Source organism: Podarcis muralis, chromosome 8 (assembly GCF_964188315.1).
Source record: "Podarcis muralis chromosome 8, rPodMur119.hap1.1, whole genome shotgun sequence".
Lineage (NCBI taxonomy): Eukaryota > Metazoa > Chordata > Lepidosauria > Squamata > Lacertidae > Podarcis > Podarcis muralis.
The window spans coordinates 52,451,137-53,027,852 of NC_135662.1; the positions used below are offsets into that span (position 1 = coordinate 52,451,137).

Sequence of the window (576,716 nt, forward strand, 5' to 3'; positions counted from 1 at the left end):
AATAATGCAGTTATATGTGTACTTTTAGTGGACAGATGACAGGGACCTCAAGCATACATGTCTACTGTGTGTTTTGAGATATTTACAAATGCTGTTTTCTGCTTCACATTTTACAGCGTACACTTGCAAGACTGTACATATACATTAGTATTTTGGTTTGCAAATAAGCACAGTACAGTGCAAATCTACCTTGAGTGTGGTATGAGGATATGTAAAATGTAGGCATTTATTAAAAGTAACACAAAGGAGAGTGTATAACTGCCCCCCTCCCATTTGAAATTTATTCTCTGTAAAATGATAGGGATTTACTCATATGTTGCACAAGTGAGGGCAGGGAGATGTTAGTAAATCTTAGTGGTAGACAAGGGAAACCAGAAAAATGTTTTATATTGGCTTAATGCCATTGTATTAAAAGAATTGTGTTGTGGTATTAGTTTTGATAAAGCCTGGCCAATAGGAATTTCTTTTCCATTTAGTGTGGAGTGGCTTTAATGCTGGAAATAAGCCTGTTGGCCGGCCCCCAGAGCCGTGCAGATGAGAAAAAGATGCAGGAAATTCTCTTGTTTACTCATGTCTGTAACACTGAGAAGCAAGAACAGCTCCTCAAACCCACAGGGTAAGGGGTGTTTGTCTCTTTATAACTCTTTTTAAAAAACTGATGTTGTCAGTTGTTTGTGACAGAAATGAAGAGAAGATAGGAGAGTGGTGCAAGTGAGGGAGAAGATTTTGAATGTATTATTAAACTGGACTTAACTACATTTCATCTCCCATTTGTTTCAGCGCTCTTGGTAATACCTTTTATGGCATTATATGAAATTATTTTTAATGTTTAAAATTTGAAGCATGCTCAATTACTCTCAGTGTTTATTTAATGTGCCTGGCAAAATTTTCATCCCTTTTATGTTTTAGGTATAAAGTACTTAATGTTTATGCTCATTTCTAAAGTTTAGTGTTTTGTGCCTTTTTTAAAATCAAGCAACAGCAACCTAAAATGCTATAAATGTATATATAACAAAATATGTCACACAGTTCTTTTTTCCCTCCATTAAGTAGAAAAAAGTGTTAGCATCTAGGATAGCTTGTGATATTCAATGATATTACTCATATTCTGATCTCTTTGGACTCTGGCACTTTGTTAGGACACCGTGTAGGCAGGGTGCTTTTAGCTTAAAATGTGCAGCATGCAATTCTAAAAATGCTGATGGTCTTTTGAAAAATTACTATAGGCAGACTGTTTCTCTGTTTTTAAAAATTGTTTCCTTTTTAAAAAGGCTGGTTTCAGCAATTCAAAACAACAACAAACAAACAAACAAAACAAAACAACACCCTCACTTGACTGTGAGTAGAAAGGGTCACTGTTTGCTTTTGGATCTTTGAGAATAAGCTGTTGACACCAGTAGGCAAATGATAGCTAGCAAAAGTTACCATTGATGCCTCATAATAGAAATTTGATTTACCTTGATATAGTAGGGCAGAATTGCAAAGCAGAGGCAAAGGCTGTTTCCTGAAAGTTTCAAATGTCCCTGCTGATGTAGTGCAACACAATTAAATTGATGCAACAACATGAACAAGGCTATCACCCCGAACTGCATGAGAATACATCTGTTGGTGGCATCAGCAAAAATCTGACCAGGAAATTCCTTCAGTGACACTCTCCCACAATATGTTCCATATTATCCATAAACCATTTGGGCCATATTGCAAGTTCTTTCAGATTTTCAGAGGCAGCCGTACTCTTTCCTCAAATCCTAGGTTGATAGATAATTTGTCATTTACATGCTTGTTGGGAAAATGCAGTGCTCAAATAACCCTGTCTCATAAATCCTGAACCCCCTCACTTGGGGAGAAGAGCAGGGGGAGAGCAGCAGCCCAGTTTCAAAGATCTTACATTGCTTTTTAGGTTTTGCAAGCTTCCAGGAAAGAGGAGTTTCACAATATTCTGGAACAGCTGTAGAGAACATGTCTCACATTCTCAGATTTAGTAAATGGATGCCATTATCATGTCCTCGGGGAACAGTAAAAGCCCCGGTGGTTGTCAAGCGATGATGAAATCTTTTTGATACGTTGCAAATAAATAAATATTTATAGGGGAAGATCAGATCCATAGCTTATGCCAAGACAAATATTGGAAGGCACTGCTGGGTCTGGAACGCAGCTGCACTGCCTTACTAGCAAATTACCATTTCGATAGAAGGATTTGACTGATTATTCAGTGCGTACAGTGTGCTGTACAACCATATTAAGGGCAAAAAACCCAACATAGTGGAAATGGATGCATATGGGGTCCCACCATAAGATGATGGCCATAACTTGCTCTAGAGGTTTCAGGGCACTTGATACCAGATCACTGCTGCAGAGTTCTTTTGTCTGCAGATGATACTGTAGTACAGTGTTTCCCAACCGGTGTTCCGCGGCACACTAGTGTGCCGCGAGACGTTACCTGGTGTGCCGTGGGAGGGAGGCGGGCGCTTTCTCGTTCGCGCCCTGCAGCGAGAAGGGCAGCGCAGTGCCGCAGAAGAGGCCCAGGAGGCAGCAGGCGCCCAGCGCGCGCCCGAGTCCCGCCCAGCTCGCCATGTCCGCCCGCAGCATTGGCGACCCGAGCCAGGCTCCGCGCACGACGCCCGTCTTATGGCGCGCGCCTCTGCCGAACGCTCAGCCCCGGCGCGAGCGGCTTAGCAACGCCGTCCAATCAGGGCGCATCTCGGCTGGGCGGCCGCGGCATTCTGGGAAATGTAGTCCTCGGGCAGCAGCGGCATTCTGAGAAGGCGCGCTTCTTCGCCGCTGCACCTTTTCTTCCTCATTCCTTCTTTGCTGGCAACGCAAAAAGAGGCGGAGGAGGAAGAGCTGCTGGAAATGCCTGCGTGGGCATCGGTGCGCGCAGGAGATTTAGGCCGGGTGGGGTTGTTAGAGTCAAGATTTTATTTTGTTTATGTCCATCTTGCTGTTCGTGATACTAAACTACTCTTTATAGATCTCGTTATAACTTGTGTGGGGATTGCTTAATTTTGTTGTGGGCGCTTTGATACGGTTTCTTATGTGTGCATTTGGGTAATTATGTAAATATTGCCATGTCGTAAGCCGCCTCGAGCATGGTTTTTAACTATGGAAACAGCATGCAAATGACGATGATATCTAGGAAGGTTTCAAAGGCTTTGTAAGCAGAGTGAAGGAAAGAAATCCAGATGTGATTGTTACGCATTGTTTTTTGCACCGTGAGGCCCTCGTAGCCAAGACTTTACCAGCAGACCTAGTTCATGTGTTGGATGATGTTGTGCGCATGGTAAACAGGCCCAGGTTGCGCACTGAATAAAGTATTTTATAATTTTTCATATTTCTGTTTACTTACTATTTCATAATAAAGTAATTATAAAATACTATCTTTGTGTTTATTTGATTCCTATTAAAGAGAGTTACTTTATATATAGTCAATATAGGCACGGAGTTAATTTTTAAAACATTTTCTAATGGTGGTGTGCCTTTGCCCAAAAAAGGTTGGGAAACACTGCTGTAGTACACTAATATGCTGTTTTCCTTGGAAGATGGATTGGGACAGAGGCTGCCTGGCTCACTGGTTGCTCATTTTTTTTCTTTTAAATTGGTTGCCTTTCCCCATACCATCTTGTGTTGGAGGGGGGCCTGGTAGGAAATTTAGTCCAAGATGATTCTTGATGCAGAAAACTCTAAGCAGAACGGCCCCAGCAAATGGCGCTCCAGCCTGTGATCTCCAGTAAGGATCCCAGATCATCAGAGTGTGTGGGCCAAATAACTGGGTGATTTGGGTGGGATCTTCTCTCCCCTTTTGAGTTGAAGCCAGATGTCACTACCCACCTCGTGTCAGATCAGGGCTCCCACAAGAAGTCTCTTTTGCTTTGTTTCTCTGACCTTTTCCATGTCTATGTTTTCTTCTATCTGATGTTTCTCCAGCTCCCTGAGTTTTGTAAGAAGTGAACTTTCTTGTCTGTGAAGCATTGAAGAGTTCTGGATTTTTATTTTCTTAAAGCACAGAAGCAGGTGTTTTGGTTTTTTTATAAAAAAAAAAGAGTTAGAAGCTTCATTTGAGGTATTTTTGTTTTGTTTTTTAAAGAAAAATCTACCGTATGTTGCTCTGCTTTAACCAAACAAACCTAGAGCTCTTCAGAACTCTGCAGGGAGCACGTTTGACAGCCTCATGTTGTAAGGCATATCAGCAGACACACAAGCACCAGAAAATCAGAACTGGCTGGTGGAACGGAAACTCAGAAATTCACTTGCATATATATTCTGCACTTCTAGTATCACAAACAACAGAAATGGTTTAGCACTAAAAATACTGAAGACGATTTCCAGGGTGTGAAAAGGAAAATTATCTTGTATTGTATACATATCAAAATAATGAAATAACTCCTCTTTTCATATATGAAGCCCAAGCAGTTGTGTTTCACACATCTGTTTTACCCAACACTTTTGATTTACTGCCAGGACTATTTCATCTCACTGTAGCTGTAAGCGTGTGTCTCAGTACATTTCCCTTTTCGGGTAGAGCGTATGATTTAAAATGCAGTACTTGACCTGCTAGTTACTTAACAGAATGTCACTTCTTCATGGAATCACTTTCCCTTAACGCATCAAATTATTTACTGTTGATGAACCTGCCTTCTGCTAATCAGACTTGACACCATGTTGAACGATGTATTTGAAAGGAAGGAAAACTCACTGCATTTATATTTGAGTTGGAGGTTGGAAAAAGTCCTCTTTGCAGAGAAAAAAGCTGTGTGGAGGAAAATGGTGTATGTTAGTGTCCAAGTTCAGTCTGGTTTTGATCTGTGGAACAGTTCGTCGTAATTGGAGAAGGTGTGAGGAACAGTACAACTACTTCCGATATCTGATTTGGACTGACCTCTTATACGACTGTAGCCCAGCATACAGGCCTGGTTTTTGTAGGGCAGTTTTTCTCTTGCTTTACCTTTGTTTAACCTTTAATCATTGCCAGTGAAGTAAGAGAACAGTTATTTCTGAAATCTTTTGCTCAGCTGGCCTGTGATGAAAATGTATTTTTGCTATGTAGCACCAACAAAATGGCATTATCGTTACATATGCTTGGAATGGGTCACCTGGAAAAGTATAATGGGGGAAAGCAGATGTGAGTTTCAGACTAATATTTCCCCACAGTGAATATGAGATGCTAAACAAACAAACAAACAAACAAAAATGGTATCTTGATCCAGTAATATAGAATAGGACCCAAAACAGTCATGAAATCTGGTTCCATATTTTGGGGAAATTTTCATTGGATTCAGTGGACTCTTTCCCTAAATAAGTGTTCATAGGATTGCAGTTTTAGTTCCATAAACTTTTCCTACAACTCTGCTTAGAACTTGGGTTGGATAGAAAGTGAAGCTTGAAGAGTTAGTTAGCTTAGTTTTTCTCTGAGTAAACCCATTGAAATGGATACCTTTAGGTTCATTAATTCCAATGAGTCTGCTCTATATTAAACCTTAGTTTCTTTGCATACAAGTCGTTGTCCCAAGAGGAGAGGGAATAACTCTAAGCAAGTGATATCTAGCTTGGGGCCACATTTCACAAACCTAATGATATGCAGATTGATTCTATATTAGATTTGTAATAGATTGAGAATTTTCAAGTCCTAGTGGCTTACCAGATGTTCCTTTTAATGCTTACAGGTTTCCAATTTCAGATAATATTAGAATTAGTTTAATTCAATAACAAGTTGCTGGATGAACACGAGCCATTTACCTCCTGCCAGCTGTATATTCTCTCTAATTCACTTATAGTTGCCTCCCCCTGAAAAAATATATATTTTTCCCCTTTACTTTCTTGCCCTAAAATAAAAATAAAAATTAAACAAACTATGGGTGACAGCCAACCCCCCAAGTGGCTTCTTTCGAAAGCAGCTTGTGCATAATACATTCAGATATAGATGCTATTGCATTCATATTTCAGAAAATTTCTGGACACTACCTGTTTTCAGAAGGATTCTGTCATGCAAATGTTTCCTTTTGAGAGTGAACTTTAGCATTTTTTTCTATTATACTTCCTTCAAAGACCTCAAAGTGGCTTACAGGTGACTCCCAGGTGGTCTTTCATTGAGGCATCTGAAATGGTGAGACCAGCTTCAGCATGAGAACTGTGTCACGTCCCTTCCAATCCCTTTATCTAATACCCTACCACAAAGGGGCTGGACCTTTTGCAGCCTGGGGGCCACTTTCTCTCTCTCATGGAACCCTCTGGGAGGTCATATGCTAGCGGTGGATTGGGCAAGGACCAAAAGTAGATGGATCAGTAGGTGTGGCATTTATACAGCCGGCCATATTCCAGCCGTGTAAAAGTCAGAGGTTCCTCCACCTACAGACACATATTTCTCCATTGATGAAAGCAAGAGGTATGATCACAGTTCAAGGACACAATCCAGTCAAGCAAAAACACTTGTGATAGCAGAACAGGGCTGCTAAGAGGAGAGTTGTGGATAAGGGGGTGTCGTCTAAGGAGGCCACCTGGTCCAATGAGAGTCCTGAGGGCCAGATACAGTGGTCTGGAGGGCTACTTTTGGCCCCAGGCCTGAGTTTCCCTACTGAGCCATAATAAAGCCTATGTTCATGCAAATGTGATAAACACTTGTTCTTTTGTCAGTCTACATCTGTCTACAACTTTTTCTTCCCTGCATTGAATGTTAGTTTCTAAGCTACTCAGGTCAGGGGCCTTTTCTTTAATACTTTGTAAAGTGTCGCCAAACTTGATGATTTATTTAGCACAGAGAAGGGTTCAATACCAAACCCGCTGATGAGGAATTAATCCTCATTGTTCAAAATGGAACTTCCCTTTCTGAGAAAAGATTGCACTGTAAATCTAATTAAGAACAGTCTTTTGTTTTTAGAATAAATTAGATTTTATTGTGCTATGATGCTCTGTTTTACAACACACACACCCTGATTACATACCATGCCTATCTAAACATGTGTTATTAAGTTAAATGGGAAGGGAGACAGCTCTCCAAACAGGAGAATTAGCCGGGCTTCTTCCTCCCAGTACTTTTTACCTTTCCTTTACTTATATTATGGAAACAGCAGCAAGAAGGGTTTTCTTCCCTCATCCCTTCTCTTTAGTCCTTCATCAAAGTTGTCATTGTTCACATAAATGAAGGAAAGATATGAATTTAATGGAAATAGATATACAAATAAATTAGTCATATTTGCATGATAATAAACTAGACATTTTAAACTACTTACAATCATATCCTAACAGGAAATGCATTTGATGGTTAAATTATGAAACAATTAGGAATATTTTGACTAGTACCTAATTTATTTAAGTCTCGTATTTGCAAGTAATTACAATATAAATATGGAAAGTGTCTTTATATATTGAATGTATTAAATCTCAGAAGTCTTCTCTATTACAGCTTCCAAGTCTTCTGGAAATAATTACAATTTTATGCCTGGTTTGAGAAGAAATATGAAGGATAGACAACAGCCTTCAATCTAGTAGTTCATGACTAAGAAGACCTGAATAATGAAAATCTCTTTCCTGTTTGCAGAAGGCATTCTGTAGTCCATCTGGTTCTGCTGAAAGAATGCTAATATAATATTATTTCCATAGTTTCCAAACATGCTGGCAGTTCTGTTATTTTGTTGTATAGAATGTGAGAGCACAATACACCCTGGATTATTCACACCATAGTTCATTTGGGGAATGGTGCTTGACAGGAATCAGTTTGGAACCAGTGACCCAACATGAAATGGAGTATGTGGCTGTTGAACAGCTTGACGTCAGGTCTAGAGGCTGACAAGCTAGAGCTTTATAATTATATTCCATTCACTGAACACTGTTTTAATGGGTATGGTGATCTAGAATTTTTCAGCAAATGGATGCAGTAATTTGCTGAAATTACTGCTGAGGGACGCGGGTGGCGTTGTGGGTAAAAGCCTCAGCGCCTAGGGCTTGCCGATCGAAAGGTCGGCGGTTCGAATCCCCGTGGCGGGGTGCGCTCCCGTTGCTCGGTCCCAGCGCCTGCCAACCTAGCAGTTCGAAAGCACCCCCGGGTGCAAGTAGATAAATAGGGACCGCTTACTAGCGGGAAGGTAAACGGCGTTTCCGTGTGCGGCTCTGGCTCGCCAGAGCAGCGATGTCATGCTGGCCACATGACCCGGAAGTGTCTCCGGACAGCGCTGGCCCCCGGCCTCTTAAGTGAGATGGGCACACAACCCCAGAGTCTGTCAAGACTGGCCCATATGGGCAGGGGTACCTTTACCTTTACCTTTAACAAACGTACATTCCAGATTGGACCTAACATTGAGCTCCCTCTTTTATGTTTTCATGTGCCCAGATGCAAATGTGATGCTAAAATTATCACAAGTTAGTAACAGGTTTTCTGGTTGTCTGGGCATGTGGCAAATTATTTCATGAACACAATTCACCATGTGCAATTCAAACCGGGCTGAATGGTTTGAAAACCATTCCCAAAATGTCTCATACTGGGGCCATTATACTGGGGCCTGGGTAGATATTAAGTTCACGTATAAAACCTGTGCCTTTTGTCTCTATTTCACAAAGAGAAGGTAAGAGGTGGTATCACACAATCTCCTCATTTATCTTGTGCTGCAAGAGGAAGTCAGAATAAATGAAAAATATAAGTAAGTAGGTAGTTAGGTATCTATGTAATTAAATTCTCATGGCCTTTGGCTAGTCCAATAAACTGATTGATATATATTGAGAGAGAGAGATGTATAATATATATAGTTTTTGGATTTTATTAACTGTAAGCCACTTTGAGGCAAGAGTGGCAACCTATACATGCTATACTAATTTTAGTACTGTAATAAAAATACATCACCCCTTCATAGTTTGAAACAGTGTTAATCCTCTTTAAAATGTTAGATTCTAAAAGCACTGGGAAATTGTCCCATTGTCTATGTGTATTTTTCTTTTTTTAAAAAAACACACACAAAAAACTGATTGTATGCTGATGGATTTCCATTTATTGCTCTTTACTGAAATGTAATTTTGCCCCATGCAGTGTAGGAACAATATCTCATCTGGCCAATTCTCCTATATCCTGCTCTCAAAATAAGGCAAATCAAAGGAGGTGGGTTGTATCCAACATTGGTCATACTCCAAGTAGCCCTATAGAAATTAATGGGCTATGACTAACTTAGGTCTTTTCATTTCAGTGGGCTTACTCAGAGTAGAAATTAGCTAAATACAGTCCAGTAATAGCACCACCAATGGGTGATTGCAGGCAGTCCTTTGTCACAGGATGTGTCAAAGCCACTTTAAATCAAAGACCCATGTACATTCAACTTTTATCCTTGGTTACTGATTTAGCAGAGAGAGAGAAATGTATGAAATCACATTGTTGGTGGATGGGATTTATTGGCTTAACATCTGAGGAGATTCAGGAATGTAACTAATTGCTTCTGAAGTCAATTGTAATTTATTTTAAGTAAATTGTCTCCAGATTTGCCTTTCCTTGGTAGACAAGTCCTCTTTTTTAGGTGTTTTGCCAATACATAATGTGATCTCCCTGATAAACAGGCTGTCATGGAGTCACTGCATGCCAATCAACTGAATTTTTGCACATGCAAGTTCACTGCTTCAGAATTTCATCCGCAGAATGTGCTTAGAGAAGTTTTGCTGTCTGCAGACAATCCCTAGAGTGTAGACCCATCTGCTTATAATTGGTCTATAGCCCCAGGCTAACCAAATATCTAGTATCACCAATGGACTGTGTCAGCAGCCCTTCCAGGCTACAGTGCATGACGCATTTTCTTCAGTGCATTCTCTTAATTATCTCATGTGCCCATGTAGGGTAAGAGGCATGGGAAGAAGCATCATAGCAGTGCACGATGCCAGGGGGGAAATGTTTCCAGCTATGTAGAACTGAACCAGTGGGAAGCAATATCTCATCTGCTGTATGTTATTAAAAACAATTCCTAATGCAAAACATTTAATACAGTTCATCCATATGGCTTGGTTTTCCTACCAAATCTCTGCACAGAGAATTTCATTTTTCACCTGGTGGGTTCATTTTATAAATCATAATCCCTCCCTTCTAAACCATAATCCCTCCCTGAAAAGTCATCTGATCATAATTATGGTTTTTCCATATGTGCCTCCCCCCCCCACCCCTGTTTATCACACACAAAGCCCAGAAATGGTGCTGCAATGTATAAGATGTATTTATCAGAGACATAAAAAACTGAACCTGTCTTCTGTGGGATAACCAGCCTAATATAAACAACATGCTTAAGTCTAATTAATGCATGATGGGGTTAAGACCACAGAGTAATCTGTTCTGCCAGGCTTAGCTCACCTTGGGAGGGACTAGGTAATCAAGCCTTTCAGTCTACCCAAGAAGCTCAGACCATGACTCTTACAAGTCACTCTTGAGTTCCTACACCAATAATGCAGGAACTTTCACAACTGTAACTAAGCCAGGTTTTGCTGGTTGTGCAAATTTTTCTGCATGCTGTATGGAAAACCCATGAATCCAACCTTTGGAAAGTTTGTAAGTAAACCATTTTTAACTTACCAAGTGTGTGGTCTTTTTCTATGCTAGGGGAAGAGAAGAGTTTTGGAACTCACAAGGACATATTTTAAAGGTCCAACAGCCTATATTTCTACACTCTGATGCATATTTTGTGACTTTGAATATCTGTCACCAAAGGGTACTTGCCCCAAACCTGGACCTTGGCCTCCAGGGAATTCTTCCATCATCATCATCATCATCATTATTATTATTATTATTATTATTATTATTATTATTATTATTATTATTATATTTTCCTTTAACTGGCATCTGAGGCATGTTCTTCTGAGTATACCACTGGGGTAAGGGCATGACGTGAAGGCACATGATGCAGCCATCTTGCTAAAGCTCAGCAGTGTCTGGATTACTTGTGTTCTATGATGGCAGAAAGATCGAGCAGAAATATATTAATTAAGTAAATAAAAATCCAGCAATTTATAGCCCTTTGCCAACAAAGCAGGTAAAAACAGAAACCCATTGGGCATTCTCTACCTCTCAAAGTTTGTGATAAATTGCAACACTATTGGGGGTGGGGTCCGTCTCCTCTTTTTTCCTTCTAGAAAAACTGCAAACCATTCTGAAGCTCTTTTAAGAGTAAATGGAAGAGAGCAAGTGAGAAATTGATAATGGGAGGCTTTAGATAGTTCTTTGTGATGCTAGTGCTAGAGGCGCCAATCAGTACCTCTGCCTTCTGAGGACACATTTGTTTAGGTGAACATGCTCCTGAATTTGAACTTCTGATCTTACTGTTTTTGCTGTTTTTAAAGAGTTCTAATTGTTTTTAACTCACTTGTTTTATTTTGGATTTTAAGGAAGGTTGTTATGATGGTCTGATGGAATTGTCATTGTGTATTGTGTGATTGTTTTATAATTGATTTTATAGTTGTTACCTGCCTAGAAACCCTTTGGGGATATAAGGAGAGTATGAATTAAATAATAATAATAATGGTGTGCAGTTTTTCATTCTGCTGATAAAGGGCAGTTTAAATTGTGTGACATTTGACATTCTCAACTGTCTTTTTGTTTGGTGATGGGCAGATGTAATTTGAAACTTCATCCTTATTCAAAATTGTATGTCCTTTATATTTTGTGTACTTTAATATAATATATTCATGTTCTTGAGACTTTGGAGGGTTTTAGTCCCCCAATCTCAAGGGCAACATTTCCAGGAAACAGGACTGACAAACTCAATGCTTTCTTAAGTCATCTGGGTGGTCTTGAGACTGTGAATGCTGTCAGCTGAACTCAGCTGCAGAATCTATCAAACTCAGTGGGAGAACCAAGCAGTGTTGGATGAGTTTTATCTATGTTCTGGATAAGGAATTGTATATATTTTCTTTTCTTTGGCTTTTGGTCTGATCTTATACACTTGGAAACTTTTTTAGGCTATAAAGTATAACGTGGACACTTTAAGTGGAAACATAAATATCTTTAGGTAGCCTACCACATTGTCTCAGTAATTTATAAACTGAGAGTGGAGAGAAACTATAGACATGAAATATTCTGATGGCCTGTAGGTATATGGTGTGTAATACTAGATACATAAGGATGCATTCCTCTTAAAATCGCTATTTCTCCCCTCTCCATTCATTCTGAAATGACATAGTTCTAAGAAATAGTCCAAATAGTTGTTTGACCTTACAGCTGCCACACAGACCATGCCATGCTTGGCAATAGAGGGGTGGTAAAAAAAATTTTTTTTTACAATGGACACTTTTTAAAAATCTGATTGTGTTTGAAACTTGACTCAGGAGGACAAATCACATTCTAATGGGTGATGAGAAGAGAAGGGCAGTTACAAGTCTGATTCCACATAATAGATTGTCCTATCAAATTAGGTTTGTTTAGACAAAAGGTAAATTAACTTTGGCTGTATAAATTAACAAAGGAACTTTAAAGGAACACTCCAGCATGACATAGCTGAATTGCCACTTATCAAGCAGTTACCCCTTCATGGATCACTGCCTTGCCGTGGCGAAGGGGCTTGAAGAACTCAGAGAAGCTATGAACTACGCCGAGCAGGGCACACAAGATGAACAGGTCATAGTGGAGAGTTTTGACCAAACGTGATCCACCTGGAGCAGGAACCGGCAAGCCACTCCAGTATCCCTGCCAAGAAAACTCCATGGACAAAGACAACAGGCATATAAAAGTTATGACGCTGGAAGATGAGCCCCTCAGGTCGGAAGGCGTCCAACATGCTACTGGGGAAGAGCGGAGGGCAAGTACAAGTAGATCCAGAGCTGATGAAGCGGCTGGGCCAAAGCCGAAAGGACGCTCAGTTGCGGATATGCCTGGAAGCGAAAGGAAAGTCCAATGCTGTAAAGAAAAATATTGCATAGGAACCTGGAATATTTGACCAAACTGCGAGAGGTAGTGGAGGACAGAGGTGCCTGGCGTGCTCTGGTCCATGGGGTCACGAAGAGTCGGACACGACTAAACGACTAAACAACAACAACAACAAGCAGTTCAGTCCTATTCTTTTCAGCTCTGGATAGGGGCAATGGCTTTTTGCTCTTCTGCAGGCATGAATTTACTAAGCATTCATATGATATCACCAATTGCACTATCACCAATTCCTGATGGTGTGAAGGGCCACTGTGCTTATTATGCACCTGAATGGACAGACTAGCCCTTCTCAGAGTAGACCTGTTGAAGTGAATAAGCATAGCTGACTTAAGTGCATTCATTAAGTGCATTCATTCTGAATTATTATTATTATTTGTTGTTGTTGTTACCTGCCTTTCAACCCAAGATCCTAGCATTAAAAAAAACCCTGAATGCAACTCTGTACTTTTTGCATTTCATTGGGAGGAATTTAGTGTTTTCTGAGCACAAGCATTTCTGCTTGCCAGACAGAATGACCCCCTTCTCCCCCTGTATGTTGTTCTGGGGGTTCCCTGATACTTGAGCATGGATTTAGTGGTGGTGATATCAAATGAATGCTTAGTAAGTTAATGCCTGCAGAAGAACAGAAAGCTATTGCCCCTATGCAGAGCTGAAAAGAATATGACTTCATTAGTGGGTGACCCTTGTGTGCTGGCTTCCGCTAGTGCACCAGGTTAATCGGATCCAGGCCATTGTAATTTAAATCCAGCTTTTCTAAATGCTGTTCTCTTTACACCCATGTTTACAACTGCCAGCTGAAGACTGTACTTTATACATGACATGGAATCTAATCCACAGAAGCTCAACAAAACTCAACAAGAAGTTTTTGCTTCTGCTGTAATTAATGTGCTAGCCTTTAAGGTGCCACAAGAGCCTTTGTAAGCAGGGTCGGATTTAGGTTTGATGAGGCCCTGGGCTACTGAAGGTAATGGGGCCCTTTATATGTCCAACTGCCCTTTGCCAACAACAAATTGTCGCTGTTTTTTGTATTGAATATATGCTATATGGTAATTTATAGACCTAATAGGTATCTAAAGCCATTTGCACATAACAAAATATGTATTTCATCAAAGTAATTGTTGAACTGTTGAACTGAAATACACTGAAAAACAATGTTGCTGTATGTAGGTTTTATTTTATTTGTTTTTTATCTTATATTTTGGAAATGTACATCCAGTGGGGTTTTTTCTTTACATTTTTTGGGGGCCCCCAAAAGAGTGGGCCCCTAAGCTATAGCTTGTTTAGCTTATACATAAATCCAGCACTGTTTATAAGTTAAGTCAGTGATGACTGTCATGTTAGATGTAGTGAAGTATTTGCACTGAATTAGAATAATGCATTATTAATGGTTCTATCAATCTGGGACTTACTTTGCCTCTTGAACTTGGGCTTGTTTTGTTAATGTGTTTATAAATTTAGCCTTCCTTTTTTACTTCAGGTGTGGAAACAAGTGAATCACCTGAGACATGAATTTTGACTCTGTCTGTAACAAGCAGCTCCTTAGAAACCAACTAAAGGAGCCCCATGATGTTGAAGCACAGAACTGTGCAAAAGCATGTAGCACCTGCAACTCCAGTGTCCTATCGCCAAGAATACTTCCACCCCCATCCTACCGCCCCTCTGTGTATATTTATAACAGCAGCGACTGGGAAATTTGTGAGGAGTTACGGCTTCGAGAGCTTGAAGAAGCCAAAGCTAGGGCAGCCCAAATGGAGAAGACCATGCGTTGGTGGTCAGACTGCACGGCCAACTGGCGTGAGAAATGGAGCAAAGTCAGAGCTGAAAGAAATAAAGCCCGTGAAGAAGGGAGGCAACTGAAGCTTAAGCTGGAAGCCTCAATGAAAGAGCTGAGTGCCCTGAAGAAAATAAACCAATGTTTGCTCACAGAAAATGAAGATGTGGAAGCTAGGAGCGTGAGGAAAAAGAGCTTTGCCTTTTCTGAAATTTGTTTGATGACAGAGGACCATTTAGCATCTCTGGAGAAAGAGCCTGTTAAACATGTCCAGAACAACAAGATTTTTGAGGTAGAAAGTCTCTGTCAGGTAAATAGATATGGGTCTTTTTTAAATCACAAAAATGAACCAATTCCCACCATAGTTCTAAACATTCTGAGGCTGCAATCTTTTACCCACTTTTTCATTTCAGGAAGTTTATGCGACTGAAAACCCTTTAGGAGACCACCAAGATAAAATAATCAATTTGGAGATTCTTGATTCCAGAGGCAAACACAGATCAGTTTTTCTGGAAAATCCTGACACAAGCAAAGAGAATGAAAGCAGATCTCAGGACGATGAAGTAGTACATCTTTCTGTGTTGCATTTGCATCTTCATGAATCAAGGAAAATCTTGCAGAAGGAGCAAAAGTAAGTTAATAACACATTTCCTTCTGTTAAAAAAATCCCCACATTTTTCTCCAAGAAAAACTTTTAACAGGCCAATTTTGGAATAGAATTACAGTGTATTTTGCAGGTAGTGAAAAGTCTAGTTCCAATGCCAAATTCATTGGGGACTAGTTCTTATTTCCCCCATTTATCTTTCTTATTAACTTTGCGAGATGGTGCCTGTCAACAACCTGAAAAAAGAGTAACATGCCTTTATGAAATGTTCTTACAAATCCTACTGTCTGCTCCACTGTGCAGTGTTTTAAGAACTTACTATTGACAGAGCAGTGGTGTTGAGTGTGATTTATTTTATGTTGGCAGCTCTTGCTAATGATGGCAAATATTTATTCAGTTATTCAGTACCAAAAGTGTGCAAGGATGAGAGACACAAACAAGAGGACATTCTTACCCAGAGAGAATATCATATTAAGAACCAGTTCAAGAGTGTAGCAACAGTGTCCCTGCATAAAGTTGTTCACCAGCTTGGTCCTGCACACAACCATATGAAATTAAATTAGCAATATGGCATGTTATCCTGTCCTGTGATGATTTCCAGCTTCACCCCTATCTTGCTAGTTAGTGGAGGGCTGACAGTGGCAGAGCGATGAACCCAAGTCTCAGATTTGTCTGTTCACTGAAATACACCTATGGAATCTATGTAACTGAAACTATCATGGAACTAAAGCTACCATTCTACATTAAAAACATCCAACAGGCAGCCGATACCATTCAGAAAGAATGACAGCATTGGAGGGGACCTTGATGGTCATCTCATCCAGTGCCCTGATATGGATACAAGTTTTTAAAGCATCCTTCCTTCTCGATTCTAAAACATGCAGGGAGCTTGCATGGATAAAAATGGCTTCCCACTTCAGAAGTTATCTCTCAACACTAAAGAGGCTACAAGGAACTGTGCAACCCTGCAGTTCCTTTGTATCCATGTTGCCCCTTCACATGAGTAATGTGTAAATAAGTACAGTCATACATTGGAAGTCGAATGGAATCCGTTCTGGAAGCCTGTTCGACTTCCAAAACATTCGGCAACCAAAGCATGGCTTCTGATTGGCTGCAAGAAGCTCCTGCAGCCAACCGGAAGCCCCGTCGGGTGTTCGGGTTCCAAAAATAGTTCGCAAACCAGAACAGTCACTTCCGGGTTTGCGGCATTGGGGAGCCAAAACGTTTGAGAACTAAGCTGTTTGAAAACCAAGGTACGACCGTATTCAGTATCCCATGGGGAAATCTGATCTTTAGTGTTGCATCAGAACAAATGGTGATTGGGTTTGTTCTGATCTCTATCACAAACGAGCAGGTATTCCAGGGGAAAGTGGCATGGCAAAGGCAAAACCACATGGACCCATGCCCAGAAGGCACGGGACAAGTGGGAAACTGCTTGGAAGGCACAGGGGTGCCAACTATAGGGGGCTCTGGGTGCCAGAGCACCCTACCATTGTTGTGGGTGCACCCACACTGCAGGGCCCCCATGCAACTTCTGAGGTCTCGCAAGACCTTGGAAAGCATCCTGTGGCCCAAGTTGGCTCCCCTGGGACAAGTGGAAGTGTGGAGAAGCCCTTTGTCTTCTTCTAGTGTGTTTCAACAACAGCAGCCACTAGGATTAAAACTGCACGTGCTTTAGCTCACCTGGATGCAGGATTGAGCTGCCCATTGCTTTTAAAAATGCCATTCTCCCTACCACAAGAACTGCAACAAAACCCTTCCGCATCTTGAAGAATATAGTCCTGGAACCCATGCAATATTTTAAAGTATTGTTTGTTATCATTCTTGTAACACTGCAGAATCCGCTTATCTCTGGAGAAAGAGATAGAGAAGCTGAAGTCAGAAAAAATTCTGTGGAAATGGAAATATGAGGAGCTAAGAAAGTCCAAACAGCAGAGTCTAAAGCAGGTATGTTGCAAAAGGCAGTTACCATGGGTAACTGAAAAATAAATGAAATTTCTTCTCTTTTGTTGTCTTGCTCTCCCATACGTACAAACTTAAGATGCAGATTCTGAGTTATGCCGAAGTAGAAATGAATACATCTTCCATGTTTTATTACATTTCTATGACTAGGCCCTACCCTGCTTCCAATCCACCTTCTGTCTGATTTAACATGGAAAATTCAATAATTATTCCCAGGGTGTGGTTTGAAAAAACACATGTCCACCACCCTTCTGAAGCTGTGTCTGGGTCAAAGTTAGAAGGTCAGAGTTACTGCCTCAGATCCGCATGTACACTGCATTGGGATCCCTTACAGAAGACAGCTGGGAGATAAATGTAATAAACCAAGATATGATCATCTGAACACAGCTTTTTACATATATTGCTCTACTACTACTACAACAACAACAACAATCCCATGGGGTTCTACTATAAGGTAAACTGGATTACACTTCCATACATGATACCTAATGCACCTGCTGAAGGTCAGTTTTAGCAAATTGTGTATTGATTGTGTGCTATAGAAAATGAAATGATAATGAAAATCTAGTGGCAACAAACTTTTTAATGCTCTAAAACAGAACCTATGAAATAATTAGCAGGATCTTGCTATAGAAATATAGCCTCTCCTGCGAACTTGCTCAGGTTTCAAACCTTCATATATACTATCATTTATTTAAGACAGTTATATGCTGATTGATCGTTCACATTTCTAAGCTGTAGACATCAAAACAAACCATACAAAAGGAAACAATAAAGCAATAAACATAAAACTGAACACTACCTTGAAATAACCTGCTGGAACAAGAAAGCCCTTAATCATGAGCATGAAGGGGAATGCCTGTCTAATCTCAGTTGGGAGACAGTCTTGGGCCCACTGCACTTAATGCACAGCTTCTAGTAGTCATAAAAACATAATATTCAATGTTCAGTCTCATTATAATATTATTATCCTTGATTAGAATTCAGGTCTGAGTTGACGTGCCTTCTGAAATAGGGTGGAGAGGGCAGTACATATATAAAATAGTAATAATGTGAGCATCCATCAAAAGCTGCAAACTTATACACACTAACCTGCAAATAAGATGCTGTTCCCAGATATTATAATATATGTCTGTCCTCTGCTAGTCCTATGAAAGTGATGATTAAGAACAGTGTTCATTTTAGTCCAAGAAACTTGCAGCTTCCTTCACTGACCACTGGTGAGCAGTATAGACTTGCAAATGCTTTCTTGCCAATAGCATGAGTTCTCCCCCTCCCAGGAAAATGTATTTGCTCATTATAAAATTGCTTTATGTTAGGTTTTTCTTTTCTTTTTTGAAAGGCTGTATTTGTGATTTGAATATATAGCTATTTGTATTAGCACTTACATGTAATTGCATTGCTGGATGATATAGTATGTTCTCCATAATAATTTTTCTCTTAATCTTATAGAAAACATAGCTAGGTTACATAGGTAAATTAAGGCAAATTATCAGACTGAACAGAAAGAGTGTATCTGGATTTTGTTTAATCAATGTGAAGGATGGATGGAAATTATTCTGAAATGCGACATGTGTGTTCAGTAGGTCTTTCAGCTGCAGGATAAATTGCTTGTAAAATGTATGGTGCAACTATAAATCACCATAATGCTTCCTTAGGGTGATTTCAGATGCTTCATTTTATCCAAAAGAATATTGCATCTTCAAGATCCACATCAATATGGCTTGTTAAAGGTTAAATCGGTTTTTAAATTATGTTTGAAGCAACCTGGGTATTTCTCCATCGTAGTACATGACGAGAGAATCAAATTATTGGGTGATTCCAATGTAAAGAAAAATGTTAAGAGATTTTGGAGATGCTTCCAACACAATAAAAAAATGGTCCAGTTTATTAAAAAAATTGCATCTAAGTATAATTTGAGCATGGAAACACTGCCAATAGATTAATGGAAGATTTTATTCCACATAAACAGCTGTCTACAGGTTATGCGAACCCGGAAGTACCAGAACGGGTTACTTCTGGGTTTCAGCGCTCATGCATGTGCAGAAGCGCTAAATTGCGCTTTGCACATGCGCAGAAGCACTGATTCGTGACCTGTGTGTGCGCAGACATGGCGCTATGGGTTGCGAATGTGCCTCTCGCATGGATCACGTTCACAACCCGAGGTTCCACTGTATTTCTTTTCTGTCCTGTTCTCAGAGATTATGGTTTTTGTAGATTTATTTATTTTCAAGTTTATATGTCTACCTAGATCAGAAGTTTCCAATGTGCTGTGTTCAAACTGTTATTGGGGTTCAACTCACATCAACTTCAGCTAGCATGGCCATCAGGAGGGCACTACATTGGTTACGCTGACCTAGATTAATAGACTCCTTAGTGCCTGAGATAACTGCTTGAACAGTTAAAGTACCGGGGGCAGGCGGCTTAATCTTACACTGATGACACCCCAAAAGCAGCAGGAAGACCATAGCAGCTTCTTGCGTGTCTGGAGTCCCACCTTCCTTCCTGCTTAGGGATGCCGGATGCAAAATGGTTGCCAGGGGCAGGTTCTTGCATCTTTGGTAGTTGTGTAAAAGAGATGATTGTAGTGTTTGTAGTTTAAATGGACAGGACAGAAGCCCTATCCTTTCTTGCATCATGTCCACCCACTGTAGCCCTTTATGCTCCGCTTACCTAGAAAGCTGAGTGCCCCTCTGCAGAAACTGGCAAGGCAACAGGTAGAGATGCAGTAAGAAGGTTAACATGGAACTTTGGATTGTGGCCCTTCAGTCTTATCACAAAAGCAGGAGTGGGGAACTGGTGACCCTCCAGACAGTAGTGGAGGGTGGGGTGAGTTGCAGACACTTCCCTGACCTCCTGGCCGATGAGCCACTGCTGGTCACTAGCAGGGGAGGGGCGAGGTGGGGGCAAGGTCACTACAGTGCAAATGCACCAGTCAATTAAATCCAGCACTTTTGCTGGTCCATTATCACTGTGCCACCATTCCCAGTGTTTCACCCCACCATCTTTAGTAACTCACCTGCCAGGAGGTCAGGTAAGCATCTCTACCCTACCATGCCCTATACTTCTGCCTTTGGGTGTTGCTGGACTACAACTTTCATAATCCCTGACCCTTGACCATGGTAACTGGGGCTGATGGTAGGAGTTTGGAGTCTATCAACATTTGGAAGGCCACAGTTTCCCAATGCTTGCGTTAAATATTATTTTACTACCATGAGCAGCAGTAGGCTTCAGTGTGAATTATAGAACTTTTTAGAAAGCCATCAAATCGGGCTTGCTAACTCCTGAAGCTGAGAAACCAAGGAATGAAACTGAATCAATAGGGGGTGCAAAAGGTCCACCATCTTGAAGCCTCGGCTGTTTCGTAATGTGATAATTTAAAAGCAGTTTTCTCCTCCACTTGGCAAATAGAATGTAAACATACAAACCTACAATCATGCATTGAAATTCTGTGTACAGTGTTCAGATAAGTACCCACACCTGCTGCAAATGTAAACATACATCCACACCTGCTTAATTAAGTATGTAGAAAGAAGAGAAGTTAGATTTGTTCTTCCATACAGCTCCTGAAACTATGTATTTCTTTTATTTAGAAAAAATCAAACAAGTTAGAATGTAAACAGAACTGTATCAACTTTGAAACAAAAGAAGGGCATGGAAGAGACACATTCAAGCATCTTTTCTCTGTGTCTTATTTAAAGCACAACTTGATTTAGTTCAGCCTTTATGTTTTATGGAGCTGTATGCTGGCAATTGTATGGAAAACCTATATGCTTCCTCCTCTGCAAAATTAAAAGAGGAGAGAGGAAACCTCTTTCCAGCTTGGTAGATATAGATGGGACCGTGAGATATGTGGGTAATACATGATCTGTGCTTAAGGTTATCCTCAGAGTTGACCCATTAAAATTAATAGCCCTAAATTAGTCATATCCATTAACTTAATGTCTATTTTGAGTAGACCTATCATTAGATAACAACCCATTTTTTAAAAATAATAATAATCATGTAATTTAGATTGTTTAATAATAGTAACAGCAACAGAAATGTAAAAGGGTTAAACTCTATCTTCTTCATAAAGATAAATTCATTCACATTTGACATTTGATGTTTTTCCCCCTGAAGGATGTTTGCTGAAAATGTTTTCCCAATACACCATGCCTCTTTACAGTGGCTTTTTTTGTCACAAAAAAAGGGCAGGAAATGAATGTGTTTGCCTGGCTTGCCAGGCAATCATTAGTGCGGCCAAATGCAAAAGTGGGCAAGGTTCCTGTTCCTTTAAGAACTGTGCAAAACAATGGGGTGGAATTGACACCAATTTCCATCAAAGTGTCCTCTTCAAATCAGGTAGCCTTCAGATGTTTTGGACTATGACTCTCATCCTTCTTAATCCTTGGTCACACTGGCTGGGGCTTATGGGAGTTGTCCAAGAAATCTGGAGGGCACCAGATTGAAGAAGGCTGAGCAGGAACACAAGGTATTATCTGGCAGAGGTGTTTACCTGTCCTCCCAGCAGGTGAGTTACTGCTGCTTACTGGGAGGGGGTGAGGTGGTGCCATGCTAGCTTCCAGGCTGGTGGATCACTGATGCTTACGGGGGAGGAGGAGAGGAAGAGGGGTGATGTGGCAGGGAGGTCTGTGTTGTGAAAATGCACCAGCAGAACCAATATGCCACTCCTGCTGATGTGTTTGCACTGTGGTGACCCAACCACCTTGTCACCTCTTTCCCTCTCATAAGCATCACCAACCCATCTTCCAGCACCCCAGTGTAGCAGGTCCACCCCAATGGGCAATCCGCATGTTCCCAAGACTCTGGTTGAGGGGTTGTTGCAAAAAACAACAATTGTTTCAATAAGACAAGGGCAATTTCTCCAGGGAATCTCAAACACCTCCATAATCTTTCCTGTGTTTTTTATGTATCTGCAGCTCAGAAACACCCTAGTTTTTCCTCCACCTGCTTGTTCTTTGTTAGAATTCTTGCTCAGCTGCAAGTTAGATTTCTGCTGACTTCAAGATTGTCACCCTTTTTTCCACATGGACGTTTGTTGCCCAGAATAAGTGTGTGTGTAGGGGGGGGGGGAGGAAAGTACTTTCACCAGCTGTTGGATAGGAGGAAAGATTTGCAAGAGTCAGACCAATCTCCCTAATGACTGTCAATGCTCCATATGTTAGGAAGAAGATTGTAGTGAAGTGTTGCTTCCTTTAAATAATAAACAAGCAAACTCAACTTCAAATCATGAAGACCAAGCATACCCCGCTGTCACATTCACATCCTTTGCAGCAAAGGGGCAACGAACAGCAGTAATACAATGCGGTTTCAAGTACCATTAAAACGTTGCGTTTGATGGAAGCACGGTACCATCCTTTGAAATGTAAACCAAATATCTGTGGCGAAACCTTGAAACACATGTGGGAATTAGCAAAGACTCTTTCTGCTTCCTGCAAAGTTAGGATGTCATTGAGGCAAATTAAGAGATGAAAGCTCGTGTTTTTACGTCAGATCTTCTGGTTCAGAATGCCCCAAAGCAGCTGCCCTTTGGAGACTTCAAATTAAATTAGAAGAAATAATTGCTATAATCCCTTTGCCTAAAACAATTTTTTCCATTTACATAGGGTTTTGAACACAGTTTGTATAATCTATTACCACTGCCACTCCTGCTGGTTTCTTCTGTCATAATCCAATCAACTACTAGAAAAGCATGCTAATGAGTCTTTAAAAATCCCATTTGGAATGAACATCAGGGGCTCCAGCTTTCCCTGCCTAGTTGTGGAATCTAAATCCGCAAAGTTCTCAAAAGCAATCTAGATGAAGCAAGGCGATACACTGGATTGTGGTTTTTGCTTTCCTGTGATGGAAATTCTTTTCTTCACTATGTGGGAAAACTTTATTATAGTAGAATGGAATGAGAAATCCCTGATAACATATATAACATGACCCCCACTAAATCAGTTCCGGGTATGTTCACAGTATCTTTCCATCACATAGAAGTAACACCCTATTGGCCTGATCCTGAATTTGCTTCAATTGGAAGTTCAATGAGGCTTAGTCAGTGCACACAAGATTACAGACTAAGGGTGTGTATACATTGTCGCTACATCGTTATTTCCTCAGATTGGAGCAAAGCTATTTTGGCAGTAGACACATCAAAAATAAGAAATGTTCACGGCAAATGACAGGATAGATATGGATTGTTATTGCAAGCATCAAGTATACAATGCTTCCTAAACCAGCAAAGTGACCATTAACGTTAAAAATCTGGCAATGGAAAATTTCTCTGGTGCCTTCCTTCCTTTGATGCTCTAAGCATGTGCTTATTTTGCTTAATGGTTAATCTAACCCAGGTATTTATGCAGTCCAAAAAAGAGAGAGTGAAAAGTGAAAATATTCACCCACTTTAACTCTCCAATTGGCTCTCCAATTATGGAATCTGATTCCATGTGAGCTCAGGCAAGCCCCTCCCTTGTTAAATTTAAAAGAGTCTTAAAGATTCCACTTTTCACCATGGCCTTTGGAGCTCAGTCTAAGGTACTGGATGCTGTTCTTTGGAGCTGGGTGGGTTACTTTGGTGGTATGCTGGCGTGTATCTTCCTGAGGTAGAATTGGATATTTTAATGGTTTTAACTAGTTTTACTGTTAGATTTTATGGATTTCTATTTGCACATGGCCTCGAGCCACTTTGAGAAGCAAATCTTGTTTACAAAGCAAGCTAAAAGCTTTTAAATATATATATATATATATATATTTAAAAATACACTGATTTTACAAGTTTTTACAACGAAGAATCCAGTACTGATAAGAGGATTTTGGAACTTCATTCTTTCATTGCTAAGTGCATTTCTGGACTAATACTTTATACTGGCCCATCTTAGACAGCTAGGCCCCAAATTGAAGCATTTGACATCTGTTCTTATGTTGTATTTTGCAATAAAATACAGTAGTTTCACTCCTGGCACTTTTCATTGGCTTTCCCAATCTGTTCTTTTCAAAGGGGGCCATCCACATTCATTAAAATCAATGTGGATTTTGCTATTGTGAGTCAATGAGGCAAAACAGAAGAATGGGCCCAGCAAATCATCATTCCTTCCATAAAATTGTGCTTGAAAAAATACTCATTATTTTCTCTTTGTCTCTGTTGTAGTGTTGGTTTATGCTTAACTGTGACATTAGAATGGGTGATTCCTTGTGATAGTTTCAGCCTATAATTGCCTATAACAATTGGAGTTTTCTGTTTGCCTATGCTAAGCTTTGCAGTGGTGGTATGAATTTAAGTGTTCTACACTTGTGAGAGCTCCTTGTGTGTTTTTAAACCCTGGAAAACAAGGTTTTAAACCTCCTCATGTTCATAGTGTCTTCCACCTTCAGAAATTCAGGCTCCAGGTTGTGGAGGGTGACGACAGATGCAATGCAGGGAAGGAGCTAGAGCCTTTGAGCAGGATTCAACTAAGCTGTTGTGCTACAGAAGGCACCATAAGAACTCCCGCTAGCACAATGGGACTTCCCCCTTCTCTCACACATAATTCCACAGGTCAGGTTGGGAGAGTGGGCACAACCCCCCAGAACAGAGCACAGGGTGAAGAGAGGGGAGATCGTTCCACTAGGCAAGCAGAAAGACATGTGCTGATGGAGCAATCTCCTTAGCGTGATGTTGCATTCCTTTCTGTTTCCCTAATCATCCCGCTCATGTGCTAAGATAAAGAGTCACAATCCAGTGAGTTTATTTAGCAGCATATTTTTATGTTTTAAGCCAGGGGTGAGTAACCTCAGGCACAGGAACAAAGTTGGTCCTCCAGGCCTCTCTCTTTCATCCTAGCGATTCTCTCCTGACCATATGCTCACCTACTGGCTACATCCTCCTTGAATGATTTTGCCTAGCTGGAATGCGTTCTTGAATTGTGAGTGTGCCTCTTGCTTGCTTGTCACGGAGGAGTACAGAGAATGTGTGTGGGGTGGGTGTGTGCCTAAAACCTCTGGCTTTTATAGGGCTGGAATTTAATTACTGGGCAAAGGTGAGCATCACAGACATTGCTCTGTTTACTTTTGCATGTGGAGCTGTTTACCACTGAGATGTAGCAAACCTGTTTTTGCCTATAAGAGAATGTGCCCTTCAGGGCTAAAAAATTGTTTCCTTACCCCTGTATTAGGCCATCTAGAGACTATCATTCAGATGATGCTTGCAGATGATATCCTAATTTTTCATGTGATGAGTGATGAGCCAACTTCTATTTTTCAGTTTGGGATACATAATGATGTACATCAGACTGAAGTAACAAGAATCACAGAAGGATTAGAAGAAGACCCTGGACCCAAATCTCAGAACTCTATGAAGATCTGGGACTTACAAGCAGAGGTATGTTTAGATATTTCTGAAGTGTGTGTTTACACAACGAAAGTTTATAGATCCTTTAGAATTATGTTAAATATGCTTTCCTAAATATATGCAGAACACATGGGACCCTGGATGTAAGTAGTATTTATATCAGGGGTGAAGGTTTCTATGGGAGCCTATTAGGAGTCTGAAAAAACATATTGGAAGAGCACATTCAGTACATCTTGGTTGGAAAACTGTTGGTTGAATAGTTTTTAAAAACTATTTTCATAAATTCAGTTATTTTTGTCTTTGGGAATCTGGAGAAAATGAAGAGTTAGAATAAATGTTTACCGTATTTTTCGCTCTATAAGACACACCAGACCACAAGACGCACCTAGTTTTTGGAGGAGGAAAACAAGAAAAAAAATATTCTGAATCTCAGAAGCCAGAACAGCAAGAGGGATCGCTGTGCAGTGAAAGCAGCAATCCCTCTTGCTGTTCTGGCTTCTGCGATAGCTGCGCAGCCTGCATTTGCTCCATAAGACGCACACACATTTCCCCTTACTTTTTAGGAGGGAAAAAGTGAGTCTTATACAGCAAAAAATACAGTATATTAAGGGAGGGAAAGGAGAACAACAAATTCTGTCTTTGAATAAAGGTAAAGGTAAAGGTACCCCTGCCCATACGGGCCAGTCGTATCCGACTCTAGGGTTGCGCGCTCATCTCACTTAAGAGGCCAGGAGCCAGCGCTGTCCGAAGACACTTCCGGGTCACGTGGCCAGTGTGACGAAGCTGCAGCTGGCGAGCCAGCACCAGTGCCGCACACGGAAACGCCGTTTACCTTCCCGCTATAAAGCGGTACCTATTTATCTACTTGCACTTAGGGGACCGAACGGCGGGAGCTCACCCCGCCGCGGGGATTCGAACCGCCGACCTTACGATCAGCAATCCCTAGGCACTGAGGTTTTACCCACAGCGCCACCCGCGTCTTTGAATAGTTTGCTACAAAAGGGGTTTTAAAAAGGTAGAGTGGAGAATGATTTATATATACATGACTGAAGGGCCATGTACAAGTTCTTTGGATGAATCAATTTGAGAGACCCATTTTCCCTCCTTAGTTTCTTTGTGTAAACTTTAAAATGACTATTTGAGAGTAGAGATGTTCAGGTAGGATTCTAAGTTTTGTGAGATTAAGATTAGGTGTGAGTTCTTGAATACAGTCATATAGAAAATGTCCCCCCCCCCCTACAAAATAGAGTTCTGCACAAGAATGTTATTGAAAAGTTTGTCATTTAGGACACCATGGTCTCCTAATCATTAAAGATACAGTTTCCACTATGGAATTTCTAAAAGACAAATTTACCATACTTTTCCATGTAAAACATTATGCTTTCTTACTTAAAAACTATGGTATGTTAAAAATTTGGGCTCATCTTATACATGGATAGGTGGCTTTTGCGATACATGCATTTTCTAGCACCCCCCTAAAAAAAGCTGGACAACTCCCCCCCCCCAAAAATGGTGATATCTTTTGCCACAAATCCTTATCTCTCTCTAGCATATCTTCATAGAAAATTTAAAAGTGTTTCCTCTCCCTCACTTTTTCACTAATGTGAAAAAGCACCCAACCACAGCACACTGTGTATAAACCCCACACAGGGAGGCAGCAAGGCGTGATTTTCCTCAGGACGACAGTATGGAGAAAAGGGAGGTTTAATATGTTTCCCTTGCCTCCAACTGATCCTGATGGGAAATTACACCCTCTGCACTGCTGCATGGAGAAAGAAGACAGAAAAAACTATCACTGTTGCCACAGAAAACAGTCTCTGAAGAAAGGTGTTTTTTTGCCAGTCCCCCCTGTAGATCACTTGTACTTTCTGAACAGTGACCATCTACCCCTAAATCTTAAAAGGACTGAATTTTGGGAACCCTCTAGATGTGGGCTCGCCCCACAGACACCTGATCCTAATGCTCCACAACAAATAGGTAGATCCAGAATTAAATGGTCCCCTTATGTTAATAACAATTTTAGCATTTGGACACAATCAATGGAAGGTCAACTCCTCTGGGCTGATCTGACTTCCAACGACAATGAAGAGACCTCCCCAATTGACCATTATAACACTTTAATCCGAAAACTCCAACCGTTATTGTCAAGACTCGGGAGACCTAACCACAATGAGCCCCTTACCAACAAAAAATGGTTTGACCGCGAATGCGTCCAGGCAAAACTTATACTCAGGGAATGCTTTAAGATCTTCCAGCAAAATCCTAACCCTATCACCAAATTAGAGTTACAACTTAAAAAAAAGAACTACAAAGAGTTACTAAAAACGAAAAAAAGAACCGCAGACTCTCTCATCTGGCAGGCCCTCATAAAAGCGTCAATAGAAAAAGACAATACCAACTTCTGGAAAATTATTTCCAGTCAAACCAAAGCTCCTAATGAGGGCACAATAATCCCTGCAAACTCATGGGAAGAGCACTATAAAGTACTGTTTAGGGAACATCGTCCTTCTGCACTGCTTAACATCCCCTTAGATAATGATACACCATGGCCCCCAACATCTGAAACTGAAATCACTTCGTTAATTCTACAAATGAAATCTGGCAAAGCCCCAGGAAGTGATTTCATTGTCGCTGAACTTCTGAAAGCGCAAATAAACTGGTGGGCCCCGGTTCTTGCAAATCTATTCTCATATATAGATAAGACAACTGAAATCCCTAAAGATTGGGGACTGGCTATAATTGTTCCTATATTTAAAAAGGGCAACCCCTCTGATCCATCTAATTATAGACCAATTAGTCTTCTGAATGTGATCTGCAAACTTTATACAAAACATCTATGCCTAAAATTATGTGAATGGTTAGATCATAATGACTTGCTAGAAATTGAACAGGCAGGGTTTACATCTGGACGTTCCACCATAGATCACTGCTTAGTGTTAGATTATTTTGTCTATAAGTATGTGAAACATTGGAAAAAGTCATTGTATGCGGCCTTTGTGGACCTAAAGGCAGCATTTGATTCTGTATCCAGGGGTAGGCTCTGGGCCAAATTGGCCAATATGGGTATCAACAGAAGGTTATTACTTCTGATGATTAAGCTTCATGAGAACAATACCCTCCAGATAAGACTCGCACAGGACGGCAGACTCTCTAGAGAAATCCCAGTCCAAAGAGGTGTTAGACAAGGATGCTTATTAGCCCCATTTTTATTTAACATCTATGTTAACTCCCTGATCACATGTTGCCGTGAAATCGAAACCCCCCCCCCCCCCCCGTGTTCTCTAACGGCAGAAAAGTACCTGTTTTAATGTATGCGGATGACGCTGTTCTTCTCTCTCAAACCAAAGTGGGTCTGAAACGTGCCTTAGGAAAGTTTAGTGACCAATGTAACACTGAACTGTTGACAATTAATTTTGCCAAAACCAAAATTGTACATTTTAACCGCTCCTTCAGGAAAGATAATTGGAGCGTAAAGGGAAACGCCATTGAACAGACTAAGACCTTCCAATACTTAGGCATTACTTTCTCTTATAATGCCAAATTGTCAACACACCTGACCACATCAGCTATATCAGCAGAAAGAAGTACAAATGCCATCCTTAGATTATTCAGAAGGAAAGGAGCTGGCTTCCTCCCGATGGCCCTAAAAGTTTTTTCAGGCAAAATCTTTAGCCCAACTCCTGTATGGCTCTCAAATTAGCCCCTCTGCCAACCTTAAGACCCTTGAAACAGTACAATCAAAATTCTTAAGATCATTATTTGCTACCCCAAAGTGTACACCTAATGCAGTCCTAAGGCAAGAGGCAGGACTGCCCAGAGTGGAATTAAAAGTCTGGGAGCAAGCAACATCCCTCTGGCTGAAAATCCATTACAAGCCTAAGGGACTGTTACCTTGCTTCCTGGCCGCAGTTCCCTATCCTCCTTGGCTTATGCAAATAACTAATAAGATCAAACAAATTGGCCTAAACCCTGAAAATCTTTTTATTGGAGCTCTGAACAAGGCAAAAGCAATTATCATTCAGAGACTTTACGATGTCGAATTACAACAAGAAGACACCCTACTCCCGGAGGCGTATAGATGTTTAAAAGCTTGCCCTAATTTTGCAGCTGCCCCTTACTTAACTAACATCACTAACGAAGCTTATAGATGGGCTTTCTCTAGAGCCCGTTTTGAGACAATGCCCTCAGCAGTGCTGTACGGCAAATTCACGCGGGTACCAATGCATGCACGTCTCTGCCCCTGTATGTCTAATAAGGTAGAATCTGTCACACACATCCTTCTATTTTGCAAACTTTATAGTGAAGAACGAGTTCAACTTATTTTGCCGCTTTTATCAAAATTTATACCCTTACAACACTATTTGGAATCCTCTCCCGAATTCCTACGAAAATACCTTCTGGAAGATTCCTCAAGCTTAATATCATATGAGGTGGCCAAATTTTGCACTTTAGTAATCAGGAAGCGTAAATCGCTTCTGTTGAATGGCACACTGCGAAGTTCCCTTGTGTAATCCTTTTTTTTCTGATGTTGTTGTTGATTTCTTTTTGTTTGATCTTGTGGTGTTTAGTGTTACTGGCCTTTGCCGCAATAAAACTTGAACTTGAACTTGAACTTTCTGAACAAGAATGGGAGACCATTTGAAGCAGCGTGGGAGTTGGTGTCTAGTTCAGTAGGGATGGGATAATAGGTAAGACTTTGCCCTTCTGTAAGCTGGAGCCTACAATGAAATAGTAGCATTCATTTACAGCAGGGACGTCCAGCTCCCAATAGACTACGATCTACAGTACTCACAGTATAAAAAAAAAACTGGCAGTGATCTACCCATTGTCAGACCAAATTTGTCGAGCTTTATTTGGGAGGGGGAGATTGCTGAGGGGCCAGAGATCTACCAGGAGCACCCCGCGATCTGCCAGTAGATTGCGATCTACCTGTTGGACATGCCTGATTTACAGGATCGCACCTGGGCATCCCAGACAGTATATTTTCAACAGCAGCTGTTTTCAGACATTTTAACATGATGAAACCATTGTATTAGTTTACTGCCAAAAGCTTGCTTGCGTGTTTATGAACCTGGAAATGGGAAACTGGTAATAGGCTGGTGGGAAAGTCTTAAGGGAGGCAAAACATGAGATAAAATGAGTAGTGTGGATGATCAGATCTGCTTATCAAGGGCATAATGGTATTAAAATGCTCTCTGGATGTCATTTGCTCTATGCAACCTGTCGTCAATGTATAGTCAGGATACCTCAGAAACTATTGTTTCAAACTGCAAACCATATATGACTGCTCTGCTCTCATTTAAAACCTGTGCAATTGTAGCATAGCTCTTTTGAACACTAATAGTCTTGTATTGATTTTATTTTGTCCTTGTTGAGCTCTTTAAATTTAAAACAGCTGTTTTGCCAGTAGTTGTTCAGGATAGCCTGAGGCACCGCTCTGTTGTCTTTAACAAGGATTCATGACCCCCTGGTGTAGGAAGTCTTTAGGTCATTTTTGGGTTGCTTGTTTATGAAGAAAAAGAGGGTGAGCGTTAAAAATGGACTTTTCAGTAGAGATTATCAGAGTAAAATTTTCCCCAGAAACATAGTAAATTGATAATAACTAACCTCCTCTGCTGTGAATAGGCTTCTGTATGATGTAAAGTAGTAAAAAGAATACACACACACACACACACACACACACACACACACACACTAAGAGAATTGTTCCCACAAGTGGTTATGGTTCAAAGCATGCATGACAATTGCAGTCATTTGTTTAAAAACTGCCCTAATTATGTATAAAGCAAGAGACAGTTATAGAACAAAAGGGTCACAGGGATGAGGAGAATGGAACCTTTCCTTTGGGGAATGGTCATAGCTCAGTGATAGAGCATCTGCTTTGTTTGCAAGAGGGTTCTAGGCAACTTCAGGCAGAGCTGAGAGGGGCCTCAGTCTAAAACTTTGGAGAGTCATTGACAATCAAGGTAGGCATTACTGAGCTAGATGAACCAATAGTCAAACTCACTAAGAGGCAGTTTCCTATGTTTCTCCCACCACCTTCTGTTCCTAGGTTGTGTTCACACAGCAATTTATTTGGGGCATCCCCAAACTCGGCCCTCGAGATGTTTTAGGACTACAATTCCCATCATCCCTGACCACTGGTCCTGTTAGCTAGGGATGATGGGAGTTGTAGTCCCAAAACATCTGGCGGGCCAAGTTTGGGGTGCCTGCCCTAAGTCTTAATTTCCACATTATATTTGAGCTTTCACACAATGTAAATCTCACTTCTGGGAATCTAGAGGAAGTTGAGAGCTCATTTCCGTGTTAATTGCTTCCAGGGGAAAAAATCATTTGCAAATCCATTAACCCAGAAAACCGCGGGGGTAAAGTGACAAAATTAGGGGGAGTAGACCAGCATACAGTTCTTTCCTGCCTATTTTATGGGAGAAAGCATACAGGGAAAAGAAGCACACACATATGGAAAGGGTGAGAGAGTAGCGACATCGCCCAATGACATTTGTTGTGTGTCACAGCACACTCACGGGTGTGACTGAAATTTAGCATGATGTGCTAGTATATTGGTCAGAAAGCCATAGTTCCAGAAAGCAACCGCTACTGCAGTTTGAAATGAAAGCAAGATGAAGATGCTAATGCAATATTCCCCACTTCTGAACGAAATCTTAGTCTCTCCCCACTCCCCCAAGGCATTATTCCCCTCAGATATTAGGAGTGAGCTTGCCTGGGGGTAAAGTACTTGGAAATATAAAAAGGTAAGCAAGCTACTGCGTATTAATCACAACAGTTCTATTAAATTATTATTAGCAGGCATCGTTTTACAGTCTGAAGAACCATGCCTCAGCTACAGTAATAAGTAAAATGTCCTCTCTCCAATCAAAAAATGAAGAAAAGCCTTAATGTAATAGATAAGTACAGGCTTCCTTATCCTCGGCCCTCCAGATGTTTTAAGATTACAATTCTCATCATCCCTGACCACTGGTCCTGCTAGCTAGGGATCATGGGAGTCGTAGGCCAAAAACATCTGGAGGGCTAAGGTTGAGGAAGCCTGGATAAGTAGAACATGTCTTTGGAACATTTTGAAATGTTCCCAAACATATAGCCTTCGAAAGAGTTCTGTATCATATCAAAGCTTGCACACAAATACTAGGCCAATCTTTGTGTTTTCTGTGTGTTTTGTTCTGTGGGGACTACACAAAGATATAGTCCCCACATTCTTTTAGGTATTTACTTTATTGCAATGCAGTCTTCAAACTGAAGAAAAGCAATCCATTTAATAGAAAAAAATCCATTTAATAGAAAAAAATCTTTTTATTCAAGTAAATTTTTTGGATATGTGAACTGAAATTTCTCAGATGTCCAGGATAAATATACTTGCCTTTTTACCTCATATCTGTGTCAGGCAGTCCTACCTGCCTAATAGTTTGGCTGGAATTCACTCTTGGGTGCTTTTGTAATTTCTTTCCTTTCCTGAATCCAGTGAAGAATAAACATTACATTGATTAGTCAGCATTGCAGAAAGATGAATTGCTTAGGATGGCAATTGAGGACCAAACTAAGCATTCTACAGCAGATGTTGGTAATATTTGTCTGCTAGTTCTGTTTGCTTTTTATGAAAAGCAGTCTTCCAGATTCAATCATTAGCCTTCAAAATTCTCACTTCTCCAAATTATGCAATTCAGTTCTCCAACCCCAAAATATGCACAAAACACATATATATTAGTGAAAATAACACAGAAAATGGGGACATTGCTTGTAAAAATATGTGCATTAGGTAACATTGCATAAAAATGAATATATTAGAAGAAATGCTGGTGAATTTCCGTAAGGGCTTTAAGGGAAAAAATATTATAAAGTGTTGCAAAAAATAAGATTGGAAAAATGAGAAAATGAGGAAAATCCAAAATGGCAGTTGTCCATTGCTAGCTGCAATGTCCCTCTGGAATGTTTTTAAGGTGTGAGAAGCTTTATCTGAGTACTCCTCATGTTGCAGTACTTATATTTTCAAAGGATCCACAGATCACACGGACTAATGAGTTGACAAGACTGTTTTTCATTTCCTACCTTGTTTCCTAACATCTCCATCGATGTCTTCGACTAGCCATAACTAGTGAGCAATAGGTTGTTGTTTTTTAAATGGTTGCTCTTTGCCACCAAACTAGTCTTCATCTAAAAATAAATTGGAAAGGCAGGGATATATATATATATATATATATATATATATATATATATATATGCTTTCGTAGATTTTCACGGGTATAGGTATGCAGGTTTTGGTGTCCTCGGGTGTCTTCCCGTGTAAAAGTTGGGGTGTCTAGGCGACGTTTCGACGAGGTCTCACTCGTCATCTTCAGGCTGGTGCTTTCGGCTTCTTGTTACTGGAACAGAGCAGGATCTCAGTGTTTGAGTTCCTATAAATACTGTTGAGGGGTGTGGTGTATAGCCTCCAATGTTCTGGGCCGAGAGGAAGTTCCCAGGCTAGTGTGCCTTTTCTTCTTTTGTTCCTTAGTTGCTTGAGGGATATCTTGAGTGATTTCTTGAGTGATATCCTGAGTACCACTTAGGTGGGTCATTAGGTGTGGATTAGTTGCTAAAGCCTTTGTGTCTTGACCTCTTGAACTTTGTGAAGAGTTTTTCTGAGAAGATGGCTGTAGTTGTGCTCTGGCTTGGCTTCGTGTATAGGGGCGAGCTGTGGTTTTGTGGCCTGTGCCAGCCAGATCTGTGTAGGGATTGCAGGGGGGTGCAGCATCCGGAGGTGCCATCATGGTTTGGCTACTGGATGGTGTCTGTAATTTATCTGTGGAGAGGGTCTGGGTTTGGGTCTGGTGTGGTTGATTGGTGATGGCGTTCTGTGTGCCTCTGGATCTGGTGTCAGTTTTTGTGGGGAGGGCTAATTTCCAGATGTCTGGCAAGACTCTCTAACATGGAACATCACCACAAGAGAATAATCATGGAAGCCATCGAGATAGAGAAACACCCTCACAACATGAACAAGCGTGACGACACATCCCGCTTGCCAGACATCTGGAAATTAGCCCTCCCCACAAAAACTGACACCAGATCCAGAGGCACACAGAACGCCATCACCAATCAACCACACCAGACCCAAACCCAGACCCTCTCCACAGATAAATTACAGACACCATCCAGTAGCCAAACCATGATGGCACCTCCGGATGCTGCACCCCCCTGCAATCCCGGCACAGGCCACAAAACCACAGCTCGCCCCTATACACGAAGCCAAGCCAGAGCACAACTACAGCCATCTTCTCAGAAAAACTCTTCACAAAGTTCAAGAGGTCAAGACACAAAGGCTTTAGCAACTAATCCACACCTAATGACCCACCTAAGTGGTACTCAGGATATCACTCAAGAAATCACTCAAGATATCCCTCAAGCAACTAAGGAACAAAAGAAGAAAAGGCACACTAGCCTGGGAACTTCCTCTCGGCCCAGAACATTGGAGGCTATACACCACACCCCTCAACAGTATTTATAGGAACTCAAACACTGAGATCCTGCTCTGTTCCAGTAACAAGAAGCCGAAAGCACCAGCCTGAAGATGACGAGTGAGACCTCGTCGAAACGTCGCCTAGACACCCCAACTTTTACACGGGAAGACACCCGAGGACACCAAAACCTGCATATATATATATATATATATATATATATATATATATATAATCACACACTGTGTGTATATATATATATATATATATATATATATATATATATATATATATATATATATATATATATATATCCTGGGTTTTACCAGAGCTTACATCTTCTATACTTTTGTGTTGATAGTATGAACAATGAAAAATGCAAGTTAGTCTAAGAAATCAACAAACCTGGCTTCAGATACTTCTTCTTTTCTTCTGTATGACCCTTGGTATCAAGTTACGAAAAGACAGTATGGATGTCTTTCTCTATTGTTATGAGTTTGTGGGTTCAAGACACCTATAATTTATGGATTTAATAGGTGTTAGAATTTATTTAATGCTTGTAGAATTAAACTGGAAGTCAGACTCTTAGTAGGTGGATTCATCTTCCCTTGTTAGAATATCACCTGACAGATAGGACATTAACAGAGAACAAAGACAAGGAGATGGGCCATCAGCAAAGCAGAGACTCTCTGCGCAAATGGGTGGAGCTCCACCCTGAGCTCTGAGATTGGTAGTCAGTAGACAAGGCTAGAAATTTTGTTAGGAGGAAGTTTTAGGATTTCAGCTTTCTGTGGCATGATCAAGGGGGAAAGGTATCGGTCTGTTGAAAGCAAGTGAGAGAGTGGGGCCAGAGCACAATGTGGACCACCTGCTTTGAATTGGGAGCCTGCAGCAGTGGGAGAGATGGGATTCTCTTGCAGTGTAATGCTTTGAAGCCCTACACTGTAGGCTCAGGTTATATATATATATATAAATAAACCATATAGCATAAAGACATGTAACAGTATATAAGGAGCTAGGAGCTCCATGCATAAATCCCAGCAGAATTCTGGGAGCTGTTCTGTATGTCATAGCTGTTTGACATCTCAAGCATATTAAGAACCCTGGATTAATTTGCCTAAATAATAGTAGCATGGGCCCACAAGTTTAATTTGCCTACAGCTGTGTGTCTTTTCCAGGAAAAGGGTTCTTGTCTTCACAGATTCTGCCATCTTCCTCTCCCATTTTCCAGATGGAAATACCACAGCCTGAAAGTACATCAGTATGGGAAAGAAGAAAAAACCTTGAAATAGAAAATCAAGAACTGGGTATAGACAACAGAAGATTAAAGGCCAAGATGAAGGATCTTCAAGATCTTCTGGACAGAAAAAGTAAATGGCCTGCAATTCATCTGTGTGGAGATCTCAAGATACCATACAGTGAACTGCTGGGGGAAAATAAGGTATGATACTTAGTTACTTAGTTCAAGCATTTCGGCAGGGGGTAGTTTGAGCTGTAGCAAATACTTCTCCCACATTTCATCCTCATCCCTGACTTCCACATTTTAGGTGGGGCTGTCTCATGGGGAAAGTGCCTATACAGAGACCTGCACCCAAGCTAGAAACCTGCACATTCTACAGAGTTCTGCACCTAATGTGTGAATATTTCAGTGGAGCCTAAAAGCTGCATAATTTTGGAGGTGGAGCCAGTGGTGGGACCCCTTTCTACACATGATGCCACCTGACACAATTCATAGCAGAAGGGAGCTTTAATTGAATTTATTATCAGCATTCTTTTCTGCATAAAATATCAATTACCCGGTCATGATTTCTGCATTAAACATGTTATTAATTATATTTATACTTCACACAATAATAGTACAAATAAGCATCAAAGGAATATTATTATAGCTATAAAAAGGCACTTATTTTTCAATGAATATTTGAAGATAATTGCTTTAGCAGTCTGCCAAAAGTCAGGGGGTTTTGCAGTGGGTCAGCCAAACAGAATTTTATAGGATGCATCCACATTGGCTGTTTGTGCATGATCTGCTATGGTTATATGTGATATTCATGATTTCAGACAATAGCTTGCATTGTAAATCACCAGAATATTAATGAAAGCATATCTATAGCAGCCTATAAGACTGCTATATCTGGATGACCGAAACACTATTAAGAAGCAATAGAGTTAGAATGGATCAGGACACTGATCAAATAAAGTCCTCTCGTGTGTTTAGAGTTTGTTTTGAATTGCTTCTTTTTGGTAGCCCAGACCAGGACCACATCTTATGGGGGAAAATAAAATAAAACGACAAGATAATGTAGCATGAACAGAAGATCATTTATCTTCATTGGATGTGTTGCCAGTGCTTAATTTGTAAAATGAGCGGTGTCAGTGCTCAACAGTGCCAGATGCTATCACAGGAGCTTTGGGCTGACTGTCAATACAATACTGGGGGGTGGGTGGGGGTTGGGGGGTTTGAATTCTGCATATACATAGAGGCATTTATCCCTCTGGCCAAATGCAAAGGATGACATGCAAGTCTAAGAGTTCGAGGATCCAGTTGTTGTAAGTCAGGCTGGCTTTAAAGGTACACCAGAAAAACAACAGAATACCCAGCTCTCAACACCCCAAAGTACAAAGACCATGCAATTTACTCATTAGTCGAAGAAGTCTTTAGGTTTCCATTTTCTAGGCAGGCTAAAAGGTAAAGGTAAAGGGATCCCTGACCATTAGGTCCAGTCGTGGCCGACTCTGGGGTTGCGGCGCTCATCTCGCTTTATTGGCCGAGGGAGCCGGCGTACAGCTTCCGGGTCATGTGGCCAACATGACTAAGCCGCTTCTGGTGAACCAGAGCAGCGCACGGAAACACCGTTTACCTTCCTGCAGGAGCGGTACCTATTTATCTACTTGCATTTTGAGGTGCTTTCGAACTGCTAGGTTGGCAGGAGCAGGGACCGAGCAACGGGAGCCCACCCCGTCGTGGGGATTCGAACCGCTGACCTTCTGATCTGCAAGTCCTAGGCTCTGTGGTTTAACCCACAGCGCCACCCGTGTCCCACAGTGCCACCCGTGTCCCCACAGCGCCACCCGCAGGCTAGAAACTACCAAAGATATAGAGCTGGGATAGGTGAATAGCTAGTGTTGTGCCCTCCAGATCTATAACTCCCATTATTCTTAGCCAATAGTTGTGCTACATGGAGCTGATGGAAGTTGAGGTCCAGCAACATTTGAGGGGCAAGCACATTGGGTACCCCTGTTGTAGACCTAAGAGAAAGGGAAGGGGGACAGATAAGGAACTAAGTCTAGAGAAAGGGGAAACCAGCCTGAACAGGAGACACCACAGAACAAAAAGGATGTGAGATTTAGAAAAATCCATCCCAAGTTAAAATCAAGAAGCCAAAGGAAATAGTTTGGGGGTAGCATTTACAAGCCAAGCATTTAAGTTCTTACTAACTTTGCATTCAGTGGTCTGGAGGAGCAGCAATTACAGTGGTGCCCCGCAAGACGAATGCCTCGCAAGACGGAAAACCCGCAAGACGAAAGGGTTTTCCGTTTTGGAGGTGCTTCGCAAGACGAATTTCCCTATGGGCTTGCTTCGCAAGACGAAAATGTCTTGCGAGTCTTGCCATTTTTTTTTCGTCCCCCCCCCCTTTTTCTAAGCCGCTAAGCTGCTAATAGCCGCTAAACCGCTAATCCGCTAATAGGGTTGCTTTGCAAGACGAAAAAACCGCTAGACGAAGAGAATCGCGGAACGGATTCTTTTCGTCTTGCGAGGCACCACTGTATTCTCAATGTGTGTAGTAGTTCCATGCATTATTGCTCACTTGGGCAGCTGCCTCAAGGCCAAACTAAATGAGACACCATTAAAGCAATTAGCTTTTTAAATATGAATGGGAGCTTTCCCCTTTATGCACATAGCGGGTATTGGGGCTTGATCCAGACTGAGAACCAGGTAAAGGATAAAAGGTAAAAGGTCCCTATCCTGTGTCAGGGTCCCAATCCAGATCAGCACCCTTGTGCTTGCTATTTACATTAAAACAACAACAACACTTGGTAATTGTGTGACTGGTGTCTTATCAAGTTTAAAGTAAAGGTAAAGGGTCTCCTGACCATTAGGTCTAGTCATGGCCAACTCTGGGGTTGCGGCGCTCATCTCGCTTTATTGGCCGAGGGAGCCGGCATACAGCTTCTGGGTCATGTGGCCAGCATGACTAAGCCGCTTCTGGCAAACCAGAGCAGCGCACGGAAACGCCGTTTACCTTCCGGCCGGAGTGGTACCTATTTATCTACTTGCACTTTGACATGCTTTCGAACTGCTAGGTTGGCAGGAGCAGGGACTGAGCAATGGGAGCTCACCCCGTTGCGGGATTCGAACCGCCGACCTTCTGATTGGCAAGTCCTAGGCTTTGTAGTTTAACCCACAGCGCCACCCACGTCCCTTATCAAGTTTAGTCCTCAATTAATACTTTAGCTGGTCCAACCTACATTTTATTTCAAATTCCCGCTTGGATGCCAACAATCAAGTGATTGACAAGAGAACTATTTACAAAGGAAAGGAAAAGAGAGAGTCAGTCATGGGAGCTCCATGCATATGAACACAGTTCTAAACCAGCTTTTTCAACACCACTGCTTTCTGCACAAGAACCAGCCTATGGACATTGCAGGAGGCTGGACTAGATGATCCTCAGGGTCTCTTCCAACTCTACAATTCTATGAATCTATGATTCCATATCAGAGTTGCTACCTCTGAGATATATACCTCAGATAATAGACTCCCACCCTTAAATAAGTAACTAGTGTGATGGTGCCTCCCTAGCTTTAGCAGTGTTTCTTGTTGTTATTGAAAGAAAAATAGCCAGAGTGTGTAAAGAAAAATAGAGAAGTGTGTAGCCTTCTCTTTCCGATCATGAGCACAATGCCTTGGGGATAAATGTTGAGACAAGATTATATCTGAATTTGGACCAACTGTGTATTTCTCTGTTCCATGGAGAGACTCCAGTTACATGAAACTTTTAGACTATACTAAAAACAAAATACGGGTTTTATTTCACCAGGCTTTTGTGTTGACCCCTTTACTGTGATAGAATAACACATTATTACTTTTCCACCTTTCCATCTACAGTTTCTATGACTGGTATATATCATATTTCCCTTTAGCCCTACTGCCAAGTTTTTTAGACAGCTGCCTTGATTGCATGAAAGATGTGTATCAAATCTAATCTGCACTGTACTTGAAACTTTTAAAAAACAACCTACAGTTTTTTCAAATATATTATGAATGACTGTAGGAAATGTGGCTTTACTGTATTTTATTAGAGATATAAAACATAGGAATCAAAATGCTTTACGTGGCCTATGCAAGTTTTATATACTTCAACTTTTAACTACTCATATGACAGGCTGAAAGCAGGGAAATATATCATTCACATGGAAATTCATATCTATGTTTTAAAAAACATTTCCCTAAAACTATATTTGCGATCATAGCAGCTCATAGCTTATCTTTAAATACATACATGGGTTACAAGCTTTCCCATGTCAAGAATAGCAAATTGATGACTACCATCATTTGATCTGGATTAAATAGATGGTTGGAAGGTGGGGGGGGGGGAGATTCAGACTAGAAGCATTAGATGTATTTTAATTTCCAGCGATATAGTGAGTTTATCTGGCTAAGTTTCCAATGACCTAAGTAATCGGCTTACAAACTGATACCGTATGCTGTTACAGAGAGAAAAGAAAAAAGGGATGCAGTGGTAGTAGTAAAAAAACCAAGCAGAGTAAGGAGGTCCATTTGCTTTCAGATACGATGTGGAGCCTATGCAGGTTCATCAGATTCACTGGGTCATCACCCCCATCAGTTATACCTGTTCTCCACCCGCTACATTCACTTGCAAACACTTCCCAGCTCCCTAAAATGGGACAATTTCATTTAGCCTAATGTATAGCATGAGATCATCCATTCTTAGCCAGCAGGCCTGTCCATAGTGAGGAAAACTCTTTTTTGTCAAAAGTACACTTACAAATTAGGAAAGGGCATGTCTATCAATCCCAGGTCTCTTAGTTACTCCTAGGTGTGCACCCAATGCAGCAACAGCGAGGCCCCGCCTCCAGCCTCTGCTTATGTATCTCCCCCACCTGGGCTGCATGCAAGCAGGGAATAACTCTGCCTGCATGAAGGGCCATCTTTACTGGGGGGGGGGGGTAGAGGTTTCTGTACATTCTTGGTACGGAGGAGACTGCGACCCACATCCAGTGGAGCTGTGGGCATGCGTTAGCAGAGTTCCGCAAGAAGAGAGACTGTGTAGGTATGCAGCATCAAGAATTTTGCTTTATTTACAGCAAATCAAAACAAAAAAACATGGCTAGTGTGAACAGCGTCTCACACATGCATCTTCTCTGTTCGAGAGCAGGGAACAAATAGCAGAAGAACAAAAGCACAAAGAACGGAAGTTCTCTAGTCTGAGTTTCCGTTCCCACACTTTCAGCAGTATGGAATGTAAATAAGGATCACATGATCCAGCAATGAGAGAATGAATTAGTACTGACATCCTCCCCCATTTCATGACATCATTGCTGCAGACTTTAGCAGAGTTGCAGCTTATTTACAAATACACTCAGTTGTTCTTTGTTAACAACTTTTGACAACAAATCAGCAGGAATTTCCTTTCCTGGCATATAGGACACATTTATGAGCTCCCTGTGGATACAATCCCTTGCATGACATAACTTGATCTGCAAGTATTTGGTTCTTTGCTTACACCCTTCAGAATTAAGCAAAGCTAAGTACGATTATCCTGATAAGCCTGTATAGGACATGACACAGTATGGAATGTAAATAAGGATCACATGATCCAGCAATGAGAGAACAAATTACTGACAAGGGGTGCGGGACACCCTGGTGCCGAATTCTGGGGGGTGCTAGGTGGGAGAGCAGGGAGAGCTCTCTGGAAAGTTTCGCTCACCAAAGCCAGGTGGGGGAGTGACAGGAAAGAGCGAGAGACAGACAGAAAGAGAACACGCCTATCTAGCGACGGGAGCACGCACAGGCTCCAGAACCTTCCCAAGAAGAACTCGTATATGCGCGTTCGCAAGGTCCCTCCCAGCTCCTCTAGAAATAAGGTTGCTCCCACAATGAAAGGCTGCCCAAGATGGCTCTCCATACGCATGTGCACAATGCCCGCCTGTCTCATCTTTCAGACACCTCCCTATGACCATAAGTGCATGTGTGGAGTCTTTACACCGACTCTCAATGTGTGGAGGCAGGAGAAGGAAGGGTGGAAGCCCTTGACACTACACCAGTCTAACCAGTCTCTTCCTCCTCCTGCACCTGTTCTTTACTCTCCAGTCCTGCAGCTTCTCCTGCCTCTGACTCTCATTTCCTGGCTATTGCAGGCTCTCCCAGTTCACCAGTCCTTCTTCCAAGCGCTCATCTCCTGGAGCCCACTCATCTTATTTAGATATAGGAACAGTTCATTTGCAAGTAATCATGCTAGATACATTTTGTACTTCATACGGCCTGCTTTACAGTTTTGTCATGGCTGCATGCTTTCCTGGGACCAGAATGTTTCATGTTTTCTGTTTGACTTCTAAAAGCCATTTGTGTCCTGCTTCAATGTTAGTGGTTAAGCTGGTTATCAAAAACTATAGTGTGATCATTTTTAGCAGCTGAACTGAACTTTCCAAGGTGTCTATTTCATGAACTTCTGATGAAATTCCATTTTATGATGGCCCCATCTCATTTACATTTAAATCTAACCACTTTCAGACATTCTTCTGAAATGTGTGAATAGAATAGTTTAATTTCAAAAGTGGGGATTGAAGGTGAGATTGTAGAAAGTTTATACGGGCAATTTATATTCTAGTGATTGGGACACGGATATTTAAAAGGAGACCAGAGGCATTGTGATAATCAATTAATTCTGTCTGAAATGGAAACGTTAAATCTATGCTTATCACTCATGTTTTGACATTTCTTTGAAATGCAAGCGCCATTGCATATATTTATATCTATGACTTCTGAATATAGATAAATCAGTCTTGATTCAAAATACTGTTAGAAATTGTTGTTCAGCTTTTCCTGTTTGTTTCATATATCCGGCATTAGAGGGACATTTAATATGTTAGAAGTGCAATCCTAACTTCTGATCCATGGCACTGGAGACACTTAGGAAGAGGAAAGCATATCCCTCCACTCACATGGTGTGGGAGCTCTTCCACCACAGATGTCCTGACCTGCCATTCATAATGAGGAAAAATAAATAATGATCACTCTGTATTCTTGAGTGGAATGGGGGAGGACTATAGCTTTTCCTGATCTGAATCATAAGGATTGCTTTTCTAATGAGTGGTTATAAATAAATAAAACACATTGCATGGCAATATGACCTGAAAGTAGGCTGTGCCACCGCAGTAGAAAAGTTGGTTTGTTAATGTATATATACATTTGCCTTCATTGGTTTAATTAAAACTGCAGATCACATATCCAGTACACATTTAATATTAATATTGTACTTTTTATTTAAAAAAAAATGCTTCACAGGTGCATTATAGCCCTATTTGCTAACATTCGGAAAATGCTCCCATAGGATAAGAAAATACATTACCACTCCCTGAAGGCAACTTTGAAAATAGTGGATGCATGAGTATATATCTCCCTACAGATCACTATGTATCTGTGTAATTCCCTATCCAAGTCTGCAGCCTCTCCAATCAGCTCTAGAGAATTGGGGGACAATCAAGGACATTGTGGAAGGTAGTGTGGGGCACTGCAAGGGCAGAGCCCTGAGGCACCCCACAAGTGAGAGCCCAGGGGTCTGAACACTCACCCCCCCCCACTTTCTGGACACGGTCCAGGAGGAAGGAGCAGAACCACTGTATAACAGTGCCCCCAGCTCCCAGCTCCTCTAGACAGTCCAGAAGGATGTCATGGTCGAGAGCCCATCACCCAGGCCTTCCTGGCTCGCTTTTATGAGCCAGGATGGGCAAGGATCAAGGAGACAGGTGGTCAGTTTCACTCGTCCAAGCAGCCTATCCACATACTTGGAGGTAACAGATTGGAACTGATCTCACACAAGTTAACTAGACAGAACTCTGGCACGCTCCTGCCCCGGTCCTGCTCCCACGGTGGTGTCTACCTCTTTCCGAATCTGAGCAACTTTGCAAAATCATTGCAGGAGATCTTGGGTTCCTCACCAGGCACCGGTGGTGGAGGTGGTTCTGTTAGATTGCAAACCACCTGAAAGAGTCTCCTGCTGCTGTTTTCTGCAGATGCAATAGAGGTGGTGAAGAAGGTGCTCTTCGCCATCGCTATCGCCACTTGGTAGGCTTGATGCTGAACTCTAATCCGTGTTCAGTCAGATTCAGAATGAGTTTTCTGCCGCTGGTGCTCTTGCCATCTCAGCAATTGTTTCATCTCCCTCAGTTCTGGGGAAAACCATGGGGCTGTCCGGGCTCCATGCAATTGGAGAGGGCACTTAGGAGCCAGACAGTCAATGTCCCTGGTTAACTCCGCATTCCAGCGGGCCACTAGGAAATCAGCAGAGAGGTCATCAACATGGGATAAAACATCCCCTACCACTTTTTGGAAACCATTTGGATCCATTAAGTGGCGGGGTTGGACTATATGAATCGGTCCCACCTCCCTGCGGAGCAGAAGGGTTGTGACTTTGTCTTCACATGAATGTGTAAACTGATGACTTACATCTCATAAAATGCTTTTGCAATTTTACCTCAAAATATGCTTCATTTTAACAGAGGAAAATACCAACCAATGGGGGTAGTGCAGCTGATGTTAAGTTTAATTTTACATTGCCAAGATAACTTTGAGTAATTAGATAGATCTAAACTTTACAGCAGATACTAAGAATGACTAAGCCAAGGCCTTGATTGGCAAGGGCAGAGGAGTAAAGTAAGCTGTTCTGCATTGTACTGTGGGTAGTTATACAAGCTGTGAAATGCATAAAGAAAGCAGGAGTAATAACATTTTATGGGATTTGAGGAGGAAGAAAACAAATGGGTAGATTTATTATTATACAGTAGTGCAATATCTCATGAAAGATGAACTTGATGAATTGCTTCACAAATCACGAAGAGTGTTAATAATGATGACAGAATGTGAATACTTAGTGTTTGTAGAAAGCTGGAGATTTGTTATTTATAATATCAGCAAATTCAAAATTGGGAGAGTTCGGCATCTAGTCTCCCCTTCAACCTGAAAGTTGTTCAGAGTTCAAGCCCAGTTCATACCGAGCTCACCTGCAGCCAGATATATCTGCCAGTCCCCCCACTATCCAAGGAAATTTCCCCATGTGAGGAAAAGGGGCAGAAACCAGCAGTGGGGAGGACTCTCTGGCGACCGTGTTTCATCCTTAAGGCCTGAATACTCCTGAGCATGGATCTATTTCTGTGAAAGGCTTCAACAGCGAATAATAGGTACAGTCAAACCTCGTTCTGTGTCTGCCTCCGTTTGCGTCTGCTTCACCCAACGTCTGCGGCAAACCTGGAAGTACCGGAATGGGTTACTTCCAGGTTCACCACTCGCACATGCTCAGAAGTGCTAAATCACGCTTTGCGCATGCACAAACGCAGCACTTTGATGTGCGTCATTTCCGGGTTGTGGCGGGGCCTCCAAAAGAGATCCCCACTGTAAGCCGAGGTTCCACTGTATAACAGGAATGAGTGGGAAGATGTTGAACTGCCCACCATAAAACTGCTGGTGTTCCAACTGAAGTGACCTCTCCCTCTCCAAACTGACACCATCAGACTATTCAACAATCATCCTTCCCTAAGAGCAGGGGTTGGGGAATCAGTAGCTCTCCAGATGTACCTATCACCTCTGGGTCTGCTAGCTGGGGTTGGTCAGAGATTGAGACTAACAATATCTGAAGGGCCAAAGGTTTGCCTCCCCTGCCCTAGAGGGAGAAGAAATATGACATTCAAACAGGTTTCCTCCATCCTGTATCTTGCCTTTACTGTTTCACTGATTTGATGTTCTATAGAAATCATTTTGTCAGGTTCTCCTGAAAAGCAGCCTATGAAATCTATAAACAAACAAACAATAGTTTAAAACTATTTCTCAGCTGGGAAGGGGGAATCATGTTCCATAGGAGAATATTTGCCAGTGCATGCAATTTATTTTGCAGTATGTAGGTTAGGAAAACAGATAAAGAAGAAACTCTTGAAGCTGATTTTTTCTGGCCTTATATTGTACATAACTAACACTAACTTCAATAGACTTGCACTTGGGTATTTCCAGAAAGGCTTATGTTGAAAACTAGTGTGTTGAAAACTAGTGTGTGCTCACTGGGTGACCGAGAGATAGTCACTGCCTCTCAGTATAACCCAGGGCAGTCCAACTTCTCAGTACAAGTGGGCCACAAGAGTACTTTGACACAGAACCCGGGAACCACACACTTAATTGAATTTTGCAATATAGTTAACATTATTTCATACAGACAAGTAATATATTTAATTAAATATATAAAATCAAATACACAATTAATACTATTAATTAATATATTAAGCAGATCATAGCCATTCTTTTTTTAAAAAAGAAGTGACCAAAAAGATCCAAAAACAAGGAGGCTGCAGAGCGTAAGGGGAGTTGCTGGGTGGAGGCAAGACCATGAGCAGAAAAGAGAAGGGCGAGGGAGAAAACAAGAGAGTCTTTACTGGCTTTTGGTGGAACAATGAGGGCTGGGAGAGAGAGGGAAAGAGCATGTAAATAAGCATCTCTTATAAAGGGACACGAAAGCAATTGTGCCAATGCATGAGTTTGGAAACTTACCGGTATTTGTTTCTTACTGTAGTAATACCAAGCCTACAAATCCATATACCTTTTTCAGTCTGAGAGACTTTGCATCCAATGGCAGACAGAATCTTAACAATATTCTATTGAGCCATCAACTCAACCACCAATAGGTTTCCCTGACCAGCAATCTCATAGACTCCTCGTGTGTTAGTTTCCTTTCACAGGGTGATGGGTGAAATCTTTGTCTTTTAAGGGTAAAAGACAAGTTGCCTGGTATTTTGATCAAATAAAAGCTCTGCAGTCATCTTGTGTTAGATTTCTGAAATTTATGGCAAGCACAGCAGAAAAATTCCCTTTATTTTCCCCCTCCTGTGTGACAGCTGAAACCTCTTCCACAGATGACTCTGTCATTATGCACCGTCTGTTTCTTTACATTAATGGGCCGCAATGTATGCAGGGAAAATTAATCTTAGGAGAGCCAACATTATTTCATGCTTCATTACATGAAATGCCTCCTAACTCTTTGATTATATGTAAAAAATTTGCCCCCGAGGAAGGAAAAAACCCCCTCAAAAACCTAGCCTATGATGTACAGACTAATGAATTTTCATTAGATGAGATGCAATTTCTCATTATTTTAATTTTTCCTTACAAGAACTCAGTGTGGAACGAAAGCTTAGCTACTGTTTCATGTGAGACACACTTAGATGCACTTAAGTGGAATCTTATCTATAAACTGGATTGCCAATATAAACTTAGTAACGGCATTATCCTTACTAGATTATTGCTAACAAACATAAGGTTTATACAGTGGTACCTCGGGTTAAGTACTTAATTCGTTCTGGAGGTTCGTTCTTAACCTGAAACTGTTCTTAACCTGAAGCACCACTTTAGCTAATGGGGCCTCCTGCTGCTGCCGCGCCGCCGGAGCATAATTTCTGTTCACATCCTGAAGCAATGTTCTTAACCCGAGGTACTATTTCTGGGTTAGCGGAGTCTGTAACCTGAAGCGTCTGTAACCTGAAGCATATGTAACCCGAGGTACCACTGTATAGTATATGACAAATCAAGTGCAGTTTAAAAAAAGTGTTTAATAGGATTCAACAGAGTTGTAGTAGCAACAAACTCTGCTTCACAACATATTGGTGGTGGTGATGATGATAATCCTTCCCTTTCTCCCAAAGAAACACAGGGTGGCAATCATAGCCCACATCCTAGTTGCTTCCCATCCCCAAACTAAAAAGCTCCTGAATCTGTAGCCTTTCTTTTATGAAAAAGGTGAGACCCCTAATAATAGGTATGTGGACACAATAGTTGTTGACCTCTTTTTTTGTAAAATCTCAAAAAAAGAAAAAAAAAGGTTAACTGAATACCGGCTATGTCCAGGAAATTTTGGACACATGGCAACTCTAGTATAACTACAAAATACAAAATATTGTCTATTCCAGGTCACCCAACCACTGCCACAGTGTCCTGGCAGATCAAGAGGAACAGATGACAGCAAAGGTTGCAAGGCTTTTAGCTGGGGCAATCAGAATAAGGTCCACTATTTGACTGCTGATTCAGGATCCTAAACTTTTTATTTTGTTCTGTGTATATCACAATGTTTTTTTGTTGCTATGGCTGACGCAAATAAAGTTTCATTCATTCATTCAAAATACCATGAAATAACCTAGATTTCCAAAAGCAAGCCAACAGGTTCCCAACAGTATATTTTAATATGTTGTGTCCCCGCCCCCAACTTTGCACACACAGGGCTGTGTGTGTGTGTGGCTCCTACTTTTGTTCATTTAAAGAAAAAGTGCAATAAAATTATTTTAATATGGTGATGCTTCAATGTCAAAAGTTTTTCTGGGGGGTTCTTGTAGTTGTCTGCCCAGCAACTTCCCCAAACCCCTGCTTATCCCCCTTCCACGCTGGCTGGGTTTCTTTTCTTCAAGTTATACCCTCTCCACACCCCAGTGGATGTTTTAGCTTGTGGTTACAGAAGCATGCTTACAAGGGAAGCTTCCTTTGCAGACAACTGGGAGTTAATTCAGAGCAGAGAAGAGGGAAATGGTTAAGCACTTTGCTCCATCTTTGCTTCTTTTGGTTTCCATATGGGAAAACATGTAAACACCCCAGCAATTCTGGATGAATAGTCACTGGTATATAATCTCTCTGCAAACAAATCAGAATTAATGCTCCATAAAAGATAAGACATAGTCTAACCTCTGTGTAAGCTTCTTGCAGACAAATCAGGATGAATGCTGGGTAAACCAGTCATCTAGAGAATCTTGATGACCACTGAGTAAATCAATAATCTATGACAGGGATGTCCAACCGGTCAATCGCGATCTACCAGTTGGTTGTGGAGTGTCCCTGGTCGATCCTGGTCAATCGGCCAAAAGGGTGGGGGGGGGGGGAGCTCAACAACTTTGGTCAATCCAATGGTTAGATCACTGCCAGATTTTTTATATAGTGGGAGTAGATCACAGTCTCTTGGGAGTTGGACATGCCTGATCTATGGCATGTGTAGTGAACTGCATCATAGACAAATTTTAGGAAACGTGACTGGTTCTGCTGCAGTGGCCAATGAGCCTAGGGGGTGCCACAGGGTGCCACAACTATGAAGTAGTGAACTGAGCAGACCAGCAAGTGAGAGGCAAAGGGCGACACCAAATTTAGGCCTTGCCACTGAAATTTGAAAGTCCAAACTGCATCCCTGATTACTTGCTATTTGAAAACAGGAATGGTTTCCTTAAAAGAACAGGGCTAACTTCAGCTTTGTCCCTTCTCTTCACTACTGAGAAAATACTTCATTAAACATATTAAAACCGACCATGCTTTCCTTCTTAAAAGGGCATTGAAAAGAGAATACCTGAGACTGAATTCATAGCCTTCATGCTTTCAGAAAGAGAGAAAAAGAACGCACTCACACAAAGGACCCAAGATGTAAAATGATTGGATACATGGAAGTAAATAATGGGAAGGTTTCTAATCCATATTTCAGGGTCTCCAAGGGCTTGACGGTAACAGGTTTAGAATGAAAATGTTGCTAAATAACCCCAATATGTCTACCATAAAGCCATTATGCATTGTATTTATTACATGCAAATTGCCTAGGCCCTGCCAGGTCATACTGATGCAAACCTTATTGCTGAAGGTTGCCAGCACCAGTAGAGAGATAATGGAAGGAAATGCCTTAACAAATACCTTATCCTAGTAAAACGGTACAGGAAAATGCACCAGCTGAATGCACAATTCTCTTGGTATCATTATGCTGTGCATGCAGTCAAGTTGGTTTATAGTACAGGTGCTGCTTCCTATTAGATAATGGTTCATAACTGATTTTAATAGCGTGGCTTACTGGAGCATGCTGATACAATGTTGCCTCAAGGTATTTGTCATAAATGTTAAGGAAATTCCTGTACAACATCAGAATTATGTGCTCATATAACGGTGTCCTTTTTTCATTAAAGTAGCACATGGCCATTAATTATTTGGTGGGACATTTAGTAACTCCTATAAAACTTTGCTCTTTTTTAAAATTATGTGTCACAGTCTATAGTCTACTTCCAGTGGTTTACAGCAAAGGGAGGGGGGAAATCTACGGAGTCAAAGGCATGGAATTGGATTACATTTTTGCTTTAAAGAAAGGTTAAACTTAAAGCACATCTCACTTTATAAAAGTTCCCTCTTATTAAAGATAGACTGCTTGTAAGGTGCCATGGAAATACTGAATTGGTGGACAGTATAGTATAAATACTATAAATACATAAATAATGATTCTGTGATGTGTCAGGTTGAACATAGCTCATTGGCCATGCATATTGGTAAAACTGTCTGCAGAAACAGGAGCCAGTGTGGTGTAGTGGTTAAGAGCGATAGACTCGTAATCTGGGGAACTGGGTTCGCATCTCTGCTCCTCCACATGCAGCTGCTGGGTGACCTTGGGCCAGTCACACTTCTTTGAAGTCTCTCAGCCCCACTCACCTCACAGAGTGTTTGTTGTGGGGAGGGAAGGGAAAGGAGAATGTTAGCCGCTTTGAGACTCCTTCGGGTAGAGATAAAGCAGGATATCAAATCCAAAGTCGTCGTCTTCTTCTTCTTCTTCTTCTTCTTCTTCTTCTTCTTCTTCTTCTTCTTCTTTGGCAGTCAACCTGGTCTAGGTTCGAAAGGCACTTCACTGCTGCTGAACAGTTCTGAGTTTGGCTATGGTCTGGATGGGGAATCACTGGGAAATCACCTATGTGGCACACTACATTCAGTTCTGTCATGGACGAAAGGTGGACATAAAATGTAATAGAATGAATTGTGTTTCAGTGGTTACACTCCTAGAACTTGGCCAAGATCTCCACCCAGTTTTGTTCCACTTAAGTTTTAGTTTAGTGTCAATGAAAATCATTCATTCACATATTCAGAGCCTGTATACATTGTGTAGTATGTGCACATAGCACATCACCACCCTCTCTTTGTGGACATCCATGTGAGGTTACTTTCTTACTAAAATTGTGCAACGTAATGCTAAAAGTGCAGCTTAATGCTTCTGTCTGAGTGTGAGCATGGGACTCAGCTACATTACTGTAGTCAAAAAACAATGTTTGAATGCATTACAAACATGCAACACCAGAAGGCGATGTAGAGCACAAAGCTTTTCTATGTGATTTTACATAGGGGTTTTTTCCTTTGGTTATAACAATTTAATTTATGACTTATTTATAGCGTTTTTTCCTGTTTGTAGATCTACGCATGTATTTTCTAGAAAAAGAGGTGCCAGAGCTCACCATGAACTTCTCCCTTGGCTTGTTCTCTTTAAACGGCAGTGGTACCCACCTGAGAGGTGCCGGAGCTGAGTTCTGGTGAGCTCTGTCCAAAAAGAAAAGCCCCAACTGTATCTCATTCCCACTATAAATAAACAAGAAATTCATCATAGGATCAAAACCCATGTGTTCAGAATGCTGCACAAAATAACATGTTCTTGCATATTCAGGAAGATGGGCGGGGGCATTGTGGTGGGGAGATGTCTTGAGGGTAAGTAGAAAAGGAAAGCCATGTGGGCAAAAAGTAGTTTGCCGCCACTATAAGATTGAGGTGTTCAGAAGGTTAATGTAGAAAGGCAGTCAGCTGAGACGTTTAAAATTCCAAGTCTGCCTTTCACAGTTTTTGTTATTACCTACCCCAGCAGCAATTTCTATGCAGGTGTTTGCTATTTCCAAAATGTTACAGATCAAGAGACCCATCTTATAAATAAATTATAAAGGATTTATTACTAGTGACCCAAATATATGGTCACAGATCTCAGGAGGTCTGCAAGGAGACACATTTCACAGTGTGCATGTGAGGTTTAGTAGCATCTTTAAAAATCCAGGTAAGCGAGATTTGTTGAACAACCAATGTAGCCTTAATTTTTTTTAAAAAAATCATGTTAAATGAAGCATACTAGCATATTTCCATAAATCATTCTCATGGAGCAAATTATTCAGCAAGAAGTGCTGCGTTTTCGGGATGCAGAAGGTCACATGTCAATCAAACAAAAACTGATGAAACTAGTTAAAGATCAATTCTGTAATCAAACCTCAGCTACTTGGATAATGTTTACGGGGAAGCAGATCTCTAAAAGATGCCAGAGAAGGCTTGTTGGAAACAGAGGGAACTTCAGTAGCTGGGGTCAAGTGATCAGTATGTGTAATGGGGTAGGAACAGAATTTATTTTATTTATGTCCCAACTTTCCTAAAAAGTTCAAGGTGGGTAACAAAAGAAAGAAAGAAAATACACAAATGCAACACAAACTACAAATGCAATAAAAATCCTTAAAAGCTATCTAAAAGAAACAAGGGCCCTAGATCACAGGGAGGTTAAAAACAATAGGAAAAGGGTAGGAATTGAGTCACACACTTCCTGAATGCTCTGACTATATATTTTGATCACTAGTAATAAGTAGATGCCTTGAAGTGTAACTGTTTAGAAATAGCCAGTGTTTACATATGGAAATTGCTTTTATTTAACTCTGAGAAATTCAAAATTAGCAATTGGGAACAATAGGCACTTGGAGAATGGATTGGGCAAATGTCATATAACTTTCTCCTAGCCATTCATACATGGACAGAAATGTAAATCATATACTTGGCGCATAAAGCTCTTGGTTCAATTGCTGGCATCTATAGGTAGAGTTGGGAAAGGTTTCTATATCTATCAGCTATCTATCTTATGTGGTATGTATCCTGCATACTATAATAGAACATTGAGATACTTCAGAAAACAGGGCTTCTTGAAGAAGATGGAAAAACATACTGAAAGGTCACCCTGTAGCAAAAAGCCTGGTGGTTATCATATTATCTTAGAGAGTCTTGCCTTGACTGTTTGATTTATGGATTCAGTCAAGCATTTTAGCTGTTTGCTAATTGTAAGTTCAAATTAGAGATGGTGCAAGACTTTGAACAAGGGGAGCTCGTATTGTGAATCAGCCTGGTCTCGTTCTAGCTTGGCCCAATTTGAAATGGGATTTTTACCCTGTCCCCACCATTGCCCAACTCAGGATCCTCCTCCTTCAAACAAAATAGAGCCCTGCCTAGCAGAAAACAGGTAGCTGGCAAGGTTGGGCAGGGTTCACTTCACTGAAAAATGTAGCTTTCAAAGCTTGAAAAGCCCCCTGATCTGTGGCAGGACAAGGTGCTTGGAGCACCAATCTCAGCTGAGGAGAGGCTCTGTGAATAGTGCCTGGTGACACTCAAGATGATGATGATGTGTGTGTGTTTGCTTAGGGAGAAAGGGAGGGCAAACTTACAGAGATCACCTTTTCAGGCTTCATGTATTCCCAGGAAATGCTTAAAAAAAATCTCCCCAAAACTCCAGAGGTTTTTCAAGCATTCAACAGGAACGCTTGATAAGCACCAATGGTGTTTGGAGTGAACCAGGAAGAGAGAACTTGGCCCTTGCTATGCAGACGCTGCTTAGTGGTAATACAAAGCAGTGTATCAATGCTTTAAATGGAATAAAAAACTAATTAATACTTTGCATTACTAAATAATGCAAATCAGTTCCAGGATGTTTTGCATATACGTAGTTTCCCCCCGCAGATAGATGATAAGATGATAGATGATAGATAGATAGATGGTAGGTAGATAGATAGATAGATAGATAGATAGATAGATAGATAGATAGATAGATGATAGATAGATGAGAGAGAGAGAGAGAGAGAGATGATGATAGATGATAGATAGATAGATAGATAGATAGATAGATAGATAGATAGATAGATAGATGATAGATAGATGATAGAGAGAGAGAGAGAGAGAGAGAGAGAGAGATGATGATAGATAGATAGATAGATAGATAGATAGATAGATAGATAGATAGATAGATGATAGATAGATAGATGGTGCAGGAAGAAAGAATATTTTATCTGTAATGTATCAGAAAGAGTGCAGTGGTTTTTTGTGGGCGTAAAATATGCTTATCTAAAGGAATCTTTTAGCATATCTATCTTGCAGTTAGCTGTTGACTTGTACAGTTGCTATGGTAAATATTAGTTCATTATCCCACCCTTTTAACATATTCATATGCAATTTTTTCTCTCTCATTCAGACTCATTGGTTTCCACTGATAATGAGAATACTCACTAAGAGGTCACTTCTGACTACACTTTTGACAAATGATTGAGTTGAAAATGTATAAACCTAGAGATAATAAACTTTGTGGCCACATTTGGACGATCATCCAAAGCTTCATAAACCATGATTTATAGCAGCACACTCCTCCATTCCTCCTCCCCTATTTAGCTTTGACTGAGCTGTGACTCGGGCTATTTTTTTAAAGTAGATTTCATTAAATCCACCGTATATGCCTCTGCAGAGTCTTGTTTTATGTTACACACTGTAGAAAACATATTCAGAAGATGCTTCCACATATTGCATGCAGGGTAAATTCATATTCTGAACCAGGATTGTGAAATTTAATGGCATTTCCCCCCTTGTAATTTAAAGGGGGGAAAGGGGGCAGTTTCAAGTTGCCTGACATTACCCTAGTTTATGGCTTCTCTGGTTATGAAGTCACTTTTGATTGTCAAAATGTCAGGATTTTAATTCTCCCTAATGTCGTGCCTTTACTTCATCAGTGTGGTCAGTTTTGCTCACCAATCCAAATACTCTCTCAATAATACTTCATAGCCAATAGAAACTGACATTATGTGCTGAAGAAGTCTGTAAATGCTTGGCACAGATTCAGATTCCATTTCCTCTCTCTCTCTCTCTCTCTCTCTCTCTCTCTCTCTCTCTCAGCAGTAGATGATTCTCCACCAATCTTTACATGTATTTTCAGTTGTAGCTATCAAATATATCACTTCTGTTACAGAAGCAAGCTCTTACTGGAACAGCTCCTACAGGACATATGCTATTATTATTATTATTATTATTATGCTTTCATTGCTGCTGAAAGGTGACAAGTTTTACAGGATCGATGTTTCAGAGTCAAATTCTGAAATGGAAGAGGTCTTACAGTGTAGGAAAAGGATTTCTGGAGTCCTTTCTTTTGGGCGAGTGTTCTTTTGATGGTCACTAGGGAGCAAACAATCTAGCTTAGGGTCATTCTGCTTAATGCATATTGTGCAGTTACAGTTCTAAATGAACTACGGCCATTGATTTTAATCCTTTCATCCCCAGCCATGGCACCCTGAACCTGCACTTCTACCAGCACACAGCTGCAAGATTCAGAGGGGAAGCTCCCATTGTTGCAAATGGCCATTTTTGTTCTTTTCTCTTTTTCAACCAACCCTTGTAACTGTATAGATAAGGGCCGTTTATTCCAGGATGTGCTGTGGCTGGGGAGGAAAGAGATCAGCCACATGCTGTATACTGAGATTCCAGTAACAGCTCCCTGCTTCTGACAGCTGTGGTTAATTTTACAAAAAGCAAGATAAGTAACTGCATGCAGCAAATTAAGCTAAAATATAATTGAGGTACATATGTGCTCACTAAGGCCTTACATGATGTCTGCAGGATCTCACCTCTCTGGATGCCACCCACTGGAATTTGGCTTCAAGGAAGCACTCTGTTGTAGCCAATAGAATAGGTTGCTTGGTGTTTGTGGTGTGTCTCTACTGCTTGTGATAGTTTCTTTGGTTTGCAAATGTGCCCACAGGAGCAAAAATGCTGGTGTTAGAAGGCTGGAAGCAAGGTCGCTATTCTAGCATAAAGCAGAACAGCAAAGATCGGGTGCTGCTGAATCATCATTCCCCACTCACTTTATCATCATCGCCCTGCCATGTTAAGTAGCTTGTGCTGAAGTACAGCAACTGCCCCAGTAATTAAACCTGGCTCTCCTCACCCTAGTTCAACCACCAGACAGGATCTCAGTGGCCTAAGGAGATCAGCTAATTCTAGGGAACCTCTGGAGCTCTTCCTGCTATCAGGTAGCTTCACTGAGTTCTGGGTTAGACCTAGGTGAAGAGTCGGCTGAAGAAGGAGCTAATCTGTAGAATTCTCCAACAAATTTTGCCCATTCCTCATTGAGATCTGTTGCTTATTTCCCCTCTCCCCACTTCTTTCTTTGCAATCCTTTTGATTATACCCCCCCCCCAATTCCTTTCAATCTCTCTCACGTTCCAGAGATTTCATTTCCCCCAATACTTGATCAAACCCTTATTGCTAATCGGTAAACACTTCCTGCTAGAATATGCTGACAATGCAGCTTTATTGAAACACGTCTATGCAATCACATTTCCTATTTGAGGAAATGTTTTGGCTTCTTTATCCTTTCAGTCAATCAGAATCTTTTCTGGAAAAATAGTTCCATGTCCATTTTTCTTTTTGCCGGTGCTGTTGTTGTTCCACAAAAGCTTATTACATTTACTGCTGAATGCCATCTGCTTCTAGATACTATAGATTAGTGAGAGCTGTGGCATGCCTTTTGAAAAAGGCATATAACACTGTGATGTATAGTGCACCATTATGATCCGAGATCATTTTAAACTTCTTTACTTGAATGCATTCAGCTGATCTTCTTTTTTAGAAGCTGCAGTATCAGCATGGCAAAGCCAGCTCAAGTGTGAAGTGAACTTATTCTGAAGGGGGGGGGGTATTGTTATAAGATACTTATGTTGGGTGTGCTGTTCCTCATACCAGCTTCACACTGATTGAGTCCTTAAGAGGTTCCTAATTCATCTCTAGCCAAGATGGGAAAATCTTCTCACAGGGCAAAGACATCCTCGCCCTGTCAACACTCCTTGGTATGAACCAAAACAGAAGCAAATTTAAGCCTTGCTGATGTGAACAGCTGGGAGTGGGGAAGACACACACACACACACACACACAGAGAGAGAGAGAGAGAGAGAGAGAGAGAGAGAGAGAGAGAGAGAGAGATATGCTACTTTTTACCTGCACTGAAGTGATAATCTCATGGCAGAAGAAAATGAGGCCGTATGAATCCATCCCAATGGTTTTTGAGGGGAGATTAAGGAGTGTGGGGCTCAATAGGGGGCAGACAGTAATTACAATGTCATTGAGGGAATATAAGAGAAATGGCCCCTGGGTCACTAAAATGTGATTTGTTTCTCTGTGGATGTTGTGTTATTTGTTACATTTCATAATCTTTAGCTTGATTTTCTGGCATCTCTAATATTGATTTTTCAAATACCATTAGAGGGTTTTAGACATTGTCTCTAGGCAACTGATGCTATTCTAGTATTTAAAAAACCCAAATGCTTTTAGAACAGTAAGTTCTTTTTATGGAGTAGGCAGTCCTCATTATTATTACTTCTTTCACACTGACTACAGAACTGCATATTTAGACGACTGAAGCAGTGGAAGGGGGGTGCATTACATGTTCATCCCCCCATGTTTATGTTTTTAAATGATGCATGACAATATCCCTTGTTAAGTGGTGTGTGTGGCAATAATTCTTATGTTCTTGGATGAAAACAGGTCATAAGATATCTTTTGTCAACTTGGCATATCACTGATGTCGTGGAAAGCTTTAGGGATACCTATGTAAAAAAGAAATGCCAATGCTTTCTTGAACCAAGATTTGTTCTTGGCTATATAACACATGGTTAGTGAGGAGAGAGTTCAACCATGAGCCCAGGTTAAGCTAAGATGATAATCCAAGATTTGGTTCAGCACATCGTAACACGAGATCCAAATTGGGGGGGGGGGGGGACTGAAGAGGATTGTTGTGGATGTAAGAGCTTCTCACATTCCTGGAAAGCCACAATTTGACTTAACATGATGTCTGAACCTGGCTGTTATTTTACAATTTAATGTCAATGCCATACCTGTTGGACTCACAAGAGAGAAAACCCAAAAGGTATGGGCAATTCTTGAACATCCTGGTTACTACACATTCGTTTACAGTTTGCCTAGCAACTGGGGTATGAGAATTTATCCATAAATGGTGAACTAAAACAAACCACCAAGAAAGCCCACCCTTCACTTGTCACCTACCTTGCTTCAGACAGCAGGAGCACTCTGCAGAACATCTGAGTATACAGAAAGTCTTTGGTTGGGATAGGTATTGACTGACTACCGAATATTCATTACTTCTTTTTGAAGTTTCTTTGCAGAATTGTTTTGTGCTCTAAATTTGTTTGGCTCCAACCTGAAGCTCCTTCCTCACCCCTCTTGGCTTCCTCAATGAAAGTATTTTTACCTTTTCACCTTTGGATTCATCCTTGAAATTCACGTGAATTGGACCCTTCTTTTCTCTTTCTTGGAGGTGAAGTGCTATGCACTAGCATTCGGTATATCAAAATATGCTGTGTTATAAAAAGCTCTAGTTCAATAGCATGCTGCAGTCTCTTGTGTTGTGACCCATATCATATTAATGAAATATTTCAATTAAGCCGACAGTCCCATTAACTTCAGCAGGAACCTCAAAACCCTTTTGCTACGACTGTTTGGGAATGAATATGTTGCAAGGCAAGTTATAATGTTGAACATGTTTGTGGATTGGGGTTAAAATATTGATCCTCCTTCATAAAAACTTGTCAATGAGACTGAAACAGAAATGCATTAACCAGCAAAACTATTAGCTTGTTTAAACATTGGTAAAATTATAAACCAGTACAGTATTGGCTTTCATGTAGTCAGCATCAGCATTTTCTAGCATAATTTTTCAAGTGCATTGGATTTTCAACCATCACAACATTCATGGATCATATTTCCTAAGGTGAAGCAATATATTTCTGCAGATACCTAAAATCATGTTCTGATTTTTTTTAACCCTTTAGCCCTTTTTCACTTTATCTGTCATCAGATAAGGGAGTGTGAAAAGAACCATAGCATGGTTGTGGAGTATCTGCGTTGCAATATTATCTAGCATCCCCACAAACAAATCAGTGATTGATGAATTAAACTAGTTGTCTGGAAGCAACTGGGTCTTCCACAGTCCTTCTGCAGCACAGCACTATTTATCTTCAGCTTCAGAAGAAAGGAAGGTGGGGGGGTGTCCCTTCCATCAGTGCATAGATTCCTAAGCCCAGAGCACAGAGCTGGCTTGTAAGTTATATTTAGATGCTTTCCTCTGCAGTAGATTTTGCCAGACACCCTAGATTTAGAGATGTTCTGTCACAAATTACATGACTTTTATAGCAAAATTGACAAGAACCCTAGAGATCCTTGTAAAAAGAATTACAGCCCATAATTCTACAGGAATAAACTGTTTGAAGGCAACTGCTTTCATGAAATATTCTGAAGTGAATAAGGTAGGAGATCTCTATCTTAAAAAAAATAAATCTCTTTTGACATTAGAAGCCATATGCTCATTCTACATTAGAGTTGGGAACCACCAGCACATGCTCAGCCCAGGTCAAAAATTTAGTTGCATATAAATTCATTCCTTCTTCCTACACACACAGATCTCAGGATCTTAATCTCTTAATTTTCTTTTTTTTTTTATAATATATTTATTAAAATTTTCACATAAAACATACATCAGAAAAAACACAATTCATCATTGTCCATTTAACATCTCTCAGTTGTTGCATAGGACTCCCCCACACCTCCCGCATACACTTGCATCATTATTAAGTTAATTTCAAACAAATTATCATTTTACTCATAATCTTAGTTTTAATTAGCATATAATTCATCCTTAAGTCTAATTTGGTGATAGACAATTGTTTTCTACTCTGGCATCCGGTTCAACACTCAGCCAAATTACAATATTTTTGTAAATAGATCTTGAATTTCTTCCAATCTTCTTCCATCCTTTCTTCTCCCTGGTCTCGGATTCTGCCGGTCATCTCGGCTAGCTGCATATAGTCCATCAGCTGCATCTGCCATTCTTCCACAGTGGGTAGCTTCTGAGTTTTCCAGTTCTTGGCAATCAATATTCTTGCTGCTGTTGTTGCATACATAAAGAATGTTCTGTCTTTTTTTAACACACTCTGGTCGACGATACCCAAGAGAAAGGCCTCTGGTTTCTTAGTAAAGGTGTATTTAAACACCCTTTTTAATTCATTATATATTGTCTCCCAAAAGGCCTTCACTCTAGGGCAGGTCCACCAGAGGTGAAAAAATGTTCCTTCATTTTCCTTACATTTCCAACATTTACTATCAGACGAATGGTATATTTTAGCTAATTTAACAGGGGTCATGTACCATCTATACATCATTTTCATCACATTTTCCTTCAACGCATTACATGCAGTGAAGTTCAGCCCAGAGGTCCACAACCTTTCCCAATCTTCAAACATAATATTGTGCCCAATGTCCTGAGCCCATTTTATCATTGTTGATTTTACCATTTCGTCTTGTGTGTTCCATTTCAGCAGCAAGTTATACATTTTTGAAAGTACCTTAGACTTAGGTTCTAGCAGTTCAGTTTCTAACTTTGACTTTTCCACTTGGAATCCTAACTTTTTGTCATTTTTAAACACTTCTTTAATCTGAGCATAGTGTAACCAGTCTCTCACTTTATCTCCCATCTTTTCTAAACTCTGCAATTTCCAGTTGCCCCCATCCTTTTCTATTATCTCCCAATATTTTGGCCAATTGGCCTCCATATTGACTCTTTTTCGAGCCTTGGCCTCCAGGGGTGACAGCCACCTCGGAGTTTTGTTCTCCAATAAGTCTTTGTATTTTGTCCAGACATTAAAAACTGATTTTCTGACAATATGATTCTTAAAGGCCTTATTTATCTTAGCTTTGTCATACCATAAATAAGCATGCCATCCGAACGCATTATTAAAACCTTCCAAGTCCAAGACATCCGTATCTTCAAGAAGTAACCAATCTTTTAGCCAGCAGAACGCTGCAGCTTCATAATACAACTTTAGGTCTGGCAGGGCAAAGCCCCCTCTTTCTTTCGCATCTGTTAGTATTTTGAATTTAATTCTGGGCTTTTTGCCCTGCCAGACAAATTTAGAAATATCTTTCTGCCACTTCCGAAAACACTCTGTCTTGTCTACAATCTGTAGTGTCTGAAACAAAAATAACATTTTTGGCAGTACATTCATCTTGATGGCAGCTATTCGGCCTAACAAAGAAAGTTTTAATCTTGACCAACTATCCAAGTCTCTCTTAATTTCTGACCAACATTTTTCATAGTTATCTTTAAAAAGACTCAGATTTTTTGCTGTTATGTTTACCCCCAAGTATTTGACTTTCTTAACCATGTTCAGTTCTGTCTCTTTCTGAAGCTGTTCCAACTCAGTATCTGTCAAGTTCTTCCCCAAAACCTTAGTTTTTTGCTTATTCAACTTAAATCCTGCCACTCGACCAAAGTTTTGAATCAGTTGTAATACTCTTTTCATACTAGATTCCGGCTCCTGTAATGTCAAGACTAGGTCATCTGCAAAAGCTTTAAGTTTATATTGTTTCGCTCCGACCTGGATCCCTTCCACCAACCGGTCCCCCCTAATCATATTCAGGAGCACTTCCAGAACCGAGATAAACAATAATGGGGAAATCGGGCAGCCTTGTCGTGTACCTTTTTCAATTTTGAACCCTTCTGTAACCACATTGTTAACTATCAGTTTAGCCTTTTGTTCTGAGTATATTGCCTCAATCCCATTCTCAAACCCCTGTCCCACTCCCATTTCTTTTAAATTCCCCTTCATAAATTTCCAGGATATGTTGTCAAAGGCCTTCTCCGCGTCTATGAAAATTAGAACTGCTTTAGTGTTTATGTTTGTTTGCAAAAGTTCCAATATGTCTATAATGTTCCTTGTGTTTGCAAACATGTGTCTACCCGGGAGAAAGCCTGCCTGGTCTTTATGGATTATCTCACTTAAAACTTTCTTAAATCTTCGTGCCAAAACATCTGCAAATATTTTGTAATCCACATTTAAAAGGGAGATGGGACGGTAGTTCTTAAGTTGTGTCTTTTCAGCTTCCGACTTTGGTATCAATGTGATAAATGCTTCTTTCCACGATTCAGGCGCCTTCTTCCCCTCCATTATTTCATTGCTGACCTCCAATAATGGTTGTATCAAGTAATCCTTCAATATCTTGTAGTAGTTAGAGGTCAGTCCATCTGGCCCTGGTGATTTGCCCTGTTTCAAACTCTGGATGGCCTGCTCGATCTCTTGTCGTGTTATTTTGCTATTCAAAATTGTTCTATTTTCTTCTGACAGCTTTGCTAATCCATTTTTCTCCAGAAATTGTGTGATCTCTGTTTCATCTTGTGGCCCTTGAGTGTATAACTTTTTAAAATACCTCTGGAAGCACTTTCTGATCTCTCCCGGGTTCTGAATGTTCCTTCCTTCAACCTCCAAGTTTGTTACTGTATTCAGTCTTTGTCTCCTTTTCAACTGCCAAGCTAGCAGTTTCCCACATTTATTAGCCGACTCAAAAGTTTTTTGTTTCATTGTTTTGATCTTCCATTCTATTTCCTGATTTATCAGTTTAGAATATTGTGCCTGATGAAGTTTGATTTCTCTCAGAATCGGTTGAGATTTCGGGTCGGATCTTAGCTTCTTCTCCAACTCTTTGATTCTTTCCAGAATTTTGTCTTTCTTTTCATTTTGCAATCTTTTCTTTAAAGAATTCTGTTGAATCAAGAACCCTCTCATCACAGCTTTACTTGCATCCCAGATAGTTCTTTTTTCCACCGTGGTGCTCAAATTAATCTCGAAGTAGTCCTTTAAAGTTTTTTGGGCCTTCTTTACGATTCTTTGGTCTCTAAACAGGCCATCATTCATCTTCCATCTAAAGGAGCCGGTTGGAATCAGTGTCATATCCATTCTCAAAGCGTTATGGTCGGAGCATGTTTTGGGGCAGATTTCCACCTTCCTCACCTTAGGTGCCAGACTTCTAGTTATCCATATTTGGTCGATTCGTGTCCAGGTCAGTTGGGCTTCAGAAAAGAATGTTCCTTCTCTCCCCAAGGGGTTTCTAACTCTCCAAATGTCAATCCAGTCCATATTGTCAGTCATTTCAAAAAAAGTCTTAGGTAGTCTTCCTTCTTTGGTAATGTTTTGGTTCTGTGACTTATCCATATTTGTTGATACGACCCCATTCATGTCCCCCATCATAATGACGTTGTTGTAGTCCAGATAATCCAGCATGGTCTCATGCAACTTCTTGTAAAAATCCGATTTCCCTTCATTTGGAGCATAAATTCCTAATATCAAAATTTTTTCTCCTTGATATTGTACTTCTATTGCGAGGATTCTTCCACTTTCGTCTTTAAAGAGAAATTTTGGTGAAAGGCTCTCTTTTGCATAGATCACTACGCCTCTCTTTTTAACGGTATCCGATGATATAAATTCTTGACCAAGCCTTTTGTTTATTAACACCTTTCTGTGGAGCCTAATCACATGTGTTTCTTGTAGGCATATAATGTCCAATTGTTCCTTTTTTAAAATATGAAAAATTTTAGACCTTTTTTCGGGGCTGTTACAGCCATTTATGTTCCAGCTCAAAAGCTGCAGAGACATCCTGGATAAATCTGGTTATTCTTTCTGGGGTGGTACCTTGTTCTCCGGTCCTTGAGGATCCGAGGGGGCGGGCTCCCCTGGAGGTTCTGGCGCTGGTAGTCCAAGTCCTTTGTGGAGGTCTTCTCCGTGTGCTCCCAGAAACTTATCTCTATCTTCCACTGTTTTGATTTTGATCTTTCTCCCTCTGTAGGTAAAGGATAATTAATCTCTTAATTTTCTTAATCTCAGGAGCCTAATTTAGAAGTAAGATGGGGATGGGGGGTGGGGGACACATTTTGTTGCTAGTGCTGAACAACTGGGAGAAAGAATTCTTGCTGATCAGTTCAAATTGACCTCTTCAGTTGACAGTAAGCTACCAGTGCATATGTGTAACATTAAGAAAGCCTATTCATTTAAACCACAATTCAACTCTGCTGTGTGGTGTGTTGACATGCAGAGGGCCAGGAGGCCGGCTGGCAAGCCCCCCTGGGCCGTTCCCTTCCAGCCGTCCCATTGCGAAGACCATCACTTCTTCTCCGACGTAAATCAGTGACCCGGGCTTCTGAGCCAGGACACACTACCAGCAGATCGCACTGTGCACACAGAATAGGCGTGAGGCTTGTGGAAGCATGCTACAACTACAGATTTATTAACCATAAATCAGGACAAAGAAACAGGTTGTCTCTCTCTCTCATGTTGTCTCAGAGAGAAAACGCAAAAGTAAAAGCTATACTCACAACAGAAGTTCCCATCATACTGTGCTGGAATGCAAACAGACATGTGACACGCAACAATCCCATGTCTATTCCTTAAGGTGGAATGGAAATGTCAACAATGGCAATTGTCCTGTGGCAATATTCAGAAGTTAAAACAAAGTGTTCTCACGCTAAACACCTTAAGTGCTGTTGATAATGCCAAGGTTGCAGGCTTGATCCCTGTATGGGACAGCTGCATATTCCTGCATTGCAGGGAGTTGGACAAGATGATCCTCATTCTATGCTTCTAAGTGCCACAGCTTAGGTGAAAGGAAACCGTTCCAAAGAGCAATGTCAAAAGCGTAAGAGTTCCTTTGCACTTATATTTGAAATGGCAAGTGTAATATGTTTCAGAACATGGTAATGGATTTATTAGGGTAGTAATAAAATCACATGATGGTTCAGTAAGCTAAAATTGCCTACACCTATGGTTTGAAGGAACATCCAGCAGCTGTCTATTTGAAGCCTCTTCACTGCAAGCTTCACTGGGGGCACATTGAGCCAGAGGGAAGCAAGAGACACACAGCAATGCAAGAAAGGGAAGAACTGAGGTGCTGGCATAGAGTTGGTAGGGCTGGTCCAGGCTGCAGATATGGTGACCTCCATTTCAATTAGACAGAAGGAAAGTGCATAAAATAAGGTAAAACGATCTCTTCTGGGAAATAACAGTTGTGAAATGTTATATTTTAGGAGTGCGCACCAGCCACAAGATTAGACTTGCATTTGTAGCCACAGCTTTGAGAAACAGCCCAATCTCTTTCTGTGTCCTCCTGATCTGACTCATTTTTCAGAACCAAATTAGATCTGTTATATGATGTTTAGCAATCTTAACCCCCCCCATGAAGTACCTTGTGAGTTCTGTCTTGCGTTTGCTGAAAAATACGTATCGGGCTATTTTGCAACATATGTCAAATGTCAGTCGAATGCCACTCTGCATATTTTCTGGACCTCTTGGCTGCAGGCAGCAACAGCATCTTTAATCCATTTGACTAGGGCTGCAGAAAACTCAGAAGCAGCACCAAGCCTTCCTGCTTATGTATTTTCTTTGTGAGTTGGGGTAGGGGGAAATGGGGCAGAAGTTGATGACTTGAGCTCATTTTCTTTCCAAAGCCATAGATTGGATTATAGTGTCAATACATACAGTACTCAAGTCAACTTGTTTCCATGCAAGAATAACTGTTCTTGTGAGTGCTCCCTATTAAACACAGCTGGAGTGTAACAAGGCTTAGCAGCGTGAAGCAATCAAACAGTTTCCAGTTATAGAAGCTGAGTCGTCCCATCGCCTTTATTGAGCCGTGGAGCATTATTTGTCTTCCGACTGTGTCTTGCCTTTGTAAAAACAGCACAATTAACGCTGATTGTAACTATGGAGGGAGCTGCAGCAGTTGTTGCATTGTAGTGGGTACGGCTCAGGATGTAGTGGGGCTTTCTGCCCTCCCCCTTCTGAAAGCAAAAAAAGGAGGAATATTTTAAGACCTTTGATACCAAACACAAACACATTCCCCATCTAATTATTAAATTGCCTCCCCTACAGCTGTTTTTCCCCTGTTTGATTGTTAAGTTTGACATGAACATTTGATTTGCTCAGTCTTTTTGTTTGTTTGTTTCATATTCAAAGTTTTGATAGTCTTCTATAATGTGAATGCCCTTTTATTCACATGCATATTAACCCACCATGTACAGCAGTGCTCTGGCTGCAGCCGTAGAGAAGATGTACTGATGTGCTAACTTGACTACCTGTTTTCAGCTGACAGCTGTCAATCTTGTCAATAATGAGCAAAAAATGTTCCATCTACTCATGTAAATTACTACCAAAAAAAGCTATAGTTCCATCATGTCATCTTTCAACTTCCCTTCTGTGACCAGAGGATTGCTCCTAATGGGGAAGAGGGCTTGCTAGACCAGTGTTTCCCAACCGTTGTTCCGCGGCACACTAGTGTGCCGCGAGACGTTGCCTGGTGTGCCGCGAGATGTTGCCTGGAGGGAGGCGGGCGAGTCGGGCGGCGAGAGGCGGGGCGGCGGCGGCAAGGAGAGGCCGCGCCTCCTGCTGCTGCCTGGCGCTCCTCCTCAGAGCCGGCAGCGCTGCCTGGGCACCTCCGCGCGACTCTGCCTCGCTGGGTTTGGTCTCCCAGCAGAGACGGGTCACACGCGCCCCTCCCTCCCTCCCTCAGCCTGCGCGGAGGGAGAGCCAGAGAGAGGCATCGCTCCTGCGCGGCGGGAGAGGGAGCAGCCGGAGGGCTCCCCCAAACGAACGCATGGGACCGGAGGGGAAATCCTCTCCGAGGAGGATTGAGCGCAGCCGAGAGAAGCCTTTCGAGGAGCTGCCGTGTCCCCTGGAAACCCCCGTCCCAGCTCTGCCTGCCTGCCTGCCGTGGGGCTCGTATCGCCCTTTAAAGGGCGCGGGAAACTAGAAATGTGGGGACTTGGGGTTTTCCTCAGGCTGAATTCCGAGCCTTTTCACAATCTGGTGGCGGGAGAGAGGGGAATCAGCTGCGAGGGAGGAAATAAAAGGAGCTGCTCGCCTTTCCTATGGCCAGGCTACACAGCTGCTGTTTGCAGCCCAGTCTGAACGCCGCCTCGCCAACCCCGCCGATAGTTTCTTAGGCACCCCCCTCCCTCCAAACCTGCTTCGCCCTGGGACGTGCCTATAACTATAACTCGTGGTTCTGATGTCCCAACGCTCCCACGGGGCACATTTCATTCAGGCGGAGGAGGGGGTCGTTGGCTAATGGCCAACAGGCAGAAAGGACTGTCCAACAATGCGATTCTCCACACACACGCATCTGATCCATGGATTAACATCAAAATCCTTGCATTAAAGCTCACTCCTAAGGAACCAGTGGGTCATTAGGCTTTCAGATGCACTTTGAACAAAGAGATGTTCAAAGGGAAAGCTGCTTTTAATAACGCTGCTTTTGCAGGTACTATTGGTCTGGGTCTCATCCAGCATCTTTTCAGTACACCCAGTTAGGATTCAGCAGTCCAGTTGTACACTCTTGGGTATTCAGCATTAGCTTAAGGCGTGCAATAATCACATGCCCACTTTTGCAGCATCTTCATAGCATCCCAAGTCACTCTTGGAATGCTCTCTTTATCATACCCTCCAAGTGTTTACTTGTGTAACACACCCTACCATATCTTGCAGAGAAGCACTTCAGAGAGGGCCAAATTGTCATCATTAGACCAGTGTTTCCCAACCGGTGTTCCGCGGCACACTAGCGCGGGGCTCTCGCCGTCTGCCTGCCTGGCTGCCTGTGTGGCGCTGACGTCACGGGGCTGTAACGTGCCCCACATAGGCACACGCGGGGCGGCGAGCGAGCTCCCTCCCACATCCCATCGCCGCTCGCTTCGGCCGGCCTACTGGGCTGTCGCAGGCGGAAGGCCTGCGCATGCACGAGGTTTTCGCGCTTTCGGGATTCCCTTCATGCCTTCCTCCTCCCGGGTCCTTGAGAGCGCGGGAAGCGGCAGCGCGAGACCGGCGTTGAGCCTGGTAGGTATTGCGCTTGCCAAGGCAGTCATTTGGGAAATGAAAACTTGCAAAGCAAGCAACCAGTTCAATCTGAAGTACATGTATGCTTAATATCCTGTATCTGAAACCTGTTCTGCCCCCTCCCCCACACTTGGTGCCATTTTCATCTACACATGCAGCAGAGTAAGTTGACCCAGAATAGTACCTATTCAGATGGCAGATGGGAGAATGACAGTGCTGAATGCTTTCCCATGTAGAACAGTCCCTGCAAATAAAAACCTAGCATATTTGGAAGAGGGATGCTAGCCTAACCATTACCTTCTATGCTGTTACTATTTATTATTATTTTTTTTTTTACATAAGTAAAAAGTGACCTTTCCCCATCTGGCATGGTGGTGTGCCTCAATATTTTTTTCATGAAACAAGTGTGCCTTTGCCCAAAAAAGGTTGGGGAACACTGTGCTAGACTATAGAGCATAGTGCAAAACAAAATCATTGCTTTATCCTTTCCCTGTTTCTTGTTTTCCACGGCTCTGCATGGTGTCTTGGAGAAATGGTGGCTTTCACTGTCTCATTTTATTGCTGCCTCACCTGCTGCATTTGTGTACTGGATGGCCCAGTGAAGTCTTCAAATCAGCATGAATATTTATGGCATGTTGATTGGTAAAAGTGTCAACTGCATGGCTGTCCCATTCGGGGGGGGGGGAGCTGGCTTAGTCCTCTGAGGCCCAGGGCAAGTGTACCCATCGCCCCTCACCTCACCACTCTGCACGGGCCTGACGGCACCCATAGTCTGGCAAAAAGAAGCAGGACCCAGGACCCAACCATTTACAAGGACCCAGCATTTCATGCTCAATAAGGACTCACTTTGGGCTATATTGGCTGAGGTGGAGGAGCTGTGCTGCCAAAAAGAACGAGATCACAATCATACTCATTTCTCCCAACAATCCCTCTGAAAAGTGAGGTTTTGTGGGGAAGGGTTTCCCAATGAAGCACAGATGGAGGTGTGCATTGAGAAATAGCATTAAAAATGTTATGAACGATCAAAAGCACTAAAAATAGCAATAAAAGTGTTTGGGTGGTTCACATGGAAATCTATAGCTCATGAGCGATAATCTCAGTTGTTGTTGTTTTAAGTCCTCCTATAAGTGGTCTGAGAAATCATGGAATTAAGGGCAAAAGTGGTGGCATTGCTAGACATGTGTCATGTGAAACATGAGGAAGCAAGAAGCAGAAATATCTGGGTGGTAATGTGGATTGGACCATACTATTGATGATGTGCAAAACCTGCACAAACCAAGCTGAGCCTGATCCATCCATTCCTAACTTGCTATTTCCCACCTGCCTTTATGTTTGACTTTTTCTCCATCCTATCCAGGCTGAGCTTTAAATATTCACCCCTGTACAACTCACACACACACACAGGCATTTCACGGGGGCCACATTCTAACACACTAGGCGATGCCCTTAATGCCCAGTTTGCATCACACCCCTGATGTTTTAACTACAAATGCTTGAGTCCATGTCCTGAGTTTGTAAGCTGATTCTCTGGTGATAACTCGTCACCCCCAATTCCTTCTGGCTACTATCCTTCTATGCAATGCACTTATCCCTTTCCAAAGCAATCTCACTAGGAATTCTTAAAAGCAACAGGAGGAAAACATTTAAATATGCTCACTATTGGAAGATACTATGCACATTAGTACTATCAAGAACAAAACTTTTTAGCTTGGTTATCCTTGAGCTAGCTGTTCCACTGTTTGGGTTGGAGCCCCTTTGCAATTTATGAAGAAATTATTATTGCTTTAATACTGAGGAGAAGGCTCAATGAGTCATGAAAGTGCATACTTGACTTAAATGAGAAGTTGGCTGAAGAAAGCAGGTGTGTGCACAGATTTTCATTTACTAAAATGTTCCAGAGGCAGAAGAACTTTATTTTAATATTGGGTTGAAATGAGAACTGCAGAGTCTCTAATGCATGGATGGAAAGATTCTTCAGAATAACTGTAACAGCTCTGGTGTCTCTTGATTAAAATGTCATTTAATTTTCCACAGCTGTACTCCTGACATTATCATAGACGACCCTGACATTTCCCTGCAGCTACAGCAGAAGAAGAGGCTAGACACCAATGGAGATGTTTCCTTTCCCCGCATCAGAGCCAATAGAATACCATTATAAACTACCCCAATATTTTTCTTCACAACAGTGTTTTACGATCATTATACTTTGGAACACAGTCCCTAAATAGGAATCACATTCATTCCATTTGTATACTCTCCTGAAACATGTTGCCAGTATTTTTTTAAATCAAAACTCTTAGGGTTTTCTTCAAAATTTATCAGAGTAATGCAAAATTCACTTTAGCAGCAACCCATATAGAAATGGATGGATGTGTGAGTGTCTATGTTTAACCATATGCTTGCCTCCAAAAACTCCCATTGCATTTGCGTATGGAAGTGTAATTACCCTGATTTGTAAGGCATTGCACCTGAGCAATTCACCATACTCTCAGAGCTGATGCATGAAATTTCTTAAAGCACCCTACATGTAGTCACCAAAAGATGTTTACTTTCCCCACTGATTCAGTGTTTATGTTGGATTTGTTATAAGGACCTTGTGCATCTGCCATGCAGTGATGGTGAGCTACACAAGCAGGACCAAGACATATTGGCAGAACTGGCACAAACAAGAAAGAAGGCGGAGCAGCATAAGGCAGAAGCAAAGCAGCTGAGCATTCGGATTGAAGATCTAAGAAGAAAATTAAAAGAGGCAGAAAGCAAGGTACGTAGATTGTAATTGTTATCAGATACACATTAAGTATGCAAATGAATGACAATGCATTTCAAATCATTTATATGTTATCACGGTTACTAGAGAAATGGGCCATGGTTTGACCAATTTAATTTCCCTTCTCCACACCTGTACCTTCTCTCATCGCTTTGCGTCCTAAGGTCTGCTTCAGAAATGCTCTGGATTTGTAAGATTAATTTCTTGCATATAAACTGGTTGTCCAAAAATTAATCTGAACTCCCCTGCAAAATGTGACAGCAATCTTAAAGTTCTTTACACGTTAACTTTTCCCCTTCCCAGAAGAAAATAATTTTGGACCACAATGAATTTTTGTCCCCAACCAGGCCAAATAATATTTCAGTTTGAAAAATCTCTGTTACGTTTAATGAATAAATACCATTATCAGCTATAAGATGCTCATTCTATTCTATTGAACTGTGGTGTGTCAGTTTCATAAAGTGCGACTTCTATGAGGAATGGTCTTGTGGATGGTTTTCATGGATGGTTTTGAGCTGGGGTCCTCATGCAGGGGATTGTTAGTTAGTTAGTTAGTTTCGCCTTTAATAGCTTATGCGTTACCACCTTCTGCCAGTGAGGCAGCTATAGAAGCACAAAGCCATGCTAGGAAAAGTGGCAATCTCCACAGGGCCTCCCTTGTGATGACACATCCACAAACCCCTATTAGTAAAAAATAAAAATAAAAATTAAGTGTATTCCCATGGAGCTCATCAAAAAGTGACAGCAAAAATCACTCTGAAGTGAAAATGGTTTTCAGTGCCCACCCTTAGAAGAGGAGTTCTCTGCTAAATCTTGTCGCGGTGTCCTTGCAAAGGGATGACTGGATCGACCAGAACCAGCTTCTGTAATTCACTCACTTGCAAGTACAAAATTGCTTCAGGGCCTCTCTGTAGTTTGAAACTTGGCATGCTTCAGAACTTGCCTGTAAAAAAAAAAATTAACAACTCATTTAAGGTTCATTAATTCAGCTCTGTTGGCCTGTGGGCATGGTGCACATCTTCACTTAAATTGGTTTTCACAAGAAAAGGAAAAAAAGGGCTAATCATTTATGGTCAAGCTAGCTAGGCCTTATGGTCCCAAAGCCTTAAAGACCTATAAAACTAATACCAAGAGCAATATAGACAATAATTAGAAAACACTTGATTTTTTTTAAAAAAAAAAATTCTGGTTAGATATGACAGTAAATTACAGTGCAATTTTATATCTAGATCCATTAAAAATGTATATGTTTGGTAAATTGCATGAGCTTCTTATTACTATGAAATAAAACACCTACTGACAAGTGACTTCCTTGAAAATGTCAAAAGCATAATTACTTCCCCCTTGCTTATAGGTGGGTCGGGGGAGAAAGAAGGCTAGGTGTTTTCAATGCATCATTTAATTGTAATAAGACTTTCTTTTTAGATTGAAGGGACATTTTTCTTAAGAGAAGTCTCAGGTTTCCCATTGTTCCGGCTATAATATACTCAGGACTGCTCAGTCAGGACTGCAGCACACGGAACTGTCTGCAGGATTGTTCCCTACATCTTGGATTAAGCCACTTTAAGCCACTAGTTTACCAAGTCACTTAAATTTGTTCACTGTAGAATGAAAGTTCTGATAGTGTGGGCATATCCAATAACTGGCCAAAAAGTGAAAGATTGGTGTTTATTCTAGACTTAGGGAGAAGTCAGATGCTACTTTCTTGGAATTTAGAAAACTGGAAGCAATTCTGCAGCAGTCAGCATTTTAAAGATAATATATTGATTGTTTTTTTTATAGTAGAAAGTACATTAATATGTCTTTGGATGATGCACAAAACTGAGGTCCTGACCACTCTTAATTATTAAGTCCCATGGCATTAGGGGTTCAAGCAAATTCTGGCCAAATTCCATCCATCGATTTTGGGGGTTGTGCTATGTTAATTGAGGGCAGAATCTGGCTTAATTTCAGATGGGATAATTTAATTCTGCCTAACTTAATTTCCTATGCTGCTTTTATACTGTCAGTATCATTTTATACCATTTATACTAAAATTTGATTTATTCTGCTCCTTAAACAAGTCAAGTTATCCATCGTGGACTTTGTATTGACACACAGTGTGCAGGTGGTGCTTGCACAGCCCACTTTCCAGAACCTTCTGGAGCGTTTGGTGCCCACAGTGCTCTTTCTTATTGAAAGCATCTCAGTCAAGGGGTGGACTTGGTGCATTTTCCACTTATGGTACTTCATCTTTACCCATCATGGAACAAAGAGCTGCGTCTTCTCTTTTCTGAGCAAGAGTGAAAATCACAATTCAGTTGTGTTCTTTCTCATCGTGAGGCAATATTCAGCTGTTGATTGATTCAAGTAGTGGGACATCTTAAGAAAGTGTGAAGAGTGTGGGGCGAAGATGTCCAGTTTGATGATGCCACCACGGCCCAACTTGCTATAGATTTAGGGACACATACAGTTTGCCAAAAGTTTACTAAGCAAGTTGGGTGGAGAGAAAATCCAGGTTTTAAAGTTCTTCTCTTATGTCCTTCTCTAAAACTGCTTAGGTGCAGTAAAGCCATAAGGTTTAGTAACTAAGGTGAGGGTCAAATATATAGTGATAGACAGGCAGATATTTAATGGACAGAGCAATCTGCAGGAGGGAGTTTGGATAAGATGTGGAGGTGACTCTCTGCCCAGCTCTGCTCAGCTGTGTGGAATCTACTGCCAGCATATGCTCCTGAAGTGAAGTGTTTCATATTGTTCCCCAGATAGCAAGAAATGAATAACCAAATAGCAAATATAACCATATAGACCAAATGCAATATAATAAGTTTTGATCCTAACTTCCACTTAGGGCTGTCAGTACCATAAAGTCACTTTCACAGTTCCTTGGACAGCTACTCCTGTTCCCTGCTGTTGAGTTTCACTATTTTTCAGTGGTGGAGGCTGCTCTATTTGTCCCTTCTTTTCCCTTTTCTCATTTGTCTTCCTGATTGCCTTCTCCACTCTTCTGTTTCCCCTTGCCTTCCTCCAAAATCACTCTTCTTCCCTCTGCTGCTCTCTTTTGTCTCTCTCCTCAACCTGATGTTCTTCACTCTTTTGCTTTCTCTTCTGCTTCTCCAACAACATACCGTACCTCTCATTCTCCTTCCATCTCTACACAGCTGGCATTCCAGGGCCCATAGGACTTGGATCAATCTCTTAGGGAGACTCTGACTTTTCAATTCTGACTTTGAGTCAAAATCAGCCAGGCCTACTTTCCTGCATTTGAAGGTATTTCCCAGGGTCAGTTCAGCGGCACTACAACTCTGCCTCCCACCCACAATGAGCAGGCATTACAGTTCGTTAGATTTTGGGAACCTTTGAGATCACAAGGTGCACAAATCTTTCCCTTCAGATAGATGCCTCCAACCTCCAAAAAGCCCAATAAAGAGGTACCTAGGAAATCCCCAATGTGTTCATCAGCATTGACTCCTGAAGCAAGACCTGGTCCTGGTGATCATGATTATTCTATCTAAGGCTAAACATGCTTTAGCCCCTGGCAGAACAAACATCCATATTAGAAAGGTTCCAGCAGAAGTTGTCAATAATCCCATGGGAACCACTTCTCTACCAACAAGGGACGTTGGATAGTTTTGGTTTCATTGCTGTTGTCTTTCCTCAATCTTGGAAGTGGAATGAGAAATTGAAGAGAGGGTATTCAATGATGAAAACAGTTCATGCAACTTTCTTCTCAATGAAGCAGAGTGGGGGGCTCATTCAAGTGGATAAGGATTCAGTATCTATCTGTCTATCATCTATCTATCTATATCTATCTATCATCTATCTATCTATCATCTATCTATCTATATCTATCATCTATCTATCTATCATCTATCTATCATCTATCTATCTATCTATCTATCTATCTATCTATCTATCTATTATCTATCATCTTTCTGTCTATCTATCTTATCTATCTATCTATCTATCATCTATCTATCTATCATCTATCTATCTATCATCTATCTATCTATCTATCTATCTATCTAATCTATCTATCATCTATCTATCTATCATCTATCTATCTATCTATCTATCATCTATCTATCTATCTATCTATCTATCATCTATCATCTATCTATCTATATCTATCATCTTTCTGTCTATCTATCTTATCTATCTATCTATCTATCTATATCTATCATCTGTCTGTCTATCTATCTATCTATCTATCTATCTATCTATCTATCATCTATCTATCTATCATCTATCTATCTATCTATCTATCTATCATCTATCATCTATCTATAATCTATCTATATCTATATCTATATCTATCATCTATCTATCTATCTATCTATCTATCTATCTATCATCTATCTATCTATCTATCTATCTGTCTGTCTATCTATCTTATCTATCTATCTATCTATCATCTATCTATCATCATCTATCTATCTATCATCTATCTATCTATCTATCTATCTATCTAATCTATCTATCATCTATCTATCTATCATCTATCTATCTATCATCTATCTATCTATCTATCTATCTATCTATCATCTATCTATCTATCTATCTATCATCTATCATCTATCTATCTATATCTATCATCTTTCTGTCTATCTATCTTATCTATCTATCTATCTATCTATATCTATCTATCTATCTATCTATCTATCTATCATCTATCTATCTATCATCTATCTATCTATCTATCTATCTATCTATCTATCATCTATCATCTATCTATAATCTATCTATATCTATATCTATCATCTATCTATCTATCTATCTATCTATCTATCTATCATCTATCTATCTATCTATCTATCTGTCTGTCTATCATCTATCTATAATTTTCAATTATAACAAAAAAGAAAACATTTCAGAAATCAATCAACAGTAATTCTGACATTTTGAATCTCAACTTCTCCCTCTCTTTCTGCAGTTCCTTAAAATTGTTTTCATCTCTCCCTGCATATCCCAAATTGTCTCAATCTATTCAGATAGATAGATAGATAGAAAAGAAACTGCAGGTTTTTCCAGTTGTTGTTGTTGTTTAGTCGTTTAGTCGTGTCCGACTCTTCATGACCCCATGGACCAGAGCACGCCAGGCACTCCTGTCTTCCACCGCCTCCCGCAGTTTGGTCAGGCTCATGTTTGTAGCTTCGAGAACACTATCCAACCATCTCATCCTCTGTCGTCCCCTTCTCCTTGTGCCCTCCATCTTTCCCAACATCAGGGTCTTTTCCAGGGAGTCTTCTCTTCTCATGAGGTGGCCAAAGTACTGGAGCCTCAACTTCACGATCTGTCCTTCCAGTGAGCACCCAGGTCTGATTTCCTTAAGAATGGATGCGTTTGATCTTCTTGCAGTCCATGGGACTCTCAAGAGTCTCCTCCAGCACCATAATTCAAAAGCATCAATTCTTCGGCGATCAGCCTTCTTTATGGTCCAGCTCTCACTTCCATACATCACTACTGGGAAAACCATGGCTTTAACTATACGGACCTTTGTTGGTAAGGTGATGTCTCTACTTTTTAAGATGTTGTCTAGATTTGCCATCACCTTTCTCCCAAGGAGCAGGCGTCTTTTAATTTCGTGACTGCTGTCACCATCTGCAGTGATCATGGAGCCCAAGAACATAAAATCTCTCACTGCCTCCATTTCTTCCCCTTCTATTTGCCAGGAGGTGATGGGACCAGTGGCCATGATCTTCGTTTTTTTGATGTTGAGCTTCAGACCATATTTTGCGCTCTCCTCTTTCACCCTCATTAAAAGGTTCTTTAATTCCTCCTCACTTTCTGCCATCAAGGTTGTGTCATCTGCATATCTGAGGTTGTTGATATTTCTTCCGGCGATCTTAATTCCGGCTTGGGATTCATCCAGCCCAGCCTTTCGCATGATGAATTCTGCATATAAGTTAAATAAGCAGGGGGACAATATACAGCCTTGTCGTACTCCTTTCCCAATTTTGAACCAATCAGTTGTTCCATATCCAGTTCTAACTGTAGCTTCTTGTCCCACATAGAGATTTCTCAGGAGACAGATGAGGTGATCAGGCACTCCCATTTCTTTAAGAACTTGCCATAGTTTGCTGTGATCGACACAGTCAAAGGCTTTTGCATAGTCAATGAAGCAGAAGTAGATGTCTTTCTGGAACTCTCTAGCTTTCTCCATAATCCAGCGCATGTTTGCAATTTGGTCTCTGGTTCCTCTGCCTCTTCTAGATCCAGCTTGCACTTCTGGGAGTTTTTCCAGTAGTCCTGCTAATTTCTTGATCTGTTTGCAATTTTTAAATATTCAACAAACCATTTTCATTTCTTAATAAAAAGTTTGTTATCATGATTTCTTATTCTTTCGGTAAGTTTCACCATTTCTGCATATTCCATTAATTTCTGCAGCTATTCTTCTCCAGGGCTTTTTCTTCTTTCCTTATGGGTCCAGTATAAATTCCCTTGTGAGATGGAAACATTGAGGAAAGCTCCCTCTCCCTCTGGCCCATGATCCTCTCTTGTGTAATTTCTGGCCCTGGATCTCCAAGACATGTATTTCCACATAAGCATCAGATAAAATACTGCCCCTTTCTCATATTTATATACATAGAAAAGCATTTTTGATTCAAAGTTCTCTCAGTCAGACCCTTCATAGCCTCAAGGATCTTTATTAAGCATGCAATTCTAAGAATCACCCATCTCTGGGAATAGAACAGAGAATTTTTGATGATTTTCAGTCAACCTGGCACATCACCAATTATTTCTGCTTAGCACATCTCTCATGTGTGGATACCTTTCTGGATTCAACATATGCCTGAACCACAGGAGCACTCCAACGTTATTAAGAACCTACTGCCCACACTCATATGCAATATGCCCACATTGTTCAGAAACTCCTGGGCCTTGTGCACCCTTGTTATGTCCCTGTTGTGCCATCCATTCAAGATAAGGCTCTACAGATTCTTCTTCTACTGATCTTCCTTCTACAGGTTATCTATTCCATCCCATGTTGGATGGAGCATCTTTACCTTTTCAGATCCATTAGCATTCCTCTCCCCGTACTATGAAGTGTTACCATGCTAAAGTACTGAAGTTTTAGAGATATTAACCATTTATATCTCTTAGATTCACAGCAAAATCTTAACTGTGCAGGCTATCTCATGAATCACCACAAGGTTACTGCGGGGCAGACGTGGTAATCTTTCATGGGCTTACACTGCCAACTTTTAACCTTTCATTTATTGTTAAATTCCTATGTGCGTACATGAGGACAGTTTAGCAGATTCCTCACAACAACGTTTCTGTACCTGATGCAGCTGAAATGAACAATTCTTTTTAAATTCATAAATCACACCTAATGGTCCTTTTCCTTGACAAATTATGAAGCCCGAATGCACAGCAGGCACGTCTAGGAAATTAATCACTTTCACAGCTTTTGACGTGAATCCTTATTTCTGCTCAAATATTTAATTGTGCTTCTTTAAAAATGTTGTGAGGCCAGGATCCATTTGTGCAGGACTTTTGCTGAAGCCATATGATTGAGCTATCTTTCCTAGGATGCTTTAGTTTAAAATTTGCAAGGGTGTGTGTGTGTGTCCATTTAAATATAAAATTCACAAATGCATAAGTAAATAAATAAAAGCAGGATTTAAGACGGTCCCATTTAGATACAGCTTCTTGCAAATTCTCTCAATAACCTCAGAGATTTGGGAGGTCACAAACAGGATAGGTAGCATGCCGGTTGGCAGTTCTCTTAATTGCTCCACTTTGCAGAGCTTTATTCTCTCAACTCCTTTAGTGTGACTGAGCCATCTGGCTGGGAAATGTTTTATTATTTCTTAGGGACTCCACTAACAATGCCATTTTTAAAAAAGCTTCTGTGACTGTAAACTTGTTAAAATTGCAGCTAATGAGATGCATTGCAGGTTTGCTGTTATATCCCTCCAAAAAATAAACCCAATAATGTGGAATAAAACACAGGAAGGTTTTACTATTCATGATAGCCCACAAGTCCTGTTTAAAAGTAAGGGCATTCTCTGTCATATACCTATCCAAACCGTGATATCATCTGCAGGATATCCAATCCAGGAGCCTTCAATATGTGAAGTGAGGCAGCTGTGCACCAGGGAAGTAGCCTTCTTGGTGCTGGTACCCCAGTTGTAGAGAAGGAGAAAAGTGAGACAGAATGGCTGGCGCAGCGGTACCTTAAACAACAAACCACACCCCCTCCAAGCCACCCGGTTGGGCGCTTACCTGTGGGCATGGTGCACCAGCCAGGAGAGTGGGGCAGGGGGCATAACGCCCCCTGTGTGATGCAGAAATCGCATCCCACCCACAACACCTCCCCTCTTGGAGGAGGAGAGGCTTTGTAGAATTCCCTCCCCTGATAGGTTCACCTAACACCTTCCTTATTTTCTTTATTTCTTTATATATTTTTATTCTTTACTTATCTGTCATCAGACAAACAATTCCAGCATGGGGTACATCAAACATAAAATTAAATTAAAGTACATCAATTTCAGTTTCTTAAAAACACTTTAAAGACTTTTTTCTTCTTCCTAGGTCTTTTACAGAACCTGTGATATTTTTGTTTTGAACCATTGCTTATGTGCTGTGTATTATTATTTTTTTAAGCTATCTGGTTTTTTTCTGCTCTCTGCTGGAAAGCTTTTGGTCACAAGTTGCTATTTTATTATATGATTCTTTTATGTTATTGTGTGTTAATATTTTGTGTTTGTGAGCCATCCAAAGGACAATGCAATTGAGTGGCCTTATGTAAGAGTAGTTGTTGTTATTTAAAAGTCACTAGAAGCAGTTTCTTTACTTTGAGCTGTGTATACATGGTAGTTTTTCAGAGATATGGCAATATAGAATCATTATAGTCTTTGGTCCACTGTGTTGTTTTGCTTTTGCTTTCTCAGTAACATCTGTAGTCAAACAGGCTCACAGTTTTTGAATGCTATCAAAACCAGGAAGACCTGATTGAGCACAGAATTTATCACAGCGTAAGAAATAATGCTTATACTGCAGGCAATAATGACACTATCATGTCATGTTTTGGGGGTATTATGTGTGCATAGCCTTAACTGGTATGGAATCTAAATGGTATGGAATCTAGTGGGCTAGTTACTGTGAATCAGTCAACTAAGGTAGATTGTGCTGCTCATCACTTTAAATCCTCCATCTGGAGGAAATTGTATTTTGTTCTGTTTTCCAATTCTTCAAAGCATCCAAAAGGAGGGGAGCTTTTGTTTCTGGAACCATTTTCCCTCAATAGGAAATACATGAAGCACAGGGCACACACATTCCACACACACACACAAAATGAGATATAGGGTATACTCATAACAGAGTGCAATTTATGGAATTTACTTCTCCAGTGTATTGCATTACAGTGAGGCCAGCATCACTTGTGTAGGGTTGCCATACATCTGGAATTTCCCAGACATATCCAGAATACTGCAGTCGGCTGCAGTGTCTGGGTGGAAATCGGCTAAAGGTCAATGGGGGGGGGGAGAGCTCAACAACTTTTCTGTCCAGATTTTCACTGTTTGAAATATGGCAACTTGCACTTGTGACCTGTTAAGCTCAATATGCCATATCAGCCATGTATGGTGGTTTATCAAATACTTCACTACACCACCTTCCTGGGACTGCAAAATCATGGGGATTGCTAACCATCTGCTGGTTGGGCATCCTGAGTGATGCAGACCTGAATTAGTTATAGTCATCCATTATGCTCTCTCCCTTAAGCCTCAAACTGCTTTCTATCTGCTGGCAATCGCAAGCTTCTTTTTTGCAAGGAACCATGCCTTAGTAATTTCATCAGATTTCGAGACTATCCCAGGATAAGAGCACAAAGAAAATGGATAAATAACAACACAATTCATTAAAGAGTCAGACCTGTATCAGTTGTCATTGAAAACAGCATCGTGATATACTTCGCCACTAGCATGCATGCTCAGTTGCACCCTGAACATGCAGGGTGCTCAGAAATGTTTAGTTATGGGTCCTGTGCTGTGCAAGATGCCATAAGGGGACACATGCTGTGGCAGCCCCATTAAAAATGTGCATGGTAGAATATTAGTGCTTGTTATAAATGATTTACCATTATTAGATTTCATTCCAGATTTTCAGTTGTCAATTCCTAATAGGGCTTTTAAATCATGGTGAGACTTCATTGCTTTTCCAATGATTTGCCTAGCATTTTATTGGAAGCAGTATGCAAATTCCATCGAGTAATCTAGAATATTTATCCTGGCTGCGTGTGGTACAATTTCCTTGTTTCTTAGGGCTCATATATATTTCAACTAAATATGGCAAATCATACTGGAAAGGATGTCTTCCACTTTTTTCACACAAAAAAGTGCATTGATATAGGCATCAAAATCTTACTATATTTCACTGTATTTCAGTTGTAATTGTTTGTGTCAATTTGGATTTATTTATTTTTTGGCATGGTTTATTGCTGTTGGTCATGGCAACAGAGCGGTTGGCATAACTTGATAGAAAAAGAGACCTCCATTATGAATTATCTTGACTCTGCTACTAGTCTTTATTTAAATAATGTGACCTGAAAGGCATGCATAAATACCCTGACCTCCTAATACTTAATATAAAGACTAACACACGAATTCTGTGTTACCAGCAAAGTTTAATTATCACACATAAGAAAGAATTGGGTTTCACATAAACAATAGTATCTTCCTCTGAAAGTAAACTCATGATTCAGGAAACATTCAGATAACCAGTTAGCCATTTCTCACTGGGGTCATGTCTTCTCAAATTCAAACTCTGTGAAATAAACAGAATTATAAGCAGAGAGAAACTTGTGGGAAATAAACAAATGTAGAAAGGAATAAAACCCATTCATCCAGAAAGACCCCTTCCTGCTCCATAGGGAATAGTTGGCTCCCAATAGTACTTAAAGTCTAGATTTTCAATGGTTGGGTAGCTCCTAAGCTCCAGTCTTTGCTTCTCTCAAGGGTCAGAAAGATGCAATAGGTGACTGAAGGAACAGAATCAGTTGAAGCTGCTGTGCACCAGCCCTTCTTATGATCCATATGTATAATTTTTTATTGTAAATATGTGTATACCACCTAACAACTAAAGTTCCCTGGGTGGCTTTCAATCCATGAATACTCTGCCCCACCCCAATCTACGCCTGTTCACTGAAGACTTCAGCAAAGCTGTGTATGCAGCTATACAGCTGTACTGTAAATATTAATAGATCAAAGGGCAGGGGCCAGCCCTTGGTTAATAGTTCAATGAATGTCATAGATGGCGGGGCAGAGCAGAGCTTTTCACCACGATACCACCCTCCTTATTTGTGTTGATTGAACATGTGGCTCATAATGTATGAAGATGGATTTAATAACACATCCAACATCCCTCAAGATTTAGTTTCTCTTTGCATGATCCTCTCGTAATTAGCCATGCCCTTTGAAACGAAAGTTGATGTTGTGACTACGTTTGTCTCCAGAGGCACATTTGATGAGATTTTGGTGGATTATCTCAATAAAACCCAAGTGCTAGCCTTTAAATGCTGAATTTATTCTAATAAACCTAATGGCATGTTCTTGGCAGTGATGGATGTTCTGTACACTAGACTGTAAAAGGCCAGGAAAAAAATCTCACTGTGTCATGGCAATATAAACATTTTCATTATATAATAAAATCCAACAGATGCTCTTCCCTTTCCAAAACCAATGTGTCTTGAGTTAGCAAAATTCAGCAAGCCACCTCCAAAATCTCCTTCATTGCATTTCTCTCTCTCTCTCTCTCTCTCTCTCTCTCTCTCTCTCTCTCTCTCTCTCTCTTGTTTCAGGATAAAACAGGTGTTCTATAAAAGAACTATCTTGTGCTTACAAAATCCTGTTTAGGATTCTATAACTATTGTTTGGCTTGACCATAAAACAGCACAGCTAAAGCAGACACAGCTGGTCATTAATAACTTACAAAAACTACACATCCATGAGGCCTCCACTGTCATCACTCTGTAATAATTTTACAGCATCAGTGCGATAAATGCTGCATTATTACGCTTCCTCCCTCTGCCAGAGTTTTCTCCTTTGAGTTGGAGAAAGCACGTAGGCATGTTAGCAATCAAATTATTTCCAGCAGTAATATTATTATCAGATTTCATGCACAAAGGGCTACTGTAGAGGCCAGAGGCAATCTTTGGCTTGGGCTTCCTAAACAACTTTGCATTATAAGGCAGCTAGGGGAACAGACCCTCCAAGTGCCCCTTTTTTCCAGGGATGTCGCCATAGGCGCCGACTCCATGGGGCCTGAGGGGGCCCGAGCCCCCTCAAAAATTTTATTGGGGGGGCTCCGCCCCCCAATAATTTAACAAAATTATTAGTTATATTCAGCGGCGCCCGGCAGAGCAGCCCTCTCGGCCACGGCAGCCCGGCTCTCCCAGCCCCCGGGGGCCGCCCTCCTCCCTCGCGCACCCGCAGTGTTCCCGCCCGGGGAGGCGGCGCCCCCAGGAGAGGCGGCGGCGGCAGCAGCAGCAGCCGCGCGTGGCCCGGGCTCCCCTCGCTGGCCGCGGGAGCCAAGGCGCGCGACGAGGGCAGCCGAGGAAAGGAGCGCGCGGCCCCGTCCCGCCCTCGCCACTCACCCTTCTGCAGCGGCCCCGCCCGGCGGGGAACTTAGAAAACTTCCCGGGGCAGGACCCCGGTATGGGCCCCCCCAATATTTTTTACAAGTCGGCGCCCCAGGATGTCGCTGATTTAGAGAAGCCGTCCCAGTTTCTAATTTGATCTGGAATGTCCCACTTTTCCTTAGGATGCCCCTATTTTCATTGGAGAAATGTTGGAGGGTATGGAGCTATCCAACCCCCAAGCCGTCTGAAGGCAATCCTGTATAGCGAAGTTTTTAAAATGTTTAGTGTTTTATTATGTTTTTATATATGTTGGAAGCTGCCCAGAGTGGTTGGGGCAACCCAGTAAGATGTGTGGAATATAAATAGAAAAATTATCGTTATGGAATGGGATGTCCCTATTTTCATCAAATAAATGTTGGAGGGTATCGGGGGACCCTGCTAGCAGTCAGGTGCAAGAGTTTTAAGGGTGGGTGTATAAAGGGTGTGTGTGTGTGTGATAAGGGATGAAGAAGTGTGTGAATGAAGGGATATAGATGTGCATGTAGCACTGCCTTATATTCAAGCCAATTCAAATAGCCCAGTACCACCTCCTTTGAGTAGCAGTGGTTCTCTGAAGTCTCAGGCAATGGCATTACTACCTGAGATTCAGTAACCCACAATGCCAGAGATAGATCTTGGGAACCTTATATATGTCAGGCATCTGCCACAGGGTTATATGTGCATGGAAAGTCACAGAAGGCAAGGGAGATGGGGCAGATGTGAGAAGTGGCTAATATTTGCAGCCTCACATGCTAACCCCCAAAACTTGTTCAATTTTCTCTGTTTTAACAATCATCCTCAATGTTTTCATATATACATATACATACACACGCACACGAAAATGCATGACTTGCTTACTAAATAAAAGTTGCAGATATACAAGTTTGTCAAAGTTCCTTGTTCAGTCATTAACTTTTCCTCCACCCCCAGCTATGCCGCAGCTTCCACTGCAAAGCAGCTTGATACCATTGCACATACGTGATTAGGTAACTTTGACAGATTTTCCCTAGACTGTTTGGTTTCATAATGAATTCTTATGGTCCTCATCATTTGCTGCAATGTACAGATGGTGAAAGCAGAAGTATTTCCAACAAACAAATCACAAGTGAGTGTCGATTGCTTAGCAAAGGTAGGCAATTAAGATGGCCCAAAAATATTGCAGCCCAAAATAACTTCAGCATCATTTTCCCCTGGTAACAAGCATATGGAGTCTAAGCTGGTATTACAGTGTGCATCGCTGTAGTCAGTTTTACCAAACGTATACTGAGCAGTAAAAGCAACCTTGGTACATTTAAGATATGCAATAGTGGTGGTGCAGGACATTTTAGTACTTCATGGAGTAAAAAGTATTAGACTATATAGGCTATCATCTTTAAAAACTCACTTGTTTATAAGTAATATATTGATTGTGTTTTTTAGCAAAATGCCATGCACCTTCTTCATTATTTAAAACCATGAAGAGCTGCAAGAACATGATGGCTTATTGAGGAGCAAGTCAGAGTATTGACCCACCTTCTGAGTACTGTCTATACTGATCATGAGCAGCTGTCCAGGATTTTAGACAGGATTTTCTCCCAGCCCTATCTGGAGATACCAGGGATTGAAACTGAGAAAGGAATTCAGCTAAGTTACAGTCCCTTAGTAGTGTATTAGTTGTGCAAGAAAAGGTCCAGGAAGCCAGTGTAGTTTTTGTGGCGGGTTGCACAACAGATCGTATGCCTTCCAACATTTCAGCTTTGGATCCGGGACATGGGCGCAAGTCAAATTGCTGGGGATGGAAGCAGTGGAGAGAAGGAGCAGTGTTGGCCCAGTGCTACCAGGTCATAACGCCAATTCTGGCTCAGGCTTGAGCCAGAGGTCGAAGTGGCAAAGAGGAAAAATGGCGGCCATTCTGCGCCTCTCCTCCTCTGGGCTCTAGCACATGAGGGGGCAGCGGAGGCCATAACTTCCTCAGCGCCAGCCTGGGGTGGGGGGGGGGGAGCCGCTGTTGAACAGTTGAGGGCAGAGAGCACCCTGAGCCCCTTTGCTTCCTGTTCCCTCTGTGGTGGCGGCCACTCACGCCCCTGCTGTCCACAAGACCCACTCTTTTTCTGTGCACTGCCACCACTTTTTCGCTGAGCTCGCAGTTCCCCAGGGCCTTGTGTTCTGTGCACTCCAGCAGTGCTGGGGCTGGGCAAGGTGAAGCAGACGGCTGTCCTCGCTTCCTCACTCCACCATCCCATCCCATCAATGTTTCTCTGCTCCCCGCCATGCACTCTGATTGGAGGAGAGTCCAGCTTCTCCCAGCAACCACTGAGGCCACCTTCTTTCATTGCAAGAAGAAGAACAGAAAGTTGCACTCCTCAGCGGCAGCTGCCCAAGGGAGGACACATGGATCCCAGGACATTCCGGAGTCCAATCGGAGAGCAGGATGACTTATTTAAATCCATGATGTTCCGCTCAAACTGGGACAGTTGCTTGATATGAGATTGTTATAGCCCTAATGCTTCCTGTTGCTCAACCTGTTGCACAACAAGCTTCCTCTCGTGCAACTGTTGCACTGGATTTCATATCATGCAACCATTATTCTTGTCCTTACACTAACACAACAGTGCTAGTGCTGGTGGTCAGAGAATGCTGAATCTGGTCCTGGGTATGTTTTGCATGCCATGTGTGTGCCCTACTACTGGGAAGGGGAGCCATATCCAAAGAAAAGTAGTTTAGAAAGAGTCCTTCAAAAAGATAATTTCCATTTGGCCCAAGTATATCAACTCAAGCTGCCTTCCTAATGACGCACAGTACTTTTGCAATGCAATGCATGGTAATCACTAACTGTACTATTTGAAAGAGAAAGGTAATGTACAGGATCAAAACAATGATTTTGGAGCCTACTGTGAACCCATTATATTGAGATAATGACCCTGTCATTCAACAGTAACGGAAATGAAACTGTGATTATGCTCTTATGGACAATGTTATCCTATGCATATGGACTGGGAAAGTAGTGATGATAAATATGAATATATTAGACTAGATCAAGTGTGCAAAAAATGAACAAAGGATGGAATTTCAGATGAAAGATCTGGTGCGCAAACACTTTAGTTAACAAGGTAAGAATTAATTATATCAGGAATAGCTAGATCACAAAATATGTGTACTTTGTTTCTGAAACATTAAAGCATCAGTACTAAATAATGACTTTAGTTAGTGAGAGAACCATTTATAATCCTTATTCAAGCCTTAAGAAACACTCAAAAGTTTAGTAATCAGTACCCATGTTATCCTCTTATTCCCAGTTTAAAGGGGGGAAGAAATGTCACAGATGCAATGTCTTGGAAGATTCAACAATCCCCTTTATTTTTTTGTATGATTCTATTTTTAGTGTCCATTCACTTATTTGCACAGAGGTTGTCTGCTTTGTCTGCCTTGTATAAACTGCTGAAAAGCATATCAGAAGAACATATCAGAAAATATGCAAGTAAACAAACCATTGCAATTGTGTTACCTTTTATTAGATCCTGTAATAGAGTTTCCAGATCCTGAGTGGGATCCAAAGGTCACTCTCTGCTAGCAGAATTCCTGCACAAGGCTGTGGAGAGACTGACCAGATGTTACATTGAGAAGCCAAGTTTCAAGTGGGAGATAACTTTTCTTTATAGGTGTGGGTGGGTGTGAAAGAGAGGGGGGGGAGCCTTAGCTACCTCCCCAGCCTGTGCTGGTAAGCAAGGACGATATCATTGCTTATCCATTGTTTAGTATTAAAGAAGGTTGACAAAAATCATAAATAAGTTACTCTTTTGCCATTTGAGAGTTTGCTTCATGAGCCTGTTGCTGTTCTGACATATCTCAGCAAGGTCAGCAAGTGGGATGCATATCTCCCTAGGCATTTTATCTCACTTCAGAAAGGACACAGACCATAAATCATCCTGAAAACCTTGCCTTCTCATTTTTCCCTTTAGGGTGCTGTTCTGCCAACTGCCCTGACATTTGTATAATAACCAAGCATTTATTTATTTTTTGGAAGTGATCCCTGGAGTGTTAGTCTTCCTTCAACTCAGGGTCATGGCAGGAAAAAAAGGGAAAGGAAAGAGAAAGTGCTGGTTTTATTTATTTATTTATATTTTTGCATATGCAGATGTGGTTCAGACAGTGAACGGTTATGCAGGGGACATAAATATTCTACCAAGAGTGAGGTCAATAGGAGATGAATCTGCTCAAACTCCTTCAATTAAGTTGTCGCTGTGGCTCAAGTGGTTATTTTTTGCAGGATATATTTTCATAACTCTAAAATTATAGTTATCTAAATAAGCTAACAGCAGAATGAACTGTCCACTCCAGTGCAAAGCGTAATGTGGGTTTTTGCTTCAGAAGCAGAGGCTCTGCTTCATACTTTATTTTTTCCAGTGTGCACGTTCTAGTTCAAAGTAAAGAGCCAAGAATGATATTCATCACATAGACATTATTTTGTTCCTTCTCTTTCATTAACAGAAACCTTCAGAGACAGGAAAGGAGAGAAGTTTTACCCACAATCCATCTTCTCATTGAACTGATAATTCCTCCTTACAACACCAAAGCTGGTGGGTTCGCGACACTTTCTCCAAACCACCTGGCCTCCTTCTCCCTCGTCACCTTCTCATCTTGTCGTGATGACATTATCTGTTCTACTGCCCAGTCAAAAAAATAAACCCAAAATGAGACAGAATGGAGAACAACGGAGGAGCGAAACTGCATCACAGCACTGCTATACCTTCAAACACATTATCTCTGGCCTCTTCTTAAAGGACAAGTGAAGGAGTGGTGCAATGGAAGCATCTCTCTCTCTCTCTCTCAAACACACACACACACACACACACACACACACACAGCCCATTCTGGTCCTTAGAGTGAATAGGCTGCTGTTTCCTCTGCAGTAAGTCAGTGACAGGGGATGTGTGGCCCTCCAGATGTTGATGGACTACAACTCATCCCAGACTGCTGGCCGCCATGCTGGCTGGGGCTGATGGGAGTTGGAGTCCAAATAATCTGGTGAGCCGTTGATTCCCCATACCTACAGTAAATTAATGTGGAGGGCAACAGGGGGCACTGCTGAATATCAGTCTTTTCCTAGAATGTAGTATTTTCTCCATAAACCAGCTAATGACAAGTTTGCAAAATAAAGTGTGAACATCAGCACTCATGGTCTTCCACAGCAGATAGATGAAAACATCCATGCATTTTATCACCACTGCCAGTTGATATGTACATTTGCATCACAAAAATTTAAGAAGCATAAAAAAGAATTCACAAAAGTTCATTATTTTAATGCAAATATGTTCATTATTTTATTATATTTGAGTGGCCATTTTTTATAATCTTGTTCAAAAAGGAAATATGAACACAATTATTCTGGGTAACCTCAGAACCGGACATCATTAAAAGGTCACTATTCCACCTCATTGCTAAAGTATTGACACGTTTAATGGCAAAATGCCCCCAATTTTTATTGCTTGAGCTGTCTCATACTGAAATGTAGGAAAATATTCTGTGGCCTGCTGCCCAAGTCCTTCATGCAACAAAAAGAATTAAAATAAAAATTAGATGTAATGAAGTCTTGTGAATGAACTTTGAGGTTGTATATTAAATTTTAATTACTTTTTTCTGAAATGTAGCCAAATGATTCAGAATTAATGTTGCAGTGAGGTATCACTTACCTTAACCTCACCCAAGGGGGCAATTGGAATATGTACGAAATGTTACTAACATGGTTAACGTACACCTTTTGTCGTCTTGATTATTTCTTTGTATTTTCATAGACAGATGTTCTCTGTATCTTGAGAGGTAACATTTTTGTAAAATAAGAATAATCATTTTTGCAATTATCATACATCAGCCAAATTAACAGTGAAATCTTATGCATGTCTACCTAGAAGTAATTTCCATTGTGGTCAGTGAAATCCCAGACTGTGATGAGACTGAAGCAACTTTTCTTTTAAATACATATTTTTGTAAAAAAGCTTTTAAAACTATATCAATATTAAAGAGCTAATTGCGTACTCTTTGCTTCCACACCTATGGCATAATAAAGTAACTGGAATGGAGCCCCTAAATATTCAAAAGTGATTTGTAAGTAGGCAGGAAGTGTTAGTTTTCCTGAGGATATATTAGACTTTTGTGAAGCTGCAAATACATGAAAATAAATATTTTGGTAGCCATATTAGTAGTTCCTTTATATGTTTGTGTTATTTTGTTCACTCTGTCTTGTAAACCTGCTGTGTAGTTAGGCTGAAAAATGTGCATCTACTAATTTATAACATCTGATAAGATATTGTGTTTCTTCTTTTTTTTCTTTCCTTCTCGACTAAGTGTTTGTTCCAAAGGTGCCTTTCCACTCCTGGAAAGAGTCCTCTATTCACAAAAAGGCATTTTTCAGATCCAAAGCCCTGCCAATCTCTCAATGGACTTGATCCTCAGACCCTTCCACTACAACAGCTTGTGGCAGGCATAGCAAAATAGAAAGAAGAATCGGCCACATCTTTCAGCCACTATAGTCCCACAGTAGGCTTGCCCATCGATGAATGATGTTCTGCAACTTCTTGGGAACTGCTCTAGAACCTTCCTCGTAGTGCTATGTCAACAAAGTGTTTGCAGAATGGCACCAATAGTTATTTTTGTTCCAGTCTATGTTTTTCAGATCCAAACCTGTAGCTTGGGTCCAAAGCTATATTTCTCAGATGTCAAAGCCAACCTCCAGTTGTAGTCTTTAGGCAAAGTGAGTCCCCCTTTTTAACATCCCAGTAGCTCAAGACCTGGTCCCAACTGTTCAAATTGTCTGTGTTCTTTGCTCAGTCAGTAGAGCATAAGACTCTTAATCTCAGAGCCATGAGTTCAAGCCTCATGTTGGGCAATAGATCCCTGCATTGCGGGGGGTGGGGGTGGGCTAGATCACACTCATAGCCCTTCCAACTCCACTATTCTATGAATGGGCATAGATCTTACAAGGGTAAATCCCATTCACCTCTTGTTGTGGCTGATGTGCTCAAAAATATACATCCTATAAGGAAAATATTAAAGCACAAACTGTTCTAGGTGATGGAGCACTGAAGATGGGGAAGGAATTGCCTTTCTTGTTTTCCCAATTTAAGTAAACCTTGTAAAGCTCTCATTTGGAATGACAGAAAAGCAGTCAATGTTGGTAGATTATTTTCTTAAAAATTGTTAGAAGCAACCACAATAACAAAAGTTTTAAGAATAAAGGATGTTGTGTGGAACCTTTGCTATTATAGAGGCCATGGGCATTATCTAATCAAGAGTCTTCATGTGGGGGTGGGGAAGAGAAACAGTCTTCAGACTTATTTTAGGGTTCAAAGATCTGTCAAAGACCACTTTATTGAAAAGCAATATATTGCTTGAGAGAAAAATTCAACAGAGTGTCTCGCTGCTAGGCTGATTGCCCTGATCAAACAGGTTTCACGCAAGTTATAGTGCTGCATGGTCCATTTAAGCAGCTATAGATAAGGAATTTAGTCAGGCTGTTACTCAGCTTATCATCTTCAACTAACCTTGTGGTTTTCTTCCTTCAGTTACATTCCAAGAATTTGCTTGCAATAACAAGTTCCAGCAACATCTCTTTTCCTTTGCTTGCTCAGGCACAGTGAGCCTGCCACTAGTGCCTTGCATACGTGATAAAGAAACAGAGGGCTACATTCTTGGATCAAATCAGGCCACAACTTTATTGATCACAGATGTAAGTACATTTGGCTCAGGCATTGCGTGATTTCCCGTTCAGTCTGCTTACCTGCTGCCTGCTGATCAGATGATCAATTCTGGGATAGGAGTACCCTATGACTTACATCAAGTAGGAACAGCCCATCAGAATTGCCACCTTGTGGGTGTGCTACAGCCCTTAGCCCCCATCCAATCAATGGGCTAACCCAATTTTCTGGAAGGGGAAGGCAAAGCCATACAACTCCCCACTTCCAGTAAATTACTATGGGTCGTACCCAATGCCTTAACCACCAGAGTTGTGACAATTGTTGTGAAGGAGGCAGAAACCTCCAGACCAGCCATTTTGCCTGGACATAAAATTCCTTCCTGGCCCTGAATACAGCAAATGATAATTCCTTTGTAAAGTCTTAGAGAAACAACAACCTATGGAAATAAGTGGGGGGGGGGGGCAGGAGACCAAAAGCTCACTGTAGTGCAGGGCATGGAAGTGGGTCCTTTTTACTCCAGGAGAGTGGACCCAAGTTTCCTATTGGTCTCGCCCTCCTGGTGACACCTCCTAGTGCCCGCCTGTGATTGGTCAATATCACAGCTGGCCAATTTAAATTCCTACAGCTGGAGGAAGCACAACAGCTCCATGTGGCCGTTAGAAAAAAATCCAAAGAGGCCTAGCAGTGGCAGCAAGCCACGTGGCACCACAGCTGCCACCCACAATCTGGTGAATGGAACTTGTCTTGTATGCATTCAGTTCCCTTCAATTCCATTCAGCACGTGTCAGGGACTTTAAGCAGAAAGATTTGAGGCTTGGGTTTTTAGGCTTGGGATCTTTTAAAAAAGGTAAAGTACAATTAAATCCAGTCATGAACGACTCGGGGGTTGTGGCGCTCATCTCGCTTTACTGGCCGAGAGAGCTGACGTTTGTCCGTTGACAGTTTTTCTGGGTCATGTGGCCAGCATGACTAAGCCGCTTCTGGCGAAACCAGAGCAGCACACAGAAACGGATCTTTTACTCCTAAACTATCCTGATGACACAACCACCTTGCACACAGCAGTCCAGCACCAATGAAGTTACTAGCTGGAGGAACAATCACAGCACCACAAATGAATTTACCAGTTAGTCTCTGAACATGGTGTAAGGTGATAGTTTTGACCATGGTCCCAAGTATATTTAAATAACCCTACCACAATCTGAAATCAACTATTACTTAGAGTAGACCAATTGAAATTAATGGGCCTAAGTTGGTCGTGCCTATTCATTCCAATGGACCTACATTGAGAATAACTAACAATGGATAAAACCCCAAGCTTTTCTGAAAGGTTATTTCTAAGGAATACTTTCCCTAAGACAGCCTGGCAACCAATTCTTTTTCAGTGTTTGCATAGTCAATGTGTTAATTTTGCTTGGTTTATAGGCAGGATAGCTATGGCTGCAACCCTATACATACTTACCTGTTCTCAATAGGAAATACTTCTGAGTAGACATGTCTGGTATTGCAGCATTGACATTTTAATTTTTAATCCTTTTCTGTTTTCACTTTGCACTGCAATTTAAAAAGTTTTTTATGACTGCTGTTTTTATGATTAGCTTTTATGCGCTCTAGTTACAGGTAGGTAGCCGTGTTTGTCTGCCATAGTCGAAACAAAATAAAAAATAAAAGAATTCCTTCCAGTAGCACCTTAGAGACCAACTAAGTTTGTTATTGGTATGAGCTTTCATGTGCATGCACAGGTCAGCTTCCTTGAAAGCCAGGAAATAGAAAAAAATAAGTATGATCTCAGCTTTCTGATTGTCGTATGAGTGGTAGGAAAACAGCAAAAGAAATATGTGGGACAGGAAACAGTAATGTTTGAAACTATTGCACAAGTACACCTTTGATGAGAGAGAGAGAGAGAGAGAGAGAGAGAGAGAGAGAGAGAGAGAGAGATGTCCCCACATAGCCTAAATGACTCCCCAAGCCTCTCCTTTAATGCAAGTCAATAAGGTATCTCTGAAACAAGAAGGAATCTGTGAGAAGTCAGCAAGGGAAGGATGGGGAAGACTGTCAGCGTATGTGAATCAGAGAAGCATGTGACAGCCTTCAAAGTGGTGGGATGTGAAATGACAGAAGACTGACGTGTTGCCTAGTTACCTTGATGCATTAGCAGTTGCTGTCAGTAAAAATGCATTATACCAAGAGAATTATACAATTAGAGTAGCAGGCGCAAGCAAAGAAGCTTACACAATCTTGCCCTCTAGTAGCATCCAAAGGAAAACATCATTCTCTCAGCACTTAACAGCTGTTTTTGGAGGGGTGATAACTCCAAGTTATGTACTGCCTCAGTTTATTTTACATTTTGTTCTACAATGTTAGATTTTATGTTAGTCTTTTATTGCAAGCCAACATTCCCAGCTTTCATCTTCGGCTCGCTTCTGTGGATATTGTCATTCCAGTAGTGCAAAGCATTTAGCGACATTTGCTTCCAAGTGGCATAAACCCCAGAAATGATATGTTATATGAATCATATATTTTAATTGGATCAGTGAATTCTCTTCATCTCAGTTTAGAAGAGGAACTGGAACCCACCCTTCTTATTTCCACCTTGGTGCCTAGAACACTAAATTCACAACGCTAAAAAGTGCCTGGGTCCCTAGGAAATTTCGTTTTCCCAGGGTGCCCCAGTTAATACAAAAACTCAGGTTCCCTGGAAGGACCAGGTGTGCATCCTGGGAGTCATTTTGGACTCACAGCTGTCCATGGAGGTGCAGGTCAATTCTGTATCCAGGGCAGCTGTCTACCAACTCCACCTGGTACGCAGGCTGAGACCCTACCTGCCCATAGACTGTCTCACCAGAGTGTTACATGCTCTAGTTATCTCCCCCTTGGACTACTGCAATGTGCTCTATGTGGGGCTACCTTTGAAGGTGACCCTGAAACTACAACTAATCCAGAATGCGGCAGCTAGACTGGTGACTGAGGGCGGCCAATGAGACCACATAACACCAGTCTTGAAAGACCTACTTTGGCTCCCAGTACGTTTTCGAGCACAATTCAAAGTGTTGGTGTTGACCTTTAAAGCCCTAAACGACCTCGGCCCAGTATAACTGAAGGAGCGTCTCCACCCCCATTGTTCTGCCCGGACGCTGAGGTCCAGCGCTGAGGGCCTTCTGGCGGTTCCCTCATTGCGAGAAGCAAAGCTACAGGGAACCAGGCAGAGGGCCTTCTCGGTAGTGGTGCCCGCCCTGTGGAACGCCCTCCCATTAGATTTCAAAGTGATAAACAACTACCTGACATTCAGAAGACATCTTAAGGCAGTCCTGTTCAGGGAAGTTTTTAATGTGTGACATTTTAGTGTATTTTTGGTCTCTGTGGAAGCCGCGCAGAGTGGCTGGGGAAACCCAGCAAGATGGATGGGGTACAAATAATAAATTATTATTATTATTATTATTATTATTATTATTATTATTATTATTACTACTACTACTATATGGCCAAGAATGCTTTGTGCCTAGGGTACTGTCCTTGCAACTATTCCAGGCACCAGACAAGGAAGAAGGGGGTGTCCCAGTTCAGATTATTATCTGAAGTAGAAATTAATGTGAAACACATCATTTCTGGTAATGGCTCTTTTGCATCTGCAAATAGCTGCTTGAGACAATACCCCAACACAAAAAAGAATGTGCTTAAATGTATCTGTTAAATATATCTCCCATTAACATTAACTCCCATTAATATTGATGGGCAGTTTCTATCTAAGAAATCTCCACAGGCTGTCTTTCAGTTTAACTCCTGAGGGAAGGCCTTTAAGCAAGCATTGGCTGAAATTCAGTGGACTGCTCTGAGAATAAAATCTATTTTCAGCATCTTGAGACATGTTATGTGGGTTTATTTTAGAAGTGTGGATGCTTTCTGGTTTTTGCATTTCTTGCTTGAGACTGTGATCATAGAGAGCCAGTGTGGTGCAGTGGTTAAGAGTGGTAATCTCATAATTTGGTGAACCGGGTTCGCTTTCCCCGCTCCTCCACATGCAGCTGCTGGGTGACCTTGGGCCAGTCACACTTCTCTGAAGTCTCTCAGCCTCACTCACCTCACAGAGTGGTTTGTTGTGGGGGAGGAAGGGAAAGGAGAATGTTAGCCACTTTGAGACTCCTTCAGCTAGTGATAAAGCGGGATATTAAATCCAAACTCTTCTTCTTCATCATCATAGGACAATAGGCCTTCTACTGAGTCAAGCCATTAGTCTATCTGGCTCGGCTGTTTGGCAGTAGGGTTTTATTCAGGGACATTCCCAGCCTTTTCTGGAGATGCCAGGATTTGAACCTTGAACCTTCTGCGTGCAAGGCAGAGGCTCGGCCACCAAGCTACCTTCCTTTCCCAACTCAAATACTGTGGTACCTTGGGTTAAGAACTTAATTCATTCTGGAGGTCCATTCTTTACCTGAAAATGTTCTTAACCTGAGGTACCACTTTAGCTAATAGGGCCTCCTGCTGCCGCTGTACCGCCGGAGCACGATTTCTGTTCTCATCCTGAAGCAAAGTTCTTAACTCGAGGTACTATTTCTGGGTTAGTAGAGTCTGTAACCTGAAGCATCTATAACCTGAGGTACCACTGTATTGACTTTTCATGTGTGAATCAGGTCTACTCCTTATGACTTTTTCCACATACCCCATCCCATTTTAGCATGGTGAGGGAAAGCCATCTGATGGTGCTATTCGGATTACCCTAGCAATTCTTTGATATTTTGCTGCAGTTCCCATTTACATATAATAATTAGTATTGTTAACTTTGATTAGGCTGTGCAGCTGCTGCCGCAAATGAAAGCAATTCAGTTTTATTTTCCTTTTTTTAAACTCTCATTTTCTAAGGACAAGTTATTGCCCATGACTGAAACATTGTTTACTTCAGAACCTGAATCCGAGTGGTTGTCGTGCACCTTCAGCTGTATCTTTGAGGGCACATCTAGTTTCTGCCATCTGTTCTTTTCATGTGGTCATAAAAGATCATTTGTGAAATTTTCTTTCCTTTATGGCCTCCCAATGAATGAGTTTCTAATAGCACTCGCTGTGAAAGTCTCCTGCTTTATGGAAATCAAAGTGCACATCTTCACTCAGCTGTTTGGGAAAGGTGTAATCTCTCTTCATTCATCATTTTAATGATTAATATAGAATAATGACCATAACTTTTAATAATTTCTTAGATGTAGTAGTAATAACAGAAGTAAAATAATAAATAAATCCCTAAGTAAAATGTGCAAGAGATGCTTAAACTCAGTTTTTATTTTTACTCTCAACCAATATATTATGTTTTATTATGTTTTTGTATATGCTGGAAGCTGCCCTGAGTGGCTTGAGCAACCCAGTCAGATGGGCAAAGTACAAATAAAATAACAACAACAATAACAGCAACATATTAACATAAACACAGAAATTCCAATGACTCCATCCATCTTCGCTTTCAGCAATTTCTCATCTTCAACAGGCTGTTTACGCTTCTAAGACATATATTCTGGACTCAAATTATAGTCTCCTGCAAACCAGTAGTTTAATTATTTGGGGTGATTTGAGGCCAGTCTGTGGTAAAACTGAAATACAAAATCCTCATCTTGAAAAAATGATTCTAGCTATTGATGTCTCCCTTCTCTCTCTATGGTCAGAGACACTATGCCACTAAAGGCCAGCAGCTTGGAACTACAGGATTGCTGTTGCTCTCATGTTCTGCTTGCAGGCTTCTCCTGGTTGGCCACTATGACAACAGTTTGTTGGAGTAGAGAGACTTTGGCTTTATCTTGCAGAACTCTTGCCCAGGTGGGCGCATTATGTGACCCATGAGAGCACCGAAATAACCAGACTGTAGAACGGTGGTGGGATAAAATCAGGCCAAATCTTATGGTAAGGGTTGGCATGGCATTGTGTCCAGGATCAGTTCATCATTCCACAAGTCCCATGTTGATGGAATGGATCTATCGGGTTTGGACCGCTGCAAACCTGTTCCATGGGAGTCGGCCAGTGTTGAACCTTGCCGTGGTGCAAGCCAAGCAAGCAAAGGTCTCACTGGATGACTAGGGTGCAACTTCCAACCAGGCAGATACCCCTACCCAAGCTTGGGGTGCTGTGGTCAATCCTTCCCTCAGACCCCTAATGGGGGGCCCCTATACCATGTTGATCCTGCCCAATGCCATTTCCACCCTCATACAAACAGTGCTCTTCTGCCTAATAAAGAAAGGCCATAATTTCACTAAGGGAAAGGTGTATGTGTGGGGGGAAACCAACCAATTGCCAATCAGGTTGAGAGAGAAAAAATATTTTCAACCCTGTCGACCAGTGACCCAAAATTGCTCGGTGAAAGCTCTAACTCGAGGGTGGGTGGGCAGGAAGCTCTTGGGGCAAAATGGCCCTGAGCTCCAGGGGAAGCAGCCTTATATAGGCTTTCCTCTCCTCTCCCTGTGCAAGGGCTCATGGGACAACTTTTCCCCATGGGCCCATGCAGACAGGATATGGGCAGATTGCCCAGTAATTTGCTGCAATCTATGGGCCACAGCACCACCTGACAAAGGCAGCTTATGTTTATTGGGCATGAAATGAGGCTTCTCAGGGCCTGCCAGAGACATTTTGAAACCTGAGACATATCCCAAAATGGTGCCCTGCTCCCTGCCAAGGGAGATGGGGGCAGGGACTCTCAACATCAGGGGAACTCTCAAGGGGGGGGGGTAAAATTGACATCAGGCTCTACTGGTCAGTTAGTCCCTGCCGCCTGAAGTGGTCACCTCATCTTGCCTCATGGGTGACTCTTCTTATGACAATAAGCCATGTTGCCATCACTTGTAATGTCTTTGTGTGTATTGGGAATGAACTCTGCTATTCTGTGCTGATCGCTACTATGGCAGATCATGGTCACCTTCAAATAATTTTGTAGCCTAGCCTAGACATGTTTGTTTCCCTGCCATACTAGTTCTCTCATGTGCAGTCCCTCCAATCCCATGATAGGGCAGTGTCCAAACATAATACACCCTTGCACCCATTCCTGATTGAAGAAATATTTTGCCATGCGACCTGCTGCTTGTGTAGAATGATGTAAAACTCTCAGCTAAAGGGACCATGCCTGCAATTTAGATTATGTGCTGATGTACACATGGATTTCTGGCATAAGGAAACTTCTGGAGTCACTTCAGTGCCTTTGTGTCGACAGAGTTCTTGTTTCTATTGAAGTGAATGGGAAAGGGTTTGCAAGAACTTGGGTGACTTGGATGTCCTTCCAGGAGTCATGGAGTTGCAGCCAAACTCTCATATCTCATGCATATTCCTAGCAAGCAAACTTTACAAGCAAAACACCTTTTCAGTGGTTCCTTATGTACTTTTTAAAAAATGGACTTTAGAAATTACTAGATTTTAAGTTTTGCCTTAAAATTGCATGAACCATAAAAAAAATGGAAGGCCTCTAATGATGTTTTAATAAAAATATAGAAACTTTAAAATTAATTTCAAATGGAAAAAAACTAACTCTTTTTTCCTGTTAGGGTGCACACTTCCTTTTAACAGTTATCATTTTAGAAACATTTGCAGTTTATATGACTAATCAAGTCACTGTACAGCTGTGCTAATAGCACAGGAAGCACAGTAATTGAATACTGATAGCAATAGTTTTCCATAAAAGAAAAAAAAACCTTATATAAGGATAATATTTTAAAATAGTAATTTATATGCAAATATGTAATAAAAAGACTTGCTTCCATCTAAGAATCATGGATTATGTTCGTTCAAGCAAAGCACATGTAATAATAACAGAGCACATTTGTGATAGGTTCTGTGATGGATTTAATTTGAGAAGTGGAGAAGTTTAAGAGGCAAGCACCAATTGGCCAGCTTTTAAAGCAATTAAATGCAAGATAAGTCTGAGAAAATTTTGATCTTGGGCCTTTTTTAGATATCTGAAATATCACAAAACTCACACATCATCTGAAACTGAGCACACACAGACTCTCCTCCTGCAAGAGAGGGGAGTGGTTGTGGGCGGGAGCCAGACTCCGTCCCAAGCAGGGGGCGTTTGCCCCCTGCCTCCCACTCACCTGGCTGGCACCCACGCCCATAGCCAGGCACCCAACCAGGTGCCTTCAAGGGGGCGTGTACAGCAGCCTAAATTGCTACGGCGCCAGCCTCCCGGCCTCACTTTTCGTTGTCCCATCGCGAGTCACCCACCCTCCACTCCCTTAGAGCTCAGGGTTCCAGTTTTCTTTTGGCCTTGCTATGGACCTTAGGTTGGTCGCCCTGGTTGTCCGGGGGGCCTGGTAGGAATTTTTCCATTTGGCATTAGGCTTTTTGGTTTTTTCGCCTACCTCGTAGCAATCGTCACAACTTTCGTGGTATTGGTGGGTAGGTTAGGCATTGGAATAATGTGTTGTGTGTCGAAGGGCTAGGTGTGGCCATCACCTATGCCTTCAATTTTTGGGTATTCCATTAAAGGAATCTGGCGGTCATGTATTCTGTCCGATGCCTGCTTGGCGGGAGGCCATGGCATGACCCTCGGTGACATCAGGGGAGAGCTTATAGTTGGATTAGCATCAACAGGCTCCACCTACTGGTGAATAAACCCCCCTGTTTTAGACTCACCCCTCTCTGAGGGGGTGGAGTCAGCTGACGTAATCCAATGCCTAAGACAATACCTTTTTCACTTGCTGTAATCAATAAAGTTGTGGCCTTTTCTTGCCCATTAACCTTATATCACGTGTCCTTGTGTTTTCATTCCACTATGCGGGGATCGGTTCCTCGAACCACAACATACATTTAAAGCACATTTAAAACAAACACACCATGGATCCTGGGAGTGGTAATTTGTTAAGCGTACTGGAAATTGTGGTTCTGTGCGGGGTAAACTACAGTTCTCAAAGTGACTCGAGGAAAATGTGTGTGCAATGGTGGGGATGGCTGGCGCGGCCGCGTTTGAACGGCAAGCCACGCCCCCGCGAGCTTCCCTATTGGGTGCCCAACCGGGGAGGGGCGTGGCACACCAGCCCTGGAGTTGAAACAGGGGGTGGAGCGCCCCCTGCATGACGCGGGAATCGTCTCCCGCTCACAACCACTCCCCTCTGGAAGGAGGAGAGGCTTTCTCGTGATTTGGGTGAAGGGGGCAATGCTTTAAATGTATCATGCGTATGCAGCCAAGCGAAGGCTGTTTGGTTGCTAGGTGGATCCTGCTCAAAATAGGGTCCCTTTGACAAACTGTCCTCATTTCAGTAAACCCTGAGAGAGATTTTCACAACCACTCAGCATCCCTTTCGTAGCAGCTTCCAGGAATGCAAAGTAAGGGCCTGGAGGTTAACAATGCATTGTATCCAATAGTATCTTTGGACTGTTGGAAAGCACTTCCATTTCCGTAAGGCAGGGCTTATGATTTTTGCTTATTTCCCCCAACAGTCTGTTCTCCTCCTATGCTATACTATACTATCGTATCCTATACTATCCTGGAGGATCCCCCAGAAGCAGCTTTTCAGAGAGCATGGGGATGGTGAAAATCAGATGCCCTGCTTTACAAGAGCATAGGTGCTAGTACCCAAGGTGTCTGGTTGTGCTGGTGCAGCAGGAGTACCATGGTGTTTTCTTCTTTCTTTGGGGTGGGGGGAGCGCAGAAAGAAGACATGCCATGGTACACTTGCACCAGCATGACCAGGCATCTTCATCTGCCTGGACCTCTCCCACAGTTGCTTCAAGAGCTGAAAGGTAGCCTCAAAGGAGACCTGCACATCTATTGTAGTGAGCTGCAGTCCAGGAATACCCCACACTTCATGTCAAGGCTACTTGCTACTTCCAGCCCTTATTTTCTAAGCAACCTGTGTCTTCCATACTTTTCTTGCGCCTCCATCCTACCTCTGTCTATTTCCTTCTGACGCGAGGTTCATCAAGAGAACCTCATGCACAGAGAGGGAAGGCAATGTGTCTACTGGTTGCTAATCTCATATAATATGGAGCTATATAGAAGTGGTTTTAAACCTATCTAGGAAAGGTGCATCTTCAATGTGGCAGGACTAAACAAATATGTGATCCCATGTCAGGGGATCAGGAGGTCCTGCTGAAAAAGCAGAGTCTGGATCACATCAATGGCCAAGGTTTTTTCCATGTTTATTTTCCATTGCATTCTGTTTCAGAATGCAGGTCATTTGATCTTATTTTGTGTGCTGGCAATATCTCTGAAATTATATATTATTACAGAGTCTACTGCTTTGACATTTTCATCAAACCAGTAATAGTCTTGCATATCTTACACAGCATATGATTTAAAAATGCTGTCCCCAGTAAAGCAGTCATCACAAACTGTTAATCATCTGTTAACAATGCAGCTATTATATTGCTGAAACTTCTCAGCAAAAAGTTCAGTAATTGTTGGTAGAAATAACATATTTCAAAGGAATTGTTGATGATACGAGCAATTCAGCAACTACTGTTCCTGATTTACTTTGCTGTTACTTGTGTAGGCTGTATTTGAGCCTATCAGTTGTTGTTGATGTATGTTTCAGCACAGAGGCAGAGTTATTGTGCTGCTAATTAAAAGCATTAATTGCTCAATTTTACATTTCCTTAGTTTACTAGCATCTGCTGTTCAAACTTACACCGCCTCACTTTGAAGTTAATCGCTTTTTAATTCAAGGAAACTTTTGGATTGCAGGCATAAGTCTTCAGTCCTATACTTATTGAGGGTAAGTTACATTGAACTCAATGGGATTTAATTCCAAGTAGACCTTAGAGCAAGCGTGGGAAACTTCATATATATGGACTAAGTTGTGACTAATGTATGCCCAGTTTTTCATGACTTACTTATTCATTAATAAGTAGCTTGATTTGGATTTTTGTCCTTGTTCAAGGGGGTCATTGAGTTCAATCCCTTGAAACGCAGGAATCTCAGCTAAAGCATCCTTGACAGATGGCCATCCAACCGCTGGATTGATTTTCAAGTATATAGCAAAACTTAGCCTCAGCCTCATAAACTCCATAGTTTGTAGTTATTGACTGCAGCTAGCCTGTTCCTACTAGCATGTTTTCATGTGTGCAGATCAATGCAGATGTAGAAGCTTGTTTCTGTCTGCACCATGCATGGTTCATGGTGGCTGCCCTTGGCAGTTCTGTGGTGTGCTGCACAGTGTCCAATCAGCATCAAGTCTGTGGATTAAGCCCTGATTGTTTAATGTAAATATTCTAGCCAATATCTCTCTGTGGATAGTACCTTCATGTGTGCATAGAGTCCTAGTCAGCAGTCTTCATGTAGGTCTCTCCTTTGAGGTCACAATTAATTGTCTAATTTCCCAAAGGATGCATCTCTAATACAAAACTTGCAATGCACAGGTGTGTTTCAATGCAGCAACAGTAATGTTCTTGTTTTCTTTTTCTTTTCTTTTACTGTCCACATCTCTCTGGGTGAAACATGAGTTTGAACCATCCAAGATAAAAAGGATTCTGCTGTGATCATAGAATAATTTACATCGATAAATATCAGCACAATGCGATTTTTCACTATCAGACTCCCATAATGTTTTCTTGGAAATGTGTCTGTATCTTGTCAGCTTTATTTTTAATCACAGCATGAAGAATAATTTAAAAATCAACTATTTGACAGCTATAGATATGAATCTATTACTCAATCTGAGCCTTTGGAATGGGATCGACTGTGCATCTAAATAAATGAAGGCAGGAATACAAGCGTGCAAAAGCTAAATCACGAAATAATGACAAGGAAAAGTCACCTCCTGCTGACATTTTTTGCCACCCTAAAGCACTTTATGAACACATCTGTATGAGATCAGGGCACAGACAAGATGCTGCACTTCTCTTTCATTAGAAACCCATTCATCAGGGATCTAATTGGATTTCACACTATTGCGCAAGTAGGAATGTGCAAACCTGTGTTTGTTGCCACTCTTGCACAAGCCACTGCTGCATGTATGAGTCTCTGGACTTTGGTAAATAAACCCAGAAATTAATTTCAGAATTAAAAATACATGGTGGCATCCAGAGGTGGTGTCCTTATTGTGCAACGGACTTCTGGTTGCACAAATTGGAGTTACCATTTCTCCCCTGCCCTCACCCATAAAGCAGTTTGCAGGACTCAGTGGATCGCATGGGCAGGAAAGAAGGGGTATCGTTGCATCTCACCCAAAACAATCCAGTAAAATAATTTGTATGTGAAGTCCTTTCAAAAGCCCTTCCCTGTGTAGAAAGGCATTAATAACATGTATTGACCACAATATTTCCCCTAGAACTGTAGACTTCTCTTGATTAGCCTAAATTGTTTGGCTTAAATAGCATAAATTTATTCATTGGCTCAGTATCTCAAGCAACATTTTGCTGCTCGAAAATTGGCATTGATATCGCCCATTGGCTTTGATAATGAAATTGTACACCTGTTCAAAAATAAGCACCAGATTGTTAATGATTCTTGGCCCTCTTGCTGTCGGTTATTTTCCAACAATATTTCTTTCCAAATTAGTGGTGCCTTTTTGTGTTTGTCAAGAACTGTGAGACAAACAGCTCCAAGAGTTCACATGTAACATCCCAGTTAATCCAGATTCACCTACATCTAAAACTGTAACTTAATGGAGGAGTGATGTTTGGACAAGATTGTTGTTTAATGTTTAAATAAGCTTTCTTTAAATAATGAGCTCATGAAAAATTCAAGAATCCACTTCATAGGAAATAGATTTTATTAAGAATATGAAATTCAGTATTAGTTATTTGAATAATTGTAAAGCCTTTAGGGTATGCCAGACCTACTTCTCAAACCTGATTCTCCAATCTTTTCCCTTCTACTACAGTTACATTATGAAGAAAGATGTTTATTCATTTAATGTTTTTATATCCCACCCTTCATCCAAATATATCTCCGGCGAGGGTGAGGGCTCACAATAAGAATTTACAGCAAATTACAATCACATTATTAAAGCAGTACAAAATACGCATTCAAAACAAGAAACACTTTTCAAATTCACCAGTGTTGTCTGAGTATGTGTAGAAGCCCTGTTCCATGCCCAATAAGCACGGGACGCCTTTGCCCGGCAATTGCTGTGGCCCATAGATTGCAGCAAAATACTGGGCAAGGTTTCTTCTCTGCCCACTATCTTCTCTGTGTGGTGGGTGCATAGGGAAAAGCTGTCCCATGAGCCCTTGCTGCAGAGTGGAGGGGAAGCCTATATAAGGCTGCTTCCCCTGGAGCTCACACTGGCAGAAGAATGGGGGGCAGGGGAGCACACCACCCCCAGCACCATCGGGGAGAGGGGTACCATCGTGATCGCCCCCTGGACATGCGCCACCCCCCCCCCACTGCACCAGGTGCCACGCCCCTGAGGGCACGTGCCACGCCCCGGGATGCATGCCATGCCCCTGTGGGCGGCGTGCTATGCCCCTGGGACATGTGCCAGCCATGCCCCGACCTGCTCTCCACCCCCGGTGCTGGAGCATGCAGCTTTGCCACTGGGAGCTCACAGCCATTATGCTTTGAGAGCTTCCCACCTACCCACCATTGGGTTAGAGCCTTCACTGAGCAATTTTGGGTTGCTGGTTGACAGGGCCTGAAACATTTTTTCCCCTCTCCTGATTGGCACTTGGTTGGTTTTTCTTTCTTTCCCTCAGTGAAATTATGGCTTTCCTTTGTTAGGAGGAAGAACATTATTTATATGAGGGCAGAATGGCATTGGTCGATATCTACATAGTCTAGCGGGGGCTCCTATAAGGGGCCTGAGGGGAGGATTGACCATGGCAAACCCAAGCCTGGGTTCTGTATCTGCCTGCTTGGAATCTGCCCCCTGGTCCCCCAGTGAGACCTTGCTTGCTTGGCTTGCACTACGGCAAAATTCAACAATGGCCGACTCCCATGGAACAGGTTTGGAGCTATCCAAACCCACTGGATCCATTCTGTCAACATGGAGCTTGTGGAATGATGAACTGATCCTGGGACCCAATGCCATGCCTGCTGCTGTCAATAAAGATTTGGCCTGCTTTTATCCCATCACCGTTGTACAGTCTGGTTATTTTGCTGCTCTCATGGGTCACACAATGTGCCTGCCTGGGCAAACAAGACTACTGAAGAAAGGTAACATTTACATATTAATCTGCCCACTTTTATCTCTCACCCTACCCATGACTGGCATGTGTCCCCCATGAGATAACCCATAAGGGAACATGATCCTCTTTCTGAAGAAGGATCCCCACCCCTGATATAGATACAGATTAGATATAGATAAATTTCATGCAAATTCAGTTTTATTACAGTAAAATCAAGACAATTGTCAATTAATACATTGCAGTTGAAAGCAACTGATATGTGATTTTTGTGTCTAATGTTTAAATCATGCAAACTTAATTTTTTTAAAATAAAAAAAAACATACACAGGAAAAAGTTTTGTTTGCATTTTTTTCCTTTGTACTTGCAGAGATCCAGTATTCCTTGTTGAAGCCAATTGCAGAATGACAAACACAAAGACTTGGGGTTCTACTCCGCATTAGCTCTACTCAGAATCCTTTGAAATTAATGAATAGGACTAAGTTAGGTACTTTAATACTTGTAGGTATGCTCTTAGTTGGATATCATCCATTGAAAATAAATCATACTCAGAGTAGGTCTGAATATGACTAATGTTGGATACTACGCAACAGGCGTGTAAAAGATTGGACTTCTTTTTTATCATTGTTGGTATTAAACTAAGTTTTACTCAGAGTAGAGCCATTCATGAATTTCATTAGGTCTACTCTCAGTACAACCCAGTGTTCAGAGATTCTCACAGCTTAATGAAATACAGCTGCCTTGAGGTCTACTAGAACAATCATCTGAGAGATTTTTCTATCACTAGCTATCTGCAATTCCAAAGTGGCAGACTTTGGTATCTTAAATTTCAGTGGCACCCTGCATGATGCTAAAATTTGTTGCCTCCTGCCTCTCTTGCTCTGTTCTACATTGTTATTGTGACTTCCCCTGCAGTGCCAGCACCCAGTGCAGCTGAAACAGTCACACTGCCCTAAAACCACCTCTGATACTGTGTTTCGAAACTAATTGTTTGGTGGAATCATCGGATTATCATAAGTAAACTTGACTTTAATCCTCTCATATCATATATTGTATCATATCATTCATATCATTCTTACTGTGGGATATTAGCTGAGATAAATGGAGTGCATCATATTATCGGGTACTGATCATTTATCAACTTTAAAATACTTTAGGCAGGATTCAGCCAACCAGTCCCATCAACAGAAGCTCTGCACAAGGACATCTGCTTGCACAACAGAGCTTTCCTCCTCTTCTCCCCCTGTGCCCCCTCCAATGGCTAAGGGTGGTCTGGAGAACCCTCAAGGGGAGGAGAAAGGGAATTGTTCCACCCAACAAACTGCAGTGCCTGCACACATAAGAACAATTGGGAAAGCACAACATTGAATTCCACCTGTTATTCTGATTCAGACAAGGTAAAAAGGTAAAGGGACCCCTGACTGTTAGGTCCAGTCGTGGATGACTCTGGGGTTGCGGTGCTCATCCCGCTTTACTGGTTGAGGGAGCCAGTGGGGCCAATATAGGGACTACCAGTGCAATTCTATACATATTTACTCAGAACTAAGTCCCTTTGATTTCATTGGGGCTTACTCCCTGGTAAGTGTGTATAGGATCAGTGACTAACTGAAGCTAAACTGTGTGCATTGTATGATTTATATATAAAATATCTTCCATCTTATTCTTTGCTGTCAGTAACAGCATCAAGAATGATTAAATGTGTCTAGTAAACCCAGACAACATAAAAATAAATGAAGAAAACTCAGCATGACAAAGTTATATTTCCAGAAAGACTGCTCTCTCTCCCATCCCAGAAAAAAGGTACAATAGACTTTTTAATGGATGAGGAAGCTTTTCATCTCCACATCTTATTGGCTGAACAGCTAAGAGAAAAAAAAGAACTGAAATATAGGGTGGTCCTCTTGGATAGTATTTTTAAAAATAGCCTCTTGCTTGATGTACCTTGCTGTTGAGCTGGACTCTGTGTCATGTACTTCTCACCTTCCTTTGGATAAGTACTGAAGGATCTCCTAATTAGGATGCTCACTTTAAGCAAATGTACCTTCAGGCAAATAGGAAATCTCAATTTTGCATGCAAGATAATTTCCCCAGCCAAGACCCTCTGCACCTGAGTGGCTTACTCGCAGGCATGGCCGCCCCTCGCTAACACATCAGAAATCAGAACAGGGAATGGAAATGCTGACCTTGGAATCCAACATTGGCACACTTGCTGCCAGGAAGTGTCCCAGCAGAACAGTAAAACAGTTAACTAAGATATGGATCCCAACAATGTTAAACAGGAATCATCACAGTGATTTTCACTAAGGATCAGTTTATTATCAACACTCTGGGCAAGACTAACAAGGCTTATAATAAAACTACTGCGGCTATTCTTCTGAAATTTGGCAGGATTCACACCTCTGGAAAGGGCAAACTTGTTTGTAAATTTCATCCAACTTTAACCAGAAATAATAAAAAAGGCTAGAGATCTCCATATTTAGGGGGGAGGGAAGGACAGGTTCACAATTTAGAGGTATCCAGCAGAAAAGCCCCCACATTTATCTGCCAGCAATTTGTCAGGCTTTAATCTATAATTCACCCATTTCTGTCAAAGGGAAAAAATGATTCTGAATCTGTTTCCTTCCATCCACCTCTATTCACTAATGGGAACTCTCTAGTGCCATCAGGAGATTGACAGATGGGCAGCCACACCCATGGGAAATAGATGAGACCAGCATCTTGCCCAATGGCCAGATCCACTTCCTCACCCCTGATGTACACTGAGAGGCAGCAGTTTTCTAGAATCTCAGACAGGGGTTTTCTCCCCCTCCTGTCTTGTGTAGAGATGCCAGGGATTGAACCTGTGACCTGTTGCATATGAAAGAGCCATGGTCCCTTACTAATAGGGCCACCAACACACTCTCTCTCTCTCTCTCTCTATATATATATATATATATAATGCTTCCAGAATGATGCTACGTCATGACATAATGCAGCTCACTAGTTCACCAACAGTAGTGATGTTGCTGCTTTAAACTGTGGTCCATCTGTAGTTTAAAAAAAGAAGAAGAAAGGGGCACTACTGGAATTAAGTCCCAGGAAGCCCCCAGCTTTAAAATAAAAAAGGCATTTATTTATTTATTTATTACACTTTTCAGCAAGTGAAAAGTTGTAGCAGGACTATAGCCTAAGAATCAGTCCTGAGCAGGCTTCCTCAACCTCGGCCCTCCAGATGTTTTTGGCCTGCAACTCCCATGATCCCTAGCTAGCAGGACCAGTGGTCAGGGATGATGGGAACTGTAGTCTCAAAACATCTGGAAGGCCGAGGTTGAGGAAGTCTGGTCCTGAGTCTTGCTTAGATTGATCTGTCACTAACTACAAATACCACTTGTGGGATGATAAATGAAATTATTAGCACTGGTAATTAAACTGGCAACTCTTTACCATTGCTGCTAAATGGTGTGATCATTAAGGGAAATTATGCTTCCTAAAAGTTATTTTAAATGTTTCCAGTAGAGAAAGGAAGGATTTTTAGGAAATCAGTGCCTGTGTGTTTATATGCATTCCGAAGAAATAAATATGAGAATCATAGACTTGGCAGTTACTCTGAAAGTCATCTAGACCTGCTCAGAACAGGAATCTTGCATCTGCTTAAATGCCTCCAGAAAAAGTATTTTAGATGGCCCATTCCCCCACATTGGAACTGCTTAGCTGATCTTGACATATGCGAGTAGCAGCAATAAATCTATAAGCACACAGGCCTTTTGACAGACAACTTATCATCTCTCTTTCTGTGTCATTAAAGTCTTTTTCTTTATTCAGTTAAATCTATTGCAAGCATGTACTATGTTTTAACATTTGATTCATGTTTCACCCAGGAGGCCACCTTCCCAGTAGCTTTTCTTATTCATGTGATGATGAAGGAAAGTGAATCCTTATGCTTCTCTCCAGAATCCCCAAAATTCTTTCTTCCCCAACCTAAAGTCTAATAACAAACTTTTTATTCAAGTGTGGATCCCCCTGCAGTCAAAATGGCACCACCCACACACAGGTGCATCAGCCCAAGTGGCATCAGCAGGCTCAAGAAAACCACAATATCTGTAGAAAGCCTGGTGGGGGAGGAACAGATTCCAGTGAGAACTAATGAGCATGCTCAACAGACACAGAATGCAGATAATGGTGAAGAGCACATGAAATGGAATGTCCTGGAAAAGCCACGGCAAGTTGGAACCTTAAAACAGAACCATTTTGTTTCTCACTCCCTTTGACTTCTAATAGCAAACTACCAACCTGTTTTTGTCATGAACCTTTCAGAAATGGCTATTGTTTTGCAATAATAATAATAATAATAATAATAATAATAATAATAATAATAATAATAATTTATACCCCGCCCATCTGGCTGGATTTCCCTAGCCATTCTGGGCAGCTTCCAACAAAATATTAAAATACAATAGTCTGTTAAACATTAAAAGCTTCCCTAAACAGGGCTGCCTTCAGATGTCTTCTAAAAGTCTGGTAGTTGTTTTTCTCTTTGACATCTGGTGGGAGGGTGTTCCACAGGGCGGGTGCCACTACTGAGAAGGTCTTCTGCCTGGTTCCCTGTAGCTTGGCTTCTCGCAGCAAGGGAACTGCCAAAAGGCCTTTGGCGCTAGACCTCAGTGCCTGGGCAGAACAATGGGGGTGGAGACGCTCCTTCAGGTATACTGGACCAAGGTTGTTTAGGGCTTTAAAGGTCAGCACCAACACTTTGAATTGTGCTCGGAAACGTACTGGGAACGTACTGGGAACGTACTTATCATATAACGAAAAAAAGAGCAAACCCAGAACTAATTTGAAACCATTCCTTCATAAGTTTCCTGATATGTACATGAACAAATAGAAAGATAAAGACGGTTGTTTTATTGGTTCTAGAAAATAAAAGATTAATGATCATTATCACCTTTTCTTTTTTAAAAAAATATGTCCTACAGTCTTCAGGGGCATCGAGAAGTAATGAAGGAAGTCCTTGCCATAGGCTGCATCCAACCAAGTTTGACATAGATTGGACACATTGAGATTAATGGATCCAAATTAGTCAGGTTTGTTAATTTCAATGAGTCTTCTCTGAGTAGAACTTGAATTCCCCCTTTGGTGTAGTGGTTAAGAGCGATAGACTCGTAATCTGAGGAACCGGGTTCGCGTCTCCACTCTTCCACATGCAGCTGCTGGGTGACCTTGGGCCAGTCACACTTCTTTGAAGTCTCTCAGCCTCACTCACCTCACAGAGTGTTTGTTGTGGGGGAGGAAGGGAAAGGAGAATGTTAGCCGCTTTGAGACTCCTTCGGGTAGTGATAAAGCGGGATATCAAATCCAAACTCTTCTTCTTCTGCCATCCATTTGTTTGAATTTTAGTTCAGTAAATGGTTGTTGATTTTGTCTGGAGGATCAAGCACTAAGACATTAGAGTATTTATGAAATATGTAATTTCTGCCAGGTGTCAACATACAATCCTCTTCAGAAATTAATAATGCCATAGCAAGTGACAGTGGAGTCATATACATGTATATTCAGGGGTAAATAGTATTGTGTTCAATGGACCCTTACTCCCAGGTAAGTTTTGTTAGTTGAACTTAGGTTCTGCTGAAATCAGTGGGACAAGTTAGTCATGACTCCCATCTCATCAATATCAATGGAAACTAGCTTCAGCTAATATTCTGGATCCTTTAAAGACCTAAATAAAATAGAACCAGGATACCTGAAGGGCATATTTCCTCATATGATGCTGCCTATCTTCTCAGGACAGCTGAGGAGACACTTCTGCATATTCCACTGTTGTCAGAACTGGTTGGAACAAGGGAAAGAGCATTCTTGGTAGTGGCATCCATCAAAGATGTGAAATGCCGTGCTCTGAGAGATCCAGCTAACCCAGAAAACCCCCTTCTAGTCTTCAGCCACCACCTGAAAATGATATATTTCAGCATGCATGATGCCTACGTTATCTGCTCCTGCTGGAATTGTAAAAACTGCTGCTATAGCTTATATTATATATTGGCTATTGTTTTTAAATTCATGATGTTGACTGCCTTGAGCACCTCACTAAATAACTAAATAAATACTAATATGATGCTCAGAGGGGCTGGATCTGTCAGATGTTTGTTTGTGTTCAGTCAAATTTGCTCGTTAGAAAAGCCAGTTGAACAATGATTAATTAGCATTGCATTTTTGTTGCAGCGATACAGATGGCATCTTTAAATGCTCAGCAAGTTGAGAAAATTCAGATCATACTTCTGGTTTCAGATTCTTTTTGGAGGGGAAATAAAAGATATGCATCTCATATGAAAGCATTGGCCCTTAAAATTGCCACACCACTTTAGCTAAGACTGGAGTTTTGTTTTCATATTAGGTTGAGAAAGATCAACAGAATAAAGGCAAGAAGAGAAGACTCGTGTTCGTGTTTAATTCTCTTGTGAAGGAGGAAGAGCAACAGCTCGGTTGTAGAGCATCTGTATGAAGAATGTCCCAGGTCCAATCACTAGCTTCTCTACCTAGGACTGGGGAGAGAACTCAGTCTGAAATCTTTGAGAGCTGTTGCCAATAAGTGTAGACAATACATAGCTAGATAGACTAATTGAGTGGTTCCTATGTTCCTACATATGTTACAATCACAGTGATGAGGGGAGGGATGTTGTCGGTTATAGTACATAAAAAGTTACCTAGAAGCAAGCAGAAGAGTTATAAAAACTATCAATAATACATTATTGTATGTAGCTCCAGAGGATTTATATGTTGTTTAGTACCAACAAAACTCTTAGCAAGACAGAGGATATTTAAATATATTATGTAGGATTGCTGCCAAGCAGCTGAACTTTCTGCTTACCTTTCTCTGCACCTTGAGAATTTGGTGCACTGTGTTGATTTTCTCCCACACAAAAATTGCAGTTATCCTTGTTAGAAAAGCATAAATCAATCCGCTTCAGCAGTGCTGAAAACAGGAATCAAAAAAAGTGCATTGCCCCCTTCCACTTTTACTGTTGAAGACTGATATACACCCCACAAAATCCCACAAACATTGGTTGACAACAGCAGGAAAAATCTTTTGAAGCTCCTAGAAAGATTTTACAGTATGCAGGCAACTTAGGAGCAAGGAGGGGAAAGTATGCCTAGAACATCCTTCCCCAACCTGATTCCCCCTCCAGAAGTTTTGACTACAACTCCCATAAGGCCCAGTTATCATGTGCCAGCTGAAGATGATAGGGATTGTAGTCCAAAACATCTGGAGGGCACCAAGTTGGGGAAGGCAGATCTAGAGGAAAGACCAAGTGTACATTCAACACATCCAAAGGGATCAGCCTGAAAATTGATTTTCCCATCCCCCTAAATTAAAAGAAAATTACGGTTTAATACTATCTCTTCCCCTCTATTTTTCTTTCAGTTCAAACATTTGAAAAATCTTCTGTATTAATGCAGGTCAACAAAAAAACAATCCTTTTTAGTACTGAGTGCTTCTCTGGCTACCTGCCAAATGCCCAAAGCCCACATGCAATTTGCATATAAATGTTCATTAGGGTTTAATCAGGAAAATGCACACAGGTTTTCTGTTTATTAACTTCTATAAAGAACAAACAAAACTGCACCAAACACACAGAAAGACAAATTATGTTTGAAAAGAATCAGGAGGCATTTTCACTGGAGATAGACAAACCACACACTCATGTCATTTGGTGTAAGCGCAACAGACATGAAAAGGTGTTGTAAATGACAACACCATTCAAAAAGTGATTTTTCTATTAGTTTTGGGGGCATGGAAATATTATCGTTCTGCCTGTCATATGCCCATATTTCTTACATCTGCACCACCATGTAATAACCTTTTGTTGCTCAGGTTGTTGTTCAGTTATCCGACAATAGTCCTTCTTTTACTGTGCAGAGAAAGGGTTGGAATGGCACAACTGAGTCTAAAGCAATATCTAAATAGGCCTTTTGGCTCATTCATTTTCCATGTCTCAAATGAGGAGGGAGGGTGCTAGCAAGAATACAATAAATTTTTTAACTTTGTCTCAAAGAAACAAAATGCTACATCTCTTGAGCTGCTTCAACAAATGTTTTTAATGAGACCCTCTAGTCTTCCAACACTGCAGAAGAAGAAGAAGTAAGAAGAAAACATGACTTCTACATATATTCACACCTTTTGTTTACGGTGTTCATTTCATAAAATTTGTAGACCGCTTGATTGTAAAAACAACCTCTAAGCAGATTAAATGAAAAAATACGTTAAGGCAGATTAACCTAAAAACACTCTTTCCTGTATTTCACTACACAATCATGCCAGTCAGCTGCTGAGGTTATTCCACAACCTATGGGAGTACGATTATCAGCTGCTAGAGTTGGCATCAGAGACATCTTGGAGACACTGGAGGAGTACACCTTCAAAGGTGAAGTCAAACCATTGGAGAGTTACAGCTCCTGCTGTGGCTATAGAGATTGAGACAGGAAAATATGTTTTGTTGCAGCTGGGGCAGATGAAGGTGTCCAGTTGTACCGCTGCAGATGCACCATGGTGTTTCTTCTCTCTGTGCTCCTCCCAATGGCCATTCCTCCTCTGGTTGTTGCCATGGATGCATGACCTGACTGTCTGTCTCCAGGCACCGTGGTCATCTGCAAGGGATTCCATATGGCGGGGTTGATGTTGCCAGACTTCATGTAATGTTTCCAGACATATATTTGCACTCCAGAGTTGGTCTGCCAATGGGCCTGGTGCCTGAAGCCAGCTCCCTATAGTCATTGGGGATCCTGCCATCTTCCATTCTGTGAGCATGACATCTTCCATTCTATGAGCCAGTGTAGGCGTTGCTGAGACAGAAACACAAACACATTGGGAATGTGGGCTTGGGAGAGCACATCTTTGTTTGAGACTCTTTCCTGCTATGTGATGACCAAATCCTTTCTGGTGCAGTGCATGTGGAAGGTGTTGAGGCATCGCTTCTGACAATTGTAAGTTGCTCATGACTCACTTCCATAAAGCAGTGTGCTCAACACACAAGCCTGGTAGGCCTTCATCTTGCTATTGGACGTTAGCATCACATTCTCCCATACCCTTTGGAGAGGTAAGCCATTGCCAGAGCTGCCTTGCCAATATACTTGTCCAGCTCAGTGTCAATGGAGAGATTACTGGTTATGGTGAAACCCAGACAGACAAAATTGTCCACCACCACAAGTGTGTGGTCACCAGTGTTGATGCATGGAGTGCTGGTGACATCCTGACTCAGAATGTTGGTCTTTGTTAGGCTGATGGTAAGGCTAAACTGCCTGCAAAATGGTTGAATTTAGCAGTGACTAGAGGGAGGTCCTTTTCTGCAGTGGCACCCATAGTAAGGAATCACCTTCTCCCTGTTCTTGCTAAATTAATGATCCTTAGGCATCTCTTGAAAATACATTTGGTCTCCCAGGCCTTTGCTGGCACTCAATCTCCATAGATTATGATTTTAATTCTAGACTGGTTTTTCAGTTGTTTTTTCTTCCTATGTATATTTTAATGTTTTGAGATGTGTTTTATTATTGTTGTACACTGTCTCAAGGACTTGACATGGGAGGCATTAAAAATGGTTTTTCAATTAATAAAAGCTTATTGAGTACAAAATGAGTTTATTTCACTGCAGCAGAGACAAACCCTATTGGTATTCAAATACCAATATGAAAAGGAGCTTGTGAGCTTGAAAGAAGGCTTCAGTTGCCAGACAGTAAAATGGTTCAAGGCCCATTTGGCACGTGCATTGACTCAGTAAAGAGTCCTAACACACACACCAGATATTGCTGAGATTTCAAGCAGGAGCTTTTCAACATAAGAACAATAAAGTAAATCTGTTGAGTTTTTTCAAAATGATCTCTGAATAAATGGCTGTTCAACCAAGTGTTTTTCTGACCAGAGTGCCAGATACAAACCCAGAGGCAATTCAAAGGGTGGCTTCATAATCGCTTGAAATTTTTGCCAAAGGGACAGATGCTATTTCTGGAAGTGCCACTTTTCAGAAGGTAGCATCTGGTTCTCTATCATTCTTGGTAAAAACACATGGGTTGAGGAAATTGTATTGGTTTCTTCTCCTTTTTAGCCATCTTAATGTTACAGTTATGGAGCTGGCCAAGAGCCATCATCAGCCTAACTTCTGCTTCCGACAGAACACCCTAATCCTCAAGTACCTGCTGAATATCCTTGGGCAGTTGGCAGAGTTTTCCAATAAACTGTCTTAAGCAATTTTATCTTCATCCTAATGCACACACTCTCTCTATTTATCTCTATGACCATTTCATAAACTCTTCCTCCAGTTTCGTCTCCCCTGCCACCTAGAAAATTAATATGCTGTCAGTAACTATATTAGAAACCTAGGAAGCGCCCTACTGAGTTTCAATAATAGTACCTCATGGACACTTCTTGGGTGATATCCAGCTAAATAATTGCATGAATGGAACAACTTCTTCTTGTGCAACAGGATGCTCCCTTCTCTCCATGCCCAGCACAATGCCTAGATCTGCTCTGGAGGGTCAGGGGAACCCCCAAAACAGAATCAAGGGGTGCACAGAGAGAGGAGAGGAAGTCATTCCAGTCACATAATTGTTAAACTGATAAGAACAGATACTACACTTGATCTCAGCCAAAAGGCCAAGAAGCCATTATTATTTAGTTGAGTACCACCCCATATATTTGGACATCCATTTTTGTCTTATCCCATCAATGCATTAGTTCAGTGAAGAGTGGCAATAGTGTGCCATCACTGAACTACCAGTACCTAATCTGAAAATGGAAAGGGTCAAATGTGGTGAGTAGAGACTGCAATAATCAACAATGTTCAATGCTTCCAGTAAGGATAAAACTAGGTTACAACTCATTGCTAAAGTAAAAGAAAAAAAGGACTTCACTCATTCAGAAACTACTAGACACCCTATTAGATTCTCATGAACAGAATTAAAATCAAGGAAACTCTATCTGCTCCCAAACCCAACCAAAAAAATATGAGATTATAGCGACTGACCCTGGTTCAGATTAGAACTTGCTGCCCCACACCTGGATCCTCACAGCCATGCCTCATATGAATGTTCTGATGAAGTCTGGAGATCTAGACCTACTAACTGTTCCACCAAATTTGATACAAGGTCATTCGCTCACCTCCTTGGGAGAGTCTTAATCAGCTATCTACAATAACGTGCTAGAACATACTCGCTGAAATATGGGCCATACTGCTTTAAGGAAGTCTGTGGCACACGTATAAGACTTGCCCCCACTGGGCCTCCAGTCATGTGGACTTCCAGATCTGTGCTATACACTGATCCACAAGTTTTGATGCAATAAACAAAGGGAGAGTAACTAACCCTCAGGGAAAGATTTTTTTGGGGACTGTTGAAAGGTAAACAAATTATCAATTGCTTATTATTGGCTAGGCAGGGAGGTCCATTTGGATGTTTTGCCTCAAGAGCAAAAACATTTTTATTTTCAGTTTTTTCATCCACTATGTTCTGTGCATGTTTTCGAATAGCAAGGTTTGTTGGAGGTTCCTGTGTCAAATACTCAGTCTCAATCCAGTCCCTCATCCAGTCCATTACAGTGGCCAGGCATCAATTTCTGCATGGCTTCATCTGACTCAGATGACTAAGGGAAACATTGCTGGGTGTCATCAGCATACTGATTGCATCCAACTCTATATAGGCATGGATTGCATCCAACTCTATATTGGCATTGGATTGTAGTTTGTAGCTGTGTAGATCAGAAAATAAGAACAAGCAGAAGGCAGCTAACATGTCCATGAGTTGTGGCAGAGACAGGCTGGCCTTACACTGCTAATGGGCTTTTGGCTGGGTCATATCAATAGCCAACTCCTACTTTGGCTCATTCCCACACAGCTGAGTTGCTGTAGATCTCTTTGTTAATAGTCACTAAAATTGTCACTAGTTTACCCAATACCTCTGTTTCACCAAGTTCTTCTCAAATATTAAGGAGCACCATTAAATAATAGCATCCAGGTGTCTATGTGATGCTGAATAAGATGAATTTTATTCTGAAAAGCCATGGCAGGATGTGGGTTGGGGCGTTGTGTGGATATGTCTACAGAATCAAGCAGAAATAATGCATGGAGGAAGCATGACTGAAAAGCAACGTGCTTCATGAATTTTAAACCAGACAATGTGCATGAGATCACCATCAATATTTCCCTCATGGGAATTTTGCACATCAGTACAGAGCAGCACACTGAAGTTTCCTATGCTAGAATGTCAAGAAATTTCAAAGATGTGGCACAGCACAATCCATCCAATCTATATTTTCCCCTGTTGTATGCAGTATATTCAGTGGGATAACAGGCAACCCATGCAAACTGAATGCAGATTAAGTAGAAGAGATTGGCAGAAGGATATAAGCAAATATTTCACAATGCTATTCTGCCTCCCAGCCTCAAAGAGGGTGGAAAAACTGTTGTGGGTGGGGGCAGGGGACAGGCAGAAAACAGCTGTGTGGTGTGCAGATGTGTGCCATGCCAATAGACATGTAGTAAGCGGGAGGCAGTGGAAGACAGGAGTGCCTGGCGTGCTCTGGTCCATGGGGTCGCGAAGAGTCGGACACGACTAAACTACTAAACAACAACAAAAATAAATTAAAGGAACACCCACAATGATTAATTTAGTCAGAGTTTTCTCCAATCAATGTCTCTATATTCATTTTGCATGCAAAGCATGATCTCTACCTGTGAGCTATGATGTTCTTCCTAATAGGATAGAGAACAGCTGTGATATTTGGTAGCATTCCAATTGCTTTCCAGCCCTTGTAGGGAAGGATGGTGAGGTTAGCAGTATTGTCTTCCCAATAAATTGTTCCTAGTCTCTAATCAGAAATGTCTTTCTCCAAATTTGTGAAACTTCTCAGCTCTGCCATGTGAGGGCCAGCTTTGCTCTGACCTATTCTTTACAGGTTTATTGCTTTTTTAAACACCAAACTACTAAGGTTTAGAGGCCATTTATTCTCAAGCTGCTGTTGCCCTTTCTGTATATAGAAGTGTGAAAGCTGAATTCACCAATTTTGAGGTATATCTATTATTGAATCTTTTAGACATTGAGTGGAGGGCTACTATTCAGACAAGATACTTGAGTCTGTGAGCTCTTGGGCTTACCTGCAAAGTAAATGACTTGGTTTGAGCACATCATCTCTCCATTAGCCAGTAGACTAATTTAGCCATTTTGAGGACAGATACACCAAGATTCTATTAAAGCTCTCATTTAAGTAGAATATCACAGGGATAATGCAAGCGCAGAAACCATAAAAGGCAGAGAGTTATTTCACAATATGTAAAGATGTATGGAAGGAAAAACTCATGCCACAGCATTCCACAGCTGTGTAATGCACTCAACAAATCCTCAGGAATAGATCCAGAGATTCTCAGTGTTATAATCATTGTAAGTATCACTGAGTTAACAACTTTTCAAGCTTTCCCATCAGTATCCATTGGTACTCAGGATCCACCCCATTCATAGTGTACCATGGGCCACAGCTTAGAGCTGGACTCCACCTCTTGGCATAGGCCTGTTTCATATAAGATATTTCTCATGTACAGTGGTACCTCGGTTTATGAACTTAATCCATTCCAGAAGTCTATTCTTAAACTGAAACCGTTCTTAAACTGAGGCGTGCTTTCCCTAATGAGGCCTCCTGCTGCCGGTGCCCTTCCACCATTTGGATTAGACGGAGGTAAAGTTTGCAAACCAGGACACTACTTCTGGTTTTGCGGAGTTTGTAAACCGAATCGTTCTTAAACAGGACTGTTCTTAAACCAAGGTGCCACTGTACAGATAATCTTCATATGTCAGCAGAGGAGAATTTTGGAAGCATCCCTAAAGTGGAGAAGCTGTTCAGAAGGAAGAGCTCTTCACTGAGGAACAATTGTCTCTTATTCGTAAATGAAGAAGTATCAGGAAAAAATATTGTGATTCAGCAATCCAAAACCTCAAGGTCAGTTTCAGCACCTTATATTGCTGGACAGCAGCCAGGGCCCCAGCATCCTGGTGGAGTCTACAACTGATACTTGCCCAGGGCTCCTGTTTAAAAGCTTCTGGCCCAGCACTTACGGAAGAGTATTGATCCATGGCAGTTTGGAAATTAACATAATGGCTAGACTCAGCAGCTCAGTGTGCTGCTGCTACTGCTGCTTGGTACTGCCTGCCAGAAACTGCTTAGATATTATTGTAAACCGCTTTGAGGTGTTTTCTTTTGTTTTGTTTTTACAATCAAGCAGCATATAATTTTTATGAAATAAAATTAATTAAAAGGTAAGACCACTAGGGCCCTGTGAGGGAGGAAGAGGCCCACCAGACAGACTTATGGTCCTTCAAACATGGAACCAGCCCTGTAAACCCTTCTCCAGCCAAACAATGGAAAAGTGAAATTGGCCACACTCCAGCACGGGTCATATTGTTGGGAATCAGTGCTCTTGTATAAATTGATAGTGAGTTAAAACTGGGGCAGAAGGTGAGGTAGAAGTTGCCACCCTTTGTAACTTTTTTTTAAAAAAAAATTGGAGACCCATCTTCTACTCTAAGAACCAATGGCTAAGAATATATATAATCATTAGTATCATCTAATCCGATCATGTGAAAACTTTGTTCAATGTGGATCTTCCCTTCTGACCAAGGAGGTGGGATCATCAGTGCCAAAATTTCCAATGAATTCAATGACATACTACCTTCATTATCCAATTTCTAGACAGCAGATTTTTTAAAACTGGCAGTAAGGTTAGATGACGATGAATGTGTGGTTTATGTGTATGTGTTGGAGTTTAGGAAATACACATTTCAGGATAAGTACATTGAGATAAGATATATATAGAAAAATTTGAGTGGTATATGAATGATCTTGCATAAACATATTTAGAGCTGTATTTTGAAATTAAATCTGTATTTAAATATGAATTTTCATATAGATTTTTTAAAAATAAAGCATAATCTGCAGATAAATGCAGAAATTGGACAGGGTGGATTTATGAATAAACCCATTCACACTCTACAAAGTCTAGTAACAGTCTATCCCCCATTTCAAAATGATGAGGGGAAGATTTCCAAATAAATTCATACCAAAATATGACAGCAACCTTGAAAGAGGTCAAGTTTTAAAAACATGAATGCTAGATGGCAACTGTTTTCTTTTGTAGCCAGCTTAAAGATCAACCATTCTAAATATTCTACAAGATTTAAGCAAATTAACTGCAAATACTTAGTGTTGGTTCAATTAAGCAATAAATAACTAAATTGAACTCTGTGCTATTTTCCTTTTCCTTGATCCACTATCAAAGCAGCCTCTTAATTCAGAGCTATAAAATGAAATACAGAGCTGTTTATTGGATAAAGTGCCTATGTATTGCTATTAAAAGCTAATCTTTTTTAGTTTTAAAGAAGTTAAATTAATTGCTTCTCAAAATATTCTTTTCTTGTTTCTAGGAGAATAGTGCATCATTTGCATCCTTTATATGATTCTAGAATTTCTTCTTGGTTCTATTTTTTTTCTTGTTTCACAATTTTCCAACAAGAAAACTGTTTGAAAAGAAGAACAGGATAGCAACAATATATATCAAATCTGGCACTAGCATTGAATGTGGTATTTCCTGCCTAAGATCAGTAGATAAAAGACCTGTAGTAACCTAACTGCTTCACAACTCATGAAATTTGAGTTGTTTTCATGGTTTTGGGTTGGCACCAAAAAACTGGAGTTGACCCCAGACAGGTCTTCACATACCTGGGCATTGTGGGTATGTGCTGATACTTTCCAGTTAAAGCCAGACTGGAAGGGAGGGAGGCAGCATTGCAAAATGTATTTTTTTATAATCATAATAGCAAACTCATTTTTTAGTCTGCTGTGCATTTCTAAAGCAAGTTATTTATGATGTACAGAATGTTAACTAATGTTTTCTGCTCTTGAGTGATAAGCTGCAGAATTGATCTAAGGGAAGGTGATTTTTCAAGATGATTATGTTTCTGTAAATATCCTTTCGCCCTTGTGCCCTTGAAGCACTCCAAACTTGTATTTTGTGTCTTGAGGCTAGAGTTATCTTGATTATTTCAGAGATTCGTTACACCGCTGTCTCCGCACGGTTCATCAATTGGCTGCTCGATATATGAGATCAGACAAATGCTGCACACATTTTAGGACACATCACAGTGAGTGAAGAGGAGTGTGACCAGCATGTTGCACAGCAAAAAGCCAGATGGCACAAATGTAGCATGGGAGTAGAAAGCACCAATGGAAAATCATGATGATGATTTAGAAGAATGGGGTCTTGAAGCACAATCTTTTCTACTCAAACTCAAACTTTTACTTACTGGAACAGGGGCAGCTAACATTGTCCCTTCCAGATGTTGCCGAACTACAGCTCCAATCATACCTGACCATTTGCCAAGCTGACAGGAGCTGATGGGAGCTGTAGTACAACAACAGCTAGAAAGTTTGCTTTAAATATTACCAAACCGTATCATTATGTGTTATAGAATATATTGTATACAGTGGTACCTCGGGTTAAGTATTTAATTCATTCTGGAGGTCTGTTCTTAACCTGAAACTGTTCTTAACCTGAAGCACCACTTTCGCTAATGGGGCCTCCTGCTGCTGCTGCTGCTGCACTGCCGCTGCACAATTTCTGTTCTCATCCTGAAGCAAAGTTCTTAACCCAAGGTACTATTTCTGGGTTAGCGGAGTCTGTAACCTGAAGCGTATGTAACCTGAAGTGTCTGTAACCCGAGGTACCACTGTAATTATGACAAAATATATATATTAATGCTGCTATCCTCATCACTTGCATAAATCAGGATCTATTCTAGTTAACCGAACAATCAGCAACCTACCATCCAAAATATCTGAAGAAGGAACAAGGGTGGGGAAAACACACACATACCCCCAAGCAATTTTCATACTTAGAGTAGGGACCGGGCCTATTTACTCTACCTCTTTCACAGGCTGCCTATTAGTTTCTATTGCCTTCTGCTCCACACACATTGGCAGCTGAATGTTATACCCACACAAGGAGTCTACAAAAGCTGAAAGGCCTCGCCATTGCAGATGTTCAGTCCCAATCTGTGAAGAGTGGTTAAGGCTGAGTCCCCAAAGTGTAACAGACTTTTCTCCGCTCTCTCCATCACATGAGCAGCTAATCTGGTACATTTTGAAGGAACTATTTTGAAAACAGTGACTAAATAAAAATGTATTCTTATTGTAGCCTCTAGAAATACAGGGGTTTGTTTTTTTAAAAAAAGTGCACAGTTTTAGTGATAAAGCTGCCATCGGTGTGCTGAAGAAGGACCCTTTTTATCGCAAGATGCTAAAAATGAGATTGTTAATAACATAAAAGATTTTAGGACCCAGCCACTGGGCAAATGCTAAAAAAATTACCAGGAGCATAATGTTCAGGGGAGCATGCAGTATTAGAATAAAAATGAAAACTGCAGCAGCGGAAAGAACTACGGAGGATCTCATGTCCTGATATTCTCCCCTTCGAAACTCCTAATAGGCAATGAGAGGAAGAGGTGGGGGGAAAGACACATTAATATTTAATTAGTTTTGATCCTGAGAAGTACTTAATCTTGTGCTAATGAACATATTGGAGCCAATTAACAATCTCTCTGGAACCATGCACAACAGTACTTTGAATGCAGCCCTATAAATCTTTCGCTTGTATTTGTCATCGTCCACACTGTGCTAGTGGTTTCTGAGCAGATACCAATGATCTTTGGGAAAATCCATGGGAATCATAGCAGCCCCCTCCCCCAATTCAAAAAAAGGAACATAATGTGCTCTGAATTAAAGGTCTTTAGCATCCATAGGGTTGCCATGCGTCCTCTTTCCCCAGGACATTTCCTCTTTTTTCAGGGGCAAAATTGAGGATAAATTGCATTTATTTGCTTTGAATGGCCATCTGAGGTTGGATGGTCTGAAGTTCACCACACCTGCTCTAGAATATTCTTGCAGGCATTTATTCAGTGCCATGTTCTTGATGCTCAATTTCTGTGAGGTGTCAAATAATACTGAAATAAATTGATTCCTTTCATCACTTCAGTAACTACGAAAGGCATTCATTTGAATTCATCCTAAAACGAGTAGACCAATAATGGGTTCCTTGAAGCAGCTTGAGGCATTGCAAAGAAATGGCAAGTGAGGAACTGGAATTGCCTTTGTTTCCTCTTTTGCACAAGAGGAATGGACAGATCAATCTATTTCTGATCTGTGTCGATTCTGCTTGTGTTTATTCATGTCTCCTATCCCATTTCCACATGCACTTTCTTAATAAAATTTATGTATGAAAATTCATATTTAAATATGTACTCAGGTATATATATTTTATCTCAATGTAAGCATTTCTAAATGTATTGCATCCTAAATGCACTTTTTCACCTTTTTTTATTCTTTGAGAATAAAACTGCAATGAAAATTTTGGAGAAATGCAAAATCAGAGAGATAATGACATTCGAAGCCATATATGTGTCCAGGAGATGCAAATTAGTTGCATTTGCTTAAAAATGTAAACCAAACAAAATGTTCCTGAGGTCTCCAAAATGAGTCACCATAATAGACAATCAGCCGTATGGGCCATTACTCTGATATTATTCATATCTGCTTCTGGTTTCTTATCTTGTTTGATACATCCATGCCAATATGCTACCTTTTTGCATTGCTTTCCAAATAAGTGGAATCAATGAAAAGCATGTGATCGAGTACAGCTCGGCTTTATTTTTTTAGATAAGCTAGAAGCCAGCTACAGCATTTGAATAATCAGGATAAGCTATAGAACAACCCAAAAGGCTCCATTTAAGCAAAAATAAGTAAGATCACTTGTTCTTAAATAAACAAATAGGATTCTGCTTCATTCTATCTATTTTGTTTAGTTATGGGTTTGGCTGAAAGAATGCTATCTCCTGCCACTATGACCAGGTTGATATAGTATGAAGGTTCTGCTGGATTTGGTCAAACCATGAGTTATGATCATTTAAATCTGGATAATGGGAAATGTGCTATGCATTGCTTATAAATAGGGAAAATATATAAGTGTACTTACTCTACTGCTCATATGACACTCTATTATGTAATGAAACCCAGATAGCTGAGAAACCATTTGCATAATCAAAGCATAATCTCAGATTCAATTACTTGTTTCCAATTAATATTCTGCACGACAAGGTCAACAAATACAAGCATGCTAAAGCAAGAAAAGCAATTATTCTGGCTATTTTAGCTACTAACTGAACATACTGAAAGCAGCATCTTCAGCAGCTAGAGTTCCAGGTACCTGTGACAGTACCTGGCATCAATAACAGACTGGAGTCCTTATGCCTCAGTATGACTGAACATGCCCTGGGGGGGGGATGCTTCTCTTGTCCCCAGTCTCCATCTGTGTCAAGAATGTCCTGAGAACCCATCTTTACACAGCTCTTCGTGTGCCTCCTCCACTAAAGGTCTGGAGGGTAGCAACATGAGAATGGGCTTTTTCTGCAGTGACTCCCCATTTGTGGAATGCTCTCCCTCAAAGAGGCTCTCCTGGTCCCTTCATTACATATCTTCAGGTGCCAGGCCAAAAAAAAAAAAAGCCTTTCTATAAGCTTTGGCTGTTTAACATTCTTTGGCCTTTTAACTGTGTTAATGGTTTATTTTTTTATTTTTTTATTTTTTTTTATTTTTTTTTATTGCGAAAGAATGATGTCAATCAACATTTGATGATCTCCTTCTACTGGTCCACAATAGAAAGTGTCCTTTCATACTGCATCACGGTTTTGTACGCTGGTTTGACATCAACTGATAGGAAGTGCCTACAGAGGGTGATGAATACAGCACAAGATATTATGGGCTGTCCCATGAATCCGCTGGATGACATCGCAGAAGAACGTTGCCTCAGGAGAGTGAGGAAAATTCTCAGGGATGATTCACACCCTGGCCAGCACTTTCTTGATCTCCTGCCCTTGGGCAGAAGATATAGAAGCATGATTAGTCGCACCAACAGGGTAAAGAACAGCTTCTATCCGTGGGCTGTTAGGCTGCTGAATGAAAAGATAACAACAGGGCAACTGACTTTTGGGTTTGGTGGGTGTGCATCAGTAAACGAGGGGAATCAAGACTAAGAGAGCTGAGTGGGGAGTGCTCGTGTAATCTCACTGTATACAAGCTGTACAAGTGACAATAAAGTATTTCAATTTCAATCATTTCAATTTTTGTTTTATTATGTATTTTATGTTCTCATTTTGTATTTTTATGTTGTGACCCGCCCTGTGATTTTCGGATGAAGGAGGGTATACAAATTTAATAAATAAAATTGCACATCATGCACGGTAGTATGGTAGAATTCAGGACTGATCCACATCTGGCTGAAGCTCAGAGGTTTGAGATTTTGGGGGGGAAATACACACAAACAAATGCAGAACTCCTTTGGGAAAGGCTTCCACTTCTGCAATTCTATTATTTGATCACCAGTTAGAATCTGATTGATCATAACCCATATAGGTCTCTGCATGATGAATATATCTTAAGAAAGAATGGAATTTCATATTCTGCAGATTATTACCATTTTCAGAGGAGGAAATGAAGATTTGCAAGGAACAAACAAACAAATCTATGCCATTGATCATTCCATATTTTGTCTTTCAAATAAAACTTTGGAAAGAAGAGTGTACAAGAGTATTTACACACACTGAAGTAAATGCATCAGAAGACATCAATGGACTTGCTAAACTCATTAGACAAGCACATATCTGTCAAATATATATAATGGACTATATTTTGTTTCATAAACATACATTGGTTGTCTAGTCACATAATCAATATGAAAATAAATCGGTTGAACATTGTTGTTTTATGGAGAATCATGACTATACTCCAGTCTGTAGCCAGAGAATAATGCCATTAAAGATATACGTTTTGGGAATCAAATTTGATTGAGCTGAAGGGGGAGGGGAGGACAGATGACAAAATCTTTATTTTATTTTATTTTTAATAACCTTATATCCTGCACATCAAAAAGAGTGTGCGCAGCAAAATGTCACAGAATATTAAATCACAACCCCCATTTCTTACTCTAGCCAAAATAAAAGGCCCAATGCATAATAATACTTTTAAAGAGCAGCCATCAAGCCTAAACACTAGACATCAAGCAGCAAACAGTCAGCTCAAGGTCTTTATAAACAGCCACATTTTTACCAGTCACCTGAAACACTACAGTGTTGGGGCCTGATGCACCTCAGTCGGCAAGACATTCCTCAGGGTGGGGGCCATTACAGAAAAAGCCCTGGCTTTCTTCACCAGCTATGTTCCATGGAGCTCAAGGACACTCAAGTGATAATCAGAGCATATGAAGAAGAAGAAGAAGAAGAAGAAGAAGAAGAAGAAGAAGAAGAAGAAGAAGAAGAAGAAGAGTAGTAGTAGTAGTAGTAGTAGTAGTAGTTTGGATTTGATACCCCGCTTTATCACTACCCGAAGGAGTCTCAAAGCGGCTAACATTCTCCTTTCCCTTTCTCCCCCACAACAAACACTCTGTGAGGTGAGTGAGGCTGAGAGACTTCAAAGAAGCGTGACTGGCCCAAGGTCACCCAGCAGCTGCATGTGGAGGAGCGGGGACGCGAACCCAGTTCCCCAGATTGCGAGTCTATCACTCTTAACCACTACACCACACTGGCTCTCACACTGAAGAGGAACACGTGGTAGAAGACAGCCCTTCAAGTAGCTAGTCCCAAATTATTTATAGCTTAAAAGGCTAACTCTAGTACCTTGGCTGTTTACAGAAGATATATAATATAACTCCACCTCTCCCAAATTAAGAAACTAAACCAAACTTCACATTGTGAATATGACTGTGTTTTTCAAATGAAAAGACTAAGCAAAGCAGATGCATCTGACTTTGTAAATCGCACAATAAAGATTTATTATTATTATTATTATTACATATTCCTCCACCCACTGAAATGAATAGCAAAATGGCCATTGACTTTAACACTAGAAGATCAAGCCCTAAAAGCAAATTGGTTTGATCTTGAAATGGTTTTTATTTTAGCTTGATGAGGTCACTGGCTTGCCAACACAAGAAAGCTGAAGTAAGTTAAATACTTTTTCAGCCACCAACTGACTTCCTTCTCTTGCTCTGTGCCCCAAGGTTCTCTCTCTCCATTAAATGCTGTTATCAAGGGAGTATTTTGGTTAAAAAATAGCCTCCTGCATGTGAGCACATATGTCTAGGGTGCCAAGGGCTACAATTCAACTTCCATAATGCAACCAAATTAGCGAAAGAATTTTCATTAACGTTAACATTACGTGATCCCTTCAGAACAGAATGGTAAATAGCTAGCTGCATCCTAAAGGAGGTTATATATTACTTTTTTTCACTTTGTCATTTTCAACCCATTTAAACAAATAAATAAATAAATATGCAATGCTGAATTTAAAATAATTCCAATCCTTTTCTGAAGAAGAACCTGACATGCAGGAGCATTGTTAGATGGTGGCCTAGCAGAATTGAGCATTGGGTATTTTGCTGTGGGCCCCTGATGTCCAGAGCACTTCCTACCCCCCCCCCCATGTTTTCCTTTTTCTTACACTGCACACCCTGAAATCTCATAAGGATCTGGCCTACAGAGCCAAAAAGTTCCCCCTGGCTTACAGGATGGTGAGAGCCTATCTCCATGCAATCTTAATTTGCCCAAAGGCATGGGGCCTGTGCACCGAATCTTCTAAACCCATAGCGATGCCTATGCTGTTAGAACTGCACCATTACTCACATTTCCCCAGCTGAGAATGAATAGGAAGGGCTACAATTGTCACTTTTGTCCTAGATTAGTTTAATTGAAGTATTGAAGACAAGTAAGGAATCTGAGCAATGCTTCCCACCATTTCAGTGGCCAACTGCATCACGCTAGCAAACACAAGGCCTGCCGACGCTCTGATTTGCTTTTTCACATGGTCAGTCATAGAATCCTTGGCTCTATTCAAGCTCTCAGTTGTGTAAGGAATCAGTACTGTGAGTGAGTTGGACTGCATTAGGAAACAGCAAGAAATTATATCCACAGTGGAGAGCGGCAGCATTTTGTCTGTCCCTCTAACAGAAGTGTCATCTTACTCCAATGTCTGGAGTGCCCTCATTTTTCTAATGTAGGATTCATTTCCAGATTTAAATAGTAGTAAGCCATGCAAAAGAATAGTCAGTCTTAACATATTTCCATTTTTTTTACCCAGAATGCTTTTTAAAAAAGCAAACAACAACAACAATTCTACATGAGTGAAGTGGACTCTGTAAAATAATTTTAGCATCTCTAAGGCTTCCAACTCTACAAAAACCTCAGTGGGAAAAGCTACTTTGAGCCAAAAGATACAGGTTGTATTTTAATGTGAGAAGCTGAATAATTATGGCCTTTCCTCTCTATAGAACCTTCCAGAATTTTAATTAGTTTTAGTTCACAGACAATGGCAAGGCAATCTGAAATGTACGGTAGTTTCACAGTTGCCAACTGGCTAAGATAACGAGTTATAATTAAGTATGGTATTTGCAACTGTCATTCTGTATAGAGAATTGTAACAAAGATCACAACTATTCCAAGGAGGTTATTGTTTAACACTCTCCACTTCTTCCCTCTACACTGTCAGTTTCCTTTTAGATAAAAGAATATTGGAGACTTGGTGGTGCCTTTTCTAAGAATGGTTCATTTAAAAATGTACAGGCTGAGCATCGGGGAGCAAAACAGCACATGAGCTGGTAAAACTTCAACACCATTGCTCTAGCCAGCCTTGCAAGATGAGAAGTGTGTTCTCGTTCTCTCTGACCAAATACAAAACTGCATTAGCATGTCTTTTCCAGACAGGTTTTTAATCTGGCATATTGCCTATGCCATCAATGGAAGCCTGTTCCCCTCATAATCCCTGAGCATGGGCCATTCTGTCTGGCTCTGATGGAAGCTGGAGTCCAATGACACCTGAAGGGTCACAGGTTTCCCATCCTTGTCCTAGGAGGGTGAGACCAATGCTCAGGTTTCCACTGCTCACACTTCAGTGCCACACACACAGAGAGATACTGACACTTTGCAAGGGTTCAAATCTCCTGACAAGTACTATTTAAGAGCACAGTACACAAAGTAGAGGACAAAATGTCCATGCACACACAGCATTCATGCAGTTCACTTAGCTGGGGACCTACAAAAAGAACCCCCAGCCCTTCAGGAACATGGGGTCAAGCACAGCCAAGGAAGAAAAGGCTTTTTAAACAGGCTACCAAGTGGTAAGACCAAGACACACAATGGAAGCAGCCATAGGCAGCTTTAGGGGTTAAGAAGGAGGTGGGAAAGAACATCCCCACACACCTTTTGCATTCCTGACCACACACACAGGTCACCTACATGTTTTGTCGTAGGAATTCAGACACAAAGCGGGAAATGCAGTAGGGATTCAGTCACAAAGTGGAAATGTAGGTATACCACAATTAAAAGTGGTATGAATTAAAGTGCTCCAGCACATCTATTACACCGTTTTCAGAAAAAGAAAAAAACTTTTTCGGGTAGCAAAGTGATGCAGAAATGCAGGAAAAGTGTGATATGAACGGCTGATTACTAGGAATATATATAAACAAATCAGAACAAGGGCTAATTGCAGGTGAGTATGAGTAATGCACCAACCAGCCTCCCCCAGTGTAAGGCAACAGTATAAATAGGATGGCTGAAGGCACTGTCTTTGGGAAGACCAATGTTAGACCAACCCAGGACAGCGCTGCATCATCTAGCTCCAGTTATGATGGGGTCCACCTGCTGCCGTGCTTGTGGGATTCCCTTGCAGCAACAGAAGGGGTGTGAGAAATGCTGTTTAGGGTATTTATTTTAGTTGTGTCTAGCTATGTAATAATGTGCTTTATGTGTTTTACTTAGCTGCAGATGTGCCTTGATATGTTTATGCTTTCTATACATGCTTTGTAGGACAGCACAGTTGGTAGAGCATAAGACTCATCATCTCAGGGTCATGGGTTGAGCCCCACATTGGGCAAAAAGATTCCTGCACTGCAGGGGGCTGGACCAGATGACCCTTGTGGTCCCTTCCAGCTCTACAGTTCTGTGATTCTATCCTCATCCATAAATGTGCCTATTGCCTTTGAATCCACAAAAGAACTACTGCCCTTACTAAAAAAAACTTGGCCTTGGCAAAACCCTTCCTTTGCTCACCTGTGTGGGCAGGGGGTGGCAGTTGCTTTGTCCCTGTGCTTGTAATTATAGCAGTAGTACTAGAGCAGGTATTAACCTCAAAACACTTATTTTCTTGCAACCTGTAAAGTTGTATGTTCACATAGACAAATCACATGTCTTTGTATTTTTGGTTCCATGGTTTTTAACCCAAATGAACATTTTCAGTTTATACTGAATCAATGTTCTCCTTTTGTAAGAGTTTGTTTCCTTCTAGAAAGGAGGCTGCACCAAGTGTTTGAGTACTGAAAAAGAAATCTAAAGTTCCTTACAATAGATCTTACGAGATGGATTGAAGAAGGGCAGTTTTTATACTGTTTTAATGTGTTCCTCCTTTAAAAGTGCAAAAGTGATGGTAACAAGCTGGTCCTAATGGTGTTCATTGATTGCAGTGGGGCTTAATTCTAGCCAAGTATGCTTATCATTGCACCTTTCAATTTAGATTACACCAGAATCCCAGGCATGCCCACTCAGAATTAAGCACCACTGAGTTAAATGGGACTTCTTCCCAGCTAAGCGTGTATAGGATTGGAACATCAATCCACCTTCCTTGGCATTTAATGTACTATGCTGCATAATTCACAGTGCTCTTTAATTGCCATTGCTTAAGGCCTTCCTTCCTATAGTAACATGAAATTTTAGCACCAGAGAAAAGAGCTTATTAATTATTGAACATTCTTCTGGGAATGTTAACCTTCTTAATGTTTGTTGAGAAGAACTGGGATTGTATAGGAAGCTCACATGCGTTTACTTATTCTAAAAACCTCTTCCCCTACTTTTCTACCCGGTGGATGCTCAGGGTGCTTACTGTTGACTATCACCATGTCAGGAAGAGTTTGGATTTTGATATCCCGCTTTATCACTACCCAAAGGAGTCTCAAAGTGTCTAACATTCTCCTTTCCCTTCCTCCCCCACAACAAACACTCTGTGAGGTGAGTGGGGCTGAGAGACTTCAAAGACTAGCCCAAGGTCACCCAGCAGCTGCATGTGGAGGAGCAGAGACGCAAACCCGGTTCACCAGATTACTAGTCTACCGCTCTTAATCACTACACCACACTGGCTCTCTGATTTTAAAGGAAGACCACGGCTGCTGCTTCAGCAATGAAATAGCTCAGATTGAGAGCTGATATAGGAACTGGGAGCTCCACTCATGCTTGGCTCTCAATCAGGCCCTGACCTAAGCAGTTTTTTGAACATGCGCTTCACCATCTTCCTGAGGAACATCATGGATAACTAGCCACTTTGGCGGTAGATATGGAAATCCTTCCTGACTCACCATCATATTTGCTCCTGTTGTCCTAAGGCTTGTCCAAGAACCGACCAAGAACCTAGCTAGTGTGGTGACATCCACGCTAACAAGCTACATACACATGCAATAACAATGCTGCAACAGTTGAATTAGAAGTCTGAGCTGAAAGTGTAGTGGTGGCAAGCTTCATGAGCCTGAGCTGTTGATCAAAGGAGCTGGGAGAGGCTTGCTTAACAATTTCCTGCCCAGTGGTTCCCTGCCCAAAATATCTCCCTGACTGATTTATCCTTAGATGTGGGAACATCCAGGAGTAGGTTAAAGCAACATGGGGGCGGATCTGGAATGAGGAAGTGGCAGGTGAGGTAAGGGTTAATTACCTTCTTTTCCCAGAACCTACTTTTCATCCTGATATATTTAGAGATATTTGTGTGCAGTGTGTCAATCACAAACACTAAGCACTTTACAGATCCATTGATTTTAAAGGAAAGGTAATCACATACTTAGGCCTGCAATACTAAACCATATGAATAAGGCCAATTGAACTCAATGGAATTCTTCTAAGTAAACATGGGCAGGATTGGGCTATACAACTCTTCTATTTTGTATCACTTGGATTCAATAGTTTGCATCCTACCTGCCCTCTATTTTCAGCCATTTTGCCATTTTATTTTTTTATTTTTTAAAGAAAATTATGTCTGCCCTTTACTGGACCTTCTGTTTTGTTGTAGTGTTTGTTCACACTGCCTTAGTATAAGAAGCCCTATAATTTTCACTTTCATTGGCACAGGGAAAGCTAGCCTAATGATTTGAAAAGGTAAGACAAAGAACCAAGCATTTTCCTTTGTTTTCAATTAACCTTTAATCCATTAAACCTCTTTACAAACTGTGAGAACTGCCAACTTAAATTTATATTCCATGGAAATCAATTTGGTTTCTTAGGCAGAAGTCAGATAATTGGAAATTGCATAGACTGGAACTATTCGGTCTATCCGCCAACAGTAAGTTACAAACACTGTTGAGGGGAAACCCTGGGGAAATGCTAATATGTTGGAATCCATCACTTCCACTTGATCAGGGATGGGGAACCTGTGGCCTTTATGGTGTTGGACATCCATTAGTCCCAGCCAGCATGACCGATGGGCAAGAATATGGAAGTTGCAGTCCAGCAACACCCCTGATCTAGATGCTGAATTTGGCATCTCAGCAATTACTATGACCCCTTTACCTTGGACTCCATTCTGTGTGCCTCTGAAAGCATGGGGAAATCTTATTGCAGGTAATAACCAGGAAACCCCAACAAAGGAAGAATATGAGATCCAATCAAAAAGTTTACTGAAGCTTGAAGAACGTTAGATCTACCTGAACTATAGAATTTTAAAAATTAAACATAGTATCATCTAGCTTACTTCATCCAATCATCATCATAGATTCTTTCAAGCCCATTCAATAATATTTCAGACACATTCAGACACATTCATGAATAAGAGTGCACTATACATTTAGAGCAACATCATATCATTTTAAAAGCCTTGACTCAACTCAAAGAATCCTTGTTCTCATGGCTTAATGGCATTTGCAAGGCCAAGGAAAATACCAGTTACCACCACCCATCTCCTCCCAAAGGTATCCCACATGGCAGCAGAGGTTTAGGATCAGAATTTTTCTTCTCCTAGATGGGCTATCTTCCTAGGTTGACAAGCCCCATTTGCTCCCCACTTCCATCGCAGCACATGCAGAAACCATCCTCTTGACCATTGGACCCACTATTGGTCTCATCTTCTCAATCTTCTGGAGCCTGTCTTCACATGCAGAGGAAGTCTCTAACTCACTGAGAGTTTGAGTCCCATTGGCTACCCTCAGCTGGTTTAGGTGGCCAGTCAAAACCATTCCCAGGGTGTCACCACTGCCACATGCTGACAGCTTCTAGGGGCCACAGCTGAGAGCTGAGTGCAGGGTGGTGACCAAAGGTGGAGAAACTACCCCAAAAGGAACATGTGTCTCCCACCAGAGGTACTACCCCTCCTCTAATACCCCATTTTAAAAATTATTATTATTATTATTACATGCCTGAGAAGGAGATATGCTGCCAAAAGCAAAAGTAAACCTTTTTCCTTCCCAAACAAATTCTACACTGAGTATCTTTTGTTTGTAATTTCAAAGTGAACAGAAGTGTGTTGATTTGTTTTAGACAATCTTCTCTCTTTAATTTATTGAATTCCATAGAGTGACAGATAGGTTTATTACAGAGGCACCCGACAAGCATAAAATGAATCAAATAACTGACAGACCAGAGCCTTCTATAGTTTGCAGAGGGCATGGCCCAATAAGTTCTAGTACCCTTTGCCAGCTTTCTTTTGGGTCACACATGGGAGACTAATGAGCATGTAAAGGATAAAAATGAAAAAGCAAACACTTATTGTCACTTTTTCTAAGAAAATTATGAAAGTAACTGAGGAAAAGTAGCAACGGCCAAACTCCCCTGAGCTTATTATTTTGTAAACAGTATGGAAAAAGCACAGAAAAAGCTAACAGTTGTTTCTCAGCTTAAGTGGTATCATATGCAAATTGGTGGTGTCGTCCCTCCCATTGTCATGTTCTTCCATGGGCTCCATTGCTTAGTTTCAGCTACCTTATTCCAAATTGTGGCACTTTGCTATCATGAGGAACAGCCTGAAAATCCAACCATGCATGTCCACTGCGGTGAACAAGCATGCCAGGAACAAGAGAAGGTTTTGCATCTGGATGAAGGACAACAGCCACATAAAAGGCTTGCAATAATTAATTACTATAATTCAATTCAAAATATACCCACTGTTGGTCAAGTGGTCTGCTCATACAATCCGTGAAAGTCTCTTCAAGGTTTTTTAAATGGTTAACATTATGACAGGGATGGGGAACCTGTGAGCTCTGGATTCCATTGGATTTCAACACCCATCATTTCTGACCACTGGCCAAGCTGCCTACAAGGATCCTATAGAGGATCTTCATGTTGCCAAACCTCGGGGATTTGCCTGACCTTTGGCGTTTTCTACTTGGGTCATTAAAAAAATATACCATTGCTTATTAATTTGTTTGTTTGCTTAAGTAATTTACAAGCCATTAAGCCACTTTTCTGGACTATGCCTACCCTAGGCAGCTAGCAACAAGATTACAATACAACAGCAGAATAAAGCCTTCAAATCAACAATACATTTCAATATAAACAAGTTTAAAAAAAAACATTTCCAAAGCTACAGCAGTGAAAGACAATATCCACAGTAAATAAAACATCAGCAAGTCCCAAAGGTACACCAGTTAAAAGCTCTTTGAAGCATTTAGTTTTTTAAAGCCTATGACCATATATTCATGGGGATGGAGTTCCATAAAGTGGGGGCCAATCCTGAGAAGTCTCTGTCCCTGGTGCCTGCTAGTGTAATGGATCTTAAAGGCATGCTAATAAGCAGAACCTCTTTAAGCATAGGCAGGATAATTTAGGCATAGGCAGACCAGCAGGTAACCTAGGCCTGAAACATTTAAAGGTCAAATCAGCACCTTGAATGGGGCCCAGAAACATGCTGGTGACTGGTGAAACCGATACAAAAGCATCGCAATATATTGAACAAAAGCAGCTATGTTCTGTACCAGCTGAATCATAGAATCATAGAATCATAGAATCATAGAGTTGGAAGAGACCACAAGGGCCATCGAGTCCAACCCCCTGCCAAGCAGGAAACACCATCAGAGCACTCCTGACATATGGTTGTCAAGCCTCTGCTGTTTCTGGATCCTTCTGAAAGGGAGCACCATGTACAGCATATTACAGTGCAGTAGTCTAATCTGAATGTAATTAGTGCATGCATGACTCTAGGCTAGGTCCACTGTTTTTAGATAGGAGCTCAGCTGGCATATCAGCCCAAGCAAGCAAAAGACATTCCATTGCCACCACCTGTGCTTCCTGTTCTCATCAGTTGGGATTTTCACCACCAAAAGGAGGTGATCACCGAAGCAAGACAAGAGACTAGTGGAACTCAGACAAGATCAGGACCATGGACAAGGACCAAGGTGCTGATTCAGAGTTCAGTATTTATAGCCTGGGCTATGGAGTCAAGATTAAAGCCCAGTTCTCTGGCATCTAGCAAGGGCTGGTGCCTTTTTTACACAACCGCTGGCTTCTTTCTATAAAGTGGGGTTTCAAACTGCACATAGCAGAAACAGGAATAAAACTGTGGAAAGATTATTCCACTGCTATGCTTTTAAGGCTCCTCTAATGCTGCATGGTAAAGAAAGAACAATACACTTTGATTCATGTCCCAAATGACCCAGAGGGTCAGTGTTTCCTATTGATTCATGCCATCAGTGCTACCTTTTCCAAGAACATTCGTTTTGTTTTCCTGCATATGAAAGTGGTGTTTGGGTTTCACCCTCCCCTGTTTTCCCTGGAAGAAGAGAACAGAGAATTAGTGAGTTTGTATTGTAAACAGCAGCACTGCAATAATGAGATATTTCACTTTAGGGCATTATGACGGAGTAGCTGCAACAAGTAGAACAGTTAGTCTCAGGCATGGTGTATAATCTATGCAGGACTTTAAATTAATTATCTGAGTAGAATGCATAATTATAAGCACATTTATGCTGGATGGCATAGAAGACAACAAAACTTGCCTGCATGCATAGATATGTATAGATATAGGTATTTTAAATTTCATATAGATTAATATAAAATAAAATCTCTTGTTTTACATGTGCCAAATGAATTAAACGTTCATTCATTTTCACATTCCCCCCTTTTCATTTTAATTAGGAACAGTTATCCATATAATCCTTGCTGATATTAAGATTAATCTTGTTTGAAGGCTATTCACTAAATTGGGAGCCCTTTATGGGGCAAAAATATATAAGGTTATTTACTTTCACTAATGAAATAATCTTTCATAGGTTTGATTGTGGCTCTTCTTTCTTAAGATTGGGAAAGCAGTCCAGCTGAGTTGTGGAATGCAATCACTTTTCAGTGGAGCAGAACATTCAATATAGATTGTCAAATGGCAGCAGTAAAGTAGTCATATGCAGCAAAATTCTATGCCCAGAAGTTCGTCCATCTTCAATGGGACTTTCTGAAATATGTATGCAGAAGATTACACCCTTCAGCATGAAACACACAGAAATAATGCAATCCATATTTATTGTATTGAGTTGATTTTAGTCATTTGGACTGTTTTTACTGTGTTTATTGTATTTTGTGAGTTGGAGTTTATTTTTTTAATTAAAGGAAGACTTGCATTTTTAATGAATCAATAAACATACAAATCTCAAGTCTGCCATTACTTTCTCAACATGATAGATACTTGCATGCATTGAAGTTATTTATATGCTAAGTATTGCTGAGAACAAACTGATCATGTTCTCATTTTAATGTGAATAGGTATTATATCATTTCTTTTCATCATGAACATTATTTGGAGCTGCATGTTGGTAACTTAAATTTGTAAACTATAATGTCAGGCAGGGTCCTATGTTAATTGGTTCTACTGATCCCATTAATTCTCTGTTATAGGGTAAGTAGTTGGGGTCTCAAGGTCAGTGACAATACAAGCAATGACTTGGACAAAATATCAGCATGTCTTAAAAGTAGAGAGGCTGGAATTGACTAAAACATAATATCACCCCCACATCTTCCAAAGCCTGGACAAAAAAGTTGCATTTTGACTTGCTGAAGAAAGATGCACAATATTGGTGAAGAACATTTTGGAGGAAGAAGCATTCCAAACCTTAGGGACTACCACTGAAAAGCCCATCACATGTTCCACTGCTCCTTGAGCCGTGTTCAGCAGTGGCCTAATGATTAGGGCCTCTCTCACATATCTTAATGCTTGGTCAGGTCAATGTGGCAAAATATTTGGGGTCCAAGCGCCTTGAATTGGGTCTGGAAACAGATTAGCTTCCAGTGTAGATCTTTCAAAACTGGTGCAGTATGCCTCCAGACAGTGGTTCCTCTCTGTGTGTTGGCTGCCTTGTTCTGTCCCAGTGGAAGCTTATGAACCATATTCAGAGGTAACCCCACATTAAGCAAATTACAGTAGCACACCCAGGGCATGACAAATGTATAAAACTGTGCTTTATTTGTCCAGGATAAGCCATGCCTTTGGGACATGACAGTTGCTGTATTGTATCTTCCCTACTCCTGTTTTGCACTCGTAACACTGGAAGAGAGAGGCCAGGTAGTTGAACTCATGAATGACTCTTCCATAATAAAGTGTTGTCCAAATTCCCAGTAGGTTGCTGCTAATATGGAAAGTGTTGTGGAATCCTCCCAAATGCTTGAGATAAAATCAAAACACCTGGGTTAATGGGTTCCACTTCCTCCTCAGTCAAATCATCTGAAGAATCATTAAGGGAGGCAAAAAAGAAAGTTTTTGGTACAACTAGCAGAATTTGTCGAGCATCACTAAGGAGTGTCAAATGTTGCTGATCTTGACATTGGCTTTGTTGACTGCTTGAAGCATGAAAGGAACTACTGAACACATGAAACAATCTTGAACGGCATGGAAGTCTACATTTCTTCAAAGTACAAGATAGTAGATAACTAGAGACAGGTTCCTATGACTAGCAATTAACATTCAAATGTGCAGGACAAGAACTGTAACATAGATAGATGGTGTGATGGAGAGTACTAGAAAGTGACATGTTGGTAGGAGGGACGCAGTGTCTGAAGACAGTAATGTTCAATGATAAAGATCCAAATGTCAGTGAGAACTTACCCATGTGTTCCTTCATAGGAGTTTATTGTCACATTAGTTTTGAAGCTGCTTCTATGCCATTCTTGTAAATTAAAATGAATCTGACACTATCTTTTAGTGACAATGGTTTCCGCTGAAATAAAATATTTGCACATAATTAGGCAGTCTGCAATGAGCAATTGCTAACCAGTTTAATGCTCTGTTTCTTTGTGTGGATTAAGGCAGCCCTGGGAATCATGTATCAACCAGCTCACTTCTGTGGTTGTATTTTCCACATGGCTGTGTAAAATATTTCGAGCACATTCCTTGAAAATAACCGTTGGCATAACTATCTCAGTATATCAGTTTGGCCTTCACACCAAATAATCTGGCTAAGCTGTTGTGACAGGCTCGGCTAGCTAAATTGCTTCTGCCTTATTTTGATGTTTCAAAATCCATGCATATCACTAGGAGTAATTTGAGAACTTCTTAGCTATGGAGCCTTAAATTCAGTTCAGCTCCTCTCCACACAAGATTTACAGAAGAGTCTGACCTGTCAGCAGTCTCACCACTAGGGATGGGGAAGAAAATCAATGCAGTTTGCATCTAAAGGCAAACCTACTCAATTTGTACTTCTCAAAACAATGTTGTTGTTGTTGTTGTTGTTTAGTCTTAGTCGTGTCCGACTCTTCGTGACCCCATGGACCAGAGCACGCCAGACACTCCTGTCTTCCACTGCCTCCCACAGTTTGGTCAGGCTCATGTTTGTAGCTTCGAGAACACTGTCCAACCATCTCATCCTCTGTCGTCCCCTTCTCCTCTTTCCCAACATCAGGGTCTTTTCCAGGGAGTCTTCTCTTCTCATGAGGTGGCCAAAGTATTGGAGCCTCAGCTTCAGGATCTGTCCTTCTAGTGAGCACTCAGGGCTGATTTCCTTAAGAATGGATACATTTGATCTTCTTGCAGTCCATGGGACTCTCAAGAGTCTCCTCCAGCACCATAATTCAAAAGCATCAATTCTTCGGCGTTCAGCCTTCTTTATGGTCCAGCTCTCACTTCCATACATCACTACTGGGAAAACCACGGCTTTAACTATACGGACCTTTGTTGGTAAGGTGATGTCTCTGCTTTTTAAGATGCTGTCGGGGTTTGCAATTGCCTTTCTCCCAAGGAGCAGGCGTCTTTTAATTTTGTGACTGCTGTCACCATCTGCAGTGATCATGGAGCCCAAGAAAGTAAAATCTCTCACGGCCTCCATTTCTTCCCCTTCTATTTGCCAGGAGGTGATGGGACCAGTGGCCATGATCTTCGTTTTTTTTATGTTGAGCTTCAGACCATATTTTGCGCTCTCCTCTTTCATCCTCATTAAAAGGTTCTTTAATTCCTCCTCACTTTCTGCCATCAAGGTTGTGTCATCTGCATATCTGAGGTTGTTGATATTTCTTCCGGCAATCTTAATTCCAGCTTAGGATTCATCCAGCCCAGCCTTTCGCATGATGAATTCTGCATATAAGTTAAATAAGCAGGGGGACAATATACAGCCTTGTCGTACTCCTTTCCCAATTTTGAACCAATCAGTTGTTCCATATCCAGTTCTAACTGCAGCTTCTTGTCCCACATAGAGATTTCTCAGGAGACAGATAAGGTGATCAGGCACTCCCATCTCAAAACAATATGTGGACCAAAACTCTCACCTCACCAAATTTTGCAATACAGTTCCCCAAACAAGTAGTGCAAGAAAAAAACATATACTAGGGTAAAGTGGGTATAAAAATGCATACATTATTGAAAATAACATTGTCATATTGTAGGAAAAAGCTTGCAAAAATGTGCATATTAACCAAATTGCATACAAAAAAAATGTGTTAATTGGAAGAAATTTGCAGGAAAATGTTGATAAATTTTCATGGGTATTTTTTTAAAAGAAAGTGCAAATTGTTGTGGAAAAACAGTGAACTGAATTTAAGACTGGAAAAGTGTGAAACCCGGAGAACCAAAATTGACAGATTTCTCCATTCCTACTCATCATTCATCAGATCTCAGTCCAGTAATTATGTGATATGAATGCACAGGCTCTAAAGTGCACATGAGGTTCATAAGCACTTTCAGCATGTTTAAGGAGGGGTTCTATGTGTGTCCACATGAAGAACTCCTCAACACAAGGGAGAATTGATTGACCCTGGATCCCACATTTCACATAGGTGAAATGCATAGGTAATGGTGGTGTGTGTGTTTGTCCAGTGCACATATTTCTGGCAGGGCTGTGTGGCTACTAGACATTATTCCACTATTGTAAAGAGATGTGTATGTGAAACAGCCTTCTCATTTGTAATGACATAGTATCACGCTTCACTCTGCAGTTCACCTTAGCCTCTGGATTAGGGTGTCTGGTGCAATGTGTTTTCTTCCTTCCTTTTTGCAGACACAAGTACTATGGTGGAATGAAACTGTTGATTCAGAATGACTTGGACATTAAAAAAAAAAATCCTGCTAAACGACGTAATTAGGAGAAGCCTGCTGTAGCTCAGAGGAAGCCATTGATATCCCATTCTTAAGGCCAGAGTCCCTAATGGGCTCTAGGCCTCTTTTGTACAGCCAAAGTAGCTGTATGCTTGTGTTCCAGCAAGCTTTTGGATGAACAGACAAGCAATTTGGCCCACTGGAAGGATGCATTGTAATACTTAGGAGATGTTCCAAATTCCATTTAGTTGGAGATCACTTTGGGCACAATTGCTCGACATTGCTTCATTCCACTCCACCAGATTGCCTCCTGATAGTTGGTGTGTTGCGCATTGAAGCAGCAAAAGTCAACAACGAATGTAATTTTAGCTTTGAGCCCACCAGCTTTCCTGGCACAAGAACCTTAGCAGCTACCATTTGGTACGAGGAATATGCGAAAGAACAAGTAGCAGCAGGAGAGTGCTATTGTGCTCGGGTTCTGGTTGTGGGCTTCTCATGGGCTGGTTGACCACTGCGAGAACAGGATTCTGGGCAAAATGAGCAAGATGGGCCAGTAGGCTGGCAATGCTTGTGACAGCAATGTTCAGCTCTCTTTATGATCAACGTTATTTCTCATCTTCAATTATTAATTTTTGAAAAAGTTGGCATTGCTCTTTGCCACGACTAGCTTAGCAGATGTTAAGTTAGATATTAATGAGCAATGTGCCTTAGGTATGCTTGTGTGAGTTAGTTCAAGCAACATTAATTACCCCTTTGATGTTCTTTTACATTTGAGCCTAGAATGTCTGGATTGCTGGACGTGACCCCCACATATGTAAGTAGTCTACTGCCTGCTATCAAGGCACATTTCCAGCAGATATGAGGTTTATAAATATTATTCATCTTTTTTAAAACATACCAACATTAATTTATCATCACTTTCAAACATTCAGTTAATGAACTTTTCACATTCTGCCGTTTTCACTCAGCATGTGTATTAAAACACTACCACAAGTTATGATGAGGCAAATGTGTCAAGTGTTTATTGTATTATGTCATTCAGCAACTAACTAGACTAAATAATCTACATTATGTCATTAGGCTAGCTGAACGTGACTCATAGTTTAAAGCCACTTTGACAGAATTAACTGTAGCGATGGATTTTTCCTTGTCATATATTTTGGGTTGAACATATAGTTATTCTTATGCCTTACATAATCTACCATGGTATTGATGTAATTGGGGGAGATCCCGCTAAAAACTATGAAAGCATGTTTCTCTCTCTTTTATTTTCTTTTTTGTATTTTATACAGGCATCTTCCAACAAGTCCATATGTGTGTCCACCCCTCCCATTCAGTGCTTAACCTTCCCCCTGCTGTATGGGAAGGTCTGTGTAGACACAAATGTGAACAGAATTTTCTGTGTGAGCAGGAACTCTGATAAATATCAGGGAATAGAGTGGGGCGCTCACACAATCCTTTCCTTAATCCACACTTTGGAATTTTCATGTTCTGGCAAAGACCAGAACACACCTCCTACCACATGATTGCCTTCTCTGAAGTCTTTCTGCTTTCTGAGATGAATTTCCTACTGCTGTCACTCTGGCCAGAAGCTACCATGGAGAACCATCTCTGGAGACTCCCATTCTTTGAAAGCTGTTGTAGATGACAGTGATTCAGTAGTAGGAATTGTGTATATACATAGCCCTAGAATAATTCTGCATGGAATTGGAACGCATGCACATAGCACCAACTGGTCCATGAGAGGATGAATATATCTTACCTGGTATGGCGGTTAATATATTCTACTTAGGATACTTTTTTCACATTGAAATCATTGACTATAAACAGACATGTTAAAGACAACATGAGACATGTTAACTTCAACCAAGTTCTATCGCCTTATGTCCATGGTTCTTGTTATTTACTGAGTTGAATAGGATCCAAAATGCAGCAGTCTGATTGGTCCTAGAACAATAGGATCCAAAATGCAGCAGTCTGATTGGTCCTAGAACAATAGGATTCAGAATGCAGCAGTCTGATTGGTCCTAGAACAATGCAGCAGTATGATTGGTCTGCAGGAGCCACCCAATCCGGCTCCAGATGGAAGTGAATCCACAACCTGATTGGCTTACAGGAGAATTCCGGAATTAGCCAATCACGTGCAGCCCATTGTGTAAATAATGTATATAAAGCAGATACTTTGAGGGGACTTTCATTCCTCCTCACCACTATGAGCTGAATAAAGAGCATGAAATCCACTCTCAACTCTGAGTATATCTCAGTTCTGTGCACATATTTTTTAATATACATAAGCTACTGAAGTCAACTGTTTCTTGCACCATCAAGGTAATATTAGAAGCTCTGGGGCCCATGGGGGAGGACATGTTACAGCTCCTGCCCACACCAGTTTTCAACAATGTGGTTTGACTACAAAGGGCCTATTTTAAATATCAAATGCCCCTTTCGCTTGAGCTGACTGTGCTTTGCAGTACATGTGAAAATAGTGTCCACACATTGTGGTATGCACCCCATTTAAAATGGCAAAGGTCTGAAATGCATGGGTTGTGTGCTGCAGGCATATTTGCCAGAGAATTTTGTGTTGCGAAGATTATCTCCATTCTATGTGGGTCATTGCATAAGGATATCTCCTACATTTAATTGTTGTTTAAATGCTAATTGGTCTAGGGGAAGATTTATAATTGCATTTAATTTGTCAAGTGCTGCAATGTAATTTATATATTAACACAGTCCTTGCCATAAGGAGAGGTTATTAATTATAGCACAGTAGGTGGGCTGTGGGAATTGCTGTGCCCTTTTGTACATTGATGGTGTTATAAAAATGCTTTATCTGCCAGCCTAATTTCTACAATCTGATATTGGCTAGTAAAATAGCAGCATGCTGCAGGCGTCATTTAGTTGCTGAATTAATATGAATAAAATGAAGAAGTTGATAATGACTGCAATCTTAACTCTTAAAAAGATGGATAAAACATTTTAGGAGTGAAATATAGGAGTACTTTGGGTGCGGAGGGAAATGTTAATTCATATAAATATCTGCTGAGACTGGGGGTGTGGAGGTTACTACAGCACAAAGCTTTAGTGTACCCACTTTATCCAAAATTCCAGTTTAAAATAAAACACAGAGTGAAAAATCTTTTTCTTTTGTTCATTTCCATACCAAGAGAGTCCTGCATCTGAAAATCTGCCAGTGCAACAGATGTTTGTGCAACACTTACACTGATAGTAAACTAGCATGTTGTGTTGGCACAGGAACTGCAGCTCAACTTTACCAATGTTCATACTCCCACTGTTTGTTATCTATTTCATTTAGCAGCATGAATGGCGCAATGTTACATATGGTTTGTTAGAAATAAGCTTCACTTAGTTCCCTGTGATTTACCATGGTACTGCAATCTAAGAGACATTTTGTAACAGGGTACAATGAAGGAATCAAGGCTATTTTAACCTTGCCACTAAAAGTCCTATTAAAAATGTTCTCCACCACCACCACCATCCGACTTAACAGCAGCAACAACAACACACCCCAGTGGAGACACGTGACTCAACCAAAGTAGCCAGACTGTGAAAATGAACCAATGTATTTTAGTCGGCTAGTTTCTCCAGTTTCCATATTTAAATAGTTTCTGACTCTCACCATGTGTTGCCAATATTTCTATGGTCTCCTTCAACTTTTGTTTCATTGCTGAGGAACATCAAAATGTCTCACAATAATGCTAAAGTTCATTTTATTATGACTTTATGACTTTTACTTGAGGGGTGTTAGATTTGGGGTTTTGAGATGACTCATGTCAACACTCAGACATTTCTAGGCACAGGGGTCAGCTTCCATTTGTCCATATTTTTGCACTCAGAGAAAGCTTACAATGAGAGTGGGTCTTAATTCAGAATAATTGTACCTTTTCAGAACTATCCTCATCTTGCTTATGGTTATATGAATGACTCGTGCCTAATTTTTTAAGAATAAGCAATTCAAACCCAACAAGTGTTGGATTTGAGAGAGATCATCTTCCTGATCCTTGGTACCAGATTATTTTGTATGCTCATAATGAAGTTATCCTTTGTTCTTTTTTTGTCTCCTTTCCAGAATCAGTTATTTGGTTTTTATCTCTTCTGTACAACTAACATCTTACAAAGGAATCAAAATCCATGCTAATTCATATCAGGAATCTGATATGAAGCTACTTCTGTTGGTTCCAGCAGGAATAATGGAAGCATGAGTAAGAGTAGAACATGAATACTTTACTGTTCAGAAATAAGAAGTCCTTTTGCACCCCAGAGAATGGCTGCTAACCCTGCTCAGGGGTGGGAAGCGGTTGCAACTCATCACAGGCTCCCCCTCTGCCTCGGGGGGGGGGGGGAGAGACATCCCTTCACTGCCAGGCATTGGGTTTTCCTCTGGCCAGCAGCTCTGGATGGTGGGATAGCCCGCCAAATCTAAAATTTGAACTGCCCAATCATAGGCACGCAGGGAGGAGGAGCCTGGGTGATGGACCAGAGTTAGGAAGTCTTCACCCTGGAGAAATTAAGTTATTCATATCTATAAACTCCTGACTGTTCAACAGAAATTTCAAGGCCTTATAGGTGAGGGATGATATTAGCAATCCTCTTATTAAAAGAGCTTACAGTGTAAATGAGCTATACAAGTCAAAGTCAACTGTACAGACTTGGGGCTCCTGCAAGGTTAATGCCCTGCTCATTAGGCTATGATGTGAACATTATAAAGGAAATATATTGGCATTCTATGTCTTCAGGATGACCATATTTTCTAGGAGAATGCTTTCCCATAATTACCTGTAACTAAATAAGCACTGAACTAAGATGAAGACCCTAGCTAGAGGCAGAGCTTCATGCCTGACTTGAAATCAGCAGTGCGACACTGAATGAGCTTTCTGTGCTTCCTAAATATAAGTCCAAGATGAATGGAAGCCTTTCTTAGCTGAGGGGTGCTTACAGGTGAGTAGCATTTTCTACAGATTAATTTTGTGCGCTATTCACATTAACTAAGCAAAGTTAATAATTCAGTTAAATCTTAGGGGATCCTCTGCTCTGAGCAGATTCACATATTCCTCCCAGCTGTTTCAGACCCTCAGTTTTATTCCCTCTCCACATACCCACCTTGGCTGTATGTTTGGTCAGTCATATGACCAAAGGTGGACAACTGGACAATCCCTCTGCTACTGCATGATCCCGTTCTGGCTTTCCTGGTCCTGTACTGTTATTTGTTAAACAAAAGTCCATAAGACAACACCAAACTGCATGGCAAATATCACATTTAGTTGGGCTCCAACAAGGTTTGTAATATATTGTGCCTGAACCAAAGTGCAAGATCCCAAAGGCAAGTTCTATGTGACATATTTGGGTTTTAGGGAAAGCAGTTCCCTGAAGGGATGTTTTGCATAATAAAAAACAATGTTGTAAATTCAAATGGCTTCAACTGCTACGTAAGGATTTCTCTTTTCTGTTTTTGAGGAGTGTTTCTTTCTCATTCCTTTGTAGTATGATAAATATTTTATTCAACATTAGAAGACCTTCTATTTGTACTACAATAACTGTCAAAAGGAAAACATGAGGGCTAATGCCTGATCTCCGTGGTCAAGTGTCTGCTTAAACATTCCATGCAGCTTGTACAAGGAAGGATGGAATTTTCAGCGCTTAATTGCTTTTACCAGATGCCATCTGTTCATTGATTTCTGACCTTTCTTTCTAACTTCAGTATACATGGAGTGTCCACAGGTGAGCCAATTAGATCAGAGATGTTTCATGCTGACAAAACAACCCAATTAATGCCTACCTGTCGAAAATCAGTTGGGAAAAATTAATACTGATGGGACCATGACCTTATGCAACCCTTATTTCGGCATATGATACATTGGATTATTTTCTCTGATATGTGACATAATTCATTGTTCATTTTTTTGTTTAGTTTCCTGTTTTCTTCCATTTTTAGGCCTGCCCGTAATCAGATGAACTGAGGGCAGATTTCACATAAAACCACCAATAAAATCATTACATTCAAAATACCAAATGGCAACTTATATAATGAAATGATGAATAGCAGACACTCCCAACAAATATTTTCCTCCTACCCAATTGTCTCCCACAGCTAACACTCACAGAGTTGTATTAAATGGTGCCCTTCCATGAATAGAATGATTCTTTCTATTTGCAGAACAACATATGATCTATGGAAGCCTCCATTAAAAAGAGGGGGGGAGTTGGGGAGGTGTTTTTCACCAATCCTCCCTTCCCTAGACAGCCCATATACCACTTTCCACATTGCTCAGAAGAATCCTGGAAGAGGTTTCTGGAGAGCTCCAGGAAGAAGGACTCAGATACTATAATCTCTTCTCCCCTTTCATTAGCAGAGATACCGGTGACGTAATTAAGATGGATTATGTGACAACAATAAAATACAATAATTAAAAAATTGTAACCTTCTGCACACCCAGTCTAAAATCTAAGTAAAAAGTGAAAGAGGTCAAACTTCATAACTTCTTGAGCTGAGCCTTGAAAAGCATATTGAAAAGGTGTTTAAAAAGAAAAAGTGTGCTCTTTGTTGTATTTTTACATTTTAACATATTCTGTTGCACCTTGTTCCAAATCTGCACTCATGGAACAGAAATATCAAAACTTGGGAGCTAAAAGATACAGCCTTCGCAATTTGTCCATCTTTCCAATCGTCAATAAAGCAACAACAAATCCTGCTGAACTGTATTTAGAACTGGAGGTCTTAAATGACACCTGCATTAATTCCACATCTTGTCGACACCAAATTTGTTCATTCAAAATTTATGCTAATAACTAAATGATTAAGCAAGAGTCATTCACATTCATTATCGCCCCACACAATCATTTCCCCAGGAGATATCTCAGTAAAACAAATACATCAGTATGTCACAATTAACTAGCGCGTGCTTATCATAATATTTGAACTTTGCACATTTTTTAAAAGCCACATCTCAGATTAAATAAACTCATCATTGTTGAAATACAGTAATGTTTAGGGTGGTTTGCAGCACAGAACCTATAGTATATATGTGTCTACTGTCTAGCTATGAAGAGGAATCAAAGTGATACCAGTCAGACAGAGGCAAAGTTTGAGCTTTGAGTTCTGGAAAGGACATTAGGGCTATTTCTCTGGAGGTTCCGATGCAGGGCAGTGGATTTGCTGCTGGAATGTTAAGCTGTGCACCTTCCATATGCTCACTTTGTGTACTTCTAAATAAATTCAAATATTGCAGAAGGCCATAAATATCCAGTGATCCCACTTTCCAAATTATCATAGAACTTCTCACCAGTAGTAGAAATGGGAATATCATTTGCTTTACTGTGTTCTGTATAGCATACCATCCAACATTTCTCGGATGAAAATAGAGATGTCCTATTCAACAACAACAACAGCAAGTTTATTATTTATACCCCACCCATCTGCCGGGGTTGCCCCAGGCACTCTGTGTGGCTACCAACTTATAGAAAAACATAATAAAACTTAAACATTAAAAAACTTCCCTATCCAGAGTTGCCTTCAGATGTCTTCAAAAGGTTGTTTAGTTATTTATCATCATCATCATCATCATCATCATCATCATCATCATCACTTTAATTTGTATACCGTCTTTCTATCTTACAATACTCAAGGCAGTTTACAAGCTGAAGAACAGAAGAATGTACACCTTATAACAATCTAATGCAATACAAAAATGTAATAATCAAACATAGCTTTAAAATAAGCAACCTATATCAAATAAAGTAACATACAACCATCATTAGAATAGTATAGAATAATAATATCAGCATATAAAAATTAAACAAAAATCCACTCTTAACAATTACAATAAATAATTTCTAAACTAATCAATAAAATAACAGTAAGCCACAGTGCATAAAATAATAGAATGCAAATTGAGAAGCAGAGATTGGAGGGTGGGGCAAGGCAGGTGGAAAAAGGCCTTCCTTGATGAAGTCTCTCCCCTCACAGTTTTCCTCCAGGCACAGCTCCCTTATTTATCTCTTTGGTTCGTGGGTCACTTAAGTTCATATCCTCCAACAGTTTTCCAATGAAAATAGAGATGTCCTAGGGGAAAGCAGGACATTCCAGAATCAAATTAGAAACCAGGATGGCATCTGTAAATTTGGGACTGTCCCTGGAAAATAGGGACACTAGGAGGGTCTGGTATAATTTAGAACAGCTAGCTAAAACTGGCTTTTAGAGAGCACCTATATATTAATAAGCAATAAGTGGCTTTCTTTTACAAAAGCCTAATTTGAAAACATTTTCACACTGAACTAGCCTTTTAAACATTTAAAACTTGTTATTTGTTCTAATCCTTCTAACATGGTTTCTGTTTGAATAATATTGTGGGCTACACAGTTCATACTTGTAGAGAACCTATTCTTCGTAAAGACAAGGCTACAATGCTGGATCCGGCTTGCCATCAGCACCTCCTAGTATAGATATGAGCAAGCTCCACTTATCTTCCAAAGAAAAGATTGGGAAGAGCAGAGACATTTATACTTCAGCTCTTCAAGATGATGGATCCTGTATCCCACTGCAATTCTATGCATGTTTATTCAGAAGTCTCACTTTGTTCAGTGAAACTTTTCCGGTGGAAATGTGTACAGATTGCTGTGTTAATGTCAGATATTCAGCTATGCCTAGCTGTTGTAGTTTCCAAATCACCTTCAAAGGTAGCCCCACATAGAGCTCATTGCAGTAATCCATACAGAAATTAACCAGAGTCTGTACCATTCTGGCGAGACATTGCATAAGTTGGTAGGGGCTCAGCTTGAATACTAGATGGAGTTTATAGATAGCCACAGAATTAACCCGCACCTTCATGGACAGCTGTGAGTCCAAAATGACGCCCAGACTGTGTCCCTGGTCTTTTAGGGGCATAGTTATCCCATTAAGGACCAGGGAGTCCCCCACACCTGCTTGGCCTCTGTCCTCCAGAAACAATGCTTCTGTCTTGTCAGGATTCATCCTCAATCAATTGACATCCATCTCTCTCTCTCTCTCTCTCTCTCTCTCTCTCTCTCTCTCTCTGTGTGTGTGTGTGTGTGTCTGTCTGTCTGTCTGTCTGCCTGCCTGTCCTTTTTTTTAACTGTTAGGTCCCACAGCTCATAAATGATGCCCATCTCTATAAAATCTGTTTCTATAGCTCAGGGAAAACTTGAGACAAGACTTGTAGCCCATGCATTTGCAGAGAAAGATGTAAGTTATTCATAAATGTGCTTATCTGGCCATGGATCTGCAGAATAGTTTAGCCCTGCTAGCTATTTTCCTAGCAAAGTGATTCTAACTGAAGCCATTCTTAACCATCAACTAGAAAGCTGTGAAACTAGATCCATTTGATAGGAGAAAGAAAGAAAGAAAACAAAAAAGGTGACACCTGCTTTGTGCATTTCAGAATAGTGGCTAGAACAGTTTGAATAAGCAGGTGCTGAATGCATTATCAGAGATAGCACAGAGAAAGGTTATCTGCATGCACCGCACATTAAACATTGATTCTACTGCATTTAAGTTATGTGAAAAATTGTCTCCATCAGCAAATGATTTAGCACATCAAAGCCTTTGTTTAAAAAAAAGTGCGTTTTAAAAGTCTTTAAAATGTTGGAGCAGGTTGAGAACCTTTATTTACTTCCTTTTTGTGCACTTCTTTTTGTCACCCTATTCTCCATGCCAATGAATTTCCTGGTTTCGGGTGCTGAGTTATGACCACTCTGCAGGCAAAATGAGAAACTGAGAAACAAAATAAATTTTCAATGTGTGTGTGTGTGTGTGTGTGGACAGCTCCAATGTTTTGCAGCAGTGGGGGGGGGGCCTTTAGTGTGTGGGGGAATAAGGGCAGAAACCCAGTGCAGTTCATTGGAGATTCAGCATTCTCAACAGCAACAGATTGCTGAGTTTTTGCTAGGTGGAAAAAGAAACAGAAAACAGGAATGGAGTATGGGAATGGAATGGAGTATTTTGAAAGAAAGTGTGGTTGGCTGACTGAAATGCTGAACAGGAACATTTTATGCCATGTCACAGGCTGGTTTGATGCAGACTCAGAGAGTGGTGGGAGGCACCAGCTGGGGAACCCCCAAGGGAACAGGGATCAGAACCAGTATATTAGTGATGGGATGACGATGAGTAGTCAGAGGGAGATGAGAGAGAATCCTGTGAGGAGGTGTCAGAAGCTGAAGAGGTAACAGGATTTAGTGAGCAGGAAGAGACTGTGGCAGAGAGCAGCCCAGAATCAGAGGTAGAAGCTGCAGCGGGAGAATGGGATGAGGGAGGCCAAGAGGCAGAGATGAGTCAGGCTGGTGAAGAGTCATGGGTGTCTTTCCCTCCTGCTGTGACAAGTGTGATGGCTTGTGAATGCTCTCCGCAAGAAATGCCTCTGCTCACTCAGAGATACATATATACATCCTTTATTTTACATATGTACAAGCAGCACACATAATCATGCATCCGAATCCTCTGGGTCAGATTCTCGGAGTGACTTACGTCCGCCCCTTTTCCAGCAGAAGATGTGAGGCATTCTCATTTGATGTCTCTGCCCCCTCCTCTTTAACATTCTCCTTTCCTGAGCAGATGGAACCAGCACTGCCTCGCTGTCCGTGCCAGAGCTTCCTGTGTGGTGTTGAGGCTCTACTCCAACATCTGAGAGCCTTCCCTCTTCCTGAGTTTCCCTCCTTTCCTCCACTGCCACTTCCTGCCCCCCTTCCTCTACTGGTCTCTCCTCTTCTCCTGCGTTCTCCATCAATACCATGACAACAAGCTCCCCTCACTGCTGGTCTCCCAGAACCAGGAAAGGCATGAAAAGGGCAGAGGAGAAGTTAGCTTCACGCAAGCACAGTCAGTCTCACATTGCTGGGGGGAAACCCTGGTGAGAATGGGACTTAAGCAGCTGTGGGAAGACCTTCAGTCTCCGCAACTGCTTCATAGGGGCAAGACCTACCAAAGAAGAGTTGCTGTGCTCATTAGGTCTGATCCTGATTTTTTCTAATAAAGAGTTAACACCACTTTGTGTGATTTACTGCTGGCTCACTCCTGTTACATGCTACAATATTTTGTTGCAAGTTTTACTTGTATATACTAATAGTGTAGCCAAAATAAAGCACCATGTATATAAACGGCCTTGGTCCAGTATATCTGAAGGAGCGTCTCCACCCCCATCATTCTACCCGGACACTGAGGTCCAGCACCGAGGGCCTTCTGGCGGTTCCCTCACTGCGAGAAGCCAAGTTACAGGGAACCAGGCAGAGGGCCTTCTCAGTAGTGGCGCCTTCCCTGTGGAACACCCTCGCACCAGATGTCAAAGAGAACAACAACTACCAGGCTTTTAGAAGACATCTGAAGGCAGCCCTGTTTCGGGAAGCTTTTAATGTTTGATGTATTATAGTATTTTAATATTCTTTTGGAAGCCACCCAGAGTGGCTGGGGAAGCCCAGCCAGATGGGTGGGGTATAAATAATAAATTATTATCATTATTATTATTATTATTATTATTATTATTATTATTATTATTTAGAGATGGCTGTGTAAAGAAGAAGAAGAACCTGCCCAATGAGAACTGACCATCATCTGTATCCACAGACTGCTGAGTACCTGTTGGGGAATGTAAAATTGTAGGGTGAGGAGCAGGTAGGAATGATATGGACTATCCTGAAGGAAGGTGAGATTGACTGGGAGAGTCAACAGGAGTGCTCCACACCACAAAAGTAATTAATAACTCTAAATAAATAATAAACATTTTGCTGTAGGTTTCAGTTGTATTCAGCTAATATCTGTATATGTGGATATACCATTGTTTGTAACCATGTTCATTTCAGGGGCCATACTAATCCTGCACATTGATAGGCCTGCTTAGAAACCTGCAGATCTGCTATCTGAAACATCAGAAATCTGGGAGTATTAAGGTGGGGTGCCAGAAGACAACCAGTTTAAGCTGAGAATGAACTCCCCCTAGGGCATACACTATTTTCTGATTACTGCACCTTACTGGATGGAAGTAGTGGTCACGAAAGATGTCTTATGTGGAAGCTGGTTCACCATTACTAATTTTTTCATTGACAAACCCCCAATAAGCTTCTAGAAGACCCTTGGAGCAGTTTCTAAACCACTGCTATAACCCATCACTTCAGCACAGCGTAGCAACGTATAGAATTGGGCTAGACTGAAGCAAGAGCTTACTTTTATACAAGTAGAAGCTCAATATCAAAAATCCTTTAGCTCATGCTCAGGCAAACCTGCTTGCAAGTGTTTGAATGTGGAAACATTAGCTGCTTTTAAGTTGTTCAGATGCAAAGCATGAAAATGAGTAAGCACTGATTTATTGGGCAATTTAGGAGTACTTCACAAATAAATTAAATCTATCTTCCCAGGCTTCAAGAAAACAAATGACTAATACATAAGCACAAGTATGTGTGAGAGAGAGGGGGGGAGGGAGAGGGGGAGACTAATGGGGGAGATTCAGAAGCAGCAGTGGATTTATAAATTGGAATTGGAACAATTTTACCTATAAAATATACCAAAGATAAGTACTGTAATTTTACCTCCAGTTATACATTTGCTTAAGTATATATAATCATAAGAAGAGCCCTCATGGATCAGACCAAAGGCCCATCAAGTCCAGCATCCTGTTCTCACCGTAGCCAGTCAGATGTGTATGAGAAGCCCACAAGCAGCACATGAGTGCTAAGGACGTGGGTGGCGCTGTGGTCCAGACTACTGAGCCTCTTGGGCTTGGAGATCAAAAGGTCGGCAGTTTGAATCCCTGCAACAGCGTGAGCTCCCATTGCTCTGACCCAGCTCCTGCCAACCTAGCAGTTTGAAAGCATGCCAGTGTAAGCAGATAAATAGGTACCACTGAGGCGGGAAGGTAAACAGCATTTCCGTGTGCTTTGGCTTCCGTCACGGTGTTCAGTTGTGCCAGAAGCAGCTTAGTCATGCTGGCCACATGACCCGGAAAGCTGTCTGTGAACAAACACCATCTCCCTCAGCCTGAAAGCGAGATGAGCGCTGCAACCCCATAGTCACCTTTGACTGGACTTAACCAACCAGTGGTCCTTTACCTTTTTACTTACCTACATGAGTGCAATAGCACTCTCCCCACATGTGCTCTCCAGAACCTGGATTTCAGAGGACTATTACCTCTGATACTGGAAACATTGCACAGTCATATGACTAATAGCCACTGATAGCCTCATCCTCCATGATTTTGTCTCTGTGCTGCTCAGGGGTAGCTAGTCCTGTTTCACCACTGAGGCAAAACAGGAATATACCACTGCACTGCCGCCACCAGCATTCCCACCATGCCGCCCCAAAAGATCTCACTGGAAGCTGGTGCCACCACACAAGCCAGGTAAGGGAGGCATCAGTAGGCTCTTACATAAATCTTGATAACTGGAGCTCTGTCCTACCAATTTGCACTGTGTACAAATGGAACTTCTAGGAGAGACCAGGAAATGGGCACTATAATTTATGATACCGTACTACCAGTGGTGGCTTCCAATGAGATATTGCAAGATCTTGCTGACATCTCAAAATTTCAGCAAGCTCTTGTGAGATTTCAGTGTGATCTTGTGAGAGTTTGGTGAGATCTCACTGCTTCTCTGCTGCTTCTCTGGTGGAGATGGCAGGACAGGAAGAGTACCCATGGGCTTCAACCTGCCTCATAGGTAGGCCAGCCCTGGAGTTGGTGGCCATCATTACATCCTGTGGAGGCAAATTCTATACTTTAAAGTAAGTTATACATGAAGAAGATCATATGGGTTCTGGGTGGATGGCATGTATCCTCCTTTTATTCTGCTGTAGTTCAAACAGCATATGAGCTCTGCTCTTCTTAAGCTATAGTATCTTAAACTATAGCGCCCATTTCCTGGTCTCTCCTAGAAGTTCCATCAACAGAACTACCTGGGCTGTACACAGTGAAATGTGCATTCATTCCTATAAACAGTATAATGATGACAGCTATTCCACTGAAACTTTCTACCCGCTATCTCTTAATTTCTCACGAATAAAGCTGAACTTTCAAAAACTTCCCATAAAATATACAAGGCAGAGCAAATCGGTAGGACAGAGCTCCAGTTATCAAGATTTATGTAAGAGCCTAGTACAACTTTTACAGCCGCTGAAATCTAGCCGTTGAATAATTTTTCAAGCTGTACATTTCAACATAAAATTAAAGGATCTCACTTATTTTTATAATGATCCATACTCTTCTGGAGAATAAAACATAGATCACTACTTTGCCAGCAAAAAGAAGGGGGGGTACTCTTGTGATAAGAAAAGGAGAGAGGGAAATGCAACCATCTGCTTTTATCTGCAGTATGACATCCCCAAAATGACTTGACTATAAGCTTCATTCTTGTTTTTTTAAAAAAAGAATGCACAGGCACAACTAATTTATCCATTAGACTCAAATTCTCTACATTTAAGTACATGGGCTTAGGTATACCAGAGGTGGGGAGCTATGTTCAGCCTCCTGGGCAATGCATTCCAATGATAGGTAGATTTAAAGTGGGTGGGGCAAATTGCACACATGCACCCTAACCCAAAGACCTATGGCTAAGAAACAGAGGGCAATAGCCAACTAAGTTATACTCAGAGTAGTGCAGATCCATTAAAGTATATTGGTTTCAAAAGGTCTACTCTGAGGATCACTAACATTGGATAACACTCAGAGCCATGGCTCACCACTTAATGAGTTTTCTGTTTGTTGAAGCAACTGTAATGCACTGTACTGCATGCTTTATGAGTTTCAATTGCATTTTTGCAGATATGCCACAGTCCACCTGAATGAAGCTCGGGGAACATGGGTGGTTCATAGGGCATGGTTTGTGAACCCCTGATCCAAAGCGTTTTGCCTAATGTACACACCCACACACCCATCCATGTCACAGTGCAAAGACAACTTCAGCTTCACTTTGTTTGAGCAATGGTGCAGAAAGTTCCATTCATTTACAGACACTCAAGTATGTGCACATAAAGTTCCTCCTTGCTGCTTGCTTGCTTACTGTGCCTGTTCAATGGGAAGCACCCATCCAACAGAGAGAGCTCAGAGAGTCACACCAAAGGCTGTTCCTGAAAAAACATGATGTTCCTAGGCAACGCACCTGTTTTCCAGAAAATGTGGACAAGCAACAGAAGGATATCACCTTTATACCTTGCCTTCCAGGGCCATGGTAGATGGGTCACACTAAATGGATCTCACACGAAGATGACTATTCAGATTCTTATTCTGTTATGGGGTCTTTTTATAAAATACTTGGTGAAGTCCAATGTCAGTCATACTCAGAGTAGGTCCATTGATTTCAGTGAGTCTACCCTGAGTAGAATTGTTGGCTTTCACCCAAAGTTCTTTTTAAAAATAAAGTCTTTATTAATGTCAAATCAAAAGCAAAAAAAAAAAAACAAAACACCTTAATCAAAGCTACAAAACATAGCAGAAGCACAGAGATTGTATTTTCGAGATAATGCAGAAAATTAAAAAGCAGCAAAACATATCATGGAAGCCAAATTTGGCATAGAAAGACATAATTTGTGAGTTATTTTCTCTGCAATGATCAGAATCCAAATATTCTTTAAACAAGAGGCTTAATTCTGGTGTCTTCCATTTCTGAACCAAATGAGTTTTTACTGCAGCCAGCATTCATACGATAAGTTCCTTATATCAGAAGGTCATTGTTTTATCATTTCACAAATTGAAAAGGGCAAGTTGTGGAGTGGGGAAAACAAACTTTAAAAAAAAATATCTTGAAAAATATCAGTCCAGAGTTTGCATGCCAGAAGGCATTCTCACCATGTGGAAAAATGCCCCTCCTACCACAACCACACCAACTGTTTTGTGGAGTAGTTGATGTCATATGAGAAACCTGCACAGGAGTGGAGTGCCACCTTTGCAGAATTTTTGAGGAATATTCCCTTAGATAACCTGAGGTTGATTTAAAAGGCTTAGATGCCCAAATTTCATTCCACTTAGAGTCAGATGTTTTCATTTGTAAGTCCTTCACCAAGTTACATTTAAAAGTTTCTAATCAGCCTGCAGAAATAAAAAGTACTCATAAAGAACAGATACCAATCCACTGTCCTACTGACCCAGATTTAATAAAATCACCCAGTGTTTTTCATCTATGATTTACTTGCATGGAAACTTAAACGACTGCCTTACTTCTGAAAAGTCATGGTTAGGATTGTGCTTTAAGTCTTTGGAAGCTGGCCTGAGAGCTTTTATAAACCATGCTGGTAGGATATAAGTTTTAAGCATTGATAAATAAAATGCACACATACAGAATACGTACTCAGGATGTTCTTCTAAACAGCAATAAATTACTGCAGATTTCTGGTTCATATGGCTTTTGACCAGCAAGTTGTGTACATGACCTATTTGCACAAAATATTGTCAAGCATGTGTACTAATGATTAAATTTGCAGTCAGCCTATTGATTCAAAATGTTATTCTCACTGCCTCAAATGAGATCTCTTTAAATTTTACTTATAACTTTTTGGGGGGAATTAAACCTCTAAAATAAATAGGATTTCATTTGCTTTTCCTCATGAAAGCATTACTTTACGTACAAGCAAGAGTGCTTATACATAATGTCATTCTTCGCCTTCTGCAATGAAGTAAATAATCAAGTTGCATTAAGTTGAACATAAATTAAGAACAATTAAATGCACTTTGGAAAGATCAATTAGGCTGCAGCACAACTGAAAATAGTGGATGCAAAGGCACTGTTAAAAACTGAACCAAACAAACAACCATGCCCTAGTTTATTATGCCTCATAAACTGGTTTTTATACTTTATTTGTAACAATGATCCAAAGTAGCATATAATAATCTTTTAATGAAGAGTAAAAGTGAATGATTTTTATAGTTCAGAGAGAGAGAGAGAGAGAGAGAGAGAGAGAGAGAGAGAGAGAGAGAGAGAAGATAAGTACAAGGATGCTGTGTGAGAGAAAGACTGATGGTGAATGAGAGGGGCAGGGGAGATAAATGTCTTCTATCTAGTTTTTCTAAGGAAAGCTTTCATGCTCAGTAATTGGCATTTGAAGTTTGTAGACACTGAAATGAAATAATCTCTACACAAACTAATTGTTCCTGCCTAATGGAGGAAGGAAGGCAGCAATATTTGTGTATACATGTGCAGGTGTATTGGATGGCGTGTGAAGAATTAAAAAGTGAGTGGAACACATGCCTGGCAAATGTCTTCATATGATCCCTGTGTACCAATTTCATTGAAGATGACAACAACGTAAGAATATAAAAAGTGCCCTGCTGAATGATGCCCAAGTCCCATCTGCTCCAGCATTCTCTTCTCACAATGGCTAACTAGATACCATTGGGAAGCCTTTTGAGCAGGACCTGAGTGCAAGAGCATTTTCCCACCTTCTGAGCCAGCTTTGTCTGAGACATGCCCAAGGAAAGAACTAGGATGTAGGTTGGGGCATCCAATGTGGCATCTTCTAGATTTGTTGGACTCCAACAACCATCAACCCCAGCCAATGGTCAGGAATGTCGGAGGGCACCTGGACTACTGGAGGGCACCACGCAGATTACCCCTAAGCTGAGTGTTTCAGCCTTGCTACTTGCTGCAGATACTGTCAAACACTGACCTGAGTTGTGGCTGAGAACTCAGACAAGTTGCTGGACAGTCACCTGTATGCAGGTGGAACACAGTCGTAGCCAGATCTTATTTCCAAACTTGTACAACCAACTGAAAGGCACTTCCAGATAAAGTGGTCTGGAGATTGCAGCATTAAAGACTGTAGAATAACTATAATATGGAATCATGATATTAAGTTGCACTGTTTCAGCTAGAACCACCTCCTCCTCCTCCTCCTCCTCCTCCTCCTCCTCCTCTTCTTCTTCTTCTTCTTCTTCTTCTTCTTCTTCTTCTTCTTCACACCAACAAGCCAGCCTCCTCCCTGTCTTTCCTAATCCATTTATTTTAAGCATAGGAGTGATGGTAACTAATATGGGTACAATATGAAGGGTTATTTTGCATCCTCATATTGTAACATTACAGTGCTTTTAATATTGTAATACAATATTGTCTATTTGGAGGCAAGATAATAAATTAGAAAAAAGAGGAAAATCAGTCTTAACTATTTTGCTAAGGAGTAGCTTTTGTATTCATTAAGCAATAATTACAAAAGTAATCAAGGAATCTATATAAAATTGTTGGCTTGGGCTGTAACAAATTAGGCTGCATCCTTGAGACAAGACAATAATTTACTTATATTGAAATATGTGGTCACTGCTCCCCTTCCCCCTTTAATTTCAATACAACTAGAAGGATGCTACTTGGGAGCATCAGTGTGTTAAAAAATAATTTATAGCCCAGTTATACAAGGGCAGTTTAATTAATCAGATCAAAATTAGAATTCAGAATGTGCAATGTTAGGCCTATAATAACGTTGGTGATAATTAATCTCCATCAAATCTCTGCTCCTCTTGATAAAGGTTGTACTTTAATTAACAGGTTAGTAGTGCAGTTAGTTTAATAGCTGATTTGGAAATATTTATTCTTCTGAAATGATATCAAAAGTAATATTATCAGTGTGCCAGACTGTACTAGTTCCAGAAGAAGACCAGTGGGTTGTATCCAACAAAGTCCATCTCAAAGCCAACCCTGGCCCTGTCCTTGGGCTTGTCGCAGGCAAAGCTGCCTCGGAAGTGAGCTTTTTCTTGTGCATGTCTGCTGCTCGATGTGTCATGAACCCAAGCGTGGCTTGGGTTGTGGTTTGTTGCTCCAGGCATAGCCTGGCAGAGGAGTGAAGCCGGGACCACGCTGCTCATTTGCATCAAATCACAGTTCGACATTAACTATAGTTTCACAAGACGTACAAACCAGGCCATTTTCACACAATAGTAAGCTGTTTCTATGGTTACAATTGTAATATAAATGTAAAATAACAAAATCAGCAATCATGAATTATTCATGTCTCCAAAGTGTGTCGAGATTCTCAAGTGTGTGAAGAATGTGTGGGCATGAAAGGCACTGATTAGTACATTAAAGCTACAGGCTCAGTACCAACAGCCACAAATACAGGCTTGACACATTAAAAGTGAAAATCACCATATGCACACGGAAAAGGAATTTTGTAAGCTGTAGCAACTATCTTTATGATCCAGCTGGAAAAACAGCTACTAGTTTCATCAAGTGCCTCTGGATCCAGGGAGAGGAGGAGCAACAAATGAAAATGGATATTTCAAAATCCTCCAGGCATGCCTATTCAGACATGTGATTCTATACCCCATGAGGAAAGTGGAGGGGAATCTCTGCAGTAGAGAACCTTCTGTACTCTGCATGATTTAGTAGCCTGATAATTCTGTGTCACATGTGATGTGTCGCATGTGATGTCACCACAAGAAAAGGAGGTTCTTCTGACAGAGGGCAGCATGCATGGAAACAGTGACGTGACAAGAGTACGTGAGGCTAGAGTAGACAGTGTGCCCTCACTCTCCTTCCAACATTTAGAATCACAGGTATAAGGTGATCATCCAAATAAGGCTAGAGAACCAACAGGCCTTAGATTGTACAATTCTGTTCTATCTATACCTTTCTTTTATGAGTGCATATTAACTGGTGCATAAATAAGGGTTTTGTATCCATCTGTGATATTGATAGAGAAACAATTGACAAAGACTTTATACAAAAGCTACCCACAATGGCAAACTTCAAGAGGAAAGTCTGCAAAAGAATCTATCTAATGATTAAAAGGGTATGTTGTTCATTAAGTTATTTCTGGTCTTTTGAGTCAAGTTCAGTTTCTTCACTTGTAGGATTTGTATCACTCTTTTAATGTAGAAATGGCTTAGTTCTTGCATTAATATAACAGGGGAAAGATCACACCCCATCTCCATAAAGCAGCTTATTAAGTATGCAAAGACCTTTATGCACTGTAATAAATTTTAAAATGAATTCTATATTACAAGCATGATTTAAAGGTTCGGTGAAGGTTGCCATTGAAGATGAAATGTGTTAACAGCCTAGCCTTTGAGGTCTGACTCATATGCAGTATTTCTTAATGTACTGTACTTAAATTAGAGCAGTAAATGAATAAATATTTTACAGCATCAGCCATTATTTCAGTGGAATATTCTAAATGGGGTTCCCAACACACATCCATAATCTATCTGTATAATAAATATTCTCTCTAAGGCAATAAGAAATGGGAAGCCATCATATTAACACAATGTAAATATGGAATTATACCCGCTTTCAAAATGTGAGTGTGCATTTTTCATACTTAAGCAGTGATCCACAGCCCAGTGAAATCAAAACAGTGACGCCCAAGCCAATTTTGTATTGTTTTTCTCAACGGGACAACAATCTGATTATTGGGTGCCATTTTAGCTGCAGATTCATTTGGCATCCTCTACTTGGTAAATGGATCAAGGTGATTTTGTTTACTCCATTTGCTGTTTAAAATTCAGATATATTATTTAAATGTGTTTGTGTGTGTGCAATTCTCTGATATGCTTTTCTGAGCAAAGCACCTTCAAAGACGTTTGCGGCAATTAAAAAAAATAAACAGTTCTTCTTTGTTCCAAAGAAGTGGAGTTGCCACAGAAAAGGCACACACATCACACACCTGGAGTGTGAGCTCAGCAAGAAGGCTTCAGACTGAGATCTCTATGTGCAGGAAGGATGGTACTGGTGCAGATGGTCCAACAAGTAGCTCAGGTCCAAACCATTTAGAGTTTTAAAGGTTAAGGCAAACACTTTAAAATGGCCCTGAAAATGCACTATGAACACCTCCCTTGTTCTCTTATAATGACAATGGCGCCCACCTGAGAGGTGTTGGAACTAAGTTTCAGTGAGTTCTGCTAGAAAAAAAAGCCCTAGGCGTAAGTTCTTTTCCCCTAAGTACTTAGCAAAAACGAGTATCATTTCTGAGAGCTGAATAACCAAGATAAACTAGCTCAAAATAAACTCTCATGGCACAATAGTATTTTTCTGACAATGTGCAGGGTGCTTTTTAGAGCTTTATATTGGAAAAAGAGAGACCTCTACTTTCTTTCATTAAAAATGCATGTTAGTGGAACATCATTAAAAGCACATGGATTTTCCTGGCAAAGTAGATTTGGGACCTCAGCCAGGGCATAATAAATAGCCTGTTCTCTGGTTTTATGGAAGAATTTGTCAATTTACCGCTCACTTACTTTCGTGTAGTCATACTGCAGTTGACATTGTACCTGATTCAGTGATCAATGCATCAGTCCATTGGATAGTTTAACAAACTCTTCTCAGGTCTTGTCAGCTTCTACGTCGAGTACATTTTACTCTCCCACCAAGTCCTCAATATGATGGACAGGGAGTTTTGCAGAGTTTTTCTTTTACATGACACTTCTCCACCCTCCTGCCCTGCCCAACCAGTCACAGACTCCCAAAGAGCCCAAACTTACTAAAAGGAGGATGGATGGGAGGCGGTTGGAGGATGGATGGTGCCTAACAGATTGGGATTGAATCCTGACAAGACAGAAGTACTGTTTCTGGGGGACAGGAGGCGGGCAGGTGTGGAGGATTCCCTGGTCCTGAATGGGGTAACTGTGCCCCTGAAGGACCAGGTGCGCAGCCTGGGAGTCATTTTGGACTCACAGCTGTCCATGGAGGCACAGGTTAAATCTGTGTCCAGGGCAGCTGTGTACCAGCTCCATCTGGTACGCAGGCTGAGACCCTATCTGCCTGCGGACTGCCTCGCCAGGGTGGTGCATGCTCTGGTGATCTCCCGCTTGGACTACTGCAACGCGCTCTACGTGGGGCTACCTTTGAAGGTGACCCGGAAACTACAACTAATCCAGAACGCAGCAGCCAGACTGGTGACTGGGAGCGGCCGCCGAGACCATATAACACCGGTCTTGAAAGACCTACATTGGCTCCCAGTACGTTTCCGAGCACAATTCAAAGTGTTGGTGCTGACCTTTAAAGCCCTAAACGGCCTCGGTCCAGTATACCTGAAGGAGCGTCTCCACCCCCATCGTTTTACCCGGACACTGAGGTCCAGCACCGAGGGCCTTCTGGCGGTTCCCTCACTGCGAGAAGCCAAGTTACAGGGAACCAGGCAGAGGGCCTTCTCGGTAGTGGCGCCCTCCCTGTGGAATGCCCTGCCACCAGATGTCAAAGAGAACAACAACTACCAGACTTTTAGAAGACATCTGAAGGCAGCCCTCTTTAGGGAAGCTTTTCATGTTGGATGTATCACAGTATTTTAATAGTCTTTTGGAAGCCGCCCAGAGTGGCTGGGGAAGCCCAGCCAGATGGGCGGGGTATAAATAAATTATTATTATTATTATTATTATTATTATTATTATTATTATTATTATTATTAAAGTCTCAGTTGACAGATACTGTTCTGGATGTTAGAAACCATGTTAAAATAATCTTATAAAAACAACAAAATAGGAAGGAATTGTATCATTCATATAAATCCTGTTGAATTAATGCTGATGATGCCTCTTCGTGACAGATGATGTGGCCATGTCCTTTGGTGTCTTCATTTTGGTTAGAAAATGTTGTTCCAAACAACTTGGTTTGGGGAAAATATTTGACATTTGTGTGTGCTTCTGTGCTTTTACATTATATTCCTGTGATGTGGGGACTAACAGATTGAAAAAGTGAAGATTTAGGGATATATGAAACATTGAGCAGGATAAAGAAAATTTCCGAATTTTGGCTGCAACAGCATGCACACATTTCTGGGGGAAAGCCGCATGAATCACAGTAGGACTTGCTACTAAGCAACCTTGCATAGCATTGCACAAAATCCAACCAATTTAGACCACTTTCTTTGTTTTTTTAAGCAATTGATGCTACAGTTTTATGCCATCATGGAGAAGCAATACTATCATATGAACATAAGGGTTCTGCTGGCTTAGACCAAAGGCCTATACCACAGAATACTATTACTTGAAGTAATATGCCACCATCATGACAGGTGATCATGTGAGTTGTAATTTTCCTGGAAGTCAGCATTTTCAAAAGAGTGTGGATGCAATTCCTGTAGTCTTTGGAGATGGAGTTCCTTCTGCCATTTCTGCCATTGCAGTATAGCTATGGTTTAACAAGATAACTTTTTTGCGTAAGTGATCTGGACACTTTTCTGTGTGACCTATTTCAAATCCCATAATAATTCAGCATCATCATCAGAAAAACATTAAAATCCATGCTTGATAGTGTTATGAAGAACAAAAGTATGAAATATATTTTTGCTTCGTAACAACCCCAGCAGCTGAATCATAATTTATTTTCAGGCAAATGAGAAAGACAGTTTACCTGAAGATGATTTATCTCTGTGACCTCAGGAAGATTTATTTGAGCCATTTATCCAAGTTAAACTTTATGAAATGATTGTATTTCTTAATATAAAACATGTTCTTAATGTAACAACTAAATGCAACATCTTACCTCCGCATATATAATTTCATAAACAACAGCATGATTTTTTAAAAAGATTTATATAATCTCTACTTACTTTTCATAAGGAGGTGGTCCCTTTTTATGTGTGCTTCTAGTTTTAATGTGCAATGCAGGTTAACAAAAAAGCATTATCTTCTTAAATTAAGGGAAATTTAATCCAATTGTGATGTAATGTTCAAGATCAGCGGTTCCTAATTAGGGGTCTGGGAACCCCTGGGGCTCTGCAGAACATACCCAGCGTGTCCAGGGCCCCAACCCTTGCCTCCCCCACACTATTTTTGTGTCATTTTTGCATAGTAATACCATAAATTTTATGGTCTGTTTTAGCGCTGCGCAATTTTTCAATATATTGGCCGAAATCGGTTTTGAAATCATACCGCGATACTGATTTTGACCTGGCAATACGCAGCAATATATCGCTCCTCACGTGATGGAGAACAGGGCAGCTGATTTCAAGGCACAGCCAATATCGCATCATGATCTCAGCCGATAATGCTGCTGATCTGAGCTGCCTTCCCTCGTGCTGAGGGAGTCCAAGGCAGCCAATTTCAAGGCGCTGCCTTCCCCTCATGCTGATGGTGAACAGGGCAGCTGACTGACCTCACTTCAAGGCACTGTGGCACTATTTTCCCCTGGTAGTGAGGGAGAGCAACTTTTCTCAGTCAGCAGGAAAGCAGCAGTCACCACAGTGGACATGCAGCTTTGCTGGCTGCCCCATTGACGGCAGCTTGATGCACCCCCCATCCTCATCCCCTCTCACCCAAACCATGCCATAGAGGGGTCTCCATTTCATCCCCCACCCATTCAATCTCTGCAGCTGCTTCTTCCCTCATCTCCATGCCTGATCTCCAATTTCAGACATTGTGATATATCAGAATATCGCTATGTTTAGCTGCTAATATATCACGATATTGAAAGCCAGATATTGCTTAAAGGTAAAGGTAAAGGTACCCCTGCCCGTACGGGCCAGTCTTGCCAGACTCTGGGGTTGTGCGCCCATCTCACTCTATAGGCCGGGGGCCAGCGCTGTCCGGAGACACTTCCGGGTCACGTGGCCAGCGTGACATCGCTGCTCTGGCGAGCCAGAGCCGCACACAGAAACACCGTTTACCTTCCCGCTAGAAAGCGGTCCCTATTTATCTACTTGCACTTTGATGTGCTTTCGAACTGCTAGGTTGGCAGGCGCTGGGACCGAGCAACGGGAGCGCACCCCGCCGCGGGGATTCGAACTGCCAACCTTTCGATCGGCAAGCCCTAGGTGCTGAGGCTTTCACCCACAGCGCCACCCGCGTCCCTATGCCTAAAATCCTTTTCTCATTAGGGGCTACCCACATTTTGTTCAAACAATTGCTTTCCATAGGAAACTACCATAGAGTTATCAACCTTTTCAAAAGTAGGGAGTCCGTGGCTTGGCTTTTGAAAAATGTGGGTCCTCAGTAATTAGCTAATTGGGAACCACTGTTCTAGATTTTATACGTTGTACTCATGACAGTTAACAGTGCAATCCTATATGTATTTATTCAGATACATATCCCATTAAGTAAGTGCAGCCTTTGACAGTTTTTTTAGATGCAAGGGAACTCAGCATGCAGCATAACATATTATACATTTTCAAGGTTTTGGTGGGAGTTATTCTAATGCATGTTTAATAATCAGTAAGCCCACAAAAATTCAGCAGAGTTGGATGTAAACAAATCCTTAGACACAAACATAATTTAAGTCCCTTACCGCTTTGCTTTGTTAAATCTGACAAGCACAAAGGTGTTTGGCTGTAGTGATAGACAAGCCTCACTCTCTTTTGCCTTGCAATTTATGATGTCCACACACAAATCAAGTGACAGCTATAGGATGGGGGATACCGGCTTGGCAGTAGTACATGAAAGCAAGATCTTGGTATTATAGTTGATCATAAGCTGAACATGAATCAGCAACTTCTCATGGCTGCAAAAGAAAGACCAATGCAGTGTTAGACTGTACTAATAGAACTATAGTTTTCAAGCCATGAAAAGTAATTTCATACTGATCAGAGATCATCTGGAGTGCTGCATCTTGTCCTGGGAGTGAGCCTTTCAAGAGGATGCAGATAAACTGGGGAAAATGTTTAGAGGACAGCAATGAGTATGGGATGGAAAGCAAGTCCTATGAGGAATGGTTGAAGGACCTAGATAAATTTAGCCTGAGGGCATGGCAGCACACTTTAAATAACTGAATTGCAGCCTGTTGCATAGAAGAGGACAAAGACTTGTCCTTTGCTGCAAGAGGGCAGGACTTGATCTAAAGGTCATAAGTTAAAGGAAGGTAGATGCCAACAGAACATTTGGTGAACATAATAAATGCAATTTGATAATGGGACCAGTAGAGGTTGATGCCCATTGGTACTGGTAGGGCAGAAGGTAGAGATGCCAATGCTTAGAGAAGCCAGAGCTAAAGCCAATGACAGGCATAGCCAACTTATTCTGGTTTGGTCCCCACTGTCTTCCTGGCTGAATTCAATAAGGGCAACTCTTAGAATAAGGAGGAGAAAGCGAACAGCCAGTGACATCCCATAGACCGGTTGTAGATAAAGAGGTAGTCAGGTGGGCACTGGCCAATGGCAGTTTCAGCTTGGTAAGGCAGTGCCCCAACTTACTTTAATGAACTAACATTCACTGAATGGGATCAATGACCTTAGGGCTTGTGGGCTCTCCTTCCTAGAGATCTTAAATCGGAAGCTGGGCAGACAAGAGTTGAAGGAGGTCTTGTAGGTCATCTAGATTCTAGACCAACCCTCTGATCAATGAAGGAAATCAGAGATAGAGCACCCGAGCACATAGGGCTCTATGTTTCCCATTCCTCATGGGTGAGATACATTTATGTTCAGGCCATTTCGGGATTGATTCTATTCATGTGGCAAAGCTTGGGAGGGCATAGATTTTCCCCAAATTGCATTTGATTGTAATATCAGTAAATTCCTACATCCCCTTTGGATGGTCCTGTTCAGGAATCTTCCTGTTGTCTCAACTATCTCAAAAGTTAACTTGTAAAAGTAGGAAATTTTCCAGAGAACTACAAGCTCTGTGCTGTCATTTCCGTTGAGTTAAATGTCTGGTCTCACTGCTGTTTCTCTGCCTGCAAAAGGATAAAACACCCACACACCCTCAAGGTCATTGTGTCACAATGATGTGAAATGCAAACACTGCTTTATTTCAGTGATATCTCTTAGATGAAAGAGCTTGCTTGCAAATCAGTTTGGGCTTTTTTTAAAAAAAAAAAAAAAAAGCACAATGGTGCTTTTTTGCTTTGAAAAGTGAGCTGTCCTTTGCAGCAAGTGAATAAAAGCAGGGTCATCAAAGGTAGGTTGAACACAACTGATTCATTAAAGCTTCCTGAAGATTTATTTTAAAAGAAGTTGTAAATGGCATCCACTAACTTCTTTTCTTTCTTTTTGCTCTGCTACAAACAAGTTTGTTTCACATTAAAAATACTAATGTAAGAAAATAGCAGAGAAATAGTGCCAGGAACTCTAAATGAAATGTAATGTTTTGGACTCCAGGGCTTGATTTATTTGGAGATTAATGCACTTCTTGGGACCAGAGCCCTGAACTTAACAATGCACTGGAGGCATATGTTAATGATCTAGTAAAACATCTCCTGTTGTGTCTCAGTGCTGTGTTTTGAAAGATAATGGAGTGCACATATTCTTTGCTGAAATCTGTAAGATTATTAAGGGCGTGTTGACCTTGAAAAAGGTCCCCTAATCAAAACCAGCCTATTACATTTATTTTTAAAATGAACAGTAACAGTATCCTGCTAATCTTATAATTATGCCTGATGAAACAGAAAGCTTTACAATAGCATTATATACCAAGATCTTCATTTTTTTTTCTCCCAACGAGCAGCAAAAGGAAATGTTAAAAATAATACAATAGACTATTTTGTTGCTGTTTCATTGCTCTTAACAATTTCTGTTTTGTTACCTTTGGAAAACTCATCTATGTTCTTGCAGCCTTTTCAGAAGCTTAATGGGGTTTTTTCATCCCATTTTAAACAATCAACAAAATCACTGAGTGCAGTGCTGATTGATTCCTTGCCACATGTCAATGGGGGGGGGGCGGTGTTACAATAATTTTTTTTCCAATAAGAGGGGGCTACCATCCCTTTACAAACAGTGCCATTTTTAAAATCTGCATGCACCATCATCTTGCTTGTTCACTGTGATGCTGTTCATTAGCATATGGTACTACTCATTAGTGTATATGAAAAATCAGCCACTGTGTGTAAACAAAGATAGGAGTGCCTATAGCTTTAGCTTATGGACTGGTCCCTGAGAAATGCACAGGCAAGTTAACAGTGCAATCCTGTGTGTGCCTACTTATACTTCATTCCCATTAGACTAATGGTTTGCTCACAGGTAATTGTGCATAGGATTGCAGCTTTAGTGACTACACCTGAGTCCCTGGAGACCACGTTGACTGTGAAATGACTTGATTCTTTATAGAAATGATATTGCAACTACCTATTGCAACAAGTTCCATGGAAACTTCATTGCGTGTGTTTTTTTTATTCTACAAACCTACTATTCTGTCAGTAAATCTGTTTGAGATTAAGCTTTAAAGTTTGTGTCATAATGTGTTAAAATCATTGATCAGGTTTATTGAATGTCTGTTTACACTAATTTTTTTAGCTGAATACTTGGCTCTTCCACTTACGAACCTTACAATTTTCAGATAAGAAAATGCCTGGAACTCTACAAATATATTTATTTATGCATAATTCTAACGATCTATAGCAGAAAAAATATTATTGTGCCAGTGAAAATGTTATTATTACATGATGAAGAGAGAAATGGTACTCCAAATCCATTCTCAAATGCATATTCTTGATTATCCATGGCATATCCATTTGAGAATGTATTTGACACACCATTTTTATTTTCGTCACATAATAACATTTACACTAATACTATTGTCAAATGCTCTTGACACTATATAGGTTAAGAACATGTGATCATACTTTAAAAAACCTACCCCCCAAATCCTGATGTGTTGTGATCAAGGAGTCTATTTCACACCATACTTCTTTAGACACCATACAGGTATATTCCTGTGGTTCCTAATATGTTTTGGCAGCAAAAGTCACAGTGCAATGGGGTGAAATGAACTTATCCTGAATCAGCTTTAGATGGATAATCTGGAACATCAAGCAAATAGCTGCTTAAATACAACAGGTGAAAGGAAATTGGTGTGATCAATGAAGGAGATTATTTCAAAGTGTTAGACACCTTCTAATGCCATCTACAGGTGACAGTAAAAAATCTATAATTCAGAGAAACCCAATATGATTTCTCTTTTCAGATTTGTCTTGTACATGATAGGTGGAAACAGCATAATTTCCACTGTAAATCAGGTAGGTGTATGATAACTAATCCATCAGAGACAATAAGACACATTAGTACTACAGAAACGTGAAAAAAATAATTTCTGAAATGGTAATTTGGGAAAACCACTATATTTACATACTACTCTAGGCTAGTAAGATGGCTAGGATTTGTGTCAGGGGCTGGCAGGATGCCAAGAAAAGCAAATTGATTGACAGCGTTAGCCAATATATGTCTACTCAGAGTAAGGCCCATTAAGTTCAACAGGTGATTCCTAGGTAAGTGTGCGACTATGCTAACAGAGAAAAGAGCTATCTGGCTCTTGTCACTGGCACTGGGGCTGCCATGTTCAAATGGAAGTATAGAATTAGTCCATTTTTCTGAGAGCTGCTTCTCTTGATATGGTTTTATCTGGTGTACATATCTAGCACACACACCTTTAAGGCAGTTGTAGATTCCTATACAACGCACGGGTGGCGCTGTGGGTCGCGGGTGGTGCTGTGGGTAAAAGCCTCAGCGCCTAGGGCTTGCCGATCGAAAGGTCGGCGGTTCGAATCCCCGCGGCGGGGTGCGCTCCCGTTGCTCGGTCCCAGCGCCTGCCAACCTAGCAGTTCGAAAGCATCTCCGGGTGCAAGTAGATAAATAGGGACCGCTTACTGGCGGGAAGGTAAACGGCGTTTCCGTGTGCTGCGCTGGCTCACCAGATGCAGCTTTGTCACGCTGGCCACGTGACCCAGAAGTGTCTCCGGACAGCGCTGGCCCTCGGCCTCTTAAGTGAGATGGGCGCACAACCCTAGAGTCTGTCAAGACTGGCCCGTACGGGCAGGGGTACCTTTACCTTTACCTTTAGATTCCTATAACCAGATTAGAAACCTCTCATATCTTGCAGATGAAAAATAATATTGCTATAGTATCCTTGCTTTTACTGGTCAGTAATACTTGCAAATATTGCTGCACTCAAACTGGGTTTTCTTATAATCATTATATGTTCACAACTTTCCCTAGTTTTGAATAAGGCAGTTTTCCTTGGAGAATTGTCCCTTTGGACAATGGCCTGGTTCTCACATCACATTATACTATAACTGAAAGCAAATGATGGATTAATATGAGCAAACATCATACATGTGAATGCTACTTCCAAGATTATTGTGCCATCCCTCCCTTTCCAGAAAACAAGCCAGATTCTGCCCCAGGGCTCATGGTTTGTTTCTTTCCAAACAAACCATGAACAGTAACCAAGGGATGTTCTTGGCTTACTGCCTGAGTTCAAACAACATGACAAGTCAGAGTTTGGCTTGTTTTTCTGGTGGTGTGGCGGCAGCAGGAGTGAGGTAAGACTAGAATGAGAACTTTAAAGTAGTGTGAACCAGCAAGCACACTGCTCATTCACTTTAAGCCATTGTTTGTTAAATGATGTGGCATGCAAACTGGTCCTTTGTTTGAAACCTACCCCTCAAAGATATAGCACACCTTTTTTGCTTTCTATTCAAAATCCTTAGGCAAGTGCCATATATATTTTATGAGAATTAAATGGATTAATCATTTCCTAAGTTGCATATCAAATGTACCACAAAATAAGATTCATGTGCATGCCCTGTTGAGAGCAGAATAGGCCTCCAGCTGCATGATAAAATAGATGAAACTCTAATGGCACTCTGCAGGGTTCTTTTAACCTTTGTGGGCTTGAGACACATTTTCACTTGCTGTTGTACACCTGAGCACTAATGAGCCATGATTATAAGGTGGATGGGATGACGCATATGTCACATTTAAATGTATAATTTTCTTCAAATGCATCAACAACCGCAGTAACTCCATTCAGGGATTTTTTAAATGATGAAAAGGAATATGAAAAACTTTTGAAGTAAAGTGTCTTTAGCCCATTGCTATTTGATGGACCAGTTTTGAATGTAAAGGGTGCTGTTTTACGCTGGGAAGCATTCAGACATTCAAGTAGCACAGTCCAGAAATAAATGTATCACATGTGGCGCTCCTGTGAATGCGGGATAGTCTGCAGAGTGAGAACAGGAATTCATTCCTTTAGATTACAGAGGCTGTTCTCACACCCCTTAACCATTCCCACCATCCAGGATCAATTTGAATTGCAGCAATTAAATGTTCTCAGCCAAGTGTTCTGATCTCACAAATCACAGCCCTCTGGAGATCCCCAAAAGGCTCATATAGGATTTCCTCTATCCTAGACATCTCTTTTCATTTAGCCATACCACACACAAAGTAACTGTTTCTCACAGCGCTACATGCACACCACTACTGGCAAAATTGCAGCTTTATTATGCATGAGTATTTATCCAGTGCTTCCCTATTTTCCTGTGATGAGCCACTTCAGCAATAAAATTAGTATTTGAAAAGACCCATTTTCCCCCCAGTGAAAATGTATGCAATTTCCCATCCACCCTATTTTAAGGCGTAAAAGCGCTGCTATAATTTATACTGTATTGCAAGCAGAAATATAGGAAAATGGTAAGAACTGCTTTTTAATGCCTGGCTCAGTCTCCTATCAGCATTATTTGTTCTCTCCCACCAAATTGGCCAATGACCTTATTAAGATATGAAAAGGAATTTAATTGGAAGGCTGCTGATTTAAAACAATCAGCAATAAAAACAAACATTGTTATGGAGAGGTGGGTAGGAGTAGAGGAGCAATACATCCTGCAGCCATAAATAGTGTTCAGAATTCTGCATCAGCTATATCATAATTCTGAAGATACATAGCAATAATTCTGTAGAAAGAACTTGAACCTAATTGCATTTGAAATATAGGCAAGAACTTTGAGGGATGAATCCACATCAAATAAACATGACATGCTGTAAAATAAAAGTCAGAACACATTACCAGGCAATAATTAATTTCTGACTAATTTTTTAATACAAAACATTCACAGAACAGCTCTTCTGTTGAACATAATGTACCCACTCAAGCAATTTTTGATTGTCCAAATACTTAGGTACGTGAAAACAGCAAGCAACTTTCCCAGCATCTATTTTCTGACCCACCTACTTATGTCAGCACAAACTGGGCATTCTCTGTCTCTCTTTTCTTACCACCAATCAATAATGGATTTTTGCCTTCCTCTTGAAATGTTTCACTGCTTAGCACAGAACTAAGAAACCTGAGCCAAAAAAAGGCATTTATTCATTCCTTACAGGCTTTGACCATGACTGACTAGGGGCGATCTCTGCCTGCACTGTGGCTTGTCCCCTCCAGCACCCTCTAACACTAACAGTGCTTCAGAAGCTTCTTTTGAAACTGAGATTTCCCAAAGTAATTGCTGATACATATGGAGACAGAATTCAAAGAAGTCAGCTTACCAAGCATGTATGCATCAAAGGGGATTGTGCCCCCAGCAGTTAATGTTATTCCCAGGAATTCCTCATCAGCCATCCCAAGGCAGCTCACAAAATTAAAACATCAAATACAATCAATGCATAATGACATTCGCCTTTAAAACAAACAAACACTGAATGCAGACTGAAACAAATACATATTCAGAGAATGTTTAATGGGAAATCATAGGTATGGGGTTATTGCTGGAATGACTCTGTCTCTGCTGCCCACCAGCCAGATGTATCTTACCTGCATCTTCCTTTCACCTGATATATCCACCCTTCACTGCCATAGTGCCTTTGCCACACTCAAATATTATATCTCAAACAAATGTCCAGATTATGAACCACATTCCTAATATTGTTCTCTCATGCAGTCGAATATACACAAAAATCTGGAAGTGTGTTAGAAGAAAAGGGGACGACAGAGGATGAGATGGCTGGATAGTGTTCTCGAAGCTACAAACATGAGCCTGACCAAACTGCGGGAGGCGGTGGAAGACAGGAGTGCCTGGCGTGCTCTGGTCCATGGGGTCACAAAGAGTCGGACACGACTAAACGACTAAACAACAACAACAACACAGTTTGAGAACTATCTAATTCCATTCAATATTTAAAGTAATAGTCCAAAATAATATATTTAGATAATAGAAATATAATGTTGATTTGCTTCATCACACACAGTGGAAATTTTCTCTCTCATTTTTGCAGCCTGTCAAAGCAGCCTCAGCCTGTCTCCACCATTTCACAATCTGTCAAAGTGGTTTGGCCCAGAAATATTAGCAATACTCATTGATGTGTAAAACTCCTAAGAATTATTCCATGTGGGTGACCTGTAGTCTGTTCAACGAGAACTTGTAGAGGATGCCCTCTGGAAAATGTGCATGTGTTTCTACAGCAATTTTATAGACCAGCTTTATCCACTTGCTGATACACAGAATGTTTTAAATATAAATACATTAACAGATGCATTAAATACATTACATGCCTTTTTATAAGTAAGTCCAGTTGAATTCATTGTGATTTTCCCACTCCAAAGGTAAGTTGATAGAAAATTGCAATGAAACTGCATTAGAAAACAACTACATCCATATGAGTGAAAAAATATTCTAAATAATAGTGGATGGTGCCTAATACCATATCCATCCAGTACAGCCAAAATGTCACTCGGCATTATCCATATTAGCATGAGTAAAAACAAGGTGTATCATGACAGAGGTTCATGAGACCTATGTTTAGCAAATAAAATAGTTCAAGAAGAAAATTAGCAATTTAGATAACATGGTTTGGCAGCTTCTTCAGCTAAATACCAGGTGCAAAGCTATGCCACATTTCTATATAGAGTTGCATGTAACTGATGCTATTGGTACATGATTTTAATAAAACTGGAAAGTGGAAGACTAATCTGTGGTTGTACAGGATGCTTCCAAAATGGTTCAAGATCTGAAATGGAATGGTAATCACAGGACATCCCTGAGACAAATGCAACTAGATATTGCAAGGTAAACAGTGTTGTTCCTCTTCTACCCCATCCACTCCCACATCTTCAAAACATATTCAGTATTGCAAAACTTGTTCTCTCTACATCTGCCTAAAGCAGCATTATAATTAAAGATATGTTTATGACTGGGCAGAGTACAGTAGATATATGAGTGATGCTGCTTAAGAGTTCCATGTTTCAACCCCAGAGGGATTCATACATTTTAGCTGTTTTGGTTTAATTGATGGTGTGCTTGAGGGTGTTTGGTGAATGGAACTAATATGTATTCATGCATATATCAAACTAAATAAATAAAATTAGGACTGAATTCTCAAAGGCAGTCACAATTCAGCTTCCTTTGGGCACCATTTTCTTTGTCTTTTCCAGAGAGATATCACTATATCTCATGTGCATTTTGCACAGATTTCCCAAAGGTTTTTAAATTACATTTAGCATGACATGGTGAGCAACTCTGAAACTCTCGCTCCCTGCATAGGCCTTGTCCAGTATCCATTTCAATCCATGATACTTCCACGCCCGCTCTCTCTAGAAATTATACCACTTGCCCACTCAGATATGTTGGAGACGATGTCACCCACAAGCCATTGCAATCCTTTGTTAACCATTAACGGTGCTCACTCAGGCCCATCCTCACATTCATTCACTATATCAAGGGGCATCAGGAACTTGGCCTCCATCACCAACATGTCCCAATGACCCTGCCTTTGACATCTGTGAAATCCATCTGACATTTGAACTGGGAGCCCACAACTGTAGAGATCTACATGTGCAAGTTTGAGAACCCCGAAAGCACACTGTTCCTGATTGTGTGGAGGGGCTCCAGTGAATACCTCATTGTCATCCTGCCTTGAGCAAAGGAGTGATACATGTAGTCATATGACTGGCAACTGTTTAAATAAAAATACATAAACACCATTCATTGGGAAAGTGTTTTGCTTAATATTTCTATAGAAGTTAATAGAACTTAAACATTTAAACATGCATTTGTGCCCTGTGTTTTAATTAGACTATCATATTATTTCATGCATGACAATGTTTTATGGTATTGTTTTACGCTATGCAAGTGGGCAGCAAAGTGAATTACAAATATTTCATTTATATCCAGTCTTTGTTCCATGGAATTTAGGGTGATGTACATAAGAATTCCTATGCAATATTCTATTTAGATCAGCAATGGGCATTAAACCAATGATGGGCAACTCTCAAGGGCTGCATGTGGCTGCAGTGAAGGAAGTGTGGATGGGGTGAATGTGACCTGTGCAGTAGACCTTCTTGTAAGAGACAGTGAAAATCACAGAACTGCATTTTTAAAATTTATTTTTTTGCATCTTTCAGAACCTAAGAAGTGTCTTGCTGGATCCAATCAATGGTCTATACAGTTCAGCATCCTCCCCCACCCCCAGCAGTGAAGCAGATGCCTATGGATAGTCTGTAAGCAGGACCTGAATGATACCCTTGGGTTTCTCCTTGCAGTTGCAAGAAATAAAGGCTGTAATCCTGTGCCTACTTAGGTGGGAGTAGCCCCCCACACACACTGAACTGAATGGGGATTATTTCCAAGTAAAGATGCATAGGTAAGAACACGGCACATCTCTTTCTCATCACATGTCTGCTGTACTCTGGAAGATGTCCATTCCCAGGAGCCTAATGGTGCAGTGCTGTGCCATTATTCAGAAGTAAGCCTTATTATATAGTCAACGGGGCTTGCTTGCTAAGGTGTCCATGGGATGGGATCTTTCGGCTCCTACTCAAAACTTGCTTTCTAGAGAGTAAATTCTGCGGAAACCCAGTGAGACTTCTTGTTCACAGGAAACAATCTAGGGTTGTGTTGTGCCCCTCAGCTGCACTTTTCTAACAACAGCAACACCTGCGTGTGACTCTCGCAGCACTGAACGCACAGGTGGAAAGAAATGGATTGGCTTTGCCTCTTTTCATGCAGAAATCTCTCTCGCGCGCGCACCCCTCAGAAGCCAGGTGGGGTGAGGGGTCCTTCGTGCTTCTCAACTGACTGGAGAAATGCGCCGCCCTCGGGGGGGGGGGGGGGGGACAAGTTTCCTCAGGAGGAGCCCAGCCTTGGCGTCGAAAAAAGAGGAGGCTGGCTAGCGAGCTGGCGTGGCGGGGAAGAAAGCGAGCGTGGGAATGGGAGCGGCGGACATTTCCCCTGCTCGCCCGCCTCGTCTGGCGTTGTTGGGGAGCTGAGGTGCGAGGCGGGAGCAAGAGGGAGGGAGCGCGCGGGAACCCCTCCCCCTCCCGCGCTGTAGGGGGGATGGCGCGGCGGCGCGAGCAGCTCCACAGCCTCCGGGTGCCGGCAGAGAAGCAATAGCCGGGGAGGGGGAGAGGAGAGCTGGCGGAAGAGCCAGGGAAGCAGCAGCGGCGGCGGCAGCAGCAGCAGCAGTCCTCTTCCCCTGGCTGCTCCAGGCAACGGCGCGGCAAGAGCCTCTCCCCGTCTGCTGGCGCTTGGCTAGAAAGAGCCGCCCGCTCCTCCGCTCCTGGCCGTTCTCGGGCTGCGCGTGGCGCCCCGCAGGAGGGAGGGGGCGGGCTGCGCTGGGCCACGGCGTGCCCGGCACGCGCAAAAGGAGCCGCTCTGCCGCCAGTGCCGCCTGGATGTCAGAGGCTCCTCGCCAGCCGGCGGCCAAAGGCGCTCCGCACCAGCAGCTGGAGAGCAGAGGAGGAGAAGGCGGCAGCGAGAGAGGAGACGACCCCGCGCACGGAGCTGGGACGCCGCAGCCGGCTCGCCCCGGCCATGGCCTCCAACTTTAACGACATAGTCAAGCAAGGCTATGTGAAAATCCGCAGCAGGAAGCTCGGGGTGAGTGGCGCCTGGCGCGCGCGCGCGCTTGCTTTGTTCCCCCCTTTCGCCCTCGCTCTTGTCTGTCAGCGCCTGGGCGGCGGAGTTGGAGGTGGGGGTCGCCTGGTCAAGGCGGCGCTGCGAGCCAGCAGCCCGCTGTCGTTCCTGCGGCGGTGCTTTGGCAGGCGGCGTGGGGGGTCGGGCGGGCGGGTGGGTGGGTGGGTGTGCGGGGATGGCTCGGCGGCTCCTCGGCTGCTGGCAGCAGCAGCAGGCGCGCTTGGATGGAGCTGCTGCTGCTGCTCTCGACTATTGTTTGCCTCCCGTGCGTGTTTGCCCGCTTGCCTGCCTGCCTGCCGAGGTGGAGGCGATCATCGCGCTCCTGGGCGGTGCGGCCCGATCCCTGCCCGCGTTTACTCGGGAGTAGATCCAGCAGATTTCAGAGGCGCAGGGCTCCCAGTTGAGGGCGTTTATAGGGTTGCAACCTGTTTAGTGGGAAGAAGCCCATCGGGAATAGCTGTCGCTGCCCACAATCGATCTCGTCTGTGTTAGAAAGAATACCTGCGCGCATAAGCGGAGAGACAATGGAAACCCATCACCTGTTAAACTCGTTTCCGCCACCTTTATAGGTGGCAAGCCTTACGACTAAGGAGTAAGTCGCACTGAGCACAACGAGACTTGGATCTGAGTCAACATGTGGAGGATTGTGCTGTTAATCACACCCCACTCCCCCACCCCTGCTGTGGCGTGGCTGCCTTTCCCGCAAACGGGGAAGAAGGGCATCGTTCCCTTTAAGCACTTTCTCCAAGCCCTGGCTCACCTTCTTTCAGATTCAGCTGAAATCTATAACAGGTTGAAATTGTGGCTGTGTCGAAGCTCCCGGCACTGTGTTAACTTTGTGCCTGTTGTATAGTGTGTGTTGGATGCATTGCGTTGAAAGGTGTGTTCGAAGGCACTCTGTCAGAAGAAAAGCTTTGAAAGGTCTACAGGTTTCAAAATAGCTCCTAGCGGCCTAGAAGTAGGAGGAAAGGTAGACAAGTTAAGCAAAAGTAGCTGCTGAGTAGAGTGGCACACAGGTGATGATGGTAGGTAGAAAACATCTTTTGAGTTGTATGCTTGATTTAGTATTGTTGGTGGAGAGGATACAGACTTAGCTAGACTAGGCAAAAGGATAATGGTACATTGAGCAGATGGACAGGAGAGTCGGCACAGTGATGGATGCTGCTGTCCCCTGTGATTAGACAACTGGCCCATCTCAGAGTTTTTGGAGGCAAGGTTGGCTTCAGACAAAAGGTTGGAATCACCTGGAAAGGTGTATGAGAAAGTTGAGATAATTATTGGTAGAAGTACTTGCCTAACTTTCAACATTCACACAAGCTTCACAAATGTTACTTCTTGCTAGGAAATGGCAGATACTATGACAGTTCCAAAAAGTAGTAATGATAACTGTCTGGTTTTGCTCTAAAGTAAGAACCTCTTTAGAAATTTGTTAGGAAGAAAAAAGGAGTATTGACCAGCTTGAAGGCAAATGTGGAAACCATGCAATAAACCTCTGATTTAAAGTTTAATTAGACTTATAGTTTGAGAGCAATACACTGAGATTTGATACGATACCATGGAGAGAACCAGTCCTGAGCCATGCGATTAGGATATTAGCCTGTGTCAAAAGGAAAACAACAGTACAATTAAAACCAAGGAAATATTGTGATACCTGGAAAGCTGCTTGATTTGGAAGTCATGTAAACATCTGTCTGACATCTGAGTGGTCACTAAGGCTATCAGTGGAGAGCTGTACTATGAAACACTGCTAGTCATTATGGCTATATGCTGCCACCAGGATCAGTGGTACAGTGCTCTGTTTGTCAATCTTGGGGAACAATAGTGAGACAAGTCTCTTGCCCTCATGTCTTGCAAGCCTAGCAGATTGACCATTGTGGGAAATGGCTGCTGGAGTAGATGGGCCTTGGTCTGATTCAGTGAAGGTCTTCTTATGTACTAACACCCACATGAGATCTCCTTTTTATTTTATCTGTGTTCTTTGCTTCTTCTTCCCTCCTTTTATCTGATGGCGAAGAATGTAACACACTTTAATAAACAAATCTTGATAAACAATTGCCACCTCCTGCTCACTAAGCTTACTGGTTTTGATATATATATATATATTTAAAAATATATTTTTATTGACGGTTTTCTTGGTTTACAAAAGTATGTACAATCTTTCTCTCTTTTTTCTCTCTCCAAGTAACATTTTTTACAGATCAGTTTCATTTGTTGAGACATTTGGAAGAAAAAGGGGAAAGAGGTGGAGGGGGGGAGGTGAATGGGGGTGGGGTCAGGTGGCGATGTTTCTATTTTACTTAATATATGTGGGGTTTTGTGTCAGTGTCGCTTGTGCAGGTTCTCTGCTATTCACTTGTGTTCCTTTGGTGGTGTGAGAGGTTGGGGTTGGCCTAGGGTGTGGTTCTTTGTGATTGGCTGTGGTGGTCTTTGTTTTCATGTGTGAGTGGGGTGGGTGGGTGTTTTGGATCAGGTTAGCCATATTGATTTGTATGCTGTTGGTGGATTTTTGTCAGTCTTGCTGGGCTGTGTATGTGATAAAGGGGAGCCATACCGGGGTGAAGGCGGCATCTTCTGTTTGTCCCCGTATCAGTTTCAGTTTATTGGTTAATTTTTCTAGCAAGGCTGTTTCCCATACTATTTGGTACCATTGGTCCATGCTTACTCCTGACAGGTCTCTCCAGTGTCTGGTTATGGTATTTCTGGCTGCTGAGAGCAGGTGGGTTATGAGTTCTTTGTGGTGTAAATGGGCATTATTGTCTTGGAAGATGTTTAGTGGGGCCAATTCTGGGGTGATTTCTAATACTTGCTTAGTTATTTTACATATTTCTCATATGGCTGTTGTCCAGAATAGTTGGATTTTGGGGCACTCCCACCACATGCGGAGGTATGTGCCTGTGGAGATGCACCCTCTCCAGCATACTGGTTTTGATTTTGAAGGTGGTTTATGATAGTCAAAGGCGATTAATCTTGAAAGGAAAAGTTCACTTTTGCATCCAACTCTTTTTCTTAGTCTTTTGCTGAATGACTACCATTTGAGTTGGCTTGGCTGTTTTATGATGACATCCTTTTCTGTTAGCTTTGTACTGGAAGGAATGTGTTTTTGGGACACTATTGTAGATAGGCTCTCTCCAAGGGTGTCCTTCACTACAACACATACACAAAATCTGAATGAGACTTTTCCAATTAAAACCCTGTAAAACATGTAGAATTGTAGCTTTCAAATACAAATGGCATCACTAATCAGCCCAGTTATAATATATAAGGTTATAATGTATGTAGCAACTCATGGCTACATGGTATTCACAGATGTTCCTAATAAATAAGTTCCTTGCTACATTCCATACTCTTCCTACACTAAAGATTCCCATGCTACCGTTTCTTCTGTTCTTACACATCCAGTTTCCGCTACAGGTAAAGTCCATAGTGTTACTGTAAGCCTCTTAATTTATTTGTCTTCTGGAAACATAACTGCACAGACTTGCGTGTAGCAAATTCAGCTTCTGTTTGCCAAATGAGGAACATGTGAATAGGAAATGCAGTCACTATTTCTTCTGAGGTACAGGTACTCCTATACAGAAAGGGAAATGCAAGTCACAACTGCTGCTTAATACGTTTAGGGTACCACTATGTGTTGTCTGCTGTACTGTCATGGAAGTGAAATGGTCCACATTTGTAGGTGGGTTTTGTTCAGTACCATGTGAGGTACAATCATGTTGTTGAGAGTTATTTGATGGTAGGAATTTTATACCCCTTATACAAAGGGCTTGCACTGGTCCCAAACTGAACCCGTCCCAGGTGAGAGGTGGAAGGGAAGTATTTTGTGGTGCATTGGCCTATTAGTGCTGCACAGTCTGTTCTTATATGTTTGGCAGTGATCTGTTGCAGGAAGGATATACATGTTTTGTGAGTGTATGTGGGTTGAAATATTCTTTCGGTTTGGTGTTTGTGTCATTCTGCATAGTAATTTTGTCTGATCTTAGTTGTATAGATATGGTTATGATTATGAATGTGGTTATTGTGTATTTATGTATTTGCATTTTACTCAATTTAAATTGTGATTGTGGTACGTTTATGTACTTCAATTTTTATGTACTTCAATTTGATTTTCCTTCTGGTAAACGGCTTTGAGATTTGAGGACAGTATGCAATAGATAAATGGACTTAATACTTAAATAAATAATATAATGTTGATAATGTATAGTAGTGTTTCATCTGCCACTGTGGATGTGTCCTAGAGCATTGGGACAGCATCTGTCAGCACTGCTGATCATGTGGGTCAAATGACCATTGGATGTGCCATCAATGTTGAACATCCAACCAGCCTTTGCTATATTAAATACGCACCAAGAAGAGTTTTACAGTATTAAGAATATACTGTTTGGAAACAGTTGCCCTAGGAGCAAAGAACCTTACTGGGGTGAAAGTAACATTTAATGATATATTCATTAGTTAATCTGGTTATTTTTGTGTTATCAGCTGTGATCAAGAATGTTTTTCTTTCTCCACCTATGACTGTGGACCTTTTTGTCAATTCCTCTGGCTATCAGGAACTCTCAATCAGGGGTAATATGTTGTGGGAATCAGATGATATCAGAAAACTTAAGTTGATGTGTGGTTGTGGGTGATACTCATTCTTCTCTGCATCAATATTAAGCATTACGTTCAGTTGTTGACTTTTAGCAACTGGCTTTCTGGTATCTTCCAAATGTCCATTATTACAACACAGACCAGCATTATTCAGGCTTTCAGACTTCAAGGTTCTTCCATCCCTACTCCAGGGCAGGAATTGGCACAGTGGAAATGCATATGTTGAAAATGTTAGTTCCTTTTTAATAATTCTATATTTTGGGGGTACTGATTTAGGATCAATCAGAAGATTTAATTTACAACCTGGTTCCAGTGTGCCCAGCAAAGAAGCAATTTATTTTATATAACCACTTTTAATATTTCCCTGCTCTACATGAGGAGAACATATAACAGACAGCAAACTGCATGCTTAAGCTGAAACTGTTATCTCGAGGGACTGTCTTATATATTTATATGAATGTGTTCCCCTTCCGAAAGAGATAAGAGAGAGGCCATGTGAAATTTAAAATTCTACAAGTGGCTAGAAGCTTATCACAGTGCTAATATATATTATCTTTGCCCTGGAAGCTGTGCTTTTCTTTGCAGAAAGGGTGTTCAAGGCTAAGGGAAGAATAATCATAAATTGACCTTTGGAACATTTCGCTATCTTGACAGGGCTGTTAATTCTGAGAGAACACAGTGGGGTTGTTGGAATCCCAATTACAGACTATTGCGGTACAGCTGACATGAATGTGTGTGTTTTTAAGCAGCTTAAATCAAGGTAGAAAGGTTCCCTCATGCTCTTTGGCTGGATAGACACCCCCCCCCCCAAAAAAAAATAATGTTTTAAACTGAATGGCAGTGTCAAACAATGTCTTGGGAAGTAATCACTAAATCTCAGCAGGCCTTAGAAGGTTAGTATTATTGCTGCTTGATGCCAGGGCAGGATGACATTAGTTCAGTAGAACAATGGAACACAGAAAACCTTATTGGGAAGCAAGAATTTTTCATACTTCATAAAATAAGGGAAATAAATCTGATAATGCTTTATATTGAAACTAGATATGACATTGGCACAGAGGAAATATTTGGGGTATGCTCAATATTTCTTTACTCATCATGATACTACCTTTTTCGTGTGATGGAAAATAGTGATGTATTAGGACTTGTAAAGCTTTTGAAAGAGTACAGAGATTTCTGTTTCAACTTGGAATTCTGAGATCCCATTCTCTATATGTAGTTTTGTGTGTGTGTGTGCGCGCGCGCGCGTGCGTGCATGCAGACACAAACAAACACACAAACTGTGAAGGAGGCCATAACCAAAAGCTCAAAGGCCAAACCCCAAAGTCCTTTGTTAACAGGTGGTAATGATGCCAATCAGTGGGCCAGTCAGAGAAATCTGTATCTTTGGTGCTTAAGCCCATACAATCAACAATAAAAGTAATGGTTCTGTATAAAGTATATTTTGTACACAATGCTTGAACTTCCTTGGAATGTATTTTATACCATTTGTGTTAATGGGTGTAGAAGAGAAATTGGTAAAGAGGCATTGTAATGTGAATGAACATTTTTGCCAGTGGCGGTTACGATCTAATTGAATGAAGGGTTAATTTGTAATGTCTAAAAGCAACAACATGTTTGAACTGGAACAAGTTAAAGCTATGCAATGACTCTCAGGGTCCATCAAGGCATAATTCTTATTTATTTGTTTATTTTTGGGGGCAGTCTGGATACCTTTCACCTAGATAACACTTCTATTGAGGAGATATTATGTCTTCCCCAGTACAGTTTCCAAACAGCTGCCATAACATTGTTATTATTATTATTTATTGTGTTTATATATCGCTCTATACCCGGAGGTCTCCGGGAAGTTCACAGAACAAAATCAAAATATAAAACTACAAAATATATAATCAAAACAAAAACAACAACCAAATACCCCCCCCCCCCAAAAAAAACCCCACATATTAAAAGGGCATAGAACACTGGAAAAATTATATTCCTCTCTCCACCATCCAGTGTGATTATTATGTGAATGTAACTGTTTTTCTTTTAAAGGAAGCAGCACTGGGCAATTCTGAAGATCTAATAGATGGCCAGTAATAACCGGCAATCAGTGCTGTGAAAAATGATGAGAGGAAGGGAAAGCTTAAATATGGTTCTCACTCTTCACCTGATATATGCGTTTGCAGGATTTGTCCTGCCATAGAGCACTATGATGGAAGGGTGAATGAAGGCAGGAACTGGTGTCAAGTTCAGCAATACTTTTTTTGGTGTCAGTCCTAACAGAGTAGAACAATTGGACACTTCAGACTCCAAAATGTCTTGGACCAGCACAGTGTGAGCGTGAATGTGTTAGAAAATGGAACTGTTGGGAATAACGAGCTGATTCAGTCTCCCCAGGTGCTGGGAAGGCCATTAATTCAGGAGGGCCGAAGACATCCCTCTGAAACCTGAGTCTTAGGACCCAAGATCAGCACTGTGTGCAACTGTAGACAGAGAAGTATGTTTGGCAGTAAATGTTTCAGAATGCATTGGGAAGTCATGTCATTATACACCATATGGAAACTTGGTGTTTATTTGCCTTGATAATTTAAGAGGGACGTTTGGCGGTAGAGCACATACTTTGATGGGTAAGTTGTGTGCCAGGTTCAATCACTAGCATTCATGGCTACTGGGAAAGGTTCCTCTCTTGAACCTTGGAGAGCCAGTGCTGTCAGTAGAGACAACACTGAATTAAATGGACTTTGTATAAGGCAATTTCCTATATTTCCATAACACATTTCAAATGCTGAAGAATACAGAACTTCATTCAGATTATTTCAGGAATGGCTCATCTATAAAAACAATCCTCCAATCTACACAGTTATACCTCTAATACCATGCATTTGTTCAGAAAAATGAGAATTTTGTAAAAAGCAAAAACAAAGGCTAAGGTTTGTAGTCATAACATGATGCACCAGTAATGCTTATGAATTACACAAACTGCCATGATTTCAATGTTCTTTGAGAAGGTGGATTCCATCTTTCAAAAAAGTAAAAAGTTCATGTTTTAAAAATCAACATTTTTTTGTGTGAAGCAGATATGAGGAAAGTAGTCCCACAAAGGCTCATGCAAGTTTTAATATAAATCTCATAGAAAACATAGCTGCTTTTGCTCTCTTTCAGGCAGGTGGCCAATCCATTATAGAAATTCTTTCAGTGTTTTTGTTATATTCCATCTTTCTTTATGGTTGAGTAAACCTTGGCTGGGAATCAAATTAAAGGTTTTCTGATCTAATGCAACCCATGGACTGACTGTTAAATGATCACTTGGGTGAAAGTGTTCTAGTACTGAAGGAATAATATTGTTAACTTTCTGAAAAGCAAGTTAGGGGGGAACCACTGAATGCTAATAGAAGTCTTAATATACTTACTTCCTCTTTTTGTTCTAATTTATATATCTCACTTCTGGAGAAAATGGGATAAACCTATCTTTTGGATATAAGACAAGATGGGTGGTATTCCTTGGTTTACAGCTTGTTGAATTCTTTACTCCGTGTTTGGATGCAAGTGTTTCTTCCTGTGGTGGAAGAGGTAACTTTTGCCATTTCCCCCTGCAGCCCATTGCACCCTCTGAAAATTTAGTCTGCAGAAAGGTTGCAGAGAAAAACAGCAAAAAATGCTTCTTCCTGCCTTCAGCCGGTGGGATCCTCTGCTTCAGGGGTGCCATGGATCTGTGGTGTGTCTGAAAAAAACACAGTTAAAACTCATCCATCATATAGCGCAGTGCATTGGAATTGCTACAACGGTCAGAAAAAATATTAAGTGTTCTATCAAGGCCTTCAGCAATTTTCAAGTGTTTCCTGGGGTAACAGTTGAGGACCTCTGTTCTCCGGGATTAAAAGCCTTCAACTGAAAGGAGATGTTCCCATGCAAACCCAACTCTGCATTTAAGACAGAAAGTATTACATTAATTTCAAGGTACCACTTCAAATGTTCATTTCTCCTACCATCAGTTCTACTAACATGCAGGACTAAAGCAGGAATGACAGAGGATTTTTAATACTACACTCCATGAAAATAGGCTTATCCTGCAACAGGGAGAAGGAAAGTTAAAGAACAACTTGATACTATTTGTCAACAATTCAGAGCAGTTATACGATGAACAATTGTTATAAATACAAACTGAAATGGATGCAAACTGAAGGGAGCCTGGTGGGAGCCTGGTTCACATTGGGTACAGTGGTACCTCTGTTTGCAGATGGGATCCATTCCAGTGGTCCGGTTGGATCCTGAGGTTTCTGCAACCTGAGGACTGCTTCTGCACATACACAGAAGCAGCGAAACCCGGTAAAATACTTCTGGGTTTGCCACATGCACATCCTGAAGTTTACATAACCAGAGGATTACATAAACGGAGGTACAACTGTATTGCAAACCAGCTCACATGTCTATCTGCCTTAGGGACATACAAGAGTATATTCTGAAATATTAGCCTTTGTTGGTAGACGCCCTGTTCCAAAGAGTTACGTGCACTCAGATGCTTTATGCATGTGTGAAAGTCCATGCTAGTTATGATAGCAATGGCTGCTTGCATAGGTTTGTTTTCTTTAGGTAGATTTTTTTCATGGAAATGAATGGGGAAGATTATCTGGACAAGGAAGTCCCTTTTATGCACTTAGCATCAAGTGTTTTGTTTTAATGTTTTTGGGAGCCAGCATATGAAGGGAAAGCCAGAAAGGCGGTCTATAAATATTGAAAGAAATATCTGAAGCAGATTACTGGATCAAGTTGCGTTCATAGCATACCCTCCAACATTTCTCCAATGGAAATAGGGACGTCCCATTCTATAATGATAATTTTATTATTTATACCCCACACATCTTATTGGGTTGCTCCAGGCACTCTGGGCTGCTTCCCACATATATAAAAACATAATAAAACATTAAACATTAAAACAACTTCCCTATACAGGATTGCCTTCAGATGGCTCTGGATAACTCCATACTTGCCAACATTTCTCCAATGAAAATAGGGACATCCTAAGGAAAAGTGGGACATTCTGGGATCAAATCAGAAACCAGGACAGCTTCTCTAAATCAGGGACATCCCTGAAAAATAGGGACACTTGGAGGGTTTGTCATGGGAATCTCAGAAGGATTTAAGAGTATATGTGTTTTACATTTGATTAATCCTACGGCGGATGGCGGGGATCTGTCCGTTTTGTCTTCTCTCTCTCATTTTTCCAATCTTAAGTTCATTTCTCCACATTTCTACATAAGTATACATTCTTTAAAAAGTCCTCAAGAAAACCCAGCAGGATTTTAGTGCAGATTTCTCCTAGCAATCGTATGTTTGTATGCAGTTTTGCTCGATATACTCAGTTTTGCATAGCAATTTCCCCATACATACAAAAATGCAGTTTCATATCTTCATCAATATATGCATTTGTAAGGACACTGTACCCCAATAAATGTATTTTTATACACATTACTTGGCTGGAGAACGGCACTTGAAAATTAGGGAAAGTGTGGATTTTGAAGAATGCCTGTATTTCAGTAAGTGTGAACTAGGGTGGTGCACCTTTAAATGCGAACTGAATCTAATTTCTCCCCCATCCCCTATTGTACATAAATTTACTGAATTTTAAGCTTTGCTTTCAGATTTAAAATTCATGTATCACATTTTTATCAGCTAAAAAATCCTTTGCTGGGATTGGATTCCTTGGATTGTTGTACACGAAGCTCTAAAGATTCAGGGCATTATTGAAGCTATCTTTCCCTAAAGGTAGAGGTACCCCTGCCCGTACGGGCCAGTCTTGACAGACTCTAGGGTTGTGCGCCCATCTCACTCAAGAGGCCGGGGGCCAGCGCTGTCCGGAGACACTTCTGGGTCACATGGCCAGCGTGACATCGCTGCTCTGGCGAGCCAGAGCCGCACATGGAACGCCGTTTACCTTCCCGCTAGTAAGCGGTCCCTATTTATCTACTTGCACCCGGGGGTGCTTTCGAACTGCTAGGTTGGCAGGCGCTGGGACCGAACAACGGGAGCGCACCCTGCCGCGGGGATTCGAACCGCCGACCTTTCGATCGGCAAGCCCTAGGCGCTGAGGCTTTTACCCACAGCGCCACCCGCGTCCCTTCTAATCGTTCCCTAGAAGAACACAAAAAAATCAAGCTGTTAGTTAAAAGTAGTCAGAAATATTTGATTATTTACTTCTGTATGCCAGCTGCCTCACAACTTTTCTTTTTATTGGCATGCTGAGTGAAAGTGTTATCCCTAGAGGCAAATGTCACTGAGTTTTGAGTAAGTCCTCCTTCTGCTTTCATTTACGGAGAATTATTAAAGCGAACACAACAATCCTGTAGGCCTAGTAAATTAGATTTTACCAAGGGCCACCCTGCTCCTTTGTATCTCTTGCTACTGACATCTCTCATCTTTTCATCATGATGACAGCAGTGCCCCCCTTCTTCAGTTTTTGCTGCTGCTGCTTTAGTGTAGCAGCTACACCTAGTGAGGTGCTTCACCTGTGTCTTATCCCTCTCTGCCTCACTATAGGCTAGACCTAGAGAGTCTTCCCTCAGAGAGAGGCATTCTGGGTGGGATGGTCATGAAAGTGCCTTTGGCATTGCGGCAGTGACAAATGATGCTTAACGTTAGGGGGGAAGTTTTAAAGTTACAATTTGATGGCTGGTTGTGGAATAGCAGGCACCATGTGAAGGAGTCTCATTTTGCCAACGAAAAGGTTGTCCCTAGTTTTACCATAGACTAATACACCATATGCAGTGTAATTACATTCCAAGGCATTTGTCAGTAAATCATAGCCTATTCTTTTGAAATCTGAGTGCTGTTATTTTTCTTGCTGATTTTTTTTTTTTTTTTAATGCTGACTGAGGCTTATTTACATGTGCTCCCAGCAGTATCGGAGCAGACTCTCTATGGTTATAATCATATGTTTAAAGCAGCTTGTTGGTGAATAAATTGATTTTCCTCCTGGCGGAGTTCCGATTATGTGAGGAGGAGAAGCCTGATTGACCCTGTCCATGTGGTCATGGTATTTACATCCATGCCCCTGGAGCATATGTGGAAGTGACTTCCAGGCTGCTGTCTGTTAGTGTAAAGAGTTCTTGATTGACGGGAGTGAAAATCAGATGCAGCACAATCTCTGGTCTTTAACTTATGTCATGCTGGATGTTTCAGCAACTATTATGAAAGGAGCAATATCTGGAGGATAATCCATCTATGGTTTTGTGTGCTTGGATTACGTGATTAACTGGGGAGTTTCTTTAACCACAGCTTTATATACTTGATCTGGGTGTGTGTGTTTTATTTATTTATTATTTAAATATGCACACAATACTGGAGTAAAAATGGCAAACACTTGAGTAAAAGCTGGTTGTCAAAGAATTTCAGGTCTTTTTGAATAATGCAGTTTTTAGAGATGTCTGAAAGCAGGCGGGGATGACTCCTACCAACTCCTCCATTGGCAAGGAGTGCCACAAGACAGGGCCTACCGTACCACAGACCCAGTTCCTAGTAAAGGATCTCTGGGGATTTTGAGATCTTGCAGGGTGGTTTTCTGTTGCTGTAAATCTGTGCAGAAAAACACAGTCTCATGAATGTTCAAAAAGCAAAGCTGACTTGCAATTATGATTAGAGGCTGCTTGCAGCAATTTGAGTTTCTTTGGTGCTTGGATTCCTGGATGGGTTTTTAGAGTATACATACCTCTAGGGTTATCTAAATGTTCAGTCAGAGTAGCAATCATGGGGCAAGCACCTAATAATGTGCAATCTATGGACTGACATCATGCCTTGCTGTTCAAACCTGTGGCTAAACATGCAGGTGCCTGCTCAGATGGTAAAAGGTATGTTTGGGCAGAGATTGAAATAGATACTGACATAGGTGTCTCTGAGTGGAGTTTACAGCCCCGCAAAATTGTCTGCTTTTTGTTATTGTTGCTTGTATTGCTATGTAGCTGAATGTGGTGTGGCCCATTACCATGAAACCTAGAGGACTGATATTCTGTGTGCTTAGACTTTTAGCAACATTGTTTTAAGTACAGTGAGCCATAGAATGCAAATCATTTGGCTTCTGGGTCTTGCAACTTTCTTTCCTTAATTTATTTTGCATAGAGGTTTTAGGGAGTTTCCCTATTGCATTTGATGTGCAATTGTGTAGCACTTTATGCTTAAAAAAAACCCAAAACCCTGAAAACAAAAGTTACCACAGACACCCCCCTCAATCCATACTCAAAATATTTGTGTTGCTCACAATGTGGCTGTTTCGCCACATGCAGAATGTGGATGAAACTCATTCTGACAGACCCCACAAGACAGCCAGTTGATGTAACTGGTTGGATATGTTTGTGTTAAGCAGAAGCAGTTTCATGGATTGAATTAAGGATAAAGGTAAAATTCCACATGAAGGTAATTTCATTTCTTGCAACAATAAAACAAAAAGCCTTAAAGTATCTTTTAAAAAATCCACAAGTTTATTATAGCCTATTATAATCTTTCATAGACTACATCACACTTCATCGGATACAGGAATTGCTATCCTGAGTACATAGTGACGTCCACCACCAAGAGAAAACCAAGGATCAAGCCACATAGTGATTTGTAGATATGGGGCTTTGGAACAAATGGGAAAGTAAGGCAAGGCCAGGATCTTGGATTAGGACCAAGTTGCTTTTTTCAGATTGCATTCACTGATCCTAGAGCTGAGGCAGAAAATGCAAGCTCTCTCAGTAATTATCTTGGAGCAACTAGCAGAGCTTTGTCTATGAGTTAGGCAGTCAAAATGTAAGCCCCTCCTCCTGTTCCGTAAAAGGGTTACTACCTTTATCTGCATCCACTGGCTTTTTCTACTGAGTGGCGTTTGAAGATGTGGGGAGCGCTCTGAGAAAAGCATATTAGGAGGCACCCAAGGAGTCTGTGGTCAAGTCACTAAAGCCTGAGAATTGCCCCTTTTTTGGCTTTGCATGGGGCTCCAGCGATTATTGACTACCATGTGTGTGTTTGCACACAAACACTGTCATTTTATAAAAAGCAAACAGTGATGCAATCTGAGCATTTGCTGGCAAAAGAAGGGCATGGGGAAAGCTGCTCGTGTGCAAGTTGGAAGTAGCTGAAGATTTATATGGTGCCAAGCAGTCAGAATATCTTTTAACATTGTCTGAACAATGGCGCATCAACTGACTGCTGAGCACCCATTGCAGGAGCCATGCCTAGGGCAAATGTTCTGTCTGTCTTGGTGGATGAGTGAGTCCTGATCTCTTTATTGCTACAGATGTGTAGTCAAATGAGTTGCAGTGTCTATGCATAAAAGCTTGTAGTGTCATGCCTTTGGAGCTGCCCGTCAGCCACATGAAACTTCTTGCATATCAAAAGTATTCCAGCGATGTCACATTATGACAATCTTACTGTTCCAACATCTGTTCTTTTGTTATCTGTAAGCAAGAAAATAATTTAACCAGTGTTAAATAGATGTCCCTTTCAATATGTCAACATTAATTATGCTTGCATGTTTTATTCAAAATTGCAGCTTTTGTTAGCATAGTTTGCCTGCCTTCTAGGCATTATTCTAGAAATATAGCTAGAAATAAAGTTGTGTGTGTGTGTATCTCAAATAACATTAACTTATTGGTCTGTTTGTTATGGCAAAATGCAAGGAGATTTGTAAAGAATACTGTGGATATTTAGATTCTAGATTCAAAGGCTATACACTTTGTCAGTTGTATCATCGTAACTCCATTGTAAAGATACAACACTAGATGGCGCTGTAGAGCAAAAAACTTTATGTGATTTTACATAGGGGTTTCTTTTCTTTTCTTATAACGATCTACTTTATAGCATTTTCCCCGTGTGTAGATTCAGCCCAAGACAGGAAAAAGAGCCATTGTATCATCCCAATCTGATAAATTACTTGGCATTTTTAACTGCCATGTGGAAACTTGTTATTTGTGTGGTTTCTAGCAAGGCTAGATTCAGTCCTACCACATAGGGACAACTCTGTCTATATTTAGAATCTTAAATGTGACCATACTAGTTACAGCTGCCTTGAAAGACTTTTAGGGTTCTGTCCAACTAAGACTTAGATGCGCTGAAATCAATAGACTTAAGTTAGTCAAGTTGATTGATTTCAGTCAGTTTACTTGGTGTATGACTTAGTTGGATTTTTATTTAAAGGGGGTCATACTTGGCCAGTATGCTTGTGCAGCACTTGTGCTGATAGTGACTGCATCACCGGCACTTAGTTTTGCATGCTTTTCTCCCAATCCTATGCACCCTTGACAAAAGGATATAGATAAGCCAAGATGCAGCCTCCATGCCTGGAAGGCTATAACAGTTGAATTACAGGCCAGGTGCTATTCAACTGACATGAGCCATCAGGTTAATGTTTGAGTGAAGAAATAATTTCTGAAGCAGGTCATATTCCAATGCAGCTGTAGATGAAACAATGATTGAATTCGTTCTACATGGATTTTTGTGTGAAAAAGAAGTCAAGCTAATTCATCAGTCCACATTTAAAACTAAGGTGTGGGGAGAATCAGAACTCTCCCCAGGCCACACTCCTCACCAGCCCTGCTCCACTCCCTCCTTAAGTATTTCCCCAGGACTGTAATGTATCATTGAACTTTTGATCATGCTTCCCACTTGCCTGGGTGGAGGATAGTGTGGTTGTGTAGCAACTAGAATACCGCACATTTGTTGTTCTGACTATTTATGCATGTGCCCTCTGCCCAGACACAGAAATGCTGCCCTTGGGTTGAAAGGGGTTCCTTAACACTGCCCTGGACTGTGGTTAAATAGTACTGATCCCAGTAGAGAACTCTGTTGTTTGCGTTCTTTTATTATAAGACTTTCTATCTCCACCTCCCAACCACCTTTGTTAAGAAAGGTGAGAGAAAGTTGGGAAGCAAAGATGAATCAATATCGTATAATATTTTAATATATTCTGACCCTAATTAATGACTACCGGTATTTCTTCTGGCTGAAGGTAATTATTTGAACAGTTCTCCATGGTGTAATACAACTCTTTGGGACTTCATTGTCTAATCAAAAGAAAATCAATGGAAGCTTAAGTTAAATGAATGTAGTCAATTAATAGTGAGTCTTCACTATTGATTAAATGTTTTTTAACTTAAATTGTTTTAAAACAATAAAAGCACCTCTGATTTTCAGTAAGAAAAGTCTTCCTTTGACTTTGAACTTTTCAACTGCTACTCTGTTGGAAAGTTCTGTTGAAAGATTTTACACATGGAGATGCTCAATGGCTTATTTGCACTCTTGAAACATTGCTTTTCATTGAAGGCATGTCATGTGTTTACCTAATTTGATCATCAAATTACTAACGTCTCAGAACTGCAAAATGCAGTGCTTAGAAAATATTTCTGGTTGAAATAGTTGAAAAGCCACAAGAGAGGCAGTATTTTTGTTTGAGGGTTTTACATTATACTGTTGTTTTTGTTACCTTTTCAGGTTACTCTGTGTTTAGAAGGAATCAGAAAAAATAAGGATCTACAGAACAGGGGGGTGTTTGCAGACAGAACCAGTTTCACATGTGGTTATTCATATACCTGTTCTGTCCCATTTAAACATATACTTATTATGCCACAGTTGTCACAGAAACACAGACAGCAAACCACAATCTGCAACCAAGGTTGGACTTTGAATTGTGAATCTTTGCTTGTGTGGTTTTCATGCCATCCAAACTTGGTGTTCTGGCTTAATCCTACTTTGTTGCATCATTCTACCTCTGTCACCCACCAGGCTAGATTGGAGGGAAGAGTAGTTACATGATAAAACTGTGAAACTAAGACGTTCCCTGTTGCTTCTCAGACCTCTGCATCCTTCCCTCTGCTTGATAATAGGCTCCTTTTCCTTCACCTCCTTGCTGACATGCTTTCTACTATGACTGCCTATTTCTGCAGGACCTTGTGAAATCATTTTTTATACCTCTTCTGAGGAATACTTGGGTTATTGTCAGTCCTAATCAGACTCTACCAACAAATGCACTAAATGGTTCAAAAAATGGGACCCAGCCACTCACTTTCTGCAACAACCTGCCTACACCCTTTCCTTTGCTTAAAACCATTGTTCTGCTTATTGTCAACAAAAATGTTAGCGCTGGGAAAGGTTTTAGCACTGGAAAAAAGTGGCCACAACAGGACGGATTTTTGTTTGGAAGAATTGGAAGGAAATGGTAAACAAAGAGAACGTTTAGGATTGTGAGTGAGATGTCCAGGGTTTGCTGAAAGTAGATGAAGGTCTTGAAGGGGTGAGTGTGTTCATGTTCTCCTCCCCCCTTTTTTATTTTTTGCTGCTGGCTTATGGCAAGAGAGCCAGAAATGTGATGACGCTTCGATAGTTTTTGTCTGTTGCAAAGCACTTTAGTATAGCAGTCAGAGATTTGAAGAGGAGGCAGGAGAACAACAAGCCACCACTAGTATTAAAAAACAACAACCACAAGCTGAGTTTTGTTTGATCATCTGCAAATGGAATGTTATCTTCGTCAACAAACCATGGTTAAAGCCAAGTATGCGTAGCTTAGGTCCAGAAGCAGCCTTTGCCACTGAGTGGCAGCACCTCCGAGAAAACATACCTAGTTGCTGATTCAAATGCAAAATCCTGCATTCATTGTTGTATGCTTTAATTCTCTGGACTTAATAACCTGGCAATTGATGCAAGCTTCAGGGCAGACAAGGGAAACTCACTTATTTTGAATTCTATATTTAGTGGAGTTTTATTCAAACTCAGAATTGCTGTAGAATGTGGTACTTCCATGCTTCCATGTGCATATTAATATTTATGGCTCCAGTTAACATTTTAAAAAGCTGAAATACAACAAAACATCAGGGTAGCAAACCTGAGCTGGTTCTTGCCTCCCCCACGCATGTTATACAAAAGCAGAAATTTACAAAGTGGTTTAAAGGAGCCTGAATTACTTCATTTCTACTGAAATAAAAATAGTCAGATGTGTTTGAACATTTAATTACTATTGAGAAAAGGGGGAAATCTGAAGTGCGGAATAATTGTAGATCCCATGCTTTTACAGACTTCTGTAATCTAACAAGCTTCAGTGGGGAAGCAGGAGGAGGGTGTATTTTTCTGTTGCCAGGATACAGAGATCCAAATATAAGCAGATGTGCCATTGCACTATCATAGGAAACCGCCTCTAGACAAAAAGTGTACAGTAAAGAGCTGTTAATTCTCTGTTAACTCTTCTCTTGATTTAAGCATGAAATGCGACCCTGGTTGTAATACTTTATGCACACACACACACAGAGAGAGAGAGAGAGAGAGAGAGAGAGAGAGAGAGAGAGAGAGTGTCTATGATAAACTAGATTTAGACAAATGAAACACATGGCCACTTCAAAACTGTTGCATTAATACTGTTGTGGGTTTTTTTTTTTTTTTTTTTGTCATTATTATAACAGCAAACTTTTAATGTAAGCTTAGTGCTGTCTTAAACTTCGGTATTACTTTGTTTGAAATAAGTGGGTTTTTTCCTTAGCTTATAATGCTCAGGCCTTCAAACGTTCTTCAATTCATCTGTAAATGATGTTTGCACATGTGCAGAGTGTCCTTTTTGATTAAACAAAGAATCCCAAGTGAGTTATAAACATTCTAGTTATAATCATGAAAAAGAAGGCTCATTTAGCCAGGAAAGGAGTCCTCATTTGTTTGTATCCAAAAGGAGGAACAGGAGGAACAAAGTCTCCTCAACTAAAGCTGACATTTGTCCTATTGTCAAAGAAGATCAGTCAATGGGAAGAATTGCTATCAGTAACTCCAGAGATTATGCAAGGAAAATTCAAGAGGCCTAATCAATCTACTGCAGTTCCAAATAAAAATTTCCCTCCAGATTTAGCAGACTGGACAGTCCCGGATGAAGAGGATTTGCTGAGTAATTTTATTAACCTACCAGATAAAGAGCAAAGTGACATTCTCACCAAACTAGCTAAGTTACAGTCCAGGTTGATCCAATTACAATAGCATGGACAACAAAACATGGGTGAAACAATTGACAGTCAAGGAATTGGGGCTAAACCTGATGTCATGGAACATAGCAGGTTGGTATTCAAAGCAGAATAATAAACAGCTGATGAACTATTTTGAGCAATTTGATATTATTCTGCTACAGGAAACACGGCACAATGACTCTATAATGCTTAATGGATACAAATGTCACTCATTGACAGCCACTCCCTCAACAAGGGCCAGAGGGGGTCTAGCATGTTTCATCTTCATAAAGTTTAATGCAACTATAATTCCATGTAACCCATTTGCAACAGCTGTCTTGGTTATAGTTTTGAAAGTATGTTTAATGCTGATTAATGTCTACATACCGCCTTGTAAAAAACAACAACAGAAAACCCTACTGTAAATATTACCTGGACAATGTGAGATCATTTCTCTCCATAGTACATCAGCAAGAAGTGGTTCACCTGACATCAGCAGGACGTTTACTCACACATGGAAAAACAGGATATCAGAGGGATCAAGCAATTCATGGAAGTGTTGGGGGACAAAAAATCCAGGGTACACAGTAGATGCATCAATAAATGTCTGGTCAATGTGGGGAAGGGGGAGAGAGTCTGCTGCCAACAACCTAGGGAGAGGGTGTCTGTGAGGATCACGTAAAACCTTTTAGGTTTTAGTATATATGACCCATGTTTGACCAAACTGCGGGAGGTAGCGGAAGACAGGAGTGCCTGGCGTGCTCTGGTCCATGGGGTCACGAAGAATTGGACACAACTAAATGACTAAACAACAACAACAATATATGACCCATGAGCTCTTTCTTCCATATGTAGACAGTACTGATCCAGATGTACCAATGGTCTGATTTAGTATGAGGAAACTTCCAAAATCCTAAACTATGTAATACCAGAGCTCGACCAGCCTAAGCACTTCAAATCACCACAGTCCAATTATGCACAGCTTTTGCAAATATGTTTTTTAAAAAGTACCATTATGTTTTGCTTTAATTTTCCATGTGTTTGTTTTTACCCTTTTCAGCTTATGAAGAAGGGGTAAGAGTTTCTGCCCAGAAGCTTTGATGTTTGAAATGGAAATTGGAGAATATGCATTTCACACTTGCTTCTGGGAGGAAATTACTCTTTGTTATTATTATTATTATAAGCTTGCTCATTACTGCTTAGATCAGAGCTTAAACACAATTCTAAAACTTAACTTGTTTTCATCTTTAAGTTTCTGCTGTTGCTGCTTTGCTATCAATGTTCTGACTTGCTCTGTTTTTGACACTGACCAGAGCCAGCATTTAGAGCTAGCCTTCTTATGTGACATTAATTGTTGTAAAGGAAGATAAAGGCAGGATGTTAATACTTTGCATTTATATGGAGCTTTTAGTAGTTAAAGAAGTTCGAATCAATTCTCAGTAATCCTTATATGACTATTGCACAATAGGTGAGAGAGAGAGAGACTAAGTCTCCCTGGCATATCCATGGCTCAGGAAATACTGGAACTGCGGACATCTGGTTCAAAGCATACACCTTTAGCTGCTGTACTGGTTTTTATTTAAGATGCATGAAAGAAAGATGCAAGGCATTGTAGTTAAAAGGGAAAGCAGATTTTAGAAGAGTTGGGTGTGCATCTGTATACCTGCTTTTATTAAACCAGATTGTTCTGGAGCAAACTCACCCAATGCATTAGACCCTATCATTACTAAGTGAGATCTAGTGATATGTCAATTTTTATTTTATTTCTTTTGTGTCTCCCTCTTGTTTTATTGGAGAAAACAAGGAAGGACTGGAAAGTTAAGACTTCCTTTCAAGGCTTATATAAATTGTTCAGCATTCTGTAACTCATTCCATAATTCTGTCAGAGTGGAATGCTGCTTATTGTCAAAATTGTGTAGACGGGATAATTTTTTCCTGTTCCTAACATTTACTTAATGTAACCTAGAAGGAAGAATGGACTCTAACAGTTAGAAGGATGAGAAGGTGAGAGAAGCTTCGTGGAATGTGATTGTATCTTCCTGCTGCAGGGTATACTGAGGTCAATGCTTTTTAGTATATCAAAACATGTCTCCAAAATGGATTTCTCTCTTACAGAGTGAAATGAACTACTGTATCTGGAAAGATATTCTAGCTAAAAGAGCAACTCTGGGAGCAAAAAAAAAAAAAAAAAAAAAAAAAAAAAACAACAAAAGAAAAAACACCCCTCCAAAATGTTATATTATGTGTTGGTTGAGGGTTATTCATATTTAGAGGAACAGGGTTGAGCTTGATAATTCTTCCAAATTTATGGTTTTGTAAAATATTATAATATCTTAGCTTTCGTTGGTGTTACCTTCAAACCTAGTTCTGTGTTACTTTGTTTTAAACTCCCCCTTTGCATTTTATCATTTCATTTTTGTAAAGCTGTGATGTTGCTTCCATAGATACATTTGTTTGCATACATTGTACAAAACATTATAACATTTTTTAGAAGATGCTAACTTTGTCAAAATATTGTTTTTACACACCTTTATGGCATATTCTTCTTTGTAAGAGTCAATATATGAAGAAAACAAACAAAAAAATTATATCCTCTTGTTCCATCTCCTTTGTTGTATACAGCTATTCTGCAAAGGAGGAAGAAAAAGTGTTGAAATTCTCACTGTTGAAGAAGTTGGAGGTTAGCATCTAGAACAGCTACCAACTGTCAGAAATAACGTTGTTGTTGTTGTTGTTGTTGTTCCTCTTCTTCTTCTTCTTCTTCTTCTTCTATTTTTAATCACAAACCACCTTCAAGACCTTGGCCAGTATATAGATTTAGTTAAGTAAATAAGCAATGACCCTTGACTACTGAGGTCTACTACTGTAATCACAAGCTGCAATTTTTCTGTTTGTTTAAGTGCTTAGTACTTTTTATAGGCATCAAGTCAGCATCTGTTAAACTTATATCACAGTCGCAATTAATACAAATAATTAGAATAAACCATATAATTTAGGAAGGGGTTCAGTCCGCTGGCCCTGTCACAACATGATTTGTTCAGTGGAAACACCCAAATGATCGGACAATATTTCAGCTGGATTTATATCTCCTCGTTCTTACACTTCTAGAATATTTATGGCAGTTCTTTTGCCATAAAGGTTCTGTAAAATCCTTTAGAGACAGAAAGGAAGAAGAGAATTGTACAGAGCAGAGAAATAAATGACATCCCATAGCAGCATATTTTTGATAAGTTGTCAAGTATGATTTAATCGGTATGAGCAGCAGTTTGAAACACAAATGTATCTTTTCTACATCCTTCTACAGAGGATGTCATTCCCTATCTAAGACTCCATCTATCTGAGGCATTTCAGAAGTGCTGATCACTGTAGTAACTAGGTGCTAAATCTCCTATTTCTAATATGTGTGTGTGTACACAGAAGAAAGCAATCTAAAATTATTTTATACACAATAGTGCAAATGTTGCCCATGTCAAATGACCACAGGGCATTATTTACTGTGGGTTGGTAGTTTCAGACCCACAGTTCCCACTGAGGTAATACTCAATACCCACTGAGTATTAAAATATAGTTTTGAAGTTTAATATTGCTGGGAACATTGGAATAAGGCAATGAGGGTGGTGTTCATAAGATGCTTAAATTCTTTCAAAGATACAGTCATCTGGCCCTTGGAAAAGGCCTGAAATCAAAGATAAAACATGCTAAAGGCACTTCAGTAAATGGAAGTCAGGACCGGGACAAGAATGAAAAGCAAACTGAAACAAAGCAAAGAAGAGGACAGCATTGAGGTCAGGCACATGTATCCTCACACAGATGCAAGAATAACCCTTGTTCTTGGGGCACATGTGATTTTGGTTTATTTTATTTAATGCTTTTATGTGTCACCTTCCAAGTACAATAGTTCACAAACAGGAACCAGGAGTTACCAGTAAAATAGTTGTGACAATGCCTGGGGTTGTCTGATTAACCTAGCACTCCAGGGAGAGCACTAGAGTAGGCAAACATAAACAGCATTTTTTGTCACCCCTATCATTAAACTGGAGGGACACGGGTGGCGCTGTGGGTAAAAGCCTCAGCGCCTAGGGCTTGCCGATCGAAAGGTCGGCGGTTCGAATCCCCACGGCGGGGTGCGTTCCCGTTGCTCGGTCCCAGCGCCTGCCAACCTAGCAGTTCAAAAGCACCCCTGGGTGCAAGTAGATAAATAGGGACCGCTTACTAGCGGGAAGGTAAACAGCGTTTCCATGTGCTGTGCTGGCTCGCCAGATGCAGCTTTGTCACGCTGGCTACGTGACCCGGAAGTGTCTCCGGACAGCGCTGGCCCCCGGCCTCTTGAGTGAGATGGGCGCACAACCCTAGAGTCTGTCAAGACTGGCCCGTACGGGCAGGGGTACCTTTACCTTTATCATTAAACTAGTATCCCAACAAATTAGTAGCTCCCATCATGTATTGAATTAACATAATAGCGAGACTGAAGGAACAGAACTGATGGAGGATAATGGATCACCACTCTGAAGGCTCCCACTGATATCTGTTGGAATCTGAGGCTGTGGCTATGGTAGAAGCCGGACTCTCTTGGTATGTTAATGCTGTGAACCCTTCCATCATAGGCTCAGGTTGTATATATATGGTATATAAACCATATATCATAAAGACACGACAGTCTCCACTGTCCCTCATTTCAAAGGAGGAACCCATGGAATCTCACACCACTCGGAAATGGGGGTGGTGTGCAGCAATATTTTTGTGTGTTTTTAAATTGCAAACTGCCCTTTGATCCTTGGATGAATGGTGCTATAGAAATTAAATAAATAAATCTGTCTTTTCCTTCCTGTGTGTTTCTCTGCCCTGGAAGGCATAATCCAGAGCACAGGATTGATATTAAAAAGAGAGAAAAAGAAACCTCACAAAAGATTTGTTTCCTCAGAGCCGCTTTCTCTCCACTAAGAGTTAAGTGTACAATAACAATATTTTTAGTCTTGACAGCAGATCAAGATTTAATGAGTATGAACTGTTTTGGAAGATGGACTGGCTGTAACAATTTCAACTACAATATAATTAGAGGCTTTTTTGTAGTTGATCATTTAATGTCATTCTGGTTTTTTACATTCTGTTTTCTCTTGTCTGTCAGGGCAGACAAGAAGAATATTTCATTGAAAGCCTCTTACTTGAATATTGTTTCTGTCTCTTTCAAGGTCAGAGAGGCATTTATGGCATTTTTTTAAAAAACCTGACACAAAATTTAAATGTCATCAAAGTTTGTTTGTTTTTATTTATAATGTATATAAAACATGGCTAACTATTTGCCGATGTCACACATTGGGTCAATATTTTCATCAAGCTATTCACCACATCCCCAAGATCTCATTCCTCATCAGTCATCACCAGTTTAGACCCCATTAGCATATGTAAAGTTAGGGTTGGCCCTTCCCTCTCCTTGAATATGTCCATCACTTTACACTTACTTACATTGGACTTCATATGCTGTTTTTGATGCCCATTTATCTAGTTTGGAATTATCCTTTTGGAGCTCTGCACTGTCCCTTTTTGTTGCAACTACCCTGAACACTTTGGTATCATCTGCAAACTTCGCCATCTCACCGAACACCCGCTAACTCTAGGTCATTTATGATGATGCCCAAATGTAGCCAGGGTCTCTTGAGCAGTTTCCTGTTGGGTTTTCAAACGGTGAAGTTCTAAAGGCTTGGAAATGTATTTGGATATTTAAGTTATGTGTCTAAACTCTGTTATGATGAATGATTATTATGTTTGTTTTATTTTATAAATATATAAAAATGTGTTTTGCTGTGAATTGCAGGGAAAGGTCTTCTTCTAGCTAAGTGAAAATGGGGGTAGTTGATTTAAAATTGTTCAGTGGCGTAGCGTGGGGGGTGCAGGGGGGGCCGGCCGCACCGGGTGCAACATCTGGGGTTAGGGCAAATCCACAGGTTAGGGGGCGCAAATCCACGGGTTATGGGGCGCAAATCCACGGGTTAGGGGGCGCAAATTACTTGCCTTGCCCCGGGTGCTGACAACCCACGCTACGCCACTGAAATTGTTAACAACTTGTATAATTTAATTGGTATGATTTGGTTTCTATGATCGTTCCCATAATTTTGTTAAATAAGACAACAAGTGGTGTATGGCCTATCTGAACACTAGCTTAATTTTTATTTATTTTTTTTGGATGATGCATAATTTCATAGAGCTATTTCAGACAAAGAGTGTGGGGCTATTTTATGTTTTTTCATTCTACTTATTCACATTTATCTGTTGGGTGAGGAGCAATTACAGACTGAGCCTCTTGAATAACAGCTTTTCAAGAGCATTTTGCTTAAATTATTGCTAGATGTAGTTATGTTAGCCTTAGCCCTAGCAGCTCCCAATGTCACGGGTATTTAGACTTTATTTATTCAGTAAATCATCTTGCATGGTGGAAAAACTCGGGCTTATTCATCCTCTATTTTGATTAAAGCCTTTACATATATTGCCATGGTTGTATTTTTATACTTTTTTTGTAGAACATTTTATGCTAGGTATTAACTGATTAATCCTTCCTGAAGATTATGAAACCTTCAAATCTGTACACAATTCAACAAATCCATATTAAAAGGCTTTAAGAATTCAGAATCGCAGATTTCTTGGGGACTTGGACAAATATCCATCTTCTATGTGAAAGAAACCAAATTATTACGCATCATGTGTGTGTTTAAGTTCTTTGGACTGGGAGAACTGATTAGCAGTCCTGGCTGCTTTGTTTGAACATAAGCTTCCTTTCTCATTCTGCAGTGGCAGCGCTCCCTCATCATCATCACCCCCCCCCCATTGCATGCTTAGCAGTGCATGTTCAGGAACACACATTTGGAATCATGGTGCTTTGAAGCTAAATGTAACTTGCCGGGAGCTAACTGCTGATTTGGTTAATAATCTGCATGTTGTTTGACTCATAATTATAAAACCATTTAGCAATGAACATGGGGCACTTGGTTGGGATCTTGCCATAGAGAATTGGAATCTGGTGGTTCATCCCAGGCACGTCCAACTCCCAAAAGACTGTGATCTACTCACAGTTTAAAAAAGACCAGCTGCAATCTACCCATTGTCATTACCAGGAGCTGTTGAGCTTTTTTTGCGGGGGTGACCAAATGCAGTCACTAAACTTCATACTACCTACCTAGTACACCCCCAAGATCTACTGGTAGATGACAATCTACCTGTTGGACATGCCTTCAAGTTACATACGCTTCAGGTTACAGACTCTGCTAACCCAGAAATAGTGCTTCGGGTTAAGAACTTTGCTTCAGGATGAGAACAGAAATTGTGCTCTGGCGGCGCGGCGGTAGCAGGAGGCCCCATTAGCTAAAGTGGTGCTTCAGGTTAAGAACAGTTTCAGGTTAAGAACGGACCTTCAGAACAAATTAAGTACTTAACCCGAGGTACCACTGTATACAACTTAATAGTAAATAAAACTTCTAAGTGGTTTAGAAACAAGGCCATTATTATCCTTTGTCATCTTCAACAGCATTCAAATGGCAGGCATAAAACATTGTCTAGCCTTGACAATCTTTCCTGCAGTGTACATATCTGGATTTGGGGATCGGGGCAAGGACAGCCTCCCAAGTTAGAAAGTATAGCTATGAAACAAGCTATGAAATACCTCTTTCAAACTTAACCTCTTCACTAAGCCCTGAGGTGCTTCCATAGATTTAATGAACAATTTGATGCCATAATTTAAGAACTGTTTGATGTATGGATTGCTGCTTTGGGATTATGCAATGAGGCTGTTCATAATGCCATTTGCCCATGTTTTTTTATTTTTTATTTTACTGTTTTTGTAGCCTGTCTTCCATTGAAGTGAACGTAAATGGTGTTCATAGATAGTCTCCCTATGACCCATGACTAGGGGTGGATCTATATAGAAGAAAACCCCGCTATAAATAAGTCAGAAATTAAATTGTTATGGGGGGGGGGGGGAATACTATGTAAAAATCACATGGACTTTTTCTTTTGCTCTCTTGCACCATCTGGTGTTGCATGTTTATAACAAATTTGAAATGCTGTTTCTTGAGTAATGTAACTGAGTCCTAGAATGCTATGTGTTAAGATTTAGCAAGGTGGTTTGGCCATTGTGTTCAAACCATGCTGAGGGCTGTGGTTTTTTTCTATGGAAGAATGGGTATCCCTCCCCACTCCCTGAGTTGAGGATGCATAAACACATTTTTCTTTTATCGTGTTTGGTTCAAAACTACCATTGCATTGTTTTGTGATTTTTAAAGTAAATTGGTACAATTCTTCAGGGAAATATTCCCATCTGAAACTCTGGAAAGCTGCTCTCAGACAGTGTTGATAATACTGAGTTAGATGTACCAATGGTCTGACCTTGGTAATGCAACAAATTTGGTAAAACAAATTTATCTCTTAGACACAAAACTTGCCTTTAATGATCAGTATTTCAGCTAAGGACAAATGAATAATTAGGGAAAACTGACCCCACAGTCTTGTTAAACTAGAGTGTATTAACTCCAGAGTACTGAATATGGATTTTGTTTGTGTGTGTGTGACTCACCAACTTCCTTACTGTGTAACAATCTGAAGAAGAGAAATAAATGAAGCAACTACCCAAGAAAAGTGTCAAACATGCATCTTGCTTTTCTGCCTCTTGCGGTTTTCTGTCAGCTTGATTACCGCAAATCTTTTATCTTCAGGAATTGCTGGCCACTTTTCTATTTTCCTAAGGTTTCATCCTATTCATTCTGAATATTGAGGAAAATGACACAACACACATTTTTTGTTGCTGGTCCTGCTTGAAAACACACCGGGGGGAAAATCATCTGTGCTTTTACTTTTCCCCATGCTTGTGTTTTAATAATAATAATAATAATAATAATAATAATAATAATAATAATAATTTATTTATATCCCGCCCTCCCCAGCCGAAGCTGGGCTCAGGGCGGCTAACAACAATCAAATACATTCATTATAAAATTAATTAAATCAGATTAAAATCAAATTAATGGCAACCATCAAGCAAAATTCTGTGCAGAATGCCGATTGCCAGAGGAGGGGGTCAGGCTGCGCCCTGACCAAAGGCCTGGTGGAACAGCTCTGTCTTGCAGGCCCTGCGGAAGGATGTCAGGTCCTGCAGGGCCCTAGTCTCTTGTGACAGAGCGTTCCACCAGATTGGAGCCACGGCCGAGAAGGCCCTGGCTCTAGTTGAGGCCAGCCTAACCTCTCTATGGCCTGGGATCTTCAAGATGTTTTTATTTGCAGACCGTAAATTTCTCTGTGGGACATACCAGGAGAGGCAGTCCCGTAGGTACGAGGGTCCTAGGCCGTATAGGGCTTTAAAGGTTAAAACCAGCACCTTAAACCTAATCCTGTACTCCACCGGGAGCCAGTGCAGCTGGTATAGCACCGGATGGATATGATCTCGCAGCGAAGACCCCATAAGGAGTCTCGCTGCGGCATTCTGCACCCGCTGGAGTTTCTGGGTCAGTCTCAAGGGCAGCCCCACGTAGAGCGAGTTACAATAATCCAGTCTGGAGGTGACCGTCGCGTGGATCACAGTGGCTAGGTCAGGGCGAGAGAGATAAGGAGCCAACTGCTTAGCTTGGCGGAGATGAAAAAATGCCGCCTTTGTTATAGCTGTAATCTGCGCCTCCATAGAGAGGGAGGTATCGAAGATTACACCCAAACTCTTAACGGACGATGCTGGCACTAATTGCACCCCCGCAAGAGATGGGAGTTGCCCCCTCAATCCCATATCGCTCCGTCCCAGCCAGAGGACCTCTGTCTTCGAAGGGTTTCATTTCAACCGGCTCCCACGTAACCATCCAGCCACAGCTTCCAGACATCTGGTCAGTGTATCTGGGGCCGAGCCATTCTTTTGTACAAGAATGGTTGCTAGTACCAGCAGGAAAAACAGTGCAAAGCCAGAGTTGTAGTTGCAAGCAAAAACACTACTCTGGCTCAGTTAAAGCATGCAATTTTGGTCTTTTTGTTATTATTCCTTTATCTGAAGAGCTGTTTTCTTATGCATAGTACACAATATCATTTATGGCTCTTTCTCTGATCATATAGCATGTCGCTATGGTAATTATTGTAATACTGTAAATTTTAATACCTCGTATCTTGTCATTTGATAAAATTAACATGGAAATATTGTGACTCAGAAAACTGTTCTGGACTGTAATTAAGAGTTCAAGTCTTTTAGATCCTTTCTATAGAATGGTTAATTAGAAGTATGGAGTAGTTTCCCAACCAGTAGTAATCCTAGTGATTGTACATGAGTCATACTGTGCACAAAAATCTGTTATGTGTCCCTAGAATAAGAGTGTCAGTTTTATAAAGCCAACAATAATGAATTAATCCCAGCTTCATAATGGAATTCCATAATCAAGCCATTAAAAATAATTGCTGGCAGACTACTTAATTGAACTTAAAAGCTGGAAAAATATTGACAGTTCAAATATTTGCTATAATTATCTCCTTCTATAAGCTTAAAGAGACCTAATGTTTTTCCTGTTAGTATGCCACACATAAAGAATGCTTTTGGGTTAGACTATGGTAAAATAGTAACTGGTGAAATGACAGTAGCTATTGTAACAAATGTCTGACACTTCCTTGGAAATTTCCTGTCTCTAAGTTGCAAGGACTAAAGTTGTCTGGCAACGTCACACTAACGTGTTATGTCTTCAAGCTTTACAGCAGCAATAGCTTTACAGCAGCAATAGTGTCATTTCACTGGGAAAATCAAAGATCAAATAAAGATCAAATATCATACTATTGATCATTAGAATATATTACTTTGCATTTTAAGGTGAATTTTAAATAATAAAATCCGAAGGAGGAGGGGAGGAGGAGTTTGGACTTTATATCCCGCCTTTCACTCCCCTGAAGGAGTCTCAAAGCGGCTAACAATCTCCTTTTCCTTCCCCCCCTACAACAAACACTCTGTAGGGTTAGTGATGCTGAGAGACTTCAGAGGAGTGTGACTAGCCCAAGGTGCATGTGGAGGAGCGGGGAAATGAACCCGGTTTGCCAAATTACGAGTCCACCACTCTTAACCACTACACCACGCTGGCTCCTACAAGGAAATGTGAGTGGATGGTGTGTGCAATGAGCTCCTACAATGTATTGCACCGGGTACTTGGTACATGCGCTCTCCTTGCATCCTAGAGGGGAAAATGCATTTTTCAGTTCCACCTTTACTCACAATGGAAAATGGCAGAATTGTTCAAGCTGTCCTATAAATCAAGTCTGTGGGAATTCAGATTTGTAAGCATTGTGGCATCAAAATCAGTATTATTTCCATGTTTACTGATCAGCTGCCCCCTCAAAACTAAACTTTACACATAGCAGTAATTTTCAGCTATGATTTTCACAGTAAGAAATGGCCGGAGGGGAGACCAACTTCTTTCTTTCTCTGCAATGTATTTGCATGCTTGCCTCCTCCTGCGTGATAGGGGTGAAAGGGGGCTTTGTGTTTGTCCTTATAACATGGGCCAAAGAACCCCACATTTTCCTAAAATTTACTTATTCTGAGATCCTTTGCAGGGTCAGTAAGGCAACCTAAATTCCCCTAAATTCCCCTTCTCTTGGGATAACTGTCTAAACAGTGATATACCCATAAATTCCCCTGGACCTTGGTTTACAGCTAGTTACCATCATAAAATGAGATATTTTGCCTTGATTTGGGGAGACTTGGCAAAGAAACAATGGAAAAGCCATGAGACAGAAAAGAGAATAAGATTATCAGGTAACCCACAGAAATGGTGGGGAGCTGTGAATGGCTACCACAAGCAGAGAAACTTCAGATGCTAGCTTGTGGTCTTTATGATCCAAGGTAAATACTGACAGTATTTAATTCGATGGTTCAAAAATATCTTCTAATGAGATTACTACTACACCTCACTTTTGTTCATCCCTCTTCACCTGCCCTATGAATGGTATAAATGCTGTTTGTACCTGAGCTGAGAATTGCAGGCTTGATTGGTTGATTATGGCTGCTGAAAATATGAGATAATGTGAAAGTGAGAAGTGACTGATTGTTAGAATGTTGGCTAGATAATGATTCTGTCTTCTTTTTATGAGAAAATGTCTTTTCACTTTCCCCTGTTTCACTGATTTTGAAATATGAACATGGTAGACTATTTATCATTAATATCTGCCGTACTCATAGAATGCAGCTCTATATTTAGAATTTGGATTGTGTTTCTGTGTGAGAGACAGTATTATCATATTTCTTCATGCAGTATGGTGTGCAGAATTGATAAAATTTATTTACAATGGCCTGGCTGTATTTGTACAGTTGTGGGTCTTGTTAGCAATACATATAATTTCAGTAAGACTTGGTGATCAGATTGCATTATTATGTTCTTTAAAACACTAAAGCAAAAAGCATATTTTGTGCCTCCTTTTATTGCATTTTCATTTGTAAAGTGGTCTGCACATCTCCATCTGGAAATACATGTGCCAACTTTACATATCCCTGTGGCACATGTATGATATGACTTTTCCAGAACATATGGACATATGCTTCATGTTTCAAAATGCATGAGAACAGCTACTCTCTGAGTAAACTTCTTAAAAGTAGCATTTAGCTGAGTGTTGTTTCACATAACTTGTTATTTTGTTGCATATAATACTATATTATAACTTGACACTAGAAGATCTATGCTTCCTCAGACCAGATTTTGGTAAGGACTGTTGTCAAAAGCTTTTTCTTTTTACACAAACTTTTGAAAACATCGGTGTGAGGGTATAGATTACTACCATCTGCATTTTATTGACTCTTAAGAATAGTAAGGTACAGTGGTACCTCTAGTTAAGAACTTAATTTGTTCCGGAAACTGTTCTTAACTAGAGGTGTGCTTTCACTAATGGGGCCCCTTGCTGCTGCTGCTGCGCCACCGGCACACAATTTCTGTTCTCATCCTGGAGCAAAGTTCTCAACTTGAGGTAACTCTTCCAGGTTAGTGGAGTTTGTAACCTGAAGCGTTTGTAACCTGAGGAGTTTGTAACTCGAGGTACCACTTTTTTTGAAAAGCCTTGCTTGTTCTTCCCCAGCAAACAACACTGTGCAACAAATTATTTGAGACAGAGGGCTAGTAAGTTCTTGGCTTTTCTATATAGAAAATAAAATGAATAAATAACAGGGTGAATATGGGTTTAAAGAAACAGATGCCTATGTGCATTAAGTAAGGTAGCTGTTTTTGTTCTCTAGTATCCTGTTTGATGGATTGTTTTCCTGCTGTATCGAGCTATATCCCAATAATGTATTTTTTTGATATATAAATATGTAACATTTTTTAATCTTGCATAACAGAAATGGCTTAAGGGATTACTTATAAATTAACATAATTAGTGTGAATATATATATATATATATATATATATATATATATATATATTCCTGCTGGAAGTGTCATTAAACAAGTTAATCATTTAAATGTATTCAAGTTGGTTGTTCAAGACTACTCTAGCAAAACAACATTGTCTGGTTGACAGAACTGAACTTGAGTTAAAGGAGACATATATACAAGTAATGGAGGTAAATGAAAAGGTTGTACATGTCCTGTTTTTCCTGAAGTTATCTTTTCTCTTTCCTGAACCTTTATCTGTTATTCTCATGTGACACATTTGCTGTCACATAGCCATGACAGCTTACAAATGATGGCTTCACTTGCTTCTCAGTACTAGTCAGATGTTAGATCTTGTTGACCTTCAACAATACGTTTGTGCTTTGTGGTGAAGTCCCTGCATTAACTTCTTTTCAGGAAGGATTAATGAAACTTGCCAGTGACATTGCTTAGGGAAAAAAATTCTTATTTAAGTTCCTGCCAGAAAATTCAGATATGCTTCAGCTCTCCACATGCTATCAGATACAGAAGAGTTTTTCTTTTTAACATACATTCCAGATGAAACTTCAAGAAAGGAAGGGAAAGGCTCTTGCATATTATGACAGCTAGAACAGAGCAAGTGGGAGCTGCAACAAACTCTTGTTGTGCTTAATGCTTCCATTCAGTGCTCCTGTCAGCTGCATGTTTTTTCAGGAAACTCTTAGTGGCAGCAGAAGCAACACTGACAGTGTACCTTGGGTGAGAACAGAGTCTCTCTTAATCTGTTGAAAGCTTCATGGTGCGTAGATCCTAAAATGAGTGATTCGCAACGACTGCAGTATGGGAATATGAGAGGGGGGTAGGTTTTCCCATCTTGAAGCACTTTATCCATCATGCTTGTAGCAGCTGTTATATTGGACCTGGAAATGAGAAGAAAAGCCCAGAGCTCATGGCTATTGCTCACTCACCATTCATCATACAACAGGTGTAATGCCATGGGCTAAAAATACAGGTAAAAAAAATGGCCGTTGGTGTAGTTATTTGGGTAAGGGGCTGTGGGTTAATGAAATTGATTGGAGTACTTCATAGCTGTTAATGACTGGCATCTCCCCAGAATGCTTCATTCTGGGGGCTGCAAGAGATTGTGGCAAGTTTTTCTCCTGAAATTCACACCCTTTCATTCTGAAAGCAGGCATGTGTGCAATTTCATGTCATATTTTATCCCCAGAATATCCCCCTAATTTTAACAAATTAGCAAACTGTTGAAAATGCAACTCAGCCCTATATGACACTACTAAAACTATAACCATTGATGTGTTGTGCCAAGGACATAGTTGGAAGGCTGTTTTGTTTTGATTATCTTTTGTTGCCCTTCAATTTGTTTTTGTTCTTTTATTTGGTGCAATGTAGTTTGCTGCCGTTTTATTACTGTGGTAATTGTTTTATTGTTTTTATGATGTATGTATTTTGAGGATGGCCATCTAAAGTGTTCTTGTCTGAGTGTGAAAAGGTGGGATAAACTTTTTTCTAAATAAAAGGATTAAGTCTCTCTGTGTTTGCCTCTTCAAGTAGCGTAGCAGCCATTAATTGATGACTTAGGTGTATGAATAGAAAAGGCCTATCTACTGAGGAACAGAAGCCTGAGACACAAAAACTCTTGCTTTTTTAATTTTTAGAAACTCTTATGTGTTTTATATAATTTTATGCTGCTGTTTGTCAACTTTTAACAATGTATAGAAAAAATATTTAAAACCACATGAGTTTCATTTGTACTAAGGTTTTAGTATTAGAACCAGAATTTGACATTATAAAGTGCTAATCTTGTAAATTCAGAGGGCTTTGTTTAGTAAGAGATTGTGTATCTTGAGAAAATAGGAGCTTTTATACACCTGCTCTTTTCAGCTTTTCAAATTACATTTCATTCAAGTGTCCCCTTAAGAGTTCCACTATGAGTATATTTCTGTCACAAATAAACTGTTGGAGAGAAGAAGATTTACTGTGATTAGCTTTGGGACTAAGATTTTCCTAAAATATTACCTTAGCAATTAAAATATTACTCCTTTCTCTTTTTTTGCAACTGACTACCCAGTGGGATGATTTCCATATACAACCTGTGCTAGCTAATTAATTTAGTTGCTGAAGGATTAAAAGAGTATTGGAGTGTGTTAATAAGTTAACAACTTCTGATAATGACCTACTCCCTGCTGATACACCTCCAGTATTATCACCACTTGTGATAATTAAATTAAAACAAAGCAAATATATACCCCAGAGATTAATTAAAATATGATTAATAATTCAGTGACAAGTGTCATTTCCACACACTTCTTCTTTTCTATTTCCCCACACTCCTCCCCACTTCTGACAACACTTTTGTGTTTATTGTCTTATGGTGTGTTGAGATTTCTTTCCCAGGTAGAAATCAGAGTATTCTATGACATGAAATATGCTCCATACAATATATTATTTTGAAATTCAATAATTAATAACAAGAATAATTTTATTTATTTATACCGCGCCCATCTGGCTGGGTTGCCCCAGTCACTCTGGGCGGCTTCTAACACATTAGTAAAGGGACCCCTGATCATTAGGTCCAGTCGCGGACGACTCTGGGGTTGTGGCGCTCATCTTGCTTTATTGTCTGAGGGAGCTGGCGTACAGTTTCCGGGTCATGTGGCCAGCATGACTAAGCCGCTTCTGGCAAACCAGCACAGTGCACGAAAACACTTTAAAACAATATAAAACATCAAACATTAAAAACTTCCAGTTGATGTTGGATTCAAAGACAAAACTATACCACTTGTTAGTATTTAAGCTATTTTTCTATTCACTATGCTATTCTCAATTGTTTGAGAAAGAATGAAAGAAAATTGTATTGAACAGAATCTGGACTATGTTGAGGAATAAACATTGTTGACTTCATGATCTCAAAATCATTCTGCATTGGAATGTATTCTTATGGTCATGAACAGACACTTAATAACTGATAATTGTGTCATTTTCTGGAAACATTACTTTAGTTGGTACTTATGAGGGCCACAGAAGTACCTATCGTTTATCCTTTTATTATCCACTGACATTTTAAATTGCTTACAAGCATCTCACACATTACAGAAAAATGGAAACAGCAGCATTTGTTATTCTTTTCACATTTCTTCCATAATTCACACCTGTAGTTTGCCTGCTTAAGCACCTGCTCAAGGCTGCCTCATGGTGCCAGTGGACCTGTGAATAAATGTAGTCAGTTTTGGCTTTCTGATGCACCTGCCCATATGATGGAATTGGTGGTCAACATGTGTTTCCTACTTTTATAACAAGCATGTAAAAGGTTTTGTATATACATATTAAAATGTCTCCTAGGCATTCATAACCTTAATCCAAGTACTAGGCCAACTAGCCACAGCCATTATCCCTTCTTCAAGCTTTTTTGGGGAACAACGAGAAGGAGGAAATGTCCAGTTTGGCCCATGGAGGCTATCTCAGATGTGCCGAAGCTCTGATTTTGACCAGGGCTTGAGCATAAATGAATTAATTTAGGCCTACTTTGAATAGATCTCAGGAATACCTATTCACCAGCCTGGCACCCACAAAGACCTACATTGGCACCCCCAACAGGAAAAGCCCAGGTCTCCAAGCTTTCATTTTTAAAAAAGGCTCCTAGAAAGTTATGACAAAAAATGTGAAGTTATCCTTCTAACCAATTTCTGTGAAATGTGCCTGCCTGCCTGCCTCTGCCAGCCAGTGATTTTAGCTGTTGAGAGCTTTGATTGATAAGTGAATTGTTTGGACTCGGTATGGATCTCTGGGGCCCTAAAGAAATGGTATTTCTTCCTCCCCCTTTCCTGCTTCTGCTCTATTTTCTAGTTATCGAATCTACCTGTTTTCTGTTCTGTTTGCTTTGTTTTGCTGCCTGCTGGCATGTGGAGCAGGCAGCTGCTTAGGAGGAGCTTCAGCTGAACACAGGGATGGTGAGGGGGATGATATAGCAACCAGTTCTCTTTTCTGCTGCATGCCTTACTGAAGAAATTGTTCCAAAGTTGTTGGGAAGGAGGAAACCCAGTATAGATGCATCATAATGATGGTGGTGATAATAGTGACCACCTTTTTCCTGGTTGTTCCAAGGTTATTGTTTCTTTTGGCGGGGGAGGGGCACTTCAGGGGCAACATTTTTCTCATCTTTTCCCTCCTGTCTGTCCCAATATGTTTGGGGACGGGGAGAGCACAATGTAAAGGCAGAAACATTGTTGTCATTTTTCAAGAAGCTTGCAGTTGACATTCAGTTTCAAATATCAAATTTCTCTGGGCCAGTAATGATCAACTACTAGTCCGGTGAGATTTTCATATTTTTTTCTGTGTATTTTTTTGTATTTCTATTCCATAAAAATAGTTTTTGAAATACTTGCCAGCCAGCTATGTCTCTTTATTTGTGGCATGTGTATTTATGGCTGTCTGTCATAATTCCAAATTATTCCTAGATTCAATTATCTTTTATTTTCTAACTGTAATCTACAATCACACACCACGAACAGAGAACCTAGACTTAGTGCCTGGAAAAGTTTTTCAAATATTTTTTGTTAATAAAAAAAAATGGAATAGATGTTTCCATGTTTGACTCATTTTATGTTCTTTTTCTGCACTTTTGGGGGTCATTTTGTGTTAGTTTACATCTGTGGTGGCATCTATTTTGTGACTGGCACCGTCTCAAAATTCCAAATGTGTCCCCAGACCCAAAAGGTTTGGTGACCTCTGCATTATCTAAACACCAGCATTTTCAACTAGAGCTGTGTTCATGAAGAATTGCTTAGTTTCTATCTAAGAACTCATTTTACCATAATAGTTACTTGATTTAGTGACAGTGATACTACTACACTGTGTGTTGTGACATTTTAAATAGACTTGTGTATCATCTGTAATCTTGAAGAGTGGATCTCTCATTACCTTTGCAGTTTGAGGGTTTGCAGAATATGGCATTAGTGTATGTAAGGAAAGGTCTATATACTTAGTTTGGATGATAACATTTGCATGCATTCATCCCTTTCTACATTAAATGTCTCAAAGCAATTTACAATTCTTATTGTGTACAGAATATAAAATTTAAAGGAACATCCAAATGATAGTAACTAAAGGTGTGATGTTGCAATATTATAAAAGGACTGTCCTGCTCCACCCCACTAAAAGATGAATGAGTATGAGTAAGGCGAGTACAAACCCATCCAGTCTAAGGAACCACCCAAAAACAATTCCTCATTTTTGCATGGATGGACTCTCACCCAATCCATTGCCGAGGGCAGACACTGGTCTACCACATCCATTTCCACACCTGCCAGGAGAAACAGGAGAAACAGAACTGCATGTCATCTCCATACTGATGGCAATGCACAATGAATTCCCAGTTGAACCCACTCATTGGTTTCATGCAGATGTTAAACAGCCTGGGGAATGAAACAGACCCCTGTGGAACCCCTATTTGGGTGCACAGAACCAAGCAGCACCCCCCAAGTACCACACTCTACCTACCAAAAGGGTTTGGTACCTATGTTTATAGAATAGCAGCTCTTGTATCTGCATAGCAAAATATATTTGAAACTGTGAAGGGGAGTGGCTGTGTCAAAATCAGCCCTTGATATAGGATGGAAGGTGGGTTTGGGTGTTGTCAGTCAAAGGGAATAATGTTTTTAAAAAATCTGCCTTGTGATTGCAAGCCCTTTGAGATACTGAAAATAGCTCTTCAGATTTTATAATTGGAGTTTCAGTCCCACTTGAAGCTGCACCAACTGAACAAAAACAGGAAGAGGAAAGAAAAGAGAGTGATTTAATGAGATGACATTAGAAAGCAAATTACGTGTGCCTTTTCTGTGGCTTATGATTGACTAGGAAACCATGAGTATGTATTTACCTTGTACATTTTGTACTTTTGTTCATTGACAGTCCTTTTTGTTGTTGGCAGCAAAGATCTCAAAACAAATCCATCCAACATTTCTAGGAATATCAAGAATACACTGAATAATTATAATCAAGGACAGTGAAAGCACTCTGTAGTTCTCAAGCCATTCGCAAGTCCCATTGCTCTGAAGAATTTATTATGGCCAATTCACCACCAAGGAGGGGAAAATAGACATTTAAACTGTGTCTCTAACATGAACCGATGAATAAGTTTTAAGTTGGATGTAAGGATATTAAAAGGTAAAGGTACCCCTGCCCGTACGGGCCAGTCTTGACAGACTCTAGGGTTGTGCGCCCATCTCACATAAGAGGCCAGGGGCCAGCGCTGTCCGGAGACACTTCCGGGTCACGTGGCCAGCGTGACAAGCTGCATCTGGCGAGCCAGCGCAGCACACGGAAACGCTGTTTACCTTCCCGCCAGTAAGCGGTCCCTATTTATCTACTTGCACCCGGGGGTGCTTTCGAACTGCTAGGTTGGCAGGCGCTGGGACCGAGCAGCGGGAGCGCACCCCGCCGCAGGGATTTGAACCGCCGACCTTTCGATCGGCAAGTCCTAGGTGCTGAGGCTTTTACCCACAGCGCCACCTGCGTCCCCTGTAAGGATATTGTAATTAAATTATTTATGTTCTTTGATTGTATTTTGCATTTTGTTGATTTTATAAATTTTGTAAGTTGCCAAATGGACTTGTTTGATGGGTGGTATACCAAGCCATAGATAAACAAACAGCTTTGACATGTTCTATTAAATGCAGATACTTAATTGTAGGTACCTAGGCAATCCAGTAAAGATAAAACAGTACCAAGAAAAATATTAACACATAAAATATGAAGACTCTTAGTTGTAGTAAGTGACCTTTTGTACTTGAGCTGATTGTGGAAGTTCACGACAAAGAATTAGTCACTAATTTTCTTTCATGCAGTTTTTGAAAACTTGTAGACCTTGCAGAGGATGAGCAATCAAGAACTGTATTAACTGTCATTATTTCATCACCATAATGTGCAAGCAGCTGTGCTGGTTTTCAAAAAATAAAAAAAGTTTAGTGGAGGCACTTTTATAGAAAAAAACACATCAGTGTATGGCACAAACTCTTATCTTCATGATTTTGAAGCTATTTTTTATAGGTTTCAATAGTTGGGTGTGGGTCTATTTTTCATGCCATGTTTTTAAGATGCAGGTATACTCACGTGGAGCACTTTGATATCTGCACATACTAAATCATGAAATGTGAGGAGAACTGTCTTAAGCAGCTGGGAGTGTTGTCATTCTCAGATTTTGCATCTGCACATTTTTGGGGTGTTTTTCCCCTCTGGGATATTGAGGCTAGTCACATCAGTGAACCTGAGATTTCAAAAGGCAATGTGAGAAACTTCTTCTGGAAACATGCCCATTCTTGTTCAACAAGCCAAAGCCTTGCACCACAGAAACACATGAGAAGATCTCCATTTTCAGCCTTTTCTTTTTGTTTCGTTTCATTTGACGGCAGTTCCTTTGCAGCGCCTTATCATAGGAATGTTGCAAACAGTATTTGGAAAGCGGGTTCAAAATAATGCATGGAGCATCTTTTCCTACCAAAGGTGATGGAGTGTGATTAATGTGCCCCTTGATCACCAGCAAGAGATGACAGACACTTCATGTATCTCTTACTGGCAACAAGCACAGCAAAACTATTCAGTAATTCTTATTGGCTGCAAATGATGTGCATAGCATTCCCTCCAAAAATCAGGGGGATTGTATGCACCTCTCTTGCATACCTTTCCTCATTTACCAGGATAAGGAACGACCTGGTGAAGGAGTGGCTGTAGGAAAGAAGAGTGGCAGCTAAATTGTTATTTTAATTTATTCATCTTATGCACTTGAAGGCTTTCCAAGTAATGAACAGGAACACTTGAAAAATGTAAGTTAGTTTTTAGATAAGGTGGTGCAATCAACAACTACAGTTTTACAAATTCTGATCAATTAGTTACCTTTTCTTTTTCAACAAAAGGATTGAGCCATGTCACTGTGACAAATAGTCACTCAATGCACAGGACCCATTCTTCCATTCTCAGGTCCATTTAATCACTGGAATATTGGTTCCCTCCCATGTAAAAAAGGTAAAGGGACCCCTGACCATTAGGTCCAGTCATGACCGACTCTGGGGTTGCGGCACTCATCTCGCCTTATTGGCCGAGGGAGCTGGCGTACAGCTTCCTGGTCATGTGGCCTGCATGACTAAGTCACTTCTGGCGAACCAGAGCAGCACACGGAAATGCCCTTTACCTTCCCACCGGAGTGGTACCTATTTATCTACTTGCACATGACGTGCTTTCAAACTTCTAGGTTGGCAGGAGCAGGGACCGAGCAACGGGAGCTCACCCCGTCATGGGGAATCGAACCGCCGTCCTTCTGATCGGCAAGTCCTAGGCTCTGTGGTTTAACTCACAGCGCCACCCGCATCCCCTCCCATGTATACTTAGTTCTTATAATTGGTACTTCCGAAAAGCAGTCACCATTGCATAGATTTCCCCTGATCCTTGTAGTGTGCGTTCTTCTTGTGCTATTTATGCCATTCATGTTGTGGGTGTGTAAATGGATGGGGAATGCAATACGTTATCTGTATGCAAAACTGTGCTTCAGGGTAAAGGCTAGTGCATCTTCCCACCATGTCAAGACCATTAAATATTTTCCTTCCTTTCCCATCCATTGCTGTTGATTACCCTCCCTACTTTCAAAGCATCTGCTTTATGTATGTTGATAGCACCTGAATTGCTTCTACTAAGCTCTGGTTCTATCTGGACATTAAGTCCATCCTTCAGCTGCTCCAGACACAGCTGCCAGGGATAACCTGCTCTATGGATAATGCATGAACAGCATGGCACTGATCTCTCCCCCTCCCCCGCACATCTGAAAACTATCAATTACATGCATATGAGCCCTAAGTTAGAATGTTAACTGCTTTGAACAGTTTCATTCATTTCCATTTATTATATTGTCAAGAACGGTGTTGTTCTTTTGCCTATGGATATTGGCAGAAATCGGGTTAGTTTTGTGAAGACTTGTCAAGAAATGCGTGAGACATTGGAAGTGGCAGGAATTAAATCTGCATTATTAAAGAAATGCTGTATTAATTCAATTTCATTTCAAGTAAGCTGTTCCTGTAGGAAGAGATTCCTTGGAAACGAGAAAAGCCAAAATACTAAGTCATTTGCAAAATCTTACACATTTACATTGGCGGCGATTAAGTCCCTTGTGAAAAAAAAAGCCTTTTGGGTAAATCCTCCACTTAATTTTTTGTCAAGAAAACTGTTACATAAGTCAACAAATGCTAGTGAATAGAAAAGAGATACATTTACCACCTACCTCTGATCCACACAGTTTCTTGTTATAAGATGGTAGAAATCTCCACCATATATTTGGAGATTTCTACCATATATAGGTCGACCAATTCATCAAATTTTGAGAGGATGGGGTGGGTGGAGGAGAAATTCTCCAGCAGTTTAAAATGGAATAGGAGTAGCGCAGCTTTCTTCTTCTTTAATTGATGGAAGGTTTTGTTTTTTACCCTGCCACTACAAGTGGCAGGAACAGCAATTGTGTTGGCTGCCTGGACACCATTTTACATCATTCACAATGTCTCAGAATACCTAGCATTGCTCTGGGTCCTTGTGGGAGACAAAATAGTGGCTGACACACACACACACACACACACACACACACAGAGAGAGAGAGAGAGAGAGAGAGAGAGAGAGAGAGAGAGATGTTGAATATTTGGAGAAAGTTCTGCAAATATCCATTTTTCTAGGAAGTGGAAGGGGAAGAAAAATCAGGAAATGGTATTTTGGCTGGGCTGTAGTAAAAAGCAAAGATTTTATAAATTAGCATGCATATGTCTGAGGCACAATATTGATCCTTTTCCATTGTGGCTTATCTAGCAGGAAGAGACTGGGTGGGTTCAGGGGATGATTACTGCAGGAGAAAGGCATTGATGCATCCCCTCCTGAAGAGGTCCTCGCTGGATCCCTATTAGATAACTACTGCCCAGTCGCCAATAACAATTTCTTGAGCAAGGTGATCAAGAGGGTGGTGGCTGGCTGCCTGAATGAAGCAGATTAAATTCTAGACCCATTTCAGTTTCTGGTTTCATGCCTGGGCTTTGCACTGAAACAGTATTAGGAGCCATGACTGATAACCATCATTAGGAGTCGGCAAGAGTGCCACTCTGTTGCTTCTCCTAGCCTTCTCTGTGGCTTTCTGTACCATTGGCCATGACAACTTCTTGGAGTGGCTCTGCGGGTTGGGGATTGAGGGCACTGTGTTACACTGGCCTTGCACTTTCATGCAGGGCCACTACCAGAGAATGGCATTAGGGGGGCTTCTGCTCAATCCCATGGCACTCTGCTGTGGGGTACAACCAGGTTCTACCTTATTCCCAAGCTACTTTGTATAAGTTTGAAACCACTGGAAGATGTGATCTGGGGATTTGGAATTCAGTGTCAGCAATACGCCAATATTACTGCCTCCACATCCTGTCTGCACCAGGAGAGGCTATGCAGGTGCCTGGCCAGGGTCTGGGTGCAGTTATGGGTTGACGCAGAATCCTGATTAGATGGAGGTGCTGTGTGTAAGTGGTTCTTGAGTCTAAGAATTAGAGAGATGTTCTGTATAGATGAAGAAATGGGCATTTAGCTTGGGGGTACTCATTGCTAGAGGTCCAGGTGGTTTCAGTGGCAAGGAGTGCCTACACCTACTTCTGGCTGTTTTACCAGCTACAGATGTTCCTGGATTGGGGCAGGGTGGTTTCAGTAATCCATGCTCTAATAACCTCATGATTGGAGTACTGCAGTGCACTGTCCAGATGTTGCAGCTGGGGCATATGTCACTGCCAGGCAAGATGGGATTACCTGACATTGATCTTTTAAGCAATGCACTAGCTGCCTATGGGCTACTGGGACCATTTTAGATGATGGGACTAGTGTACAATGCTTTAAAAGATTGGGGCTCAGGCAGTTAGAAGATCACCTCTTTCTAATACCCACCAACCTGAGCATTGAAATCAGCAAAGAAACCTCTTTATTTGGCCCCACTAACAGGTATGGCCATTGGCACAGAGATATAAGACAGCAACTTTTCAGTAATGGTATCCTAGTTGTAGAACTTCCTTCCTGGGAAAGTTCACCCTTCACGTAGACAACTTTTAGATGTCCGCTGAAGACACAACTCTTTGCTAGAGTCTAGAGACCAACAGTTTTAGTGTCACTGTCTGCTGCACTATGTTCTTGTTTTTTGGATATATCATTTTATTTCAGAATTCCTTTTTATTCTTCTTTTGTAGACCAAAAAGGTACTTTCTATACAACTTCAACTAGCTTATCAACATATGGGAAGTAAATAATAAAGGTCTGCTGATATAGTGAAATATCAAAACATGCAATTTTTTTACGGTATTCAGTTTGTCCACTTATTTACTTCTAATACACGAATATTGATATTTTGAATGATAATGAGGAGGTAAACACCATATGTGATGTCTACACCTGGCATCTTCAGAAGCCTTGCATGTTTACAGCATCATTTTAAGTTAAAACAGTAAACAGCTGATATGCAAAGGCTGCTGGAGAAAAGAAATGATTTGTGATCAATGAACTTCTGTTCTAATCTCATTTCACCTTTCAATACTTGCCAGAAGAGATGCCATGTGTGGGCTGTATTATAAGAAACAACTGAAGAAAAGTATATATTAAAAAGCGGTAGACAGGCATTCTCTAAAAATTGATAAATCACTTTGGGTGTTTCATGAGAAGTGATTTATAAATGAAATGAAGTAAAACATTGGCATTTTTTCTTCAAATCGTTGCTGGTTGTTTTAAAACATGTAAGTGACTGGCACATGAATAGAATACTACTGTAACTGTTGATGTGATTTGAATAGACTTATCATGGCAGTGTCAGCACTAAATTTTATGCAGGTTGTTTGTATACCCTGCTTTAATTTCAAACACAGTTCTTAAATGCATGAATGTTGATGCTGAGGAATGCGTTAAGATGCACAGGTTGCACAATTCATTGAAAGCCAAATGGTCAATTGAGTCAGTCGGGTTTGCTAGTCCTTGCAGAGGAGCTAGTTGAGTGTGGACAAATTTAAGATACATTTGAATGGTAGATATTAGTTAAATTGCAAGGACATATTTGAAAATTCTAATGATTTAAATATTTGCTGCTGTTCCTGTATATTTTGATGAAGGAATTTAGAAAGCTTCACCATCTGTGCTTATAGAAACTAATAAGCCATGACAGTGACTCAGTGTCTGAAAAGGTCATGAGGCTTTCAGCACTGTGTTTGTTCTATGTTTCAGTAAGTACATTTTCAGACAGAGAAAACTGCCTGAGTCATTTTAAAATGTATTATGTTTCAAAATAATTTGCAGTGTCACCACTAGATGAAGGAGGTCCATAAATAAGCCTCAAACTGAGACTTATTTATTAAAGGTTTTTCTGCTTGGTCGTTTGTCTGTCCGTTTAAGAACTGATTGCTTGTCAAGATTGTTGCCTCAGAGAGAAATTTTTGGAAACACATTATACACTTTCTCTGTATTTTGGAATAATGAAAATAAAGTGAACCAATCCATATTTTAGAAGCAGCAGAAAGAGCTTCTCAAACTATCATCTTTTTGATAGATAATAATAGCCTGGTTGTAAAGTAGAACATGAAAGATTCAGAGTAAAACAGCAACAAGACAGAGGAAAGGAAGTTACACAGATATATTTTACATATACAGTGGTATCTTGGTTTAAGAACAGTCCTGTTTACGAGCGATTTGGTTTACGAACTCTGCAAAACCAGAAGTAGTGTCCCGGTTTGCGAACTTTACCTCAGTCTAAGAATGGAAGTCGAACGGTGGAAGGGCACCGGCGGTGGGAGGCCTCATTAGGGAAAGCGCGCCTTGTTTTAAGAACGGTTTTGGTTTAAGAACGGTTTAAGAACGGACTTCCGGAATGGATTAAGTTCATAAATCAAGGTACCTACAGCCACTTTACTTTAACCAAACATTGTAGATAGACTTTCCCCCTCCTCTTCCTTTATAAACTGCCCAGAATGTTGTACCTAGATTAAAAACAACACAGCAGGTTTAAAATATAAAAGACTGAGCCATCTGAGCCAAGACTAGTGGAACTTAAAGTGGCATTAGCCCTGAAAAATGGGTGATCTGCAGTAGTGATAGGGATGGGACCAGGCAGGGGCCACTAACTTTGGACCCTAACTCTGTTCAGCTTAGCCATGTGGCCTGGCAAACTGGCAGAATTTGACTGGCAAAAAAGGTGACGGAAAAGCTTGCTTTTCCTCTATCAGGCTTATGCCAGCTCATTGAACTGTAGCTCTGCTCTTCAACAGGGTTTGGATATGCTGTACTCTATATTAACTTAATTTAAGCTTATGCAAATTATGCTGGCTTCTCAAATTTAGGATTGCTTCCTCACCCACCCTAAATAAAACTTTTTTCAAAATTATAAAAAGACATTACTGCTGTACAAAATTTTTACAACTTTTTCTTCTACATTCTAAATTGACTTTGAATTCTCTGTTGCTTGTAATGCATTTTTAATTTATTCCTGTGCTCCTGGTCTTAAAGGTTTTAATCAATAACTTTGTAGAAATCAATCCTAATTGATTTACTGTTCAATAGAAGGCAGTGTGAAAATTCAATATTGTTTTTTTTCTGGATAGAGGTAACTGCTGGAGTTCAGTGCAGATTGCCCATTAGATCATCATGGCATTGTCAAGTTCAAAATTTCCATGATTTACTGTAGGCCAGATTAAATTGTTTATGACTGTAGAATTAGCATGTTGCTCAAAGAAGCAGAAATGTTAGCCAAGTGGTTCAATAGAACATTTATGTTCAGATCCATAGGTTCTGAACCAGACGTTAAATACTGAAGACTTGACCATCTTGTATGCTTGTGGGCTGTGTTGTGGTTCCTATTCTGCAAGAGCTGTATATATGTTATGTATATGTGATGTGGGGAACCTTTGGCCCTCCAGACATTGCTGAACTGCAACACCCATCACCCCTGGTCATTGATCATGCTTTCTAGAGCTCTTGGGAGTTGTAGTTTAGTAGCTGGAGAGCAAATGTTTCTCACACCTGCCACATGGTTTTAAGAATAAAATTCTGTGCCACAACAGCCTAAATCATTTGTCAACAACATACACATTCAGAACTCATACCAAAATATTCCAATTAAAATCTTCCCAAGGTTGGATGCAGGATGTCAACTACCTTGCATGTGTGCTGATAGATAACCTTTCCAAGAATATCAGCAGCTAGGAGTGGGTCCCTATTAGTTTTCCTAGACTTGGCATAGACCTCTGATATTATCAATCATAGTATCATTTTGGCAGGTTTGAAACTAGGGACTCTTGTTTTATAGTTTTTCTGTTTCTATTTGTTAGGTATAATCTAAACGATGATAGTAGGCAGTTGTTTAAATCGTATCCCTCAATTTCTACAAGAAGCTGCTGAGAAGTCTTGAGTCACCCTGCTTTTTTCTACATGTTTACAAATCAAAATGTGGTTGGCCTTTACCTTGAAACTTTGCTTAGAGCCTGTAGAGGGTTTGAAGGGAGGCCAAAACCTGTAGCTAAATCCAGATCAAACTGAGTTACTCATAATGGATGGCCAGGCTGTCCTCAGATCCTGTTACTGACCTTTTCTGAATGGAGTTATACTCCCTTTGAAAGCTCAGATTTGCAAATTGGAAGTGCCCATTGGCCCTATTTACTGGTAATGTTGGTGGCCATGAGTACCTTTCCCCTCTGTTTTAGTGGTAAGTTAACTTCTAGGAAATGTGGACTTGTTATACATGTCTTGGCAACATCAACTAGACTAAAAAACCCAAGTACAGCAGTTGCACATTTCTACTGCACTACAAAATTCAGACTGATGGCAAGCATCAGCTAGATTGGACATGTAACTGTTTGGGAACTAAAGTTAAATTTCCCACCATTGAGTTTTCAGGTCCAATTCAAAGTGTTACTTCATAAGTACCTAAGTGGTCCTGTTGCTGAATATCTGAAGGAACAACACACCCAAATAGTTCCACGTGTGCCTCACATTCCACAGGAAAAGACCTGTTATAGGTGTTCCTGCCTTTCTTTACTATGTGGTGCCCTTTTTGTGACAAGCTGAGAGAGCTGGGCTGGTTATTTTCATTCCTCTGTTCAGGATGCTGGCAAAGAATGCTTTATAACCTGTTTTACCAAAGCTGACTGTTTTCATGCTCCCAGTGTTGCTTTATCTTGTTATTTGTGCTATTATTTAAAATTGTGTTTTACAATACTGTATGCATTTTATTTGTTTGATTTTAAGATGATTTGGGGGCTTTTATCTTGCTTAGAAAATGGGTTCATTTAAACAAATAATTGTGTTGATGATAGTAATAATAATATAGTAGGAGGTATTCAACTACATCCTACTCAGAGTAGACCCATTGACCTAAGTTGGCCATGGCTGTTAACTTAAATGGGTCAACTCTGAATTGGATTAGCATTGCATACCACCCAATGTTTCAGAAACTCTCTCCTGCTTGTAGTCTGCTGTTGTGTCTTTGCTAAACAGCATTCCACTTATCTTTCCTAGCCATAAACTTTATTAAAATGTAAAAATATCTCAAGAGAACGAGGAAGCTTATGGTGTGTCTTGCCAGAAATGCTGGCGGAGAGCCATCCCATTTTTCTGCTTACCCAAGAGGAGAAGAGGAGCGCTGGCAGGCAAACCATTATGACGGCTTGAAGAAGCTTGTGAGAGCTTTGTTAAGAAACTGTCAGTTGTCTTAATATTGAAATAAAGGATTAAACTGCAAACTGTAAATACTTCACAAAAGGAAGAATATTGGCTAATGGAGCATTTTAAAACATAGCTAGGCAATATTTTGCCAAATTATAATCTGGTTTGAAATGTAATTTGGGGCTGAATCAGGTGTTTCACACACAAACAAGCTTTGTAATAGTATGCAGCCATCTAGGTGTTGCTGTGGCATCATTAATATTCTTAAGAGGTGCCAGAGTCCTCTTGGGTTTTCAGTGTCTCAGGTGGCTTCATCATTCTTACACTTCGTGGAGAAATATTGAGTAAGAGAGTTATGTATATACTCTGAAAACCTATGCTTCTTTCCTGCTTCTGAACCTAGCTGGAAATAAAGTTAATGGTCTGTCCACAATGATGGTATTTCTTTCCCATTTCTAGATGACAACAACCACAAATTACATGGCTTCCTTCTAGACCTTTAAAAAAACCAACAGTGAAGCTCTGTTAAATGATAGCATTATGTCAGGTGGGGTATATAAGCCCAATAATGAATTTGTAGAATGGCATAAATAACAACCCTCTTTGGCAAGGTCTATGAATATCAGTTAGAAAATATGTCGCTGCTGGATATTTGGGAATATATTTGTGCCAAGTGCAATGAACCAGTTGAAAGGAAACTTTCATTTAGACCAAAAATATTGCACTGTCTCATAGCCAGCGTGTGTGTGCTATCTTCTGTCTTCCATCACTTGCGTTGAAAGACTATTCTGATGACCCTCTCAAAATGGAACAGCTGCTAGTTAACCTTTCCCTGCTCCAGTCATCACTGCCACACACTTTGCCAGCCATATGAATGCTGATGGTGTGCACTGGAATCAAAGATAGACTGGAAACGGCGAAGCATGCATCTGATCTATATAGAGGTCCCTCATTACAGGCATAGCTATAAGAAGACAGGGCTCATTGAAAAAGGTTCATGCTTTTCACCTGTTGCATTCCAGCATTCATGGAAATTGATGAAATGAGTGTTGCTTCTGAAAAATGTGTCTGGTCCAGATACCGCATGTAGCGTTCCTTGGAAATGGTCAGCCTTAGCCTTAGTCCAATATAGTGGCAACAACCTTGGCATGAGCCATCTGATTTGGTCTAACAACTCACCTGTGGATCTCAATCTACTGGTTAAAGATCTAGGGTATCTGTGCAGCTCATTTTATAAGCACATTTTATAGGTTTTTGGTGGATCCAGCTGTTAGTTTTGTAAAACTTTTTCTTCTCAGCTGTACATACTTCAGACTGGTCTGGGCAACAAAGTCAGGGAAAGCAGGCTGATTTCAGGAAAGGTTAGGTTTATAAATAAAAAATAGGGATTTTTTTAAAAAATAACATGCAGTTAAGCACTAAACATGCACCACGTTCCAATACTTATTTGAAAGTTGATTTTACGTCATGAGAAAACTCAAATATAATGTGGAAATTGACACTCGGGGGAATGCTGTGGAAATGGGATAAACTGCCGTGTGAATGCAGACCTAATTTTTTTCTTAGCAGCATCTGATAAAATTTCCTAGTTGTTCATCCAGATTGGTCACTGAGATCCTGTTAAAGAGTATACACTCTTACCTGGAGCTAAGCATCATTGAACTCCAGGACACCTGTTTCTGAGCCGACATACTACTGTGAAAACTTTATCCTTTGACGTAAATAGATGTTTGATTGGATGATTCACACCATAAAAATGTGTGTTTTGAAGAAGACTATTTTTAATACCCCCCCCAAAAAAAGATAATATTGAAGCTATGTAAAGGAAAGCAGGAAACCATTGCTAATCAATTGAGATAATCAAACCGTGACTGTGTTACAGTCTGTTTCAGATACAGAAATACTTTGTGGCTTTGTGGCTTCTGCACGAATGTCTGAAGGCCTACTAACTTATGCATACAGATATGTTGCCTTCATGCAAGTAACTTTCTTGTGTGACAAACAAGTTCATGCATAAATTGTACGTTCATGCCCTTGGGTTGACTATAAGAGTGGAAGGAATCTAAAATTTTAATTAACATTGAGTCGTGATGTTGATTTTTCAATCTTATAGATGAAAATACTATGAAATATCTGTAAATTGCATGTAATGATATTTATTTCTCCAGGGATGTTCAGCTGAAGCCTGACTCAGTTAATATAAACAGATTTTACATTACAGAATGGAAAATGGTCGCTTCAAGAAGTGTAACTTTTACTTGAGTGATTTTCTTATCGTTGAATTGCCTAAAGAGAATTTTGCAGCTGACTTTTAGTTCTTATTGCAAATATTTTTTTTAGAATAACCATCCCCACTTCCATACATGCATTTATGCATAAAAGCTAAGGATACAGTCATTTCCCCCCACAAAGGTTTCAGTGGATTATCTCTCATATTCTAAATTTAAGGGGGTAAAAATGAATTAAATATGCAGATCACTTTTACAAAGGCTTTTGTATTGGTATTTTGATGGCCTCTGTATTATGTTCAACTGCCAAAACCACTAGATAATTGGGGTTAAATTATATTTAAAAGTTCATTGTCTATTAGAAACTCTTAACTCACATGAATAAATTCAGTTTTATGCTTTATTATGTTAGTTACTTTGGTCACTTTTATTGCAGGAAGCAAAGGATATTAAGTCTCCAAATAAACTTAGTTCAAAGTCTTGCAGGGATGTATAACTCCCAGTGCTATAAAATTAAAGTATTATGTATGTAAAGCTTTTTCAGGGATGCGATGCAATAGATCAGGCTAAATCTGCACTTGCTCAATCTGGGAGTACTAAGAGACTGGAATTGCCTGGCAAGAAACTCCCATCCATCTTGGACTCCCTTCTCTTGGAGTATTTCTGACCAAGGGATCTCACCCAGCAGTTCCTTAAGCTTTTTGAAATCTGACTACACTCAGCTTTCCTTTGCCTGTCTTGAGCTAGTCCTGCTTGAGAATTACAGAATTAAGGAAATGTAATGAAACCCAAGAGGACACGATCATTTCCTCCCATTATTTCCACTTCCTTGATCAGTTCCCTGTTGGTGATGACCAGGTCAAAGATCAATGATCCCCTTGTTGCGTCGTCCACATTCTGGGAAATGAAATCTTCAAGAGGCAGTTGAGGAATTTGTTGGACCTGGCAGAGTTTCAGCAGATAGAGGGGTAGGTGAAGTTTCCCATGGCCACTATATCACTCCTTTTTTAATGTTTGGTAATCTAACATAGGAAGGCATCATCCAAGTCTTCAGTCTGACTTGGAAGTCTATAGCAGACATTCACAGGAAGGTCACTCTTGTTTCCTTTCCTACAATTCTTACCCAACTGCCTTCGATGCTCTAGGTCATGGATCTTTTCTCAAGTGTACACATCCTTTACATATAATGCTGCTACTCCTCCCTTTCTGTTAGGTGTACTCTTTTTGACCAGATTATACCTGTCAATTTCTACATTCCAGTCATGAGTCTCATCCCACCAGGTTTTAGTAATGCCTGTTAGGTCATATTTGCTATCCTGTATCAAGAGTATCGTGGAAGACAGGAGTGCCTGGCGTGCTCTGGTCCATGGGGTCACGAAGAGTCGGACATGACTAAACAACAACAAATCAAGAGTATCATGTGCATCAATGAAGCTATTATCCCCAGTATCATGTGTTCCCCTGTTGTCTGTAATATTGTCTCCCCAACCTCAGGATTTAGTTTAAAAGGTTCTCCTAATCAGGTCTGTAAGACTCTTAGCAAACACATTCTTGCTATCTGCTGTGAGGTGCAACCCATCTCTTTCTATAAGTCCTTCCTCAAGCAAGGAGAGACCATGGCCCAAGAAGCCAAGCATTTCCTGATGACCTGACTTGTGCAGCCTTTGGTTTACTTTCAATAGTTTCCTATCTCTTCCTGGGCCATGACCTTCAACAGGAAGGAGTGATGAAAACGCCACTTGTGTCCCAGGGCCATTAAGTTTCCTGGCCAGAGTCTCATAGTCCCTTACTATACGTTGAAAGCTGTATCATTTACTTGGAGCAGAATCACTGAAAACAATGGGACCTAACTGAGTCATGACTAATTTAAATCCCACTAATTTCAGTAAAAGGTAAAGGTAAAGGTAAAGGTACCCCTGCCCGTACGGGTCAGTCTTGCCAGACTCTAGGGTTGTGCGCTCATCTCACTCTATAGGCCGGGAGCCAGCGCTGTCCGGAGACACTTCCGGGTCACGTGGCCAGCGTGACAAGCTGCATCTGGCAAGCTAGCGCAGCACACGGAAATGCCGTTTACCTTCCCGCTAGTAAGCGGTCCCTATTTATCTACTTGCACCCGAGGGTGCTTTCGAACTGCTAGGTTGGCAGGCGCTGGGACCGAACGACGGGAGCGCACCCCGCCGCGGGGATTCGAACCGCCGACCTTTCGATCGGCAAGTCCTAGTCGCTGAGGCCTTAACCCACAGCGCCACCCGCGTCCCAGTAATCCACTCTTAATCTGAACCCAAGTCAGTGTCTAACTGCTGAAAACAGAGAAGGTCAAATCCTACTCCCAGAAAAAAATGAAAAAACGTTAACCTGCTCCCATTAAAGAGTTGTCATCCTAAAGATAAAAGGTGTGTTGATAAAATGGTATTTTTTGCTACAGAACCTGCAGGAAAGTTGTTTTAGGAGGCTGCTGATCCTTTAACACTCATTCTTTTCTTCACCTGGTCCTCCTTGAACATTAATAGCCTTCCTCCATATATCTGAGAAGCAGGGGGATATCTGTTTTCAATCTAGAAAAAAGGAGAATTAAAGAAGGGAAATTAAGCTGCTGGAATGCATTTATTTAGGGAGCCATTTGGCTTTTATTGGAAAGAATTTCCACCCAATTTAACAAAATAATTTTCTTTACAGAACTGTAATTGGCAATTAAAATTATGTTGGATAGACACTAGTACACATTTTCTGCATAAACAGAGCCAGGGAAATAGGCTTTGCTCAAATAGTTTGAGTGCCTCTGCATGGTGTGTTCAAGTGTCAGCTTGATGGTCTTCAAAGAAAATAATGGGAAAATGAGGCTATACCTTTCAAATAATTGGCCTTGAGAGTGTGGAGGCACAGCAAGCAAGCAAGTAATCAAAACTTAAAATACAATCACCTCATTGGCAGAGTCTCATAGAGTGTAAACAACTAGCTAGATGACTTTGATTTGATAAACTACGCTATTATAACAGTGTCTGTGTCATTTACTTAGAAAGTAAACTGAAGGCAAAATAGCCTCTTAGACTGAAAAAGCATAGGGGTTGACTCCACCCCCCCTCCCCATTTAAGCCATTTTTACCACTTCACTTTTCTCTTTCCTATAAAATACAATGAAACATTTTCTAGAATGGCAAATGCTAACATATTCAAGCTAAATGAGAGCATATAATTTCAAAAGTATTTGAGCAGGTTTCTGCCTTTACATTTTAAATAAATTAACAAGGTTGGCAGAGGATTTCAAACCAAACTGGCATTTCAAGGGGCAGATTTTCCCTTAAGTATATTGTCAAATATTATTAGTTACATGTTAACCTTTTCAGATTACATTAGAGACAGCTTTCAGATTCTGCTGCGCAAACTCTTAGCAACTTGGCTTTCTGTCACATGGAGAAGAAACAAAAGGGAAGAAAATCAAGCTTCCTTCTGGGTCATCCAGGGGCAGCAAGCTCAGAATTCCATTGTGCTTTGCAGAAAAAGAAGCAACCCCATCATGATTAGGGCATAATTACCGAATACCTGCTTTTGGAAAGTCATGTTAACAAGAGTCCCCATCTGTTCATTTCCATGCAGCCGCTTGGGTCATGTTAACTTGAGTGTTTTATCACAGCGCCTGCTATTGTCTAATAGTCTATTCATGAGACAAAAGAGATGAATGGAACTTCTGCAATTTAGCTTACAACTTCAGCATGAAATAATTATATGTAAACTGTCAAATCTGCACAATCTTCCATGTTCTTTTGATTATTTGAGCTGAAAGATAGATTTTTTTCCCCCTTGCTAGAAACAGAACATTTTGCAGGTTGTAAATAATGCATTTCTACTTAATCACAAATACTCTTATCCTTAATTGTAATACCAGGATCTGATATTGGTAGTTACACTGATTAAGCCTAAAGGAAGTATGTAATTAAATCCTCTGCAATGGTATTCAATTTGGAGTTTAATATTCTGCTATTTAAATTTGTTTTCTTTTGCCTTCCATAAACAATTTGAATGTGAAAACATAAACATAAAAGCTCCCTCCACATTCATTTCAGTGATATACGTCTCTTATCTTTATTCAAGCACAAAGTGAAGTTACATTTATTCTGTCTTGGTGTGTTAGGGCCAAACTAAATAATACTTTCAATATGTGATTGCACTTGTCTTTCTTTCTTTCTTTCTTTCTTTCTTTCTTTCTTTCTTTCTTTCTTTCTTTCTTTCTTTCAGAACACTGTCCACCTGCCTTGAAATTCACCTCCCCTGAATTTGCTAGTTACACTGGAAGGGGGAAGCTACTGTTTGTGACTTTGAGGGTGATTACCATCAGAAAAATAGCACAGGGGAAAAAATTAACTCCCATTCCCCTGTGTCATGGTCCCAATACAAATTATGGCCCCTAGGCTGTTTGTTTGTTTTCTAAATCAAGATGTACAAATGCAATCACACTTTTATCTTGCTGTCTGGTCTAGCCTTTATTAACACTGATTGTATTGAAGAACAAAGAAGACTGTTACAAAAGTTGATGAAACACTGTGTTTCATTCTCTTTGTGTATAAGGACGGACAAAGAGAGGATGGCTTTAATTTAATTTTACCTTTACTTTTTCAATTTGACTTTATTTCTCTAGAGCTTTTAAGCTGTCAGTGCAATGAAGAATAGGGGGGGAAGTACTTTAGTGTAAGACATTGCTGATGCTCTCGTTGCTATAAAGAAAAGAGGAGTGTTTATCTCACCAAACACAAGTGAGAGTACATTATTGCACCTACTGTGTGTCAGTGGAAGCAGCACACTTACTTTTCTTCAACCATTTCATCTTCAGGTAGCCATCCAGTGGAACTATTCTGGGTAGTAAAGAGGCTTGTAGCATTGGACCAGTTAGGAGGGTCGTTTGAATTATTGGAAAACTGTTGTGACACTTTTGAAATGCACTTAAAGGATAAAATCCCTCAGATTTGCATGGAGTTAGAAAACAGGGTTAGAGGAAATCCTAAGATGTCTGGCAAAGTACCATTCAGTCTGATTGATTGTGTGGATTAATTTCAAATATTTCAGCCTGAGAATGTGCACAAGTGCTTGCAGGCCTTCAAGTGACCACTTGACCTCTCAGCCCTTGTTCATCATGGCTTATAAAGACATGCCAAATGGAATTGACTGGATAGGTCCAGGAGTTGACTAACAATTCCTTGCAAGTGAGAAAGGTGTGCATGCCCTTGATGTGGTGGTACAGTGGTACCTCGGGTTAAGAACTTAATTTGTTCTGGAGGTCCGTTCTTAACCTGAAACTGTTCTTAACCTGAGGTACCACTTTAAGTAATGGGGCCTCTCGCTGCTGCCGTGCTGCCGCCGTTTGATTTCTGTTCTCATCCTGAAGCAAAGTTCTTAACCCGAGGTACTATTTCTGGGTTAGCGGAGTCTGTAACCTGAGGCGTTTGTAATCTGAAGTGTCTGTAACCCGAGGTACCACTGTACTTCCTCTCTTTAAGAAGACCTTTCTTACCTAGGAGCACTGAATAATGACTGCCCCACTGTGAATATCCTCATTTGGAGCAATGTGCTTGAGAAAGAGGTGCTGCTACAGCTGCAGGTGTCCTTGGAAAAAATGATTATCTAGACTGTTTCAGTCTAACTTTAGGCCAGGATTGAAGCAACCTTGGTTGCCCTTGTTGATCGCCTTTATCAGGACAGAGATGGGGAGCAAAACCCTGCTGGTTATCCTTGACATCTCAGTGACTCTTGATGCCATGCACCACTGTGTCCTTGTTTTTCTTCCCTTTCTTTTTCATTTGCTTCAAGTCTTCTTTGAGTTCTGTGTCTTCCTGTCCACTGCCTACTTCTCTTAGTTGTTTGTCTTCATTTGTTTGCAGGCCCAGGTAATTAAAAGAAATAATTAGCTTCCATTTGTGTGGAGGCAGCTTTAGTTACTCCTTTATAAGTTATTAGGAGTTTGAATGGGTAACCCTATCAGTACCTTATGCCTGCTTCATGGAGTGTTGTGGTGTAAATTTTAAGTTCCTGTCTGCATTGCAGCGTTCCTGCACAGATACCTTGGTAGATGTTTATCGCTGAATTTTCTAATATGATTTTTCCAGTGTTCTGAATTTTTGAAATAAGTCCTTTTTAATTATGAAGTTGCTAAAGTGAACAATAATACCTCTTGGGGTGGTCACCATTTTTTTGTTTAGGACGGAGTGCTCTGTGTATCCTCTTTATATGGCCAGTTTGTATAATGGTTTCAGGATGTATTTCCTTTTGTATCCAGGATACAAAATTTCAGGTTTCAGGATGTATTTCCTTTTGTATCCAGGATACAAAATTCTCTCATAGGTTGCTGTCTCCAAAGTTCTCCTTCAAAAGGCATAGATTCTGGTGGTGGTCCCAATCCTGCACATCCACAAGCTGCAATTTGATGTTTTTAAAAATGTTTTAAATCATTATTCTGTTCTTCATGCTGAGCTCCATTGCTTCATCAGTTGTTGTGGAAATGTTTGGGTATGAGGTCAGTTCTTGGAAGTGGCTGCAGCCTGGACTTGTGGTTCTCTGATGATCTGAAATGGAGGTGAAAACCAGTTGTCCAGAGTGCTACTTCATGATCTTCTGATTCTACAGATTGTGCAAGTTCATTTTGGAGAAGTTAGGCTATTCTTGTTTTGGGGGAAGGAAGGAACAGCAGATCAAAACACCATATTGTCTTATTCACATAACTGCCCCCACTTTGTTATTTTGTAGTAGATTCTGTGTAAGCCACACTGGAAAATTTTGTTTGAATTTATCTTTATTAATGTATAAATAGAAGTGAAATTAATGTGATCATTGGGTGATTATGGAGTGGGCTTAACAAGAGTGCTGATCATAGTGAGGCCATTTTGATCACAGGAATTGTGCTCTCTCTCATAGTGACTATTTGGGTCTTGTGAGGTAAGAGTGGCTGGCAGTGTGATGAGAAGATATGAAATGAAATCAGTGTGAAGAAAAATGGTGGCTAGCTTATTCTGTCCGCTCTGTCCTTCAGAATGAGTAATTGCTACACTTTACAAGACAGGGCCAAGTGAGAGAAAACAGTATTTTTCTTTCTAGCTCTCAAGTAGCTTCACTTGTCCTTAACCTGTCTGCCACTTTAGAACTAATCTCTTACGTCTTAGGTCTCACACTAATTGATTCCCCAACCTCACTGTGATTCTTTTAAAGCATTATTCCACAATATGATTCATTGCCCTTACATTTCCTTCACCTGAACCCTCAACAACCCTTCCTTGTTACATCCTACAACCCACACATCAGATCGGAAATCTATTAAAATGGTATTTAATGGTAGTTTTGAAAAACGTTTCTCTCAATAATTCTGCTTCTAAGTTTGTTCTGAGATAAAATTTCTAGTAAGAGCTTTTGATACTTTGACTCCTCTGTGTAGAAACAGTAATAAGAGTCTGCTGTGCATCATATATTAGAATGTAGAATCTTTTTGATCCTGTGATCCATACCCTGCTTTCAAGGAACAAATCTATGGGGTGAGTGAAATCATGTGGTGTATGAGTTGAAATAGAGTTACAAGCTTGACTGACCAAACCCAAAGAGTGCTCACTAACGGTTCCTCATCATCCTGGAAAAAAGTGACAAGAGGGGTGTTGCAGCATTCTGTCCGGGCCCATTGTTGTTCAACATATTTATAAATGATTTGGATGAAGGAATTGAGGGGGATGCTTATCAAATTGCAGATGACACCAGACTGGGAGTCTAGCTAATGCTGCAGAAGATGGAATCAGAATTCAAAACAACCTTAACAGAGTGGAGAACTGGGCCCCAACTAACAAAATGAATTTCAGTAGGGACAAATGTAAGGTTCTCTATGCAGACAGGAAGAACCAGCTGCACAAATATAAGATGGGTGATGCCTGACTGATGCCTAGGTAAAGGTAAAGGTACCCCTGCCCGTACGGGCCAGTCGTGTCCGACTCTAGGGTTGCGCGCCCATCTCGCTTAAGAGGCCGGGGGCCAGTGCTGTCCGGAGACACTTCCGGGTCATGTGGTCAGCGTGATGAAGCTGCTCTGGTGAGCCTGCACCAGCACAGCACACAGAAATGGCGTTTACCTTCCCACTATAAAGCGGTACCTATTTATCTACTTGCACTTAAGAGTGCTTTCGAACTGCTAGGTGGGCAGGAGCTGGGACCGAACGACGGGAGCTCACCCCACCGTGGGGATTCGAACCGCCGACCATACAATCGGCAAGTCCTAGGCGCTGAGGTTTTACCCACAGCACCACCCGCGACCCTGACTGATGCCTACTTACTGATAAGTAGTACATGTGAAAAGGATCTAGGAGTCTTAGTAGACTACAAGCTTATCATGAGTCAAGGGTGTGATGCAGCAGAAAAAGTAACCTTTAAACTTTTATTATTAAAGTCAAACTGAAGATCATAAATGGGATAATGTGTAGTATCTATTGCGGAGGAGTGTATCCTTAGGAGTAGTTAGAGAGGAATATATATTCAGGCAAAATTATTCTTCCTGTTCATTACTATAAAGTACAAAATCATTAAATGTATAGCATAATGCTCTGAAATGTTAATCTAGGCCAGTCCTCTTCCACTCTGTTAAAAATACCTTCTAATTACATTAAGTGAAAACATATTGTAATAACTCTTGTTGAAAGCTGAACCAGTAAATACATTACTGAAATCTCATGGCTGGTTCACTGAATCGTATTTTTTTAATTCTGTTCTGAATGGAACATGTGAAAGATATTTCACTATAAAGGGGATACAATTAGAGAGACTTGGTGGCTCAAAGGATTAGTCATAGGATATTGAATATTTTACATTTAGATTGCTGGGAAACTTCCAATATATAGCTTGCTGTTTAATAACATCTCGTTAGTGTTTCATGGCAGTTCAGTACCCCCATTTGATATGAACAGGTGACACTCATGAATTCATTTTGTGCCGTGTCTTAATAATTTTAATATCTGTAGTCATGACGCACACATGTAAAACAGAGAACCATGAAGACTCTTTATGTGTATTTTCATGAGAAATGCAGTGTTTTTAAGTTCCAGGTTATCTATATCAAGGAATTCCCTCCTTGGTTTTGTTTGTTTGTTTGATGGTGGTGGTGGTGGTTTTCTAGAGGGAGAAGAATTTAATTATCTTTTCTCCCATTTTCAGTCTGAAATAGTGTAGCCCCAATGTATGTTCACTGCTTCAAAACTTGGTTGTCAAAAGATACTTATAAAAAAAGAAGGTTATATATGCATTTCTTCTTTGACCAATACATCCTATTGTCCACTGTCCATTTTACCTATAGCAAAATGCATCAAAGTGACTATGCTTTGATGCTAACACATATTATAAAAGAATTTTTTTCATTTTGTAGCTGCACGTATACCACATGTACTTCCATGAGTTTAGAAGAAAGCACCAAATGCATGCTGAATACAGCATATATTTATCACATTGGGCAGATTTCAGAAATGTGGTGAGCCAATTTGATGGTGATAAGTTGTTGTTGTTGTTTTGAAAGGTACAAATAATACAAATCTACATCCTCATAGGATTTGTGTAAACCAGTGTTCTAGGAAACTCACACTAGTTTCTCCACACTATGATGAGCTTTCTGCTTCAGCTTTTTTTCTTTTACTTTTCTAAAAGATCCTATGGTGACATCAGTGATCTGTGTGGCAAGCTAGAATACATTAATAGCTCCCTGCCTTTATAGCTCCCTCCGCAAGGCAGCTGTATTGTGAGCACTGTCCTATTAATACTAAAAGTCTGGTTAATTCTCTGTTGACAGGCTTGGTGAGCCACATTAAGCAGTAGATTTATTAAATACTCTGAAGAGCAAATCATTTTAGAGTGCTATTTTTAAAACTTCAGAAGTAGAAGGAATGCATTTGCTCTGTGCCATTCTGAAGCTTGATTTGCTTTATTTATTGATGCACTTAGATTAATGTATTGAGGTCACAGGCAATACTTTTCATATAGCATTGTGGGTTGTAAAATGAAAATTTAGTAGAAGGCTATTAAAAGTAGGTGGTGAATGATTAATGCCTTAGAGCTTGCTTTTGCATGGTATATATTTGAACAAATCCTGAAGTCCATGGCCACCACTACAGTTTTAGTCTGCAGCATGAAAGTCTGCTTTTTTCCTGTCCGATTCTATGTTATCAGTGTTGCTGTATCATGAACAATTATGCCTGTTTATGCTATGACAATTCCAAAGCAATAATGGGGGTGTTGGGGAAAGAGCAGATACTGCTGTGTCATGTTACTGATTACCAATATGATGTTTGAGATTGCATTGTTCTCTTTGAAATAATGTGCTTGTGTGTACTTCCCATAGGCATCTTGTTGGTCACTGGGGGAAGAGATTGCTGTACTAGATAGGCCAATGGCCTGATGCAGAAGGCTCTTTTTATGTTTTTATGTATTTGTGAGGGGTTTGGTAAGGTTTAGAACAACAGTGTGTAGAGATAGGTATCTGAAGAAGTGTGCATGCACACGAAAGCTCATACCAAGAACTTAGTTGGTCTTTAAGGTGCTACTGGAAGGAATTTTTTTGTTTAGAGATAGATAGTTAACCCTTATGCTTTTCATAATTCTGTTCAGTCTGTAGATGTTCAGAACTTCTTAGGTGAAACTGAAAAATCATTGTAGGTTGCTCATCTCATAGGTCACATAAAGCTTGCTGATGTCTGCATCTTCTCAAAACAATGCTAAGTACTGTATGTCATGACTTCCTCAGCTACTCTACATTTCCCAGTCTCTTTTCAAGCACAGTGGTTTTTTCCTCCTTATGATTGCTAAGTCACACCCTAACTTAGCAGTAATTATAAGCACCTTGTGGTAATCTCATTTGATTCCATCAAGGCTGCTCTAGTATTTGCTGAATCTACAGTTGCTCTTTGGGTCTAGCATGTCCAAATCAACACTCCTTTAGTCTGGTTTAAAATCATGGAAATGGCCAGGGGTCTGATGGACCAAGGAACCTTGGTCAATGTGGTTCTCCTGTGGCCCCGTCTTCCATCTCCCCATCCTGTACAACTGAAGAATGGTAGAGCCCCAAAATTGTCTAGGAAAGGCCTAGAAGTAACTTGTGCACAATTTGCATAAAACCACTGCAATTTACAATTCTCCCCAAAGGTTCTGGATTCTGAATATTCAAAAAAGTTTAAACAACACAAAATAATTTTCAAAGTGATCTTACATTCATCTTATTGTGGTACTTTGGGTGACACTGCAATAAAAATGTTAATGGTTGGAAGTGGATAACATATTAAGGCAAATGTAGTTTATGCTGTGAACAACTATGACAATGTTTCGCACTCTCTTTTAAATTGATGTATAATCCCTGTGTGAGTGCTAAGAATTCAACAGCTGTCTCTCTAGAAATGTTATATTCCTGCATTTAACCCTTTGCTAAGGCAAGCATTGCTGCTAAATGTCTGCTAAAAAATAAAACAATGAACAGGGTGGTGATGCAATGACTACTGCAATCAACACAAGATAATATAACCAAGGCAACTATCTGTAAACAAACAATAAACATCCATAAAAATGGCAAAAGTAGTTTCTTTCCAAAATTGGTTTGATCTTAAACAATTGTAAACACAGTAAATAAAGAGTTCACTTGTGATACACCAGTGGTTCAGTACTTGGACGTCGTTCTGGTAATCAGATGTTTTGTCGCTAAAGAGCTTAGTCATTGAGCTGTCAGAATCAATTGTAACAGAATTGCACTGAATTAACAAGTAGAATAAGGAAAATTAAAAAATACATTGAGAATGAATAACTAAGGCATAGCTTTGTAGTAAATAATATACGAGAGAGGACAGTATGCAAATGACTTAAAGTAGGGGTATATCTACAAGAATAAAGGTGAAACAATAACTAGTCTAATCACACATGCATAGTTAATACCTCCAGTCCCACTAATACAAATAATCTCTATAGAAACTTACCTGTCCCCTTGATTGCAAATGTCTGCTAAAAGCACAAGCTGTACATTTTCCTAAATAAGCAGTGGACAAAAAGGGGGTCCACACCTACCAATAAAACCCTCAGAAACCTTGAAAGTGAAAGGAGACAGCTTTCACAGCAAGACAAATATTAGTATCTATATGTATTTTTGTGTTTTTATATTTTAAACCGCCCTGTGATCCTTGGATGAAGAGTGGTATAGAAATTTAATTACTACTAATAATATCTACTATGTACAAGCAAAATCTATAAACTCAAAATATGAACCTGTGCACATTGCCTCTGATGGGGCACTTCAAGTGGTTCCCCATGGCCCAGAGTTTCAGTTGGTCTTTTTTAGGGGCCAAGCCATTCCTGTGGAACTCCTGGGCCAGTAAAGACTGAGCAGGAATCATCCTGCATACTTTAAGACATCTCCCGAAAGCTGACTTATTCAGACAGGCCTTTGAAATATGAATTTATTTTCCCCACCAGTATTTATATTCTTACTGATCTTTTTGCAACTTTGTCAGTTGTACGTATACCTGCTTCCTATATTTTCATGAAGTGTGGTTGATAATAAATGAAATTCTAAGTGCAGCTGTAGCTGGAGAGGGCAGACTGTGACATAGGAGAGTGGGCTTAACTCTTTCTCCTGCCGACTTTACAGATCACACATTCTCCCCACCACAACACACCCAGTGTCCAGGTTGCTATTTGGCTTGGTACCAAAAGCATGAGCATCCAAGCTGCCTCTGTATATTTTTTCCTGGTAGGGGAAAATTCACATTTACATGGCAGGAGTGACTTTCATTAGAAAAAAAAAATGTTGAGAGGAAAAGAGGTAAGCACCCCCCCCCCCCCCTTTACATGCTACAAGACTGATCCACATTTCTCCCTTCCATGGTTGCAATTCATGAACATTTTGAACATTTGAGTTGGCCCTGAAAGAGTGAATGTTAACATTAAAACCATATATAAAATACATTGTGTCGCTAAAACTGATGCTATTATATTTTTACATTTCCATTAGTTTTGACTGTATTTCAGATGGTTGTACTTGAGAAATATAGGAATACGGTAGATTTTTTAAAAAGAGAACTGGATGCTATTACTTTACCTAGCTAAATAATTAATAGAAACACCATGTTGCTGAATTCTGTTTTCCCACTTGCTCTTCCCAGAACAGGGGAAAGCAGCCAGATGGAATTTACATTAACAAGGTTGGTTGTTGGGAAGAAATGGCTAAATGTAAACATGCTTAAGCAGACTCACAGAAATACAACTTTTCATGGAAAGAATAAAACGGAAGAGACGTTAAATAATGGTGGATTTGTATGGCCATGGCAACAGAAGGATGAAATTAGACAGAACTTTTCCAAATGCACCTAAAATGGAAAAAGCATTTGATGATGCAACTCTTTATCTCTCTGAACTCATAAGGTTGGTTCAGATATTTGAATGGACTCTCCACGTGGTATTGTGTCAAGAAATGTGTGTCTGAAGAGCTGCACCTCAAAGGAACTGGCAGCCATTTCTCTGCCACTGCAACAGCAGCTGATAGACCATCCTGCTAGGGCATTACTTCACATAATCCTGTACCCTGGACAAGGGACTTGGGTCCCTGGAAGGAGCAACTATTCAACCATCTATCTGGATTAGGCTTGTTATCACTGAGTTGGTGCTCTTCGTCTTCTACACTGAGAAGAAGAAGAGATATGTGCATTATCTCATCTTACACATATATTAGTATTATTTCCCTATTGTGTTGTTTTGACCTCAGCCCTTCTAAAGGACCTTGTACAATGCATATTTTCATCTTTCATGATGATTCTTAATATATTTGGGGTGATAGTATCCTATTTATTTATTTATTTATTTATTTATCAGCCATCATTTATGTCTATGTATTTATTATCATTTATTATTTAATCGTCATTTATTATCTATTAACCAGCCTTGGGCAGGTTGCAAAAACTGAAAACAGTTAACACAAATTACAGTGTAGAGTAGCATAGTAAAGAAATAGTTTCTTTCCATTCTAGTTCCAGTGCACTGTGATTTTCAGCCTGTTTTAAATGAAACACAGGCGGTCTGAATGACTTTTAAAGGGTTGACAGTGTAGGATTTCAGTAAGATAGAAAATGTATTTATTTTATATGTAGAATCACAATTCTTTGGTTCTACATAACACCTGTGAAGGGACAATTATTGTCTACCAAACTTACTTTAGGAAGATTAAAGCTTCCCAAGGACCATTGACATATTAAACTGCAAACATTCTAGAGGATTTTGACATGTCTGCATGGTACTAAGAAGTAGCAGATAATAGCTCACTATGAGATTTTAACTTTTTACCTATTAAATTCAAAGGCGCACTCCTAATTCACTATGGTTAAGTGAACATTTTTTCCTTCTTTGAAGGTGAGGAAAGGAGGGGAAAGCAGCAGCCATAATTATGCATTCTCTTAGAAGCATATTCTCTGTGAATATTTCAAATGTGATACCTGTAAATGTATATGGCTGCTAAATGAGAGGTTTTAAATCTGACCAAGTCCACACAGAACTGCTAGAGATAATTGGGATCAAATTATTGGGAGGAAGATAGGGGGTCGTTAATGAAGTCAACAAATCCAAATCATGCCCCGGTAGCTTTTCAAAACAGTAGCCAAGGGAACAATAATAAAAAGCTAGAGGACCTGACAATCCCCTTCTCTGCTCAGATCCCTGTAATTTAAAAAAATGGTTGGAAAAAATACCATCACTGCTGCTCAAATATATATTTTTGTAAGAGCCATGATGGCATGCCAGTACAGCTTCATTTGTTACTTGGACTTCAAAAGCATTTGACAAAGGACCTTCCTGAAGATTTCTAAGGTAACAGTCATTGGATAAGAGAAGACAACAAGTCAACAGCTTTAGTGTTGGACCCAGACCAGGATTCAAATCCCCACTCAGCCATGAAACTCACTGGGCGACTTTCGGACAGTCACCAATTCTTAGCCTAGTCCACACCAATGAGTTGTTATGAGGATAATATTGGGGGGGGGGCACAAATGGCACCTTGAACTCTTCGGAGCAAAGGTAGGATATAAATGCAGTAATAAGTAATTGGTTAATTATCAGGAAATAGAAAAATAGGGACTGAAAAGAGAGAGAGAGATTAATCTCATATTTTTCCCTTAACAGAGCTTTTTAATGAGAGATACCTGAATTTGCTCTCTCCTGCATCCGTCTAACAAATGAGACTATGATATAATTTAATTTTACATCATTATCAGTTATTTAAAACCCAGATTGTTTCCTTAGCAATGTCAGATTTGCTTCTGTTTCCAGTGTAGATACTAAGCATACTAAGCTTCCTGTTAAACACTCTTGCACTGGAGAGGTCAAAAGATTGTTTCTATCTCAAGTCCTCTGCATAATTTATAAAAAGAAAATAAACTGGGCAAATATAGGTTCACTTTCATTCATCTACCGGTAATTTATTTGTGGGCATGCATTTCATTCTGATCTCTATGGGTAAGATCCAGCATCATTTCAGCGAACATGATGTGACATAAAGCAGTAAGCTTTCATTACGATATGTTTTGTTTGTTTTACTGGACATTTTAGGAAGAGGAGAGGAGAGAATGTGCAGAGCTGTTTTTATCAATAAGCACCCATCTTTCATAGTGGCCAGTTCTATCCTTAAACTTTGGTTTACAGCTTAACCCTGAAACCTGTGTTTAGAAATATAAGATTATTTTATTATTGTTCATTCTCAGGCTGTAATTGTTTGCTTTTCTTCTCCCCTGAAAGATAAAGGAAAACAACAAGAAGCAAAACTCTCTCCCCCAAGAGTCTGAGTTGAGTTCTTCTTATCTGGGATTATTATTTTTTAGCCTTTCCTGTGAGTTCATTCATAACTCCTTTTTACTGTAAAATGCACATCTCCTTTGGAAGCTTTTTAAGCACTATTGCCTATTGTGAGCCAGTTGACTCTTGCCTTATATATAAAGCAGCTCAAAAGACACGTCAAAAACTATCTGATATATTATTAGACTTTAAAGATAGTGCTGAAGCAGTGACATTCATGAATGTAATGATCCCTCTGGGCCAAATCCTCTTTCCCTTATCTTTTCTTTTTCAGCTCGATTGGTATCAAATAGGATCTGAATTCTAATAAGGATTCCTCCAGTTCTGCATGAAGAAGTGTTCACTAAAGCAAAATTCACTTCCTATCAATGATTAAATATAATGGGTTGTAGCAGATTTCTTACACAACCCCAACAGGGGCAGGTATTCTGACTTTCTAATTAACATTATTATAGTAAAGATACTGGCTATTGTTGTTTATGAGGATAATCTCACAAGAGATACCTACAATGGAGGAAATCCGTTCTGCCCCCACAGCCTAATTAAGAGACAAGATGATATACTTATTTGGGATGAACCAGACCAACAACTTTATTAATGCAAATGCCTGCAATAAGAAATCAACTGTTTATCCTCTGTTTGAAACCACCAAGTTACTATTCTTTAAAATGAAGACTAGGGTAGCTCCGTTCTGCCATAATTCTGGTTGGGATTGGGTGACTCCCACGCTGGCTCCATGCCTGAAATCAACAACCATATGTTCCTCTCTTCACATTCATTGTTGCAGAAAGATCGAAGGAACTGGAAGTAAAACTGGGCTGGCCTGAAGTGGTCTTTCTACCCTGCTCTATACTAACCAGCCTGAAGTCCTTCTGCCCTGCCCAGCATTGAAGTGAGAAGGGAAATCACCCTCTCCAATCCTCATACGATCTGAAGAGCAAATTATTTTGCACCCCATCATAGCGCTGGGCTGGGCAGAGGGATGGGGAGGAAGTGATTTCATGATGCTGGACCAGGGCCAGCCCACCCATGAGGCAAGATGAAGTGACCTCTTCAGGCAGCAGGATCCCCAGGGGCAGCAGATCCGAATATAGTTATTCCTTCCCCTGCTTATTCCTTAGGTGCTTAACCCTTCTTCCCTTGTGAGGAGAGAAGTGCCATTTTGTGGTCCTGTGGTTCGCCTCAGGTGCCAAAAAGTATTGGGAGACCCTGTACTGCACTGCACAAATAAGTTCCTCTCCAACCAAAACAGTACCTTGTGGAGAAGAAAATCACTTGTAGAATTCCAGGCATGACGTTACCATAAAAGGGGGGAAGAGGAGGTCTAATGACAAACCATCTAATTAAAAGTACATAGAGGAAGGTAGCAATAGCTTTTGGGATTCAGTATAATAACACATTGAAAAAGGCATTATCTTGCTCTGGGGAAACCCAGCCAAATTGTTGTTGTTGTTGTTGTTGTTGTTGTTGTTGTTATGATGCTTTTTGGAGTGTTGCTTCTTCCCATTCTTGCCACCTTCACCAAGAAACAACATTGATGCCCCCTTCCTTCCCCCAAATTCATGTCCCTCAATGTTAGTTATTGTTGTGATACAAAAGGAAAGAGCACCGTCTACTTATCCATTCACTTTTACCAATGTATTATTACAGAATAATAAAGTGAATTGAAGCACTCTGAGTCAACAAATGTACTTTTTGTGGTTAGGCAAGTGATGTGGAAATGCACTGAAAAGTATGGGATGAGCATCACAAGCAAATCAGGATGAATTATCATTGCTGTATAACTTCCCACCAAACAAATCAGCATGGATAATTAATAAAGACTGGGCATAGGGCTTGCCCACACTTGTGCTTGTCCTGCCACTTTCCCCAGGAGAAACCTGCTCTTTACTGCTGAATCAGAGCAAATGTCAATCGAGTTTTCCACAGACTGATGTCTGCCCTGATTCAGCGGCAAAACACTGGTTTCCCTGGGGAAGGCAGTGGGGCAAATGAAAAACTACTCAGATTTGTGGCAAGAAAACATGGGGCAAGTGGAAAACTTAACAGACCATGCTTTCTAGGTGCTGGAAAAGCAAAGTGTGGACGAGCACATAGTCAAACCTCTGCCTAAGTTTTCTTCAAGAAAATCAGGATGAATGCTCAACAAAGATGTCTGGAGGAGCCTTATGATCATGTTGATTATGATTTTGTTATCTATGCAAAAACACTGTAACAAATGTCAGTGTGATCAAACTCATACTGCAGATGTGAGGCTGAGGCTTAGGGAGATTGAATTACCAAGTGCATTCAAGGCAGAAAGAAGGACTTCCTGATATACGGGGTTTGAGGACTTATTTGACAGACTATGGAAACAAATCAATTGTGCCTTATCATGATAAAAGTATTGGGAGGTATTAAAGTAGGGACTGGGAGACAATAAACTTGCTTTGTACTATAGCTAGCTTTCATATTCAGTTTTCATTTTCAATAAAAATGTTCAGGCTTTAAAATGTTGTTGTAGGTGATGGGATTTACTAAATCCCGTAGTAAACAGCCTCTATTTCCACCTATCTTGTCATTCTAAAGACCAGAAGATGACATGATGGTAAGAATACTGTCACTGAATAAAAGGGTTCAGTATGACAGGACTCGCGGAAATAAGGTTAGATGTGCAAAGCACTCTTGTACCAGCTATTGTTAACATAAAAATAAGTTTATTGGCCCCAGGGCTCATTTTAAGCTTGTAACTCTCTAAATTAGAGCTGTAAAAGTGATTGAATTTTTGTCCTTCAGTGGCTTAGAACAGGTGGCTGTGATTATTATTCCATTCAGAATCTCTGCTTTGGTTTAAGATATTCTGATGCATGGTTTGGATAATGTAATATTTATTTTGACAAATCCCTTTGCTCCCAACATACAATACTTGAGATTTAAGTAGATAGCTACCATCTTTCAGCATAAATATTGTGTTTTACTTTGCATGTGAAGGTCAGCATTTTCAATTCTGAAGCCTCAAAAGGAGGAAGCAGTTTCCCAATAATTATGTGTTCTCATAGTATGACACACTTTCATTGTGGTAAACAACATTTATCTTGTCAGATAACAGGTGTCCAATATCATGCAAATGTATTAAGCCTTTATAACAAAATAAGTGCCATTTCACTAGAATGAAAAATGGCATTGAAGAAGGAAAAAATACGATATTATAGATGGGGGAAATATTCAAAGCACAAAAAACTGGAACTAAGAACATTGGAATTGTATGGAATTGTGAACACTGTTATTTAATACAACCATATTTATTTTCTTACAACTATTGTCAAACAAGAAGGAAATGCAATTGTGAAAGGTTCATGCGTAGAATAATTTTAACGTTCAGGATTGACAACAATAGTTCTTCACACAGTGAATCATTATACAGGCGACTCCCCACTTACACGGGGGTTACGTTCCAGACCCCGGCACGCACGAGTGAAAATCATGTAAGTGGGGAACACCCTCTAAACACCCATTAAATGCCCTCTATGCCACTCTCTCTACAATCCAGGTCAAAAACACTTTACCAAAAAATATCTACAACTGGAATTGAAGCTCTGGGGCTAGAAGGAGGCTGGAGGGTGTATGGGAAAGTGACTGCTGATGCTGCATTACCATGGACATCAGCTGTTAGGCACGGAGGCTGAGCAGCCTAAGACAAAGCCCCACTGTGCCTCCAGTCTCTTCTCCACCCTCATTGTTGTCCTCTTTGGAGGGTCTCCCTGTGAGCCACACGGACTCTCCAGCTCTCTCCCTCCATTTCCTGGTATAAATTATTATTTAATGATTTTCTGGCACCGTGCGTATTCGTGGTCACGCACAAGTCAATTATGCATAAGTGGGAGGGAAGGGATGCCTGTACTATAGCAGGCACATCCAACAGCTTCATCGTGATGTACCGGTAGATCACTGAACGTTTGTGGTAGATCACTGGTAGATCACTGGCTCCCCCCAAAGAAGCTCAACAAGTTTGACCTGAACCCCCCAAAACAGGGCTCTCCTACCTAAAAAAAACTCAACAATTTTGACCTGAACCCCCCCCAAGGGGGTAGATCACTGCCAGTCTTTAACTCTGTAAGTAGATCGCAGTCTCTTGGGAGTCGGCCACCCCTGTACTGTAGAATTCACTACTACAAGTTGTAGTTATAGCCAATAACTTTGGTGACTTAGAAAATTCCTGGAAAACGAATGAATGTTTCAAAGCAAGTTGGGGAGAATTCCCCACTGGGGCAACTCCAGGCTTTGCAGAAATAGAAGAAGAAGAAGAAGAAGAAGAAGAGTTTGGATTTGATATCCCGCTTTATCACTACCCTAGGGAGTCTCAAAGCGGCTAACATTCTCCTTTCCCTTCCTCCCCCACAACAAACACTCTGTGAGGTGAGTGGGACTGAGAGACTTCAAAGAAGTGTGACTGGCCCAAGGTCACCCAGCAACTGCATGTGGAGGAGCGGAGACACGAACCCGGTTCCCCAGATTACGAGTCTATCGCTCTTAACCACTACACCACACTGGCTCTCCCAGTGAATAAATAAATAAATAAACTTCCTAAAAGCTCCCCCGCTCCCCAAAAACCCAGCCCATGTGAACTTGGCATGCTTTGTAGCTACAAAATGGTGGCTGACCATTAGGTAGACGGGAGGGGAGAGAATGATGGGAAATAAAGGCCAGGACTAGAGGGAGGCCTAAACAGAGTCACTCCACACTGAAGCAATTGGTTGTGGGTTGTTCTTTCGAGTTAAATATCCGTTAAGTGGGGTTTCATGTGTGCTATTACAAAATATACATTTTTTGTGTGGGGACAATCATTACAATCCACGTGTAAAACATCTTTCAGGAAACATAGCTAAAAGGGGTGTAGTTACAGCATTTCTCTTGCCTATTTAAAGGCTGAAACGGAATTCTTCTACAGTTGCTAAACATTATCAGCAATCTCCTACAGTATCTGATCTGTATTTGATTACAACCAATGGCAGCTAAAACTAGGCCAGGGATAAAAGAATAGTTAACTGTTCCTGAATAATTAAGCAGGTTTCTGTGTGACAACAAGATGTCTTGTGTAAAATATGCATTCATTTACTATGTATTAGTGGTGCCTATCTTGCTGGCCTTATTAATTATTTATTAAAGTTTACAAAAATTGCCTGTTCAAAGCTTTTGAGAAGTGTTCTTTTCTTTTTAACAAACATTTAGAACTTATTTCTCAGCTGAAATCAATGAGAATGAACTTTTATTAGAGCAGGAAATTTTGCATAAACACACTTGGAGAACATATATTCAGCATATATTCTAAAAATGCAGATCTTTTTGCAATTTGCATAGGAGTGCTTATCTATTCACACTGCATTGCTTTCAGTGGAATGTACACTTGAAAAAGCACCTGAGCATAAATTTTCTTGAAAACTGTTGACATCATTCATTTTTTTCCTTCCTTTACTCCAACAGTTCAAGGCAGCATACATGGTTCCCATTACTTTATCCTCACAACCCTATGAGCTACATTAGGTTGAGAGATGGAAAGTCACAAGTTGAACTCTGTGCCTGAATGGGGAGTTGCTTCTCTGCTACTCTACTTCAACACTCTGACCACTACACAATACTTGTTCTCAGTGCATAGTGTGTCTGAATACATGTGCCAATATGTTACATTAGTTGAAAACATTGCAATTCAGATAGCCTGTCTCCTGTGGGTCTCATTCTCTGGTATTTGACTTGGAGAATCTGTGATTAAGGACAGATTTTCTATGAAACCAGTTTCATTTTCTGTGGTCCTTTAAGCGATGAGACAGTAGCTCTCTGTAGATGTTGTTGAACTACAACTGTCATCATGCTGACTGGAGCTGATGGGAAGTCCAACAACATCTGGAGGGCCCATAGGTTCTTCATCACTGGTTTAAAGGATTGGCCACAGCCTGATAGACTGCCACACCCTCTTGCTTGGCAGCTCTGGAAGCCTGGAATATTGTTGCCACCTGACAGTGACTCATCTTGTTCTGTGGCTCTATAGTACCAGGAAGACAAACTAGCTGTCAGCTCAACCTTGAGAGCTCACAATATGGCTGTTGCCATATTATCTGACAGGTCCACAGGGCCAACAAGAAAGAGAACTTGGCAAGGCTCTGTGGATAGTTTACCTACAATTCCTTCCTCCTCCTTTAAGCTATGAAGGGTCAGTTCTCTTTGAAGTTTATAGGGTATGGAGAATTTATAATTATATGATTTATATGAAGATTCTGTTGAGGACTTTCATAGAGTGGATATAAGATATCAGATACCCTAAATTCCATTAAAATATATAATATACACAAGACTGCAGTATCAGGTTTACTTTGAGCAAAGCCATGCCAAGGGTCAGTCCCAGGATAAGAAAGATGTGAAAAAATAATAAAAGTGTACCTGTGTGTGGGCAGATATCATCTGTTACCAATGTGTAACCTCAAACACTCAGTTTATCTGGTATTAGAGAGCAGAATTTATTGACCCAAAAGTTTTCACATGTACGAATGAGTTCCCGTAGTTATCATATTAAGAAGTAACTGCTGGTAGTTTTACACATGCATGTTCTGGAATTTGTATGCCAAAAATGTATCCTGTCACCTGTGGCATATAGTTAAAAGAATAAGTGGGCATGCTGCTATTCAAAGTTTTCTGCTGCCAATTAAGTAAAATATTATCATGACACAGAAGGCTTTCTATCTTATGCATAAAGAAACCTACAGATCCTCCAAGCTTAGACAGAAAGAGAGTAGGTGACTAGAAAAGCAGCTTATGTGGCCGTTTGTGGTTATTTGAACACAGCTTTCCACACTTGAATGCTTCTGGAGGTGTGATACCGTGTGTTTAATTCAGACATATGCTCATTATGCCTGTAATAAGAGAGTTGCTCTTGATAAAGCTCTCTATTAGATTATCACATTTCTCAAACTCTTCCAAATAAACAGAAGAAGTAGGTTAAAAGAGAACAGAAGTTGAATAAAAAGATCAGAGTTGACAGCAGTGAGGTAGATTAACAAAGAGGAAAGGAAACAGAATTCTAATCCCTTGGAGACTGGGAACATAAGAGGAGACTGTTGTTACTCAAGGACCAGTGAAACCGCTGTAAATTAGGTATTCATTGCGTGAGCCCAGTAGATATCAAAGAACATAAGGAGTGGTACCTCAGGGTATTCGCTTTCTCTTCACTTCCCTGGAAATCTGCCATGTTGTAACATTATTTCTAGGAGATAAACTTGTAGGTGAAGTTACTATTACCGGAAGAGTTCAGTGCAGTCAGCTAGCACATTTCCTGTTTAATCGGGACAGCTGCCTAGTCCGTTGAAACCTCGGACATAATTTAGATTCTGTTAGAGACCGGGCTGGTTTTTGAACACTTCATTGTTTCTCAGTGCTCTGAAAATGGCTTGTTAAACCAACTGCAAAGCAGGGTAGGGGTGGGGATATCAAGGAGCCACCTGGTCAATTTTATTTTAGCAACTCATTCCAAAGCATTGAAATAAAAGTATTTTTAATGGACAAGACTAGTATTTCTTTCTCTCTGTATTTTGTTTATTTTAAAGGGATAGATGAAACAAATAAATCCATAATGATAGCAATTTCCATAATGCTTAAAACTGTTAATCAAACCAACTTTACTTGATTTAATGGAATTTGATCATCGGCTTCTAAAGAACTAACTCTGAAAAGCATTTTTGTGTGTGTGTCTTTTCTGATTTGTAGCATATCTGAAGAAAGACGCTACTGTCACTGTTGTGCTTGGTGTAATTTGTGTAAATATCAAACACCACCCAACCCCTGTTCAGTTGTTCTGCAGCAGTGAGAGAGGAGCTTTCTTGAATGTGCCAAGCTAGCCCTGCGCCTTATGTGTTGATATGTGCATAGCATTAATTTGAAGGAGGTCTATAATATACAGATGGGCACACATAGTGCTATCTCCATGGAGCTTTTGCCCTCACATGAAAAATCCTACATAATCACACATCTCCCATGGATCATGGCTAGCATGTCACAGGCATCTAAGGTGTAAGTCTAGGCAGGAACAGATTGGAACATGGTCAAACTGACTCAACAGATCTCTAAAATTAGGATCCACCAAGTTGTTCTTAGCTCAGAGCAATGGGGGAAGGACAGGAAAGCAATTTGGTAGGGAAGAGACCAAGAAGACCAAGAGGGTTTTGTGCATTTATTTGACATTTGTATGCTAGTCCATCACATGAAGCTTTCTTGTGTTGGCAACTCGTATTCCAGTGGTTGCAGATAAGTTAGTTTCTAAGAAAAATACTGCCCTGTGTAACAAAAGGTTAATATAATTAATATAATTCATTAATTTTCCTTGCAGATTTTCAGAAGGTGTTGGTTGGTTTTCAAGAAAGCCTCAAGTAAAGGACCCAGAAGGCTAGAAAAATTTCCAGATGAAAAGGCAGCATATTTCAGAAATTTTCACAAGGTAGGTCATAATTATCTGCATAAATGTGTAGTGTAAGCTACTGGGGAGAAAACTATTACAGAGAATATTTTCATTCTCTGCTTTTGAAGCTGTTGAAGTTGACAGCAACATTTCATGATGCTGTCATTATAGGCTCAGACTAGAGCCATCTTTCCAAATTAAGAACCAGATTCCAGTTCTTTGGGGGTTTTTAATGTTCATTTTTGTTACCATTGTGAAGAATAGGATTCTTTTTGTTTTAGTAATTACCTAAAAATCAAATGAAGCCTGAACAGAAGGTGTCAGTGTCTAAATGCCTGATGCCGTATCTTTAGTAATAACAACAACAATAAAAGATTGACGGACTGACATAGGGATGCTTGAGATTGCAAGGATTTTGAAGACTTAAATGTGTAGCAGTCACTTTGCTACAGTTTAGGCTTTGGACAGTGATTATCTTACATCTGCAACTCAATACATGATTATATGTTATTTCAATGGAACCTATCCTTTCACTCATACTTCAACAAAGCAACTATAATTGATTCAACCTTTTGTGCAGCAATCTTGAGGATGTGTCTCTTGATAGCTGTTTACTGCTACAAAAGAAGACTGGGGCTCTTCCAGGACTTCTTTGTTCAGAGCTGTAGCAAAGTAGCTTGCTGCAAGAGCCAAGATATGCAAACAGCTTTCGGTGGACTGACACACTTCAAATTATAGGCAGGATATTGAAAGTTTGAATATCTCCATGTAATTAAGGTCACTGTGTATATAAGTTAAGGTAAGTTCATATAAGTTCATATGTTGTGGAAAAGGTTAGAACCCATCTCACCGACATGCATATTTTCTATATATAGCATTAAAATATATATACAGGGAACATTCAAGTGCATAGGTAGGAGAATGTGGCCCTTGGGACTCACCCAGGCAGGATATATCCCCCATTAGCTCTGTTTCATACTTTTTGGGTATTTTTGCATGGCTGGAATGTGTCCTTGAACTGTGCTAATGCTGCTTAGTTGCCTGGATAGAAGGTGGAGGGGTATGTGCGTGTGCGTGTGTGTGTGTGTGTGTGTGTGTGTGTGTGTGTAAACTAATCTACTGTACAAACAGTGCTATTTTCCTAGAAGAGGTGCTGGGACTCACTATAAAAGCCTCCTTTGTTATCTTATAATGGCAATGGCACCTGTCAAATTCCAACTGGATAAAGCACTGTGTACAAAAGTAAAAAAAATGTGTTCTCGCCTCTCTCACTTTGCCTCTTGCTCTGTCCACCACTGTCAGTGGGCCTGAGCACAAGACAGGTAAAGCTGTGCCTGCAAAAAGACAAGATTTGTATCCCATGCCAGCAGGGGCCCCACACTCTTAACTTTCAGCTGAAAAGAAAGCTAAGCCAATTTGACATTTCAAAAGAAAGTTATAAAACAAAACATAGGAACAACTCTATAGACTTTGGCACTCGGCAGGCAGCACCATTGCTAAGGAATTTTGCTGTAAATATCAGGACTATGAAACATTGTAGAGCAGGCTGCTTTTCTCGATTTCTTTATGAATGGCATTACGTAAGAACAAAAGAAAAGTTTTCTGAATCAGGCCACTCTCCCCTCCTGCAGTTTTCAACAACTGGTATTCAGAAGCCTCCGGCTGAGGAACTTTGTCATTGTGGCCAGTAGCCACTGATAGCTTACTCACAAGAAACTGATGTGAAGCAAGCTGGTGTAGGTTAAACCACCATAACATTAAACCAGATCCAAGCTCCGTTCTGTAGTGGTGGGACTACTGCTCGGTGAGCCAGTTTAAGCCTGGTAGAGTAAAACAAGAGTATAGTCTAAGCCAGGTGTCCTCCATCTTACAATTGTGCAGCTGGTTCTTATATTTATCCCTATTGAAATTCATTTTGTTAGTTTTTGCCCAATTCTCCAATCTGTTAAGGTCATCTTGAATCCTGATTCCATGATCAGGAGTAGCATTCGCTACCCCTCCCAGTTTGCTGTGATCTGCAAATTTGATGAGCATCTCCTCAATGCCTTTATCATATATAAATATGTTGAACAAGACCTGTGCTTTGTGTTTTCTATACTGGCAAATAAATATTTTAAGATTGCAACACTATGCAAGGGCAGCACCATCAAACAATTACGTTTTACTGGTGTCGCAAAGATGTTTTCTTGGGTGCTCAAGGCAGAAACAAAGTCATAAATCAATACAATTGTAAGAATATGTCAGATTTGTTGAAAGTCTCAAATAGCTTGTATCAAACAACATAGTGATTTTGAGTTGTGTACACAGAGAGAGACTGCTTTTGAGAAATGATTACTGGAATTAACAGAATTTACAAGTCCTACTATCCAGTAATTCCAGTAATCACCTATATCTAGTATGGAAACTCAATGGACATATAAAAGGCCTGAGAGAAAAATAATGGCCTATGACCAATTCTGTATGCTGAAATGAGTTTTGGACTTGTAATTTCTCAAATAGTAAGATACACACCTCATACCTATATAGCAAACCTCTCCTGAAACCACTGGAAATTTCAACAGCAGGTATAGGGATTTCTATATGGTAAAAAATAAAAATCCACTGGGGTTACCTGATTCTTTGGCCATGCCTAAATTAACTCATAATCCTGAGGCAGGTTTCTGTTGCACTGATGCCATAATAGAAAGCAAGTAAGGGAGCAGTCCTGTAGCAAGATCTGCCCGGATGAATCTGATTAGGTTCCATTGGATCTTCAGCTAAACTAGGAGATTCCCAGTGCAGTTGGGCTATGCCGGTGTAACTCCCTATTCTCTACTTTGCCAGAGATACATCAGCATATATCCCCTGTCCTCACTCTGGTTGGTTTAGTGAAGCCTAGCAGATTTTAAGGTGGTATAAGTCCTGAAAAGGGGGCATGGTGGGAGCATGATGAGAATGTGACAGGGTGGCACAGGATGGATTCTAAACCTGGTCAGCATGGTGACATGATCTGGGAACCCAGCGTAAGGTTAGTTAGAGATAGATAGATATAGATGATAGATAGATAGATAGATAGATAGATAGATAGATAGATAGATAGATGCAGTGGCGTAGCGTGGGTTTCAGCACCCGGGGCAAGGCAAGTAATTTGCGCCCCCTAACCTGTGGATTTGCGCCCCCTAACCCGTGGATTTGCGCCCCCTAATCTGTGGATTTGCCCTAACCCCAGATGTTGCGCCCGGTGCGGCTGGCCCCCCCTGCACCCCCCACGCTACGCCACTGGATAGATGATAGATAGATAGATGATAGATAGATAGATAGATAGATAGATAGATAGATAGATAGATATTGATAGATAGATGAGAGAGAGTATAAACATACAACAAAAACAGTTCAAAATCCAAAAATCGAGATTACTCTGAATCTCATGACTCCCCCCCCCATCCCTTCCATGGGTCCTAATGATAATATTTACAACTGCATATCAATACTTATCCAGATTTTTATCCTTCTAAATTATCCATACTTTGCATTAGTTTAAAGGTAAGGGTAAAGGTACCCCTGCCCATACGGGCCAGTCTTGACAGACTCTAGGGTTGTGCGCCCATCTCACTCTATAGGCCGGGGGCCAGCGCTGTCCGCAGACACTTCCGGGTCACGTGGCCAGCGTGACAAGCTGCATCTGGCGAGTCAGCGCAGCACACGGAACGCCGTTTACCTTCCCGCTAGTAAGCGATCCCTATTTATCTACTTGCACCCGGGGGTGCTTTCAAACTGCTAGGTTGGCCGGCGCTGGGACTGAGCGACAGGAGCGCACCCCGCAGCGGGGATTCGAACCGCCGACCTTTCAATTGGCAAGTCCTAGGCGCTGAGGCTTTAACCCACAGCACCACCCGCGTCCCCTGCATTAGTTTACAAGTGTGGTTAAAATCCTGCTAGTGTTTTAACCTGCTTACAGTGGTCTGGTAGATAAATTATAAACTTTTCCCAATCTTGTCTTCTTTATTTCTGAGCTTCCCAGTTAATTTTGCCATTTCAGCAGTCCATCAAATTGGTTTGCCATTCTTCTCTGGTCAGGCTTGTCCCTTCCTTCCATCTCTGGGCATGTGGCTGTTGTCGCATACATAAACAGTCTTTTCTGATCCTTTGGTACCTATAATTCCTAATAAGAAAGCTTCTGGGATTTTTTTAAAACAAAAGTTGTTTTAAACATTTTTTACATTTCATTATATATCATCTCCCATAAATTTTTAATTACTTTACACATCCACCACATCTTTTTCTTTAGATTTCCAGTAAGTATTTGTACTTGTTCTATACATCTTTGCTAACTTAGCATGAGTCAAATAGCACCAGTATATCATTTTCATATAATTTTCTTTCAGTGAACAACATGCCGTGAATTTCAAATCTGTTTTCCATAGCCTCTCCCATTCTGCCATTTGTATATTATGTCCCAAGACTTTTGCCTGATGTATCATCACTGATTTGACCTGTTCGTCTTATATATGCCATTCCAGGAGCAAACTATATATTTTCGACAATAATTTTATTTTGTTTTCTAAAGCATCTTTTTGAAATCTTGATAACTTATAACTAAAACCTTTCTTTTTATCTGTCTTAAAAATATCATTTAATTGATGATACTGTAACCAGTCTGCTACCAGTTCTCTTATCTCTTCAAAGTCTTTTAATTTTACCTAATTTTCTACTTCAGTTAACAGCTCTCTATATGTCGGGGAACCCAGTGTAAATTAAGCCAGCTAAAAGGGTGGTGAAACTCAAACTCTATTTAAAGGCTTGTTTCCCCTCTGCCAGACTTAGTTTAGGCTGGCTCCACTCAACAGTAGTCCTGTTCCAGAATTTAGATATGGTGTACTTTACCCTGCCTTAACTTAAATTTAGCACAAGCTTTTTGTTTATAGGATTATCCTGCCAATGTACCAGTCTTTTTATGGGCACTTTCAAGGTTGATAAAACATTTCATATGTTGACTAAAAAAAAAGATACTTGCAGGAAAAATAAAAATAAACATTTATTATGACAAATTTTCTAAAATCTATTCATATTTTTGTTTTAGTTTGTTGCAGAGAGAAATTTAAAATGCAAATCATTTGCAGATGGAAAAAGTTATTAAAAATGCATTAGGCTCGAAAATGGATCTGTACACACTCATAACATATTCAAAACAAATTCATCCCTTATGACAATTAAACTAAAAGAATTTTCACATCATCAACCAATAAATCTCACTTAATTTGAAAGCAGGTGAAAAAAGAGACAATTGAAATGACTTGTACGAAAGCAGCAACCGTTAATGGCAATTAAAGGAGGAGCTACCTCAAAGCATCAAGCATATTTAACTCTTTCTGGTTGCATTTTTCAGATTACATGCTTCATTTTTAGCTTTTGTCCCAGCAGCTCTTGAACTGTTTTAGTGTAACTAACGTATGAGGAAGAAAACCACAGGGGCTGCAGGAGCATAGGAAGCTCTTTGGGGAGATTCTAAATCATGGGTAGGCAGACTAAGGCCCAGGGGCTGGATCCGGCCCAATTGCCTACTAAATACAGCCCACGGATGGTCCAGGAATCAGCATGTTTTTACATGAGTAGAATCTGTGCTTTTATTTAAAATGCATCTCTGGGTTATTTGAGGGGCATAGGAATTCCTTCATTTCCCCCCTCCCAAAAAATATAGTCTGGGCACCCCACAAGTGGACTGGCCCCCTGCTGAAAAAGTTTGCTGACCCTTGTTCTGAATGAACCTGGTTCATGTGAACCAGTGCATACATATGGAAGCTATATTTGTGGCTGTTGCATTGCGTACAATTAACTGTGGCTTAAAAAAAAAATACTGTGGCCGCATGTATAGCATAGCTGTCTCATGTCCTGAACTGGTGCATTGTGTGACATCAGTGGCAGATCTTGGGGTCTCAAATTTCAGCAGCACCCTCCGCATCTCACACGCCATTCTAAATCATAGCGGTGACATCCCCAAGGCTCTGCACGCAGTGCGGCCAAACCATTTGCGCTCTCCTAAATCTGCCTCTGATGGCATCCTAAGAACCATCTTTCTCACTGGTGGCATCCTGAATGTGGAACATCCTCTCCTTGAACGTTCAGCTGGTGATCTATTCAGCATCAGCCCAATACTGATTTATTTGTCAAGCTTTTAAGTATTGAGATGCTATGGAGCTACCCACAGCAATGGCTGGTTTTATAAATTTTAATTGATTTGAGTATTAGGTTTATCAGCTGCTCTTTTGTATTATTATATTATGTGTTGTATTTATTTATGTGCTTTCAACTTGACCTGGTATCAAGAATAACTGGATCTGGGGGGAAGAAACCTAAATAAATAAATAAATATATGTCTCTGATACGGTGTTTGTGGTTAATTGAGAAATCATCAAACCATTTATGCAGCCACCAGAGACACCATATGCTCTTCAGTTGTTCACATTGGAGCTAATGTCTGTGGAGATCATTGTTTTTACCATAGCACATTAGTACATTATAACCAGCAGGGAGGGGAATCTGGGATTTCATTGTTTCTTTAACTCAGATCCTGGTGTAGGCTATTGTTTTGTTTTTAATGAAGTCTAGTTACTCATTTTGGGAACGCAGGTGACACTGTGGGTTAAACCACAGAGCCTAGGACTTGCCGATCAGAAGGTCGGCAGTTCGAATCCCCATGACAGGGTGAGCTCCCGTTGCTCAGTCCCAGCTCCTGCCAACCTAGCAGTACAAAAGCACATCAATGTGCAAGTAGATAGATAGGTACCGCTCCGGCGGGAAGGTAAATGGCATTTCCGTGTGCTGCTCTGGTTCGCCAGAAGCGGCTTAGTCATGCTGGCCACATGACCTGGAAGCTGTATGCTGGCTTTCTCGGCCAGTAAAGCGAGATGAGCACCGCAACCCCAGAGTCGGCCACGACTGAACCTAATGGTCAGGGGTCTCTTTACCTTTACCTTTAGTTACTCATTTTAAATTACAGGTGTGTTTTGCTGTTGGCACGCTTACTAAAAATGTATTGCAGATTGGTAGCTTGTTTCACAATTGAACACACACAAGTATACAGATTATGTCACTAGCTCTCTGTGTGTGATAAGTGCCTTTGTATTGAGTTGTCTTATTATATTGTTAAATTATATTCAAATATTTCATTTTTCAAATTTGCATCCTGCAAATGGTCCTCAAGATAAACAACAGTAATAACAGAAGTATGTTTATATTAGAGTTGTGTATACTGTTGTACACTGCCTCAATATTTTGGGTGAGTGGAGTGTATGTCCAGGGCAGCCATTGGCTTACCAAGGGCACTCCATGTGTTGGTGACATGGGACCTTCAGGTTGGGTGGGGTTCCTCCTGCTGTGGCAAAGGGGGTGGCTCCTGCTAAGCAAAGCACAGAGTGGCCGACTGGAGCAGGAGGGGTGGTTGTTGAGAGTGGCCTCCACTGTCACCTGCCTTGCTGCAGGTGTGGTTCTCCTGAATTGCAGCGAGTGGTGGTACAGCTGCTGCCTCTTCTTTAGCTGCAAGGCAATCAGATAGTGAAATGGCAATGGGGGCTAGTGGTTGTATGTGGCTCCCTGAAACTGGTGACCTTTTATGTGTCTCTTGTGAAGCTGCAGCATACTCAGTTTATGGCACTCCCACCATTAGCAGAGGTGAATTTGCTACACCCCAACCTGCTTACCTGAAGGCGACTCCATTCGAATACCCTAAGGCAGGCATGTCCAAAGTCCATTTCGGGAGCCTAACATGGCCTACCGGTCGGTTTAATCTGGCCCCTGTGGCAGTTTATTTCCTGGGGTAAAATCCTTTAAAAAAAAAAGCTCAACAACTTCAATCCTAAAAAAAAGGTCACGGCCCTTCACTTCATCAAATCTGGCCCTCTTTGAAAAAAGTTTGGACACCACTGTGTTGTGGAAACGTGGTGGTGGTAAGTGAATCCTACGAGGGAGTCTACAGCATCCTCATTTTATATCCTGTTGCTGCTTGGGCTGCCTGGGCTTGATTTGTGATGATCAGTTCTTTCCCATTCTCCCATTGTGTTGATCTGCTGGAACCTAAGCTGCTCAACCCAATATTTGCTTCTGAAGTAAATATTTATATACCACTTAGTTACCAATGTTTCTAAGCAAACAATTTGAAAAGCATACAATGGATGAGATTGATTAAAATAATTTGTCAAAACAGAAAAAAATCTTTAAATTATCAACTGAAATAAATAAGTCTCTGCCAAGTGTTTGAGGTTCAGTAGGAAAGGAACAGCAGTAATCTTGGTGCAAAGGAAGTTCCACAGAATTGGGCTACAGTACTGAATGTGCAGTTTGTGGTGGATATGAGTCCTGCATCTGAGCCTTGCAAGGCCAACTGACAGGCTGCCTGAAAACCCTAGGGGTCAGGAAGGAATCCTTAAGGTACCAGGACACAAGCTGTTAAGTGTCTTATAAATTAATACAAGAACGTTGATCTTGTACTATGGTGGACAGAAATGACAATCCTGCTTTATGCGATATTATTTCAATGTAACCACATTTTCATTAACATCAACAGCTGGCAATAATTTCAAGGACATCTGCACATCTGAGTAATTTTAAGCTGTTAAATAACTGTTTTGTTAAGTAGCTTTTGATGTGTATGTTTATATATATATATATATATATATATATATATATATATATATATATAATGTCTATATATAACTTTTCTCCTTTCACGTTCCAGAAAAAGAGGGAAATATATGCACACAACAAACATGCATTAAATTTTGGCTTTTCAGCTGAGCTGTTGGCCGGGGGAAAGTAAGCTCACTGTGCTGGCAGCCTTTATGGATGAGGTAGCTATTCTTCGTTTTTGGCAGCATTATTGCAGTCTGTTTCAAAAGACAAAGTGAAATAGCTTGACGAGTACTCTGCCTTACTGCTTAGTGAAAGGTACCCAACATGCATAATTTGCCCTGATCAAGCTTGGCAGTCTTGGCACGTAGAGACTGTGGAATGCTTAATGTATGTTCTAAAATAATATAAATACTGTAACCACTTTAAATGAGCCCCACCACCCAGGCTTTTAGATTTCATAAAAGAGATTTCATAGGGATCCAGACCGCCTGAACACCGTTGTTTATACGGTGCAATGGGATGACCATTCTTGGCCACTGTGTAGTATCCAAAAAATATTTATCTCTAAATTGAACAGGAAAAATAACAGGCACTTAGAATGTAAATGTTTAATGTTTAAAAAGTAAAACAGTGAATTTGGTAGATAGTTTAGCTATCAGTAGAGAAATTGACTTATCTCTTGAGAAATAGTAAAAGGGCATAAAATGCATCTTGTCACCCCTGTTGATGAAGTATGTTGCTTCATTGAAATACAGTGAACTGGCCCAGCAGATCAAATCAGCTGGGGAAAGGTCAAGATAATGGCCAAGGTTTTAAGGCCTATTTCTGGATGCATCAAATATTAATTAAAACAATGGCTTCACAGTGTGAAGTAATGAGTTGCCAAAAGTTGTAAGCACTTCTGGGAAGAAGCATCCCACTAAAACCCCATGAACTGCAACAGCTATAACTATCTGCCTTACCATCAGAAGACTGCTAACAGGATGAATGCTTATAGCAACTATCATACCAACAAAACCCAACCCTACCAGCATACCACTCTCCATGAAGCTATCCACCATAGTCATAGCTGTGCTAGGAGCACTCTTCACCCTACAAATTGCAAATGAAACAGCAAATGAAACACCAAAAGTTCTGAAGCCAATGAGGCTTTTTTAACTCAACACTACACCACCTGCTGCCATCAACCTCACTGACGCTAGGACAAAGCATAGCTGTACACATTAATGTAATATGGTTTCAAAAATCGGGACCCAAAGGACTAGTTACCTTAAACCTCCCCAACATCAAAACCAACACCCTAGTCCCAAAAGGACTTCTAAAATCCTACCCAACAGTGTTTATCATCACCCATCAGGTTTAGATGATAATGACTATTACAAAATGTAACCTTTATGCATTTCTACAATTTGGAAGTGATGCATGTATGACCGGATTTCTATAGCTTTCTCCACCTCTTGTTACTTCATGTTAACATGCTGTTCATCCTTTTCCTGGTGAAAAATTCCTGGTGTGTTTGTGTGGCCATACAGTGGAACCTGGGTTTTCGAACATAATCTGTTCTGGAAGACTGTTCGGCTTCTGAAATGTTCAAAAACCGAGGATCGATGGGCTGGCTGCAAAGTAAATGCAAAGTTAATGGGAAAAAATAAAAAAAAGTGCCTCGGAAGCCCTTCGACTTCAGAGGCATGTTTGAAAATGGAAGGAATTACTTCTGGGTTTTTGGCATTTGGGTTCCGAAATGTTCCACTGTATTAGTCAAATGTAGAAGCAAGTAAGCAAGGAAAACAAGAAGAAGCAAACAATCTTGTAGCATCTTAATGGATATATTGTGGCATAAGTTTTACATAGTAAAGCCCACGTCTTCAAATGAAGTGGTATTTAGGCTATGAATCCTTATGCGTAATAAATCTGTTAGTTTTAAGGGTGTCATAAGACCCTGTTGCTCATCCTCATCCTGTTTATTTTTTGTAGCACACTTCTCAGAAGCATCTTTCAACAAGCTTTATGTGGGATGACTTTCCTGACATACTGAGTAAAAATTTTAGAGGAATACATACGTCATAGCTCAGGGGTCAAGAATCACCAGAAGATCTCATAAAAATAGAATCTGAAATCCTTAATAACTTCAGACAGATATAGTCCTTAAATGGCACAAAGAACATAGTGGATTTTAATGTGCTGTTGGTTCGTGCAACTCTCTTCTCAAAAATGTGTGCTGTGCAAGGCCAGCTAGACAGGCAGAGTTGGGGTGTAGTAATTGTAAAATGATGCACACTGAGGCCAAAAAAAATTGCCAACTTCATAGATACGTTGATGAGTGTTGGATTGACCAAGAAAAGAGTTGTGCTGCAGAGTTTACTGAAAATGTTAACCCAGAGCTGAAATGTCAGTGGAGGAAGAGTTGCTGGTTTGGTTCCGCATGGCTATTATGGCTATTCTTTGGACATCTTCCCCATGCAGCTGCTGAACAACCTTCTGCCTAATGTTGAAGTTAAGGAGGTAGCCAGGATCACCATGCAGCTGCTCAGAATGGCCTGCTTCGATATTTTAACTAAATAAAATACCTCTGCAATTTCACAGTTGGGAGGGAAGCCAGCTGATCAGCAAGTTCACCAGGACAGTGTGCCACATCCCTTCACTCCATCCCTTCATTTGCTGAAGCCTGCATCTAATGATGATAAACTGCTCTTGAAAAATTCTTTGCGTGTCGAGGTCCCCAAGCCACCCCCCAAATAACTCACAACGCACACTTAATTTTTGTTTAAGGTTTTTGGCATAATTTTGGCCACAACTTTATTTAAATACAAAACCGTGAGTGGTTGTTTAGGCATTGGTTAAGACTATCTGTCCCCCCGCCTAGGGACAGAACTGACTTCCAGGCACCACCGAAAGACAGTGCGGGGGAAAGCAAGTCAGGGAGAAATGGAGCTGAGTCACAGACCCTCAATTCTCACCCGCATGCTCCCCGAAAGGCTTGCCGGCCCTAGTCCCATTCCAGGGATTGGACAAAAAGATGGCAAGCCCCAGGATTCCTTTAACGGAATTCCCTTTCCGCAGCAACCAGGGGCAGGCCCAGCCTATCCTAACCCCTCCTCCACCAATTTATAACCAATGCCTAACTGCAACCTTACAAGTTGTGACAATTTGCTACGCAGTAGGCAAAAACCAAATGGCCCAGCCAGACAGCCAGATTGACAAAATTCCTACCAGGCCCCTGCCCCAACAGCAGACGACCCCATGACAGGCATAGCAAGGTCAATGCAACAACCCCTTACTCAAGGGCGGGTGGGCGGGTGATCCATTGCACGCAGCAAAGAGAAAGCTCCAGGCTGCGTGCAGAGTATTTAAACATTTTACCCCTCCACCAAAATTGCAACATAACTTTTACCCCAGCAACCCAGTGAACCAATCACTGCTCCAGCCCATCTTTAGAGACCCTGCCTGGTAACAGAAAGGTGGCTCAGCAGACCCCACCGCAACACGTGCTCTCCATGAAGGAGAACACGCTTTATCACTTAATGAAGATGAGATGAGTCAATCCATATTTATTCAGTTTTCAGCTAAAAAAAATTTTAAGCCATATATGAAGGACTACTTTTAGTCTCACAGGGGAAATTTTAGAACTAACTCATACAGGAAATGCAACAACATTAATAATTTCTTACTTGGATGGACCCCTGGAATGCAATACATCATAAATGTTGCTTGGGAGGATAAGGGAGGATAAGGAGGAAGTTTTTTACCTTTATAATATACTTCACGAAAGAGATTGAGCCAAGAAAAAGTGAACACTGCCACCTACAGTTTCCTTTAGTGTGGAACTGATGGGGCATAGAAGGGGCAAATTGATTCAGGAGGAGGCCCTGAGATCAGAGAAATAAAGCAGGCAATTATAGCTGCTTTTCCTGCTCACAAGGAATTTGAGTTTGGCCTTCCCAGGGTCTCTGGTCAGCAACCGAAGGATGCCATTTCCTGATGCTGATTCTAGATGTGCTTTGGCTATCACTCACCATATCCCGTGTGATTTTTATGAGTTTCGGTACCTAAAGCTTGCAGGTTAGGAACTCTGTGTGTCAAAATTATTGCCACCAGACCAGCCAATCATACAAACTCCACTGGTTTCAGATGAAGGTAAGTGACCAGGTTTGTACAGGTGTTTGATTGGTTGTCTGGATTTGCTGCAAATACCACATTAAAACTTTAAAAGGATGCTCATTTCATCCCTGAGACACCTCTGCTTTCAGGGTGTGTAGGCTATTGCTTAAATACCGCTAATCTTCTGCTAACGGGATCCTATCTGTTAAATCCTTAAAAGGCAAGTGCAGCTGTAAAGAAATGAACAGTGATCAGAATAAATGGCAGCTGTATTTGAGAACTCAGGAAACAAATATTTCAAGTTACTGTGTATCTATCTTTCCTTAAGAAAAACCTCACTAATTTGAGTGTTTAATTGCCTTTCACCTCTGAGATAATTAAGTGAGCAGAAAAAATACACTTGCACTGTGTTTAAATTGGCAGGTAGATGGTCTCAGTTACCACGGAAGTGAACTGATAACAAGACCTTCAGTAGACTCTCAGGATATAGGTTATGCTGTTTGAATGTCTGTTTGAGCATAGATATAATCTTATGTGTTATTATTTAAGCATTAAATTGGTGATAAAGCATTGCATGGAATAGGGCAAAATTATATACAAGTGGTACTAAATTGTTGTTGTTTTTTTAAATGGAAAACTTCCACTGCTTTTTAAAAAATGTTTTAAGTTTTTGCACACTATCCTTGGGCATTCATGCAAATCCTTGTGACTCTTTGCCATATGAGTGGCCATATATTTTTGAGTGTGCATGATTATCCATAATTTCTGCTATATAAGAAATATAAGGGTACTTTAGGCTTCAGAAAATATGCGGCTCCCATGGCAACTTTAAAGATTCCTGGAGATCAACTCTTCAAAGAAGAAAGAGAACGTATGTGTGCAAAATTTCACACTTGCTTTCCCTGAAGGACTCACTCTTCTTTCCTATTATAATCAATAACAAGTAGAGGGAAAGGCTATATGTATTCTTTTTTGGACATTTTTAGAAGACAAAAGTTTATTAAAAACACTACTAATGTTGTGTTTTGCTAATGCATCTAAAACCGCACAGGAGGCAGCAGTTAAGAGACCCTTGTCTCTGCTGCCACAGCAGGTGCTGTGATTCTCCAGCAGTTTGACTTCACCCCTAGAGGCACACTCCATTGTCTCTTGAGACATATGGATGCCAACAGAGGAGGTAGATTAAATTTCATAGTACTGTGGAACTAATTTCACCAATTCTGCAAAATTTGCAAGTTCCTAAATGTGTTCTATATATGAATACATGCACTAATAAGGAGAGAAAAAACCAAGTTAAATATTGTAAGATTTTTTTTTTAATTCAGTGACAAAGGACAAAGCTTTAGAATTAAAAAGCATAAAGTTGTCAGTGCCAGATGGCCTTCACCCAAAAGTTCTTAGAATCTAAATGTGAAATAGCTGAACAATTAACTAAATATGTAATTGATCGCTAAAAGCAGGCTTCATTCCAAAAGTGCTGAAATATGGCCATTAGCCAAGATAGCACCAGTGTTTAAACAGATTTGAGGGGGATCCAAAAAAATATTACTCGTCGGGCTATCAAAAACATTTTTTTTAAGACAGACTAGAATTCATAAACATATAGAAAAGCACATTTTGCTAGGGAAAAATCAGCATGGCTTTTGCAAAAGGAAGTCCTTCTTTTAGTAAGCTTTCAGAATAATTTCACAGTCAACAATTATGCATGGTATAACTGGTCTATATCTACCTATCTATCATCTTTCTATCTATCTATCTATCTATCTATCTATCATCTATCATATCTATCTGAAGTCTCCTTCACATGCTAAACCCAACAGAAGGGAACTTCATCTGTAGAATTCCCTAGCACTGCATTAAATACCTTCCCAAGTATCCATGCATTGCATATAGTTATCTGAATAGCAGCAGATTATACATATAGGCCTCTATGCAATCTGGAACTCTGCATGTGGAACTGATTGATGCTGGTTTACAAGTCTAGTTTGTGTGGAGTGCTCAGGTCACAATTTTCCTGGTTTGGATGTCACAGGAAACAGATTTAATAAAGCAGGAAATCTTTTCTGAAGTCAGGAGTAAACAGTGAGAGGACCAAGTGCTCATTCCTACTCCCCCCAAAAACATGGTTTGTTTAACTGGGAGCATTGCTACTGAACTGGGTCTGTTCTTCAGATTAGCAGATACAGTGGTACCTCCGGTTATGAACTTAATTCGTTCCGGAGGTCCATTTGTGACCCGAAACCATTCTTAACATGAGTCATGCTTTCGCTAATGGCGCCTCCTGCTGCTGCCGCACCACTAGCGCACAACTTCCACTCGCATCCCAGGGCAAAGTTCGCAACCGGGAGCATCTACTTCCAGGTTAATGGAGCGCGTAACCTGAAGCATTTGTAAGGAGGGCAGTACGTAACACGAGATTTCGCTGTATAGGACCAAAGGGGATGATTCTGAACACAATCTTTGCTCTGTAGGAGCATCTGCAAGGAGTACCAATGCAAATGGTATTTGATAAGATTCAGCATCACCAGGTTTTTTTTAAAAAAATATGATATTCTGGAAAAAGTTTACTGCAAAATGATTTCAGTAATTTCTCAAATTCTAATAATAGCCATATAATACAGTTTTTATCACTGACTGACTGAAATGCTACTTTAAAAGTTTATATGTAGCTTATAGTTCAGATCTTTGAAAGATTGTGATCCAATCTTTCCCCTTTTTTTCTATTCCAGAGAGAATTTTTTTGCTATATGAAAGGGAGATATGTAACGGATTTGGTGCTCACAGATGAATACACATACTCAATTCTTGTTCCTGTTCTTTGAGTAGCTAGGAATCTTTCCTTTCAAAAAGAAGTGAGACTGTACTGCATGGGGTTGTTGGAAGACTCTTGGCATCACACGCCATCATGTCTGCTTGATCTTTCCTTCCTAGAAACTGATTAGCGGGTATTCAGATGCATCAACTTTGTTTGAATGGGAGAAGGAAATAAATGCTCCCAGAGACAACCAGGTTCTGACCCAGGCTTCTGAGCTTTCCTCTTGTCACTGTTCCGCTTGCTGCCTCCCTTCCTGCCCAGTTTGTAGCCCAGCTGCACACTGGGCATTTATAGTTACAGCTAAACTAATCCCTTCCCTGCTGCTTTTCTGTATTCCATAGTTGTTTGCAAACAAAACCCACAATTTCTTAAATATAGGGAAAGTCTTCATTGCATTTCAGTGTAGGCAGTCTCTCTCTCCCTCTCCCCCAGTATTTCTACATTTGGCTATGGGAATTCCAGTTTAGATTTCAGGAGAGAGGATTAACAGGGGGTGGAGAGAAGGAAATACACACACACACACACACACACACAGAGAGAGAGAGAGAGAGAGAGAGAGAGAGAGAGAGAGAGAGATGTAGAAGTTTACAAACACATTCCTAACTAATATGGGTACATCTGGATTGCATACCTGCTATCGTTCTCCAAAGGAAAGCACTCAGCATTTGCAGCTGCTTTATTCCTTTGCCCCTTGTTCTTAGAAGGAAAGCATAATCTTTATTGCTTAAAAAAGTGTGAAACAGCAGCTGCCCTGGGGCAGCTCTGACCTTTCTTTATTTTTCTACAGCAAATAAGAAACGAGTAGTTCTCTAGTTCCATTTTGTCCGGCAATATTTCTGTTCAGGCCAACTGACGATGCTATGAGGCCTTTTCAAGTCTGGTAAATGCAGCTACTGCAGTAAAACTTTAACTGGCACTTATAATGGCAATGGAGAGGGTTGCAACTGGGGCATTTAACTCTAAACAATAGGTTCCATTATTTAAGTTCCAAAGGGCCCAGACTTCCAAAGCACTTGGCTATCTGTGTTGCTAGCATCATATTGCCTCAGTGGCTTTCTGCAACTATACTACCTGAAGCAGTTTCCCTGAAGCAGTGAATATGGGTTTGACCTTGGACAAGGGAGGCTTAAGCTCACATTACTACTCAGTCCAAATACTCAACTTAAATTGCCCTAAGCATATCGCTGTTTCTCAGTTCCTACACAAGACTGTGGTTCTTTCAAGGATAAAATAAGATGAATTATTATCGTATACAACAAAATGATACTCCTCTTGGAATTTTATGGTATAAACTTTCTTGCTCCAATGTATACCCATCTAACTGTGTGAATGTTGTGGTTGATTTCATGATGTTTCTCACAAAATGAAGCATGGAAGCATGAGCTCCCCTATCTCTTGCACTTATCCCACCTTTCTTCATAGGCAGTGTACTAGGGTTCCCAGAGTCACCCAGCCAGACACTGATAAAATCCAGGCTGCCTTAGCTTCAGCTGGGTTTTGGCCTTACGTATATGCCTTTAGATCATTATCTGAGACCTGTATTTAATACATTATTTCAGTGCCGCAGATGCTGCCAGGAAGTTGAATGATTAGCATGTAGTGCCACCCACATGGTTGTGCTGAGAGGAATTCTGCCAAGGAATGCCTCAAACAATATGTGGTTTTCCTAATGTTTGTACAGTTTATTTGCTTCAACCTTCACTTCTGTGAAAGAGCTCAGAGTAGCTTAGGTATTATTCTCAAGTCGTCTCCTGGGCAGGAGGTTACATGGTTGTACATGCTTACATGCACAGTTACTGCACCATGCACCACTCACTAGCATTCTGTTGTCCTCAACCACATGGGCATCCCCAGATGATTTGACTTTCAGGTAACAACTATGTTGTTGGGATAACTTTCTAAAAAGTTGTGTATGATGGCCCCTGTGAAGTATACTGGTTTACTGTATTTTCCAGTCAAATGTTTACTCCATGCATCAATGCAGAAGTATAGACTAGCATCACAGATCCACCTATAATATATATATGAGAAAAACAATGACTTCTGAGAGACCCTTGCTCATTTCGCCTTTTTTCAAGAAAGTAAAAAAGCTAAGCAATCTTTTAAAAATGTGGAAGTAGTACTAAAAATCATAAATTACTTTTAAAACATTTATTTGATAATTTGCTCCTTTCATGTTTTTTTTAATGTATTTTCCTTCTCTATGATATACAGAAGCAGCTAACAGCCATTATGAAATAAAGGTGTATGTCCAGGGGTGGCCAGATGAGACATTTTGTCTCTGGTGGTGGGTGCAGGTAGGGCAGTGGGTCAGGGCTGCCCTACATTCTTGCCACTCACCTCACTGAGATGACTGTTGCTGCCTCTGCTTTACTTGCCACTGTTTTAGTAGCTGTGAAGACGACTAGCATCCCTCCATCTGAGACCTCTATGCCACCACTATGTCTTCTTCACCCACACCCATCCCCACCACTAAGTCCTCCCTGCCCTGGCTTCTCACTATCTGCTTGCCATGCTGGAAGCCTCTGGCAATTGCTGTCACTTGAGCTCTCCTTGAGGACGGGAAAGAGGGGTTCCAGCCACCCAAACTACACCCCAGTTGGAAATGTAGTTCACTTTTTAAAAAATTATTAAAGTATAATAGCTGCTTCAGTCCAAGGGGATTACCATAGCCAGGCTCCATGACTTCAGCACCATTCCTTGATCCTTTGCAGGAAGTTGGGAAGGGAAGTGGCGGAGGAAGAGGCATAGTGAGCAGGAGTTGGCTTTTTACACTTTTTCTTGCTCAGTTTCTTTGCTTTGGTGCCACCAGGCAGAAAGAAAGAAATCACTACAATATGCCCAGCTCAGGAAGTAATCTTTATCTACAGTGGGAGCTTCTGCCAAATCCTCCTTGCCACTTTTAAAAATGTTTTAGCTAGCAGTCTGAACACAGAACTTCTGCGCCTTTTGTGTTAATATATTAATGCTCTTATGCTTTGTTGTCAGTGTTTGCAGGTGTCCACTGGCTCTTCCATGGCTGCTAGGGAGTCATAGGGATGTACCTCCTCCTGTTCAGACTCTCCAGTCTCCACTTCTGTCTCTCATCAATCCAAATGCTCTGCACACTTCTGTAGCCCTACACCTTGTGCTGGGCATGCATACCTACTCATAAGTCCAGTCCAGTTCTTTTCTTCCTCTGCATTCCCTTCCCACCACATAGTAGGGATGGGAAGGGGGCTTCAAAGCTACACACAAAGCACAAACATCTTCTTTTTAATGTTTTTAAATGTGCTTTTGCCCAGCTGGAGATTCTAGTCCTGCACCTGGAGGGGTCTAGGCAAACCTGGAAATTTCAGGTCAGACCTGAAGATCTGGCAGCTGTACACCTCCATGCTTGAGGAGCCTAGACTAATCAGAACCGACATCATGCACAACAGCTTTAAAACTGAGACTTTGGGGTCAGTCTTCCGCAGCTCTATTTCCCAGTTCAAAACATATGCAATGCCTAAGTTTGCTCCTAGTAAGTGACAAAGAGGTTTAAGCAAACAAAGCAGCAAGTGTACCTGCATCCAGTAAAACTGCTTTCCAGGTGTTGCTTGCTTCCAGAATAAATATTGCTCATTTAAAATGCAGTCTGGTAACTGCTCAAACCCTAGAAATATTGACCAAGAAGCAATTTAGCTAACTGCAGGCTGTATTGTGACATGTGGAAAGACCTACAGCGGATGAATCTGTTGGGCACCCCAGTACTTTCTGTCCAAGGCAGAACACTTTAGAAGCTAAATCATGTTTTTTTTGTGTGTTTTTTGTTTTTTACATAGCAGAACAAAGTTGGAACTAAATGTGTCTAAACTTGTGCAAAGGTACTATTGGGTTCATAAAGTTCACGTCTTTGTGGGATTAGGCTCCTAAGGAAAAACTGAATAGTCTGTGGGAAGCCTCTAGAGAGCCTGGAAAACTAATTAGATCATACTTCAAGGTGTTTTTTGTTTGCTACAAACCAGACACAAATTAGTCCCCAGTGTATACTTAATATCCATAACCCCATTTTCTGAGCTGATCCATTCTTAAAATTACTAGTCAAACCTTGATCATTATGTTATTTCCTCCCTTCTTGATGCTAATGTGAAATGTTTGTGTAAACCAAGAGAAGCAGAAAAAGAGCTTTCTTATTCTGCAGTTAATACATTTTGGTAACTTATTTCTTCACCAAATCCATAAAACCCATGCTAGTTTTCTTGGCTGATCTTTGCCCTTGGAATATTTCAGATGAATGCCAAAGTTGCATTTTCTGGTTCAGGCTTGGATATCCCTAGAATTACCATTTCACTTTAAAGTGAAAGAACTCCACATCAATGCAAAAAGTATGCGGTGCTAATTGGCATGATGGATGAACTACTTTCTTCTTGCTGATGCTGTAGAGTTTTCTGAGATGGAAACTTATTTGCTGCTGCTACTGCAACAAATTTGCCAATTTAGGAATTCAGACAAGTGGCTTGTATTATGAAGTAATTCACAAAGCCAAAGCAGATGAAAATGAATAGGCTCTATCGCTCCAAGATTCTCGAAGTATAATAAAAATAAATAAATCATGTGTGACAGAATGGTTATTCTAGAAACAATTCTGCAGCTCCAACACACACACACACACACGTGCACACACACATTGTTTGATAAAGTCCATTCCACTGGTCATCAGAAAATGTGGGGACTATGATGAAAATTGAACATTTGGGGTTTTTCTCCTCCTGTTTATAAACCAAACTAAATTCTATATCTCTTCATTTTAAGGTAACTGAGCTGCACAACATCAAAAACATAACCAGACTGCCTCGAGAGACAAAGAAGCATGCAGTGGCAATTATCTTTCATGATGAGACATCAAAGACATTTGCCTGTGAGTCAGGTAAGCAATTATTACCACATCTTCAGCCTGAGTAAATTAAGCTGCTTATGAAACAATGCTTCAGATGGATTAAGATACAGCATTTAAACAGGGTGCCTTATCTTAATGAGAATATGCCATAATATCTTTTTTTAGCATACAGAGATAAATGTGTCCCTCCCCCTTTTTAAAAAAAGACTAGTTTGGGTGCTTGTTTCTTATTTTTCTCTGTCTGGACTTGGCCCCTAGTTGGATACAAGACTCTTGAGGCTTTCATCTAAAATTCTAGAGCTGAGTAAACAATGCCAATGGGATGCTATTAAGACAAGCGTTGACGTGAATTATCAGGGGTTGTTGTTGTTTTGCCAAGTATTGCTATAGGCACTTACTAGGTTAGTAATAATCCTGTCACTATAAGAGAGTAGCAAAGAACAGCTAAAATTCCAGGACACGGAGAAGTTCAGCTTCAAATAGTTTATGGCTAGCTGTTTAGACCAAAGTTTTGATAGATCTACAGTACTCTGTACATTTTATGAAACAAATCATTACCATTTGCCAGTCATCCTGTCTTACAAGATTCAGTATTCTGGAAAAAATAATGTTCTCTGTATGTGAATTCAATATTAGTATTAATTTCTCCCCCTTCACAACCATTATGCTGGCCTGAGTCATGCGAAACCAAACCATGGATGATGATGATGATGATGATGATGATTTACATTTCTATACTGTACCGCCCTTCTTCTGAGGATCACAGGATGGTTTACAATATAAAAATACAAACATGCATAACAAGCAAAAATAATACCTCCCCTGCACACAAGAAGTTTAAAATGCCATAGCTTGTTTAATTACCCAAAGGCCTAATTAAAGAGAGGAAAGAGGAAAAAGAGGAATGTGGTTGCCTGGCAGCTAATGATATGCAATGAAGGTGCCAGGTGAGCTTCTCTGGGGAGAGCATTCCACAAGTAGGAAGCCACCGTTCTCATGTTGCTGCCCTCTGAACCTGTTGGAGATGTGCCACATAAAGAATAGCCTCTGATAATGATTACAGGGTCTAGGTTGGTTCATATGGAGAGATGCAGTCCTTGAGGTGTTGTGGTCCTGATAAACTAATGAAGAGAGTCCATGCCCTGAATTACATATCAAATACAGGTGATTTTGTTGACATTTGGAACCCCTTTATAAAATAACCAAATGAACATCCTGATGACTGGCACTCACCTAATACTCGTATAGATTTATGGGAAAATTTGATGCATTGGTCTTCTGTTTGGGGGAAAATTAATAAAATGTTTATAAAAACTGTTGCGGTCCTGAGCCATTTAAGGCTCTGTAGGTCAAAACATCCATTTGTATTGGTCCCGGAAACTAGTTGGCAGTCAGTTCAGTCGAGGAGGGATCTGTGTAATATACTCAAACCATCTTGCCCTGGTGAGCAACCTGGCTGCTGAATTCTGCATCAGCTGAGGTTTCCATACCATCTTCAGAGGCAGCCCCATGTATAACGTGTTGCAGTAATCTAACCTAGAGGTTACCAGAGCATAGATGACAGAAGTCAGGCTATCCCTCTCCAAATAGGGGTGTAGCTGGGCCACCACCCAAAGCTGATTGAAGGCTCTCCACACTTTGGAGCATGAATGTGTGGACATGTCAAAAGATTGCAGCCACTTTGTTCCTCCCTGGTTGTTCTGCTGCTGTACTGTGATGAGCCAAACCATGGTTTGGCTCATCACAATGCATGTTGCCTGAATCGAGGCTTGTGGTTTTTCTCTCCTTGACTAACCACAAGCTGTAATGAATATTTGTTCTATAGTTTATGGTTTAGGGTAAAACAAGATTTTTCACTGTTTGAACACACATTTGGAAGTGTATGTGGAGTCAATCAGGGCACAAGTATCCACAACACCTTTAGTTTTATTACTAAAAAGAAAGAAATGATGTCAGGATTGGAATTCTGGTGTGAAATTGCTGCATTGTTATTTGCTAAAGAAAGGGGAGTCTCTGCCCTTTCTTAGGTACTTAAGTTAAAAGCATCATATATTTGTGAAAGCCAAATGCTGCTTTTGAGGTTTAAGAATACGTAGAACAAAAATGAAAATACCAAAACGCAACTGGAAGCAAAGGAGAAAAAAAACAAAACAATAGGGTAAACAAGAAAGGTCTGGGACGCGGGTGGCGCTGTAGGTTAAACCAGAGAGCCTAGGACTTGCCGATCAGAAGGTCGGTGGTTCGAATCCCCACAGAGGGTAAGCTCCCGTTGCTCGGTCCCAGCTCCTGCCAACCTAGCAGTTTGAAAGCACGTCAATGTGCAAGTAGATAAATAGGTACCGCTCCAGCAGGAAGGTAAACGGCATTTCCATGCGCGGCTCTGGTTCACCAGAAGTGGCTTAGTCATGCTGTACGCCGGCTCCCTTGGCCAATAAAGTGAGATGAGCGCTGCAACCCCAGAGTTGGTCACGACTGGACCTAATGGTCAGGGGTTCCTTTACCTTTACCTAAACAAGAAAGAGATTTAATGATCCAAAGCATGATTATGCTAAGAAACAGAAGAGGTACCATATCAGAATTGTGAATGGTTGTTCTGGTTTTCCCTCAAGAAGGATTAGTAGAATCTCTAATCTATTGCATCAGTAAATATCCTTCTTGTCTACCCCAATGTGTTGTTGTTGTTGTTGTTGTTGTTGTTGTTGTTGTTGTTGTTTATTTGTTAATGGATTTGTGGACAAGGAACTTGGGGGGGGTGTGGTTTGTTGCTGTTGTTTTTCAATGTAGTTTTTCTTACCAATTTCCCGGCCATTGGCTTAACAGCTTTTGTTGTTCCATCCAGGTCCCAATAAATGTTAGTTTCACACATTGTCCCTTCACCATGTGCCTGATCAGACAATAAATATGCAAAGTTTTAGAAGCACAACACTATCATAATTTTATGTCATAATTTTATGTCAAACTTGGTGGATTTGGGAGGCAAATACTGCCTCCTCATACATCTTCCCTTGAATGGCACGAGCTGTTCGTCAACTACATTCTCATGTGTCATGAAACAATGTGTCCACAGGTAAGCAAGCTGCTCTGTCACAGAGCTTGACCCCTAAAGTGCAATAATTTTTTATTAGATTAAAGGAATGGAGCTAAACAGCCCTCCTCATAGCTGATGACTCTTTGGAACATGCAGCTGTGGGAGACTGAGACAAAAGGCTTTTTTTTTTTTATTCCCTTGAAGTTTGTATTCAAAAGTTTTAAAAAGTTTTCTTAAAAATAATAATAATGGAAGTGGAAACTTGCTTCATATAGCTGGCTTCCCCCTTTTTTTGTGCATGGAAGTGGGTATTTATTGTGGCTTTTGTTCTCAAAACAATTTGAAATATTTTTCTTCATACCCATTGTTATCCTGCAATAAAAGAAAGCAAACATTTCCTGAACAGATCTTGTGCTGCTTTTCTAGTACGGTAATTTAGCTATAAGAAGCAATGTACAGTTCTTGCTTCTCTGCTTTGCTGCTTTCTCTGAGAAAACGCAGATGACTCTGAGAGAAGCAGATGACAGATCGCTTTGCAAAGCCAAAGCAATTCCTAGGGATATAAATGGCTAGGGAAGGAAGCCATCTAAGAAGCAAAAATGGTATTGTCAAAGTGCTCCCAGTGGGTTAGATTGTGCTAGGTCCCATGTGGTAACCAGTATTTCAAAGTGCAACAGCAAATAGAGTAATTTTTCACAGATATGTATCCCTGTTCACAGATGAGCTAAGTCCACGGACTCCCAAGAGAAAATTACCCAGGCACTATGTTATTGCAAGACTTCCAACTCCCATTTCATTTTAAATCCTTTTAGTGTTGTTCCAGGTTGGACAGGGTGACCTTCTAAAACTTCCTTCCCTATGGCTCCATTTTCTATGTTTCCTCAGTAGTGTATGAAAAGACTAATGCAGTGGTGCCTCGCAAGACGAAATTAATTCGTTCCGCAAGTTTTTTCTTCTTGCGAGTTTTCCGTCTTGCGAAGCACGGTTTCCCATAGGAATACATTGAAAATCAATTAATGCGTTCCTATGGAGACCGCTTGCCAGGCTGGCGGTGCGGAGAAGGGCTTTTCTCCCCACCGCAAGCCTTCAGGACAGGTACGGGAACAGAGGGGAAGGGGCGCAGCGCTTCTCCTCTGTTCCCGGGGCTTGCGGTGGGAGGAGGGTTTTTCCTCCCCACCGCCAACATTCAGAACAGCATTCTGAATGTTGGCGGTGGGAAGGAAAACCCTCCTCCCACCGCAAGTCTTCAGGACAGCCATCCGAAGGCTGGCGCGGGGAGAAGGTCTCTCCACCCCACCACCCGGCTTCGGAGCATCCTTCCGAAGCCTGGCGGCGGGAGGAGGTCTCTCCGCCCCACCGCCCGGCTTCGGAGCAGCCTTCCGAAGCCTGGCGGCGGGAGGAGGTCTCTCCGCCCCACCGCCCGGCTTCGGAGCAGCCTTCCGAAGCCTGGCGGCGGGAGGAGGTCTCTCCGCCCCACCGCCCGGCTTTGGAGCAGCCTTCCGAAGCCTGGCGGTGGGAGGAGGTCTCTCCGCCCCTCCGCCCGGCTTCGGAGCAGCCTTCCGAAGGCTGCCGGTGGGGCGGAGAGACCTCCTCCCGCCGCCAGCCTTTGGAGCAGCCTTCCGAAGCCTGGCGGCGGGAGGAGGTCTCTCCCCCCCACCGCCCGGCTTCGGAGCAGCCTTCCAAAGCCTGGCGGAGGGAGGAGGTCTCTCCGCCCCACCGCCCGGCTTTGGAGCATCCTTCCGAAGCCTGGTGGCGGGAGGAGGTCTCTCCGCCCCACTGCCCGGCTTTGGAGCAGCCTTCCGAAGCCTGGCGGCAGGAGGAGGTCTCTCCGCCACACCGCCAGGCTTCGGAGCAGCCTTCCGAAGGCTGCTGGTGGGGCGGAGAGACCTCCTCCCGCCGCCAGCCTTCGGAGCAGCCTTCCGAAGGCTGGCAGCGGGAGGAGGTCTCTCCGCCCCACCACCAGCCTTCGGAGGAGGTCCGAGGACAGTGGGGAAGACGCGCTGCGCTTCCCCGCTGTCCCGGAGATTTCCCTATGGGCTTTCATCTTGCGAAGGAAGCCCATAGGGAAATTCATTTTGCGAAGCGCCTCCAAAATGGAAAACCCTTTCATCTAGCGGGTTTTCCGTCTTGCGAGGCATTCGTCTTGCGGGGCACCACTGTGCTTAGATCACGAGTGGTTCCATAGCACCACTGTATCTGTATCCTGACAATTGACTTTAATGTGGAAAAGCCATGTGATTTGAACATTTTTTGGCACATTACTTATAGAAGTGTTTGTGTAAAGGTAAAGGTAAAGGTAAAGGGACCCCTGACCGTTAGGTCCAGTCACGGGCAACTCTGGGGTTGTGGCGCTCATCTCGCTTTACTGGCCGAGGGAGCCAGCATGTTGCCAGCATGACTAAGCCACTTCTGGCGAACCAGAGCAGTGCACAGAAACACTGTTTACCTTCCCACCAGAGCGGTACCTATTTATCTACCTGCACTTCGTGCTTTCGAACTGCTAGGTTGGCAGGAGCTGGGACAGAGCAACGGAAGATTCGAACCATCGACCTTCTGATCGGCAAGTCCTAGGCTCTGTGGTTTAACCCACATTTTTTGCACATTACATATAGAAGTGTTTGTGTAGCAGCTATCAAAACTCAAAAGGTAATGTGAATGTTGGACATACATGCTTTCATGGAGAATGAAGATGTCAGTGACTACTAACCCTGTTAGCTGTGTTCTACCTTCACTGTTGGATGTAGTATGCTTCCGAATACCAGTTGCTGGAAACAACAGGAGAGGGTATTGTCTCACTGGCTGGCCACTGTAACCTAGATAGGCTACTGACCTGATCCAGAGGGCTCTTATGTTCTTGTGGACTTGTGAGAATTCCAAACATACTTACAGTACTTACTTATAAACCACACTTTAGCTAAAAATGTTCCCAGAGTGGCTTACAATAATAAGTAGAAAGATAGCCCTGCAATCTGCTTTCCTGCTTGATATTACAAGGCAGGCATAGAAAACTTGCTTCATTCTTTGATTCATTCTTTCAATTTATGCCCTGGTTATGATGGAACTGTGTGAACTGTGCATTCTTGGGGCTGTTGATCAGACCTAGACCAGTTTGCATGTGTGTTCACATATAGGGCACATTGGTACTTTCAACATCTTTATGAAACCAATCAGAATATTTTGCAGAAATCTAGAACCTACGTCATAGCCGATTAAGTAAAGCACCATGATGATGACATAATCTTTCACAATATTTTCTGCATCTCAGGAGGAGACATTGTACCAACTAAAAGTATACATTATTTCCGAAACATAATTTGTTTGTTTCTTGTGTTTGCTAAAAAGTTAATTGATTACCCTAGGCCAGCCACTGTCGTTCCTGCCTTGAATTGTTGAGCAGTTACTTTTGCATAGGAAAGAACAAAAAGAATGAAGATTACGTAGAGGAATGATGTATGTCTATATATACACACAAGCATATATATTGAGCTAGGTGACCCCTGAAGTTTGCAGTCCAGATGAGCGACATTTAACCAAAAAGCAATGCAAATGCAAGCAATGGATCTTAATTATTATATACAAACAGATTTGTTAAGCAGAAAAAAATAAGAAAGACCTTAGGTCTAATGTATGGCAGCAAAGATGGGTTCTACAATCTTTGCTTTTAAAAGAAATAAATGCAGTCCAAAATATACTTACTGTGACATGAAAACACTACGATTTGATGCAAAGGAAGAGATCCTTTGTATTTTCTTTGGTGTCCTTTAAACATAGCCTGGTCTAATGGGAGATGCATTTGTATGAGCTAATTCCTTGTGGCTAGAGGCTTTCTCTTGAGTGATACAAACATGTGGGTGGGACCAGCCAGCATCTCTCCTCCCCCTTGTCACAGGCAATGTTCTTACAGGAAAAGAAGTTTCCATTTGGTTGTAGCTTCAATTAAAGGGCAACATTGTCACAATCTAATCTATTAGGAAATTGTGAGTACAGATTATGATGCCTGTATAAGCAAGCACTTCCTGTTGTGTGGCTACAGAGGCTTAATTTAACTCAAGAGGCAGCGAAGTTTCATCTTTGATTAAAATTATGAGGCATGCCTTTTGGCAAAGATTGTGTGATATTTTTGAAATGCTATGGCTCATTGGGGTAAATTCATAAGTTTTCTAACTGTAAGGTGGTACATAATGCTCAGACATACAGTGGTACCTTGGTTCCCAAACAGCTTAGTTGTTGAACAAATTGGCTCCTGAACGCTGCAAACCCAGAAGTAAGTGTTCCGGTTTGCGCATGTTTTTTGGAAGCTGAATGTCCAATGCAGCTTACGCAGCTTCCAACTGAATGCAGGAAGCTCCCACAGCAAATCAAGGAACTGTTTCGGGAGTCAAACAGATTCCCAGATTGGATTAAGTTTGAGAACCAAGGTACCACTGTGTGTGTGTGTGTGTGTGTGTGTGTGTGTGTGTTTACTGTTTTAAGCAATTATATGTTCAAGGTGCAACTTGGTGACCTTCTACAGGTGACCTTCTATAACATGTTAGCAGTTGATATCTTATTCTTATCATTTGGTAGGATAATCACAGTGGGACAGCTCAGTCTTAAGTAGTTCTGCATAGCAGATGACAAACGGTATTCCAGTTGATGGAGAACCTGCCCCCAATCTTCCTTGGTTGCAATGTCCATTATCTCTTGACTGTTAGTCATACTAACTGGGACTGGTGGCAATTTGAGTTCAATAACATCTGGAGAGCCACAAATTCCCTACCTCTCATTAAAAATTTCCTCATAGCTCATAGCTCTGCTGCTGCAACTTCTTGTACATATGGGAGCCCTGATGTGCACAAAGCATGCCTTCCCTGATCCAAAGCTACCATGAGGATGGCTGACCTTCCCTATGTGCAATATATACTTTACATCTGGTAACTGTAAACATTTTCTCGCTTTTAGTTCATGCTAGTTCATTAATTAGTGTCCCCTTTTAATTAGGCAGCTGGATATTGATGGTTCCAAATGGATTAGTTTGGTTGGGTGAGGGAATGTCACTATGGTTCTCATCATTTTCAAAAGAGCCAAGGCTTATGCATATTTGTTTTCCTTTGTCCCTGTTATCTCATGCTTTGTGTAGCATCTTGCCTGAGAGCTGGGTTTTGGAGAACACAAAAGCTTGTTGCTATTTTGTGACATTTTGGTTGGTCCTAAAGAATGTATTCTCCAACTGCGGGTTTTGGAATATTTGACTCAGTTATATCTCTGATGTGTGGTACTTTCAGCTTTGCAATTGCTCAGATTTCATTATTGACCTTTATGAAAGTGCAAACTATTGACATTTTACTGTGTTTGCCAAACATTTGTTAACAGAATCATTGAATTGTCAATCTAGTTGACTGGGACCCTCAATCTTAACATATGAGAGAGAGAGAGAGAGAGAGAGAGAGAGGCTAAACTCTGTTGTCTAAATTTTGAAAATGCTGTGAAAAACAATCTGTCCATTTCTTTTCTGCAGCTTTCCCAAACTCACTTTTTTTCACTGTTTCCTGATATTTTAAACTTCTCTTTATTTCTGTTTTCCCATACATGTTATGTCTTTATATAACAAGCCTTCAGGTAGGCCCCAAAGAAAGTACTTAATTTTAGGGTGTGTGTGTGTGTGTGTGTGTGTGTGTGTGTGTGTACTAAATTGAGTACTGAGTACACCCACCCACCTCAGCTTGGTCTATTTATATTTCAGTTACTCTGTGAAAGCGCCATCATTTGCTTTAATGTCTCAATATTTCTTCATTCAGTTAATCAGTTTGGAAAGTTGGGCAAAGTGAACCTAATCCACCCAGACTATCTCAGGGTAAAACACTGAGTCCAGAGAGAAATTCTTTAAGGTGATATAAAGGTGTGCTTCTGTGGTTGTCTGTGATTATGATGTATGGTTAAAAACCTTTTTTGTAAGTTAGCTTTGCATGAGATCTTTTTGTAAGCTGGATGGGGGAAATACAAAAATTAAGTACAATAATCTGGACCCCTCTCAAATTAAACTATTTCATGCTATCAGTCCATACACGCTGCAATCCTCCATGCATCTGTGCAAGAAATATAGAGGTGGGCAGCTTGATCGTGTGGGTTGGACTTACCGGTAACTGCTGTGGTCATTTGATCTACGGCAGCTAAAGTGGTTATAGCAAGTGTGGAGATGTCTTGCTACATTTCATTTCCTAATCTTCTATAACTCATCCTCAGTTCCAGGGCTGATAAACATCACATTTAATGGAACATAAGAAACTATAATATATCCTGTCCTCTTAAAATATATCCCCTGACACACCCTAGATCACACCCTGTATATAAGCTTTGATGGAGCAGCCCCAACCATGGCTGACTTTACAGCACTGGCACTTGTGGGTTGCTAGTAAAGCACAGCAACTGAAAGAACCAAGCCTTGACTTTTGCAGCAGATGTATTATAAACACAATCTGGTTTTTAGTTGGAAGTCCAGCACTGTGACTCATAGTGCCGCAGATTGCTCAAGGTGCACACATACTTGTCATTTTCAGAACTATTCTAGGATGCTAGAACCAGACTTACAGTAGCTGTCAGCTAGCGTAGCATCAGGGGTAACAGCCTGAGCTCAGCTACAGAAGCTGCCACTTCAAATCCCAGATCACTATGAACTACTTTCTGGCTCTGGGCAAGCCAGTCTTCTCTCAGCTTTGTGCCCCCTCCATCCTAATTACAATCAGCTAAGGAAGCTTGCCCCCTTCTAGTTTAAGGCCCCGAGACCACTATACTGCTTTGTAGCACGAAAATGTTCTTTGAAAGCCCTTGGTGTAAACTGAGGTTGTAGCGTTTTACTGATTAATCAGTCGGTCAATAGTCAGGCAGAAAAATTATATTATTTTTCAGTGTAAAAGCTGAATATGGAAAGCACCATTTTAAACAGGCACAAACACACACACACACATATTCTAAGAATTTTCTATCTGGCCATTTAACATGGTTGGTCGTCATTGGGCTTCTTTTGTTCTTTCCCCCCCTTTTTTGGCACAGTAGGTGCTTTTTTGAGGGGAGCCCTAAAAAATGTACTTTTGCAAACCTTGGTTTGCAATGCAGATATCTCCCTCTTGTTTTGCAGTTATCTGGTTTTTGCTACAGAACTATTGGCACACAGCACCTGGGTTTGATATTAGAGGGAGCAATTGTGTTGCGTGCCACTATTAAATATAGCGGTCATTTTAGCAGACTTTCAGCCAGTCAGAGAGATGCAGCATTTCAGAAAATTCATAAAGTGATTAATCTATTTACAGCTGCATGTACTGCAAATACAACATAAATTGCCAAATGCAAGTGAGACCAAACAGTGACAGAAAACAGAAAATGAAAAATAGACCTGGTATTTCAGGTTAGGTGCAGTAAATTACCATGTTATTCATTGAAATCTCTCCAGGCCCAGCTGCTCATATATCATCTGTCAATAGCCTAAATTCCATATATAAATTTATGTCATTTTTGTGTGCTGTCTCTAAATGTGCATTATTCTCAGAGGATGCTTGGAGTTGCACAAGCCATGTGACTCTGCAATATGGCTCATACTTTCACAAATCCCCCTAAAGAGCTAACCTACATTCCAAGGAAATGAATAGAGTACCCAGTTCCACCACTGGTGAAATATTAATTTGCAGGCAAATTTTTATCCCAGCATTATGACTTTAAACCAGTGGGGCTAAACAAGAATTCATGGTTTGTGGATGACTGACATACGCAGTAGAGGCTATTCCACTAGGGCTATTAGGGCACAGCCCTCCCAATGAGAAAGTCAAGCAATTTTTAAGGACCTCCCCCCAAAAAAAATATCAAAGCCACATACTCTTTTCTGCCCCACACTCATTTTATAATTTCATGAACTTACAGAAGCTTGTGGAGGCTTTCTTTCACAGGAATAGATCCACCATTTTATGACCGTAGCTTCTACAGGTGCACCTGTCACTGGAAGTGAGCCCAATACACCATCCCAGCACACCTGCTGGGGACTGTCCTGTGAGTTGACCAGTGTAGAAGGACCCAGTGTGGTGCATGTCATGGGGCTGGAGACTCACTGGTAACCTGAGATGGGTGGTGCCAGGCCCGGCTCACTAGGACTGGGAACTGCTGCACCTTCTCAAGGCCCCTTGTGTGGGCCTCCCCCATGTTTATATCCTACCCATTGCCATTTCCACACAAGACGTGGCAAAAGCTATGTGCAAAGTGCCTAACAGTCATGTGCTATCCACCAAGAAAAGGCAAAAACCCATCTATCAATGGTCAATGGTTGCTGAGAGGAAAATTCCTTTCCAGCTCTGAAAACCAGTGGCCACTTAATGCCTTAGAGGAAGACTTTAAAACCAAGGGAGGGCTGGGAAATCTGGTCCATGTACAGTGGTACCTTGGTTTACAAACTTAATCCGTTCTGGAAGTCTGTTCTTAGACCAAAGCGTTCTTAAATCAAGGCATGCTTTCCCATAGCAGTGGGGGACTCAATTTACAAATGGAACACACGCAACAGGAAGCAAAACATGTTCTTATTCCAAGGCAAAGTTTACAAACCAAAACACCTATTTCTGGGTTTGCAGCGTTTTTAATCCAAGTTTTTGGATTAAAACTAAGTTCATAAACTAAGCTGTTCTTAAACCAAGGTACCACTGAAGTGTGTGAGAGAAATCAATAGCGGTACTGACCAGTGCTGTTAAAGGATCTGACATTCCACCCCCTCCCAAGAGCTCACCAGGCCCTATGAAAGGAGTATTTCAATCAGTAGACTGACTGAAGGGATAGCCCAGTCAGTAGAGCATGTGACTCTTAATCTCATGTTTGTGAGTTTGAGCCCCACTTTGGGCAAAAGATTCCTGCATTTCACGGGGTTGGACTAGATGACCCTAATGGTCCCTTCCAACGCTACAGTTCTATGATCTATGAAATGAGAATGCCTGTGAAATCCGAGGTGGGAGAATTGGGGGACACTGGCTATTGTGGCATCGGTGCTGCCCCAAGGACTGGCACCTGCTCTTAATTCTTTGCTGGGCCACTCTTTCTATTTGGGATCTTCACACGGCGACACAACTCTACATGTTTGAGTTGATTGCAGTTCATGGCCCACTTTGAAAGCCACATATTTGGTTAAGTGAGTGCAATATAAATACTGCAGTAAATAAGTTGTTTCAGAAAAAGAGGCACTCATGATTTAGGACTATCTTGTCTAAAGAGTGTTAATTTATTTATTTATCATAGGATTTATACACCTCTTGATTGTAAAAACAAAACAAAAAAACTGAAAGTGTTTACAAAATACAAAACTGTAAAATCAAGAAAAATTGCAACCCTACTTTAAGACATACCAAAGTTAAAACACTATAACTGATTAAAATTGCATCAGCTTTTGAAGCATCTGGGTTGGCTTGTATAAACAGTAATGTTTAAAGCAGGTGCTGAAAAGAGTACAGTGAAAGCACCTGCTTGATTTCACTAACGTGTAGGCACTGCCACACTGAATGATCAGATTCTTACAACGGCGGAATCGGTGATTGTAATAGATGGTTGATTATCATTCAGATATTTCTATCCTGGTCTTCTAATGCATTCACATTAATCAGAATGTCTTACTACAATCACAATGCCATAATCCAGAATAAAACAAAAAAAATACAGATCAACGATATAAAAGCAGCCACAGTAGACACAAAAACAGGCTATAAAAAGCTGGGTTTTCCCCCCATAGAAGCTCATCTGTGCAGCACAACAAAAGCATATCAGAATTTGGAAGAAGTCAAACAAAGCTCCTGGTCATAAGGATCTGGCAGGCTGGCAAGGGAGGACATGGCCCCTAAGGAGCGGATTGGGCTCTTTGTGTGAAAATAATTATCCCAGTACCTTATTCATAATATTTTAATGTTATGAATATGAAGCTATCGATTATTTAAAAAGGAAACAAAAATGTTATCATCTGTTCAGTAAATAGGAGGAAAGAACACATAACCTTTGCTACAATAGAATTAAAATTTTATGGCAAATTTAGTGCTTCTTCAATAATGAAAGACAATCCAGAAGCAAATCTTCCTGTATAAATATATACATGGATGAATGGAAAATTGAATCAATTTTTGCAATTATGAAAAGCACAAAAACACATGTTCTGTTTACCTAATGAAGTTTTAGACTATTTCATAAGAATGAATGTATTTTTTGTGCCAATCAACATTTTTAATATCTTCTACAGTATTGTTTAGATATTATTCAGTATTAACCCATATTATTCACAGACACAGCAATCAGTGCAAAAAATTAATAAAGCAAAGTTGTTTCATACCACCGGCTAAATTATTAAAAATGCTCCTTCCTCTGGTTGTAACTCAGAACTGTTGGCTGTAATTTTATTGTTCTAAATCTAAAGAGAAACAATTTTCTCCCTTGCTTACTGCAGTTTAATCCGGGCAACAAAGCTTCTTATCTATGAAGGATACAGTAATCTGAACTACGTCAAACTCCAGTGGCATCTGTCACATCTTTTAAAAATGAAAAAGCTTGCTGAGCTGGCGACTTTGATTTTATAGCAACAGGCAAAGCAGCCTCGCTCCAAGTCCAGTATAAATGGCTAATTGTCTTGGATAATATTGCAGTAGTAAAGAATAAACAAGCAGTCCCTTCCACTGAGATACTGGAGTTTGAACACAAAGTCTTATTTTTTTCAGGATATCATATCTTACATACTTCTATGAGAGCAAATCATGTGCCTTTTTTAAGGGGAGCAATTGGAGAAGAAATGCCCCAGATGGGAACAGGGGTGTAGCTAGCTGCTCTGGCACCCAGAGTGGTGGGGGCAGGGCGATGCACACATGGGGCCCCCATGATAAGTGCCGCCCCTGCAGTGTGCCATTTTGTCACCCCCTCAGGGATGACACCTGGGGCGGACCGCACCCCTCTTTCTATGCCCCTGGATGGGAATCACAGATGGAGGGGCTTCATCAACACTGATAATGAATATTTATAGATAGAGATTTCCCATTAAACAACGTTTGCTTTATTTTTGTAAGCTGCTTAGAGGGTCTATTTACAGTCATTTTGTTAAATAAACAATAAAATAAAATAACTGTCCATTGTTGACAACTCTCCACCTTCCCCCCAAGAAACACAATCCCACTTACTTGTCTTATGTAACGTCAAAATTCACAGGGCAAATTCCGCTATAGGGAGGCAATATCCTTTTGCCATGAATTAGCTAGATTAAACATACCTTAAAAACACAATATGCAGTTGGTAGCTAGTGCATCACCAATTACATTAATGTTTCAAAAGTTGAATCAGCTACTCTCACGCCTCACCCCTGCTTTAATTCTTCCTGCCTTGGCTTGATGGAATTAAGTGGCCAGGCCAAATAGATTGTCTGAAAGAGATAATTGCAAATCAACTTTGGGATCAGTTGCTTCTGTTTGACTGATCCTGCTTGGGTTCTTGGCCAGCACCTGATATTTCAGACTGTAAGTTTAGTTTCAGAGTGGTTGAATACAATGAACTGAGGCCTGTACAGCAGACTGTATCCAGTCTGGGTCTGAGACACAGCAGAACAGAAACTGAGATGGGGGCTGCCTGGGGTTGATCTTACTGAATAGGCTTGATAGTGGGCATGAATCCCCCCCCCCTTTTTTCCATTGATCCTGCCTTGTTTTATAGATACGCCATATGTTGATGGTTTTTGATACCATCCTTTTCTCTGTCTAGTTCATACTTGTGTACTTTAAATCTTGATCCAGTCCCTCCTGTCAAAAGAGATTAGTAGATTTTGGCATTCCACGGGATGAGAAGATACTCACTGATAGCTTGTTTTCCCAGATGAGGGTGTATTCTTTATCCCCATCAGAAATGTCTTAATCAGGTCAGATAACAACAGCTGTCTGGACATCCTCTCAAGAGACAAAAGCTTCTGCTCAAAATTCTGTCTGCATCAAGAAAGGAATGGTTGTTTGGTGCTCGCAAAGGTTACAAATTTATTGTGAAGGGGGGAGGTAGTTTTCAAAATTTAGGTCCAAGCCACATTTGATTAACTTCTGTCACCTAGAAGCAATTATCGTAATCGGTCTCAGCTCCTTTTGCTAGACTTCAGGATGCACAATTTTTTTCCCTGTTTATAAAAGTATTTCTCTACCACCCTCTTGCAAAACATCAGGTACAACAACAAATTTTTTTAGCGATACAAAGCATCTATGAAACATGTAGTCAGAGAGACTATATATAACTATAAAAGATTCTATATTCTTTTGGAAGCCAGAGACTGGTCAAGGTCCAGAATGACCTACCACTACCAACTCAGTATGTGAGGACACGTGGCAGCCTTCCTCATATACCTCTAGAACAAGGATGGACAGACAACCTTTGGCCCTCCAGACGTTGTTGAACTCACATCAGCCCCAGCCAACATGTCCAATGACCAGGGAGTATGGAAGTTGGAATCTGACATCATGGAGGACCACAGGTTCCCTGTCCCTGCAGTATCCCATTGTGAGGGTGGAGGCTTTTGCTTTTAAACAGCAAATAAATAGTAAAGAGTACTTAATGTAATTGTTTATAAGGAAACAGTTGAAGACAAGGTCAAAACCAAGTAATTTACTTTAATAATCAGGACCAGAGGATTATTGCATCTATATACTATATTGATTGGACATAAGCACCATGGCTTTAAAATAGAAAAAAGAGAGGAAAATCAGCTGTAAGCAGGTCAGAAAGTTGGTTATAGGCAAAATGGCAGCTCTTGTAATCACATACACACATATTCATAGTCTAAGCAAGAGGCTTTGGATGACTACTGGCAAAAAGCACATCCGTTTATAAACACTATAATATAACAAATGAAGTATGATTTGATATAGATATAGGTATAGATATAGATAGACAGAGATGTAGAGATATGTAGGCACCTCCCTACTTCCAAGCTCCCACGTGCATAAGTGAAATCATGTAAAGTGGGGAGCAGCCCATTTAATACAGAGGGCGCATGGGGAGAAGAGAGAGACCCTGGAAATCGGTTAGGGCCGCTGCCCAGCCTTTCCTGAACCTGCCTGCCTGGCTGCAGGGAGCCAGTGTGCATGGTGGCAGCTGGCCATGGAGGGCAAGGGCTTATAAGGGCACACAGCAGAACTGGTGCTATGACCTAGCATACAACGCCAGCTTAACTTAACACTGGCTTCCCATACATGGGATTGCTCCCTTGAGCCATTTTTGGGATTTTCAGCATTAAGGAAACCTCTCACATTTCTCATCAAAACAAACCATCAAACCTTAGAGTTTAGTACTATCCTTCTCTCTTCTTCTCCCATTACCTGTTATGTCACCCATGCAGCAAACAGATTGTACATGTCACGGTGGCAATTAATAATATCCTGTGAAGGCTCCATACTTCCACTGCAAAAGTCACCTGGGCTAACAAAAATGGATAATGTGAATTCATCTTCACAGACCAAAAAATGATGCGCCTTAATGTCCCAAGTGATCAGGTTTCCAGTACAGCGAGCAGGCTGCAATTAATTTCCACTCACTATTAATCAATTTAAAATGCATTTGATATTTTTAACAAAAGCAATCATAAATCAAGATTAGTGTGTGTGTTTGTTTACTTTCTTTAAACTGGAAGTTGTTCCATTACTACCCCGTAAATCAAGTGCTGCTGTCATTATGTACCTTCTTTTAAATTAAATCAAATACTGCAGACGCTTCATGGTAACTCCTGGTAGTTTATTTGTTGTTCTTTTTCTTTCAGAGCTTGAGGCAGAAGAATGGTGCAAACATCTTTGTATAGAATGTCTAGGAACCAGGCTTAATGATATAAGCCTTGGTGAACCTGATCTACTTGCTGCTGGAGTACAGAGAGAACAAAATGGTAGGTTTTTAAGTCATCTGGTCTCATTTATCTAGGCTACTCTAAACATTCTTGCCTCAACTTGTAGTAATTCATTTGTGGTACCTCGGCTTGGTGTTTTATCTCTGACAAAATCTTGGTATGATGTTCAAAGCCCAAATAATTTTAAAAAAACAACAACCCAGTAAATTGTGTGCCTATTTGTTGCACATGAAAATTGCACTGCAGTATAGGATTTGTAGTATTTATGACTGACAAAAAAGGTGATGTGGGATGTCATTAGCTTACAGCTTACACTAAAAAAATTTTTAGAAGATTATTAGCATTATTTAAATTTGTATACCGCCCTTTATCCAAGGATCACAGGGCAGTTCACAACATAAAAATACAAGATGAGAAAATAAAATACATAATAAAAAAATGAAAACAAACCAATAACCTCACCTCCCACAAACACAAACCATCTTCGGGGGCAGCCCCACAAATAATGCATAGACAACAGAAGTTAGTCTATCCCTATCCATATAGGAGTGCAGCTGGGATGCCAGCTGAAGTTCATGGAAGGCACCAGAGAGGCTATGTGAGCCTCAAGTGACAGCAAAGGATCCAAGAGTGCTTCCAAGTGATGTACCCACTCTTTCAGAAGGAGTGTAGCCAACTCAGAAAGTCATCCAGGATACCATGGTTATTGGTATCAAAAGCTGCTGAGAGGTCAAGAAGAATTAAAAGGGGCATATTTCCCCAGTTTCACTCCTGGCAGAAATCAGCATACAGGTTAGCCAAAGCAGTTTCTATGCCAAAACTGTGCCTAAAACCTGATTGAAAAGGATCTAGAAATTCAGTTTCATTCAAGAGTGCCTGGATCTGGTCCATGACAACCCACTCAAGAACCTTACCCAAGAAGGGAACATTAGCAACTAGCTGGTAATTACTTAGATTTTCCAAATCTAGGGAAGGCTTCTTAAGGAGTGGTCTTACCACTGTTTCTATCAAGCAGGCAGGGACCACTGTATCTCACAAGGATGCATATTCTGAATAGACACCACCAAAATAGACGACGGTCATTATCTAGTGTTAAAAAGAAAACCCTTCCTGGATTAATGCGCAGGAATTACCATGTATTTCAGAAATGCTAGCAGAATTTTCACAATAATGTTTGAGGTGTAGTCACTGGAACTGAAGTACTGGGCCTGAACTTTGCTCTTTGCAAACTATGGAAAGTAAGTGTGTCCCAGAAGGGATCTACATGAGCTATGACTATCACAGTAGCAGGTAAGCACTGATGGAGCTGCTGGTCACATAAGTGGTCTGAACTGAACGGAAAGCCAGGATTGATGCTTCAGTGCACCATTTTACTACATTGACAGTTGACTACTAGTAGAAATGAACACAATTAGCATGCTTATTGTCCTGTGGTAAATAAATGGGATGAAACAAACATGATTAGGCCAGCAGACACAAGGTCTCTGTGCAAGGCACACCCATAAGGAACCAAAGAGGTATGATTAGTGGCATCATTTAAAACGTAAGGAGTGAGTGAAATTGATGTTTCAGTAATATTCTGTGATGAATCATTAGGTACATTCCCTCAGACATTGCAATTTTGATAAATATCCCCCAGCGTAGAAATTTACATTTAAATTAACAGAGCTAAATCTGTCACCCTAACTCTAGAAAGCAAATCAGACATTGTGCTTGTATGTAGCAAGAGGACATGATGTAAACTGTTCATTAATAAATTCATTAGCTATGGGGAGAAATAGCATCTCTATAATAGGAATATAAATTTGGGTGAATCAACTTCAATGTATTCACCTGTACAAGTCCTATCTAAATGGATGGTAGCTTGTGCAGAAATTTCCAATGAATTACATGTCCTTTGTTTGTTGTGAGACCCATAAAGAAGAGATTGTTCTTAACATTGAATTCCACCCTGTATTTTTCAGGGTTGTAAATATTCTGGTTGTAAATTGTTTTAACTGGTATTAATATTGCATTTTTATATTGTTGCCGTATGGTGAAGGGCAGGAAAGAAATCTGATAAATAACAACAGCAATAGCCACTCTGTTTAATTAATTTAATTTAGACAGGTGTTCATGCAGCACAAACCTTCACAGTTGTTGGAAAATGAAACTAATGTAGCAGTTGAAATATGATGAGGGCAACTTGGGAAGAGGTGGCAAATAATATAAAGCCAGGACCTAAGCTGAACCTTGAATTATGCCTTTCATTGTTCTTACACAAATATTTTGGCCTCACTCTAAGAACATAGCCACAACATTTCCTTCTGCATCTCTACTAACAGCACTCTGTCATGCCCCCCCCCCCCGATTGTGTTTGTTTTCTTCCACTTCTGTTCATCTGCCTTTTCATTCTATTTGCACATCAAAGATCTGTAATGCAGCAGCTAATGGATGGTTAGCTGTGCTTTGTATCCAGCTTTCCATCTGGGATGATTTATGCAAAATGATATGATTAGAATCTGAAGTCCTTTTGGTTTACAGTTGTTTTGCTTTATTGAGGTGAAATGGTATACACGGGTATGGGATTTAAAGAATGAGTTTGTGTTTTTCTTTTATTATTTAAATGATGATTTCCAAGTTTTCTGCATAATCAAAGTGCTTCATTTAGGCTTTGCATTGTTCATTCATTATGGCCTATGCCATGGTTTAGGTGGTCATCTGAACTGGGCTACAGTCCCTACAGAACAGTTCCATGTGTACACTTAAAAGCATATTTGAGATACACTATTTTTGTTTTTTATTTATAAAAATATTTCTAAACTGCCTTGTTAAAAAATGTCATGATGATGTGCAATAAACATCCTAAAATTATAAAATTATAAAACATAGAACAAATGACCAACACAGAATCAAGTTAATTGTCTGAAAAAGCTTGGGCGGGGGGGGGGGGAATTCCGGTCCAGGATGAAATATCAAAATTGTAAGTGTTTAAACAGGAACAGTGTTCTAAAGTACTGCTGCCATTGCACTAAAGGCCTTAGTTTGTGCAGAAACTAAACACTGGGACAATCAGGGCTTCTCTAGATAATCTCAGTGATAGGACTGGTATGTTAGGGACAAATGGTCCTTAGAGTAACCTGCAATTAGCTGCAATTTCTAAACCAACCTAAAGGGTAGTCCCACATAGACAGAACTGCAATTGTCCAAACTAGCAGATGCCAAGGCACGCACCCCTGTGGCCAAACTATCCCTGTCCAGGAATGAGCATAGCTGGTGTACCAGCCAAAGCTGTAAGAAATCACTCTTAGCAACTGGGGACACTTCTGCCTCCAGTAATAGTGATGGTTCTAAGAGTAGTCCGAAGCTGCAGTGCAGCCCTGTCAAGAAAAGGCATCCTACTAATTTTCCAAACTTGGGAATGACTAACCCACGGGTTTCTGTCCTACTAGGATTGAGCTTCAGTTTCACTACATCTGACTAGATCTGCTAACCAGCCATTATTTAACTTGCCTTGCAAGTAATATAATGTTCCAGCATGTAAACAGGTATCAGAGAAGTAAACACCAGTAACCTTCAGAATGGTCCTTACAAGAATGGTTTGAGATGGAGCTGTTATTTTCCATCCATGAGCTGTCAGGTGTATTTTATTTATTTATTGTTTAGGTTGTATCTCTGATCTATCATATTTGGCCTGTTTATCTTCCTGGGTTCTTCCCAGGAAGCCAGTATTTGTTTATCTATTTAACTTAGCGATTATATATCTGAATTGGTTTATAGAGAACATTCTACTCCAAAGCAATTGCTAAATAGTCCAAGCCAAACAGAGGATCTCATTATCTGTCTCCCTCTCCCTCTGTCTGTACCAGGGTGATTTCATTTTTCTAAACAAATTCTGTCTCAACAACTTTATTCTAAATTTGTGTCACTCCCTTTCTGCAACTGAAAACACATTTGTTAGCAAGATCCAATAATGTTTTGTGTATATATGTCCATTAGCTTTGCTGAAAAACCCAGGGAATGGAACAATTTTCTGTAGCATCTTTTCAGTGCCTTGCATCATTTATGGATGGTTATTTTCTGTTAACTTTTTAGCCACTTGGCTCTATTCCTGTAGTGTACCAATGCATAACTTTTTGTCTCAAGTCCTGAGTAATCGCTGTTGCTTCTGTTTCTTTGCCTTGCAGCTGATGTTCAATTTAATCATGAACATTTCTTCTTAATCCATGACACCTCACCTTAGACACTGACCTCCAATGCAGAGCAGACAAATGTCTCTTGACATTTTGAGTATATCATGTTGCCTGAATGCCCTTTTCCAATAATATGCTCGAATAATTAAAGGAAGCTATGGGTTTTCTTCCTTTCTGTTGAACTTTTAGGTTTTGACTGTATTTTTTGCCCCACACCCAGAATGAAAACTTGATACACGGATTGGTTAAAGGTTATATTTATTGAAATATAACAAGGAAGACTTGTGTCAATACAAACAGAAGTGTAAGCTGGTATAACCTATGCTAGCAGGCAGAAAATCTCATGCTTGCTGCTAAGCACCAAACCGTCTCAGAGCAACTCCATCACCCAAACTGAAGGGAGGCAAAAAACATATTCCCATAAAGGGAAACCATATGTGGATTGATTGACAGGTGCCAGCCACCCCCGCTGCTCAGCATTCAGAAGGTGGCACCTATGAGGCTGCAAGACCACCATACCAAGCTGCCCCCCCCCAAAAGCCATTCAACAGTGGTGGTCCTTAGTGGAGTGCCCCCCACTCAACACTGTAAATCTGGTTACAGATGGAAGACCTGAACAATCAGTAAACAAATATGCTGAAAACTGTGAAAATCAGAAATACCATATAAAATCAGAGTATTCTGCAGTGGAGACATGGCCTTTCATACTTGGGATTTAGTTTTAAAGTACTTGTTGCAAGACTGACACCCATTAGTGTGATTAATGAGAAATATAGCCTCAGAGGAGAGGATGGATAGCCGTGACATTGAGTGAATCAGCTTAGGAGGTATCACTGGGACAAAAATTAAATGGATTGAGACAGAAAATAACATTGAGACTAACAAATTTACTTATAGCCATATGGGAGCTTTAATCTTTGACATATACATAAGAATTCTTTGGCCACATAAATTTCTCAAAAAAACTTTTCTCGGTTTTTCTCTGGTTTATTTCAGGCTTGTTTTTCTATCACCTGTCAAAAATTGCATATCATTTTGGAGTGATATGCAGTGAGTTGCAACTCCTTTGTAATCCCTAGCACTGGTTTTGCTGATTCTGTACAAGATTAGATCCTACATTGAATTTTAAGTTATTAAAACCTCACTTTTTTAGGATAATCCTGTTAAATGCTAGGTCATATATGACTTCCGTATCCAGAGATCAAGACACAAGCTAATGCTTAGTGGTTTGCATGTGGGAGCCAGAGGTAATATATGTGCTACGATTACAGAAAAGACTAGTATTAGATGAACTGAAATCAGCAATGGAGGTCCATCTAAAGACACAAGTTTTGTCAAGGATAAGACAGTTGTTGGTGGAAGAGTCCATCTGGAAGAAAATGACAGTGGTGAGTGATGGACAGCTATGCAAAGTTGCTGTGATGCTGGATCACAGCACTACTAGACCAAGCCTGTAACCAAGATTGAGAAACGGAATCCATGCGGGTCTTCCAGCAATGAAGTCACTTGTTTAAACCCTACATTCTTAGCAAAATATGCCTCTGCATTCTGAAGCACTAACACCACATCACCCAAGAGCAGCAAGCTTTTCAAGCTCGAAGTGTGGTGCTTGTTTTTTAATCCAGTCAAATACAGTAGCAGTGCTTTTATCTTTGGAACAGATCTCCAAAATTGTGAATTGGGTGGCAACAAAATTCTGCTGCTGTGTTCTTTCTCCCACTCTCAGCCTTTTGAGGCCTAGATGCATTTACTATGATAGCAAGAGGAAGCCCACAACCTAAAAAGGGACTGAATCCTTCTTCCTTCAGTTGTGGCAATGACAGTGCTCACTAGAAGCAGAAATATATACTGCTGCTGCATTTGATAGCCGTAGTAGTAGTGCATTAGTACTTGTTTGTTCTCAGTGTACAGGAATCATATTGAGCTGATATAATATGTAGTCTTAAATAAAAGTCTTGTTCTAACTCAGTTTTTTGAAATATTTTTTGGGGTAGAATACATCAACACATTGCCTTAAAATGTCATCATTCTAAAAGAAAATATTAGATAATCCAAAATTTTCCAATTTCAGGGAGGAGGGGGAAGCTTTGGAAAAAAAATAGGGAAATATTTTTTCTGATTTTTATTTTATGTTTTAGCTTCCCCTCTCCTCCCAGCCCTAGGCCTTCACATATCCACTCCCAAAATCTCTATATTTCCATATTCTTGGGCTTATGCTGGTCCACATGTGCATAGATTAAGTAATATGTTAAATGAAATTTCAATAATACCTGATAAACATGGCTTCTAAGACCATCACCTACTGTTACATCTGAAAAGGAGCTGTCACAGACAGTGCATCTGAGTTATGTGACGTGACAATATCTCCCAAAGTGGAAATATTGGGAGGCAACTGGTAAAATCACAGAAGTGGAAAGAATGTGATCTTACACACCCCATCTATGAAGATTACTTAGATGTGATGTGGAAAACCTGTGGATCAAAGTTTCGGTAGTGGGGGGGGGGATGGAATAGCCAATAGTAAGGAGACAATTTGGGTTGTGACAAAAGCATAGGGGAGGGTTTAACTCTACATGGTATTCTTAATTAACCACTTTCCTCCAAAGCTTCTATTGGTATCTAAATGAAGGCATACAGGTACCTGACCAAAAAGAAAAATTAGTTCCATTGTGCAGTTTCAACTTACATGTTTTCAGATTTTATTTTTTAAAAAATAATAATAATTAGATTTTCCAGAATTATAACAAAAACCACAAAGCAGAATGACACACAAAAACAGAAACAAAAAAAAAGAAAAATGCATCAATGAACGAAAGAAGAATAAACAAATAAACAATAACAACAAACTTAATTCTTTACAAATCGAACCTTTTAAACATCTTGGTTGACTTCCTCTAGTCCCTCCCTTCTGAGTTTCCTTGTAGTTAAAAGTAACAGCTTTCCAATATCATTATTAAACTAAAACAATTTCCAATTATAGTCCATCTTATTCACTTTTCTTAATATTCTAAATCCCATTTATTTAATTATAACTTAGTTTAATCCTAGGCCTATTTGTTTCTTTCAAGTAATTCCTAATTTTTTATATTACAATATTTATTCAAAGAGTCCCTAAATTTCCTCCAGTCCTCTTGAAACTCCTCTTCTTTCTGGTCGCGGATTCTTCCAGTCAGGTCAGCTAGCTCTGAAAAGTCCATCATCTTCATCTGCCAATCTTCCACTGTTGGTAGTTCTTGTGGTTTCCAATTTTTAGCAAGTAATATTTGGGCGGCCGTTGTGGCATACAAAAATAATTTAACATCTTTCTTGGGCAATTCCAAACCTGTTATTCCAAGAAGAAAGGCCCCTGTTTTTTTAATAAATGTATATTTCAACATTTTTTTCAGTTCATTATAAATCTTCTCCCAGAAGTATTTCACCTTGGGACAAGTCCACCACATATGGAAAAAAGTACCTTCTTTTTCTTTACATTTCCAACAAAGGTTATCACTACTGTGATAAACCTTTGCTAGTTTTACAGGGGTCAAGTACCATCTATACATCATCTTCATAATATTTTCCTTTAACATTGTACATGCAGTGAACTTAACCCCTTTCTTCCATAGCCTCTCCCAATCCTCCATCATTATATTATGTCCTTCTCTTGCCCGATCAATCACATCTCTTGCCCAATCCATCATAACTGATTTAACTTGTTCATCCTTTGTATGCCACTCCAACAACAAATTATAAATTTTAGACATATTCTTAACTTTAGTATCTAACAACTCCGTTTCCAATTTGTTTTTTTCTGTTACAAAACCATTTCTCTTATCCAACTTATATAATTCATTAATTTGATAATATTGCAACCAATTCACTTTATCTTTAATTTGTTCAAACGGTTTTAATTTAAAACCTTCCTGATCCTCTAACAGCAAATCTGAGTACCTCAACCATTTGTTTTCCATATTTAACTTTTTGGGGGCCTGTGCTTCCATTGGCGAAATCCATTTTGGTGTTTTTCTTACTAAGAGATCTTTATATCTAGTCCATGTTTTCAGATTTTCTAATGAAATATGTTGATGCTTTGTTTGGTTTTTTTCCCCTTTGGAATAAAAAGGTCCATCACAGTAAAGAAGCTCTTTCAAAATAGCTTGCTAATTGAAATTATTAATGCAATAAGAAGAAGCTAATGATATCATTTTATGAAGGTCACTGACAACAGACAGTGTTTAACTGTTACATTATGCCATTGAGCATCTGTTACTAATGATAACGAGGTCTCAGCTGTGCTTCCAGATGTACTATGAGCTGTCTTCTGAGAGAGTTGCATTGATGTATTTAAATGGGTTTATTATTTACATGCTTGTCACTAGACTGAAAGGGAATTATCATCATAATGCAACTTAGCTCACTATTTTCACCACGATTTTCCACTCCTTTCCAGAGCGCTTCAATGTTTACCTAATGCCTACACCAAATTTAGATATCTACGGAGAATGTACAATGCAGATTACACATGAAAACATCTATCTCTGGGATATACACAATGCTAAGGTGAAGCTGGTGATGTGGCCTCTCAGTTCTCTGAGAAGATATGGGCGGGACTCAACATGGTTCACTTTTGAATCTGGAAGGTAAGAGACAATTATGGTAATATAGTAAGTAGATTGACTCATATGGAATACTGTTTTATTATTGCCATGATGGGACATGAAGCATCAGTGGACACTTTTAAGAGAAGTTGTTATTTTTCTGTCTGGAATTTGATTTTTTAAATTTCTTTTAATGAAAGAAGTTCTAAAGAAGTTCCAAACTTTCTTTGACTTTTCACATCAAGTATACATACCTGACAACTGAGCACCAGACTTCATGCACTTGATGAAGCAGAATTTAGTCCATGAAAGCTTGTCTTGCATCTAGTAAAAATGGAAGCGTGTCATCATGTAGGCCCTACTGGAGGATTTGTAGTGCCTCTTCACAATCCTGGATTTGCATTAAATCAGGGAGGGAAATCAAACTGAAGGCAGGTTGCACAACTGCAGTGGCCATGGCATGGAAGCCCATCCCTTCTCCACCACCACCCTTGCTTTACTCAAACTTCTGTTATTGTTTAAAACAGCTACTTCTCCCCCTTTCATTGACCTTTCCTTTTCACTGTTCTCAAACTTCTCCCTCTTCCTTTCCTGCTGCCTCTTATCAAAGAGATAAGGAGTCCAGAGCCCTGAAAATTCCATAGTGCCCTCACAGAATGTATTTCACTCCTTGTACCATATGTTATCTCCACCATGAAGCTCCAGATTCCCTGTTTCTATTTAGAACATATATTTCATTAGGAAGCAAATGCCCATATATTTACAGCATCCGTCAGCTGAACTTCACCTTCTCTAACTGAACAGCCTGAACTTGCCATTAAGATTCTTTTTATCTTAAAGATACAGTAGCATATATGATCATGGGATATGTGTGCAAAGGGGGACTGCAGAGGGAGAGAGAGGAGGGGACATGGAAATTGGAGATGTCTGTGTCCAAGGGAGAGTTGAGAAAAGGAAGGAGGAAAAAGGGAATAAAGGTGAAAATGCAGGTAAAGGTAAAGGGACCCCTGACAGTTAAATCCAGTCACGAACAACTCTGGGGTTGCGGCGCTCATCTCGCTTTACAGGCCGAGGGAGCCGGTGTGTGCCCACTCCACAGACAGTTTTTCCGGGTCATGTGGCCAGCATGACCAAGCCGCTTCTGGCGCAACAGAACACTGACACAAGAGCAGTGCACGGAAACGCCGTTTACCTTCCCGCCGGAGCGGAACCTATTTATCTACTTGCACTTTTTGGGGTGCTTTCGAACTGCTAGGTTGGTAGGAGCTGGGACAAAGCAACGGGAGCTCACCCCATCACAGGGACTCAAACTGCTGACCTTTTGATTATCAAGCCCAAGTCTCAGTGGTTTAGACCACAGCACCACCATGCGAGGGAAGGTGCAAAAAAGGAGAAAGTAGGAGGCACGGGAATGGGAGTGAAAGTGGGGGTGTGAAAAGAGCTGCAGAATATGAGGCTTAATCACTGGGTGGAATGTGAAAAGAGTGATTTGTAGTTGCAATGTATGGGGAATAAGAAGCAGGAGGTTGCCATAATAAATTTGTTATAAAGTTGCAATAGGACCGCTTGTTGTTTTTGCTGCAACACAGCTACCCTCTGGGAGTTCTGACACTTAAATACAGCAAATACAGAAAACTCCATTAGTCTGTGTGCTTTCCAACTTAGCAAAAGGTAGTGTACTTTCCATAATAAAATGGGATGAAGCATAAGACATTTCAGGTTGATGAATAAGCAAACATGCTTAAGTTGGCAGCAGACATAAATTCTACATGTTGTAGTTGTGGTTTTGAACACACATTATCTATGCTGACAATGCAGCAAATGTGTGTCAGTTATCCATATTTAGCTGAAGAGGGAAGAGCTGCATGCTTGTTTTGAGCCTAGAAGGTGTGATGCCAAATGGTAAAAACCCCTTTCAGGCATTTAAACCATTTATAATAAACTTTTGAGGAATGCAGCATGTTGATGGCAGATTTGACCATCACCACAGATGCATTAATTAGAATGTCTGTGGACAGCCCACGTGTCCAGCTGTGGAGTATTCTTTGCAAAGGAGCTGCAAACCCTTTTGCATCTGCATACATAGGCCCTCTACAGACATTATAATTAACATGCTTAGGTCAGGGTCAGACTCTTCAGTCCACATTTTAAATGCCTAAAATGAGCTTTTTCAGAACATAGCTGCTCAAGAGCAGGAATCAGTTCTGTTATTTGGTCTTCCCACTGAGTGTGTCTAATGGTTTCATTACCAAGAAGGGAAGGGAAGGATGATAAAAACCTAAAAATAGGCACAAGAATATAAATTGCAGTTCCCAAGCCATGAACTTTTTCGTATCACAATTGGTGTGCCTGAAGTCAGTGTGCTTTAGCTCATAAAGATTCAGCTAAAACTTTTGTGAATGATAGAATCTGGGAAACTGGACTGTTAACATGAGCCAAAAATATTAGAACAACCAGTAGCATAAGTAAGGGTTATCATGCTCAAGTTGAGGAATACCTACTTAAGTTTTTAAAAAGATTAAAAAAAAATCTTACAACAATTTGTCATAGACTTTTATATTTCCAGTTTGTCACTTTTGTTCAGGAATTGCTTGTTCAGGAATTTATTGCTTTGTTCTGGAATTTATCGCATGGTAGCAGCTGTTTCAGACATTTCTGGTGTCAACAGAACTTGTTGGTGACCTTGGGGCAGTCACTCTCTCTCAGCCTAACCTACCTCACAGGGCTATACTGAGGATTAATAGGGGTAAGAAGAACCATGTACATAACTTTGAGCTCCGTTCAGTAAAAGGTGGCATATAGAAGTAATAAATAAATAAGAATTGACTTTATCACCCATCTCTAGCAGTATCTAACATGTGTCATGCTCAGAACAGACCTATAAAAAGGAATGGAGATGACTTTTTGAGATTCCTGCATTATACCTTCCAACTCTACAATTCTGTCGTTCTATAAACTAGCAGCAGCTTCATGTGGCATTGCCACATAAACTGTGGGCATTTGTATACGTCCATGCAGAGTATGTGAGCAGATGCTGGTGATGAGCTTTCAGTCTTGTAGCTGTCCATGGTGCTGATAAAAGGAATCTACCAAAAGATGAAAACTCTAGTGTCAGATTTAGCTTGGCCCTGATTATGGTGTGTGTGTGTGTGTGTGTGTGTGTGTGTGTGTGTGTGTCTATTGTAAGTTTCTTGCTGTGGGTTGCCAACTATGGTAAACTGTATAAAGTAATAGTTTTAAGTAGTGCAGACAGATAAGCAAAGATTAGAATAACCCTTCTGTTTTACCATTTAAGCAAAATGTGGCATTAGCTCAAGGGATAACATTTAGGAGTAATACACAATCCTTCTTAAGCTCCAGAATCAATGTGTGAAAAGAGGCAGAGGAGACATATGTGAGCATGGGGACTTTTTTAGTCTTCAGAAGGGACCTCCTTATATGTATATAAATGTAGTAGGTTTTGTGAAACTGCTGGTTGTTGGCATCCAGGATAAATGAGGGTTGAAATAATGAGCCTGTCTTGCTCAGCATTAGGCTTTGGAGAGAAAGACTGAATTAACATCTTTATTTTGAGGTTTGTTGAGCGTAATTTGCTTTACATTCAAGGTCTCTTTGCTATATTAAAAACAAATGTTTCCTAGATCCGATTGAGATTGTTTATTGTCATTTGTTGCCATATTGGCTTAGGTCATTTCCTTGAATCACCTTGGTATAGAAAACAATGTTTGCTCATACACTTCGCTTGCAATGTAAAATAAATTGGAATACTGTAGAGAGAAATGCAGGGAAGATTAAGCTTTGGAGCCGGGAGTTGGATTGGTAAACTTGCAATAATTTAACTGTATGGTTTTAAAGTAACAGTAAATGGCAATAAGTAAATTTTCAAAGTCTTATTTAACAGCACTGTATCAATTGTTGCTATGAATGTTTGTCAGGTAAACTCTTGAATATGGGGCTTTGGTTCAACATTTGCAGTCGTGATGTTGACGCACCTTGTTTTGATGACATGCATGCCCAAACATTTTCTGTTCCATTTCATGACAGGCAAGCTTGATATTATTTCATTTCAGTGGTTCAGAGCTTGGTTTGGAGGTAGTGATACTGCTTTCAGGTGGTGGTAAATGTGTGATGTTATATGTATATCCATATGGGATAATTTGTGCATAGTTCTTCAGTTAACATCAGTCTTAGTATTCCCCTCCCTCTGTCCCTTGCAGAATACCCCATATGGTTGGCATCTGCTAGGTGGAAAAACTAGAGGAATGAGCAGACAGTGCTGGCTGACATCCTTAACTGGCCCTCAGGGACCTAAAGACCTAGACTGCAAAACCAGGGTCGTGAGACTGTTAGGGCCCTGCTGTGATCAGCTGCTTTGGGAATTAGAGCCATGGCTAAAGGCAGGGCAGGTTGAATGGTAAGTTTATGCATGACATAAAAGGATTGAGAGACTCTCCGTGGGCATCCATCTTCTGCTATGTGCAGTCAGTATCTTGAGATTGCCACTCTTGAAAGTCAGACAGCTGCTGATATCTGATAGCACAGTTGGCATAATATATAGGGAAGTTTTTAAACGATTGCTATTTCCATTTACCCTAGGCAGCACATCCACAGAAGACTAATGATATATCTAGATAAGTGGTTGTACTCCTCACTGTTATCATGTTCTGATGGTTAGAAATGTTAAAAATAAATATAAATAGATAAATTGGTTTCTTTTGCCTTGTAAAGAAAAAGGAGTAGAAAGGAATACAACATATATAATCCAGCAAAAAGATAAACTGGAACAGATGAAAAATATAAGTAATGGGAAAAGATAATCACAACTTTTCCCCCAAGGTGGACCAAGAACTAAAGATGTCATTTCAGTACCATAAACATTTAATGCAGTATGTTCACTTTTAAACTTGCTGTGTTATCATATTTACCACATTTCCTCCTACAATCCTACAGAGAAAATTTAGCGTTCAAGTTAAGCTAAATTCTGCCCTGGCATATGGCCATGCTCTGGTCTGCAGGGCCACAGGTTACAACCAGGTCACAAACAGGTTGCAACTTGGGATAATTGAGCTGAAGCCAAGTAATTATGCCTGGGTAGGAGAGTGAGGATGAAAGGACAAGCCAGGAGGTAGGACCAAATAACTACCAAAGGATACAGGAACATGCCAAAGCTCAGGAAAAATGTGTTACTTTGGCTTAGTGGATTCACTGTCTGGCATGAATGGGTGGTGTCAGCCTAGACCAGGGGTCTGCAACCTTTAAGACAAAAAGAGCCACTTGGACCCATTTCCGAAGAAAAAAACACCTGGGAGCCGCAAAACCATCGCGACATTTAAAGCATGTGCGCCACTGCCCTCTGATCTGACAGTGGGCGGGAAGGTGACGTCGGGACGGTGCGTGACTAACGCACGCATCGCCCCCATGCGACGTCACAGCCAGTACAGCGCCCGCCACAGTGGGGAGTGTTGGGGCGCACAATGCGCCTCCTCCCCTTGCTAGTATCCACCCCGGAGCCGCGGCAAAGGTGTAAAAGAGCCACATGCGGCTCCAGAGCCACGGGTTGCAGACCCCTGGCCTAGACCCTCTTAAATTTGCTGTTTGGGTCTGAGGCCCTTATAAAATGAATGCTCACTGTCATTTCCCTTTCTGTGTGGAAATGGAGTCATATGAGCTTTGTTTTGTGCATAAATTCAAGTTCAATGTGTTGCTATTAGTATCTTAACAACTTGGGACTATTTTACCTATGAAATCACCTTACCTCGCATGTTCCCACTCAACCACTTCGATCAGTGGAATTGGCACTGCTACAGGTGCCACATAATACACGTTCTGCATTTGTAAGAACCTGATCGTTTAGTGTGGCAGATATCAAGCAGGTGCCTTCACTCTAATCTTTTCAGTGCCTGCTAAAGACATTATTGTTTAAACAAGCCTGCCTAGATGCTTAGAAATATGATGCTTAGAAAGTTGATCTGATTTTTAACCTGTTTGGTATTTCAACTTTTTGTATTGCAATTTTTTCTTGATAATTCTATTGTTTTATCTTTTTTGTAAACTGCTTTGAGGGTTTGTTTGTTTTTTTTACAATCAATCAGTGTATAACTTTTATGAAATGAAATAAATTAAATTCACCCAAGAAGCAAATCTCATCACTTGTTCTGGCTTGATATCTGGTGTAGGTGAAATCCCTGTTTTTTGCTTCCTTACATGTTGAACTTTTGAGGTACCCTACAATGTGGTAGACATGGAACTGTTTGCCTGGTGTTATCATATGTATGAATAATAATTTTAACAATACCCCACCCATCTGGCTGGGTTTCCCCAGCCACTCTGGGCAGCTTATGGCAAATCTAAAAACATAATAAAAACATCACTATGGTTCTTAACCATCCTAGGATGGTTTTATTTCCTATTTGAAGTTGTAACATTGGAGGTAGTTAAGTATTTTATTTATTATCATGAGATTCTCTTCATTTTTGAAGGAATGTAATTGTCATATTTGTGGTGAGAAGGATAAGAAGGTAACAAGGATAACATTTTTTTCTTGTCCAAAAAATACAATATTTTAAGACTAATAAAAGCTTAATAAATGATTGCTCTAACATAGGAAAGGAGCTCAGATTTTGGAATATGCCATTATGACTCCTGAATTTGTGCGTGTGTACTGTTATTTTGCCTTTGTTAAGCAGAAGCACTAAAGCCAGGCAAGGTGTGCTAAATAATATGTATAATTCATTCCATTGCACTGGGTTTTATAATTCTCGAGGATTAATTATCTGACAACATGTTAGTTTGCTCCACTGCTTCCATCTCTGGAAAAGGTGGGTGCATCATTAAAACTGTATAGATAATTAGCTTCACCAGCCTGCTTTTGTTTGTGTGTTTATATTATTATTCAGTGCAGCATGTAATATAGATAAGTTTAATACGGTTTCTTAATGAATACCTGATGGTTGGAGGGAGAAGCACTCCTCAGTCTATGTTCATGTTTTATTGCAAAGGTGTTGTGTTTTTAAGGTAAACTTCATGTTTTGAAGTTGGTGGGCTCTCTGAATACTTAATTTGTTCATAAGCATGCTGTATCTACCTCCACAGTCAATACTATTCCTATTGGGGGAATAGTACAAATAGCACAATACTCCCTGCAGAGTTGTGCACCACATCTGAGCTGAGAGATCTTTCAACACTTCCATAACTTCAGAGACCTTTGAAATAATTCAGAGGCTTCCTGGGGTGTCTCTCTCCACAGTGCTAGAAAGACTGAAGGGAGGCTGGTCAGCACAGAGGTGACACATGACTCTGATCTGTTTTGACCTAAGCTGAACTTCGTTCCTGACCATGCCTGTAGTGTAGTGTTGTGTAGCCCAAGCAGAGCACCAGTGAATTTGAAGGCACTTCTAAGGTGGCTGTCTAGTGATCTCCTCAGTAATTACAGTGCTGAGGGGAGGGAAATCTCTTGTGGCTCTTTTCCAGATAGAACTGTGAAGGCTGAGGACCAGCTGGCCATTGAGTTTTGAAGTTCACACTGTGCTGCCTGACAGATCAGTAGTATGCAAGTGCCATTTCTGAGCTGGCCAGGTTATGGGAGGGCAGGGGGCATTATGTGGTATATGACATGCTGTTTTAGAAGAAGTAAGTGCAAAATATAGAGCGATATTAGCCACAAGTATGACATGTATCCATCATGCAAACAAATATACCCATACAAAGATTAGCTCCTATGTCCGCATCTTAATATTGTACTTCACATCCTCTCCTTACTGTATTGGTATCCTCCTTATTGGTTTCTTTTCCATCTTCAGTTGATATTTCTGAGAGGGATTCAAGAAACCTGCCAAGTTGGCATAGTTTTCAGCTTATCCAAAGGGGGGTTTAAAGGTTAGCATCTGCCCTCTAAAAACCAGATTGGGAAATGTCAGTTCAAATTGGCTAACATCTGTCTCATGAAAACTTTCTTAGTATAACTTTGGGTTTTGTAGCTAACCCTTCAAAATAAATCTATAGAATAAGCCCATAGCTATTAAAATAACAACAGTAGATAAAACCATTATTAAAACATGGGGCCATAAAATGTTATTTTATATAATAAGTATATTTTAAAATTTCTGTTTTGCATGGATAGAGGAGGAGTGATGTGAAGATGAAACTACCAGACATGGAATGCCTTACCCCAGTGAAAAGGAAAACTCTTTTTACACATTGCTTTATGTATAATATCCTGTAAAGTGCACCAGGTGACCCATGTGTACCAGCAGGTGGTTGTTGTGAAGTGCCCCTTTGAACGTTCCTCATACAGGATGGAAAGCGTTTGTGTCACTGCCCAGCTTTGTGAAAAACACCCAAGCCATGCTTGTGTTTGGAGTGGGAGCGTTGGTCTACTGTTACTATGAACTTACAAAGAAAGACTGTAGAAATTGGATTTTATCCCTGAGAGCAGCATTATATTTTTCTGGAACACTAACAACAGAAAGTAAGCAAGACAGAAGAACCTTCCTATTGAGTAACAGATAAATAAATAAGCCCACAACATATATAACCAGGAGTACTCAAGATAAGGAATGGTTGCTCCAGACAAGTACAATTAAACTTTTCTGAGTTTTTCCTGACTCTTCATCACCTAAAAAGGGGGTTATATTGTTAGTACATGTGAGTACTTGAGAGCAGTACATGTGAAAAGGATCTAGGAGTCTTGGTTGACCACAAACTTGACATGAGCCAACAGTGTGACGCGGCAGCTAAAAAAGCCAATGCAATTCTGGGCTGCATCAATAGGAGTATAGCATCTAGATCAAGGGAAGTAATAGTGCCACTGTATTCTGCTCTGGTCAGGCCTCACCTGGAGTACTGTGTCCAGTTCTGGGCACCACAGTTCAAGAAGGACACTGACAAACTGGAACGTGTCCAGAGGAGGGCAACCAAAATGGTCAAAGGCCTGGAAACGATGCCTTATGAGGAACGGCTAAGGGAGCTGGGCATGTTTAGCCTGGAGAAGAGGAGGTTAAGGGGTGATATGATAGCCATGTTCAAATATATAAAAGGATGTCACATAGAGGAGGGAGAAAGGTTGTTTTCTGCTGCTCCAGAGAAGCGGACACGGAGCAATGGATCCAAACTACAAGAAAGAAGATTCCACCTAAACATTAGGAAGAACTTCCTGACAGTAAGAGCTGTTTGACAGTGGAATTTGCTGCCAAGGAGTGTGGTGGAGTCTCCTTCTTTGGAGGTCTTTAAGCAGAGGCTTGACAGCCATATGTCAGGAGTGCTCTGATGGTGTTTCCTGCTTGGCAGGGGGTTGGACTCGATGGCCCTTGTGGTCTCTTCCAACTCTATGATTCTATGATTCTAGTTCCATAAACCCTAAGAATCATAGTTTTGAACAAATAGAATAGCTGTGAAACCAGCTTCCAATGGTCCTCCCACCTCTTTAACTATTGCCTCTGTCAACTTCAGCCCGATGAACTTCAAAGCAAGAGGAATTCATATACTGAAGTCCACAAACTAATGATTATGAGCAACACATCGAGTCATAAAAGCAGGACCGATATTTACTAGTGAGTTCACTCCTGAATCCAAGATACATGTTTTTAATCTTTCTTGGAAATTTCAAATGTGTATCACATGGGCAGAACCCTCCTGTGAAGCAGTAGAACTTTTGGACCTTGTCAAGTACTTCTTGAGTTTAATGGATTGGAGGCAGCTGAGAATGACTATATCACACCTTTTAGAACAGACCAGACACTGAACTACTTAGATCTGTGTGTTCTCTTCATTGCCCTTTACTTACTCCATGTTCTTCCTGTTGTTAATCTTTGTTTTGTGTCATCGCTGATTTACAGGTCTTCTCTACTTTTTCTATGACCTTTTTTTCACCTATAGGGCTTGTCTGCTGTCAAGATATGCTGCTTTGATTAATTGCATTTCCTGCTCAACTTTGGTTGGCTTCACTCTCATCTTTACTTGTTAACCTTTGCAAGCTTTTATTGTGAACTTTTATGTGCTTTAACCTTTTCTTTATTGACTATCTCACCCTACCAGCACAGCCTCAGTGCTCTTTGCTGTTTGGTTTTTTGTTGCTGTTGTTGTTTTGAAAATTATTTTCCTTGTATAGCTCCTGGCTTTTTTCCTATCATTGTAGCCGTATAGCACTGGTATAATTGTATTTCCACAACAGTGTAAGTGGAAAAATTCCAACTGGAACTTTTTTATTTTGGGTGCTCAATGACATAATGGGACTTGGAAAATTCTTTCACATGCCAATGGAGAACATGCAGGCAAATGGACTGGGGCCACAAAGCTTCCCTCTGCTAAATCTATGCTAACCTGAGTTTTTGTGGCAACTTAAATCTTACCCAAACTATGAGTAATTAGAGTTTTTCCAGTTTAATCATAGTTAGCATGAACAGAGGAAGGGACAAGCAGTGTACATGGGCAAATGTCGGATGCGTATATGGGTTGACTAAGATAAGGTATGATTGTCCAAACACAGTTGCACTTACAGACAGCAATCTTCAAATGCACTTTTCACAGTCACTGTGGCAGCTACCATTTCCTATTCATTCATTCCTTCCTTGACTCAAGTGAATGAGCCAATTGCATATATATATATATATATATATATATATATATATATATATATATATATATTTGCTTTCGTAGATTTTCACGGGTACAGGAATGCAGGTTTTGGTGTCCTCGGGTGTCTTCCCGTGTAAAAGTTGGGGTGTCTAGGCGACGTTTCGACGAGGTCTCACTCGTCATCTTCAGGCTGGTGCTTTCGGCTTCTTGTTACTGGAACAGAGCAGGATCTCAGTGTTTGAGTTCCTATAAATACTGTTGAGGAGGTGTGGTGTATAGCCTCCAATGTTCTGGGCAGAGAGGAAGTTCCCAGGCTAGTGTGCCTTTTCTTCTTATATATATATACACACACACACATACACACACACACACACAGAGAGAGAGAGAGAGAGACACACACACACACACACAAGGGCCAACAATCTGGCACATGTGCCATCCCTGTTCTATAAATATGGTAATATAGGAAGCTGGTCACTCTGAAACTGAGTGGGGTGAATGATCTGGTCTTTGCCCGTGGGAGAAGCTGAAATTCAATATGAAAAGCAAGTGAAAGTAGGCTGGAAGTAGAACTTGATCTCCTTTTTTAAAAAAATATGCAAACTCTTCCAGGCAAAAGACAGATAATTCTGATGTTTGAAACTGTTATCCTGGACTGCCCACCTGACTCAACAGTTTTACAGCAATCTGTAGCTGATTTTTGTTGGCCAGGGCATAAAATGGTGGATGCCTGAACCTTAAAGAACTAGTTCCAGCATCAGACCGCCAGTGGGAGAGCGAGAACAGACATCAACCCAGACAAATAAAGAGATGAACTCTGACATATGTTTGCCCATACGCTGTGGCCTTTTACAGTGACTCTGCTGCCTCCTTATCATCAGCCCCTGCCTAACTGTATCATCTTCCTTGGCCAGGAACATAACAGGAATGCTGCCTTGGGCAGCAGGCACACCTTCAGCAAGGTTGCCACCAAAAAGGAAAGACCACAGGGTGTTGTCTCTTTGAGGGTGACATATCTTTATTTTTCTCACACATGTAAAGCCGAATGTGCACAAGTTAAATGCATGGATTTAAGGTTCTCAAAGCAGCTTTAATGTCAAGACTAAATTTTGCCTATGCCATTAGAAATCCATTGGTCTATTGACAGAATAATACTGTGCACCCATTGCCATAATAATTCATTAGCAATATGAATACCAGAAGAACCCAACTATGCATGTTTATTTTATCAAGGCGTTATAAAATAAATTAATTAATTTCGAACTTTTTCTAGGATGTGCGACACAGGAGAAGGGCTGTTCACCTTTCAAACAAGGGAAGGCGAGATGATCTATCAGAAAGTCCATTCTGCAACGCTGGCAATAGCTGAACAACATGAAAGATTGATGATGGAGATGGAACAAAAAGCACGGGTAAGGATCTCACTCCAATATTGCAAAAGGCATTTGCTGCATTAGGAAGGGAGTAATTGTGAAATTAATAAAAACAAAATCACACTTCTTTAAGAAACTTAATACCCATGGATCCATTAACATGATACTGAAAAATGGGTTATGACATTAGTTATTTTAGGTTCCCTCAGAGTCTATATTTAATACATGGAGTTAGCCCTGATAGGTAGATGGAACACCCATCAATATGTTGTTTTTCTGAATGTGGTGTCCATGTGTGTATGCCTTTATACATCCTCTTTTTCCCTAATGCCAAACATTAACCATGCCACATTGTAAGCTGCTTTTGAAGTTTCCCAAGTTTAAATAGTAGTTTGATTGTGGCATGATCTTTGTTTAAATGAACAAGGTGTGCTCTTTTCTGAAGCATGTTATGCCATGAACAATATTTGCTCTCAAGAATTCCAGTATATGCTCTTCTGTTTGGTAGATCAGGCCTGCCTTTAAGGAAGCAAAACCAATGAAGCTTATTATAAAGGCATCGTAAAGGTTAATAAATGTCATCGTACAGTGGTCAGAAGACTACATTTGCCTAGGTGCCACAAGACAATCTTCATTCCACCCCCCTTTTTTTGAACTTACCTTGTTTAGCAACATAAATATTTGACTGTTAATATACACATGAACAAACTCTGGTTTTTATTCATTTTTTTTTTAAAAAAAACCACATTTTGAGAGCATACTATTATGGGGGAATATTTGAAGTTATGAAGAATTTCCATCATAGCATTCTAAATCACTTTGTCCTTTGCTTAGGCCACTTTCTTTTGTGCAACAGGCAGCCTTGCAGCAAATTGAGAACATGCAATGTTTCTATGGTTGACTCACACAGGCTTTTTCCTTCCCACCAACTTGAACTGAGTGCATTAATTTTTAGGCAACAAGATGTTCAAAGGAAGAGCCCGTTTAGGGGACAGTCAATATTCTCAGTACATTTGATTTATTTTAGTTTTCCTTTTTCATTTTAGGATATTATTTAAAAGGACCGTGATAGAAGGATAATATATCTCAAACACTGATTTCAAGTTCACTTACTTACAATATTTAACTCTTCTCACCAGAAGAGTTCTGTTTCAAGTAAAATGTTTTGCCCAGCACCTTTAAAGATCTACACTTGCCTGCTTTTAGCTGAGCTTTAATATATTTCTGAACTCCACAATGCTCTGAAAGGATGAAGTACGGGCACTCTAGAAACCTACTGTGAGTCATGTAGTTCAAGTTAGCATTTGCATCTTCAGCGTTTGTCCATACCTACCACCCACGTTTTATTGGAGGGCAAATGTGTGCATTGAGGGCCTCTTGTATTCACATAGACAGCCCACCACACACACACAGGATTTGCAGTTCTAAATCTTGTGCAAAGACTATGTAAGGTGAACAGGCTCCCTACTGCAGATGCTAATCTCCAACATATGATAGGCAGCAGGAGTGGGATGCTGATGTGACAGAGGGCAGAGTCTAGCATGATTATCCTTAATCTCTCTCATGTGATATGAATTGTATAAAAGAAACTCACATCCAGATAGTGCTATTTTTAATACAAAATGTGCAGGTTTGTAATGGATTCCAAGCCACAGATTATGTGTTTTTCTTTTGATAGTTGGTGAAATGGCGGGGGTGGTACAGCTTTGATCATATATACAGTGGTACCTCGGTTTAAGAACAGCCCTGTTTACGAACGATTCAGTTTATGAACTCCGCAAAACCGGAAGTAGTGTACTGGTTTGCAAACTTTACCTCGGTCTAAGAATGAAATCCAAACAATGGAAGGGCACCGGCGGCGGGAAGCCTCATTAGGGAGAGCACACCTTGGTTTAAGAATGGTTTCAGTTTAAGAACGGACTTCTTGAATGGATTAAATTTGTAAACTGAGGTACCACTGTACTCTGTTTTTAGTTTAAAATGGATGAAGTGTTTTATCGTACCTTGGGTCCTTTTCCTGTGGGTTGGATATCCCAACAACTCAAACTTAACATTAGTAACTTGTCTTGTTCATATTTGTAAGGATATTCACATTAATTGTGGGAAAACCTAGGATGCACCAGGACTGAAATAATGTTCTTTTTAAAAGTATGGAATCTCAGTATTATGAATAAAATTACATGTTACATCTATGTAAAGAAAGGCTAGCAAGTTTAGAAAAGCATGGAGGTGGTTTATAAGCAAATGGAATTCTAAACAATCTGACATTAAAGATAAACCTTCCTCCCCCTAGGATTTTGTGTTATAATGGCAGAATGCAATTCATTTGTTTTACCTTTGAACCAGGGCCACAGTTGTGGCCCAATTATACTCGGTATTTATTTATCAACAGTATATGGGTTTTTTATTTCCTATATTTATCTTATCTTTATCTTCAGTTGTCACTTTTTGTGTAATTTGGTGAATAATTTTTATTTATTTATTTAAATAACAGTTGAGTCGAGCAATTGGGAGTGCAGGCAATCTATTCTCTGGTTTGTTAGCTCATCTGATGTTCTAGTGTCTTGTCTTTAGGTTTCCTATCCCAATTACATGAGCTGCAGATTAATTTATTTTAAATGGAGGCTGAGATCCTTAGTGAGGGTTTCAGGCAATGCAAAAGTGTCTTTTGTGCTACAGTAGAAAGCTGCATGGAACACACTTGTTCTGTGTTCCCTATTTCTGACCTAAGGCTTCCTCTTGATGTGATAAAAACTGAAGGAGCCACTAGGGAAAGCACTGGGCTAAGATGATTATATTTTCAGGAAACATAGGCCTGCCTTGAAGCCCTTTCTCCTTCTCTTTGAAGATTTGAAGCTGACTAGAGTTAATGCTCTCTGAACATGCTCAATGGTGCTCTCTGAACATACTCAATAATGCTCTCTGAACATGCTCAATTCCCCCCCCCCAAAAAAAAATATGAAGCCCTGGATATTTAGACTACAATCCTATACTCTGGGAATCAGGTACATTGAACTCAATGGGGCTGAAAAGACATGCATTGGATTGTCCTGTTTAAATAGACCAACAAAATAAACAAGTCTGTTGCAAGAGAAGAATAGATTATATGGGGAGTGAATATTTGTCACTGTCACCCCATACTGCAACTTTTATGTTTGTATCTCCTCAGTTAACTTCATGACTGGCTTGTAATGAAAGATGTTTGTTCCAGCAAGCATTCACACTGTCAGAACCCATTTCCATATAAGTGGCTAAAGGGCAAGTTTCCAATGAGATGGAGTGGCTGAGAGGGCAGTCCCATTGCGCAGTTTATAATTCAGATGGAATCACATTGACAAGATAGCATGAGCTCTTAACTTCTCTCTCTATCTCTTCCTTTTCCTCATAGTTGTCTTCTTTGTAACTGGCTTTGTGCCTGTTGTGTGGAATAATAGCAGAAATTGTAGTAATGTTAGGTTTGAAAGGAAGCCTGCTGTTTTCCCCCTGTAAAATCTGCTATCAGATAATTTCTGCAATGTTCTCCATAAATGCCCAACTCTTGTCTATGTGTACTACATAATTTGTGAGAAGGAAAACATGTGTGAAGTGGTTCTCTCCATGGTTCCAGGTACATCTTTTATACTGAAACAGAATGGCACAATGACACTGTTATAAGGATTGCAAAATTAAAAAAACCAGCAATGTTCCTTTTAAGAAGCATATACTAGCCTAACATCTATGGACTGAAAAGGACTTAATTGTTTCACCATGTATGTGTAAAATTTAGGGCAATAATATGGTGTATCCATTATTAAAAGCCATGGCAAGGGAAGGCAGGTATTTCTAACTCATTTTGCCAACTTCCACTCCCAAGCTTATGTAGTTTCTTTAATATAGTACTGTTTCTTTAAAAGTATACAATTAATTAACATGATACTGTCACTTTAAATAGAATTTATTTTACTAAGACAGTTTTTCAGAAGCAGTTCGTTAACCTATTAAAACTCTTTTGCCAGATGACCTTATTTGCTCCACTCCAATTAGGCCTCAACAAGGACTCTTTTTGAAGTTTCAACCCTTACTAACCTATTGAAGTGCAGGCCTGTTTTTGTTAGAATATTCATCTGGTTCTCCTTCCAGACATCAGAGCCTCACATTCCAAACTGCCTCTCACTTCTTGTCCCTTGGTGCTTATACAAAGGTTTTCCCTTTGTCTCTTTAACCTGAACTGGCCACCAAGCCACCCTGCATTCTTTTCAGATCCTCTTCTTCTCCTGTCGTCTTCTTGTGACTATCCGCCATGAGCACTAAGCACCAACCAACATAGACTCCCTAACAAGCATGGACTGACTCCTGGTCGACCAGCACTCAACTATATGTTCCATTCTGGCACCTCTAGTTCAGCCTCAGCCAACCACAGTGTCTAACTGAATATTCTAAACTTGCAACCACATATCAGAAAATGCATATTTTCTATTCTCCTTTTGCATACTAAGAGTCCAATCTCCAACCCCACCTCAGCTCTCAGTTAAGGTCCCTCAGTGACAGTTAAACCAACTGTCACTTGTCCAGACAGAAAACTTTTCCCCCATTACAATAAAAACAGCAGAATGCATTAAAGCGCCATTCAATTAATCAGGATTTCTTCATAAAGCTCATGGAACCTATGTTCAGAATATTGAAGATGCACTTCATTGAACTAAAGACAGTCAAAGTCCAATGTGCAAACATTATTTCTGTGGCCAGGTACAAGTCAGTGGAATCTGTCATATGCAAATGGGAGCCAGGTACATAGTGTTATGTACTGAAGTTCTCACCCTGGGCCAGCAGGGGGATACTGTAGATAGTTATGCAAATGAAGGATCAAAAGTGACTTTTATCTTCCCTTTTTCTGTGGTATGGGTTTTCTGGTTTCCTTCTCTGAGTAACTAAGTTCTTTCTGCACTGATGCTAATCATGACTCCTGTCTAAACCAGGGTTTGAATCAGTGATTGCCAAACACCCCCTGCTCAGGCTTAGAATAAGACTTTCAAAACTGAACTTTCTGCCAAACTCAATCTTTCAAATGCAGTACCGCCTCACACATCCACTCCCTGAGGGCTCGCCCACTCTTCCATTTGTCCCATGCCTAGAAAGCATGGATCTGAGCAGTTTTCCACTTGTCACACCCCTTTACCCAGGAAAACCCACTCTTTCCCCCAGGGAAATTGGAGCAAAATGTCAATTGGAACCTAACTGGCATTTGCTCTGATTTCCCTGGGGGGGGGGGGGGGAAAGCAGTGGGAGAAGCAGAAAAAGCCCAGAATTTCTCACAAAGCTTCTATTCTGCCCTGCCTTTTTGTCCATTTTTGCTCTAGTGGTAGCAGCAGTGATAGGATGAGCGAGGACATATCTCTCTTCCCTGCTTTATCTAATGCCTTCCATGTTTTCATAACTGACAAGTACAAGGATCACTGGCTAATGAAGGTTTCATAGAACTACCATGTTTTCCAGTATATCTTAACATCAGCATACAACTATCTCAGAATGCTATATATAAGAGAGTTGGAGTTTGTGTGCATAAGGTTAGGAGGAAGGGGATGGAAGGTGACAAGGGCAGAGGGAGTATTTATCAAAGTCATCAAAGTTGTGCTTGAATAATATTTAGAGCCATGACAATCACTTTCCATATGGGAAAGGGGGATGGAGAAGTATATCTTCCTGAGGTTGAATTCAGGTTTGGATTAGGCCATGGTGAAATATATTTGGCTGACACAACTGCAGTATTGGGCTACTTTTTAAGACAACATGAATCTGTCATTTCATTTCATATAAATGGTGCAAGCTGAAGAAATAGGCAGATATGCCTAGATGTTATAAAATGCAGTTATAAAAATGCAGCAGCAAAAGATTGCAATAAATTTCACTAGCACTCATTAGACACAAAGGACTGGAAATAAATGAACCAATGCCTAGGAAAGCTTAATATGCTCACTTTTGATTTGTTTGTTTGTTTGTTTGACTGTTAAGAAACTATTTTTATTCCAATATTTCTACAGTTGAACTCTAGCCTTGTTTCAGGTGCATTTCTACTCTACATGTGTTTGTGAGAGGCAACTGAGGCATTTAGGCAGACACATTCCAGGCCATATGCAAGCTCTTCCATATATATATATATATATTGTGTCTAGATCTTAATGTACAATGGCATTCTTCCACAACTCATATTGTCAGAAGTATGCCACAGCAACAGTATATCTGACAGCATAACTACACCAAAACAAAAAGTAACAACTCAAGCATTAGTTCCAGCATTTCCTGTCCAGTACCGTGCTGTTATGTTTTTGTGTGTAAACCAAAACCCATTGTGTAAATACGTGTAACTAGTCTAGGCTAACTTAATAGGGCAGGGAAATGTTGCTGGTCAGATCTGGTTCTGAGACAGAATTCCCTCTTTCTCAAGATAAAGTCTTCCGCAGCTTCTTTTGAAGGTTCTTAGAAGATTTTGTTTTTCTTTCTTAGAAAAAGGTCTTTTGATCTCACATAACATTTAGATAATGTGTGAGATCAAATAGCCTTTTTCCCAGAGAAAAATACAGCTCTTAAAACTTCAAAAGCCGCACTGGAGGTTGAGGTACTTTTTACTCATTTGAAGTGAAACCCAAAGGGCATCCATGAGCTGCACTCCCAGTACTCCTGTACTTTACACTCCTCTCAATACAGGCTCTAATAAAAACTTGCAAGTGAGGTAAGCCATGTGAAAACATGTTGCAATAAAGAAATACAAACTGATACCTATAAAACTGCATCATTAGATACATTTTTTTCCATTGGCAGAAATGGTGTATTGTGCTTGTTTGCATATCTTTCATCTTGCTGAAAAGACAATATTAAAAAATGAAGAGGCGACATATATTTCAAAACTATTTTTGGATTTTTATCATATGTAAGAAATGGAAGGGACGCGGGTGGCGCTGTGGGTAAAACCTCAGCGCCTAGGACTTGCCGATCGCATGGTCGGCGGTTTGAATCCCTGCGGCGGGGTGCGCTCCCGTCATTCAGTCCCAGCGCCTGCCAACCTAGCAGTTCGAAAGCACCCCCGGGTTCAAGTAGATAAATAGGGACCGCTTACCAGCGGGAAGGTAAACGGCGTTCCGTGTGCTGCGCTGCCTCGCCAGATGCAGCTTGTCACGCTGGCCACGTGACTCGGAAGTGTCTGCGGACTGCGCTGGCTCCCGGCCTCTAGAGTGAGATGGGCACACAACCCCAGAGTCTGGCAAGACTGGCCCGTACGGGCAGGGGTACCTTTACCTTTTTTTAAGAAATGGAAACTTTTCAGGGTTGCTTGAACCAAAAGTAGTGGTCCAGTTCAAGTCTGCATCCAGGCTGCTCCTAGGACACATGCTGCCTTCTTTTAAAAATAAGGTTCACAAGATCAGCTGTTGAGCAGATTGGGGGTGGATTTGATGTGGACTCATCTCAGAAAAAGATCATTATTGAAACTGAAAAAATAGCATAAGAAAAGGGCAAGCAAAATGGCCGTGATTGCTGCTGGTGCATCTTCCCTATGAGGAATATCTGGAGTGTTTGGGACTCTTAGTTCCAGAGAAAGAAAAAGACAATAATGTAGAACAATAGAATTGCAGAGCTGGAAGGGACCACACCCTGTAATGCAGGAATCTTCTGCCCAACATGGGGCTCAAAACCCACAACCCTTAGATTATGAGTCTTATGACTGAGCTACTGTATCCCAGTACCGTAGATCAGGAAAACTTCTTCTTCCACTCCCATTGTGTTAGAACTGTGGGTCATTCCTTGAAGCTGATTGTCTGTAATTAAGACAAAATAAAGTACTTCTTCACCCAGTGCATGCATATGGAATTAATGACCACAAAGTGTGCTAATGGTCACTGCCTGAGATAGGTTTAAAAGAGAATTAAGAGTTGGAAAAACCCATGGAGGATAGATCTGCCAGTGGCTTTTAGACATGAGGTTCCGCTTAAAGGTCTTAAGTTCAGAGGCTGTGTGCCACTGCATTCCAGTTTGCAAGGGGCAGCAGGGTGAGACTGCTATGCTGCTATTGTTGTTGTTGCTGTTGTTGTTTTATTGAATTTATATACCACCCTATACCTGCAGTGGTTCACCCTTAGTCTGATCTAGCAGAGTAAGCATAGTTGTTTCTTTGTTTTATGGGTGTATACCTCACTCTTCAACAAGTTCCAAATATGGCTTTAAAAATGGGTTAAAAATGCAGTAGAACATATTAAAACACCAGAGTTTCAAATAGTAAATGAAAAGCAGCATGCAGAAATAAAACAGGTCAGATTTATTTAAAAAATAATAAAAAAGGAGCTTGCCTGTCAACAAAATGATTTCAGAGTTTATTGTGTCCCCTTCCCAATTTCATTCCTCATTCCTCATCCAGAAACTGGTTTGACTGAGATGACCTGACTTAAATTCTGCCTCAGATGAAATAGGCTCATTCAGATTACAACTGAAATGTTTTTGTGCTTTTTTTTTGTTTTTTCATTTTGATAAATACATCGTTAGAATTTAATTTGGAAAGGGGGGTTAAATGTTAAAAAAAAAAGCAACATACAGTTTTGCTGAAGTGTTGAATGGAGCTGCATCAGATATCATAATGCAAGAGAGTTGCAACTACAAACAAATTGTTTTCTCCAGACTAGTAATTTTATGGGAATCTAACAGGATCACTCTGGAGTAAGTATGTTGTTTGTGGAAATTATTTGTGTAATTATAAATATATCATCTAGGGAAATCAACAAGAATATCTCTAAATTTGCAGCAATTCCATACTCAATGTAGTATTTTCTGTGGACAGAAATGGGAAGGCAGGGAAGGAACACATTGTTGTGATGTTCAGAGTGTGCTGTACTGCGTGTCCCTTTCTGACATGTCCCTGTTGTCCTTTAATCATTATACAATAGCCGCAGTACAGGGGCCACATGAGAATTAATGCTGTTTTTCTGAATCATTACCTTCTAATGAGATTGCTGCTTGCAAACCCATGAACTCTGCACAGAACACTGCCTCTCAGAGCAGCTGGTTCCCAGTTCTGCTCAGCCCTATTCCCAAATCTGACCAAGTCTGATGGGGGCGGGGAGTTCTTTTCTTGTGACACCAAAAGAGTTGTCAAAGTGTTTTACTTCCACTCAGGATTTCACTTGCAATTTTGGAAGCAGCTTCATATGGATTCATCTGAAATATATTTCAATGTACTTTCCTCCTGTGTTTCAGTGGACTCTCTTCATTACTGCTGTACACAATTAAAAGTAGTTAACTGTGAGTAAAGTATGCTTAATTCACAAGACTGTGTGTGATTATAGTGGTTTGAAATATGTAACACCGATGTGAATTGGGCAATAGAATTTATAACATTTTATTCATCTTTCAAGCTCCAGACCAGTTTGACTGAACCTATGACATTACCCAAGTCAATCTCGCTTCCTCGTAGTGCATACTGGCATCACATCACTAGGCAGAGCAGCGTGGGAGAAATCTACAGTTTACAAGGTAAGATACTTGAATATTAAAATGGTATGTCCATTAGCTTCTCTCACATTGAGCAAAACTCATGCAAATTGCTTTCATCTGCACTGGCGGTTTTCTCTCCATTTCAATTACTAAGGTTTGTCATCAAACTCAGTAGGGGTGGTGAGATATGCTTCCTCCCAACCCACCACTGTTTTAATAAAGAAAACACACACCTTCTTCTTCTAATGGTGTATATTATTACCAGAAATCTTGCATAGGTTGAGAAGTCAATTTGACAGTTCAGCTTTTAAATGGAATATATGTATAATGTGTGACTTCTCAGTATCTAATGAGGAAGGGTTGTATGGAATTTCTCAGAGGAAACAATTTGCAGTTAGAGAAGATTTGATTTTGTTTAAACTGGCACATTCCCCATACATTTTGGCCATTTCCCAGTGAAAAATAAATAGGCAATTAGTGCAGTGCCTTGTCAAGTATAGAAGGAAAGGTGAGTGTTCTGTATGCAGGAGACGTCTCTTTGACAAAAGCCTGTTGCTAGTCTAGGAAAAGCACACATTCTCTGACTGATAAAGAAAACAAGGTGGTGGGAGTGGTCTTCTGCAAGCAACTAGGCAAAAGAAGCACTGCTAACTCTTCCAGGTTTACTTGCTACTCTTTGGGAATGAGGCATGTGGTAGCCAACTACTGGACCACAATACCTCAAGGATTGCTTCTCTCCATATGAGCTTACCCAGGCCCAGAGATCATCCTCTGAGGCCCTTCTTCATAGGAATGCTTGAAAAGTCACTAAGAAATATCTTGAATTCACCGTGTTGGTTGGACAGTAATCTGCTCTCAGTTGCTTCCTGGATTTATTTAAATAAAAATGGTTAACTCATTAAAAGAAGGGTGCCCTATATACACAGTAACATCAATAATTCCTTCAATAATAACAAGTTCATGACTTTCGGGTGTGGTGATTTGATGGTAGAACAGTTGAGGCTTCAGTGTCCTCAAACCTGGCTTAAAAATTCACATTGTGAATGGTTACTTATTCGTGATGAATTTTTAAAAAAGCAGTCTCCAAATTCTCCCTAAGCTCTTGGCCCTGTATGACACTGTTGTGATTCGTGTAACAGTTGATGAAAATCTGTGCTCCAAAAAGGAATCAGGAAGGGAGTGCATGATCCCATGCTTTGCTAAATATTCAGGAGTGTTATATCTGCACAGGGATATAAAGAGAATGTCACAGATAAACCTTTCATAGAATAAATAGCTTCCATGTAATTTCACAAATTGGTTATGTCAACACAAAATTTAGTACTTTGCTCTGTTAATATACATGGTTGTAATATATATATATATTTTAAAAAAACAACCATTGGATAAAAACCCACTCTGCAAGACAGTTTGGAGACTATGATCAGTTACTGGCAATTCATGAAATACTCAATTTAAGCAGTCAGCTTGTTTACATTCTGTGTGCTTTCATGTGACTAGGCAAATCACTATTGTTCATGCGCATTCTTTGTTCAATTCACATGAACTATGACAACGTACATATATATATATGCTGAAGATATGTTTATGCAGTCAATTTTTAAACCAGGGACTGGTTTCAGAAAATATAGGACATATGGGTTATGTTGCCCAAAGGAGTAGTTAACTGTTTTTGATAGTGTAGTAGTGTTGTTTTTAAAGGATGTTTGTTTACCTTTGAAAAATATTTTTCCCCTTAAATTAACCTCAGCAGGTGGCCAGCTTGTGAAATTGTTCAAAAGACAGCATGTATGTGTATGGTAAAGCATGTGGTTTTATACCATGAATTCAACTGATCATGTAACCCGCTGCATTTTTTTAGAACAGACTCCTAAAGTAAACACACTATGTGAGCATCAAGGCAAGTTAAATTGTTTCATTTTCTCTTCTCTGCAACTCATTTGAAATAAAACAATATTTCCATTTGGTGAAGAGGAATCATATGCTGATTCCTTGGTTTGAAAATTGGCCAAGATGAATAATTTAGGCTTCAATCCTATATATATTTACCTGGGACTATGCCCCATTGATCTGTAAAATACACAAATCCTCTTTCATAATGTGTGTGTGTCTGTGTGTAAAGGAATGAAGCTCAAACTGATGATGAAAGGATTTAAGAGTCTTGGCACAAGGAAGCGAATAAATATATCATAATGACATAGAAACACTAACAGGCCTAGCTCACCACTTGTACACCAGATATTTTATTATCCATTACATCAATCATGTAATTGCAACTTTTTTTTCTGCACAAGAAATTGTTCAAATGCAGCCCAAACATTTGCATAAGTGCAATACATAGGCATGTATACATTTTTTTTTCAATGGATAAATCTGTTAACTTGCCTTTTCTAGACAGGTTTAGGAGTTTTCCTGCAAACATTGAATGCATCATTGAGGTGCACTTGAATAATAATTAACCAGCTTGCATGCTATTTTCTTAAATGAGTGTAGTAATAAGCACAAATAATCTTTTCTCTATAGCTAGCTACCTACCTAGCTAGCTAGCTTTTCCACTCGTCAGAGCCATTCAATTTCCCCCTTTGTGTTTAAAATTTGGTTGACTTTCTATGGCAGTACAATCATTTCGAATGCCAAACTCGATGGGGGTATGGGAAACTACCACCCATAGCCTGCTTTGGCCCCTAGTTTCTTAATGAATGACTCTAAAATTTAATGTTTTGAATGGAAAAAATAAAACAGAATGTGGTTTTCTTTGGAGAAATAAATAAAAAGTACTTCATAGCCATTTGGATGAAGAAGTATAAACCTGATATCCAAGCCAAATTTCCTTCATGCTATTTGTATTGATTAGAGTACAGCTTAAACCCTTTACTCTGATATTTATCAATAGAAATGTTTAATGAAATTAATACTTTAGGTCCAGCCTTAAAGTTTTTTATGCAAACAGTGCCACCAGGCAATTTAGTTGCCTCATATTTACTTAAGTGCTGATGCTATGACGTTCTGCCAATATCTGTTCAGCTGGCTTAGCTCTAGCTGAGACAGGATGAGGGCGTTACACTGGTGTATCTCTGGCTAAGCCAGGGTTGGGGGACGTAGATCAGTACCACCTTGGTGAGCTGGGAATCTGCTGGCTGAGCTAGAGATCCACCACATCCTTACTTGTTCATCCCTGTGGATCTATGTTTAGGATCACACCCTTAGTTTTTAATTTCTGCTCTTCAAGCTGTTAGTTGCATTACTAAGACCTTTTCTTGTATTTTTGTAATTATTTCTGAAATTGATCATTTTGAAATCTGCTACCAATGCATGTAAGCGTTAATATAAGTTTCATTGTTGAATAAAATGAAATATAAGGTATTAATGATTTCACCCAAGTACAAAATACAAAGCAGAATGAATACTTGCTGCAAAATCATGACTGGATTTTTCTTTATTTTTTAAAAAAGCATTCCATTACAAAACATTAAAAAACTTGCCTGAGTCATTCTGTTCAGTCCTCATGTAGGCTAATCCTGTGGGCATTTCCTTTGCGCATCTGTAGTTCTCTGCAAATTAAAGTGTGTTAACAGAATTGCAGGGGCATTCATCATTTTGGCATATCCACTGTGTGTTCATATTCACAGAAACTGCTAAATTTATTCCTTCATCCTACTGTGACTCTGAAACAATATAAAATGTTTCAGTATGGTTGCTTTTGGGCATTATGATATACCATGGTTCATTGTCATGGGCACGTGTTTTCTTTTCCCCACCCCACTTCTCCTTGGAAGGAAGGCTTCAGATACTTCTGTTTCTATTCTTAGGTGAGCACAGCGTGCCATTTCATTTGAACCGTAGCTTGTTTCAAAGAAATCATAGTTACAATCAAACACCAAACCTTGTCAGGCATACGCAAACTCGGCCCTCCAGATGTTTTGGGACTACAACAGTGGTCAGGGATGATGGGAGTTGTAGTCCCAAAACATCTGGAGGACCGAGTTTGCCTATGCCTGCCTTAAGTCATGAAACTGGTTTGTCTTGACAAATCATAGTGAAAGTTTAGGGAATACACCTTTCATAATAGTCCATGCTGAGTGAGTTCCAGCTGCTCAATCTCATGCCTTTGCCTCACAGGATTTTTTTTTTTTTGGGGGGGGGGTCTCCTCAGGTTTCTCTAGCCACTTAGAGGATTATGGACTTAGTGGTCCAGCAGACATTTGTTTTTAGTTTTTTTCATGCATTTCCTGGTATCTTGTCATAATATCATCACTAGACAGCACATCAAAAGGTGTTGCATCAAGTCTTTCTTTGCTTCACATGGTCTGGCAATACTATTCCGCATATTCCAGCGGACAGTAAGATACATAAATGCAGAGTGAGACTTTACAGGTTATATACTATACTTTTCAGCAACAGTAACAAAAAAGGATTCCTTAGATTCAACCTCCCACTCCACGCACTCACACTGCTATCACTAGTGGTATATTAGCAACCCTGCCTTGCATGGCTGCACCTGTTGGGAGATGGTTCAGCAACTGGGCCTAATGCCATTGTACGACAGTTGTGTGACCAGCTTCAGATCAGAGGCAGATTTAGGCAGTGTGACTGGTTCCACTGCAGTGGCAGCACCAGGTCTAGGGGACACCGCAGGGCATCACTACTACGACACAGTAAACTGAGCAGAAAGGAAGGTGAGAGGCAGGGGTGCCAAATTTTGGCCGCGCAAAGGGTGCTGCTGAAATTTGAAACCAGAGTCCAGCCCTGTTCAGATCCAATAGATCTCAGGCCAGCTAGACCCTCCCTCTCCCCAGAATGCCCTGTTTAAGGCCTTCCATGGTTGCTGCCAGTGCGCATCTCACTTGTGGCACTCCCCACACCACACCACTCACATTTGGCAGGTGGAAGGGGGGGATGATGCACTAATAGCTTAGCCTGAATAGTTGGGAAGAGGATATCTATGTCCAATCCAACCCCACCCCCCAAAAAAACCACAACAACCACAAAAGGAGGCTTGGATTGCTCTGCACGTTCAGTAGAAATGAAACTGAATAAACTGGTCATCCTCTCCATCTCCATCCCATTTCTAGGGCAAGAGAAGTATATTCTCTGAATGGAGGAATAGAACATCATCATTATAGTCTTGATTATCATATGTTAAGTAATCTGGAAACCAGCATCAGTACAAAAGGCACACACAAGGATAGGCCCAGTATTTTGGATTAAGGATGATTTAGGAAAACATAATTAAATGAATTATAAACATAAAATAAAGACCTAGGAGCGTAGGCGAGGTAGCATATTTGTCAAGTACAGTTGTACTTATTTCTCAGGTTTGGTGACACAAAGTCTTGAGAAGCAGAGCATTTATTCAAGTTTGAGCTGAGATATAAATGACACATTTAAGCAAAATTGAATTTTTATGCGTGCATTGCAAGCTATACAGTTGAGGACATTATTTAAAGATGAATTCTTATAAAAGTGAGGTTATTCTACCGTATCTTCATTGGATTACCTTTTATCAAATCTTGTTTAACTCTGTTCATGTTTTATTGGTTTGCTTGGCTGGTTCCTTTCCTAAGAGAAAAATACTTCATTTAATTCTTAACAACATTGTGCATTTCTCCTACTCCATATAAATTTAATTTACAAAGGTACTTGTTTTTGTTTTATGCTAAGGTACATTTTCAAGTATAGTATCAACAGGTGGTACCTGCTATAAGAGGTAAAATAGAAACCCACCAAGTATGACTCTAGTTGACCATGTTTTGCTGCTTTTCCATATTTCCATAGAAGCCTGTTGAAAATGAAACATTTTTATTTCTGATCCCATGAGCAAAAGCCTTTGCATGCAAGCAAAGCAATCCCCAGCATCTCCAGAAAGGACTGAGAATGTTCCCTGTCTGAAATCCTGGTGAGCCACTGCCAGTCAGATCTAGGTGTTCCATGTTCTTGCCATAGGTATTCTTGTGCATGATGATAGTTCATTCCCAGGGATATTTGGGGGTGGGCTATGGCTGCCCATTGGCTACCATCTTTTTTTCCTCTTCAACAATACTTCTGGGGACAATGTTACAGGATCATATAGGCTTTAGTGGGCCTTTTCCACTGCTGATGCCCAATATATAATCAGCACCTAAGCAGTTTTTGCAAGGCTTTTATTTGTAGAGAGACTTGGTACATCATCCCTCAGTCAGCTTTTGATGTCCCAGGTGGTTTGCCCTAGATGAAATGATCTGTTTCAGGTTAGGAAATGGAAATCTATCATCCGTCTTGTCAACTGTCTCATTCTCCATTCATCAGAGCAGTATTTTGTTTTGAGAAATAGCACTGTAAGGCATGCTCCTCTGTATGCATTTCTTTTTATCTGTCTTTTTTCATACCATAACAGAAGTGTTTTGTTTTGCCTGTGTTCCACTTTCCAATGTATATTGCAAAGCATTCTTTTAAAAAATACTGTATTGATTTTTTTTTAAGCAAACCTGAATCAGTTCTCTTAATTATCCCACAATGATCCACTCATTACATTCATAAATACTTATTACATTACTCAAAAGGACATTGCTAGGGAAAATGGATACACTGAGGATGGTTATGTTTTGTTTTTGTACTACCAAAGTCATGCAAATAAAAGACTGATAAAAAAAATTCAAATACGTTTTTTGCCCTGCGATGGTCTTTCCAGCTGGTAGCGCAAATGGCATGTTCATTGGCCCCAACATGAACAAATTAATTCAACTGACTTGCACCATGTACACGTGGGTCCAGATCCAAAGCCAGAGCTTTGGTTCATACATACCTGAGCTGGACAACAGAAAATTGATGCAGACCATGCAGATAACATTGGTTCTGAACTGGGTGCTTCATGTGAACTCATGCACTTGATTGATTCTTCTCAAATAAAAGCAGGATATTACTGCTCAAACTACTGGTCATCTATATGAAAGGTTTTCAGCACACTGGGATGTGTTCGCCTTACATGGCTATATTTGCTTCTAGTGAAAGGTTAATAAATAACAGAGATTTAGAAAATTACACAATAGATGCTGAGTAGAAAGTCTTATTGAGACTATCAGGAAAACTCTGTGGAAATGGTTGACTGTTCATGGTCCCTTTCCCAATATCATCACCCAGCATGAAATTGCCCCAAGCATTTATTTGCTACAGTCTGGGTAATACCCACAGAGTTGGCACATGCTGTTGCATTAAAAGTCAGTAATATAATATTCAGATTCGTAGGCAGCAGGGGACCATTATCTCTCTGAAAGAAATTTTTCAACACTGGGAGCTCTTAAGTTTACTGATGCATATAGTCAGCCGGAAATGAAAATTAGAACTCTTGTCTTTTCCAGCTAGTAGAAATATTCACTTTCTCTCCCAAACACATGTATGCACCCCGTTCCAGTAGAAGAGATAGATACAACTGGCCACCTATCTACAAACAGCGTATTAATAGTAACAAACAATAAAAATCTCATCAAGTGGTACTTCCTAAACGTCATCATAAGGCACCTATTGAAAGCAAACAAACAAAATGTACATTTCTCTGACATATTTAGTAGATGCCAAAAATATTTCCAGTGTTGTGATGTTTCAGGGCTCTGGAAATCACTAGGAATTTCACTTGGCTAGTTACAGAGTTCAGAGCTCCCTTAATCTTCCTCTCAAGAATAACGTATCGACAACATGTAGAGTTACAGGGAATAGTAAGACTTCCTCTATGTGGTTAACACTGTATTCACAGCTAACATGTAGGGTGAGACAAGTTATTCCTATAATCCACCCAGACTGGAGCACATTCATATATTTATGGAAAACAATAGTTTAGTAAAAAAGCAAATCTTGTTTCTAATACCCTAAACCCAACATTCTATCGTCACTGACTTAACTATATAGCAACTTGCCTAACTACCTTTGACCTATGTATTTTACCTCTTGAATCTCACTTTTCTCACTCTGTGAGAAATAAAATATTTGAGGGGATTGGGCCCCCTCCAAAGTTGATGGGTATTCCCATTGAAATGTTTTGCATACACCACATCATGTGATCAATTGTGGGGGGTGGGGCTTACCTCACCCCCGAATATTTTATCCAAGATGGTCCACTCTCACAGAGTGCTATTTGTTTATAGGATGCTAAGCATTGTAGGAAAACAGGTGCTGGGACTCAGGCTGTCATTCCCATGTTTGCATTCTGCTAATAAATACCACATTTAACAGATACATTGTGATTAGGGGCAGTCTAACTATTTTTCACTGTCTGGTAGATAAGTACAGTTCAATGAATAGAAGGCCTGAATGGAAGATTGGGTCATATTTTTGAAACCATCTGAAGCAGGAACAAAAACAAAAGAAACCTCGACAAATAAAAAACAATTTCACTTCGGTATCAGTTTTATCTGGAAAAGTATATATCCATTTGGCATCTTACCAAATCACAGTCAGTCATGACTAACTTATGTCCATTGATTTCAATAGGTCTACTCTAATGGGCAAGGCAATCCCAAAATTAAGTCAGCATAAGTTAACCCTACTGTAAAGTCCTTTCAGAAGTGGAGATACTGCCAGCTGAGGCAGCCTGCTGCCTGGGAGAGGGAAAGTAAACCTTTAAAATAGAAATATAAAAAAATTGTCCAGTGGCACCTTAGAGACCAACTAAGTTTGTTCTTGGTATAAGCTTTCATGTGCATGCACACTTCTTCAGATACTTCTTCATGCGCACGAAAGCTTATACCAAGAACAAACTTAGTTGGTCTCTAAGGTGCCACTAGACAATTTTTTAATTTTTTATATATATTTCGACTGCGTCAGACCAACACGGCTACCTACCTGAAAATTTAAAATAGAGTTTGACTTACTCCAGCCTTTTTCCCAACATTAGTTCTATTGGGTAATCGGGTCACATGACTGAGCTGAAATATGTATAGGTCTCTCCTTGCCCCTTTTCACCACCCCTCACACCCCAGGAATGCCCCTTTTGGGGTATTTATGCCGGCACAATTTCTGCCAGCTTAAATTTTACTGATTGAGCCCTAACTGAACCAGCATAGCCTCAGCTCAGTTCAGCCAGGACAGCCCAAGTTCCACCTATTTGAAACTCAATAATCCTGGTGGATTTTGGGTTTGGTTTGCACTGTAACTATTGCACTTTACAGATTTGAATAATCTAATTTCATTTACCTATAGATGTTTAAGTTAAAGTTTGATGAGCCAAAATGGCTGACAGAGCCCAAGTGCCCTTTGGTGGTCAAAAACTTCATATACAAACTGAAATTTGTCTTAGGGATGGGTGACTCTGCCATTTTTTGTTTCTCTTTTTTCAAATTCTCAGTTAAATTCACCCCATTTCCACAGCGGTTTGTGTTCCTTTTTCCTAATATACACATTTTTGTATGTAATTTAGTTCAATATAAAGCATTTTGCTTATTATTTTTACATGTATATATTAGATATGTATATTTGTGCACTATTCCATAATATAAGACTTCTAAATGCATTTTTAAGGGGGTGAAGATTTTGAAAGATCACTGTGTTATAGTTTGGTTTAGGAAGTACAAGTTAAGTAACTGCACATTAAAATGTGAAATGAATTGATTTTTCCTTAACCTCAGCACATTTTACCATGATTCATGGACAAGTGTGAGAGAACACCACTCCCTCTGAGCATTATGTTGCCTTCTCCTGAACAGTTAAAAGTAAATAAATTTATTGCTTTTCTTTTTAACGTTAAGTCATGATCCACAAAATTTAAGCATTTTTTTAGTTCCATGGATTTCAGTGAGTGAGTAACAGCACAGTCCTTTGCATGTCTACGCATGATTTCGACTGGGCTTACTCCAAGGTTAGTGGGCATAGAATTGTATTTTCCTTCTTGTGTACATTAGATATGAGAATATATAGCATAGACTCCCCACTTAATAGGTAACCTACCAGAATGCACTTTTGTTTTACATACCTTCCTTGTTTTGGTACCAGATAATATAAATGGCTCCAGGAACTATATTGTGTCTGTTACCATGCATCCTTTGTTCTACAGATGATAATAAAAAATACTCTTGAAGAACAACCATGATTGTTCCACATTTTTGGTCCTTAAGCTAATTCTTGTTTAAAGAATGAATTTATTTATTTGGCACAATTAATGTATATGGCACTTTACAGTGTTTCATAAATGAAAAAAGCAAAGAAAAAAGGCCAGTTCTCTATCCCCAAGGAGTTTGTTTAAATTTTCGACATTGGGGAGAAAGGCAAGAAAAACTATGATAGCGAGGAAGGCACGTGTGCCAGTGCTGCTGCATGAATTTAGGCTTTGATACAGAATGTGCAACAGCATTTGCTCGCATTTTAGCTGATCTGTATCAGAGAACAAGGAAAACAAAATGTCATACCAATTGTATCAGCCACGGGCAGTGTAAAGAAAGCTTGGTGAATATCTGGCTGGAATCTCAATTAATGAATTAGACAGAGCTTGCTTAAACTGTATCTTGACTCAGCTGTCATGCTTCTTTGTATCAGTGGTTTGAGTGTACTCAGAGGCGAGTCAAGTATGACTCAACAGACAGTGCTTTGAAAAGTGAGTTTTTGATTGCTAGCGAGCACAGTATGTGTCTGTCTTGGGATGCATTTTTCTATCAGTTCATGTTGTACCTTTTAAAGGCTAGCTTTCATTTGTGCTCAAAGAAACGCACCAGAAATGCAGAGTTAAACAGCTGCCAAATAGAGAGGATGTCCTTTGTGAAGGAAGGTGGATGGCTCCAAATGACTGCCACCTAAAGCTTAATTAATCATATTATATGGTACCACAAACAGGAAATGATTGTGCAGATCATGTAGCAGATCATGAAATTATACCATTAGGTTGGATCCAAAGTTGTTCACAAGTGGGTCCCATCAATCACGTTGCTGTAAATGCAGTAACTTCCACTTTTACTACATAAGTTTGATCCTTCAAGAACACTAAAATTGTCAAAGAACTTTGCCTAGAGTAAAACCAAGTTGAGTTTGATGATACGGCTAAGACAGTGTTATCGGTAGGAATTTCCAGAATATATGTGATTCTTAAAAGTGGTGGCGGCTAAACATTCTTTATTTGTAGAAAGGAGGATGCCATGTCCCGATGTGGATTTGGTAAAGCAATTACCACAGAATCTCCACCACCACCCCACATAAGACACTGGTCTGGAAGTATGCCTCACTGTACTTGATGGGATTTATTTCTTCGGGGGATTGAGCTGTGATATTTTAATTTATATTTTCAGTTTTACATTTTTTAAATACATCCAAGGTGGTACAAGCTAATCTAAGTGGCACATTACTAAGAAAGCATCAAAGTCATTATTGACCAATGCATTTCATTACCACCACCAGGGCTCCAGGTCTGAGGAAACCCTGAGCAAAATGTCCTCTGCTGGGCCTGTTCCTCTGATGGCAAATTTACCTTGCGGCAGTGGCCATGTTCGCAACTGAATCTGGCCGCCGCTTTAAATTTCCCACAATGTTCACCAGAGCAGTGGTAGGTTGGGGGCATTGTGAGAATGTAAAAGGGAAATTAGATCAATGGTTTGATGCCCAAAGGCACATCCTTCCATCATTTCCCAAGATGGACAGATGCCGACAATATGGTGGTGCTCATCTTTCAGTGGGGTGGGTAGACTTGGTTCTTATAAATTTATTATTGGTGGAGCATTTTATGTATCTTGTATTGTCAGTGCTTTAAATTGCCTTCATTTGCTGTATCTTATTTTTTGTCAAGTCACTTTGAGATATTCTACTGTAAAAGGTGACCAAAATGAAATAATAATAAAGTAATACAAGTGATAGGCCTAGTGGCCTCACCAGTATTGCGAAGCAACTTGTCTCGGGAGCTTTGGATAGCCTCGTCTCCTATTGCCTTCCACCACCTTATGAACACTTTATTGGCAAGCTTTTAATTTGCTACACTGAAGTGATTTCATAGAAGTCTGCATCTTAGCTATCATGCTGTCTCTTAGTGTCTATTTTTTATTGTTACTATATTTTTATTTTGTTGCTGTGCTGCAATAATTAAATCACTGTGATTTTAATTAATGCAAGCCTCCTTGAATAATTCATATGCATTAGAAAGGTACAGTATCAATCGCATAAATAAATAAATAAATAAATAAATAAATAAATAAATAAAGTAAGTAAGTAAGTAAGTAAGTAAGTAAGTAAGTCCTGGACTTTAAGAGGGTACTCTGGTCTGGCACCTGAGACTCCACTGAGAATAACTGATTAATGAACCATGATACTAATCTGTAAATATTAGAATTCAAAGTAACAATAATGTTGCCACATTTATAAGAAGACAGGACAAATGGGAATTACTTTGTAAGCTGTAGAAGCACGAATAAACCAATGCAGGCCCAGGAAGACAAATTATAGGTAATAAAATGGTAAACTGTGTGTCACATCTTAGCTCTATGTTCATATATCTCTTCATTATCTAAAAGTTAGTATATGCTCTATAAACCAGGCTCTCCTCTTCAGGGTCTCTCTTTTTAAGTGTCTCTATGAAGAGTCATTTGAGAAAGCAACACCACCAGGAGAATTGTGTCTCTTTTCAGCCTAGGTTGGATTTGTCAGCACCAAGCAATAAATATAAACAAGGAGAAGCTCTAGGCAAAAATAGCTTGGCCTCAGACCCATGTAGTAAAAATGTCCAGATTAGGCTACTGTAATGTGTTATACTTGGGGCTGCATTTGAAGATGGTATGAAAGTACAATTAGTCCAAAATGTAGCTGCAAGGCTATAAACTGGGACTGGGTGTTACGATCTCACATTTTGCCTGTGCTTTGTCAACTCCACTGGCTCCCATCTCATCATCAGACTCAATTCAAAGTGCTCATTTTGACATTTAACACCCTTCATGGCGGGGAACAAAGATACTGAAGGACTCATTGTCTCAACACATGCACTTTTGCCCCATCATCTGTGGTGCAGTGGGTGGCTACCACAGAAAAAGCTTACTTAGTGGTGGCACCTGCACTGTAGGATGCTGTCTCCAATGAGTATTGTCTAGCACAGACCTTGATATCATTTTGGTACCATCATATTTCATGCTGGAAGTAATCCCCCTGGAAAATTTTTCAGTTCTGATAGCCAAATACTCTTCACTACTACTTATCACAACAGTAGGGATAGAAGACATTCAAAAGCAACACCACATGGCCAAAAGTAAGTTAAAAAGGAGCATAAAGCAGTGTAAACCAAAGTGGTGCAGTAGTGTGATTGCATCGCTAATGGACACGACCTATTGGGTGGCATGGGAAAGCAAAGGAGGATTGGGATGGGATAGGAACAGAGAGCAAATGAGAGGTGACATACAACACTGAAAGCCTTTCAGCAACAATGGAATCATTTATGTTATGGATCCCTCTGCACCTGAGAGGCTGTAGTGGTTTGTTCTACAGCAGGCATTGATGACAGTTGATGTAGGGTTACAGCTGATGATGGACAGTCCCAGAAACCAATTGTGTGTGGACCTGCAGCAGTGCAGAGTTGCACCCCCCCCCCCTCTGGGCTATTCCATCCCAACTCTGCCTCTTGCATTGAAGAAAACAGTTCCCAGAGAGACAGTGCATGAAATAGGAGTTAGCCTATAGAACAGGGGACTGGTGAGAGACACATGACTGGCCTCAAGCTTCATTCAGGTTCTCCACCTTGGCTTTAAAGGGAGTGCAGGAGAGTCATGGTTCACATTTGATGTGACTGAAGCAACGCTGTTTTAAGTCACTGTTCACACCACGTATATAGGATCAGGCTGCATCTAATTGACTGAGCAGCATATTTTATTTTGTACTGAAAGAGAATTTGCAGATAACCTTTCTGAAAACCCCACCAGCTTCAAACCTCACTGCTTAAAAATACACTCACATTTGAATGTTATGCTAAGTAGTAATTGGATTTTAGCATGAAGAAGTGCTTTGTTAACAGTCAGCTTATCTTCATATAATTATATACCTAAATACATTACTTTAGTTGAAATAAAGGTAATCACACAAATTGATTCATAATCAGTGAGTGGATACATGATAAATATTAATTTCTGAGAATTATTGCAAGCTGCTGTAATAGCAAAAACCAAAACATGTCTTTGTATCCTTTCTCTCCCTGGTCTTTCAAAATACATATTCTGGTTGTCAGTGGGTAGACAAAAGCATTTAACAGATGGGCCATCTTTTTTACTTGTGACTGCTGTGGAAGAGGCAAAGACAACATATTGGAAAGAAGCAGGTGGCAAAGGAAAATGTGGACAGAGTCTTAGGAAATTTATACTCAGGACCTGAAGGTTTCCTTATTGAAAACCATGAGGTTAGCTTAGCTTATCAGACTGTAGATTTAAAAAATAAATCTAAGTAATAGAATAAGACAAAAGCAGGCACCCAGAAAAAAGCCCAGATATAATGTAAAGCTATTTAATTAGCAACGTTCTCCCTCAGGGTAACAACCTGAGAATGTATAGTTGCATTATATTTTCAGACTATTAGAAACAGTCATCTGAAACCCACTAGAGGTTTGCTTTCTCAAATGTCCCTTGAGGGGACATCTGTGACACTGGGGTTTTGGACAACAACAAAAAGGTGCCCAATTTAACTATTTATATTACAAAGTCTTTTATATTCTGACAGTCTGAATTCAAATAATATATTCTCATTTATGTTTATATCTTAGTCCATGATTCCAAATGCAAGTTTCTGCTGACAGGCCTATGCAGTTGTTGTTGTTGATGATGATGATGTGTGTTTTTCTGGCGTAGCCGGCCATTTTAGCAATTGTTTTGTGTTGCTTTTATTAAAGGTTTTATTTTGCTGTACATTGTCTTGATGTTTTGCAAGAGAGCAGTATATAAATACTTCTATAAGTAAATAAGTTGATTTTTTGATAACAGTAACAATTCTGTAATTCTGTGCGTGCCTGAATTGCTGTTTCATTGTTTCAATCTGTTTGACACAATTTGCTGTTTAAACTAACAGCTTGGGTCTCGTTGCCAATGGCTTTCCCCCCTGGAAACCACTTACTTCCAAATAAGGCACTGAAGTCCTGCATATCCACTGGGTTTCCAGCACCACCATTACAGCTGAAGAGAAGACTAAGGAGAGACATGCTGTACACAAATTGGTCCCCATATGCAAATTGCTGCCACATAGAAGGAAGCAAATACTTATTGTCTGCTATTCCAGAGGGCAGAACTACATCGAATAGACTTAAATTACAAGAGGATAGGTTTTGGCTGAACGTTGGGAGAAGCATCTTAATAGTAATAGCCGATCAACAATGGAGCCATTTACCTAGAAAGGTGGTAGGCTCTCCCTTTATGGATATTTTTGTCATGACTTGTCCTATGATCCCGAATGGGTTGACTGTTGCTGTCTAATGAAGAGGAGCAGGATGTGGGGAGTGCCACAGACAAGGAGCAGCCCAAGAGGGAGGATGAGTGAGCCATATTTTACTTATCCTGTCATTCCGCACAATATGATTCGGCTCAAGACGTACTAGAAAAGAAATGAAAATTGCCCTACAAAAGAACAAATAGCCTAATGGCTTCTAAGCCAGTGGAGAACCGACAGTTGCAGAGTAAGTGACTATAGTACACAGAAGGCAGAGCAGAACCCTCAGTAATACATACTAGTCCTGGGGCTATGCTGACTCTCTAGGGTAAGAAAAATAAAAGTAAAAATCTGTAGCTAGAAACTGTAAAAACAACAGCCACTAAGGTTGGAAGTGGGATGGTTTTGATCATGCCGAATCAATGTCCTGAGTAATCAAGGTGGTTTAGTCATTATTGGGCTGAGTTCCATTATAATAATTTCTCGGTATTGTTTCAGTAGAAATCATTTATGCATTATCATTAATGGCATTGTTATCCCACACTTCAGCTGTTTCAGCCGCAGCCTGATGCATTCAGCTGAGTACACCACTTAGCTTTGTTCTCCGATTGATTTGGCTTTAACTAAAAGTGAAATATGGTTATTATAGTGGAATTACTTTTAGACAGTCTTATTTTCCAAGAAGACAAACTGTAAATGCAACTGTTGCTCATTGTGATTTTGGTGGATTATTGGTTATTTCTCCTTTGTTACATAACTGACCTTCCTTATGCTCTGTAGTTTTTGTTTGCTTTTAATCTTTGAGCAAAACTGGCATCCATAAAGTATACTGGGTATATTTGCCATTGTATCTAGTTATTTATAGCAAAGGATGATTTACCATTTTCTTCTTTTTTACTGTTTCCTAACGTACTAAAACCATATTTGAAAACCAACTTTTCCTTGAATAGGAAACAATTCCAAATTTGAATAACCATGCTTGTTTCAAATAACAACAACAACAACAACAACAACATCCCTTCCATCTGGCTGGGTTTCCCCAGCAATTCTGGGTGACTTCCAGCAAAATATAAAAAATAATAAAATGTCAAACATTAAAAGCTTCCAAATACACTTCCGTTTAGAAGGTTGCTTCAATTCATAATAGAAAGCTATCCTGTTTATATCAGCAGTCATAACTTTCTGGGTCTTTTTTTTTTTTAACATAGGTGCATGAAACCTGCAGACATACAAGAGAATTAACCTAGCAAAATTTCAGACAGGCAGATCTAAGGGCGTTTCTGTTTTACAACAACAACAAAAATCAAAACTTTGTAAAATGGCAATGCATACAAATCCTAAGAAAAGTAGGCCCAAAATTATTTTCCCATAGAAATTATTTGCTATCCTGCATTTTAGAAACAGAGGAAATGAGTTTACTCTTAAAAAAGATAAACCCTTCATCTCTTTAAGGCAAGGGTGTGAAATATGCCCAATTTAGGATTTGGCTGCACAGACCTACTCTTCAGATTCCCAGTTGAATGCATCACAATAAATTTATAAAGAACAGGATATCCCTGCAGATGGCAACATTAAATTGGAAATTAGGCACATTGGTAATTCAGGCCTGTTATTTAAATTGTGAATGCCGGAATGGGGAGTAAAGAATCTGCTGTAATGTTGGCTTGCCTTCATCCTCTGTCTGCTTAACCGTTCAGCTATATAACAGGTTACTCAACTACTTTGTTTGTGTGTTTTAGAATTCCTAACACTACTAGCTAAAGACATTTATGACTAGAAGAAAAACCACTCCAGGGACTCTCCAAAGCCTGCAGTCCTCAAAAATCTGAAAAGGGAGAAGTGTCTGGGGAGAAGTAGGAGACATTTTTAATTGGTTCCATTATATTAATGCTGATGCATATCTGCACCAGCCAGTTCTGATCCATTTCATCACACACCACAAACATAACCATGTTTTCCAAGAAACACACCAAAAGTTTCTGTTTTGTGCTAATGAAATCAATAGGGTTTTAAAAATTATTACGCTATACTTTTGAATGGTTTTAAAGTAGAACTGTTTTAAATAAACAAACAAATGATATTATTTTAATAAAGTCCCATTGAAGTCAGTAGGAATTTCAGGTCAAGCATGTCTAAGATTGCAACTATACTTCTCCAGGAGTAGCTTGTGCAATCGAACCCTTGCAGCGTTTCTGATAATGCAGATGCTGAACACCACATAGCCCATCACCAACTATATATTCTGTTGCCACTTTGGTCTGTCTGCATCAGGGTTACAAATGAAGCTAATTTGACAGCTGGGCAGGACAGGAAGGAATTTCTGTCACATCCTTGGCTGAAATAGCAGCCCTCTTCTCTCCCAAGTCATAAGATCCAATAGTCAGGGGATAGATAGTAGAGAACCACTCATTCACAACAGCTGATGCCAGCGCGTGCACACACACACACACACACACACACACGTAGATGTGAGAAAGGAGGAAGCTAAGTTGATGTTTAAATATACAAATGCCCATATATCTGTTCCTGAGCTAGATCAGTCCCTTTTCCCTCTCTCTTTGAAGTAGAGAGATTACCCCCTCCAAATCCAAGAGGCTAACAGCAGCAACACATTTCTTGGTTGAGCCTCTCCTCCTCCCAGAGGGGAGGAGTTGTGAGCAGGAGCCGTTTCCCGTGTTTGGCAGGGGGTATTCCGGCCCCTGCTCAGCTGTCCCTGCTGCCGTGCCACGCCCCCTGGCAGTCAACCAATCAAGGGGAGGCTCGGGGGCGGGGTTTAGCTGCTCAAATGCGACCGCGGCAGCTCTTCCCTCTCATTGTGCTGCTGGGTTTTGACAGATCACCCACCCACCCTCGCTTTAGTTCATTGCTTCGTCCTTGACCTTGCTATGGACCTATGGTTGGTTGTCCAAGGGGCCTGGTAGGAATTTTTATCCAACTGGCAAATTGGCACCAGCCACTTGGTTTTTCACCTACCTCGTAGCAAATCGTCACAACTTTTAGGTATTGGCAGTTAGGCATTGGAATATGTTTGTGTATTGGAGGGCAGGGTGTGGCCATTGCCTACCCCTCCATTTTATGGGTATTCTGTTAAAGGAGTCCGGCAGGCGTGGATCCTGTCTGACACCCTTGCTGGTGGCTAGGGTCATGGCACGACACCCGGTGACATCAGGGGGAGCTTACAGTTGTATTTGCATCATCAGGCTCCTCCTACTGGTGGTTAACCCTTGTTAGACTGACCCCTTCCTGAGGGGATGGAGTCACGCTCTGTTGTTTTATCCAATGCCTAAGCCAATACCTCTCACATGCTGTAATCAATGTTGTGGCCTTTTTTAGCCCATTAACCTAATATACTGTGTCCATGTGTCTCTCTTATCCTCAAGCGGGTGGCGGGTCCTCGAATCAGAAGGCTGAGAAGGGAGGAAAGGGGCAGCCAAAACACTACCTTCCATCCATAGCTTCCTAAGTCCCCACTTGAACTTGCAGGAATCCACCACTAAAGCTTCCTCGGGTCTTCACTATGTAATAAATAATTTCCAGCAGAGAAATATTTCGCAGATCATATTAGTATGTTAATATTACATCCACCTTGCAATTTTTATTGCCACAACCAACAGGGAGATCCAATAGGGTAGATAAGTATATAGAGCAGTTGATAAGGGTGCATCTGATTAATTACAGTGGCATCATTGGAGACAAGAAGGGAAAGTAATATGAACTATCAGAACAGTAAATCAAAAATCCATCACTGCTGGTAAAAGGTGCCTATTGGAATGCAAGGTACTAGAGGTAATTTTCAAGGATATAAAAGAAAATTATCTTATAAATCTGCTTAGATGTGAAATCAGCAATACATTGATTCATATAATGTTTTCTTGGTGTATTGCTATTGCTTGGGTTGTGCCTGGGCACAACAATCACTGTCTGTTGGTTGGTTTGTTTGCGTTTCTTTCATTACTTTTATATCTTCCTTCACATCTCAGGTCATTCGAGGTCATTCCAATATAAACTAGTTTCCCCATTTTTTTATACTTTATCTTATTTGTTCATGCCCATAAACTGAAGTCCCTAGGCACTCTCACAAAGGGTGAATCATTATATTCCTACCAGAGCGTTCAATAGCTGTCTTCCTCTTTTGCCTTTTCATGCTCATTTTACACCACAGCCACATTTTGTACTGCAGACTAAAATGCCAAACAGTTGTTTTAATGAAAATGAAAGTCTTCTGCATTTCCTTACTGCTGAATCTTACCACTAGCCATAAACAACCACATTTAATCAAATATAGTCACAATGCAGGCAGGCACAAATGGATCAGTACTGAAAATGAAGAGGATCAACAGCAAAATATAAAGCAATGAACAGCTTAGGCTGTTAAGCAAGGCATCGCATTTTCATGAGCCTTAGACTAGAAAATAAAGGCCAGAAAGCATCAGATAACATGTGCATGTATATCACATGATGAATGAATGAACTTGACTTTAATAAATTGTATATTGTTGATATGAAAGGTTTCTCACTGATATTTGATTCATAATGACCCACACACATACACAAGCTGCCACTTAATGCTTCAAAGGAGGTTATAGAATGTTGACCAGATTTCAGATCTTGCTTAAGTATGCTATAGCTGTGGTCCAAAAAACATTTGGATCACACACACACACACACACACACACACACACACACACACACACACATCCTTAATAGCAGCAGCAATAATAATTGATTTTCTGGAAATAAGTGTTTTCATTCGTCCCAATGGAAATTAACTGTGGGCATAGGACTTCCTCCCCCCCATCCCCTTGTGTCACATTTCTTCACAAAATGACTACAAAAAATAGAATTTGATGCACCTCTGAAACACACTTTCTCCAAAGTGTAGCAATGCTATTTCCATGCCTTTCTGCAAATATATAGGAATTTTCTTAAAGATTTTTATGAACTTTTCTGATCAGAAGGGATCACTTTCACAATCCAGAGAGATCTAAGTGATTGTATGAGCAGGAGCATTTGCTCTCATCTTATTCTTCAAATATCCATTAATGTTCTTCTTTCAGCTCCTTAATAGCATGTAATCCAAATTCCCCATTGACTCTGAAGTTGCTACAGATCTTTCTTTATTAGTACAAATTCACAAGCTATGAAAGGAGGAAAAACCACTATCAGCTCTTCAGATAAAAATGACACTTTACCTTACGGTGCTTTGGTCATAACACACATACCCCCCCAGCTTTTATAAATTGCAAGCGACCAACTTAAAAAGAGAAGGAAAAGACGGCAGCCAAAATATTACCCAGTGGAGCAACCCCACCACCAAAAAGCCCTATTAAAGAGCTGTCTAGATGATACAAGTAGATTGATAAACTGACAAGCACTGAAATATATCTGTGTTCCCATTGCATTACAATAGTAATAGCATATTATTTTTAAAAAGCTGCAAATTTGCAGGTTATTTACAGCATGTAGGATCAAGGCCGACCCAAGACATTTTGGCACCCGAGACAAACCACAGAATTAAGTTCCCTTCCTCCAGTTTAGTGATATGGAGGTGAAAGCGTGGAAGAAATTTAGCTTCATCTGAAAAAGTACAAAACCAGACTTCCAAACACAATTCCAATACAAAGCACTCTGTAGCCCCCACACAATGAAGCACACAAAAATCAAGCTGTGGTGTTTTGTGCCCTCTGGAACTTTCAAGAGGTTACTTGCTTTTAGCATTCCAGTTTTGATACCAAACACCATTGTATTGCCCCCACACAGCCTGCCCAATGCACATAGTAACACACTCAGGTATCAGGTTCAAATCCCAGCTTCCCTGTAAAGCTCACCTGGTCACCTTGAGCCAATTAAAACCTCTCAACCTAACCTACTTTACAGGCTTGTACAACACCTTAAACAGATAAGTGGACTGAAATAAAATTTAGTTGTAAGCTGTGTTGAGTCCCTGACAAAGGAAGAAGGTGGGATATTAACCAACAACAATGTAAACTGTGAGAATGATCAGGCACATAGCAGAAAGTCTTATTCAGCAAGACTCTCAACAGACATGCAGAGAATTGCAGTGCAAGGCTCAACAATAAAGGAACAAACACTCCAAGTGTTCTCTAAAAATTGATGGCAACTGAACCATTGCAATTAAACAACTTAAAATGGATTGGTTACATGTTCCTTTGAAATTCCTTTGAAATTATGAGAGATAAATACAAAGTGCTCTGTAGGTCAGCTTCACCATTTCCTTCATTTGGTGCAGGCACATTGTTTTCAATATAAATGTCCCAGACTCTGGCCTACCTGGCAGCAAGTCAGTATTGTGAACTCTCCAGTGCAGAGTCAATCCATGTGTCCAAAGTCCAAATTGAAGCATGGTCCTGGAGCAGCCAAGCCAAGGTCCATCAGCTTGGGTAGTTAAGCACACCCAACACCTCCACTCTGCTACCCTTTTATACTTTGCATGCTGATTGCAGCATCTGGGCTTGACAAGGCATGTGACCCTCACCTGTTCCAAGCCTACTCCAGCTGAGGAATCACACCTCTCCACTCAGAGCTAACAAGCCCCACCTGGCCAGCTAGGGTTCTGGCCTTGGGCCTTTGCCTGCCTCAGCCTCCTGCAGTTCCCCTTCCATTATTACAATTACTATTGTCGCTTTGTTTAGTTAGCTGTTTGTTATATAAATTCCTGCAGGGACTGAGTGTTATCAAAGGGTACATAAAAACGGGAGCAACTGGAACCAAGTTTAGTGCCCTGGTGACCTACCAGCCCCAAATCAGCCCCCAGTGAAACAATACAGTCTTGAAAAGGAACATTTGTCTCCCAGTTGCTGACTGCAAAAGTGCTGTTCTGAATTGGAACAAAAATCCTGTTCCTAAATACTGCTAAATTATTGACAAGATCTAAACTATCTGTCACACAAACTCATGAATCAAGCATGTATTACATTCCCCCTTTATATGAAAACAGTTGTATGCATTATTTATAAATGGCTTGGCTGCTAGAAGCGGAAATTTTACACAGGGAATGAACTCGAAATCACTGTAAGTTGTCTACTAACAGGTTGTGTTATAGTAAGTTTAGCCAGTGCTATTTTTCTAGAAAAAGAGGTGCCGGAACTCACCATGAATGTCTCCCTTGTTCTCTTATAATGTCAATGGCTCCCACCCAGTTCCAGATTTATAAGCTAAACAAGTTATAGCTCAGGGCCCCACTCTCTGGGGGGGGGGGGGGGAATTAAAGGGGGAAAAACTGGATATACATTTCCAAAATATAAGATTAAAAAACAAAATAAAACCTACATACAGCAACAGTGTTTTGTGCTGTGAAGGCTCCTATGTTGTATTTCAGTTCAACAATTACTTTGATAAAATACATATTTTGTTATGTGCAAATGGCTTTAAATACCTATTAGGTCCATAAATTACCATATAGCATATATTCAACACAAAAAACCAGTGACAATTTGTTGTTGACAAAGGACAACTGGACATATAAAGGGCCACATTACCTTCAGTAGCTTAGGGCCTCATCAAACCTAAATCCGGCCCTGCGCCCACCTGAGAGGTGCCAGAACATAGTTCCAGTGAGTTCCAGATAAAAAAAGCCCTGCGTTTAGCAGTAATCTGTTGGGAATTACTAAAGTTGAACAGCACCATTAATTTGTCTGTTTGTTTGTTCTTGTTTTAAATTGAAGGTCATTTGAATGAGGAAGTCATGGGTCATGGAGTGTACACACATGTTAACTGTTGCCAAACAGGTTGCATTGTTGCAAGCCTGAACAATCTGTTTGGCTACAGGTGACAGTGGAAGCAAAGATCAGGGAAGAGGCAACCTATAGCCCTTCAGATGCTACAACACCTATCAACCCTGCCCATTGGTCATGCTAGCTGGTGCTAATGGAATTTGTAGTCTTACAACAACTGGAGGGCCACAGGCTCTCAATCCCTGCCCTGATGGCAAGGAAAAAGCATAAGGCAGGGGGATCAACACATCAGTCAAGTGCAGAGAAATCATGTGATATGTGAACAATTACCATGGCTATGACCTACCATGCCTCCACCACCATCCTAGGATTTGGGAACTTTTATTTTCTTTTAGGTAAAACCAAATACACATAGCTCTGTTTCAGATGTTTCTAACTGCTTAAGCACTACCAGATACTGCTACTATTATTCTTCATAGAACTTTTGTAGGTGGCGTCAAATAATTTCCCACTTAAAAATTATGACTAGGCATTGTTAAAAGGTTTTGTGACGAACTGAACCAGCCTGCAATATCTTGAATGTGCATTTTTGTTTCTGGAGGGAGAGGAATAAAAAGTTGCTTGTTTCCTTATGAACTTTATCAGTACAAATAAAACGTCCACATCAAAAGTCCACTGGGGAACATTTAAAAAGTCAGGATGATGGAGACAAGATTTACATCTTCAGGACGACACTGGCATTTCTGCAGTAACAAGCACAAAAGTTTAGGCCAGGTGGCATCTTTCTAAGGGAGGCATCATCAAGTTCACAGTGTATTCTGATGTATTATAAGCACAGCAAGTGGAATCTGGTGGGAGAGAAATACCTATTAGAAGCAACTTATAATCAGCCTCTGGTATCCCAGCAAACTGCATAGATTGATGACTTCCCATTCATTAATCATCTGCCGGTTTACATTTTAACACAAAGGCTTCCTGAAGCCAAAAGACATCTAAGCCATGATATTTCATTAAAGGTTTCAAAAGCAAAGGTTAATTCACCCAGCTAGTAAACTGTTAAGACGTATGTGTATTCTCATTTGATGTGTAATATTATAACGCTGTCTGATTATTGCAGTCACTGTACTGTCTCTGGTTTCACTCCCTGATACCACCGTTTTCTGTTGTACTTTTTCTGCTCATAACTATTATTGATTGGTCTCCTTTCTTTGGATTTGATTGGCTTGTAAATTTCAGTGGAATTATATGAGATTACCTTTTCTATACTGCATTTCCCCAGCAGATTGGATCAAGATGGTCATGAGATGTTTGCAGAACCAGCCATACCAGGCTTCCTCAACCTCAGCCCTCCAGATGTTTTGAGACTGTAATTCCCATCATCCCTGACCACTGGTCCTGCTAGCTAGGGATCATGGGAGTTGTAGGCCAAAAACATCTGGAGGGCTGAGGTTGAGGAAGCCTGAGCCATACTAATCCAACCTTTAATAATTCTGTCATCTGAATGCAGGGGAAGCTGAACACTAATATTGCATTAGAATGCCCCGTCATCCTAATCACCCAAGCTTCATGCTATAGATCTCTTTGCTCCAGACTAGAGGGGAAACTACAAAAGATTCTGTGACTGTAATTTGTTCTGAGACAAATGTAAAGGGCTGGTATGTACCTACCGACGAGTTTAGAGCAAACTGGAGAAATCTATGTGAGACTTACCTTCCTTTCCCCACTCATTTGGCATGCTTCCAGTGTTGTGTTTAAAAATATATGGTGACAGGTGGAGCAAGAATACGCCCCTTTCCAAATCTATCACGGTCTGTAACATTACAGAAACAGGTCCAACAAAAAAGGTACAAACTATACTTTTCTAGCACATTTAGAGCACATGCCCCCCAAAGTATTCTGGGTACTGCACAGAGTTATAATTCCCAGCAATCCTTAACAAACTACAGTGTCCAGAAGTCTATGAGGGGGGATATAGGCTGCAGGAGCACCATATTATTTACACATATTTGAAGCCCAAGATAGGTTGTAGAATTATTGTTGACCTCAGCTCTCCCTTTACACATATCTTACCATAGTCTTTTAAATGAATGATAAACCATTTCTGGAATATCAGTGTATCTTGTTAACATCAAGAATATGTGCAATTTGCAATTGTTAAAATATAACAATATTCATGAGATTTGTCTCCTGCCCCTCCCCACTCCTTTCCTTCCAGGTCACAGCCTCAGCTCAACAAAAGTGACTCGTGCACAGACATTTCCCAGCTACACCTCAGAGCAGGATGAGGAGCACGGGCCACGCATGTCACTGTCTAGCAGCTATGGATTCAGCTACAGCTCAGGCCTCATCCAATGACACACACCCTGTGTCTAACCAGAGAGACAGTCTAGTGTGAAACCTGCCTGTAGGCCCTGGAAGCCACTTGCCATTTCCTCGGTGTCCACAGAAGACAAGCCGTAGTGAAAACTGAGGACACGTGTCTCCAGGCTGCAACAGTGAAGGTGAAATCTTGGATCACTGCTTCCCTGAGGCAGAGTCTAAGTGTTTTATTTATTTAACTTTTGTATTTGGTTTTGTCCATATGTTTTGTTTTTTAAAAAAGAAAAATGTGAAGAAGAAGAAAGAAGAATTCCCTTTGCAGTACTGATGGTGTGCAGCTGAAGTTTCTGCACAACCACAGACGCTGCCTGTTTGGGGGAGCGGGGAGCAAAACATTACATGTTCAATGTAAGGCTCTTGCCGATCAATTAAATTGTCAAGCTTGCTCATCCATGACAGTAGCCACCTTTATATCCTAGGCATCAGTCTACCAACTGAGTCATTCTTGCAGAAATGGTACCAGGCAAACAAAATTTGAAATATACCTCAGAGGGAAGTATGCAGTCCTATTACCAATTATGCACAGTTTATTCCCATTGACTTCAATGGGATTTATGCATGGGATTTAGGACGGTAGCCCAAAGTGGCATTTCTGAGGAGGCACCAGTGACTCTTAATCAGGTTCTCATCACTACAGTTAATACACAAGATAAATATAGAGATAGATACTGTCAATGGGATGGCATGGCGGTGCTTAGTAGCCTTTCAGAAAATAGATTGTGTTGTGTGTTAAGAGGTCATATGCCTAGAATATTTCCCACACTGAATTTTTATGCCCAGATTCTGCTGTTGTGTACTCTGAACCTAATAATCCAAAACTTCCCATTGGGGAGATATCAAGGGAAGACTGTCACAAAGCACTGTCAAAGTCTTCCCATTGTAGATAATATTTAAATAGTGAAGTCTGAATTTATAGTCAGTATACTTTTAATTCTGTATACTGTGCAGGTGAGAAAATTGATATGACATTGCTAGGCAGCAGCCCAATTTCCATATAGTTTTATAGGGCAAGATGCTTGGGCTGGAAGAAATAACTACAATTTCAAGTTCTGTTCTTATTATTCAAGTCTTCTTGGTTAATATGGATTTGTTCTCTTTGTCAACATTAATTTTGTTCTAGATTCCTTGTCTGGTGTCTAACTCTGCTATACAACCATAGGCTAGTCATGATTAAATTTCACAGCCATTGTCTCATTGCAACGTTGATTTTTTACAGTCTCCTACAGTGAACAGCCACATGAAAATGAACTGAACTGTGTGTTTTTTAGTCTTCCTGAAATCACAACAGCTCACTGTGCCCAAAACTTTCAGTCTTTTTCTAAAGATCAAAAAATAAATGGCAGCACCTATGAGTAGAATAAATGTGATACAACAGGATTTCAACAATCACTAGGAAACTGTATGTTCTGAAGTAATGCTATTGCATTCCAGGACAACGCAATTTATTCAGCTAGGTCTTCAAATAACAGAGATCTACTATAACTTAAGAAATTAAATAATTGATTGACTGCTGGCCACTACTGGTGCCATTCTTATACCTCTAGCATAGTATCATTTTCTAAAAATAAAATGCTGCTTTTGGCCTAGCATTCCACCACCTCCTCCCAAAATTATGCAGTTATGACTGTAAGACGATAAAAAGAGCAACATCTTCACAAGGCAGCATGTAAAGTTAAAAACATCAAGCAAAGTTCAAAAATTAAAATGCATTGTTAAAATATATAACCAAATATGAAAGGAAGTGGCATAAAATAACTAAGTCTGGGGAAATGAAAAAAATACCTTCACCAAAATGGCACCTGCGCAGGCGTCAGGCAAACATCTCTGGAAGAAGCATTCCAAATGAAGGGTGCCAGCACTGAGGAAACCCACCCTCCCATCAGATAGCAAGAGAACCCTGGGATTTCTCTGCCACATACCTTAATATTCAGGCTGGCCCTACCATTAGGCAGAGTAAGGTGAATGCCTCAGGTGACAGATGTAACGGGATCAGGAGCAATAGCCTACCTGGTAGTTCCTTCTGAGCTCCCTGGACAGTCCCCTCTGTTGTAGGACATGGCTGTATATATCATATGGCATGTCCTGGGGGCCCTAAACTAGCCTGCTGCAGGTATGATGGAAGATGCTGCCCTATTGCCAGTGTTGAAGTGAAATTCAACCCCCAGTCCGGCTGGCTTTTTAACATGGGATAGGGAGGAGGTGCCCTATTCTCCTTCACCACAAGCAGCCAAATTTCTTGGGCTGTGCCTGCTGGGTGGGTATGCATGAAGGCAAGCTGTCCTTCATATCCCCTGGCCCTGAACTATGAAAAGCTCTAATGGCCAAAACCAGCAGTTCAAACTGAGCCCGATGTGCGTGGATTGACTTGTCTACCAAATGTTCTTTAGACATAGGAGGGTCATGAAGCAAGATATCAGTGGCTGACCTCTCTAAGGGCAATCAGAAGCATTCTAGAAATAACAGACCTTTCAATAACCCAGACGCAAACATTTTAGGCTTTAAATGTAGTAAGCCATTAAGAAACAAGCTAGTTTAGTCTGAACAAAAATGGAGGCACATGCTTCAAATAACTTGACCAGAGTTGCAGTTTCTGAACTGCACCATGAGCCTTCAGGCTGGGAGGGGTTCTGCTGCTTCAGCCCTTCCAATAATTCAGTTCCATGTGAATTTCCAATGCAAGGTACTGCAAAAAAAAAAAAAAAAAAAAAAAAAAAGGCTTCAACCTGCATCATTGGGAAAATGGACAACTGAATGCCCTTATAACTAAAGTGTAATTTCACAAAAGTCTCAGCTGTGAAACTGTGTCAACAGCTTTGGATCACACTTTGAAAACTGTAAGTTAAAGACAGGATCTCTGAGCACATATGAAGTATGTGCCCCCTCTATTTCAAATTAGGATTCAGGATTTAATAATTAGAGAATACTACTGTCAAGGAGGCCTGAACTACCCATAATGACTCACGAGTTCGTCTTCTAGAAGGGCACCAGATAGGTGTTCCTCCCTCATTTAAGAGTTCTTTTTTTTAAAAGTCCACAACAAACAAAATGAGACATGTTAGAAATCAATAAAGGGACAGACACAGTGAAAGGCATAAGCGTAAATGCACAAAAGGTCCCCCCCCCCGTCATGTGCTTCAGTCTTCATAAAGCTCATTGTAATGAATGTGTAGAAAACAATTCTCATAACACTTGAAATTTTAGGGAAGAAAATTCACTGTGAGCAGACTGGGTATTTTGTTCCGTTGTAGAACTGACAGCCTTGTTTAGCAGCAGAGTTTCCTGCCTTTCGTTGTTTTATGAGGCCAGCACTGGATGTGTTAAAAGAGTCAGAATCTTCTCCCTCTCCCCACTACCTCTGTAAGATCAAGTTTTATCTATTGCAATTTGAAGACAGAAAGAAAAGATTTCTTTAAAATGGTGTGAAAGAAATGTCTGCTTTGATTAAACATTTATTGATACATTAGGGTGGGAGATATTACTTCCCCCAAGCCATTCCTGCAGTCGTAATAGATTGCAGACTTTTACACCTCAGTGAACAGCTGCTGAATGAAACCAGTGTGTGATCTGATGGAATTAATCACGCCCCCTGTCTCTGTCACTTACTCTTCTTTTATCTCACTCACCGTGTTTCTACTGCCCAGAGAGACCAGCTTTCTCTGTGGAGAAGTGTTGAGCTACCTAACACCACAATGCAGAATTTCTGTTTCTGGCTGTTGCCCCCTGTCTTCTTTTGAAGCCGTGGTTATTGACATTTGTCATTTTTAAAATAAGGAGTTGTAGGTAGCATGTGAGAAATCCTTCCCTGGTCAAAAATATTTTGTATACAAGAACCAGTCCTGTATAGGCCTTGCATAATATTAGTGATACAAAGCTAGATTTTACTAATGCAGCTGAAAAACTTCCCATATTTTCTCCAAGTCAGTTATTATACAACACTGATGCATGTTGTACATCCATTTGGCTTGGACTGTGTTCTTATTACAATTTAAGTAGATTAGCATTCTTTGATATATATTTTTAAATGGAAACCACTTCTTTCCCCCTCCCTGCCCCACAGTTTTATTATATGTTCTGCTAATAGGAATGCCCACATGCATCATGCTCCAACGCAGAGCTTTTCTTTTCTGAGGGTACTCATGGGTACGCAGTACCAGTATCTCCTTTTCTAAAAGAAAAGCACTGGTTAAAAATGTGGCACTTGCTGTAACAACTTCGTGCTCCAACTTATCATTGTTTCTACTGTTCTCAACCAATAAGGGGCGGTTGAAAAAGAACAACTATCCATGATATGTATTTACCAATGTACAGTGGTGCCTCGCAAGACGAAATTAATCCGTTCCGCAAGTCTCGTCTTGCGGTTTTTTCATCTTGCGAAGCACGGCTATTAGCGGCTTAGCGGCTATTAGCGGTTTAGCGGCTTAGCCGCTATTAACGGCTTAGCCGCTTTAAGAAAAAGGAAACAAACTCACAAGAACTCACAAGACATTTCGTCTTGCGAAGCAAGCCCATAGGGAAATTCGTCTAGCGGAACGACTCAAAAAACGGAAAACCCTTTCGTCTAGCGAGTTTTTCGTCTTGCGAGGCATTCGTCTTGCAGGGCACCACTGTACGTCTTACTCACAAAAGCGAACAACCATTGCTATTCATGATTGGTCAGAAGTGAATAACATTAAATTCCATGGGGTTTACCTGCATACACCATTCCATATATGTACATTTTCTTAAGTCTGTGTAATTTAAGCCTGCTTCAGTCTACCCACTTTTTACACTTTTAATAATTGTAAAAGGAGCTCCAGTTCAAGAACAGTCAACTTCACCTATAGTTCAAGAAGAAAGGAACAAAGCAACCAACCAAGTAGGAGCAGAAAAATTCAGATGCCAATAAAGTAAAGCTGTGTTTATGTTGATATATGAACATATAAAATGGCCCTTGGAGAAATAACTTTTTCTTATTCATAGCCTGTACAAATGGCATTTCACAAAGACAACTGTGCACCAATCCTATTGGCTACTGAAACCCTTTTGGTTTTCTTATGTGAGTTGCACCTTAAAGAACGTAAGGTTCTTTTGAAACCTGTCCTTTAAAATGAATTTCTGCACTGAAAACAAAAAGTGTGCACCAAGATATAAGTATGGCAGATGAGTAAAATATACAACAGCATGTACCAGAAGTATCGTTAGAATAAATTTCGAAGTTTTAATGTGGTACAGTTAATGCACAGCCTTGCATGTCTAATGCAGCCCTGAAATTAGCCATTTGTCCAAGATTAGAAATTACTCTTCCAGGTCAAGCAGGTTGCCAAGCCAAGTTCCCAAGCAGAAACAGACAGACGTGGTTGAATGGTCACACTACTATAATTTTTGCAGCTGGAATACTATTCTACATATGAAACATTTCCAAAAGATTTGAGTGACCACAGTTATGGTCAGTAAGTTATGCATTGCTGGGATCATCCATTGAACTTGACTTTCTCTTGATTTCAACCAAGACCAATAAAAAACTTACCAATAACAGAGTTGCAAACAAAAAGCTGAGAGTAATGTGTACAATCACACTAATCACGCAATTGTTCATTATGGATGTCCTTTTCATTGCATTGATATGAGATATATTTGGGATAAATCTCACATCTATTAACAATCACAAGTACAAAGCTGGGAACAGTAGTTTTTCTCATTTATCTAGTCCAGATAAAATGTGTGTTTGTGCTATGGACAGGGCTGGTAGGGGTGACATGAAAGCTGTTCTTACCTCTTTACCCTGCCTGATCTTTGCTGTTTCTTCACTGTGCCAAATAGTGGAAAGTCTTCAGCAAAGCCTACCTGTTTTTCACCTCATTCTTCTAAAGAACTGCAAGATCCATGTGGTCGCCTCCTTAATTCCTACTCTCCACTTTCCCCTTGTATGTTTGCTTTTGAATCAGTTTCACTCCTTGGTGAAGCTGGAACAGTTCCCCCTCTTCTTCTATTTAAAGAGAATCTCATTCTGCAGACAAAGTTCTCGAAGAACATCATGTGTAAACAATTTGAAAACATGGTGATACATTTTTCTATGAGATGCTGTTGATATCCCCAGTTGTGTGGTGGACAAAACGTAATTTAAATGTGTACAGGGCAGCCGTGGTTTTTAATGGTTTAAAAACAGCCTTCAGCTACTGTTCACTGACGCTCTCTTTTGACTGAATGGTACATTTACTGTTGTTTCCTGTTCTATTTAATGGAAAGAATTAAATACACTGCTCTGTGTGATGTGATGATCCAGTTTTCCCTGTGAACCAAAGCATCTATGAAATTTGAATTAAACCAGATTAAACAAATACTAAGATGTGCTGTATAATTTCCCCTCTACCCCTCCTCCTGCTTTGAATGAAAAGTTTGCGGCAGAACAGACTGTGGAAGCATCTGAGACATGAACAAAAAAATAAAGAATGCTTACTAGATAAAAAGCAAACTAATTAAAAAAAAGTACAAGACAACAGTAATCCTTTTCATTCTCTGTTTAGACAACATGCTTGCTTTCTTCCAGTATAAAGTTATTCTACTACAAAAAAAAAACCCAGAAACACTGATTGTGTTACATGAAAGAGCTATAAACTCAAGTCTTAAATAAATTAGTATAAGGCATTTGAAGTTCCAGCTGGGTAGAAGTCAAATTACTAAGCACAGCCATACCCTTACATATGGGAACAAAACAGCTGTGTGTGCTGACTGCTGTACCAACGTAATTCACAGACGGGTAGGGGGGTGGATTTCAAAAGGAGGTGCATTTCTGGGCTATCACCAGAAACTGGTAACCTTCCTCCAGTGCCTGTGTAAGTCTGCAGATCCGAATCAAGCCACTCTTGCATGCTCCCCAGTCCACAAAATAAGGCCACATATGTACAAATGCCTAAGCCAGACGTTTCCAACCTGAGCCCACAGCTCAACTTAACCAACTACATTCTTTCTGTGGCTCCTTGGTGGGGAAACGAGCTTCGAGCCTCAGAAGCCCAGTCACATCACCCCTTGTTTGCAGAGCTGGCAGTTCCTCACACCCTTGTGAAGTGTTCCCTCCCCTCTCCATGGGAGTCCTCTGGGCAGCTGCCACCGCTGCCCTTGGTCTCTGAGCTGCCCACCCCTCCCCAAAGAGAGCTGCCTTCTCATGCTGCCCCTTGGGAGCCTGGGAAGAGGATTCCCCCAGATTTAGCAGCCCGATGGAAACTGGCCAAAGATGAACACGAGGCCAGCAGTTACTCACCTTGGGAGGCAGCAGTGGTGGCAGCAGGCGCCGGGGCTGCTGCAACAAACAACTGTGTAAGCCTTTGGGAGGCAGAGACACAAGAGGGCATTAGAGGAGGCAGGGAAGGAAAAAGGGCCAGGGGCCAGTGCTGCCTGCAGCACCCTTGACCATTATTCAGGCCAACAGCACACTGGTTGAAAACCACTGGTCTAAGCAATAGCTGTAGCCACTTTTGCCTAGGTAATTCCGCCAGCAACTCCCTTTCAACCTCCACCACAGCCTTTCTTTCCCTCCATGTGATTAACAATCTCCACGAGCGAGAATGATGGGTGCCACAGCATGTCGTAGTACACATGGCAGTCTCTACACTCTGCCTAAAGTGCTGCCGCATGCCCATTCTCCATTGACATTGACTTAGCAAATGGAACTCCTGATCGTTGGTAAATATTGCAAATTTCTTTACTCTTATTCTTTGTAAATTTGATGATGCAGTTGATATGTCAGACAAAACAGAACATCATTGACATAGTAGAGTTTTGTGGCACACACTTCCAATACATTTCCATTTCCTGAGTTCTTTGCTAAAAAAACAACAACATCCATTGTAACATATGTGCCTTGGATAAGGAGGTCACAGATGCCAATCATGGCAGGCAGTCAAACTCTTCAAGTCTGGGTGAAGCAAACTAACTAACTGTTGTAATTCCATTTGATTTTGCTCTAAAATAAATAAAGCTGCACAATGTCCTAGACTGTCCATGTAATGCTGGAAAAATGTTCCTGATCTCCATCTCATTGGTCCAAAAATTACTGCCTTATGGACATAGCTATTTAAATTACACTTTTAGCTACAAGGAGCTCCTCTCTCTCGCTCTCTTTGTTATTACCTATAGATTAAATGGAGCTGATGCTTAGTGATAAAAGTCTAGAAAAAAATACCTCTTTAAAAACAAACAAGGTAGTAACACTAATCAGTAAACTATCTGCTCATTGTTCAAGAAATAAGATAATCATCTCTGGTTCAGGAAGAACTTGAGAACTCCTAAGCATTAGAGCAAAGATCACTTAATGATCTTAGCAGATATAGCACAGGATTTGTTCCCATGTGAATGCAATGCCTGAGTTGATTCTAATAGTGGTAGTATTTGCTACTTATCTGGCCCTAGATCATCTTTCACAGCCCCTTAAATTTCCACTGGTTATAACTAAATGCACTGAGATTGGGCTAACTCCTTTATAGTTTCTGGTCTGTGGGCACTGTTAAAGTCATGTCAATAGGAACTATGTAGCCCATATATGTCACCATATTATATTTTAAGGTGGTGTGAATTTTGAAGTTCAACAGCGTCTGAGTTTACCTTTCTGAAAGAGATGAAACATTGTAATCCTGGACACAACATTTGGATTCCTACAGCTTTCCTTTTTCTTAATGTCGCTATTTCTTTTGGCTTTGAAGATAACATTTGAAAGCATATGGGCAACGTTGCTGAAATCTCAGAATGCAGAGAGGTGACTGAAGAAAATGGCAATAACTGGGTACAGTCCAACAACATATGGAGAACAACAGGTTCCTCTTCCCTGCCTTATGCCTTCTGGATGCCTGAAGGAAGTGTGTTTTGAGCAATGCTTTCTTTTCATTCCTCCCCATGCTTATTCATGGACAGTTCTTGCTCTCAATTAGAGTTTTCATTTCATTGACAAACTGGAGCGTGTGCAGAGAAGGGTGACCAAGATGATCAAAGGTCTAGAAACCAAGGCTTATGAGGAACAGTTGAAGGAGTTGAGTATATTTAACCTGGAAAAGAAGAGACTGAGAGGAGATATGATGGCCATCTTCAAATATCTCAAGGGCTGTCACATGGAACAAGCCTGTTTCTCCTACTCTGGAGCATAGGACTCGAACCAATGGCTGCAAGTTCCAAGAAAAGAAATTCTGACTAAACATCAGGAAGAACTTTCTGACAGTAAGAGCTGTTCGACAATGGAATGGTCTCTGTCAGGAGGTTATGGACTCTTCTTCCCCAGAGGTTTTTAAGCAGAGGTTGGATGGCCACCTGTATGGATGCTTTAGTTGCATTGCAGAGGGTTGAACTAGATGACTCTTGGGGTCTCTTCCAACTCTATGATTCTATAACTCAACCTTACAATAATTTATTCTAATTGTTTTCTAGAGCTTGACAGGAAGAGTCTTTTTGTTTTCACTGGTACAGTAGAAAAGGAAAGACTTGGCATCTGTTCATTTGCTTTCTATTTTCTGCAAGCTTGAGTAATCATATTACGGCAATGGGCAGGAACTTCTGCTCAGGCTGCCTGTTCTGGGCAGAAGGAAGGGTGTGTGTTTGTGTCCATATTGAATTGTGTCCAGAGGAAACATACCTCACCAGGAGCCAGCAGCAGCTTTGTTATGGAAAGTGGCATCTGACCTACTCAGTGCTTGGCTGCAAGACAACTTAAAGCCTATTTTCAGTCTCTTATTTCAATAGTCCACTTATATTCAAATTTGTATTAGTACAAAGCAGATCTGCTGACATTCCAATTCGCATCACAGCCGATTTGTCTTCCTTGCACAACTATTAATCTCTTGACCCCTATGTAAATTATCTCTTCATATATACCTACAGTCTTCACACAGTTCAATTGTATGTGCGTGGGACTTCTTCAGTCACGGATGAGTGAAATGGTAGTGGAATGGGTTTTTTCTCACATTCAGTCACATTCCCAATGTAAAAATCATTGGAGCCTTGGCTCTAGGTCATTCACATAGTAGACAAGAGGCCATGTTCACATATGTCTGTGTGAGCAATTTGTGCAGTTGGCATAGACTGGATCTTCTGTCATTTGTCCTCTGCTAGTATTTACTGCACTCTGACAACCAGGTCTTCCATATTTGTTTGAAGGCTAGAGAAGAGAAAAGTAGAGAGCAGTGAAGAACACTGAGGACTACCACCCTATCAGAGATGCTTACAACAGAGGCAAATTTGAGGCATGTAATGGCTTTGGACGCTGACTGCAATGCCCATACACATTGTGTCTGACTGAGTATTCTGGAAACAGCTTTTCAAGTCTTGAGTTGGGAAGGGTGTTTGAGGCATAACATCCCATGGCCCAGTCCTACCTCCTACCCCAAGCTAGAAACGTCCATGCACCATCCAGTTTATGGTGTACAAAAAAAGCAGAGAACACAGGCCAAATAGGTTTCTTTTGCCAAAAAACAGCTGAAAAACTTCACAAAACCATTCACAGAACTCAGCGCCTTACTCCTCCTATTAGGGCTGCATCAAATGCTCTCCCTTTTTCTTTTCTTTATAATTAACATAGTTGAACAAATTACTGGAAAAATGGCCATCTCACCAAAGGATCACCTTGTTTTGATGCTTCTTGTCAATCTCTTGTTCTCTTGGCTGCTGCGCCCCATTTGCCTTCACTCTATGCAGTCTCATTTGCCTTTGCTGGCAAGAGAACAAAGTGTACCAGGCCAGCATCAGAATAAAACAAAGAAGATGTTGTACGTCAAATAACTGCTAACAATGGGAACTCTTTGTGACCCCCCAAAATAACACAAAGCTAGGTACTGTAAATGGTTTTGGCTTACCCTTAACATGGTTAGTGGTAATGTATAAAACACTTGAGATGCAGCTTGTGCATTCATCCATGCAAGCCGTTTGCACATGTTTGCGGATTCATATATCAGCCCATGCCTTTGAAATGTAACATGATAAGCAATTCCTATTGAAACTTTGGCAACTTGGCCCTGAAGCTGTTGGACACCATCTCCTAAACAATACTTCCACAGACCATACCTAAAACACTCTTCATATGCCCACTGTCCTACACCACCAGCCATTAGAAAGAAACAGTGCTGTATCAGCACACAGATCAGCAGTGCTTAATAGTGCCTCTAGAATGGAAAAGAGTTCTCTGTTGTAACTGACTGGTCCCCCTTTCCCTCTGCTGGAAATGAAAAGGATGAATAAAAAAAAGCAAAACCCACAGACTAATAGAGTCATGTGGATACACATTAGCCAAGCATCGAAGGCCACATGTTTAAGTACATTCTAAGAATGAATCAGGATGAGCTCAGCCAAAGTTTGCTTTGGAGGTGGGGGGACCCAACAAGTCATATGGCTTTTTTTTTTTAAACCACAATCTATGGCTTATCACTATGCTCTGCTATGGTTAGGTAGGAGCAATACCTGGTTTGTGAGCATATTTTAAAACAGAATCACAGAGTTGTAGTTGAAAGGGACCACGAGGATCATCTAACCCGACCTCCTGTAGTGCAGGAATCTTTCACCCGCATGGGTCTTGAACCCACAACCCTGAGATCAAGAGTCTCATGCTCTACCAACTGAGCTAAGTGTTATAATAAATCTCTGGTTAGTCTGAAGAGCATAAAAATCTTTAAAAGTTCAGAACCCTGCTTTAAAAATAGCAATACCTCTTTCAGAGTGCTGATCCTACAACGTAGCAAATCAACTGGCCCAAAACCCATAGTTTGTTTTTATGGTATACAAAAGTATCCTAAATGCCGTAACTGTTCATAAATACTGTTTCCACTCCCCAAAAAGTGATCCATGCTTTTAATAGGCAAGTTGCTTGACTCAAAAAGCTTGAGAGGCACAGCCATTAGACTTATTGCATATGGTGAAGATGATCCTCAAAAGGAGATTCTGTAAGAAAGGAGGCTTCACCTACATTTGCTTGTGTGTGAGCAAGACGAAAGGCTTTCATCATCATCATCCTTTTCTTCTTCTTCTTTCTGCTGGCACATAAAAAACCCGCTGTTGTTAGACTTGACCCACAACCAGGACATAGGAATTTTGAGGTTCTGTGCAAAATATCAAGGTGGGTTCTGGAAGGTAGAAACCCTGAGCAAAATTTGTGTTTAAATGCCTGACCAACTATTCATTGAGATGATCAAAGTGTCCAGTCATGTTCTGTATGCCTGCTAGGAACTAGCTGCAGCCCAGCTTGAGTCACACTTGCATTTGCAACTGCCTCATATCGAGGAGTGGGAAAGCACTTTTCCTCAACAGGAATCATAAGGATATGGCCTCCCTCTTTCTAAATGCTTCCATGACGGTTATCAGCCAATTAATGAGAAAGGAGCATCCATCCATATACAGTGGTACCTTGGGTTAAGTACTTAATTCGTTCCGGAGGTCCATTCTTAACCTGAAACTGTTCTTAACCTGAAGCACCACTTTATCTAATGGGGCCTCCTGCTGCTGCCGCACCACCGAAGCACGATTTCTGTTCTCATCCTGAAGCAAAGTTCTTAACCCGAGGTACTATTTCTGGGTTAGTGGAGTCTGTAACCTGAAGCGTATGTAACCCGAGGTACGACTGTACATTCACCCACTGTGTGTGGCGAAGTGGTTAAGGGTCAGCCTAAGTCCTAGAGACCAGGGTTCAAATCCCGCCTTAGCCACGGAGCTCTCTGGATGACCTAGGGCCAGTCACTGTCTCTTGGCCTAACCCAGTTTCCCAACCAGAGGCCATATGGCTCACAGGGAGGCAGGATATTCCAAGGGGGGTACAGGTGAAAATCATGGAAATGGGGGAGCACAGCACAAGGCTAGGGGGCCACAGAGGGAAGTGAGAAGTGAAGGGGGAAATTTATTTATTTATTAAAAAATTCAAATCCTGACTGGCTCATTATCCACTTGGCCAATCACAAGAGGTAAGGGGGTGGCCCACCAGAACCTAATGCTCCTTTTTGCCACATGCATTTTCTTGGAGCAGTTCTTGTTTGTTTCCAGTGGAAAAGGGCAATCACGGAGGCTCTCGTTTTGACCAGGACCCCTAGGTCAGGTAAGTGTGGTGGTGGGGTGGCAATGGGTAGGGCTGGGCAAACCGGAGCTGCTTGTTGTTGCCAGCAGTGCTAGGCCCGGTGGCAGCTTAGGCCTGACTGCAAGGTGCGGGATGTAATCTACCACAGCGCCTAGCAGATCAGGGCCTTCAGATGCTGCCGAGGGGCAAAGAGCTTGTTGGCACCGTTGGCTTAGCTCTGCAAGGTGCAGAGTGAAATCCACCCCCGCATCCAGCTGAGCAGAGTCGTCTGGTGCTGCTGACTTGCATCTTGTAAATAGCTAAGTGACTACTCACTGAGTTCAGTGGGCCTTACTCCTAGACAAGGGTGTGGGGGGCTATAGTGTTTTATCTAGGCAGACAGGGCTCCTCCGCATGACAAGATCTTTTTGCCCAGGTCAGTGAGGACCAGTTGCTTTTTAAAATTCTCCCATAAATACACCACTCCCTGTGCACCTTTTGGACAGTATCTGTAGGTTTCCCCCTCTGTGTCAAATAACTGGGATCAAATAAGTGTTGTTTACTTTTTATAATACAGTGGTACCTCGGGTTAGGAACTTAATTCGTTCTTGAGGTCCGTTCTTAACCTGAAACTGTTCTTAACCTGAGTTACCACTTTAGCTAATGGTGATTTTTGTTAGGGGGCAGACTTTTGTTGAGGGGGACAGAACCTCATATTTGTATTGATTTGTATTTAACTTATAGGAGGCAGCTGCTCCCCCCCCCCCCGGCTACGTCCATGGGGGGCTATAGGAAGGAAACAAGGTCAGAAGGGGGCCATGGCAAGAAAAAGGTTGGGAAACACTGGCCTAACCTACCTCACAGAGTTGTTATGTGGATAAAATGAGGAGGGAACCATGTACACTTAGCTCATTGGACAAAAAAGGTGGTATATAAAGTGGTATAAGTGGTAAATAAGTGGTATATAAATATATAATTAAAAAAGTAAAATGAATTTTTCAATCCATTTGTTCGCACATTCATCACTGCTAATTTGAAGATCACCATTTCTTTTCTTGCATCTTGTAAATAGCAATTTTAGCTGGGCATAGATATGGATTAGGTTTTAAGTAGGTATCAAGTCAGTGAACAAATATTAGATAGAGTATAGAACAATTTGCTTACTTTTTATGATGACAAATAAGCGCAGTAATGATGAGGATCATTATTAATGATAAGACAGCAGCAGCTCCAGCAATAACAAAGATACGCTGATCAGAATGACTCTCCAAAGAAACTAGGAAGGCAAATGGTAAATGTTATTACTATTGCTCGAGAGGGAGAGAAACAAGACAATTTTCTGAGTGATATACAGTCAAATGAAATTCTAGTCAGTTTGTGATCATGAAAAGCAAAATAAATGTTCAAGTGTGTGCGCGCGCACACGCAAGCCCATGTGTGCATGTGCTCATTTCTTCAGGGTTTCCAATTCTGGCTGCATGAGGAAAGTCTAATCTGATATTCTGAAATCTGGAAACCCTGCTGGAATTTAACTGAAGCATAACAAGCTCTAAACAGTGAAGAGATCAATAATCCGATGTTTCATCTTCAAGAGCTTCAGCCTGGCTCATTGTGTTATCTCGTCAGATGTAGGACTTGCTTCAGTAAGAATACCTGTTTCTAAAAATTTTAGAAAATCAGGCTCACATTAGTTGCTGTTTTGTTCCCTCCATCACTTCGTTTTATCTGGACTGCTGGCTGCTTCCCTCCTTCACCACCATTGCTGGGGGGTGGTTATAGAGGGGTGGGTTGTGTCTATCATTTCCCACCTTCAATCTTTCCTCTTTAACACCTACCCATCCTTTTCTTTTCTTGCTACTTTTAATCCAGCCAAGCCAAGCCCAACTAAGGTCCATTCTCTTTCGCTCTTTCTCTCTCTCCCTTTGCCTTGCAAATGCTTTTCAAAACAACTATTCAGCCTCTAATTTTACATTTGTTTAAATTAATACAAATGCCTACAAACAACAATAATTCTACAAACAACTGAAGGATTTTGTAAATTCCCTTCACTTACTGTTGCCATCAATGGTCAGTTTTGTCCAGACTGTGGCATTTGCACCATTCGTCCCAATGTAAGAACAGCTGTACATCCCAGAGTCAGAAGCTGTGACATTCCGAAGTACAATTGTGCTATCCACCCGGGCGGCACAGTCTATCACTACACGGTCTTCATAATCTGAACCATAGACTGCTGTACCAGATTTATCACATTGGACTATGAAGTCCACATGGTCTGTATAGATCCTTTTCCATTTCACTTGATAAAGTGTTGTTTCGGGGTCAGGCCCATAGGTAAAGTTGACATTTGCTCCTGGTTCAGCAACCATATGACGATATGACAAGTTTCGAGGCTCAAAATCCCCTGCTTAAAAAAAGAAATTGAGGAAAAAAGAAACACTTTGTAAAAAATAATAATAATAGATTTAACAACCGCCCCCCCCTCCCATTTTGTTTCAGCAAAACAATTCATTGATCGGACAGCATGCTTACTTGGGAAGAAAGTCCCACTGAAGTCTGTAGAGCTCACTTTTGAGGGTAGATGAGCATTGGATTTCATTATAAATCTATTATTTTCCTCACCTCAGCCAAGAAAGATGGTCTGAATCTCCCCTGCTGTGTTACAGTCAGAGATTACAAGAAGTCTGCCCCCCCCCCCGTTTTGAAATTCATATTTATCTAGCCCTTCCTTTACTGTGGATCATTTCTATCTGTGTTAAGAGGGTATGAACAGCCTCTTTCTGGGAAGGCAATTCTTCATACATGCTGCCACACACCTCCCTGGCTTAGGTGCTAATGGCTATAAAAGCTGGAAGTCTAATTAGATGCTCCAGATGAACTGTTAACAATCGAGACCTTTAACATTGAATTTTAGATTTCTCAAGTTTGCTTCATTATTATTTTTTTACATGCAGTATCAGTCATAGTGCCTTTCTTTCATTTCTGTGCTGAATATATCCAAGCCTGCTGTTGTTTTCAACATTTTGGTTGGAATCTAAATACTGGGAGAATTCCTGAATAATGGGTACACACTCTTTTCCAGAAAATGCAATGCAGTCATGCTTCACAGTTCTGAGGTTAAGAACAGGTCGTCAGCGGATAACATCATAAAAATAGAATTTGCAATCCTTAAATCATGTCAAATAGCTCAAGCCCTTAATAGCATAATCCATCTAGTAGATTTTAGTATGTTGCTAGACCGTGCAGTCCTGAAGCCCAAAGTCAGAAGTTCAGAATGCAACAGCTGGACTCCCTGTCCCACAGAACTAAGATCACTGGAAATGGCGGCCCATCATCCTGAATGATCTCACAGAACCATGCATCCATAAACCTTTTCCTCAACACTGTCTTCCTTCTGTGTCTTGTCTTTTAGCTATTGACATTACCCCCTCCCTCTCTTTGGGGTGTGTGTGTGTGTTTGTGAATGTAAGGCTAACAGTGCAGCTGCAGGAAGGAGATTACATTCTGATGTTCCTGCTTTTAGCAATACAGGAAGGAAGAGAACACCAGGAAGCCTAACAGAGAGATGTTCTAAGAAGCAAGGAGCTGCTAGGAATAACTGGGGTGGGGGAAGAATCTCCTTGCATCTCCAAGAGCATTCATTCCTCTCCCCACCCCACCCCCCGCCCACCCTGTTCCATGCAAGAATCCTGCTAGGGAGATCTTTTGCAGCTATTAAAGATAACTGCAGTAACAGAACTATTACAAAGGTGACGTGCTTTTATTATTATTCTTCATTGTTCTGCTACAGCTCCGGTTTAGTTTCTTCATGAGCAGATCATTACAATAGCAAGCATTTCCATGCCACTTGTTCCTCACTCATCTGAAAGAATGTGTGTCATTTTAATGGCTACCTATCACAGGTTCCCCTAGTTTCAGATTTATGGCTTCGTAAGCAACAGATCGGCTCTCTGTTTTCTCTCCTTCTGTCATATAACTACCTCATTTTCCTATCTTTTTTAAAATGCCTTTTAAAATGTAGCAATTATAGCGACTTGAAATGCTGACATACTGCACATAAAGCTATAACTTCATAAAATGAAAAAAAGTAGACATTCTCTGGATACAGTATGTGGCCCCCTTTTGATTTTCCATATGGTAATAGAGATTTGGCTGTCATTGGCACTTACAATCCATTTTCATATTGCCATATTTTACGTGATGGCTTATTTGGCTTCATTTTCCAACAGTATTGAATCTGTCATAATGTATAAAGCACATAGGATGTATTTAGCATGATGCAGTGCTTTTACGTTAGATGGGAGAAACCAAGTTTCTTAACTCTGTTCAGCTAGTGCCAGCTTTATTTATTTTTGTTTATTTCGATCATTTGTTTCCCACACTCCTTGGCCAAAAAGGCTCCCAGACCTGCCTACATACTGGTACATGACGTTCTAATCTCTGAGCAGTGTGAGATCCCAGGGGTTTACCTGGGGTTTGGTTTCCTTGGAATGAGGGACATTGGAGGCTGTGGTGTCTTTGTGATATATGGCTTATTTGCGCATGTATACAACCCAAGCTTATGATGGAGGAGCATCAACACCCCAAGAAACTCTTGCCTCTCCCAAAGCCACAGCCTTGGATTCAAGCAGAAATCAAGCATGTCTCTCCCTATCAGGCTTCTGCCAGTCTCTTGTGTCTAGCTCAGTTCACACATGCATGTCTCTGGCCCTTGTCCTTCTCACCAACAGGTGAGGGAGGGGCGCTACCCATTTGCCCTCTGGCACAAAGCCACTTCCTCTGTTACCCTAACAACCCACATTTAGGGGGCCATTAACGTGTCAACAAACTTGTCTGGCTGTTCCAACAATTAAATTTTCCATTAGATTTTAACCACTGCTGAATCCAGGAATTAGAAGGGGCTCAGGCATACAGCCTACACACACACACCCCTCCCCAAAAAAACAACACCTCATTCCGAACAAGGTAGTCCCTGTCTGCAGATCTGCAATCTAGAAAACACAACACAAAATAAAAGAGGGACAGGGAGGGAAGAGGACAAAACAAATCACAGTCGGCCTTGAGCAAGTCGCAATCACTTACAATCACAAGGGTTTAAGGCTCAAGCTTTGAGGCTACAGAGCAAAGGAAGATTTACAACTTTTTCCTATAACAGGACTACAGGACTGATGACTTATGGGAAATTTAATTTTAGTTTCTCTAATCTACCTTTTCCATCCACTCCCATTCCCTCAGGCGTGTGTGTGTTTAAACCTGGCTTATACAGCACAGCTTGCTGATGTACAACAGGCATAGGCAAACTCAGCCCTTCAGATGTTTTGGGACTGCAATTCCCATCATCCATAGCTAACACAACCAGTGGTGAGGGATGATGGGAGTTGTAGTCCCAAAACATCTGGAGGGTCGAGTTTGCCTATGCCTGATATAGAAACTAACAATTATTAGTAATAATCATTTATTCATTGATTCATTAATGGCCAGTTACTGCCTTCTTTGATGCTGGCAACCATTTTAGTTATATAACAACCCTTAAAAAGAATAAAGGGTGAGAAAACCTCATGTTTCTGGTATTGTGTCACTCCAAACTTGTGTTTCTATGGTACCCTTGTGCTATCACTGAAGAGTCTTTTCAATCATCTCCCAACCAGAGGCGCAAGCTATGGCATTGTGTGAAAACCATAGGCTCTGTAACTGACTCATATTCACCTACTGTGTGCTACCTTCTGGAACACCAAGAACTCAGCACACTCATACACAATGTGAATATCTCTGGTTGCAAAGGAGTGTGATGTGCTCTGTGGAGGATGAAAACTGCCATGACATTTCCGCAGGCCTTTCTTGTGTTATTCTGGCTACAGTTGAAAAGAGAGAGAATACAGAACTCATTAAACTCAACATGACAGGGATTGCGCCTGCCAATCAGAAGACATCAGCTATGGGAGGCAAGTGTCAAATTCCCACTGAATTTCACAAACTGGACATCTAATTGCTTTTTATTCTACATGCAGACACAATATGAACCTTCACTTTGAAAACTTTTCACTGGGACTTATTAACAATCTGAACTGGGGACTCAGTGTCCAAGTTCACTTATTCAAAGTCCAGAATGAGAGGCAACAAAACTTTCAAGCTAGACAGGAAATCGCCGAATAAAAGGTTCATTTAACAAGGGCTGCTAGCTTCAAGTTGGTAACATACGCACAGCGGCATCCACAATTAAACACTCCTAGCAGCAGGTGGAATAATTGGATAGCTAGTGTAATTCACTGCTGACAGCCACACAACAAAAGCAGCAATTCCCTTAGTGCAATTTTTCTTCTTTAGCTAAAATAGCTTTGGGAGGAAGATAATTAGTACACTAAAAGTCACAGATTTAGTCAGAGTTTCCCACAAAACACCTATAAGTTCTCAGTTTTCTTGAATCTCTGACTAGCAAAATTGAGAAATGTCTCGCTTCAGTCTTGAAAGAGCAAAGGTGCTTGTAGGTGATTGACCTATTCCTCTCATTGTAAGCTAAACACAGTCATTTAAATGTTCATTTTTAAAGGGGATATGGGAGACCAATAGTTGTTTTTTTTATTTAGAAAAGTCAGAATGAGGGAATTTAGATGATAGAAAAGGAGTTTCCTCAACTCTTTTTGCCATTTGACAATTCTCATTGCCAAACCTCTTTTCTAGCTGTTCCCTCCCACCACAGGGTTTCAAAAACATTTCTAATCCTGCATACATGAATTCAGAATTCCTTGGGGTGGAGGAAGATTTGGAGAATAGAGGAGATACTGATATTTTAGCAAAATTAGTTATGAGGTATGCATTCATTCTCTTTTAGGTGGTCAAGCACTTTATATTGCTTCCATTAATGGTTACTTGTCCTTTTGCCACATGGAAGTTGCCTCTGAGCCACTTTGGTCCAGTATCCAGAGCAGTGGGGAGGGGGCAGTGTCGCAAGAACAAGAATTGCAGGACTTACATTAATGGGGGACTTTGGCAACTCCAATTTCAGCGACTCCCTGTGCAACGGCATAATTCATGCCCCACCCCCGCCTCTTGCGTTCTATTCCATCCCATCATTGTAGCATCCTCTGAGGCACCCCTGAGGCTCCGCACCCAGTGCGACCAAACCAGTAATGCTCCCCTCAATCCGCCCCTGCTCACATTGCAGCTGCATCCCTGAAAATATCTACTTTATTTTTAATCATAGCAGCTGATGCTTTCTTGCTGACAGATATGTAGGATTTGCACTTACCATTGATTTTATTATTTATTATTATATCATAAGAGGTTAATAAATTGAATTTATAATGTATACTGTAATTTACATTAGTGTATAAGGCGGCACTTAAAACTTTTACCTTACCTGATTGGACAACCTGTATTCTCTTTTTCCAAATCCCAAGCGGGAAGGTATGAAAAGAGCATAGATAAAAGCCAGTATCTTCCCCAGTTGTGCTATTGAACACCAAGGACTTGATGTTCGAGGTATCGTTAGTAACACTGACTCTGTCCTTATATCTGCTGGAAATATGCAATTGGTCAGGCAGTTTGAAGACTGCAATGTTCTCTTTGCGCTCCTCCTTCCGCCAAAACATCTGGACTATATTTGCAGCCTTCGGAAAGACACATTCAAGAGTCATGGCACTGGCAAGTTTCACAGTAGAATCCACATGTTCTCCTTCAACTGTGACAGAAACAAGACAGACAGAGAAGAGGGGGGAAATGCTGTTATCTTCATTAAACTCTGAACCACAGTAACACCTGCAGCATCTAATGATCAAGCTAAATGTTTCCAGAACCAACAGCCCCCCTCCACCATCCACACCGAGTACAAGTTGACCAAGCTCAGGCTAAACAAGGATCTCCAAAGGGTGAAATTATTTCTATGGAACTTACTACAAAACACGCTTACAATCTGCAGGCAAGGTATCCAGAGATTACACCCAGCATGCTACTTAAGAAACTTATCTTACTTTGATATGATTGCAGAGCAGCAACAATGAAGAAGGCAAGGTAATCCATCTCCAGCACTACTAAAAAGACAGACGTGAAAACTTCATCTAAGTGTCTACTTCCTGACCACATGATGCATCCTGTTGAAATGAGTAAGCAAGATGAAAAGCCATTTCCACAGTTTTGTAGAAATAGCAATAGAGACTAAATGTCTGCATGACTTATGACAAGTCTGTGAGAATCTAAGATGCTCCCCTTCTTAATTTAAGTTACTTTCACACCCATCCTAGCTGCTCAGGTTAGCAGGGCTGAGCGGTATCTGATTTTCAGCATCACAATATATCACCAGGTAAATATCATGATAGATTGATATATCTACAGCGGCAGAGGATCTCGCTGTCCCTCCACACTGCCTATTGATGGGGCATATCCTTGGCCTGCTACTAATTCCATATTTACCATGCCAAGGTCTTACTAAGCAGGATGGCTTGCCACTCTAGCAGAGTAAAAGGTACATTAATTCAATTTGTCCTCATCAATTTTGTTGAATCAATAAAGCCTAAAAATATTGGCCCAAGTGAGCAAGCCGCGCTGTCACTTGAGAGACAAAAATCTTTACTCTGTATTCATTAGCTTTGGAAGGAAAATATGTGTTATACCAAATGTGATTCTAAAAAGGAAAGAGGGGTGTTTCAGTGTTTGCTTAACAATTGCACTAAACTTTCCAATTTAGCTTGAATACATACATTTATTCTCTTGGGTAGGCTTAATCTCTGCAGAATTGCAAGTGTATCATGTCCTTGTGTTATAAAATTATAAATATTTAGCAAGTCTATCCTTCGCCCATTGGCCAGTTTAACAGTCGGATTGCATGAGCTACTGTAGAGACATGATAAAAGTCTTAATTCTATTGGAGATGTGCCCGTGCTCTTTCAGCAACCCTACTTGACATAGATATACCCCAAGTGACTTATTTTAGCATGGGCAAATAAAATAGAGAAGAGCAGGGACATGGTGATTAATAGAGAATTATTCTAACTCTATAGTTAAAAAAACATAGTGTGATGCCATTTTTTGTGCTCATTCATTCAGCCATGCACAGTATGGGAACATATATGAACTATTTTTGGTGCATTAATAGCAGGTGGTTGTTTGTTTGTTTGTTTTTTTAAAAAATTGCTTAGCATTATGTGTTGCATCAGCTGGTGTCAAACACATCTCAAAGCTTCATAAAGCCCAACACAGCTAAGGTGGCCTTTTACAGTTGCTCTCCCAGATCTCTTTGGAGATGCTCAGACATTTCCCACCCTTTGAATCTGGTGGGCTTTCCTGGAGAAGTACCCTGCATTATTATTCAGTTTTAATATGCTTTAAGAGATAAACTAGCATGGTAGCAGAAGGCAAAGAGGATCACTGCGAACATGGGAGGTGCTTTTCAAATTCTTGTTAAGCCAACTCAATGGTTTTGGTCAAACCATTCATTCGTCCTCAGCCTGTATTCTGCATCTATAAAATGGGGTTGAGAGGAAGAGCAAGATGAAGATTGCAATTTTCATGCTGAACAATGATGGCTGCAATACTCCAAGGCTAGTGTGCAACATTTCACCCGATTTAAATTGGAATTATGTACACAAAATCCTGCTTGTGACATTTGCCTCTGAGATGGCCCTTCTTAAATGGGACAACAGTAGAATGTGTTGGCTACAAGGAACAACAATGGCACTCTTTCCTTTTACATCAGATGAATTATCCAAGGGCTGCAACACACTTGGCCAGCATAAATTTAACTTTGCAATGTACCACCGTGAGAGGTGCACAGTTATTTTGATTTAAAGAGATGAACAAACTCCAGTTCAGAAGCAGGCAGAAGCAGTGCGAAGACTTGGCTGTAACTTACAGAGTGTTCAAAACTGTGCAACATTTCATCCACTTTCCCCATCATTTATGTTTTATCATGCTTAAATCAGATGACTATCCTTGCTTTTAATTTCTCTCTGAAAGATCTGATTAAACTCTGCAATGAGTCCTGATTGGAGGCTGCAGATTTGCTGAAAAGGGGAAAAGCCTATTTCCTGCTGAGATTTATTTCTTAAACGTTCAGTCCCACACAGGAGACCGCACTAAAACTGCAGTTTGATAAGAGATGTGCCTTAAAACAAAGGGCTGTAGACAAAGCCTTAAAAAGTTAAACAGGAACATCTTCTTGCTAATGTTTTGCTCAGAAAGAAAGCACTTGCAATCCCAGTGACAACACTGGATATATATTGAGAAGTTTAGATAGACACATTGCATCAAAACATGGGAAGTTACCTTATATTGAGTTAAGTCACTGGTCCATCTAGATCAGTATTGTCAACACTGGCCAGCAGCAGCTCTCTTTGGCTTTCAGATGGGGGCATTCCCAACTATACATAGAGATGCTATGAAATGAACCTGGGGCATTCTGCATGCCAAGCCATTGAGCTACAGCCCTTCCCTTGTTTTGTTCCCATTGTCACTCAACAGATCAGTGGTGCGGAGTCTCTGGCCCTCTACAGCTCCCCATGAGGCCCAACAGGCCATTTAGGCCAAACTACTTCAATCTGCCCTACAGCTGTGAAGTGTGAGGCAAATTTTCTTGGGAGAAAAGCAATGACAAACCTAGACAGCATCTTAAAAAGTAGAGACATCACCTTGCCAAGAAAGGTCCGTATAGTAAAAGCTATGGTTTTCCCAGTAGTGATGTATGGAAGTGAGAGCTGGACCATAAAGAAGGCTGATCGCCGAAGAATTGATGCTTTTGAATTATGGTGCTGGAGGAGATTCTTGAGATTCCCATGGACTGCAAGATCAAACCTCTCCATTCTTAAGGAAATCAGCCCCGAGTGCTCACTGGAAGGACAGATCGTGAAGCTGAGGCTCCAATACTTTGGCCACCTCATGAGAAGAGAAGACTCCCTGGAAAAGACCCTGATGTTGGGAAAGATGGAGGGCACAAGGAGAAGGGGACGACAGAGGACGAGATGGTTGGACAGTGTTCTCGAAGCTATCAGCATGAGTTTGATCAAACTGCGGGAGGCTGTGGAAGACAGGAGTGCCTGGCGTGCTCTGGTCCATGGGGTCACAAAGAGTCGGACACAACTAAACGACTAAACAACAACAACTCCAATCTGCCCTACAGCTGTGAAGTGTGAGGCACATAGAACATATTTTTTGCAGGTGCAAACGGTCAGCTGATGGTTGATTCTTTCAAAGTGCTGTGCCATCACGGTGATGTCAGTTGACTGACAGGTCAGCAGCCATCCCCACCTGTCAAAGCTGGCCGGCATGGCATGGCGCAGATAAGAGTGTGACCCAGATGCAGTTCTCCACCCCTGCTGCAAGCAGATAAATGGCAATTTACAAGAACCTCCTGATTGATTTGTTCTACACAAAACAACATTTTTCCTTTTGCCTTCAGAGATGGATGTTCTATCCTTACCCATTCTTCAAAAACTCATCATAGACTTTATGAGCCCTTATGAGAGTTAAGAGACTTGTGTTACAAGACCAAAAGGACAAATAGCCACCATCTACTACTCAGTGCTCAGATCTCACCATCCTTTTCTATCTTCAGACACATGACTTGTACATATCAATATCACTGGACATTTGGATATATGTTTAAATTTGAACTGATGGAATATTCTTCTTGATAATGTCAGCTGGCAATGTTTCAACATTTCTTTCTTTTTTGTTATACTGTAACTACAAAACTAAAAAAAAACTAAGGGATGCGGGTGGCGCTGTGGGTAAAACCTCAGCGCCTAGGACTTGCCGATCGCATGGTCGGCGGTTTGAATCCCCGCGGCGGGGTGCGCTCCTGTCATTCAGTCCCAGCGCCTGCCAACCTAGCAGTTCGAAAGCACCTCCGGGTGCAAGTAGATAAATAGGGACCGCTTACCAGCGGGAAGGTAAACGGCGTTCCGTGTTTTGCGCTGGCTCGCCAGATGCAGCTTGTCACGCTGGCCACGTGACCCGGAAGTGTCTGCGGACAGCGCTGGCTCCTGGCCTATAGAGTGAGATGAGCGCACAACCCTAGAGTCTGGCAAGACTGGCCCGTACGGGCAGGGGTACCTTTACCTTTACCTTTAACTACAAAATTTAAAAACTTTTTTAAAAAAATCATCCTCAGAGCTCTAAATGTCTTGAGATCTAACAATTGGATTGCAGAGGGAATACATTATTATTATTATTATTATTATTATTATTATTATTATGCATTTAATGTATTTCTAACCCAAGATAAATCTTTAGTGAAATTCTCATGGGGGTGATCAGGGTGTTTTATTGTGTTTATCTATTTCCAAGGTGGCCAAGCAGTGCTTTCATTCTACAGATTATTATCCCCCGTATTCTGCACTGTGCCGTCTTCCCAAGTGCCCTTCCTTGGTGAAAACTGCGGGACATGCAAGTCTGGGATGTACTGTAATTGTAGAAGGCAGAGATTCTGTGTGCCCAGTCTTTCTTTGTTTTTGTTTTTTAGTTAAAGTCTGTTTACTTGCAAAAAAAGTGTGTGTTTTTTCACTTTTAAAAAAGAGAGAAAATAAAGGAATTCCCTTAAGAACAAAAAAAAAAAAAAAGCAAGCACACTAGCCTCACGCATTATGTAGACATCCACCCCAGCTTCCCAAATTTAAAACGGAAGTTGGGGGAAGACATTGTGAGGCAAGTCCTCCCACGGGGCTTTTTCAGATCAGTAAGCGTGAGAAGCCAGGGCGGCTGCAGAACTTTGAAGAAAAGTTGAATGGAAAGGAAAACATGCATCATTCTCAGCCCCACATCTACAATAAAATAAACTCAATCCCACACCCACTAAAATTATAAACACATTCTAATTTGTTCCACACAAGAGGTAGAAAAATGAAAGCCTATTTTACAGCTGAAGAAAAAAAATTTTTTTAGGGGGGGGGTGGAGCGCAGGCTTTGGCATGACTCTCAATATCACAAAACACATTCTACCATGGTTATACTCCTTAGGGTTGAGAAATTATGTCCATTACAGTTTCTATCAGTTTCTCATTTTTCTACTCTTAAATTCTTCATACTTTGCGATTTGTTTTAAAGAAGTCCACAACAAAATACATTAACATTACTCCTAATATATGCAGTTTTGCCTAATGCAATTCATTTTTATATTATTTTCACTAAAATTGCATTTTTATGCATACTTTCCCCTCATATATGCATTTTTTTACACATCTGTTTTGTCAGAGAATTGCACTGAAAACTTCAGAGAAAAGTGTGAATTTTGAAAGATAGCTGTTTTCTTTTGTGTATTGTTTTGGAAAGGGCAGATTAGATCCAGTCACACTTTTAATTGGGAGAACCAAATTTCTCTCCCATCAGTAATAATTACAAGTGATATTTTATTCGCTATTTGATAACCGTGTGTCATCCAGCTTCATGAAACTAGCTGCCCTCTTTATTTACTGTATTTCTCTTCTTTTCTGCATGGAACATTTGCTGTTTGCCCTATTACTGTTGCAAGGGATGGATTATCGTCAGATCTGTGGTTTTCACAGAGCAACCCACACATATTTCCTCTGTACATGGAAATTTCCTCCACAACATGCAGAATATAGCTCGTTTTCACAAAAGAACATCAGAACTTGCCATTTGCCTTCTTAAATTAGGAACCCTGACAAAAAGACAACAGTAATACTATATTACTGGCCACGTGACCCGGAAGTGTCTGCGGACAGCGCTGGCTCCTGGCCTATAGAGTGAGATGAGCACACAACCCTAGAGTCTGGCAAGACTGGCCCGTACGGGCAGGGGTACCTTTACCTTTAACTACAAAATTTAAAAACTTTTTTTAAAAAATCATCCTCAGAGCTCTAAATGTCTTGAGATCTAACAATTGGATTGCAGAGGGAATACATTATTATTATTATTATTATTATTATTATTATTATTATTATTATGCATTTAATGTATTTCTAACCCAAGATAAATCTTTAGTGAAATTCTCATGGGGGTGATCAGGGTGTTTTATTGTGTTTATCTATTTCCAAGGTGGCCAAGCAGTGCTTTCATTCTACAGATTATTATCCCCCGTATTCTGCACTGTGCCGTCTTCCCAAGTGCCCTTCCTTGGTGAAAACTGCGGGACATGCAAGTCTGGGATGTACTGTAATTGTAGAAGGCAGAGATTCTGTGTGCCCAGTCTTTCTTTGTTTTTGTTTTTTAGTTAAAGTCTGTTTACTTGCAAAAAAAAGTGTGTGTTTTTTCACTTTTAAAAAAGAGAGAAAATAAAGGAATTCCCTTAAGAACAAAAAAAAAAAAAAGCAAGCACACCAGCCTCACGCATTATGTAGACATCCACCCCAGCTTCCCAAATTTAAAACGGAAGTTGGGGGAAGACATTGTGAGGCAAGTCCTCCCACGGGGCTTTTTCAGATCAGTAAGCGTGAGAAGCCAGGGCGGCTGCAGAACTTTGAAGAAAAGTTGAATGGAAAGGAAAACATGCATCATTCTCAGCCCCACATCTACAATAAAATAAACTCAATCCCACACCCACTAAAATTATAAACACATTCTAATTTGTTCCACACAAGAGGTAGAAAAATGAAAGCCTATTTTACAGCTGAAGAAAAAAAAATTTTTTAGGGGGGGGGATGGAGCGCAGGCTTTGGCATGACTCTCAATATCACAAAACACATTCTACCATGGTTATACTCCTTAGGGTTGAGAAATTATGTCCATTACAGTTTCTATCAGTTTCTCATTTTTCTACTCTTAAATTCTTCATACTTTGCGATTTGTTTTAAAGAAGTCCACAACAAAATACATTAACATTACTCCTAATATATGCAGTTTTGCCTAATGCAATTCATTTTTATATTATTTTCACTAAAATTGCATTTTTATGCATACTTTCCCCTCATATATGCGTTTCTTTTACACATTTGTTTTGTCAGAGAATTGCACTGAAAACTTCAGAGAAAAGTGTGAATTTTGAAAGATAGCTGTGTTTCTTTTGTGTATTGTTTTGGAAAGGGCAGATTAGATGCGGTCACACTTTTAATTGGGAGAACCAAATTTCTCTCCCATCAGTAATAATTACAAGTGATATTTTATTCGCTATTTGATAACCGTGTGTCATCCAGCTTCATGAAACTAGCTGCCCTCTTTATTTACTGTATTTCTCTTCTTTTCTGCATGGAACATTTGCTGTTTGCCCTATTACTGTTGCAAGGGATGGATTATCGTCAGATCTGTGGTTTTCACAGAGCAACCCACACATATTTCCTCTGTACATGGAAATTTCCTCCACAACATGCAGAATATAGCTCGTTTTCACAAAAGAACATCAGAACTTGCCATTTGCCTTCTTAAATTAGGAACCCTGACAAAAAGACAACAGTAATACTATATTGTTTGTTTGTTTGTTTGTTTCTCTCTCCTTACCTCACTCTACTTTCAGTAAAAAAAATATTAAAAGCTACAGTTTAAAATGAGAGCTAATAAATTTTTGACCAGTCACCAAAGAGCATAGAAATGGGAAATTAATGCTCCGAAACCAACTTCCATGTCAGGTAAAGATGCTGAATATCTCACCTACTAACTTACAAACATAGGTTCATGTAACCACACTTCAGGAGAGGGGCCATGTGTGCAGACAAGAGTCCAAAAGATGCAGCTTTCAAAATATGCTACACAGGCAACAATTTGATATCTTATTTATCCATAAACCCAGTGCTAAATGCACAGGGAGCCCCAATGAGCCTCCCTGCTTCATGCAGCCAGTCTCCAACTCATGGAAAACAACAGAAATGGGATTCGAGGGGGAGCAGAACTGGTTTGTTCATTCCCATGCTGTTGCCGTCACTACCTTCACAGACATGTTTAGTCAGCCCAGCTTCAGAATGCCTAGAAAGGGCTACAACTTTTCCCCAAACGCCTCCTACTGAAGTACCCTGCGAAATCTCTTTCTTCCCTCATGGTACTGCTATTAGGACCTTGCTGCGCTCACTACTGAGATTACCTGAGCCTCCAGTGACAAAGATGGATGGAGGAGCACGTATGTACCTGTTTCTTCAGAGGGGATGCAAACCCTTGGAGAATCAATGACAACTCCCAGACCTAGGAACCGCTCGCCTTCTTATTAGGATTCAGCCTCCGTATGCTGGTCCTCATCCATTGCATCTAGGCATCAGTTCAAAACAGTCTCAGCCTTTCCAGATTCAGATGGCAGTATTCTCTGAACCTGGCCCTGTACGTAGGCCATGCTTGCTAGGGCTGTCAGAAGTTGTAGATCAGAAACACCTAGAGGGTCAAAGGTTCCTCACACCTGATACATGGAATACTTAGAAAGGGCATAACCAGAATATTTTAGCAAATTAGAATTGATTTTGGAGTAAGCTTTATTTCAGTTCCTAAAACTCATTAAAAATCTCAAAAGTGCTTTCAATTCCTGTACCAATCCAAACTTAGTTGGGGAAGGTCACCCATCTCTCATTTATTTAGAGCCATAGGATAAGAATCTAAAATATAAATCTAAACAGCTCCTAAACACACAGATGACACAGACATTTCCCTCCATTTTTAAACCTGCTATCTTTTGAGAAGTATCACTCTTACAGTGATTTTCTCGGGTTTCTTCCATAGTGCTTCACATTTCCTCAAGTACACTTTTCTAGAAGTACTTTTAACAACCCGATGTGACAAAAATCTAGATCTAGGTGCAACACATTTTTCAGCTGCCTCAAAAGACATTTAACAATATCCCTCCAAGGCCTTTCTTCTCATTGAACACTCTATTTTATTAGTTTCCACTTACCTCACCGTATGAGAAGGATGGTGAAAGAAGTGAAAGCTGGAGTGGGAGTAGGGGATAAAGAGGTAACATTTATGGTTCCTAGTTATTTGGCATGCAACCTAAAAAATAATACAAACAAAGTAGAATATGGATTTGCAGTTGATGTTTGTTTTGTTAGAACATAGGGATGGCGAACATCTGAGACAGAACTGCCTGCTGGAGAATCAAAGGAAAGCTAACTAACTATTATGTGGCATTGTTGCTATGGACACCAGTGATTCAAAACCTACTCTGGACAGATCCAAGACAGGCACACAATACTTAATACTCCTGAAAGGATTCTTAGTCATCGACACTTTGTACTCTAAAGCCATTTGGAACATAATAAAGGGAAGCTGCACTTCAATTTTTTTAGAAGAATATGGAGAGTTAAAATATAATTTATGTTAAAAATGAGAACCTCATAAACCTCTTTAAAACCTAAATGAGAGCATGAAGGAAGATGAGTTTTAAGCTCCCTTGGTACCTGGATATCCATTTTGCCAAAAGGTGAGCTAGTACAGGACTGTTTAAAAAGGAAATATTGTATTAAAAACATACACTAGCCAGTCCTATATGAATGCAGCCCATGTACTTTTTCTGCCTGTTCTTTTTCATTTATTCATCATGAGGTGCATATGAGAGCACACACAACTCTGGCTTGTCGTCTCATTGCATGTTCTATCACCTCAAAATGCTACTTTTTGCTGTGGAGAATCAGGATGCTTCGCTAATAAGGTTCCAACACTGTTTGGTATACACGTGGGGAAAGGCCTGGCATGTGAGAAACCCCACATACAGGATTCAAGCATATTCTCCCTTCCTATGGTTTCCAGAAAATGGTATTCAGAAGCATTACTGTCTTCAACTGTGGCGGCAAAGCACAGCCATCACAGCTAATAACCACTGATAGCCCTCTCCTCCATGAATTTATCTAGTTTAACTATCTACAGCTTCACTGAATGTCCACAAGTTCTAGCACTATGAGAGAAAAAAATGTCTATCCACTTTCTCCATGCCACTTCTATCCACTTCTATCATGCTGTCTCTTGCTCAACATTTCTCTAAACTAAAAAGTCCCAAACACTGCAACATTGCTTCATAGGGGAATCACTTCATCCTTTTGATTGTTTCCCCCGGTTGCCCTTTTCTGAAATGAATTTAAATGGATCTATGGTAGAACAAGACATGATGTTAGCATTTTGCAGCCCAAACTTTTCTGAAAGCCTTTGGCTAGCACTGATCTCAGTGGCTTTTCAGCATCTGCTTCATGAGGGAGAGGTAACACAGCCTGAGTACATTTCCTTCCGTATCTAGGCTGAATCACTGTACAGTAGCAGCCAAGAGGCAGTCCTCCTTTTCTCACTGCAAGTGATAGTGCCAATCAACATTTTGGTGACATCTTTATTTATACAAGTTCAGACATTGTGGAAAAAATGTTTTACATCATTTATATTATAAGTGCTATGCCTCCTTATATATAATTAATACGCTTCAGCTGAAGAGCAGCGTGTCTTCTAAAAGCAAACATGTGTAAAGACACTGCAAAAAAGTGTGTGTAAAATGTATCAAAAATAAAAATATATGTACATTGTTAAAAATCCATGCTTTATATTCCATTCTTTCCTTTGCCTCTTATTGCATCAAGGCACTGGAACAGGGTTGCCACAGACAAACACATTTTGTGGAGTTTCTGTGGCACAGGATCCTCAGTAAAAAGAATTAACATAATTCTTTAGTGGTAGATTTCTTCCACTCAGTGGATTTAATATTCCATTTGGGTTCTGGTGTCCTTCAAAGGGGGAGGGAACCAGCTCTGCAACACTGCTACTGTTAGCTGCTGAGAAGCAGCACAAGGGCTTCCAGGCATTTGAAGTGATAGGCATCTTGCTGGTTTTCTTGTTGCTGAAGAGCTAAAAGAGAGAGAGAGAGAGAGAGAGAGAGAGAGAGAGAGAGAGAGAGGAGAGAACCGCACAAATCACATCAGGTGTTTGCAATTTATCTATCTGATAATTAAAGGTAACAATAAAAAGGCAGGTCCTTCTAACCTTTTGTATTATTTTTTAAAGCAACTATCAGGGCAGAAATTCTATTAAGCCTTTGGTTTCAGAAAGCATACTACCATAATTGGTTTATAGCAGCACATGCCAGACCACTGATTTATCTGGCTCATTGAGGTAGGTCTACACTGATTAGAGAAGCTGAGGGTTCCCACCCCTGGCCTACACAAACTAGCAGCAACTCTCTAGGGTTCTAGAAAGTGAGTGTTTACCAACCTTGCCTGATGCCAGAGACCAAACCTGGCGCCTTTCCCATGCAAAGCATATGTTCTAGTACCAAGCTAAACTCTTCCCCAACTAATGCTGGAAATCACATTTGAGAACATACTGGCCCCCTTGATCAAACTACTTTAGGTAGAGCTCTCAAAAGCAGGCTCTGTGAAAATGTTTATGGAAGGAACTTTGGACTAGTGGAGACTCCTACTGGAGTACAAGGAGACTCAAGCACTACCACTCATGCTTCTCCCCTAGGCAACCCAACCCTACAGTGCAGGCTTCCATGTCCACTAAAGGAAGCTTAGTAAGGGTCTAACCCAGTCTGGGTCTTTCTCAGAATTAAACTGAATATGCTCATGACATGCAAGATTCTATTCAAAAGGCTAATTTTGACTGTGCCTTTTCTCTAAGATTTTAGGCAATATGCAATGGGGAAAAGCTACGGCAAGTATACAGATATATTCAATATTCAGTACTAACACACTAATCTAAGCTAGTACACGTAAAAAGATTTTTCTTTTTTCTTTTAAGGCACATTATGAATGTCAAAAGTACAGTCCAAAGAACACAAAGCTTCAGGAAGTTTGTTGACATTGCTGCAAACCTGTGTGCACTTCCTTTTGGAGCAAGCTCCATTGAACTCAGTGGGATTCATTTACAATAGTACTGCATACTATGTGTTTGTTTCTGAGGTCCACACTGAATATTGATGAGCTGTTTGCAAAACAATCCCCGCATCAGCTGCTACTCCTTTTGAGATGGAAAACCAAATTTTCTCCGTTAAAAACGTACTTTTCTTGACTGAAAGGAAGGCGTCGTCTATTCTTCTTTTTATTGATGGGTTCTTCAAAGTCACTTTTGCCTGTAGCACAAAGAAAGAATAATCCAATGACTGTATTAACTCCCCCGTGCCGATGCTCTTAAGATCATTCCTTCTCCTTGGCAGTCATTTATTGGCAGCAGGCCACAAAGCTATGACATTCAGAAACTTAAGAATGCAACATGTGAGCACACCATTGTGCATAGCGCTGTGGGGCAGAGGAGGGGGGAAGAGACCAGAGTTCAATGAAATACAGCCAATAAAAGGAGCCACAATCTCCCTGAACATGGCTGTTTGCAAAGCTCAGCATAACAGAAAGTTCCTCTTTGAATATTAAGATGCTGTGTGACACACTTGCCAACTTCTTGCTGGATGCAATGATGCTGGAATGAGCATAGGCTGTCTGTTACATGACAATAAGGAGCGTATTTTAAAGCCATGCATCACATAACCTACAATAAGATGCATTATGTTGCCATTTATCAGTGATAATTTGATGCATTATGTACCTCGCAGCTTGCATGCAGAGGCTGAGAGTGGAGGAAGAATATGTGCTTTCAGAAACAGACACCATTTCCTTATTAATAGCATTAGGAGTTCCACTAAGTGTAATTGGGTGCAGAACAGAAATGTTTTTTCACACTCTGGCATAAACAGGAAAATGGAACCCAGAACAGGGTTCTGAAAACAGGTAATTACAGTACTTAATTCTCAAGGATTCTGTAAGCTTCAGGGGTGCATAACAGGTGAGGGTGTATCAGAACCACAGAGCTGAAGAAATTATTAAAATGCTCTACACTTCTGAATCGATCAAACTTCATGAAGCTTTAGAGAGTTTGAAATGTTGATCTTAACCTTATTAGCTGCCATGCAGTGGATGCTTTCTTAGAGATCACTGACCTGGACTTCCTTAAACTTGGGCCAATGGCTTAAGACGCATGATGCTAAGGAATACTCACAAACACTCCAACTTCTCAGGAAGAAGTTGTCAGAAACAAAATGGCCCTAGGAGCAGTGTCTGTGAGAAGGCAGTTTTCAGTATGGCTGGGATTAAAGCATCCCACACGCTAGTTCTACTATACTGGCAGGGCAAGGATGGATGGGCAGGGCAAACACTGGGAAGCTAACTGGTAGGCAGAAGGTAAGCACCCTTGGGGAAAGATTGTAAGTATGGCGGTAGAATAAAAAGAGAAAGTGGGATACAGGCTGAATGGAAAGAATCCCAATGTAAGACTTGCTATTTCACAGGAATAAGGAATTTAACAATTGTCAAGATTACATCCTGTGCTTTTATGCAAAACACAGAAATGAAGAATTTCTCCAACTGTGGCCTCTCTCATTATAGCAGCATGCTGATTGGCAATCCAAAGGGGTCATTGACTTGGGGGTGCTAAATATCATGTATTAAATGACTGAAGACCTGCCAATTTTGCTGCAAGCTTTCCTTTTTAAAAATGATGTACAGTCTTATTGACCATGCTAATGAAAAGGTAAGATATATAATGTAAAACATAAGGAAAAGCTACAACGCTTCAGTGAATACATGTCAAAAGAGAGACATCCAGTCTTTTTTTTTAAAAAAAAAAGAACCCAAAACACTAACCTTCTGATAATTGTGAAGCAAAGCCCAAAGTGCAGATGCTCCTATTCTTCGAGCTACAGGATTATCACTTTCTAGACAGTCAGATAGCAGTGCAATGGCTTTATCTACAAGGAAGACAAAAGACCACACATGCACCTAACAAAAGGACATTATATCATCATTTCAGCTTCTCCAGTTTGCTCCCGTGGATAATTTGTCTCTTTTTTCTCTGGTAAATATTACAACTGTACATACAGTAGGTTTATATCATCAGAATAATTTATTTTCAACTAATCACTCCTGACTTCTGCCATTAGAAAGTGTAAAATAAATCTGTATTAAATTTCATGTAAAGCAAGAAACTGCAGGTATCTTACCAGGGTACTCATGGGTATAGGAAAGCAGGTATCTTAATTACAAAGCAGGCATTCTAATTAGCTAGGAGACCCAAAAGTTGTGGAAAAGAGATGGGTACATCACTGCTTTTATTACAATCAAGCAGCATATAAATTCTGTTAAATTAAAAAAAAAATAGTATATGCTTTAGTAAAAGCCAGGTGCGTAGGAATTAAGACACTGGCAATCTTAACCCACCTGCACTGGCAAAAACCCATTATTCTGCTGCTTCTTACACATGCTTTTCTGTCTTCAAAACGTACCTGCACACTTGGCATTTCATTATCACCATGTTCAGAATATTAGGATTCTGTTCTATTATATTTAAAGCAGATTATAGAGCTGAATAATCATTGCCTAAGAAAGGTTTCCAAGTATGAAGGTAATTGTCGATCGAAACTGTTAAGAGTTCTGTTAGAAAGTAACATGTAGCTTCATCTGTTGCCCCCTCCCCCCACGAGAAACCTTGCAACATATAAAAATTCTGTTTCATTGCATTGCTTCCACTACATGTGTGTACACACATGCACACACACACACACACACCATATGATCACATAATATGTGCAGGTTTCTTATGGATCCATTTAGCTGGGGTCTAATTTGCAGTGACGTAAGAATGCTTTTCCCATTAAAATACTAACCCCTATCTAGGCACAATTCAAAGTGACTATCTATGACAGGCCTACGCAAACTCGGCCCTCCAGATGTTTTGGGACTACAACTCCCATCATCCCTGACCACTGGTCCTGTTAGCTAGGGATGGTGGGAGTTCTAGTCCCAAAACATCTGGAGGGCCGAGTTTGCATATGCCTGATCTATGAAGTCCTAAACAGCTGAGGACCAAGTTATATGAAGGACTGTCCTGTACCACTGCATTTCCTAACCTTGGGTCCCCAGATGTTATTGAACTACAACCCACCTCCCCTCCTTGAGCACTGAGGTTGATGGGAGTTGTAGTCCTACAACATCCAGGGAACAGAAGTTGGGAAAGGCTGTGGTAGAGCAGTGTTTCCCAACCTTGGGCCTCCAGCTGTTTTTGGACTACAACTCCCATCATCCCTAGCTAGCAAGACCAGTGGTCAGGGATGATGGGAATTGTAGTTCAAAAACAGCTGGAGGCCCAAGGTTGGGAAACACAGCCCATATCATCACATGAGCCTGCCTAGTCATTCTGGGTGTCCCTCACCAAACATAGGCAGCAGCCAGCAGGTGATTTGGTAGCGATGGTCCACATGTGAAAAGCTGCCTGATGCCGAGAAAAGTACTTTATAATACAAACACTCAGGCATTCCAATATGTTTCATAGTAGGATGTAACTTGTTTTTCAAGCTGGGTTATTTTTTCCTAATTTTACATATTTTTTAGCCATTGTAGTGCAACTTTATGCTATCTTTCACTTTTACCGTACATGTTTTCTGATTTTAAGTTGCACACAATTGGGAGCTTAGCACTAAAGGGTAGTGCCTAAATTCTTTAAATAAATTATTTGTTGGCATGCCACAGCATATGATAAATTTATTTCAGGAGTGCCCTAGCCAACTCCCTGCACAAACTGAACAGTGTGCTCTAGAGTTCCAAAATGCTTAATTAGCAACTGTATAAATTTAATTAACACACAGTTCCCAATCAAGTTTAATCATATATAAAATCTTATATACCGTAGATTCCGGCGTATTAGGCGACTGGGCATATTAGATGACCCCCCAAATTAGCAGCTGCAATTTGGGGGTTCGTCATAAAAGCCCAGCCACCTAATACACTGGGTAGCTCCGCGCTGGGAGAAAACTACCCGGCACAGAGCGGAGCGGAGCCCACCGTCCCTGCTGCTGCTTCTGAAGAGGCAGTGGATGGGCTCCACACCAGGCGGCTCTCTCCCGGCACGGAGCCCACTGCTGCTTCGGAGCCAACGCAGCAACAGCGGGGGGCGGGCTCCGCTCTGTGCCGCCCATACCCGGCGTATAAGTCGACCCCCGACTTTTTAACCTCTTTTCCGGGGTTAAAAAGTCATCTTATACGCCGGAATCTACAGTACTCACCAAGGTTAATATATATGGCAATTTATCATTACCATAAAATAGCACAGCTGTACCATGGCAACACTTTAAACAATCAGTACTTACCATTAGCCAGTATCTTGGATTTGTTGACTGGGTTAAAGCAAGTGTTGTGCAGAATCAGAAGGATGGTATATGGATGGCTTCGGTGTTTGTACTTGGCCATCTCTATAAGCTGATCTAAGCTACCATTCAGCTTCACAATCATTTGCTGCCCATCTTCTCCAAATGATAAATTCAAGAGGAGTTTCAGCCAAGCAACAGCCAGTGGACCAAGGCTTTTGTTTCCTCCTTTTGGCAATGACAGCGACAAAAAGTTCTGCAGAAAGTTACTCTGGAATGTGACAGGGGCAAAAGCATACCGCATTATTGAAGAACACCATTTCACAGTTCTTCTGTGAAACACATTTCCTCCCTCAAATAAGCTATTTCTCCAGAACCTTTGATCTAGAAACACTGTTCTGCAGTTTTGATAAATTAGCTCTTCCTCCCAAGTGACCCTTCAAATTGTAGCATATTTTCACCTATTGCTTCAGCCTGACCATCGCTTCAGTGAATGACCTCAGCCTACACAAAACAGAACAGAATGAACGTACCATTTGCCCAAACTTCCTGAAATTATGAAAAATTCAACACTAGCCTGAAACTAGAATGCTGTTTTCATAACAGATATTAATAATGCAGTCAGTAAAAATAAATAAATAAAATCCTCCTTTTCCTACACTGTTCAGTCAATCCAGTTTATGCATTATAATCTGGAAACTTTATTGCCACCAGATGTGTTAATACTGAGCTATACTCAACCCTCATGGCAGACAAGTGTCATTAAGCAGGTGATTAGTGCATACTAATTTAAGACTTAGTTACTTCAGCAAGCTTAACATATGAATCATTATTTTTTAAATAACTTTCTGATCAGCTGACACATTTTTGTATTTCTGCCTCTTTATTTTATTCTGTTGCATTTCATTTGACATTCTGTAAACCAAATTTTTGGTATAGAAATCAAGCAATAATACTAATAGCAAAGTCAAAAGTAGTTTTAAGTGTGGAATGCTGTACTATGCCAACCAACTTATCGAGACCAGAAGGAAGGACACAATCAATTCCCATTTCTGCTCTGCTTGATGGGCAAAAGAAATAGAGACTATTATTTCCTTGTTCCACTCATTGTCTTGGTCCAAGAAGCAGTAAAGATCGTGAGCTCACAGATGAGGGAGGGAATTGCCCTAATGATTAAGTGCTTTATAGTTTCCGACAGCGTTCATCAAGCATAAGCAGGAAATTACTGTATTATTCAAAAAAGAATTATTGCATCAAAGCAAGCCAATCATTTCTGGAAAAAGGCACATCCCATGCTTTTCATTTTTGAGATAACAATACTGACATTTTTTTCAAAGCAGCAAAGAATGTAAATGAAGATCAAGGGATAGGGGCCCACCTTTCCACAAAAAGCAATGTTGACACATGACAAAGTATATTGACAGTGCATATAATTAATGTCTAAATGTATTGGAGCTGTATGCAAATATTATCCTAATTATTTTACTTTACGATGTGCAACATAGAAAACTGGTGAGTAGGGTACAGCAGTTGAAACAGCAGCTAGGAAAACAGCGTGCACAATATAGCAATGAGGAAGCAATCCTACAGCAAGATATTCCAGGATAAGGGTTCATTAATTTCAATCCATTAATTTCAATGGATCTACACTGAGCAAAGTTAGTTGAATACAACCCATAGCTTTAAATTAGGCTTATATGCAAAACCAGTAACTAAATTATGCCTATACTACTATTCTTTTCTTTAAAATAAATAAATAAATAATGTCCTGTGGCAAAAAAACAACAACATGTATAGTAGTTGTTGCATTTTTTGCAAATTGTCATAACCAACAATTAAATTACATGGGTGAATAATAGAAAAGAGCTTTTTTTCAAAACTTTTCATTGTTGTTGATGATAAATTTATCATCTTACAATTCCTATATGTGGGCTTTTGAGGAGTGTGCACTAACATACTGCTTATTCACTTTAAGACATAGTTTAAAATAAACTATGGTTTAATGTGATGTATGAACCAAGCCTATGTTTGCTATGCCTTTCCCCATAACTGACCCTCCAATTCATCATCCTAAGCATCATTCTTTTGTTCACAATTTTTTGCTTGGTTCGGACCACATAAGTGTCTTAACATCTTCACTTGGTTTTGTGCAAAACCTAAACCTCTTTGTGAAGTTTAGAAATAAAATGTATGCATACCTTCTGAAGAACACCCTTGCAGTCATGAGATACAACGGCATTAGCCAGAAGATTAAAGGTCATCTGCTGGATTGTGCTGTTCTCGGCTGGGGTTTGGGCAGCCAACTTCACAATGCTATGCATTAGAGAGTTTCCAGCTGCTGTTCGTTGGGCTGTTTGAAGAGGAGACAATCCACTGCTTGCCAAACACAGAGAACCACAGCCTTCAAAGATGGAACCACAGTTGCATTTAACCATCAGGAGAAACATATACATATACAGTTTCCATAAATACATGTATCCTTTTCGTATAAAAATGTAATCTTATCAATTTCATTATGATTTATGAAATATGTATTTTCGAAACAACATACCAAGACCTATGAATGAACCATTAAAGTACTTATGCAGCATTTTTTATCAGCTTTCTACTAAGATTATTGTAAGTTGATCAGAGAAGAAAATTTATGTTTCAAGCTTCTTCTCAATAGGAAGTACACTAAATTTGGGTCAGTTAAAATAACCAGAAATGGTTTGTGCATGTACATATCTAGATATACTTCCATACAATAGAGAATTACAAATAGGATATTTAGTTTTCATGGGGATTGTGCAATATTTCTATCACATTTGCTTTTATTTACTTTCTTCAGGTTAGAAGTATTCGGTCAGTCCATGGACCAATAATACCGTATTTAAAATGTCTAGATGTGTTTAACAAAATTCCGAGAACAAATCGTATTCAGTTTTTACAAGATGGTCCTTCAGCACAACATTGCTGTTTGTCCTTGCCTCCTGTTTCAAGGGATCCAGCCAGCTGATTCCTGCAAGCAGGGCATTCCATCACATCCCCACTGTTTCCTAAATCACTCTTCCCAGTAATCTGTGGTTTCAAAACATGATCAGTCCTCATCAGTCTACTTAGTCCTCTTAGGGTTTCTTCCCCCACCTGCAGGGTTCCCCTCAGCATGTTGATATTTCCCTTCTCCTGTTCCAGTGGCCCCAAGTCCTTTTGGCACTCACCACCTAAGTTTGGTATTAGAGGGAGCAAATCATGATTTTTAAAAGTAGCGCTGGAGGTGGAAAACAAGTGCTTTTACAATTGTATAATTGTAACTATACAATTTACTGCCAAAATATTTAGTAAGGGGATTAGACATTAGAGAATAGATATCCCAGATGCTTTTAGATGGGGCAGCTAAATGTTCTCAATGTCCAGAGGCAGTTGTCAGGTGCTGGGGACAAACTGGGGTGGGTGGATGATGTCTTCATGCGGTTTGTGAGTACTCCTGAGACACTTCTGCACTGCCACTCCCGAAAACAGAATTTGGACTAGGTGGAAAGTTGGCCCAATCCAATCTTAAGTGCATTTTGGATAAAGCATATATTAATGCAATCTACAAATTTTATTAGTGGCAAATATAATTTATCTTCATAAAACTCTTGGCATAAATGCATTAATAATTTCCCACCATCAAATCTTGGAAATCTAAGCACGTAAAGCCTGTTAAATAAAGAGCTGCAAAGATGAGCCACTTGAGGCTTCAGTGAGAGGTAACAAATAAATTGAAAACATAATAAGACTTCTTAAAGAGATCACACCCACTTAATTTTTGTACTGTTTGAGCATGAACATTGTTTAATTATAACCCAAACAATTTAGGATGCTGAAACTCACCATTAGTGGGTTCCTGCCCACACAAGGGTCCTTCTGTGCTTTGTAAGAGATTCTCTTTTTAACTGGTAACTGCCCCCACAGTACTCCTCAAATCAGTTTAGAATAAGCAGAGCAGTTTCTGCATCCCCTTCCTTGAAACCTGAAAGCCTCTCAAGTTATTCCCAGCCAAACTGACCCCTGGTGTACCTCTGGATTTCAGGAGAACTGAGAAAACTACATTTCATAATTGCTCCTGATGCTTGGATTCCTACCACAGTAGTATCAAGCCCTGAACAGATCTCTCCTTCCCACAACCAGTAAACTGGTGGGTAGTTGGGGACTTATAGATGGGTAATGTCAGATGCTGTTGCGGTTGCTTGAGAGTAACCAGGCAGGACTCCGACCTGTGTTTTACAGGCTTTATTTTGGTGCAAACTATTTACAGTGAAGAGCGTCATAAGTTCATGTCTGGCTCAATCGCTAGCAGAATCCGGGAGTGGCCTGTTTTTGTACCTCCCTCAACATAAAAGTCTCATCAACCCAAGCCTTTTCCGCCCCTCCCTGCGCCTCAAACTACTGTGCATGATTGGGGATGGCAGGGGTGTGCTTCCCTCCTCTCTGGCTTGCTCAGGCGCAGTGTTAAGACTCTCTCTAGCATCCTCTGGTCCTTGCACCTCTTCTCCACTGGAGGTGGGGCTTTCCTCTTCGCAGGAAGAGGAACTGCTTCGCAAGATTTTCGGGTAACACAACTCCCCCTCTATCTCTCACCTCTGAGCCGATGGCAGTTCCCTGACAGGTAAGATAGAGCTGGAGTGAAGTTCTTTTCTGAATCAGATTAAAATCCAAGCCAGAGAAGAACCTAAGGGTCACAATACTCGTCTCATATTTGAGGTGAGCATTTTGAATTGCCAAGGAGTTATAAAATTCAGAGACATCTCTAGTAGTAATAGTTTTACACTGGTGCACTTTTGCACTGGAAAGGTCCCAGAATATGCCTTGAGGAACGTAATTTGGCTTAATGTATGAATAAAAATTGGTTTGCAGACATGGGCTCCTAGCCATGGCCATGACCCCAAATGCTATTGCAAGCATGCTTAAGGTAATGGCCTGCCCAGTTGAATTGAAGTATTTTCTTTGAATGTGCTCTGCTGCATTACAGTCTCTGTTTGAGTGTCTTCTCAGTTTAGTTTGAAAAACTGAAGGCTGTTGTTTGAGAGCATAAGTCTAAAGCCCACCTCAGGCATGCTAAACCTAGGACATGCACAACTCTTCATTGCAATGTCTAGAAAGATAATTTAAATTGACTTAATGTTTTATAAGACTACCAGGAAATTAAAGCTACTTCTGTAATGATGTGCATAGAAACCAGTCTTCAGAATCTATTCACAACAGAAATGGAAGGTTGTGTGTCTTAAGATTTCAATTGATGTTACTGTATTTTGTATGCTGTATACCACATTGCTGAATTGTTATGATAGCGTGGTTTATTTAATATATAAAAGGCAAGGCTGTTTTTAAACAGAAATGCATTCATCTCCTATGACAACAGATCAAAATAAAATTTTCCACTCTTCCCAATCACACTTTCAGTTTAGATATATTCATACAAAAGTTGTCATAAATAGAAATATAAGCGTTAACCTCATACATACTAACTATAGGTTTATGTGGAAAACTGAACCACAGGAGACAAGAGTTCCTCATGTATTCACATACTGTAGATTCACTGAGTACATGAACTCCTCACCCACATTAGAAAATCAATGCTGCTATATGCAACGAAGTTCACTGTCCTTCTCCTCAAAACAATAGATGTCTGAAACTTTCATAGCCTGGGTTTCCTCCTATTCTGAAGCTATGCAGATGCCTACTCATGGTACTCTTATTTCCTGTAATGTAAAACTTAGCCATGCTAGGTGTAGGTATTTAATTTAGCAAAAATTATTTGGCTCTCCATACAGGTTCAGTCAGTGTACATCTCAAAAAAGTCTTATGAAAGGTATTGCTGATTGACAGAAAATTTGGTTGTTAACAGAATGTACCTATGGATGCTGTGTAGACACACTGTGCTTATATTACTATTTTGTGCTTATTCCTAAAATAAATGAATAATAACTGCTACAAGAGGAGAAAGTGGGTAGAAAGAAAGAATAAATGATATCAAAGGGTAGCCACATTATATACAAACACAGGGCCATAGTCAACTAATTTTACACATAGTAGACCTACTGAAATTAATTATCATTTGGTCCATAAATTTCAATGGGTCTACTCTGAGCAAAAGTTAGTTGACCAAAAGTTAGCTGATGAAACAATCTCCCTGCATGCTATTGTGGGGTTCTCCCAACCCTCCAAAGCGGTGGGGGGTGGGGAGAAGGGGAGGGCCTGTTGCACTAGTGGGAGCCTTTGCACTGGGTTCTGTTAGCACACAGGGTTAGTTGATTCCGCTCTACAATAGCTACCTATTCCTTTAAGGAAATAGGTGTGCATGTTATATAAGTTTTCCAGTCATGTTTAGTAGGGAATTTGAAGAGGACTACCACCTGCATAGCACAGGGACAGTAAAGGATAATGCACAAAACAAATGTTAACTGTAGTTTCCCCCTCACAGCTTTTGCTTGGATTAGTATTTTCTGGTGACTGTTCCAGTACAAAATATACCCGGTGGCCACACCACCAACATGTGCCCTTTGCCCTGGGAGGCATGGGGGCTCCCATCTCTGTCTTTTACATGCTGAGGAAGACATTTTTACTACCAGCAGACTTTTCCTTGCAGAGGACTTGAGGTTTCGTTTAACTGTGATGTTTTTTCTGCAGCTCTTGCCTCTGTGGCATTTTTGGTTTTATTTTGAAGTGTCGTAAGCATAGCATACAGGCACTAGAAGGGCAGAACACATATTTATATACAAATAAAGAAGTAAACAAAAGTCTGGCTCGTCACCCACCTAAAGGATAGTTTGCCGTGTAGACACAGAGCAAATGTAGAGCTGTTTGCATCAGTGAGTCATCCATTAAAAGCCACGGCCACAGAGCATGCAAAACAGAGATAAGGTGAGTTCCAAGGGCTGCTGCCTGTCGGACAGAGACAAGAGGACAGTGTAATACTGAAAAGCTACTTTCATAAGAGAAACTGTGACTAAAAGTTAAAACCCTCACAACTAATGAATAGAAGCAGTGAGATATGGTACTTAAAGACATACAATAATGTTTCATCTTGTGGCTAAGGAACTCGGCAACTGCATATTCGACCAAGCGGAGTATAGAGGCCATTTTGAGCTTACCACACTCAAATACAACAGAAAGTGTAAGTTCAGATTTACTGGGGGAGGGAAGGCCCACACTGCAACTTACATTCAGTAAAGAGAATCACCCCCCACCATACATCTTGGAATTTGTTGAAATTCCAGAAAATGAAATCCCCTGGATGTAAAGACAGGAGGAAGATTGTTCCAGAAGCTTCTGCTAGTGCTTGGAAGAAGTGCCTCCACCAACATTTTCAGCTGAATGTTGCATGTGCCCCCACGTCTCTTACTTTGCAGTGTTCATTTTGAAAGAAGCAATTTCTTAGGAGCTGCATGACAAGCTTTATTTCTTTGCTGAGGTTATTATCATCCTAGTAGAACAAAAAGAAATAAAGAAAGTGATTTAGCATCAATATCTAACCAGAAACTGCTTTATATGACATATATAGCACCTTTTGCTTCTGGACTTATTTTACCACACTGGAATTGCACCTGACCACCTTGCTTTCTAAGATGCTGGCATTCTAACTGTCTGTGGAAAAGATTATTGAATTTCAATAAGCTCGTCTAACGCAGAAGAAGCATTTCAGCTCTACTGAACATAAAGGAAGAGCGATACAATATGGAATCCATAATGGAAGCTACGTTTTCAAACACAGCAAATTCACTGGATGGCAATAAAAGGGTTTGCTCTCAAAAGCGCAATGGAAAGGAACGAAAGTAAGGTGATAAACTGGGTAGGGGAAAGGACAAACAGCAACTTTCAAAAGGGCTCAACAGAAGTCTGCCCTTGCTCTTCTCTTTACATGTAATAAAAATGTAAGAATGTTATCAAGCAGACCGCACTGGGGGATTTGTGGTGCCACATCACAATCTTGGATTTGCATGAGATCAGGGTGGGGTGGGGGAGAAAAAGTGAAGACAGGTTGTTTAACAAAAGTGGCAATGGGGTGAGAGCTAAAAGGGAGAGACAATGAAAAGGATAAAGCATAAAACTTTAATAGAATTTTGAGTAAAATGGACATGAAGGAAACTGAGAGGAAAATGGTGGTGTTAAACAATGGCAGAAGCTTGAATAAAGTACCTTCATTGTACGAAGGCACTATTGTATTTATTAAATTTCTATACCACCCATCATCCAAGGATCATAGGGCAGTTTACAATATAAAGCCATGAAAAGACATAACAAACAAAAACAATAGCTCCCCCCCACCAGTTTAAAAGGCCACAGATTGTTTAATTAACCAAAGGCCTGGGCGAAGACGGGTGTTTTCTCTTGGAACCTAAAGATATGTAGTCCCCAAATAAGCTTCATGGCCGAGTGTAGATTTGAACTCAAGATTCTCTGATCCCAGACCAACACACTAACCACTATGCCACACACTCTTTCTTAAGCCCCAAACACATTTACTCAGGAGTAAAGCCCAATTACCACAGTGGGATTTACTTGTGTGTAGACATGCACTGGACTGTGCTCTGCAACATCAGTAGGAGAAACTCCAACCCTTTAATATCAATTTTGCAAATTTTCTTTTTTAATTACCTTTTTCCTAGGGACTGCTTTTCCAGGCCTCAAGGAGTCTAGGTTCAGTTGTGCATGAATGTGCTTTATCTGTTCCAGGCAGGTTTCTATTAGGTTGGCTGTAATGAACAATGCACTCTATCAACAAACCTGCCTACACTAAAAATACAGTGGTTACTCAGGTTACAAACACTTTGGGTTACAAACTCTGCTAACCCAGAAGCAGTACCTTAGGTTACAAACTTTGCCTCAGGATGAGAACAGAAATTGTGCGCCGGCAGCACGGCAGCAGCGGGAGGCCCCATTAGCGAAAGCGTGCCTCAGGTTAAGAACAGTTTCGGGTTAAGAATGGACCTCCAGAACGAATTAAGTTCATAACCCGAGGTACCACTGTACTTGCAAAATGTGGAAGTATCAGACATTCTATCAGTAACCAACGAGTCACATTTTCTATTTTATTTTATATTGATGGAAGTGCATTATATTATTTCTAGAACAACAACAACAAAATGTGTTCAGGTGACATACTAAATGCAAAATGACAAGCTTAAGTACCCAAAGCCTAATTAACATTTGAAGTTACCACATTTGAATTTAACTAAGCAATCAGTCCCCCTAATAGCAGACTCTAGGGAGGCATCGTCCTTCTCAGGGCATCCTGGCATTTGCAGATGGGCGGGAGAGAGAGTTAAAAAAACAAATAAAAATAGGGAGCCCCTCCCTAGTCCACAAAAGGAAATGAGGAATGAGCATGCTCAGGGGCCAGCAGGAACTGTAGACTGTCCAGTGGAAATCTGTTTGCTATAGCCCCTAACAGCTTATAGCATCTCAGAGAAAGGTATGGCTAGCTTGCTGGATAAATCCTGTTACTTTGGGAGGATTTCAACAGGCAGTTAATATGTCTCACCTATTTTACAATTAGCTCATAGTTTAAAGAGTGTGTCTTCAATGTACAATTATTTCTTTTCTACGGATTCAACTGACCAGGACACAATGGTAGGATGAGAACCTATGCAACTCAGGCTCAAACCATTCACATCTTCGGCCCTGACATGCAAGTTTTGGGACTTGTTGTTTTTTTACCACACATCTGGAAAGGGATTATTAAGTAAATTGCTTTGGTTCTGTAAATATGGATGTTATTGTTCCATATGATTTTTCTTTTTAGAGACACTATGTAACATTTTGCTGGCTTTTCCTTAAACCTGCTATCCTTATCAAATACTTAACCATACAAAAATGACAAGATCAATTATCAGCAGGTATGCTGTTCAGTGTTAGGTTTCATACACAGTGGAGTGAGGAGATAGTCGCAGTGTGTAATTTTTTTTTTACCAATTCCTCAATGCAGCCTCCTGTAAAGCTCCTTTGGCAGGGGGGGGAGACCCTCCAGGACATGGGGAGGTGGTACAGGGGATCAGTGAAAACCATCTTCCACCACCCACTTTCCTCCATTGAGGAGCTTTGCTGGGTCCTGGTTCTCTCTGTGAACTGAAGGAACCCATCCATCTGCAGAGGCACAAGTTTGGAGCCAACCCACAAGGAATACCAATAACTGCTTTTATTTTGTTCTTATTTGCTCATTTGCAAGCAAGAGGAACGGCAACCCTCTGAGGTTGCTCAGGCATCAATAAATACTAGATCTTCCTGCCTGAACCTTAACATTGGTGCCACGGGAGACCTTTAAAATGGTTCTTCAAGTTTCTGAAGTAAACAAAGTGCTAAAATACATGCCGACATCAACCTTGTGTTTTCCCACCTAGACTGTACTGTCTAAATGCAAGGTTCTCCACAAGGGATTTACTCCGAGGCTCTCATAGATTCAAGGGCATTCAAAATGCACTGCTTGGCTATGGTGTGTCTATAAACAGGTTATTCAGGGCCAGGAGAAGATAATGAACACTTAGAATTACAAATATGGATATGTTTTAGACATACAGAAACACAAAAGACACTAACGTGCATTAATTCAGAACTTCTAAAAATACCCGTCATTGAACCAGAACCACTTGAGCAGATATGTCTGTTTAATGGTACCTATAAATGCATGACAAAATGAAAGCCAACTGTTGTGGTGCCATTTCTCTAGTAATGCCCATAACCAGCAAGTTCTAACGTTGATTCCGATCCTGCTCTTGGTTTTGCATGTCACCGAAAGTAGACCTGGGAACACTTGTTTTAAATAAGATGTGTAAGGCTGTTTTTGCATTCCCTACACAGTAAGGACAACCTCAGTGTGTGTTATAGCAAGGCAGCTCACCTTCCAAAGCACATTTCTGGGCACTTTTACTGACAGCCAAAAGGGGAAGCAAAGCACTGGCAGCAACTCGCTTCAGCACATCCTGAGAGGATTTTCCTTCATAGCTCTACCAATAAAGCAACATTGGTTACCACATAGGCAATTTAGAGAACATATCCTACAGGAAGTTGCACGTTAAATGTCTGCAAATTCCATTTACACATTTACTTACCGGTTTTCTAGACTGTCCTTCATCACACATAAAATGCATTCAGTACAACATAATAAAATTTAAATCTCAATGAAACTTAGCAGCACAGGAACCCTCCCCCCCAAAAACCCAAAATGCCTCAGGTGGAATCTACACACATATAAAAAAAACATTCTGAAAATGCTTTTTTTTTTTAAAAAAAAAAAAAGGTTTTAAAAATACACTGAATTTTCCATAATGCTCACCATCGCCATCTAGTGTCACACTTGAAACACACTTGAAACACACTTAAAATGTTTTATTTGCAGCTGTATAGCAGAGTCCTCAGTGTTGTCTGGAATCAGGCACAATTTGATGGCCTTCTTCCAATCCACTGGCTGGGCAGAAGGGTGTCACTGAATCCTTCCCTGCCCCACACTTCCCTCCTGGAACGTATCCACAGCAGCTTCTCTCTTGGCAAGGGATACTCCCCATCTTACAGTCCGCACTAAGAGAAAAATGGTCTGGAGGAAATGGCTGAAGTACTCCTTCTTGCCTTTAGTACCCTCTCTCTTTATAAGAGTTCATTAACATTCTAACATGTGGACCTTCAGCTGCTGCATCTAGTTTGCCCCTTGGCAATATCTGCAAATTAACCCAATACTTCTACAGAAGTGATTGGATTGACAGGTTCCTCCTATTTTAAGTGGCCATCCTTTTTATTCCTGCTGATAACCAGTGAGTGGAAAAGTGATGATGAGTTATCTTTTTGTCATGACACTTATCAAATCTTCAATGTAGATGATTTCAAACTATTGTTCCCCTTCTCTAGATGTGAACCTCAGGTCCTCTCTGGTCTCCTTTGTTCAATATACCTGGCTCTTACATCAGTGCCTGCTTTGATTTTGCTACTCTAACTGCTTTCTCTGAAATTACATGCCTTTTTAAAAAGCAGCATGTGAATCCAGCCACTGCAATAGTGTCACTTGCCCTTTTCAGGAAACCTCTTTCACAGAGACAGAGTTATTACCAAGCTGTCAAAGAGCCTGCCAGCCAGGTAGGCTATATTTTCATTCCACCCTCAAATTCCCCCCTTTGACCTCTGATATCTCTGCCTCAGTGGAGCTGTGGGTAGGTCTGCTCAGATGTCATAGCACAGGCATAGGCAAACTCGGCCCTCCATATGTTTTTGGGACTACAACTCCCATCATCCCTGACCACTGGTCCTGTTAGCTAGGGATGATGGGAGTTGTAGTCCCAAAACATCTAGAGGGCTGAGTTTGCCTATGCCTGTCATAGCAGACAGGTTAGCCACAGTTCTAGCCAACTGGATACTAAGGGGAACTTTAACACCAGATGGGTGTTAAAGTAACACCAGGGACGCAGGTGGCGCTGTGGGTTAAAGCCTCAGTGCCTAGGACTTGCCGATCGAAAGGTCGGCGGTTCAAATCCCTGCGGCGGGGTGCGCTCCCGTCATTCGGTCCCAGCGCCTGCCAACCTAGCAGTTCGAAAGCACTCCCGGGTGCAAGTAGATAAATAGGGACCGCTTACCAGCGGGAAGGTAAACGGCGTTTCCGTGTGCGGCTCTGGCTCGCCAGAGCAGCGATGTCACGCTGGCCACGTGACCCGGAAGTGTCTCCGGACAGCGCTGGCCCCCGGCCTCTTGAGTGAGATGGGCGCACAACCCTAGAGTCTGGCAAGACTGGCCCGTACGGGCAGGGGTACCTTTACCTTTACCTTTAACACCAGATGTAAGTTCCAAGGCACAGAAGCTGAAGAACTAGTGGTGTTTGCTCTAGCTTACATGGTAACATAGCAGGGGAAAACCCCAAGTTTTCCAGGGACACCCTAAAAACATCTAGCATCCAACAGCCAAGATACAAAATATGTGGCAAAACAAGAAGGCAAGGGTGGTCCTCACAACCTCAGCACTTATCAGCATATAGTCTTGCCTCTTGATTGCTCCTTTATTACTCCTGTCTCTTGCTGTCTCTTACAATGAGATGCTTTTTGAAATAGTATAGATTTTATACAATAGATGCTGTTTTTAACATTACAAGAACACCTTGCAGCAAACCTCAGGCTCATGCAGCCGTAGGAGCTTTGGAAACTTTCGTTTCTGTTTTAGATTAACCATGGCTTGCTATGTTGTTAAAACCCAGAAAAACTATGGTTGATCCTAACAGTGGTTAACTGAAATGAGCCAACTTCTTTTTAAGTAGGTTGGTCTCTATTCATTCTTATTTAAAAATATGGATGGGCTGCTTTTGTATGAGCAGGCTTGTTTCAACGAACCATTTAAGATTAACTAGTTTGTCCAGTTCAAACAACATACTAAATGGCACTGAAAGACAAAACTGAAAACTTCAGTTTTAAATTATGTCCACACCAGGGGTGGGGAAAGCACAAGCCCAAGGCTCATAACACTAAACCACATTTTAGGGATTGTAAAATGTATGCAGCCAATTCACCCCCTCCCCATAAACCTGTTATTTTCTTTTAAGTTGTGGGGAGGAGGGGAGGGAATTTGCACAAACCTGGCCCACAAAACAGGATTGTTAGTCCTGTGTAAATTTTAATCCACATACAGAGGAATTGGAATCACTTTGTCCCCATATGGGGTTCACCTGTATGGTTTAAGATTTTCATGGGAGCCCAACATGGGCTTTTCTCTTTCTCTTAAGCTCTTTTCACTCATGTTCCTATTTTCATCTGTGCTTTCCTTTACTATCTTCTGTGATAAATACATACTTCTTCATGAGTTTCACTTTTGAATATGTGTGTGTGTTCTTTTTAAAATTATTTTTATTTACTTTTCTGTTTTATCTTATCGTCAACGCATACTGTGTTACAGTCAGACACAGGATAGCAGGAAAAAACAAAAACAAATATACAACATATATATATGTCCTTAAGTGAAACTTCTGAAACCCTCCTCCTATTAGTCTATGGATGAAATTACTGACTATCACAAGCATTTTGTCTGCACAAGCATATCAGCTTGCTAGTTTGAACAATTCTGGTGTTTTCTCCTGACCCTCCAGAGCCAAAATTGGGGGCATGTGGGTGCACAGGGGGATAATAGGGGGGTAAATCTCCTGTTTTATGTATGTAAATATAATAAATGTTTTTTTAAAAAAATCATTTTGCAGAATATGCTGTTATTTCGTTATTTTATCACTTAAGAAATGCAAGCAGAGAGAGGAAGCAACACGGCAGAGTGGAAGAATGCAGAGAGGACAGACAAACAACTGAACGTGCACATTTCAATTCACCAAGTGCAAAGAGGAAGTAATGCCTACAGAAAATAAAAAGATGCATTCCCAATAAAATACACTGGATCCAGACCTGCTGCCTCAAGAACATTGATTCCCATTACAATAATCTCCTCCTCCAACACAATTAGGATCATCATTAGACTGAAGATAGCAAACACTGAATGGGTCATTTAAGAGGAAGTTATTTTAGTTTCATTTAAACTGAAGCAGGTCATATTAATGGAAAGAAATTGGAATAGGAACAGGTTTGAGGCCTTAGCCAGTTGATGAATATAACATCCTAAATAAGATCTGCTTATCTTCTGACTTCTATTTGGTCCTAGACAGTAAAGGTCTGCTAGATTTTTCAGACTTGAGCAGAAGTAATATTTTCACCAGAGTAATCATCTACAGAAGAACTCACTGCAAGAATAAAAAGCTCAAAAGAAATGGGTTAGAAGCCCAATCCGCTGGGTAACAGAACTATAGGCATTGACTTGGTAAAAAAAGGAGCTGAGAATAGCAAGGCATGAAGTGCTTCAGTATTTTACTGCTATTCCATGGCTTAAGAGCCTGATTTTGAAGGCAGTAAATCAAATAAGAAAGAATTTACACAGGGAAATAGAGAAGTAAAATACTTCAGGAATTGTTTCTGCAAAGATATCTATCAGCAGTACGCAAGAGAATATTTTACCAAGGTCTCAAAGAAAAAGAAAAGAGGGTGCTTATAGACAGCTATAATACCATTAACAGCACTGTGGCTAAGATGGGATGGGATTATCCTGTATCTGATGCCAAGAGTCTTGAGTCCATAAAGCAATCAAATTTAGAAGACACTGGCTTCAATATTTTCAGACCACTTGAATATTGCAGTTAAGGGAACTAAAGCTAAGGCAAACACACTGCCATGTCTCAGAGCAAAATTTCATTTCAAAGGGGCAGAAAGGGGTGGGATAACAAAGGAGATTTTCAACTTACATTTAATAGGAAAATAAACATACATTGAAAGCCAAATAATGTTCCTCCACACCCCTAGCTTTAGCAGATATTCTGAGGGCTTGATTCAGACTTAGACTGAAAACCTACACTTACTGGCAGTATGCTCCACTGAATATTGTGGGATTTACTCTATGTAAATATAGGACACTACTGTTATTTATGAAGAACTCAATAGTCACGTGTTTTAATATAATATTAAAATGTGTCACAAATATATGGGCATGTTAGAATTAGGATAGAAAAACCATTTATGGATTCAGTTCTTCTTTTTCACTTATGTTTAATAAGAGAAGCATGCTCAAGAGTGTGTAAAATAGAGGAATTATGTGGTCCCAAACAAAGTTTAGTGAAACTGATATGCATCTCTGGAAGAAGCCAATAACATTGTTTTCATGCTAGAGACAGCTGCCACCAACCCCTCTTATCAGAGCCGGCATCAGCACCTCAAGCAGCTGCCATAACTCCAATGTCTTGGTAGGGCCCATTGCAGATGCCTTCCCTAGCACCACCTCCTTAATTCCCACCCCCTGGTCTAGCATTAGAGTAGCCCCATGTGGTTGGTTCTAAGCCAGCCTTTGAGTTTCCCACAATGCTCTTGGCCAAGCCTTCCTCTGGACATATTGGGAAACAAAGAACAATAGCAAAAGCACAGTTAGGCCCTGCTGCTCAATGGTGCCTCAAACACTTCCACAGCCAGGAAAGTCCACAGAGCCCACAGAAAGAAGCATGTGCCCATCAGAGGGTTACCTCAAACCTGGAGCCAGTTCTGCCTCCTCCCATAATCCTATTCACACTATTCTTCTGCCTTTCTTCAAGAACACCCACAACTCTATCTGACACTTCTTTTCTGCATCACCTTCCCTTCCTTTCAGATTTTCAACTTTTCCAGTCAAATTACTACTTGCTTTATCTTCCCCCCCACATGCTGACACAACGGCAAATATCAATGATACATAAGAACAGGGGTCAAAAACCTAAGGCCCATGAGTCAAGCGGCCCATGAGGGTCATTTAACCAGCCCATGGACCCCCCACAGCCCACTCGAAGACCCCCACGGCCCACTCAGTCGGCTCCCATGCGCCGTGCTAAACTGGTGCGGAGCAGAGCAGAGACTGCCTTCCGTGATGCTGGCCGGCTTCCCATTGGCTGCAGGAAGCCAATGGGAAGCTGTGCACACCTTCGCACCAGAAATAGCGTTTGTACATGTGTACGCACGCACTCTGGCCCACCGCAGCATCTGCAAGACCGTGAACCGGCCCAAGCCACAAAACCTTTGCCGCCTGCTGGATCAGGGCAACGACACATCTAGTTCAGCATCCTGTTTGCAAAGCAGATGTCTGTGAGAAAGCAGAATGCCTGCACTTACGCCGTCTTTACAATTAGTTCCAATGTCTTTACAATTACAGTTACTTAGGAGCACAGTCCACTGAACCAATAGATGTTACTTCCAAGTAAGCAGGTGCACAACTGGGCTGCAACTTTTTAAGCTACCCTGGAGGATCTGCTGCATTAGCCTCACAGGCGGAATCTTTTCATAGAGTCCCTTCCCACCAAGAGGGGCAACCCCCCCCCCCCACATTGTTTTGATTAACTTAAAATGAATAAGCCAGCAAAGTATGTGGGATAGATGCCCATGTAACTAGTAAGATTTAAATGCACCACACTGAAATTGGATTATTATAAATTTCTACCTGAATTATTAATTCACAGAGTTTGGCCACAGAATCTCGGCTCCTCTCATCCTCATCTAGAAGGAAAACCACTGTTGGGTGGTAGCAAGCATTCTCTTTACTGTTGAGCTCTCTTTTCCCCTCTTCAGAAAACAGGACAGCAAGGAACTGCAAGCAGGCCACACACAACTCAGGGTGTCTGACGGAGAATTGCATACATTCACATATTGTTTCTAAAATACAAAAAAAAAAAAAGATGATGCATTTAATGTTGCAGTATTTACAGAAATAAATATATTTAACTACATATTACGGCACTGGGTACAAAAAAGCATATGCAAGGCAATGGGTGAGAAAATGGCTTATGGTGGTTGTACATAAAAATATCTGGAGGGCTACTCCTGTTCAAGTTACACCTGTCAGTAGTCCTTCCTCTACACAATTATTAAAATATACAGAAGTACTACCCTCCTTTTTCATTTGGTCCTCATGCCACTTTGGGAGAGGGAGGAGAAATGGCACTGGGCCAGTTCATCCCATTATCACCAAGGACTAGAATCACTATAGAAGCACACAAATACCGTATTTTTCGCCCTATAGGACGCACTTTTTCCCCTCCAAAAATGAAGGGGAAATGTGTGTGCGTCCTATGGGGCGAATGCAGGCTTTCGCTGAAGCCTGGAGAGCGAGAGGGGTCGGTGCGCACCGACCCCTCTCGCTCTCCAGGCTTCAAGAAGCTATCCGCAAGCCGTGGGAGAGCTGCGCGAATTCACGCAGCTCTCCCACAACTAGCGGAGAGCTTGCCTGCACCCAGAAGCTTGGGGCGCGCTGAGCTCAGCATGCCCCAGGCTTCCGGCTTTGCGCAGCTCTCCCACAGCTTGCGGATAGCAGCCCCACACCTGGGGGGGAAATAAATTTTTTTTCTTTATTTCCCCCCCAAAAAAACTAGGTGCGTCCTATGGGCCGGTGCGTCCTATGGGGCGAAAAATACGGTACCTAGGTTCATCTCTTTATGAGCTGAAAATGAGTTCCGTTGAGCCCTGAACGTGATAAACAAAAGCAAATAAAGAAACTTACAAGTACAAGCATGCAATCAAATACCAGCAAAAGTGGTTCCAACAAACACGTTCCTTTGAAAATTTCACATTCTGGTCTTAAGTTATCATTATCTGTGCAGATATCAAGGCACCTGAAAAATAGGTCTTACCGATTACTGGAATCCAATGCTTTGCAAGAGCTGCAGTCACAAATGGCAGAGAGGCATGGCCACATTTTCTTAACAGAGTAGTGAGAAGGCTGAATGAGTCTTCCCAAGTTTGGTGAACTGCAGCAGTTATCTCTGGCCCTGCCAATTAAACATACAAATAAAAAACCACATAGTTCTGATCAGTAAGTATTAATATACAGTGCCCATATAGAAAGTGAGAAGGGATTACTACTTTTGGACGTTGGCTTAGTTCACATGCAAAGCTAAGCCAAAATATGGTTTAGCACGAATGAGCAAGAGTGCTGTTGTAGTGAGAAAGTATCAGTTGCTTCACTCCTGCTGTGTTACTTGAAGCTAAGCCATGATCTGACTTAGCTTTATGTTTGAACCTAGTCTCATGATTTGTCTCACTCCAATATGTGTAGAATATAGCACTTAATTCAAGATTGGAGGGTGATAAGAGGAATAATAGAGAAAGATGCGTATGACTCCATATGGTCTCAATTTATATCATTTATTTACAATAGTGCAGTAATCTCCTTACCGCCTCAGTCACAGCAGCCACTATGGAGAAATGATCTTAATGCTCTAGACTGAAATATACTCTGTGGATGTGAGTTTAATCTGTAACGTAAAAGATTTCCCATGTCTATTTTGATGCCATTTGGATGACTGCATACAATACTTAGCATCTGTATATCCCCTGGAAGACAACACTTTACGTTTGGTCATTGTTTTTTTTTTTAAAAACAATCAATAAAATTTGTAATAAAACAAACAAACAATGAGTGGTAAACCAAGAACAAACCATGGTTACAGCTTGTGGTTTGTTTGAAGCAATAACATGAACTTGCCAGGTTGGGAAGTATAACTAAGCCAGACCACGACTTGGTTCCCTGTAGCAGGGAAGCAGCAAAGCAGCCATATATACAAGCACACTAGGCTGGGAGGAAATCTGGCCTGGGGCAGCCCTTTTTTGCTGTATGACAGTCATGTAAAATCTCTGTTTCCAGGCAATAGGACACAGAGATGATATTGCCGCTGCTAGGGCCCATCAGCAAAATATAGAAACAAGATTTCAGGGATCTAAACATCAAAAATAACTCACCTTTAGGTAAAGGTAAAGGTACCCCTGCCCGTACGGGCCAGTCGTGACCGACTCTGGGCTTGTGCGCTCATCTCGCTTAAGAGGCCGGGGGCCAGCGCTGTCCGAAGGCACTTCCAGGTCACGTGGCCAGCGTGACAAAGCTGCTCTGGCGAGCCTGCACCAGCGCAGCACACGGAAACGCCGTTTACCTTCCCGCTATACAGCGGTACCTATTTATCTACTTGCACTTAGGGGTGCTTTCGAACTGCTAGGTGGGCAGGAGCTGGGACCGAAAGACGGGCGCTCACCCCGCCGCGGGGATTCGAACCGTCGACCACATGATCGGCAAGTCCTAGGCGCTGAGGTTTTACCCACAGCGCCACCCGCGTCCCCCTAACTCAACTTTAGATCTACCAAATGACAGATCTCATGTTCAAAGCATTGCAGTAACATACTCCTTATCACACAATTACCTAAGCCATCCTTGCAGCCAATGGAAAGAACCACAAAGGTATGAGCCAAGAGAGGTGTCAATAATGCATCTTGCATCACCAGGCGAGTGTCTACCAGCAAGCAAGACTGTAGCAGTTGGGACAACGATGAAACAAACTGCAGTAGAAACAAAACCTGTTTGAACAACAACCAAAAGATTTGGCTCAGATACTTGTAGTACGTTTCTGCAGCAATTATTTTTGACAATGAGAAGTTTTAAAAAAAATTAAATCAATATAAGAGATAAGAAAGTTATGAACCACCTCTGAAATATATGCAAATATTTCAACAGTAAAGATGTGATATTCTTAGACTGCAGTCCCATGACACTCACCTGGATATAAACACCATTGCATACAGAACAACTTGCTTCCAAATAAAAATGCAAAGGATTACACTGTTAATATCCAATTGAAGACTGTAGCCTGCAATCCCAAGTGCCAAGTATCTGAAATTAAGTCCTACTGAATTTGGTAAACAGCCATGGGGTTGGGTTATTACGACATTTAGCAGAAGGTTGTGTGGTATTTTGGGTCTCTTGTACAGAAAGCATAACCAGAACCACATATTACCACCGCATTTCTATTTCACAGAAAGCATGATGAGAACCAGATATTACTACCTCCTTAGTGACTTTGCAAGTTTACAAGGAAAGGTAGAAACTGAAGGCGTTAATAGGAGTAAAATCCAAATAACTGTCATTAGTCACTAAGAACAAGAATGATATTTTAAAGCCAAGGTCCATTCCACATGAGAAGCAACAGTGCCTCTTTAATAATACTGGAACTATTACACACTTGTAATAGTAATTGTCTTCTTGCTTTGGTGATTGATGTGCAGCATAAGGTGTCAAGAATCTGATGGCTTACTTCCTGTGGTTTTAGTAAGTGCTGTGCTGAAACCAAAATGTTTCTTCTCCTGTTGAATAAAGTTTTCAGTTTTCTGCCTCTTTCTCTTTTGAATTTCCTTACAACTTTGGTGGGTGGGTGGTTGAGCTTACTTTATTTCTGCAGGTGGGACTTCTTCCTGTTAAACATCTCTCCAGCCCTCGGCAACCTCAGGTCTGCCCACGCTTCCTGATCTGAAAAAGTTTCATGGGAGATGTTACCCCATGATGGTTTTACTCTAACCTTTAACTGAAACAAGGGGAGCCAGGAAGGTTGGCTACTGAATGCCTGCGATTAGTGCACTGATTCCTTTAAAAAGAAAAATACTGTGCTTAAAAAATAAAAATAAACAGCTGTTAGGCACATAGTAGGCACCTTCCTCACCTAGCTGAGCATATAATGAGATTTTCAAGAAATCTGGGTACCTAGGAAGGCTGCAAAAGGCAATCCACCAAAGAGATGGCAATTTTCATTGAGACTACAGCATGCAAGGATGGGAGGTTTGACTCTTCGCTTCTCAGCTCTGATTCCAATGGACAACCAGTCATCCTTCAGCTCATAAGCAAGTGTACGGAGCCTCAAGAACATCTTATAGGGCTTTTATGAAAACCTACGAGATGGCGGTGAAGGCTGCTAAGAAGTCTTACTTCTTGGCCTCCATTGCATCCGCTAGCTCTCGCCTGGCGCAATTATTTAGTATAATTAGGTCTTAACGTCCCTTGATGAACAGCCAAATTTAAATAACAATTTGACACACAGCTGTGAGACATTTGCGAGCTTTTTTGCGGAGAAGGTCCTGTTGCTCCGCCATGACCTCCCTGCCAATTTGGATACAATAAAGGAACTGGAGGACCCTCGACTGTCCTCGGGTCCAGTATTGGACCACTTCGACCAGATATCCCCAGCCGATGTGGACAGACTCTTCCGAGCTGGAAAGCCCACCACCTGTCCTCTCGACCCGTGCCCGTCTTGGCTGATTAGAGCGTGTCCAGACAAGGTGCAGGCCCTCCTGGGGGATATCATCAATTTGTCCCTTGGCACGGGGACATTCCCAGGGGAACTGAAGGAGGCAGTGGTGCGCCCGCTCTTAAAGAAAACATCATTAGATCCTTTAGATCTATCAAATTACTGCCCGGTTTCGAATCTTCCGTTCCTGGGTAAGGTGATTGAGAGAGCGGTTGCTGAACAGCTTGGTGGGTTTCTGGATGAAACATCGGCTCTGGATCCATTCCAGTCTGGCTTCCGCACTGGTCATGGGACCGAGACGGCTCTGGTTGCCCTAACAGATTATCTTCGTAGACAGCTGGATCGAGGCGGGTCGGGGCTGCTGATTCTTCTAGATCTGTCAGCAGCTTTCGACATGGTCGATCACGAACTCCTGGACCACCGCCTTGCCGACGTGGGGATCCAGGGCACAGTCCTTCAATGGCTGCGCTTGTTTCTCTCTGGTTGGGGACAGAGGGTGGCGCTTGGGGGGGGAATTGTCATCGCGCCACTCCTTGGTGTGTGGAGTACCTCAGGGTGCGATACTCTCCCTGATGCTTTTCAACATCTTTATGCGCCCCCTCGCCCAGCTTGTCCGGAGTATGCTGATGACACCCAACTCTATCTGTTGATGGATGGCCATCCTGACTTGGCCCCAGACACACTGACCACATGTTTGGAAGCTGTGGCTGGATGGTTACATGGGAGCCGGTTGAAGCTAAATCCTTCGAAGACAGAGGTCCTATGGCTGGGACGGGACGATATGGGACTGGGGGGGGGGGGGGCAACTCCCATCTCTTGCAGGGGTGCAATTAGTGCCAGCACCGTTCGTTAAGAGTTTGAGTGTAATCTTCAACACCTCCCTTTCCATGGAGGCGCAGATTGCAGCTATAACAAAGGCGGCATTTTTCCGTCTCTGCCAAGCTAAGCAGTTGGCTCCTTACCTCTCTCGCCCTGAGCTAGCCACTGTGATCCACGTGACGGTCACCTCCAGACTAGATTATTGTAACTCGCTCTACGTGGGGCTGCCCTTGAGACTGACCCAGAAACTCCAGCGGGTGCAGAATGCTGCAGCGAGACTCCTTACGGGGTCCTCGCTGCGAGATCACATTCACCCGGTGCTATACCAGCTGCACTGGCTCCTGGTGGAGTACAGGATCAGGTTTAAGGTGCTGGTTTTAACCTTTAAAGCCCTATACGGCCTAGGACCCTCGTACCTACGGGACCGCCTCTCCTGGTATGTCCCACAGAGAAACTTACGGTCTTCAAATAAAAACATCTTGAAGGTCCCAGGCCACAGAGAGGTTAGGCTGGCCTCAACTAGAGCCAGGGCTTTTTCGGCTGTGGCTCCGATCCGGTGGAACACTCTGTCACAAGAGACTAGGGCCCTGCGGGACTTGACATCTTTCTGCAGGGCCTGCAAGACAGAGCTGTTCCACCAGGCCTTTGGCCAGGGCACAGCCTGACTCCCTCCTTCGGCAATCTTCGCGGAGCTCTGGCCCAATGGTTGAGGGTTTGTTTTGAATTAATTTTATAATGAATGATTTTAGAGTGTTGTGTTGTACTGTTGTACTGTTTTATTGTTGTTAGCCACCCTTCGGCTGGGGAGGGCGGGATATAAATAAAATTTATTATTATTATTATTATTATTATTAAAGAGAGAAAAGAGAGAGAGAGAGAGAGAGCTGCACACTATGCACCAAGTGTAATCTACACCATGACCCTTGTTCCATTTGCTCCCGAATACTTGCCCCTTTGAGAGTAGTTTTGTTCCTTTTCACAAAATGGGGCTAGAAAAGAAGAGGCCTGATTCATTATGGGTTCAAGGAAATTGTCCAAAAACCACCATACCCATTTCAGTTCTGTACTATTTTCTTATTTGGCATCTGTTAACTTAAGCACACATACCAAAAGGTTTCTTTCTCAAGGATCTAATGATAAAACAAATTTCAATTGCAGCACAACAAATATATGGCATTTCCCATTTACTTCTGAAAAGCTAGCGGGTAGTCATCGTGTGGGAAAAAAAGGTGATTAAACTGCAGTTGATGTGGCACATTATTGATCTAGCTCGCACTTTATCTTTCCCTTCATTCACAAAAAGATTCCCATGGAGAAGTGAGATCAAAGGAGCTTTGATGCCACTGCTCACGTTCAGTTGCACCGCATAACCCAGTTACCGGAGTTTTACGACTACAGAGGACCCAGTCAAGGCTCCAAAAGTTCCTGAATAATTGACGGAGATGAGCTTTCACGGCACGTGGTTGTGCAAGCACACCAGCTCTCTCAGCTACAGCAAGCAAGCGTTCACGTGTCTTTCGGCAGTGTGTGTATGTGTGTGAAAAGCTGTTGCTACCCAGGGACACACACCTTTCCATTCTCCATCTACTAGACAAACATGAGGCGTTATCACAGTTCAAGATCCCATTCCAGCAAGGAGGACATGGAGCAAGGACAGTGAAAGATATGTCCTAGGACGAGGAGGGTCCTGGAGGACCACATTCAGCTATCGGGCCTGAGATTCCTCACCCTTGTCTTTCATGATTAAACTGCCATTGCTCTCTTTCTAGCTGAATTTGCTCTGGTAACTGAAACCAACAGCTGCTAATCACGTATTTTTAAACCTCAGTTTTGACCAGAATTGGTGAGCTTTGAACTAGGGTTGTGCTCCAGATTCAGCCACAGCCCCAATCCTGAAATGAATTTGACTAATTCGAGCAGAACTGGGCTTTGGTCGAGTCAGGTCAAAACAGTCCTGGATTGGGTTGCTCGGAACAATCTGGGCCTACCAGCTCCACCCTCCCAAACCATTTCAGGTCTGGATTTGTGTCAGGTATGCAGAAAAATCTTGAGACTACTGTTCTTCAGAGTTTCTAGCTTCCCAAGTATCTCCCAAAACTTAACACTGGTGTCAGAAAGGTGTACAGATTCTGATGTGGCTATGAATTAGGCTAAAGGAGGTTTAAAAGGATTGTGTGTTGGAGGAGGGTTGGCCTAAATGCTTTACTAAAAGACACAAAAAACCCAGAAACATGATGTCAAAAGGAGAGAGAAAAATAATGGGGAAGGAAAAGATAGCAAGGGTTCAAACAGCTGCTCCTTAACTGGCCAATAAGATGGTACCATGCTGGTCTCCCCTTCCTGGGAGGCAAGGGTTAGAGCCTCCCAGAGGAACTTGGTCTTCTTGCTGCTGGCTAAGGCCAGATGATGTTTCCTTTTGACTTGTAGGCCCAGGGTGACTGGCAGAAGGAAGCCAAACCTGGAAACGACTGCTGCTTCTCAACTGCAGCAGAGAAGTGGTCTGTCTGAGCCACAACACTTGTCCTATGGATATCTCTTGCTTGTTACCTTCCAGATGTTTTGGAATATAGCTCCCATTAGCTTCAGTCAGCATGACCAATGGTCAGGTCTGATGGGAGTTGTAATCCAAAACATCTGGAGGTCACCAGGTTGGGGAAGGGCTCGTTAGGAGTAAAGTAACATTCAAGGAGAGAAGCTGGGAGATTAAAAGGGGAAAATGTTTTTTCCACTTCGCCCTGCCCCCTTCTGCAACCCACCCCCACATACATGTACAACCACTATACAAAATGCAAAATGCTGTGGGTTTGCATTTTAACACTCCCACCAACACCTTTTCTTTTTGACAGTGAGTTGTACGTAACTCTCTTACTCAATTATAATTGTTTTCCCTTAAGCAAAACCACATTTTTCTCAAAAAAAGAAAAAGAATACAAAAAGAAGCAGCACCTTTCATGGGGTTCACTGAATCAATAAAATGGAAGATTATTAAGGATGCAACCCTACAACTCAACTCAACAGCCTTTACTTCAGAGTTGATCTGTATTTTTAAAGCACATTTAGGGTGTAAACCTGTGCCTTTCAGTAATTAAAACATGTGCTGCATCCTACCCATGCACTTCAAGAGAATGGAATAGAAAAGAAATATGTATGCCACCAACCTGAATTTTTGTGTAGTCCATATGAAAAGGCTGAGGAAGAGGTGCTTTCATTTCCAAGATACATCTCTCTATCAAGCTGGAATTTACTAGACTACCATGAAACAAAGACAACTGTGTTAAGGACACAGGCATAAACTTAACATTTTGACACAATGTGGAACTGTAGCCTAGACCATAATACCCTTCATATGTTTTTGGACATCAACTCCCATCATCCTGTGCCCAGCATGGCCAATGACAGGGGTGATGAAATATGTAGTCTTTAACATCTGGAGGGCACCACATTGGCTACCCCTGGTCTAGACTGTTGGCATGTCTAAAGAATGTGTGAGACAACAGATACTTCAAAGACAGTAACTCCCACCTTCAAAACTTTGCCCTCACACATATGTTACCTCGGTTCCTTGTCTTGCAAAAGCCTAGTGCACCTCCTTCCCTCCACTATGGAAAGGACAGTGTAAGTGGCTTCTCCATGTTAGCATGACAGGCTGGACATGCAAAGAAAAGCAATATCTCTCCCTCCAGAAACAAACAAAAATTTGGGGGGGTGGGATGGAGAAGACAGGACAAGTCACACAAACAGGATGTCTAAGTCAGGGGTGGAAAACTGCAGCCCTACAGATGATGCAGGGCTGCAACTTGCAGGAGCCACAGGTAACATGGCCATTTATGATGGATGAGGGGACTTGTCCACAGGTTTCCCACTCCGGCTTGAAGTGATTCGATGTTCAGCTGGAGGCTGCAGTTCACATTATGCCATCTGCCGGAGGGAGGAGAGGACAGCACTTCTACCCACTAGTGAGAGTCTTAGGTAAGACATGACTGGGAGCTAAAATAACCCAGAATGACAGAATTTAGACTTTTTCTCTTTCCAGAAAAAAGCAGATGGAAGTAGGGGAAGTGGTGTGGGTTTTTGATCAGGAACGTGAGGCAGGAAGAGACAATTAATTCAGTCCAAGCCCCACACTGATGTCCCAAACAAAACTCGTACCCTGCCTTCATCACAGCTCGTGATCATTCCCCAACCCAGTTAACCCTTCCTTAACCCGCGGGAATCTGGTAGTCTCCCATAAAAGTTTGTTTCAGTGATGTTTTGAAAGGTTCAGCCTGCCATCTTGATTCAAAATGGAATCCAGTTGTGTCCAAACAGACAAAAGCCTGTATGTGTACCTGAGGAAATGTCCACATACTTAGGAAACATTCTAGAAGATGGGGTAGGTTTAGCAGCAGCAGCCTATTTAAAAGTCTAATTTAAGCTAGGATCCTAATGATTCCATCTCTCATAGTCCTCACTCAAACGATGTTGACTCTCAAAAGTCTGTCCTACGCTTATTACAGAGAGGGAAGTGCAATACACTGCAGTCAGCTGTGGGATGTTGTTTCCTTGGAGACAAACTGTAAGTTGCTACAGTTCAGCCAGGATGATAAAAATAGCAATACTCCTAGCATAAAGGCTTTAGGTCTTCTCACAAGTCTGTGCTCGGTGGTAGATTTGAACTGGGGACTTCAGAGCTATCAGCTCTTGGCATCTATCGCTATGTTATTAGCAGACTAAGCAACTAAGGTTTCTCTTGTCCCTCTTGAATAATGATGCTAATAGGGTATAAATAAATCACAAGCACATTTCCCATACAACGCTTGTTTCACTGCCTATAAACACCTTAAGGATTTACACCAATGTATCTGCCAGTGCTTCCAAAGTACACTCTTTTGCAAGTATTCCAGTTAGCATGACTTGTCTATACTTGTAGCATGCAATCCGAGGACTTCATCATCCACCGTAATAAAAAGACAAGTTACCGCTTTGCTCAAAAGTCCAAGTAAAGTAAAAGTAGCTGAACTATAAAGAGATTTCAAATCTGCTCTACTTTCTGCAAAATGCTGTGGTTCTCCTGGTTCGATTTTTAAAGGATAACTTTGAATTCTCAGAATACTCAGCGGCTCGATCAATATCTGTAACAAAGGCTTTGGGTAGCGCTTGTCCCATTCAGTCTCTCGTCTGTGACCTCAATAGCTATTGATCTCTTACCTACTGAGAGCAGTTAGTGTCTGTGCTTGCTGAAGAGCAACGCCGGTGTCTTTGGGAGTGACAATCAGCAGGTTGTCCAGCAAGCCGCACACTGCTGACAGGAGAGGGGGAGTGACCACCGCACACTGATTGGGTCTGATGGTAGACTGCGGGGAGTCATGCGGACTTGAAGACGCCGTCGTCGTCGTGTCGCTCTGACCTACAACACACAATTTAGAGAAAGAACAAAACAAGCAGGTAGTGTTGCTACTTGGAAATGGATTTACACAAAACAAGGTGGTATATGTCTCATCGGACACGAGTTGAGGAGCTGAGCAGGAGAAAAGCCAGAGCTCAGTAGCAGAGCATCTGCCTCGCATGCAGAAGGTCCGAGATTCAATCCTCATCATGTCTAGGTAGGGCTGAGAGAGAACCCTGCCTGAAAACCCTGGAGAGCTGTGTGCGAGTCAGTGCACACAGTACTGAGCTAGATGACTCGCTGGGTTTGACTTGGTATAAGGCAGCTTCCTATGTTCCCATCAGTTTCGTTTGAAATCATAGAAATGGAAATTATAGAACTGTAGAGTTGGAAGGGACCCTGAGGATCATCAAGTCCAACCCCCTGCAGTGCAAGAATATGCAGCTGTCCCATATGGGGATCAAACCTGCAACCTTGGCATCATCAGCACTATGCTCTAACCAACTGAACTATAACACATCATATGTGAAACGTCACACAAGACCTGTTGATGTGCTATTGAACTGAATGCCTCTCCTTTGGGATAAATATGAGCAGTCCAGGTTAGAGGCCACAGGAGTGCAGAGGACAGGGTCCTTGGCAACGAAGACTTTCCAAGATATGGGTGGGACGCAGTACAGTTTATAGCAAAGGTTCCCAATTTAAGGTCTTCAAGCTTCATTCAGGTGGTCCGCAGCATGTCCGTATCAAATAGCCACAGTGGTTTTAAACTGTATTTTTATTGCTTCCTTTATTTCTTACATTGTATTTTATTGCATTGCAATTTGAATTCTATGGCATGCAAATTGCCGTACAATAAAATACAATATGTAAGAAACAGAAAAAGCAATAAAAATACAATTAAAAATCATATAGCGTCTAGCACAGCACAATTGCTATAGACAGAAAAATTGTTAAGTGGTCCACCAAGGCCTTCAGCAATTTTTAAGTGGTCCATGGGGGGGACGGGGAAATTGGGGAATCACTCGGTTTAGAGCTCTTCAAAATTAAACTGTGCAATCTTGAGATATTTGAAGGAAGACCTGTGCATTCAGCTATTACCTTATCATCCTCTCCACAGCTTGAACACTGTGAGACTTGCAAAAGTGAGCAACAAGATGGGGCTGAGTGGAGGTTAATGTTAGGTAAAAGGTAAAGGATCCCTGGACGGTGCAGTCCAGTCAAAGGCGACTATGGGGTTGCGGCACTCATCTCGCTTTCAGACCAAGGGAGCCGGCGTTTGTCCACAAATAGCTTTCTGGGTCATGTGGCCAGCATGACTAAACCATTTCTGGTGCAACGGGGCACCGTGACGGAAACCAGAGCGGACGGAAATGCCATTTATCTTCCCGCCACAGCAGTACCTAGTTATCTTCTTGCACTGGCATGCTTTAGAACTGCTAGGTTGGCAGGAGCTGGGACAGGGCAACAGGAGCTCACCCATTGCGGCGATTCGAACCACCGACCTTCTAATTGGCAAACCCAAGAGGCTCAGTGGTTTAGACCATAGCGCCACCCATGTTCCTGTTAGGCTCCTGTTAGGAACGGGGTGGCAGGAAAGAGCCCCTGGCATGCATGCAAATAGCACTCTGCATCAGGACCATGGTTAGTGATTTGTTCCAAATGAATCATTTTCATTACATCTGCTTACCTTGCGCCATGAGCCGATTAAGTGGCACGTCGCAAATTCTAGCTATAGGTGGTGAGGTGGGCAGCTGCAGTTCCACAGCACAGCCTGGAGATGGCGATGAGGAAATGATCTAGGAAGCAGAACCAATAATTACAGTGCCTCCTGTTAACAAATGTCCATATATATTCACAGAATCAGGGTTGGACGGGACCATGAGGGTCATATACTACAACCTCCTGCAATGCAGGAATCTGTTGCCCAACATAGGGACTGTACTCACAACCCAGAGATTGAGAGTCTCATGGGCAACTTTCATTTGCTGGAATCCAAAGAGCACCATGTGTGAACATAAAGAATTGATGCGGGGGGGGGGGGGAGAGGGGGGAGGGAAGAACAAATCCAATTGTGTTCACTGATCTCTGAAATGCAGCCTAAATTTAAAGCAATTACCTCTATCACTTCAATGGTTAGGTATATAAAAATAGCTGGCTCTGCCCAGCTTGTGCTGTTAGTAATTTACATAATTAAAAACAGAAGGATGGGATATAATAAACTGGATTTTTAAGGCATTTTTAGTGAAAAGGACTTACTCCCAGAAAACATCACAGAGTTACAGAGTTCTTTATTCCTATATTGTGCTACTTGGATGTTTTGGATTTTTAGAGTTCAAGGGGAACAAGGTCTTAAGATACATAAAAAATCAATAATAATTTCAGCTAGTTATAAAAATAAGTCTTGTTAGCTTCTTGCACCAGCTAAGCCTTTTCCAATAATGGCTTGCCAGTGGGATGGAGGCTGAACATAGAAATTTTCCAGTCTCTAAACCAGAACATTCACAATACACATGCAAATTCTTCGCACCACTGGTGAATAAGAATTGCCTCCAGGCGAGCAGATAGAAAGGATTTTGGAAACTGGGTAAAAATGGGTTGGGGGGGGGGCTCTTGATATGTCATATATGACACAGCAGCCTGTCTATGGAAGATCAAGATATATGTGGACTTTTTTTTTTTACAAAACAGCAACACAGTTAACACATTTTCAGAGTGAACTATTTTTCAGGATGAAAGGGCCTTCCTCACATACCCTTCCTCACAGAATTACTGACAGTCATAGAAGCCACCGTAAGTCGTGCAATACTTCTATTATTACCTGGTGAAAACCTGTAACTTTCAATTTGTTAAAAGCAGAACAAAAACTAGGTAAAATAAATAAGATTAGAAACTGAAAAGGAAACGTGAGGAGGGGTTATGTGACAAAGTGCAGGTAACTTGCATCTTATGTGAGGTTCATGTTTCTGGCCATCACATGCATCAACAAAACCACATAAATCCACAACGATCCCCAGCCCTCACCTCCCAAGATCTGGCTGTTAAGTCCTCCAAGCTTGCTTACTGGGGTCTTAGGAAGCACATAGCTCCGCTTCTTCTCCCTTCCCTCATCCTTCCTCAATCTTTTGCCAGCTGCTGAAGCCTCTCCTCCACCAACTCCTGCTGCACTTTCTGTTCTCCCCCTGCAAACTTTTCTCTCTTTTAAAAGAACCTCTCTTTCCAAATTACCCCAACTGCCCCACTCCACTTTCTGGGTTTTCCGGTTCTCTTTCTTTAGAAAACCCAACTCAAAGGTAGCTGTTAAACCCTCCAGCTTGCTTACAGTACTGGATCTCTTAACAGGTCTCTCTCCTTGCTGCTGCTCAGCTGCTTCCTGTAGCTGCTGCTGCTGCCGCTCTCTCACCCTGAACAGAGGAGCCCAGTCCAGCCCCACAGAAAAGCAGAGAAGGAAGGTTGTAGGGAGAGGGGGCCTAGCTGCACCCAGACCACCCACCGGCCCTTCTTTTGGCCCACCCCACCTACTTTCTATTTTATTAATTGTTCCCAGCCAAGCACACAAAGCTGCGGTTGTGTAAGTGAAACAAGCAACAGAAACGTGTTACCTGGAAAATGGGACCTTTGTTTTTCCAACAATCCAATTAAACAGTATTGAGCTCCCCTTACAGTGGTAACTTGTCATTTTAGAACTCACCACAGTGTCAGAGGTTGACTGCGAACTTGGAGATTGACTTTGAGTAGATACAACTCTCCAGAGAGAAAGTGAATCGTCAAAATCTGGAGGGGGCGGGGAAGAAGAGAGAAAAAGGCAGCCTTTTAAAACACCTTGTATCAGTGGTTCTCAAAGGGTGTGATGCACCACACTGGTGTGGCAGGAGAGGATGGCAAGCGTGGCAAGGACAATCAAAGAAACATTTAAATATTTCAGTGTAGTATAGTATCTATCTATCTGTCTATCTATCTATACATACACACAGAGAGAATATAGAAGGCTATATTTTCAAAATCAAGCACTGCTACGAGTTGGTTTTCTTTTGTTTGTTTTCCGAAGAATTTCTTATCAATTAAAAAATCAAAGTGGCACAAGCAAATTTTTATTCTGAAAGTGTGGCCCAGAGAAAGAAGTTCAAGAACCACTATATTATATGCTCACCTCTTGCTTTGCTGGTGAATCCATTAGCAAAGAAAAATGACACTAATCCCTTTGTTTTTTTAAGAACAAAAGGGAAGAATCTCTCAAACATTCCACAAACTGCAAAACACAGATATTTTGCTGTAGAACAGGGTAGACAGAAGCCATTAGACAACATAGAGCTATGCTTCGGGGGTGGGTGAATACATATAGCATAAATCTATGTTGAAACTACATTGATTAGAGTGATTTTGCAAATTCTCTGTTCCATTTATTAATCAATATGACTAAAAAGTGTGACAAGTAAGCTGATGGGTTCCAGTTTGATCTTATGAAGTGATCAGGTTCTGGAGCCACAGAAAAGAACTAATCAATCAGTAACTGAGAACTTTCGAGTTCTTCTTCCCACTGCTTGCCTCCGCCAAGCTGCAATAAACTGTCCTGATTTTTGTTCACATCCAATTTTTGTGTTATGTTTCACAGCCATAAGGGCTAGAAATAGGCTTCCACATTTTTTGCTCACCATGGCAACTGTGCCCTCGACCAGCCTTCTTTTCAGCCTTAAAGCTTTAGAAAATGAGCAGAGATTATTCTGGACGTTGCACAACGAACCCTGCTTCCTCGCCAGCTCCGAGAGGAAGAAAGGTTGGAAGTGGTATCTGGAGCACCTCGGCCACAGAATAGCCACTCTGGCAACTCTTCACCCACTTCCTAGTAAGAAAGATGGTAGGGAGTTCCTTGGGCAGTGATGCTAAAGTACCTGAAATTCCCTGGCTGCAAATCTGTCAAATCAGGTCCAACCAATGCCAATTTTGTGGCTTGGCTAGCCAAAAATGGCTGACCCGTAGCTATAAAAACTTGTTGCTTGTTTTTAACAACAGAAATAAAATAAAATAAAATAAAATAATAAAATAAAATTTGACTGCAAGGCATTCCACATTGGAATTCAATATTTTTCCTTCTAACTCCTGGGGATGGGGGGAATTGAAGGGGGAAATAAATTTCAAGGAAGCACTGCTTTCTAATCTAGCTTCTTCCTCTCAGCTTTCCCCAATGCTTCAAAATCTTAAGTGCTGAAGCTCAACTGTGAATCAGGCATCATGAATCCTCACATAAATTCATCCTATGGGCCTTATTAAGGAATCAACACCCCCACTATTCTTTACAAGCACACGTCCCTGATATATTGATTTATGCAACAGCTCACTACTTCCCATCCCACCACAGTGGAAAGCAAGCTGTTTTTCAAACTGAGCAAAGCAGCAAAGCCAGAAGGCTCACGCTGCTGTTGCCCCACGTGACATAGCAAGAAAACCAGGGTCACCACCAAGTGGGCCCTCCACAGGGAGTTGCAGCCAGTCTGGCTCTTTGAAGAGCGTATCTGTAGGATACATATGTTCCCAAGCACCCACTTCGCTGCATTAGCATTTTCTATGTTTCAGCACATGGACTTCAAAAGTGTACCTATGAAGCAGACTTCATTCCCTATGGAGTGTTGGCAACACTTTCTATGATCTGGAAGTAGCCTGTTTCGTTATCCCCAATATGGAATTATTCACAGGGCATCACTAAGACAACCGCTTAGAAACAGAAAAGTGAAATGCTTGCACACAGTCATAACAACCCACGTACTGCCTTTTTCAAATTCTTGCCATTGTACTGGAGATTCATCCTTCTTGATGTTCTAATTAGATTTCTGTTTTCTTTTTACATTTCTCCTACAGCCCATTATTTATCCTTCACGAAGGAAGGAATGGGCTATCTCTAATATGCTTCTTCCACCTCCGACTATGAACACATTTAAAAACCTCATAATTGCTTCTCGGATACTGAACCAGATGATGTGGTATTATATTTTCAAGAGACTGGCTGACTATTTTAACCTTTAGACACAAAAGGATAATACTTTTAGAAGACTCGCACAGAACAAAACAAAAAAAAAAATCACAAGAAGAAAATGTATTGAGAACACATGGAACCGCAACCGAAATTTAAACCAAATGAATTCTTTGAAGTGTCACTTACCATTTATGCTACTCTTTTTGGGTGCCTGGCTGCCTCCCAAGGAACAATGCAGATCAAATGTATATCGACCTAAGTAGCACTGTTTCACCATCTCATTCAAATGCTCGTAGAAGCGACAATGATATAACAGAGCCTGCAAGGCGGTTTTTCCAGTGAGGGATAGACCAGATTCTTCATCATGCACACAAGGTCCCTGGCGGCAGGGGGTAACATATATAAAAATATATAGTCATTAAAAAGACCCTCATAACATTGATTCCCAACCAATGAGAATGAACACCTCTTCCGTCAGAGCAGGAAATAGTAAGGGTTGATGCCATGAATCCATGAAAATGCAGGAAAGCATATCCACAGAATTCATCTCTGAGAATCTCAGCTTCATTTTAAACAACAAAATTGCTGCCAACTTATGCTAGGAGAATTGGGACACGGAGAAGCTGCTGAACAGGGTTTCAACTGGTCAGAGGTAGGACATTCCTTGTCGTTCTTACTCACGAAAGATTTGAGCATAATACTAACGTCTGGGGGAAATCACGCAAATCCTGCTAATTTATACAGTTTGCATAATTCTCTCCCGACACTCCTACCCTCACACCTGATCGTTTGTGGGGCTGAACACAGTGCAGGGTAAGAAAGAACTTCAATACTTGTTTGAGATGAAATGCAATCAGAATAAAAAATAAGTTTTATAACTCTGAGAAGTTCTTTTTAAGTAAACTTACATTACAAGATGGGAATCTACATGCAGAAGATGTCAGTAATGTGCATTCATTGACTCAAGCATGACAACTACCTACTCAGGGAATTGTGCTTGACTTCTAAGCGTGATGACATTGAGTCAAAGTTTTTATATTCGGCCCCATTGATGCCAATTTACAATTTCTATGCCAAGCATTTCACAGCCACAGGGGTGTGCTAAAACCCACTGGAGTCAGACACACCTTATAATCTGTGTGTGCAGTGACTTCAGTCACCTTGAAAGTACATAACATCTTGTGATCTGATGACTTGGGATTACATGTGCTGATTTATTGACTGCAGAAAGGATTTCAATTTCAAAAGCAGGGAAGCTAAGAATCTACTGAACTGTGATAACAGAAAAAAATAACTGCTGGGATGGTAAAGTAGTGAACATTTTAATCTCCTTATCTTGTGTACTATTTGGTATACCACTAAATAACACCATATAAAGTTCCCTTCCCTTTCTGCAACATTCTCCATGGAGATAAGTGTAGTCTAAACTGGCTTAAGCAGAGAACTATAATATATCAACCTTTTTATTTTTAGCCAAATCACTGCATAGTTATCAATGTTAATCAACATATTTAAATAAATACTGAAAAACTGAGGGGAGGATAAATTATATCAGATTTCATAATCTCTCTTACAAACAAATAATTTGTTTCTTGTAAAATCATCCTAAACACAGGTACACATTTGTTTTATAATTACGGCATTTGTATCTACACTTGTTCCAGACCAACAGCTCCAATGAAAAATTGTATATGTTCAATCTGTGATAAGATTTAAATCACAGATTTACTAAAATCTATTTCATGTTTTTAAACTATGATTTCCCATGGAAGTCTTGAGCCAAGTGGCCATAGATTATAAATCAATATAAGGAAATCTATTCCTTTCACACCACAGAGTGCCAGAGCGGTTTACTACTAAATCGAGAGTATAATAATATTGCTTATGCCAATTGTATCTGTAAAAACTTATCAGTAAAATATTAACCTGAATTACAATCACCCAGGTGCTAAAAATGGCCAGTTTACAGGAATGGCTTGGGGGGGGTATGCCAAGCATAATGTAGCACCATCTATCCCTGAAAGACTAGTCAAGAATATATCGGCATCTTTTGAGATGTTTCCCACAATAAATTACTTATCAGAACACATATATGGTAATTCCATTGAAATAACTTGTTTAAAATTGAATGAGTATAATTATGGGTAGTTTAGTTCTAAACCTTAGTGCATGTAATCTCATCTCGGCTACTTCAAAACTGTCCAATTATCTTTTAATCTCCTTTACAGGAATGTAAGGGAGCAACCCTGAATATATTCTGTTATTAAAATGAAGAAGAAGAAAAACTAGGAGCTCCTTTTGAACTACCCCTTTCTAAGACACTTCTGGTATATTTGAAAATCCTTTGAAATGCATGAATGGCAACTGGGAAAAATAGATGTGCCTGGATATAGGAGCTCTAAACTTTACACAGAAATACTCTCCCTACTCCTGACCACCCATGACAAACAGTGTTCACTGAGTATACAGTGGTACCTCGGGTTAAGTACTTAATTCGTTCCGGAGGTCCGTTCTTAATCTGAAACTGTTCTTAACCTGAAGCACCACTTTAGCTAATGGGGCCTCCCGCTGCCGCCGCATCTCCAGGGCACAATTTCTGTTCTCATCCTGAAGCAAAGTTCTTAACCCGAGGTACTATTTCTGGGTTAACAGAGTGTGTAACCTGAAGCATATGTAACCTGAAGCGTCTGTAACCCGAGGTACCACTGTATTAAGGTTGTACACTGATTGTAGGGATCATCCCCACGAAAGAGAGCAAAGTAGCATTAGAGAAGGAATCCAACAGAGACTCTGCAATACATTTGATCCTGCCAATGTCTTCCAACTTCCCAGCAGCTTGGATCCCAAGATAAGTGAACATAAAGTTCACGGAAGGAGTTTTCCAGCCTCTTTTCCTCCCTGCAGCTCCTGACGTATCAGAGGGGCCTTCTGGACAAAGTGGAGTGCAGGGAGCTGCTGGCAGGAAAGAAGAGTAATCCAAAATCAGGTAGGGGCACCTTCCAGGCACTTCGCCATATTCACTTATCTTAGGATCCAAGCCACTGAACACGCGGACTTTTCTGTGCAATCAAGTTAATTGGTTATATTAGACAAGCTACAATGCTATAAATAGAATATATATTAAAATATATTATTTATATTATTCAGATGTCACCTAATATAAAAAAGTCTCTAGGCAACCTACAAACAGAATAAAAATACAGTTAAAAACAGCAATAATTAATGCACTAACAAAACATAGAATTACATCAAGAATAGCAAATGGCAAAAACATCAGCAGTCTTAGGCCAGCATAACTCATTACACTCCATCAAATGCCTGGGAAGGTCTTAACCTGCTGTCAAAAATATGCTTAAAGTCAGCTCTGGACCATAAAAAAAGCCCCCAAACTCATTAACTGCATGAATTATTTGCTCCCGGAAAACTCGCTTTTGTTGATAATGGTTGTTCTTCCTTTTTCTGCAATTGGAACTCCATTAAAGAAAAACCTATGTCAGTTCAATAGTATCCCATGGAGGTATTTAATATAGGTTTTCAGAACTATACTGATCTTCTTTCAATGTTAAAATAATATCTATCTTCACTCTGCCAGAACAAGTAGGTTCTAGAGATACAATTCACATAATTATGGATCTACTGTACAAGACAGAGAGTGGTCTGCTTGTTGCAAGAAACTCCCGGGGAAATAGGTTCTAAATAACTCCTGCCAAGTTTATCCTTCTGCCTTGGCTAAGCCACACAACAGTATCTAGGCCACAGAGAAGTGTTTGAACTTAGCATCCATTTTAAGGCTAGGGCTTGATATCTCCTGCTCACAGAAGGATTATTTTACATTTATTTTAAACCACCAAGTGGGGATGAAATGAAACCCAAAGACATCTTCTACTCGTGTGGGTCTTGCAAAGCTGTGAAAAGTGTTATTAGTGCCTGCACAAGTGCTGGTAGACCACACTGCCAGTGGCTATTTCCTTTCTGCTCATGGTTATTTGAATCCAATCCATTTTTTAAAAAATGATCAAAAGGATACATTTACTATTGAAACAGTTCTTTTTAAAAGCATTCACAAAGTGTTTAAAAGGTATTTCGCAAACCTATTAAAAACGCTTTAAGATGCAGCTTCAAAAGAACTGACAAGCTCAAATAGGCAGTTTACCAATTTTTTTCTGTACTAATCCGTGCTGGCATCGTTCCCTCCTACAAACAGGAATTTCATTTCCCAAACTAATCTTTCTGGGTCCCTGGAGCTGCTATATAGGGATGCTTTAAAGTCAATTATTCCAAAAGCTCTTTAGTACATCAAGTACCTGTAAATTCCTGCTTCCCATTGCTACCACTACCTTTGAGGGGAGCATTGCCAGGAGAGACAACTGCTGGCCATCAGCCCATGTGAGGAAGTCCCGCCCCAGGGAGACCAAAAATAGGGCGTTCTATTTCCTATCTGTAACTATTTCCGACTGTGTCCCATTCTTCCCACAGCTGCTGCCGAAGAGGTTGGTGAGGCAGCAACAATAGCAAGAGGGCTGAGGAGCGGACTGAGACCTCCTCCCCCAAGATGCCCACAAGATTTAATGCCCACAGTGACAAGGGCTGGGAATAGCTGGCGCCATCTGCTCAGACTCACAGGGGTCAGCAAACTTTTTCAGCAGGGGGCCAGTCCACTGTCCCTCAGACCTTGTGAGGGGCCGGACTATATTTTGAAAATAAAATGAACGAATTCCTATGCCCCACAAATAACCCAGAGACACATTTTAAATAAAAGCACACATTCTACTCATGTAAAAACACGCTGATTCCCGGACCGTCTGCGGGCCGGATTTAGAAGGCGATTGGGCCAGATCCGGCCCCTGGGCCTTAGTTTGCCTACCCATGGCTCAGAGCAACAACATCTGGTGATCTAAGAAAAGGGCTTCAAACAATTCCTCTTCCATAGTACGTCCCATTTTCTGCCTCTGACTTTGAGGGAGGAAGAGGCAGGAGCCACATGGCACCATCATTTGATCCCACGATGGCACCTGGTATTCTGCAGTCAGCTTTAAAGAGGACACTTGTTTCTCTCATCTCAGGAATTCTCTCAGACAAGCAGGACAGCAATATTCCAGAAACATTTTTTCCAATGTTTGCATGCACCTTATTGGTTCAGGGTAATTGTGAGGGCAGTATCATCAACCCACACATCAGACTTTGCTGTTGTGAACATCTCTTAAAACCATCATAGTTGAAAAACAAATATTGTAAAATAAAATGCATCAACAAATTACATCCATCATCTCTCCAAACATAAGTCACACACTTTGATCCCATTATGGTAATGGGAAAAAAGATTAAATACATCCCTCATATTAAAAGCAAGTGAAATTGGCAGTGTTCTTTAACTAGCTGAAGCCCTAGGTTAAATTGCAAGTCCACTCTGTAAGGCTAGAATAATTTGAGAATGATGATATTTTGGTTTTGTCCAGTAGAGAAAGAATGTTGGGGGAAGAATTGTTTTGCTTGTCCCAATCTTTACTGAAAACAGGGTAAGAATGTTCATTATTTTCACTTCTAAAGTACATCTAAAGCAGCTTGTACCCTTTTCTTTCCTCTAACAAGGTTATAAAATATTGGACGCAATTAGATTGATGAGCAATGGAACCACATCAAGTCAACTAGTCACCTGCCAAATAGAGTCTTTAACCTCTTCAGTGGGCAGTGGAATCACCAGAAGATTCTGAAGAATAAATGCAGCCTGCAAAAGAAAAAATCAAAAAATCAAACATCAACAGTGCCACCTGGCTGCAGCTAAATAATTGAAGACAAGGCTGTTTCAGATATACACTATTACCATCAAAAGTAATGTTCAGGCCACTTTCACCTTCTATTTTAAGGAATTCAGAAGCTATTTGGATTTGGATTACTCAGTGAGTCATTTTTAAAAAATCAAAAGTTATTCTGTCTTGTCAAGTTGAGGGAGGGGGAAGTGCCATTTTATTTTTAGGATAAATTTTCACTGAGGACAAAGCATGAATAGCTGAAACATCCATTACACAGAAAATACACAACTGCATGTACTTGACTTATTTTTAGTATAATTTTCTTTAATTGCTAAGGTTTTCTGAAAATTGATTTCTGCGTATTACTTTCTTTTCTATCATGTCTAACCTTGTTTGTTTACATAGTGCAGAAACAGTAGGCTTCCACTGTGTTGGGGAAAATTATGAGGACTCATGTTTGTTCCTCTACGTTTCAGTGAGGATGACTGTTTTGAATCAAAAGATAAAAAAGGTGACTAATAGCTGAAGAGCTTCTTTAATGAAATTAAAAAAGAAAACGCCAAAACATTCAGCATAATAAATTCTACCTAACATATCTAAAAAATACCATTATAACAGCAGGAATGAGGAAAATCTTTTTTAAAAACAGCAAAACTGAACTGAGTTTGGGATTCAACTGACCTGTTTTAAAGTGATCATCAATGCCTGGGTATGGTCGACCAATTGGTGTTAAAGAAGGACAGAACATTTTTTATGTATGCTACAACAGCAGCAAGAATACTTATTGCAAAGTATTGGAAGACAGAAGAACTACCCACCGTGGAAGAATGGCAGATGAAAGTTATAGACTATATGGGACTGGCAGAGATGACTGGCAGAATCCGAGACCAGGGGAAAGAGACGGCGGAAGAAGATTGGAAGAAATTTAAAGACTATCTTAAGAAATATTGTAAAATTGTTGAAGGTTAAGACGATGTTGATTTTGAAATTAAGGGGTTGCTAGCTGTAATCTTTATGTGAATATGAAAAGTAAGCTTAAAAATCTAACAGAAATTAAGGGAAGGATTTGTTGAAGAGACTTAATTAGAGAATGGAATACAGTAAGGAGAGGTATGAGGAGGTCGGGAAAGTAAGTTTCATGAACATAAGGGAATGAAGTTATACATGTGGTGTTGTTGTTTTGCTTTTTTTGTATGTATTTTTGCTTTTCTTTTTTGTGTTTTTTGTGATTTTTATGTTTTATAAAATTTGTGAAAATGCCAATAAATATCTTTTCTTAAAAAAAAATTAAAGTGACCATCAATGTAGGTTATAGGTGATATTCAACTAACCCCTCTCCTCCTGTGTGTGCCCCACAGCATCACCAGATATACTCCAGAGGGCTGGGAGAACCCCCATAAGAGATTTGGGGGAGTGGGATGGGAGGAGGAGAGGGGTGAGAAAGATTCGTCATTCCATATGTTCACCATAATGCTACAGCAGCTACACTGAATCCAACCCTATGAAGTGTCTTAAGCCAATCAGGGAACGTGGTACTTTTAGTCACTGTTTCCAGGCACACCCAAACAAAGCACGCTTTCTACCACTTTGCCTTCGCATACCTAGATACACTCTAAATAGTATTAGAATGGTGGTCTCTCAGAAAGAGAACCAACACTATGCAAGATTGTACTTCAAAGGGGATCAACAAGACTGTCCTGGCCCCCGTCCAAAACCAGGCAACAGAGGTGTTTATTTGTACATAGAGAAGTAAACTTTTATTATGGCAGTCCAACAGAACAAATTCTGCATCTACGAAAGAGCAGAATCTAGCCCTGGTGCTCTTATAGGGTCGATGAATAGTTTCGCCATCTTCCTGCCAAGCTTTAAACAGATGTGGAGAAGGATTGGCCACTTGTGCAACTTACTGTCTCTGCAAGCATGCCATCCTCCCTTCATTGAGGGAGATGAGTCTCCACTTTTGATTTGCCATCTCTCCTTGGGAGAGATCTTCGGAACCATTCTGTTATTACAGAAGTCTGAACTCTGTTCCTCCATCATCCTCCACAGTCTGGGAAGGGGCAGCCCCTGAGTCTCCCTCCTTTGAATTCTGGGTGCAGGGTGGGGGTCCTTCATCAAGCAGGCTCTGCTGCACCCCTCTTCCTTTCTGACTCCCCATCCTCAAGTGCTCCAGATCAGAATCAGAGCGCCCAGGGTGGACCACGACACTGACAGAGGGAGAACTGTTCAAACTCAGATTAAGAGTCTAAATGTGAACCTGACCTAGTTTCACCTAAATTGTATTTAGGTTTCAGATGACAAAAGCAGAAAATATCTGTGTACGCAATCTTGTTTTGCTGATGTTGGGTATTTCTTCCTCCTCTTCATAATCTTCAGTACTCAATACACAGGCTCAAAGGGGGAGTGTGAAAGGAGAGATAATACACATTTATTGGATTCCATGCGATTTTACAAGCACGTCAAAGTTATCTCGAAGTTTCCACAATAAGAAAATTACAGAACAAGTCAAGTAGTGCTTGTTCTGAGAAAGTGACATAAATGATTGCAACCTTGTATCCACTTATCTTAGACTAAGTGCTACTGAACTCAATGAGAGTCACTTTTGAGTACACACCTAAAGGAGTGTGCTGTAAGAGAACTTGAGAGAACTATTTAAAAAAAAACATTTTTACAGGGAACAGAATTTACATACCTCTCTTCGGACCATGCTGCATTCAGACTGGTCCAGCAGGATGTTAATCACTGTTCCCCACAAGCCTCCTGATATGTTCTGGCAGCTTTCAGCCAACGCGAAGCAGCCTACTTCGAGGGATGTAAGTGCTGATCCTATGGCGAGGGAGGTGAACTTTACCTAGGATTAACGAAAATCAAAACCATTTACACATTAAAATCCAACTTTTCTCTAACCTCCACATTGCATTTTAGACCACGTTCCCCACCATTTAGAAGTTTCTTGAAAAATTGCAAATTGATTCTTAAAACCAATAATCTGGTTTTAAAACATTTTGCCTCAAGGCTGTTATGGAATATTTTTAATAAAAAGTTAGGTCACAAAGACCTAACAGTTTATGGAAACGTAAAACTCGCTCATAAAAATATTTAGGACAAGCAAAGTTTTAAAAGGTACAGTACGGTAATGTTTGATACAGTAATAGTAATGCATGTAAGGTGAACACAAAACCATTCATTTACTGAATCGGTAAGACTAATAAAAACAACAACAACCCACACCTTTGTCCTGCCTTCCTTTCCCTCCATACTACTGTTAAAATAGCATGGAGGAAAATCTGTTTCTTGACTGAATTATTCTGAGATCAAGAAGGAAAGATAGCACCCTTCATTCAAGAAACTGCTGAACAGTAACTACTGTCCAATTATATTTTAGATAATCATTCTAGCATAGCATCCAATATGCCCATGGATACATTTTATGATGCCCTTGAGATTCCCACCCCTTCCTCTGCTGAAATTACATTTGAGAGCAGAATCCTCTTGTAGCCAACGTAATATGCCATGTTCACTGTTTCACTGTTGTGCATGTGCAGTGTCCATGAGTTTCCCCAGTTTGCAAACGCACCCATGAGCCTCAAAAGGTTGGCGACCCTGATTTAAGCCCTAATGTCAACTTGTACCATCCCCACCCCAAAACTTGCAGAGAATTCTAAGAACAGAACTGCTCAAAACAAAGCTCTCAGGTGTTTTACCAGATCGGCATCTCCACCCCCATCATTCAGCCCAGGTCCAGCTCCAGCTCCAAGGGCCTTCTGGCAGTTCCCTCACTGCGAGAAGTGAGGTTCCAGGGAACCAGGCAAAGGGCCTTCTCGATAGTGGCACCCGCCCTGTGGAACGACCTCCCATCAGATGTCAAGCAAATAAACAACTATCCTACTTTTAGAAGGCATCTGAAGGCAGCCCTGTTTAGGGAAGTTTTTAATGTTTTAAGTATTATTCTGTTTGAAAGCCACCCAGAGTGGGCGGGGTAGAAATAATAAAATTATCATCATCATCATCATTTCAATAGAATTTGAGGGTTTGCTCTCTTTTTTTGGAGGGGGGTAGAAAAACTGAACAACTGTGGATGAATAGATGCATTGCTATGTGTAAGAAAATGGAACGCCTGGTTTTTCTTCCCACAAACAGGAGATTACTATGCTTAGGAAGAATGGATGAGGAGCCCCTTAAGGTGAACAATGACACTGCCATCTGCGAGAGGTGGCTGGCTTATCCTGCAGCAAAATATGCAAAATTCCTTTTGGCAGAAATAGGCAATGTATTATAGCAGAAGAGGTGAAAGAGGCTTTTGTTCTGCAGTTCATGTTTCTCATATTGATCCTTGCACTGAAAGGCAAAAGAAGCTGTTAACAGCAGCTATTCTCTTGAATGCCAACTTAGTTTATAAGTAGCTAAGGTACTGTTGGAACGGAAGAAATTATTTCACCTCTGCCCTCCCCACTTCTCTTGTCTCTTGAAAAAAAACATATATTGCTATGAAAAATTGATATTTTCCTCTGCTGTCGTCTCCCTTTTCTCCTATGTTCAATTTACCCAGGGGACAAATGTTTCAAGAAGCAAAATGTACAGCCTTTAGCCTTCATTACCCATTGTTGTTATCCTCCAGGGTTGAGCAATTTGTTAAGCGCCAAAAGCTGCATCAAAAATACTACAGGCGCCAGAGGAAAAAAGAAAGCTTATATGAGTTAAGTATTAGCTGTGTACAATTAACAAGTTTGCATACAGTGTTCATTAATATTGACAGATGCCATAATACAGCTTGTCAACATGTTGCAATTATTCAGTCAAGTCCTTTGGGCATCTTTACAAGTGGGACTTGGGAGACCTGCTGTAGTACAGGTGAGTGTACAACTGGTTGTGAAGCTCCTTGGTGTCAGCTTCCTACTATAACAGTTCACGTTGAAACCACAAAGTAATTCCAGTCACCAAACAGTCACCCCAACCTTCAGGTGGGAGTAATCGAGAGGGACAGAAGGATTGTTGGGGGAAATTAAATGGTTTGAATGTCATCCTTGACAGAAATCAGTTTCCCTACCCCCTGCTATACAGGAGGAGAGTTGGACATGAGACAAAGCAGGATGGGTGCATAGAATTTTCTCCCAGTTTTAGCACAGTGCAATACACCTTCCCTGCCAGGGCTCTTATGATTCCAGAGGGCAGAGCATTTCACTCTGTACTGAGCATCCACTAAATCACCACAGAACTGCTGGGACAATCTTCATCTGCCTCCACACCTCCAAGGTTGGGAGGAAAGTTGGCTGCTCAAACTTACCAGGCAGCAACGGTGCACTTGCCATGAAAAATGCGGAACTGACCTTGTGAGGATTGGACAACATCATCATATTTGTTGTATTGCAAGCATGAAGCAACAATTCCAACAGTGAGGGTTTTACTGACCTCTGGATCTCTGTCTACCCATAATGGAATCAGCCAAGCCAAGCCTTGCTGAGAAACAACTTGTTCTTCGCTGTTATATGGCAAGAACCAGAGAGGTATCCAGTCCTAAAAGATAAACAAATGAATCCTTAACCTTAAGGTAGCCTTCATATTACACAATCTAGTTATTTATTCCAGCATTTAACATTGTGCATTAGTGTACACTTTTAAGGTACTACCCACAATAAGGAGCAAAGACAGGAGACTCTATCCCAATGGTAAGGGCACCATAAGGTACAGTAAGGCCATGTGTAATCTGATAATGATATATTGGAAGGAAATTAAATAAATAGTCCTCAATTGCTACTTGTTGGTTACAATGCAGAATTTTCATTTGACACACAACTACCTATTCAAAGTTTAAACCTGTCTGAGCCACATGAATGCCAAGAGTCATTTGAGCTGCTCAGGGCTGAAAAGTCACTGCTGAACAGACTAGATTGGAAATACAATTTCATGCCAAGGAAAGAGTAGAAAATTGCAAGGAGCTGAAATGCTCAGCTGCTCTAGCCTAACTTCCTTCAGTATAGGAGTGACATTGCAGTGGGAAACAATTTTCATGTTATTTATTCCAAGTCTTAATTGGAATCTCAATATTTATTTCTTGGGGGGTTGAGAAGCTAGACCCCTACCAGGCCATGTAGGGGTTGGGAAACACCAGGGTTTCCAAAACTTGGGTTTACAGCTGTTTTTGGACTACAGTTCCCTTCATTCCTGACCACTGGTCCCACCAGCTAGGGATGATGGGAGTTGTAGTCCAAAAACAGCTGGAGACCCAAGTTTGGGAAACCCTGTACTAGTTTCCAAGGTTTACCCTTTCCTACTTCCACTCCAGTGGATTTTAGTATAGGGCAAAGAACACATAAACTACATATATTAAACAAGTTGTGCCCCACATTCTATAAATGAATATTAATATCACCAAGTATATAATCAAACCCTCTTCTGAAAAACATTTTTAACACACTGGTTCTCTCCTCCCTACAACTGTTATGGCCTCACTTGGATGCTACTGCAGCAACACATTCCTGTCTGGAAACTAAGGATGGTTTTTTGTTCCATGAACGCACTTGTGTACAGCTTGAAGAAGCAAAGGTTGACCACGGTGCTCATGTTAACACTCAGACTTACAATTGTTTACCAAGGACCCCAATAACAAATGCACCCATTGAAATGCAAATCTGCTGTCACAGAGTACTGGTGGTGCACAGAGTTGACAGCTAATTAGAACTGTCAGTAACTGCACGTTATCCGAGTAGCTTAAGCTAAGAGACAAGGGCCGTTGTTATTCCTCTTACCGCATTTGGAGCCTGAGACATCATTTCATGGGACAAGTGAAGCAAACAAAGGATGGCGCTCTTTGTGACACCTTTCCCCATGAAAGACATGGCATTTCCTCCCCATTCGACATAAAAAGATGAGATGACCTGGAAAGAAAAACACAGAACGGCAGCTTAACCGCAAACTACATTCTGATGTATGTAAGCTGAATTGCAGATGTGAGTCAATGGCACCCACAAAGACAACAAGTTCTTAACTTCACGATATAGACACTTTCCCATGCCGTTTTCAAGAGCAGTTTTATAAGCAGACATTTCTAAATCCTGTTCCTGTGTCAAGCAACTCTTGTTCACACTTTATGTCATCTATCTCTTTCTTCTGGATCGGTAATTCCCCCATCTTACTATTACATTCAACAAGTCTCCACAAAAGAAGCAAAATTGTAACAAAGTAAGGTCAGCATATGCAGGGGGTGGGGAAATCCATTACCTAAGTCAGATAATATTACGATATCTATGGCTGTCTCTGGCACAAACATAATGAAGCAGTATGTAAGGTTCTGGCAAGATAAAGACTACAATTCTGTTGCTAGTTACGGGAAGAGTGAACTACATATGTTTAGTGTAGAAGAAGATAAAGAGTTTGGATTTGATATCCCGCCTTTCACTCCCTTTAAGGAGTCTCAAAGCGGCTAACATTCTCCTTTCCCTTCCTCCCCCACAACAAACACTCTGTGAGGTGAGTGGGGCTGAGAGACTTCAGAGAAGTGTGACTGGGCCAAGGTCACCCAGCAGCTGCATGTGGAGGAGCAGGGGCGCGAACCTGGTTCCCCAGATTACAAGACTACTGCTCTTAACCACTACACCACACTGGCACTAGGAGTACTGCACTTCAAATCTATATTTCTTATGAGAAGTTTGATATTGCTTCTTGGCTAGATACTTTGGCAAGAGACTAGAAGGTTATTTTCATGACAAAATCCTGTTGTTTCATTTCTAGCTCGGCATCACACACACTGCACTAAGTAATTTAGGGTTTCAATAATTTTTAGACTATTTGTGGATTGTACAAATATAATACAGAGACGCTCATTATTTTTTGTCATTTTGGGGATATGCAAAGTAAACACACAAATTTGCTTTTAAAGAGGTTAAAAGCCTGTAGTACAAAAGCAGAAGCAGTCACCATCTGTTCAGTGACCATTTCAGATGGGAAGCTCTGTAAGAGCTACTAGCTTTCTTTGAAAGAAATACAAAGCAGACAAAAAAAAAAAAACAACCCTCAATTAAATGGCTCCAATTTCAGAAGCCACTCTACATTGAGATCTCGTCTGATTTAGTCACCAATTAGAGATGCATCACGGCATCCCATCCCATTTTTAATTTATGTAATCAGCCATCAGCAGGACTTCCACATCTGCACTCCGTTCGGTGCTCACAATTACGTAAAAGGCCAGCCCTTTCTAGAAACAGCCCTGTTATTAGCCAACAATGACATTTTAAGAGCTGAATTTAGAAAGAAAAGCAGAAGTCTATTAAATAATATTTTATTTATACATCAAAGTGACATAGAATCCAAAATCAGATTTAAACTCCCACTTCTTCCCCATTTCACCACAACAGATTATCAAAAAACATTAACATGTTTGTTACATAATGACAGTAATGGCAACATTTCTGCCCTAAAGAAACTCTTGCTTCATAATGAAAACCTCCAAAAGAGTTTGGAGACCTAAAAGACTAAGGAAGCCCACATGCTTTATTCTATTGCATTACTTACAAACTTCTGCCTAGCTTTAAATGCCAGAAGAACTGCTGTTGCAAAAAGACATCAAAAGGAAGCTACAACCAGCTTTTATTGCTTCTTATCCATGGGTTTATCTATCGTCTGTCAAATGCAGCCTAACAGCTTTATTGTATAATGAAATGAAATATTCTTTGCTGAACAGTATGTCAATATGGACTGCAAGAAGATCAAACCTATCCATTCTGAAGGAAATCAGCCCTGAGTGCTCACTGGAAGGACAGATCCTGAAGCTGAGGCTCCAATACTTTGGCCACCTCATGAGAAGAGAAGACTCCCTGGAAAAGACCCTGATGTTGGGAACGTTGGAGGGCACAAGGAGAAGGGGATGACAGAGGACGAGATGGTTGGATAGTGTTTTCGAAGCTACCAGTATGAGTTTGACTAAACTGCAGGAGGCAGTGGAAGACAGGAGTGCCTGGCTTGCTCTGGTCCATGGGGTCACAAAGAGTCAGACACGACTAAGGAACTAAACAACAAATGTCAATATAAATGAATTCATTCAAAAGTTGTCCCATCAGTGCTGTTTGTGAGTAAGCAGGTGGGTGATGGCAATTGTAGTTCTTCTAGCTTGCAAAACTTCCTTGCCTGTTGGTATCTTTCCTGCCAAGAGTTCACATTCCATCCTGTGGTTTTTCTCCCTAGCCCCACTTCCTCAAGTTCTACATCTTATCTTGCAATACTTGCTGCACTGATGCCTTTTTGAATAAACACATACTTTCCCAATAGCTTTACAGTGTGGGGAGTTTCATGGGGAGGAAAATAACCCATGATCCTGTGCCTGGATGTCACACTAAGCCAGGGATTTATTGCTTCCAAAGGAACAAAGCAGCAGCCTCCTATGTAATCATTATAAGCTATGATTATATAACAGTATTTTTAGAAGTTCCATATCCATTAGTAAAAAAAAATAGACGTTAACGCATAGGCTTGGATCCAGACTTCCTGTGAGCAAAACTTTGCTTACAGTGTAAACCCACTGAACATGTGTTGAGGAGGGGGTGTTGGTCATAAAATCAATCCTTCCTCTTGAGCTTCCAGAAAAGCCGCTCTGAAGGACTTGAGTGGGAGCATCTACTGGATCTTACTTGCTGCCACAAACAGAAGCAGCCCTTCCATTTGTGGAGAGGGCATTATGGATCCAACCTACTGCATTCTGCTTACCGGTCGCATTGAGATCTGTATTCATAATTCACTAACCTCAAGAAGCCCTGCTAAGTATTTCTTACAAATGGCGAATGGCTCCACTGTAACAGAGTATGAACTCCAGCCTGGGAGTGCAGTGACATGAACCATGCCTCTTAATGTTCTTTCCAGAGAAGGCAATCCATAGAAATGGGGGGCATCCGTTACTCGTAAATACTGCAGAAGTTTAAGAGCGAGTTCTGTTCGGAAATAGCCAGTAAGCTCTAGGTCTTTCCTGTAACGAAATGTAAGATTCAAGGTTCTAGCATTATATATTAATTAATTAGTTTACTCGCTGGATAGCAACAGTGACTGTTTAAATCTATAGTTCATATAATTTAAGTTCAGATACACTAATATACTAGAAGAAGAAAGGGGGCATGCAAAGGAGGTAGATAGGAATGATGGCAGAATATGGAAGCCTCACCATATTGTGGCATTTTATGTTGCTGGATATAACAGGGACCTCACTATAACTGAGAAAATGCAGAAGAAGCTGGAGAGATGTCCAGCCAATACATGGCTGTAGAATCTCCAGAGCTTCAGCCCTGGCATTAAATAATGTATGTAAGGTAAAGGTAAAGGGACCCCTGACCACTAGGTCCAGTCGTGACCGACTCTGGGGTTCCAGCGCTCATCTCGCTTTATTGGCCGAGGGAGCCCGGGGTACAGCTTCCGGGTCATGTGGCCAGCATGACTAAGCCACTTCTGGCGAACCAGAGCAGCACATGGAAACACTGTTTACCTTCCCGCCGGAGTGGTACCTATTTATCTATTTGCACTTTGACGTGCTTTCGAAGTGCTAGGTTGGCAGGAGCTGGGACTGAGAAATGGGAGCTCACCCCGTTGCAGGGATTTGAACCGCCAGCCTTCTGATTGGCAAGTCCTAGGCTCTGTGGTTTAACCCACAGTGCCACCCGCTGATTCACAAATAATAACTCCTACTTGCAAACAGTGGGAGAAGAGAAAAAGCAGACAGATTAACCTATCTGCCACAAAACAAGAGTTCTGTAGCTTGCATTCAAGCAGAAGGTGCTTAACTGCTACAAGAATATTACAAGCCAACACACTGGTCCGCTCTTCCTTCTAATAGTCATGAGCAGGCACCTTACTGTCCACTCTTCAGTTTCGTCAGGACATCATCCTGCCTGTGAGCCTTAAGGCATGCAGTTGACTGCAAACATATTGGCCAAGTTCAAAAAGTCTTTCTTACTTTTCATCAAAGCTCTGGCCCCTAAATCATCAGTTCAGGCCAACAGTTTTCAACCTGTGTTCCAGAGAGCCCCAGGGTTCCTCAATGGAAAGATCAGAAACAGCTGACAAAACTTATTTATGTAACAAAGATATACCTTGCTCTTCAGTGTGAGAAACCCTCAAAATATGGCTTACAAAGAATCAAAACAGAACAGAAATAATAAAAAAGCAGCAGTAGCAAACAACCAGCATACATTAAAAGTCAGCACAACACAAAGCTAAACAGGGGGGAAAAATCAGGGCTGCTTCAAGTGGGGTCACCACTGAAATGATACCTGCCAGTCTAATGGACCTTGATGGAGGACCAGAATAAAGTAAATCCAAAGCAAAAATCAGGCAGGCAGCAGCAGCAGCAGAAATGTGTTGGATGTGTTTTAGGGGTCACTCCCAGTTCATGCAGGTCAGTACTTAGGCCCAGCTGGCCATGTGAAGTGACTGCACATTTCATAAAATGCTTTGGGGTCTCTTCTGCCCCCCCCCCCATCCCAAGCATCTCAGCAGGTCAAGGTGGATCCTGCATGCATGTCAAATACTCTTCTTCACAAACATGTAACTTTCCAGTAAAAATGAAAGCTGGTGCTAACAGAATTTTGGAAAAAGAAACCAAATGGGGGGGGGGGGGAGGGAATCATATTCCATGCAGCATGACCAACACCTGATATATTAAACTACCTCTCCATGCTATATAGCAACAATATTTTTAAGAATAAAATGTCTTATGGATAACTCTTTTATGCTGTACCTGTCAGTAGCGGACATGAAGCTGAGCAGAAGTGTATTCAAGAAAGCAATCAATTCTTTCTGCAGTTGTTGCCTGACAGCAGTCTTTAGGTCATCTATTTCATCTTGTTGCTGGGATTCTGGCTGCACTACAAGATCGAGTAGAGACTTTGGATTCTGCAGAGAAGATCAGTGAAATGTTATCAGAGCAGGTATTTCATTATTTATTCTCCACCAGAGCTGGGGAATCAGACTGTCATACAGAGGAGCATTTCAAACTATGTTTTACCTAAAGAAAATAGTGATAATGAACTGTCCAAAACAAACTGAGGAATAATTAAAGTTGTTCCATTTCCAGTAAGGCATAAATTTCAAATAACTAGATGGTGGCAAGACACCTGGCACAGACAGAGAGGATTAGAGTGGCTTATCACCTGGAACAGCTTCTAGGGATATCACTTTCCCGACACAACAGGTATCTTATTTTTTTTGGGGGGGGGGGGGGAGATCTTCTTTTTATGATATAAAAACTTATCTGTTACTCATTCACTGCAAGATGCTCAAGTATCTTGCCAATTCTATAGTACACATATCATATTTCCCCAAAACTTAAAACTGCAACATTTTGTTGCTGGGCATATAATCTCTGTCCCCTAATTTGTATCTGTGTTGGGACTGTTTTGTAGAATACGATTGTGCAGCCTGAGCAAGAGAATGGCTTTGCTGCTGTACCTGCAACATCCAAGCTCCTCACCAGTTCCTATATTGCTTACCAGCAGGGACACTCAGCAAAGGGAAGCCAGGTGAACAAAGGCGCGTCATCTGCTACCAAGCTTCTCTCTTTCTGGCTGTTTGAACCAGATGAATGAAAGAAGTTGCCTTAGACCAAGTCAGACTATTGGTCCCTCCAGCCAAGTGCAGGCAAATTCTCAAGGTGTCCCACAGAGGCGTTTCACGCCACTGTTACCTGATCTTTTCCAGCCTCATCTGGAGATGCCTGGCACCTTTCAAACCTGAGAATGTTTGCCTCTAGCACTGCGCTGGTCACCATTTGTAACTTGTTAGAAAATTTAACTGTGCCATTGAAGTCTGGAAATATGATGGTAGCTGGACCAGCTGAGGATCCAGCAGACTGTTAGCCAGGTGAGCTCCATTGCCCTTGATGACATGTCTTGTTTCAGACGTATATGAAGACAGACACCTCTATCTCATCTAAACTCCCTCCAGTGTAGTGGATTAGGAGGGTTGGATTGTTCTGCCTGCTCCCCAATTAAAAAAATCAGTTGTTAGTCAGGGTCTTACATGCTTTAGGATTACATCCATGATCCATTTTAGATGTTCCACATCTGACATAATCTTCTGTTCCTTAAGAAACTTGTTTAGGAAACATACGATGTCAATCAAGAGTTTCTCATCCTCTGAAGAAGCTGGAAGCACCTGAAGAAACCTTCAGCATAAGCAAGAATTTAGCATTATCACAAGTGTATCATAAGCTTTGACTGATATTCCCCACTCCATCTTTCAGGCTTGAATTATAAAGATATATTCAGATATGCGAAGAAAGCTAGCAGTAACATACAGATGGCAAGTGAAAATGCTCAGTACGAAGTGCCGGCATGCAAATGTTCAAAATCATTTTGACGCATCATGAGCTGCAGTTTCGGAATTTCATGCCCTCCATGTGTCAGTTTAGCAGAGGAGAAAGCAGACCATCAACCGCCTTTGTCTTTCTCATTTCATGCTCTATTCCATTGCTTTTGTGAGATGTGCACTGACAGACAGTCCGGGAGACACCAACAACAACAACCACCTAACTGCCCTAGGATCTACTTGTGTCCAACAGACTGGCAAGAGGGGCACAAGGTTGAAGGGGGAAGGAGAAAAGGGGCAAGCCACTCACTGCTCAGCCCAAGCCATTAATGCAAGCTGAGCTCCAATTATCTGCCGGGGGCTCTGATTAGGTTAGTACTGTACAGGGATGAGAAAGCAGCCAATGAAACTGAATTCATTAGCTGGGGGAAATTCGTCAGATGTGGGGGCAGCTGATTACTATTTTTTAATAGTAGATATTATGGGCAGAGAAAGAGGACCGTGACTCAGTCGCATGTGTCTCATTCTATCCTTAGTCAGGCTATGAATCTCCCCCTCCGCTTGCTGCTAAACACAGATGGGTTTACCACTTTAAAGGATATTTATTCCAGTGCCAAATGCTTAGAAGGACTCCAAAGAGTCTGGATATCTTTGAAACTTTCAAAGCCAAATCTACTGTGACAGGCGGCTTTGTAGCCAGTTATGCACCTTGCACTTACACACTGACCTGCTTAATGCTGTTTGCCAAGCCAAGCACTTCAAAGTGGCCCCACAAGGGCCACTGCTGCAGATTAATGCCAGCCTGTCATTCAGAATGTAAAAATTCATTCTCGTGACGGCGGCCCGAACTTCCCTGTGGGACACTGCTCGAATGATGGAATTAAGACAATCTTGCAGCCCACTGGTTGCATGAGTTATCTTCAGGGTAATAATATCCTCCGAGGAGAGCTTTAATGTGTCTGGAAATCTGAAATGAAAAAGGAAATCAGCTGATTGTTGAGGATTTCTTTTTTTACAAGAGACTACTGAATGAAGCAAAACAAACATTTTGTCTTCTCTGATCAAATTGGCTTTGATCCAATTATTTTTTCTTGATTTGAAACTTTGGGCGGCATGTGTCTTGTTTTAAGAGGCTGTCTGCAAAATACAAGACCTATCACTGAAAATACATTTCATTTATTAGCTATTATTAATAAAGTAGTATTTCACAGAAGTAGTCAGTATCTTCTTTGGGAGATCCCAGGATATATAATTAATTATAGCACTCAAGCACCCCCATCCTCTATCTGAATCTCAAGTCTAATTTACAAGGACTGAATCAAACTGGATTTGGAATCAGGCTTAGTGACTTCTCCCATCAATTGCCTCTCTAGTGTTCTCCTTCCATTTCCCAAACTTATCCCGTTGTGCAATGGTGTTAGTAGAGAGACCTTTGGATGGCAGAGGTCTTGTCTTTAAGGAACTGATATGGGAAAGCTTTGGGAACTATATCTCTACGTTTCGTAGCCTTAATGGACACTCCTACGACGATTGTGGGACCATCCATACTTTTAACACAAGTGGCTCTGCTGTAGGAAGACAGGGACCACATAACACCGGTTCTGAGAGATCTGCATTGGCTCCCAGTACGTTTCCGAGCACAATTCAAGTGTTGGTGCTGACCTTTAAAGCCCTAAACGGCCTCGGTCCAGTATACCTGAAGGAGCGTCTCCACCCCCATCGTTCAGCCCGGACACTGAGATCCAGCGCCGAGGGCCTTCTGGCGGTTCCCTCATTGCGAGAAGCAAAGCTACAGGGAACCAGGCAGAGGGCCTTCTTGGTAGTGGCGCCTGCCCTGTGGAACGCCCTCCCAGCAGATGTCAAAGCAATAAACAACTATTTTACTTTTAAAAGTCATCTGAAGGCAGCCCTCTTTAGGGAAGTTTTTAATGTTTGATGCTGTACTGTTTTTAATATTCAGTTGGAAGCCGCCCAGAGTGGCTGGGGAAACCCAGCCAGATGGGCGGGGTATAAATAATAAATTATTATTATTATTATTATTATTATTATTATTATTTACCACTAATTTCCCCTCTTTGGAAAAAGTATGCAAAAGGCAGGCTAGACAGTTGGGATGGCTGGTAGACAGGATTGGTTGAGCTAATGGCTGACTGAGAGTGACTGCACTAATGTCATGCACATGGGGTTCCTCGGGAGCAACTGGTTGGCTACTGTGAGAACAGAATGCTACATGGGCCTTCAATCTGATCCAGCAGAGCTCTTCTTAAGTACTTATGTGCTTCCCACAACTTTGACTTTGACTCCCACAGTCTCATTGTACGAATCACACATTCTAACTAGACGCAGCATCCAGAGTTAACCCAGTTTTGCTCTCCTTACATTTACAGTCAATGGAAAGAGGACAAGACCGTACAGTGCTGGAGGAGACACTGACAAATTCCAGTTGTCACCCAATCCTTCACCCAAAATAGTCTTCCTGCTCCAAATTCTAGCACATGTGGGGATTCAAGAGGGGATTTTCAATGAAGGTGAATAGCTTACTCTTTGGTTCCTGTCTCATAATCAGTGAGTTTCAGTAAATTATCCACTCCATGGAACCAAGACAAGTTCCAAGCCATTTTAAGCATGTCTGACACCGGTTTTGAGGCCCAGAGTTCACAAGGAAATGGTAACACCACTGAATTGGGGCTCACAGCATGATGAGCTTTGACTCTGACAGGCAGATGATACCTTTAAGGAGAGAAGGGGGGTATGGCAAAAGTTAAAATAGTTCTTTATCATCTGAAAACTTAATAAATCTGCTAATCTTCTGGCAATAACTGTTAATCTGTATGTATATGGCTTAAAAGAAGCTTTAGGTATTTCTTCTTGTTATAATGTTATTCCAGTCTTACACACGATCTACTGCGGTCTCATATCCAAGAGAATGAAGGGCCCACATCTTCTTTGCTTCCACAACACTGTGGTGTTAAAATGATCCTATATCATTCGCTAGGCCCTAGCTTAGAAGCGACTTAAAGTAGAATACAAAAATTGCATACAGTGGTGCCTCGCAAGACGAAATTAATCCGTTCCGCGAGTCTCTTCGTCTTGCGGTTTTTTCGTCTTGCGAAGTACGGCTATTAGCAGCTTAGCGGCTATTAACGGCTTAGCGGCTTTAAGAAAAAGGAAACAAACTCGCAAGAACTCGCAAGACGTTTCGTCTTGCGAAGCAAGCCCATAGGGAAATTCGTCTTGCGGAACGACTCAAAAAACGGAAAACCCTTTTGTCTAGCGAGTTTTTTGTCTTGCAAGGCATTCGTCTTGCGGGGCACCACTGTATTGCAATTCCTGAAGATATACTCTGAAGACCTTGCTGCTACTTATTCCATCAGCTGAAGAATGCTTCAGTATGAGAATATTCACACCTTTCATGATGTGCTTATGAAGTGGCTTCCCTAGGAAGTGGTTTGTTGATGGCACTTCCTGATGGGGCACTCCACAACACCAGGGATACAACTTTCTTAAAGATACAGAGAGGAAAGACTTACCGTCTAACAACAGAAACAGGCAAACTAAAGGGAAGAATGCTGTAAGAGTCACAGGGAAAAGTATCGGCCCTACGAAAAAGAAAACAAGGAAGATAGCTGTATTAAAGAAGCACTCTATGGGTTAATCAATTAATTAACTGCCCTGTCACTTAAACGAATGCATTGTGATATGACACAAGGGCCTTAGTTTAGCACAAACTCACAGTGTGCTGATCCACACTGCCAAAATTGCAGGTGCTTCACTCTTCTCCCATTACCACTCTCCCAACTCTCCAGAGCTGGTTTTAGAGGGCACCCAGGGAGCTGGAGGGGGCAGGAGAGGAAGCTCTGTTGCATAGATGGAAGTCAGTTGCACCAGCAGAGCTGCAGCACTGGGCACAGTTTTAAAAAAAACATTCACTTTTAAAACATTTTACTTTTGAAAACCAAGCAAAAGATACCAACCCCTTTTGAGAAAGTGTGTGTGTGCATGAGTGCAAAACAAATTTATTTTACTGAAAAAGAGCATAAGATACTCTTTAAAAATGGAAAGTTTAGATCAGGCATAGGCAAACTCGGCCCTCCAGATGCTTTGGGACTTCAACTCCCATCATCCCTGACCACTGGTCCTGTTAGCTAGGGATGATGGGAGTTGTGGTCCCAAAAACATCTGGAGGGCCGAGTTTGCCTATGCCTGGTTTAGGTGGCTCTAAAGTTGTTTACCATTAATTGTTTAATAAATCAAAACATTAGTCAAAAAGGGCTTGTGCAGTATCACCAACATTAAAAATTCACAACACATTATCCCTAACAATGCATTTGACCTTTGAGATCAAACTCCAATATGTATTAAGCTACTAAAAGTTCTGTTAATGCATTAACTGCTAGTGTAGTATCGAAACATTGGGCATGTGTTTCAATTCTGAAATTGATTACAATGGCCTTTAAAAAAAATCTCACTATAAGGCTATTTTGGTTAAAGCCTGCCAAACATTTCAGTTCATTTGGGCAAAACACTTAGTGGGCCGTGGAATAAAACCTTAAGAGAACGTACTGGCATTAGGCTTCCAAAATTAATGGGCTTAGATGCTAACAAAGCTCCAACCAGCAGGAGCATCCTGTGAGAAAAGTGCCACTCATAGGACTTCCCTACCAACAGAAGGGCAAAGAGATGTGGCTCCCTGCAGTCTTCGCTTTATAGCCACTAGGCTCCTCAAATATCTTCTTCAGAGTATCAGGGGACTCTCTAGAGCTGCAGTGTGAAGTTTCAAGCTTTCTGCCACGTCTGGCATCGTATCAAACATAAGGTGCAATAAACTGGATGTGGTTTGCCCCAAACGGCCCGGTGGGCCAATCTTCATGACTTGATGAGCCTAATTAGACCAACGGGTCAAATATTGCTCAGTTCTTGCTTATAATTTACATTTAACTTTGCTGGAACAGGGAGAACAAATACAGTGGTACCTCGGGTTAAGTACTTAATTCGTTCCGGATGTCCATTCTTAACCTGAAACTGTTTTTAACCTGAAGCACCACATTAGCTAATGGGGCCTCCTGCTGCTGCTGTGCCGCCAGAGCATGATTTCTGTTCTCACCCTGAAGCAAAGTTCTTAACCCGAGGTACTATTTCTGGGTTAGCGGAGTCTGTAACCTGAAGCGTATGTAACCTGAAGCGTATGTAACCTGAGGTACCACTGTATTTTGCTTGGTAGAAAAATAAAGGAGCATAAAAGCAGTCACTATAAATCCACCTACCACATCTCTTTTCTTGATGCCTCATCAAACAGTAGTAGACAAAGCACTGCTGCTGCTTCACTCATGACAGCACCATAATCTTGGAATAACAAGCAAACTAAGAACAGAACAAAAAGAATTTAAAATATTTCTCCAAGCAGCCTGACCACGGGGTTATACGAATATTCAAGTCTGCTGACGACACAATCCCATGCATCTCTACTCAGAAGCAAGTCCCATTGTTCAATGAGATTTACTCCCTGTTAAGCGTGCAAAGAATTGCAGCCTTAAAACTACTAATTACAGTAGAACTGCCAAGTTTGGATTTGCTTTTTAAAAGTAATCCATCTCCAAGAATTACTAGAAATATTAATTCATTATATATAGCTGCAGGCGAAGTAATAAATACATCTTTAAAGTTTTTGGAAAGAAAATGCTAAAACGAAACAGCATTTAGAAATAGGATTTCTCCAAGGGCTGATTACCTATTCAGATGTTTAATCTGAGGTTCACAACAGTGAATCAGCAACCTCAGAACATAGTGAATCAGCTCAAAATTGTTGACAGAGTTTTGGAATTCCAGACTATTGGTAATCGTGGCCAGTGGTTCTGGGGTCAAATGAATCAGGAGGCAGCAATTTATTTACAAGACCAATGGAGTTGAATTCCAGTAATCAAAAACCATTCAATGAGTATATGAGAAACTGGTACTTAAATTACAGTATTCTTTGACGGAAACAGAGGCTGCAGTCCTAAGGACTAAGGAGCAAGTCCCTTTAAAACAGAATAATTTGTTTCCAAACAAACATGTGTAGCAGGAACGGGGAACCCATAGTCCCAACACTTAGAGGGCTACGGTTCCCTGACAACTGGCTAATGGGGGCTGTAGCCCAACATCTGGAGGTTCCACAAGTTCCCCATCTCTGACGTGTAAGATTGTGCTGTACGACAGAAACAGATTTTTTAAAAAAAGAAACAGATCCACTTAACATGCTAAATCGATTCTATGTAATTCATTAAAAACTAGTTTAAAAGTAAGCCTTTGGGGCCGTCCTAGCCTTAATATCTGAAGCAACAATGTGCTGTTGGACATTTAAGCCTCTAACCGAATAAATAAAATGCTACACTCCGGTAAAAATCCTACCCTCTTATGGCTTTTGCATATCCCCCATTAATGGACCGACAAGGCTATGCACAGTTTTTAGCTATAATTCTGTAAAGTTACCTCTAAATAACACCAGCAAGACAGATGGCTGGTTGGCCAGGGAGAGCCGCTTTGCTGGATCTGCATATGTAAGTTTCCGTAACAGGGTAAGACATGGCAACATCATACACGCCATAACCTGCCAAAGCCAGAAAATGTTTCATTAACAGCGATGCATTATGCCATCCGGCACTCTGCGTACCTTCTCTCTTTTTCCCCAACCCTCTCTGCTTCCCTGGAAACTTAAAAAGAATTCAAAAAGCCTACTTAAGCCCTAATTTTTCACTTTTCTTTTAATATACAGGTCCATTGTCCCAGGCCTAGAGGACCAATGACCATTTTTAAACTCATGTTTGAATATTCAGGTGTAAAGGTATAAATGGAATGGAACGAGTTCACAACATGTCTTTCATCTTTTTCATCCTTAGGGCATTTTCATCTCTCTGTAACACTCACAAAGGCTAATAAAGATGGAAATTTGAAAGACATTCAAGGCAAATATAGAATGCATTATCTCTTGCTGTGGTGGCAAGTCTCCGCAACTGGGATGTGTCTCAGTCACAGGGCAGAAGGCAGGCATAACCTGGTTCAGTAGTACCATCTTGGGTGGAATAATTATTACAAGGATGAAGTAAGACTACTCATACCTTTACACTTGGCTCCACTCAAAACAAGGAAGTTTGCAAATCTGAATGAATAGAAGCCTCATATATCACTGGTGCAATTAATCCATAATCCTAAACCACGGTTCACATTCATATCCTGGTTCTGATAACTATCTGTGACTCGTGCAAACCACAAAATACTTTCCCATATTTTGAGGGAAAAGGAACCCATGGTTTGTTCAAAATTGCAAGACAAAACTTTAAAAGTTCTCCCTTCACATAAAGAGGGAGGAAAGCACACTGTGGCTAGTGACCACACCAGAAAAAGAAAACCTGTTACTGAGACTTTGCAGACTGTTTATGTCTGATTTTTTATTAGATTATGTTTAACTGGATTGTATTAAGCAGGATTTCATTGTATTTTTGCTGTTTTGTGCATGGTTTAGCACCCAAGGATTACAAACATAGCGTTTCTTCTTCTACTATATGCCAAAGCCAAAAATGAACATTCTTCAAAATACTTATTTCCCAGCTATACCTAATCAAAGTCTAAATAGTATTTTTATCAGATCAAAAAAAATTGCCCACCAAGAATATTGAAGGCACAAACCTAGAAAGTTATTTGATAAAACTATTGTGAATTCTTAAATTGCAAGTCTCTTTCCCTAGATTCAGAACTATGGTCATTGGTTATTTTTTGTTGTTACATACAGACTGATGATAACAGGTTTAAAGAACAGGAAGTTAAAAGATCTCTTCCACTGAATTGCATGTGCTTAATCACTATGTTAAGGTAAGAGCCAAATAACTCAATTAGTTTTGCTCATCATGTGGAAATACTAAAAAGTGGGGTGTTCAATTGCCTATTTTTACAACTGCATTTTTAAAGTATTTAATTCTTATATGAAATATTTTTTATTGAACATACAGTAATTTGAGATGGAAAGTGGAGGCTGAAAAAAGTCACATCCTGTTGTCATTCTGTTTTACCTTGCCATCCTGGTCAACACATTCAGCAAAGTATGAAAGTATTTTGTCTATGACACCCATCTTTTTGATGATTTCATGCATTTTAGAATCTAGAAAGGGGAGTAAGACAGAAATTAGCAGGACTCAAATGCTGGGCACATGTGTTATACACATGTACTAATAATTGAGCACCATGTTTTGAAGACACTTGTGGGTTGCCATATTTCAAAAAGTAAAACCCAGGACACCCTGAAAGTGTGCCTCTTTTGGGGATTCAGCAGCACATTTGCAAACTGTGTGAACACCAAACAACCACTGCAACCAAGGACATCACTGCAACCTAGTCTACTGCCCACAACAGTCTCATTTTGGTGGGGGAGGGGACCTGTGGGTGCCATGTTGGCAACCCCTGCTCTGGGCCATGCAAAATGTACAACATGGCATCATCGTTATAAGAGGTATCCCATTTCATTAGTTGCTACTCACAGTGACGGGAACACTCAATTGCAACAAAGCCATGTTTAATGTTTCAGCTCGGCTAGGACCAACCTTGGCTCCTTATCCCTCCCTTCCCGCAACTGAGTATTCTACCTGAGTCACAAAAATGTGCGTAAATTTTATTATGATTTAGAATTGCACTCTAGCTCCCAGTCCCATGCTGATGTCATTTTACCTCTCTAATAGGCTCTTTCAGGTAAGACAAGTACCACAGTGGAAATCTCAGCTTTGGCCAGATGGGCAGAAAGCTACTATTGTTGAATGCCCCACCAGGCATAACAATCAGAAAGTACGAAAACAGGGTGTTTCAGGGAAGGATGTGGCACCTTTATGCAGTTTGGGCCCCTCAGTTACATCAGCTCAGAGCTGCTAGCAAAAAAAATTACAGGAAACCACCCCACACATCCTCTGCCCTGATCAGTGTGAACTGGCAGGGTTTGGGATGTGGTAGTGGATCTGCAGCTCCACCCCTCCATAACCTAAGTTACAATTGCTTCCGTAGTGTCTGAATTCGCTTGTTTTCTTGCTCCCTCCACATCCCTTTTGCTATTGTCCCCTGTATATTAGATTGTAAGCCTGCAGGTTTTTTTAAAATAAATAAATAATATGAGTCGATGGGGAGCATACCTATTACAATTGTCAGAATAAATCATTCATGAAATAATCAATCCAGGTCACAAGATTATCTCAAAAGGGGTTAGATGGAGCATCCATCCTAAAACATTATGCCAAACTACTCCCAAGGAGAAAGTAACTCTGTGAACTACTGCTGGTAAAAGTATGTAGGAAAAACACTTTACCTTGCATAATTACAGCTAGCTGCTCAGCTGCTGACTTCCTCAAAACTAGATCAATTGTGTCCGAGATAAAGATATCATACAGCTTTTCAACAGTCTCAGCCTAAAAATAAAATGATACATACCATTATCTATCTGGAAAAATATTTGCCTTCGTAATCCCATCAGGGGCAGAGACACCTTCAGCTCAATCATATAAGGGTTATTTGATTTGATGTTGCTTCATTCTGCCTTATGTTAAGTGGCTAGAGGGGATCCTTTGGGCACAAGCACAGTATCAATTTAGCGTATTTTATACTAGGGCAAGGGAACCTGTTGTTGGACTCCAACTTCTATCATTCCTGATCAGTGGCTACACTGGTTGGGGCTGACTGCACAGCAATTTGAGGACAAGAGGTCTTACAAAGTCCCTAAAGTGTGGGGAACGTTTCGCCTGCCAGATGTTGCTGAACTACAACTCCCATCATCCCTGGCCATTGGCCACACTTGCTAGGGCTGATGGAAGTTGTTGCTCAGCAACATCTGGAAGGACAAAGGTTGTCCATACCTGCTCTTAAAGTACTGATGCCAAGGTGTTCGTTTCTGCATATGCCACAAACTCCTTCTTTAGCTTTGCTCTACAGGCAAACTGTACAGCGTGGGTTTTGCTGTGCTTGGGGCCGCATTGGAAGTAAATTTACTTACAATGTAATATAAAAAGTATAAGAATTCCAGGTGGATACCAGTGCCTAATTCTGCACCTGATCTTTCTGACAGCTGCCAAGACAAGCTCGATCCTACGCTTGGTCATTAATTAACCATGGTGCAAACAAAAGCCTCTCTTTGTTTCTCAACTCACACTGTCTTACCAATAACCTCATCAATAACTATAGACATTCCTTAAGAAACTCCTTTACCCCTGCTTTGTACATGTCACTGATTCCCAGATATGATCTGGACTAAGGACGCTTTGCCCCACTTGGCTCAGAACCTTCACCTTTAAGACCACCCAAACAGACTGAAGTTAGAAACATGGACTAACACATTTCATTGGTTAGCATTACCTGAAGTATCCCTCAACAAGTGCCAGTTGAGTGACCTTCTGCCTCAGGAACCCAACTTTTTTAAATTGCTTAGACAGTCTCCCTGGATCTCTTCCTCACTCAGGCCATTCCACGCTTCGTTCAGTCTGTTCGACCCCATGACAGCAGATTCTTTCACCCCACAGCTTGTTCTCTCCTCTAACCTGTTCCTTTCCCTCCTTTCCATATCTATCATTTTCCTCTGGATCAGTCACATCCCTCAGGTCACAGTGACTACCAGGAAACCCACGCTTCTCCTCAAAGCTGGCACAGAATATTTTCAACAGCATCTTCAACACTAGAACCCTCTTGCATTGGGGGATACAGCTCCAGTTCAATGCTAGCAATCTCTGTTAAAAGGCTCCTTTGTTCACCTTAAATACTGACTCTCTTGCTGAATCTCCCAGCTTGAGTTCAACAGTCTTATCCACAATAAGTAAGTTAGGGATGCTTGAAAGGACACTACTTTGTGGTAGTGGGTGCCTCAGGGTTGCCTCTTCTTCAGTCGTAAGATGAAACATCAAGTGTTTGAGCGCCGTGGAACGGACTCTGAGGAAATAAAATGTATGCTTTGAATTTTCCCTAGAAAACATTTCCTGTTCTTCAGTTTATACCCAATGCCCTGAAATTTTAAAGTAGACACATATATGCAGAAATGCTTGGTGTTCAGTCCCCATCCCCTTCTAAATAGGATGCAATGTTTTCAGTACACCTGCTACTTGAACTTCCCCAATATCTTATACCACACTGGGCTGAAGTAGTGTTTGAATATATAAAGAACCAACCAAATGATAATTTCTAGGGGGTGGGGGGAGGAAACTGCATTGATCAGCTATCATTCAACGCTGATAAGGGTTACTCTAAATGCAACTGTCATGTTCTACAAGTTGGTTTTATTATTTTTCCTACTACAGCTTACTAATGTCTGAGAAATCCTTCCTTCAGATTCAAACAAAGAGTCTCTTCAGCTGCTCACTCTACTTCAGTGGCACCCAACTATGTCGCCCTACTTATTTGCTCCTGCACTTTTCCAATCAAGTGTCTGGAGATCTACGGATAGGCCTTATTTATTTAATTCTGAGCATCTTGATGGTGCTACTTTTCTCTGAGAAAATTTATTGAGTGGGAGCATTGTCCCTTACATTTTATTCCCCCTTTCCTTGCTTAAAGTAGTCCAAATTAAATTTCCATAGAAAAATTGCTATTGGGGTGTCCAGTACCACCTGCACTTGAAAGACAATCTAGTTCATCTAGAATTCTCTGCAAGAAGCAGGTCATAATGACAGATGTAATGCCAGTCTTCCTCATACACAAAAAAAATATTGCAGATATACTCACAATGGTTTTTTTGAGAACAGAAGACGCAAGGCAGCTTTAAGTCTTGTAGTTCTGGGGAGAATCCCTTCTTTTTCAGCATTTGTTTCACTCAGTGAGAGGATGCAGCTACCCAGAGCGTCTTCTGTGTCTGCATAGCCCTAAGTGTGCATTTAAAAGTTCACATCGGCCATTTAACAGGATAATAAGTCATGCACTGTAATAATTTTCTTGGCAACAGTAAATTCAGCCTGAGTAATGGGCAATTTCAAGTTTGTAGGCCAAATTCATTTGATGGGTGATTGCTCAACACCATCAACACTATATGAACAAGTGCTCCACCAAATTTTTGAGAGGTTCAGTTATAATTTCAGAAGACTGGACATGTTTCATTATTTAAAAAGAAAAAGAAAAAAGCCTTTGTACATTTTTCATACCAGTTCACAACCACTGTTCCCTTGCTTGGCTGCTGCATCAGAGGGGAGTATGAAAGGGTATATGGTTCCATTGCCCCCCATCAATCCTGATTTGCCCCACTGTTCTGGCAGTTTCTTTATTTTATTTTATTTTCAAATTTCGAAAGATCAACACACACATTCCAAACTGTTCTGGCAGTTTCACTACACACCAAAGCTGTGTGGCAAACCTTTCACCCCAATTTGTATTTCATGAATGAGTGAACATGTATGCTCACATGTTTCTTAAACGTGACCTCTGGTGTTTCGGATCAGCACTACTATTCTCATGGTCATAAAATGGCTGGGATTAATCTCATGAGAAAGGAGGAGCAATGATTCTACAGCAAATTGAGCTACCAAGAAACTTCAAGATGTACAAGGAAATCTATAACTTGTCCCCCAAGTCAGGATCAATGAGGATTTAAGATGGTTAGGAAGAATAAGGTTCTGAAGAACTATTCAGAAAAATGTTGGATAATCCATTTGAAATTAAGCTTTCCCATTTCGAAATAAGCCTAATGCTACATTGTTCTCCAGCATTCACTCAGAATATCCAATGAACAAGTATATTGATTGCTCCTCCATTCCTTATTTGCCTGGCCGCCATGTTTATAAATATCCATCTTTCCCTATTGTGTAATGTCATTGCTGCTCCTATTGGCAAAGCAATTAAGCTTAGTTCAAGATAAACTGTGCTCCGAGAAGGCGAAATTACCTGAAGAATTGGAACAACAGGATAGAGGGCCTCAATAAACTTGTTCCAGGTCACTGCTGCCATCATCAATCGGCCCTGAAGAAGATACATCAGCATAAAAGTGGCGGCTGAGCACACCTGTTTTAATGAGAGAAGGCAAGGTAGCAGAATAAAGAGTGGTCAAACCAATTTGTTGGTGCCATAAAGGGAAATTAGGCTTTGCCTTGGAAGCTTTAACATCAAATAGTTTTGTGCTTTGTTTGAAATCCAACTGTGGTGAAATACTATCATGAGCCTACTGTTATCAAGTGCAAGACTCAGCTGCCTTGTAGCAAAGCATCCACCAAAAAATGGCAAAAAGAGCTTCCCTGCCTTAAGGTTTAGGGCATGTTTTACAACTGGTGGTTGGCTTTGCTTACTTCCCACAGAGCAGACTGATTGCAATGGGGGGATAAATCTCAGCACAATACCTGAACTTTATTCTATCCTTTGAGTACATGTCAACAAAGCTGGTACCGAATCTCTGGTAAGAAATCTCTGATCTGAACGTTTCTCACATTCAAAATGAAGAACAAGCTTGAAAAGGTATGGAACCATTCCCTGAAGGCTCAGAAACCCAACAGTATGATGGTAGACATTGACTGTGTCTCCTTTCACAACTCAAGATATAGAATAACATAGCTGGGTCCCAGATGCATGACAACAAATGTACTTTCCCACACCAGTCTACCTGGGGGTCCCTTCCAACTCTACAATTCCATGATCACCTGAGTGCCTAGACCACTTCCACATAGGATGGGCTGCATCTTGTCCACATTTTCAGGTTGAAAATACTGGGTGGTATTCAAGTCAGTTTTACTCAAGAGTTAACCTATTGAAATTAACTAACGTTCATTTATTTTAACGGGTCTACTCAAAGTAAAACTTACTTTAATACCACCCTTTGAAAATTATCTATGACCTGACAGTGCTCTGAGCACCTTTACAGACACTAGCAAATACACTGTCAAAACAAAGATATGAGAGATTTTATTCTAGTAATGCCTTGCAAACTTGTCACAATTGTTCCTTTTACTATCAACACACCACCTTATTCTCTATATACAGTAGCTGCCATAATAGAATATTTCCTCTGCCTGAAACAACATAGTGCTGCTAGAAGCAGTTGTGTGTTGTTTTTTTACATGCAACATAAAGCATAAGCTCCAGATAAGGAGTCTTCAAAAGTTCAGAAAGCATGGTTACATATTAGCTTCAGTGAAACTTTATATTAGCTTCACTGAAAAACAGCAGGGACAGTTAACACTATGAAGAAAAGGGCCACTTGGCAAGGCCTCATTTCCCAGAATCCAAGTCCCCTGAATGGGAGAAGAGGAGAATTTTGTTATGATGACATCCTTGGGCTACACAAAACTTAGTCACATAAAAAAAAAATCTTCAAATTCCCCACCATTCTTATGACTCAGTTGAAACATTCTGAGGTAAATTCCACTGAATGAAAGAAAAAACTTTGGACATTTAGAAAGTCCTTTGGTGTATGCAATACCTCTCAACATACTGATTAACTCACAGAGGATAAGATGAACAAAATGTAGTACCTCATGATGGGAATCTTGAAGGCCAAAACTACAGATTTCATAGAGAACTTTGGGATGAAGCAGAAAATGTATTCCATAGCTGACTGAAGAAACAGGTTTAGTGGCATTATGAATTCCTAAACATTCCTAGAAAGAATACATAAAAGACAGCTAAGTATTGTCTTGACAATATTGAAGCCATGCACAAACAGTCAAGCTATTTTCAGCAAGATAATAATGACACCATTAACTAAAATGGATGCTAAGGGCTGGGCTGTTGGCTCTGTTTATCTGCCTTAAGCGAGCAGCTTTTTATATACACCAAATGAGAAGAACTATAATAAAGTATGATTTAGCAGGTGGGCAGGGAATAGAGACAAAGAAATCGTGTAGACACATCCCTCTCCTCTGTGAAACTCAGCAAAATCTGAACGTGCTCAGGCATAATTCATGCCAAGCAAGCTTAACATCATACAGCAAAACGCTGGGTTTTCAGCCCAACACGACTAAGGCAGCTTTTGAAATGGACTGTTCCTATGAGATTACTAAATGGTAGGGAAGAAAAAGAAATCTTTCTTTAGCTTGGAAGTAAATTGCAAGCCATTTTAAATGCTAACCTTAACAGTTTTGAGGCAGTAGCGATAGGCTTCAGTTCGTATATTCGGCAGAGGATGGGACAACAGATGGAGGAGAACCTTCTGACTCTCTGCCTGCAGCAACGGGCTAGCTTGGGCAGACTTCCAGCTACAAACAGAAATAATTCAATACGAAGAGAAATTAATTGCTCTGAGACATGGGCAGCCAATTCGTTAAGCCTTGGGGTGCAGATTCCCCCTAGCCAAGGCACTCGGGAGCTTACAACTAATTCAGTTACTTCCTCATCTTTTGTAGCTGTGTGGTTAATTGCTAGACTGTCGACTTTGGCCACATCCACACCATACTTTTAAAGCAGTTATGCCGCTTTAACGGCCCCAGCGTCTCCCAAAGAATCCTAAGAACTGTCATTTCTAAGGGCACTGGGAACTGTAATGCTGTGAGGGGCTTCCTAGTAAATTTTCGCCTCAACAACCCTTAACAAAAGTAGAGCTTTCAGGATTCCTTGGGTGAAGCAATTACTTTAAATGTATGGTGAGGATGTGACTGATTTCTGAAGAAACATATGCTACAGTGCACTTTCCTGTGTCAATGTGGGGGCAGTGGTACGGTGTTGGGAGCACAGCTCTGCAACTCTGCCCTACCATACAGGCTGCTACTGCTTTATACAATTTAAAGGGTGCCCTTTAACCAACATTCTTAAGGCGGACTACACGGATGGTGGGATCCTTGGGCAGGAGTCTCCTTCTTCACATGTACTGCCCTGCAAATCATCCTGTGTATCTATAGCACTACGTAAGACAGGCCTGCAATCCTATACACACTTACCTAAGAGGACAGGATTGCAATCTTACTTCCAGATAGGAGTGTATAGGATCGTGTTGTAAGCCAGAATTTACTACTGGCTAAATTTATGACAGACAGACAGCGTAACAATTTAAGTATAGCCTCATATTTTTAAAAATAGCCCTGTACTCTTCTCTCCAGCATCATGACATGGGGCTTTCTTGCAAGTTAAGTTGCCATATGCTTACATGTCTGAGCAAATGCTGAGGAATTCCTGAAGTAGAGGGAAGTGCTGATGATATGGGAGACTTTTTAGGGCCTGTTCTACCATCTCCAGTAGATCAAGAAGATTATTTTCTCCCTACAAAAGAGTACATATGAATCACAGAATTTAATTTTTTTAAAAAAAATACTGAAACAGGTCACTTAAGGGTTAATGAACAAGCATTATCTTCCAAACAAGTAATCATTTGCTAATTACAATGGATGCAACTAGGAATAGTAGCTGTCAAAAATGCAACACGTACACCCAAAACCAGTCTATAGCAGACCCATTAATACCACCATGTAATACACTTAAATAACACAAGAGTGAATTTTATTGGCAAGTAGGACCAAGGATAGATCAAGCATGCCTAAGCCTGCCCACACTGCAGCGTGATTTCACTAAGTTGTACAATCCAAGAGGGGTGTACTGTTGAAATATCATAGGGCAATAGATGGTTCTCTCAAAATACCTCCAATAACCTTAGTGGAACTCATTATATGGCAGGGTGTGTGGCACTACGGGAAGATCATTTATGTCAACACAGCTAAGAGAACTTCTAAGGTTCGTCACGAGTAGCAATGTGATTTTTTTTCCCCACACAGAGGGAACAGTAGAGAAAAGGAAGTGTTTTGGATAGTGATGGCAACAGGTAAATAATATAATATGTAAAACACAACAAACTGACATACCCGTTATCGTCATTATCTTGCTACATCTTAGAACTAACCCTATTGTGAACAGGGCTAGCTCCTGAGATGTAACAAGCATATATAACATTAAAACAACTTGATGACATTTTTTACCCATGCAGCAGTCAGGCCAAGCTGTCCTCTCTCCCGGCAAAAGACACTTTCTCACACTCCTCACTACCCAAGGATGAAAAGAACTCAGAATGGTAAAACGTAGGACCTTCACTCTCTTGCCCTTATTCTGGAACACTGATGAAATCATTCTTCAACAAAGGCTGTAACCCCCTTACACAGTTACACTGCCAAATCACTGTGGTCTTAAGGAAAGTCACTATTTGTGGTCTCCCCCCCCCCCCCATGGTTCGGATGCATGGCTTGTATCCACCAGGAGCTTGGCATTCAGTACCGTGGGCCCAATTTTATGTAACTCCCTTCCAGCTGAGGTAAGACAGGCTCTCTCCCTGCTGGTGGCTACTGAGATTTTAAAAACCTACGTTCTGATTTTATAGTTTTGACTGGAGTGAGGGGGGGAGGGTTGCACCGAGTTACTAATACACTGCTTATGAGAGCATTATAATTAAGTGGTATATAAATTGTCAAGAACAGATTATTATTATTATTATTATTATTTCATTTACAGGTCGCTTCCCATGAGGCATCCTGAGGTGATTTACAATACAATAAAAACACACAGAGCAACTGCATATATAAGAACAGCCAAAACATTTGCATATATCAAAACAATTTTTTTAAAAATATATATCCGAAAGCTATTTAAAAGGACACCACCACAACATATATGAAAATCAACTGGAATAAAATTCCCCCCTTGGATCACTGAATTCAATGTTTCCTACCTCCTTGTGGACTTCCGCCATAAAGTTACAGGTACACTCAACAGAATAGGCAGCCTCTGCAGCTTGTTTATAGATGCTGTAGTTTTCTGAATTCATTTGTTCCAAATAAGCTATGACAGAGTCATGAATACTTGGATATTCCAAGGAGAAAGGCATGTCCACGGCAAGGTCAAATAAAGCTGCTAGTAAACTCTCTGGTAAAACACTGTCAGCCTTAAGAAAGGGAGGACAGAACAGACTAAGAGTCTATTTGAAAACAAGTACAAAAATTAAGTATTGTTTTTATTATGTTATTTATTGACCATTTGTAAATAATTTTTAACACAAACAATTCCCTCAAAAAAAAAAAAAAAAAAGAACATTTATCTGCAGGTGTGCTAAGCTAACATTTTTATTCAAAGCGATGTGTGTGGTCATGAGGTGGTACCTATAGAATTTGAACTAAATAACAATGCCAAAAAGTGATCGACTGGCCAAGGCAAAATCCTATATGAGGTTACAGTTGCAATCTCCAAGTTAGATAAGGCTGTGTATTTTGAGTTCAAAAAGCACTGCACAGGGAACAACCCCTAAAACCATACAGAAACTGCACAAAATTTGGCAGCCCATCTCTTAATGACAGAAGTTCACCAATATAACACATGGCACTATCAGTGAGCTTCTGAGAAGAATTTAAGGCTTTTCAAATTCTGGGCCTAGCATGCATTACTCCACCTCCTTTATTACTTCCCTTCAGGTCATTAATCTGAGGGCATCAGATTCTACACATTCTGGTGTAGCAGCAACTGTTAAGCGATGGTATCCTAAGTACTGGACTTCCCCTCTAAAAAGGGAAGAGTACACATACAATAGTTCAGAACAAGACCTTTCTTACTTCAAAAAAAAAATATCGCAGAACCCCCGGTATACATGTTGCAGCATTGCCTTCCAGATGTTCTAGACCACAGTTCCCATGATCCCTGAGGATCAACAGTAATCGCAGTCCACCAGATCTGAGGGCACCACATTGGCTAGCTACTCCACCCACAAGCTACCTATTTTAGAAAGTACAGTGGTACTTCTAGTTATGAACTTAATTCATTCCGAAGGTCCGTTCTTAACCTGAAACTGTTCTTCACTAGTGGCGTGCTTTTGCTAATGGGGCCTTTTGCTACCGCTGCGCTGCCAGCACACAATTTCCATTCTCATCCTCAGGCAAAGTTCTCAGCTCGAGGTAACTCTTCCAGGTTAGTGGAGTTTGTAATCTGAAGCATTTGTAACCTGAGGCATTTGTAATTCGAGGTACCACCTGAATTTACAGCAGCTGGATCCACACAATCTTCAGCCAGCATCTTTGCTGTGCTTTTGCAGCTACAGCTATGCGTTTATTGCCCCTTACCATTATCAAGAAGCAACAAAATTAAAAGAGAAGGCCTGCCCCATTCCCCATCAGTATGGGTGTAAATAGAACTAAGGCCTGCTTCACATGATATTTTAAGTACGTAAAAATTCTCTACGTGCAGGATACATACTGTGTGCATCAGCCCTAAAGCACATCTGGATTAACTGGGATGTAGGCTGAGCTACGTTATTTTCTTTAACCACCAGATGGCAGACAGCACACCTAATCCACATTTTAAGATTTACTGTTTCTTTATAATGCTCCAATACCAAATACTTTAAGACACAGCGGGGTGCTAATGTTTTATCTCAGCTTCATGCATGCATAATCTGCATGAACAGCACAGTCTTTTGATAGTTAACCAATGTAATAAGGATTTTCCCCCCAAAAAACTGAACTCTTCAGAGTCACCTCTCTGTACTGAATAAGATCACGAAGCACCTGCTGATCCCATGTCAAAAAAACCCCCACACATAAAACAATAGTATCAGCTAATTATTGCCTAAATGCTTTCAGGAACTAGGGAGAACATATTACTTGGTTATTGCTAATGAAATTTTACCTATTGATATGATCAAACTTAAACCACCTGCTTCCAGGAATGCATTTTAACCTTTTAAAATTAATCTTGTCTACAAGGAAATATTTATGGAGCACATTTTCCACTTTTTTCAAATACAGGCAAACACACACACACATACAAATTATCTGATGTCTGTTACTGACTGTAGCAGACTGGACACTTGTCATTAGAGAATAAAGCAAGAATTAAAGTTCAAATTAGATGCATTCATTTTTTGCCCCAAGTGAAGTTATAGCGCATATCACTCAAAAGAATAACTACACCACATTCCGCACTGATTTTACTTATTTTCTTAATATGTATTGTGTATTTGTAATAGGTCTTTATTTAATCTGAAGGACCATATAAATCTTGAAAAGTACTTTCTACTCAAGCAAGCTTTTTTTTAAAGTAGTCTTTCAAGTAGTGAAGTCTCACCTTTTCCACAGGGATAAGTGATTGCAGTAACCGAACGGTGAAAAGTGAAACACTAACATATGCCATTCTGTGGTGGATGATCACAAGCTCAGGCTGCTCTGAACTTGCATTATTTTTGTGGTAGGACATGGTTTCACCCAGGGTATCTAGGACTCCAAGCAGTTTTTCCTTCTGCAAATTAAAAGGAAGTTCATCAAGTTCAATATTTATGAACAGTATATGACAGGGATATACTCGGTCATTACAGGAGATACTCTTAGAACAAGATAAACGACATCCAGTGAATTTCACACATGTGCTCTCATCTTTTCAAAGACTTTTTCAGCTTGTCCTCATGCTGTAAGATGGTTCCCTACCCTACAGCTCATTAGAAATACAGTATAAAGTTATTTTAGTCTCCTCAACCGTTACAATTCACTGGAGAAGTCTGTTGCACATAGGGATGTGGTTCCTCATTGGGAGGAAACATGGGAGGAATTCTGTGTCTTCCCTCCCCCAAGGACTTCTCCCTCCACCCACCCCCCCAAAAAAAAATCTGTTTCTGCTGCCTTCAGTTTTCCACAAAATTTCCATGTTTTCTTGCATGGTTTCAAAATGTTCTGAAATTTTGTGTCTCTGCTGCCTCCATATAACTTTTTCTGGAAAAGTAAGACCTGCTATAGCAGGGCTCCCTCAGGGGTGGCACCCCCGCTGTGAAAATTCCTTCTTTCCATAAAAGTCCAGCGAGCCCCTATGTTATCTGCTTCTCAAAAACAAGTTTATATGTTTGATTCAAGCAGAGCATTCTTACACAGATTAATTGATGAATAGCTGTTTTGGACTTCTAAGGATTTGTCAAATTATTATATTACTAGCCAAAATGGGGGGAGGGGTATAGCTTCTTTAAAATATATGTATATGCGGCCCACTCTAAATTCTAGACATAAAATGGACTAGAAACCGATATAAAGGAAATGGAGGTTTCTAAGCCATTTTTACAAAGGGAGACTCACAAACCCAAGACACAGACATCGGAGATACTCACAAGTTCCAGCCCAAAGAGACTGTTGTCTTCCCAAACATCTTCAGACACGGCATCAGAAATAAGCAGCAGGTTCTCGGCCAGACACTCCAGAACGTGCATGGTCACTTTCTTACTACCTGAGAATTTACACAGGTAAAGGTAAGGTATCAGAGAAGGATATTACAGTAAGGAATTTCTATTAATGAATTTGGTTATTGAGATCCACTACAATCTGGGTTAAGACTCAGTTTCAGAACTGAATTAGCCATGAAAACCCTGATGGATATCCTATGTAATGCAAGAGACAGGAGAGCGTCACCCTGTTACTTCTGCTTGCTCTCTCCACAGGTTTTGATACTATTGACCATGGTGTCCTCCTGGAACAACTCAGTGTGATGGGTATCAGAAGCACCATATTATCTTCTGAGCTTTATGGCTATGTTCAGCACTGGAAAGAGAGAGTAGCACTCTGGCACTTGTAGTCCATGCTATATCATTGTTAAAACATCTGCACTTGGTTGCCCATCTACTGAGCCAGGTTCAACATACAGTGGTACCTTGGGTTAAGTACTTAATTCGTTCCAGAGGTCCGTTCTTAACCTGAAACTGTTCTTAACCTGAAGCACCACTTTAGTTAATGGAGCCTCCTGCTGCTGCTGCTGCTGCTGCTGCTGCTGCTGCTGCTGCCGCGCCGCTGGAGCACGATTTCTGTTCTCATCCTGAAGCACTATTTCTGGGTTAGCAGAGTCTGTAACCTGAAGTGTATGTAACCTGAAGCATATGTAACCCGAGGTACCACTGTACTTGTATTACTCTACAAAGCCCTGAACAACTTATGGCTAAGGTACCTTAGGCACCACCTAAACCCTTATATCCCAGCTTGATCATTGTGACCATCCACCAGATGTTGGTTGTCCCCCGAGCTGGGAAGGTCATTTGACATCAGCCCAAAATACAGCATGTAGTGTCATCAACCCAGTCTTATGGAATACTCTGCCAATACAGTGGTGCCTCGCAAGACAAACACCTCGCAAAACGAAAAACTTGCAAGACGAAAGAGTTTTCCGTTTTTGAGTCGTTCCGCAAGACGAATTTCCCTATGGTCTTGCTTCGCAAGAAGGAAGCCCATAGGGAAATCTCCGGGGACCTCTTTTAAATGCTGGCGGTGGGGAGCAAAGCCTTTCGCCCCCCCTCCGGCCTTCAGAAGAGGTCCAGGAAGGCCGGCGGGGGCCGAAAGGCTTTGCTCCCCACCGCCAGCATTTTAAAAGCGGTCCGGGATAGCAGGGAAGCGCGCTGCGCAAGCTCCGGGGACAGGAGGGCTTTGCTGCCGACCGCCAGCATTTTAAAAGCCCCTGGGACAGCGGAGACTTCGCTGTCCCGGGGGCTTTTAAAATGCTGGCGGTCGGCAGCAAAGCCCTCCTGTCCCCGGAGCTTGCGGGGCGGGAGGTGGGGAGAAGGGCTTTTCTTCCCACCGCCAGCCTTCAGAACAGCCTTCTGAAGGCTGGCGGTAGGAAGAAAAGCCCTTGTCCCCCCCCCCCCCAGCCTTCAGAAGAGGTCGGGGGACAGACTGTCCCCGGACCTGGTCTGAAGGCGGTTTCCATAGGAACGCATTGATTGATTTTCAATGCATTCCTATGGGAAACCGTGCTTCGCAAGACGAAAAACTCGCAAGAAGAAAAAACTTGCGGAACGAATTAATTTCGTCTTGCGAGGCACCACTGTAGAGATACAGCAGGCACCTCCTGTTTCAACATTTTGTTCCCTGCTAAAAACTTTTCCTGCTACTTGCTTAGCAAACTCACTTAGTGACCTTGGTGAAGTCACTGGCTCTTGCCTGGCATTTATTTGGTTATAGTGGAAAGATCACTCAACTAGATGGAGTTGCTCAAAGCTATAAAATGAGTGTAAAGCAGAGGTGAGGTCAGTAGCAAACACAGAAATTGATTTCAAAAGAAGTTTGTTTTCATGATGGCTGCTGGACACATTAATAAAATTTAAGTTGCTCGGATTCCTAGCAAGAGCCCACAGAATGCACAGAGATTCACAGCAGGTAAATATGTTCTGCCGGGTATCCTCATTTCATGCATACAAATTATTTTGAGTTTCATTAGTGTGCATATATATATATATATACACATATATATATGTATATGTATATGTATTTCTTAACATTTTGAATGAATAGAAGCTTCAGCTATAGAACACCTGGCCTATTATAAGCCCAGAATTCCTTTTTTAAAAAGAATTACCTGTTCTTAGAAGAGGCACAGCATATTCTAAAACGGCTACACAGAACTGAGGAAGGCTAAGCTGTTGGAATTGTAACTCTAAAGTATCCTCATTCTCTAGTTCTGGAAGGTCAATATGGCCCATATCCAAAGGTGAGTGAACTCTTGAATTCGCATTAGCATGAGAACTGCTTCCACTGCAAAAAGCAAACAAACAACCTTATCAATACACAATACAACTTATCCTACTATTTGCAAGCAGCAAAAAGCAAACTGCATAGGAAATGTTGCATGGCAAATGCTGTAACTGGAGGACCACTTTTGGACGTCTGGTGGCACTTTCTTCTACCTTCTCAATCCACACCTCAAACCCAACATACCAGTGGTATAGTCTTCTCAATGCACCACTGTGATGCACAACATAGGCAGAGTGTTCCTTTTACTCAGCTTCTCCTACTTTTGGTGAAAAACCTTGCCCACGTTGCTTCTATAATCACTGCATAAATTGGGTGGAAATTACCATAAAATTAGGCCAAGCTGTCACAATACTGCAGCCTTCAGACAGAAGGGGTTGAATACAAGAAGCTGAAGGTACAATCACAAGGCTATTTTTAATAGTAAGCTAACAAGATGGCACTGCATCGCTTTGCTGGTTTACAGAGCCTGGTGTGTATTACTTTTTTGGAACAGGAGTACAGGGAACATTTATTCTTCATATTTAAAAAGAAACACCACAATTCCAAATACTACATTTTGCATGCTGTCTGCCAAGGTAATTTGGGACATTCAAAGTTGTGTTGCTTCTTGACTAAAGGTAGTGATTAACGAGCCAGTCATCAAGTCTCTGAAAAGAGACACGTTTTCTTCTACCTGCTTATTAGCTCTGCAGTTATTTTCGTTCTTGATGAAGCCCTGCTTCACACAGGAGCACTGAGCAGCCTCCAGGTGACTTAGCAGCTATCAGTTACAAGACTCCAGCTGCTCTGGGAAGCCCATGCCAGTGGGCATTCATTCATTCACAATAACAGTAAGCAAAAAGAAATGAACTGAATTACGTGGTTCATTCAGCATGCATGACCCTCCACCTATTATTGTGTTAACCCTGCATGTATGGGGATCTTAACATGTGGTTTTCTCAATCAGTTCTAAGAAGATGGCTCTATATCTGCACCCCTTTGCCTATGCACTGCTGTCCCATACAGGAAGTCATGGTCAGTGCTTACAGTGCAGTCCGACATTTGTAAAGATTTCTAGACAGGAATAATAGAATTTAAAGTTTCAAGCTTGGTTCTATAACGCATGAGTCTAGTAACACACATTTAAAGTACAGAAGCTCCAATCTTTAATTTGAAACAAACAAACAAACAGAGGCTACCGACTGAAATAGGATAACAAGTATATGGTATACAAAAAAAATGTTACTGGCCAACCTTGAAGATACTGCATCCCAATCTTGACCATCACCTCTGGGACGCTGACCTGTACGTCCTATCACGGAAGGTCGAGGACTACTACTTCCAGGGGATGCATTCTGAGAATGAAGGGATCTTCTAGCATCTTGGCCATAAGACACTGAGGAATTCTGGGAAACGGTACCTTATATGACATTAATGACAATCAGGCTTTTGTATGCAGCAAGCATGTAACAAATAAGATGGACACTTCAAGAAATTTACAGTTTTTTCTATCCAGTAGAATACAATTGAATATAAGCCAGGATTTAGGTCAACATTCAGAATGCACTTCAAACAAACACTGGAAAGACTGATATTTTTGCTACTAAAAAATTATCTAGAATAATTCTTATTTTGCTAGGTTTCTTTCCACTATATATTTTTTTAAGCAATGGAAATGTTTTTTTAAAAAAACTTGTAAAAAGACTTGCTTTAATGAATTATGCTGTGAACTTTGATCAAATATTTGTCTTCAGATGCATTCCTTCTGTATTCAAGCTCACGTGGTGAAGCTAAAAACTGCTAAGGCAGAGAGAGGCACAATCATGCGATAGCTTGAGCTGTGGATCTGCCAATTTAAACATCAACAGCTATATTAACATCCTATGTGAGGCAAGCAGAACCGAACTAATTATCTTTGCACTATTTGCCTCAACAACTCTCTATTCTCTGTTGTATCTTTGTGCCAGTGCAATTGTGTATCAACACTAGTTGGATACACTATCTCTTGGGAGTCTGAATCTCTTACCAACTTCCTGTCGATAAATACTTTGATTCCCAGAAAACACACTGTTGTTTCAAGCAAAACTCAGGTAAATATGAAAAATATCTAAGGAGGAACAGGCTTCTTAGCTGCAGGAAGCATAAATAATATCGGAGAGGGGTTATGGTTTTGTTTGTTATTACATTTTGTATTTTTGTATTTTTATACTGTAACCACCCTGTGATCCTCAGATGAAGGGAGGAATATAAATTTATAAATAATAATAAAATATGCAAGGCAAGTCTAAATCCTGACCATCTGTATTTTCTCTTCCTTCATGTTCACCCCGCCTGGTATCAGCAATGTGGACTGAATAGCCGTCTCCAGCAAACAGATAAATGAAGCATGTTATATATTGGTATAGTTGGATACCAGTAAACATTCACCTACATATATTGTTTGGAACAGTGTAAGATAATAATGGAATCATCCCATATCTCAACTTGTTTATTGCCATGTTTTCTCACCACCACATCTGATTTATTGTTACAATGATATAATTCTGGCTAAGTCAGAAATGTATTGCACTATGTCTCTCAATACTTGGAAGATAAAAACATGAAAACAATAACATACACACACAAAAGAAGTGTGCAACATTGTGGAAGAAGAAACCTAAGTGGCATCTAATGGTAACTTAGCTACTTTATGAGTTGTGAAGTGCTTGTCCATAATACTGCTACGATACATTTGGAGGAAGTATGGGGTTAAAAATGCATACAAACAAACAAGAATGCAATTATATATACAATTTTTGCTATAACTATAAATTATTTAATAGATAGAGGGGGAGAGAGAAACAAAGTATTTGGCCAATGTCTAATCAAGAGTCAATTTATCCTGATTTAGCTATATCTTTTTGTTGCCTATCCTTTTCCGACCAAGTGGAGATTTTTAGTCCTGTCTCAATCTGTACTCAATCTGTACTGAACTGTGCTGAAGTTGGCATTCTTTTGATATGTGTTTTTATTGTTGATTTGTTTATTATTCAATTGTTTCAGGAAACTTTATGGGAAACAATTCATCAATGAAATGAAAGAGAGAGGGTGGCAGAGGGGAGAGAGAGATACAAACCAGTTTCACTTGAGACAAAACTTGGATCTCTATGGAAGTTCAGTCTGTTTCTTAAGAAGCTACATAATTGCTGCAGACATAAGACAGCTTGTAAGGCTAAACGGTGTTGTCCATCTCTTCCGAAAGCCAGTGTTGTTAGCGACAGAAGACTCTGAGGTAAACAAAAGTCATCCATTATTAGAACTTAGGCCTAAACATATATGCAAGCAAGGCAAACCAAAAACCACTAACACTTCTAAATGAAATATTTTAGTTAAAAGCATTTCTAACCTGAACAATCTTTGGTCTCTGAAGAAATATCTCAGCAGGAAAGTCTTGCATGATGACATCTTGTAGAAGCTCACAGGTATTCCAAATTAAACTGTGATTTTTGCTTCTCAGTGAGCTGTAAAATACATTTGAACTTTTACTGCGAACTTGCTTTGCAAAGCTATAGTAATCAACTCTTTATACTCCATCAGTGGCATAATTTTATATCTGATTTGATTATATTCCACCCTATCACCAAGGCTCAAGGAAACTTATTTTTTAAAACAACACACACACACACACACACACACACACACGCTGGGTGGGTGGGTGGGCAGGGAGGAGAGGAGGCAAAGAGGTAGCGCTTTCATTAATAATTCCATGCATGGCTCCAGAACAAACGAAAACTGCTGCAGTTCTTACAGAACTTGCACTTTAAAGAAGAAATGTAGCAACTTTTATTCCCTGTCACAGAACACAACAAAGCTATAATTAATTTCACATACCTTTCACTTGATGAAAGAACATGTCTATCTGTTGTGGTCAGGGATAACCATGGAAATGTAGAAAATTTCAAGGATTTCACGCCGTGTTTCACTGAGGATGGAAGAAAGGCTATTTTTACTGTGTGCCATATACTGAAACACAGAGTAAACAGGTATCATTCAGTGTTTCCATTGCAGAAACTGATAAGCACTCCTATAGCGGATGACTCTTATCTTGTTTCCCCTTCCCAATATACCTTTGTCATTGTTTGAAACCTACAATGCCCAACACTAATTTTCAAAGGCTTAAATGGTAAGAAATGTATCTCAACGCCATCCTTGAAGCTAGAGTTTTCTTTGTTTTGCTTTGCCCTGGATCCATTTTCTAAATGTAAACTAGAGGGGGGAAGCTAGGGATGCAATCTAAAAGATTATTAACAGAAGCCTATCAGAAAAGACAAAGTGGTACATTTTTGATGAAACCATTTTGATCCAAGGTTACATTTTTGAAAAAAAGAATACTGTAGCTATTAGTTCCACCTGCCAAAAAGGGCTGGTATCCAAGCACTTCCTTTTGATTGCATAAAATTCCAACACTGGTATAAAACTTACTTCTAAGTTGTTGATAAGTTCAAATCAATAGTTGAAGATCCCCTCCTCCTGGATTAACTCTTTCTCGGGTGTTAGTTTTTCTGCCTCCCCCTGCCCCGCCCCATGCCACCTATCTTTTCTTATATACCTGATTCTCAATCTGTTGCCCAGGGGCATAGCTAGCTGCTCCGGCACCCGAAGTAGCAGGGACAGGGTGAGCTGCCCAATGGGGGCAGCACAGCGATCCGTGCATCGGGTTGCCACAGAGATCCGCGCACGAGGGTGGTGCGGAGATCCGCCAATGAGGGCGGTGTGGCAAGCTGCCCACGGAGTCCGCCTGGCAGGCGCAAGCTGCACTCTGCCGTTTCGGGCAGTGCAGGGCCCCGAGCCACTGCGTCACTCCCAGAAGAGACGCGTTGCTGGGGTACGCTGCAGGCCAGGCCCCGCAGTAAGTGCCGCCCCCTGCGGTGTGCCATTTTGTCACCCCCTCAGGGATGACACCCGGGTCGGACCGCACCCCCCACACTCCCCTTCCTATTCCCCTGCCATTGCCTAGTCTGTACCTTTCTTTCAGTCACATTGGCTCTGGGATCCTCTCCCTTAAGCTTCCCTACATTAAGGATCTTTTCCCTATCTTCATCCTGCTGCACAGCAAGGCTAGGCCTATCTTTCCCCTCGATGTGAGGTTTTAATCATAGCCAGACTGTCAATTTGCCAAGGAATCCGGTTCCTTCCTTTTATCAATTATCACCTGGCAGCAGCTATGCTATTAGTATGGACATGAGAAATCCTTGCACCCGAATTTCCTTATTTTCTCCTGACTTCCAATCTACTTTTCTTGTGTGTTTTGTCTTTTAGATTGGAAGCAAAGGACACAACTTTTTTTTTTTAAATGGCTCTATAAGGTGCTCTGGGAGCCTGCTGAAAAAAACATTAAAAGTCTTAAAAAATAAATATGTATTTTCCCCTTCCTTCATTCCATGATATATCAGCTCATCTAACTGGTGTCCAAGGCTTCCACCACCATAACCACAATACAGGTGGGTTTAGCTATTTAAAAAACACCAATAAAACAAAAATAAAAAGGAAGAATCTTTAAACAAGGTTGAAACTTCATTCCTTCTCATTGGTGCTCAACCACACTAACAAATCTAGAAAACTATCCAACATATGTTTACTTCATTTTTATAAAGTTACCTACCAGATAGCTGTTTTGGTGGTATTCCCATCTCTTGCAAATTATTTCCCCCTTGATCAAAGTATCCAGCATTAGCTTCTTCTGACAATACTTAAAAATATAAAACCATAGTAAGTAGCAGCATTAACTGTAGCTTCATTTTTTTAAACTCTATGGATCATATACAGTCATTTTTCCTTTTTAAAAGTAGATCTATTTCCTTCCAGTATTTTCATTTTTGAAGATTTATACTTTCAAATCGCCAATTCTCTGAAAATCACTGAAGGGATCAGCAGTCACAAACACAGATACCATTAACAAAGGTTTAGCATCTGGGCTAAATAACTTGATATTTTCAATACAAGGCCCACACTTTGCAAAATAAAAATAAAAGTGCTGTGTATAAAGGTGTAACTTACCTATATTAGTCACTGCTGGCAAGGGCGTTTGATAAGACACTTCCTGATAATCAGCAGAGATTTCTGAAGGCAACACAAATAGCCCATCCAAAATCCCATCAATCACAGCCTGTAGGTTTGGATCCACATTTGGACGAAGTTGAGTGAAAAACTCCACTGCCCCAATCCCAACCAATTGTTCCACAGCAGATGGATGCTAAAATTAGAAAGATGATATGAAGTTAAAAAACGAAATGGCAAATTCTCCAAGCTTTTATTTGTTTAAATGTGCCTTGCAAGAAAAAGCCCATCCAAGGCAGCATACAAAAGATAATTAGTTTCATATGCTTCTAATTCCTGGACCCAGGATGGATTCAAAATTCTGGAATGGCCAGGCTAGCTTGCTGGTGAGGTGATGGCCTAGGTACGGGTTGTTAAGCTAACAAAGCAAATGGTTCCATGTTAGAGAGCAAATGGGTGGACCTTAAATCGCTGGTAGGTAGAAAGACAAAGGCCAAAGTTGAGAGTTGAGTTGTGTATGTGAGCTAGAAGGTAGACGCAAGGGTGTAGGCTGGGCAGCTGAAAGACAGAGCCATGCTTGATTTCTGTTGGAATCCAAGGCTATATCTATGGGAGAAACAAGAACCTCTTGGAGCGTTGATGCAGTTGTATATATGTGTAAATAAATCATATATCATAAAGACACCACAGTCTCTGCTGTTCCTCATTCCAAAGGAAACACAAACACTGGGTAAGGGCCTTGAACCCCTGGAATCTTGCATTGCTCAGAGATTGGGGTGGTGTGCAAAAATTATTTAGCTTCATATGCATAGCAGAGGATCTCAGAAGGAGCTGTATTTAGAAGATAACCATGTATTGAGCATCTCATTCAAGTCACCTTTCAAAAGAAATACATAATGGCATATCATTTTGCTTTCCAATGTTCTTTTAATGCTGAAGTAACTTTACATTAAGTGGGGTAACATGTAAGTACTTTTCAGCATGGATATGGACGATAGATGGTTTGCCATTTTCAGGAACATGTAACAAAACAGATAACTGTACCTTCACCAGGTTGCTCACTAAATTCAGAACCTCTTCTTTCATTGGTACTACAGGAAAGTTGAACCACTCCAGAAGACTGAGAAACAGGAGTTTTTCTTGAACCAAGTCATCATATGTAACCAAGTTGTGATCCAATTTACACAAAATATTTCTAAGAGCACGTTCTCTAATTTCAGCCAGCTGATGACCTGTTCAAAAAAAATGAAATGAAAATGGAAGAAGTTTCAGAAGTTCAGCTGATACTTTAAATCAGATGCATTGATTATTCCCAGTAAGTTCAGCTCAGAAACCAGCTTCCCAAGTCTTTAATCCCAATACGTGTTAAAAAGGTGGTGGACTCTCCTCTCCTTCATGGGAGGTTTTAAAGCAGAGGTTAGATGGTCATTTGTCAGGGATTCTTTAGTTGTGGTTCCTGCAGTGCATGGGGCAAGACCCTTGGGATTACTTCCAACTCTACAATTCTATGATTCTAAGACTTTAAACCTTTAAACAAATAAATCAAGAGAGGCAAATACATTTGGTAATGGTACTACACAGAAAATTTCAGTTGATCCTCTACTCTGGACCATAAGAAATACATATCTGCTCTTCATTTCCATACCTCTGTCACTCACATACTGTTTCCCCCTTCCCACCCATCCCCCACCCCATAAACCATTTTTTTATCTTTCTTCATGAGCAACAGCAACATGATTTGACCTTAAAAGCTGCCACTCAGAAACTAATCTTTTAGCAAAAAAAAACACCTAATAGGTTTACATATGCCTATCTCTGCATCAAACTGGAATATATAAGCATCATGGATCTAATTCAGAAAGCTTTTAGATGGTGCAACTATAGGTGAAGACCAGCAGCATAGTGTCAGTTGTAGGCCACTGGGGTGGGCACACTCCAGGCAGTGGGCACCAGCCCAGCCCTCTCTGCTGAAGTGACCCCACCCCCACCAAAGCAAAGCAGAGCATGCTGAACCACCTGCACAGCCATGCAGAGTGGAGCCCAGCGGGCCAATGCAGCCATTGGTGGGCAGAGAGGAGCATCAGGCCACACTGGGGGTGCCTGGTTTGCCCCAGCCCTCCTGGCGCTCCCCACACTATGACCCTGGTGAAGACTTTGATTATAAAACTAAACACACTTCCTACAGTGCCCTATTTACTTCAGTGGTAAAAATGCCTAACGAGATGCAGGATCGTGCTGGGTATTCCCTAATCAGAGTCGCTGTGATGGGATAAAAATAATAAAATTGTTGTTGCTGTTGTTAGGTTTGTTTTCAAACACAACTCAATAAGCACAGTTATGTAATGATCTTCTGCTCACTGCATCACCCTGTGCAAACTCCTGTACACAGTTTGATTTAACTCAAGTCATCGCATGGGGGTGAGGCAAGAAGAGAAAGCTAGCGAGCATTCATTTAAATGAAGAGCACAGAAAATATGCTAATCAAATTTGCAGATGACACCAAACTGGGAGGGGTAGCCACAGAAGACAGAATTGGGATTCAAGAAGACCTTAACAGATTGGAGAACTGGGCCAAAACTAACAAAAGGATTTTCAATAGGGACAAATGTCAGGCTCTACACTTTAGGCAGGAATAGCCAGCTGCACAAATATAAAGACGAGGGACACCTGGCTTGCCAGCAGCACATGTGAAAAGGATCTACGGGTCTTGGTAGACCACAAGCTTCACATGAGTTAGCAGTGTGATGCAGCAGCAAAAAAAGCCCCTAATGCTATTATAAGCTACATCAGCAGAAGTATAGTATCCAAATCAAGTCACTGTAGTCTGCCTTGGACACACATGGAGAACTGCAGTAGCATAGCTAGGCACTGCAAGGGGGCTCAACAACTTTGGAGAGGGTTTCGACCCCACTGGAGAACTGTGTCCAGTTCTGGGCACTACAATTTGAGGATATTGAACAGCTGGAATGTATGCAGAGGAGGGCAAGCAAGAGGATGGAGGGTCGCTTGAAGGAGCTGGGAAAAGAGGAGATGCGATAGCTAGCTTCAAGTATCTAAAAGGCTGTCACACGGAGTTTGGAGCAAGCTTGTTTTCTCCTACTCCGGAGGGTAGGACCAGAAGCAACTGGATTCAAGTGACCAGAAAGTGGAACAGCCTCCCCACAAGAGGTTGTGGACTCTTCTTCCTTGGGAGGTTCTTAAGCAGAGTTTGGATGGCCACCTGCCAGGGATGGATGCTTTAGCTGAGATTCCAGCATTGCAAGGGGCTGGACTAGACGACCCTCGGAATTCCTTCCAACTCTACAATTCTAATATTCGCTCCTTAGGGAGTGAATTCCGTGTGTGTGTGTGTGTGTGTGTGTGTATGTATGTATATAGATTCACTCTCTAAGGAGCGCGCGCAGGAAGGCAGACTCGGACTGCAGCCCTGCGCGCATTGAGCACGGAAAAAAGCAGCTGCGCTCTGGAGGAAAGTTTCCCTCTGCCGCCGCTTATCCCGGCGCCCCTGGAAGCAGCGGCTGCGGCTCCAGCGCGCTCGTCTCCGCTCGCCAGAAAGGGAAGGGGGCTTCGGAGGATCCACCACTTACGGAGCTTCCGGACGAACGGCGACAAGGACAGCTCCGTCGGAGGAGACGACGCGGCGGCGGCGGAACGCGCTGCCATCGCCGCCGCCACCGCCTTCCCTCAGCGGCCCCACATTCAACCACCGCGCCGCAAGCGAGCGCGAACTTGCGAGAGGCGGGGTTGGGGAACGGAGCGGCGGCGGGCCATCTCGCGAGAGCAAGCGGCGAGAACGGTTGCCCGAAAGGAGCCCCTGGGAGCTGTAGTCCTTTCTCCGCCTCCCGTTCCCTTAATGGCGTGCGGGGGGTGGCGGAAGTGGAGCTTTCTCTCGTCGGCCAGGTTTGCGTTCTCGCGAGCCTTGAGCCGAGGCTTCCGGCTGATGAGGGTTTGCCGTTGCCTGGGAAACAAGCCGCTCAGCCCGCTCCCTCGTTTGCTCGCCCGCCGCCGTCGCTTGAGCGGCGGCTGTGTCCGAGTCCCGCCTCTTCTCCCGCGCCTAGCTCGGGGGGGGGGGGGGGGGAGGAAGCTGCGCTTAGCTTCCAGAGGCTGCTGCTTCCTTCCCGTCCCCTGACAGTGCGACTCCATGTGTGTTTATTTGGACGCCAGTCCTGCTGAGTCCAATGGGACTTCGGCGCAAAAGTCACGAAGTGTAGACATATTAAAAGAAAAGAGTCGATTCACTGCTCTTACTAAGGCCACACTCATACCTCCGCTTACTTGGGAGTTGTGAATTCACTTTTTAATTTACTTATTATTAATAATAATAAGAATGTGCTGTGCAGTCCACGATCGAGACAATTCCAATGTAACTATCCAACCTCCCAACATTTCCACACCTCTTGTGATGGTTTGACCCCTTTCCGTTCTAACAGTGCAAATTCTACAAACACTTTCCATATCTGCTCAAAATCATTTCTCTTGCGTATTCCCCGTCTTACCTTAATGGCACATGTTAATTTATCATTAATAGCTTTATTCCACACCTTTTTATACCATTCTTCCGTTTTATATTCTGCTTGCCCCCTTCCACTTCCTAGCTATCATATTCTGTGCAGCTGTCAATAAATTTGTGAGCAAGTCCTTCACAGCCTGCGAACCTTCCACCCCATTGCAAATTGATACTAATGCTACCTCCTATAAATTCACTTCTGAGTAGGCACAGTTAGGACTGTGCTGTGTGTTTAGATTGCACATGCAACCTCCGCAAATGGCTCTGAATTTTACACTGCTGTCGACTTGCTACCATTTTGCCCTGCACTATATAGTCAGCTGTCTTGGGTAACTCAACTCTCTCTGGTCCGTGTGTGTGGCTTGCTTAAAAAGCTGACTGACTGCATGTAGTCATGTCATTGAACCAGATATTCCATGTGCAGCTGGATAGCTTAGTTGGTTAGACTAGAGCACGGTGCTGATAACACAAAGGTTGCAGCTGCATATTCCTGCATTGCAGGGGGTTGGACTAGATGATCCTCAGGGTCCCTCCCAACGCTATGATTCTGTTCTGTTTTACAGCCCAAAGCTTCAAGTTGCAGACAAATATACAACCACAATCCGCTGACCTGTGGAAAAGCCACTTCTCGCAGGGAATGGAAAAGTTACAGGAAGCAGCAATTAATAAATATATTCTTCACTGTTATTATTTATTACCGTCCTCAATCCAAGGATAACAGTGCAGTTTACAATATAAAAAACATAGTAACAAACAGAAACACTACCCCACCACACACAGAGACAGAAAACACTGCAGATTGAAACATCTGGTTCTTGCTGGAAGCAGCTGTTCCTGATTCATAGGAGAGGTTACTGAACTGGAACATTGTGGTCTGGTATGATATCACGTGGCCAGAAACAAGTTAGCAAATGCTAAGACTGTTGTAATGATCTTCTGTATCATTGTTACCCCAATGTCCAAGACTTCTGTGCTGTTTTGAATAATAATAATAAAGGTTTATTTGGCTATGTTAGAAGAAAGAGGAAGAACAAGTAGTAAGTCCCTTGCGTGGAGAAGATTGAGAAATGCTTTTGGGTGACAGAGAGAAAGTGAAATTGTTCAACACCTACTTTCCCTCTGTCTTCACCCAAAAGGAAAGCAGTGCCCTACCTGATGATAACAGAATAAAATATGCAAGGAGGGAACTGCTGCTCAAGATACGAAAAGTGATGGTAAGGAAACACCTAGCTACCTTAAATGAATTTATGTTTCCAGGGCCTGACAAGCTGCACTCAAGGGTACTAAAGGAGCTTGCAGGTATAACATGAGAGCCTCTGTCTATAATCTTTGAGAATATAGTGGTACCTCTGGATGCAAACACAGTGCCTATATGCACGTGCACAGGTCACGATTCGCCGCTTCTGCACGTGCACGTGACGTCATTTTGAGCGTCTACGCATGCGCAAGTGGCAAAACCCGGAAATAACGCATTCTGTTACTTCCGAGTCGCTGCAGAGCGCAACCCGAAAATGCTCAACCCGAAGCTACTTTAACCCGAGGTATGACTGTACTTGGAGAACAGGTGAGGTCCCAGCAGACTGGAGCTGGACAAATGTCCCAATCTTCATAAGGGAGGGGGGGAGAGAGAGAAAACCCAGGTAACTACTGATCAGTAAGCCTGACATAAATCTATTCTAGGGCTCTTTATTGACCACAAGCTTAACATGAGTCGACAGTGTGATGCAGCAGCAATGAAAAAAGCCAGTGCTATTCTAGGCTGCATCAACAAAAGTAGGGAACTAATAGACCCACTCTATTCTGCCTTGGTCAGACCACTTGTCTAGTTCTGGACACCAAAATTTAAGGAGGATACTGACAGGCTGGAATATGTGCAGAGGAGGGCTACTAAGATGATAAATGGTGTGGAAACCAAGCCTTCTAACAAATGGTTTAAGGAGCTGGGTATTCTTAGCCTGGAAATCGGGTCCTCCCTTAAAGAGGCTTTGCAGTGAGACCTGGAAAACTGACACCCTGTGTTGTGGGTGGGTACGTTTGGACAGCCACAACACCTGATTTGTAGGTCCCTCGAAGCTGGGTGTAATCTGGCCAATGGGACACAGTCCAAACAGTTCGAGGGACCTATTTACAATGCCCATGTACGTGACCCAGAGCTTCCTCTTTCGGCACATGCATCCGGAACACCCGCTCACCTCTCCCTACTTTTAGGGCTTTGCGTTTGACCTTGCTGTGCCATCGTGTGTTGTCTGTCGTTGGGACAGGGGCACGGCAGGAATTTTCCCCACTTGGCTGATTGGCTGTTGCTATTTGGGTTTTGCCTGCCGCGTAGCAAATCGTCACAACTTTCAAGGTTGGCTCTGGTTCAGGTGATAGGGATGGGAGAACGCTCTCGCCATCCCTATGTGAAGGGTATTCTGTTAAAGGAATCCAGGGACTCGATGGTTTGGACAACCCCTGTGAGGGGGTTGTGCCCGTGCCTGAGTCCAGGGGGACATTTGGGTGGCAGAGTTAGCCCGTTCCCAGCTTTCTGCTTATCCAGGTGTTCACCCTTGGCTGACCTATGCTGGAACCTGGGTCAGCGATTACCTGTATGGCAGGGAGCTAGTCGAATCAGAGCCTATGCAACCAGTCACTTTCTGTAATCAATATAGTTGTGGCCTAAATTCTGCCAAAACCAAAATTTGAGTCAAGTGTGAATTTATTTAAGGGGGAGTTTTCTGGGTCTGAACATGCAAAAGAGAAGACAGAGGAGATATGATAGCCATATCTAAAATGCTGTCACACAGAGGATGAGCAAGCTTGTTTTCTCCTGCTCTGGAGGCTAGGACCCAAACAAATGGATTCAAGTTACAAGAAAGGAGACTCCAACTGAACACCAGGAAGAACTTTCTGACAGTAAGAGCTGTTTGACAGTGGAACAGACTGTCACGACAGGTGGTGGACTCTCCTGGGAGGTTTTTAAGTAAAGGTTGGATGGCCATCTTGCCTGGATGCTTTAGCTGAGATTCCTGCATTGCAGGGTGTTGCACTAAATGACCCTCGGCATCCCTTCCAACTTTACATTTCTATGATTCGAAGATTTATTTATTTTTTAAGTTTATTGTATTTGGTGACCTCAGATTCTGGGCCAGCTTTCTTCTAAGCAGCACCCTCGGTATTTCCACAGAAGATGTGTAAATAGTTTTTACGCCTTTCATTATTATACCGGATAAATAGTAGAAGAGAGGCATTTGTAATGACAGTGAGGATTCTGACCAACATAGGTTTCAACTCGCATTCCAGCCACTGTTAAAGTAGGCTTCTTTAGCCTTATGTATGAAAATGCCCTAATAGACTGTTTAAGAAAGTTGTTCAGAATATCAGGAGCAGACATTTCCTTTTCGAAAGAACTAAGAAGAAGGCTGATCGCCGAAGAATTGATGCTTTTGAATTATGGTGCTGGAGAAGACTCTTGAGAGTCCCATGGACTGCAAGAAGATCAAACGCATCCATTCTTAAGGAAATCAGCCCTGAGTGCTCACTGGAAGGACAGATCATGAAGCTGAGGCTCCAGTACTTTGGCCACCTCATGAGAAGAGAAGACTCCCTGGAGAAGACACTGATGTTGGGAAAGATGGAGGGCACAAGGAGAAGGGGGCGACAGAGGACGAGATGGTTGGATAGTGTTTTCGAGGTTACCAGCATGAGTTTGACCAAACTGTGGGAGGTAGTGGAGGACAGAGGTGCCTGGCGTGCTCTGGTCCATGGGGTCACGAAGAGTCGGACACGACTAAATGACTAAACAACAACAACAAGAAGAAGCACCATTAAATAAAGCAAGAGAAAAGAATATCCAAACTATCTCATAACATTGTAATAAGGGGCAAATTGTAATAAAAGTAATTGTTCCTCTCATTTCTTCCCCCTTGCACGGGTATGCTTCTTCACTTCTTTCCCCTTGTTTCTGACTTTCTTCATTTTGATGTGCTTGTTTTGTGCTATACCCTTTCAGAGTGAGGCTGCAAGCCTACACCAACTTACCTTGGAGTTAGGACCTACTGCACTCAGTGCGAATTATTAGAGTAGACATACCTAGAATTGTGCAATGAATGCAGTGCTTTTTTCTGGGGCGGGGCACAGGGGTACACATACCCCTAAACATTTTGTGAATCTACGTTTGGCCTCATTAAGGGGCAGCATTTCAATATGAGTAGGAAAATGAGACTACCCCTAAAAATATTTTTTTAAGAAAAAAAGCACTGTATGGTTATATTTGCAATCATCTCTCCCTTGAGTCCTTGTTTTCTATAAATAATAGCCAGGATCCAAAGAAATGTTTATTTCTGTATGGTCAATATGGTTTTTGGTATGTTTATTGAACAGTAGCACTCCCTTTATACTGCATGGCAAACTACTTTTGAATATAAAGTGGATTTCAAAAGTGTGTATGGTGTGCAAAGGGTGTAAAAATTAAAATATCTGGGCTGACCTGGTTTGCATGTAGCAGTAAGCCGAACCACTGCTTACCTCAAATGAACAAACACTCAGGTTCCTGGAGAGAAGACTCTGGCCATTTTGGTCCTTCTCCAGTCTTGCTGCTGTGAGCTAAGCCATGGTTTGACTTAGTGTTGCCTCCGATTCCAGGCTTGTGGTTTACCTAAGCTGTAGCCAAGTTTGTTCTGTGGCTCACCACCACTTTTGTTTTGCCTGGGGCAGATAAACCACAGCCCCCAGATTTAGACATAATGCCGAGTCAAATCATGGCTTAGCTCACAACAGTGTGACAGCAGCAGTGTCTGGAGAAACATAAGAGCTGCAATCTGTCCAGGGGCCCACACATTTGCTCATTGGTGCTAAACCATGGGTTGGCTTAGCGTTATGAACTGGGCCACTGTCTGGATTGTAGACAATTAAATAAAAGTTTTAGAAAACACAGTTCAGTTTCTGGATAAAAGAATACAAAGGAATAGTAGTGATGTTATGATGAAATCAGTTCAGTGTTACTGTAATAGAAAGGCGTTCCCTGTTCCTGTTGCCAACTAGGGTTTACTTTCAAAACTATTACAGTAGTTGAATATGGGAAAGTACACTACATCCATGCAAAGAGAGTGGAAATACTAACATATTAATGTAGTGCAGATTTTAGATAGTAAGGGCTGAGTATTTGTTGACATGAAGTCACTGCCCTGTAGTGAAAACAGAAGCTGCAAAGGACATTTGTACTAGAAGATAGAACAGAAACCGTCACAGCCCCTTTGTACTTCTTTGTGAGTAATGGCTATTTTATTAGGAGCACTGTAATCACATGTTCTTAAAGCAATGCTCTGTTTGTCAGCTGCCAGTCAGATGATGATTCAACCAGACCCATGGTTGGAAGCCAGATCCAACAGAGAATGCTGGAGCCATAAGACAGCACGAGTCCTGCAATTCCTTTCCCTAATTATCACAGACGAGCTGGTTTTTATTGTTGTTTTATAATCTGCAAATTATAGTTGACTGCCAAAATTACTGCTATAAAAGACAAGGTAAGTCAAGATGCAGAGGCTTATGATGGTAATATAATAGTATCTGCCACTTTAACCATTTGTGGTCTGCAGTATGTGGCTTAGTGCAATACTGTATTGACATATGCTATACAGTCCTAGGCCTAGTTAAAAAGTGGCTTAAGACACTTTGGATGCAGTCCTGCACACAGGCTGCATTAAATATTATCAACTTCAATGGGATTTAAACAGACTTCTCATCTTGCTTGCTCTTAATATTTTCTTGAGATTCCACCCTCCTCTGGTTTATCACTCAACTGAGAATCACTTTCTGAATTAATTGTCTAGAGTTTGTGGCAGCAGCTACCAGTTAGCTTCTAGACTTAATTAGATGTGCTGGATTGACTCAAAGCTGTTCATGGCTGGGGATATGTGCATCTTAGTATATTAGGCTGACCGTTTGGATTACCTTTGAGAATGGGGAAACTGGGTGCTACACATGGAGCAGCCCAAATTAACAAAACCCCACAGATGAAGAAACACACAAGCATCTACCTGCTGCAATTATTCATGAGGATTCCACATCCTGTGGAGTCTTATTGGCTACATTGTGGAGTGCTGTGGGTGCGGGTCTTTGTTAAGTGTGGACAAACTCTTGCAATAAATAAATAAATTGGCATACAGTGAACCCACAGCTTACAAGGATGTTATGTCCTGGGGACATGGTCTTACTGTATTTGTGAACCTTCCAACAATGTGAGGACTTGTACCTTCAAAGCTTGGTTTCAGTGTCTTAACGTGACATAGCATGATAAATAAATAGTGGGTTGTATACAACACTGCAGCTTCACTCACACTTTCATTATTTGTGCAATGAAATTTATCCCTCCTCTCCTTTGCAGTGCCCCATGAATCCTCAACATCTGCTCCAGAGGGTGGAGGGATCCTCTGGGGCAGATTTTTTTGCAGGTGAGGTGTGAGAAGATGGGACAGTCCTGTTGCATGAATGGAATTCTGCTTACACAGCATTCAATAAAACCCACCAGAGCCAGCCCAAAGCATTTTTGTACCTAAGGTGGATCCCAAAATGGCACTTCCCCCTCCCTGCCAGGGAAGAAGGAGTGAGGGAAGACCTACATCAAGAACAAGAGGGAAGAAACATTGACATTGGAATTTGCTGTCCCAGTGAAACCTGCCATCTGAGGCAGTCGCCTCACCTTGCCTCAAGGGTGGGCCAGCCCTGCAACCCACTGTTTTACTATGTAACAATCTTGGTAAATTGTTTAGTTTTGTTTACATGTTAATAGTACTGGACTGCTGCGGACTCTCGTTCCCATTGTTCATGCCAAAACAACAATCATCCCAGAGAACTGAAATAGCATCACTGCAAATCCACTGCATGACTAACAAAGAAGAGTAGTGAACGCTCACAAGTGGCATTGTTTGTTAATTTGTAATGTGGCACTCACATATAATGGAATCTGACCTCTAAGGGTAAGAGGAATTGCCCATATGCTATTCCCAGAACCAGAAACAAAAGGTCTACACATAAACTGAGACTGCAGCTAAATGGCTGCTACAAAAAGAACAGCTTGTGCTTTATTTCTTTGTTTATTCGAGGAATCATTTCCCCCAAAACTCAATTACAGTGGACCAACAAAATTATCACAATTGCTTGCTCTCTACTGCAAAATACCCAACTTGCCCCTGCAGGCCAAAATAGGAAAGACTAGATAGATAGATAGATAGATAGATAGATAGATAGATAGATAGATGATAGGTAGATAGATAGATAGATAGATAGATAGATAGATAGATATCGATATAGATAGATGTGACATGAAACTCCCTAGTTTCATAAACTTGGGTAAAGGGTAAAGATAAACAACCTGTATGTCACCAAGAGGGAACTGAAATCTATCCTGTTTGAAGTGTTTTTATTATGGCCTTAGCTCTGTTTGTGTGTGATCTGCACAAAGAAACAGTTTATATGGGATGATCCTACTACATATACAGTATACAGTGGTAAGTACTTAATTCGTTCTGGAGGTCCGTTCTTAACCTGAAACTGTTCTTAACCTGAAGCACCACTTTAGCTAATGGGGCCTCCTGCTGCCGCCGCACCGCTGGAGCACAATTTCTGTTCTCTTCCTGAAGCAAAGTTCTTAACCCGAGGTACTATTTCTGGGTTAGTGGAGTCTATAACCTGAAGTGTATGTAACCTGAGGTACCACTGTAATACTCTTACAAAAGCCCGACGCCTGACCCTCTCTCTGCCAAGCTGTGGCAAGAGCACATGGGATCTCAGGCGCCCACACAGGGTCTGTGTCCCTTTTGAGAATAGAAGACACGGCGGAGGCTGTCATGCTTTAAGAAATAGGGTTTATTCGCCTATTTACACATTCCATCTGCACAAAAGGGTCCAGGTCTTACAGTATGGTCCACAGCAGTGCAGGAAGTCTTTCCTTCACCCTCACCAAAATAGATCTACTCTTTTCTTCCTGTTTCTTCTTCCCAGAAGCCCCTTGCCCTCTCCCAGAACAGTTATCCAGGCAACCTTCCAAATCTCCAGTCTCTGGTCACACCTGGGACAAGGAGTTGTTGAAGACCCTCAGTGGCTCTCTACTGTAATGCTAGCAAGCTCTGCCCTTCCCTCAGCCAGCCAGAACTGTTTGTGTAAGGCAGCCCAGCAATCCTATTGCAGCTTATATTCTCCCTTCATATCACAAAGAACCCAAAATCCTAGCATTTATTAATTTCTAGGGTTTACCTCAAATCTCTAACAATACCTTCCACTGCCAGATGATCAACTTGTGTGTGAGAGAACAGCTTCCCTCGTGTGCTTGTACAGTAGCTCACTGTTGTCTGCCTATGCATGTCTGGGTACAGTTCAAGGTGCTTGTGGTTGTTTTTAAAGCTCTAAATGGCTTGCGACACAAATACCTAAAGGACCACCCTTTCCCAAGACAGCATGCTTGTTGTCTTAAGAACTTCTGAAGAGCTCCTGCTCCAAGTACTTCTTTGTTCAAGGCATGCTATGTTTTCACAAGACAGGGCCCCAACTCTGGAATGCCCTCCCTAAAGCAGTATGTCTGGTGCTGATGTTGTGTGGTGAGGCCCTGGGCCCTGCAGTCTCCTCAGAAATAAACCCACAGACACAAATATATTGGGTTATTTGGGATAAATTAGGCTACAACTTTATTGGTTACAGATGTGAGAGGTTTGGCTTAGTGGTTCTCAAACTGTGGGTCCCCAGATGTTGTTGGACTACAACTCCCATCATCTCTAAGCTCTGGCCTTGCTAGCTAGGGGTGATGGGAGTTGTAGTTCAACAACATCTGGGGACCCACAGGTTGAGAAAGGCTGGCACCGGACTATATCCTGACTCCTGCCCATCTGCAGGAAGTCTCTGAAGGGTCAACCACCAATAGGTGGAGCCCTATGATATACATCAATTAAGAGCACCCCCAGGGTCACTGATGGGGTCGTGGCATGGTCCTAGCCCATGCCCAGGCTTCGGACAGGATCCACACCCCCAGATCCTTTTTACAGGATTCCCTTAACGAGGATAGGCAGGCAGAGGCAACAACTTCCCCTCCCATAAACAAGGTTTACCCAGTGCCTAACCTTACAAAGTTGTGACGATTGCTACAACTAAGCGAAAACCAAATGGCTGGTGCCTGTTTGCCAAGTGGAAAAATTCCTACCTGGCCCCAACAAACAGGAGACCGACATTAGTCCATAGCAAGGCCAAAGTCAAGCAATTCATAAAAAGAGGGTGGATAGGCTGGGATATCTGACAAGGCAGCAAATGGAGGTCGCCTCCCAGCCATACCACAGTTTAAACAGCGTTGGCTACGCCCCTGGCTAACCTGGTCAGCCAGGGGCATGATGCAGCTGGAAGTCCTAATGACGTAGGCGGCATCCCTTCGCCCACTGCCGGGTCACTGGGAGGTCCTGGATGCATGCCCGCAAATGTTACCCCCCCCCCCCGGGGAAGGGGTGTGGTCTTACCAGCTTTTGGGCACCTAGTGAAGATGTTCCTATTTCCTCAGTCCCTTTAGAATTTATATGATTTCTTGAATTAAGCTCTCTTCTGTTTTAGTTCCATTTCATTAAGGGTTTTTGTTGGTTTCAAATTTTATTTATATGATGTGTGAATTAATTTTATAAACACTTTTGTACATGGCCATGAATCTCCTGATCAAGAGTGGTTAAGAACTATTTTAAATAAATGAATTAATAAACAACCAAGAATGTATAATGAACCACCTGATTATACAGCCTTCACAATATATCTCTGAACCCTTAGATATACATTAAAGCCACTAGATTGAATAATTAAATGCAATGCTTAACTGAAAACTAAGTATATAGAGAAAATGCCAATGAAAATGTCCTAAAGTAATGGTAAACTGATCTTGCAGTACTATAGCTGAACTAACACTTCCCTGTGTATTTATGATCCATTCCACCCTTATAGATGGTTTTCAAAAGCCTTGCTCTTTTTTTCTATTTCAAGCTAAAGTAATATTTCTTTGCAAAGACCCATTTCAGCTTTGAAAATCATTTTTGTGTGCTGGCTTGCACATAAATAAATCATGCACACATCACAGGCAGTAGACGATGGTTCTCTTCAACCTTATTCTTCATGACTTCAATGCTACCTATCTTGAATAGCAAAACATGCTAATGCCCAACTGAAGATGCCTAGCCATTTCAATACAAGCTGGCAAATGGATGTTCAGTGAGTTATTGTCTAAACAGCTTCCTCTGAACAGTTAAGTCTCATGTTGCCAATTTCTCTCTGCATAATGAGCTTTACTGGGATGACACTTCTTTCTTTGCATATTTCATGCTCGCTAAAAAATCTCTTTGATCCAATTCTAATGTGATCCTTCAGCTGCAGGGTTCTTTTTTGAGACTAGGTAATGGTCACATTATAAACATATGGATTAAATTTTGGTGAGTTTAACAAGAAAATTAGTCTTTGGAAAATAAACATGGAATTGGAATCTTAAAAATAAGAATTGTATGCAAACTGTATGAAAAATTTTGGCCAGGAGAGACATATGAAGGCCATCCTGAGTTCAGGAGGCCTCCCTAATTCAAGGAGAAAAAAAAATCTCCAAATGGAAGTATAACAAGAAAGAAAAAGATAGCTTGGCCGACAGCGATTCTCATGCTGAATTTCATAACCCTGGGGCTTGAGGGACCATGCCCATGGAATTATTAATTTGAGATATATTTTTTCCCTCATAATTCCTGATAAAACCCAGTAACACAAATGGGTAAGCATATTGTCAGAGTTGAAAGTGTGATACTCTAAGCACACTTCCTTGGAAATCACTCAGAATTTTGCAAGATTGGGGTACTGGGTGGAGGGGAGAGGACAATTACAATTACAAGCTAAACGTTAATTCCCAAATTAATAAGAAAATAGTGGACTATAGGAGAATATTGCAAAGCTGAATAGTCTCAAAAGTACCACAATCTTGGCTTCTGGCAAAGCTCTATGCTTAAACTGAATATAGCTCTGGATTTCCAGTATGGATGGCTGCTCTTACCTTACCATGGGCACATATACCCTGCCATGCCAAGGAGAACAGGCACGTATCGCAAGTTAATAAACTTGTGCCTATGAGTCAATACTGTGGTGTTCCTTTTCACACAGAAATGCCTCTGGCCGTTTTTCCTTTAGTAGCAGACAACGCTGGCTTTATCTTTGGAGAGGCTATGTAGGAAAGTCTCACACTACATTGCCCCATGCCAGGTTCTTCTGTAAATTAAATGCAATCTAAAATTATGGGTATGAACTAAACATAGTGCATGTGATGCTTTATAAAGCTGCTTTAAAGATGCCGTCATTCCAAACATTCTGCCCATCCTCTCATGCTACAGCAGTGAAGTATCATATGCAAATGAAGCTTTGATATGAAACAGTTCTCTTGAGAGCTTGTAAAAAACCCCCCCATATAAACAAAGTATGATGCCAACGCATTTATTAACTTCATCTAGCAATTTGCATACGTAGGCATGCTTTTCCGAGAAACTCCATTCACAGTTTATGTTGAATGCCCTCCACACCTCCATGAATCGACACTCTAAATACAACAGAAAAGGCAGCAGCTGGATAATGCAGGCAGAGGACCAATAAAGCAATGGCATCTGGCATAACCAGGAATGAACATTGCACATTAGTTGCTTAGCCACTGCCCAACCATACTGAAAAGCAGAGATTTAAGGGCTGACTCAACATGTCACTTCTAAGGTAGCAGATTCCATGATGGGATGAGAAATCTGTGGCCATCCAAGTGTTGGACTACAACTGCCATAATTTCACTATTGGCCATACTGGCTGGATCTGATAAATCCAAGAAAATCTGGAGAGCCGCTAGTGCCCTCTGGATTGTATCACTTAAAATTTAATGCAGGGAGTTGCAAGTTACTGTCCCTATTGAAATATGTTTTGTTACTTCGCCCAGTTATCCAGTTTGTTAAGGTTGGCACCAATACAGCTTCTTGCCAAGGGCACAAGGGACCCTAGGTATGCCTCTGTCTGGCAGCAGACAACCATTCTCCAAGCAATGTGGAGTTAAAAGTCACAAGGTCAGCCCTACTTGAAACACACTGCTTTTGGTCAATGCTTCAGGTTATGAAGGTGGAGATGGTGGGATACAGATTATTTCATTCCAGAAAAAAATGCACCAGTTTCTCCTTTGAAAAATGTTATATTCTTGCCATTTTGTGGACTCTCCATTGCGGCATTTATCAGTATTGACCCAAAGATGGTATTGCCACCTTTTTGACTCAGTTTGGAAATAAAAATGTGTGGTAACAAAACATTCATTTCTGGATTTGCAGGCATTACCCAGATATATTTTGCTTAGTATATGCACATCTCATTTATGAAAGGCCAGCCTTTTCCCTAAGGCACCCAGTACAATTCCAAATTCTATGCTTAAGCTTACAGCACCACCAGCTCCGGGATTAAGTATCAAAATTGAGGCTGCATGTGAAGGAGTGGATATTACCAATTGCTGACACCGCTCTGTTGGGAAAGGGGATGCAGCACAATTGAATACTCAATCATTTGAAAGAACCTTCCTATTAAATTGGCTTTTATGCATTTCTTTGCCAGCTAAACAGCAACACATTGGGCATTCGACTTTTCTCAGCTTGATACTGGTATTACTTTATGCTTTATTCCCAGTGTTGTAAAGATATATTTATCAGTGTCCCAGAAAACATTCAAAAGAGAGAATGAAAGACTTTTGTTCACAATATCTAGAGCATCACGTGGAAAATTTGCTGTAACAATGAAGAAAATTATTACTTGATCAGTTGAGTGTAGTGGAAATCAGAGATCTGTACTGCCAGATGAAACAGTCTAAAATTGAAAAATGTGAGCTGTGTTTAGTCTGTGTCTAGGACTTAAAAGACACTAGTTACATTGCCATCTTCACCAAAGAATTCCAATATGACTTGAAATAAATCATCTGGCTTCTTTAGGTAAAATCCTTATCTACTTAAGTCAATAGAATGCATTTCCTTTTCATTAAGGCTGCATCTCCAACCCAGTTCTAAAAAAAAAAAAAGGAAAAAAATTGGCAGTACATAATATACCGGTACATGCGTATTGCATATACCGTCATACCTCGGGTTGCGAACGCTGCGGGTTGCGCGTTTTCGGGTTACAGACTGCGCTGAACTCAGAAGTACCGGAACAGGTTACTTCCAGGTTTCGGTGCTCGTGCATGCTCAGAAGCACTAAATCACACTTTGCGCATGCGCAGAAGTGCCGAATCACGTCACGCACGTGCGCAGATGCGGCACTGCGGGTTGCGAACGTGCCTCCCACACGGATCACGTTTGCAACGTGAGTTTCCACTGTACATGTATATAATCTCAGTGCAACACAGATCTTAGTGGCTTCAGATCTTTGAAGGATATTGTAATATCAGTCCTTATCCAGCAGCCTACTCTGTGCAAAACTAAAAAAAAAAACCCTGATCCATAAAAACAGATATGAGGTGTCTGGGAGGAGAAGAAAGGTGGAAGAGCCAGCAGGATAAGTCCTTCCTTCCTTCCTTCCTTCCTTCCTTCCTTCCTTCCTTCCTTCTCTTTCTTTCTTTCTTTCTTTCTTTCTTTCTTTCTACAAATAGTAATGCAAGTGGTGAAGCAAGGACTTATACAGCAATGAGCTGCTGAGGCCTCTTCACTCACAAAGTGCCCCTCTTCACTCCCAAATCCAACTATATAAAGCTAGGAGTCAGGAATTTTATCTGTTCAATATGTATATATTTGTTAAAGGAAGTAGCTGAATAATTTCTGTATTATGAATCATGGGCTGTACTTGCTTCATAGTGCTATGGGTTAGTGGGAGAACAGGGATCCCCCAGATCCCTGAGTGCCAGAATTCCCCCTCTAGATTCTTGGGTGCTGGGGTTTGATCAGAGCTGACGGGCTGAGTTTGTTTTACTACCAGGCAGAGGGGCAGAGGGAGATGCAAGCCCTGCCATTAACCTACAGTGGTACCTCGGGTTACAGACGCTTCAGTCTGCAGACTCCACTAACTCAGAAATAGTACCTCGGGTTAAGAACTTTGCTTCAGGATGAGAACAGAAATTGTGCAGCGGCAGTGGGGGGCCCCATTAGCTAAAGTGGTACCTCAGGTTAAGAACAGTTTCAGGTTAAGAACAGACCTCCGGAACGAATTAAGTTCTTAACCTGAGGTACCACTGTATTTCAAAAGCCATCTACAAGTAACTGAGGGGCAGGGAGGTTGTCTGGGCAACACAGAGCATGATGTCATACACACACACATTGTCCTTTTACACAGGGTGAGGGGGATGTTGACAAGGTGTTCTGTTAACAAGCAGGAGGAAGTGGGAAAAACTCCATGTAGCAAAGGCTGGAGGAGGCTGAGTGCCATGTCCGAGGAGCAAAGAAGGACACTTGGGGTGTAATGCTTTGCACCCCCTCCACAGAAGGCTTTAGGTGTAAATATGTTTAAAGTAAACCATATTTCTTAAAGACAGTAGTCTCTGCTGTGACTTGATTTCCCAATGGAAACACAACCCTGAGTAAGTGCCTGGAACCTCATGGAAGCTTGCTACTGCTTGGCAGAGATTTTGAGTGCTGTGTAACAATATTCATTAAGGAGTAGGTGATTGGCAGGGCTGGTTCTACCATTCGGCACGTTGAGATGACTGCCTCAGGCGGCAATGTGGAGGTGGTGGCAGTTCCCTGGCTGTTCCTTCCGAGACCCCTGGCTGTACACTTGTGCTGGAAGATGCCATATGCTCTGTGTCCTGCACTAGCCTGCTGCCCTCAGGCGCAGTGCAGAATGCTTCCCTGGGCTCCTTTAGAAGGAATGGTGGGAAGGAAATCTAAATAATCTTGTTGCTAGTGTTAGGATTCAGCGTCCAGTCCGGTTGGTTTCTGTTTATGGAATGAGGCTGAAGATAACATCTTGTCCTTCACTTCAAAAAGCAAAATGCTTTGCACCAGCCCTGGTGATGAATGGCAGCAGTACAGGGGTACCTCGGTTTAAGAACAGTTCGGTTTAAGAACTATTCAGTTTACAAACTCCGCAAAACTGGAAATAGTGTCTTGGTTTGAGAACTTTATCTTGGTCTAAGAACAGAATCTGAATGGTGGAAGGGCACCGGCGGTGGGAAGCCTCATTAGGGAAAGCGCGCCTTGGTTTAAGAACGGTTTCGGTTTAAGAACCGACTTCCGGAATGGATTAAGTTCGTAAACCGAGGTACCACTGTACTGCTTTTCAGCAGACCAAGCTAATGAATACTTTTCTGTCTATGTTGGTTGATAACTCACAAGGAAAAATTCACTAACACAGAGGATTAAATATTTACTTGTCCAATGGATAATGCCTTAATCCTGAATAAGAAGCTTTCTGAGGATACCTAGTAAAAATATACTTTATCAAATATAGCAATTGATTTGTGTTCTAAAACTTGTCTATGAGATAACTTAGCACTTTCGTCAGTCAATAGGGGTCAAATATTTTTGTCTTCGCTAAATATTTTATAGTACAAAGAGCCAAGGCAATAACATTTCTCCTTTCTGAGAGCTTAGTGTGAGTGCATTGTACTGTATCCAGCTAAGTCATTGTCATGGTAGATCTGACAAAATCAATGTACTGGAGTTAGTAATGTCCATTGATGATTCTGTAGATCTACTTTGAGTATGACTTAGTTGAATTCAATCCATTGTTTGCCAATGGCTGAATGAATGTTTATAGTATTTATTATTTCATAGATTTATATCTTACTTTCTATTAGTATCTTCATAGCAGGTTTGTATGATCCCCTTACCTATACCATCTGTAGGTCAGCTAAGATGCAGGTGATTCAGGAAAAAAGTAGCACATGACTGGAAAGTAGTGAGAATATTGCTGAGGGGGGTTGGGCTTTTTAAACAAAATGGAACACAACCCTGAATAAATGGATAATGTGATAGTGATGCCAGAAAGGTAAACATGCCTCCCGTGTACAAAACTGGAGTTCAAAATGTTCAAGAAAGTATTTTGTTAAAATATTGCATGAAAATTGTTTGTATTTCCAAGTAAGTGTCTGGAAAATTAGACAAGTATCCTAATAAAATCAGTACTCCTTTACTACCATTGAGGAACTTTTAATTGCTTCTTCTGTCATTATGCATAAGTGTAATATAGCAGCAAATAGTCTAATTATTTAAAAACGAGTCAGAGAACATAAAAATGTTATAACGGCAGAGGGTAACAAATGCAATTTCCAACCCATACACAGCATAAATGGAAAAAATGAGAATATGAGGCTAATTAAGATCAGCATACATTGCTTTGAGGACCAAATCTACTAGATTTAAATTTTTATTACACGAAATTAAGACAATAATAACCAGTGTTAATGTTGCTTCTGAAAAATAATGGTATGACTGTGATATTTGTGGAATGTGATACATATCTGTATGATAAGGAAAGAGTTTAAGCAGTAGGCTTTGACTATATTGTTGATTTGAGGAAGCCAGCAAAAATCTGTATTAAGGGGCTTGTATTGCTGGCAGATAGCCTCCTACTAAGACTCATTGCTTCAGGACATAGATCTGTATTTCAAGGCTACAAAGACTTGATGAGGACCTGTTGACAGCGGATGATGTGGAAAACTATTCCCAATAACACATGGATTCTACACTGAAGTCATTTTATAGCAGAAAAATTGTTATGCAAATTGACCATCATGTTCGTTATGCAGACGCATGTGCAGAGATACAGGTATACAAAGTATTTCCACCCTGTTCCCCAGTGGAAAGAACCACCACAGAGGCTTGCATAAGATCGATAAAAGCAGTAATAAATAAGACAATTCCTGCTCACAACTTACAGTCCGAAAGACACTGCACAAAAAACACATGCCTTGATCTAGCACAAAATATTCATTTAAAAAGTCAAATCAAGTTAGTATGAATAAAAAAAAGCCTGCTTGAAGAAACAGGTAGGAGAAAAGACCCCCAAGAATTCTAAATACCTTCAAACTAGAAATATATTTCTTGCAGAATATCAACCACTTCATTTTTGACTGAAAACACTGCAAAAATATTCTGCAACCTGCACTTCATCCTGCCTCCTGTACCCATATTTTTATCTTCGTAAGAAAGCACTAACTTTACTGGAGTACACCTTGATGTATGACTCTCTCTTTTTTTGGTACTACATCTTTTATCCCCCACCCCATTATCTCCCCCTTCCTTCTTTGCTACCAAGCATAAGAATTCTCTTTGTCTAAATGTAGCCTCAAGTAGTCAATGCTACTTCAGTCCTGGTTTTTAATAAAATTAAAACAAAATTCACATCACATCCCAAACATTCCACTTTTATCCTCACACTCTAACCCCATTGCCCCCCTGTTGCAGAAGCCCAAAGGATGCCATCCTTCAAAAGAGGGCCGAGACACTTAATCTCAGGTTTATGGGTTCAAACTCCACATTGAGCAAAAGACTCCTGCACTGTAGGGGGCTGGACTAGATGACCCTCATGTTCCCTTCTAACTCTACAATTCTATGAAACCCATGAGAAAGAACTATAGCCCATATACCAGGAGTGGAGAATCTGTTTAGGGACTCATTATATCATGGGCAACCTATTTTTTTAGGGGGGGCACATTCCTGTACAGTGGAACCTTGGTTCTCAAACCTAATCCGTTCCAGGAGTCTGTTCAACTCCCGAAACCCTTCGAAAACCAAGGCGCGGCTTCTGATTGGCTGCAGGAGCTTCCTGCACTCAATTGGAAGCCGTGTCAGATATTCGGCTTCCGAAAAACGTTCGCAAACTGGAACACTTACTTCTAGGTTTGTGGAGTTCAGGAACCCATTTGTTCGGGAGCCAAGCCATTTGGGAACCAAGACCAGAAGTTTCTACATATAGCCACACCACACAGATACATCTCTCTATCTAGCCTCATCCAGGAAGAGAAAAGGTATTGCCACAGTTCAAGGATATATTCTAGCCAGGCAAAAGTGCTGGAGGGCACAGAGCAGGACCATTGAAGAGTGTAGCCTGTGGATAAGAGGCCTTGATGGGGATGATGTCTGGCCCATGGACCAGATATAGAGCTCTGCCATTCACTGCCAACTACCATCAACAGCATTAAGTCTCATTGAAAAGTCTACTGGTGAGGCAGAAAGCAAATGAATAAACATGAGCCAGGGAACATGGTGTTAGGGAATTCCTGTTTGTGTAATTGATGAGTTCTGACACGTGGTTTGATGACTGGGGTTTTGGGGTGGGGTTGAAGCTTGCTGTAATTCCCATACCTATGTTGTAAAATTAAAGTGGAACCACAACATCTGTGTGCGTGCCACACACAACAGAGCTGACAATTTCAGTAACATGACTTTCCAGTTCTAGCATTTTCCAGCAGGTCCCAATTTCCAGCAGGTTCCTATTTTCAATATTAAAAGCAGTTAAAACTGACCTGATGGACCTGACTTGCTTCTCAATGTAATGTCTCCTTCGACAACAGGCTCAATACCATAGCTCAGAGGTAGAGCACATACTTTGAATGCAATAGGTGACAGGTTCAATGCCTGGCATCTCCAGCTAAATGGATCACGTTGCAAATGATGCAAAATGCTTTCCCTGCAAGCTGATGACAAAGAGCTAGATGTAGAAATTGTATGTCCCATATCAGATAGTCGCCTGTGTTCCTTACCCTTACCTCCCAAGTAAAAACTCCATCCCTATGTTCTACTTCTTTCTTAACAGTGGTGACCTGGTCCACACCCTCAAAGTTTAACTTTCATTATCACATGTATTCACTTTCCCTTCTTGTCTGCTCAGTCAGACATGGGGTGGCCCCACACAGTCACTATTTTGTGAGAGGGGTTCAAACACTTACTGAAAATTTAGCACTGTTACTCTGGTGCAACAAATAAACTTTTCTTAAAAAAGCAGACTTTTAGCAGTTAGGAGACAGACATGCACTGAGAAGTGTGGGCTGAACAACTGATAATGGGAAGGTTTATCAACACCACACAAGCAAATCAGGCTGAAAGCTTGTTGCTGTATAACCAACCTACAAACAGATCAGAACTCCATAAAGCCCAGTTATGGCCTAAGCCATGGGTAGGCAAACTAAGGCCCGGGGGCCGAATCCGGCCCAATCGCCTTCTAAATCCGGCCCACGGACAGTCCGGGAATCAACGTGTTTTTACATGAGTAGAATGTGTGCTTTTATTTAAAATGCATCTCTGGGTTATTTGTGGGGTATAGGAATTCGTTCATTTCCCCCCCCCCCCCAAAGTATAGTCCGACCACCCACAAGGTCTGAGGGACAGTGAACCGACCCCCTGCTGAAAAGGTTTGCTGACCCCTGGCCTAAACGCTGCTTAAGCTTTATGCAAACAGATCTGGTTGTCTGAAGGAGTCCCTGGTCTACACATGCATTACTACCCTGATGAGGTAAAATATGCTGCTTCAGACTAGAGCTTGTGTTTGTGTTTGTTTGTACCTTTTTTGAACACTGACCTACACAGATATCTTCCAGCAAGTAAAAAGCTAGCATACCAGGAGAAAGGTATCTTGCCACTTCTGTTTTAAACATCCAGGAGTTACATATTTAAGACTACATTCATCACTGTGATACTCCAACCCCTCTTGAGACCTTGGACAACCCCTGGCAGTTAATAGTTCTGACTTGGTAGCACCTCAACATGCAATCATCTCATTATGTTGTGTGTGTGATCAGGCACGTAATTTTACCCACCACAAGAACCTTGGGAACTGTAGTTTGTGAAGAGCGTTGGGAATTTTAGCTCTCTGGGTGGTAAACCAGAATTTCCAACATCCCCCGTGGGAAAATAATATGCTTTAAAGTTATGGCACATAAGAAGTTTTAGTATTGGAAGCTTCCCAGAATGGCTGGGGCAACCCAGATGGGTGGGGTACAAATAATAATTTAGCAGCAGCATCCCTCAGTAAGATCCCTTCCCAGGACACTTGCTACAACAAAACAAAAGCCAGTCAAATCTTCAGCCAAGGGAAAAAAGTTGCAACGGCAGACAGCTCCCCGCAAGTTCGGTGCCCAAAACTCTCTGGTCCCCAGCTCCACGTGTCTGCTCCCCGACTTCCTGCAAGCGTTCCCTACCCGCGGCCGCCTGGCTACCTACGGGCATTTTGTAGTCTTCCCAACCCAGGCAAAAGCGCCGGTCCCTTCGGCCGGGCCACCTTTCCCTGCCCTCCCTGACTCGCCGTGCCGTCGCTTCGGCAGAAGTCCCAAGGCCAGTTAACTTCCGAGAGAGAGAGAGAGAGAGAGAGACCTGGCGACCCTCAGCACATTTCGGGGTCTCCCCTAGGCTGGGCGCAAAGTGCGCGCCTCTCCGCCCGCTGCCCGGCCGGAGGATGGGGCGCGAGCTGCTACCCCGACGGGAGAAAAGGCAGGCCGGGCAAGTTGGAAGAAAAGCCTTTTGTGCCCCAGGTGAAGAGCCGGGTAAGTAAAGTGAGGAGGAAACTGCTGCGTGAAGTGAGCCTGGCGCCGGGAGAGAACAAACAAAAGGGGGACGAATGTCCGCGGGGAGCAAGAAGGGAAGGCGAGTTATGCACGGGGAGGGGGCGTCCGTGGACAGCGAATAGGCGGCCGAGAGGGAGAGCGCCGGCTTGGGCTCTGTACCCCTCAGCGGGGCGGGGGGGGGGCTGCTACTGCGGGCGCGCGCGCGGAGCTTCCTTGCATGCGGGCTGGCGGCGGCCTCGCTGCCCCCCTAGCGCCCCTGCGAAGACGGGGGGTGAAGGAGGAGGAAGGAGGAGAGGAGGCGGAGGAAACTGCAACGCCAGGAGGAGGAGGAAGCGGCGGCGGAGGCGACCGACGAGAAGGGAGCCTGGCGGAGGCGGAGCCGGCGCTCGAGCCCGGCCGGCCTGCACTCCGCGCAGCACGGCCGCCGCCGCCGCCGCTATCGGCAGCAGCAGCAGCACCAACAGCAGCAGCCTCTCCCGGTGAGTAAACATGGCCTGCCCCCCCCCTCCTCCCGTGTATGCTTCGCAAGGGGACTCGAGGCCTCGGTGGAGATTGGGCAGCCAGGCCCGGAGTTGCGAGGGGAGCTGCGGCCTCCGCGGAGCAGTGGCCTGGCGCGGCCCCGCCGGCTCGCCCTGCCCAGCCCCGCGCTCGCCTTTTGTTCCGGCTGGCGCGGCCGGGGCCTGGGGAGAGAGAGGGACGGGGCGAGGGGGTGCGCCGCGGCCTGCAGTGGGGCCGGGAGGTGGGGAGGCAGCAGCGTGGGAGCCTCGCGCAGGGCACCCTCCTCCTCCTCCTCCCACCTCCGCCTCGGCCGGGTGTTGTCATACGGAAACCTCCTAGGAAATGCCCGAAGAACGGGGCGGCGTTTGCTCCAGGGCCGCAAGGAGCGTGGGCATCCTGTTCCATTCCCCGATCCTAAACAACTAGCAGCTCTGTACCCGGATCACTTGCCTTTCTGTACTTCAGCTAAGAGACCCCGGTCGTAAACTTTTTTTTTAAACAGCGTTACGCCCCTAAGCGGTGTTTTTGTTTGTTTGTTTAGTCTTTGCAAACCAGGATCCTAAATTCCTCCCCCTCCACGCACACTGCCCAGCTTCAGACGATTTTGGGCTTTCTCCCGTGTAGTTTTTAGACTTTCCTTTCAGCTGCAGAGAGCAACAACAAGCTGGGAGAAAGGGGGGGGGGGAGACTGAGATTGACAGTGGGGAGACCTTAAGAGCTCTCCCGTATATAAGCTATGAGACCCATACCGGCCCCCTTTTCTTCTTTCTGTCATCAGAAACAGTGAAGTTTGCCGAGAATTGTTTCTGTTTTGAAGTAGGCCTCCGAGTTTCGCAACCAAACCGAGTGCAATGATTTTCTCTCTCTGATGTAGCCACTCATTAAAAGAGCACATCATTGCATCCTCCACCTCCATCTTGAAAAGTGTCTCTGGCTTTTTGAGTACTAGACAGTAGCTGTCATAGGGGTCCCAAAGTGTAAAAGATTCAAAGCAGTTACGAACTTCAGTTTATATAGGAGTATGCAAGCTTTCCAGTTACACAGAGCTGTTTGGACAGTAGTAAAAATGTTATTATTATTTAAGCATTTTTGAAAACAACGGCGACATACTTTCAACTTTTGCTAAACTTATTTTATCGTATGGTTTGCTTTCCTGTCAGTTCTAGTAATATATGTCATGCATCAAGGTGCACAGAATGACAAAGTTCTGATAAAGGAGAAACGGACCATTAATCAAAATGGGACAAATTCAGCTGAAGTCAAGGACACTTGCTTCCAAGTCAAGTGTTTAGGATTGGTACCTTTGATTCCAGATAGAGTACTAGCCAATAAAGATTAATCTCTGTATTCTGAAAAATTACTATAATCTCCTCACCATGTTGACACAAATAAAATATGAATCCAACTTGAATTTCAATAAAATAATGACTTTTATTTGAAAATGTGATCTTATTGAATTGAGATCTTATGTAAAGTAACCACCGTGAGATCTTGGGATGAAAGGTGGCGTATAAATCTAACAAATAAAATAAAAAAGAAAATTTGTAAAAAAAGAAAAAGAAAACAAAAGAGGACAATTCTGTATAAGCGAATAGTCCTTAGTTGGTCTACAATTTAAACAAAGGTCAGTGATAGTTTTGTTCTTCACCCTACCTCTCCTTTCTCAGCACCATGGCCTAATTTATCAGGAGGGTGGAGTAAATCTGTTTAAGATTCTGTGCTTTTACTATGTGCTTTGAAGGAGTTTTGGGATATGGATCTCTTGACACAGACTCTGATTATTCTGAGCTTTGATCCCTTTAGCAGAGAAGCAGCCTACAAAGAACTCTTCGTACATAAAATCTGATTTTGTTCTTGGTGCTGTAGCAGCATAAGCCCAGACCAATGCTAATAAAGCAGCATTCTATCCTGTTTCTACAGTGAGAAAAGCAGATGGGGAGGAAGCCTTTGTTGCAAGATGACCTGTCTGTTTGCCTTCCTTGTGCTGTTTAAATTGAGGTGCATATGTAATATAGCACTGGAGCGAAAAGCTGTACAGCCTAAAACTGAACATTAATCACACAAATAAAGGCTCAATAAAAGGTGGAACAATTTCACACATGGGGAAGGTATCATGTACGTGAGTGTTCACAAGATTTCCCTACCCCACTTCTTTAAAATGCTACGTTAAATGCTTCTGCTGCTGTGGTACAGTGTTGAGGGCTCAGTCTCTTTATACAAAAGAAACAAGCAAACCTCAAAACAAATCAAGGGAATTTGTCACTTGCAACCAGTGGTAGCATGGGTGCCAATGATGTTTGCACAAGCGCACAGTCTATAGGACACTCCAGGAAGTAATGAATGAGTAAATTGGAGAGAAATTTTTTCTGGTGATAAAATATAGCAGTTTTGTTATTTTGCAAAAAATGTGTATCTAGTGTATGATTATTGCATAAAGTTGCAATTATATTAAACATTCTTGAGCTTCTCTATATACAGCTATACTGATTGAAAGAGAACCTTTATTTCACTACATATATTTACAGTGGTACCTCGGGTTACATACGTTTCAAGTTACATATGCTTCAGGTTACAGACTCCGCTAACCCAGAAATATTACCTCGGGTTAAGAACTTTGCTTCAGGATGAGAACAGAAATTGTGCTCCAGCTGCGTGGCAGCTGCAGGAGGCCCCATTAGCTAAAGTGGTGCTTCAGGTTAAGAACAGTTTCAGGTTAAGTACGGACCTCCGGAACAAATTAAGTACTTAACCTGAGGTACCACTGTACAAACATTGCATTCCCTTCCTCCCTCAGAGTTACTGCATGTAGTAAAAAAGGAATGTTATCCTATATGTAATTTCTCATGCTCTGTCATGGTCGAGTCTGCCATATGAATTGCTTTTTCTTTATATAATCAACCTTCATAATTTTCTTCCCTAAAATTTTCCTGTTGAATCTTGCAGTTCAGTAACATAGGACACTTGTTGACTTCTTCCAATTGCAAATATAGAGATAGAAAGCACCCAACATATTGGCAAACCTAATCAAACTTCAAAGAGTAAAGGTACTCAGATATACCAAATACCTTTTTTTGGAAAAGCTAAAGTTTTATGCTTTTGTAGCTTGAGATAATTGGAAGGATCTGATTGCATATATATTGATTACAAAGTCCATATTAGGGCAATAGTTTTTGAAGCTCACCAAAATGCCATAAATTTGTGTGCAAGCTTTTGATTTCTGGAGAACTATTCATCAAGCTAGATGTTAAAACTGCAAGGGGTGAAAGGGACAGGAGGGGCTGCTGGTGTTAGTTAAGCGATCCATGTCTACATCTGGCAAGTTTTAAGGCGGAGCATGAGAGGAACTAGCAGACATTCAAATGATTTGCATTCAGGTTTCATGTTGCACTGTGGCCGCCTGAGAAGAAAATGCATGCATAACGACCAAGACACCATCTCTGAAATATAACAACCAGCTGTAATTCAGTTCTTCTTCCATTCTTTGGTGAAACATACAGGTTCTTTTGGTTATGGGGATGATGAATAAGGAGAAAAGAGGTAATTTTTATATAAACAGAGGGAGATATCAATTTTAGGTGTGCTAGATAATAAAAGTACATAGAATCCAAATTGGTTATTTTTATCCATCATGCACCTTCAGATAATAAAGTCCCAGCTTTAGGTGGCGTTTGCTCTCCTTGTGGTTAGGAATCCTGCTTTTGTAAATTTAAATTAGGTATTTCTCAAGTTTATTGAGTTAGTATGCTTTGATTGTGTTCTCGAAGCTACCAGCATGAGTTTGACCAAATTGTGGGAGGCAGTGGAAGACAGGAGTGCCTGGCGTGCTCTGGTCCATGGAGCCATGAAGAGTTGGACACGACTAAATGACTAAATAACAACAAATGCTTTGATTAAATTCTTTCAGTTAAATATGAGACTGCCTATTGGTAAATTTGGACTTAGGAATTCTATCTTCCCCATTTCCATTCAGGAAACCAGAAAATTCAGGATTCAGTGTACAGTGGACCCTCCGGATGTGAACTTAATTCATTCCAGGGGTCCATCCGCAACCTGAAAAGTCCGTATCCGGAGGTGCCGCTTCTGCGCGCACACACACACCATGATAGAGTGCTTCTGTTTATGCACACGCTGCGAAACCCAGAAGTATACACTTCCAGGTTTGCCGCATTCACAACCCGAAGTTTACGTATTCGGAAGGATACGTAAGTAGAGGTACGACTGTATAGTATTAAAATTTTTGAGTCTGATCATATGTATGTCTTACTGACTTTAGTCAGATGTATCAGTTACGTGAGCACAGGATTGCCTCTTTGGTTGTAATCTGTAAAAGTGTGGCATAACAGAACAGTTATGTGCACACTAACCTGCGAGTAATGTACACTGAATACAGTGGGACTTAAATCTGAGGATGTATGCTACTTAATTGCACTCTAAAGAAGTAATGTTGTGTAAGCAAAACTTCTGTCAGAATACAGAAATTAAATAACCAGCATTGTATGGCTTCTGATGGCACTTCAGGAAAATTCTGTGTCTGGAGGAAGCGTTTGTAGATGGATTTGGTTTGTTCTCTACACACTTCAATTGAAGTACATAATGCATAACATGTGTAATTGCATCAAGTTATAAAGATACATGACATTAGCCACATTTTTCTTTAATGTAAGTCACTTCAGGTGACAAGTTATGTGTGCCTCTTTTTAGCAAAGCATAATGACGCTATCAGAAGAAGTCTCATTGAGATCTTGCAATGGAATATTCATTAACTGTGTTTAAATAAGGCAGCAATGTCATTGACAAAATGTATGCCTCTGATCTTCCAACAGGTAAATGTTATGATGTTGGGCATGTTTTATTTCTTTCAGGTATTAAGAGGAACATTCTAGTTAAAACATTTGATGGATAAAAAGTTGTATGATAACAGATACAGGCTATTTTAAGCCTATAGAGCCCTGTTCAGCAAATACATTACACAGTGGCCATACTTTTGAATTGAGCAAGCATAGGAGAGCCAGCCCACCAACAGTAGATACACCTGCTGATTTGCTCCTGCATAAACTGTGACATAAGCAAAAATTCCTTAATTCCTCTTTCTCTAGTGAACAGTAAAAGTGGCTTTGGTAGAGCTTCTGTTACTTTTAATGAGAGGTCATCAAAGAATCCTTTGCCATCATGTTAGAAGGAGCAGCTGAGGTGTACTATGAGGGGAGGTTTCTACCAAAATCATAGCTACCCTGGTAAAATGAAGCTAACAAGTCCTGTGACAGAGGGCCGGTTCGTACATGTATGTATATCAATTGATTCTTGATTGTATAATAACTTAATAGGTAAAGGTAAAAGGTAAAGGACCCCTGGACAGTTAAGTCCAGTCAGAGGTGACTATGGGGTTGCAGCGCTCATCTGGCTTTCAGGCCGAGGGACCTGGTGTTTGTCCACAGACAGCTTTCCAGGTCATGTGGCCAGCATGACTAAACCACTTCTGGTGCAACAGAACACTGTGACCGGAAGCCAGAGCACACAGAAATATCATTTACCTTCCCGCTGCAGCGGTACCTATTTATCTACTTGCACTGGCGTCTCTACCAAATTTTGAGGTGATATGAAAGTTTTATCTCTGGTGCTTGATATATGATGACACATTAGTCACCAGATGCTGAATTATCTGGTAACTAACATACATGTGTGAACTGGCCTGCCTCAGCTTTGTGGGAGAAAAAAGTATGCTATACTTTTGTTGCTTTGATTCTCCAATCAGTAGAAGCTGTAAGAATCAAGAAATAGCAGGAAATATTCCTCTCTAAATTTGTGCTTTTACATTTCTGTTGCTCTAATGGGTTAGAGAATTCAAAAATAATACATAGGTATTATTGCTGCAGAAATCATTGAATTTTTTTTTTTTTACCTCATAAAATGCAAATGTGTTTACATTTACTGGGAGAAAAAACATTTTGCTTAATCTCAGTGTTCTGGAAAATTTATAGCAAGTTTTTAAATATTCCATTTTGGCAAGGTGCCTGAGTCTGCAGCTCTAGGTTTTCTTAGACTCATCTCAATCCAGTGTTAGGCCCAGTTTTGGGACCAAGACAGCTTTGGTCTCCTTGGTGATTTATACTGGGAACTGTACAGGATAAATGCATTTTGTTAGTTCCGTTGGACATTTTGGCATGCCATCAAGCATAGTATTCTGAGCTGGATATCTGGGAAGGGTCTTGGTGGCATGGTGTTACGGTGGTTCCAGTTCTTCCTGGAGCACCAGTTTTAGAAGGTAGTGGGAGATCTGTTTGATGCCACAGCCTATGGTGCCCTTTCGAGTTTTAGCTTGTTCCCATGCTATTTGACATCTGGGACAGATGAGCAAAAGTTTGGTGTCATCCAATATGTGGATGGCACAACCAACTGTTCTCCTTTCCCTCTCATTTTAAGGAAACTGTTTAAGTCCTGAATTGTTACCTGGAGGCAGCAATGGATTGAATAAGGGCAAATGTATTGAATCTTAATCCAGGCAGAGATGCTTATGGTCAGTCGTATTGATCCAGGAATTGGGATTCAACTGTGGTTGGCACACCTATTGAAAACTCAGGTCATAACTTGGGAGTTCTTATGGATACCCTGGATGCTAAGTTCTCATCTGTGGCCAGAAGTGCCTTTGTCCAGCTGAGATGATGCATCAATGTCTGTTGCTGTGGAATTCGGATCTGGCCATGGTGACCCATTCCATAATTGCATCACATCTGAATTACTGCAATGCACTCTCCATAGGACTTTCTTTGAAGAGTGCTCAGAAACAACTAGTTCAGAATGCAGTAGCTTGGTCATCAATAAAGGCTGTAAAGAGGGTGTTCCTAACTCCCTTCCTGAAACAGCTATAGCTAGCTTCCTATCATGCTGGGCATATCATCTTGCTGATGATAATTTTTAAAGCTACAGCGTTTGAAACTCACCAGGTTCATTTTGCACCTGGCTATCAGCCACTTGTAAAGATGCCTGGGCACCAGGATGACATCGCCACCATCTGGAGGTGCATGCCTGGGGATCCTTGGATCTTGACTGTTTTCACACATCCTGTAGAATTCTATATGTATCTGTACAATCAGAATTAATTTCAGGAACTAAAAAGTCATACTGCAAAATATGACTTTCGAGCCATCTGGCCCAAAAATGGCAACTAGGCATTCCATTTTGGCAATAGTAACTCAGGTTTAAGGAGCCATTTGGCGCCTAGCTTATGTATCAGAGTTTCTAACACTGAGATGTTTTAAATAAAACTAATTTGCCTTCCCAAATAGTTGATTAATTTGAATCAACTTTAGAATTCAGCCCCAGGTCCCAGGCACTTTGTTTATCAAAAGACCTCCTTCAACATTCCCACTCATGCCTTCAGGAACCTACAAATGCAAATAGGCGCATTTTGTTGTTGTTGTTTAGTCGTTTAGTCGTGTCTGACTCTTCGTGTCTGACTCTTCGTGACCCCACGGACCAGAGCACGCCAGGCACTTCTGTCTTCCACTGCCTCCCACAGTTTGGTCAGACTCATGCTGGTAGCTTCGAGAACACTGTCCAACCATCTCGTCCTCTGTCCTCCCCTTCTCCTTGTGCCCTCAATCTTTCCCAGCATCAGGGTCTTTTCCAGGGAGTCTTCTCTTCTCATGAGGTGGCCAAAGTATTGGAGCCTCAGCTTCACGATCTGTCCTTCCAGTGAGCACTCAGGGCTGATTTCCTTAAGAATGGAGAGGTTTGATCTTCTTGCAGTCCATGGGACTCTCAAGAGTCTCCTCCAACATCATAATTCAAAAGCATCAATTCTTTAGTGACCAGCCTTCTTAATGGTCCAGCTCTCATTTCCATATATCACTACTGGGAAAACCATAGCTTTAACTATATGGACCTTTGTTGGCAAGGTGATGACTCTGCTTTTTAAGATGCTATCTAGGTTTGTCATTGCTTTTCTCCCAAGAAGCAGGCGTCTTTTAATTTCGTGACAGCTGTCACCATCTGCAGTGATCATGGAGTCCAAGAAAGTAAAATCTCTCACTGCCTCCATTTCTTCCCCTTCTCAGTGAAACATCTTCAGATCAACATACATAGGACAAAGCTGTGTATTTATTAGAGCACATTTACTAAATGCGGTGCACTTGTTTCTTTGCACACATTTGCCTCCCGTTTTGTGTCCATCATTGCGGCAGCTAGAGGAGTAAAAGTCTGACATTTGGTAGTAGACTTCGTTGTCCGTATTGAACTGACCACATGATCCCACCATTTAACAGCCACAAGTTCAGTTAGGAACATGTCAGTACAATCTGATTCCCTCCACTCCCGTCAGTTTCATTACTATACGGCTGTTCTAGCTAGGACAGAGGAATTGTAGTCCAAAACATTGGTAGGGCACCAGGGTGGTCAAGGCTGGTCAATTTCTCAATTTATTGAGAAAGTACGTATGAAATAGCCTCCCTTTTTAGAACTAAAACCTTCCTTTATATCTACTTGAGATTTCTTTACACATGCTATTTATCCATTAATATACTTCATTATTTTGTTCCAGTCAAGTTTATTGTATATTGTAGAGTAGATAGCTATGAAATGTGTTCAGTGGGGCTTACTGCTTATCAAGTGCTTAGAATTATAGCTATAGGTAAATGAAGGTCAGAAAACTATAAGAAATGACCTCACAATTGGGAGCATTAGTGTAGTGTATTCCCAGTGACTCATCTCAATCAGAAGGTGTTTTCCCCCCTGCATCCATCACAGCCCCACATACAGACAGCCTTAAGGTTATACAGGTATTAAATATTCAGAACAGGGGCTTTATAGTAAATACGTCTGATTCAGATGGTTGAAGAGACAAAGTTTGATGCTGCAAATTGATTTGGTATAGGATCCAATTATACAGCATCCCAATGAAATTGATCGTGCATGCAGAGTCACAGGGAATTTTTGGCTTGTGTTAGTTGGCTGTAGAATGAAATCTTTTGGCCAAATCTGCCATCTATCTCAGCTGTAATGTCACTCTTACAGATCTTTGCAAGCATTTATAGTAGCAAAACTTCTCTCAGACATTACAAAATCAAAAGGGAATTTCTTTTTTTAATATCTGCTAGCTGAAGACAGCAAAATATAAAAATGTGACATTGAAACCTTTGTCTGTTCTCATTTGGAGGGTGATTAACTATTCATGCAATTGTGCTGACATCGTGTTCTCATCTCTTGCATTGTTCTCCCCCTTTTTTAAAAAAGACAAAAAGTTGCAAGATTTTATTTATATAGATCTCACACACTGTCGGCTCCTTCCGTGCTGCATAACTCAGGAGCTTAAGAGTAGCATGCTCTTTACTCTGGAGAAATTTGCTTTGCAAGGATCTGTATTTGGTATGATTCAAAACTTGCTTAAGAGTTACTATTTAGAGTTGGAGCAATGGACCAGGCAGTTGCTAACATGCACTTCTTTATTTATGTTAACTATTCTGTAGGACTTTGGGTTCAGCCCTTGATAGCATGAGCATAAATGTGCTATTTTCATATTTATTTATTTTACAAATTTATAAACTGCTTCAAAGCTATGTACAGCAAGATAAAAATAATTACACAAATATAAATTATTAAAACCTTATTGACAAACTCTGACTATAATAAAACCGTTCCTACAGCCTATATTTCATAAATGACTGCGTCATGCCATAGGGAAAGCCTTCTTAAAATCATATTCAGTAGGCATCTAAACATCACAATGCCGGATGCCTGTTTAATTTCAGATGGTAATTGTTTGCAGACGGCTGCAGCTGCAGCATTAAATTCCCGTTTCTAATACAAACTAAGCTCATGTCTGGGGCATGTGAAAATCTCATTTGTGCCCCATCTGAAGAGCACAGTTTCCAGCCAGGGATGTATGGGGTTGAGGCATTCTCTTAGGTAACTTGGTCCCAAATATGTAATTATTTATAAAGTAGACAGATTTAATGTAGGATTATAAGCATGTTTATTCCACTGAGTTCAGTAGGACTTGGTCCTGAATAATTGGAAATGACTACTTTCCCTATGTGAACCTACTTGGACCCTAAGATCAACATCAAAGTCCTTTTCTCTGAGCTTCCTCTGAGAGCTGTTTGGAGTTTGGCAATAAGAGAATGGGCCTTCTCTCTGGTAGCCCCGCAGTTGTGGCATGCCCTCTCCAGGGAGTTTCCTGGTACTGAAATATGCCTGCATTGGAAGGGGTTGGACTAGATGACTTGTGGTCCCTTCCAGTTCTACATTTTTATGATTGTATACTGATTTATTGCACTACTTCCAGTAGGCTACCCAGTCCAATTCAGTGTTTTAACATTGGTCTATAAAGCCCAAAACAACCTGGGACCTATATATTTGACAGAATATTTTTTCCCCTAAAATCTGACAGACACCCAAGCTAAGATCTGTTGGAAGGTCACTTTTATGGTCCTGACACAAGATAGGGTGTTCTCATTGGCAGTACCTCCTTTGTATTGAATCCCCTCTTTAAGGTAGCTGTGTTTAGATGACAGGTCAAATACATTCTTCCAGGCCTTTCGAACTTGATTCTCCTTGGAGTTGAGGCTTGGTGTTGCTGCCTTTATAATGGAAGTTTGATTTTGTTTTGTTTTATATAACCCTTCATATCATATGTAAGTTCTTATCTAGAAAAGCAAAGGGCTTAAAAAGGTGAAAGAAGTAAATCCAAATAAATGGATAGAATACAGTCATGCCTTGCGAGTCAAAGGTTTTGCCTCCCGAACACCGCAACCCGGAAGTGAGTGTTCCAGTTTGTAAATGTTCTTTGGAACCCAAACGCCGTGACAGGGCTTCTGCGGCTTCCGATTGGCTGCAGGAGCTTCCTGCAGCCAATCAGAAGTCGCACTTTGGTTTCCGAACGTTTTGGAAATCAAACAGACTTCTGGATTGGATTCTGTTCAACTTCCGAGGTACGACTGTACAAATAAATTACGAATTCTCAGTTATCTACACTAAAGATTTTGAGGAGCAATTTTGAATCCTGCTTTGGGGGCATGTCCAGATAAGCAACATTTGTTAGGATGTGTGCTTGGAACAGTTACTGCAGTTTGCATCTCATACAGTGAGTTTCCTATAGGACTGTACATCAGCAAACAAGTCTATCATGGCAGAGGTGCTTGCCTCTTCCAACAGTGTTTCCTAATTTTTGACAATAGGCTTCACACTGCCAAGCACCACAATCACTTTCAGTAATAGTTGTAAACATATTCATGACTAAAACTGTTTATGTATGAGGAAATACCTTCAGATAGTCGACTGACAAAATATAACTATTAGTAATATTAAGTTAATATCGAATCCCCGCAACGGGGTGAGCTCCTGTCTTTCGGTCCCAGCTCCTGCCCACCTAGCAGTTCTAAAGCACCCTTAAAGTGCAAGTAGATAAATAGGTACCGCTTTATAGCGGGAAGGTAAACAGCATTCCGTGTGCTGCGCTGGTGCAGGCTCGCCAGAGCAGCGATGTCACACTGGCCACGTGACCCGGAAGTGTCTGTGGACGGCGCCGGTTCCTGGCCTCAAGAGTGAGATGAGCGCACAACCCTAGAGTCTGACAAGACTGGCCCGTACGGGCAGGGGTACCTTTAATATTAAGTTATATCAACAGAAGCAATAATTCATTTTTTATAGATATATACTACATGGAAATTGATGCAAATATACACAGAAATATATTCACTATTGTTTGAGGGTGTCAGTGGAGCCTGTTTCCTTGCTGCATACGTTTCTGACACAGGATTTTTAATTTCCACATCCAAAGCGTGTCAGATCAAGAACATTATTTGATATAATTGAATGGAAAAGTAATATTTATAAGCCCGTTTTTATAAACAGTTCAGAAGTATTTGCAGATTAGTGGCAGTGTAGTATAAGAGCAATTTTGATGTTATGGTACATCATTTTGATTTTAAATGTATTCACTTCGCATATATTGTAGTTGTAATATGATTGATAATACCAGTGTTATGACTTAGTTTACCTGTTGCTAAGCACTAATTATTACATAAGCATCACTTATAACAGTTGGGTTATCTTGATGTTGTAATGTTGTAAGGATTGGAATCTTCTGTACTGTTCTTCAGATTTTACTTTGCAGACCTTGGAAGGAAACTGCTGTAGTGGTAACAATGTGAACATCACATTGTAGCTATTTAACATAGATGGACCAACTTCTTTTTTTATTCATCAAAAGCACAGTGGTACCTCGGGTTAAGTACTTAATTCGTTCCGGAGGTCCATTCTTAACCTGAAACTGTTCTTAACCTGAAGCACCACTTTTGCTAATGCCGTGCAGCCAGAGCACAATTTCTGTTCTCATCCTGAAGCAAAGTTCTTAACCCGAGGTACTATTTCTGGGTTAGCGGAGTCTAACCTGAAGTGTATGTAACCCGAGGTACCACTGTATTCTGTGCCTTTAAAAGCTTCCCGAACAGGGAATAATATAATGCTTACACCTGCTGAACTTTTGCAGAATTTGCTACAACTTGCTAAAATGTATTACCAGTTCTAGATTATTGCACTTGAGTTTCTTATCCTTTGTTCATTTTATATTGATGCCATTGAAATTGTGTTCTCTAAACACCAGTGTGCCCTTGAAAATAACTTCTCAAAAAGTAAATTGCATACCTTATGAGAACCATTTAATGATTGCAAAACAGATGTGTCATTGTTTACATACGACATGCACAACAGACCACCTCATCTGATACTATCCCACTAGCAGTTTGAAAGTGGGTTAGAAGCCTATAGTTAAAACACAAATAACAGGCTTTGATGCCAGGTAGGAAATTTTGTAGCACCCATGTATATCACTTTTTCTGATCTGAAATCATGGAAGATTTCCATGTATTTGTTCCCAATGTGTGAACCTACAGAATACCCAGTAGTATCATATCTATTGAAAAGGGCTCAAAATAGTTTTTAAAAGTAGAAAATGTGTTGGTATCAAAAAATGAGAAAAGTTTTAAAAGCAACTGGGTATGTGGTAATGTCAGAATGTGGAAAGCTGGCAACAGTGTACGGCGGTGATAGAACATGGAAGTTACAATTCATGTTTAGTATCTTTTTTTAAAAAAGAGGATACTATATAAAAATGGAGATGTACCTTTTAACAAGTTGTCTATTTACCTTTACCCTTATATTTTGTTAAGCTGGTAAAACTTGACTTTCCACCATTTGCTGGAATTTGTTCTGTTTTGGCATTTACCTTTTAAAACCTGACACTCTGTCAAAGACTATTAAGTTAAAATAGGACTTTTCCATAATTAGGTGAAGAAAGCATGGTGCTTTACTGGTACAAGTGTCCTTACTGCTTCTGTATACGTTTCAAAACTATAACCCGAATTAGATGTTACAGACAAGGTCAAATGCAAATTTGGACATGTACCGTACCCGAGGCTGCAGAGAAGCAATTGCGGGAAAGCTTTAGAGCATGAACCTGGTGGGCCTTTGAAGCCTGTATTTTTGAGACACTGGACTTACATTTGGCTTTTTAAGAAGGCGCTGTATACCTTAAGAGCTTCTACAACCTTCACTCTAGCACGAGAATAAATATATTCTGCTGTCATTTTGTGTACAAGCTGTTCGACTCTTTAATGATACAAAAATGTTTCATACATGAGAGGCTTTGTTGTGTTTCTGTCACACTTGTGCCAATTTGCAAAAGTGAATATTGCAGCAGGTTTTATAAAAGGTTGTAAGAGTTATTAGCTGTGCTGACAGCACTTTTGTTGATAGGCAGATTTTCTAATTCAACCTTCATGTTTCTGAAGTTTGATGTGTCTGAATGTATCAGTATGTTAAATAAGGCATGGAGATGTTTGAAGGCGGAACGGGAAGTTTTCAGATCTTAAGAGAAGAGATGGAAAAGCATTGATCCCCCTCCCTCAATATTTTACAGTCACTTCTGATTTCTTCCTTCTTAGCGTCTCATGATTTAATTACTTTTAAATTAAAGTATTTAGGATATAAATTGTATGTTATTTGTAAATCACAATAGGGCAATCCAGATCAAGCCTTTATTTTTCCTTTGAGTTCAGGGAAATCCAGAAGATGGCTAAAGAATATCCAACCTTAAAGGGCATCAGATAATTTCTGTTCTAAAAGTAAAACAAAAAGATTCAACTCAGATAATGAAAGAGTAGGAAAAAGCACTATGGTAGTTATGCCACTTCTGCAGCAGGCCTGAATGACTTGCACCCTGGGCACCCCCCATTTTCAGGAGAGGAGGTTCCATGCAAAAGGAAGAGGAACTGAGAATATGCTGGCCGATAACTGGTTTTCAACATCATGATATATCACCAGCTAAATATCACAATATCTTGATATATTATGATCTATATCTGCTGTTGTGGTGGGCCTTGGCGGACCTTGTTGTGACGGGCCCTTTCCATTCCATGATGGCGGAGGGTGTGCAAAGGGTCCCTCTCTACCTCCCCGTAGCATCGCCGTGCTTCCCTGCAGCAGCAGAGGGCCTTGACGGAGCTCCCTGTGGCAGTGGAGGGCTTTAAAATTTAAGGTAGTAGATTTAATAAAAAATATTAAATAAACTTCCTTCTGCTTCCACACTAAGAGATCTACTGTATTTTTCCATGTATAAGTCTAGGTTTGTTCCCTAAAAATAATGTCAAAAATTAGGGGGCATCTTATACATGGATACATCGTCTCCATTTTCTTAAATCTGAGTGTGTCCCCCCCCCCAAATAGGGGGTGTCTTATACATAGGGGTGTCTTATAAACAGAAAAATACAGTAAGAGAAATCTATGCATGCATAAGCCCCACTGAGTTCAACTAAATTTCTACTTTCCTGGGAGTAAACCTCATTGAATTCAGTAGGGCTTGCTTGTGAGTAGACACACATTTGCTTTGCACTGCTTACCAAAAAACACTTTCCCCATCATTCTCACATAGTACCCAACCTCCCATTTCAGCATAAATCTTCCCCCCATTCCCCCCCACACACCGAAGGCCCCCCCTCAAAGCCCTCATTCTACCAATCTCTCCCTTTTTATCAAAGGGAGGGCAAGCAAGTAAAAAGATAGTTTCCTTTATGCAATAAAAAAACCCTTTTTGATAGGGAGGAAAGCTGTTTAGGGGGAACCAACAACATAAACACCACCATAAAATAAAACAAAAATAAAACAAACTCTTCCCCCTCTTTTTTTCATTGGTGGGGGAAGAAAGAATTGCTTTCCAGTTCTTTGCTTGCATTCTTTGTTTACTGTCTAGCCGTGGAGGGTAGGGGGTGTTCCTCTGCATAATTAGCTGAGCCCTAAGTGAAAAGATACTGGTGAGGCATATTGCCTTGTTGAAACACTTTATCACAATGCTATTTCAACACAGGTATTCAACGATATGGTGATTTATTGGGCAGCCCTATTTACATGTAGGCAAAATGGTTGTGACAAGAGTAGTTCTTGGCTTGGAGAAGAAATTTGTTATGACCTGCAAATAAGGTTTCTGAGTATGAACAGTGACACATCTGCAATGACCTGCTACAATGATGGGAGTCCCAGATTAGCTCTACTGATGTGCCAGCCTTGCTACTGCTTTGCCGTTCTCCATAGGAAAGCTGGAGTGTTAAGTCTCTGCTTCATAATTCCTTATTCAGCAACCAGTTGTGTTTTGACATTACATTTAAATTCACAGACCACTGGCAAATCACATTAATGACTGTTAATCTGCCTCAAGAGGCTGATCCACCATAGACATGAGAACTTACGTGTATATTATACAGCATTTTCAATATTAAAACAGAGATAAAGCATAACACAAAAAGTTCTAAAAAGCCTGAGCCAAATACAAAGGGCTGACTCATTGCTGCTGTAATATTGAACCATGGTTTAGCATTACATCTGAACTGGGTGTACTTGCTTATAATGAAGTCTGATAATGATACAAAGCATAAAATTTAGGAATGCTGCTAAAACTTCCTTGAAATTTGTAATTGTTGCAAATTTCCTCAGAATTATTGTAAAGAAGATAAACAGGAAGCAATGATGAATTTCACTGTAGGGAATTATTCCAGTTGATCAGTATTACTTAATAATTAGAGAGTTGTTTTCAGTTGAACTCTGTTATCTTCTAGGCTTATTTTTATTTGTTTACCTGTAGAAGGTCAGTGGGACCTTAACATTCTCAAGGTTAAATACAAAGTCAGTGGCTGACTGTTGCAAGGCCAGAGACAAATCCAATTAAAATAAGTGAGAGTCTTCTCAGTGAAATCAGTAGCTTTAGGTCAGAGCTGTAATTGATTAAATGACGTTTATCTTTGCGCAGACAATCTGGTACTTTGCAGCATACACAAGGTTATTCTGCCGCACACTAATTGTGAGAATGTCCTAATCCAGAATACTTGCTCTTGAATCCTTTTAGAGCCATTAAGGAAGTAAGATAAGTGTTGTGTAATTATTCCATATGAAGTAGTTTGCGGATCACACTATAAGTGCTGTAGAAATCAATTTAGTCATAGTTTCTGAAACTTTTACATTAAATAAATTGGCTGCCTGGAGATAAAGACTAATATCCCAAAACAGCAGTAGATCTCCCCCCCCCCCCAAATATTTAAATCTCAAATACAGTGTAAGATGTAGAAGATCTGACAAGACAATTTGGAGTCTGTTACACTTTTTCAGCTCCTATGATTGCTCCACAAGTACTGGAAATTTACTTAGGCTGCAATCGAAAGCACACTTTTTAGTGAGTATTCCCTCTTGAAAAGACTTTTACTTTCTTATGAATAAAGTTTTCTAGGGTTTCACTGATAGTATGTTGCAGTAAGAAATGTTGATGTGTCAGATATTTTATTTAGAATTTAATGTTTCTAATTTCAAATGCTTTAAAGCAAAACATGAAAATTGGTATAATAAACAGTAAAAGCTACTTTATCAGTACAACTAAAAAATAAAATAAAAGCTATACTGAAGAAATGTAAGAATAAAATGGTAGTTTGAAGGACTATTAATGCAAAGGCTAAATTAACCACAGTGTTGGTGTGATTTTGTAAAGGTTCAACAAAAACTGAACGTTATTAGAAATTACAAATTAAAACGAAATGTTTAGATATAAAGTTTTCTTTTATAAAGGGCATTGGTTTTACTTTTCTAGAATATCAGATGTGCAGTCTTTCCACTAATAAAAACTTGCTCAGTGGGAAGCTATTATTGTGTACTTTCCAGAATAGTGCTATTAGATACTTGTCAAATGGGTATCTAAGCAATAAATGTGTTAATCTGGTATCAAAGGTCGTTGTTTAGAGTTCTAGTCTTGCTGGAAAATCTGGAAGCTGAACATTAAAGCTGCATGCAAAAATGCTGTCCTAAGTGTATAGTTAAGATATTTCAGACAAAAATACATAAGAAGAAATCCTAGAATGTTGTCTATTCATCATGCATAATCCTTCCTTTAATGACTCTGAAAAATTAATACTTACTCTTAGTGGAACAGTTAATAAGAAAATTGAACTACGTTCAAAAACTACATGTTTACAGCTACCCTACCCCTTGTCCTTGGAAACTTTATAAGAAGCTGCTGCAGGAGAGGGATTGCGAAAAACATCATGGGAGGAGTGTTTCTTGCGCTAAGGTGAAACTGGTGTGCATAATGTGCATTTTTAGCTCATACAGACTTTATTTTGGGTTTCTTTCTAGACTTTGGGAGCTGAGTTCATGCTGAATTCACATAACAGTTACCAATATCAGAGGCACAGGTAGCAAATCATAACATATGCAGGAAGGAGATTCCTAGCACAAGGTGAATCGTATTGCACTAAATGTGGGCTGGCCAATTGCCAGTAAAATAGTAACTCATGATGGGAGATATATTCTTCCTGTTCTGCAGTTGAATAACTTCTATTGAGTTCTTAAGGAGAAAGTAAGAGATTGCAATTAGTGAATTCATTAAGGCTCACAAAAGGCAGGAGTAGAAGCCAGGCTTTCCTTATATCGGTGCTGCCATTGATTATATAGAAGTGTACAGCTAATGTTGACTCAGTGTTAAAAGAGGAAAGAAAGCTCTTCAGTCATCAGTAATGTGTCATTGTATATTGCATGATCCATTCATGGAAACCTGATATCTACATTTTCTTCTTTCTTTACTCACCCCTTGCGGGAAGTGTTTATAAAACTGGACATTCTCAGAGTATGCACCTTCTACAGAAAAGGAGAGTCATGAAAGATACTCAGTTTCTTTCAAAATGTGAACAGAAGGGGTCTGTTGTAATTTTAATCCAAAGCTTAAGCCTCAAAAGACTGATCAGCCAACAAATCAAAGATGAATACAATAAAAAATATATAATATAGTTTGCAAATAAAAATGGCATATGATAGTATGTTGATATTTCTTTAAGCTTATACTTTGGTTATGTAGATCTCTTTACCATTGCTGTAGTGTAAATAATGTGTCTTTCCAAATACATAAAATAATCTTTATTTCTCCTCTTCCCCACAGGAAATGGGACTTCAAAGTTAAATGAGACTGGATAACGCACATCAATGAAGAAGCTCCTGCATTACATGCTTTAGGGGCAGAACTTCAGAAGAGCCAATCTGCCAGATTTGCTGTACTTTCATAATGAAGAAAATTAGTCTCAAAACCATTCGTAAGTCTTTTAATTTAAATAAGAGCAAAGATGAAAGTGACTTCGTTGTAGTTGCACAGCCATCGTTAAATGATTTTGGAAAAGATGACTCCTTGTTTGGTAGCTGCTATGGTAAAGATTTGCCGAGTTGTGACATCAACAGTGAAGATGAGAAAGGTGGAAAAAACAGATCGAAGAGTGAAAGCTTAATGGGTACGTTAAAAAGGCGGCTTTCAGCAAAACAAAAGCAGAAAGGCGGCAAAGGTAGCACGCCATCTGTTAGCTCTGCTGATGACGACACCTTCTCTTCTTCTTCTGCTCCAATAACCTTCAAAGATGTGAGAGCTCAGAGACCTCTTAGATCTACATCCCTCCGAAATCACCATTATAGCCCAACTCCGTGGCCGCTTCGTCCAACAAACTCAGAAGAAACATGTATAAAAATGGAAGTGAAAGTAAAGGCCTTGGTCCACTCCTCAAATCCAAGCCCTGCACTGAATGGTGTTCGCAAAGATTTCCATGACTTGCAGTCCGACAGTGTGTTCCAGGAACAAAACAATGCATTGAAAAGTACAGAATCTCAGAATGGAGATTTGCATCTCCATATTGATGAACATGTGCCTGTAGTTATTGGACTTATGCCTCAGGACTACATTCAGTATACTGTGCCTTTAGATGAGGGAATGTATCCTTTGGAAGGATCACGTAGTTACTGTTTGGATAGTTCCTCACCCATGGAGGTTTCGACGGTTTCTTCTCAAATGGGTGGCAGTGCATTTCACGAAGAAGAGGGTCCAGTGAGTCAAGATGTAGTAGTTACCCCAGATATCTTTGTTGACCAGGCAGTGAGTGGTTTATTAATTGGTACCACAGGAGTCATGTTGCAAAGCTCTAGAGTCAATCACAGTGATGTTCCTCCGCTCTCTCCGTTGCTACCTCCAATACAGAGTAATCAAATCCAAAGGAACTTTAATGGCCTAAACGCCACAGATGTCCATGTGGCTGAAAGTATGCGTTGCCATTTGAATTTTGATCCCAACTCTGCACCTGGAGTTGGAAGAGTTTATGATTCTGTACAAAACAGTGGCCCTATGGTTGTGACCAGCCTCACAGAAGAACTGAAAAAACTTGCAAAGCAAGGGTGGTACTGGGGCCCAATTACACGATGGGAAGCCGAAGGAAAATTGGCCAATGTTCCTGATGGCTCGTTTCTTGTGCGAGATAGCTCTGATGACCGCTATCTTTTAAGTTTGAGTTTCCGTTCCCATGGGAAAACTCTTCATACAAGAATTGAGCATTCAAATGGCAGATTTAGCTTTTATGAACAACCAGATGTGGAGGGACATACGTCTATAGTTGATCTCATTGAACACTCCATCAGGGACTCTGAAAATGGAGCATTTTGCTATTCAAGGTCTCGATTGCCTGGATCTACAACTTACCCAGTCAGACTGACCAATCCGGTATCTCGTTTTATGCAGGTGCGCTCGTTGCAGTATCTGTGTCGCTTTGTTATACGCCAGTATACCAGAATAGATCTGATTCAGAAACTGCCTTTGCCAAACAAAATGAAGGATTATTTACAAGAAAAGCACTACTGAAGGCTTATGGGAACCTTGCATCTTGCACTTTGGGAACAACAACAAAATAAAATAAAGAAGAGAGATTGAAATACCGTTTACAAACTTTAATTGCTATCAGTCTTTTGCTGCCATAATTTCATTTTGTGCATAAAGAAGGGTAATTCATTTTTATTTGTTTAATGGGTGGTCTGGGTTTTATGTTTTAAAATAATGATCTCAGCATATTTTTTTTAGGAGAGTGAATAGCTATCTTTCATTCAGTGTGCAAAATAATCACAATGTGAATGATAAAAGTTTTCCTAAAACTCCCCATCTCCTTTGCTGCTAATCCACTGTGATTTTTATGCATTTGAAGCACATTTCATGTGTTTTCGACCATAAGTAAAAGTTGACACTTGATGGGATATGTTTTGTCTTTTTCAAACAGCCTGGTTTTGTTTTGTTTTGAATTTTAAAAAAGGGGAAAAATTGTGCCAGTATACAGAATTTAGATGTATGCTGAGAAAGATTTCCCAGTATCCTAATTAAAAACATAAAGTTAACTGTAGGCTGGAGGGAATGTGTGACGCAACAGTTATGCAACATATGTTTTGAAAGCCTCCTTTCTCCTAAACTAGTTTCAAAGATTGTATATATTGTTTTGTGCTTTTTTTTGTTAATTCTTAACCATTTTTTTAAGTTTTAAAAACAGCCTTTCAAAACAGACTTGGGGGGAAAATATTGCTAGTATTCTGTATTTAGACAAAAGTTAATGTAAATCAGAGGCCATTTTTAAAAACTATTTGATATCCCTGTAAAACTGATTTTGACTAAGCTATGGTAGCACATGGTCGGATAACTGAAATCTATCCTTTTTCGGATAATTTCAACATAGTGGGTTCTTTGCCGGTAGGAATTAAAAAGTTATTATTTGACCAGAAGATCTAAACATTACCCCATATTTCCTGCAAAACTGAGACATCATCTAGCCAAAGTTAAGCCAATTCAAATTTAATTAATTTCATAGATGAGTTATGCACATGCTTAAATTTCTCCCATAGAAATTGATGGGATTAGCAAGTACTTAACTTTGCTAGATAATGCCCTTAAATGTTTTTTTATTTGCTTAGCATACATTTTCCATCATTATATTCATTTCAATATGTAAGATGGGAAGAGAATAAATCAAAATTATCCCCAAAGTTTCATTTTTAAAAAACCTTGCATGTTTTGAAATTAAGACTGAATTGATTACATTACGGCGTAATCCCTATAGGAAATATTCCAGTGCATTACCAGACTCATTTCTGCTTAGTCTTATTCAAAACAAGGAAAAGCAGTTCCATTTAATATGCGAGATATGGGAAAATCCTGCACTAGGTTTTCCAGAGGAAGATAGATTTACATAGTTTACACAATGGATCCAATCCAAAAGTTGGTTCTGTAGAAACCAGCCGGAGAAGTTGCTGCTGGACCTAAATGTAACTAACTAACTTTGGATTGGGGCCATTAAGATTTGTACTCATGGGACTGCTTCTACCAAGCATTATATGGTGGAAAGGAAGTATTCCTGTTTGCATTAAGGAAAGATCTAGTTAATCAAAATGTTCGCAAGCAGGAAACTGAACTCTGAAATTTCTGGAGAAAAAAAAAGTAGTATTTTGGAGGCTAGTTTGTAGGTTACAAAATTTATTTTGTGCCATTTTCATATGTCTTGTTTAAGTTTTATGTTTTTCCTCCTATCCTCTGAAAGATATGGCCATTAGTAATTTTCTTTTTCATCTTCCCATCTCAAAAATTTGAATACGTTTCTGTTTAGTGAAAAAATATTAAAGGGTGATAAAGTTTTGAAAAATCTTCATTTCTGGATAATTCTCTATTGCTTGTTCTACCTAGCCTTTTTTGTGCTCTGAATGAGTTTATAATATTAAAGTACAGTGTTGCTGCAAGGTGCTGCAATGGTGCCACATCCTGGGTTGCCTGAATCGATATGCTAAACTTCTATTTTTTTAAAAAAATATTTTTAGATCATAGTGTTTAAAAAGAATATCAGAGGCAAAGCATGACTTTTGCTGTGGGAGTGAGAGGTGGAAGTGTCTCTCTTGCCCAGTTAAAATAGGTTCTGAGGTGTGGGGAGTATTTAGAGAGATGTATTCTTAAATTCCTGAGCAAAGTATTCATGTGTGTCACTTACTGGCTTTGCCATCCTGATATTTATGCAAAATCTTCATTTGGTTTTCTGATTTTTACCCCCAAAGCAAGACTACAAATTTTATACACAAAAGGCACAATAATATATACTATGGTACAGTGTTTTGAGTCTGAGGAAGAAAGAAGTAATTCATTTTATACAATAGGAAGCATACTTGTTAGCTTAATACCCTTGTCATTTGGGGGGTGGGTGCGGGGTATTTCCCCTTCAAATGCAAAAATAAAATAAAAATCTGTGTGGTTGGAGTAAAAACGTTTCCTGGAACAATAATCTGTATTATGGCAAAGGTCAAAAGTAAACATTATCCTGGTGTCTAAACTCTAAAAAATGATGTTACGAGTTATGATGGTATTACAGTTCCATATGAGTTGTATATTTAGATCTCTAATGTTCCAGTCATATTGCTGTTCTGAGACAGCATGAACGTGCATGCTGCATTCCTTCTCATACTCTCTTCAGTTCATTTGTATTGAAAACAGGTTTTCAGAGGTGGTTCTTGCAATGCTGACCGATTAGCTTTTCACTGCTTTCCTCTTTGCTCTTGTAGCACAGTTCTACAGGAGCAGCTGCTTTCTTCCACTGTGCAGTTTAGTGGACTTGGGGAAGACATTGTGTCCCGATAAATGGCAACCTATAGTCATATACTCCATAAAAGTATTAAATTGTTAGATCTGCCTTTGCCCTTCCCGTTGCTAGGCCTTCATCTTCTAGCAAGCCAACCTCTCATCAGCTAGAGCAGCAACCCCAATGCATACACTTTCCCTCAAACACATCTGGGCTAAGCAAGCGGTCCAGCTGGAAAAACTGCCCAGTAGAAGCAGCTATTTTATCTTTTGCTGCTGACAGCTACCTAGGAAATGCCTGAGCGTGGATGAGCAGACATAATTGCAGCATTGATGCTGGCATTTTGTTTCTGCTCTGAATGGTCCTGAAGCAAGTGACCAAGCTTGTTCAGGAGGTGGGGAAACATTTAAAGTGTAATCCAACACCATCTGCCCTGGAGGATCTTCTGGCCCAAAACTGCTTAGGACAATAAGACAGACAGAATGAGTGGCTTCTGCTCTATGTAATTGCTCCTTGAGGTGAGTTGCACCCATGTATTACATAAAGGAATGAGTACATTTCAACTGAATGATTCCATTGAAAACACTTTTTGAATTGCCTTTATTGCTCTGTTCTTTGTACTTCATAGGATGGACATATCTCATTGCCACAAAGATCTATGTGTTATATTCAGTCACATTTTTGTGCGTTTTAACTGGTTGCCTAAATGGCCTGCTCATATGTTCAGTGTAATAACAGAGCTTATGCAAGACTTCATAACAACCTCCAACAAACATAGTCTGCTAGAAAGCAGAAGCCCCTGTTCACAGTTGCTGTTGAGTTTCTCCCATGTGACATTGCTCATGCCAATATATTACTCCTGCAAGCTGTTAATCTGAGTCATGTTTAAATTGCATTTAACGCATAGTGCATTCTTAGATTGGTAACACTTAGATTTTATAACACTGAAGGAAAGGGACACTCTATAAAGTTTTGGGAGAACTAAATCAGTCAAGCTGCTCAGCATTTGTGTTAACCTGGTGAGGTAATTTCCTAAAGTTTTCTTACTATTCTATAAACAAACGGCATAGATTACATATCAACGTTTTTCTGCTGTTGAAACATCAGCAGAAATAATAAACAACTTCTGGGAGGGTTGGTGGAATACTTACGCTTGGTTATGATGAAAAACACTATTGCCTCTGCCCTAGCATAGCTTGGTTAATAACTGCAGTTTAAACATGCTAATACTATAAGCAGAAAAGGCTATTGCAGATTGGCAGGAAAAATAGTGGTGTAAAATTAGACCGATAACAAGTTCATGATAAAAAAATAAGACAAAGAACTAATTAATTTGTATGGAGAAAGCAAATTAAGTCCGTAACATAGGAAGTTTGTCCACACTGACTGGTAGGGACTCTCGAGGGTTTCAGGCAGGGGTCCCTCCAACCCTGGGGATGCCAGGGATTGAACTCCTGCAGGCAGGGCTCCACCACGGAGCTCTGGCATTTCCTGGTGGGAGTGCATCACTTTAAAACAAAACTACTGATTGCATTTTTCTGAGGGCAATAGTTGTATTTTATTAGTGTCCTTCCACCAGATAGGTTTTGAGAAAGCAAATGTGAACTGAGCTTACAATAAGTAGAATGTGGTGTAAGAAACAAAGGGAACAATCTAGTTTGACGGACCTCCACATATAGACAATAGGATCCAAAAGCCCAAGACCCCAACAGGTCAGTATGTGGTGCCTCTGGCAGTCTGGCACCTCCATCCTTCGTGTTGGTTGCAGTCCCTAACCCTCTGTAGCCAGTGTATCCAATTGCTTGCTGCTCCCTCCTTTCTCAGATGTGGACTGGAAAGCCTGAGACCCTTAGAAACTCCCTCTCTGGCATGTTCCCAATGGGCTGCGAGCACACAAAAGCTGAAGCAGACAGCTGTGCACCTGTGCTGCTGTTCTTCAGAGGGATGGGCTAGACTTCTTTAAACTAGTTTACCCCCTTGCAGAACTATGGTTTCAATAATAAAGGGATTTTTTTTGTTTCAAAGATTGGATTACAAGCCTTTAATAGATTTATTCTGTTGTTACAGCAAAAGCACCTGACAGTGCTGCTGAGATGTGCCTGCCTTGTTTCTTTGCTGCCTTTAATAGGCTATGAAATAACATCTGCACATTGGATATTTTCAAACCGGGTGTACTCAAGACTAGAGAGAGATAGCTTACATGCACAATACAGTGTAACGGTGATTCTGGGATACCAGTCCACGGGAAATAGACATATTTTCCTTTCTTCACTTGTGAGGATACTCCAGTACTGTAAATCTGGCTTGCAATCATAGCAACAAAGTCTCCCTGAATTTTTGCCTTCTTTAAGGCCTTCCCCTTACACTTTTTGTTTTACGTCTTCATTAAGCAGACACACAGGCAACAAACATTCTTAACAGGCCCACTGTTCAAGTGCAGTTACATGACCTGCTAATTTTTGTCAGACGCTTCGTACGTTTAGATCTTCTAAAAGTAACACCCTACATCTGCAGAAGATGTTTACTCAAACCCAGCTTTCTCCTGTGGTGAATATGACATTTTTGAATTAGGTGGTAGCGCAGCTCTGAGCCCATTCCACAGCCTCAGTAGGAGCAGCAAAAAGGAAGTTGGGGCAGCTCTTTCAAAACTCTTCCAGATTGTGCTGCTGGGGGGGGGGGGCAGGGAGAAGGAGGAAAGGTCGGATCAGGGTCTGTGAGGGTCAGAGCATTTTTTTATAGTGGTGTAGAGAAGGAAGACCCTAGCAAAATTGATAATTCATATGAAGCTTGAAGTATTTCCCCTAACAATGTTTGAGTATGTTGCATATTTTCTAACTTGAGGCAAGTGATTCTTGGAGAGGGAGGAAATTCAACCAGAACTTTACTTACCCCCCCCCCTGTAATTCTGTCCATTATGTTCTGGTCCCAGGAGATCAAGTCCTGCAAACCCAGGAAAGTCTTTGTTTTCAAAATCCCCAGGTTATCTTTAATATTCATGTCAAGGTGCTTATCTCCATATGAACTCTTACTGCTGAACTTTGCAGAACATGCAGTTTTTTCGTACAAATTCATTTCTTAAATGTGTAAATATTGGAACTGTTAAGTGAAACCAAAATACCAGCAATATATTGACTGTGAATTCCAGTAAGGAAGGGTCTTCAGCTATATAACTTTCAAATTTTAAGCTAAAATATGGTCACATCAGCAATTGCTAATATTGTATCTTTGAATACTACAAAAATATATATGAAAGACATGCTCTTTGACAAAGATGGGATAGACCTTAAAATGACAAAATACTGTAGAGTTTGATGTATTTGGAGAATAGTCCAAACTCTTTATGCCAATAATGGGATGGGGCAGAAATTCTTATAGAATTTTGTACTACTACATATTGGGTTAAATAATTTTTATAGTGGTGATGGAGTGCCATGAAATTAATACTTAAAATCCAGATTGCTGTAGTTTACACTTTTCTGTATGTTTCCAACTGAGTGTGCATTATTTGTATTAAGCACACAACAGAATGAATTATCCAAAGTCCATTGATTTTAAATGTGTTTTGGTTTGTTAAAAAGATTATAGTAATTTCTTGCACATTTTTTGAAAAATTGTATAAGGATTTATGTATCTGCTTCTAGATACGGTGTGTAAATAAAAAAAAAACATTCACAAAAAATAATCTGTGGTGTATATTTTAGTAAAATGAAGATACTCATCCAGTAAAGTAAATATCTGAAAACTCTTACCAGTTTTCCTCATTTCCCAGTTCCAGGTTGCGTTTACAAATGGAAAAACCCTTCTCAATTCCAAACCTTTTACAGATTCACATATGCTCAGGCAAAGTAGGTATAAATTTTTAAAAAGGACAACATAGTAGGAGCAAAGAGGCAAGTTAGTGCAACTCTACAAGACTTTAGCTTAGGAACACCATACTATTCCTTGCTAAAGGCACTCTGCTATCTGAATCTGCTATCAGTTTTGAAGTATGGCAGGGCCACTCAAAAATAAAGTTGTGGTTTATATACAATAGCTGTGATAAAGTATAAAAGTATGTTAATTAAGTAAAATTAAATAAAGTACTGTATTTTTCGCTCTATAAGACGCACCAGACCACAAGATGCACCTAGTTTTTGGAGGAGGAAAACAAGAATAAAAATATTCTGAATCTCAGACACCAGAACAGCAAGAGGGATCGCTGCGCAGTGAAAGCAGCAATCCCTCTTGCTGTTCTGGCTTCTGGGATAGCTACGCGGCCTGCATTCTCTCCATAAGACGCACACACATTTCCCCTTACTTTTTAGGAGGGAAAAAGTGAGTCTTATAGAGCAAAAAATACGGTAATTTAAAATATGAAAACCTACAAAATAGGACATGGCCTTTAAGATTCAAGATCTGTGGAAACTGGAAGGGAAGAAAGAGTGATAGGACTGCACAAACACCAAAAATAAGTATCCTAGAAAGAAGATTGGAGATGTATATGTGAAGCCTTCACACTCATATACAGAGATATTTCAGGTATAATGAAATGGGGGCACTTTCACTTGCCTCATCTGCTATATAGCTGTGAAATGGCATGTAAGCAGCTAGCTCTATATGGCACAGCAGCGTGGGAAAGAAAAAAGTGTTCTAAGAAGTTAAGAGCCCTGCTGGATCAGACCAAGCCCAACCTAGTCCAACATTCTGTTATCACAGTTCTCTCTGAGAAACCCTGGACCATGTAACAGGGAGAGAGATGTCTTCACAAAAGTGGTCACAACTGATTTTCAAAGGGTCTGCATTGCCAAGGTAGTTCTAATTAGCGTTTAAGGATATCAATATAAGAAAGGCAGAAGGCTAACAGTGCAAGTATCTACACTGTGGTAAGCCCCATTGAGTTCAATGAGCCTCCCAGGGTAAGTGTGTATAGGATTTCAGTCTTAATCTGCAATACATCCAATTATGCATACTCAAGTTCTGTCGATTCTAGTGGGAAGTAAAGGTTTGCCGTGTTGCAGAATTGGTTTTCTTTTAAAAACCTTTTAATTATAGCTGCATTGTGGAAGAGTAGTGTGAAGAGGAATATAGATGAGACGGCCTCTTTGACAGGCTTGGTTGGATGTTTGCTATCGAATGCAAATTACTGAAGCAGGCTGAAGTCGCCCTCTCCGAACACAAATTCATGTATTTCAATTTGAAGGGGAGGGGTGATTGTAGATGTTCCCATTAAAATATATGATAGAGAATTCATTTCCAAAACATTTACTATATGTTGGGGATTAAGATGTCAGCAGCTTTGCAAAATGTGGGAATCCATGATTTGCTCACCTAGGTTTAAACCCTTTGGGCAACTTGGCCCTGTCTTCCTTGCCATTAATCTGCCAGTTTCACTGTACTGAATTGACATATACACACATGCCACTGGGCTTCCTCTTTTTCCTTCTAAGATTGGCAGAGAACCAACTGTGAATGCTCTACAAAGAATAATTAAGTTCAATCTCTTTCAAAAGAAATCTTTCAACTAACTTACAGTAGAAATTCCCTAGTAAAAGACAGTGTCACAAATCATCCCAGCGAAGGCATATGCAAACCATTAAGTGTTGTCAGTTTAAGTAATTGGGACTCTATGTTTGAAGACTAACAATCCAATAAAACCAACAACCATTGTTCTGTAACTAAGGCTCCTACGTCATCTCAGTATCTTGGAAATGTATATATATTCTGCTCCATGCCCCAATGCATACCAACCCATAGGTGGGGGGTTTTTTTAATAAAAAGAAAAAAAAAAACACCACCTCAAAGTGAATTCATGGTGTAAATGGCAATTCCTTTAATTGTTTAGGAACAAGCTGAAAGATAAGAAGCCAGGAAGACATGAATGGTCAGCTCTTACAGTATGGAAAGATAAACAAGGAACCACTCTTTAGGATCATGCTTTCTGCTGGTGGGTCTTGTACTATTATGCGCTTGTGTGATTCCAAAATAGAATTGGCACAGTAGCTTTCAAACATTAACAATGACTCATGACAGATTTATGCAGGTTGTTCAACAGCATAATGTATGCGCAAAATAAAATATGAAACATGTTTCATTGTGGCCATTGCTGTTGTGGTGGGGAATGGGGGAAAGCTGAGAGAAGGAATCAAAGAAAAGGACCGTTATCACATTGCTGGATCAACATGCATAGATTTGCTGAGCTGGAAATAGGGATGCATGGTCTATTCTCTCTTTATTCTTGAATACTCCTTAATACAATACGGTTATGACCATGCTCCTCTCACCTGTGGCATCTTAATGGCACGCAGCAGGAAAAGAATGGTGAATATACATTACATAGACATTTTTGTGTAGTAAGCTGCCGTACAGGTAAGGCCTCAGGAGGGCAGTTAAATGAATAAGCAGTATAACTGCTGATGAAATTTAATGGTAACACACATAACTTTGCCCTATTGGGTTATGAATTATATTTTGCCATTCAAAGCATCATTGTAATTTTTTTTAATGGAACTATACACAGTGTTTTAAGTATGGTCTCACTTAAAACTTGTACAAAGGCATTTTTACAATATTTGCAGTTTTATTACTAATATCCTAATGATCCCGAAAAATGAAATTCACATTTCATTCTCCAACACAAACTCAAGACATCTTCCACAATTGGTCACCGACAGCTCATACCCTATTAGTGCATATGTAAAAATGCAGGGGGGAGAGGATTTTGCAATAATGTCCATCACTTTACTTGCATTGAACCACATTTCCCATTTTATTGCCCATTCACCCAATTTGGAGAGATCCTTTTAGAGCGCTTTGCAAGTCTTTTTAGTTTTTACCACCCTGAATAGTTTCATGTGATCAGCCAACTTGGCCACTTCACTGCCCATCCCTGACTCCAAATCATATATGCGCAAACTAAGAAGGTTCAATCTCAGGCCATTTATTCATGTTATTTGTTTTCTAGTATATAACCAGTTTACTGATTCTCAAGAGGATCTGTTTAATCCCATAACTGCTAAATTCACTCAGGAGTTTTTAGTGGTAGACTTAAAGCACCATCAAGAAGCAGCCACATTCCATAGATGTCAGTAGGAATTGGGGTGTTCCACTGGTAGCTAAATCAAATTGCTACAAATGAAAAAATATAATTCAGAGCACTAGTGTAAATAGATCACTGCCATCCTGGATTCCAGAATATTATTTATTTTATTCCAGGTATTTATATACTGCTCAGTATTCAGAATTTCAGTTAGCTGCAGGATGGAACACTAATGGGGACACAATGGCACCCAATACTGTCAGAGCCAGTGGCACCCTCTACTCTCTGCTCAGTGTCGTTTTGGGGAATTAAAAGGGGCTTATCCTTTAGGTTGCTTAAGTGGGATGGCACATCATTCCATGATGGCACATCCATGAGACAGTCGGCGGAGAGGGCAAAGAGTTTATGAGAGGGATGGAGAAGATGCAATAGCAGGATAGGAGGCGGTGCTGGAAATTACTCACATGATTTCCCAGAAAGGTTCGGCTAAAGGGGCAATTGGTCCATGTAGAGGAGCTCTAGATTGGGCTGATGGGCTGTGGCATGCCCATACCAGCCCAAACAGGCCCCGTTTGCTGCTGGGTCGACATTTGGTGGAACCTCACCATGGGTTACAGAACCCAGGATTTTGGCTCTGAGGTCCAGCCTAGCTGCACCATTGAGGATTGTTTGGTTAGTTTTAAGGGGTAACTCTTCCACAAACCCAGGCTGCGAAAAAGGGACAAAAAGGACGTTGTGCGAGAGAGCTTATACTCTGTTGGAATGTGCCCTTTGAGAACCTAGCAAAATTTCAGCCACCACAGTTGCCTGACACACAAGGAAAAACAAAGATAAGCCGGAGTTGTCAAACCTTGTGATTCATTCCATTATTTTCTGACAAAAGGTCACTCGACTTTCCATTCCCAGCCCTACCTCCCTTTCAATGGCCCATGTAAAAGTCCCTTGCCCTAACCCCAGTTTCAGCAACTGCAATGAGTTACTAATTCTGAAGAAGTGTGCATGCACACGAAAGCTCATACCAAGAACTAACTTAGTTGGTCTTTAAGGTGCTACTGCAAGGAATTTTTTTTGTTTTAATTCTCCAGGGTGCTTCCTGGCTTATCAGCGAGAAGAGTGAGGTGTGGCAGGCTAGCTGGCACTCGATTTAGGAAAGCGTATTTCCTCTTCCCACATTAGTTTGCTGCGTGGATGGGCAACTGCTGAAAAGGACGGCAGTGTAGAAGTGCAGAACTGTGCCAAAGTTAAGTGCTTGGAAATTTCACTCTTTTCAACAGGAGCGTCAAGTACACTGACATGAACAGGACAGTAAGATGGTGTTTGCATGCTGCAAAGAATGGGACCAGTGGTGGGGAACCTCAGCCCCAGGAGCCACCAGGCCTCTGTCTGGTCCTTAAAACTTTCCCAGGCTATCCTGCCCACCCTGCAAGCCAATCCCTCACTGGCTCTGCTTTGCACCCCCAGTGCCTTTGCCAGGCTGGAAAGTTTCTTGAACTCTTGTCAATGCCTCTTGCTTGCTTCTCTCTCTCTCTCTCTCTCTCTCTCTCTCTCTCTCTCTCTCTCTTTCTCTCTGTGTGTGTGTAAAATTTACCATTGTTGCTTGACCACTTTTGCCTTTGTTGCTCCACCACAGGTATGTGGCCCTTGGAAGGTTTCCAAGAAGGAAATATGGCCCCCACCCCTGGAAAAGAGGAGCAACAAGGCATTGGCCACTTACTATAGGACACTCTACTTATAGCATACATGCTCACTCTTAATACCTGTGTGTGCTGGACAAAACCAGGCTATCCTGAGGTTGATGAACCAATGATCTGACTCAGTACCTACAAGGCAGCATCTGATGCCCCTATAGTGTGCTATCGCTATACTTTGAATACCATTTTAATAAGCGATGCTTAGTGTGTGTGTGTCCTTAAATTGGCCAAGTCCATGAAATGCATCCTTTGTCTACAACAGGTGTTTTCATATTTTATATTTTTGTGCAGGCATTAAAACAGGGAAGGGATCTCCAGGGAAAGAAATAAAACCCCTCCCACGCCTCAAACTTCCATTAAGTCATGGGGGTGTGCACAGCTTCCTTATATTATTCAAGCGGCATGAAGGTTTCAATAGCTCAGCCTAATTTGTCTCCCATAAAAAGACTTGGGAAAGGGGCCCTTACCTAATGCAACTGAGCTCAATTCCCTCCACTTTCATAAAAATATAACAAGGCAGCAAACAACATGAAACCATACAATAACATCTACAAAAGTTTAAATATCAACATCTATGAAACATAACAGATAAAATTTTAAGAATGTAGAGCACACATGTCTGAATCCTAGAAAGCCACTGACGGTTTAGACAATATGGTGTTAATGATCTGAGTCAGCTTACAGCAGCTTCCTATGTACTTGTGCTGTGTATACACCTGGGTCACGGTTGAATTTAAGACCATTCACAATGTACATATTACAAAGTAATCTCAGTCCTGGTGGGCACTTTGCTCTACTTGCTTATTAAAAATACAACTGGTATTCTTTAAAAAAAAAAATCACAGACAGTAATTTATCTTCAACTTTTCTCTATTCCATTGCCACACTCTTCCATCTTTTTTCCATTTGGACTTTGTGCCATATAACATTTTTAAGTGCTTAAGACCCAGAGAGTTTCAGTCTTTCTTATCAGTGTCCCCTCTCTTTCAATCCTTCCATAGCTTTAGTCCTTGCTATTACCTGCACATGTTCCAAAACTAGGCAAACGGTGGAGGAGAACAAAACAATTGCCAGCCTCTTTAGTATTACTCCATCTGGTGGAAATTCTTCAGTAATGTAATATTCAATCCAACTGAATTTTACAACTCTATGTTTCAGTCATAAGCTGAAACAGTATTTTCAGTGGTCTACTCCAGAGCAGGCATAGGCAAACTCGGCTCTCCAGATGTTTTGGGACTACAACTCCCATCATCCCTAGCTAACAGGACCAGTGGTCAGGGATGATGGGAATTGGTCTCAAAACATCTGGAGGGCCGAGTTTGTCTATGCCTGCTCCAGAGCTTAGGGCAAGGAAACAAGATGGGAGATGGCTTGAACATGAGTGGAGGAAAACTTTAGTTGTAACACATTCAAACACAGGGGAGGAGTCATCAGTAAGTCATCAGTGAGCCAATTCCTATTACCTCTGATTATTGGGCATAGTGTCTGTGGCTGGTGGGAGCAGCACAACATCTGGGAAGACAACAGATTTGCCACCCCTGAATTCTAGAGGGAGCAATTTCTAAATGTTTGAATTTAAAAGTGATCATCATATGGTTGCTTAGCAGTCTGAATTCTCTTACTGACCTACTGTAACACAACTCAGCTCCCTGCTTTGGGACCAAACAAATTGCTTAGACTTTGGCAGCACTTAAAAGGACAGACCGATAGAAGACAGTGCAAATCAAAAATTTGCCAGTTAGCTCTACGATCGGAAGTGCGGTCAAAATAATAGGCCGCTTGCTGCTTAACAGTTTTGAATACTTCTTTTCCCAAGAGTGACTTCTCATGGTAAATGACCCCCCCCCCCCGATTTGTGTCCATCAGTTACAATGATTACTTCTTTATTGACCTCACTTTAAGTACCAATCTGTTTTGTAAGACTCAAATTAGGAAGAGACTTCTTCAGGAAGTAAAGCTCAATTCGTCATTTGACAAACCTTGGTCGACATGTCACCCTTTCCCCTTATTTTCCCAGAAAGCTTGGAGTGAATGCAAGATATTTTCAAATAAACTGCCATAGAGAAATGATTGCAAGTCGATAAATAGTCATTGATGAATGCTTTTAATACCTCCCAGAGTGCAAAGGAGGCTGCTATTGAATTTTTTTTTTTAATAAGCACTTCCCATACCCCTGGTGGGAAAATAGTTATACTGAATATCTGAAAACTAATATTCAAAGTCTGCAGTGTCAATCTCCTGCATTTATCTGCAGGAGGCTCATCTCTGTGAGGATGTAACCTTCATATAATGGCCGGGCAGAAACTTGTTTGTATTATTCTTACAAGAGGGACCTGCAGATTGTTGCAATGGGGGTATTCCAAGTTAGGATTGCAGACATTTCATTTCCCATCCCCTTGGGTTTTTATCTCTCCCTCCATCAGGCTGTACTCCTGACCCACTTTGTTCTCTAACTACTGTATTTTGGTACTTCTGCAAACCAGGGGGTTTCCCCAAACCTGCAGATGTGTCGCTTGTGTGTGTGTGCCATTTTGGCTACATAAGCAGTGGCACTCGCAGCCTGAACACAGTGGAGATGAGGCACTCACCTGACCTCCCATTGCCTGCATTGCTGCTGTTTGCCAGGAGGTACAGGGGCGAGGTGTTGGCGAGATTGGTGCAGTGCAAACATGCTTGTAGGTGCCCTGGACTGGTTCCACCAGTTCATTTGCACCACGCTGACCTTGCCCCCACCTTCCCTTCCCCAAAGCATCAGCCATGCAGAGAGACCAGATGTTCCACTGACTGCTATTGCCTGAACATCAGAAACAGAAGGAATGACCAATAGGACCAATCCTTATGAGGAACAGTTCCGGAGTTGTGTATGTCTAGCTCAGAGAAGACTGAGCAGTGATACGATATTCATCTTCAAATATCTGAAGGGCTGTCACATGGGTGATGGAGCAAGCTTGTTTTCTTCTGCTCTGGAGGGTAGGACTTGAACCAATGGATTTAATATCAAGAAAGGAGATTTTGACTAAACGCTAGGAAGAACTTCCTGATGGTAGGAATTGTTTGACCATGGAATGGAGTATCTCAGAAAGTGGCTAGACTCTCCTTCATTGGAGGTTTTTGAAGAAAGGCTGGATGGCCACCTGTCAGGGATGCTTCAGTTGAGTTCTCTGCATTGCAGGGGTTTGGACTAGATGACCCTCAGGGTCCTTTCCAACTCTACAATTCTATGATGACTTACAACAAAATGTTGCAGTGTGCCCTTGTCCTGTTGAGTATACTCCATTCCATACCAACATACCCATGCAGTTTTCTGCCTCCCCACATCCCTGCACAAATCAGTCAAGTCTATGGAGACTTGAGTACCCTGGGTCTTCACTGGGCTGTTTGGAGATGGTGCGCTTCCTGTAGGGATTTTTGTTCTAAATGTATTTTGTATTTATTCAACTCTTGGGATTCCCTTAAACCTGCTGGCACCTCCTTCTTGTACATGTTTATTGCCATTTGGCTGCATAAGGACTGACAAAGAGATTTCAGTTCACTACAGTAATGCTACATATATAAATGATGATGATTGGTTTACTATGGGCACCCTCTTGTGGTGAATTGTATTATTTCTTTCAGTAACACCATTTTCACGAAGCTAAGCTGCTGGTATGGTTAGGAAAGAAATAATGCTTAAAAAACTATACTTCCAAGAAAAGCAGCATTAAAAGTTCTGCCATCAGCTATGTATAATTTTAAAAACTTGCTTGCTCTTGTTATAAGAGCAAGAGCAGAATTTGTTTTGTTTTTCAAATAATTAAAGACCTGCAGAAATGAATACATAACAGAATTATGGAGATCCTGATTATCCAAATTCAGGGTGAACCCTCATGTAATTGAAAGCTAGACCTGTACATCAAAATGAAAGTTCTCTCCACCTATCCTCAATCATTTCCACCCCCTCATCTTTCTTGAGCATCCAGTTTCACCCCTGGTGATATGATTTCGTTTCTCAGAAAAGAAGAGGGGCACCCTCTGGTTCTAGGGTTTAGTCTGAAGACACATAAGATCACAACCTCGATTAAGCTAAGGAGGTCTGGGTCTGCTCAGGGATTGAATGGGAGACTTCCTGGCGGCCTCACACCTTGAGTTTGATGAAAGTAAGGTGGGAAATGAATGTAAAAAAGTTTTCGGGGAGAATCCTAACCCCCAATGCTTTCTGGAAGGTCTTAACGGAGATGCAGGCTACAGATGCCTCCACAGCATTGCCAGCTGAGGTGTAAAGCACAGGCTTGGCAAATTGCTGAGGTAGCCCATAGTCGGTGCTATGATCAGGCCTGATGCCATCATGCAATGACAGTGGAGGCAGATTGGGGTCCAATGGATTCTAGGTCTGCTCAGACTCTTCCTGTCCCTGGAACTCCCATTAGCAGCACTTATGTTCCCTTCTTTGAAAGCCAGCAGATGCCAGCAGGACTGGGTAGAGGGACATCTTGTTCCAATCTGCCCTGCCCACAAAACTGGCAAATGGGGCATTTGGCTTCCCCTGCTAATAAAGTCGGTAAGTACAAAAAATCCCTTAGTTGTGGCTAATCAGGTGTTTCTTTCATATGATCCTGTTACATTTGTTCCTTCCACAGATGACTTTGACTTACATGTAAGATGTTGGGACATGAACTTGTGCCCCCAACACTTCCCAAATCTCATTTTATGTTTTGGTGGGTGCTTTTTGCTCATGCTCAGAGTCCAACCTGTGAAAAATTATTTCCCCGTTGTGATCATGGCAGTTATTTTATAAAGTATTTTAATTATTATTAAACCACTCAGAGGCCAGGAGCCAATTTGGCTCACTTGTCTATGGCATCATGAACTACCTGCTCTGCAGGCATATTTGCTTGTGGCACGCTATAGTCTGGGTGATGTAAGATGTAATGTGACTTCGGCCTAACAATATTTCCATCTCTGTCCTGCAATTCTAATGCAGTTATAGCTCAGATAAAGAAAAAGGTTACAGCTTGTTGAGAAATATGGTCCTTGAAATTTGAAACCGATGTGTAAAAAGTGCTTTGACCTAAGCAACACTGTACAGCTTGTTCTTATTAATGGCAAATTTCTGCCAATTACCTTAAGAGTGATCAGACCTGCCATCAGCTGCTGAGAAGTGGCTATAGTGAGTTCAGGTCAAGCAAGCACCTGGGGGAGAGTCTGATTGCTTTTTCTCCCATTTCTTTAGGAGGGTAGGGAGTCTGCAGTATACACACTAGTCTTTAAATTATTTCCTCTGGTTTCAGAAGTTACTGGACTTTTCACCAGCAAAGTTGAACTTTAGGACTATGCTAGGAATTTACTTGTACTGAATTGTATACTCCCCAAAGACGACCTTCAGATGATTATCTCATCTATCAAATGAACATGTGAGGTACATGTGAGGTGCCCTGCCATCATGGCTGATCCATCTGATGCTGTTGGTACACAAAGAAGGGATCTAATCAGGATCTCTCCTTGCATGGAGGGACACTACATGCTTATGTAGGTAAGTGTGCATACAGAGCCCTTCTCACAGGCACTAAATATAAATATTGGGGTAGGCAAGGCTGCTGCTATCATTAGGCCAACTAGGCAGACACCTAGGGCATAGACATCAGAGGAACACATTACTGACCTTTGAGGAGCACTGTTTTATACAGATTACTTGAGAAACATTAAAGAGATTGCAATGTTTATGATGGGTACAATCTGACCAAGGCTTCCAGAAAACCCTGCTGTAGGCTAATCCAATAACCTTCAATTCTCATCACAACTGGAATTCACCTTTAATACCAACTTGCAAGTTTTAATTTTAACTGCTTCTCTGCTGTTTTTGCCTCATCTCTTCCCTGCTCCATACCTCCATTTGGAACAACAACAACAACAACAACAACAACCTTTTAACAGTTGCTGCTGCAACTGTCTCAGGTGGGGTTGAGTCTACTGGTAGAAGACCATTTCAATCCAATGCATTTTAGTCTTCTCCTGCACTAGAAGGCTAGAGGCCACTCTAGGAAGAAACAGCTGTAGACCTGCATGGGGAATAAAACTATCCAATATTTTGTCAACTGTTTAAATTTTCTAGTTTGAAGCGTTGGTGCCTCTTCTATCTGTGGGTCTCAGTGCACAGATGTACAAAAGAAATTCACTCCACTTTTTGGAGAGAGAAAGAAACACTGATACTTTTCAGTTAAGGACCATTATTAAATATGAAGTATCCATTCATTTTTCTGTTGTTTTCTTGACTCCAGCTGTTAAGTTCAATAGATTTCATTTAAGGCTTGGAGAGTTTGCAATAAAACTAGCAAACAGCATCTAAGTAAATGGAGAAAAATATAATCAAACAAACAAAAAATGGCTTATGAGCCTCTTCTACCAATTTACCTTGAGAAAAAAAGTTACTTTTTCTGTTTTCTAACAGGATTATATTGTGAATGCCTTCCGGGCATATGAGAAACTATTCTAACCATACTAATACACATAAAGAAAACATTGCCTTCCCCTTTAATATTTTCTGGATATCACTTTCCTTATGTTAAGAATACCCATTATTCTAACATCCATTTCCCCATCACAGTCAATCTTATGATTGCCCCACTAAAACCAGTACTATGAGTCTAAGTCATGAATGAAACATAAAATTTCTCTTCCTTCCTTACAAAATGGTCATTTGAAAAATATTAATGGGTTAGATGCTAAGGATATGCAGAGCAGTGATTGCTGGGGTATATGCTAGAGGACTGGTAGTACCTCTGGTGGAGGACACATTGTGCTCTCTCTGGGGTAGTTTGTCAACCTTTGGTCTCCACCTTGCACTCAGGGCTCACCTGTGGTTCCTAGAAGCTGTCAGCATGTGACAGCAGCCTCACAACAGGAACGGCTTCGCCTGTTTGGCTAAACCAGGTGAGAGCAACCCTCAGTGAGTTACGGACTTCATCTGCATGTGAAGACAGGCACTGGTGGATTGAGTGGACGAGACCAATAGTGGGTCCAATAGCAGAAAAGGCAAGTGTGCCCACCGAGTCTCCTTGCTCACAGGCTTCCGCGCCTGTGATTCCTAAGGGTCTCCGCTTCGCCGTAGCGGTCAGACCCGAACTCGTGGAGCAGTCCTCCTCCGGAGCTCGAAGAGAGGACCTCCATTAAACGCTGGCGCCGACCGGAAGTCCCGAAAGTAGCCCATCTAAGAGAAGGAAAACTTTGATCCTAAACCTCTGCTGCCTTGCAGGATATCTTTGAGAGAAGAAAAGGCTAAGGAGTAAGCTCTACACAAATCTGAAGTGGGGTCCCTAAAATGGTTGGATGGCACCTTGTACGCATCCTTCTGGCAACTCCTACAGCCAAGCTGGTGCCAAACGTATTGCTCTGCTTTCCTTTGGACCACATCAGCAAGGCCAAGAGGGGGGCATTGTCATTTAGGCAGCCCAAGACCTCCATATACACTCCCCAGGCATATGCCCCGGGGAGGACACTTTGGTGCTGCTAACACAGTGGGTTGGCTTCAAGCCTGGAGGCACAGTCCATTGTCTCTCGGGACAGATGGATGCCAACCAACTAGTAGCTGGTGCCCATTGGAACTGGTAGGGCAAAAGGCCAACAGTAGGTGGAGCCAGAGACAATGACAGGCAGAGCCAACTAATTCTAGCTTTGATCTTATTTTGCACCCTACTGAGTTCTACAGCAGTAACACTGAGACTGCTGAAGAGGATGAAACTGACAGTCAGGGTCACCCACTGGACTTAGTGTGCTAGCTGAGGGGAAACTGAGGTTGGTGGGGCAGTGCCCCCTTGGCTCAAATGGACTAGCCTCCATTGATGCAGAGGATTTTGAAAGAAAAATGTAAGGAAAGAGCAAGTGGAAACTCATGTAAAAATACATATATGGTTGTGCTTGCTGCTTGCTTGATTTGTCGTGCTTTTAAAGCATATTAATTGTTATTGCTATTTGATATACCTGTAACAGCTTTGAGGACCCTTTGAGTATACATCAATGGCTGAAAGGTGGCCTGAAAATGCATTTTAATAACAATAATAATGTATACTGAATCATGTGACAGAAGTGGTTTGGACACACATTTACTAAGATGTCCCAGTGCAAAGAATATTCTTTCAATTAATTTCCATTGCAACTAGAGTTCTTCCGAACTGTTGCTATTTTGGGGTGGGATTCAAACACATACTGGCAAAATCAAGTTATGCAATTCAAGTTCATTTAGAGGTCTTACACAATAAATTTGCTTCCTCAAAATATCAAAGTTTATTCAGTTAGGAAAGTGATGGAAAATACACCAGGAAGCATGGGATAACACTTGCCTCGATGCAATGTTATGTCAGCTCCTTGCAAACAAATCAGAATGGACACTCATTAAATACCCAATGTCTTCTAATCTCCTTGCAAACAAATCAGGGTGAATGCTCAATAAACAGGTCATCTGGAAGTCCCCTTAAGACACAATCCAGGAAACATACCCAAGAGTGTGTTCCATTGAATTCAATGGGACTTGCTTCTCAGTAGACATTTATAGGTTTGCATATTAAACCTTTGTGTTTGTCATTGCCCTTCACTTATAAGAAAAGTTGCATCATTAGTTTCATGGAAAATTTAGGGGGCACATAACTGCTAGGAAATAATCAGATGTAACATACAAGGTCCTTGACAAAATCTTCCTGTTATCTATCCACTTAGAGCTCCAAATACCAACATCTCTCTGCTTTCTCTTCTCATTAGTAGGAAGGAGAAGGCGCAAGCAAAGCCTATGCTTTAAACACCATGAAGTCGAAATTATAACAGCGTGACTTGGTATTATTCCTTCTTAATGAATAGAAGGCTCCCTGCATGTAGGCACTGGAATCATATTTGAATAAATTTAGATATTCCCATGCAGTTGTATTATGTGAACTCATTTTAACATATCAGGAGGTCTCAGCATGTAGTCGGACAAAACCCTTATTTTAATAATTACAGAGAAAGATGCATGATCTGCACAGAGTATATATAGGGCAAACATTTCTTTGCTCTCCCATCACGATGTTTTTATTAGTATTTTTTTAATACAAAGGAAACATGACTTTCTCTAGTGCATAGATTTATTTAGTTGCAATTAGAACTACCATCTAGATCTGTTTGGATGGGTTTCTACATTGTCAGTTGCATTCTTGGGGAAGAAAAACTTGTATTCCTGTGCTAAAGAACTCATTTTCATGAGTTGGTAACAAATCTAAAACAGCAACTGACCAGTAATTGGCAAAGGAGCATTCTGTGAAAAGCAGGAGGAAAAAAGAAATCCCAGCTGATTCAAGAGACATGGACATCAACTTGAATCCAATTTATATAATACAATGCAGGGTGGTGGTGGAGAATTGCACTGCCTAACTAAAGAACTTGCTTTTTGAGACACTGAGCCATCCAGTCTCCTCCACTTGCCTACTTCCTCCTTCTTGCTGACACACTAAAACTTTCTATGGTAAAGTTTTAATGAAGGCTCCTTGTAGAGTATGTGGCTTTTACAGGTGTTGATGTCTTGCTTAAGACTTTAGAAATGGAGCTTACACAGAGCTGTAGGAAGAAAAAATGTGGAGGGAAAACCCCAATCTGTCATTTTTATCTGTTTTAAGTTTAAAGATCTTCATTCTGGAGTCTAAAACCAAGTAAGTGTATGCCTAGGATATTTCCCAGTTTTGCTTTGCCCTGCTTTCATGGCCAGAGTTGACAGCACAGACTCATTTTACAGCCCCATCTAAGTTAAGTGGTATAAATCACACTCGTTTCAATGGGAGACATTCATCAAGGTGCTTAACTAGTTCATTGTTAAAACCAGAACTTAAAGGTAGGGAGAATTCTGACAAAGTCAGAAATGGGAGTGGGAATTGTTGATGTTCACCTGTCCCATGTCCAGAACGGCAACCAATCCAGTAAATACGATCAGTATTCACTGTTGTCATTGCTTTCGTTCCACAAACAGTATGTTCCAACATGTCATTGGCCCAACACATGTGGCACTGGCATGAACAAAACTCACAAGTCCAACTCACTCGAAAGAGTGCCCTTTTGATTGCCCATTCCTGAGACTCCAGCCACTTGACCTACTAAATGCTGTGCCCACAGCAGGGTGTGTATTGGATCAATGTCTTAGTTGTCACTGAGCTGTGCATCTATGCCTCTTATGTACCTGCTGCACCGTGTCACATGTGCCTTGCCAATGTACTGATCTGATTTATGCATTAAAGACTTGGGCAGAAACCAAACTGGGAGCTCAAGTTCTTCACTGTCAGGCTTTGAGGACCAAGCCAGTGCCACTGAGAAACAGCTGAAGAATTTCTCTAGCAAACTAGAGAAAGGTCCACTGCAGTTTCTCTAACTTCACATAGGGTGGAAACTTTTAAGAGACCATTTCTACTGAAAACCTTGCATGACACGCAGAGGCACATTTCTCCTCCTCCGGTATTCATTGCACATGGACTGCTGCACATGTGCGGCACCATCAGAGAGATACCACAATATACATATGCACTGTAATAAATAATGGATGAGTGAACAAGCTGAGCACCTTTCAAAAAACTTTGCATCCGCTCCCTTTTGGCTCAGCCTTACAGGTATTATATGAGCTGCATTAAGTGTTTGCAGCTTCATCGTGATGAAATAAACACTCCTGACTTTCCCCCAGTAGGCAGAAATGTGTCAGATACGCAGAAAACAAGCAAATTGGAAGCGTTTGCTGAGGCTATGGCTGTGGCAGTACATGGTCATATGTCAGTATATTGCAGAACACCTTTCTGTAAAATATAATTTCTGCTTTCTTTTGGATTCTGGTGGCTTTAGTGTTCTCATTTCTGACGTTATAAGGTTGCAGGCTCTAACCTTGGGAAAGTTTACACTAAATTTGATTTTTATTGTTTCACAAAATGGGAATTGTTTTCTGACAGTCAATAAAACTGTAGTTGATAGTCCTTTTGTAATACATTTGAACAGGCCATTACTATTTGTTATTGTGGTTTAACTGCAGGGCAAACCTATAAGAGGGTGCCAATGGAACAACACACAATTTTATCAGGCTCTTTCCTTGTGTTATCACGTGGAGTGAGACTCAAGACTCTCAGCCATTTTGAGGAAGCAACGTCAGGGCTAGGAGGGTGAAAGTAGCCATGCCCTAAATGAACACACGCATAATGGGCACCATTCATGCACATGGTTCTTTATAAAAGGAGTTTACAATCTAGAAAGGGAGGCAAGGGAGGCAACAGAAGGAAATGTAAGCTCAGGCAAACAGGATGCATTTCAGTTATACAGCTACTTAGGCATAGATACACACACTGAAGGCTGGTTCCCACATGATCATGTCATGAAGGTTGTATCCACTGCAGATCATTCACATGGGGTAGGCAAATCCTATCCCTTTCCCCAGCCATTCATGTTCTCCACTTTCTTCCCTTCCGCTTGTATGCTTTCCCCAACATGCATGAATGCAAACTAGTGTTTTTGCAACTGCATGCTAGTCACACTGTTTGCTATGGGGAAAGCAATGGATTGTTTGGTCCTATGCATGTGGGCTCCAGTGCATATTTAAATTTCTTTGCATTGGGATGGAACACTCACCTCTCCATTCACCCAATCCCAAAGGAAATGTATAAGCTTCCTGGAAAGAGGCATTGATTGTTACACCAAACTGAGAATTGAAGCACTGTGAGGGGAATTGGGGTCTCCTAACTCCTCTCAGCATCCTTAGCAAACTACAGTCACCAGGATTATTTGAGGAAGCCTTGACTGTTTATAGTAGTATGAAGCTGCTTTAAATGTATAGTGAGGATGGGGCTGAAGGCAATGAGTTCATAGTAGTTCACCCTTATTTTAGTTTTCCATCACAGATAGCATCCGGCCTCCTGAATTAGATTTCTCAGCTGTGCTCAGATCATGTCTGGCAGCACTACTAGTGTCAACGCAAAACAAATTAAGTTAGTATGGCTATTGCATTTCAATTTATTGGTGCATGCACCTCCGTTTTTAAAGAGCAAGAGACTCCAGGGGTGCCTGTGCCTTACCTGGGGTCAGTTTCCTTGAAATGAAAGTTAATGAAGACTGTGGTGTCTTTAGAATACATGGTTTTATTTACACTAATATACAACCTGAGCATTGGATGGAAAGGCTCACACTATCAACACTTCAACAGGTCTTCTCTCCCTGATAGGTTCCCAGGGAGATCTCCAAGTCATAGCTTTGGGTCCAACACAGAGAACAATAAGCCTGTATGTTTCTAGCTTTCAGCATCACCCAAAACAACCTTCTCTCTCCCCCCCCCTGCACGCACGCGCGCACACACACACACACACACACACACAGCGCCTGCCTTGATCTATTATTCTACATCCTAGAACGACAAAATCCAGCCAGAAGAGGAAGAGAAAGGCCTACCCATTTGCCTGTATGGCAATCTCTCTGGACATGTAAATGCTGACACTTAACTGGCAATCTCAGGCCATTATGTTTCTGAAATATACTCAGAGTTGCAAAGTGATTTCATGCTCTTTATTCAGCTCATAGTGGTGAGGAGGAAAAGAATGAAAACCCCCTCAGAGTATCTGCTTATATACATTATTTACACAATGGGCTGCACATGATTGGCTAATTCCGGAATTCTCCTGTAGGCCAATCAGGTTGTGGATTCACTTCTATCTGCAGCATGATTGGGTGGTTCCTGCCGACCAATCATACTGCTGCATTGTTCTAAGACCAATCAGACTGCTGCATTCTGAATCCTATTGTTCTAGGACCAATCAAACTGCTGCATTTTGGATCCTATTGTTCTAGGACCAATCAGACTGCTGCAGTTTGGATCCTATTCAACTCAGTATATAACAGTTTCAAAGAAACTAATCCTCATACACAAACCTGTAAAATCACAATAGCACCTACACATCTGTATGCATGCAAACCTAGGCTATGCACTATACACGGAGTAGGGCAGAGCAGCCTGTCTCTCACTGAAGGTGAGTTGTTCCTCTTCCTAGCAGGCACAGAATTCATCAGAAGTGCATTGCTTGTCTGTGGGCAACAACTGTGGCGTTTGCCTGTTCTTTTGGAAATGTCTGTACAGAGGGAGAGAAAGGGTTAATAGGTAGACCAATAGAAAGCCCAGAGGCGGAGCCTACTTGTTTTTAAAAGGCTTAGCCAGAGGTTTAGACAGTTGGGAAAAACAGTTGGAAGACAGTTGGAAATAGACAGTTTGTGCAGTTGGTTCTTGTGTGAGGGGAGGTAGAGGAGTTAGAGTGAGTTAGAGACAGGATAAAATAAGATTAAGAGGGTAAAGGGTAACAGCGTTTTGAATGTATTTAAAGTTTATTTGTGTTTGCAATAAACTACAGTCTTCACTGTTAACTTGAGAACCCGACTGAGACTAAGTGTTTTACCGGGGAGAACCTGGTTGGTGGCAGCGGATTAGTGGTGTACGGGTCAATAGTCCGTGAAACGACCGGGGGCTCCGTATGAACGCCACAACAACATGGAACCCAGATATGGAAAATATTCAGTAGCATAGTTCTGGTTTCTCTCTAATTTCCATGGATATGTTCTTGTGCACCTGAGATTTCATAAAAAGGTTTTTCAAGTACTCTCTCTCTCTCTCTCTCTCTCTCTCTCTCTCTCTCTCTCCCAACCAACCTCACCACAAGTATCCCTCTGTTCCTGCAAAACTTCTAAAAGTTTTCAATCCACAGCAAGACTTTTAGGTTAGCTAATGTTATGGGAGATGACCTATTTTACAGCACTCCAAGCTTAACATTTTCACCTCACCTCACCCCAACAATAAATTCTTGCACAGGGTACTACTTAAAGGTTCAATCAGGATTTTAGAGTTTTCTTCAGTCACAACAGCCAAGTGTGAAGTTCCGCATTTCCTCCTTGATTTGCTCACTGGAGTAGCTGTGACAGAGAAGTGCCTGAAAGGATAAGTCATCATCCAAATTGCTCCTGCCTGCCTGCCTGTGTAGAGGGTAATCTATGTTTCACATAGGATGTTTGCTCAAGGAACAGAAGACAATAACATGAAGTAGACACAAAAAGATCCACTTGTGACTCAAAATGGAAGGACATGAGAGAGGAAAGAAACAAGCCACACTTTTTTCCTGCATAAAAATCTTCAGAATGTTGATTCAACTGAGTCAAAATTTTGGGGGCACATTGCTGGCTCTGTTTAAATTGGGGAAAATTATATCCAGCTATGCAAAACAAGATTTGCATTCTATGAGCGAGGAAGTTATAGTGCAAGTCTGAACATGTTTACTCAGATACAGCATGTCTCATGGAGTGCAATGCAACTTATTCCCAGGTAAGTGTATGCAGGCTTGCAGCCTCACAGTGTCATCTTATGTGGGTATGCTCAGGTGTAAGTTCCATTGGGTTGTGTGTTTAACTTTTACTCAGAGTAGGCCAACTGGAATTAATGGACCAAAGTGAGTCATGACCATTCATTTCAATGGGCCTACACTGAGTAAAAGTTGAATACAACCCATTGAGTTTAATGACACTAACAGTGCAATCCAAACCCAAGATCTACCAGGACAAGCAAATTTGGAAAAGGCGGGTCCTTGGCTGTCCCAGCTGAAATGGGGTTATGCTAGTTTAACTCACTCAGCTCTGTACCGCTTAGTTGGGTGAAATTTACACTGATGTAAATCTGAAAAAGGGGAGCGGCGGTGACAGGACTGGATAAGAGACTTACACTTATTTCAAGCCTCTTTCAGCTTAGTTATGTGCCCTGGCAACACAGTGGATCTTACACCATCTAATACAATAGTGTAAGTTAAACTTTGTTTTAAAGGCTTGTTTTCCCTCTGTGGGATTGAGCCAGCTCAGCTGGCAGTGGTGCTGCTCCTTAATGGAGTTTGGAATGTATGCATTTATGCCTCTATATACCGTATTGGCCCAAATATAAGCCGCACCCAAATATAAACCACACCTTTAAAGTTAGAGGGGCAAAAGAAAAAAATACCCGAATATAAGCCAATCCGTTCCTTGCTGCTCTTGGCTGCATCTTGGGTGGCAGCGGTGGTGGAGCCACGCTGTGTTGGTGGTGGCCTTTCCCCTTCCTCGCTCTCTCCCTTCCTGGCCTTGGGGGAAGAGGACGGGGGACTACATGTGGGGCGGGTGCTTCTTTGCCACACTCCTGGCGCTGTTTGCCTTGCACTCCTGGCTGCATACCATAAGGTTGTGAATATAAGCTGAACTTTAACTTTTTACAGTCGGAATTTGGGGGGAAAGTGAGGCTTATATTCAGGCCAATATAGTATGTTCATCTGTCTCTGTCTATCTCACACAAGGAAGAAGAAAATATTTTTTCTGATCTTTGATTTTTTTGGAACCAAAATTGTATTCACATGTGATTTCATGGGGTGTCATTAGACATCCTGCTCTCCAACTGCATGAAAGTAAATAGTGATTCACTTCACAGGGTGGTTGTGAAGGCAAGCAACACTGATGATTTTGTCCATCTTGTTTATATACTTTGTGATATTTGTTGCTTGTTATACATCACTTTTTGTGGAACGGCAGCATGCATATATATGCATGCACGCACACACACACAATGCTCAAACTAGCATCATCATTTTGGGGCATGATATTTGGACAACTCTCAGATAATGAGAGACTGATTCAGATATGTTTGTCTGGACTCCACTGTTAACTGTGGAAGGCAAAGTTCCTTGAGTGCAAACAGTACTTGTGGATCTCCTATGGAAGGCTCTAAGTCTACCTTCTATTTTTCCAGATGTTGGAGTCCCCATTCATTCCAAAGCAAGCACTTCAGGGCATGCAAGAGATGTGTGTGTGCATTTGAGCTGTTTTTGTTGGAGAGAGAGGTTTAGAAGATATTCTTACTCTCTCACAGCAGAGTTAACACAATTGTGATTGCTCCAGGCACATTAAAACTTGGTTAGATTTGCAGCTGCCCTCATCTACCTTCACACAACCAATCCCCACAAAAGTACTTGAGCTAGAGTAAATCACAGACACTTAGCTTTGATAAGGGACTATTTTACCCGCAGAGTTTCCAGAAGTTACAGCAAACAGGTCCCCATCTACTGGCAGGAAAATAAAGGTGAAAAAGGCTCCGAATGTCTTAAAAAGAAAAGTACTTATGTTTCCTTAAAAAAGGATCACGCAAACTTTGGGTTAGAAAAGATGCAGCTTTAAAATAGCCTTATAGAGAGATTCAGTTCACTTGCAGGGAGCCATGGCTGCATGGCTTCTTGCTTATTCTGGGAAGCATAAAGAGAAAAGAGGGGTGGGGAGGGGAATGAGCAGAGAAATTGCTAAGCCACACCCACTTGCAACCTGAGCTCTGGGCTCAGGTTAACTCTTTCATGCACCCAAGTGTAAGTCTGTAACTGTATATTACAACAGTTTTATCAGAAAGATAACCTCTGAACTCCTAGGCAAAGTTAACTGGATTGGCAGAGGAGAGGGAGAGCGCCTCTAACAACTTATTTGAATAATAAAGCATCACTTAACGAACCCTGTGGCTTGCCTCTCCATGTGTTTCACTGAACTGTGCTTCCAGGAAACAACTAACAACACTTTAACCTCCATAAATCCCTGCATGAAACTTTGGCAGTGCCAGTGTGAAGGCAAAAACATTGCTCTCAAAGCATTCAGAAATTGGCAGAGCTTCATCTGCCATAAGTTAGATTAGTTTCAGAACTAAATGTCCATAATGGATACAAAGAGACTGTTGAAATCCATCAGAATAAAAAATAATGTTCCTTGCCATGCCAGGTGCAGTGAGGCTACATCTGTTTAAAGTGAGACAGAGGGGATGTTTCCTCAAATGAATGACAAAACATTTCTGAAAAAGAAGAAGAGAGGTTGCATATATTTCTGCAGTTATCCCAGGGCACACTGTTCTCATTTGGAAATGAAAGCCTATTTATGTTCCAGTACCTGCAGAAAGGAAGGTCAAATCCCGCTTCTGCTGCCTTGCAGTCTACCACTGTCTCACAGGGATTTTATAAGATAAATAAATTGTAAAATACACTGCATACTGAGAAACAACTTTTCAAATTCCTTATTTTTTATGCCACAGAACACACCATCCCCTTTACATTCCAAATTCAAAATATCCACCACCATGATCAGGCCCAGTTAGTTGGGGGATCCCAGGAAGGATTCCAGCAATGTCCCCCTTGCTCCCACCTGCCAGGGTCAGTGCTAAATATTCACACTTTGAATGGTATGCCAGTCATGTTAGAAACAGTGCATGCTGCTTTTGGAAAGGCTAGGTTCCATAGTTTTAAATTATTATTTGCTAGTAGTCTCTTACTAGACATTGTTCAGAAATTCCAAGAAACAAATAAACAAACAAAAACAAACAAACAAACATCAGTTCTTTTTTGAAAACAGTGGTTGAAATCAGCAGTTTGGAAATGTTCAGTATGCCATTTTGAGTCAATATGATCTCTAATTACATCCAAAAGCTTGCTCCTTGATCTCTGGACCCATCATGCAAAATTTGAATACTGTGTCCAAATGCAGAGAGAACAAATGACTTTCAAAAATATATGGTAGATGACTTTATGTATTGCTTAATGTCAACATAGGCTTTCAAGTGTAAAAACCAATTACACGAGAATTAAAATATAAACATCCATAATTAAAATGCACAACAAAACAATTCCATTAAAATATTCAAATCTACACACCCATAATCAAAACAGGCAATAAAGCAATTCTGTTTAAACACACATTAACACAGGAGACACAGCTCTAGAGATCAAGCAAATTCCCATATAAACAGGTAAGTCTTCAAAAGCTGACAGAATGCCAGTGCAGATAAGGCCTCTCAGCCCCAAGTGCAGAAGAAGTGGCCATATCTAGAGTCAAAGGTAGCCACAATGGCTTTTAGCTTGTTGGAAACAAAGAAATATAGCATAACTTCAGTGATCCATTATCTGCTTCAAGAAAAAAAAAGTATGGAAATAACACTGAAATGTACTATACTGTACTATATTTCTGAAAGTGGAGTTTATATCATGTGAAAACTCAGATACAATGCAGAAATTATGGAAATGTCAGGAAAATGGAACAAACCGCCGAGTGAATGTAGCCTTAGCTAAATACCACCCACCTTCTGCTTTTCAGTTCACACTTCTGCAAGCAATTTCCCCTAACATAATGCATTTTTGTATTTTATTTTCATGAGCATGTTTTAATGTCTATTTCCCCCGACTTACACCATTTTGTACACATTATCTGCTTGGAGAACTGCATTGCAAAATTCGGGGACGTGCAAATTTAAAAGGATAGCCGTGTTTTGGTTCATGCATTTTTTTCAGGAAGCGTGAATCAGGTACATTAAAATGGAAAAAGAACTACATTTGTCCCCTCTACCTAGTCCCAGCTACAATGGAAACAGTCTGCCCTTGCCCAGTGGTGGCTGCTATCCTTTGGGACTGGTAAAGTGGAAGGGAGAGTGGCCAGTAGCAGGGGGAACCACAGCCACTGAGAGGCAGAGCCAGCTCCTAGCTTGTCCCCCACCCTCCCTGCTTCATTCTTCAAGAACAAAACAGACTGAGGAGGGGGGAGCTGACAGCCAGGGCCATGCCCTGGACTAGTAAGTAGGAAGGCAGGCAGGTGAGGACTGGCTGAGGTTGGTGGGGCCAAGCCCCCTTTGAATCAGCCACTGCTGCTCATGCTTGAAAAACTAGGTGCTAACACATCGTACGTAAAAAGGGTTGGCCTGGGTTTGTAGCGGTGTCTTCAAATTCCTGTATCAATAACACTATTTCAGAGCAGTGATACATCATCCTTTTGCTTTTGTTAATCACTTAGATTCCCACTTCCCTTATTTAAACTTCTATAGAGATAACATATTTAACAGACAAACTGAAATGGTTAAGTCTTTAAGACACTACACTACTTCTTGTTTTTTCTCATTTCAGAGCAACAATGTGTGTTAATTCAAACCACCAGAAGAGGGCACTGCCCACCGATTTTCAACACACTTTCTTTTTTGGTGGTGGTGGGGAAATGGATGGACACAAAGAGTTCTGATCACTTACAAACCTGCTCTTTACAACGGGATAATATTGTTTCTGTCACCAAAGCTACAACCAACATGCATAAATTCAGAAAGCGACACAAGAGAAGGCAAATCCTATGAAAACACAAACCTGGCAGCATAAATAACCAAAAAGCAAAGTTACTATATATTACTACTGGCTATTAGAAACAATGCATCATAATATGCAAATTTAATTCAAGGCTCGGGGTGGGGATGGAATCTGGCCTGTTAGGCCTTGTCAAACTCCCAAGTCCCATTGTCCCAGCCTTCAGGGCCAATGGTCAGGGATGAGGAAGTCCTCAACAACATCTGGAGGGCCACAGATTAGCCACACCTGAGCTATAGTAAAGGTAAAGGGACCCCTGACCATTAGGCCTAGTTGTGACCGACTCTGGGGTTGTGGTGCTCATCTTGCTTTATTGGCCGAGGGAGCCGGTGTACAGCTTCCAGGTCATGTGGCCAGCATGACTAAGCCGCTTCTGGCGAACCAGAGCAGCGCAAGGAAACGCCATTTACCTTCCCGCTGGAGCGGTGCCTGTTTATCTACTTGCACTGACGTGCTTTCGAACTGCTAGGTTGGCAGGAGCAGGGACTGAGCAACAGGAGCTCACCCCGTTGCAGGGATTCGAACCACTGACCTTCTGATTGGCAAGTCCTAAGCTCTGTGGTTTAACCCACAGCGCCACCCATGTCGCACCTGAGCTATACCACCCTCTAATATCACATATAACATAATAGGTTCTGCTTTTCACCTCGATGAGAGGTTGCACTTGCCAACATTCCCTGTTCTACTTGACTATTAAACATATAGCAGCCATGTTTCCCTTTTTCTCTTAGTCACAGTTACAACTTTTTGGAAAGTAAATCTAAGATAATAGGCTTGTCTGGTGGTGGGAAATGTCCTTTTGAAGCAACTTACTAATTTTAGATATCAAACCTGCATATGCTCTCTCTCTCACACACATATAAAATTTTCAGTTACTGTCACTAAAATGCCTTTTATTACTAGCAGGTAGCAACCAGTTGTAGATGATGTTGATGAGAAATTTAGATTAGCACTGACAATAAAGTTATCTTGTATGACACTTTTGCATATTGTGAACTAAGGCAGAGACAGCAAATTCATTTTATTAACCATACGTTCAACCAATTTATTTACACCCTCCTTTCCTCTACAAAAGGAAGCCCAAAGCACCTGATAACATCATACAAGAAAAAAATACAATTTAAAAAGAAAAACAATATGAAGAATTATCTGACAGCAGAAATATTACAACAAACCTATAAATAAACCATTGGTTTGATACTTTAAACACCAGTTCACTTAGCAATACAAAAATGCATAAATATATCAATAAACAAGGGGAGACTAAGTGTCCTGAACCCCTGACCTACCTGGCAGCATGTCAGTATGTCAAGTCCAAAGGCCAGAAAACACAGTCCAGGGTCAATCCAAGTAGCCAAGTCAGAATACAGTCCAGAGTCAAACCCAAAACACAGTCCCAGGAGCATCCAAGCCAAGGCCCACCAACATGGGCAGTTGAGCAGACATAGCACCTCAGCTCTGCTGCCCTTTTGACCTTTGCATGCTGATTGTAGCACCTGGGCTTGATGGGGCATGTGACCCTCACCTGTTCTGAGCCTACTCCAGCTGAGGAATCATACACCTTCTGCTAGAGCTGGTGAACTCCACCTGGCCAGCTAGGGAGCTGGGCTGGGGGCCCTAGAGCGCCTTTCCCGCTGCTCCCTATGCCTCAGAGCCCACTGTATTCATAGGAACAAGGGCCCCTCTGGCTCTAGGGATGGGCCCTGCTGCTCTGGTTCCTGGGCATTGACCTCCATCCCCTTGCCATTCTTTGTCACCCTGTGAGTATTTCCTTCCCCATCCCCCTGCTTGCCTCAGTGTGTCCCAGTCCTGGCAAACCCCTCGCCGGGCCCTCCCCATTGTCCTGCCAGTTCATGACACTAAGATATAACCCATATTTCAGCCACAAATATATACACACTAGGTGCTGCATCCTTGCTTGATCCACTCACCTGTCATTCACCCCACATCAATCCCCTAGATTGATTCCCCACATACAACTACAAAGCTCACTTTTCACCTTCCAAAACCCATTTCTGAAGCAACTTCTCACTGCAGTCCCACTTTGCACCCATTTTCACCTCCCCACCATGTCCAAAAACAAAATCAATTCTCCTGGCAAACTGGGAATATCCCCTCATTCACGCAGTTTAGGCATAGCTGTCAACCTTCCCTTTTTTTTGCGGGAAATTCCCTTATTCCAGCGCTGTTTCCTGCTTCTTCCCACTGCTATCCTGGATTGTTAGATATCCCGTAGACAGGTGAAGCTGCTGATCCCTTATTTTCAAATCTGAAATTTGACAGCTATGAGTTTAGGACATTCCCCACCTTTCTTCAGCAGAGTTTCTTTTTCTTTGAAAAAAATAAGGGGCTCACATAAATGCAAACAAAGCTTCAATAATAAAGAAAACTGTGACAAAATAGCATAATGAGACACAGCATAATAATACAGCAACATGAGGCAAGTCTGAGGCAAGAAAAAAGAAGAGGCAGTTGGTCCCTCTTAACTGAAAGTTAACAGAACACACTGAAAGGAGGGGCTGATGCCGAAACATAACACACAAGCCCCGCCCACCAGATACCAAACATTCTACTGATCCAGTTAGGCCCCAGGATTGTTTTCCAACCTCCTCCTCCTTTTGTGCAACCCAACTTTGTACACAAGCCACCTCTATGGTAACTTCCTGTATCTTCCTCCTCCCATACAAAGCAGCTACTAAGCACCTTCACCTTCTGCCCAGTTATGAAGACCCAATTCCCCAGAGGCTTCTGAAGGGCAGCCCTTAACTTCTGGAATGACTCTTCCTGTGAATTTCTATTCCACCCCATCAATACACAGAATGTATTAAGCACTTCTCCAGAAGATTTTCCCATTGCCAGGCAACGCCAGTCATTGTGGCCTGTAGTACTTTGCCTGTTTATTCAAAGGATGCTTTCCCCAGAAGCTATACAAGAGGAACAGAGAACCTTGTCTCTCTAATATGGAACTAGAGGCTTGAACCAAGGGTAGGGAACCTTTTTTGGGCATGAGGACAAGCTTCTGGGAGATGCAATCCAGGGGCAGAAGTGGGTGGAGCAACATGTGTGACACTTTCCTTTGTATCCCAGCTACACAAAATCCAGAGATTTCCATGCAAAAGGACACACACACACATACAAACATGTATCTATCTCCATGATCGTCCAGGCATGTGAGAGGCACAGAGAAAGCACCAGAGGAGGGTGTGGAGAAGGGCAAATGGGGAGAGGGTGTCCTGAGAAGATTCCTGAGGGCCAGATAGATGGTCCTAGAGCAGCCTTTCTCAACCTGTGGGTCCCCAGATGTTTTGGGACTACAACTCCCATCACCCTAGTTAGCAAGGCCAGAGCTCAGGGATGATGGGAGTTGTAGTCCAACAACATCTGGGGACCCACAGGTTGAGAACCACTGTCCTAGAGGGCTGTATTCGGCCCTGGACCTGAGCTTCCTCAACCACATGACAAGTGTGTTTCTATACTTTCCAAACAAACTGTTGAATACTGTACTTGATAATCATCTCCAGGGATGCATGAGGGATCATTGAAACTGGCTCAATCAATCAATCAATCAATCAATGCTTTTATTCTCCCATACTTCCACATTCAAGCCAGTCCCTTTAAGAAGCATTTCATCTCCTGATGAATGTTATTAGCAGAGGGGGTGAAATTATGCAGGAACTGACACCATTATAAATAGTATGCATACAAAATCCCTTTTAAATTACTATAATAGGTACCTAAATCAGCCCTGCTAATGGCCTATGAATCACAACTGTCCCTGCATACATTTCTACATGTTATGAATTTGTGTGTGTGTGTTTCTGTATGTGCTTGTTTTTTCTACTATTCTTTTGTTTTCATGCTCTCTCTCTCTCTCCCCCTCCCTCCCTCTTGACTGTGTGACATGGTGTCTCCCTTCCTCCTATGCTGCCTCTTGCACTCTTCCTTCTCAAATACAACATACATTTTTTAAAACTTTAATGATGCTACTGTATGGAACCCTGAAGTAATGCCGGTTTACGCCTTAGGTTACAGAGCACAAATACTGCAGAAGTGCATTTAGATACATAGGTCTGCACTCTCTGCCGTGAATAAGTTGACTGTATAAATTTACAAGCGCTCCCTTAGGATAGAGAAACTGCTTAAGGTAATATGAGGACACACTTCTAACAGTCCCTTTTTACCATGGACACCTCCTGTTTCCAGGTATCTGTCCTGAGTTAAAACACGGTCCAACAGTGTTGGAGAGGAACTTGTAAACCACATCGTTCAACCATCTACTTCAGAGGCGGAGAACCTTTTTGGTTCAGGGGGTGGGAGAATCTTTATCTTCTACACCATGGCTCAACTTTGACAGGTAGGTGGCTCCTGTCAATCTCCAGATGCCATGGTGTCAGTCAAACAACAGAGAGTCCTCTCCATGTATCAGAGTTCATTTTGGGGAGAGATTTAATACACCAGTGCATTCCCTACAGCACCTAGCAGGACTGAACTCTCCACTAGCAGGCTGGTGAGTGGGGACTTCAATCCTGCTCTCTGCAGAAGTCTGCTTTGCCTGAGCAGTCCTTGCAAGTGCTGGTGAAGCAGCACCCAGCAAGATTGAACCCTGCTAACACTATCCAGTGACAGGTAGGTGTGGTTTGGTGAAATGGTTGCACAGGCCAAACTGGAACCCGCAGGGCCGGATTTAGATGAAGAGAGGCCTTAGGCTACTCCATTTGTGAGGCTTCTCTGCATCCCCCACCCTCACAACTAGAAGAAAATGGAAGAGTGTTATAAACAAAATTGAGTGAAGCCAAGTATGATGATGGGTATTTAAAATTTTGCAATTCACAATTTCTCCTCTAAAGGACATAAGATGTTATCCTTAAATACCATGGTGATTTTAAAAAATGCATAAAATCAACACTGAAAAACTTTTGCAATAATTGAACTTTGTACACCTTTTGTGACCTGGGCAGGCCTGGATCTAGTTCCCATGTCTTGTTCCTCTCTAAGGAATCAAGTTCAGCCTTCATGGCATTTAATAATGTCATGGCCTTAGGCCTGGGCAGGCCGGGTCTTCCTGTTATATACCTGCTGGGATTGGCAAGGCATCTGACCCTCACCTGAATCTCATAGCTCTCCTAATGAGTGCTTTGGCCTGCCCACCAGATACCAGGCACTCTACTATTCAAATTAGGCCACAGTGTTTTTGTTACAATCCCCTTCTCAATTAAGTAATCAATTTTAATCTATAATTTTAATTCTCAAAACTTTCTTATTTGTTAATTTGAGCAAGTAAACTACTGCTCTCACTTCATTACAAACAGTATTTCTACCTGCAACACACTTGAGCAAACCTGCTCCTCTTTCTTTCATAGAAATTTTGTTGCCATTTGCAACTGTAGATGCCTCTGATTAGTTATCATTTAAATCTTGGGGGCAATAATTAGCATCACACGTCATGTGCATGGAAGTTGCCAAACCAATTAACCAACAAGAAGGATTACTGTTAATAGCACCAGTTTTCCTATAACTTGATATTCCTGGATAGTTTTGATGAACTGCAAAAGCATTTTTAGTTTGCTTTCTGTTGCCACCCTGGAACTTTTCTTTATTAGTGCCACTTTGTTTTGTATGATTCCTTGCAAATGAAGGAAAACAACTTTTCTGCTTGTATATGTTGATAATATAATTTTGGGACTTCCGGAGGCGGCGCGAAACGGCAATGGCGGTCCTCTTCAGCTGTTGAAGAGGGGCTCCGCGGAAAAGGGTCGTGCGCTGCGGCACAGCGACGACCCATCCAGAAAAACCACGGGTAGAGTGAGCCCGTGGCCGTGGGATTCGGCGGGCACCAGGAGCGACCTCGGAAACGCAGAAGGGACCCCGTAAGGGGCTCCGGAACGTGGAGGGGGTAGCGGTGCTGTGAATCCATCGCTCTTTCTGCGGAAGTGAAGCCGCGCGGCTGCTGCTGATGAGCGCTGACCTTTCTTCTTTGAACATTTGATTTGAAACAACATACTCGTGAGTAAGAAATCTGAGACTCTATTTGAACAGTAATTTGTGAATTTCGGCTGAAAGCGGGAGATGCTAAAAAGGAAGTCAGTCTCCCGTCTCTGTTTAAAGTACTGAGCAAAGTCTTTCTAAAGCGGAAGCGTTGAAAGGAGTTTAAAAGAAGTTGGAATGTACCCTGCAAATTCGGACTTGATTGATTAAAAGCTAAGGAAAAGTTAAAACTGTATTATAAGTGGATAGAGACTGTGTCATTTCTCTTTATCTTTTGTGGATTACAAAGTTATGAGACCCAGCTCTCGGGCTGTCTGGATACAAAGTAACATCAGATTGTGGTGACTGCGTATAGAGGTACAAAGTTTCATTGGGCTACTCTGCAAGTTATAAGAAAGGAACTGTTGCAAGCACCTTTGTAAGGAACTTTTATTCTCTGCAGTTTAAAGTGAATTTAGAGGGTCCCCCCCCCTCTGCTTAGGATTTTAACTTATTTGGGAACTTAATGGTGGAAAATCTTTATCCTCTTCCCTAACCTCTGGGGTGCTCCCCCTGCTGGATTGTGGAATTATTAGTCTCTGAGAACTGCTGGTTGTTTTGGAATTTTTTATGTCTGGATGTTTACTTTTTGGATTGCTTTTCCCATGGGATTTACAATTTGACCTTGAAACATAGACAGCTGTGGAATGAGTGGTGCAGGAAAAACAAGGGCTGGCAAGAAAGCAAAACAAACCGAACTATTGCAATTAACTTTGCCTGTGCAGCAACGCAGATCATCTGTCCCAATTGTGACAGGTCTGCAAGAAGGACAACCTAAACAGCCAGCTTTGGAGGATATGGCTGCAGGAGGGCTAGACCCTATCTCTAAAGAAATATTGGACCAACTGGCAGCATTAAACAAGAAAGCTGATGAACAAGCGGTTAAATTTGACCAGGTGACAGCTACAATTAATAAATTGACAGACCAAGTTGCTCAAAATACACAGGCGATAGGAAATATTGAAAAGATTACAACGGAAAACCGAAAATTAGCTGAGGAAGCAAATACAAAAGCAGACCAAAATAAAAAAAGGATAGAGGAACTAAGAGGGGAAGTAAGACCACTGAGCAGACAGGTTACTGAACAGCAGGCCTATCTGTCTATGGCGGAGTTGAAAAACAGAGAAAGCAATCTTAGGCTTAGAAATATCCCAGAATTAGAAAAGGAAGACCTGATCGGCTTTTTGACAGCAGAAATATCCAAGTTCTGGGGCTTGGCAGAAGAAAAGGACTTTAAAATAGTCACCGCTTTTAGACTGGGAAGAGTGGCCAAGAAGGATAAACCAAGAGACTGCTTGATCATATTGAGATCTAAGCAAGAAAAAGATAATATACTCGGCCTACATTTCAAAAATTCATTGGTGATACAGGGAAAGACAGCAGAAATCTTCAGAGATATACCAAAACAGCTGTTGGATTTAAGAACTACATATAAAGACCTGGCAAGATTACTGAGAAACAACACAATCCCCTACAGGTGGGAATTTCCCCAAGGACTATCTTTTAACTGGAAAGGGAAGAAGGTAAGAATCAGAACAGAAGAGGAGCAAGAAAAGTTCCTGAACGATCACAGGGAGGACCTTCGGAAAGGAACAGCAGGTACTTGGCCACCCCCCCTGCCTGGTGGAAAAGACCCACCTCCAGATATAGACGACAAGGGAGACAACCCTATTGGCTGACAAATTGATCCAGGATGTCTCTGCAGCTCTTCAGTTGGAACATTCATGGCGCAAATTCCCCCGAAAAAAGGAAAAGGATTTTTCATATATTGAGGAAAGAACAATTAGACGTCATTTGCCTTCAAGAAACTCATGTGACTAGGCTCCACAGAAGAGTATTAATTAACAAGAGACTAGGCCAAGAATTTATTTCATCAGACAAAGTAAAGAAAAGAGGAGTAGTGATATATGCGAAGGAGAGCCTAGCACCAAAATTTGTCTTTAAAGATGAACAAGGAAGAATTCTGGCGATCGAAATACAATCACAAGGAGAAAAATTTCTGATAGTAGGAACTTATGCACCGAACGAGGGGAAATCAGAATTTTATAAGAAGCTGCATGAGACAATGCTGGACCATATCGACTATAATAACATCATTTTGATGGGAGATATGAATGGGGTTGTCTCCACATACATGGATAAGTCACAAAACCAAAATTTGACTAAAGATGGCAGACTACCAAAGACTTTTTTCGAACTTACAGACAATATGGATTTGATTGACATTTGGAGGATAAAGAACCCTCTAGGTAAAGAGGGAACATTCTTTTCTGAGGCCCACCTATCCTGGACACGAATCGACCAAATCTGGATATCTAGAGGACTGGCACCTAAGACTAGAAAAATAGAGATCTGCCCCAAAACTTGCTCCGACCATAATGCCTTGAAAATAGACTTGAGACTTACACCAGCTGGATCCTTCAGATGGAGAATGAATGACTCTTTGTTTAGAGATCAGGAAATTGTAAAGAAGGCCCAAAAAACGATGAAAGATTATTTTGAAATAAATTTGAACACTTCGGTGGAAAAGAAAACAATCTGGGACGCAAGTAAAGCTGTTATGAGAGGGTTTCTGATACAACAGAATACTATTAGGAAAAAACTCTGGAATGGTAAAAAGGACAAGATTTTGGAAAAGATAAAAGACGGAGAGAAAAGGTTGAGACTTAATCCAAAATCAAAAGAAGTTTTAAGAGAAATAAAATTCCATCAAGCACAATATGCGAAATTGATAAATCAAGAAATTGAATGGAAAATTAAACAGATGAAACAAAGATCATTCGAATCGGCAAATAAATGTGGGAAGCTGCTCTCATGGCAGCTGAAAAGGAGACAAAAATTGAACTTTGTTACCAATCTAGAGGTTGAAGGAGAATGTATTCAGAAACCAGAAGAAATTAGAAAGTGTTTCCAGAGATACTTCAAAAAACTGTTCACTCAAGGACCCCAAGTGGAGAATGAGATAAATAAATTTTTAAAAAGTTATGGCCTGGAGAAACTAACACAAGATAAACAAACAGCCCTGAATTACAAAATAACACAACAGGAAATTGAAAGTTCCATTCAGAACATGCAATTAGGCAAATCCCCGGGCCCAGATGGACTTACCTCCAAGTATTATAAGACATTGAAGGAATATTTGACCCAACCACTGATGGAGGTATGCAACCAAATTATGGAAGGGAAGGGGGCACCAGATTCGTGGAAAGAGGCATTCATCACTTTGATACCAAAATTGGAATCTGAAAAGACTCAACTTAAAAACTATCGTCCTATCTCACTCCTAAACGTGGATTATAAGATTTTTGCCGATATTTTGGCAAATAGATTGAAAAAAGTTTTAAACGAAGTAATTCATAAAGACCAAGCAGGCTTTCTCCCTGGTAGACATTTGTCTGACAACACTAGGAACATTGTGGATGTTTTGGAACTATTACAGACAAACTTGAATACGAAAGCAGTTTTGATATTTATAGACGCGGAGAAGGCCTTTGATAACATATCTTGGAAATTTATGAAGAAAAATTTAGAAGGGATGGGAGTGGGAAGGGCGTTTCAAAATGGTATTGAAGCAATCTATTCAGAACAAAAGGCTAAATTGATAGTAAACAACGTGGTGACAGAGGAGTTCAAAATTGAAAAAGGAACACGACAGGGGTGCCCCTTATCACCCTTACTATTTATTTCTGTCCTGGAGGTTTTGCTGAACTTGATTAGGAAGGACCAGCGGGTGGAAGGAATACAGGTCGGAGGAAAACAATATAAACTGAAGGCCTTCGCAGATGACCTGGTTTTGACATTACAGGAGCCAGAACCCAGCACAAAAAGAGCTTTAGAACTAATCTCTGAGTTTGGTCGGGTGGCGGGATTCAAGTTAAACAAACAAAAAACTAAGGTCCTGGTAAAAAACTTGACACCTTTAGAAATAGAGGGGTTTCAGAAGGAAACAGAACTAAATGTGGTTAAAAAAGTGAAATACCTGGGGGTCAATTTGACTGGGAAAAATTTGAATTTGTTTAAAGATAATTATGAAAAATGTTGGTCTGAAATTAAAAAAGACTTAGAAATCTGGTCAAGACTGAAACTTTCCTTGTTGGGAAGAATTGCAGCAGTTAAGATGAATGTATTGCCAAGAATGCTGTTTTTGTTTCAGACCCTGCAGATCGTGGACAGGGTGGAGTGCTTTGGAAAGTGGCAGAGGGACATTATGAAGTTTGTCTGGCAGGGCAAAAAGCCCCGAATAAAATTTAAAATACTAACAGATGCAAAGGAAAGAGGGGGATTTGCCCTGCCGGACTTAAGGTTGTACTATGAAGCTGCATCCTTCTGCTGGATGAAAGATTGGTTCTTGTTAGAAAACACTGATGTCCTAGATCTGGAAGGGTTTAACAATGCTTTTGGGTGGCATGCATATTTGTGGTACGACAAGGTAAAGTCTCATAAGTTATTCAAAAACCATATTGTCAGGAAATCTTTGTTTACTGTCTGGACTAAATACAAGGACTTACTCGAAAACAAGACTCCGAGGTGGTTGTCACCGATGGAGGCTAAGGCCACAAAAATACTTAATATGGGGGGTGGCTGGGCAAAATACTGTGAAATAATAGAAAAAGTGGGTGACACTTGGAGGTTGCAGAGTTTTGAAAAATTGAAAGGAAAGGTGCGAGATTGGTTTCATTATGCCCAAATTTTAGAGATCTTTAAAAAGGACAAAAAAATTGGTTTCCAGGTGGAAAAATCAAAATTAGAGTCAGAATTACTTGAACCTAAGACGAAAGTGCTTTCAAGAATGTATAACTTGTTGCTTAAATGGAATACTCAAGACGAGACAGTTAAATCAGCCATGATAAAATGGGCACAAGATATTGGGTACAACATTATGTTTGAAGACTGGGAAAGGTTATGGACCACCGGTATGAAATTTACGGCATGTAGTGCCTTAAAAGAAAACATTATGAAAATGATGTACAGGTGGTACATGACCCCAGTCAAACTTGCAAAGATATATCATTTGTCTGACAATAAATGTTGGAAATGTAAGGAGGCTGAAGGAACATTCTTTCACCTTTGGTGGACATGCCCGAGGGTGAAGGCTTTCTGGGAAATGATTTATAACGAGTTGAAAAAGGTATTTAAGTATACCTTTCATAAGAAACCAGAGGCCTTCCTCCTGGGCATTGTAGGCCAGAGAGTGCCAAAGAAAGACAGAACTTTCTTTCTATATGCAACTACAGCAGCAAGAATCCTTATAGCCAAATACTGGAAGGCACAGGAGTTACCCACACTGGAAGAGTGGCACACGCAACTGATGGACTACATGGAACTGGCTGAAATGACAGGCAGAATTCGAGACCTGGGAGAAGAGACAGTGGAAGAGGACTGGAAAAAATTCAAGGACTATTTACAAAAACATTATAAGCTATATGAATGTTGAGAATTTGCTAAGTTTTGAGAAAATTATGCTTCAGTATTGAATTCGAAAATGATTGAAACTAAGTTACGACCGAGAAAAGTTCAACTTTTAGAGTAAATAATTAGATGAAAATACAAAAACATATGAAACAAGGTATTAATTTGCTGTTTATTTTTATTGTAAGGAATGCAGGGATGGAGGATGTGGGGAAGTCCAATTGACGATGAAAAAAGATTTGGAAAAATGAATTTTCTGTTGTTTAATTTCTTCTTTCTTTTTGTAAAACAGCATTTGTTGTGCTATTGATGATGTACTGTTGATTTACTTTGACCTTGGAAAACAAAGCAATAAAAAATATTATAAAAAAAAAAGATAATATAATTTTGGTTACTGAGGACAAGCAAGTTTGTGCAAAAACAAGATTGGGTGCAGGCCTCGTCAGGACATAGGCGTCCTGACCGTGACAAATGTGACTTGTGTGCTTACTTGCTTGCTTAACAGCTGTTGAAAACTTCAAGGTCCCTGCTCTCCCTTCTTATGGTCTTTGTACTGGACCTGGAGACTCCAATAGAGAGCATTCCATGCCAAGAAGAAGGGCAAGTGGGCACCCTATCAAATGACAGGGCAGGAGCTACATGGAGCAGTGCCTTTTCACTGGTGGTGCCCATTGTATGCCTCGCTCTTCCCAGACCTGCTCTCTTTTGGCCTGTATTTTGGAGATTTATAATTTAGGAAGACTTTGGAAGAACTGGTTGACAAGTCTTAACAGTTGCTGAGCTATGAGCGGATTTTATTTGCTGCTATTCTGGGCTTCTGGTGTACCAGGATTTACACCAGCATAATAGAGTTGGCCAGGATGCCAGAAGGGATAGAATTTATGAGCTTTCTCCATTATCTGCACAGCAGGGGGTGTTCTGTCAACAGTGCAAAGGCTCAGCTGAAGCGTTCTCTGCTTTCAGCAATAGGGGTCACTGTTTGGTAGTACCCAATTGGTTAGCTGTCAGATTCTAGAGCTTCCTACTGGTGGCTCTTAGGTAATTCACAAAATACAGAGTCCATTCGTAAAACACAGTGTTCATTCATAAAGCAGTAACATAAATCTCCATTGCTACATATTGGGTGTATATTTCAGCGGTTGAACGTACAGGTTTATGACCATGCTGTAGTGTAGTGCTTATGCGACTGTGAATAAAAGGTGGCGGGGCTCATTGTCTCGGGGTTTGTGGGGTGGGGGAGAGGTAATAAAACTGATTTCCAATAAGTGCCCCCCTTTATTTCCATAACAAGTCCTTGAGTCTGTACTCTGAATGGTAACACTAGGGACCTAGAAGGTGCAGGGCTTGTCAGTCCAACCCCTGCACAGTCTTATCAGGGCTGACCTTAAGGCAAGTGGAACAATTGGGCCAAATTGGGCCCCACGGGCTGCTCCTAAGGTCCCCCCCCGCACCAGGGCAATCTAGATGGATTTTATTTATATCTATAAGATTTTGCAGACTTTGGCTGTAAACTTGAAATCCTAGGCTACTATACAGTCCAGTAAGGACTACAATACCTCAAGGACCGCCTCTCTCTATATGAACCGACCTGGACCCTGCAATCATTAGCAGAGGCCCTTCTTTGTGCGCCTCCTTTACAAGAGGTCTGGAGGGTGGCAGCACAAGAACAGGCCTTTTCAGCAGTGGCCCCCAGTTTGTAGTATGCTCTCCCCAAGGTTGTTCATCCCCAGGCACCTTACTTATATATCTTTAGTCGCCAGGTAAAAATGTTCCTCTTCAACCAGGCCTTTGGCTGATTAATATTCTACAGCCTTTTAAATGCATCTGTGGGAAGGAGGGGTTGCTGATTTGCTGGTTCTGTTTTAAGTATTTATTCGTGCTTTTATCTTGTGTTTTTGTCTTGTGAACTGCCCTGAGATCTTTTGATGGAGGGTGGTATATAAATCTAATAAATAATAAAATAATGATTATACAGGTCTATTGAGAAGTGAACTGAAAGCATACTCCCAGCTATGTGCATATAGGATTGCAGCGTCTTGTAGCCATTGTTCAAAAATATACGGAGAGGCATAAAGTACAGACTTGTCAGGCAGAGGGTTTAAAAACAGATTCATTCGAACAGTTATAATTTGTTCAAATAGGATTCATTAAGGCATCTTTGGACTGAGCTCCCAAAGGCCATGCACAATATGTTGCTGAATATAACTTTTGATCAATTTTACTTTTCATTTTTTTATTTGTGATGCTGGGTGGGTAGCCTTCCCATCACACCATTAATATCCAGGGGAAGAAGAAAAAAATCTATTGAGACTGCATACGAAAATGGCTGCAACTGCTACGAAGCCAGTATGTGTCCCGAACAGAGTAGCCCCAAAGGCATTTGCCATCATAAGCAGGGAAGCTTTATCAATAAAGAATAAAGGTATTTTGTGTGTGCAGCCATTTTGTGCTTTATTGTTATTTACACTTGCACTGGAGCATCAAATATTTTCGCATTCCAATTTAGTTGTTTATCCAGACAAAGCAGAACCAGTCGCAGTTCCTCCTTAAGTGTGAGGTGTGGATAAACCTAGGGTTGCCATATTTCAAACAGTGAAAATCCGGATGAAAAAGTCAGACAGAAAAATTGGTAAAAAACGGCACTGCTGACATGGGTTGACATTTGACTGATTGCCACCTGGACACTGCAGCCGACAGCTGTATTCTGGATATGTCTGGGAAATTCTGGACATATGTCAACCCTAGGATAACCAGTCTCTACTGAGAATAAGTGTGTGTGTGTGTGTGTGTGTGTGTGTGTAGATTCCCCTGCCCTTGCCTGCAGCTCTAGGCACAGAATTAGGAAGATTTTTTTTTTTTTTTAGGAGGCAACCCTATTCAAAGCAAAGGACCAGAGTTTTATTTATTTATTCCTGCACTGTAGGGGGATGGATTAAATAACCCTCAAGGTCCCGTCAAACTCTGCAGTTCTAAGATTCTGTGTCTAAGATTTCCACTCATCTTTTGGCCTTTTTTGTGTGGGAGAGGTAGTACTTTAAAATACCAGTCAATGGCATCAATAAAGTACACTGCAAGAGGTTGTATTCAACATACTTTTATTCATAATAAATTAATTGTAAAAGTAATGGTAAGTTAATTTTCAGTGGGTTTCCTCTAAGTAGTTAGCTATAATCCATGGATATTGCAAATATAACAATTTCTACTCACCTTTTACTAAAAAGATAACAATCAAGGAAGTTCATACAGAATCAAAGAACAATAAAACAATATTAAAAATACCCCCCCCCCCAAAAAAAACCCCAGTGACAACAAAGGTGCAGTCTTAAAACACATTTCCTCCCTCAAAGAATTTTGGGCACTGTAGTTTGTTAAGGTCTGCTGGGAATCGTAACTATGTGAGGGGTAAACTACAGTGCCCAGAATTTGTTGAGGGAAATAATGTGCTTTGAATGTGCTTTAAACGTAGTGTTATGAATTTTGGGGTGCTAGACACTTCTAAATTCCTGGACCCAGTAAGTATTAGAATTTAATCAAATCCCCTTAGCCCTTGTATCCAGCCAGGGTTAAAATATAAACCGGGCTAGTTTCCTCATTCATGGGCCACTAAGAGAACAAAAGGAAAGGTGATCAATGGGGCTTACTCCCAGGTCATAGGAATGCTAATAGGATTGCATCCTAGGTAAAGGAAGGCTATGGGTACTGGGCAATGATCCATCCCATGACCTAATCTCAATGGATTTTTTATTTTTGATTTTTGTATGAAGGTGGAGGAAACTATAACACCAACACTCCAGACAATTTCCTAATTCATTGTTTGACTCATTCACATTCAAAGGAGAATCAAAACACTGTTTACATCGCAGCGCTACTTGGCACAAATATTTGTATTTTGAAACTTGCTGCTCTCTGAATTTTATGGCTTTGCTTGTCACACCAGCGGAGTCACGGATCTGGAATTAGCATATCTGTGGATGCTCCAGATGGGCTTGTAACAGAGATTTACACAATTTTTTGTCAAGCCAGGTGGTTGCTTGCATCTTACAGAGGATTTTTGAAAAGGGGGTGGGTGGGTAGTAATAGAAAAAGGCCTAAGAATTTTCTTTAAAATGAGGTTGAAAGGGAAATGTTTGCATTCTGGTCAGGAGGGATACAACCCCAGACAAATATGTTTGTGGGGAAAACAAGCTAATTAAGCATTCTGTAGCTTAAAGATCTACGGTTTCTGGCAGTTCCCCATTATTGAGCTGTATGATATCCTGGCACTGTGCTCTTCCTCCTAATTGTGATGATTTATTTTTATTCCAGGGAAGTTAAATCTCGTTGTTATGCTGCTAGCTCAAATGCAGCCTCTTGCCTGGGAGGTGGCTGTAGCTCAGCCCTCAACTATGTTAAATAGAAAACCGCAAACACACTAACAGACCTTGGGAGAACTCATAACAGGAAAGAAACATCACAGTTCAACATAAGAGATGGTAAATCAGGGTGTGGGCAGTTTCTAGAGGATGCCACAGAATAGATGCCTCGCGGATCTTGTTGCCTTCCATTAGAGTGTCAGTAGTAAGCATGAATTGTTCAGGCCCAGTGTCATAAATTTTAGAGAGGTTTCTACTGCACCCTTTTAAAGACATGGCATGAGATCAAGAGAAACTTATGTACTTAACTGAATAATTTGGCCTGCAGGTAAGCCATTTTAGAGGCTGTTTCCGGCTTGCACACATTGGGACCTTGTCTGGTAGAAGCAACAGCAGGCTATAACAGGGTTTTGTTCTTGATGCAAGAACAAAGTTGTATGGTCTGTCATCCAGATTCCTGCATAGCAACTTGGAATGGGGGCAAATTTTGGATTTGTTAGCATTTTTAACGAGAACCTAAAGAATTTGCTTGCCAACAAAGGTCCGTATAGTAAAAGCTATGGTTTTCCCAGTAGTGATGTATGGAAGTAAGAGCTGGACCATAAAGAAGGCTGATCGCCGAAGAATTGATGCTTTTGAATTATGGTGCTGGAGGAGACTCTTGAGAGTCCCATGGACTTCAAGAAGATCAAACCTATCCATTCTTAAGGAAATCAGCCCTGAGTGCTCACTGGAAGGACAGATCCTGAAGCTGAGGCTCCAATACTTTGGCCACCTCATGAGAAGAGAAGACTCCCTGGAAAAGACCCTGATGTTGGGAAAGATGGAGGGCACAAGGAGAAGGGGACGACAGAGGACGAGATGGTTGGATAGTGTCTTTGAAGCTACCAGTATGAGTTTGACCAAACTGCGGGAGGCAGTGGAAGACAGAAGTGCCTGGCGTGCTCTGGTCCATGGGGTCACGAGGAGTCGGACACAACTAAACGACTAAACAACAACAACATCAACAAAAGAATTTGCACTTCCCAAGACAATGCACTCTTCTAAACACAGCTGTCCTTTGACATGTGCACTCCACTGAACTTGAGATATAGTTCTCCACTCAAATAATGTGCAATACATGTATATTAGTGGGAGGTTTGCATAAAGTTGCATGTCATAGTGAAAATAACACCCAAAAATACATTGTATTTTAGAAATTTTCTTGCAAAAAAGTGACATTAGGGAAAATTGCACAAAAATGTGCATATTGGAAGAACCGTGCATTTACATGATGCTGAGTTTTCATTTTTCATTCACCCCCTAGTAGTCACTTCATGTTCCTTGCTATGACAAAATTTGGGTATGCAGCAGATAAAGTCCCAAATTGCATATTCTCCTAGAAGAGAAAAGCAAGTCATGTGCAATTCTGTAGCCTTATGGAACATTGCTAACACACCCCCCCAAATGCTTTGATGACATGCTTCTTTTAAGCTATAGGTTCTGGTCTCAATAATATCTGGTAGAATACCAGCAGCCTTATGTTCTGTACCCCCACTAGTGCTTTTCCCCCAGGGGATACTCAAGTGTATGCAGTACCAGCACCGCTTTTTGTTGTTGTTGTTTTGTTAAATAATTTTAATTAATTTTCCATTAAAAGCATCCAATCGGTAACAAATCAAATGAAATCATAATCCAATTCAAGAAAAAAAAGACCAAATTACTATCCAAATTATTAATTATTAAATTTTGAACAGACTCCCCATATTCTGGACTTCTTTTTGTTGTTGTTAAAAAGTGTAGCGCTCACTGCAACAACTTCATGGTGAGTACCAGCATCAGCAGTTTTAAAGGTAAAGGTAAAGGGACCCCTGACCATTAGGTCCAGTCATGATCGACTCTGGGGTTGCGGTGCTCATCTCGTTTTATTGGCCAAGGGAGCCAGCGTACAGCTTCCAGGTCATGTGGCCAGCATGACTAAGCCGCTTCAAATTATTCTGGAACAGTGGCTGAACAGTGGCAAAATCACACGGAAGCATGCAAAAAATAATAATCTGGAAAACAGCCACCTTCCATTTACAAAAGCTAAGTGCAGAAAAGCCCTTGGTCCTTTTAGATCTGTGATACAGGGCTGAAAAGGATTACCTCATAACGAAGAAATGGGATGAGCTGTGAAATGGAGAAATCCAGCATTATGAGTCAAATCCTATACAGTACAGTGGTACCTCGGGTTACATATGCTTCAGGTAACATACGCTTCAGGTTACAGACTCCGCTAACCCAGAAATAGTGCTTCAGGTTAAGAACTTTGCTTCAGGATGAGAACAGAAATCATGCTCCAGCGGCGCAGCAGCAGCCGGAGGCCCCATTAGCTAAAGTGGTGCTTCAGGTTAAGAACAGTTTCAGGTTTAGTACGGACCTCCGGAACGAATTAAGTACTTAACCTGAGGTACCACTGTACATCTTTACTCAGAAGTAAGTGCCATTGGTTTCCATGAGGCTTATGCTCAGCTAGGAATGTAACATAATATCTGGGTCAGCATTTTCAGGAGGGTGGTGGGGAATCTTTTAATGGATGTGTGTTGGGCAGTGGTGGCTTGCAAGAGATGCAGCTCAGTGGTAGAGAATCGACTTTGCATGCAGTTCAATTGGTATCTCAAGAGAAGACTGGGAGAAACCCCTGTCTAAAACCCTGGAGAGCCACTGCTGGTTGGTGTAGACAACTCAGAACCAAGGGCTCGGTATAAGGCAGCTTCCTATATCCCCATGCTTGAAACAAGTTACTGCAATACTTTTGAGCATCTGCATGTTTTTGTTGGTTGACACGAGGCCTTGAATCTCTGATGTTCCTCCTCCCCCTCCCGTTTTATTGTCAGCTGCTGCCTCTGTATTTCTTATCAGTTTGAGCAGTTTGTGTGTGTATGGAAGTATGTATGAGAGAGGCTTTCCACCCACGTAAGTATATCTTCAGAATGATCGCTTAGGGAAGTGGATAAATTAAAAATGTTCCTTGGTTGGAATCCACCTGAGGGGTTGGCCATGCATGCCTGGCTCTCATCATCTATCATGATCTATTTTTCTAAGCAGTGGGTAACAGTGAGATACATTCCTCTGTGGATCCCTACTGAAAAGCCCAATTCTTTTCAATGCGGCAGTGTTATGTTTATTTATCGTGGTGCTGCTTCAATGTGCATAGAGCCTCTGCAAAGGAAAAGAAAGCTCTATATAGATAATAAAATAACCAGAAGGCTTTCTCTGTGTTATTTGCATCACCGAAGAGAGAGAGGGAGAGCAAGAGAGCAAGAGAGAAATAGGAACTAATTACTTTAGCAAGAAATATTTTGTGTGTGTAAAATTTGCTATTTTGGAATCTGTTCCTTTGTAATTTCTTTTTAAATGTAGAATAGAATAATTGGTTTGCTGGCAGTAGAAGAGGATGCATAAAAAAATGATTTCATTTCAATTGTCTATTTACTCTCCTTCCTTCTTCACCCCTAGTTTACACTGAAGGCAGATTACAAAATAAAACGTAAAACACATCATCATTATTAAAGAAAATCATAGCCATGGGTTCTATCCAGAGATTACATGAGTGGAATGTCATTCATAGGCAGATCTCTATGAGAGACCTGATTTTTTTTTTTTTTGCTGAGTCTCCCCTTTTCCTATGGCTGCACCCCTGAAAGCTACCACTGTTTATATGCTCTGGAGAACTAGGTGACTTTCCAGGACAATGTGGAAGATGGTGCATTGGGGGGCTGCAGGGGAATTGAATCAGTGAAAAACATCCCCCGCATCTTCCATCCATGAAAACAGAGGTAGGAAATATGCCCTACCCTACATCTCCATCTGGTTCTCAAGACTCTCTCCAAGCCACATATCCTTCTCAGTCACACCCATCACCAACACTATTTCATCCCCTCCTTCAGTGTTTTTGCAAGGCTGGAATCAGTGGCGGAGCTTCATGCTCCGGCATCAGGGGGCTGAGAGCAGGCGGGGGTGGGCTGGTGCACGTTCCAGGGGCGTGGCATGCATTCTGGGTGCTATGTACTGAAGTTCTCACCCTGGGCCAGCAGGGGGATACTGTAGATAGTTTTCACTCAGGTCCACATATGCAAATAAGGAATTGAAAGTGATGTTCAGTGATTGGATAGTTACAGAAAGTTGTTACTGTTGCATTGTAGTGGCGCTCTATATAAGCAGGCTGGCTGAACCCTTCAGTTCAGTTCTGTTATGGCCTGTGAATAAACAAGAGCTGTCTGAAGAATCGCTGTGTTGTCTGATATGTTCACCCACAACTTAACACTGGGGGTGTGGTGCACCACCTGTGGGGGTGTGGCTCCCAGTGCGGGTGGGGGGCAGCTGCAATGGCACTCCACCGGGATTGCGCTGCCGGGGGCAATCCTGCAATCCCCTGCACTCCTCTTCCTCCGTCAGTGGCTGGAACGTGTCCTTGAAGTTTGATAATACCTCTTAATTCCCAGGATCAAGGACAAAGAGGGGTGTGTAAGTGTGTGCAGGAACTAGGCTTTTGTATGAAGGTACAAAGGGCCTCACCCACCACTGCCATGTGGCCCCCAGTCTGAAAAAGGTTCCCTTCTCCTCCTCTAAAATCTTCATTGGATCACACATCCTTCTGGGAATAGAATGAAGTTTTCAATTTATGGAACAGCAAGCCTGAATCCAAAATGGCTGTGAGATCCAAGGGAAGCAGCCTTATATAGGCCTTCCCCTACCCTCTGCAGCAAGGGCTCAGGGACAGCTTTTTCCCATGAGCCCACCACACAGAAAAGATACTGGACAAAACCTTGCCTAGTATTTTCCTGCAATCTATGGGCCTCAGCGCCATCAGCAAACACTTCCCATGCTTTTTTGGCATGGAACGGGGATTATAGTCAATAAAATCACCCACCCACCTGAAAGTAGCAATCCAACAACATGCTAAAAGCAATAATAGCATAACTGGGTTTTTAAAAAATATTTTATGCAAAAGTAAAAGAAATGAAAATATAGTCTTCACCAGGAACCAAAATATCTGCCAAGCAGACATTGTAATGTGTACGTTTGTGCTAACGATGAATTGAACTGTATTTATTAAAAATACAGGGCCGTTCTGTATCAAGGTTCTCATTTCTTCAGTGTAATGTGTAGTTCAGCTTACTTCATATGCTGACATCAGTATACTCTAGTGGGGGGGGGGGCAAATGCAACCCTTCAGATGTCTCTATCTGGCTCTCAGAATTCCCCTCAGGCCATGTCCAGGCCATATCCACACTGGCCCTCCTCTGTGCCTTTCCTGAGTGCTTTTGGATGGATTGCGTTCTTGAATTGCGCTCGTGTCTCTGGCTTGCTTGGAGGATGTAGAGCGGGGTATGTCTAAAACCCTCTCACTTTTATGTGGTGTGAACGTAGATTGCTCTGCTTGCTTTTTGACTCTGGTCCCACTCACCCCTGGCATAGACTCCCCCAAAGATAACCCACAAGCAAATGAGGCTCTTAGAGGAAAAAAAAGAAAATAAATCTTCATCCCTCTGCTAAGAATGTGCTCATCCAGTGGTGCACAAAGTTTTCCTACATGTTGCAAGGAAAGGCCCAGACCAGGATATCACTGATACTAGTGCAGTTGTACTTTAAGAGACTTATCTTAGATTGAACAAACTAGTGGACGTCAGAGCTACCAATGGCTGTTAGTCAAGATGGCTATATATTATCTCTAGGATCAGAGGTCACATCTCTCATACCAGTTGCTCGGGAAGAACAACAGGAGAGGACTATTCCTTTCATGTCATCCTTTTGGGCTCCCCAAGAGGCGTTGAGTTAGCCACGGTGAGAAATAGGATACTGAGCTAGAGTTCTTGTTAAGAGAGTGCTGTGAATATTAAAATTATATATGTTGATGTTTGGAGTGACTTTGAAGTGAGAGGGAGAGCTATAATAGTGATGATGATGGCAATGGAATGGAATGGAATGGTGTGAATTACTAAGAAAGGATCCCTAAACCATAAAGTCCTTTGAATCTCATGCAAGACTCAGAAGCCTCACACCTATAGAATATATTTCCTCCCCTCTGGGAGCTTCTCAGCTTGCTGATCTTTTATTTTCACATCAATAATTGTAACAGGAGAACTTTGAAGCCTTTATTATCTTGGAGAGTTTGTCCGTGGCCAAAGGCTGTTGGTTGTCCTTTTAACAAACTGGCTAGGGTATGTGAATTTTTTAAAAAAGAAAAAGAACAAAAAGAAAGGAGATAAGTCCATAAAATGTTTCTTTCAGTGGTCAATGGGAGGTGCTTTAAATAAAAATATTTTGTAATATTGAATTATGAAATATAGAGCTGAACCTGGGTGGGGTTATTTTATTTATTAATTATTAGACTTGTTAGTCTCTTGTGACACAAAGGTATCCAAGAAACTCAAAATCATAAACATCAATACATTATAACAGTAACATATCATACAATGGGTTTTGTGAATACTTCAAATAGGGTTGTCATATTTCAAAAAGTGAAAATCTGGACACAAAATGTTTTTGAGCTATTTTAAATGGAATTCACGAAAATCTACACTACCGTACATCCACATTTTCCTGAAAATTTCAGCAAATTCCACCCAGACACTGTTAGCGAGGGCTGAATACCAGTTATGTCTGGTAAATTATGGACATATGGCACCTATACAGCTCCACCTGAATCTGATAAAAAATGAGAAAGAAAACAGATTTATGATCTGGAGACATCTTGACAAATTCCTAAGAATGGCTGAACCAAATGGCTCATCAGCCGACAACATAGTGAGAAGCATTAAATACAACAAACCCACAACAACAAACTTGCTCAATCCGCCTCAGTTTTAGACAATTTTTCTCCATAAACCTAACATTTTAATATTGAACCACAGCAGCATTTCCCCTTGGGCAAGAAATCTTGAAATGATGCATGAGGCACATGCTGTGTTTCAGTGGTGAGCACCAGGGGATTACTTACTGTTTGCAAATGAAATGCTCTCACAAATATGTTTCTTTTAGCTTGCAGATGAAGTGCAGGTCACAACAAACTTTCAAAGTATCTCCCTCCATCTGAATGTGGCCTGGGTAGGGTTTTTGTTGCTGGGGGAAAAAAATACCCTCAAGCTAAGCTTGCTCCAGGTTTGAGCAGATCACATCTTGACCTCAGTTGGTCCTCTCTGACACCTTCTGTAAATTGATACATGTTGCAGCAAAAAATATTTTAATTTCACATATATGCTCATGGGGTCTGAACTGGTGGTAGCTAGTCTGGAATGGGACCTCAGGGTTGTTGTGGTTAGCTCAATAGAGATGTTGACCCGGTGTGCAGCAGCTGTGGAAAATGCTAATTTCATACTAGGGAAAGGAGTTGAAAATAAAACCGCCAGTATCAGAATGGCTATATGTGCATTTGTGGTGCAGTCATACTTGGAATACTGTGTACAGTTCTGGTTGCTGCATGCCCAAAAGAAGATTGCACAGCTGAAAAGGCAAGCAAAATGAATAGGGGACGGGAACACCTCCTCTATGAGGAATTTGTTATACAAATTCACACAAATGCCACATTTGGAATACCCTGTACAGTTCTGGTTGCCTCATCTCCAAAAGGGTAATGCAGAGCTTCCCACAGGCATCTGACTGGTCACTGTGAGAACAGGAAGCTGGACTAGATGGGCTATTGGCCTGATCCAGCGGAAGGCTTTTCTTATGTTCTTATATTATCAGTGTTTCCCCTGTCCACAGATGAGTTTGCCCACCAAGAAGACACTAGCAGTCAGTAAGAGGCCGCTGCAGCAATGTCAGTGGCAGGATTTGTCAAGACAACATCTATGTCTCCTCACTGCAGAAAGCCCAGGGATCTCTTGTCAGCTGGCCTCACTGTGGGCTGTGATCCCTGTCATGCTGACTCTTGACCCTGACCCTGAGCTGCAATCTGTGGTGGATAACTGATCCATTTGCCATGGTGTTGCAATCATTAAATAAGCAGATGTATGAGGGATTGCCAAGTTGCATCACAGTCAGCACAATACAGTATATAAATCTTTATTGGAAGCGACCTTATACCAGGTTGGACCATTTGTCTGTCCAGCCCAGTATTGTCTACAGCAGTTTTCCAGGGTTTCAAACATGGGTTTCTCCCAGTCATACCTGGATATTTATTTATAATTTATATAACACCCTTCACCTTAAGATCACTGAGTAGTTTACAACATAAGAACACAAAATGAAAACACAAAATACATACTGTGGAACCTGTCCTCTTTGCAAATGCTGCGGGTTATGAGCTCCACTAACCTGGAAGTAGATGACCCTTGTTGCGAACTTTGCCCTGGGATGCAAGCGGCCAGAAGTTGTGCACTGACAGCGTGGCAGCAGTGGGAGGCACCAATAGTGAAAGTGCACCTCAGGTTATGAGCAGTTTCAGGTTACAAACAGACCTCCAGAATGGATTAAGTTCGTAACCGGAGGTACCACTGTATTAGCAAAAACCTCCACAAAAACCCAATAACCCACTTATACACATTTAAAAGGCCATGGATTGTTTAATAAACTAAAGGCCCGGTTGAAGAGGAACATTTTTTGCCTGGGGACCTGTGGCATGCAAACTGTGTTCTCCATGATGGAGCCATAGCCCATCCTCTTATTAGGTTACATGAAATACAACAGAAAGGCTGTTTCTCCTATCCTGAAGACCTGTCAGTTGCCCTTTGCCTCTTATCTCACAATAAGCAGGACTTGTGAAAAATACAGTTGAATGAGTGAAGTGACTGATGCAATGTGTGTGCGTGGTGGCAGCAGCAGGTGAGGTAAGCTGGAGAACCTGCAGGTTGTGACATACGTCCAGCTGAAATCCTACCAAATGACCTCAGTGGGAGTTCCTTTTGGGTAGGCTTGCACCACATTTGCTCACTTCTTTTCTTCAAAGCTCAGGAGCTCATAATGAGCTGGATCAGATCGAAGGCAGATCTTGAAATTAGTTTTCTAGAAAGTTTTCTAATGCATTCCGTGGATGTGTGCAAGCATATAAAGAATTTCATGAAAGAATGCAAACCGAACAACCAGCTTTAACACTGCCTTTGCAAGTCAGACTTTTAGGCACCTCTGCTCCGTTCCAATCCAAGACTGCTATTTTAATTGGCCATTTAACAGCTCTCTTCTTCAAGCGCAGCCATTTTGAGCTTCCCCCTCTTTCCTCCCCCTAGTAAACAAGGCTATACCTGACAAAAGGAAATGGCTGGAGGTATCTCTTCACAAAGCCCCTCGTGATGTTCCCCTGACATGTGCTGTCCCAGTTTTATAAATTAGAAATCTGGTCATCTCATTTTAAGTCTCTAAGCAATGCCAGCTGTCTCGCATCTCCAATACTTCCAAGATGCTTTGAAGCTCTTTCTGTATTCTGTTGGCAATATTTGTGCAGAAAGATTTGAAGAATATAATAGCTGAAAAAGGTTACATGGGATCACGTAATTGACAGCAGCAATATAAAATATTGCCTGCTTTCTGTTTTGTAACAAAGTAGATATTGCTTTCTTTAAGGTTGGAAAAGAAACAAAAAAGTACAGTCGGAATGTCTGTTCTGCTAACTTTCTTAACTTAAAGAAGGAAATCCGTATTGTTAAATGCCATTCCTCTCGCTGTGTACATGAGTCATCATTCCACCCAGCTTTCTTCCCCCTTTCTTTTTTGTTTCCTTACAATGATGAAGGATAACTTGTGCTACTGTAAACGAAGCCGACACACATATATATGGGAAGATAAGGGTGCATTTAAATTGTGGGTGTTTATCGTGATGAAAAATATGTGACATTTACTGAGGCCATATTTTAAAAAATGTATTAAGGATGAAGTAAAAGAAGTGAGCAACTGGAAGCTCAGTTTGGAGACTTGAACAAAGGGCCTTTGCTCAGGAGAATACCACATGGTTTGAGCATTTTTCAATTTGAGGACCCATCTCCACTCAAAGAATGGTAGGTGGCAGAGACATTTTGGCTCTGCCGGGGTCCCAGAGCTCTCCAGTGTTGATGTTTGACTTACCATGTAAAGTGGTAAGTGGCTATTAGTCACTGTTTTACATTTTCCAGTGTCCCAGAGCACCTGGCATAGTGGAGCACCCTGGAGCATTGTGGGAAATATAAAATGGTGGCTTATAGTTTCCTGTTGTATGTGGGGGCCACCTACATACTTTGATGGCTCTGAGCAAAGATAAGGTGCCAAAGAGCCTCTGGCAGACAGCCTAGTAGCAACTTCCACTGAAATACCACGATTCATACATTTATAGCATAAGAAGCAAACACCCCATATTTCTGGAAATCCAGTGTATAACAGGAAACCTGCTTTCATGCTGTACAGGATTCCCATGCCCTGAAAATAAGCCACCACTTCTCTGTCATGTAATGAAGGAAGATCTGCTATGTCTGCTACAAACTTAGAGAAATTTCAAGGAGTCTAACAAGGGATTAAATGTATTTGCAATACTAACTCAGATACTGCAATACTAACTTCTTTCTAGCAGCTTTGTGATGCTTGAATCCTTGTATTCTGCTTTATTTCAAAGACAGCATAATAGAAGCTCTCTTCAGGCATTTAGTGTGGGTGGGGTTAAAGTGGGAAGGGTGTATGTATGCTAGCCCCACCTCCAATGTCCCTATGTGCACCTACTCCTTTCCTGAATTTTGTATGGACCCATTTCAATCCAGCTTCAAGCCCAGACATGGCACTGAAATTGCCTAAGGATGAACTTTGCTGGGCTGGGAGAGAGAGGTTGCATGCAACCATGTTGCCTCTCCAGAGCTCCTACCTCCAAGGCCAATTTCAGAGAGCACTGGAGGAACTATTGCTCAGCACCTTGAGAGCTAGCTTGTGGGGTTCTTGAGGGGTCAATCATTTCTCCTATGCTCATCAACATCTATATGAAGTTCCTGGGAGATGTCATCAGAATATTTGTAGCGGGGTATCATCAGTATGCTAATGACACTCAGCTCTCTATCTACACATTCCTTTGAACTCCTGAAGAGGCTTTTAGTATCACATGCAGTTCTGTCTTTAAAACTATAAAGCTAAAACTACAGATTCTTTATTCAGTTGAAAGTCCAATTGAATTTAGTGGGATATGCATCCAAGGTAGCATAAGTAAGTTTATATAAAAAACCTTTTTTTCAAAAAGTAAATGGTGTTACTGGTCTAGGTTAATGGCTTACAGTGATGGTCAACTGAGCATTTTCCTCGAGTAGACAATGAGTCAGTATTCAGTAGTCAGCTTCAGAAACACCCATAATTAACAAAGTCATAATTCTAAGAATCCTTCCAATACTTCATAGTATGCATCCAGCTTTCTCATCGACCTCTTTTCATCCCCACTAGCCAGATGAATCCCTGCAATTATGAATTCCTGGAGGAAGACTTCCTGGAAGATCAATCCTAAGGGAGTGTTTAGTTGACTGGTCAACCAAGGCAGATGAGTTTTGTGTAACTGGAAATCTACCATCCCTTTATTTACGATGAATAAAGATGTGTGATTCTTTTGGGGGCAGTTCTTTCATAAAACTGAAGCAGTGGATTTCTGCTTGCCCACAAACTGTAGTCCAGGCTTGCCTATACAATATCAGGTCCTGATCCATGTGCCTTTGTAGAGGCTTCCTACAGACCTCTGTGCAGGCCTAGCCACTGCCATTCCAATCATCATCAGCACGGAAGGAGATCCATTAGTGCCTAGGAAAATTCCCATAAATCCCTTCGAAAATCTATCCACCAATCTGTTGCTAAATCCCAGTTTGAGAAGAATTCAGCAGCCACCCTAAGTAAACTAGGATGACTTTTAGAACACTTATTAAAAGGCTTGCCAGTTCAAAGATTTTTGTGTGCGCACATTTTGACAGGTTTTGAGATTGCAGAATGCAATGCTTGAAATTAAAGGGGGATATGCATTGCAGCAACAAACTGCTAATCAAATGCTTACTTATATCTAGACATTCTTTTTATTTGTTCTGAAACAAATAATGCCTAAGTTTGTTGGTAGGAAGAATATCTCCTTTCATCATCTGTGTCCATCTGGTTCTCAGTAGAATGCTGGAGGATAATAAGTTATGGGAACATAAGGGGAACAATATGCTTGAATGTATACAAACCCCTCTCTCCAATCAGATTTGAAAAAATATAATTCAGAACAGAATGAATTACTTGGCATCATTAAACTGGAACTAACTCCCCCCCCATCCCCAATCATTAGAAGTATTTCCTTGGTTACTTTGGACAGGGAAAAATACCTGGGTGACTTATATTTTTGGGCCCCAAATAATTCTGGGTCACATGCCACATTTTCTGATCTGCCTGTTTTCACACAGTACAGATCACTTAACCGACAATGAGTTAATGTCTGTATTCTGCATTGCTAATCTCATATGCAAAGTGTTCCGCACGTTATTGGGAGCACATTATTATACGCTTGATTCATGTTAGGCAATCATTATGATTTCAGGACTTGAAGTTATTATTAACTAAATTTATAGACTGCCTTCCACCTGAAAAGGGTTTTAAAAAAGTTTTAAAAAGGAAAATAAATCAAAACAATAAGAAAACATAAAATCTGCTTGCACAGAGACAAGGCACAAAACTGCACAATACTCTCAATCTCCTTTAACAAGAAACTATTAACCATCCAATCTCCCCTTTGCAGCAGCAGATATAGGTATCGGGGCCTGCCAAAAGAATGATGCATTTTAGTCTCTCTTTGGAAGTTGTGTATATGAATCCCCTCCCTGACTCTTAGGGTTTAGAGGGATTAGACATTAGGAGAAGGTTAGACCAGCTTCTTTTCTTAAGTGCAGCTTTGACCAGTCAGGGGAACTGACATGGCCGAGTCTCTTTAAGGCAGATTTTCTCAACCTACAGTTCAAAGTTGCAGTGGCAACCTGCCCACCCAGCTGAGTTCTGGCTATTAGGTCTAGCAGCAGGATTATGTGTGTGTAATCACAGCTAAATTAGTCCCAGTAATAGAACTTTCCTCTATTTAATCTACATTGATACATCACTTGAATTCATTGATGAGCATCATAGAACTGTAGAGTTTGAAGGGACCACGGGGATCATCTAGTCCAACTCCCTGCAATGAAAGAAACTTTAGCCCAACATGGGACCCAAATCTGTGACTTTGAGATTGAGTCTCACACTCTACCGATTGAGCTATCCCTCAGCTTCATGAAACATCTGTATGGTGAAAGGAGAATTGTGTCATAGCTACTCCCTACGTTTAAAGCATTATTATATCACTTTAACAGTCATGGCTCCCCCCTCCCAAATAATAATCATGGGAAATGTAGTTCGTTAAGGATGCTGGGAATTGTCGTCCTGGGAGAGATCTCCTAAAAACTCTCAGCATCTTTAATAAATATAGTTTTCGGAGTTCTTTGGGGGAAGCCAGAACTGTTAAAGTGGTGTAAGAGTGCTTTAAATGTCGGGTGTGGATGTGGCCCCAGCTCCCTTTATTGGCATTAAGATTTGCACACTTAAGCTGATGATGCTGTCAGGCTTCCTCTGCACACCTTTCAGTTGTTTGGGGAATAAAGACCTAACCCATTGAATAAATATCTGAATCATTTGTATCTCTGATCTATTCCTTTGAGCCAAGGTGGAGCCAGCCATCTGAGCCAGCCATTTCCTTTTCCATACAACACCTCTGCAAAGGAAGTGGGAACTACGTTATCAAAATGACACCACAGAGGTGGATCTGGCAGTGCAGAGGTGCATTGTATAGCCTCTGCTGTGTGTTGAAGGCATACCTTTTACCTGATCTTCACTTATCTGGGCAATGGGATAGCTCAGTTGGTTAGAGCATGGTGCTGATAACACCAAGGTTGCAGGTTTGATCCTCGTATGGGACAGTTGCATGTTCCTGCATTGCAAGGGGTTGGACCAGATGATTCTCAGGGTCCCTTCCAGCTCTACAGTTCTGTGTTTCTATGTTCTCATAAGATGCTTAAATCTTATTAACACTATATCAGGGGTAGCCAATGTGGTACCCTCCAAATATTGCAAGACTACACTTCTCATCATCTCTGACTGGCTATGCTGGCTGGGACAGATGAGAGATGGAATCCAGCAACATCTGGAAGGAATCATGTTGGTTACCCTTAAGGCTTTTTTTTCAGCTGGAACTCACCGAACTCAGTTCCAGCTCCTCTCAGGTGGGCGCCATTGCAATTCTAAGAGAATGAGAGAGGTGTTCATGATGAGTTCTGACACCTCTTTTTATAAAAAAAAAGAGCACTGGTTACCCCATTTGCCAAATAATCTTAATTCTTTCCTTTTGGTGTAGCGGTTAGGAGCTGTGGACTCATCATCTGGGGAACCAGGTTTGATTCCCTGCTCCTCCACATGCAGCTGCTGGGTGACCTTGGGCTAGTCACACGTCTCTGAAGTCTCTCAGCCCCACTCACCTCACAGAGTGTTTGTTGTGGGGGAGGAAGGGAAAGGAGATTGTTAGCCGCTTTGAGACTCCTCAAGGAGAGTGATAAAGCGGGATATCAAATCCAAACTCCTCTTCTTCTTCTTCCCATCATTCTTACAAAAAGATTATGCATGAGCAAGATGCAAAGCACCTCTAATCTCACATCTGAACTTCTCTTGCGTCAGCCCTTGGAGTAATAACACACTGTTTATTTACTTGATAGCTTTCTGCCTTGGTTTTTTGAGTAAGGCCTCACAAGGCAGTTTACAATTTAAAAAGTCGCAAAACCAAACAGTAGAAGAAGTATAATAAAAACAACATTGGATGAAAGCAATTGTAAATGTCAGAGGGGGGCAGAAATAAAATCAATAAAGATCTTGGCAGAATAATAATGATAAATCATTTAGGAACTGCTTAAGGGTCCCTAATACTTGATCACGACAAGTAACTTTTTGCAAAACCCCAGATGCAATGCAGCCACAATGCAACAGCTTTAATTAAAAATATATGGACTCAAAAGAATTCTTCTTAAAAGAAATGAACTGAGGGTATTTAAGATGAACTGATCAGCAGCCATATCCTGCTGCAATCGAATTTGCAACTAGGTTGTCTATGGAAGTCAACAGCACTAAATCAGGAGATGGAACAGAGGTCCTTTAACAGATTCTACACAAACCTAAAAATGTTTCGATTCTCTCAACAGACCAGAAAAATTGTTCGTTGTGATATTAGCTCCAATTGTGTTAAAATGGAATAGTCATTTCTTTTGAAAATAACATTTATTTATTTATTTTAAAATAACCACAATTCCTTCAAAATTATGCTTTAGCAAGAGCATGTTTAGCCGGAGTCCTACTCCATACTACGCTTTAACGCAACAGATGATTCACATGGAGGAAGAGGGCTGGGAAATATCCCTGTCAAAAACCCTGGAAATCTGCTGCCAGATGGACCAATGGTCTGCTTCAGTATAACACAGCCTCCACAGTCAATATAGTCGAGTAACAGCATTCATGAAACTGACTCAAGGTTTGTCAACAGAGCAAACACTGTTCAAACCACACTTTGCATGATGACCCCCTCTGCTGTGATGTTGCAAAACAGAAACCCTCAATTTACTTTTTTATATGGTGTTCAGTGCATATGTCTGCGGGTCCCTTTAATTAAGGGGAGCATAATAAAAATACTTGCCAGTGGGCATTTCAGGGGTAAAAGTGATAAGCTTCTGAAAAGATCCATAAAATATTTATTAAAGTCTCCACAGCATGCATGAGATAGACACCAAGGAGGGGTGACAGTGATTAAAACATTCAGCTTCTACCCTGAGATATGCGGAGCTTTTAATGTACTGAATATAGATTGCATGATGAAGAATCCTAACTGTTTACCTCCTGTGGTTCCTCACAACAGGAGGGGAAATGAATATACCACATTCATGGAGGCAAAATAGGGGGCATTGAGACTCAGCAGAGAAGGAGAGCTTCCATTTTCTCCCTCTGGCTGTGCATATATTAACAATGCTGATGGGCATTATTAATATAACGCTGGTTGGGTTTCATCTTTTTTTAGACTAGAGAATCTGACTCGTCTGCTCATTGGCAATTGCTTAGAGGAACACCTTCAAATAAAACACTAGGATGGGATTGTTGAAAGGTTCAAGCTCCCTTATCCAATGCTATCTCCTCATTTGCAGGACTTCTTAAGAATTCCTCCTTAATTCAAGAAGGAGCAGATTGAGTTTCAGAGCAATGGGGTGCTGATGGCTGGCCTTAGATTTGTGTTTCCTACAAAGCACACTCTTGGCAGTCAGATCGAATTGGCTCCCCTTGACATTCTTGTATTCTCCAGCTCCTCAGCTTCTGAACCATTCATTCCCCTTCCTCCTATAGATGATTATGTAGCCCCAGGAAGCCAGGGGAACCTACTTCAGGGTGCTACAAGTGGAAAAAATTTCTACAGTGATCAAAATCACAACATTCTTCTTAGGAAAAGAAGTTCAGAATCTTTTCTTTTCTTTTCATTCCAGCAGCCCAGAGGCAGCTGATTATTAAGGTAAAGGCACATTTTATATTCCTTGAACTGGTAGGGTTAAAAAAACCATGGGTGCAAGAACAGATGAAAAACAAGTTCTGACATCAGGAGCTTTGGACTATATAGATTCCAGGATATCTGATATCCATACCAAGAATTCAGGCACCCTCGGAAAATATGTTGTGTCCTTGTTGCTAACAAGTAGACAGGATTATGTTACTTCAACCCTCAAAGCACTGCTCTGGCTGCTGGTGAATGATTGGGCTTGATATGTGTCCACATTAATGCATAAAGCCCTGAATGACCCAGAACTCAAGGATTTGGCGATGGCATAACACATTTTTATGCTGGAATCTGCACACTGCTCCAACTGCAAAATGGAATAAGCTACACCACAATTTGCACCAAGGCTGGGATTGTTCCTGGGTTGATTACCAGTCCATGATATTAGTGTTGCTTCTTCTTTCTTACTGGAGTCCAGGAACTGATATTTCCTAAGGTGAAGAGGAGCATTTCATATTTCTGGGGAGCTCTCTTATCCATACAGATAATTTTGTATATGTGTGTCCACCAGCAGTGAAGTGGAGAGAAACAAAGATCAACCGGCCTCTATTATTGTTAGTTAATTTTTCTTCTGTGAGTTCAACAAGGAGCATGATAAGCCTTGCAGGTGTTACACAGCTAATGTGCACATTGGTTCTGTCAATTCTCTATTTCTCTCCTTCTCTCCAGGTGGGAAAGGGAGCGAGCGAGAGAGAATGCACTGGGAAAAACAATATCTGAAACAAAGCTTATTTCGTTCCCTTGAGTTATGTGGACATATGCAGCAGAATAATGTTCTCCATTTCTGTTATTTATTATCAAAGGAACTTAGACAATAATTTTGTTTCTTTTGCACAATTCTATATACTGATTTACTTATTTGGACACTGAAGTGTGTGTGTGTGTGTATGTGTGTGCATTCTATAGCGTCTGTGTTTGTTAGATTCTTGGGCATTTAAAAAAACCCACAATATTCGAGAATGATCAACTATATCTGCTAGATTTTATTTTATTTGTTTTTTTACTATTCGCAGCAAAAATTCAAATGCAGAATATGTGTGTGTGTGTGTGGGGAAAGACAGCCTTTTGTTTAACAATTGTTGTAATTACCGTAGTTTTCCCTGGGCAGAGCAGCAGCTGCCAGAAAGGAGAAGGAGACCAGAAACTGACCTCTGGCTGACTGGTGAGAACAGTCAACCCAGAGAGAAAAATCTACATTTCCAATGCCATACTCACTGTTTACTACAGAACCTCATTCGTAGCTTAGGGTCATATTGTTGCTGAAGAACAAGAGCTACCAGACATGGCACAAATGAAAAGGTTTCCTAATATAATAGTGCATTGGCAGGCTGGAGTGAATGGAGCACATCAGGTGTGCTGAACAACAGTATGGCTAACACAGCAACCAGGAAACAAAACTGGTTGTTCTGCTTCAAGTATTGGTAGCCGGTGCCCATTGGGGCAGGGAGCCCAACAGTAGGTGGAGCTAGAGCAAATGATAGGCGGAGTCAACTCTAGTTTTCTTCCCACCTTCCTCCTTGCTGAGTTCGAAGCAGGAGGAGGAAGGTGATAAGCAGAGCCATCCCATGGAGTCATTGGCATAAGAAGGTTGGCTGAGGACAGATGGGGTTGGTGGGGCAATACCCCATTTGCCCTAATAAACCAACTACCACTAGCACCAACTCTGTTCCTTTTCTTACGTTGAGGGAAAGAGCCACTTGAAAAGTTCTCAACTTTATGCCAATGCATTATTAAGAAAGCCAGAAACTCTATCGTATTTGAAAGCAGCTTCTTAAACTATAAGTATTACAACTGCATGAGATACATTTTTATTTTTACTTTTCAATATTAACCCCTATCCTGATAGTGGTGCTTAATTGGCATATTAGGGAAAAAAATAAGCATAATCAACACACCAATACATGAATTTAATATTTGGTTAGCATTTCTAGCATTTGAAATAACCTTTTCCATGGTACGTGATCAGTTTAACTTTAGAGAAAGCACTTCCTGTGCTAATTGGATACCACTGGACTATTAAAAGGGCAGCTAAGTATCAAACATTAATGTGGTTCTTAAAAGTGACAGGACCATTTGCCATGCGCTTAGTTTTGCTACATAAGCAGTCAAAGCAAATTAGCATGTTATCCAAGGTTTTGTCTCAGGTCGCCTGTGATTTGACGATACTGTAAGGGGGGCCGTGTGTGGAGTTACATTGATTTTGTCTCTTCAGCAGCTCTGTGAATGACTGACTCTGCAGGATGCAAACTTCTATTCCATTCCCCTGCAATGCAGGAATCTTTTGCCCAAAGTGGGGCTCAAACCCACAACCCTGAGATTAAGAGTCTCATGCTCTATCAACCGAGCTATCCCAGAAGGTCAAAGTAGTGCTGGTGCCCCAACACATACCTTTGAAGGACACTAAAAAAAGCCCTATGCCTAAGGGGAAGACCAAGCAGAGCAGGAAACCAGTAGTTGAATGAGCCTGTATAGTAATAGTAGCAGCAGATGCACCCCCATCCACCTACCCATTTGTTCATAGGGCCTCCTGTTTAGGCTAGAGGAACGGCAGATAGGAAAGGAGAAGGAAGAGAAGTTAGGGCTTGGGTGACAATGGAATGGTCAATGAACTAGGGTTTTGCTGTTTGAGGTAAGGAGACACGTCAGGGCCTCCACAAACAATAATATATTTCATGGAGAAGATGGCTGTCCATCTCTAAGGGGGAGAACATTTGTGTAGCTGTGGTATTTAGGGGCTAGGTGAGAGGAATTGGTGGAAGGGCAGGTGACAGCATCAGTTATAGCTGACTTATTAGAAACGTCAGCCCTGCCAGATATTGCAAAAGTTCCTAAAGAGCTTGGATTCAGAGTGCTTAGATTCAGAGACTGTTGGAACAATAGAATGTGTTCCATGGATGTCTGCACAGAAGCCTGTTAGGAAGGCATGAAAGGGCAATGTATGCACTCTAACTGTAGGTAGCCATATTCTCAGTCATATCATACCCAGAGGAATGTCTGGATCAATTTGCCTGAATAAACCAGACACATGAAGTGGTATAAACTTGACCAGCTGAAGACTGGGTCTACACACTTATCTCATGAAGACTTATCTGCACTCTTAGTCCACACTCTTTATCTTATGAAGTGGCTTGAAAAGATGGTGAAGGGCATGTATCCAAGTTATATTCTGAGCAGACCGCTTGAAATGACAGTTAGTTATGTCTGTTGATTTCAATAGGTCTACTGTATTCTGAGTAGAACTAATAGACACAACCCAGTATCTTTTGCATGTGTGATCTCACAACATAAAGTGAGACCCTCGCAGTCATCACAGATGTACCATGGCTTGTAATTTTCACTTGGGATGGGTTAATTGGCTCTGGGATTTAAGACTGTTACCATTTCTAGGGTCGAACAGGAAAACAGAGTAGTGGCAAGAGGATTTTTTTCTCTTCCTCTCATAACACTACAGCTTGTGAACATCTAATGAAATTGAATGCTGAAAGATTCAGAACAGATAAAAGAAAGTACTTTTTCATAGGGCACATAGTTAAACTACATGCATCTGGTTGACCTCTGTTGCTCTAGTTGATCTAGTCTAGCATGCTAGCATGGGTCTGATCCAACAGGCTCTTATGTCATTATGTTCTTGGAGTAAGTGAAGGGAGAAATAAAGAATCCTTGTTTTCATTTCTGCTTTGTCAAGGGCAAAGAAATCAGTAGCGAATACTCACTCAGCATAAGAGTGATCCTCGTATTTCAGGACCACTCCACTCCTGGAATATTGAATCCACCACATTATCCATTAGCCCCAAAAAAGACATAGTATAGTAGAGAGCCATCTGCTCTTAATTTGAATTTAGAGTCCCAAAGAGCAGGAGGTTTGGTGGAAGTCATAAGGACTATATAACTTCTGAGAGTGGGTGAGGATTGTAAAATGGCTATTTTTAGTCTTAAATTATTGGCATTTAGATTAGATAAGAAATTGCATGGACAAATGCTATAGTTTATTGCCTGCTTCTCAAAAGGCTTGTTAGCTTTATAAATGAATGAAAAGCAGCAGAAGAAGACAGGGTTAGGACTTATTCTTTGCCCCTGGTGTACATTGGTTAGCCAGTCACTCTTGCCCCTTAGGTGTCAGAACTTAATTAGTGCAGTTTCTCCAGAACAACCTGTGAATACAAAAGCAACTGAGCTGTAGACTGATCGCTCCCCTAGGAACACCAAATGGTGGTATATGTAGAGCATGTCATTAATATTGCTTGCAAATGAACTGTTTGGCTTCAGTGCATCTATTTGGGGGTAACCTTGTCAGTCATACAGAACTAATGAGTGAATGGAAAAAAAAGTGCATCCAGCTGCTAAGAAAGTCAGCAGGGGTAAAAAAGGAGAAAAGAAAGAAAAAGAGAAAGACCTATTTCTTTTTTCTGTACTTAACCTGTATCTCCAATATTACAAATAGCATAAGGCCTTGAATGAAAGTGTTCAAGTGAAGTCACATACTGTAAGCAGGCTGACTGAGCTCCTCAGTTTTAGTTCTGTTCCAGCTTACAAAATAAAGAGCTGCTTTGGAGAAATCGCTGTGTCGTCTGCTATGTCAGCCCACAACTTAACAAGCATATTTGATAATTTCTGAACACATAAATCCCAGTTAGGTTAATGCTTCTTTCATGGTGTCTCTCCCACCATAGAGTGGATTTTGACAAGCAGCTTTTGAAATAAGTAAGTAAGTAAGTAAGTAAGTAAATAAATAAATAAATAAATAACATTGCATATTTTCTGTTTCTCAGAGAAAGCTTCAAGACACTTAGTTAAAAGCTCAAGTTCATACAATGGCTAGCATCAATTCATTTATCTCAGGGCATTAGAACTATTATTAATAATTAAATTTGTATAGAGATCTGAAGATCACAGGGCAGTTCACAACATAAAAATATAAAACAAGAACACAAAAGACATAATAAAACAAACAAACAAACAAACAAACAAACAAACAAACAAACAAACATGAATGTAAATCAGCCAAAGGCCTGATTGTAGATAAATGTTTTAGCCTGGAGTCTAAATATATGTAATGAAGGGACCAGATGAGCCTCCCTGGGGAGAGCATTCCATAAACTAGACCCAGATAAGACAGTATTCATCACACATCAAATCTATAGTTGTGGGAAAGGCTTGAAATGCACATCATGAACTCACGCCTCCTTATGATAGTATTTACCAGATAATTCTAGTTTTCTGGAGGAAATTTTCTTTTCATTGTAGTCAATGCAGTTTCAGACCTTAATATGGCTTTACTCTATGGTGGTGTGT

General features: G+C 40.9%; 5 protein-coding genes and 1 pseudogene across 11 annotated transcripts; 3 read left to right on the plus strand and 3 right to left on the minus strand.

The window, feature by feature from the left end:
* Positions 1-538: 538 nt before the first annotated feature.
* Positions 539-89,328, plus strand: CCDC102B (coiled-coil domain containing 102B). Of its 2 annotated transcripts, XM_028737443.2 has the most exons (8): positions 539-616; positions 14,349-14,952; positions 15,056-15,273; positions 17,085-17,193; positions 25,436-25,552; positions 36,200-36,409; positions 70,376-70,546; positions 87,624-89,328. In XM_028737443.2, the coding sequence occupies exons 2-8, from the start codon at positions 14,377-14,379 to the stop codon at positions 87,678-87,680; spliced, it is 1,458 nt and encodes a 485-aa protein (XP_028593276.2). In that variant the 5' UTR covers positions 539-616; positions 14,349-14,376; the 3' UTR covers positions 87,681-89,328. The 2 variants fall into 2 exon arrangements, with proteins under 2 accessions (XP_028593276.2, XP_028593277.2); XM_028737444.2 differs by lacking the exon at positions 36,200-36,409.
* A 26,046-nt stretch (positions 89,329-115,374) lies between these two features.
* On the minus strand, positions 115,375-115,479 carry LOC114601437 (U2 spliceosomal RNA; annotated as a pseudogene).
* Positions 115,480-176,109: 60,630 nt separating this feature from the next.
* Positions 176,110-350,008, plus strand: DOK6 (docking protein 6). The gene is made up of 8 exons (XM_028737445.2): positions 176,110-176,850; positions 250,830-250,937; positions 271,189-271,303; positions 288,061-288,180; positions 296,743-296,932; positions 308,736-308,874; positions 318,210-318,327; positions 343,528-350,008. The coding sequence occupies exons 1-8, from the start codon at positions 176,785-176,787 to the stop codon at positions 343,665-343,667; spliced, it is 996 nt and encodes a 331-aa protein (XP_028593278.1). The 5' UTR covers positions 176,110-176,784; the 3' UTR covers positions 343,668-350,008.
* Positions 350,009-351,351: 1,343 nt separating this feature from the next.
* Positions 351,352-367,434, minus strand: CD226 (CD226 molecule). The gene is given in 8 exon segments (XM_077933192.1): positions 351,352-353,808; positions 354,262-354,359; positions 355,606-355,669; positions 357,847-357,958; positions 358,736-359,086; positions 364,037-364,357; positions 364,647-364,715; positions 364,718-367,434. Coding segments are annotated over 8 exon segments (1,074 nt in total). The 5' UTR covers positions 364,734-367,434; the 3' UTR covers positions 351,352-353,765.
* A 7,399-nt stretch (positions 367,435-374,833) lies between these two features.
* RTTN (rotatin) lies at positions 374,834-466,702 on the minus strand. 4 transcript variants are annotated; one of them, XM_077933190.1, is made up of 49 exons: positions 466,442-466,702; positions 463,899-464,086; positions 462,855-463,050; positions 462,460-462,546; positions 460,689-460,779; positions 460,204-460,318; positions 459,934-460,084; positions 458,073-458,238; positions 456,664-456,839; positions 454,436-454,551; positions 453,412-453,582; positions 451,031-451,243; positions 449,465-449,577; positions 448,454-448,580; positions 447,858-447,983; positions 446,281-446,355; positions 445,132-445,268; positions 444,168-444,342; positions 442,736-442,835; positions 441,459-441,547; positions 439,885-440,002; positions 438,681-438,777; positions 436,947-437,015; positions 435,958-436,146; positions 434,144-434,383; positions 433,129-433,273; positions 431,849-432,003; positions 429,868-430,087; positions 426,882-427,010; positions 425,545-425,649; positions 422,828-422,986; positions 420,039-420,110; positions 414,572-414,764; positions 412,109-412,191; positions 410,108-410,216; positions 408,240-408,438; positions 406,211-406,301; positions 400,362-400,515; positions 398,802-398,939; positions 397,616-397,827; positions 391,500-391,605; positions 389,261-389,358; positions 388,008-388,088; positions 387,421-387,547; positions 382,840-383,042; positions 380,645-380,912; positions 378,147-378,250; positions 376,516-376,585; positions 374,834-375,360 (listed from the first exon to the last, which is right to left on the minus strand). In XM_077933190.1, the coding sequence occupies exons 1-49, from the start codon at positions 466,515-466,517 to the stop codon at positions 375,281-375,283; spliced, it is 6,702 nt and encodes a 2,233-aa protein (XP_077789316.1). In that variant the 5' UTR covers positions 466,518-466,702; the 3' UTR covers positions 374,834-375,280. The 4 variants fall into 4 exon arrangements, with proteins under 4 accessions (XP_077789316.1, XP_077789315.1, XP_077789314.1 ...); XM_077933189.1 differs by having other exon boundaries at positions 400,362-400,497; positions 446,281-446,397; XM_077933188.1 differs by having other exon boundaries at positions 446,281-446,397.
* Positions 466,703-487,527: 20,825 nt separating this feature from the next.
* On the plus strand, positions 487,528-515,005 carry SOCS6 (suppressor of cytokine signaling 6). 3 transcript variants are annotated; one of them, XM_028737448.2, is made up of 2 exons: positions 487,528-487,813; positions 506,793-515,005. In XM_028737448.2, the coding sequence occupies exon 2, from the start codon at positions 506,916-506,918 to the stop codon at positions 508,521-508,523; it is 1,608 nt and encodes a 535-aa protein (XP_028593281.1). In that variant the 5' UTR covers positions 487,528-487,813; positions 506,793-506,915; the 3' UTR covers positions 508,524-515,005. The 3 variants fall into 3 exon arrangements, with proteins under 3 accessions (XP_028593281.1, XP_028593280.1, XP_077789320.1); XM_028737447.2 differs by lacking the exon at positions 487,528-487,813 and adding an exon at positions 488,043-488,313; XM_077933194.1 differs by lacking the exon at positions 487,528-487,813 and adding an exon at positions 492,434-492,544.
* The last annotated feature ends 61,711 nt before the right edge of the window (positions 515,006-576,716 follow it).

Coding starts and splice junctions, on each gene's coding strand:
- DOK6 (XM_028737445.2), top strand. CDS start 176,785: ATGGCCTCCAACTTTAACGACATAGTCAAGCAAGGCTATGTGAAAATC. Junction 176,851..250,829: donor TCCGCAGCAGGAAGCTCGGG/GTGAGTGGCGCC, acceptor TTTTCCTTGCAG/ATTTTCAGAAGGTGTTGGTT. Junction 271,304..288,060: donor GACATTTGCCTGTGAGTCAG/GTAAGCAATTAT, acceptor TTTTTCTTTCAG/AGCTTGAGGCAGAAGAATGG.
- CCDC102B (XM_028737443.2), top strand. CDS start 14,377: ATGAATTTTGACTCTGTCTGTAACAAGCAGCTCCTTAGAAACCAACTA. Junction 15,274..17,084: donor ATCTTGCAGAAGGAGCAAAA/GTAAGTTAATAA, acceptor GTAACACTGCAG/AATCCGCTTATCTCTGGAGA. Junction 25,553..36,199: donor TCTGGGACTTACAAGCAGAG/GTATGTTTAGAT, acceptor CCCATTTTCCAG/ATGGAAATACCACAGCCTGA.
- SOCS6 (XM_028737448.2), top strand. CDS start 506,916: ATGAAGAAAATTAGTCTCAAAACCATTCGTAAGTCTTTTAATTTAAAT.
- RTTN (XM_077933188.1), bottom strand. CDS start 466,517: ATGGCAGCGCGTTCCGCCGCCGCCGCGTCGTCTCCTCCGACGGAGCTG. Junction 463,051..463,898: donor TAGTGAGCAACCTGGTGAAG/GTACAGTTATCT, acceptor TTCTAATTTTAG/CATCCATCTGCTGTGGAACA. Junction 389,359..391,499: donor CCAGAAATGTGCTTTGGAAG/GTGAGCTGCCTT, acceptor TGTTCATTACAG/CCAACCTAATAGAAACCTGC.